Source organism: Carcharhinus amblyrhynchos, chromosome 5 (genome assembly GCF_965287045.1).
Source record: "Carcharhinus amblyrhynchos chromosome 5, sCarAmb.v2.hapA, whole genome shotgun sequence".
Classification (NCBI taxonomy): Eukaryota; Metazoa; Chordata; class Chondrichthyes; order Carcharhiniformes; family Carcharhinidae; genus Carcharhinus; species Carcharhinus amblyrhynchos.
Window position 1 is genome coordinate 61882982 of NC_137328.1, and position 576716 is coordinate 62459697.

Genomic DNA, 576716 nt, shown 5'->3' on the forward strand with positions numbered 1-576716 from the left:
TTGGGTCCTCACTGTCCAAGGGGATAGTGCCAGAGGACTGGAGGGTGGTGAATGTTGTTCCTCGCTTCAAGAAAGGAAATAGGAATGACCCTGGTAATTATAGGCCGGTTAGTCTTACTTCAGTGGTCAATGGAAAAGTTAATGGAAAAGGTCCTGAAGGATAGGATTTATGACCATTTGGAAAGATGCAGCTTAATCAGGTATAGTCAGCACGGATTTGTGAAGGGTAAGTCTTGCCTCACAAATTTGATTGAATTCTTTGAGGAGGTAACTAAGTATGTAGATGAAGGTAGAGCAGTTGATGCTGTATACATGGATTTTAGTAAGGTGTTTGATAAGGTTCCCCATGGTAGGCTCATGAAGAAGGTAAGGAAGTGTGGGATAGAGGGAAATTTGGCCGATTGGATAAGTAACTGGCTATCTCATAGAAGATAGAGAGTGGTGGTGGATGGAAAATTTTCAGACAGGAGACCAGTTACCAGAGGTGTACCATTGGGATCAGTGCTGAGTCCTCTGCTGTTTGTGATGTTTATCAATGACTTGGAGGAGAGGGCTAAAGGGTGGGTCAGTAAATTTACTGATGACGCCAAGACTGGTGGAGTAGTGGATGAGGTGGAGGGCTGTTTTAGGCTGCAAAGAGACATTGATAGGATGCAGAGCTAGGCCAAAAAGTGGCAGATGGCGTTTAACCCTGATAAGTGCAAGGTCATTCATTTTGGTAGGACAAATTTGAATGCGGATTACAGGATCAACGGCAGAGTTCTGAGGAATATGGAGCAACAGAGAGATCTTGGGGTTCATATCCACAGATCTCTGAAGGTTGCCACTCAAGTGGATAGAGCCGTGAAGAAGGCCTATAATGTGTTAGCGTTTATTAACAGGGGGTTTGAGATTAAGAACCGTGGGGTTATGCTGCAACTATATAGGACCTTGGTGAGACCACTTTGGAATATTGTTTGCAGCTCTGGTCACCTCACTGTAAGAAGGATGTGGAAGCATTGGAAAGAGTGCAGAGGAGATTTACCAGGATGCTGCCTTGCTTGGAGGGTAGGTCTTATGAGGAAAGGTTGAGAGAGCTGGGGCTTTTCTCTTTAGAGCAGAGGAGGATGAGAGGCGAATTAATAGGGGTTTATAAGATGATGAGGGGGATAGATAGAGTGGACGTTCAGAGACAATTTCCTCGGGTGGATGTAGCTGTTAGTGGGGGTCATAACTATAAGGTTCATGGTGTGAGATATAGGAGGGATGTCCGAGATAGGTTCTTTACTCGGAGAGTGGTTACGGTGTGGAATGGATGCCTGCTGTGATAGTGGAGTTGGACACTTTAGGAACTTTCAAGCAGTTATTTGATAGGCACATGGAGCACACCAGAATGATAGGGAGTGGGATAGCTTGATCTTGGTTTCGGACAAAGCTCGGCACAACATCAACGGCCAAAGGGCCTGTACTGTGCTGTATTGCTCCAAGTTCTATGTTCTAGAATTAAGTTTTAGAAGCATAGAACAAGAGTAAAAGATAGAATTAGAAGATATGCTGGGCACAGCTTGCAAGAAATTGTCTTGCTCTGGTGCCATCTTGGATATAAACTTCTACAGGAGGGTTCCCAATCTCTGCTCTTGAAAAACATGCCTTGGAATCTTCTCCCAAATTGCACTTTCTCTCGGATGTCTTCACTAAGGATCCACCTCCTGTGTTTCAACCTTCCAATACTCCTCTTCCCTGGAACACCACATGCATTCAAACTTCACTTTCCACAAATCCTTGATCAGGTACTCAGCCTTACCAACAGAACCCAACAGTTTCACAGGGTCGTGTTAAGGAATTACAGACCTTCGACTGTCTCCTTCGCTGTCTGGCTATCACAAGTCTATATTGCTTTGTGTCTGCATCCTGCATCTTTGTCTTTTAACTTGAAGTCTTTTTCTGCTTCTCATTCTTACCTTCACTGAAGAGGAACTATTCTTGTTCCTGCACATAAGTGTCTTCCATTAGGTAGGACTCATTCTCTGCAGGTACTACTCCGAGTAGACTCCTGACAAATTGGTATCTCCCTTGAAATCCAGAACTCACATAAATTCACTATTAGTTTAACTTTAGAGCAACTTAGATGTATTTTCCCTACAATCTACTGCCATAGCCAGTTGGAGGGGAGATTTAAATGTCCCTTACAATATAATTATATAACTGAACTGAAAAATGCCTTTTCTCTTTGAGGGCCCTTTGATGTTAGGCAACACCATAGTTTTCCTACTTTAGGGGTCACAAAACCTCGTTAAAATGATGACAGCTTTTAAAATGAAACTAGAGCTTATATCTCCTTAACGCACGGCTGCAGAAATATAAATTAAGCTTAAACATAAAGTTAAACCTTAACCCTGAAGCTATAGCTTATGCCCAACACATGCAAGTACAAATATAAATTACCTAATAGTATATTTACTTCCTAACATTTGGCTGAAGTTTTGAGTTTCTGAGTCCTGTTCCAAAGTGGTTTGATTTTTGCATTATAAGTGGCAATAAAAGAGAGAAGCAATCATAGAATGGTAGGAAAAAGTGTCATAAGGACAAGTTTCTCAAAATTAATTCTGGCCATTGCCTGAAGTACTGCAAAACTTGGAGAATCTGTACTGGGTTTTAGTACATTCCGTTCAACCCAACTATAGCAGTGAAGCAAGACTATTTCTGCAAGATGCAATAGTGTTCACAGCATTTAAGCCCAATGTACACCACACTTTTCACTTGCTGTACTATTAATGGCAGATCTTTGTGCACACCACTTAAGTAAATAGTCCTAATCATATTGACTCATCCTATTCCCAGATCCCCTCAGATATTTTCCTTCATCCACCTATTCAATATAACTTTGCCTGTTGAGACAGTTTCTGCCTCAGTTTTGGAAGGAAATGCCGTAATATCACAACTCGATGTTCTATGTGAAGAGATTTCTCCTTTCCCGCTGTTGTAAGTTTCTTACACTTAACCTTATGTATTTGACTTTCATTATAGACTCATCAGCCACTAGAAACAGTTTGCTTCTCGTGTATCCACCCCCTTGTCTTGCACTTACGGTTTCCAATCTGCTTCATCCTGACACATTTACTCTCTACATTCATCGCATCAGTACCCCTACTAGTGTAATGGGAAAGTTTTTTCACATTCCCCTCTCTAGCCTCCCAATGAACTCTATTTGGCTGATGCTGGTGTAATTCATTAATCCACGTATAACTTCTGCAATACAACCAATTTAATTCTTTTTGAAAATTACCTCACCACAACCAGCACAAAATTAATTAAATATTAGCAAAACAAAAATATGCATTACAGAAATTTACTATGACTACAAGGATAGCTTTTGTGTTTATAGTTATAATTACTATAAGCTACAAATGTTCGTTCTTTCCTTTGCTATGTCTATACACAGGTATATTTTCTCAAAAACTGTAAGAATTAACATTAAGTGACATGTGGAAATATTGACAGGAAGTTTTAATAATATATACCCAGTCATGTTCAACTCTCTAAATATGGCTGTCATACTTTAATTGTAGATGCATTATTGTCAGACAGTAACATAGTTAGCAATCATGATTTATTGCTGAAATTTGCAATAATAACTAACCACCCCTTTCCATTAATATATTGTTTAAATTTGACATTGATCATGCATACTTCACAGCAGAATGATTCTATTAGCTTTCCTTATGTTGTATGCTGTGATGCACTATCGGAATGAACTATCTTCCTTTAATTTTTTAAGACAAAATCATCCCCAACAGGATTATATTTCATAAGAACTGTCAGTTGTTAGCTTTCATGAAAAGAAAATCATGTTGGAAATGATGGAACTATAATTCTAAAACGTATGCACAACTTACTTGATGCAGTAATTCAGAGCAAGATGACAAGGTAATGTCAAGTATAAGACTACATGAAAAGCAACATAATAATTAATAAGAGTGAGGAGAAGGAAATATTGGTTGTGTGGTGCTTTCTATCTGTCAGCAGGCCAATTAGTTTAACATTTGTCATTGGGAAAATGTTAGAAGCCATTATTAAAGATGTTAAAGCAGGGCATTTGAAAAAGAAATCAAAAAAATCAGGCAGGGTCAACATGATCTTGTGAAAGGAAAATTATGTTTAACCAATTGGAGTTCGTGGAAGAGTCACATATACCATGGATAAAGGGGAACCAATGGCTGTACTATACTCAGATTTCCAGAAGACATTTGATAAGGTTATTATGGAAAATATGATTAGGTGTAGGATCAAGCCCAACCGAGATCAGGTGTCATGCCTGTTCTTGTTAACTTGGATCTGATATGTCTCTCTTATAGGGACCACTAATTGGATTCAATTTGAAATGGTTTTTGGAAAAAGCAAGGAGATGGCTTACCCTGTCCACTCTGTGCACTCGCTTTGTAACTTTGAGAAAGGTGTAAATTAAATAATAAAATCCTGACCACTGAAATTACATCACATTTAGTTTTCACAGAATGTTTTTAGGTTGTACGATCTCAACTTTTTGGGATGTTTGCTGTTGCTTGTTAGCTTACCAGATTTAACACTTGCCATCAATTAAAACTATTCTCATTTTGATTGAAGTCTCCAAATGAACAATAATTTTATTGAGATGTAAAAGCAAGTTTGTACACATTAATAAGTGTTCCAGCACATCTACAAATCAAGGAATCTATCTGGATTCTAGTGGAGAGAGCTGAACTCTGGAATTGCTTTGGAAGTTTAGATGGGAGAAATTAACTTTCATCTCAGGCTTCAGTGTTTAAAAATTGTACAACATGAAAATATTAATATTACATCCCATTTAACACAGGAAAGAAGTCACCTACTTGGGAGCCATTTTCTGCAGCTTTCTTTACAGCAAATGATGCTATTATACAGAATGCCGTTGTGTCATTTATGAACATATGAATTAGGAGCATGAGTAGGCTACTCAGCCCTTTTTGCCTGCTCCATCATTCAATAAGATCATGGTTGATTTGATTGTAATCTTAACCCAAATTCTTGACTACCCTCAATAACCTTTCAGCCCCTTGTTAATCAAGAAACTCTGTTGCTCTGCCTTAAAAATATTCAAAAACTTTGCTTTCTTTCACGCCCTTTTGGGGAAAAGATTTTCAGAGACTGAAGCCCCACTGAAAGAAAATATTTCTCCTCATCTCCATCTTAATTAAGTGACCCCTTATATTTAAACAGTAGCAAGGGGCAGCACAATGGCACAATGGTTAGCACTGCTGCCTTGCAGCACCAGTGTTCGATTCCCAGCTGGGGTCATTGTCTGTGTGGAGTTTGCAAATTCTCTCTGTGTCTGCATGGATGCTCCAGTTTCCTCCCACAGTCCAAAGCTATGTGAGTTAGGTGGATTGGCCATGCTAAATTGGCGCTAGTGTCAGAGGGACTAGCTAGGGTAAATGCATGGGTTTGTGCCTGGGAGGGATTGTGGTGGTGCAGACTCAATGGGCTGAATGGCCTCCTTCTGCACTTTTGGATTCTATTATTCTAGCCTGTAGTTCTAGACTGTCCAACATGAGGGAACATCCTCTCCTTATTCACCCAACAGCCCTCAGCATCTTAATGTTTTTGATCAAGTAGAGCAGCAAGGTGGCAGAGTGATTAGCACTGCTGCCTCACAGTGCCAGGGTTCAATTCCCAGCTTGGGTCACTGCCTGTGTGGAGATTGCATGTTCTCCCTGTGGCTGGGTGGGTTTCCTTCGGCTGCTCCAGTTTCCTCCCACATTCTAAAGATGTGCAAGATAGGTGGATTGGCCATAATAAAGTGTCAGGCGGATTAGCAGGGTATGTATATGGGGTTACAGGAATAGGGCTTGGTGGGATCATTGTCGGTGCAGGCTCAATGGGCCAAATGGCCTCCATCTGCACTATAGGGATTCTATGATTCTAAATAGGGATCTTAGCCAACAGAAATGATGAACTTAGCAATAATAAATACATTATGGAGGCCCTTATGATAAAAGACCACTGAGAGTAAAGTCGGAGTAAGGGAGAAAGTAATGACATCAAATCATGTATGCGAATTCACAAATTATAGCAAATAAAATTAGGGAATTACATGTGCAAATTTTGTTGTGGAAATATGATGTGACAATAATAGAGACCTGGCTCGAGGAAGGGCAATGCTGGGTATTAAATATTCCTGGTTACAAGGTGTTCAGAAAAGATAGGAAAGGAAGGAAAGGAGCAATGTGGTAGTAATAGTTAAGGAGAGCATCACAGTGCTGGAGAAAGAGGATGTTTCAGAGGGTTCAAAGACAGAATCAACTTGGCTAGAGTTAAGGAGTAAAAAGGGTGCAATTATATTGCTAAATGTAACCCATGGACTGCCAGCTAGTGAGAAGGGTGTAGAAGAACAAATCTGCAGGGAAATTACAGAGCGATGCAAACATTATCTAATAGTTTTAATCGGGAACTATAATTATCCGAATGTAGACTGAGACAGTAGTAGTGTAAAGGGCAGAGAGGGACAAAAGTTCTTAGATCGTGTTCAAGAAAATTTTCTACAGCAGTAAGTGTCCAGTCCAACAAGAAAGGATGCACTGCTGGAGTTGGTCCTTGGAAATGAGGTGGGCCAAGTAGATCAAGTATCAGTGAGGGGACATTTAGGAAACAGTGGCCACTGTATTTTAAGATGAATGATGATGATAGATAAGGAAAATAGGCAATCCAGAGTAAAATAAAAATTTACAGTAGAAGACCTGACTTCATTAGATCAAAAATAAAGCGAGGACAGTTAGCCTGGAACAAAAGGTCGACCAGAAGATTCTGCCAGCAATAAGAACCCTTTATTAACACATATTTTGAAAGCAGCCTCAGAATGTCAGACATTCTGGGAGACAAAGAGACCATTAAGGGTGGAAATCTCACCCAGCAAAGGAAGAACTTAGAAATTCAGAACCAAACTATACCTTCACTTCAGGGGCTCAACTACAACTTTGAATGGAGCAAAGCAAGAAACCTACAAGGAGTAAGTCACTTTGAACTCATTCTCAGAAATTATGAGAGACATAGATAGGGTGGATAGTCAAAGGCTTTTTCTTAGGGTGGAAGTGTCAGTTACATGGGGGCACAGGCTCAAGGTGAGGGGAAAAGTTTAAGGGAGATGAGCAGGGAAGTTTTTCACGCAGATTGTGGTGGGTGTCCGGAACGCACTATGTGGAAGTGGTGGAAGCAGGCATATTAGCACCATCTGGATGGGTAGATGAATAGGGAGGGAATGAGGGATACAGACCAAGGGCAGATGGTTTTTAAAAATTTAGTTAGGGAATCATGATTGTCATGGGCTTGGAGAGCGAAAAGGCTTGTTCATGTGTTATATTTTTCTTGTTCTTTGTTACATTCTTTGTTACAAAGATATGTGCAGTAAACCCATGGAGATAGCGATCTCTAAATTAAATGCGTGAAGAGCCAATTATTGTGGAATCTAAGCCATCATTCTGGCTTTAACCACCAGTATAAAGTTTTCCCAAAATGTGTGCAACATGTCAGATTCAATGAGGTGCCAGTATAGCAGTGATTCATTGATCAGTGAAGTGGACAGGCTGGGTAGCTTTTAAAAAGTTAAATTGCAGAGCTATTTCATTGTCTAAGTGAAAGGTTTGTGGTCACAGACTTTGTTCTGAAAGTTTGCCTTCACCGCTTTAAAGGGGATTACCAATTTTTTGGAAGTCATTCCTCTAATATGTACTTTATTAATTTTAACCTGCACTTCCCCGTTGGCAGCAGCTTCACTAGCATTACCTTATACATGGACACAAAAACACTCACCAAGCAATGGATCAGGTTGCTGAAGATACAATCTGGACAGACGAGGGCTGTTCTTCCATGTGGACCAATAAAGGCAAACAGAATGGTTGTGGTTTGCTGTGCCTTGCACAACATCATTCTATAGATTAGAGAGTACTGGAGCTGCAGAACGAGAAAGCTTGTGCTTTCTCTGCACCCCAGTGAAAGAAGAATCTTGTGTAAGGTCCCCATGTCCACATATCATTTCTCCAAGCTTTCTCTCATGGTTCACCCACAATTGACTGTTAGCTAAGAGCTAGAAAGTATTTTGTTCATTGTACCTCAATGAGGCACTGAATTGCAAAGAGTAAGCCACTTTTCTCCCCCATATATAAAGTGGAAGATGATTGTGCAAGTATTGGTCAGGGCCAGCATACGCTTCCTGACCTCTCTGATTCTCCATGTACGTGGCCGCTCTGTTCATGGAGGCGGACATCAGCCCAAATGCCTGAGGTAGTTTGGCACTCATGTTTCAAATGGTGTCCTCCAATCTCTCACCAAAGGTGTGCACTGCCTCGAGAAATGCTGACAGAATCAACACACTTTTAACTAAATTATCCTCTTTTCCAATGACCCCCACCCTCTTCATCAATGTTCAGCATCTGTATCCAGTTGAGCAGAAACTGAAGGATCCTGCACCCATGATGGAGACTTTGCGTTGCCATCCCTATCTCCTGCATCTGCTCCTGCACATGTGATGTGCACCTCTTCATTTGACAATCATAGAATCATAGAATCCTGACAGTGCTGGAGGAGGCCATTTGGCCTATCAAGTCTGGACTGAACACAATCCCACCCAGGCCCTATCCTCATAACCCCATGCATTTACCCTGCTAACTTCCTGACACTAAGGGGCAATTTAGCATGACCAATCAACCTTACCCGCACATCTTTGAATTGTGGGAGGAAACCGGAGCACCCGGAGGAAACCCACATAGACTTGGGGAAAAAGTGCAGACTCTGCATAGCCAGTGTCCCAAAGCTGGAATTGAACATGGGTCCCTGGCACTATGAGGCAGCAGTACCACCCCTGTGCCATCATGCCACCCCGTGACACCACAGCGGCTCAGTAGCACAGTGGTTAGCGCTGCTGCTTCACAGCTCCAGTGACCTGGTTTCGATTCCCGGCTCGGGTCACTGTCTGTGTAGAGTTTGCACATTCTCCTTGTGTCTGCGTGGGTTTCCTCCGGGTGCTCTGGTTTCTTCCCATAGTCCAAAGATTTGTGGGTTAGGTTGATTGGCCATGCTAAGGAAAATATTGCTCCTTAGTGTCCTGGGATGTGTAGGTTAGAGGGATTAGTGGGTAAATGTGTAGGAATAGGGCCCGGGTGGGATTGTGGTTGGTGCAGACTCGATGTGCCGAAGGGCCTGTTTCTGCACTGTAGGGTTCTATGTTCTATGTTCCATGCCACCCCCTTGCTATCTCTTTGCTATCTTGCTATCTCTAATGGAGTATCACCAAGGTTTGTTTATTTGTACAGGTGGATGGTGTGCATGAGTATTTGTCAGCACTTCCTCATTGTATGCGTCCCTCTCTGAAGACTCCTCAGCTTTCTCCCATCTCAACTCCTGTGTTGCTCTTGAAGAACATTTGAGAAATGAATGATATGAATTTGAATTGATATGGGAAGAGCGTTCAAAGTCACATTATGCAGATGATCACAGTTCAGTTGGTGGTGACAGCAGTTCAACATTAATACTCAAGAACACCAACACTATTCAGGACAAAACAACCTGCTTGATCGGCACCCCTCAAACATATACTTTCTCCACCATTGACACACAGTGGCAACTACATGATACAGGTACTTATGCAAATCCATGCGTGTCAGCGCCAGAGTTCATTAGGGCTTCTGGACCTTACTCCAGCTGTCCCTCTATCCCATGGAGGACCACCGAGCGCAGTGGACAACAAAAGGGATGAGCATCATCCGGTGCTCAGCCCAGGGCCTTCCATCCAGAAGACCCTGGGGGTGTCCATCCTACCTGAGTCCCCCTTTCCTTCAACCCCATACATTGATGAGGGCAGCAGTGCAATACCCGTGCTGAGCGAAAACAGGCCAGGGCCCTGAAGGTCCAGGCCCCCTAGGGACATCTATCAAGGTCATCTCAGGCAACAGGACAGCCCACCTCAACCTCAGCTACAGACCTGGGGAAGCAGCTAGATATGGCGAGAGGGTGAGGAAGATTAAGAAGTGATAGGCACCTAGCTGGCATGGGTGAAAGTAAGCACTAGTGTAACGAGGTCACCACTGGATTTTTTCTGGGGAAGGGCTAATCTGTTCAAGAGGGATGGGTTACATTTGAACTGGAGGGGATCTAACATCCTGACAGGGAGATTTGCTAGAGCCACTCGGGAGAGTTTAAACTAGTTTGGCAGGGGAGTGGGATCCAAAGCAGTAGGGAGACAGAAGAGAAGTTTGAGGACAGCATAGAAGTTAAAGAGAATACATTAATTAGTAAAGGCAGTGTCAGTAATCCTAGTACCGGGCAGATCAGACAGAAGCAAGACAGAGAGCAAGGGAAATCCAGATTAAACTGCATTTATTTCAATGCAAGAGGCCTGACAGGCAAGGCAGATGAACTCAGGGCATTGATGGGTACATTGGACTGGGATATTATAGCAATTACTGAAACATGGCTAAGGGAGGGACTGGCAGCTTAATGTTCCAGGGTACAGATGCTACAGGAAAGGTAGAACAGGAGGTAAGAGAGGAGGGGGAGTTGCACTTTTGATTAGGGAAAGCATTATGGCCGTACTGAGAGGGGATATATCCGAGGGTTTGGCCACTGAGTCTATATGAGTAGAACTGAAAAATAAGAAAAGGGAAAACTCTTTGATAGGGTTGTACTGTAGGCCCCTAAATAGTCAGCGGGAAATTGAGGAACAACTATTTAAGGAGATTACAGATATCTCCAAGAAAAATAGGGTAGTAGTCGGAGATTTTAATCTTCCCAACATTAACTGGGACTGCCGTATTATTAGAGGGTTGGATGGACAGAAATTTGTTGACTGTATTCAGGAGGAATTTCTCATTCAGTATGTGGATGGCCCAACCAGAGAGGGGACAAAACTTGACCTTCTCTTGGGAAATAAGGAAGGGCAGGTGACAGAAGTGTTAGTGAGGGATCACTTTGGGCCCGGTGACCTTAATTCTCTTAGTTTTAAGATAGCTATGGACAATGATAGGTCTGTCCCAAGAGTTAATGTTCTAAATTGGGGCAAGGCCAATTTTGATGGTATCAGGCAGAACTTTCAAAAGTTAATTGGGGGAATCTGTGGGAAAGAAAAGGGATGTCTGGTAAGTGGCATGTTTTCAAAAGTGTGTTAACAAGTGTTCAGGGTAAACATGTTCTTCTTAGAGTGAAGGGCAAGGCTGGCAGAAGTTGGGAATCCTGGATGATTCGGGATATTGAGGCCCTGGTCAAGAAGAAGAAAGAGCTGCATAGGCAGCTGGAATCAAGTGATTCTCTTGAAGAGTATATGGGATGTTGGAGTAGAGTTAAGAGAGAAATCAAGAGGGCAAAAAGGGGACACAAAATGTTTTGGCAGATAAGGCAAAGGTGAATCCAAAGAGCTTGTACAAATACATAAAGGGCAAAAGAGTAACAAAGGAGAGAGTAGGTCCTCTTAAGGATCAACAAGGTAATCTATATGCAGATCCACAAGAAATGGGTGAGATCCTAAATGAATATTTCTCATCAGTATTTACTGTTGAGAAAAGCATGGATCTTAAGAAACTTGGGGAATTAAATATTGATGTCTTGAGGAGTGCACATATTATAGAGAAGGAGATGCTGGAAGTCTTAAAGCGTATCAAGGTAGATAAATCTGTGGGACCTGATGAGGTATATCCCAGGATGTTGTGGGAGGTTGGGGAGGAAATTGCGGGTCCCCTAGCTGAGATATTTGAATCATCGATAGTTACGGGTGAGGTGTCTGAAGATTGGAAAGTGGCAAATATTGTGCCTTTGTTTAAAAAGGGCTGCTGGGAAAAGCCTGGGAACTACAGACCAGTGAGCTTTACATCTGTGGTGGATAAATTGTTGGAAAATATTTTGAGAGACAGGGTGTACAGGCATTTAGAAACGCAAGGACTGATTAGGGACAGTCAGCATGGCTTTGTGAGTGGAAAATCATGTCTCAAAAATTTAATTGAGTTTTTTGAAGGGGTAATCGAAAAGGTAGATGAGGACAGTGCAGTTGATGTTGTCCACATGGACTTTAGCAAGGCCTTTGACAAGATACTGCATGGTAAGTTGTCGCATAAAGTTAAATTTCATGGGATCCAGGGTGAGGTATCTAAATGAATACAAAATTGGCTTCTTGACAGAAGCCAGAGGCTGGTTGTAGAGAATTTTTTTCAAACTGGAGGCCTGTGACCAGTGGTGTGCCTCAGGGATCAGTGCTGGGTCCACTGTTATTTGTCATTTATATTAATGATTTGAATGAGCATATAGGGGGCACGGTTAGTAATTTTGAAGATGACACAAAGATTGGTAGCATAGTGGAAGTGAGGAAGGTTATTTCCAATTGCAGCAGGATCTTGATCAATTGGGCCAGTGGGCTGACGAATGGCAGATGGAATTTAATTTTGATAAATGTGAGGTAATGCATTTTGATAGATTGAACCAGGGCAAGATTTATTCAGTTAATGGTAGGGAGTTGGGGAGAGTTGCAGAACAAAGAGATCTCGGGGTATATGTTCATAGCTCCTTGAAAGTGGAATCACAGGTGGACAGAGTGGTGAAGAAGGCATTCAGCATGCGTGGTTTCATTAGTCAGAACATTGAATAACAGGAGTTGGGACATCTTATTGAAGTTGTACAAAACATTGGTAAGGCCACACTTGGAATACTGTGTGCAATTCTGGTCACCTTATTATAGAAAGGATATTATTAAACTAGAAAGAGTGCAGAGAAGATTTACTAGGATGCTACTTGGACTTGATGGATTGAGTTATAAGGAGAGGCTGAATAGACTGGGGCTTTTTTTCTCTGGAGCGTAGGAGGCTGAGGGGTGACCTTATAGAGGTCTATAAAATAATGAGGGACATAGACAAGGTTAGGTAGTCAATATCTTTTCCCAAAGGTAGGGGAGTCTAAAACTAGAGGGCATAGGTTTAAGGTGAGAGGGGAGAAATACAAAAGTGTCCAGAGGGGCAATTCTTTTACACAGAGGATGGTGAGTGTCTGGAACAAGCTGTCAGAGGTAGTAGTAGAGGCGGGTACATTTTTATCTTTTAAAAAGCATTTAGATAATTACATGGGTAAGATGGGTATAGAGGGATATGGGCCAAATACGGGCAATTGGGACTAACTTAGGAGTTTTAAAAATAAATAAGGGCGGCATGGACAAGTTGGACTGAAGGCCTGTTTCCATGCTACAAACCTCTATGACTCTATGTATGTAGTTACCAAATATAAATCACTCCGTTCACTCACAGAACGTCTAACCTGTTATTTCATGTTGCCAAACACATGCTCGCACTCAGCACATGTGAGAATAGCTATGCTATATCTCTTCTACACTGTGTCCAGAAATCCCCTCTGGCCTCACACCATTGACAGAGTGTGGGTTGTAGGTTTCAGTACATTCATCCTTCTCCAAATGAGAGGGTGTTTATGCCTCATGAGGCAGGATAATTTCCCATTACAGAGACCCCCAAACTGCACTTGCAGTCTAGCCTCTCCCAAGACCTCAGAGTCACACCCAGTACTGTCCCTCTGTTATGCTCGCCTCCCACCCAGTCTGCAGCATCCAACAAGGAAGGGCACGTACTCAGCTACTGCTTGAACAGTAACCCAGCATGGAGGAACTGAGAAGAGCTGCTTGACAGCCAGCACATCCTGTTGGAACAAGGATATGGTAGAATTCTTTGTTAAGGTGGATAGTGATGCAACTGTTTCTGAAACCAGGGTCCTGAATTTCAATAATGGTAATTATGATGATATGAGACATGAATTGGCCATGCTAGAGTGGGAAACATTACTGAGAGGAAAGATAGTGGATAGTTAATGGCAGGCATTTAAAGAATCAATAAGTGAACTTCAGAAGTTGTTTATTCCCGTTTGGTGCAAGAGTGGTAAGGGAATTGTGGCCAAACCATAGCTTACAAAGGTAATTAGAGATAGTTTTAGACTCAAGGAAGAAGCATACAAATTGGCAAGAAACTATCATAGTCCTGAGGAATGGGAGCAGTTTACAGCAAAAGAGGGCCAAGGGATTGATTAAGAAGGGAAAAATAAAGTATGAAAGTAAGCTATTAGCGAACATAAAAACTGACTATAAAAGTTTCTATAGGTAGGTAAAGAGAAAAAGATTGACAAAAATGAGTGTTACAGTCAGAAATGGGAGAATTCACAATGGGAAATTAAATTTATACTTTTGCTTCTGTTTTTACTAGGGAACACATGAACAATGTATTAAAAGTTCTGAAAGAAACACGTTTTAGTGAAAAGCTGAAGGAAATCAGCTTTAGTAGAGAAATAGTTTGGGGAAAATTGATGAGATTGAAGGTGGATAAATCTCTAGGTCCCGACAATCTCCATCCCAGAGTATTTAAGAAAGTGGCCCTAGAAATTGTACATCAATTGGTGGTTATTTTCCAAAATTCTTTTGACTCTGGATAGCTAATGTAAGCCCGCTATTCAAAATAGGAGGTAGAGAGAAAACAGGGAACAATGGACTGGAAAAGTTGCTAGAGTCCATTAATAAGAACCTCATAACTCAGCATTTGGAAGGCAGTGGTATAATCAGACAAAGTCAGCATGGATTTATAAAAGGGAAATCAAGCTTGACGAATCTATTGGAATTCTTTGATGATGTAATTAGTAGAGTTGACTGAGGAGAACCAGTGGATGTGATTTATTTAGACTTTTAGAAAGTTTTCGACAAGGTCTCATATAGAAGACTATTATGTAAGGATAAAGCACATGGGATTGCAGATAATGTCTTGAGATGGATAGAAAGCTGGTTAGCAGACAAGAATCAGAGCTGGCATAAATGGGTCTTTTTCTAATTGGCAGTCAGTGACTAGTGGGGTTCTGCAGGGACCTGTGCTTGGACCCTAACTGTTCACATTATACATTAATGATATAGAAGAGGGAAATGAATGTATTACCTTCAAATTTGCAGACAATAGTAAGTTGGGTGAGAGGGTGAGTTGTGAGGAGGATGCAGAGATGCTTCAGTGTGATTTGGACAGGCTCAGTGTGTGGGCATATGCACGGCTGATGCAGTATAATGTGGATAAATGTGATGTTATCCACTCAGGTAGCAATAATAGGAAGACAGATTATAACTTGAATGGGTGTAAATTAAGAGAGGTGGATACTCAGTGAGATCTTGATATCTTCCTGCATCATTCACTGAAAGTAATCATGCAGGTGCAGCAGGCAGTAAAGAAGGCAAATGTCATGTTGACTTCATAGTGAGAGGATTTGAGTATAGAGATAGGGATGTTTTGCTGCAATTGTATAGGGGGTTGGTGACACCACACCTGGAATACTGTGTGCTGTTTTGGTGTCCTTATCTGAGGAAAGATGTCTTTGCTATAGAGGGAGTACAGCAAAAGTTTACCAGGCTGATTCCTGGGATGGCAGGTCCGTCTTATGAGGAGAGGTTAAATCGGTTAGGATTATATCCACTGGAGTTTAGAAGAGTGAGAGGGAATCTCGTCAGAATTTTATAAAATTCTGACAGGGGTTGACAGGGTAGATTCAGAAAGAATGTTCACAATGGTGGGGGAGTCTAGAACTATACTCATAGTTTGAGGATAAAGGGTAAACCTTTTAGTATTGAGATGAGGAGAAATTTCTTCACCCAGAGGGTGATGAATGTGTGGAATTCACTGCCACAGAATGTAGTTGAGGTCAAAACAGTGTCTGATTTCAAGAAGAAATTAGACTTAGCTCTCGGGGCTAAAGGAATTAAGCAATATGGGGGGAAGGAAGGATCAGGATATTAAATTAGATGATCAGCCATGATCAAAATAAATGGCAGAGCAGGCTTGAAGTATCAGATGGCCTACTCCTGCGTCTGGGTTCAATGTTTCTATGTTTCTAAGGGACGACCTGATATGCAAGGAAGGTTAGGCCTCTGAGTGACCTGCACATACATAGCCCCAAACTACATCCTCCCCACTCCCACAATGGTGACGGTGACCCTCAGACCCAAACATGAGCGTTCCCAGCTTTCGTCCTGGTACTCGCTGTGTTTTGACTACTCGAGAAGTAATGGCCATCAGTGTGTCCACCTCCCCTTTGGAAGTGACAGCACAGGTTCACGCTTATGTAGACTTATTATGAATGGCACTAAAGTGACGTCACTGGCACCAGTTGAATGTGTGTTCACTATTGGAGCCAGTGCTCGCCAATGATATGCTGATATCATTCTCTTTCCCCTGAGTGTTCCACAATATTCCACTGGCGAGGTTAGCTCAAAATCAGAAAATGCACTTTCCCCGGTGCAGATCACACTTTTCCAACTACTCTGCATTTTCAGCCTATGCCGCTATTTCCATGGGTGACAAGTATGGGCTCAAGTTCCCATTCCTTGATTTCAAAATCCTAATTGTTTTAAAAATCCCCCTGGCCTTGTCTTTCTATCACTGTAACCTCCCCCAGCACCCAACCGTTAGAAATATTTTTGCTCTTCTATTTCTGGCCTCTGAAACATTGCTCCACCATTGCTGGTCATGATTTCCCTACCAAGGCCTTGAACTCTGTACTTCCTTCCTTCCTTGTTTTTCTCTCTACTTCTCTTTCCTCTTTAAAGCCTGCTTCATTGACCAAGTTTTTGTCACCTGACTTAAAATCTCCTTGCGTGACTCAGTGCCAAAATCTGCTTCAAAAAGTTTATAGAAGCACTTTGGGATATTTTATTCTGTTAAAGGTATTTGTTACAAACAGTAGAAGAGGAGAGGGCAGCATGGAGATTAATTTAAACATCCCTAATTTCTCCTCTCGCCACAAAGGTGCCTTTGATTTGCTTCCAATGAGTTTGCTGTGGGCTTACTAATAGAAAAATAAGAAGCCATTGAGAGTTGATGATGACTCTTCAGAGGAAATGAAGTACAAGTGTCTGTTATACTGCCAGGAGCTCCTTTTCTTCAAGGGTCACGGACAGACACATTTTAAAGGGTCCTTGTCCAGTTTTTTAAATTTTAGAAGTTAACCATCTGTACCTATCTATACATTCTGTTGAAAGATATAATGTGATGTCTAAGTTCCCTGTCTCATTATGCAAGCACAAGTTATTGAATACAAATAATTGGATATTAGAGGGTCTTCAATTGTGAACAAACAGCTTTCATAAGAAGACTCCAGGAGCACCTCTTGATGCTAAATAATAGAGAAGAATGTCCCAGAAAGAAATGAACAAAACCACATTTTTTAAGCAGTGGCAAATTTCCTACCCCTCAGTTTTGTTGTGATCCAATTTCTATTAATAAGCCCACAGAAACCTCATGGTAAGATGAAGCAAAATGCTTAGTTTATTTGCACATAGCCAAAATGCAGGAAGTGGGCCACCTCATAGCCTTTGTGTACTCAGACAGTCAAAGAGGGTTGGAGAAAATAAACATTTACAGAGCAAAGACTATAGAGAAAAGAATAATTGTTTCATGTGTGTTCAGAATTCAGAATCAAACTGCAATGAGGTATTGTTCATGAGTTTAGCAAGATGAAAATTGATGCAGTATATTTCATTTTTCCAGTGCAATTGACAAACAGGTGATGGGCATGAATCAGTCTTGTAGGTGATGGTACAGAGGTTCCATTGGGAACAGTATAGATAGGACCAGATACTCAATATGGGCAGAGTCCCCTTTCTGTGCTGTACATGGTACGATGGCAGACTGTGGTTTTTCAGCATAGCATGGCAGTATTATTGGTTATGCAAGCTAGAGGACTCCATGCCACATGATGCTCACTTCTCAGTGTCTCTGCCTGGGTTCCTGAGATTGTTAAAATGTTCCAACCACTAAGACTTGAAATGAAGGTTGAAGGTTCCTTTCTCATAGCAGCTGGATAGGCCCTGGTTGGCCAGCCAGGCTTATGAAATGCCAGACCTCTTATAGTTCTCTTTGAATTTGTTCTTTGCAGCCCATTGAGCGTTGATGGTGACTCTTCAGAGGTAATGAGGTACAAGTTTCTGTAATACTGCCAGGAGCTCCTTTTGTTCAGGGGTCACAGTCTGATGCAGATTTAACCATTTTAAAGGGTCCTTATCCAGTTTTTTTAAAATTTAGAAGTTAGCCATAAGAACAGCTATCTATACACACTGTAGAAATATATAGTGTGTTGTCTAAGTCCCCTGACCCATTATGTAAGTACAACTTACTGAATACAAGTAATTGGATACTAGAGGGTCTTTGGTTGTGAACAAGCCGCTTTCATAAGAAAACTCCAGAAGCATCTATTGATACTAATTAATAGAGAAAAGTGTTCCAGAAAGAAATGAAGAGAACCACACATTACTTTAGGTGGGCTCTCTTTGTTTCAATTCAAGGATATCAAATCCAAAATATTGTAGACAAGTGGGAAGGAAATCGTAGAAATGGCTGAAAATCCCACAGCTACTTCCAGAATGCTGCAATATAGCATTGCAGTTGAACGAGTCATAGGGCGAAATTTTACAGCTCCGATGCAATGGAGGCAGGGTCATAAAATGCAACAAGCTGTCTAAATGTCCATTGACTTTGGCGGGACCATAAAATTCCACCCATAATCTTTCCAGAATCACTCAAACTATATGAAACGTTTGCCTTTGCCACAACTTTGTAGCTTTGCCACTTGTTTGTGCTTGGTTATAAACTCCATTCCCTTGTCATTGATTCCATCATTTTCCCTGGCATCTGTTTAGGATGAAACGGACTGCGCAACATGCTGAAAGAGGATGGGATGCCATTGCTTTTTTATTGCTTTCCAATGGTGATATTCATTTTAGGTCTAGTTTTGTTCCATGTGCAGGCTGCTGCTATCTTCACACTGGTTCTATCTGTTTGAAATTTGTGGTGTTTCAGTCTGAAGGAGTTATTGGTGAATTCAGCCCAAATCCAGTGGTTGCGCCACAGAAAAGAGTCATGAAATAATACACATTTTAATAATACCAATATTTTTTACTCATGCTAAACATTCTTTAAAAACAAGGTGATTTTAGGAAACCTACTTTTAATGACGCCAACTTGCTGTTCTTTACCCTGCAATGAAATTTCAAGCCTTCACATATATTACCCATCTTCCAACTGGGCACAATCCCTTGGAAACAAATATTTCTAAAGAACCTAAATTCACCCTTAGCTTACAGAATTTATAGGACAAAAACAGACTGTTCTGTCCAATTGGTCTCTGCTAATCTTCATACAGCACATCAGACTCCTTCCAATCTCATTTATTCTTGTTACTCTGCCTGTGTATACCTTTGTTCACTTCTTCTTCATGCATAAATTAGACTTCCTTTAAATGCATCAATATATTCTGGTTCAACCGCTTCATGTGACAGCAAAGTCAACATTCCTCGTGGAGGCAATGGTCTAGTAGTATAATCGCTAAACCATTAATCGAGAAACACAGCTAATGTTTTGGGGACCTGGGTTTGAATCCTGCCACAGCAGATGGTGGAATTTGAACTCAATAAAGACAAATCTGGAATTAAGAATCTACCATTGTCGATTGTCGGAAAAACCCGTCTGGTTCACTAATGTCCTTTAGAGAAGAAAAGCCTCCATCCTTACCTCATTTAACCTACATGTGACTCCAAAGCCACAGCAAAGTGGTGGACTCTCAACTGCCCTCTGAAGTGACAACGGCAACTAAGGATGGGCAATAAAGGATGTCATGATGTGGGTATGCTGGCGTTGGACTGGCGTAAACACAGTAAAAAGTCTGTAAAAAGGATGGCCAGACTGCGACGTCCATATCTCACAAATTAATAAAGAAAATACCCATTCTCATTTATTCTTGGCACTCTGCCTCCATATACCTTTGTTCACTTCTCTTTCATGCATGTATTAGACTTCTCTTAAATGCATTAATATTTCCTGGTACAACTACTTCATGCAACAGCAAATTCCTCATTCTCATTACTCTGTGTAGAGAACTTCTTCCCAAATTCTTTACTGGTCTATTGGTGACCTTTTCAAATTGATGTTTCCTTGTTCTGGATTCATCCAAAAGTTGACATGCTTCAAAGTGACATTTGACCTGATGCACACGATTGGCACATAAACTTCATAGAGTCCATCCATTCCAAGTCAAAAGAGCAAGAGATACAAAGTGGGAGGAGAGGATGCTCTGTGTTTAATCAGAACATTATGACAATATAAGTAATCTATTATTCTTTTTCACTTGTTTCACTTCCATTTCTAGTAATAGCTTGCCAAAGCAATGCAGAATGTATATTGTATCTTTTTAAGGATCTACACTTTTGAGCCAGTTTGAAAAGCCATTTTGCCAAGTGTTCATTATTTGGGTTTGCCAAGTCAAAGCAATAATGCTTAATAAAAGCATGTGTACTGTTCTAGGCTGTTGCTTTACAAATAGTCTTGAGGGAAACCTTTTGCATCTTGGCCCAGGAATTGGCCATTGTATGAGTATAATGAGCTCTAACATTACTCGGTGCTTTCATCCTGCCAGGAAGTAATGTAAGGGGATACATTCCACAATGCAGTTCACTAACTACTACTTAGTGAAACAGCTACCTAAGACTATGTACCAAAAGAATAAAAACTGTTTAGATTGGTGACAACTTTTTAAAATGTTGTTCTACATATAAAAAACATTGAATACCCTGCACAAGTCCACAATTTGCTATTTCCTTGTAGTGAAAACAGAACAAGAAACATAATCTCCTGAAATAAATTAATCTCAAAAAGAATGAAGGGGTGGCCTGAGGCTGTTTTTCCGGCTGGCTGCAATAGAGATTGAGAATCTATCACAGAGATACACAGTTCAAAAGCCCTTCATATTTACTCTTGGTCCCGGCCCAATTTAGGCCATTTATTTTTAAATCTGCCACATGCACCTTAAACACTTGCCCATGTTTTAATTTGGAGTTTGTCTTCCTGTGGGCGAGTGCTGAGGCAGGCCGGAAAAATATCCTGTACTAGGAAGCATAATTCCTTGATTTCATCCAAATAGGCCCCTTGGGTCTAGCTTCCACCTGAAAGTGACAGCAGGGCAGGAGTTGCATGTCAGGTGGCAGGTAGAGCAGTCCCCAGCACTCAAGTAAATGTTGAGTGGTGAGGGAAAGGTTTGGGTGGCAGAGAGTGAGGGACTCATGGGAGGGACCAAAAGTTCAGGACAGAGGAGGCTTGAACTGTCCTTGTAAGGCCTGAAGGAGCACATGCTGAAGGAGGAAACTTCTTTCCAACTCAGCAAAGAAATAACATCAAAATATATTTTTGGCACCTTCTAGGCCAGGCTACTTTTCTTGCCAAAACAGAAAATGCTGGTAAATGTCAAGTAAATCTGACAACATCTGTGGGGAGAGAACGGAGCCAATATTTCAAATATTGGCTCCATTATATTTCAAATATTGGCTCTGTTCTCTCTCCACAGAATCATCCAGACTCAAAACATCAGGTCTATTCTCTCTCCACAGATGCTGTCAGACCTCTGAGATTTTCAACATTTTCTGTTTTTGTTTTAGATTCCAGCATCTGCAGTAATTTACCTTTTTTTTTGCCAATTTGGTCTGCTAGAAAACGGTACATCAATTAAAACAACAGGTGGGCCTCAATGAAGTTTGCATAACTAAATAGGGACCTCGGTATCCCTCTCTATAGGCAATTTTAACTGCTCATCCATTTAATCTGTGACAAGCAAACAGGTTAAAGCTACCTCTATTTTTGTTAAAGGTAGGGGTTCCCTTGAATATGGAAGCTGCCTCCCAGATTCTTGCCTTCAATACATTATGTAAAGTCAATGAATGCTGCCTTTGAAACTGTTCAACATCATAACTAGAAAAATGGTGAATTTTACAGCAAAATAAAAAATAACACTGGTACTGTACCTAAATGCATTGTATTTGGTCTTCTTGGTTTAGCTAGACTAATACTAACAATATCAATTAAATCTTTCAAGATAGTTTATAGTGTTTTGTGTCAATACATTGATGTCCTTTGCTGTTCACATTTAGTACTGCAGCGGTATATTACCAACAATCCTGCAAACTAAGGTCCTAAGATTGAACACAGAGCACCAGAGAGGTTTTTTTGTTGCTTTGTCTTCAGAGACAGCCATGATACAGGAGTGCTTCAAACTTGCATTCCTGCTTAATAGAATAGTTATGCATAGCCACCTGCACAGCTTTACTCCCGTGGAAGGATTCAACCCAATGAAGTGATGTTCACCTATCCAGTCCATACAAAAAACTAGAGACTGGATTTTCATGGAAGAGGGGGAAGGTGAATTGACAAACCTCCTGACCTAGCAAACCCATCTCTTACAAAAATACCCACCCATCACACTTACAGTCCAGGTAGGCGGAAGCGGATTGCAGGCATGCCCAAGGCAACAACTAAGGTGTGCAGGTGGCAGGTTCATAGAATCATAGAATCCTACAGTGCAGAAGGAGGAGATTCAGCCCATCAAGTCTGCACCGATCACAATCCCACCCAGACCCTATCCCCATAACGCTATGCATTTACGCTTGACACGAAGAGGCAATTTAGCATGTCCAATTCACCTAACCCACACATCTTTAGACAGTGGGAGGAAACTGGAGTACCCGGAGGAAACCCACACAGACACAGGGAGAATGTGCAAGCTCCATGTAGACAATGACCCAAGCCGAGAATTGAGCCTGGGTCCCTGGTGCAGTGAGGCAGCAGTGCTAACTACTGTGCCACCATGCTGTCCTTAGTGTTGTAATATGTCTTTAAGGGATAGCAGCATGACATCATTAGAAAGGAAATGTGTCATGTGATTCAGTCCTAATTTCACATTTTCCTTCAGAGGTCATTGGACCCCATTTTACCATCAAGTTATGCCCATTTTTGGGTGCAAAAACTTAGTAAAGTCAGGTGTGAGGTGAGTAGTGCAATCCATGCCTACCTCCACACCAGTTCCCCCTTTACCAAGGCCCGAAAATAGCTGCGATCGAGACCGCACTGAAAACAGGTGTGACGGCAATTTAAATGTATTTGCAAGTATTTAAATTGAATTAATGGGCTGCATGTCCAACCTTATCGGCACTTCCCCCTTTACCATCACGTTCACCAATCCGAAATCAGAAACAAAACAGACATGCTCCATAAAAGTCTGATGCCGGCACTCCATTAGTGAGGAGTTAAGTGCATAAGTTCTCTGCTGCTTATGGGTGTCCTTTTGTTGCAGCCATTTTCTGCCTCGTGGTGGCTCTGCGAGTGTGGTGGTGGTGGTGGTGGGGGGTGGGGCGTGGTGGTGTGGGGAGCTGTTGCACAGCAGGGTCTCCGACGTCCAACTTGCAGCACGAATCTGGATCTCAGCATTGACCTCGAGTGTTGTGGTGCTGCTGGGTCTTAGTGCACTAGAGCTGAAGGATGTACACAAAGCCCTTGCAAATTGCACTGTTACAACCTCTCAACTTTGCAAGGAGCTGTGACTGTGGGGAACATGTGGCTGGGGGAATTGGAGGGGGGTGTGCTGTGATTGTTGATGTGCTAGGGGCAAACAGCACTACTTAACCTCTACATGTGTTTCTCTCCATCTCCCCCCTCCCCTCTTCAGAGTGACGAGATGGCTTTTGCGATGCAACCAATTGATCTTGCTGTTCCTTTGGTTGCTGCTGGAACTGAGGAGGAGAAATTGGAGGAAGAATTGTGGGCACAGGAGTCCTGAACTTTGCATCTTGCAGGAGTGGAGGGAGGAGGCTACCAGAGGCAGGAGGTGGCTGCCATTCACCCAGAGGAGGGGATGCAGGAGAAGGAGGGAGCAGAGGCCCTGGCAGTTCCATGCATGAGTATCATTTAAACAGATGTTGGGCATCGTGTGCCGCCAATGTTTCCGCCTCCAAAAGGAGACAGTGCAACAACTGTGCAACCTGTTGCAGGACCTGGCACCCAGAACTTGGGGCTGGGAGGGAACCCACTCTTGATGGCTGTCAAATTGACGGCCACTCTGAACTTACGTGACTGGCTTCTTCCATACCCCTAGTGGATGTGTTTGTGGCATCTCCCAATCAGCTGCACATACCTGTGTCAAGCAGGTCACAGAAGCCCTTTATGTCTGGGCTGGGCAGTACATCAAATTTAACACGGACCAGGCCCATCAGGAAGCCCGGGCTGCAGGGTTTGCAGCCATTGCAGGAATGCCTAATGTACAGGGGGCAGTTAACAGCACACACGTCATCCTCAATTCCCCCCTACAGAGTCAACAGAAAGGTTTCCACTCCCTGAATGTTCAACTCGTGTGCGACCATAACGTGAACATTATGCATGTCTGTGCAGGACACCCAGGTATTGTGCACGGCAGCTTCATTGTCAGGAGCTTGGACATCCCGGAGACATTTGAGGAGGAGTCCAGGCCATGGGGGTGTCTTGTGGGTGATATGGGTTACCCGCTTCAGACATGGCTGATGACACGTGCGCAGCGGCCTGTGTGTGAGGTGGAGACTCACTATAATGAGGCCATATAGCCACTCATGCAATAGTGGAGAGGTGCATTGGGCTCCTTAAAATGAGATTCCAGTGCCTGGACCGATCTGGCAGGGCCCTTCAATACAGCCCAGTGATCTCTTCCCGCGTAATGGTTGTGTGCTGTGTCTTGTACAATCCGACTCTACAAAGAGGTGACATATTGGAAGAGGAGGAAAAGGACATGGAGGCTGACCAGCCGGACATCGCTAGGAAGGATGACCAGCAGGAGAAGGAGGAGGAATATGAGGAAGAACATGCCAAGGAACACGAACCAGGCGCTGGAGGACTAGCAGCCTGAGGCATGCAAGGGCAGCAAGGGTGGCCCTGATCACCATGTAGTTCACTCGCTAGAGGTTGTGTCTGTAGGTTCCATTCCCCTCCCCCCAAATTTCTTCTATATCCTGCAACATTGTCACACTAGAGTGGTGGGCCTGGGTACTCTGCTAGTGAGACTTTTGGCAGGGTAATGGGGACTCACTAAGTACCAGTATGATGATGCCCTGGAGCAAACTAGTCTGACTCCGACCTGAGCTCTGCATGCACGCTGGCACCTGGGCCCACATGTGTGTAGTGGGTAAGGGATCTGAAACCCCTTACAGGCCCTGGGGTAGGTGGGATGAGGGATGGGAAGAATTGCTCGTGGGGTCTGTGGAACCAATGCTTTCCTTTTCTCAGTGACACAGCACTGAGGGGCCTCCCTAACTGACATCAACATGAAGCATCCCTCCGGCGATCATCAATGGAAAAAGATTCCTTTTCGAAACAAACCTGAGACAAATTAGTCACAGGTGGGTGGTGAAAAAAAATTAGTTGCAATAAAGGTGTTTAAATAAGATGTTCCAACATAAAAACTTGTTTACAGGAAATGTTAAGATGCTTAAATATCTTTCTAACTAGTGCAGCCCATCTCAGTACAACTACAAGTTCCTACCCTTATGTGGCCTCCCACTACCTTTCAGTGACATCAGAGGTGAAGGGGGCCAGCTGCCTATCTTGCCCTGTGATGCATGTGTCGGGCGTCCTCTGGAGGCCTTGGACCTTGAAGGCCCTGGCCTGCTTCCAGGTGTCTGGGATGTTTCCATGACACCTTCTTCATCCCGTTGCCACTGAGATGCCCCAGTATCAGGAAGAAAGGGAGTCAGAAGGTGTAACCACAGCCACAGTCTCCTGGCTGGAAGGCCATGGCATGGGCTCAGGTCCTTCCTCCTCCCTTGAGACTCCTGTGGGCCCCGGGTCACTCCATGGGACAGCGGTGTTTCTGCAGTGAGCTCTAGAAGCTCCGGTGTCACCTGGCACTGCAAGTCCTGGAGGACCACCGGCATCCTACCCATGGTGGTCGAGCCCTCTGCAATGGCCACTTGAATAGCATGACCTGTGACCACGCTCTGCAAGCCCTCAGCAGCGGCCCGCTGACACTGGGCTGCATTCTCAAGGGTTGCTGCTGTAGTCCAGTGTCTCAGCGCTGTCTCGCTGGGTGTCCTGCAAACTCTCGAGCCTCTCAGCCATGGGCTGCAGAATTTCGAGAAGCCTGTTCAGTCCCTCAGTTGTGGCCTGCTGTCACTCAGTCGCAGCCCTCTGGGATTCTGCTGTGATATGGCCATCGCTTGGAGCCTGCCACTCATGATGAGGATGCCCTGTCCCAGGCTTTCCACTGCAGACAGCACTCTTGCAGTGTTGGCCTGGGAAGCATGCAAGACAGGCAATAGCTTGTCTGCCTGAAAGCTTTGGGACTCCTTCCAACAGCCTCACAGTTAGTCCAATGTGGCTGTCAGCCCCTCCTGCATTCACTGACTCTGTTGCTGCATCTCTAGCAGCTGAGGGAGAAATGAACTCAGAGGCCCAGCATGTAGCCTGGGGCCAGCTGAATTCTCATCAAGGATGATCAAGTCCTCATCGATTGATTGACAATGGCCAAAAGGGACACGAAAACCAATGGGGTATAAAGGGTGCTGCGCAACCAAGAATCTCTCTCTCTCTGACCCCACAAACAAGCTACAACAATGGTGAACATCACCAGCAACAACCAGCATGAGGAGAGCCACCACAACCAAGAAGGAAGGAAGACCAGAGCCAGAGTGCCAGACCAGAACAAAGGACCAGCGCACAGATAAAAGCCAATATCTGCTTGGGATCTTGCCAGTCAAGCAAAGTCAAGTCAAGGTCTAGTATTGGACTTGAACGTTAGTATTTCTGTAAGATAACTTATTGTTGACTGGGTGGGTGACTATTGATTGTGTGTTTAAATAAATATTGTTATACTAACAAGAAGTCTACTCACAATTCTTTGTCCACCCTACAGAGTTAAAACAGACTGTGCAGCAGGCACAACAAATTGGCAATTCTGGTGGGACAGCGACAAGAAGTATCTTTGTTGCTCCGATATCGAATCCCACAGAATCCATGTTGAACAGTTATTTAAAACTCAGAGCCAACAAGTGTAACTTCCTTATTGGACAAATTACTGCTTTTGGGAAATTGTTTATTGTGCATGCATTGTACTAACAAGGAGAATAGGGTAAACTCTGTAGATTTACATTAGAATCCACAAGGATTAGGATTGGATTATAGCCACAGTCCGATCAACTCCTTACCTCTTGTTGTTGAATATAGAATGGCAGGAAACAGCACAGAAATAGAGAAGTGTCCCATATAGGACACATCAGAGAATATATTAAGAAAGGGTGGCCCCTATGGGCAGAATCTTGTGCCAATACTGAGACAGGACTGGGATCCCTAGGGCAGAAATATTGGGATGATCTGAGGAAAGTTCAGGGAAAACAGGCAGGCAAATGTGAGAAAGCAACTGCCATTGTGAGCTGCTAGAAACAGAAAAGGAATTAAACACAGTTCACAAGGAACTGGAGGAATCGAAGCAGACACAGGAGGAAAAGAGGAGGAGATTAAGAAACTAAAAGAACAGCAGCAGGAGAGGATAGAATAAATAAAAGCCAAAAAGGACTGAGAGGTAGATGAATTAAAGAGAATCAATCAGGCAAATTTATTATATCTGGGCAATTTTCAAACCCAGTAAGAGAGAGCCTACCAAGATGCCCAGTGTGCTGTCTTGGTGAAAGATGAAGCTGGGGGAACAGTAGCACAATTGGAAGCTAAGTGTGCCGATCTGCAGGTGGCAATAAAAGCACCATATCAAGCCAGTAAAAAAATAGAGACATGCAATCACTGACCACTCCAAATGCCAGAGAGAAATTTCACGTCTGGAATCCCTATTATTGGTTCAAGATGGATTCATGTGTATCTTCGGGACAGTAGAGGATGCAGACGGGGGAGAGTTAAAGGAGAATGCTAAACTTTACGTTACATGAACAAAGGATTGGGGTCCACCACCATCTTTCCCAAGGGAGGTCATACCCACAGCACCCCCAGTTTCACCTCCAGTACTGATGCACCCAGTGACGACTGAACACCGGGTAGGAGAGTCTCAGGGCCCAGTTGTTACATACACGGTCCCATTTACATTGACGTAATTGGCTGAGATTGCAAATAAAATCACAACCTTTGAGCCACTGGCCACACAGTTTCTTTGAGGATGATAGGCAGCAGAAGATAATGCATAGGCTAGCTGAAAGGGAAGAAATGAAACTGATAGTCATGTGGTCAAGCAAGTCTGTATGGTGTTCCCTGCCAGCCCCTCAAAATGTCAGGGAAGGAACCTTAAATGAAATTAAGGAAGCGATGTTAACCGTGGTAGGTTTCAGTAAAGGGGATCCTGTAGATGGGTTAAATAAATATAGACAGCGGAAAGCAAAACATCTGACTGCCTTTGCCAGCCGTTTATGTATCCACTTCATGGGAGTGTATGGGGAATTAGATTGGGCTAGATTAAATGAAGCTGATTCATGCAAATAGACTAGGACATTAGTATTGCACACCACAGAGAAATGCAAGAAAACCTGCGCTAATTTTGACCCTGTAGGGACCACACACAATGAGGCATGGGGTTTTTGATGGTTAGCTCGAGTCTGGGGACAGGAAGTTCAGGGAGCCCCAATGTCACTGTCAAAAAGGGAGGCGAGAATGCTTCCGATGAGGGCTAACCAGGGTCCAGTATGGAGAAATCAAGGGTACGGAGGATCCCCAACACCAGAGAGACACTGCTCCACCTTACACAGCAGCCCCAGGGAGAGATAGAGGAACATGTTTTAGTTTGGGCAGCCAGGACACTTCGCCCGAGAGTGTAGGAGATCCCAACCACCATATACCCAGTCCTTGAGACCACCAGCTCCACCAGTTAGGCCAGCTGCTAGGTACAAGAGAGACAGCACCGCCCACCACTGATAGAAGGTCCCTGTCACCCCATACATACCATAAGCGCTAGCCCATCGCTACATCCAACTGTACCTGCCAATGGAACCCTAGATTGACAGTGTCCAGCCTCCCCAACGTGGGTCTGTAGCACCAGGTGGGATAGTGTAGGGAGACCCTTAGTTAACGGCGAGGTAAGAGGCCACCTTGTAGAATTACCCTGAATGTATCAAAATTAAAAACAGACACTTGGCCAACTACAGGCACAATCACACTCAGTGGATTCACAGGGTATATGCAGAAGGGACTGTACAGCCCCTGTACTGGTCCGCCTAGGCAGCATGGTGTGTGACCATTCAGTAGTGTTAGTTGACCTTCCGCCAAACGCTGAATACATTCTTGGGTCCAATTACATGAATAAATGTAATCTTTCATTTGATCCAGCTAATCAATGCAATTGGCAGATGGCTACGATTAGCAGAGCGCCATCAATCATTCCAGTTGAGACATATGCTAATAAGATTAGCATAATAGGGGAATTCTGGTTTGATCTCTTAACGATTAATAGTGATCCAGCATCAGGGAGGTGCTTCAAAGAAACAGCGGGGTGTTTGCGTAGCACAAGCATGACTGGGGCCAGATACCTGGGGAGATGTTAATTGAAGGGCCAGACCTGAAACCACAGAGACAGTATGGTTTTTCCAGACAGGCAGAGGGGGAAGTGTCCAAAGTAATTAATACAGCAAGGGGCTTGAGACGAGTGGCATCCACAAATAATGCGCTGAAATGGCCTGCGAAAAAGGCAGACGGATCATGGAAGTTAACGATCAATTATTGGGAATTAAATAAGGTTATGCCACTCATGGCGCCCACAGTAGCCACATGCCCCGTCACCATGATGAGACAGGGAGCCCAGGGAAAGTTTTTCACGGTATTGGATATCAGTAATAGTTTCTGGTCCATCCCTTTAAAATCAGTCCTGTCAGTACAAGTTTGCCTTTACCTTCCAGGAATATCAATACACTTGGACTTGCCTTCTACAGGGTTTCCATAATTCCCCATCCATCTTCCAGAGGCAACTAGCTACCGGACTAGAAATATTTTCCCGACCCGTGCGCTTGGTCCAATATGTAGATATATTGGACCAAGCACTCGAGTCAGGAAAACTTTATTGTTACAGACTAACACCAAAGAGGAGCATGTAACATTGTGTACACTGCTTCACTCATTAGGCTGCAAAGTCAACCTGAAAAAGATCCAAATTTTGCAACCCAATGTCATATATTTAAGTACAGTGATTACCCATGGGAAGAGGGAGATTGAACAAAAAAGCATAGAGTCCATAATGCACCTCCCACTGCTCCGAAATGTGAATGCTCTCCAATCTTTCCTAGATCTAGTAGGTACATTTGGAACTATATAGACAGCTTCACCACCAAAGCAGCCCCACTGTCCGAATTGCTAAAGAAAAACGCAACCTGGAAGTGGACTGTACAGCACACAGCTGCAGTAACCGATTTAAAGAACACCCTTGCCACAGTGCCAGCCTTACTAGTCCTTGACCCAGATCTACCATACGACTTAGAGTTTGCAGCCACCAACCACACACGTTCGGCAATGTTATTACAAGAAAGACATGATAGACCAGGCCCAGTAACCTACACCTCGTAAGTATTAGACTCAGTTGAACAGGGTTTCTGCAGGTGCGAGCGACACCTACTGGCAGTATTTTGGGCTGTACGGCATTTTTCCTATATCATTGGATTAAACCCAATAACCGGTCTCACCGAACACACCCCAACCCAGGTTCTGTTGGACAGGCCTTAAAGACGACCCCATAAGCCAGGTCCGTGCTGCCCGTTGGCCACAATCACTGCAGGGTAGGGACATCACTGTAAAACGAACCAAAGTACCTACATTCCTGACAGATAATTTAAATTATGGGGGCGATCCGCATGAGTGTCAGGTTATAGTCATTAAGGACCCCACAGGTCTGTTTATCCCAAAACAACAGGTGACATAGTCAGAGAAAAAACAGCCAGCCACCCAACAGGCAGACTCAGCCATGAGAATTAATGTAGATGGTTTATCTGCCATAGAGAGCAAGACTAGAATCACAGGATGTGGCATTTATGTGGAAAATCAACAGGGACAGCCTCTAACAGAACTCGTTCTCAAACTACCCAGCCATTTGAGTGCTCAAGCTGCTGAACTGGCAGCAGTCGCATACATAGTGAGTCACCCAGACTTATTTCCACCCCTGCCAACTTACAGTCTGATAGCATGTACATGTGCAATAGCTTGACTGAGTTCCTACCATTATGGGAAGCCAGAGGCTTCGTCTCTGCAGAAGAAAAGCCCCTACTGTCAGCCCCCTTACTAAAATATGTTCTGCAGGCCACCGAAGGGCTTACATGTGGAATTATTAAAGTTAGAAGCCACCACAGGACCTCCCCACTTGGCAACTGTAAGGCCGATGCATTAGCCAAGGCCAGTGCCCGTTCGGGACAGTTTTGGCAGCCACCCATAGAAGAGCAAGTAAACACCGTGGCCATCTGCCGAACTAATATAGCTGACCTGGTCCAGGCGCAGTGCACTGACAGCCCCCCAAAACAAATTTTAGAAGGAGTCTACCCAGCTCCATATGAGAAATGGAAGGTCAAAATACAAATTCAGGATGATTTAATATTAAAGGCAGACACGTATGTAGTCCCCACCCAAGACAGAAATCAGTTCATCTACCAGTACCATGACAGACATGGCCATCAGGACATAGAGACAACAACTGAGTGATTAAACGAATTATGTTGGTGGCCAGGACTGCACAACAACGTTGCCCATTGTATTGACAATTGTTTAATTTGTGCCCTGAACACGACTGATAGGTATGCCAGAAAAGCAGAGCTAAGGCACACATACTCAGTAGAAGGCCCCTGCAAATTGGTTATAGTGGCCCACTGCGGCCATGTAGGAATAAATTTAAATACGTCCTGGTAATAATAGATACTTTCACCAAATGAGTAGAGGCATTCCCCACTAGATCCAACATAGCTAAGGCCACCGCAAAGATATTAGTCCAGTAGGTGTTTACACAATGGGGTCTTTCCAGCAGCATAGAGTCTGTCCAAGGGACACATTTCACCGAGTGGGTGATGCAGAACGTTATGGCTATGTTCAGCATCCAGCAGAAATTCCATATCGCCTACCATCCACAATCCAGTGGAATCGTAATGCACATGAACTGAATGCTAAAAGGTATCATTAGAAAGCTGGTGCAGCAAGACAACACAACATGGAATATAGTACTTTTCTTTGCCCTCATGATGGTACGCAACATTGTTTCCAGTTCTTCTGGGTTCACCCCCCCACACATTAATGACTGGCCGACCTATGAGGGGAGCTGAATACTTATTGGGGTTTGATTTAACTGAGCCTGCTATCACAGCACTCACCCACAAGAAAACCATCCAGCAGATAACCAAAAACATTAAAGCAGCTCAGTTAGCCATGGCTGTCCAAGTAGGAGTTAAAAAGAAACAGAGCAAGGCATATTTTAATAAAAGGGTAGAATATACAGTTGGCCAGCAGGTAATGATTTCCCTCTACAACCCTAGTTCTTTGTCCTCGAGATATGCAGGCCCGCCTGCACACCATCACCGACAAAATAAGCCTCTCAGTGTATAAGGTCGTTATACACTGGGAAAACGTCAATCCACATCAATCAACTGAAAGTTTACGGGACTCAGAATAATCGCTTCCCCCCATCTCACATTAGAGATAGGGGAGGATGACACTAAGCGATTGGAATGGCCTCACCCAGGAAACGTATTTCCCTGGATACCTTCTCATTCACTTTCAGGTTCAGACCAGATCCTTACCTGTACCACGCTGCAGCCCAGAGCTTTGTCTACACCTGAAGTGCCCCTAGGGCTACTGATCAACCCAGACATAACAGGAGACTTGCACGCCCTAGAGGACTAGCATAACTCACTAGATATCGGCCCTCACAGCATTATGGATTCCCCCATAAATATAAGCCTTACTAGCCTCCGACCCAAAAGTGAGGCCCTGACTAAATGACACCAGTTTATTTTGATAGAGTCACACAAAGCTGCATCCCCACCTGGGTAAGAGACCAGGCACACAGATTAATTAGAATGGAAGACGAGATTAAAGGATCCCCGAACTCAGATCCAAACACAGACCCCCACTGCGGTCCAACAAACAGTCACAGGTATGGAGGCCAGGTGAGGATGTAATGATGGAGCCTCATGAGATGAATGATTCAGAAGATGAGTCTGTTGGGCAATTTGTTAACAGAAATGCTGAACGAAGTAAGCTAAGGTGCTCCAAATGATGAAATTCAGCCTACAATACAGATCAATGCGAGGCACAAGACTCTCTGATGGAAGCCACACTCAAAGCCCCTCAACCTGCAGGTCCACTGTGACTGACTGGCAGTAAAATGTCCATGATTAAGTACAACCAACTCACTCCCATACAATTTGTGTACTGCTAGTACAACTAACAGGTTGTTTACACAATCCGAAGCCATACTCTTTGACCACCTTTCTCCAGTTAAGACCAATTATTAAGGCAACTGTGCTAAATTTTAATAACACTGAGGTGCTGTGCTAAATTTTAACACCATTGAGGCAGCAATGCTAAATTTTAAAATCGTCATGGCGACTGGGTTACATTTTAAATTCTTAGAGGTACTTGTTTTAAATATTAAACGTGTTCTGCCTTCAAACTCCAAGACACTCATGGAATGGACACGTCTTCAGGTCATTCCAGACTGACTCCAGTCCTGCTCAAATCCCTAGGGCTATGGTGACTGCTGCTAGAATAAAACAGGCCACCTTGATTTTGCAGGCCAGTTCAACAAGCTGTTTTCCGACCATCCCACGACTCATCCATTTATTGATCTGAACAAAAATTTGCTTGGCAGTGGTTCACAATTAGAATAAAAACTACCACATGCAAGCAACAATCAATATATGTGGGTCCTCCTGACCACACCACCGTCGATAGTGTTCAAAACAAAAGGAGGCGGGGGGGGGGGTGCATGGCCATAAGAACATAAGAAATAGGAGCAGGAGTAGGCCATCTAGCCCTTCGAGCCTGCCCCGCCATTCAATAAGATCATGGCTGATCTGAAGTGGATCAGTTCCACTTTTCTGCTTTCTCCCCATAACCCTTAATTCCCCTGTCTATCAAAAATCTATCTACCCGTGACTTAAAAGTATTTAGCGAGGTAGCCTCCACCACTTCAACGGGCAGAGAATTCCAGAGATTCATCACCCTTTGAGTGAAGAAGTTCCTCCTCAACTCCGATTTAAACTGCACCCCCCCCCCTTATTTTGAGGCTGTGCCCTCTAGTCCTGCTATCCTTTCTAAGCAGGAAGAATCTCTCTACTTCTACCCTATCCATCCCTTCCATTATCTTATACATCTCTATAAGATCGCCCCTCATCCTTCTAAACTCCAACGAGTACAGACCTAGTCTATTTAGTCTCTCTTCATAGTCCAACCCCCTCATCTCTGCTATCAGCCTAGTGAACCTCCTCTGTACTCCCTCCAAGGCCAATATATCCTTGCACAAGTGCGGTGGCCAAAACTGCACACAGTACTCCAGCTGCAGCCTCACCAGTACCCTGTACAGTTTCAGCAAGACCTCCCTACTTTTATATTCTATACCCCTCGCTATAAAGGCGAGCGTTCCATTCACCTTCTTGATCACCTGCTGCACCTGTAGACTGGGTTTTTGCGACTCATGCACAAGGACCCCCACGCAAGGATATTTTAGCCTTGGAGGGAGTGCAGAGGAGGTTTACTAGGCTGATGCCGATGTTGAGGGGGTTGAGCTATGAGGAGAGGCTGAGTAGATTAGGCTTGTACTTGTTAGAGTTTAGAAGAATGAGGGGAGATCTCATTCAGACGTACAAGATGAATGGGATGGATAGGATAGAGGTGGAGAGACTCTTCCCGCTCAGAAAGGATAGTAGGACTAGGGGGCATAGCCTCAAGATAAAGGGAGGGTGGTTTAGAACGGAGTTGAGGAGGAACTTCTTCACTCAAAGGGTGGTGAATCTCTGGAATTCTCTGCCCGTTGAAGTGGTGGAGGCTGCCTCACTAAATATTTTTAAGACGCGGGTTGATGGGTTTTTGATGAGAGAGGGGATTAAGGGTTATGGGGAGAGGGCGGGAATGTGGAACTGAGCCACGACAGATCAGCCATGATCTTATTGAATGGCGGGGCAGGCTCGAAGGGCTAGCTGGCCTACTCCTGCTCCTATTTCTTATGTTCTTATGTTCTTATGTTCCCTCTGCACCGTAGCAGCTTTTTGCCCTTTAAATAATAATCCCTCCTACTATTATTTCTGCCAAAATGGAAGTGGCCAGTTTAATTACATGTATATACATCAAATATTAGATGTGATAACAGAAATTACATTGATCTCCTCAATACAATGACAGACGACAACAAAGATGCAATCTGCGATCTACCTGATCGGACTCATCATCAGATAAGCATGCAGCACACCCCAAGCAAAATGAACTTTTGATATCCTGGTTATTTATGGTTTGCCCCACCTGATGTGGGTGAATAAGAGGATGACATGTTATGGATGCATCCTGACAAGAGTATTATGTTTGGGTGTAACAGCAAACATCTGATATGCAAAAAACCAAAGGGCAGTTCAACTGAATGTTACCTGAATGTCCCCGTCGCAGGGGATTGTTGGGGATTTTCAAATAATGGGTGCCCCGAGACTGGATGTCTGTCCAACAGCCCAGAAGAAAAGGATTAGAACTTGGGCAGCAGTGCACCTGGACACTCAGAGGGGAACTTTGCATTGTATGAAATAAGAAAGGCGCCAAAGCCAACCCCAAACCCATCCCACTCAATTTGTCCTGAAGCCCTGGGCTACAGAATGGATTGATACTAAAACACACAGGGAAAACCCTGTACGACAACATTGGCAACGACCTGATACCTGTGGTGGTGGATATAGCTGGGACCCAACTGCCAGAGTGGTGCTCTCCCCAATTTAAGACCTCCACTTGACTTGCAAACTGTTAGGACGGAAGAAAGGGACGGATGAAAGACAGGAAAGATCCAAGAGGAAATTAGTCAATGACATGGCCACAGCAAACGGGGCAACCGTCAATGCCTTTGATTTAGCCGACCTGGACAATAAACTTAGGATTCTGACCCAACAGGTTAAACAGATACTAAGTTCTATCAATGAGGATAATCAGCAAGATGCTGAAGGGGAACTGACTGGGAATGCAGCCAGCTGCATTAGAAGGACACACCACGACAATCAATCATCGGGTTGTTGTACCTGCCGCATAGTCTGTTTTAACCCTTATATGGTGGACAAAGAATTGTGAGTAGACTTCTTATTAGTATAACAATATTTATTTAAACGCACAATCAATAATCACCCACCCAGTCAACAATAAGTTATCTTACAGAAATACTAAAGTTCAAGTCCAATACAATACCTTCACTTAACTTTGCGTGACTGGCAAGTACCCAAGCAGATATTGGCCATTATCTGTGCGCTGGTCTCTGTAGTTCTCTGCATAGTTTGTTCTGGTCTGGTACTGTGACTCTGGTCTTCCTTCCTTCTCGGGTGTGGTGGCTCTCCTTGTGCTGGTCATTGCTGGTGATGGTCACCATTGTTGTAGCTCGTTTGTGGGGTCAGAGAGAGAGAGATTCTTAGTTGTGCAGCACCCTTTACCTGATGACTGACAACAGAATTGGACTTTGTATAGTTCATTCAGATAGTGGATGATTGAACAGCTAAGGGAAAACTTCGGGCAGGTACCCAGTGGTTACGCACTTGGATCAGTGCTGAACAGATGGAACACCTATTTACGGGTAATAAACACCTCAAGTTATCTGGCTGCCTGATGCGACAGTTGACTAAAGTCTGGTTCAATGACAACTGCAAAGGGACGCCAGGGAAATCCCTGGGAATGATATTAGGGCTTCCCATAATCACTAACGACTGGGTCAGACCAAGGGTCTTTGAAATAGAAAATATAAGGACTAATCATGAGGATATCGGGATAGGGTATGATGGCACTTCACTGTACGCAGTGGGGAGAAAAGGGAGACTCATAGGCACTATTCTGGACAGATGTCAGTAAACTGACAAAACAATCGCCTGCCAGTACCCAGTTTACTTAAATGAGCATGCACTATGTGACTTCAGAACAAACACTAGCCTAACTTGCTCAGTAGAAGCTCATAGCCTGAACACAGACATAACTCGGGTAGCGTACAAGGGAACAGGGAGATACTGTCTCATCACCTCCCTGAAACAATATCAGCAACACATTGTAACATTACTAACACGACAATCTGCATCAAACCAGACATACCAGCCAAGGTCAGCCTCATTCAACTAATAGATATTCATAAGAGGGAGAGGCTAGATTTGAACGTCACTGACGAGGTCCGACAGACTCTAGGGGAGTACCATGAGAAATATGACACAAGCCCTGCTGGAGGAGTTGAACCAGATTTGGGTAAAATTGGCTACAGCCCACAGAACCTTCACCAAATAAATACAGCAGACACAAGAGGTGAAAAAGGGAATTAAAGAAATTGAAGTTATCTTCTGGTGGAATGACCTTTGAAGCTAGGGCTCAAACATCCAAATCCACCCTTTTGTTTGCATAATGTCACACCTGGCAGTATTACTGATTTTGTTCACCCTGGTATATTTACTCATCCTCACAGTCACCCGGAGCCAGGACGTAGGGTTCACCCTTGAACCACGATCCCCTCTAATTCAGTAGAGCAATGTTTACAGGAAGCCTGCCATTTTGCGATTTGTACTAATGAATTGCACTCTGGAAATATTGGGCAAGAACTAAAACAGCAGGCTGCAGCCTAAAAGACAGAGATAAACAGGCTGCAACTCAGACAACTGAATACACAGAACGTGGCCCATCTCCATGACAAAGGGGACGTTCATGTCAAATTGGGTTGTTTACCAGACATAGGGACACTGTAACCCCTTATTTGGGAAGGAGGTGTGTGTTCTACGTGTCCCCAGCACCTATAGACATGGCCGTTGGGGACACAACCAGATATTGGTGTGGCAGCAGCCGATTGGACTTTATTGATCAGATGATCAAGACCTGATTGATTGATTGGCAATGGCCAAAAGGGGCACAAAAACCAGTGGGGTGTAAAGGGTGCTGTGCAACCAAGATTCTCTCTCTCTCTGACCCCACAAACGAGCTACAACAACAGTGACCATCACCAGCAATGACCAGCACAAGGAGAGCCACCACACCTGAGAAGGAAGGAAGACCAGAGCCACAGTGCCAGACCAGAACAAAGGACCAAACTATGCAGAGAACTACAGAGACCTGTGCACAATTAAAGACCAATATCTGCTTGGGTACTTGCCAGTCATGCAAAGTTATGTCAAGGTATAGTATTGGACTTGAACTTTAGTATTTCTGTAAGATAACTTATTGTTGACTGGGTGGGTGACTATTGATTGTGTGTTTAAATAAATATTGTTATACTAACAAGAAGTCTATTCACAATTCTTTGTCTACTATATAAGGGTTAAAACAGACTTTGCGGCAGGCACAGCAACCCAATGTACATTATCAGGTGTGTCGTGCTCACCAGAGAATCACCCAGAAGCGTCATCTAACTAGACCAACTGACATGTCAGTATTGGGGATAGTGAGTTATGAGGTGGAAGCTGACGTCAAAACTGTGCCACCTTCAGATGTCCCTTCACCCATATCCTCTGAGGATTCATCTGAGCTATCTTGACCAGGATGGGTGGGTGCTGCAGTAAGGACCTTGAGTCCAGAAGGCACTGGGGCGTCCGGATCTATCCCAGCAACAGAGGGCACAAGGTTAAGTACAAGGAAGGGAGAGGAATCTAGGATGCAAAGCACGTGATTCATATTTTTCCATTGAACATGGAACAAATCACACAAAAAAAACTATATCACAGGAACAGGCCTTTCAACCCTCTAAGTCTGTAGTGACCAGGCTGCCCATCTGATTTGTTACTCCTGCCCTTCTGGGGATCATATGTCTATATTCCCATCCCATTCACATAGCTATAGAACCCCTTTAAACCTTGCCTCTCACACCTGAAACTCGTGCCGCCAAGAAATTGCCTCAAAGTGAGTGGAGGAATGACAGGTGCTCTCGTCTTGATGGCAGCCTGACCATGTTGTTGCTGACAGCCCACATGTCCCCTTCCCTTGACAGCTCCAACACCCTCTCCTCAAAGGCGGTGAGGGCCCGGAGGTCTGGCTCACCACCCCCTGTCTTCATCCTCTCATGGGCGTTATGGAGACAGAAGGAGCCATGACTCCTGCAGAGTATCAGAAGGTAGCTCTTAGACAGCAAGCACAGTGGAGTTCTTAGGGGGAAGCAGATGTCCCACCTCACCTTTGCTGCACCCAGATTGCCCTCAGAAAATCCTGTGCAGGAATACCTGCCTGCCAGTCCATTCTTGTGTTTTTAATGGAGCTGCTCCTCGTTAGGGCAGATCAGCTGCAGGCAGTTTGACAGAGCATTCCAGCAAGTTCCATGCGGTTTGCTTATTAGCATTGAGGGGGGGGGGGGCTGCTGGTGCGAGGTGGAGGGGTGGTGGATCAGTGCCTCAATGATTGGGAGCAGGGGAGAGAGAGGGAGGTGTCACACAGCCATCAGAGTCCAGAGGAAATGGGGGCCTTGTGCAGGAGGGTCCGGGGTGGGAGTGAGGGAGATCACTCTGCCTAATATCTGTAGGATGGAGGGGGAAGGGTGGATCTCTCTGCCTGAGATCAGTGTGGGGGAAGGGGTTCTGCTGCCACTCCGCCTGAGATTATTGTGGGGGAAGGGGGGTTCGTTGCCACTCTGCCTGAGTCAGTAATGTTGTGGGGGTGAGGCAATGTCTGTGGGGGACAGGGGGAGGCGTTATCCGGCCCGGGAACGAAGTGGTGGGGGAGCAGCATTCTATCATTTTTTTTCTGCTCATGCACAGTTGGAGGCGCCAATCAAAACTGCAGTGTTTTGGGCGTGTTAAGCCCCACCCATAGGCTTGTGCAGCATGATTTGTATTCACTGATATTTTTTCGCCTCACTACAGGAAGGATGTGGAAGCTATTGAGAGGGTGCAGAGGGGATTTACAAGGATGTTGCCTGGATTGGGAGCCTTGCCTTATGAAGATAGGTTGAGGGAGCTAGGTCTCTTCTGGCTGGAGAGACGAAGGTTGAGAGGCGACCTAATAGAGGTTTATAAAATGTTGAGAGGAATAGATAGGGTGAATTCTCGGAGGCTATTTCCCAGGGCTGAAATGGTCGCTACAAGAGGACACAGGTTTAAGGTGCTGGGAAGCAAGTACAGAGGAGATGTTAGGAGTAAGTTTTTCACTCAGAGGGTGGTGAGTGAGTGGACTCGGCTGCCATCGGTGGTGGTAGAGGCGAACTTGCTGGGGTCTTTTAAAAGACTTCTGGATGAGTACATGGGATCTAATGGCATTGGGAGTTACAGATAGTTCTATGGCTTGGTAGGTATAGATGTGATCGGTGCAACTTGTGGGCCGAAGGGCCTGTTTGTGCTGTAGTGTTATATGTTCTATGTTCTAATGCATATGGGGACACTGGAGAACGGGCCTAAACATTGGATTTGAAATACTCCCAAATTCAAGTCCGCCCAGCACTCAGAATCAAAATGGTAAAATAGGACCTATAGAGTCATAGAGACATACAGCACAGAAACAGGCCCTTCAACCCAACTCGTCCATACCAATCAGGTTTCCCAAATTGAACTAGTCCCATTTGCCTGTAACTGGCCCATATCCTTCTAAACCTTTCCCATCTATGTACCTGTCCGAATGTATTTTAACCATTGCATGTGCACTCACCTCCGCCACCTCCTCTGACGGCTCATTCCATTTACTCATGAATCTCTGTGTGAAAAAATTGCCCCTCTGGTCTCTTTTAAATCTTTCCCCTTTCACCTTAAACCTATGCCCTCTAGTTTTAGACTCCCCTACTCTGGGGAAAAGACCTTGGCTATTCACCTTGTCTATGCCCCTCACGGTTTTATAAACCTCTGTGAGGCCATCCCTCATCCTTCTACACTCCAAGGAAAAAGTTCCAGCCTCTCCTTATAATTCAAATCTTCCAGTCCCAGTAACATTCTTGTAAATCTTTTTTATACCTTTTCCAGTTTAATAACATCCTCCCTATAGCAGGGTGACCAGAATTGAATACTGTATTCCAAATGTGGCCTTATCAATGTCTTGTACAGTTCCAACATAACGTCCCAACTTTTGTACTCAGTGCTCTGACCGATGAAGGCAACTGTGCCAAATGCCTTTTTCGTCACACTGTCTACCTGTGATGCCACTTACAAGGAACTATGTACCTGCACCACTACATCTCTCTGTTCAACAACACTCCTCAGGGCCCTACTATTAACTGTAAATCCTGCCCTGGTTTGTCTTACCGAAATGTAACACCTCATATTTATATGAATTAAACTCCGCCTGCCATACCTTGGCTCAGTGGTCCAGTTGATCAAGATGCTGTTGTAATCTTAGATAACCTTCTTTACTGTCCACGACACCAATTTCAGTGTCATTCACAAATTTACTAACTATGCCTCCTATATTCTCATCCAAATCTTTATATAGATGAGAAACAACAGTGGACCCAACACCGATCCTTGTGGCACACCGCTGTGCTACCACCCTCTGTCTCCTTTTGGCAAGCCAATTTTGTATCTAATTGGCTAGTTTTTCCTGTGTCCCATGTGATCTAACCTTACTGACAAGCCTACCATGTGGTACCTTTTCGAAGGCCTTGCTAAAGTTCATAGAGACAATGTCTACTGCACTGGCTTCATTTATTTTCTTGGTCACTCTTTCAAAAAACTCTAAAACTCTTATATTTGTAGGACACGATTTCCCACACACACAGCCATGCTGACTATCCCTAATCAGTCCTTATCTATCCAAAGGTCTGTAGATCCTGTCTCTCAGAAGTCCCTTCAACAACTTATACACCACTGATGTTAGGCTTACCAGCCTGTAGTTCCTTGGCTTTTCCCTGCTGCCTTTCTTAAATAATGGTAGAACATTTGCCTCCTCAAGTCTTCCAGGACCTCACCTGAGGCTGTCATTGATACAAGTATCTCTATTTGGGCCCCACAATTTCTTCCCTTGCTTCCCACAATATCCTTGGATACATTTGATCAAGTCCCTGGGATTTATTTACCTTTATGCATTTTAAGACCTCCAGCAGCTCCCCTTCTTAATGTGGACGCTTTTCAAGACATCACTATTTACTTCCCCGAGTTCTCTAGTCTTCTCCATATCTTTCTCCACGGTAAATACTGATGAGAAATATTTGTTTCGGGTATCACCCATCTTCTGTTGTTCAACACATAGCCGATATCGTTGATCTTTAAGGGACTCTATTCTCTCCCTAGTTACCCTTTTGCCCTTAATACACTTGTAGAATCTCTTTGGATTCTCCTTTACCTTCTCTGCCAAAGATATTTCACGTTCCCTTTTTGCCCTCCTGATTTCCCTTTTAAATGTGCTCCGATACTTCCCACATTCTTCAAGAGATTTGCTGGACCCTAGTAGCCTATACCTGACATATGCTTCCTTTATAAACTTTAAACTTATTTTTATTGACCAGAGCCTCAATAGCTCTAGTCATCCAGTGTTCCCTACTCCTGCCAACCTAGCCCTTCACACTAACAGGAACATGATGGCCCTGAGCTCTCGTTATCTTGCTTTTAAAAGCCTCCCACTTGCCAGATGTTCCTTTACCTGCGAACAGCCTCCCCCAATCAATTTTTGAAAGTTCCTGAGCAGGATTTATCAGCCGCATTTGCCTCAAAACCACAAACTCTGCCCAAGGTCAATGCATCTTTGCATGGTCTGCCTTCACGCCTGCTATAATTCCTGTGCAGGTGCGATGGGAAAATTCTGGTCCCTGTCTAATACCATTAAAAAATTGGCCTTGTCCCAGTTTAGAACTTTAATTGTGGATCAGACCTATCCTTTTCCATAATTGTTTTAAAATTAATATAGAGTTATGGTCACTGGTCCCAAAGTGCTCCCCCACTAACACTTCAGTCACTTGCCCTGCCTTATTTCCCAAAAAGAGGTTGAGTTTTACCCCTTTCTTGATTGAGATTTTTTCCTGAACACACTTAACAGATTCTTCCCTGTCAAAGCCAATAACATCAGGCAGTCCCAGTCTATGTTTGGAAAATTATAATTCCCCAAAATTACAACCCTATTATTCTTGCAGCTATCTGCGTTCAGAACAATATCTTTGAGCAGATCTCTGCTGCTGATGTCTCTAAGCATTGTATCCATGTACATCTACTCTCAAGTAAGTTGAAATAAATGAACCCAAAACATCCTTACACAATCCCTTATGGTGATGAGTACCTATAAATCATTATAATCGCACAACACTGGCAGCCTAAAGCATCCAGCGTCATTTACTGGGACATTGGCTAGTTTTAATGATAAATGCTAGACCCTCAAACCTTCAACCCTCAACACTCACCCACACCAAATATCCCCTCCATGCCACTCATATTCCCCATGCACCTTTCCTGCTCCCTCAAATTCTCCATGCATCTCCATGTCCCCATATATCCTCCACAGCCACTCATCAAGTATCCACTATGGACAGACATCAGTCCCATGCCTGGGCCATCCAGATTCATTTGCCAGCATGTAATCAGTTTCAGCTGACCACCTAACTGATTCAATCTCTCCTCATATGTCAGTCCTGCCACCCGGGGAATCAGTTTGTTAAATCTTCTCTACACTCCCTTTAGATCAAGAATGTTCTTCTTCAGGCAAAGAGAGTAAAACTACACACAATATTCCAATTGTGGCCTTGTCAAAGCCCTGTATAATTGCAGCAATGATGTGGAGATGTCGGCGTTGGACTGGGCTAAGATAGAAAGAAATCCCACAACACCAGCTTAAAGTCCAAACAAATTTATTTGTAGCAAAAGCCACAAGCTTTCGGGGCAGGTTGTCCCTTCGTCAGGTGGCTGGGAATTCTGATCATAACCAGTACTTCCCCGGAGCGGAGAAGCTACGACATTTTCTCCGGAGTCTTCAACATCTCATTGATGAAGACGAAGATCTTGCCAAAGCCATCCCCACACCCCCAATTCTTGCCTTCAAACAACCGCACAACCTCAAACAGACCATTGTTCGCAGCAAACTACCCAGCCTTCAGGAGAACAATGACCATGACACCGCACAACCCTGCCGCAGCAACCTCTGTAAGACGTGCCAGATCATCAATACGGATGTCATCATCTCACATGAGAACACCATCCACCAGGTACACGGTACATACTCTTGCAACTCGGCCAACATTGTCTACCTGTTACGCTGCAGGAAAGGATGCCCTGAGTCTTGGTACATTGGGGAGGCCATGCAGACAATACAACAACGGATGAATGAACACCACTTGACAATCACTGGGCAAGACTGTTCTCTTCCTGTTGGCTAACACTTCAGCGGTCATGGGCATTCGGCCTCTGATCTTCAGATAAGCGTTCTCCAAGGTGGCCTTCATGACACATGAGAGCACAGAGTCACTGAGCAGAAACTGATAGCCAAGTTCCGCACAAGTGAGAATGGCCTCAACCAGGATCTTGGGCTCATGTCACACTATCTGTAACCCTCACAGCTTGCCTGGACTTGCAAAATCTCACTAACTTTCCTGTCTGGAAACAATACATATCTCTTTAACCTTTGCTTAAAGCTTTCTCCACTCACATTGTCTGTACCTTTAAAAATTGATTAGCTGTTAAGACTCACATTCCAATCATTATGCATGTAAATGTCTTTGTGCCCTGTTTATGATCAGAACTCCCAGCCACCTGATGAAGGGACAGCCTGCCCCGAAAGCTTGTGGCTTTTGCTACAAATAAACTTGTTTGGACTTTCAGCTGGTGTTATGGGATTTCTTTCTAATTGCAGCAAGACATCCCTGCTCATGCACTCAAACTAAGTTGTACTAACTTAAAGCAACATACACCACAATCAGTACATACAAAAACACATGTCCCTTTCACAACAGAATAGGGTCACCTGACGACAGACCATTGGGAACCGAGAAAGCGATCACCCCAGAGAATCGAGTGCACTCTCGGGCAGAATACACCTGCAGTAAGCATGTAAGTTTCTCTTTATTAATAAATACCATGCCTTTGAGATTGACATTTAAAAAATTAAACTTCTCACAGCTCTCACTCAAACATACATCATTCAGAAAAAACTGATTCATAGAACCCGTTCATAAAGTTGAAATTCCCACAGATAGTTAATCTGTTGTAAAAACAAATAGCTACTTCACTGACCACATTAAAGATAAATAACCCCTTGATAACCTCTTAAAACTATCAAATGGGAACATAAACCCCTGGTGAGATAAGTGTTTTGGGGGCTTCTGAAACTCAGCCAAGCATTCATAATGGGCGACGCTGTAATAACAAACCCATGGAAATACAAACAACACAATCTATTGAATTCACACTTTATGTAATGGCACTTCTGGCATTGTCAAGAAACTTCAGACTTCATTAGGAAAAAGAAGATGGCTGGGATTCCCCCAAACTAATTCTAAGTGCCAAATTCACATAAAAACTGGAGTAACTCCCTCTGTTTTTTCAGCAAGATTTTCAAAATTAATCGCCCACATGTTGAGCACTGCAGAGCACACTAGAGCCCTAGTGTGAATTATGATAAAAATCAGTGAGTGGGGCCTATTCCCGCTGGAGATGCTGATAGCACAGCGTAAAGCAGGCCACTGCACATGTGCTGATCGATCAGAGCGGAGATCAGCGCATGCACAGTAGTCTGCACTGCTGGCCTCCCAATCACTCGTCAACTCATTCGCCGGCCAGTTCTGTGATCCCACAACTGCCTCTCCCACCCCTTCCCCCCCAAGCCCTGATCGCTAGTCTCCCAGATGTCTTCAGACCAGACCCGATCCCGTTCCCACTGGCCTGCCTCAATCTCCCTGAGGCAATCCCAATCTCCTGATCTCCCACCGACAGCCCCTAACCCACCTGTCTATCCACCCCAATGGCCAGCCCTGATCACTGTCCCCGCCTCCCACTACACTGATCCCAAGTGCAGGATGGCAGTGGGATCCTGACCCTTACTCTTGGGAGGACAGGTGAAAGGCTAATGGGCCCAGAGACTTAAGTCCCAGGGCCTGTTAAACAAATTCAAATTAAGTTTTTAAATATTTTAATCAGCTCCTCGCTGATTTCCGGCGCAGATCTGACTCCGCCGGAAATCCAAGGCCCAGAGATGTGCGGATGCCATGGTGCCCAGTGCGAAGCCTGCTAACTGGCCTCCGCTTATGTATCCCAACCCGTTGCACTGCTGGAGCAGCGCAATAGGCTGAGAGAATTGCCCCCAATATCAATTAATAAAGAGCAACTTACATGCTTACTGCAGGTGTATTCTGCCCGAGAGTGCACTCAACTCTCTGGAGTGATCACTTTCTCAGTTCCCAATGGTCTCTCAAATCAGGCGACCCTATTCTGTTGTGAAAGGGACATGTGTTTTTGTATGTACTGATTGTGGTGTATGTCTCTTTAAAATAGTAACTCCTGGAACTAAGTCCAACTAGTTAATGCTCTCCTGACCCACCCACCCCCCAACCCCCCGCCACTCCCGCCCTCCCCCTGCTGTTGGTTAGTATTCTTCCAGCTGCTCCAGGGACTAAGTCTTGTTGGTTAATGCTCTCCCTGGCTGCTCCAGGGACTTTAATTTGAATGCAGGAGCAGGGATGTCTTGCTACAATTATACAGGGCTTTGACAAGGCCACAATTGCAATATTGTGTGTAGTTTTACTCTTTTTACCTGAAGAAGAAAGTTCTTGATCTAAATGGAGTGCAGAGAAGGTTTACCAAACTGGTTCCCCGGATGGCAGGACGGACATATGAGTAGATATTGAATCAGTTAGATGGTCAGCTGAAACTGATTACATGCTGGCAAATGAATTTGGATGGCCCAGGCTTGGGGCTGGTTCACATGGCAATGGCATCTCCGATGTTTACAGGAGCTGATACCATATTTAAAATGCAGCCAGAGTTGGAAATCACTTGCAGATTTTTCAAGAAAACTGTTTAAACCTCCATGAATTAGTTTCAGCTGCTCCAGCAAAGAGACATTTCAAAGTCCAGGGAGAAGATTCCTTCGCCATCACACAAGGTGGCTTCAATAGGTTCAACTGATGTCTGAGATATCAAAGTCCAGCCAATGTACTGTATTGTCTCCAGTGCTTGAGGATGAAGAAGCACTGGGAGGATGAAGAAGGGCAAGGTGGATGATTCCCAGGCTGTTATTACCTCTCCCTTTGCATGCAGGCAGCCTCCTGAGCTCCCTCGCCTTCTGGACTCAGATCTGTGAAGTCACTTTAAAAGGTGGTCTGAAGTGGGTTATAGCATGAGGCCCAATGGTATAACTAGCTGCCTACAAAATACTCATACCAGAGTTTTCTGATTGTTACTGTTCCTAATTTTCACCCATACAGGATCTAGTTAGTGGCAACACAGTGACACAGTGGTTAGCACTACTGCCTCACAGCTCCAGGAACCCAGGTTCAATTCCAGCCTTGGGTGACTGTCTGCATGGAGCTTGAATGTTCACCCCATGCCTGTGTGGATTTCCACCAGCTTCATCCCACAGTACAAAGAACGCAGGTTAGGTTGATTGACTATGTGTAAATTAGATGGATTAGCCACAGATAAATGTGTGGCATTACAGGGATAGGGCAGGGGAGAGGGCCTGGATAAGATACTCTGTCAGTGAGCCAGTGCAGACTTGATGGGCCAAACGACCTCTTCAGCACTGTAGGGATTCTACTCTGTGGTTCACAATCTTCTGCAGCTAGATCCTTTCTTATTAATGTCCATATGTCATCCTTTACCATTAGGCTACCCAACTCCTTTGCTATTCTGAAATTTTGTGCATCTTCGAATATTTATTTCATAACCTTGATCACTTCATGACTGACAAATTCGTTAGGATTCTTTGAGGAGGTAACAGGGAATTTAGATAAAGGAGAACCAGTGGATATGATTTATTTAGATTTCCAGAAGGCCTTTGACAAGATGCCACATAGAGACTTCATCATCTCCACCTGATGAAGGACCCTGAGACTCTGAAAGCTTGTGCTGCCAAATAAACCTGTTGGACTTTAACCTGGTGTTGTGAGACTTCTTACTGTGCTTACCCCAGTCCAACGCTGGTGTTGTGGGAAAATTACCACTTCAGAGTCAGACTGGAGGTGCAACAATGCAGTTTTATTTAACGAAGCTTCGTGGAGAAAAGGCACTGGCACTCCGCAGTACTGAGCAGCTACCTTCTCTCAACGATACAATAGGAGTGGTCCATCTTTATACCTTTTACACAATGGATGAACTGGACACCATTAACACATCATTGTAATCAAATAGGTGAACATCGTTTAACACATCGTTATGGACAGATGCAGACATGACTGTTTCAATATCACATTGTTCCATGAATGGATACATTTCCTCTTTATCAATGACTTAGTTTCTACCTATTCATACTGTAATTGGTTTTCCTGCATTTATGTATTTATGTATTCCTGTTCTTAATTGTGACTAATCTCCCTATCATACCCCATTGTCCCAGGACTATCATTATCTTTTAAGGCACCTGGCTTCCTGCAGTATTTGTTCCCTGTATGTTTAATTCAAATAACTGTCTGTTCTGTACGTTTTAAATTTCAAGTAGTTGTCTGTATTGAAAGTCAGTGCCTGCTTAATGTCTTTTAACCCTCCATGTGCCTGGCAGCTATTTTAATGCCAGGTATCCATCTTTATGTTTTTTTCCCCACTACACCAGCATCTCCACATCATCTGCCTATTCCTTGACCTATTCCTTGACTATACCAACAAGGTTACTATATGTAACCAGGCTTATGCAATTGGAGGTAAAAGGTTCTGCAAAATTCTCAACAGACCTGGAAGCATCTGTGGACAGAGAAATAGAATTAATATTATGAGTTATGACCCTTTGTCAGAACTTGAATTTGTATATTGAGTTCCTCTGTGTTAAATAGTATGCACATTTTACTTGTCATTCTGGACCCAAGACTATTTATCCTTTTCCTCTTTATTCTCTGAGCACCCTCTCTACCATAGTCCTTCTTTCATTAGTCCTCTGTCTTTGGTATGATTTGGACTTAAATGTAGGGAGCATGCAGACAACACTAAAATTGGTCACGTGGTTGAGGAAACTGGTTACTGCAAGAAAATTTCCACGGATTGGGCAGGTGAGCAGAAATATGGCAAATGGAATTCAACCATCAGAAGTGTGAGGTGATGTACTTAGAGGGGTAAAACAAGGCAAAGGAATACACGATAAATGGGAGGATAATGAGAGGTGTAGAGAAAATGATGGACCTCGGAGTGCATGGCCAACAAGGTGGTAAAGATATATGGAATTCTTTCCTTTTTGATAGAGGCAGAGACCTTAACAGCAAGGAGGCTATACTAGGCTATAACTTGTGTGTAGTTCTGGTCACCTCATAACACAAAGGAGGTCATTAAACCAGCACACACATGATGGGCTGAGTGGCCTTTTTCTGTGTTGTAATGATGCTATGCTTGATCCCCCAGGCAGCAATATCTCATTGGTCCTCCTGGGAGAAGGTGGCACACTGTCACATTGGTCTTCCAGCAGTGGTTGGCGCTATCACATAGGTCCTCCATGCAGCAAGCACCGTTGCCATTTTGGTCCTTCAGACAGTAGGTGGCATCACATAGTCCTCCAGGCAGGAGGTAACGCTGTCATTGTGGCCCTCCAGACAGCAGGCGGCGCTGTCACATTGGTCCGCATCCTGACGCGGAGTGATGCGTCCTCCAGGCAGCAGGCGGCGCTGTCACATTGGTCCTCAGGCAGCGCTGTCATTGTGGCTTTCCAGACAGCACTGGCACATTGGTCCTCCAGGTAGCAGGTGGCGCTACTGCAGGATCAGTGGGCCTCAGCTTCTGTTATGCGAAAGAGGGAGGAAACAGCGACGAGAAATCCGGAAGGGCCGGTGTTTAAAGGCCGGTTCCTGTAAGAGCAGTTTGCTGAGAAATCGTGCGACCGATTACCAGAGCTTGTGGGTCTGATCGCGTTGAGGTAGCCGCTGGTTAAGGGAAGCCGGGGGCCGGGCCAGCGACTGTCAGCTTTGTAGCCTTGGTTTGTCCGTAGCCCTGGCTCCCTCTGAGCGGAGATCGATTGACCCGGGGCCATGAGGAGTTTGCCGTATTTCTGTCGCGGGGAGGTGGTGCGTGGATTTGGCCGAGGCAGCAGAGAACTGGGGATCCGCACAGGTAAAGGCAGAGAGCGGCCGGCGACATCAAGGTGACCGGGGAATCCTGCGGTTGATCCGTGTCGGGTTTTCTGGGTGACAGCTGGGGCTTTTCTGGTACATTCTCCACTCGCTCGGATATGATGCGATTTCCTCGCTCCTAATATTGGGGTCGTGTCTCCCTCGCCCCCCGCCCCAGGGAATCAGCTCTCCTACTCGGCTTAGGGTCCTTTCACAGATTGTTCTTTCACCAAAATATACTGTTTTTAAAACTGGGAAAAGTGGGTTGCATAAGAGCAGGTTGGCATTGTGTCAGGTGCAACACAGTTCAATGTCTTTCAGTACACTGTGTGACACTCTGTAAGGGTAATGAGGCACCTCATTTATAGGTTATATTTGCAAGAATCACTTCATGTCAAACGTAACAGCCCAAAGGCTTCAGCAGAACCTTTAGACAATGGTCTTTTCAGCTGCTGTTCCAGGCTTCACTGCATCTCTCAACACGTAATCCTGGACTGTGGTACACTTTCGTTGTAGACAGCTTTTTTTACGTTGGAAGACTTGATGAAATTTTTTGACTTACCCTGAGTTAATGATCATCCAGCAGCAGTTGATTTTTGCTGTATCACTCTTAAACTCGCCTTTTTTTTAGTCAGCTTCCTCTTTTGCGTAACGAAGTGAGGCGTGTTGGAAAACTAGTGCTAAGTAAAAGGAGAAAAAGAACGTGCGTTTATGTTGCAATCCTGGGATGTCCCAAGGCATTGCACAGTCAATATAAGAAATTTGGAGTGCAGTCACTATTGTGAGCAGGCAAACAACGTGCACCAGTTCCACAAAGCACAATTAGATAAATTATCAGATTTTAACGTTAATGAGGGTGTTTTAGAATGGAGAGGAGTCTAAAGAATGCATTGACTTTTTAAGATACTCTCCCTTTAAATGAACGCAAGATCTAGAAGGAATGGACCATCAAACCCTTCAAGCCTGCCCTGCCATTCAATACGATTATGGCTGATTTATGCCGACCTCCAATCCTTTTCAGTGCCGTTTTTCCATAGCCTTATTCCTCGGTCAATCAGATATTTATCCATCTCCACTTTGAATACTTTTAATGATCCAGCCTCCATTGCTGTTTGTGGCAGAGAATTCCAGAGATTCACCCAACCTCGGTGAGAAAAACTGTTTTAAATGACTAGCTCTTTATCTAAAAGTTTATTTATTGCCTCTTGATGCACTCCACAAATTCTTCTTTTACGCTATCCTTGGTGGTTTGGTTTGTCCAATTAATATGCAGATTAAAAGCTTCCATGGTAATTGCAGTTCCCTTCAAACATGCCCTTGATATTTTACCATTTATATTCTGACTTCTTGAAAGGTTATATTTTGGAAGTTTATAGACTTCTCCCACCCTTGTCCTCCTTCTCTGCTATTCATGATTTCAATCGAAACCAATTCTACATCGCTACCTTTTATATCATGATTCAGCACTACTCTGAAACTTTCCTTGATTAATGCTACCCACCTATTTTCACCTTTGGCCTGTTCTTTTGGAATATTGTATGTCCTGGAACATTTGAGCACTCAGTCCTAGTCACCCTGCAGCCACATTTCTGTAATAGCCAATACATCATACTCGTAGATTGCAATCTGTGCCATCAACTCATCTATCTTATTTCTGAATGCACGAAGCATTTGCAAAAGAGCATTTAGCTTTTTTACTGTCATTTACAACCCTGGATTTGCTCTGTGTTGTATATTTTTGTTTACGTTTCCTGTCCTGACTTGTCACACCATGACAGCCCAGTTCCCCCCTGTTATGCTGTACTGCGGCTCCCTCATATCTGATTTTTAAAAAACCTTTGTCTTTGGCATAATATAATGTTCATATGATTTGTTCCTACCTGAAGTTTTCTGTTGACATTATAAACACAATTATTTTGACTTTACTTTGTTGCCTTAAGCATTTTGCTTTTGTTCTCCTTTATTTTTGCACAGTTCTAAATTAATAGTTTCATAACATGCAATACTTTGTTTTCAAATATCTAACAAACTCTTGAGTTGTTTCAAGAATGGGTTTCCTCCGGGTGCTCCGGTTTCCTCCCACGATCTGAAAGACGTGCTGGTTAGGCACATTGACATGAACAGGCACGGACTGTGGCAATTAGGGGAATTTCACAGTAACTTCTTTGCAGTATTAATGAAGCCTTACTTGTAACTAATAAATAAACTTTGCTTTTTTTTTAAATTTGCAATACTCCAACTGTGTTCTGATGCTCTAACTGAATAGGGTTTTTCCTAATTCAGCTTGGTTCTAATTGATTAAATGATAATGGAATCAAGGCCAACAGCATGCCAAGTACATTTGGAATCTAGGTTATGCTTTGAACATCTTTTCACCTATCTATCTCTGCAACTCTCTGCCTCCAACTCTGGTCTCTTATGCATTTCCTGCTTACTTCACACCACAACTGGCAGCTATTTCTTCAGCCTTCAAAACCATAAGCTGTGGAGTTCCCTCCTTAAAACTATTTGTCCTTCTTTCCTTAAACCTTTCTCTTTACACAAGGTTTTAGTCAGTTGTACTAGTATATCGCTCTTTGGTTTAATTCAGTCTAATTTGGTCTGATTACATTCCTGTGAAGGTATTGGGATGTATTATTTTGTTAAATGTGCTACTTAAATGCATGTTTAAAGTGTGGCTGTTTTTTGCCATTCTGCAGTAATTCTCTCATTTTTAGATTTATAAATTTAACTTATAAAGCAAATTTGGGTGGGATAGTGGCAAAGTGGTTAGCACTGCTGTCTCACTGCTCCAGGGACCCTGGATTCAATTCCTGGCTTGGGTCACAATCTGTGTTGTTTGTATGTTCTACCCATGTCCATGTGGGTTTCCTCCTGGTGCTCCAGTTTCCTCCCATAGTCCAAAGATGTGTGAGTAAAGTTGATTGGCTGTGCTAAAGTACCCATTGGTGATCTAAAATGTGTGTGTTAAAGGGATTAGTGGGGTTAGTGTGTGGGGATAGGGCCTGGGATGGGATTATTGTTGGTGCAAGCTTGATGGGCCAATGGCCTCCTTCTGCCCCATAGGATTTTATGACTTCTATGAAATGCATGACAGTTCCACCTTGATGCACAGAAATAATGATAACGTCCTCTGACAAAATCTTTGTTTTTGCTTTCTTAATAAGCAGACCTTAATGATGTTTAAAGAACAGCCTCTTGACTGAATTAGAATAATGCTTTTTCAAAACCAGGCACAATTAACTCCACTTTCTCTCATTTCCATATAACTGCTCCCTCCATTGTTGACCTAAGAGCTAAACCTTAAGATTTCTGACTCACGAACCGATTCCCTATTTGCACATTAAAGTCTTTCCTTTTTTTTGATTTTTCTGCTGGCTCCTTTATTGTACTTGTTCTAATTTATACAAAGAAGAACAAAAACAGCCTGGGAAACAGGCCCTTTGGCCCAATGAGCCCACGCTGCCATCTTAACACCACCAGTCCTCTTTTTCTTCTCCTCCTCCTCCTCCTCCTCCTCCTCCTCCCCCCCCCCCCCCCTCCAAAAAAGATGACCCTTGTCTAATGTTTTATGGCTATCCACATTGAGGGAAACTAATTTAGGGACAATTTATTACCGCCAGTCAGCCTAACAGCACATCTTTGGGGTGTGGGAGGAAACTGGAGCACCCAGAGAAAACCCACGCAAGCACGGGGAGAATGCGCAAACTCCCACAGACACTGGCCCAAATCCATGTGTCTGCACAGCAATCAGTGATAGTCACTGAGCTGTCGTCTTGCCCAGTATGTGGTCCAGTTTAGGCACACACTGACGACATGAGGCACTAGGCCAATCTCAAACAACCAAGAGCAGCCCAAGTACGACCCATTGTGTGTATGCCCCTCGTTGGACACAAGGCGGACCGACTTAAAACCTGTGAATGAAAAGAGAAAAAAACATTATTGTTGTACCATATCCATTTGCCTTACCAGGGATGCCCCAATGCTAATGACCCTTATTTAAAACAATCTCCTATATCCACCCATCTCCAACCCAGTCATGTGCCTGTCTAAGTTACTCTTAAATGACTCTAGCGTGCTTGCCTCCACCACCTTACTTGGCAGAGCATTCCATATCCCCACTACCCTCTGTGAAAAACCTCCCTCTAATGTCTGTGTTATACCTCTTTCCACCCCCCCCCCCCCCCCCCCCCCCCGCCTCACCTTAAGCCCATGGCCCCTTGTCCTATGTGTTTCTATCATAGGAAATAGCTTACTTCCATTTACTCTATCTATACCTTTCATAATCTTATATACCTCTATTAGATCCCTCCCTCAGTCACCGTCTTTCAAGGGAAAAGAGCCCCAATTTATTCAATCTTTCCTCATACCCCAGTCCTTCCATACCGGGCAACATCCTGGTAAACCTCCTCTGCACTGTCTCCAGGTTCTCCACGTCTTTCCGGTAGAAAGGTGACCAGAACTGGACGCAGTACTCTAAATGCGGCCTAACCAACATTCTGTACAACTGCAACATTAGACTCCAGCTCTTATATTCTATACCCCTTCCTATAAAGGCTAACATACCATAGGCTTTCTTCACCACACTCTCCACTTGCACTGCCACCTTCAAAGACTTGTGCACTTGCACCCCCAGGTCTTGCTGCGATTCTGTACTCCTTATAGGGCTTACCCTTTATCATATAACTCCCCCCTACATTATTCCGGCCAAAATGCATCACCTCACATTTATCTGGATTAAACTCCATTTGCCATGTATCTGCCGAATCTACCAGCCTATCAATATCCCATTGTATTGCCAGACAGTGCTCCTCACTGCCCGCCAATCCAGCCATCTTGGTGTCATCAGCAAATTTGCTGATCACACCACCTACTCCCTCTTCCAAATCATTTATATACACTACAAAGAGAAGAGGTCCCAGTATTGAGCCCTGCAGCACACCACTAGTGACAGACCTCCAGCTAGAAAAGGACCCCTCCACTACTACTCTCTGACTCCACTTTGCAAGCCAGTTCTCTACCCATCTAGATACCTGGCCATGTATCCCATGAGCTTTAATCTTCTCTACCAACCTACCACGAGGGACTTTGTCAAACGCCTTACTGAAATCCATATAGACGACATCAACGGCTTGTCCTTCATCAACCGTTTTTGTCACCTCCTCAAAGAATTCTACCAGATTCGTAGGACAAGACTTCCCCTTTACAAAGCCATGCTGCGTATCCTTAATTAGATTGCAATGCTCTAAGTGCTCATGCGTCCTATCCCTAAGAATCCTGTCCATCAACTTGCCTACTACTGACGTTAAACTCACTGGCCTATAGTTTCCCGGGCTATCCCTTCAGTTTCTCAGTTCTTGCATAATTAAAACCTCTTGGATCATAGGAGCTGTTAGAGCAGTTGACTGAAAGCTCAATCAAAGAGGAAGTTTTGTTTAAAGGAAGAGAGATGAAGACATTTAGGGAGAGAATTCCAGAGCTTTAGGTACATTGTGCTCTTGACTTGTGCTTTGTAGATGATGAACAAGCTTTGTGGATCAAGAGGTGATTGAGGCAATATAGATTAAGTTGGTTAAAAGACAGAAAATTGTTACAATTGATGGATGCTTTTGGACAGGATGGACATACAAAAGATACATAAGACAGCTGAGGGTACATTTGCCACAGGTGGACTGCTAGAAGAGGAAATGCACAAGGTAAACAATAATGGATCTATCTTTTCACTCCTCTGTGTGGCACTGTGCTCCTTTCCAAGGTATGGTTCCCAACACTAAGTAAGTTGACCTAACCATTGATTTGATGATTTTTCTAACAGACTTTAAGCCCCAATTATGATCCCACATACTTCCCCTCACAGTTTTATCAACTTTATCTCAGTTTTAAAGATTTGTATGTTTGACCTCCTGTGTCAGTCTGCTCCTGTATTACTTCAAAATTTTATCACTTTCTTTCCCAAAAATTTGTTGTCTTATGTATCTTTTGTATGTCCATCCTGTCCAAAAGCGTCCATCAATTGTAACAATTTTCTGTCTTTTAACCAACTTAATCTATATTGCCTCAATCACCTCTTGATCCACAAAGCTTGTTCATCATCTACAAAGCACAAGTCAAGAGCACAAGGGAACATTCTCCACTTGCCTGGATGAGAGCAGCTCTAACAACACTGAAGAAACTCAACGCCATCCAAGACAAAGCAATCTGCTGGATTGGCATCCCATCCATCACTTTCAACATGCATAATTAACATATTTAAAAGAAAATTTCACCTGTCCTTTGTTTAATTCCACAGCAAACTTCCCAGACAGTGTTGTGGACAACTTGCCAGGAGATATCACTACTGGTATATACTATGGTTGGGCCTGCGTTGGTCATGGAGATGTACATAAAATGGTCATGAGCATTGGTTGGAATCCATACTATAAGAATACAAAAAAATCTATGGTAAAGTACTGGTTTAAAACATCTATCTTTGACTTAGCTAATTTTAGCTACAGCAGTAAAATTGCCAATATGTTTATCTGCTTGTTTCTGTTTTCTCTCTGAAGTGTATGAGGTTAGACAGTGAATATCAGCAAGCTGTTTACTTTGGGAGGCATTAAAGCTTAGCTGAATGCTGTTCTCTGCTAAGATTGAGCTTTGTATCATGCTCTGAGAGGAGTCATCAGATTGTTTTATAAGATTAAAACTGTTTTTCTCTTTCAAACAGCTTTGCGTTGAGTTTTAATGTATACTGGGATTAATTAGGATTCCTATTATATTTTCACGTCATTTGAATGCAATTTGCCGATCTACTTCTGCAATTGAAATTGCTATAATATTTTCTGACACTACAATGTAAAAGAGGCACTTGTAAAGATTTAATGAAATGATGAATTCATCTTTTTTACTTGTAGAATTTCCACCATAGTTTTTGGACAAACTGAACATGTGACTTAAGTTATCCCAGCTGAAAACCCATTTTTTTTTTTTGACTCCAGGGATTCTTTTCAGCAGCTCAAGCTGTCAGTCTGTAAAGCATGGTTCATTTGAAAGACTATTCAAATAAACCTTGATAAGATTATTTTTTTTTAGTACTTAATGTAACCATATGTCCAAAAAAACTGTTAACAGATTGTTATATGAAGCATTGCTATAAAAACATTAAGATCTTAAAGTTAAGAATGAATAAGAACATTCTAAAGGCTAGGAAATACTTATTTCCAGAGCATTATATGTGATAATGGGGGCATCCTGGATAGTTGAAGGCCCTGTTTCTAATTTATAAACTAGTCGGTATCTTAAAGATGAAATTGACACAAGACTTTCATTTATGTGATGCCTTTTATGATCACCCACAAGCCTCAAAGCACCTTTTTAACCAATGAAGTACTTTTGAAATGTAGTCCAGTGTTATAAGTTGGAAAACATGGCACCCAGTTTATGCACAGAACCCTTCATAAACAACAATTTGATCATGTCTGTAACGTGCTTGTGATATTGATTGGCCAGGCAACTAGAATTAACTCTTCTGTTCTTCTTAAAAAATGCTATAGCACTATCTTTAATATCTGCCTTAGAGGGCCACGATTTAGCATCTCATCCAGCCGATAGCACCTCCACCAGTGAGTACTTGCTGGAATCTCAACCTTGATTGTTGTAGACTTAGACCTACAAACTTCTGACACAGAGGCAAGAGTGCTACCAACTGAAGCACAGCTGCCATTAAAACTTTGATCAGACCAGTCTTGAATATTGTATTTAATTTTAGTCAGTGATGCACAAAAAGACTTTCAGCTGGGATAACTTAAGGCACATATTCAGTTTGTCCAAAAACTATGGTGGAAATTCTACATGTAAAAAAGATGAATTCTTCATTTCATTAAATCTTTACAAGTGCCTCTTTTACATTGTGGTGTCAGAAATCATTATAGCAATTTCAATTGCAGAAGTAGATTGGCAAATTGCATTCAAATGATGTGAAAATATAATAGGAATCCTAATTAATCCCAGTATACATTAAAGCTCAATGCAAAGCTGTTTGAAAGAGAAAAACAGTTTTTTAATCTTATAAAACTATCTGATGACTCCTCTCTCAGAAAAGACCAGTGATGCTGACCCTAATCCCAAAGAAAAATGGGAGACTGGGTTCATCAGCCTAAGAAGGAGGGCTCTGAGAGAGGACCTTGTTGAGGCACACAAGCTAAATAGGGCTAATTGATAGTGAGATAGGATGACAAACATGAAATAGAATTCCACATTGATTAGTGGATGCAAACATCTTTAGTTATTTAAGAAATGTATTGTAATCAGATGAATGTTTTTGTTCTGAATGGTTGATGGTTAAAAATGGGCTTTCTCAACTTTTATCTATTTTGTAATCTTATGACCCAGGCAAATGTTCAAACAATATTCATGTCACAATGTCAAAGATCATTCACATTCAGGAAGGCAATTAGCAGTTCACAAATTGAGATATATGCAAATCAAAAGAAAACTTTGGTAACATTCCAGGTGGTCTCTGATGACTGATGCTGACTGAAAGATAAAGGCACGGTAGCACAGTGGTTAGCACTGCTGCTTCTAAGCTCCAGGGTCCTGGTTTGGGTCACTGTATGTGTGGAGTTTGCACATTCTTTTCGTATTTGTGTGGGTTTCCTCCCACAGTCCAAAGATGTGCAGGTTAGGTTGATTGGCCATACTAAGTAATTGGCCCTTAGTGCCTGGGATGCATAGGTTAGAGGGATTAGTGGGTATAAAATGTAGGGATAGGGCCTGGGTGGGATTGTGTTCAGTGCAGACTCGATGGGCTGAAGGGCCTCTTTCTGCACATGATTCTATGAAAAGCGTTCCAGCAACAATACATTGCAGTTATATAGCATCTGTAAAATAGAAAAACATCCCAAGGCATTTCAGAGATGGTGAGAGAAGGAAGGAGATTTTAAAAAGGATGGCCAAGAGATGGGTTTGAAGGAAAAGAAGAAAATGGAGTTGCAAAAGGAGGGAATTCAAGAGCATGATGCCCAGTTGTTTGAGACATAGCTGCTTTAACTTTTAACTCCTGTAACTTGTGGTGCAGTGGCAATTGAATCGGATTGCTACTTTCCTTGCCTTAAAATGAAGCCACTCCTATCTTGCCCATCCTTCCAACTCAAACCAGGTGAGAGCTGTGTAGTTCAGTAGGTTCCCAAAGCCTTCAGATAAATCAGATAAATTTAAAGCTCCAAGCACCTTGACAGGTCAGGGAGGAGGCAAGTGTATTAGATAAGTGGGAAGGTTGGGACTGGGGTCTCAAGGGATCAGTTTTGGCCAAAAGGTGTCTGGGCCAGCAGGTGGAGGTCAGGTTGGGCCAAGAGGGGGAAATCGGAGGTTGGTAGGGTGATGGGTTGGGGATAGGGAAGAGAGAAAGTAGACGAGGGGTAGCCAGAATCTTAAAAATATAAGAAATAGTCGAATGAATGGGCCATTCAATAAGATCATGGATGATCCTCAACCCTGACTCCACTTTACTATCTAGTCCCAGTCAAGAACAAAGGGGCCAGGTGATGGGAAGAAATGAACAAAAGGAAATGTCTGCGATGGGGTAGAGAGCAGGATTCATTGATTGACAAAAGGGGAGGTTGATACAGAGCAAATGGGGTGGTAATGGAACTCTCTCTGGTCCATCCTTCCAACGTACTCAGCGAACACTCTGCTTTGCTCAACCAATTAACATATGAATTAGGAGCAGGAATTATCCACTCAGCCCCTCAAACCTGCTCCACCATTCATGGCTGATCTAATTGCACCCTGAACTCCACATTCCCACCTGTCCCCTATACCAAACACCCCCTTGCTTATCAAGAATCTATCTACCTCTGTCTTAAAAATGTTCAAAGACTGTTTCCATTTCCTTTTGAAGAAGAAACTTCCAAATATTCATGACTGTCTAAGAGAAAAAAGTTATCTCCATCTCAGTCTTAAATAGGTGGGCACATTATTTGTGAACAATAACCCCCTAGTTCTAGATTTGCCTAAGGAGAAAACATCTTCTTTCACATCTACCTTGCCAAGATCCCAAAGGTATTCTATTCAGTCAAGTCACATTGTACTGTTCTAAACCTCAATGGATGTAGCCTTGCCTGTTTAACTTTTCCTCAAAAGACAACCTGCATATGCCAGGTATTAACCGAGGAACCCTTCTCTGAAATGTTTCCAATAATGTACTTTTACATTGTGTTTACTGCTCAGAAGATTGGGCATACCAAATTTTAGGTTGGATGATTGCTTTGCAGGCACTCTTCAGTCTGCTAGCATGACCCTGAGCTACTTGTTACTTCAGTTCATCATCTACTCTAGCTGACCCCTTTGTCCTTCTGCTTGCATTATTCCAGTGAACCCCAACTTGTAATTATGCATGTCATGACTTTTCCAGACTCCAGATGATTTTAACAGTTGTAGAACACAAACAGTGCTCCCATGTTTTTAAGGCAGTGAATGCTGATTGTGGTTCTGCGGTTGCTATATACAGCACCCCTAAATACATCTTTTATTCTCCCTCCTGTTCCATTTACCACCTTCCTTTTCATTTGGTCACTCCTGCTTCTACTTCCTGCCAAAAGGAACGGACCTTTTGCCTCACTTCTTGTTTGCTCCTTCTTTCCTGCCTTTGTATTTGCATATAAACTATTAACTCCAACTTCTTCCAATTCCAAAGGATCATTGACCTGAAACTTTAACTTTTAACTCCTGTAACTTGTAGTGCAGTGGCAACTGAATCAGATTGCTACTTTTCTTGCCTTAAAATGAAGCCACTCCTAAATTGCCCATCCTTCCAACTCAAACCAGGTGAGAGCTGTGTAGTTCAGTGGGTTCTCAAAGCCTTCAGTCAAGAATAGCTCAGTCGAAGGTAGGTAAATCATGCTCCTTTGTTACAGCAATAGCCATAAATCAGATAAATTTAAAGCTCCAAGCGCCTTGACAGGTCACAGAGGAGGCAAGTGTATTAGATAAGTGGCGAGGATTAGGACTGGGGTCTCAGGGGATCAGTTTTGGCCAAAAGGTGTCTGGGCCAGCAGGTGGAGGTCAGGTTGGGCCAAGAGGGGGAAATCGGAGGTTAGTAGGGTGATGGGTTGGGGAGTCTGTGTGGGGCGGCCTTGGGGAATCAAGTGGTAGTAATAATAGGATGTCTGTTTGGAGGGGAAGGGGGTTGATGATTTCTGTGAGGCTCAGAAAGGTAGTTGAGATGTGCTAGTGAGGGAGTCTTGTGTGGGATGGTCTGTGGGTGGTAGTGAGGGGAGACGCCCTTGGCAGTCAATGAGTATTAGTCAGGGGAATCCCTTGGGGCTTGGATAGATAGTAGGGGGTCAGTCCCATGCAGGGGGATGGTGGGGGGCAAGAGTTGGGGATGGGCGTCAGGGGAGAGGGGGAATGCTCCAGTTACCTAGAAGCTAGTATAGTTTTATTTTTTTTTTCTGGTAACTATTGCTGTATGATGGTTGGAACCATCTAGAGTTTACAATTTAAATTGCATTATTGAATGGTTCCCAGTGCAGCATAAGTGCCCATTTTGAATTTCCCAGGCAATTGCTGTGCAGTCCTTATCTGAGAACCATTGGCTGGGTGGTTAAGGATAGGCAGGACAGTTTGCTGGGATGCCTGCTAATTACACTGCCCTGGAGCTCAGAAAATATGGACCTTTGTTTCTCTTTGCTATGTGTTTCCAGCATTTTCTGTTTCTATTTCAGGCTTTCTACACCTGCGGTATTTTGCTTCTCAGTGGGAGTTTGATGGTATGGCAGTGGCCCAGAGAATGGCACGAGTAAAACCAGAGCCATATTTAAACATTAGGATGATTTAAAATTTGAAGCTTTGGGGGACTGGGATCCAATAAATATGTTAATGGAGAGAGAGACTGTTTATGGGATTGGATATACGGGTAGCTACTCATCTTAAAATCAAGTCATTAATAGTTCTGATGGCAGTAAACATTTCTAAATGATTAGGGAATAATGAAAACTCAAAAGCCCACTAATTAAGTAAATCTTTTCACATCTTAGTTTTAAGCTTTAATTCCACTGTGGTTCAACCATGAAACTAGTTGGACAATCAGATTTATGTTATGACATAACCACCTTACATCACAAATGAGCAAATTGAAATCCACCCATGAGAGGAATGGGGGAAAATTAAGTGTAAGCTGTACTACCTATATTTTTTCTAGTGAAAATTTAGAATTTGTGAAATAATAAAAGATGTTTAATGTCCAGTTATTGAATGTCAAATTTTTAGCTGCTGTTACCTCTTGCATTTTCAGGAAACACACATTATCCATACTTTCAAGGAAGATTTTTATGGGGAAATTCTCAGCATAGTTATTGTTGGATATATCCGAGCAGAGAAGTCTTTTGACTCATTAGGTAAGATTTGAACTAGAAATTCCATTTGTTAAAAGCAGGTGTGGCGTTGTCCCCAAAACTTCTAAGTGCTGAATTTGCATAAAAAAACTGGAGTAAATCCCACTGTTTTTTTAGTAGGACTTTCAAAATGAATCTCCCACACTCTTTGCATCAGAGTGCCATAGTGTGAATCACATTGGAAATCCAGAGGCAGGGCCTATTCCCACTGGAGAGGCCAGCAGTAATATGCTGAGTGCGCATGCTAAGTGGCCCAAACTGCATGCAGGTCTCCTGATTCCTGGCCAGCAGGCTGACCTTTTCTTCCCACTGCCATGGATCCCAAGCAGTATGGTACCGTGGGACACACACGCGCGCGCGCACACACACACACACACACACCTCGCCATCCTCCCGAAAAGGCATTTTCAGTACAGGGCCTGCTAATGAGATTACAATCAGATTTCCAGCATGGAGCTGATGACACTGGAATTCTGGTGGCTAGAGATGTATGGCAGCCGTGGTGCCCATCAGGAAACCTGCTGTACAGCCTCCACTTATCTCTCCTGGGGGATAATTGCTGCCCAGATTTGTTACTTCATCTCCATGTGCAAAATATTTAATTACACACTTCCTGTCTCCTTTGTCATTGTAAATTATGATGTCCATAATTATTGATATTGCCCATGTAAATTACCCCAAAATACTCCCAGTCTGGGTGCTGTATCAGTCCTGATTTGCATCTTCCAGTTCCCCAACCTGTACAGCAATGAAATTTTTGCACTGTTTCCAATTGTACTTCTCAAATTGCTGTGCTTTTTGCTGTTTAAATATATTAAAATATATGCCAAATGGACCAGAAATAGAATTTAAAATTGTGTTTTAATTGCACTGATGTCCTGGCCCAATTGTCTCCTACTCATTGCTTTATTTGGAAACTAGATTTGCATTTACCATTGTGTTTTCTGTGACGTTGCCAGATATAGGGTTAAATGTTCTCAAAAGAAGTGTAAAACTGGTGAGAAAGCTGGAGGTTTTTTCAGCGAGCTAAATGGATGGTAATTTACGGCACTCTGTGCAATAAACACAGTACATTGGGAGATGTCCACCAACCCACCCTGCCCCCACTTCTTGGATCCCTGCTTGGAACGTCACCTAGTTCCCCCCTGCCTCCCACTGATTGCTGCCCAGCCCATCAACCACCCTTTCACTGCACCCCTTGTCATGGGTTTGCCCTTGCCCCCAACAGGCCTGACCCTAAGCCTGGATGCAAGGCTCATTTTGCCAGCAGAATGGAACTGGCAAATTTGTGAGTGGCAAGAAATTGGGCAAAAACACAATTTTTTTTTTGCTGTTTGACATGTCAGCCTACTGTCGTGCTGAGCTGATAAGATCTCGCCAATAGTTTCTCTCATGGTTCGTTGCAATGAGAACTTTAAAGGGGTCACCATGTGAGCATATCTGATTTGACCCCCAAATGGAGCAAATGTGAGGGTGAGAAAGTGTTCAAATGAAAGCTGAGGAATCTGGAGAGGTTAGCCAAAGACTTGAATATTTCCTTGGGAGTACAGGTTGTTTACATGAAATATTGCAACATGCAGCATTCATGATAATGACACTAGATTCTACTTGTGATTTGGAAAAAACGGCTCTGCAGATGACCTGAATACCTTTACTTGGTTTTGAATTCCTGTGCAATGCCAATATATTAAGTCTTGCTTCTTGTTATGGTTTTATCTGCCTGTATGACACTTGAGGCCTGAGATGATGAACAAATCAATGATGCCAGCTATTTTTATTTTTTTAACTCTTTTTAGAACTCTTCCTATAACTGAAAGCAGAGAGCATCTTCCTCTCGATCTTTATCCTTGTAAAGACCAGTTCTCATTCACAGTATGGACAACCTCTATCAAGTGTGGCACAATTACCATGCCAAGCTTGGTAATTACTAAGCTAGATCAGGAGATGCTCCAAATTGGACATCTACAAAGCTTTGTGGGCCATCAGCAGCAACACAAAAATGTATTGAATCACAATCTGTAACCTTGCAGAGTGGCATAATCTTAAGTCCTGCATTATCACCAAAATGCCAGATATCCAACCCTGGTTCAATGAGCTGTATGGAAGAACATGCAAAAAGTAGCATCTGGCCTCCCAGAAAATTCAACCCAGTGAAGGTATATCTCAAGGCTGCATACATTAAACAGTGAAAGTAACATGCTATTGACAGCAATGCTGATATCCTTAATATGATTTTCATTTTTAAACTGGCATAATAAACCCCTTGAATAATGAGGGGTGCAGTCAAAGTTGTTTCTTCAAATATATTTTGGTGAAAAATAAATAGATTTACAGGAGTAGGAGGCATTGCTGTAGAGGACAACTTCCTTTTGAAGAAGGGACAGAGTGAGAAGCAGAACTCTAAGAAGCATCTGACTGAAAGGATGCACATTCAACAGCAATACAGATAGAGCAATTGTGACATTTAGAACAGAGATAACCACGGCGCTGTGCAGATGGCAAGGAGAGTGGGCATTCAGTTTTTGAGCATTGAATGGGGGTCATCAACCCCTGACATTGTGGGAGCTGAAGTGCAGGGGTCAGAACTACCAACTCATAAGAGTAGGCCGTGTTGAAGTTCAGGAAGTAACCTGTTCTTGAAAAAGGTTGGCAGTCGAGCATTACTGCCAAATTCTGGGCCACTGGTGATAAGGGGCAACAACCTCTGCAGGACAGATGAAACCACAGGGGAAGAAAAAGGCACAAGAGGATAGAGGCTATACCCTCAACATAGGACCTGCTGTTGAAGACTGACTCTCAAAGAGCATCCCATCCAGGCCCTATGTGTGACTTTGGGAAGAAATTAAATATAGCTGTTGGGGCTAAAGGGATCAAGGGATACAGGGGAAACAGGACGTTGAATTTGATGATTGGCTATGATCAAAATGAATGATGGAGTAGAATCAAAGGGCAAAATGGCCCACGCCTGCTTCTATTTTCTAAGTTACCTGGAGATGACAAGACCTAGTGCTGCAGGAGACTGACTTTCAAGGTAGATGGTATTTAGGATGAGAGAGATGTGGGATAATTTCCTGTCTTTTTCACCTCTCTGCTGACCACAACAAGGTGTAAGGTATGTGTCTTTAGCACTGGATGCCAAGCCACTGACTCTCCTGTAGACTCTTGCTTCTGTGGTGGTACGGAAGCTTTGGTACAATCAACAACTTCCTTCCTTGGGCCAGTAAGCAATGATGTGGATATGCCAGTGTTGGACTGGGGTAAACACAGTAAAAAGTCTGACAACACCAGGTTTAATTCCAACCGATTTATTTGATGTAAACTCACAAGCTTTCGAGGTTAAGCTCTTCAGGTGAATGGAGAGTTCTGGCATCAGAGCATATAAAGCACAGACAGTTTACAGATTACTATTAGAATGTGAATCTTTACACCTAACCTGCTGTTCAAGTCCTAAAGTGGCTGACAATGTGAGTGGAAGGAGCACTGATCACAGGTTAAAGAGATGTGTATTGTCTCCAGACAGTACAGTAAGTGAGGTTTTGCAAACCCATGAGAATACCATCCACCAGGTACACGGTAAATACTCTTGCAACTTGGCCAACGTTGTCTACCTGATACGTTGCAAGAAGGGATGTCCCAAAGCATGGTACATTGGGGAGACCATGCAGACGCTACGACAACAGATGAATGAACATCGCTTGACAGTCACCAGGCAAGACTGTTCCCTTCCTGTTGGCGAACACTTCAGTGGTCACGGGCATTCAGCCTCTGACCTTTTGGGTAAGCATTCTCCAAGGCAGCCTTCACAACACAGGACAGCACAGTTGCTGAGCAGAGACTGATAGCCAAGTTCCACACACATGAGGACAGTCTCAACAGGGATCTTGGGTTCATGTCACACTATCAGTAACCCCTGTAACTTGCCTGGGTTTGCAAAACCTCACTTACTGTACTGTCTGGAGGCAATACACATCTCTTTAACCTGTGATCAGTGCTCCTTCCACTCATATTGTCAGCCACTTTAGGACTTGAATGGCAGGTTAGGTGTAAAAATTCACGTTCTAATCAGTAATCTGTAAACTGACTGTTTTATATGCTCTGTCTGAGGTCAGAACTCTCCATTAACCTGAAGAAGAGCTTAACCTCGCAAGCTTGTGAGCTTACTATCAAATAAATCAGTTGGACTTAAACCTGGTGTTGTCAGACTTTTTACTGTGTTTACTCAATAAGCAATCAGTGGCTGCCACGGGGAGTCTAATTAAGTCCCCACTTAGAATCATAGAACACTACAGCACAGAAACAGGCCTTTTGGCCCTTTTTTTTGGCTGTGCCGAACCATTTTTCTGCCTAGTCCCACTGACCTGCAGCTGGACCATATCCCTCCACACCTCTCTCATCCGTGTACCTGTCCAAGTTTTTCTTAAATGTTAAAAGTGTGCCCACTTCCATCACTTCATCTAAACAGCTTATTTCATACTCCCACCACTCTGTGAAGACCCCTCCCCCACCCAAATATTCCCTTTAAACTTTTTCCCCTTCACCCTCAACCCATGTCCTAGTTTTTTTTTTACTCCCATAGCCTCAGTGGAAAAAGCCTGCTTGCATTCACTGTCTATGCTCATCATAATTTTATACACCTCTATCAAAACTCCCCTCATTCTTCTACACTCCAGGGAATTAAGTCTTAACCTATTCAACCTTTCTCTGTAACTCTGTTTCTCAAGTCCTGCAACATCCTTGTAAACCTTCTCTGCACTCTTTCAACCTTACTAATATCCTTCCTGTGACTAGGTGACCAAAACTGCGCGCAATACTCTAAATTCGGCCTCACCATAACATTCCAATTCTTATACTCAATACTTGGATTTATAAAGGCGAATGTTCCAAAAGCACTCTTTACGACCCTATCTACCGTGACACCACTTTTAGGGAATTATGTATCTATTCCCAGATCCCTCTGTTCTACTGCACTCTTTAGTGTCCTACCATTTACCATGTATGTTCTACCTTGGTTTGTACTTCCAAAGTGCAGTACCTCACACTTGTCTGCATTAAACTCCATCTGCCATTTTTCTAGCTGGTCCAAATCCCTCTGCAAGCTTTGAAAACCTTCCTCACTGTCCATTACACCTCCAATCTTTGTATCAACAGCAAATTTGCTGATCCAATTTACCACATTCTCATCCAGATCATTGATGTAGATGACAAACAACGATGGACCCAGCAATGATCCCTGTGGCACACCATTAATCACAAGCCTCCACTCAGAAGCAATCCTCCACTACCACTCTCTGGCTTCTTCCACTGAGCCAATGTCTAATCCACCTTCTCTGACTCACTTCTGTTTCTATCCTCGTAGTTCTAATTGGACAAGGAACCTGACTCCATGGGTGGAATTTTCCCAGAAAATGGCAGTGTGTCAGGTTCTGACTGAAACCCCGAGGAAACAAGCAAATTTTCTCTCCAGATCATCTGACACTTTGTCAAAAAAACACAGGGGGCCCATTTTGCATCTCATTCTGATATTTTCCTGATGGAAATCCTATATGGCACTCTCTCTCAAAAGTTTCCAGCCATAACAGGATTTGCATCTGCTGTGAATAGGGCCAGAAAATCTCTACCCTGTATCAATTAAAATGCTTTACTTTAAGTCACCTTCCTACCAAAGGCTTGTGCCTGACTTGAAGGCAATTCCAACTCCCATTTCGTAACTCTGCAATGAAAATTCAGCCCTTTGTGTCCTCCTCACAACTTGCTTTCTCACATCTTCATATTGTCAGCATACTTGGCTACAGTATACTCAGTCCCTTTGCCCATTATAGGTTGTAAATAATTTGGGTCCTGGCGCTGATTTCTGTTCCAACCTATAATTGATCCATTTGTCTCTTGTTGATTTTATTTGCTGTTGCTCAATCCTCTTTATGTGCTAATAACACCATGCGTTATTTTCTTGTAAAGTAATCATTTTATCTGACATCTTGTCAATACCTTTTGGAAATCTAAATACACCATCCAAACTTGATGGGCCGAATGGCCTCCTTCTGCACTGTAGGATTCAATGAATCTATAACCACTGGTTCTCATTTACCCACTCATTTTACATCCTCAAAGAATTCTAAAACTTATCAATTCTGGGATGCGAGTCATGAGGTGCAATGGACTTTGTCAGCCGTTAGTCCCATTAGTTTGTCTAGTATTTTTTCTGAAGTGGTAATGATTGCCTTAGGTTCCTTCTTCCGCATTGTCCCCGATTTTCTGCCTTCCTTGGGATGCTCTTTACTGTGCAAGCACTTGTATCAAATCTGTACAATTTTATTATTTCCCATTATTATTTACTAATTCCCTTCAATATTTACTTTAGTGGCTCTTTTCCTTTTTATATACTTATTGAAATTCTTGTTGTCTGTTTTGCATATTTCTTGCTATTTTACACTCTTAATCAATTTTGTCTTTTTTTTATTATTTGTTTACTGGTTTCTAAAATTTTTTCCAATCATCCGATCTGGGTTTTTTTTTGCCACATTGCTTCCTTTTTGTTTTCTTTCTTTCAATTTGATATCAACCTTAACTACTTTAGTTAGCCATAGACAGTTCATTTTTCTTGATGAGCCTTTTGTTTTCAATAGAATATATGTTTTGAGATTTCTGCTAAAATATCTACTACTACTACTTTCTACCATGTTACTTTTTCCAGTCCACATTACCCAATTCTACCTTCATAATTTTTGTACATGCCTTCATCTAAGTTTAAGGAACTAGGGCTGCAAGCTTACTGGCTCATCCTGCCAGTTGATTGGCGAAGCAAGCCAGTAAGAGAGGGCGAGAGGTGTAAAATTACGATCGTGCTTGGTTACTTGCCTCTTGTGGTCTTACCAGCACTGATTTGTCAGTGAACTTGGCTTTGCATCCAGAAAGACCTGAGATGGGGGGAGGCAGAGAATGGGGAATTCTGTGCTGGGGGCAGTGGCTGATCATAGGGTGGGGGGGATCTATGCAATGGTGGCACTTGCATAATGGCATCCAAAGAGCTCAGTGGCTGACTTCAGCAGCAAGATTAGGCTCTACCCCTCCCCTACTGGTGAGAATCGTATTCTGGCTCTCTTTTTTTTTAAACTAAGTGCCATATGACTGGGAGCTTGCCCAAAAAATTTGACGTGTTTTTCTTCCATTTCACACTCCGCACTTCAGAGTTTTTTTCATAAAATTCTGTGCTCAGTTCAGAAAGAAGTTTCTTATCCTCAAACTGAATGTTACGTTCTAATGTGCTCATCAGATATGCTCATTCTTTCTTAGAGGATCCTTTTATTAAGAAGTTATTAATTAATTCAGTCTCATTGTAAATTGCCAGTTGGAAGAAAGACTGTTCAATTATTGGTTCCATGGGGTATTGTTCTAGGAAAGAAGGATTCACATAGAAAATTGGGAAGTTAAAACCAATTAATATCTTTCTTAATTTAACTTCACAATGAAATGTGACTATGGCTTAAGCTGAAATATAGATACATTTTAGAACAAATTACTTTAAAAATGTGGATCTTTTTATTATGTTAGAGAAATTTGACAATCCACATATATTAAAATGAACCAATAAGGGGGGGCTTAGCACTAATTCTGATGCTAATATGTTCTTCGTAAACCAAGTTACAGCCCATTCAGCATAGCACTTTTTTTTAAGTTTATGCAACAATACTAATAGTGTAGAAGTGAAAGATTTCATAAGACCATGTTTGCCATGGAGATTTCAGTCTGGGAATCTGTATAACCTTCGTTATAGAGGAAAATGGACTCGTTAGTAGCAACTTCTGTATTTCCATATCATTCTATGGACACCTACAGTTGCTGTCAGTTTCTGTGGAGCAATGATGATAAATGCTGATGGTTTTGCTGTCATTACCACAGCAAAATCTATGTTGAACAGATTTTCCTCCCTGTCCTGCAAAGTTCCTTTTTTTTGTGTTTTTTATAAACAACTGTATTTAGTAGAATCATAGAATCCTTACAGTTCAGAAGGAGTCCATTCGCCCCATAAAGTCTGCACCGACCACAATCCCACCCAGGCCCCATTCCTTTAACCCTACATATTTGCCCTGCTAATCCCCCTGATACTAGGATCAATTTAGCATGACGAATCAACCTAACCTGCATATCTTTGGATTGTGGGAGAAAACCTGGAGCACCAGGGGGAAACAACACAGACAATGACCCAAGGCTGGAATTGAACCTGGGTCCCTGGTGCTGTGAGGCAACAGTGCAAGCCACTGTGCACAGTAGTTAACTGTATGTTTGCAAGTGAATAATGAAATGAAAAATAGAAAAGATTTTAAAAGCATTAAGTAGAAGCTTGTAAATTGTATATTGGCACTTCAAAATTTTATTGAGCTTTTCTAAACATAATAGGTGATCACGACAATCAATTATGCAACATCAGATAGGTACATGACAATTTTTCTCCTAACCTACCAGGAGCCCTTTTTTATTGGAGTATCATTCTTTGGGACTCTTCCACCAATACTTTCAACTGGAAATGTGAATAGAAGTGAACATTAAGAAATGCAAAGCTTTCAAGTGATCATTATTAGGTCTTTTATTGCATAAAGGCATTGCTCTGAATAATTTTATACCCAAGGCAGTCTATCATTTTATACTTATTTTGTTTTTAAATCTTAATTGCTGGTTTTGTTAATTCACTAATTTAAAAAAAATTCTGTCTTGTTTCAGATTCTCTGATTACAGCCATTTACAATGATATTTCTGAGGCAAAGGAGAAGCTAGATCTGCCAGAACACCAGTCCATGAAGGATGACAACTTCTTCAAATCAAATGAAAGCAATATAATGAATGGCCATTGACCAAAGTAGAACCAAAGTTTGTGCAAATGTGGCTTCTTGCATTGTGTTAAATGTACCTTTTTAGACAATTGGATAGCTAGCATAAAATATCTTAAACTGTGCTGATCCCAACCAGATTTTGTCTGTGATGTTTAGTACAGAGTTAAGCTCATGAATAAAATAATTAGTTTTTTAAAAAAACTTATTCAGATGCTAGCTATGCTGTTGCATCTACTTGACTACTGAAATCTAGATGAGTTTGTGCGCTTTAATGTTGACAAGCTCAGTTGATAAAAGAATGATACCATAATGATGCAAGGCTGAAATGATACTGTGTGGCTGTAGTGAGTGACTGCTTAATGTGCCTTCTGATATCTGTCTTAATTTAAATGAGGCATGAATTCATTTTCTAAAATGAGTTAATACCCTTTTTAATGTAGAGGGTTTAGGAATGTCATACAAGCATGTCAAGAATATAATTTTACCAATATCCTTGAACAGCAAATTTTAGCATGTTCTGTATATCTGATAGATGAAACAAAACCTCTAAACAGGTTATAGTATAGTATTTGAGAGTTGTATAGTAATATTTTCCCTCCAATCTGAAATATACACATACACACACACACACACACACACACACACACACACACACACACACACACACATATTATATATATATATATATATATATATATATATATCCCAGTGCACCCCAACCATAAGGCACCCTTAAATTGCAAATATGCCAGGTGAATATTCTACAACTATGAGTCTAGAAAATGAAAAATGGGTAGATTGGATAATTGAACAAAGTGAGTATGTTTTTCAACCTTGAAACACACATTAAAATTAAATTTGATCTTATTTATGTACCTGCAGTTCTTAGCAGGTTTCATTGTGTAGTGACTGGGGAAAATGTTGATCAATACTTACACTATAGCCATGGCTGAAATCAACAAAACTCACTCTGGTGTGACATAATGGTTGGCACTGCTGCGTCACAGCGTCAGGGACCTGGGTTCGATTCCTGGCTTGGATCACTCTGTGTGGAATTTACGTATTCTCCCCATGTCTGCATGGGTTTCCTCCCAGAGACCAAATATGTGCAGGTCAGATGGACTGGCCATGCTAAATTGCCCCTTTGTGTCAAGGGGTATTAGCTAGGGTAAATGCATGGGGGATAGGGCTTGGATGGGATTGTGATCGGTGCAGACTCAATGGGCCGAATGGCCTCCTTTTGTACTGAAGGATTTTATGATTCCAATGTGTCTGGGGATTTTGTTTGGAATATTCCTGTTCTATGGTGTGTTCCTGAGCTATGTGATGTATTCAACTAAAATTCTGTTCCTGTAGATATATGACAACACACAATACATTGATAGATTAGTTGACGCCAGGCAATGTTTTGCTGGGGAAGAAAATATACAATGGTGATCTCATTTTTAAAAAAAAGTAACAGATAACCGAGACTAGAATTGTATCTGTATGACTAGCTACGTTTCCATCGAGTATGTAAGGATCTGAGCTATCCTGGAGTGCCAGTTTGCTTTACTGAGTACAAGATAAATTTAGCAAGTAGACCTTGCTTATCTCTCCAGTAGCTCATTATAGGGCATTTGGTACCAACTTTGTTCTTTATAGTTTCTTTAAATTTGTTTTTGCTATCTTCTCAAAAGAACATTTGTAATATCTTTGTTTGCCACCTTAATTTCCTTTTCACAATTAAAAGAAAACACAGTCACTATTTTTGCTGGTTTCAAATGCTGCTCAAAGTTCATTGTAGCAAATGGCAATGCTTGTATATGTAATAAATACATCCCCATAGCATCTCTATGCGTGGGCTTTAGATTTTCCACAGTGGCAATGCATGTTACTGGCCCATACATCCCTCTGTGATGCACTCTATTAGTAAAATCAGTCATTGTTACTCTGCTTATTTGTATTAAAATTATTTTTCTTGACCTCAAAGCTAGCACTGTCAAAGTTAGTCATTACAAAAAGAAAGTCATACCTTTGCACTTGATCAAGTATGCATCAACACATGCTGGGAAAAAAATTCTGTAAACTCTGGTATTGACATTCATGATTCAGTCACCATCCTCTTTGACATGGATTAAGATGATAAATATGCATTGTGAAGGAGTATCATATTGCTGATCAATATTAAGGCATTCACATTTTATCCTTGGAGAGTACCCAGAAATCAGCCACATCTCTGCTAAAGTCTTATGATTTTCCCATTGCAAGTGCCATAGCAGAGATGGCCCTACAACTCCTAAATACTGTTCTGTGTAGGCTTTGAGCAGTATAGATGTCCCCACTGAATACTCGTTCCTTTCGTCGTGACAGGATAAGAGAAGCTTTCAATGCCTCTGGCTCCCTTTTGAACAGCAATTAGACACTGGGTGGAATTTGAAGTAGATAGTTGAGTGGCTTCCCAATTTATTTTTATAGGTCTGCTTTACAACCAGCTATTTTTGCAGCGCCTTTCTTAGAACTCTTGGTGTTTGTGGAGCAGATCCTTGCCTACTGCATAAAATAGGTCAGGCACCTGAAACCATCTGTGAAGTCATAGCATAAAAGATCATAAAGACAGGATTGGCTCTTATGTCATTTTCCTCCACCAGAATGTGCCCACATCAGTGTATACAGCATGGTCCTTAGTAGAACAAAGTTAGTTAATTTTTTTAATGTATAGTTCGGTAGGAAAGGGATTGTATTATACGAGAGCCTAAGGAGTTTTAATGAAATTTCAATCTGATAAATTTAACTTTTCACACAATTTACAGTCTTAGTCATAATCTTGTCTGCATTGTAAGTGTTAAACTATGCAAAAACTAAACTCGTTCTACTTTTTAATTAGAAAAAAATTGCAATGTATTTCTATCCATTAGGAAAGAAATACTGAACTGATTTTAAAAGTAATTGAGTGGGAACTACTTTGTTTTAAGCAGATTTTGGAATTTTTAATTCTGCAGGTGAGGGAACAATTTTAAGATATTCATTGAATACTGGTATGAGTAGGAAAGAAATGTAATGTTTTCAATAGTTCTTCTTGTCCACTGCACTGTTTTTCAGAAGCAATTGAGATGCAGGTAATCTTCCTACTCCATATGCATTTCTCCATTTTAAAAGTAGTAAAGTTTTCAGTACACAAGTGGGAAAATGAGAAGTTTTGCTTAAGTATTGCTGTCCGTTGTTTCCCTTAGATATGCATTGTGAGGAATGTGCAACAAATATGTTAATATAAGAAGCCATAATAAAAATTGATTGTTACATACGTCACATTGAAAATTGAGACCAAACAGCATGCATGTATTTTTCTGGTAACTTGCATAATTTCCTTTTTAATTCTTAAATGTGGAACTAGTCAAGTTTAAGTTTTCTTATTGTATTATTAAATTCTGACTAGGTGGTTTACCCTTGCAATGTTTAGATTTTCAGAAAGGTTGATTCATTTTCAGCCTCAATGTAGGTTTGTACTGTATCGAATAAAGATCAGACTAGATTTGTCTTCTGAAAATCTGTTTGGAGAATTCCAACATTGAGAACTGTGTACTTGGTTATGCAAAGATTGAGTGTGAAGTTCTGTGAGGAAGATAAATCCCAACTCTGACAATGTTAATTGGATTAAAGTGCAAATATTCTCACAATGAACTAATAAAAATGAACGTGTTTGTGTATGTTGACCTGTAAACAAATTATTTTGTTTAATTCACTTTATTCTGGAACAATTGGTAATTTAAAGATATGTCTTCTGAACAAGCTTCTTTCAAAAGCAAAAAGCCTGTTTGTATTGGATATTCCTTTTACATGCACAACATTTAAGTGATTTGCTGCAGAAGTTAGTTTGGGTCTGTTTAAGGATTTTTAAAAATCCATGAGATGTGGGCTAGGTCAGCATTTATTACCCATCCCTAGTGGCTCATGTGACGGTGATAATGGGTTGCCTTCTTGAATGACTGCAGTCCATATGGTGTAGGTACATCCACAATTATGATAGGAAGAGAATTCTGAGATTTTGACCCAGTAACAGATGGAATGATATGTTATCAGTTCAGGATAGTGAATGACTTGGAGGGGAATTCTAGTTGGTATTCCCATGCATTTGCTGCTCTTGTACTTCTGAATGATAGTGAATGTGGGTTTGGAAGGTGCTGCCCAAGGAACCTGAGTGATTTTCTGCTATTCAACCCAGCAAGTCTGCCCCACCATTGAATGAGTTCATCACCTGTCTGATATCATAATCTTCAACTCCACTCTCCTGCTTTATCCCCATAATCCTTGATTCTCTTCCAGATTTAAATATGAGATGGACAGACTTTTAAAGCCCATCCTCTCTAGCCCTCTGTGGTAAATAATCCACATTTTCACAATTTGAGAAAAGAAATTTTTCACCTGTCTTAAATGGGTGGTCCCATACTCTGAGAATATACCTTCTGGTCCAAGACTTTTCTGCAACGGGAAGCAACCTCTCACTGTAGAGTCATAGAGTTTTACAGCACAGAAAGACACCCTTCAACCCACTGTCTCCATGCCATTGAGCACCTATCCTAATCCAATTTTCTAGCATTTGATCCGTAACCTTGTATGCTGTGCATTTCAGGTACTTATCTAAATATGTCTTAAATGTGAGACTTCCCACCTCCACCACCCTTCAAGCAGTGAGTTCCAGAATCCTACCATACTCTGGATGAAAAAGTTTTCTTCAAATTCCCTGCTAATTACCTTAAAGCTATGCCCCCTGGTTATTGATCCCTCTCTTAATGGAAAAAAACTCCTTTCTTTCTACCCTTACTATGCCCCTCATAATTTTGTACACTTCAATCAGGACCCTCTCAGTCTACTCTGCTTTAATGAAAACAAACCTGATCAAACCAACCTCTCCTCATAGCTGAAATTCTCCAGCTCAGGCACCATCCTGGTGAATCTCCTCTGCAACCTTCCTCATGCAATCACATCCTTCCTATAGCATGGTAAACAGAACTGTACATAGTACTCTAGCTGTCCCCTAATGAGCATTTTACACACCTCCATTATAACCTTCCTGCATTCATATTCTATGCCTTGACTAATAAAGGCAAATCTCCCATATGCTGTCTTAACCACTTTATCTAATTATCCTGTTGCCTTCCGGGATCTTTGAACATGCCTCCCTAGCTATGTTTGTTCCCTCTAGCATCCTACCATTCGTTGTGTATTTCTTTGTTAGCCCTCCGAAAATGCATCACTTCACACTTTCCAGGGTTAACTTTTATTTGTCCTGCCCATCTGACCAGCCCATCTCTATTGTCTCATAATCTAAGGCTTTTCTCCTCTCTGTTTATCACACTACTAATTTTTGTGTCATCTAATCATATCCTCCACATTTATGCCTAGATCATTAAGTACACTACAAACAGCAAGGGACACAGCACCAATCATTGCAGAAGCCTGTGGACACAGGCTTCTAGTCACCAAAAAAATAACTGAACATTACCTTCTGCCTCCTGCCACAAAGCCAATTTTGCATTCAATCTGCCAAGTTGTCCTGGGTCCCATGGGCTCATACTTTCTTGATCAGTCTCCCTTGAAGGATCTTGTCAAAAGCCTTACTGAAGTTTATGTAAACTATATCAACTGCATTGCCCTCATCTACACAACTAATCACCTCCTTGTAAAATTCGATCAAATTTATTAGACATCATCTCCCCTGATAAAGCTATGCTGACAATCCTTGATTAATCTTGCCCTTCCAATTGGAGATTAGTTCTGTCCTTCAAAAAGTATCCAAAAATTTCCCTACTATTGATGCTAAGCTCACTGGCCTGTAATTACCTGTTTTATCCTTACTTCTTGAATAATGGAACTGCATTAGTTGTCCCCCAATCATCTAGCACCTTTCTTGTGGACAGAGAGGATTTAAAAATTAACAACAGAGCTCCTGTAATCTCCTCTCTTGCCTAGTGTACATCTCATCTGAACATAGGGATCTATCCACTTTTCAGTCCTTGAAAACTGCAAATGCCTCCTCCCTCTCACTGCTGATCCGTTCAATTATAACACAGCCCCCCCCACCCTGCTTACTATACCGACATCATCCTTCTCCATAGTGAACATAGATGTAAAATATTCTTTAAATATCTCACCTACAACTTTCAGCTCCATACACACATCACCACTTTGGTCCTTAATGGGCCCTACTTTATTCCTAGTTACATTATTGCCTTTGATATACTTACAAAATACAAAGAAAATAGACAAAGAAAATTACAGCTCAGGAACAGGCCCTTTGGCCCTCCAAGCCTGCACTGACCATGTTGCCTGACTTAACTAAAACTCTCTACCCTTCCGGGGCCCATATCCCGCTATTCCCATCTTATTCATGTACTTGTCAAGACGCCTGTTAAAAGTCACTGCTGCATCCGCTTCTACTACTTCGCCCAGCAACAAGTTCCAGGCATCCACTATGTGTAAAAATTCTGCCTTGTATATCTCCTTTAAACCTATGCCCCCTAGTAATTGACTCTTCCACCCTGGAAAAAAAGCTTCTGACTATCCACTCTGTCCATGCCTCATAATCTTGTAGACTTCTATCAAGACTCCCCTCAATCTTTGTCGTTCCAAGGAAAACAAACCAAGTCTCTCCAACCTCTCCTCATGGCTAATGCCCTCTATACCAGGCAACACCCTGGTAAATCTTTTTGTATTCTCTCCAAAGCCTCCACATCCTTCTGGTAGTGTGGCGACCAGAATTGAACACTATATTCCAAGTGCAGCCTAACTAAGGTTCTATAAATCTGCAACATGACTTGCCAATTTTAAAACTCAATACCTTGGCCAATGAAGACAAGCGTGCCATATGCTTTTTTGACTACCTTTTCCACCTGCATTGCCACTTTCAGTGACCTGTGTACCTGTACACCCAGGTCCCTTTGCCTATCAATATTTTTAAGAGCTCTGTCATTTACTATCTGTATTAGACCTTCTAAAATGCATTACCTCACATTTGTCCAGATTAAATTCCATCTGCCATCTCTCTGCCCAAGTTGCCAACTGATCTTTGTCCTGCTGTATCCTCTGATAGTCCTCATCTCTATCTGCAAATCCACCAACCTTTGCGTCATCCACAAACCTACTAATCAATCCAGTTACATTTTCCTCCAAATCATTTATATATAGTACAAACAGCAAAGGTCCCAACACTGATCCCTGAGGAATGCCAGTTGTCACAGCCCTCTATTCAGAAACACACCCTTCGACTCCTACCCTCTGTCTTCTTAGACCGAGCAAATTTTGTATCCACCTTGCCAGCTCACCTCTGATCCCATGTGACTTCACCATCTGTACCAGCCTGCCATGAGGGACCTTGTCAAAGGCCTTACTGATATCCATGTAGAAAACATCCACTGCCCTATCCTCATCAACCATCTTCATCACTTCATTGAAAAACTTGATCAAGTTCGTGAGACATGACCACCCCCTTCGCAAAACCATGTTGCCTCTCTCTAATACATCCACTTATTTCCAAGTGGGAATAAAGCCTTTCTTGAAGAAGCCTCTCCAATAATGTCCCTACCAGTGATGTAAAGCTCACTGGCCTGTAATTATCTGGATTATTCTTGCTATCCTTCTTAAACAAAGGAACATTGACTATTCTCCAATCCTTTGGGACTTCCCCTGTAGCCAGTGAGGATACAAAGATTTTTCTCAAGACCCCAGCAATTGCCTCCCTTGACTCTTTCAGTATTCTAGGGTATATACCATCAGGCTTTGGGGACTTGTCTACCTTAATGTTTCTAAAGAACCCCAATACCTCCTTTTTGATTTCAACACGGCTCAAACTATCTACACATCTTTTCCCAGACTCGTCATCCACAAAGTCCTTCTCTTTGGTGAATACTGATGCAAAGTACTCATTTAATACCTCGCCTATTTCTTCTGGCTCCACGCATAGATTCCCTCCCTTGTCCTTGAGTGGGCAACCCTTTCCCTGGCTACCCTCTTGCTTTTTACATATGTATAAAAAGCTTTGGGAATTTCCTTAATCCTGCTGGCCAATGCTTTTTCATGACCACTTTTAGCCCTTCTTATTCCTTGCTTAAGTTTCTTTCTACTTTCCTTGTATTCCACACTTGCTTCATGTGTTCCCAGCCCCCTAGTTTTGACAAATGCTTCCTTTTTCTCTTTGACCAGGCTCACAGTATCTCTCGTTATCCAAGATTCTCAAAACTGGCCATATTTATCCTTCATCCTTACAGGAATGAATCCCTATTAATACCTAGGGATTTTCATTTACTTTGTCCACTAATGATTTTTCATGCCACCTCTTCGCCATCCTTCTTTTTAAATACCCCTCTGCATTTTCTATACCCATCTAGGGCATCCATTGTTTTGAGACCCCCTATATCTGACATAAGCATCCCTTTCTTTCCTTATCCAATCCTGGACTCTCCCACAACCTCTCAGCACCTAGCCTGTCAAACCCCCTAACAATCCTATAAATCTCAATAAGATTGCCTGTCATTTTTCTAAACTCCAAAGATATGTAGGACCATGGGAGCCTAAGTTGGCATGGAAGGTACAAAGAGGCAATGGGGTTTATTGCAGGCATGAGTTGGCATGGATGGGGCATGGGGAGTGGGTGGAGGGAATGAGGACTAATGGGCTAAACATTTTTATTTCAACAGGGACCAAGTCTGAGACTGACCTTTTAACCAACGCACTCCAGCACTTAGCCACCTGTGGCTGTCTCCAACCTGCTTCTGGGGCTGGTAGACCCAACACTGGCGTGCACCCACCCCCACCACCCCTCCCCCCACTGAAGAAAAATCTAGTTTCTGGGGGCTTTCTTGTGGGGTGCACTGAGCCAGGAACTTTGCAAGCTCCATGCACCTGCCTCAGGAGCAAAAATTCAAGCCAATGTTTACACTGTGTCTCAATTTTGGAACTATATTAAAGCAGGTTTGAAATGTAAAATGGGCTGAGCTGCATTCACAAATCAGGCCTATTTCATCTCCTGGATGGTTTGTGGCTGCAAACTAATGTCAGATAGAAATGCAATGTATCCAATTGGTATTGCGCAGTGCTTTATCATTAGCTAAGCTTGAATAGGACTACATTGTGATTAGGCTTCCTGTTTTAAATGTTTTGTGTAGAGAAAGCTTTAACTCTTGAAGAATTTGCTTTGTTCAGACTGAACTGCTATATGATTAAATGAGCTGAGGATGAAAATATTTGGCAATTTGATGTTTCTGCCTCTTGCTTATAGACGGATATTTTGCTCTCAGTGCAAGGGGACGATCTATCAGTTCGTCCTGCTGGTTGATCGGTGAGGTGAGCTGGTAAAATCAGATTAGAGGCAAAAAATCGGGTTCGCACCCAATTTCTCATCTTACGATGTTACCAGCACTGATGTGCCTGCAAAATTGGCTTTGCACGCTTTAATAAGGTAATTATCTTAAATAAGGAAATATTCATTATCTTATTTAAATATTATTAGTGAGCCCTGGACGCTATTATCTGGGCTCACTTGAACTTACCTGCTCACTGGTCACGGTCCTCATTTGAAAGGATCACAAATGGTCCCCAGTAATGGGGATCAGGCGTGATGGCCTCACCGGTGGGAATGGAAGCCAAATTGAAGCTCCCTGGGTGATCGTAGGCAGGTCAGGGCACTGCCTCTTATGGTACCTGGATTACCTGCAATTTCGTATTTCTCATATTTATGACTGCTCCTTCCCATTTTCTAAATGATCATTGGGACGTTAACTGTGCTTGACTTTTCACAGTGGGCTTCCAGCACCTGAAATATTTTGCTGATGTTACATTGTTCTCATTGCCCTGACTTACGTTTAAAATGATTTAAGCATAAACCAACATTTATTGGCACGGGTGTATCAATGTAATAATACGTGATAATAACAGTAAAAATAATGCAATTTAGAATTGGGGTATCCAGTGATAAACAGTCAATATTCACTCAAAATCACTCGTGATTTGAACAATTTGTCCTGTTTAGTGAAAATTCACTAGAATCATTTGCCTTTGATTGGGATAGAACTACATTTGAGGTAAATAAAACATATTTAAATGCCATCTAAATTATCAAGACTCTCAGTCCTTTTGTATAAATAACATTTTATTCATTGTCCCCGAAGAATATTTAATTGTCATTATCACATCAATAAGCTACAGCAATCAAATCCAAATAGTCATCGCTATTACAGAAATTGTTCCATCCTATCCTTATCAGAGTGTGTCAGGAATTTCTAATCTGCTGATTTAATCAAAATGCAAAAGTACTTAAATATCAAGTTAAAATTACATTAGTGCGCAAACATCTCCAGATATTATTTCGAAAATTGAGAAATGCTGCTGGTCATTATTTGTTGAGGCCGTGAATATATAAACTGGTCTTTGTGTTTGAGCTACAAGTTAATTATACTTTGTGTTCATAGAAGATACTTAAATTGTTGCGTTAGAGTATACCAAATAAGTATATCAAATAAGTAAATATAACATAATTAGGTTGTATTGAACTATTATAAACTGGTTCACTTACATTGATGTTCAAAGACTTACATAGTAAAATATTGGCATCTTTCCATGTGATCAGAGCACAGACTACTGCTTTGCGGGGATATTTCTCCATTAGTTTGTATAAAGCATTGGACTGGCTATTAAGCTGAAATCTTAAAATCATTTAAATCACAATAAGCTGCCTTCTGCTGAACATATTCCTACTGATCAAATGACACGTTCAAATAGTATCATACTAAACAACTACTTTATGAATCAGCACAGCCTTAATTTATCATAAATTTGAGTCTGTCCCAGATATGTCCATATTTTAACTCAATACAAGACTAAGGTACATTTTTAAATGAAAATGGAACTTGATAATTTTTTCTTCTGCTTTTATTCTGTATGTAGGAGGTCCACTTATTAATTTCAGTTACCTTTGTTTACACAGAACATCCTTTGATCCAATCCTCTGCTAACTGAATCAATTGCTAGCATTAGAATCAAACAGCCTTTTATAAACTGCAACAGTCTACACTCCTACCTTCTTTGATAAGTTGAAAATACATATTAATCATTTCAGAATAGTGAAAACCAATTTTCAGCATTTGCATTCCTTAATAGAATTTCTCTATGCCAAAGTATAATATTCTTCAAATTGCCATAAATGATATTTCTACACTATTGTTGCCTCCTTATATTACATCCTAAACATGAAGTACTTCTTTAGCACCTGTGCTGGAAACTATTGAGAAGACAAGGTCTTTTGAACAGACATTAATGTCTGGTTAGGCCATAGGAAACTTGATTGATGGACACTGCATAGATTTAATAGACCTTAACTATTATAATATAACATATGTCATCAATTTTGTTCATTCCAAAACATGGGTTTAGATAGTCAGTGCTTTCCTTTCCTGTTTTTCCCCAATCTTTTACCAAGATGTTGGTGCTGCTACCATATATGTGAGAAGATCTGTAATCCTAAAAGTCATTAATTTCTGGCAAAACAGATACTATCTGCCATTTTTATCACTGTTTCTTTAACTTTCTCCCTGTGACAGGTTGTTTGACACCACACATTTCAGCTGAAGGAACATGGTGCATCATGGGTCCATTGCCATCAATAACGTTTCTTCATGTTTAGTCACCAGAGTCTGCATTGAGGATTCTTACTTGCTACTCATTGAAAAATCAAGTAGTCAGCCATTTAAGATCCAGGGACACTATAAGCAACATTTTAAATGATCTATGAAGCTGGATGAAATGCTAACAACATGTGACCGGCTTTTATGCTTTTGACGTGACACAAGCTAAAAATTTAACAATATCATGAAGTTTCTGTAACTCACAAAACGAAAGAACAAATCCCAGTCAAGTATACTTTATTCACTTACGGCTCAACATAGCTGCACTAAGTGCTGTCCATTCTTTACTGAAACGAAACATTCTACTTTCAAACTGAGGTTGTCATCTCAAAAATATTTTAACTTTAAGCAAACAAAAACACAAACACATCTACATTTAACCCTAATCTTTCTGAACAAGAACTCCAGACAAAGAGAACAGATTATATCACCGATTCTCTAAGGCCTGAAAGTGCTGGTACACATATGTACACACTTCCTGGCAAACTCAGTCAATTTTATAAAGACTATTTTGACAGTTGTGTGGGATCAAGTTGCTGATAGAGGTATTTTTATTATTTTATTTCTGTTGGTTAAACAATGTTTGAACTTCCTCAGGCGATGAGTAGAGCATTTTAACACTTAAAAATGCTTGCTGTAGCACTTTTTCAGCTAACTGTGTGTTGTTTTGATCTACACATGTTTATCAATTACCAACATTTTAATGAGACAAATTTTGCAGTCATGAGGATTGTGTTTCTTTGATTCTTCATAATCTTTTACAATAAAATATAGTATGTTTATTACTTGCTTTGGTATACTGAGTTTTTCAAAACGTTTTACATAGTTGAAATTCTATTACAGTCTGACCCATTTTATTTTACTCTGATTTGTATAGTTTCTGTCAAAAGTGAAAATCTGTGTGGCTGATATACATTTGAAAATTAAAGCTATTGCAGAACATTGTTGTTTTTTAGGAAACTTAGCAGTAACTAATACAAGTAATAACTCTCAAGCTTTAAGTCATGGCAGTTATACAGGAATAATTTGTAACTATAGAGCCCCAGTAATATAACAGAAGTCGTACAGCATACAAGAGGAACAACAACTATTTACAAAGAAAGGAAGTTTGTAAATATATTAAGGGTGTGTTTTGAACAATTTATATGGTGGTTATTCCTCTATCATTTCAACATGTTAAATTTTTTAACATTTTTCTTCAATGATTAGGGTTAACATCTAGAGATACACAACATTGATCAGAAATGTGATTAGGTGAACATTTTGTGAAATTCATTTGTTCAGAGTAGGGCTCACAAACTTTAACTACACACTCCCCAGTACATTGTATGAAAAAGAAAATAGGCACTGATCACAGAAAACTTAGTTTTCAGTATCCTCAATCAATGGTGTGTTAGGTGCATGGAGTAAGTATAGAATTTCATTAAAAGTATTGAAAAAACATACTTTAATGCTAATCTTTGTTTTATCTGAAAGAGTAGCTTTCATCATCATACTCCAGTTCATCATCTTCATCTTCATCTAACAGTCCATACTTAAATTTGCGGTAAACGGTACCATCCTGGCCCATGTAGACAATATCATCATCATCATCCTCTTCATCGTATATTTCTTCCTGACGATCCTTGTAGTCAGTTGCCTGATTTTCTCGAAAACTAACACTGTCCCTGGTTGCATTATAAACTGGAATGGGTTTGGCTTGATTGGGCAGTTTCTCATATCCTGCTCTGTTCGTGGATTTTGCTTTTGAACGAGTCTTCAGCAGAAGGAATATCCCCATACCAATACCTATGATGAGCAGTACTGAGGCAGTGGCAAATAAAGCAGGTTTGCCTGTCCCCTCCCCATCCGGAATGACAATTGCTTTTTTTAAAACACATTCATCTGAATTTTTTAAAAAGGAAAATAGATGTAAGATTTCCACATGTCATGTTGAGTAATCTTTTTGGAATAACAAATACAAACTGATTAATTGGTGCACATTAAAAACAAACTGCATAGAAATTACTGATTGGGGCTAAATTGATCCGAAAATTAAATAGCGAAAAACCCAGCATTGAAGATAAAATAAATACATAGAATTTACTGTAGTGCTTTGAAGTCATCTAATTGATGATTCATTGTGAATCAATACAGATACAATATATATTTATCAGAATACTCAATTTTTCAAAGATACCCAACCTCTGATGAGAAAAAATATAGTACCTGGTCACTATCTTAACTGCCTGACCATTCTTGCTGGGCTGGCAGAATTAATATTTTTCCTTTAGATTTTGAATTTATTCCAATAAATACATGTTTTTTACAAAATAATATTTGTGAGCTATATTATAACATAGACATTTTATGACTTGCTAACCTGAATTTATCTGTGGTGCTCAAAAACTAAAATGCATTTATCACAATTAAGGTGACGTTTGATGGAGTGCCAAATCTTCCTACGTTTTTGGGATTTTTGAGAATTTGTCACATTTTCTTTTCTTGTGTAGTTGATGTTGTCTCATCAAATACTTTTCTGACACACTTATTGAAGAACAAATAGAAAATACTGAAAAGAATGAAGAGACTTTTGCTTCTTCCGTTTCACCATCCCCTCACGAGCATGGGAAATTCCACCCACATGAAGATAATATTTTGAGAGAGTTGAGGTCAAATCCTGAGCAGACATGTCTTGAAGAAACCAAAGAGTAAATTTTCACCTCCAAAGGGGGTTGGGGGTCAGGTGAGATGGTAAAGCTTCCAAATTCTCAATTCATACTTCCAGGTTAAGTGGAGGAGGACAGCCAACTAGTTTGCATGAATTGAGCTAGCCCTTTAAATAATGAAGCTCACAGCCTCATATTTCACAGGTTTTACAGAAATAACCCTGCCAGTGATATTGCTCAGACCTCAGGAGATCTGGCAGTTAAAGGAAGGCCAGCGCAGCTTTGGAGAATGAGGATGAGTGTCTTTATAGTACTGTGTATAGGCCAAGAGGAGCAGGAATTCAAGATCAGGCCCTCCAAGTTTACCCTCTTGCCTTTCATCTGACCCTGCCATAGAGTTCCTAACAACCTCTCCCAGGCTCAGGGAGTGAATCCTTCCCACAACACTCCTCAGTAGCAGCTGCAGGTTCCCTACTTGGGACTGCAACTATACGAGCAGAGTGGTGGGAAGGATGTTAGAAGGAAGAGAGATGTTTGGTATCTTCCAAATGGGGTTTTGGGGCAGGATGCCCTCCATACAAATGTTGAGTAACCACGGTGGTCAAAATCTAGGTGCATAACTTCAAGGCTCTGGATGCATTGCCAGAAGGTGTTTAACAGCTTATTCCAGAGTTCTCCTCACCCAACCGGAAACCAAGGCTGCCATGAGATCAACTGCTAGGTGGGAGTCATAGCAAAGTAAGTATGTATGTAATGGAGTCAAAACACCACAGCATATGGGGAAACTTGGAATTTTGTGCTTTCCAACTGGCACTTTGCCCTTTTCCTTCTCCATTGCATCTGTAACCTGCTCCTGTCAATATCAGGACTTAAAACTCTGCCACGTTCTTCTGCCAATATTATTTTTAGTATCCACAATGATACAGTCCAGCTAAAAGTATTCATAGAATTCCTACACTACAGGAGGAGGCCATTTGGCCCATTGCATCTGTACCAACAACAATCCCACCCAGGCCCTATTCCTGTAACCCTATGCATTTACCTTGCTAATCCCTCACATCTTTGGACTGTGGGAGGAAAACTGGAGCACAGAGGAAACCCATACAGACATGGGGAGAATGTGCAAATTCCACACACAGTACCCCAAGGCTGGAGTTGAACCTGGGACCCTGGTGCTATGAAGCAGCAGTTCTAACCACTGGGCCATTGTGCCACTGGATTCATAAGGACTCTTTGCAAACTTGATGAATAAATAAAACGTACTTATATAAATACTAAAAAAGATTGCTCAGAATCAACACAATCGACACAATTCTTAATTTTCAATGGACATGTTAATTGGTTCAATCAGAGGTAGCTTTTACTTTAGCTGAAGAGCAATGGCAACTTAAATGAATTTTGCTGAATACACTAACAGTCTTACCAAATCTCGTGTCACAATCACAGCAGTCTTCAATATCAGACACAGTAGATCTGCAGCAGTTCAAACAATTGCCATCGTCGAGGTTTAGTAAGAGTCCAGGGTGACAATTTGTGCAGTTGTAAAGACCTGGTCCTTTACACTCCAGACAACTGTCATGACATTTGTCACACATGATCTCTGGGTGCTAATCAGGGGGAAAAAACAGGTATTAAGAATAATGAATGTCAATTAGTTATGTCAACAAACTGCAACATTTCTTATCTGCGCACTGTTCCATTGCTTTGGTAAGCAGAGATTATTTTTGTTGGATCAATACTATTTATAAATTTTAATCGATTTCTATTAAAAATAATAATGTGGATAATATTAAGCAAATGAGTTTAAAGGTAAAAAATGTATGTTTAGATTAGCGTTGAATCAGTGTTTTACTAATTGTAGCATCAGGTTAATATAAAGATCTGCCCGTCTTTCACATTTCATGATGCCTTAATGTTAGTCCTTCCAGCGCAAAACTCTTTCTCTGTGAGTCATACTTCATGCTGTTCCTTCACTATGTATCTTTGGGAGACATAGGGTGCAATCTTATGAAAATAGCTTGAAGTGCCGAATGAGCGGGAAAGTGAGAGAGTTTCAGACTGTAGTCTGGGCAAGTTTGAAAATCCCATTTTACGGCACTTTGTGCAAAGAAAGTGACAGGATGCTTCCTTGCCAGCAGGGGGCAGCCTCAGCTCGCCAGAAAGCCAGTTGCTGAGCCCGAGATGCTGTAATACCCTAGTACAGGGAGGTGTCCTGCCACCTGCCCACGAACATCGGAACCACCCCCCCCCCCCCGCCCCGCCGCAGGACATTTACTCCCCCTCCCACCATGGACATCAGGAATCATCCCCCCCACTACCCCGATGGAAATCAGGACATCTCCCGACGATTGCCTCCCTGCAGAGTTCCCACCTCCCCAATCACTCCTTCTGCAGAGTCCCATCCCTCCCTCCCCGATCACCCCCCATTCCACTCTCTCCTACCAATCGCACCACCCCCCCAGCAGCGTTTCCTCCTTCCCTCCCACTCCAGAGAGTTCCTTCCCTCCCATCTCTGTGGAGCTCCTCGCTTGTCTTCCCCCCATCCCATAAGGAAGCAAAATACGAAAAGTACAATTAAACAAACAGTAAATAAGTATTTGATGATGCAAAACCGGGGAACCCTGTAGAAATTGAGACTATGAAAATTAACCAAAGCTGAAGCAAAATAAATTGATCTATGATTTTCTGCCTTATTAATTTATCAGTTTCTGAACTCCTTATATTAACTGATTTTTTTTGGTACAATCTTCATTTAGAGGTGTAACAACATTGCCAACTGTGATCCTAATAATCCACTGTGTCAGTTTGGATAACATACATCTTTTACTGCATACTTGGAACTTTGTGTTAAAACGGAAGACAAAGCCCATATTTTATAACTGTGTTCAGAAAAGATACAGAGCGATATAGCTATATTAGTTATGTTATTAATTAGCTACATCAGTTATGAAGATAGATTAGAGAAGTTTGGATTATTTTTCTTGGAGAAAAGAAGGTTTAGAGGTTTGATAGAAGTATTCAAAATAATGAAATGTCAGGACAGAGCTGCTAGGTAGAAATTATTCCCATTCATGAAAGGAGAGCATAGTTGTAAAGAAATTGGCAAAATAAGAAAAGTAACATGAGGAAAATCTTTTTCATGTGAAAAGTGTTTGAAGTTTGGCATTGTGGTCGCAGTAGGTTCAACTGAAGCCTTCCAAAGGAAAATAGACAGTTATCAAAGAAAGGATAATGTACAGGATTACAGGGAGAAGGCAGGATAATGACACTAAGTGAATTGGTCAGTTAGAAAGCCAGTGCAGATGCGATGGACAAAATGGCCACTTTGCTATAACATTTCTGTGCATCTATTTAACAATCAATACATGTTTAATACCTCTGATAACAGATATTCCCCAGCAAAACACTGAGAACTGCAGATACTTCCAACCATCCCGAAGCCCCAAAAGCAGGAAGTACATCGAATAGGTCCTTTGCCTGTGAGAAAAAGACAGAAGTTGTATTGTCAGTGAACCAGCTTAACTCTTGGTATCTAACTGGAATGAGCTCTGCATCTAACTGAAAACTCAATGAAAGACTTCAAATATGCCCATATGGATCTAATGCTGCTTATACAGATTTAAATGATTTTGGACTTGGATATAGCTATTTTTTAAAAAAATGGCAGCGCACAGGTAAATGCATTTGCTATTCTCCTTCCAAGATAGGCTTCACATTGCAAAGGAATATAAAAACAGAAATTAAATAACATTGCCAACAGCCTCATAGAAAATCATCAAACATTTTTCAATTATCCACAAATTATTTATGTTTTTACTTGGTAGTTTGTTTGATTTTTATTTAAGTCAACCTGGAAATTATTTCTGTGCCAACAAAAACAGAAAATGCTGGAAAATCTCAGCAGGCCTGACAGCATCTGTGGCAAGAGAACAGAGCTAATGTTTCATCTGAGCTCTGACAAAGAGTCATCCAGGCTTGAAATGTTAGCTGTATAGCTAACTTGTTAAAGGCTGTGTTGGAACACAGGAGCAGGAGTAGGCCAGTCAGCCCCACCATTCAATACAATCATGGCTGATCATCCAGATCAATGCTTTTCCTCATATCCCTTCATATCATTGGTATTTAGAAATCAGTCAATCTCTGCTCTAAACACACTCAATGACTGAGCTTCCATAGCTCCCTGGGGTAGAAAATTCCAAACATTATCAACCCTCTGAATATTAAAAAACGCTCTCATCTTATTCTGAAGTGACTTCCCCCTTATTTTGAAATTGTATCCCCTGGATCTAGAATTCCCAACCGGGGAAGAAAACAAATGGCTTGCATTTATCCCGTCTATCCCTTTATGTATTTGTCAAGTTTCAGTGAGATTACGTCTCATTCTTTGAAACCCTAGAGAATATGTGTCTAATTTCCCCAACCTCTCTTCAGATGACAGTCCTGTATTTCCCAGAACAAGTCTGGTGAACCTCCATTGCACTCCTGCTATGGCAGTTATACCCTTTCAAAGGTGAGGGAACCAAAACTGCATACAGTACTCTAGGTTCTGTCAATCTACCTTCCAACACAACTGAAGTAGGGCTTCATGAGTCCTCTACTCAAATTCCCTTGTGATAAAGGCCAACCTATTATCAGCTTTCTTAACTGCTTGCCTGTATGTTAGCCTTCCATGATTGTACATCTACACTTCTAATTTCTTACCATTTGAGAAATATTCTGTACATCCATTCCTTCAACAAAGTGAATAACGTCCAATGTTTCCACATTATATTCCATCTGCCATGTTCTCATGCACTCAAATTCTCTCAAGTCTGCTCAAATTCTCTTGAAGTCACTTTGCATCTTTCTTATGACACACATTCCCACTTAGCTTTGTGTTAACTGTGAACTGGGGAATATTACATTTGGTTTCCACAGCCAAATCATTGGTATATATTGTAAACAGCTGGGGTCCAAGTACTGATCCCTTCCATACCCCATTAGTCACAGCCTGCCAATGCATGAATGCTCCATTTATTCCCACTCTGAGACTACAATCTAGCATCTGTGTTGAGCACGAGCACAAATCCAATAATAGTCTCTAAATCTCGTGGGAGGCTAAAATGAGATTTGCACTAGTGAGGTCTCAAAATGAGATCTCCCCCACCCAAACTAGTGAACCCTGCCCTCAGAAAGATCGTGAGTCTGATTTGCATAAATTAACATTATATTTGCGAGCTTGATGCCACTACTTCCACTCTCATCCTAACTGCCCACACAGACAGTGTTACATCACTACTGATGTTCAAAAACAATAGCAGTGACCATGTCAGGGGTGCACAGGTAAGTACAGTTCCTGGGTGGTGAGGGACATGCCCAAGCATTAACCCCAGCACCCTGTTGGTGCCAGGGAGCCCGCTGGGAAGCTCCATTGTGGGGGTTCTCCACATGTACGGGGTGTGGGGGTGGTTGTTCTTCATCATGGTGGTCTCGATGTAAGTGTGTGGGGGGGGCGGTGGTTTGCGGTGTCCGTGGGGGATCTTGATTTCTGTGGTGGAGATCTTTGTGTCCATGGGAGGTTTCAGTGTCTGTGGGGAACTTTTATTTAAATTGGCAATCAGGACATCCTTTAAAAAGGTGCTTTAATCTTGGGATTCCAGACCTTGCCAGTTTGCTTAGGTGTCGCCCCTCTTGTTTACTGTGTGAATCTTGCTTCCACGTTGAAACTGCACAGAGTACTGTTCAATATGGTGAAAAAAGCTGGCTGTGGAGCCCGCAGTGTAAGTGAAATGCCAGAAAGTGGTGACAGGCCTCTGATTATTCAACCTCCAGCACACACACCAGCTGAGGAGCCTGAGAGCACATACTGCTCCTGAACATGGGAGGATTGTGCATTCAGGGAACTTACTGATCTTTCAGTGAGACTCAGAGTCATAGCGATATTGTGGACGTGCCAGCACTGACACACAGTTTCTCGTGTATGTGAGATTGAACATTTTTTTTTATCTCACTCTCTTTTGTCCTTGCAGGAGAAAAGGTTCACAATGCCAGAGAAAGGGCTGTGACAAACAGGAAGAGTGCATCATCAGCACACTCAGACTGAAGTGGAAGAGAAAGTCATGGAGATCGAATGGTGTCCTTACAGAAGCAAGTTGGAGAAGGAGAGATGGGCATTCCCGTGGGGAAAGTGAAAAGATACTGCAATCAATAGATAAAGGGGGTAGAATGGATGCGTCCCCAATAGACAGCATGCCAAAGACTCAGCAGCGTTGGTCAACCTCAACACTGTCAGAGAGTGGTATGATCTCTTCTTGTGTCTCCCACAGGTTCTCATAAGGAGGGGTAATGGCTGAATCCTGCCACAGCACCAGGACATCCACAAGGAGCAGAGCCACTGTCAAATTTTACAAGCACAGCCTCCCCCCGTGCAGATAGCCAATGTCTGAGGCCATCCCCAAGGAGAATGGGGATTATTGGACACTTTTATCATCATCCTCCAAAGACTCACTGACCGAAGGACAATCTATGCAGCAGGGCCCAGTGAGTGTAAAAAAGTAATGAGGTGGGTGAAAGGATGCAAAGGGAGTCAGTGAGATCCCTGGACTGATTGGCATCATCCATTGGTAGTAAGACTGGATTAATTCCAAGTTATGCCTTGGAGGAACGTGTTCTCACATGCAGCTCAAAGTGAACTGACCATGCCATTTCCTCTCAGGTAGGAGGAGCTCAGCTGAGAAATGCCTGGATCCTTGACATCAACTGCATCCTGACGAGATCCTTGAGTCCAACCCCGGTTCAGGCCTCCTCACTGTCTTGTATCTTCCTCCTCCTCATCATCTTCCTCCTCCACCTTGTCTTTCCTACTCATAGTCCTCTTCCTCCTCCTTCTCACCTTTATGTTCATTTTCCTCTTCTTCCTCATCAGCTTCCCCCTCCTGTCTGATGCATACTAAAGTATGTTTATCTTTGCTTCTGTAACTTGTATAATTCACTTAAAATGATCAAAAGCAAAATACTGAAGATGATGCAAATACAATCATTAAGTATGCTGATGAGGGGTGGTGTTGTGTCTTCATGAACAGACCTCTATATTGTCCAATACCTCCTCCCAAAAAGGATCGTTTACCTCCAGTCTACCCTTCTTTCTGCTATCAGTTCTGCTTGACTAGTGTTCTTATTGACAAATTTGCACCCCTATAGATCTATACCTTGGTGAATGAAAAACCCAGGATCCTTACTTTTCTTTTGTGCCAAACAAACATTTTCCATCACCTTCTTAATTTTCCATAAAGTCCATTCTTCTAAAGAGACAGATTTGTATTCATATAATGCATGAGAATATTAGCTTGGATTATATGAAGTAGAGCTTGAATCTCTGACTGTAAAGTCGGCATAGTGGTTAGCATTGCTGCCTCACAGCGCCAGGGATCTGGCTTCAATTCCTGGCTTGGGTTATTGTCTGTGAGAAGTCTGCACGGGTTTCCTCCGGCTGCTCCGGTTTCCTCTCACTGTCTGAGACACATGCTGGTGAGGTGCATTAGCCTTTTTTCTTATTCATTCGTGGGACTTGGGTGTCACTGGCTGGCTAGTATTTATTGCCCATCCCTTGTTGCCGTTGGAGGGCAGTTGAGAGTCAACCACATTGCTGAGCCTTTGGAGTCACACGTAGGCCAGACCAAGCAAGGACGGTGGATTTCCTTTCCTAAAGGACATTAGTAAACCAGATCGGTTTTTCCGACAATTGACAATGGTTTCATGGTCATCAATTCTTAATTCCAGATATTATTTTATTGAATTTAAGTTCCATCATCTGCCATGGTGAGATTTGAACTCAGGCCCTCAGAACTTTAGCTGAGTTTCTGGATTAAAAGTCTAGAAATAATATCACCAGGCCATCGCCTTTCCTATGCTAATTTCGTGCTAAATTCTCCCTCAATATTTCTGAACAGGCGCCAGAGTGTGGCAACTCGGGGATTTTCACAGTAACTTCATTGCAGTGTTACTTGAAGCCTACTTGTGACACTAATAAATAAATTTTAAAAAACTTTAAATCTTAAACTTACCATCACAGGTTTTACAGCTAGGGTGGCACCGTTCACAAGTCTGTTCCCATTTATTTTCATAGTATCGTTCTGGACATGAGTGATAGCATCTGTTCTGTGACTTCATCAGGAAATGATCATTCTCACAGCTCAGACATTCTGCGTCATCTGGGCCCCAACATTCTTTACAACTTGCGTGACACTTCTGACAAACTCTATTTGATTCATTTGCAAAATACCTAAAACAAATGATGGCTGGCAGTAAGTGTCTTGTTTACAACATAGAAAGCAGTTTTATTCATTTTAAAATATTTTATTTCAAGGGCCTGGAGTGAAAGTGCTCAGATCAAACCACTGGCAAATGGCAGCTTTTGAAAAAATTAGCATCTCAAATTTGCTTTTAACCTTCTTGAGTCTTTTTTTGCTTAATAATGAGTTAATGAAACAAACTGCTTAACTCCTGAAGAAGTGTAACGAGTCACTATCAGCTGATAAAACTAATAGAAAGCATTTTCATCAATACTTAAACATTCAACAGTAAGTCACTCTCCTGAGGATGAAATTAAATATGTAACTATCTACTCCCTATTGGAGAAAAGACAGATTCTCATAGCAGCAAAACATATGGGAGGGCTTTAAAAATAGACAAGAATTATAATGAGCAAAATTGCACACAGAATTAAAACATCTTTAAAAATTGAATCAAATAAGTAAATCCCATAATGTATGTGTTGATCAGTAAGCTGTAACTACACAAGTAAATCCAAGGAATGGGACCACTTTACAGCAGCTAATTGAAGCATAGAATCCCTACATTGTGGAAGGAGGCCATTCAGTTCATCGAGCCTGCAGCAACTACTATCTCACCCAGGCCCTATCCCTGTTACGCCATGTATTACCCTGCTAGACTTCCTGACACTAAGGGGCAATTTCGTATGGCTAATCCATCTAACTCACATATTTTTGCTACACCAAGTAACAACAGTTACGTAATATTAAGGGTATGATCATAATATAGCTGTGTCCTGGCCAAGCTTATACTAAAATTAGAGCAAACTATCTGCACAAAGTGGAGTTGTGAAACCAAAAATTACCTGCATCATGACAACATGTGAGAAACTGAAGCAGCCATGTCATTAACACTTTCAGAATCAGTGAAGCTCAGAAATTTCAATACAAGTTACAGCATGGACAATAATGAATAAAAATTGACACAAATAATTGTAAAGTTACAAGCATGGAATTGGTGCTGGGGGTGAAAAGAAAGAAAAAGAAAAGAGGAAAAGGAAAGGGGAATGGGAAAGGGGAATGGGAAAGGAGAATGGGAAGCAAGGGAGACAGCAATGTGATAATGACCAAATATTCTTTTTGGGGATGCTAGTTAAGGGATAATTATTGACCAGGATATTGCACATAACTCCCCCGCAGTTCTTCAAAGTAGTGCTTTGGGTTATTTCACATCCATCAGAGCAGGCAGATCGGTACTCAATTTAATATCATATCTGAAAGACACCAATACTTTTTGTATTTATGTAGTCTCTATGAATGTCCCAGGCCATATAAGGAGATGTTGGGACATACCAAATGGTCAAAGAGACAGGTTTTAAGCCCTGTCTTAAAGAAAGAAAATGAGGTAGAGGAGAAGGGTGGGAATTCCAGAGCTTGGGGTCTCAGCAACTGAAGGCCTGGTCACCAATGGTGCAGCTATTATAATAGGGAATGCAGAATTGGTCAGAATTGAGTGTGCAGGTACCTCAGAGGGTTGTGGTGCTGAAAAAGATTACACAGAGAGGATGGGGCATGGCCATGGAGTGAATTGAAAGTAAGGATGAGAATTTTAAAATCGAAATGTTGCTTGGCTGGGAGCCAATGTGGATCAGTGAGTACAGCGGTGATAGAAGAGGATGCTGTGAGTTAAGAGAGAAGCAGCAGAGCTTTGATGACCCTATGTTTAAGAGGGTAGAGTGTGGGAGACCAGCCTGGCGTGTGTTGGAATATTTGAGTCTAGCGATAACAAAGGAATGATAAGTGTTTTCATAACAGATGAGCTGGGTCAAGGCAAAGTCAAGAAATGATACAGAGGTGAGAATAAATCGTTTTAGTAATATCACAGATAGGAGGATGAAAGATCATCTCAGGGTCAAATGCGACACAAAATTTTCAAAAAAACTGTCTTTATCTCAGACGGTTATCAGCAAGAGGGATGGAGTTCATATTGAGTCAATGGAGTTTGGATCAAGGACCAAAAACTTCAGTCTCTCAGAAATTTAGCAGAAGTTGAGAGAGGTGATGGTATAGTTGCAGTAGTTACCGTCAGTGTACATGTGAAAACGAACACTGTGTCAGTGAAGGGCAACTTGTAGGTGAGAAACAGGTGAGTGACAAGGATAGATCCTTGGGAAATAACAAAGTTAGCACTTTGGGAGCAGAGAAGCCAAAGGAAGTGTTTCTCTGGCTATAATTTGAAAATGTAATAATATGAGAACAGTGGCAATCAGAGATTTATCTGAGAAAGATGGTGACCGTGCCTTCACTTACCTGGGCACTAAGCTGTGGAGAACTCTCCCTACCTCTCTATCGCATTTTCCTCCTTTAGGATACTCTTTAAAACCTATGTCTTTGATCAAGCTTTTGGTCATCTGACCTAATATCTGCTTATGAGGATAAGTGTTGTACTTCATTTTATAATGCTCCTGTGAAGTACCCATTTTACTCTGCTAAAGACATTATATAAATACATATTGTTATTGTTGTTGATTCACTGGTAGAAAGCAAGTGCTGTACCAATAATTTTAATGATTTTTATTGGTACAGTTAAAACAGAAACAAATTAATCCAAATTTACTTCCAATCAATTGTCCTTTTTCTCTAATATGTAGGAATAAATAATACAACAGAGTCCATGTTTTAGATCTCCTATCTAACTATTTCATCTCCAACTGCGTCCTCATTGTATCTATTAGATCCTCAAAATTACTGGATTGGAGGTGGCATAAATTGGGGTTTCTCCCACAAGGATAGGATTTAGGGCAAGTTGAAAACCCAGTGGGCTTCCATCCCATTTGTACAAATAATTTACGCACTGCTGGGTCCACGTAAATGGAGGAATATTAACATACTGATAGAATATCATCCTTGTTATAAACTTTGATTTCTGCCTATACAAACCAGGTATGCTAGCTAGGACCAGCTGATCCAGACAGAAACATGGGCAAGTCAGAGTTTATACATTTTTGCAACAAGAAAAAACATAGAAGCATTTTCTAAATGATAAGAAATTCAGAACTACAAAAGTAAAAGGGTTTGGAAGTTGAAGTATATATAAATCATTAAAAGTTAGTATATGGGTACAAAAATCAACTACAAAGGCTAATAAAATGTTGGTCTTTATCTAAAAGGGTTTAAAATACAAAAGGAAGGAAGGTTTGCACCAGTTGTATGGAACCTTGGCCAGCCCAATCTGGATATTGCATTCAGTTTTGGTATGCACATATTAGGAGGGAAATATTGGCCTTGAAAGGATTGTTGCATAGATTCTTCAAATACCAAGACTTAGAGAGATAAAATACAAGACAGGTTGCATAAATTTGGTTGAATTTTTTTGAATATAGAAAATTGAGCGGTGATATGATCAAAGTCTTTAAAACATTTGACGGATTTGAGTGAAAAGTATCAGGCCAATGAACCATTACTTTTTGTCAAGTCTCAGGAAAAGGAATAACATTGTGTTTATAAGTTCTTCACTGTAACTGCTGATAGCCTCCGATAAACCTTTCGGTTCACTTAATTATCTACACGAAATGCTGCCAACAGCTTTCTGAAACTCAAGAATATAACATTATCTACATTCTCTTCACGTTACATGAGAATAATCATTTCAAAAAATCCTCTTCTGCATCCACACTAAGAATTCCTTTGACACATTATTCTTTCCCAAGTGTACACGCACTAAAATTATTTGAAAACTTTCCTACAGCTGATGTTCCGTTTATTGCCCTACAGTTTCCAGTAATGCATTTTTCAGATGTTTTTGTCAAATAGGTTCCCTCAATCCTACAGTAAAATTCATTACAAACAACATTTTCTTGGTTTCCATTTTTACCACAATTATTTTTAAATAAACTATATTAAACTGAGTGAAATGCAAAGTCACAAATTTCATACTATACATTTTAAAGGGTGAACATTTCAAGCATTTTTAACAGACCCTGTCATATTCTCTGGCACTCAAAAGAAAAACATCAAATTTAATTCCTCAATCTTTCAGTCCCTGCAGTTCAACTTCCAGTCAAATAACTTTAATTTGATATTTGGCACTTACCCAGATCCACATGTCTTGACACACATCAGTTTCAGTCTATACCAGTCTGCTTTACAGGTAAGGCACTGTGTGCTAGACCTCCCAATACACGTTTCACAGCTTTTGTGACAAGCAAAGCAGTGTTGTCTGCTCTCCTCTGCGTAATACCCAGCTGGACAAGTATTGACACATGTCCTATCTAATTGAAAGATAAATGGTGACAATAATTAATATAACATCATAGAATAAAATAAAATGTTAAAACATGGAACACCTTTACCGTGTTGTAGTGCAAAAAATTTAAGAAGCATGTTGTAAAACATGTCAAGATTAACCATTTTTCAACATGATCCTTTGTAAGTGTCAAATCTCACTGGGAATGCACATCTAATGGAGTAAATCATGAAAACATTTGACAAATTGAATGTTAAATAATTATCAGTAACAGCAGTTTCAAAACAACTCTTTCTTCTATAGCCAACTTTTGAGTGCTTTTGTATTAATGAAACAACTTCATGTGTGTCATTATTGGGTTGAATTCAGTGAGAGTGATGAGAGGCCTCACCAGGGGTGAATCTGTAGTAGACCCATGTTGCTTCCCTGGGGGAGGCCCGACAAAATGGATTGTCCAACAGGGTACTGATTTACAACCCCAGATTTGGTGCAGGTAAAATGATTTGTATCTTGAACAATTTGCATGAATATCTTCCTTATTTCTGGTACACAGAACAATCAATTTTTGAGAAAATTTAGGAGTGAAATTTAAGATAAAAACAAGTGAAGTTAATTGTAACTTCAAATAAAAAGATGTATTGGTGTTTCCTTTCCAAAGTGCACGCACTAAAGTAGGTTACATTGTTAAAATTAAATGAAGGATCTGTGCTCCAAAAAGATTTAGAAGAAAAATCATTATTAACTTCTAGCTATCTCGAAGACTGAAACAAGGATTACAATACCATTCAAAAAGAAAACTATATTGTGTTGTTTTCCAAAGGCTGGAGCTTAAAAGCCTAAAGCATACTTACTGAGTAAAAAGTAATTGTGAGTGCAGCTAAGACAGTCGTGCTCGGTGGGCCCAGAACAGCGGTGGCATTTTTTGTGACAGGGCTTACAGATATTGTCCATGTACATATTTAGGCTACAGTCCTTGTGCATTACACAGTGCCCCTGGCTGTCCTTCCACATTCCTTCTCCACAATGAACGCAGTCTGTAGAATAGGGTCCCTTGCAGGTCCTACATGTTTGATGACACTCTACAATTAAAAGAAAAGCACTAAGTTGTTTATTCTGAACAAGTACATGAATCGGATGGGAATAGAGGGATATGGTCCCCGGAAGAGTAGGGGGTTTTAGTTCACTGGGGCAGCATGGACATTGACAATTTGTGATGGTGAAATTAAGAATTACAAAATACACATGATTTAGTACAAGGGATGCAAATTTGTTCTTTGTTTTCTTGTTAATTTTTTGTGGTTGTAAATTTAAATAATTACAAAGCCATATTTGAAATCAATGAATCTCCCCTGATTGTCATATTATGGTGCTTCCCAGGCATCCCAGTAAGGAATATTCTACAGTCAGGAACTAACAAACCTTATCCATCTAATTTGTATCCTCCCCAATCCAAACTGATCAACAATACCAACAAAATTAGCATACATGTAAGATCACTCATTTCCCCACTGAGAAAAGACATGTAATCAACTACATAGTCAAAAATCAGGGGGCTTAAATTCAACATCATTTTGTCTGCTTTGTCAGCCTAAATTAAGCCCAGTGGTAACTAATTTATCAGAGCAGACTGCTCTGCCAGAGCATACAAGAGCTTTTGGGCCACTGCTAAATTGGACAGGGGCTCTTTTAAGCTGGTCATCATTGCCCTATTAAAAACAGGCTCCTATGCCCATTTCAAGCTCAGGTCATTGAATTTCTTTGGGTTAATTGCTTTTGATATGCAAGCTTCAAATTGCTTTTCCATATTTTGAGCAGTCTAAGGAGTTTGCTCAAAAAAGATTGCAATATCACAGAATTATAGAACCATAGAAATTTATAACTGAGAAGGAGATCATTCAGCCCATTGTGTTTATGCTGGATGGAAAACAGCTACCCAGCTAAATCCCACTTTCTACCTTTATGCCCATAGCCCTCAAGGTTATGGCACTTTGACTGCACAGTATATTTTAAAAGTGATTTGATTTTTGTCCCTGGGTGAAAAAATTCTTGTCAACTTTCCTCTACTTCTTCCACCAATGACTTTAAATATATGATCCCCACATGTTGATGTATCTGCTAAGGGAAATAGGTCCTCTCCTCTCCACTCTATTTAAGCCTATCATTATTTGAAACATGTTATTTAAATTGTATCTCAGTCACCTCCAAAGAAAACAGGAAATCCAATCTTTTCTCATAAGTAAAATCCTCCATTCTGATGGCACCTTGCTACCCTCTCTACTGCGATCACATTTGTCCTTTAATGTGATCTGAATGGTCCACAGTACATTAGTTAAGTCCTGAATAGTGTAATGTATAGATGTAGCATACCCTCCCTGCTCTTATACTCTTTGTCTTGGCTAATGAAGGAAGCTACCTTATGTTCCTTCTTAAATGCCTTATCAATGTGTCCTGCTGCCTTCAGAGATACACATGTTCTTCTTTCCCTATACTCTTTGCAGTATGCTACCATTTATTCTCCTGCCTGATTTGCCCTCACTAAATGCATAATCTTAAACTTCAAAAAAAATGCTATTTGTGTTGTTGATGGGACAAGGAGTGCTTCTCCCGGCTTCACAATTAGCTATAGGTCACCTTGGCCCACCTTGTTTTCCATCATCATCTCCTTGCCCCAGACTCACCTGCAGTCCTTTGCTGTGCCCAATATGGCTTGCTCGACAGGCAAGTTGCATCAAGGTGCCTGATTGACGTTTGCAGCTCCCCTGAATAAATTATGATAAGGTCTGTGAATGAGTTTAGAATGGTCCTTAACCTCTCCATGTCAGTGTAATGGTGGTGTGCACCACTGGAATCAAAGCCAATTTGTGTTGTTTATTAATTTAGGCCCCCGGATGTCTTCAATGGAATCACATCATTGTGATGATATGATAGTAATTCAGAGGGAGTTCCAACCCAAAAGGTAATAATGGGGTAAAATGTATGTATTTGCAAATTATCCTTGATGGACCACAATTTGAGTTATGTCTTGTCTTGAGAAAATGTGTTGATTTTATAGCGAGTGGAACATTCAAGATGCAGATAGGATATAGTGGCCCCCTAGTAAAACTAGTAATAATGACATTCCACAATATTCCACAAATGTTAAAGGAATCACATGCTAATTTGTGACTAGACACTTCAAAAATGCTGTGCCAATGCATCCTTTGGATTCTTAAAATTTTGCTCAACTTCTATTATTATTGGAACATATGGAGCTTACCCTGGCAAACGTTATTTCCCTTTTCGATGTAAGTTCCTTCAGGGCAGGATTTCAAGCACTGCCCATCATGCATAACCAAAGAAGGATTGGTGCACTGTTCACAGTCATCGAAGCCTGGACCGTCACACACTGAGCATTGAGGATGGCATGACGTACATGTAAAAGTCTGAGTGTTTTGAAAGAATCCTGGGGGACAGTTTTGGAGGCAAGCACCCTTGTGAAAGAAAAAGTGTTTGCTGCATTCTGTAAAAGCCAAACACATCATTAATTTCCATAGAAGTCACAGTGTCATGGCATCTCAATAAACTAACTTGTGCAGCAATCAAAACTATGTATCCAAATACGTAACTAGAATTTGCCATGATTTATACAAGGTAATGTTATAAGCAAAGGAAGGCAGGAACAAAGTTTGGTAATTCAATACCAAACCTACTCTGCATAGGTTTGCAGTGGGCACACTTGATTCCCACATACCAGAAAAATCGTGCCCACATTGGGAGGGGATTTTACAGCCTCACTCATCCGAGACAGTAAAATCCTTCTCACAGTCACGGACCTGTCCAATGTCCGTCCCTCACCCGTTCCGATTACCGTGGTAGGTGGGGTGGTAAAATTCTGCCCATTATTTGTTATTGCCAATGGTCACTTATTATTGTGTTTGATATAAAAGCAATTCAGTGAATTTTAGCTGGGTAAAATATATGTGTTTACAAATTATCCTGGATGGACCTCAAGTTCAGAACTCAGTATTGAGAAAAACCACGGGAATTGGAGAGGGCAAAGGACTGACCACGGAAAGGTCCATTGACCGCAGATGGGATTTTATGGTTTTGGGATGAGCGAGACTGTAAAATTCTGCCAGGTGTTTATTTTACAGCAACTATTTGGCAACTGGTAACACACACTAGAGAATTTTCCTTCCAAATCCTTAACTCTGTGCTTTAGATTCTGTCTTAGCACAACCCTAAGAATGCCTTTGCAGGTAATTTCCAAACTCAGCTGTTGCTGGAAAGTATTCCTTGCTCATTGCAAAACTCACCTGCTCCGTTATTCCGTTGATTTCAGTAATATAAAAATTATAGAAGTATAACAATGGGTGGGTGAGTCACCTCAACATGTTAGAAAAGTTGAAAGTTGAACTCTACATGAACATAAGAACATAATAAATAGGAGCAGGAGTAGGCCATCTAACCCTTCGAGCCTGCCCCGCCATTCAATAAGATCATGGCTGATCTGAAGTGGATCAGTTCCACTTTCCCCTTTCTCCCCATAACCCTTAATTCCCTTGTCTATCAGCCCCCTCCTCCAGATCATCTATGTAAATGGTAAACAGTTGAGGCCCCAGCACCGATCCCTGGGGCACTCCACTGGTCACCAACTGCCAACCAGAAAAGCACCCATTGATTCCAACTCTCTGCTTCCTGTTAGACAACTAATCCTTAATCCACACTAACACCTTAGTCCCAACTCCATGCACCCTAACCTTTTGTGAGGCACCTTATCAAAAGCCTCCTGGAAATTATCAAACGCCTTCTGGAAGTGGCACATATGTTAAGAAACACAATGCATATATGACCTGATACAATGATGGAAACGTGATGGACCTTCTTCCTTATCAAAATGCTGTCAGAAAATCAAGGAATTTCAGTCCATGATTTTCCAGTAAGAATGGCCGGCCAGAAAGTAGATTCTAGGTTTAATGAAGAGTTCTGCAGAATAAAATTGGTCTGGACTTTTTGGAGGGGTCTCCCTCTGAAGAGGTAGATCTAGCAACTACAGGACATTAGTAGACCTGCAATCAGAGGTCTTCTGATGGGGGCACCCCCACTTCCCCAACCCTGTCTGAGATCTTGGCCCAGACATTTTTGAACATCACGCATGCCAAGTCAATCCTCCCCCCAGCTTAGAAATTGAGACTGGGTGGGAAACAACCGTAAATGGTGAACCACAGTGCCATGCTGCCTATTGCTGCTCTCATTCTCCCAAATCTTGGTAGAAAGAGTTCTCATGGATTCTTAGAAGCAATTCTCCTATCAAAGTCTATTTCTGTGGCAATGTATTCATGGTCCTTGTATTCAGGTAGAAATGTTGATTAGCTATTGCCGAGATTCCAACTCTCTTTTATTTTGGTTGTAAGCAAACAGTAAAGCACAACTGTTCATAACCTCACATTTCTAATACTTTGCTGGGACTTAGTAGAGTCAGTGCCTACCTACTATACTATCTCCAATAATGCCAATAAAACAATAAGTCAGGTAATTTTAGGCTGGAACATTTTTACCTCTGGTGTTCACCAAGGATCTATTCTTGCACCCCCCCCCCCCCCCCGCTTCTATTTCTCATTTACATGCTGCCTCTTGGTGACATCATCCAAAGGCCCAAAATTAGTTTTCACATGTACGCACTCATCCCTACCCCACCACAGCCTCTTTCCACTCCTCCAATGTTGGTAAATTATCAGACTGCTTTTGCAACATACAGTGCTGATTGAGCAGAAATTTCCTCCAATTAAATATTGGGATAACTGAAGCCATCATTTTCAGTCCCTACTACAAATTCCATTCCCTAACCATCAACTCCATCTCTCTTGCTGGCAACAAATTGAAATTAAACCAGTCTGATCACAACCTTAGTGCCATTTTGATCATGAGATGAGCATCCAATCTCATGTTGGTGCCATCACTAAAACTGTCTATTTCCATCTTCATGACATTGTTCTACCTCCTGCTGTCTCAGCTCATCTGCTGTTGAAACCCTCATTCATTCCTTCATTATCTTGCAGTAAATCCAATTCCCCTATTACTTCTTTGCTTGCTGACCTACACTGGCCCCAGGTGAAGCAATACCTTGAGTTTAAAATTCTCATCCTTGTTGTCAAATTCCACCTGGTTTTCCTCCTCCCTATCTCTGTAAACTCCTCCAGCCTATCACCATCTGAGATATCTGCACTCCTCTAATTCTAGCCTTTTAATGCATCCCAATTTTAATTGCTCCACTACTCATGGCAGTGTCCTCAGCTGCCTAGGCCTGAAAACCTGGAATACCTTCCTACACCTCTCCACTTCACTACCTCACTTTCCTCCTTTAAGATATTCCTTGAAACCTTCCTCTTTGACCAAACATTATAAGTTGCTTGGTGCCAAACTTTGTTTTATAATGATATTATGAATGGCTGTAGGATGTTGAATTACAGTAAAGGTGACATATAAATTGTCATTGGGCTATTGTTGTTGCAGAGCACTCTGTGCTGAAGTTTGAATTGAGAAGTATGTGAAGGAATCATAGAATCATTGAATCTCTACAATGCAGGAGGAGGCTATTTGGCCCATTGAGTCTGCACCCACTCACTAATAGAATACCTTACCCACATTTGTGTGTGTGAAACCACACACAAATTTACCATGGCTAATCCATCTAACCTACACATCTTTGGACTGTGTGGGAGGAAACAGGAGCACCCAGAGGAAACCCACGCGGACATGGAGAGAACATGCAAACTCCACACAGACAGTCATTAAGGCCAAAATTAATTAAACTCAGGTTCGTGGTGTTGTGAGGCAGCATGGCTAATCACTGTGCCACCTTACCATCTCAGTGCCACGGTGTTGCCCCATGGAGGTCAGGTGCAATTTCTCAAATACTGATACATCAATCTAACCCTGATATGGGAATGGTTGATGCTGATGTTGGTTATAAAAAATGGGAAAATATCCAAATTATCAGGATTAATGTTCCCCAGAAAGGATAAATAAGAAAAAAGGCAAAGGCAAAAAATTATAACTTGTAAGATGCTATCCTGACAAAAGAAGTGTTTTGATAAGGAAGAAAGTCTAACATTGTTTCATCATCATATCAAGGTACTTATGCAAAGTTCCTCTTATCAGAAATGACTATGCGACTTATAAGGTCCACTTTCAACTTTGTTAAATGGCTGCTGAGCTGGTGAGGTGAATCACCCATCCATCATAAATCATGCCCAATTTTTATACTTTTGAAACCAATGGAAGATAAAACAGGTGGTTTGGCAATGAGTGAGTCATACTTTCTGGCAGGAACTGATTTTGGAAATTGTTGGGGGTTGTGCTAAGAGAGAATCTAAAGAGACGGAGTTAAGGAGTTGGAAGCAAAACTCTCAATTGTGTGTTACCAGCTGCCGAACAGTGGAGATTAGATGGAGAGGCAGGTTTTTAAACTGTTCAAAGAGAAATGCAAGAACAATAGAGAAACAATATAGAATGATTGAAATTGTCCCAAGATAGATTGGAATGAAGATCACAGATTGAAGATAGGCTAGCTAATAGGAAAAAGAGGCTTGACATGAATAGATACTTTTCCAGTTGGCAGGATATGACAAGTGGTCTGCTACAGCAATCATTGCCGGAGCCACAACATTTTACAATTTATTATAAATTACTTTGATGAAGGGGCTAAAAATAATGGGCGATTAGAAGATTGGGAAAGATTTAAAAAACTACAAAGAATGACTAAGAAAGTGATAAAGAAAGGAAAGATAAGAGTATGAAGCTAAACTAGCTCTAAATATAAAAATGATAGTAAAAGATTTTACAAATATATAAAGAAGAAGAGACTGGTTAGAGTGAATGTTGGCCCCCTTGAAGGACGAGAGGGGGGATTTAGCAGTGGGTAACGAGGAAATGGCTGAGGCTTTAAGTAAGTTTTTTATGTTGGTCTTCATGGAGGAGGACATAAATAGCTTGCTGGATATTAAAGATAGAAGGATGGTAGGAGATAAGGTTCTTAATGTGATTACTGTCACTAGACAGGTAGTGCTTGATAGACTAACGGGACTGAACGTAGACAAGTCCCCAGGACCAGATGGAATGCATCCCAGGGTTCTGAAAGAAATGGCAGAGGTGATAGCAGATGCCTTAGTAATTATTTATCAAAATTCGCTGGACTCTGGGGAAGTGCCGGAAGATTGGAAAATGGCTAATGTTATTCTGCTGTTTAAAAAAGGTAGCAGACAAAAGGCAGGGAATTATGGGCCAGTTAGTTTAATGTCCGTAGTTGGGAAAATGCTAGAATCCGTCATCAAAGAAGAAATAGCGAGGCACCTAGAAAAGAATGGCTTGATCGAGCAGATGCAGCATGGATTCATTAAGGGGAAGTCGTGTTTAACGAATTTATTGGATTTCTATGAGGATGTGGCTAGTGCGGTAGACAGAGGGGAACCGGTGGATATGGTGTTTTTAGATTTCCAAGAGGCGTTTGATAAGGTGCCTCCCAAAAGTTGCTGCAAAAGGCTATGGTGCACGGAGTTGGGGGTAAGGTGTTAGCGTGGATAGAGGATTGGTTGTCTAATAGGAAGCAGAGAGTTGGTATCAATGGGTGCTGTTCTGGTTGGCAAATGGTGACTAGTGGAGTGCCGCAGGGATCAGTGCTGGGGCTCAACTGTTTACTATTTACATAGATGATCTGGAAGAGGGGGCTGAGTGTAGGGTAACAAAATTTGCTGATGACATGAAGATGAGTGGAAAAGCAAATTGCGTGGAAGGTGTGGAAAGTCTGCAGAGAGATCTGGATAGGCTGAGTGAGTGGGTGAGGATGTGGCAGATGGAGTATAATGTTAGCAAATGTGAGGTTATCCACTTTGGTAGAAATAATAGTAGGAGAGATTATTACTTAAAAGGCGAAAAGCTGCAGCATGCTACGGTACAGAGGGACCTGGGTGTTCTTGTGCAGAAATGACAAAGCCCCAGTCTGCAGGTGCAGCAGGTGATCAAGAAGGCGAATGGAATGTCGGCCTTTTATAGCGAGGGGGATAGAATATAAAAGCAGGGAGGTCTTGCTGCAACAGTACAGGGCACTGGTGAGGCCGCAACTGGAGTACTGTGTGCAGTTTTGGTCACAGCATTTGTGGAAGGATATATTGGCCTTGGAGGGAGTGCAGAGAAGGTTCGCTAGGCTGATACCGGAGATGAGGGGGTTAGCCTATGAGGAGAGATTGAATAGACTGGGTCTGTACTCATTGGAGTTTACAAGGCTGAGGGGGGATCTTATAGAGACATATAAGATAATGAAGGGGATAGATAGGATAGAGGTAGAGAGATTCTTCTGGCTTAGAAAGGATAGCAGAACTAGAGGGCACAGCCTCAAAATAAGTGGGGGTGGGGGGGTGGCAGATTAGAACAGAGTTGAGGAGGAACTTCTTCACTCAAAGGGTGGTGAGTCTCTGGAATTCTTTGCCCATTGAAGTGGTGGAGGCTACCTCGCTAAATATATTTAAGTCACGGGTAGATAGATTTCTGATCGATAAGGGAATTAAGGGTTATGGGGAAAAAAGCAGGAAAGTGGAACTGATCCACTTGAGATCAGCCATGATCTTGATGAGTGGCGGGGCAGGCTCAAAGGGCTAGATGGCCTACTCCTGCTCCTATTTCTTATGTTCTTATGATTGAAGGTACGGTTTCTAAATTTGCAAATGACACAAAGATAGGTAGGAAAGTAAATTGTGAAAAGGATCCATAGATAGGGACATAGATAGGTTTGTTGAGTGGGCAAATAACTGGCAAATGAAGTATAATGTGGGCAAATGTGAAATTGTCAATTCTGGCAGGAAAAATAAAAAAGAACAAAAAACAAAGAAAATTACAGCACAGGAACAGGTACTTCAGCCCTCCAAGCCTGTGCTGACCATGTTGCCCGAATTAACTAAAACCTCTACCTTTCCAGGGATCATATCCATCCATTCCCATCCCATTCCTGTATTTGTCAAGTCATCCCTTAAAAGTCACTACCAAATGTTACGCCGTTGTTTAAGAAGGGTGCCAGGCAAAAGGCGGGGAATTATAGGCCGGTTAGTTTAACGTCTGTGGTAGGTAAAATGTTAGAATCCGTCATTAAGGAGGAAATTGCGAGGCATCTTGAAGGGAATTGCTTGATAGGGCGGACGCAACACGGTTTCATTAAAGGGAAGTCGTGTCTGACAAATTTACTGGAGTTCTATGAGGATGTGTCTAGGGCAGTGGATAGAGGAGAGCCGGTGGATGTGGTCTTTCTGGATTTTCAGAAGGCGTTTGACAAGGTACCTCACAAGAGGTTATTGCAGAAGGTCAGGGGACATGGAGTTGGGGGTAGGGTGTTAGCGTGGATAGAGGATTGGTTGTCAAATAGGAGGCAGAGAGTGGGGGTCAATGGGTGCTATTCGGATTGGCGGTTGGTGACTAGTGGGGTGCCCCAGGGGTCGGTGCTGGGGCCTCAGCTATTTACCATTTATATAGATGATCTGGAGGAGGGAACCGAGTGCAGGGTGTCGAAATTTGCTGATGACACCAAGATTGGGGGAAAGGCAAATTGTGCGGAGGGTGTGGAGAGTCTGCAGAAGGATCTAGATAGGCTGGGCGAATGGGCCAGGAAATGGCAAATGGAATTTAATGTTGGCAAGTGTGAGGTGGTCCACTTTGGTAGGAAGAATGGTAGGAAGGACTATTACTTACGTGGCAAAAAACTGCAGCAGGCGACGGTGCAGAGGGACCTCGGGGTCCTTGTGCATGAGTCGCAAAAACCCAGCTTGCAGGTGCAGCAGGTGGTCAGGAAGGCAAATGGGATGCTGGCCTTCATAGCGAGGGGGATTGAATATAGAAGTAGGGAGGTCTTGCTGCAGCTGTATAGGGCATTGGTGAGGCCGCAGCTGGAGTACTGTGTGCAGTTTTGGGCGCCGCACCTGCGCAAGGATATTTTGGCCCTGGAGGGAGTGCAGAGGAGGTTTACTAGGCTGATACCGGAGTTGAGGGGATTGAGCTATGAGGAGAGGCTGAATAAACTAGGCTTGTACTCGTTAGAGTTTAGAAGAATGAGGGGAGATCTCATTGAGACGTATAAGATGATGAATGGGATGGATAGGATAGAGGTGGAGAGACTCTTCCCGCTCAAAAAAGACAGTAGGACTAGGGGGCACAGCCTCAAGATAAAGGGGAGGCGGTTTAGAACGGAGTTGAGGAGGAACTTCTTCACTCAAAGGGTGGTGAATCTCTGGAATTCTCTGCCCGTTGAAGTGGTGGAGGCTGCCTCGCTAAATATTTTTAAGAAGCGGGTTGATGGGTTCTTGATAAGAGAGGGGATTAAGGGTTATGGGGAGAGGGCGGGAAAGTGGAACTGAGCCACAACAGATCAGCCATGATCTTATTGAATGGCGGGGCAGGCTCGAAGGGCTAGATGGCCTACTCCTGCTCCTATTTCTTATGTTCTTATGTTCTTATATATCTGCTTCCACCACTTCCCTTGGACACGGGTCCCAGGCAACCACTACTCTCTGTGTAAAAAAATCTGCCTCATATATCACCTTTAAACATTGCCTCTCACACCTTGGTGTCCCCTAGTAATTGACTTTCCACCTTGGGAAAAAGCTTTTGACTATCCACTCTGTCCATGCCTCTCATAATAGAGGTATGCAAGAACTATAGAGAAGCTTATTATCTAAGTGGTGAGAGATTGCACGGTGGCACAGTGGTTAGCACTGTTGTCTCACAACGCCAGGAACCCAAGTTTGATTCTGGCCATGTAGACACGGGGATAACATACAAACTCCACACAGATAGGTAACTATCTGTGTGGAGTTTGTATGTTATCCCCGTGTCTACATGGGTTTCCTCCAAGCACTCCAGTGTCCTCCCACAGCCCAAAGATATGTAGGTTAGGTGGAATGGCCATGCTAAATGTAATTTATCGTGGAGAAATGTGAAGCAAAGTATTTTGGGTGATAAAAATACGAAACATAGGAATGCACATTTAATGTAAAACAGTGAAAGGTGTGGAGGATTAGAGAGATCTGCTACTACAAAACAATACCCCTTGAAAACTATGTGCAGGTGCGTGAAGACATACTATAAATATTTTACTTTTAGAAACAGGACAAAGGGCAGAGGTTATGATAAAAGAATTGCATTATACAGATTTAAGAGATTAGTTGGAATTCTTTATGAAATAAACTACTGGAGCACAGAATGCTTGGGAATAATTGAAGTATAAACCATTGCATCTTTTAAAGGAAAAATGGCTAAACATTTGAAACAAAGGATACAGTGGGGAATAAAGCATAACAATGGGATACAATTTTAAATCATTCTTGCAAATAGCTATCGCAGATAGAATAGGACAACTAGGTTACTACTGTATTGTAAATCTTGATGGTTATTCGATGTGTTAACTAGCAAATGAAAAACATCAGCCAGATTTTTTATCATGATGTTTGCGCTCATTTAAAGAAAACATAAAGAAAAAGACCACAGATGCACTATCTTTAAAATGCAGATTGTGCACCCCCACCTGTACAAGTATGTTCATTGCAAGCTTCACAGTTTGCAGGGCAGCGTTCGCAAAATCCTCGGGCACTGGCATAGTGTTTCCTGGAACATTGCTCTTGACAACTGTTGTTATCCAGTAGGTAAGGCTTGATGCAGGATTGGCAGTTTGTAGCAGTAGTTTCACAACTCTCACATGTATCATCACACTTTGCACAGTGATTATGTGTACTTATAAAATATCCCCTGACAAAGTAAGAAATCATTGCTTAGATATACAATCTAGGATCAGAAGGTATAATTCAAGTCAAATATCAACTAAGCTCAACAAATCACGGTGCATGTTGTCACTCCTCAAACTATTTTAACATTCAAATCTAAAGAGAAATTACTGAAAATAATAGCTCTTGAGCAGGCTGGAATATCAGAATTGCTTTCGGGCTGCAGTGAGGACAGCAACACCAATACAAAAAGGATACGTGTCTCAGAGTCATTGTAGAAATGGTTTAGGTGGACTGTGGGCCCCATTTTTTCCTACTTCAACCATTTGGCATAGTTTTGATAGGTGCTTGGAACAAAGATGTTGTTGCTATTACAGAGACTTGGTGAAGGGAAGGACAGGATTGGCAGCTTAACATTTCAGGATACAAATGTTTCAAATAGGATAGAGTGGTATATAAAAGGGGTGGGGGAATTACATGACTGGTTAAGGAGAATGCCACAGCTGTACTGCAGGAGAACACCTCGGAGGGCTCATACGGCGAGGCAATATGGGTAGAGCTCAGGAATAGGAAGGGTGTAGTCACAATGTTGGGGGTTTATCATAGACCACCCAACGGCCAGCGGGAGATAGAGGAACAGATATGTAGGCAGATTTTGGCAACATGTAAAAGTAAGAGGGTTGTTGTGGTGGGAGATTTTAACTTCCCTTATGTCGACTGAGACTCACTTAGTGCTAGCAATGTGTGTGGGGCAGAGTTTGTAAGGAGCATCCAGGTGGGCTTCTTGAAGCAGTATGTAGATAGTCCAACTAGGAAAGAGGCTGTACTTGACCTAATATTGGGAATGAGCCCGGCTAGATGACATTTCAGTAGGGGAGCAGTTCGGGGATAGTGATCACAATTCAGTAAGCTTTAAGGTTCTGATGGATAAAGATAAGTGTGGTCCTCAAATGAAGGTGCTAAATTGGAGGAAGGTTAATTACAACAATTTTAGGCAGGAACTGAAGAATGTAGATTGGGGGCAGATGTTTTAGGGTAAATCAACATCTGGCATGTGGGAGGCTTTCAAATGTAAGCTGATAGAGATTCAGGACACATTCCTGTAAGGATGAAGGATAATCATGGCAAGTTTTGGGAACCTTAGATAATGAGAGATATTGGAGCCTAGCCAAAGAGAAAAAGGAAGCATTAGTCGAAGCTAGGAGGCTGGGAACACATGAAGCAAATGTGGAATACAAGGAAAGTAAAAAAAACTTAAGCAAGGAGTAAGGAGGGCTAAAAGGGGTCATGAAGAATTATTGGTGAGCAGAATTAAGGAAAATACAAAGGCTTTTTATACATATGTAAAGACCAAGTGGGTCACGAGGGAGGGGGTTAGCTCACTCAAGGACAAGGGAGAGAATTTATGCGTGGAACCAGAGGATATAGGTGAGGTATTAAATGATACTTTACATCAGTACTCACAAAAGAGAAGGACTTGGTGGATGATGAGGCTGGGAAAGGGTGTGCAGATAGTTTAAGTCATGTTGAGATCCAGAAGGAGGTGGTATTGGGGTTCTTAAGAAACATTAAGATAGACAAGTCCCCAGGGCCTGATGGGATATACCCCAGAATACTGCAAGAAGCAAGGGAAGAAATTGCTAGGGCCTTGAGAAAAATCTTTGTATCCTCGCTGGCTACAGAGGAGGTCCCAAAGGATTGGAGAATAGCCAATGTTGTTCCTTTGTTTAAGAAGGGTAGCAAGAATAATCCAGGTAATTACCGGCCAGTGAGCCTGATGTCAGTGGTAGGGAAATTATTGGAGAGGATTCTTTGAGACAGGATTTACTCCCACTTGGAAATAACTGGACATATTAGCGAGAGGCAACATGGTTTTGTGAAGGGGAGGTCGTGCCTCACTAACTAGTTCGAGTAACAAAGATGACTAATTACAATGGGGTAGTGGATGTTACCTACATGGACTTCAGTAAGGCCTTTGACAAGGTCCTTCATGGCAGTAGGTGAAGTTGCATGGGATCAGAGTGGATACAGAACTAGCTCAATCATAGAAGACAGAGGATAGCAGTGGAAGGGTGCGTTTCTGAATGGAGGGCTGTGACAAGTGGCTTTCCTCAGGGATCAGTGCTGGGACCTTTGCTGTTTGTAATATATATAAATGATTTGGAGGAAAATGTAACTGGTTTGATTAGTAAGTTTGCAGAAGATATAAAGGTTGGTGCATTTGCGGATAGCGATGAGGACCATCAGAGGATACAGCAAGATATAGATCGGTTGGAGACTTGAGTGGAAAGATGGCAGATGGAGTTTAGTCCAGACAAAGGTGAGGTGACGCATTTTGGAAGATCTAATACAGATAGGAAATATACAGTAGAACCCTTAAGAGTATTGATAGGCAGAGGGATCTAGGTGTACAGGTACACAGGTCACTGAAAGTGGCAACACAAGTAGAGAAGGTAATCAAGAAAGCATACAGTATGCTTGCCTTCATCGGCAGAACATTGGTTTAAAAATTGGCAAGTCACATTGTAGCTTTAAAGAACCATATTAGGTCGCACTTGAATATAGTGTTCAATTTTGATTGCCACACTTCTAGAAGGATGTGGAGACTTTGGAGAGGGTTCAGAAAAGATTTACAGGATATTGCCATGTATGGAGGACATTAGCTATGAGGAGAGGTTGGAGAAACTTGGTTTGTTCTCATTGGAATGATGGAGGTTGAGGGGCAACCTGATAGAAGTTTATGAGATTACGAGAGACATGGACAGAGTGGATGGTCAGAAGCTTTTTCCCAGGGTGGAAGCATCAATTACTAGGGGGCATAGGTTAATGTGCGAGGGGCAAGGTTGAAAGGAGAGGTATGAGGGAAGTATTTTTTATACAGATAGTAGTGGGTGCCTGGAAATTGCTACCTGGGGAGGTAGTGGAAGCAGATACATTAGTGGCTTTTAAGGGTTGACAAGTACATTAATAGATGGGAATAGAGGGATACGGTCCCCAGAAGGGTAGGAGGTTTTAATTCAGTAAGGCAACATGGTCGGTGCAGGCTTGGAGGGCCAAAGGTCTATTCCTGTGCTGTAATTTTCATTGTTCTTTGAAGATAATACTTTCTGATTAAGGATCCACCGAGCTGTCAATATTCAGAAAACCCTGGATTGTAAGATTTTAAGTTGTGAACCATATACTTGGAGGTGCAGTTTCACACCAGAACATAGTTCAAAGTGATCAGCTGCATCCACCAAGTAGGCTGAAGTGGATAATTACAAAGGCACATGAATAATTTGCTATTCTGCAGATGATTAGCTAAATTTCATGTGATTATATTTCATATTTATAAAGCAACAACATGTCAGAAATGTGAATAGCAAACAAAATATCTCAATAAAACAGAAACCAATTCAATCAAATTAACCAAAACATGTTGTCAACATTTTTATCTGCTACTCAGTCACATTTTTACTTTGATATCAATCAGTCAGTTGAAGTGAGGCAACAATTACAGCTCTGTCTACAGCTGTCAGGGGTCTCTGCAAAAGAACATGTGGACGATCTCCCAGGATACAGCAGAATTATTTTTTTCAAGAATTTGAAGAATTTGAATTTGAAGAATGCAAGAATTTGATGCAGTTTATAGCCACTGTACTCCTTTTGTAATTAGTTATTTTCATATGTCATATGTTTAAACTATTGGCTTTCAGTTTTTCAGCCAGACAAACTGAATTATTGAATTTGATCCCAAAATACAAAGAAAGACCCTAAAATCCAAAAAGGAAATCAACCTATTCAGCTGTTTTGGAAGTGCTCTTGGTCAGAGACCAACATTAACAGATATTTTTCAGTTGCCAGCTTTTTGAGAATACATTAGTTGGATTTGAGATCATTCATCAACCATTGCTAGTTTTAAAAGATGGCATTTCTTTCATTGACATTCAATCTTACGCTTGGCAAAAGTGGTAAGTGCACATATTATACAGATCTTCATGCCTCATGCCCACTGCCTTCAAAATTCCTAATTCAAAAATCTAGTCAAGTATGATCTTACTACTCTGGATTCCACAGCTCAAGTATGGGTCTCCCTGTGACTCCTGCACAGGGCTTAAAACATGAGAAAATACTTAGGTTTCCTGTAGCTTGCTGCCCCGAATTCAAACTGCAACCAAACTGATTACTTCCTGAACTCCAACTGCAACAAGATTACTGCCCTTCTTTGAGGATTACTGCATATTTCTTCCTTTTCCAGCTGAACAAATCTTCCAGTCACTCATTTTTCCCCTTTCCAACTTTGTCTTGCAATACTTCCTCCCAAATGCAGGGTGTGTCATGGATTGGGTATTTACGCTATTTTAGGTGTATGTCTAGCTTTATCTCTTGACTTTCAAAAAGCAGCAAGCTACATAAGTGTGGTATTTTTAAAGGATAGGCTTGCAGACCACGAAGGTACAAACAAACAAGAACTTTATTGGAAAGATATTTACTCTACGGGCTATTAGGATAGACTGCTTATTTGCCCAAGAAAACAACTGATGATATCAGTGTCATGTGACTGGATTCTTACCATTCCAACCAGGAACAAACATGAAGGTACAGCACTTTCCTTCCCCCTTATATCAGAGTTTCCTGCAATGTAATACTATATAACAATTTACAACATGAATAATTAAGAAGCACAATAGTCAAGAGGTTAGATGTTTTGCAGGATTGCGATTTGTTGGTTGTCAAATGCAGATAAATGCAGATGCTCAGGCATCTCTTTATTGTGTTTTTGGTTGAGTTTGGGCATCATCCATAATTGTCTCGACTGTATGATTGGAGATTTACTCAATGTCAAAGTGTTTTCAGTTGAGGTACCATCTTCCACAGTTGTTTCTGCTATTGTCAAGTTCTCTGGGATGTTTAGGTCTTCTCTTGGTATAGTTTGTTACAGATTCTTGGTTAACTCAGTCTCTGGCAAACTAGTTCCAGTTGCTAAAAGTTGGTCAGCATGTCTTCTCCACACTACATTATCCTGAATTTGAAAAGTGTTTGTGACTGGTCCTGTCTGTGCTAAGACAATGGCAAGTATCCACTTCTTACTGAGGTATAGTACCTTGCGAACAATTCCTGACCCTTCTGTAAAACACAATAATTCGCCCTAAAACTTTGCTGTTTCCTCTGAACAATTTCTCGTGCCTTACACTGCTTTAGCAAATTGGGCACTGTGCATAACTGATGTTTTATCATGAGAAATGCTGGAAAACTTTGAGTTTTCAAGTGTGTTGTATTCCTGGAAGTCATTAGGAATTGGTTTAGTTGTTCAGACAATGAGCCTTGCTCACAAGTTACTTTCAATGTATGCTTCATTGTCTGAACAAACCTTTCAGCCAGCCCATTTGTGGTAGGATAATAAGGAGCGGATCGGATGTGTTGGTTTTCATTCTCCTTTTGATAATTTATGAATTCTTGTGAAATGAAACCTGGCCCATTGTCACTCACAGGTTGCTCAGGGTAACTGAAACTTGCAAACATCTCACTCAGTCTTTCTGTTGTTCTCTCTGAAGATGTAATCTTCATAATGGTGACTTCAGGCTATTTTGAGTATGTATCGATCCACAATGAAAAACATTTGTCCTAAAAATGATCCGGCATAATTTATATGAACTCTTTGCCATGGTCCTTCGGGTCATTCCCATGGAAGTAATGGCGCTAGTGGTGGCAGGTTTCAAACTAATGCACCAACCGAACACATACGACCCTCTCCTCGATTTTGCTATTGAGGTCTGGTCATCTCCTTCATCCTTACTATACCACAATGACCTTCATACAGTTGGTATAGTAGCATTTCCTTAATAATTTTGGAATGATGGCCTTCATTCAGCAGAGGAAACAATTAGCTTGCACGGATAGTTCAAGTCTTCAGATAATAAATGGCTTCAAGTGCGGGTTTGTTCCCATGGTTTTATTATGAAGTACCATGTCCGTAACTTCTGGCATTATCAGATAATTTCTGGTATACTTCTTAACTTGTCCTGTGGTTGCAAGAGTGTCGTCAACTTACTCAAAGGAGGAAATATTTACATTCAAACGGTTTATTGATGACTTGTTGGGTCAAGGTAATCTGGAGAGTCAATCAACATCCCCATGGAGATTTCATAGAACCCTACAGTGCAGAAAGAGGTCCTTCGGACCATCGAGTCTGCACCCACCACAATCCCACCCAGGCCCTACCCCCATATCCCTACATATTATACCCGCTAATCCCTCTAACCTAAGCATCCAAGTACACTAAGGGGCAATTTTAGCATGGGCAATCAACCTAACCCGCACATCTTTGAACTGATAATATTTGATTGATAATATTTCATTGTATTCTGACAACAGCAATGCCCATCTCTGCATCTTGCTTGCTGCCAGAGATGGAATCCCGATGTTCAAAATATCATGGTCAGTGTTCAATGATCCATTAATATATAAATTTTCCGCTATATTGGTATTGGTAAAAATGTTTACTAATCTGTGTATAGTTCACTTCTGCTTTCTTCAAGGATTATGATGCAAATGCTATTGGTTTCTCTTCACCATTTAGCATTATGTGAAACATCACTGCTACTACCCCAGAAAATGATGTGTCCCAAGCCAGTTGCAAAGGTAACTTTGGATTAAAGTGTGTCATGACTTCAGGGTGCCATGGTGTTACAGTGGTTAACAGTGCTGGGAGCCCAAGTTACATTCTTGGATTGGGTCACCTGGTTTCCTCCATGTGCCCCAGTTTCCTCTCACAGTCCGAAAGGCATGCTGGTTAGGTGCATTGGCCATGCTAAATTCTCCCTCAGTGTATCCGGACAAGCGCCGGAGTGTAGGAATTTTTGCAGTAACTACATTGCAGTGTTAATGTAAGCCTACTTGTGACAGTAATAAATAAACTAAACTGAAAAGTTAGTAGTGCCATCTTAGCTTGTATGAAAGCTTTATTGCACTGATTCACCCACTTCCTGTTTTAAGAACATAAGAACAAAAGAACTAGGAGCAGGAGTAGGCCATCTGGCCCCTCGAGCCTGCTCTGCCATTCAATAAGATCATGGCCAATCGTTTTGTGGATTCAGCTCCATTTATCCACTCACTTGTCATAATCCTTGATCCCTTTACTGTTCAAAAATTTATCTATCCTTGCCATAAAAACATTCAATGAAGTAGCCTCAAAAGCTTCACTGGGCAGGGAATTCCACAGATTCACAACCTTTTGTATGAAGAAGTTCCTCCTCAACTCATTCCTAAATCTAGTTTCATCTGTCAGTGGAAACAACTTTCCTGCCTCTATCTTACCTATTCCCTTCATGGTAGAACATAGAACATAGAACAGTACAAGCCCTTCCACCCTCGATGTTGTGCCGAGCTATGTCCAAGCCCAAGATCAAGCTATCCCACTCCCTATCATTCTGTTGTGCTCCATGTGCCTACTCAATAATCGCTTGAAGGTTCCTAAAGTGTCCAACTCCACTATCACAGCAGGCAGTGCATTCCACACCCCAACCACTCTGAGTGAAGAATCTACCTCAGACATCCCTCCTATATCTCCCACCATGAACCTTATAGTTATGCCCCCTGGTAACAGCTACATTCACCCAAGGAAATAGTCTCTGAACGTCCACTCTATCTATCCCCCTCATCATTTTATAAACTTCTATTAAGTCACCTCTCATCCTCCTCACCTCTAAAGAGAAAAGCCCCAGCTCCCTCAACCTTTCCTCATAAGACCTACCCTCCAAACCAGGCAGCATCCTGGTAAATCTCCTTTGTACTCTCTTCAATGCTTCCACATCCTTCTTATGGTGAGGTGACCAGAACTGAACACAATATTCCAAATGTGGTTTCACAAGATCCTGTATAGTTGCAGCATTACCCCCTCGACTCTTAAACTCAAACCCTCTGTTAATAAACGCTAACACACTATAAGCCTTCTTCACGGCTCTATCCACTTGAATGGCAACCTTCAGAGATCTGTGGATATGAACCCCCAGATCTCTCTGCCCCTCCACATTCCTCAGACCCCTGCTGTTGATCCTGTAATCCGCACTCAAGTTTGTCCTACCAAAATGAATCACCTCGCACTTACCAGGGTTAAACTCCATCTGCCACTTCTCAGCCCAGCTCTGCATCCTATCAATGTCTCTTTGCAGCTTGCAAGAGCCCTACACCTCATCCACTACTCCACCAATCTTGGTGTCATCAGCAAATTTACTAACCCACCCTTCAGCCCCCCTCTTCCAAGTCATTAATAAAAGTCACAAATAGCAGAGGACCCATCACTAATCCCTGTGGTACACTGCTGGTAACTGGTCTCCAGTCTGAAAATTTTCCCTCCACCAGCACCCTCTGTCTTCTATGAGATAGCCAATTACTTATCCAATCAGCCAAATCTCCTTCTATCCCATGCCACCTTACTTTCTTCATGAGCCTACCATGGGGAGCCTTATCAAACACCTTACTAAAATCCATGTATACAACATCAACTGCTCTACCTTCATCTACACACTTAGTCACCTCCTCAAAGAATTTAATCAAATTTGTGAGGCAAGACTTACCTCTCACAAATCTGTGTGACTATTCCAGATTAACCTGCATCTTTCCAAATGGTCATAAATCCTATCCCTCAGGACCCTTTCCATTAACTTACCGACCACTGAAATAAGGCTAACTGACCTATAATTACCAGGGTCATTCCTATTTCCTTTCTTGATGAGAGGAACAACATTCACCACTCTCCAGTCCTCTGGCACAATCCCCGTGGACAGTGAGGACCCAAAAATCAAAGCTAAAGGCTCCGCAGTTTCATCCCTTGCCTCCCAAAATATCCTAGGATGTATCCCAACTGGCTCAGGGGACTTATTGACTCTCATGTTTTTCAAAATTGCTAATACATCTTCCCTCACAACATCTACCTCCTCCATCCTATCAGCCTGTATTACACTGTCATCCTCAATAACATGGCTCCTCTCCTTAGTGAACACTGAAGAAGAGTATTCATTCAACACCTCACCTATCTCTTCTGAATCCATGCACAAGTTCCCACTAGTATCCTTGACCAGCCCTAACCGCACCCTGGTCATTCTTTTACTTCTCACATAAGAGTAAAAAGCCTTGGGGTTTTCCTTTATCTGACCCACCAAGGACTTCTTATGCCCCCTCCTATCTCTCCCAAGCCCTTTTAAAACTCATTCCTTGCTACCTTGTAACCTTCACGCGACGCAAATGAACCTTGTTTTCTCATCCTTACATACGCTTCCTTTTTCCTCCTGACAAGACATTCAACCTCCTTTGTGAAACATGGTTCCCTCACTCGGCCATTTCCTCCCTGCCTGACAGGAACGTACCTATCAAGGACATGCCGTATTTGTTCCTTGAACAAGCTCCGCTTTTCATTTGTGCATAATCTTACATATTTCTATAAGATCCCCTCTCATTCTTCTGAATTCCAATGAGTATAGCTCCAGTCTATTCAGTCTCTCCTCTAAGCCAACCCTCTCAACTCCGGAATCAACCTAGTGAATCTCCTCTGCATTCCCCCCCAACCCCAACCCCAACCCAGCCCCCCTCCCAGTGGCAATATATTCTTTCTGAAGTAAGGAGACCAAAACTGTTCACAGTACTTCAGGCGTGGCCTCACCAGCACCTCACACAGCTGCAACATAATCTCACTGTTTTTAAACTCCATCCCTCCAGCAATGAAGGATAAAAATCCATTTGCCTTCTTAATTACCTGCTGTACCTGCAAACCAATTCCTTGTGATTCTTGCACAAGGACACCCAGGTCCCTATGCACAGTAGCATGCTACAATTTTTTACTATTTAAATCATAGTCCATTTTGCTTTTATTTCAATCAAAATGGATGACCTTGCATTTACCAACATTGTACTCCATCTGCCAGACCCTCGCCCACTCACTTAGACTATCTATATCCCTTTGCAGTCTTTCAGCGTTCTCTGCACACTTTGTTCTGCCACTCATCTTGGTGTTATCTGCAAATTTTGACACACTACGCTTGGTCCCCAACTCCAAATCATCTACATAAAACGTAACAATTGCGGTCCCAACACTGATCCGAGGCACACCACTAGCCACTGATCACCAACCAGAAAAGCACCCATTTACCCCCCATTCTTTGCTTTCTGCTAGTTTTGAAATAAGTTGTGTAAAGGCTTAAAGAGAGCCTCTAGATCTGGGACTTCTATTGTAGTTTAATAAGCCCAAAAAAAAACAAAGCTGATTAACGTTTTGAGGTGCAAATGCCTCAGTAAAGCTTTGCCTCTGTCCTTTTGCATCTATTACATGACTTAAATATTCAATGGAAAAATTTTCATTTATTTTTCCATAGTTTAATCCATAATCTTTCTCTGATCCATGATCAGATCCATGGTCTCTGGAGTGTGGCATTTAGGTTGTGGAGATGTTTTTCCTCATTCTTTCCACTGACTAAGGTATTACCTAATTAACATTGCACTCCTTTTAATTTGCTTAGAATTTGATCTATGGCACATTGGAACAACATAGATGCAGACGTGATGCCAAATGGAAGACATTTATATAGGAATAGCCTTTTGTTGGTCATGATTGTCAAATATTGTTGTGATTTTGGATCCACGCTCATCTGGGTAAGCTTGACTAAGGTTTGCTTTACCAAATTGTTGGCCTCCAGCCAACCAAGCAAATAAATCATCAATCAAGTCAAAGGTTATTGCTCTGCACATAGTACTGGACTGATGGTGACTTTAAAGTCATTATAATTGTGTACCAATTAATCCTTCATCAGCAATACATTAATGGGTTTGTGGACTCCCCTCTTGACCAGCCTCCCTAATTTTGTACGTACTGCAGGTCTGATTGAATACAGCATTAACCTTGCCTTTAAGCATCTTGCTTGATTATCATCATTAATCTTTAACTTGACTGAGATCTTCTTCATGCTTCCCAGCTTCCCATTAAAGACAATGGCATTTTTAAAAGTATCTTTGGAAGACCTGGCTCTGACATCCATCATTATGAAGTGCTTCAGAAGGTTAGTCATGGCACAAATTAATCAAAATGCCTCCCAAATTGCCTGGATCCACTACAGTTCGCCTATTGTTGCAACACATCCACAGCGGACATCATCTCCCTGGCCCTACTCTCAACCCTGGAACATCTAGATAACATAGACACCCATCTCAGACTCTTAATCACAGACTACAGCTCAGCCTTTAACATCTTTATTCCCAACAGAACCAACTACACACTTTGTGACCTGGGGCTCAGCTCCTCCCTCTGTAACTGGAGCCTAGACTTCCTACCCCACAAGCAGTTGTCAGTAAGAATAGGCAACGACCTCCTTCATGATCACCCTCAACACCGGTGCTCTGCAAGGCTGTGTCCTCAGCCCCTTATTATACTCCTTATACATCTCTGACTGTATGGCCAAATTCCCCTCCAACTTGATTTTCAAGTTTGCTGACGACACTACCTTTGTGGGTTGGATCTCAAACAATGACGAGACAGAGTACTGGAAAGACATAGAGATAGAGCTGTACCACCTCAGAATTGGTGCTGCCAAGGGTCCCATAACTGAAATCTCCATTGGCCTCAAGCAGGATCGTACCGTCTCACCCAGAAAATCTGGTGAACTGGTGCGACGACAACAATCTCTCCCTCAATATCAACAAAATTAAGGAGATAATCATCGACTTCAGGAAGCATAGTGGAGAACATGCTCCATCTGTATCAATGGGGATGAAGTAGAAATGGTCGAGAGCTTCAAATTTTTAGGTGTCCAGATCACCATCAGCCTGCCCTGGTCCCTCAATGCAGATGCTATAGTTAAGAAAGCCTACCAATGCCTCTGCTGTCTCAGGAGAGTAAGGAAATTTGGCATGTCCATTACAACTCTCACCAGTGTCTACAGATGTATCATAGAAAGCATTCTTTCTGGTTGTATCACAACTTGGTATGGTTCCTGCTCTGTCCAAAACCGTAATAAACTACAAAGAGTCGTGACCGACGTCCAGTCCATCACTCAAACCAACCTCCCATCATTGACACTGTCTACATTTCCCGCTGCCTCGGCAAAGCAGTCAGCATAATCAAGGGCCCCACACACCTTGGACATACTCTCTTCCACTTCTTCCATAGGAAAAAAGATCCAAATCTCTGAAGACATGTACCAACCAACTCAAGAACAGCTTCTTCCCTGCTGCCATCAGACTTTTGAATGGACCTACCTTGCATTAAGTTGATCTTTCTCTATACCCTAGCTATGACTATAAAACTACATTTTGCACTCTGTCCTTTCCTTCCCTATGTACGCTATGCTGTACATAGTTTCACTGTTTACTAATATATGTGACAATAATAAGTCGAATCAAATTAAATGGGTGACTGCTTGAGTGGAGTTTGCACCTTCTCCCCACGTCTGCATGAATTTCCTCTGGGTGCTCCAGTTTCCTTCCACAGTCCAATAATGTGCTGCTTAGGTGAATTGGCCATGCTAAATTGCCTTTTAATGTCCAAAGATGTTTCGTCGATAAACCAGGGTTACGGGGATAGGGCAGAGGGGGAGGTTAAGGGTGGGGTGCTCTTTTGAAGAGTCAGTGATGACTCGATAAGCTGGGTGGCCTCTTCCTGCTCTGTAGCGGTTCTATGGATGGAGTATAAAAGTTGGGAATTCTCATTATTATTCTACCAGGTGTTGGTAAGACAACAATTGAAGTATTACTGAAGTTTTGGTTTTCTTATTTAAAGACGGATATACTTACATTAGAGGCAGTTCAGAAAAGGCTTAGTAGGCTGATTTCTGGGATGGGTGGTTTTAAAAGGAAAGGATGGGCCTCTTGGGCCTATAGTCACTGGAGTTTAGAAGAATGAGAGGTAATCTTATCAGAACATATAAGATCCTAAAGGGTTTTTACAGGGTAAAATACAGCATAAGATACTAAGAGAGTGTTTACCCCCATGGGGGAGTGTAGGCCTCGGGAACAAAGTTTCAAAATTAATGGTCTCCCATTTAAGATGGAGATGAGGAAGAAATTCTTCTTTCAGAGGATCATTAACAATTGGAATCCCCTATCCCAGTAGACAGCGAAGGCTGAGCCATTGAATATATGAGGCTGAGTTAAACAGATTTTTGAGCTACAAGCAGTAAACGGACTGGAGGTGGGATGGGGACAGGAATAGAATACAGTTAAAGCTATAATTCTCTCCCTACCTGTACTGTTGGTGTACCTATACACCATAGAGGGTGCAACAATTCAAGAAGGCAGCCCGCCAGTACCTTCTCAAGGGCAATTAGGGCTTATTTAGTACACAACATACAGGGACTGACCACTGAAATACACAACTACTGTGCAGAGATCACCAACCAATGAAGTTTCAAGTACTACACTGTGTTAATCTGAGTTAATGTTAAACATTCCTAGGAACATTGTACCAAACTAGTCTTTTACAACACAGTTTGGAATTTGAATTTGTTACAGCATTAATAAACGGCAGAGAGTTTTCTTTCACCACACTGGAATAATTGTCTTTGTTAATAGCACAGTAATGAAAGGATACACTTACAATGGACATTCACTTAAACATTTTCCCAAATGCAGGTAAAGTGGTCGCTGTTGTAAAGTGATGCACTGCTGGCAGTTATTCTTGTTTCCTGAACAGATCTTACATCCTTCTTCGCACTGCTCACAAATTCCGGTGACTGAATTGGCAAAGGTTTGTAGCGGGCAGACGTTGACACAAATTTGATTTTGCAGGTACGTTCCTGGATATTATAAAAAAGATTCCTGAATTATGCTTGTTTTTTGAAATCGCACATACAATAGTAGCAAGGGACACAAGGTAACAATTAGGAGTGAACGCTCAAGATGGATACAGATAACTGAGGTCATTTTGTCAGTCTTAGCTAATTCAGTCAAAAACAAAAGCTGAAGGGGAATTTTTAACACTCTCACTCTGATAGAAACCTGGCAGTAAGGTACTTAACATTGAGCATTCAGTTCACCACTCAGTTCATGTCCTCTGAGTTTCTAGCGCTGATGGGGAGGATTTAAACTAGAATGGCAGATGAAACTTTTCCTCTTAGTAGCGGGATCAATAACCATGAGGCATAGATTTAAGATAAGGGACAAGTGATGTGAAGGAGACTTGAGGAAAAACGTTTTCACCCAGAGGGTGGTGGGAAAATGGAACTCATTGACTGAAAGGTGGTAGAGGCAGGAAACCTCACAACATTTAAGAAGCACTTAGATGAGACCTTGAAAGGCCAGGTTACAGATCAAGTGCTGGAAAATAGGATTAGAATAGATAGGTGCCTGACACAATGGGCCGAAGGACCTCTTACTGTGATACAAAACTATGACTAAGTGACACCCTTCCAACCTACACCTCATCTATCATCCCTCCCTCAAGCTCACAACTTACCTGTGTCAGCAGGAAGTCTCTGGGACACTCAATTTCCCTCTGTTGGAAACACGTAAACGAGGCTGACAGTTAATACCAACTGATCTTGCATAGAATTTCCTGGGCATGTGGTGCTTGAGTTTCTGCTGACCTCCTGTCTAGGTATTAAAATGTCCCTCTACAGTCTTTTCCTGCCATCTAATGAACTTTCGAATGGCTACACCAGCTTGTATTTGTACATCCTAATGTCATGAAGTAATGTGCCATGTTAACATTATGTAACCTTCTTTCTCCTCTCTGATGTAATTCTGAATTCTAACCAGAAAAGTGCACAAAATGGTTCTGGTCCAAATCTGTCTCCCCTACCCTCACCTTGCCCTGTTTACACAATCTCTGTGCAAGAAGGAAGGTAGACTTTTGGAGCTATGATTTTCAAATTTTCATTTACAACACTCTTTGAATTGACTTTAAATTAATTTCCTCAAATGAGTTTTTTTTTGTGTGTTACTAACAGAAATTTGCAGTGTCCACCACCGCCTCTAACGCGGCAAACAATTTTATTTCTTATCTTAGATTTCCAGCATCCACAGTATTTTGCTTTTATTATGAACACTGTTTTATTTTTGAGAAACCAAATGAATCATTGTTATTCTTGGCTGGATTTAATCTAATGATTTTATCTGGTCCAATATAATGGACCCAAATTTCTATCTCGCTGATGGCTGCAAGACTTCTGCATAACATGCATTTCTCAATCTCAGGCTACATCCGAATGAGAAAGCACAAACCTCTCCAAATACACTGCAAATTGACACCAAAGTCACTCACACAGGCCAAAAGGATTAAAGGTGTGGAAAATGGTAAAGGGATAATTAGAAATGTTTATCTGTGCTCAGGATTACGGTATCTTGGTAGTGATAAAGAAAACTTGACCTGAGAATGCTTATTGTTGACAATGGGTAGCAAAAATACAAAGTGTTCCTTTGCCCAATCATCTGATAAGCCAACAAAAACACCAGAAAAGAATGGCTACATTTACTGTTTATATAGTGCAAGAATTTTGTTTCATGTATGGCTTCAAAAGAAAGGAGCTACTTTATTAATGTATTCTGCTACTGAGAGCTTTCCAGCAGAAGATTGCTATCTAGTGAGACAAATTGCTGATAAGATGGGTTGTTTGCAGCAAAATGCAACATTCCTTACCTGGATGACAGCTGGTGCATTCATGCCATCCATCGCCTGTGCACGTCTTACACAAGTCATCACAGGGTGAGCAGGACTTTCCATTAGCTAAATGAAAATTAGAACACTTTTTAGCACAGTAAGATGAGATGGTGTTTTCTTATTGTAATTTTGTTTGGTCGTGTGACAAAACTACATACACAGATCAGATGTTCTTCTGGGCCACAATAACATTGTCACATGACTGGAGGACATTTGTACATGGGTCATTGACACCTCTTTTTATTCATTCATGGGAGATGGGCATCCCTAATTTCCCTAAATGGCTTGCTAGGCCATTTCAGAGAGCATTGAAGAGTCAACCACACTACTGTGTATCTGGAGTCACAGGTAAAGATGGCAGATTTCCTTCCCTAAAGCACATTAGGCGGGGACTTTTTTAATGATGAATGGCAATGGTTTCATGGTCACTGTTAGTCATTTCCGAAATTCTCCATTTTCTTTTCTAAGTGCTGGATCAGGCAAGAGAATCAGTGTGCAGTTTGTCAGCTACACAGTCAGCCTTCCCTTCCATATTTTCCAGCACTTAGTTAAAAAAAATGCTACAGCATGTCTCACACCATCACACTGATGGGGCAGGGCTTGGTAGAACTAGCAGCCATAAAAGGGTGGGAACACAATTATCATACATTTAAAAATCCTTAGTTGGCTTCGGTGCCAGATCATCCCCCCATGTTAGAGGGCAGTGCCAGGAGACAATGCCAGGGTGCACTGTGAGAAGGGATAGTGCTCCCTTTGGAGAAGTCTGTGTGTTAGTGGGGAAGTAGGGTTTACATGTGGGTCTCATGTCATTCAGAGCCCACCCCATCATTGTGACTTCATGGGACCTGCCTCCAGGATCCTTGTTGACTGAGTGTCAAAAAACAGGTGGTGGAACCAACAGATTACATTCCGCTTTTCCTGCTAGAGTTGACACTTAGTCAAAAAAAATCATGTTTTGCCCAACATCTTGAGTTTTGCAAGCTTGGGCTGATTGGGTACGGTCAGTAGTTTGTCTTCTGCAAACAGGCAAAGGTACATACTCTTTGATATGCCAACTGGAGAAATTTCAAGGCTAATGTAGACACTTTTTGATTGACAAGGGAATCAAAGGTTATGGGGGACCGTTAGTAAAGTTGAGACCATGATTAGAGCAGCCGCAAACTTACTGAATGACGAAGAAGACTCAGTGGGCCAAATGGCCCATTGCTGCTCTTATTTCTTATAAAAAAATACTTTATAACAGCATAATATTAAACTGTGATCCATGGGATCTGCTGTGGATTGATGCTATTCATCATTATGTGACCTGATGATAATGACTGTTTATAATCGCAAGTGGAGAATGGTATTTCAAGTAATGGTTAGACGGCTGAAAGCACTTATTCTTCCAGAAGAAGCGAGAACATTGAATGGGAGCAAAGGGGCTCCTATCTCTGCAGACTATTCTGGATGATTCTTGTTGCATTTTGTAGCATTCCTGTGCCAGAAGGCAAATTAAATGCAGATAAGAATAGTTCATCATGTTTTTGTTTAAAGCAAAATCAATAGTCAATTTTCAATAACCATAGATTGTTTACTGTAACTTTCCTGCTAGCATTTATGAAGGTATAATACTTTATAATTACAATTGGTTGCTAACCTGAATTCCTCCTCCGTTCCCATCCAGTACTCCAGCAAATATTACTTACACCTCACAAGTTCAAAAAAGTCGCATCTAGGTCTAATTTATTTCCTCTCCAATATGTAACATTATACAGCTAAACAGAAATTTGCATTTAACACTTTGATTGTTGCAAGTGTGATTCACCATTCCAGTAGCTTCCTTCCTTGCAGGATACTGCAGAATTCAGGATACATATTCCATCTTGAAATACTTGATCCTTTTTACAGGAATCACATTCATCAAAGCTGGGACCATGGCATGTAACACAGGTGGGGTGACAAATGTCACAAACAGCACTATCTTCATTGCCATAGTAACCATTTGGGCAAGTGTTAACACATTCAGTCTCTGAAAGATAAAAATTACATGACCTTGGTTTTTAAAGGAACAATTTTCAAATGTAATTCATCTACAGAATAGATTTAAAGCTAAATGATCAGCAACTGAGAATTTCATAATGTTTCTTTTTGAAGCCAATGGTATAATACTCCAAATTTTTAGTTCAATGTTGTCTTTCACTTAAAAAATATTAAATTATCCCACATTATTATTCAAGCAATTTGAATAAACCAACATAGACAATTTTTTTAATTGAATTATTTCAGTTTGAAAGAACAAGTAATTTGAACAGAAATTTTGGTTTAAGAGAAGTCGGGGTAAGATCTCCAATCTCCTAACATAACTTTAGCAGAAAACCGAGGGAAATGACAGAAATAATATTCAAAATATTTTCCTAAAGTTTCCACTGATATTCCACTTAAGGAGTGGGATAACCTTTGTCATGTGCATCATACAATTAAGGGTTTTTTTTAATGGGAATCCAGAGAGCAAAGAACATGACATTCATGTCAGGGATAACATTTAGACTTGTTCAAAATGGCAGAATAAAAAAGAAAGCATTGAACAGAATCTTACAATCTGACTCTACGGGCGGAATTTTACCGTCATGTGTGCCCGCGGTTCGTACAATCTGCACCCCGGACCCCCGCCCCCTCACACCCCGAGGCAATAGAGAATGTCGTTCTCCAAACCTCGCCCAAACCTGGAATTGTGGCAGGCATGATGGCAAAATTCTGGCCAACATCATCCCTGTGAGTACTACATCCTTTCCCAAATACTCCACCCTCCAATTCAAATGTACCAAGTAGTTGAGTTAGAAGACAGTGCAGATAAATAAAGATGGGATGATCAGCGAGTAATCCTCAAGGTAGGACAGAATACGAACAGCAGTTTTGGAAGAGTTGAAGTTTATAAATGGTGGAGGAAGTGATGATAACAAGTGACCATGGAAATAGTCAAGTATAGATATGAAAAAAATAGTTTATAAGTATAAGCAGTGCTGAGGTAGGAGTGTACAAATGGAAGTAGATCTATGCCTGTGAATGGTGTTGCTAACAGCAGCACACAGCTAAGCAAGAGGAGTGAGTGAAGGATATATCCATTTGGGAGTCCAAAAGTGATATCATCTCTTTTTAATGAAGTGTTAGCAACTCTAACATTATTTACCTATGAAAATATCGTCATTCTCACTGACAGAAACTTGTGTATGAGAACAGGCATGGTAAAACATATGTATATGTGCACAATAATCTCATGCTTGTAATCAGTATTAGAGTCTCATATTCAGACTTTGCTTACCCAATAGGAAGAAGCCACTTTCACACCAATAGCATTGTTCTTCATCACAGTCAATGCAATTCTCATGGCAAACTTCACATTCCATCATGGAAACGTTTTTATAGGTTTTGGCTGGACAAGTCTTATAACAACGATGATGAAAACTACAGATAAAACACAACAATGTCAGGATGATCCATGATCCATCAGCCAAAAGCTCTTCACTTTGTGTTTTTGTGACTTCACTAAAATGGTTGATCTATGTAATGTTTCATGAAATGTAGGGTTGCATTTGTGCAGATGACACTGTTTACATCAAAAGAGTCTCTTGAAATACAAAGGTGAGATCCTTTTTAGTTATAGCAAAATGCATTTAGTGTTATCAATTTTAGTTTCTTTAACTCTGGCACTTGGGAATAAAATCAGAATCTTGCATACCAAGGAAGTATTTAAATGGTCTTGTTCATAAACACCCAATTATCATAAAGTTTAAAGACTCTATAATTGCACTAAAAGTAGATTTTACTAATAAGTTCACTGTGATCTCGCTCATGGTAAAAATGCTCATGGTCAATGTGAAAGCCATTGAGGAAGATTTCCACCTAAAACACATATGCATAGAAGCCACAGCTATAGTCTGGGCTCCTTTTCTGGAATGCCAGCAGCAGTCATTTTATAAGCATGGCTGGTTAGAATGTTCTTCTAAATTTCCATCAGGTTCCTACTTCAGCATTGGAGCCTGATTTCCATTTTAAACTGACTCATAATATAGACATGCTTGCTGTTTGTCCATTTACAGCTCTCCTAAAAATTGAATCAGAAGACAAATAAGTGCCATCACACCAGCACCCCTCTTCTCCTGGTTCAACACTTTGACTTTCCTCTGTTGATTGCCCTCTTTTTCATAAAAAACCAAGTGGAAGGTAGTTATAAATCACCCCAGTATGTCTTTTAGCTGTGTTTTTTTTAATTTATTCGTGGGACATGGGCATTGTTGACTAGACAACATTTATTGCCCATCCCCAGTTGCTCGAGGGCAGTTGAGAGTCAACCACATTCTTAAATGCAATTTAGAAGATGACAATATAAAGAAAAGAAAAAATAACTTACATATAATAGCCATCTTTACACAATGTACATTTTCTCGGATTGTCTGTAGAAACAAACATAGATCCTGGTAAGTGCTATAAAAATAGGATGGATTTATTTTCAAGGCCGTTTTTAATTTACTTTCTGGTGACAGCCCTTTGCTACAGCAGCGGGACCGCAAAATTCCAGATGACATTTCTTTGAGAAAGGCTGTTTGCAAATATATCAAAATAAATGGACCTTGAGTTTTTATTTTTATGGTAATTCTGCAAAAGGAGCTACGTTTCCCTCAGAAAAATAGGGATAAATAATAAATGATATGTCTAACAGCAATTCTGGTGCATTTTTCTCATTAACCACATACCTTCTATAGACCACGTATCACAGGATCGTTATTGCACAGAAGGAGGCCATTCAGCCCATCATGCATATGCCAGTTCTCCAAATGAGCAATTCACGTGGTGCCATTCAACAGCATTCTCCAGACCCCTTCATATTGTTCCTTTAAGGGTTATGGGGAGAGGGCCAGAAAGTGGAACTGAGCCACGACAGATCAGCCATGATCTTATTGAATGGCAGGGCAGGCTCGAAGGGCCATATGGCCTACTCCTGCTCCTATTTCTTATGTTCTTATTATGTTCTTATGTCTCTTCAGAATGCTTCAATTGATCCTGTCACAACCAATCTCTCAACCAGACGCAGAGCATTCCAAACCCTAACCACTTGCTGCGTTAAAAAAGTTTCCCCTCAGGTGGCCATTTCTCTTTTTGCCAAATGCTTTAAATCTATTCCCCCTTCTTCTTGATCATTTCATGAGTGAGAATGGTTTTTCCCTACATACTCTGGCCAGGCTACTGACGATTTTGAGCACCTCTCTCAAATCTCCCAGCCTTTTCTTCTCCAAGGAATATCTCCCAACTTCTCTAAACTACCTTTGCAACTGAAGTTCCTCATCCCTGGAACCATTCTTGTGGATCTTTTCTGCACTCTCTCTAATGCCTTCACATTTTTGTTGAGGTCAGAAATTGGATGGTGCCATCTTAATTGGGAATAGGCACAAGGTCCAGATGTGATATTTGTTGACAAAATTTGAATGCTAATAGAGATACAATCATGTGTAACTCCAAATTTTTAAAAATATTTAGAATGTACATTTGTTAATTGTCAAAATTTTTCATTTAAAATTTAAAGTATCTTTTTTAGAATGGCTACCGATTTCCACCATCTATTTATCTTTTACAACAGCAAATAAACACTTGGAATAGAATTACTTGTGGAATAGATGTAGGCATATTTAAATGTGACTAAAACCTTGCTAAGCCATTGAATAATGAGCTGGTGGCACAAAATAATTTACTGTACAGGATTTTTTTAATTATAAATGTAATAACCACTGAGATGTTCACAACGCCAGTCAACATCTGAAAGAAATAAAGCTAATTATTCTGGTTCAAAATCCTCACAAGAAGCCAGTTTTAGAATCCTAAAATTTACATCAGATTACTTAGGATAGGTGGCACAGAAACAGGCCATTTGTCCACTCCATGTTGGTGTTTGTGCTCCAGTTGAGCCTCCTTCCATCCTTGCCTGTTTTTGCAGGGATTTTTTAATTCAATCGTGGAAAATGGGCTCCACCAACTGGCTAGAATTAATTGTCCATCCCTAGTTATCCTTGAGAAGATGGTGGTGAGCTGCTTTCTTGAAATACTGCAGTCCACATGCTGTGGGTTGGCTCACAGTGCCATGCTTCAGGGATCAGAGCCAGGACCTCAATTTATATTGTGTACAATTTAAATAATTATTTTGCATCAGTATTTGCAGTAGCGGAGAGGAGAGGATAGCATGATCAATGTCCCATTTTTTGACACACTACATTTGGTCCCCAACTCCAATTCATCAGTGTAAATTGTAGACAATTGCAGTCCCAACAATGATCCCTGAGGCACGCCACTAGTCACTAATAGCCAACCAGAAAAACACCCAGTTATCCTTACTTTTTGCTTTCTGTTAGCTAACCAATCCTCTATCCATGCTAATACGTTACCCATAACACTGCGCACCTTTATCTTATGCTGAAGCTTTTGGTGTAGCACCTTGCCAAATGCCCTCTAGAAATCCAGATACACCACATCCACAGGTTCCCCATTGTCCACCGTGCATGGAATGCCCTCAAAGAATTCCACCAAATTAGTCAAACATGACTTGCCCGTCATGAACCCATGCTGCGTCTTCCCAATGGTACAATTTATATCCAGATGTCTCACTATTTCTTCCCTGATGATAGATTTAAGCATTTTCCCTACTACAGTAGTTAAACCAACTGGCCTATAGTTACCCGCCTTTAGCCTATCTCTTTTAACTTCACTCACAGGGTCGTAAATCTGTGGAATTCTCTACCCCAGAGCACAAAGAAAACCAGAACATTAGACAATATGGTAGGTTTTTAATTAGTAGAGGGATGAATAGTTATGGGGAATGGACAAGAAGTTGGTAATGAGGCTGGTGGCATAGTGATTAGCACTACTACCTCACAGTACCAGGGACCCGGGTTCAATTCCAGCTTTGGATCACTGTCTGTGTGGAGTTTGCACTTTCTCCCCATGTCTGCATGAGTTTCCTCTGGCGACTCCGGTTCCTTCCAGAATCCAAAGATGTGCAGTTTAAGTTGATTGGCCATGCTAAATTGACCCTAGTGTCGGGGATTAGCAGGGTAAATATGTGGGGTTACAGAAAGAGGCCCTTGGTGGGATTGTGATTGGTACAGACTGGATGGACTGAATGGCCTCTTTCTGTACTGTAGGGATTCTATGAAATACAGAAGGCCGAGATTAGATCAGCCATGATCGTACTGAGTGGTGGAGTAGGCTAGTGGGGCTGAATTGCCTATTCCTGCCCCTAATTTTAATGTTGTAAAGATTTCAGACTGTCATCTCTTCTCTTAATTTGTTTCCTTTCTCTTTGCAGGTTTTGGTTTTCCTCTTGTTTTCGTTTCTAACAGCAATAGTTCATCATTCTGCTATCCACATCTCCTTCGGATACATCTATCTTGTCCCATTAAATCTCCCTATGATCCTGCATCACCAACTCATTTGTCATTAATCTCTCTTGTCTTCCATTCTATCCTAGACCTTTGTTTTTCCACACCCCATTTCCTCATTACCTGTTCCTTTTCCAACTTTTCCCAGTTCATATGGAAGGTGGCAGACTTGTAACGTTAACTCTATTTCTCTCTCCACAGTTACTGCCAGACTTGCTGATTATATCAAGTATTTTCAGTTTGTATTTCAGATTTCCAGCATCTGAGGTATTTTTGCTTTTGTCCTTCTGGGAGTGGAAATGTCATGGAAGACATTTAGGTAACTAGTCTTAAGTTTACCTTGATTTCAATTTTGGACGGAAAGTGACTCAGGGACTGAGTTGAGGAGGAACATCATCACACAAAATGCTATGAATCTATGGAATTCCCTGCTCAGTGAAGCAGTTGAGGCTACCTCATTGAACGTTTTTAAGGCAAGGATAGGTAAGTATTTGGACAGTAAAGGAATTAAGGGCTATGGTGAGAGGGCGGGTAAGTGGGACCGAGTCCACAAAAAGATCAGCCATGATCTTATTGAATGGTGGAGCAGGCTCAAGGGGCTAGATGGCTTACTCCTGCTCCTCATTCTTATGTTCCAAGAGGAAATCCCAGTAGTGAAGCCTGACGGGGAAATGAAGAAATTTCAGAGCACAAGAGAGGGGACTTTGGATTGGCAATCAGGAGAAAAGGGAGGGCAGAATGAGGGGTTTAGATCAGCAGTCGGAGTGGATTCTGAGTTTGGGGATGTGATGAAGGTGGATTAGGAGAAATCATGACAGCAGGATTTGGGCCTGGGATTGCAGGTTTGGAGAAGAAGGTCCATCAATTGTGGAGAGGAAGATTTGCTTGAGGGGCCAGGGATAGCATGCCTGCTCCCCCTAGCAATACCAGTTTGATCCTATTATCCCAGCCTCCATTTTACTGCGGGAATTCTCGAGCTCTGGGGCAACACTGCGGTAATTTTAAATTAGCTTCTCAACCACACAGTGGGAGCCCAATTTGAACATTAGAAAGAAATTGAGACAACCATGCAATACAAGCCACCATGTTAAAAATGGTGGCTACTCAATTGCAGGTTACGCAATTTTATATTTTTAATATAGCCTCTCAACCCTCTTCCACCCGCCCTGTAATGGGGTTCAGATTCCAAATTCAATGCAGATGGTAAATTGAGTAAGGTATATCTGTATTCAATGTAAATGGAAAAAAAAAGCACAAACTTAATGGACAGAAAGACCTTATCTTGTTTTGTTAAAGACAGACTCTAGTTTTTTGGGTTGTGTAGAAGAGGGTTGAGAGGCTATATTAAAAATATAAAATCGTGTAACCTGCAATTGAGTAGCCACCATTTTTAACATGGTAGTTTGTATTGCATGGTTAAGTCCCAATTTCTTTCTAATGTTTAAATTGGGCTCCCACTGTGTGGTTGAGAAGCTAATTTAAAATTACCACAGTATTGCCCAGAGCTCAAGAATCCCAGCAGTAAAATGGAGGCTGGAGCAACAGGATCAAACTGGTATTGCTCGCGGGAGCAGGCATGCTATCCCTGACCCCTCAAGCAAATGTACCCCTCCACAATTGATGGACCTTCTTCTCCAAATCTGCAATCCGAGGCCCAATTCATGCTGTCATACTTGGCTGACATTGCCTCAACAATGCACCAATTGATAGTCAATTTTCTAGCTTTTAATACAGACATCAAATCAATGAAGCATCCATTAGGCATCAATTTACTGTCCATCAAGAAAGCCAGAAGTAGCAATCACATCATTTGCGACATTTAACTGCTTCCAGTGAAGGACAGGCTCTTTTCAACAACTTCACTGGGTTATTTTTAAATTTAATCCTGCGCAGTTACATCTAGAGTTACTAAATCGATCTCAGTCCTTTCCTGCCTTTACCGGATACTACTATTGAGCTCTATCTTACAGTATCAGGTTGCTAAACCAAACAATGCATACACATAGATAACCATAAAAGAGGAACAATTTTAGATCTGTGAAAGCAAGAGGGCTGAGAAGTAGGTTTTGAAAGAAAAAAAAATCACATTCATATTTCTCAATTCTAATGTTACTAAGTATATCATCTGATCTGCTGCCATTCTATGGTTACTACTAGATACCAGGTAACACTGCAGCTGAAATGTGCAATGTTGGTGCAGGCAGCAGAAAGTGACTGGCAATGGTTCTGTGCCGTATTTAGATGTAGAGTAACCGATCCTCTCGATATCATTTCCTAATCAAATCTGCTGTTTTCCATCATAAAAATATTGAAAAAGATAAAGACTACATAAACCAGCTTTCCACAGGCCATTTATATTTATTCCATCGTGGTCCAATCTAACTAACCAAACTTTCTGAGCTGGGTGATAAACCAGGAGTAACATGTAAAAAAAAAAGTTGTGACCTTGTTGAAAACCTTTAACCTTTCCTGAAGCATATGACTCACATTTGGATCAAGGTGCATTTATTCATGTGGTGACATGAAAATTATTCATTCTTCTGCTTCTTAATTCTAGAACAAAAATAAATGCTGTGGAAAATTCTGTAGATTTCAAGTTGGTTTTGTACTTTATGAGAAATGTTAACTGTTGAGCAATGATTTATTTTTAAATATGCCCTCAGTTCCTGGCTATGTAACTCTTCGCAGGTTGGGGTAGATTCTGATTTTGTACAGTAATATAAAACAGATGATAATGAAAAGTGATGTTAATAACTTGGCATTTTCTTTCCCAAACAGAGGTGAAATATGGAAGGTGAACTATGGTAACTCATCATCTTCTCTTGATCATATATCTCCTGCACTTTTTTTTATATATTTCAAATGTTCATTGGTTGCCTTTTCTCCCTTTTCATTTTTCTACATTTCATGGTGCCATCTGATATGTTGCCACTAGATGGCACCCAATTGCCATCTACAGTTTTCAGAACGAAGCAAATGTTAACATCTGTAAATGCACCAATCTATTGACGTAAGTTTCAAGAAGTGATAGGCTGGCAGGCCTTCATTTTAATGCCTCATTGCAAAGATGCACCTCTGACACACTCACTCAGTACCACATTGTCAGCCTAGATTATGTGCTCACGTCTCTGCAATATGTCTGTATCAACAATGGTCCATAACTTCCTGGTTCTCCAGCAGTGGATTCAGCGGGTACCCCAAAGAAGCGCTGGACAATTCTTTTGGAAAGTTCCCAACAAATGGTTTATATGGCAATTGCCCAGAAATGCTAACTTCCCCAGGAAAATTGCATTACGCAGGAAACATCTGACAAAGTGATTTAAATCGCTAGTTTCAGATGGTTCTGCCAATTTTATATTAATAGTTACTCTGAAAGAGTCAGAAGAAATAAAAGCACTTCTAGCTGCAACATAACTATTTCAGCGACCAGGAGTGAGCCCTGCACATGACACCCCACACACTCAGTCCTACCCCAGGCAACTCCCCTATTTGCCTCCCAACAAACACCCCACCCCGTCGGTATTCCCCCACCCCATGCCTCTCTCTTGGCCTGACTCGACACACATCTGATCCGACATGCTCCCAAAGCTGACCCCCAACTCCTCTTCCCTGACCTGACCCCCATCCTCCTGAAATGTGACCTCCCCCAATTTTCCAACCCCCTACTCCCCCAATTTCCACCCAATCCCCAGCCCGAACAATGTACCATCCTGCGCCATCCATGTCCAAACACTCTCACCTCCCCCCGCACATCCCATTCACTTGCCTTAGACACATAATTCTCCCTGGCCTGTTACTTTCAATGGAATCTTTAAACTCACCTGCTTTATGAAGCCAGTGCCCTGAAACAGCAGTGTGTCCTCCTTCACCCCATTTCTTTTACTCTTGGCCACTGGAGTCAGAGATACACTTTGCATTTTAAATCTCACTTGGCCCGAGTCAGGAAGATTGGGCGAGACAGGCACTTAAGAATTTAAGTGCAGGTAAGTGGGTACGGAATGAAAATCAGTTGCCATTTGCCAGTCCATAGAAGTTATGGCCCAAAACGTTCTACTTTGCAACTATACTATTCTTATAAACGAGACACCATCTACCCTCTGAAATGGAAGTAAAGGATTCTAAAGCACTATTCTATGTTTAAGTTTATTCATTAATGTCACAAGGAGATTTACATTAACACTGCAAGTTACTGTGAAAATCCCGTCTTTGCCACATTCCAATGCTTGTTTGGTACACTGAGGGAGAATTTAACGTGGCCAACGCACCTAACCAGAACATCTTTTGGACTGTGGGAGGAAACCGACGCTGCCTCGAGGAGAATGTGCAAACTCCGCACAGACAGCGGCCCAAGATGGGAATTGAACCTGAGGCCATAGCGCTGTGAGGCAGCAATACTATCCACTGTGCCACCATGCTGCCCTTAGAGAAGAGCTGGAGTATTCTCCCCAGTGTCCTGACCAATATTTATCCCTTAACCAACACCACTAAAAACAGATTAGTCATCATTGCATTGCTGTTTGTGAGAGCTTGCTGTTACAAATAATCTACCACATTTCCCCATATTGCAACAGTATGAAGCACTTTGGAAAGCATTGCGGTCATGAAAGATACAGTAGAAATACAAATCTTTCATTTCTTTAACATCTTCTGGCTTCACTGATATTTTTTCTGTCCCAGACAAACAAATTGAGCTGCCCAGTGTGGGAGAGAGCTACACAGGCTAGGAAAATCTTTGCTGAATTAGCTCTTCTCAATTTGGGATGCAATCACACTAAACTCACAGAATGTCACACACAAAATGAGGCCATTCGGCCCATCATGCCTGCACTGACTCTCTGGATGAACAATTCGCTGATTTCCATTCCCAAATCCTACACATACTTCTTTTTCAGATAATAATCCAATTCTCTCTTGAATGCCTTTATTTAATATGCATCCATCATGTCCTCTAGCAGCACATTCCACATAGGCAGCACAGTATCAGAGTGGTTAGCGCTGCTGCCTCACAGCTCCAGGGACTGAGTTCGATTCCCAGATTGGGTCACTGTCTGTGTGGAGTTTGCATATTCTCCCAGGAGCGTGGGTTTCCTCCAGGTGCTCCGGTTTCCCCCCACAGTCCAAAGATGTGCAGGTTAGGTTGATTGGCCATACTAAATTGCTCTTTAATGTCCCAGGTATGTTAGAGGGATTAGCAGAGTAAATATGTGGAGTTATGGGAATAGGTCCTGGGTGGTATTGTTGTCAGTGCAGACTCAATGTGTCGAATGGTCTCCTTCTGCACCATAGAGATTCTATGATAGCTTTCTATGATAACAGCGGAACTCCTTGTAATATGAAAAACATTTCTCATGTTTCCGTTGCTTCTTTTGCCAATCACCTTAAATCTGTGGCCTCTGGTTCTCTAGCGTTCCACCAGTAGGAACAATTTCTCCCTATCTATTCTGTCTATGACCCTTATAATGTTGAATATCTCTGTCAAATCTCCTCTGGACCTTCTCTTCTCTGAGGAAACTAGTCGCAACTTATCAAGTCTATATAACTAAAGTTCCTCATCCATGGAACAACTCTCGCCAATATATTCAGAATATTCCTCAACTGTGGTACCAGAATGGAACGCAATTCTCCAGGTAAGACCAAATCAATATTTTATATAAGTTTAACATAACTGTACTGTATTGTACTCTATGCCTCTGTGAATAAAACTTAGGATACCATATGCTTTATTAACTGCTCTCTTTACCTGTTCTGCCACCTTCATCTAGCTATGAACATATACCACCCAGGTCATAGAATCATACAATCCCTACACTGCAGAAGGAGGCCTTTCAGCCCATTGTGTCTGCACTGACTCTCCAAATCTAGCCAAACCCACCACCCATTCCTCAGCTCCTGCATCCCCTTTTCAATTGTACCCTTTAGTTTATATTGTCTCTGTTTCTTCCTACCAGAGTTATTCACTTCACACTTCTTTGCATTGAATTTCATCCGCCACGTTTCTCCCCATCTTACCATTTTGTCTATGCTCTTCTGAAATTCTGCACTATCCTTCTGACTACAGCTTACAATGCTTCCAAATTTTGTATTATCCACTAAATAGCCTCTGTCCCTTTGATTCGTGGGAAGGGGTGAACATTTTACTAGGAGTGCTGTTCCTGTTCTCTGTCCAGTGACTTCTATGAACTGCAAAAGTGGGTATTCAATGAGAACAGAATTTGGTTTAGCTATGGTACTGCAATGAGCAAATAGCTTGACTCAAACTGTACAAGGTTCACTCATGCAGAATGGGCACTGAAATGAGATGCCGGAAGGCAGTTAATGTCTTTGGAATCCTTCCTCAGCAACAACCATTACCTCCAGAAAGAGTAAAAAGAATTTCATAAAAATTCACACTCATTTAAAATCAACCAATCAATTCTCCTACTGATGCATATAGTAAGAGAAAGGTGTCTTAATGTGGACTGTGTCTGACTGCTTCCCTTTGCACACATAAGCATGTTGGATTGAACAGGAACGCTACAGGATGAACTACAGGCTGTTGTTGGGATGTAAGGGGACAGTTATGTAACATTCATTCCAATACATTGTAACATGATTTTTTTTTAAACTTTATTCCAATCCAATCAAGTCAAATTAAACCCAATTCAGAGTCCCAACAAGTTGGGACATTCCCGATCCAAGCTGACAAGACAGGGCTCTCACCTCCTGTCTTGGGCTTGATCTACATGATCCAAGCTGACTGGAGTAGGTGTAGCTCCTCCTCCAGGGCTTGATCTTATTTGCATCTTAGCCAAATGGCCGAGATGCCACTTTAAAAAATTGCTTCAAATGAAGCTGAAATGTAACCTAATGACTTCAACCAAGTGCAGCATGTCGATACTACACTTGATCTTAGCCAAAAAGAGGGACCACACTCACACCAACAGCTCCTGACTTCGTTAAATAATACTTGCACCTAATTTAGTGACAGGAAATGTTGTCCAAAAAAAAACAGACATGTTGCATTTCTGTGTGACGTAACCTTTTCATCCACATATCTGGGCCACAAAACTCAGGAGTTTGCAGGAATACCATTCCTTACTTTAAGGGAACTACATTGTACCACACTGCTAAGGATTCAGTCAAATTTTTTTTAGTCATTGCATTCTCTGTTTTTCTTTTTTAAAAAAGGTAGCAACATAAGACAAACTTACTGAAAGAAAACCATTCTCTTAACTGACAACAAACAGCAGTCTGGAATAACAAACATTCTTAAAACGTTCTTATGTGATATTCATCCCAGTTACTCAACGGTTAGAGAAAAGAATGAAGTGTCATATTAACACATTTTGTTGAAAAATAACTAGATTTGTTTAAGTAAAGTAAGAATGATGATGACAAGTAACTTATTGCTTATGACTGTACTGAATATATGACACTCAATTGTAATATTATACATGAATTTGACACACTTGGGCTGCGATTCTCCCAAAAAAGCTGAACTGGCGGGAAAACTAGTCTAGATCCTGACTGTTTAGTCAGTTCAGCTTCTCACCCGAATCTCCCCAATCTGTGCACGGCAGAGGTCCCAGTCGTGAATCTCATTAAAAACCCAGAGAGACGGGGCCTACTTGAGCTGGAGTCTGACAGATCTCTGCACAGGCACAGTGGTGCCGATCTGGCAGGCACCCCATTTGCTGGCCAGCCCGATTGCTGGCCAGCTTGGGACTCCGCAGTGCTTCCCCTCCTGACACTCCCCACGGCCTGATTGTGGCCCCCACAACAATTCCTGGGCCAGCCCTGACCACCTCCCTCCCTCTCCCCGGAGCACCCCGATGTTCCCCCCAGCAGTGGTGATTCCCCCAACCCACCTCACCCTGGCAGAACACCTCCCACTGCTGACCCCCCCTCCATCGTTGTCCCCTCCTAAGGCAAGCCCCTCCCTGCAGACCACCCCGAACTTGCCCCAGTTGCTGCCCTCCCTCCAGCCCAGACTGATCCCAATGCAGGGTGATGGCAGGAACCACCCACCGATCTGGGCTCCGCCTGCAATAGGCCACCCCCCTTTGGCACTGCCCGATGCCTGGTGGCAGTGCCAAGGTGCCCCCTGCGCAGTGCAAAAGGGCACAGGCAGGCACTGCCTGGGTGCCAATGCCCAGCAGGCAACACACACCCCCACTATCCAACTCCCTGGGAGGCCCCAATTTCCCCCCTTCATTCCAGCAGGGTCTCCCAATAGTTCCCCGAACGTAGGGAGCTAGTCTGAACCTGGCTGGAATGAAGTACTCCTAGCAGGTTGGGAGATTCAATCAGGACTGGTAAGTTCCCGATAATTAGATTTCAACACTTAAAGCATTAAAAAAAATTCAAATTACTTACATGCCTTCCCATTGGTTTCCAGCATGGTTTGACCAGCAACTGTTTGCTGGCTCTGGGGATGCGCATGCGTTCCCGGCACATGTGCAAATCCTGGAACAAGGCTGCAAACGTGCGTCTCCCACCACGACCCACCAGAAAAGTTGCAGATCGCGATGGGAGAATCATGGCCTTGGTTTTCATAACAAAAAATGGATGCAAGTTCTAACTTCTAAAATTTAGTGTGCTTAAATAATCATCACTTATTAATCATTTGTTTAAAAGGAGTAGACTCCAATTGGAAAGAGACAATTTCTCTACTAGCAGAATTTTCAGTTATGAGTCAGACACATCAAAAGCTAACAGGTGAATTAGTTCACTAGATATGAGAATGGCACAGATATATAAGACTAGGACTACAGCTAACACCAAATGTAATGGCTGGGCCAAATGACTTGTTTCCATGTTGTAGTTTCTATGTAATTCTATGTGACAACTCACCTAACATGCATTTCTTACATCCTTCTTCACACTGGATACAGTTTTCATTGTCAGGATCTGCAATTTCACCTGTGGATTATAAATATAGGTCGATTGATAATATACGTGTGAGGATGTAACTTGCAGCACAAATGAGTGTTTCCTGATTTTTCACTTCAAATGATTCTGATAAATTGTACCTTCAGATCAATTTTATAGTTCAAATTCATTCATTTCCCATTCTAAATCTGAACCTAGGCACAGGCTGGCTGAAGTAGAGACTAGGAATGGGATATGGAGACGGCTGAGGAATTGGGTGCAATTAAACTCAAAGTGGACAGGACAGGGAATATATTTATGATTTCAATTCTGGTTTTCTAAGCTGCTGATGAAAATTCAATTGAAAATAATTAGTAATTAAGTAATTCACTTTGTGAAGCAGAGTAAAACAAATTTTAAAAACAAATTTTATTTTAGAATCAAAATGATCACGTCTGGTTCATGTTTATCTAAATTTTCAGAAACCACTGAAAAATTGGACAAGCGGCAATCCCCACAAATGGAATTAATTTAATTACTGACAATGCAAACTGAAATTATAATTAAAAGTGAAATGTGTGTTGAAATATTGTGATTTTAATATATCAGTAATGTTATGTATGGTATCTACATAATTAATAATTCAGTGCCTTTGGCTGTAACAGTTTTGCACACGGTTACAATTATATTATGTTGTTGGAATAGAGTTTTAATACAAATAATGATCATCTTACGTGATCTCATAAAACAGAGGATCTATAAATTTTGCCAATGGCACAGAGAACAAGAGAGAGACCAATATGACCTGGTACAAGGATATGAAACTCATCCTGCCCTATCCCCATTTAAATTGATGGTTTGGATTTTGTGGTCAGAAAAAAGGAACATGTAAGAAGCTGGAATATTTTTGAGCTGACAATCATATTTTAATCAAAATTTGAGGTTGAGATTTGTGATAACTATCCAGCCCAGGATATATTGCATCGTCCATACTTAGTAAAGGTTTAGTACTCGTGTTAAATTTGAGATTTAGTGTTTCATTTGAGCTCTGTGTATTGTCTCATTATTTCTTGTAATTCCCATGATTGAACAGTCAAGCAATCTGTCAGGGGTAAAATGTTTTGTCTTACAAACCAACACTGACTGGGCAAGGTTTTTAAGGCTTCAGAACAGAGATTTGCTCCAGTTGAGCAAATCTGATCAAGTGCAATGCTCTCTACAGGGGATCAAAAGTTTCTGTGAGCAGGGTAACAAACAACATGGATTCTTCAAATAGTTTGAGAAATTCTCACTCAGCCATTCAAGAGTTTAAAACAGAATGTATGAAGCAGGCAATCCAAGTTATGTTTAATTCATTCAAATCAAGATTGAAGAATATATACTGGATTAACAGAGAGAGAAGGGGATGATAAGAAAAAGTAAAACAAAAGTAAGATGCTCTGTCAGAGAGTCAGTGCAGACTCGAAGGGCCGAATGGCCTCCTTCTGCACTGTCGGGATTCTACCATTCTTCTACGAAATCTTCAAAGTTTAAAAAGAATTGTCCAACATCAATTACCCGCTGAAGGAACTTTATGAAAGAAATTAATTTTTCAAATTTTCATTTGTTTGGTTTATCATTTATCAATTATTACTTGTTATACTGTCACAGAGCTATTCTGAATGCACCAATCCAATCTTTTTCTAGCCTTTTTACTGCAGAGCTATTGAAAAGATATCCCAGGTTCCTGCCATTGTATCCATTTCAATGATGATTCTATCAGTGAGTACTCTTACAGCACACCCTGAGGAAGAGCAGCGTGTCTCTGACAGCAAATTCAGGATTTTTGATTTAACTATACATGTGCAGATGCCAGAAATTGCTGTTTGATTTACCTTGTTATAACTGTTGTTCTTATAGCAGATTTTTTTTTAAAACTTGACTTTATAGGATCCTCAAGAATCACCCATCAATTTCGACCAGGTTATTGATCAAAATAGATTCAAAACACAGAAGCTACTCAGGCAATGCTAGCCATGAATACTTTGCACATGAGATTTACATTAATTCATAGGAGATATGGGGTTAGATTTTACAGTATGACTGACAATGGCGAGTCCAGCTTGATAGGCTTGCCCTGCACCATTTTATAGAATCATAGAATCCCTACAGTGCAGAAGAAGGCCATTCAGCCCATCACGTCTGATCGACTGCAATCCCACTCAGGCCCTACTCCTGTAACCCCACATATTTGCCCTGTAAATCCCCTGACACTAAGGAACAAGTTAACATGGCCAATCCACCTAATCCGCACATCTTTGGACAGTGGGAGGAAACCAGAGAACCTGGAGGAAACCTATGCAGATACGGGGAGAATGTGCAAGCTCCATGCAGACATTGACCCGTTGCCAGAATTGAACCCGGATGCCTGGTGCTGTGAGGCAGCAGTGCTAACCACTGTGCCACCCCAATAGCCATTGAGTTACTAATGTGGGCAATGCCTTCTGTCCTCATTTGGGAGAAAGTCCTGACTTGAGTAGCTGGACAGTCAAATGGCCGGCAGCTCACTGTTCCACGTAGTGCCTTTGGGACCACTGACCACCACTGGGACTGCAGTCAGTCCTGAAGAAGGCATGCTGCAAGCAAGCTGGATTTTAAGGCAAGTCTGGTGTTTTAGTGGAGCCAAGCTGTTAGAGGCAGGGGCAGGGGATGGAAGGGGGGAATTCATTATCACAGAAGACTGTGGAAACCAAGTCATTGATTGTATTTAAAACAGAGATAGATAGGTTCTTGTTTGGTAAGGGGAACAAAGGTTACCAGGAAAAGGCAGGAAAATGGTGTTGAGAAACTTATCAGCCAGACATGAGCTGATTTGCCTAATTTGCTCCTACACCTTAGGGTCTTAAGGGCGGTGGGGGGGTGCATAACGGAGTGGGGGGAAAGGGAGGAGTAAATGTAGGGGGAAATCCCTTGGGGGGGTCCTCCATTGGGCACATGGGGCCAATAGGAGGCCTCTTTCCCCCATCCCTCTCGCCTAGCCACCATTCTGGCAGATTTCACTTCTATTCTGGTTAACATAATCAATCGATTTTAAGAAAAGAATAGAAAAAAACACTTGGATTTATCCACGCTCAACACACCAATTTAACCATTCTTCCAAAGAAGAGTTATATTGGGCTCAAAACATTAATTCTCTCCACGGATGCTGTCAGATTTGTAGAGGATTTTCAGCCCTTTGTTTACATTTCATACATCTTAAATTTATTTGAACACCCTTCCCTTTCACTCCAGACACTTGTCCCTCTTCCTTGCTTGTGCTCTTTCCTTCTTGCAATTCTCAGACATTTTTTCCTTCACCAATACACTGCTAACTGCTAGTTCCTCAATAATGCTTTCAGATTGCTACCAGTGTACAAATGTGGAATTAAGCAGAGCTGTTGACGAATTGCAATCTGTGAATTATATAGAGTAAATGGCAGAGAAATATGCCATTCGGCCCAATTAGACATTTCTGCAGTTTTTGTACTCCACATGAGTCTTCGCTCCACCTCCCTATTCTAATCACCTCATCTCAACCTCTCAACATGAATTTTTATTCCCTTATTTTTCTTGTATTCATTCTGGTTTTCTTTTGAATGCATCAAAGTCAACCACTTTATGTTCTGGGCAAGTCCCATATTCTAATCACTCACTAAGTAAAGATATTTCTTCTTATTTTTCCTTCAGTTTATGTATTCATCTATTTATGACCCCTAGATTTGGATTTTCCCTTAAATGGAAATGTTCTGTTCATGTCCACCCTGTTCAAACATTCAGAACTTAATAGGCATCTACCAGGTTATTGCAAAACCTTCTCTTTTTCAAAGGAAAATGTTCCAACCTATTCAATCTTTCCCATTAGTTGTGATCTCCCAGTTCTGATGACTTCTTTGTAAACTAGTTTTGTGTATTCTTCACTACCCTAAGTCCTTTTTATGGTGTGGAAGTGATGGGAAAAGAAATGAGCTTGTGTGGCACCACTTCTGGCAGCATGACACAGACCTATTCTTGATTCTCTGGGGACTGGCAGCACCACAAGCCATACTTGCGTGAGTTACATGAACAAATTTCTTCCTACAGAACTGCATGTTCATGGTACATTAAGAGTGGCCTGACCAGTGAAGGGCAACAATGATATGTTCGAGGACTTAGGGAGGAAAAGAAAGTTGTAGATAGGGCTGTAGTTGGATTGAGCAGAGGATTCTGAGGAGGTTACTGAGGAGGATATGATAATGGAATCCTAAAAACCAAGAATTTCCACCTCCAGTGAATGGAGCAAAGCAAGTGGGTTAGGTAAGAGCCCAGGAAAATCCCTGGGACAAACAAATCAGTGCTCGCTGCATGAGGTTGCACTACAACAACTGATTCAGCGTCCTAAAGGGAAAATGATGATCCCTAACTTCGATGCTCCAGGGTGTCATACCTCTAATTTCTAAAAGATGCACTGGGGAACAATCACTCCCAAGAGGTCTCCAAGTAAGGCTTGTATGATGATTACCTGGGTGGTTTAATTACCCTGCAATTGGGACCATGTGAAAATAAACATAAATCAAAAACTTTGGATAGTTCCATCTGTCAGAAATATTATCCAGGAAAAGTCAGAAGAGTTAAGATCACTTCTAATTCCTGGATAGCTATAGTACTGAACAACTCTCACCCCTATGAGATACCCTTCACACATCTCCCCCCCAACCCACTGACACCCAACCAGCGCAGCTATCTCCGCAAATCCATTAAAAGACACCTGCACCACCCCAACTACATTGCCCCAACTTTCCCATGGGCAACCACCACCCCACCTCCCTTCCATACCTGACTACACCTCCAATATCCATGGAATAAACCCCCAACCTGACAAACTCAACATCCCCCTCATCTGACCATCTAACAACCAACCTTGCATTGACCAGACAACCCCAAAAACACCCCCAGGCCAACGCACACCCCTCTCCACAGGCAAGTGACAAGCCCACTCTACAACCAAACAACATCCACAAAACCCTAGTCCTACCTACTTATCTTATATACCTCACTTTGCTGTGGCTTTTTATAATGTTTGGACCTTCAAATTTACCTGCTTCATGACAGTTATTGCTTTAAAAAGGGACATGTCTTCCTTACCCATGAATCTCCAGCCCTCATCACAATGCCTCAGGAACCCGCTGCGCTAGAGAGTTTTCTCTTGGCCTGAGCTGGAAGATTGGGTGAGAAAGGAACGGCTGGATTTTAAGGTTGTTGTGCTGAAAGGTGTCACAGAAGTAGGACGAGTTAGACCATGGAGGGATTGGAACACAATGATAACACTTTTTAAATGGAAACATTCCGAGACTGGGAGCCAATGTAGGCCAGCATGCACAGGTGTGAACTAGACTTGGAGCAAGTTAAAAGTTTTGTTTGAACTCAAGTTTATGGACAGTGGGAGATAAGAAGACAGCCAGGAGAGCAATGGAGTAGACAATTCTGGAGGTAACTAAAGCATGGATGAGTGTTTCAGCACCAGATGGACTGATACAGGGGCGGAAATGAACTTTTTAAGGATGAAAATCTTGGAATAACTAAACTATCTATTTTTTGGAGTTGCCCTTACCTGATCATCCTTATGTATTTTCAGAAACAATGACATCCTATTTACTGAGCCCTGTCCACCTAAATGGTTTATATTTTTGCAATATAAACCGTATACAATTTTAAATGAGGTTTCACATGTAAGGTATGAAAACACATATAGACAGTGACATCACATAAAATAAATTCTTCTCTGTAAAACAGCTTTTACTGCTCAACCACTTTGCTGTTCATTTTCATTGTCTCGCCTGTAAGAAAAGGGATTAGAAATCTGTTTTGATCAATAAACACGTAGTTAATTTTAATACACAGTGAAGATGTGTGGGAGAGCTTAATTCAGTACATACATTAATTTATTCATGTACATTACTGATGTACAACATTTTCCATTAAACCTGTTGTGAAGGCATTTGGTAGTCTGGTTAGTAGTTAACTTGGAACATATTACATACCTATTGATAATCAAAAGATGTTGGAATCAGGTATCATGTAACTTTGCATATAAAGTATGTAAGTAAAATGCAACTTGAATATATCATCTCATTCTATGCTTTCCAGATTGCAAATATGCATCTCCTTCATGTAATTCATGTGGAGAGTCAATTGGCATCTTTTAAAAATTACTTCCCCCTCCCAATTCTCCATATTTTAACCGATTTGTCTTGCCAGCACATGGTACAAGTCTGTGAGCATTACTTTATTTCATCAAGGTAATATTTAAGTGCAACAATGCGTGCTAATGAGGTATTCACATAGATAGATAGATAGAACATTACAGTGCAGCACAGGCCCTTCGGCCCTCGATGTTGCGCCGACCAGTGGAACCAATCTAATGACCCCCTAACCTAAACTATTTCAATGTCATCCATTTGTCTATCCACTGACCATCTGAACGCCTTTAAAGTTGGCGAGTCCACAACTGCTGCACGCAGGGCATTCCATGACCTTACTACCCTCTGAGTGAAGAACCTACCTCTGACATCCGTCCTTACCACCCCTTAATTTAAAGCTATGTCTCCTTGTGTTAGCCATCACCATCCGAGGTAGAAGGCTCTCACTGTCCACCCTATCCAATCCTTTGATCATCTTGTATGCCTCAATCAGGTCACCTCGTAACCTTCTTCTCTCCAGTGAAAATAACCTCAAGTCCCTCAGCCTTTCCTCATAGGACCTTCCCACCATACCAGGCAACATCCTGGTAAACCTCCTCTGCACCCTTTCCAATGCCTCCACATCTTGCTTATAATGCGGCAACCAGAACTGTACTCAATCCTCCAAGTGCGGCCACACCAGAGTTTTGTACAGTTGTAACATTACCTCACGGTTCCGAAATTCAATCCCTCTACCAGTAAAAGCTAACACACCGTACGCCTTCTTCACAACCTTATCAATCTGGGTGCCAACTTTCAGGGAGCTATGCACATGTACCCCAAGATCTCTCTGCTCATCAACACTACTAAGAATCCTTCCATTAGCCCTATATTCTGTACTCCTGTTATTCTTACCAAAGTGAATCACCTCACACTTTTCCGTATTAAACTCAATCTGCCACCTCTCGGCTCAGCTCTGCAGCTTATCTACGTCCCTCTGCAAACTGTAACATCCACCCTCACTGTCTACAACTCCTCCAACTTTGGTGTCGTCAGCAAATTTACTAATCCATCCTTCTACACCCTCATCTAGGTCATTTATAAAAATGACAAACAGCGGTGGCCCCAAAACAGATCCTTGAGGTACACCACTTGTAACTGAACTCCAGGTTGAATATTTCCCATCAATCACCACCCTCAGTCTTCTGCTATGTCCTAGTGCTATTCAGTACTATCCAGTGCTATTCACTGCTATGTCCAATCCTCTCCTCACCAGATGTCCACGTGTGTATGCACTCCTGTAGGATAATGGAAGGTAATTGTAATGATGAAGAAAAGGGACACTGCTCACTTCTCATTTTTATGTTCATCAAATCCTCCCCTCATCCTCTCTTTTACCTACTGAGAATCACTGAGATCTCTGAGATCACCAAGATTTTTGATCACAACTTTGCAGATGTTGATTCATGGCCGGAATCAATGTTGACAGGAATGAAACAATCTCCAACTAATTTTTCATCATTGTAAATTTCCAGTCAGATCATTCTTAGATTATGGATACATTTTCATCTGGGTCCATTTCCTTTTCTAAAATGATTAAAAGCGCCATAAGACCAACATGATGTAGGTGCCTGTTTGCTGTCTGGAAAGCCTTCAAGCAAATGATAGATTCAGCTTCCATTTTATTTACATACTGCATATGTAATGTCATGAATTTCCATAAAGTAATCTGTCTTTGTAGTTGCAGTTGATGTAGTTCTTCAATTTATCACTTAGGATGCAGCTTTAAACTCATGCAGTGCATGAAAAATCTCTTACTTCTTACCTTCTCCGCATATTAGCTGCTGGCATCCTTCTGAGTCTGGGTAGTAGCCTGAGGAACACTTTACACAGTGTGTATCACTAATGCACACTTCACAGTTACTGGAACATGGATGGCAGGTTTTATCAGCAGCAGGATAGTAAGACGTAGGACAATACTCTCTGCATTCATATTTGAAAAAGTAACGATTGTTCCTAAATTTGTCTGAGAAGATATGAAAAATGTGAAAGGCACTTCATTTGTCATGAGTCAAAATTTGCATGAAATATAAATGCTGTCTTTGAATTATAAAACAAAATTTAATGGAAGTTCCACGTCAACAGTATGAACATTTAAATGACTCATTAGTTGTCACACACAGAGGCTGCAGAATTAATTTGCCTAGTTTCTAGCAGAGCCATGCAGGTTTCCCTTGATATCCAGGGGTAAGGACAGGCTCCTTTCTACTTGTGTGGCTCATGCACCGTTTCTCATTAATATGGGCATGCTTAGCTGGTCCTCTTTGTGCACATAAGCATGTGGAAACAGCATTATCCAGGCATCACACAGCTCAACCAGCTGATGTGACACCAAGATAACAAGATTGGATAATACTGGTCCCAGCAATCCCTCCTTTGTCCATTCCTGACAAAAAGCATGAAGCAGCAATACTAGTCCTGCAGTGGTGTTAGTTAAACGGCCAGGCACATGGAGAGCAGACAAAACAAAACAATGGAAAATTTTCTATTGGGAAGTTTCCAAAAGTCACCTGGAACGCTTTTAGAGGTGTTTCGGTGTCTTGGGTAGAGATTGCATCTTCACAGTGATGGCAGAAGAGTAGGTGACCTATGCACACAAAGGTTGCAATAGTATTGAATGAAGACAGTGACAGAGCCTCTTTGTCTGTAGCACATCAGGGAGATGAACAAAGGGCAGGTTCTGTGCCCTGCCTCTGCCAATTTGGAATTTGACTCCTCTATGGTACTTAACAGGGACAGGAGACTATCTAATGATCTAACATGCCCATTCACAGCTGTCCACTCCACCTAGTTCCCCACCTGAGACTTCTGAAACAGTACTCGACAACCAATGTGCATGTTCTTTCAGTCTGCAAAGAACATGGTCTTTGAATTAATTAATATATGTAGCTTCCAGTACATGCAAATATGTACACTGTGATATATGAATCATTACCACTATATTGCTAGGTATGTCGGCTGTATGCCCCAAAAACTGGTACATCATATCAAACAGCATACCTTTCCCACTATTCACAATGGGCAAGATACAGCAGCCCCTGAGTGCAAAACACAAAACAGTGATTAGGTATGATTCTGCTATTTTGCTAAATGATCTCAGTGTGCTAAACATTACATTGGCAACCAATTTAAGACTGTCAGTGAGGCTTGCAGTGTGGGGCACATATATGTACTGGAAGCTATATGTATTTTACACACATATACATACACAAGGCCCTGTTCTTCGCAGGCAGAAAGAACATGTACGCGCACTGTACCTGTTTCAGCTAAATAAAATAAGTGACAGACACTCACTATTTCATTCCTCAGGATAATGCCTCCCCCAATCAGAATCCATTTGCCAACCAATTAACACTCACTCCTCATATGCTATAAAGTTGTCGTTTCCTGACATTGGTAATCTAGCGATTGTCATGATGAGTGCAAGATGAAAAGCTTCAACAATTTTTTTCCAGCAATATCATGGTTTAATTCTTGGACACAGACATGCTTAAATCCTTGTAGCAAACTAACTTTTGTCAATATATTAGTGTTAAGTGGAATCTTTAAAACTAGGATGAAAAATCAGCCAGAAAGGAATGTTTTGATTTAAATGTGCTGAACTTGTTTGTGTAATTGGCACTGCCAGCTAGCAGTTATACAACACTTTGGCACCCTTTCCTCTAAACCACATACAGTCTTCCAGAACATTTTAATCAAGTTAATACAAAGGAGATAATTTTATGAGCTCATGTACCCACTAAAGCTCCATATAGGAATGGCAGACTTCTAAAATAATCTCAATGTCCATCATCACAGAATATGAACAAGAGATTGCATGGCCCCAAGAAGAAAGTAAGCAAAATCTAACTTCTAATCAACAAGTGTACCAAGCAACAGTTTAGCATTGGAGATCACAGCATTGACAGTAGAAAAGGTTATGATGATGGTTTGCAGAATGAGTGCTAGGATTGACCTGATGTGATTTATTATTGTCACATGTAGTGTCAGTATGCAGTGAAAAGTATTGTTTTTTGCGCACTATACAGACAAAGCATATCGTTCATAGAGAAGGAAAGGACAGAGTGCAGAATGCAGTGTTACAGTCATAGCTAGGGTGTAGAGAAAGATCAATTTAATGTAAAATTGGCCCATTCAAAAGTCTGATGGCAAAAGGGAAGAAGCTGTTCTTGAGTTGGTTTGCACATGACCTCAGACTTTTGTATCTTTTTCCCAACGGAAGAATGCGTGGATTTTTTGACCTTTTTAAATCAAAGGGTTCAGAGCATTATTTCTTTGTTGCTACTTTGTTTTATTTCTGCTGATCTAGTGGATAGAAATTGGCACACATGGCTAAATCTACAAGGTTAATGTGTGCACTCAGATGCACTCACTCAGCTGTTATGCTGTGAGAGATAGGCAATGATCCCCTGGTGTGAATATGAGCTTTCAAATCTCTACACAAATAAGAAATGCTAGTACACAGCTTGGCATTGGACCCACTTGGCTGGAATGTTCTGGAACAGCATTTCAGGTCTTAAATAAAGCAACTTTGTAGAATACAAAGCCATTTTTTACTATTGCCCCTGTCTACTTTAACCACTGCTCACTACTAATGGTATTTCCCAAATAAAACACTTACAAAGCTTGTACTTTTGATATTTGTAAATATAATTCTGTGATCAATCAGAAGTGAGCTGTTTAGTTTGGATTCAGATGATGCTTAGTGATAAAAATAGCACCATGAATCACTAGTGAGATTAAGATCCAGTTAGTATTAGTGGCTGTGCAAAGCAAACGTTTTGATCTAAGGTAAAATATGTCTTCAGTAAATCATTGTATTTTTACCTTTGATGGTACAACGCATATATGTATACGAAGAAAAGTTCATTGTGCATTATTTTTATATTTATTATGATCTTACCTTTATCACATGATGTGCATTCATTAGGTTCACCCCCTCTGCATTCCTTGCAGGTATGATGACATGGGTGACACTGCCCATTCATGCCAAACTTACTAGTAGGGCAGTTTGTGACACAATGCCCATTGTTAAAGAACCTGATGACAGGAAGAAAGATGAGTTATCTGTCATCCAATCACAATGGGTGATTATTGAGACTTTCTACTTCAGGATTGAAGAACTCCCATATTTATTAAGTGATTCTCCCCAGTTACATGGTAGTGAATAATTTACAGGAGAAAAGTAAAGGATGCATCTGATTTTGCTATCTCTCTGTGGTAACATAGGAACTGCAGCAGCCAATTTGTGTACAGCAACGTCTCACGAGCAGCAATGCGATAAGAAGCAGATAATCTACCTTAAGTGATGTTGATTGAGGAGTAAATATTGGCCAGAACATCAGAGTAACTCCCCTGCTCTGGAATAGTGAAATCATATCATATGTCTACCTGACGTAGAGCAGACAAGACCCTGATTTGATGCTTCATCTGAAAGATGGTACTTCCCAATCCTGAGTAGCAGCCCCCCAAGTAATGCACAAGAATGTCAGCCTGCATTGTCCTTGCATCTCTGGAGTGGGTCTTGAACTTAACCTGCTTGTTAAAAGACAAGAATACTATCAACCAAACCATGGCTGGTACACATACACCCAAATTCCCCTTGCCTCTGGAATGCTCACTACTACTCTCTAAAGGATGGGATATTATGTGACAAATACTCATCTGCAGTTCAAATTAATTTGAAAGTATTAATTCATTTTATACCAGCTTAAATGGTTGACTGGAAAACATCATGCTATAAGAATCTACTCTACAGTTTCTTTAGCAAATGTGTAAACTTTGGCACAGTGTAGTTTATAATGATCATTGAGTAATCCTTCTTGACAGGGGGACGGATCATCCGGTTTGCATCTACCATCATACTCCTCTGTCTGGCTGAACTTTTTCTCACATTGGATAACTTGTCCATTAATTTCACTCATCTCCAAATAAAAGATGTTGCTATAGGAATGCCTACTTTTTTGTGGAAAATTCTGCATTTCAATCTTACTCGGATCTCTCGCCTCACATTTTTTGATAATTGTGTCAAAGCTGCTTCCTGCTTTTATCATGAACTGAAATGGGTCATCAATTTCCTAACATTCCTCACCTTAAAATGATTCATCTTTGACTTTTCCCTTCCATGACACCCCTCATCTCTATTTCTGGGGATAGGCTGCCCACCATTATCTACTACAAGGCACTAGCTCCCACAACTATTGTGGTACTAGCGGACCAAATGTGGCGGATGGAGTTTGACAAGGATAAGTGTAAGGTTATCCAGCTTTGGTCAGAAAAGGCAACTTGTTCTCTAAATGGAGAGAGACTTCAGGGTGCTTCAGTGAAGAGGGATCTGAGTGTCATCGTGCATGAGTTGCAGAAAACTGGTACACGGGTATAGCAGGTAATAAGGAAAGCAAATGAAGTTTTGGCATTTATAGTTAAAGAAATAGAATATAAAACTAAGGAAATGTTGCTACAACTATATGAGGTATTGGTGAGATTCCATCTGGAGTACTGTGTACAGTTTGGTCCCCTAATATGAGGAAGGATGTATTTGCAATAAAGACAGTTCAGAGGAGGTTCACTAGATTGATTCCAGTGATGAGGGTTTTATCTTATGAAGGGAGATTGAGCAAGTTAGCCCTATATGCTCTAGAGTTTAGCAGAATGAGAGGAGATCAAATTGAGATATGTAAGATGATAAAAGAAATTGACAATGTAGATGTAAAACAGATGTTTTGTCTCGTGGGGTAATCTAAAACAAGAGATTATAGTTTTATGATAAGGAATAGCAGATTTAAAACAAAGATGAGGAAAAATTAAAAGCAAAATTACTGCGGATACTGGAATCTGAAGCCAAAAGAGGAAATGCTGGAAAACCTCAGCAGGTCTGACAGCATCTGTAAAGAGAGAAAAGTGCTGCTGTTTTGAGTCCAGATGACCTTTTGTCAAAGCTTAGATAATGGGTCATCTGGATGCAAAATGTCAGCTCTTTTCTCTCCTTAGAGATGCTGTCAGACCTGCTGAGATTTTCCAGCATTTTCTCTTTTGGTGATGAGGAGAAATTACTTCTCTCAAAGGGAATTTGTGGAATTCACTATCCCAGAGTGAGGTGGATGCCAGGACATTTTTTTAATTAGTAATGGGTTGAAGGGATAAGGAGAACAGGGGGGAAAGTGGAGTGAGGCCAAGATGAATGTCATTCATGACTATATTGAATGGTGGTACAGGCTCAAGGGGATGAAATGCCTACACCTGCTTCTAGTTATTAAGTCCTTATGTGACGGCTGAAAGCTCTGCAGTGCGACTAGAGAGCAGAGGTTACCGCCAGTACTGCACTCAGGGTTTGAGATGGCGAGTTGATCTGGATTGCATTGTAAGTGATGGGGGGTCTTGCCTTGGGAGAAGCTGGCAGGCCACACTGAAGGAGGAGTGGGAGCTAGGATTTGAATAGCTACCGAGTAAACTGTTTGTGGGGAGGGTGGGAAGAGGTGGTAAAGATGCTAACACCCTGTGGGTCTCTGTGATGGGCCTGGGGACTTAGTTAAGGAGGGACATCTCTGTCCACTCACACCCCGCTCAAAGAAACCAGAAACCAGTTGGTTGACTGCTAGGCGTTGGCCTCTCCCACCATCAGTTAAGTCCTCAATTAGCCTGCCCTGGATGGGCCATTTGACATCACGTCACCTGCTGGTAAAATTGGGGTGGGGGTGAGCAGGTAGTTAATAGATAGATAGCCATGAGGTTTTAAATACTCCCAGCCTTTAAAATCATTGATAGAAGAAAAGTAAAATCATCCTAATAACTCTAATTCTCTCATCATATGAGCTGAGTATTTCAAGCATTTTCTGTCTCTATTTCAGATTTCTAATCTTTTTGATATTTTTTGGCTTTGAACTGGAATAAACTTGACTGTAGTGTATTAACTACAGAACTGGAGAGACAGAAACATGAGAATAACATCAAAAGAACCCACCTTGGAGTGGCACAAGTGATGCATTCAACACTGCTTGGACCAGAACATTTACCACAAATGTCATGACAGGGTTGACACTCTCCTGCACCATCAATATATTCACCTGTAACAATAAAAATAAAACGTAGGTGTCAGTTAATGCAATAAAAAGTCACACAGAACCTGATCATATTCAAGGTGTGTTCTTGCTTCTGACATTAATGACATTGCAACCTTTATTTTTATATTTTAGCACAGCACAAACAAAAATCTGCACTGTTCTCTGATACTAAGCACTTTCTTATGGGTGTTACAACATAAATTGTAATTAATACTAAATGACCTGGCATTATACACATCATTGTAAGCTTAGACAGTGTGAGATTAAACTTAATGAAAAGTCCAAAGAAAATATAAACTCATTCCATGATATGTATTGAGGCAATAGCTGCTATAAAAACAGGTAAACAAAGCGTGAAAGGCAGAGAGAGAGAGAGAGAGTGAATGAGAGGAGGAGAGTGTGCCAGTGGGTACAGGAATTTTCATTAACTGTGTTGAGATGTAATTTAGCTATCTACAAGATGCTACATAAAATGACACTGCTGTAATCTTGTTAAAGATGAAGTCAGCCTTAGTGTAGTAGTAGCATTTCTGCCACTGGGATAGAAGGTTATACATTTATGCCCCAGTCTAAACAACTGTGGCAAATAAAGTCTTCTTCTGGCTCAGGAAAATCCAACTTGCACACTTTTGTGGCTCGCAAACTATATACAGGATACATGTGCGACTTCAGATATCATTTTTGTCTTTTCACACTGGGCTTGATTTGCAATGCAATTTGTGAATTATGCCTTGGTTCTCCAAAACAGTATTTCAGCTCCTAATAGTGTTTAGCAACTTCTCCCTTCCCTTTCCTCATCCACTATCCAACTCCATGTCAACACATGCTTCCTCAGATTGCCCATGACATCTCATAACATCTATATGCCCCATGTTTCTCCGCTCTGATCAACCATGCCACTTCATGCCCCCATGTATCCTCCATTGACATTCACCTAGTATGCACTATGTACAATTCTTAGATTTCATGCAGTATCAATAGAAAATGTTTTATATTCCTTCGCAAAAACTCTCACCATTTAATAAAAGCCTCAATATCATTGATATTAAGAGAAAGAATACATTCTGCTATGTAAAAAAAATCTTGCAATAGTTGTTATCCTATTAGCATGTGTCAACAAACCAGAAATCAACCAATCTGTAATTATCACTTCTTGAAACTATGATTAATTCTCAGATGAATACAGCACCAACTGTGTGGAACCCCATTAGCATTTGAAGCTCAGCCAAGCATTGATAACGGCCACAACTTTCCAAACGATGGACAACTCTCTGGGAATGACAGAACAAAAGCTCTTAATGTACAATAGAGTGCCTATCAATCAATATACAATAGCAGATGATTAGATTTTTTTTCCAAGTATCAGAACCAGTTTTTTTTTACATTAGCAAAAACTATTTAAATCAGAGTAGTAAAAGTGACAGGAAATGTTGACAGGACATTTTGTAACCTTTTTCACCATATTTTGGTATTTTTATTGGAAAAGCACTGTATGCATGTAAACAAATACCCATGCCAGGTCAATACAAGATCAACTTACCTTTAGAAGACCGATGGCTATGATGGATAACTCTTCCAGTATAGTTACAAAACTGGCATCTACCCAACAATGTGGAAAATTGCCCAGGTATGTCCTGTACACAAAAAGCAGGACAAATCCAACCTGGCCAATTACCACCCAATCATTCTCCTCTTGCTCATCAGTAAAGTAATGGAAGGTTCATTGACAGTGCTATCAAGCAACACCAGCTCCGCAATAACCTGCTCAGTGACATCCAGTTTGGGTTTTGCCAGGGTCACTCAGCTCCTGACCTCATTACAGCCTTTGTTCAAACATGGATAAAAGAGCTGAGTTCCAGAGGTGAGGTGAGAGTGACTGCTTTGACATCAAAGCCACATTTGACTGAATGTGTGGCATCAAGGAGCCCTAGCGAAACTGAAATCAGTGGGTATCAGGGAGCAAACTCTCCACTGGTTGGAGTCATACCTGGTACATAGGAAGATGGTTGTGATTGTGGAGGGTCAATCATCTCAGCTGCAGGATATCTCCACAAGAGTCCGTCAGGGTAGTGTTCTAGGCCCAACAATCTTCATCTGCTTCATCAATGATCTTCCTCTCATCATAAGGTCAGAAATGGGGATGTTCGCCATTGATTGCACAATATTCAGGACCATTCGTGACTCCTCAGATACTGAAGCAATCCATGTTCAAACGCAACAAGATCTGGACAATATCCAGGCTTGGGCTGACAAGTGGCAAGTAACATTCACGCCACACAAATGCCAGCCAATGACCATCACCAATAAGAGACACACTACCACTGCATCTTGATAGTCAATGGTGTAACACCCACTGTCAACATCCGTGGGGTTACCATTGACCAGAAACTCAACTGGACTTGCCACATAATACAAGAGCTGAAGATAGGAATACTGCAGCAAGTAACTCACCTCCTGACTCCACAAAGTCTATCCACCATCTACAAGGCATGAGTCTGGAGTGTGATGGGATGCTCTCCACTTGCAGCTCCAATAACACTCAAGAAGGTTGACATCATCCAGGACAAAGCAGCCCGCTTGATTGGCACCACATCTACAAACATTCAATCCCTCCACCACTGACACTCAGTAGCGCAGTACTATCCACAAGATGCACTGTGGCAATTCAGCAAAAATCCTTAAACAGCATCTTTCAAACCCACAACCACTTCCATCTAGAAGGACAAGCGCAGCAGATAAATGGGAACACCACCACCTGCAAGTTCCCCTCCAAGCCACTCAGCATCCTGACTTGGAAACATATTGCTGTTCTTTCGCAGTCACTGGGTCAAAATCCTGGAATTCCCTCTCTAACGGCATTGTGGGTCAACCTTCAGAACCTGGACTGCAGCGATTCAGGAAGGCAGCTCACCACCACCTTCTCAAGGGCAACTAGGGATGGGCAATAAATGCTGGCCAGCTAGTGATACTCATGCCCCGCGAATGAATAAAAGGATCAATGGGCAGCATTATGCTCACAGTATGAGAGAATGCCTGGGTTGCATTCTCCAGAAGTGACCAGCTTTACTTATTAATTACTGATTGCAAATGTGTTATGCAAACAAAATCACAAAATGATTGGTACAATAAATATCAGAATTGACATTTTTTCTGAAACTTGTCTCTATCATAAAATATTGAAAGTGATTCTTTCAACAAGAAAAAGCTGAATACTCTCTTAATACTCTCTTAAATCTGAAATAATACTCTCTTAAATCTGAAATAATATTGCACAAGTTCCTCTTCAACTGAAAATGTGTAATGTTTTGAGGTAATAGTGCCTGCTTCATTAATACTGATGGAACAAACCTCAACAGTTAGTTTATAAAGGATCAGAATAGTTTTTTGACCTGGCTTTATATTGCAGAGATGTACTCCAGCCAAAAGCAATTCCAAATAATATGAGGCAGCCTCTGCAAAGGCTTTGCATTTGAGCTGTAGAGATTTACAGAATGAAAGGAGAATATTTGGCTCAGTCTGTCCATTTTTCTAAATATAATCTCACTGCCTCACTCATTCCCTCCAGCTCTCTATGTTCCTCTGCTTAAAATATGAACCATTTCTCACTTAAAAAGACAATAAGGAAAGAATGGATGAATGGGATTAGTAAGATAGCACTTTCAAAATGCATGAAGTGACCCCTTTTACGATTGCTGTAATAGCTGCCTCCTGACTTGTATTGCAGATGGTTAGTGGTAATAATCTGGCCAGTACATGAGAACATAGAAGAGGAATAGGCCATTTGGCCAATCAAGTCTGTGACACTGTTCAATTAGATATTAGCTGATCATCTATCTCAGAGTTGCTCTCCCACAGTATCTGCACATCCTTTGATTCCATTAGTCTTCAGAAATCTAGTGATTGTTATCTTGAAAATGCTCAATGATTGAGCTTCCACAACCCTCTATGGGTAAAGAATTCCAAAGATTCACCACCCTCTGATCTCTGTCTTAAATGGCCTACCTCTTATCCTGAGATTATGTCCTCTGGTTTTAGATTCACACCAGAAGAAACATCTTATCTACGTCCAATGTGTCAAGCCCTGTAAGAAGTTTGTAAGTTTCAATGAGGTCACTCCTCATTCTTTAAAACTCTAGGGAATATAGACCTAGTCTCCTCAATCACTCCTCATAAAACAAACCCACCATCCCACATAGTAATCTGGTGAACATTCGTTGCACTCCCTCTATGGCAAGTACATAACCCTTAGGTAATGGGATCAAAGATGTGTACTATATTTCATGCTAGGTATCACCAAGGGTCTATGTAACTGCAGCAAGACATGCTTCTCTTGTATGCAGAAATGCAAATTCAGAATTTGAGGGTCTGGTGTGCTCTGCTCCTCCATAGGTAAATTGCCAATAGTTTGAGCCCTAAATACATGCACAACTAAGGTTGCCATGCCTTTGGAGATGGTAAAACTCACAGAAGTGTCAGTTTAGAATCAAAGAATCCCTACAGTGCTGAAGGAGGCCATTCAACCCATCGAGTCTGCACCAACCCTCCAATGTTCTAACCACTGAGCTGCTAGTGAGTTGTATGAGAGGACATGGGACTGGATCAAGCTAGATCTGCTGGAAGTGTATGGCAGTTTGTCAGAATCCCTGAAGAAAGGCGTCATCACTCTCATCTATAAACAGAAGGGGAAAGAAGGTAGAAAGGAGAAATTGGCAGCCGTTTCCACTGGTTAATACTAACTACAAAATTCAGCCCCAGGTCATTGTCAGTTAGTTCAAGTCTGCTCTGGAGTTGATGATCCTCGCTGATCAGTTGTGCACTATATTCAGCAGGTAGATCTCTGATAACCTTGTCCTTCTCAGGCTATAAATGCCTATGTAGGGAACAGGAAAATGAACACCTGCCTCATCAGCTTGGACCAGGAGAAGGCCTTAGATGCATCAACATGAAGTATGTGCTCTCCAAAATGGGGCTAGGGGAGATAATCTATAAATTGATCCAATGGCTCTACACAAACATTAGTAGCACAATGTCAATCAATAGAATTGGAAAGCTTTCCACTCAAATCTGGAGTCAGGCATATCTGGCCTCTCTCCCCGTATACTTCTTCAATCTTTTTGCCAAATCCATCAGGAAATATATGGCATGACAGGGGTGATGAGTTCAAAACTTTCCTGTACATGGGCGATGTTGCCATCTTCTGCTGGGACCTGCTGTTGGTTTGCAGATCCATGAGCATTTGTGAGCAGTTCAAACTGGCCTTGAGCATGAAAGTAGATTATGGAAATGAAGCCCATGTTCTTTAGGAATTGAGCTGCATACTGAGGACCTACTAATCCTCTCAGCTATTTCAGCCACCAGCGGGGAAATGTGGTTGGCTCCTATGAGACAGAGGCTACCCCTTAAGAACTTGAATGATGACTCTCTTTAGGAGCCCACACATGGAGGCAGAGTGCAGATATATCAGCAGCCATGTTGTCACCAGGAGTACAATCGAATGGGCCATTAGCATTTTAAAGATGTCCTTTCAGATGTCTCAATTGCTCAGGTGAAAATCTGCAATATGCCTCAGCAAGAGTGTCAAGAATAGTAGCAGCATATAGTTTGGTGCACAACACTGCATAATGGAGGACACTAAAAATCGATGATGATGAAACCAGGGGAAGAGCTTCAATCTCTGAGGAAGAATATGAGAACGAGAAGGAAGTGCTTGTCCATTTGGAAGGTTCCAAAACAGATGTGGACAAGAAGGTTGCCAGTGGCAGGGCAGCTGAGTGGCAAAGCCATGTGGCTATGGCTCACTGTGAAGGAAGGAAGCCAGACTGGTCCCTATGCAAAATTAATTCAGGATCCCTGATATTATAATTACTTTCAACCAGTCTCTGGTGACATACTCCCACCTAAAGAACTTTGAACATTGACTCCATAATTACTCAGTATACTTTCCATCTTCCGTAAGGGAGAGTATAAACATAGATGAGTTAGATTCAGTCACATTCATATGGCTGGAACCTCACCATTTTAACTATACTCCCCTCACAAGAACACCAGTGAAAAAATTGTTAACTGTGCTCACAATGCTGACAGTGACATGACATCACACTTATGATCCTGTACATACAGGAATGTTTGTAAGCTACAGCATCCATACAGGTAAGGCACCTTGTGCATCATCAGCCCATAACTGTCCAACAGCGGCTCTTTGAAAGAACTTGTGCATTCCAACCAATGGTCCAGTTTCTGATGTGGATGCCAAATGCAACATTCTTGGCTTCCTTACACTCCTGTTTACATAGAACATAGAACACTACAGCACAAACAGGCCCTTCGGCCCACAAGTTGCGCCAATCATATCTGTACCTACCAGGCCATAGAACTATCTGTAACTCTCAATCCCATTAAATCCCATGTACTCATCCAGAAGTCTTTTAAAAGACCCCAGTGAGTTCGCCTCTACCACTACCGATGGCAGCCAATTCCACTCACTCACCACCCTCTGAGTGAAAAACTTACCCCAAACATCTCCTCTGTACTTGCTTCGCAGCACCTTAAACCTGTGTCCTCTCATAGCAACCATTTCAGACCTGGGAAATAGCCTCCAAGAATCCACCCTATCTATTCCTTTCAACGTTTATAAGCCTCTATCAGATTGCCTCTCAACCTTCGTCTCTCCAGGGAGAAGAGACCTAGCTCCCTCAACCTATCTTCATAAGGCATGCCTCCCAATCCAGGCAACATCCTTGTAAATCTCCTCTGCACCCTCTCAATAGCTTCCACATCCTCCCTGTAGTGAGGCAACCAGAACTATGCACAGTACTCCAAGTGGGGTCTGACAAGGGTCTTATAAAGCTGCAGCATTATCTCCCAACTCCTAAACTCAATCCCTCGATTAATGAAGCCAGTACACCATAGGCCTTCTTGACCATATCCTCTACCTGCAAGGCCGATTTAAGAGTCCTATGGACCCGGACCCCAAGATCTTTCTGCACCTCAACACTGCTAAGACTCCTACCCTTGATATTGTACTCCTTCATCCCATTGGTCCTGCCAAAATGGACCACTACACATTTATCCGCGTTGAAGTCCATCTGCCACTTCTCTGCCCAGACTTGCATCCTATCTATGTCTCGCTGCAATTTCTGACATCCCTCCAGGCCATCCACAACACCACCAACCTTCGTATCATCAGCAACTTACTATCCCATCTCTCCACTTTCTCATCCAGGTCATTTATGAAAATAACAAACAGCAAGGGTCCCAGAACAGATCCCTGGGGCACTCCACTGGTGACCGACCTCCATGCAGAAAAAGACCCATCCACAACCACTCTCTGCCTTCTGCAGGCAAGCCAGTTCTGGATCCACAAGGCCAAAGCCCCTTGGATCCCATGCCCTCTCACCTTCTCAAGAAGTCTTGCATGGGGCACCTTATCAAACGTCTTGCTGAAGTCCACGTAAACCACATCCAACGCTCTTCCTTCGTCAATGTGTTCAGTCACATTTTCAAAGAACTCAACTAGGCTCGTAAGGCACGACCTGTCCTTGACAAAGCCATGCTGACTATTTCTGATCATTCTAATCTTCTCTAAATGCTCATAAATCCTGTCCCTCAGAATCCTCTCCACCAACTTACCAATCACTGAGGTCAGACTCACCGGTTGGTAATTTCCCGGGCTATCCCTGTTCCCTTTCTTGAAAATAGGAACCACACCCACAATCCTCCAACCCTCCGGAACCTCTCCCGTCTCCATCGACGATGCAAAGATCATCACCAGAGGCTCTGCAATCACTTCCCTCACCTCCCACAGTAACCTGGGATACATCTCATCCGGTCCCAGCGACTTATCTATCTTGATAGAATTTAAAAGTTCCAATACATCCTCTTTCTTAATGTGTTTCTTGCACAAAGTATAGCCTGTGGCACCATGAATGTAAATGCAGCCAAAAGAGTGGGCACAGCATATAACCACTATCACCAACATACACTCTCAAGCTGATATGACTACACCTAGGCCAATGTGTAACGCTGTATTGCAAATAAATGTCTTGTACCCAGCACTCATGCTTGAGATGTCCCTGCAGCCTGGCATCTGTTCATGGAGTTCGGTCATTAAATCTACCTTAAAGTCAAGCTTGGATGAAAAATGAAAGATACATGGAGCACCTCAGCACATGAGCCTTTGAATTCTGGAAGGAACAAGCACTCCTAAGCCTCACAAATCAAACCTTGATCCTGTTGACAGTGCATTGAGGTGGCCCTCAGTATCCAGCCCTCATTGTTACTTTTAAGAACTGCCTTTATAATGTTGCCTTTTTTTTAAGCTCTCTTTTACTCAGACACCCATGAGTCAAGTATAAATAAATATCTTAAAGAAATATTTGGCTTTGTTTTATAGAATGTAAAAAGTGCAACCACGGTGAACACATTAGTGCTCTCATACATTCCGATGAGGTGCGCCCCTCTCTCCTGTGTTGCCTCGGAGGAGGTGGAGGCAGGGTGCTCACTTCTCTGTCTAAATGTACTGAAGAGTATGGTGGTCTGCCTTATTGTGCAGGGACCCCATTGGAGTCCACCTCCAGACTGCAGCTTCTGTATGTTTGCATGGGCAGCCATGACCACTGGCACATGTACAGGAGATGAGAGCTCTAACAGAAGAGCTGGGGAGACAGGGGAGGATGAAGGTGCTGGTGAGATCTCTGTCCCTTCACCCTCTGTGACCTGCACTGTCCTGGTCTGGCCTTCAGGTGGGGTTGATGAGACTATCTGCTGGAGCACAGCAGTTGTCCAGTCCAGCAACAATTGTACCAACAGTGTAATTCTTCCTGTATCCTGTCAATGTCAGAGCTCATCCTCAGAGCAGACTGATCCAGACCACTGAAAGATGCTTACACCTTTCAGGTGTAGACGCTGCTCTTATATCCAGTCTGGGTGCTGCTGCATGTATCTCTCCATGAGCTGGGTGTTGTCAGGCTTTTTACTGTAATCTTTCATGGTCAGATCTCATGGTGTTAAGCCACTAGGATAATATGGAGCTAATGACAGCAATGCATGCCATTGACTTAACCATGCTCACACTGCCCTTATGCAGCAATCACACCCTTGCAATCCTTTTCATGGCAATGTCTCTTATGTTCAGTGAAGTGACGTCATGACATCTATCATTACCACCATATTCCAAGATGACTTAGACACCACTTTTAACATCTGCTGACAGCAATTCACTATCAACAACCTCCAGCTGTTCAGACATCCTAGCAATCTTTATGGCTATCTGTTCCATGGGATGGATGTGGCTCAACCAGTTTGATCCACCCCCGCTCTGGGTCATCTCAGATTTGGTCTTTTGTCCTTTTGGTCTACAATAACAACATGATTTTAAATTAGCCTGATAAATAGTGCATGGAGGGATATTGTTCTTCACTGTGTCTGCGCATTCACGTGTTCTGTGAGCATCTACATGAGCAACTTACACATACGAGCCTCAATGCTGAAGCAGGGGTATAAGCCAGTTCCCACTCCTTCGCTGCAACATGCTTTATGACCCTTACCTTGTGGTTGTGTGCTTGGATGAGCCAAGCTCCTCACCACACAGTAACACAGCAGATCTTTGAACCTTTTCTTGCACTGAATCCATGAACACTGATGGTCTCCTGCTGTGCTCACCACAGCTGTCATTTGAATCCAGGTGTTGTTGGTTGCTGCAGGGGCATTACAGCAGCCAACAGATAAAGGACTGCTTTTGCCTTCTAGATCCCTTCCACCAAAACTAATTAAAGCAAAAGTTTATTACTCACGTTTCGGCTTACATTAACACTTCAATGAAGTTACTGTGAAAATCCCCTTGTCGCCACACTCCGGTGCCTGTTCAGGTACATGGAGGAGAATTTAGCATGGCCAATGCACCTAACCAGCATATCTTTCAGACTGTGGGAGGAAACCAGAACACCCAGAGGAAATCCACGCAGACACGGGGAGAACGTGCAGACTACACACAGACAGTGACCCAAGCCAGGAATAGAACCCGGGTTTCCGGTGCTATGAGGCAGCAGTGCTAATCACCATGTCACTATGGTGCTGATCAGAAAAGTGTGGGGCAAGTGGACCCATACCTTCCCCCACATCTTCTGTGTGACAGTCTATGAACAAAATATAAGGCAAAAGGAGGTCATTAGCCAATTAGATTACCACTGAAATCTTGCTGCCAGGTTTCCAGGTGGCAAGGGGAGCATTCAACACGAAACTCCGTTGACGATGATGGGACCATATGATTGTGTTGCCGCGAAACACACTGCAGAGAGAGAAAAAAATCCCTGCCCTACGATGTAGTTTTCACTTTCCTGTGCTTACCGGCATTAACCATTTTCACCATATCAGTGATTACTGGTGAGGTGGGACAGAGAAACAGGCTCTGCGCAAATGCTTGGTGCATGTGTGGAACTTGGATGTGGTTGCATTTGACAAGGTCCCTCATGACAGGCTTGTGCAAAAGGTCAAATCACATGGGATCAAAGGTGAATTAGCTGGATGGATTCAGAACTGGCTGGGCCATAGAAGACAGAGGGTAGCAGTGGAGAGGTATTTTTCTGATTGGAGGTCTGAGGCCAGAACTCTCCATTCACCTGACGAAGAGGCAGTCCCCTCGAAAGCTTGTGAGTATTATCAAATAAATCGGTTGGACTAAAGCCTGGTGTTGTCAGACTTTTTACTGTGTTTACGCCAGTCCAACGCCGGCATTCCCACATCATGACTAGTGGTGTTCCTCAGGGCTCTGTACTGGGACCTCTGCTGTTTGTGATATACATAAATGGTTTGGAAGAAGATGTAACTGGTCTGATTAGTAATTTTGTGGATGACACAAAGATTGCTGGACTTGCAGATAGTGATGAACATTGTCAGAGAATACAGCAGGATATAGATTGGCTGGAAAATTAGGCAGAGAAATGGCTGATGGAATTTAATCCAGATAAATGAGAAGTGATGCATTTTGGTAGATCTAATACAGGGGGGAGCTATACAATAAATGGCAGAACCACCAGGAGTATAGACACACAGAAGGGCCTGGGTGTGCATATCCACAGATCCTTAAAGGTGGCAACACAGGTGGAAAAGGTGGTGAAGAAGGCACATGGCATGCTTGCCTTTATTGGATAGGGCATAAAGTATAAAAGTTGGCATATGATGTTGCAGTTATAGAGAACATTGGTTAGGCCACATTTGGAGTACTGCTTCCAGTTCTGGTTGCCACATTACCAGAAGGATGTGGAGGCTTTGAAGAGAGTGCAGAAAAGGTTTATCTGGATGTTGCCTGGTATGGAAAACCTTAGCTATGAGGTGAGATTGAGTAAACTAGGGTTGTTCTGGAAAGACGGAGGTAAAGGGGCGACCTAATAGAAGTTTATAAAATTATGAAGGGCATAGATAAGGTGAACAGTTGGAAGATTTTTCCCCAGACCGGAAATGACAAACACAAGTGATCACAAGTCCAAGGTAAGGAGGGCAAAGTTCAATACAGATATGGGGGGGGACATATTTTACACAGAGGGTGGTGGGGGCCTGGGATGCACTACCAAACAAGGTGGTTGAGGCAGACACGCTAGGATCATTTAAGACTATCTAGATAGCCACATGAACAAACTGGGAATAGAGGGATACAAATGGATGGTCTAGTTAGAAACACATGATCAGTGCAGGTTTGGAGGGCCGAAGGGCCTGTTCCTGTGCTGTATTATTCTTTGTTCTTAGTATGTCAAAGCTCCAAGGCAGCATGCTGTGCTCCACAACCACTGACAACCCTACAGGTTTCCTCCCACTGAATCACAATATTATTTAGTGATAGTCTGCAGCTGCGAGGGACCTGGTCAAAGGTCAACTGTGTGGGCGCATCCTGATAGATGGATGGCAAGAGGACAAGTAGATGAATAATGAGCCTGATACTATTCATCACTCACCCAGCCAGAATCTTGGCAGATAACTATATGCCTGCTTATCTGTACCAGAGAGTGGTGGCAAGATGTTGCCATCTCCAATGGCTGCTTTAAAGGTTGGGAACTGACACAGGAACAAAACTCTGGGCTTCAATTTCCTCAGAAACTGGGAGGATCAGTTTCTCCTTTTGGCCTCCCTTTTCAATTAGAGCCTGTCTCAAAAATTACAAGCTTTGAAACTACGGATTCCATTGTATTTATCTCAATGGCAGATAGCATTCAAGATTATTACTGAGCACACAAAAAATTGTTCCAATTTTCAATTAAGCTCAAAACTATTTGTCACATAGTTAGGGCCAAAAAGAGACTCTGACATCTGTCCAATAATACATTTTTCAAGTGAAATGACCACTTCATTTCTCAGTTCTGCCTTTTACTGATCCTCTTTGGAGCCAACATAAGAGAAATCATTTCTTCTCTGCACTATCTGAAACAGAATCTTAAACTAATTCATAAAGAACAAGTTTACAATGTCATTACATAAAAGTGGAGAGAAGAAATACTCCCCTCCTGCCCCAAGCAAAAATCAAGCTTAAGATTATGTATAGAGCACTGATTTCCAAGTCACACAGTTGCAGGATCCAAATAACAACTTAATGGTGAACTGCAATCCAGCAGTATTACATCCAGCTCGGCACCATGGGTTGGCACTAAAGTATAGAAAATTACTGCCATGGTCTCATTTGTGGTGCGTGCACTGAGCTGAGTTTAAACAGATGTTGGACAAAAATGAAAGGAGTTTGCCTCTTCCCAACTCTATGCCATACCAGCTGCACTGTCCAAACTTAAATATTCCTTTGGAAAATGATCAGAGAAGCCATCCCCAGCATTCTACTTCTAATCTGAAAATCTTTACTAAAAAGTAACCTTTCAATGAGATTGAAAACAGCAGCTATTGAAAAAAATTCACTATTTCACCGCGGTGTGTCTCAACTGTTATCATTGCTTCTAATTTTACAAGGATGGCACAAGCTTTCAGAAACATTTTAATAAGCTCTTGTTTTACAACCGAGCATTCTCATCTGCTGGATACACAAAGAAGCTTATTGTTGCATCTGGAGTGTAGACTAATAGACAACAGGTGTGTCTAAAACTAACTGCCCTGATTTCAAAGCAAGTCAATATGGCCCTCAAGACCATGAAAATGTGCTGTACAGCTTTCAGAGCAAAACATGAGAAAACCCTCGAAGCTCTGGCTACTGACAAAACAACTGTCAAAGTCCCACCTCCGAAACAGCTCATAACTCACAGAAATCAACTTCATTTCTTGCAATTTTCTTATCACCATTGCGCAGTATTGTAAAATGGTGCCTTAAATTAAATATTACGATCATAAATATTAGATAAGTTTTAGATCAATATATGCATTAATATTAATATTTATAAAAATAAACCTATATTCAAATCAATACCTTTAAGGTTTTCTGAAGTCAAGTCATTTGCAGGGTTTTAAAAGATAAATGGTGCAATAATAACCTGTGCATTTCATTAATTTCTACTTCAAAGAAAATTTCTCTCTTTAAGGTAGCATTTGAAAATAAGATTGAGTTTTAGGATGGAAAGGGTAGCAGATAGAATTTTGACATACTAGTGTGGTCAATCTCTAAATCTTAGTAATACTGTTTCCCTCCTAATTCTAAGCCTAATTTCTTAATGGCCTTTTTTCTCTTAATCAATGTTTTTACTTTTAATTATTTTTCAACCTCTATCTTTTGTTCAACATTAAGCAATTACATCACAAAGCGGCAGACTGATATAAGTTCTTAATTTCTAGTTTACTAGTTCAACGGGGAGGAAAACTGTCAATCAAATAAGAGTAAAAGATATAACTTATCTGCATTTCCAAAAAGCAGCTAATAAAATCTCACATAATAGAGTAATAAATAAGGTCAGAGGATGAAGAGTCTGGGAAAAAGTAGCAGAAAGGATAACAAGCTTGAAATTGCAAGGCAGAACACAGAGAGATTAGGGATAAAAAGTAATTATTCAGTGTGGTGGAAGGTGAAAAGCGAATACCAAATAAATAATTATACTTGACATGCTGTAAAAAAATTATTTAGACAGGAACAAACATTTTTCTGGTATGTTTAATGGGTACCTACCATTTCACTTTCTTCAATATGTTTCAATGACAAATCATCCAACAAGTTACTGATATTGTGAAGCAGCTTGAAGACCAAGTAACCTTGGAGGGCAAATTACAATTTTTGTGTTTAACTTCGCATGCTTTGGCAGCCCCAATCTAATTCTCTCTTTAACACCAATGATACCCCATCGTTAATTTCAACCACAAAATTTCAGCCTATTTGTCCTTTTAAGTCACAAGCAGTTGGACTGAGCTGCATTAACTTATTTGTTAGACAGATGTAAGTCATGTTTCTATATCCCTAAGCTTTGTTGATCAAGTGTTTCAAGATTATTTTGAAATTATTCAGGCCATTCAGCCCATTTAATCCAGATACCATGTATTATTGTTAACCCAGCATGATTTTCCTCCGTCCATCACACAGTCATACCACCAATCAACCTTCTTTATTTTAAGAAACCATAATTCCCTTTCTCTAACTTCTTCGAAAAATAAAGCATGTGTTATGAATATCTCCTCAGCTGTCAATCCTCAGAGTCATAGAGTAATTAGAGACATAGAGTCATAGGATACAGAAGGAGGCCATTCAGCCATAGATTATATGTGGGCCTCTTCTGCTAATTTCCAGGCCCTTGCAACCATGTGAGAAGATGGATTTGATCTCAGCAGCTTGTATTATGACTTTGAAAATAATGTACAGTCAGATAGCTAAGTGCAACAAGAACATTTTAAAAAGATACACCCTTTAAGAAATGAGCAAAATCCGGGCTTCAGCACAGAAAAGAAGAAGGTTACTGTTTAAACTGAGTAAATAATCTTTCCAAATAGGATAGTACTACTTATTCTGTATTATTATGTGAAAATAAGTTGTGATTGAACTAAACCACTCTGATCATATCAGCCGTTCATTATTATTGTGCGTTGCAGAGAAAATCTTAGTAGGTTAGAGAAATTTCAAATAATCAGAGATTTAAGTCACTAATACATAACTAGCAATAAGTGAAATGACCTCAGATTAGACTAACACTTTAACAAAGAAGTTGCCTGCATAAAGGTATGTAAGAATGAGATTTAAGCAAGTATTTCTCATTTAAACATGTATTTTGGTATGCTAAATGTATTACTGTACTTAATAAAGAAGTAATTGTGCACTTTAGTCAAAAACAGGTTGCTGTGAGGGGTGATGGGATAATAGAGGGATGAGGGGTAATAGACAGAACCACATTCTTAGGAAACAATGAAACCTCAGAATGTGTAAACTCTTATCAGCAAAAGTTGCTAGCAGTAGGGTTCTAAGGGTACTTATGAATTGAGTTTTTCCACACTATCGAGATAAGACAGGTCCCTTCTCATCTGTCTCGTTTGGCCAGTGATGTAGCAAGAGTTGGTGGGAATCTCACCTTTGACCTTTGTAGCTAAAAGTCAGTGGTTACTAGGCAACAGAGGAAGAAGCATCAGCAATAGAGGGAGGAAGCATCTGAATTCTACAGACCAATGAAATCCCATGATATCAGAGAGCAGAATCCAATTGGCTAAAGTATGGGACAAGTGTTGTTAATGATTAATTTATATAGAAAATTATTTGATCAGAACTAATGAAATGTGGGAAAGTTTGATCTGGAAAATGTACAATTGATCAATCCTCAGAATTATATTGGAAAGCTCAGAGGTTGGTTAATAAAGATACATCTCTAAACCAAGACACTGGCTTTTGTGAGTCTTTGTATTGGCTGAAGTCCTGGTGATACCTAGCCTCCAGAGAACCTCGCAACATTATGCAATAATGAAGTTTGTGTTTAGTCCTATCTTTACCAAACCTTTGGACAGATTGAAGATGTATATGTATGAAAGACATAGATATGTGAGTGAGAAGAAAGTTATACTCCTACACCCCAGAGCCTACTACTGTGTAAATGGGTATAGAACGATCTGAGTCAACTCCGATAAGAGTAATATGAGTGCTTACAGAAGTAATTGGTGCAACTGAACTGAAAATTATGTACAACAGTGGCACAGTAAGAACTTAATTTTGATAAATTTGCATCTCGTTATAAACCCTGCACAGTGGAATCAAACCCCCATGTTGGATCATCCAGGCATTTTAGCATGCAATTAGAACAGTGTGCTTCACTAGGGTACATAAGCAGCTTGGTAACCTGCACTTCGCTTGTCACTTCGAGGTTAGTTCACCTACTTTGCATCATGCAATACACACAGGAATCAGTTTCAGGCTTTTACAGGCAATACCACCACTTTGTCACAGGCAAGTCTCTGCCTACCAGACCAGCGTAAGGAGGGGGTGGCTTTTAATGGGCTGCAGGATGAGGGCTGTTCTGAGTAAGGAAGGGATCTGCCTCAGGCAAAGGAAGAGGCTGCAGGGTGAGGGTGAGGGCAGACAACTGGTCAGGTGAGTGCTCAGTTGAGGGGATGCAAATTGTGCGGAGGGTGTGGAGAGTCTGCAGAAGGATCTAGATAGGCTGGGCGAATGGGCCAGGAAATGGCAAATGGAATTTAATGTTGGCAAGTGTGAGGTGGTCCACTTTGGTAGGAAGAATGGTAGGAAGGACTATTACTTACGTGGCGAAAAACTGCAGCAGGCGACGGTGCAGAGGGACCTCGGGGTCCTTGTGGATGAGTCGCAAAAACCCAGCTTGCAGGTGCAGCAGGTGGTCAGGAAGGCGAATGGGATGCTGGCCTTCATAGCGAGGGGGATTGAATATAAAAGTAGGGAGGTCTTGCTGCAGCTGTATAGGGCATTGGTGAGGCCGCAGCTGGAGTACTGTGTGCAGTTTTGGGCGCCGCACCTGCGCAAAGATATTTTGGCCTTGGAGGGAGTGCAGAGGAGGTTTACTAGGCTGATACCGGAGTTGAGGGGGTTGAGCTATGAGGAGAGGCTGAATAAACTGGGCTTGTACTCGTTAGAGTTTAGAAGAATGAGGGGAGATCTCATTGAGACGTATAAGATGATGAATGGGATGGATAGGATAGAGGTGGAGAGACTCTTCCTGCTCAAAAAAGACAGTAGGACTAGGGGGCACAGCCTCAAGATAAAAGGGGGGCGTTTTAGAACGGAGTTGAGGAGGAACTTCTTCACTCAAAGGGTGGTGAATCTCTGGAATTCTCTGCCCGTTGAGGTGGTGGAGGCTGCCTCGCTAAATATTTTTAAGACGCGGGTTGATGGGTTTTTGATAAGAGAGGGGATTAAGGGTTATGGGAAGAGGGCGGGAATGTGGAACTGAGCCACGACAGATCAGCCATGATCTTATTGAATGGCGGGGCAGGCTCGAAGGGCTAGATGGCTTACTCCTGCTCCTATTTCTTATGTTCTTATGTTCTTATGCACAGTGCTGCAACCCCCCAGCCTCAAATAATCTCATTTTCTGACTCAAAATTTACCAACATGTTTATTCCAAAGGGTGCAGTATCAGAGTGCAGTGAATAAGGTTCCTAATGCTTAGGTTGAAAGCAGCAGCCTGGCCAAAGTAATGTCATAGCAGTTGGTCATCTTGTGGATTGGGTGGGGATGGGAAGGGGTGGGTGGGTGGGGGGGCTGCAATTTGCATATTGTCAGGCACTCCTTACAGGCCATCATTACAGAGGCAAGTACTTTCCGACATGGGAACAAAGCCCTTGAACCCACATTCACTGATGAGTCATTGACAGAAATAAAGACTTTTGGAGACTAATGCTGACTCTTGTCTGTTTCTCATTGATGCTGCAGAGAAGAGACCATCAGCAAAATGAATCTTGAAATTATTGCTGCCAGCATTATCATGTGCAGGTGTGGGAGAAGACACAGAAGATTGTGATGGAGGCACTTGAATTACCAAAGGGGAAAGCAAAATCTTCAAGACCAAGGACCAACGGGGCCTCCTCTGGATATAAGGGATGTAGCTGCAGGCACATCATGCATAGTTGGCTCACAAGACGCTACAGAACTCACATTGCTTATCTGTAGGTGAGCAAGAACCAGTGTCACTGATGGCTCCATATGTCTGGGGATCTGGTTACTTATATTTGCCACATTCTCCTGGAAATGGTGCCATGGAGGTTGGGAGGGCATCCATTATTGGTGGCTCTGAAAGTAATGGTTGCTCTGAATTTCTGCCCTGGTGGCTCCTTTCAGGGCTCTACTGGAGAATTCTGTGGAATCCCTTCAGGGTCCACAAACAAGTACGCTCATGAAGTCATAGACACTTTTTTTGCCATGGGCTACAATTACATCCAAAATGTTCAGACAACATGAAGTGCTCGAGGGCACACATAATTGTCAATAAAGAGAACACTTCAGCTTCAGTACATATGATTCCCATCTTCTCATTGTTCCCCTCCACATTATCTAAAGCAATGACGTCTGTTTCCAGAGCATGTCCACCTGAAATCTACATCTGGAACTCATATCACTGGCCTTGGCAAGTGTTCAGCTGAGGGGAGGCACAGTGTTACATCCCTACAACCTTATCTTAACCATAGACATGATCCATATGCTCTCTGACCAGCTCCATGGTGCATTATTCAAAGGGCGTGTGGACCTCGAATTCCAATACTCCATCCCCAGTCTGGGACCTCTCCCTGCAATTGTACGCGAGGTTGCCCTGTATAAAGACAGATGATGTGGACATGTCGACGTTGGACTGGATTAAGCACAGATAGAAGTCTCACAATGCCAGGTTAAAGTCCAACAGGTTTATTTGGTAGCACAAGCCACAAACTTTTGGACCGCTGCTCCTTCATCAGGTGAGGAAGGAGCAGTGCTCTGAAAGCTTGCGGCTTGTGCTCCCAAATAAAACTGTTGGGCTTTAACCTGGTGTTTTGAGACTTCTTACTGTGCTAAAGACACATGGACAGTGTGTGAGAAAGATACATGCCAGGGCAGATGATAAGGATACTTGGCATGTGTGGGTGGTGAATGGTGCCATGGACGGGATGAGGACATGATCTCCAGAGACGAGGCCAGATGGAGATGTGATGACGTCTCGAGTTGACAGTGAGCGAGATCAATGTGATTGTGTGATGATCTTGTGAGTGTATATGATTTGAGAATGATGAGATGATTCACTTATCCTGGGGGCATGGATGAGATCGCTCATGCTCTTTCTGCACTAGGTGTCTGACCAGTTATGGGCGGCATTAGTGCTGACCATGCCTCCCAAGCTAGAATGGAGAAGCTGACATAACTTCTGAGGGCAGAGTATGGTACCGGATACAGCAGTGGACCTCCAGGGCATCCAGCAAGCATTCAAGGGAGAAAGTCACTGAATTTTAGGATTGCTGTCTTCTTTGCTTTTGGGGCCATGTCTTCAGTAAAGCGGTCCTGGGCTGCAAGCATTGAGAAGGCTGTGTGTTGTTGCTGTTTAAATATGGTGCCTGGAATGAGCAAGTGGTAAAGTCACAATGGCACACAGGAATCCATGTCTGCCCATCCATGGTCTGGTATGTTTTCCATCTGTGTCTAACTAATAACGTGGGAAATGGACAAAAAGGCACAAAATCTCACCAATGCGGCTGACGGGAAAAATACCATTTTACACACTCACTCCTGCACTCAGTGCAATGGAGAAACTGCACCCAATGGTTTTATACTTGATCTGTGTTACCTCTCAGGAAATAACTACTAGCTGAAATTAACCAATGTGATCTGAGCATAAAATCTCTAATATATTCATATGAAATTTATTTTCTTTTTTAATGAAGATAGTGACCAATTTATTTTAACTTAACTTTGGAATAATATTCAACAGAAAGTTTTTAATCACACATAACTGATTGTAGGTCTGAAAGAGTTACCTCAATTACCTGCATTATGAGCATATTTCTTTCATCTCAGGTTTGTGACTGTCTGCATTTTGATACTGTTAGAATTTATCACAATTTACCACTGCCCTACTAAAGAATCTTGGTAGGTTCTTATCCCTGGACCACAAATACGGGACTGGGTTTTATGCACCCCATCAGCAGGCCAAGTAGAATTCACATTGCTTACCCACCTATCCCCAACCTATCCGAAATTTTAGTAGGGGGAGAGATGCCTGCTGTCCTGCCTACCTTTTGTCTTATTGAGGTTTTCAAGTGGCCATGTATTGGTCATTGAAAGGCCTCAGCCCACCCCTGCTGGCATTCTATCCATAGCAGGGGAAGGCCCATGTCATACAGTAAGTCAAGTTTATTTATTTGTTTTACAGTAATTGCTACTTCGCATTTTTTATTTATATGATGTGGATGTTGGGGGCTAGGCCTACATTTATTGCCATCCCCTAATTGCCCTTAGTAAGAGAGCAATTTTAAGAATCAACCATACTGCTGTGGGTCTGCAATCACATGGATGCCAGACCACATAAGGATGATAAATTTCCTTCCCCAAAAGTATTAGTGAATCAGTGTTTAGTGTTTTGAATGGTCATCAATTTAGATAACAGAGCTATCATTAATTTGGTTTGTGTGCATAAGAATTAGTTTCTCAAGTTAAAGGATGCCAGAGAAATTGCTCAGCCTGTGTATATGGTTCCCATAAATGTCCAGTTACTTCAAAGATAATCACATAATCCAGGATATGTTGTTTATTACCAGCAATTGTTAAGTAACTTAATTCAATCATTCTAATGAAATACAGCAAATAATATAATTTCCTTTGTATTCCGGTCCTCATGATTTCTGGTTTTGTTTGCCTTTGCATATTAAGCAACCCACCACCTGTAAAGCCAAAATAATAGCTCACTTGACAACCCAATTAGGCTAAATTATTCTATTCCATTATAAATTTAGAACACAATGATCTGATGGAATACTAAGAATGCATTGAGGACCATGAAGGTTCCATTGAGTACCATCACACTCAAGCATTAAACAGACAAAAAAAATTTCAAACTCTTAGCCCAGAGCCTCCCACTCACTTTCTGAATCAATAGCCTGTCACACAGATGAGAAAGTTTACAATGACTTCCAGTTTAACACACCTTAGATACACAGCCATTCTTGAGGGTTGATCGTATATATTTTAGAGAAGTGTAGTTGAATGGAGATTTGACTGGTTTCTGCAATGAACAAAATTATGGTGACCACTGCCTGTCATTTACAAAGAAACAAAGAAAATTACAGCACAGGAACAGGCCCTTCGGCCCTCCAAGCCTGCACCAACCATGCTGCAGACTTAACTAAAATCCCCTACTCTTCTGGGGACCATATCTCTTTATTCCCACCCTATTCATGTATTTGTCCAGATGCCCCTTAAAACTCACTATTGTACCTGCTTTCACTACCTCACCCAGCAGTGAGTTCCAAGCACCCACCATCCTCTGTGTAAAAAACTTGCCTCGACGTCTCCTTTAAACGTTGCCCCTCATACCTTGAAACTATACCCCCTGGTAATTGACTCTTCCACCCTGGGAAAAAGTTTCTGACTATCCACTCTGTCCATGCCCCTCATAACCTCCTAGGCTTCTATCAGGTCGCCCCTCAACCTCCATCATTCCAATGAGAACAAATCAAGTTTTTCCAACCTCTTCTCAAAGCTAATGCCCTTCATGCCTAGCTGATATGTAGGCAAGATCCAGAAAGTCATGTATCCACATGATGCAAGACAAGAGTTTATTAGGTAGGTCTGTTTTTCTCAGAGTAGTAAAGGTAAGATGTAACTATACGACGTGGACAGCAGGGGTACAAGAAGGCAGCTCACCACCACCTTCTTGAGGACAATTAGGGATGGGCAAAAAATTGCTGGCCTAGCCAATGACGGCCACATTCCAAGAATGAATTTTTTAACAAAGAGGATAGGCTGCCAGTTTACCTGGTGTGTGCTGATACACATTGCACCTTCAAGAAAGGACTGGGCCAGTTCTTTGATGTACCAATAATCACATTTAGAGATACTTGTCAATTAATATAAGTCATCACCAATGTAGCTTCCAGAATGTTTCAATAGGGGATTGCAAAATTGTCCAGATTTTTTGCACAATTATTCATCAATTTTATTCCAGGCTTTCAGCTCTCCCACGGGATCCCACAGCGCTGAGGTGTAAAGAGCCACTTGAACTGATGCATGAGCCATCACAACAGTAAGGAATAGATGTTTTCAAAGCAGCTAGTCCTTAGTTGTCCAACATTTCTGTATCTTAAAATACACATAATCTACTCTGAGCACTATTAACTAGAACTTTGGATATTTTGTAGAAAACCTATTATTGTGTGATTACAGATATACTAAAAGATTAGCATAATATTTTCCTGCCCTTTGATACCTGAGCATGTTTATGTACAGTTTCTTGGATGCTGCATTATGGTTGTGAATATGGCAGATCGATTTTTTTGAAGGAGAATTGTACCCATTATGTTTATTCATGACAATATTATACAAGCCTTATACAAGTTTACCCTCCATGCTGTTCCTATTCCCAAAAGTAAGTACCATGGTAGCAATATCCTGTTTTTGTTATATACCTGTCTTTAATTATTTAGATTGACAGGCGTAAAGATGCTCGCTCACCAGTTTAAGGAAAACACAACAAATTTACTTGTATGTTAAAACTATACAGAAGCTTGCAGTCTCGTAGCTGCAAACACTCCCAAAATGGTCTATGTATTTTTAAATGATCGTTCCTTCCATATAGACTTGATAAGACGGGGTCCAGTTTTAGAGACAATGATTCCAGGGACCCAGCTCAACTCACTACCGAAGTTCTTCACATTATCCATCATGAGTGACCATGTTGACCGAGATGAATCATGACTTGCTTTCTGACCAGTTTGGCTGTCTCTACCTTCAACAAATTTGAAAACATGAGGTTCAACCTTGTTCTGAGGCAATGGCTCATTAACAGCTCTGTTGGTAGGACTCACGTTGTTGCATTTAGAGCTGTCCAGTAGTCAGGAAGAAAGCGTAAGATTCTGGTCTCCAGGGTTCCTCCTGACTGCTTCTTTAGGCCAGACTTAAAAGTGTGGTTGGCTTGCTCAGCTAGTCCATTGGGTGATGGGTGGTAATGTGCAGTTTTAATGTGCTTTATGCTATTGAATGTGGTGAAGTTTTGAATCTCAGCATTTGTGAATACTGACACTATGGGGGTGATTTTATCAAAAAAATAGTCTAAGTACCAAATAAGTGCGAAAGCAAGAGTTTCAGATCTGTTGTTTGGCCAAGTTTAAAATTACAATCATATGGCACTTTGTGCGTTTTAATCTGTTTTTCATCAGCAGGGGAGGGGCAGGGCTTAAGCTCACCAGAAAGTTGGCTGCTTGCACCAGAGGGCACAATTGTGCTCGGAAGATTTTTCTCTGTTCGGTAGAACAGAACGGAAAGAGATATGTCAATCCCATGACTACTGGCCTCACCAGCTGATTGCCCATCCCCCACTGGCCATTTTGTCACTGCCCAAACCCCACCCCCACCCTTCAGCCTGGCTGATCAACCGCCGATCCCTGCTCACGGTCAGTTGCTGCCTGACACCCATCTCCGTCTGACCCCTGTTGCAGAATGCGCAGCTCATGCCTCCCAAACTGATTCCCATTGCAATGTGCGCAGCTACACACTTGGCATGGCCCAGCGCCTGGTGAGCTGTGCCAGGCTGGCAGTGCTTGGGTGCCTGTTGGGCAATGCCAGGGTGCCAGGCTGGCAGTGGTCAAGTGGCATTGCCCCTAACCTCCTAAGTGGCCTCAATGGTCTCTGGTCCTATCAGCAAGGCCATCATGACAGGTCCCCATTGATCAGGACCATACATGATCCTTGCTGGTGAGGACCGTCATCAGCAAGGTTGATAAGGCAAGTGAACCTGGACTTTAGCATCTTGGGCTCACTAATTGCATGGAAAATGGGCTCAATAAGACAATGAGAGTGAAAAACCACGCACAAACCTGACCTTTCACCTCTCGTGTGATCTTACTGGCTCGCCACGCCCATCGACCAATGGGACAAGAAGGTAAGTTTGCCTCCTATGACTTCAGGTATTCTGTGGGTGGAAAAACATAGGCATAAACTTCTAATAGTAGCATCTGATGTAAGATGCTTCACCTCAAAAATTCTAGCATGTGCATCAACAATGTGCGGAAACATGAATGATCAAACAATTATTGACTCATGCCCGTAGCCGACCTGCCATTCTGAAGGGTGCAGTGGGGCTGCAGCAGGCAGCTTTGTTGCAATTGTCACTGTTCACAGTGCTTGACCAGAGTCTTGATTTAATCATCAATGATACGTTATTGCTTTGGTGAGCATCTTCATTTTTGAGATGTCTGGATGAGCACTGTGTAATTCCAGTGGAAGGGGCTCTCTGCCTGGTCTGGGTGTCTACTCTTGCTCTCCAGAGTATGATGCCATCCTGGGAACTTAATTCATCTTTGTGGGTTACAAATAGTTTCATTTCTTCAGAAGCTGGCTCATTGGTCCAACCTGTAAGTAACTTGTACCTCATTTTGGACATATGTGGATGCCGACTCGTCCAGTTCTTGGTGTGCTTTGCTGAGACTGATAATGTTCCAAAAATTAAATGCCATGCCAATTTCCCTTGGTGCTGGAGCAGCTGCAACACTTTATTATAAAGGTAGGTGGCTAAGTACGTTTGCATTCGCAGTGTGTGTTCCAGGTCAATTTTTGAATTCAAGGAGGCAGAATTAATACCCAAAATTAAATTCTTGCTGATTGAATTGGCAGAATACCTTTAAAAAGACTCAAGAGAGACTTGTGGTCAGAAACAATGGTTAAGTGCTTACCATATAAGTATTAGTGGAATTTCTATTGATAATCCTTTTTCTCAATCTGTGAGTAGTGTTTTTTTGACCTCTGAGAGCATTCTTGAAATGTAGCCTTTCGTTCTTTCAGATCCATTGTCCACCTCATGGGACAACACCCCACCAATGCCACATGGAGCGGCATCACAGGTCAACACTAGTTCCTTAGACAGGTCAAAATGTTTGAATAATGCAAAAACAGGTTTTACTCTGTTGAAAGCTTTTTTCCTGGGTGTCTCTCAAGGCCAGTGCTGGTGCTTCTTTAGCAGAATATACAAGGAGGTCAATAACGTCAACAAGCTTAGTTAAAAATGCGAGTTACCTGCCAAGGCGGATGATAAGGATGCCTGACGTGTGAGTGGTGCCATGGACAGGATGAGGACATGATTTTCAGAGATGAGGCCAGATGGAGATGTGAATGCGAGTGAGTGAGTGAGTGAAGTTCCTTGAGCTGACAGTGAGTGAGATCAATGTGATTGTATGATGATTTTGAGAGAGTGTGTAATTTGAGATCATGTGTGAATCATGAGACGATTGACTTACCCTGGGGGCATGGATTAGATTGTTTATGCTCTTTCTGCACTGGTGCTGACTACTGACTGCCAAGCTGGAATGATGAAGTTGGTGTACCTCCTGAGGCCAGAGCATGGTACAGGATATTGCGGTGGATCTCCGATGCATCAAGCAGGCATTCAAGAGAGAAGTCCCTGAATTTGGGGGCTGCTGTCTTCTTTGCTTTTGGGATTATGTCTTTAGTAAAGCAGTCCTGGGTTGCAAGCATTGAGAAGTTTGTGTTGCTGTTGTTTAAATATGGTGCACGAAGGTTTGCTAAAAAAAAATGCCCATAGTAATTTACCATTCCCAAAAATGACATGACCCCAGTTCTGTTTTTAGGGACCGGTGCCCCCTTTATGTCCTTGACCTTGTCTTCCATGGGGTGTAAAACCCTATTGCATCTACACGGTATCCCAGGTAAGTTAACTCAATGGCTTGAAAAGTATATTTCTTTTTTGAGGTGAGCTCCAGCCTCTTGAAATCTCTTCAGCATATCCTCAAAGTTTGCTAAATGCTCAGCTTCTGTTGATCCAGATATCAAACATTGTCAAGGTATTTCACAACTGGTGGCAGTCTCTGCAGCAGACTTTCCATTGTACTCTGGAAAATTGTGCATACTGAAGACACTCCAAAAGGCAGACATGCATATTGGAATAAGCCTTTGCAAGTTTATTATGACATAACCTCAGGAAGTGTAGTGTTGTCCAGTTGAAGTTGCTGTGACTCATATCCATCTTTCTATGAGATTAACCTCCAGCCAGTTTCACATACAAGTCTTCAATCTTAGATATTTATCCAATTTGGCAGCCTGTTAACTTGTAATCATTACAAATGCAGATGGTCTTGTTTGCTTTTAATGCAAGAACTATAGGTGCTGCCTGTTCTGAGAATTGAACTTGTTGGATAATGCCCAGATCTTCCAATCACTTTAAATCAATATCTACTTTCTCTTGTAAAGTATCTGGTACTTGTCGCGTCCTAAAGAATCAAAGGGTTGCCTCTGGGTCCCCGTAGACTTTTGCTTGCAGGCCTAATATTTTGCCTAGTTCACCTTTGAAGATGCTCTTGTGTTCCACATCAGATCAAGCAGTTCTCATTCTCGGACGTAGAAAATCTCTGTTCGATTTAACTTGATTTCCTCAAGCCACTTGTGGCCGAAGAAGCTTTGTCTTTCACTTGTCACTATGAGCACTGAGAATTGGACAGACTGTTGCCCATAGCTTACGGGTACGGCTGCAGTACCCACTTTTTTTCTCCAATATAAGCTATTAACTTGGCCTCAGTACTTTTCAAATTCAATGGTTGAACTGCTGTTCTCAAGTACCAATACATATGTTCACCTATCACAGTACTGGATGCCCCTCCATAAACATCCATCTTAAGAGGCTTCCCATTTATGCGGAGCATTACACTAATTGAGTTACCTTGCCTGCTTTTGTACTGAAAATATTTAAATCATTGGTGCTAGACTCTTCCACATTTATACTGGTGATGCATTTGATCGGCTCTGCACCAATGCCTTAAATGGCCTCTCCTATGACAAAAAAAATGCATTTAGCCTCCTTTTGCCTGCAGGATACGGGGGAGTGGTTACCTCTAGATTGGTAACGTTCCATGTCAGGCTTTGCTGATTGATTTCTTCTAAATCTTCTTGCTTTATTTGTGGCTGAACTCTCTTCCCACCTTGCAGCTGCTTCTTCAGTTTTGCTGCCACTGCTGACTGCAGGTCATTGATGAACAGTGCCATTTTGCATGCTGCTCTTGTGCACCTTTTTTTTTAGCATTTTTCATTACCTACACTTCCCACTTAATCGTTTAAAATTTATATGGACCTCTGGAAGTAATCTCTGTTGTGTTGCCTCATTATTCACCCCACAGGCTAATCTGTCCTGTAACATATCAGTCAAAGTGACTCCAAAATTGTAATACTCCAATATCTGTTTCAATCCAATGATATAAGTCACAATAGTTTTGCCTGGGTGTGGGGATTGTCCCTTTAAGGATCAATTTGCAGAGTAAGGTCCACATGACTCAGGGAACTAATTGGGGAACCGGGTGGAGATCTCCCTGGTAAGCAAGGATTTCTGTTCCAGAAACTTCTTAGTTCCCAAGATGATCCTGAGTACAGAGTCCTGTGCTGCCAGAGTGATTCCCCACTATGCACCCTGGGTCATGTGACCCTTATTGTGCCGATTGATCTTTAAAAGGGCGTTCACACCATCAAAAAACTATCTACTCAGGGATCAGATGCTAAGACACTTTATAAAAATTTATGGGGGTTAGTCTCATCTTCCCATGGCATTTTTCTTGTGCGGAAGGCAACACACTGTTTGCCAGGGTGAGATCTTATGGTCTCACCATTGTCAATGGGACTTCCCATTAACTGCACCCACATGGCCAGGAATCCCACATCAGGGGATATGAACAGCTGGAAAGATAAAGAAAAGCTGCCCATCGTAAAAATGTTAAATGCATACAAAACCTGCAGATTGCTCAGTATCCAACTGCTGGTTAACATTTCAAATAGGAATCTCCTGGTTGCAGAAGAACTTTGTGGAACTGATCAAAACAAAGAATGATGGAGAAGTTCTGGAGGTCAAGACTTCATTGAGCTGCAACTTCTGAGCTCCAGAGCAGTATAACCCCAAAGATGTCTGCACTGGGCTACACCGCACTCTTCCTAACTCAGGTAAGTTCCCAGGTAAGGACCAAATGGCAATTGCCAAGGAAATGCAAAGTTGCACAGGGGACCATCCAAAAATGTGATGTGGATTTCAAATGAATAATTCCGACTGTCTCATATCAATAATTACCGAAAAACAATTAGAAGAATTAAAACCACTTCTTGGTAACTGTTGCAGATTCACACCAATGCTTCCATGAAAGTTCCCCCAATGGAACTCACTCCCATTGCCAGATCTCCCTCCAACCTCCAACTACCTGCCCCATGGGATTTCCCTAATGTCTGATTACCCCGACCCCATCCACCCTCCCCATCCCAACCTGGCATCCGTCCCCAATAGCCACCCCTGCCTTGATTGTCTGGCCTTCCACCCCCAAATATCTGATCCCTCTTTAATTATTCAACCGCGCACCCCCCACCACCACCCCCAGCATCCCACCACCGATCAGCTAACCCACACTGACTGTCTGACTTCTCCAACCGTACAATCCCCCCTCAACTGTCTGATCTCTTCCTTCCCTGACTCTCAAATCCCCCTCCTGACTGTCCAAACCTGTTTTGTATGTCTGATCTCACTCTCCCCACCCCCAAATTGATTGTCTGTTCCTACTCCTGGACCTCTACCCTCCAAAATCACCCCCATTAACCTGACAAACTGAACTGTTCCTTGGCTTGGAGGTGGCTAAACGCTTAATGCTTACCTGATTTATGGTAGCCAGTGCTGCTAAAAAGGGAGCATGGTCTTCTTCATCTGATCCTGCCGTGTTTGACTGAAGGCCTCAGGAGTGCATTGCCCAGCCTGAATCAAAGGTTCAGGCAAGATTGGCTTGAGTAAGAAATTAAACAAACTGCCTCTGATTGCCACTCCATGGAAGTTCAAGCCCAATGGGGTGAACAGCTCTCACAGTATGTAACATGCTTTTTCACTCTGAGTTGCTATTGTATTACGTCTGCAAGGGATTTCAGCATTACATCAAAAGGGAAATGTGTCATGTGATCCAGCCTATGTTTCACTTTTGTTTTGAATGGAACATACATGCAGCTCTGAATTTTTCAAGATTCATACCTATGTATGAATGTTCTCATGTGCCTAGTCTTAATAAATGAACCCACAATGTGTTTACCGAATCCCATATGAGCAATTGGTTCCTTGTGTCTTGCATAGTAATTAAGCCTATTATATTATATCATTATAATAAAACAACCATTGTGGTGATCTGAAAGTTGGAAACAGATTGAGCAAGAACTTTGAAAAGGGGATTGGATAAGCATTTGAAGCAAAAATTAGAAAAGAGCAATCGGATAACTCTCGCAAAGACTAACAAAATGGGCAGAATCATTTCACAATGTTTTGAAACAGTTTGAAATGCAGGGAAGTATGGCACTGTACAAAAGTAAAATACTCTGGATGCTGCAAATCTGAAACACAATCTAAAAGCACTAGGAATACTCAACTGATCAGCCAGTATCCATGAGGAGGTAAGCCTAAATTAACATTTCAATTTGATGCCATTTCATCAAAAGAATTATATCGCTCACCCAACAAAAGACATTCTTAATCTGGCATCTAAAGTACCACCAGCAAAACAAAGGTATCTGCCAGAAAAGGAAAGCAGCAGAATGTGAGAGAAATTAGGTATATTTAAATCAAAAGGAAAAATACAGAAATTTGGTAAAGCTGAAAAAAAAGAACCACATAACAGATCAATTAACATCTGTAAAGAGTAAAAGCAAGTTATGGCATTTGGCTGTATAGCTTGCCTTCTCATTACAAAACAGGGATACCACCTGGTGTACTTCCAGAACTTTGTTTTTATTTCAGATTTTAATTTATTTTTATTTGAGGCAGCTGATGACTGATTAAATTATTGCAAATTACTTTCCTTCAGAGGGTCAGGAAGAGTACGAGGCAGATAGATGTGATTATATGCATCTGTATGTAAATCAGGAGATATTCCTTTAAAATAAATAATCTAATTTGTACAAAATTAAATACATCTGGTTCACTCTGCTAATGCCAGAAGAACAGATTATGTCTAAAGTGGATAAGATAAATGTCTTAATGTGGACAATATATTTCAGCAGGAAGGGCCAGGTTTTGCCTGAGAAGAATTATACCAGATATAAGGATATATTGCCATTGTATAATTGGAATGTTTTTCCACAAAACTGACATATTGGCTAAAATGCTCCAACAATGGGATTTCCACTCAACTGTTTCAGAATGTCAGTAACAAGTGGAATCCATTAAAATAGATAAAATGAATTGGTAAAATTGAGGTCTTTAAAACATAATTATTTGAAAACTATTTATGACAAAGGTTACATTTATAGGTACCAAGTTATTGATGCAAAGTCAGAGAAACAGAACATCATTATTTCTGAATAAAACTATTAGTGAAATTGTGTTACCACCACAATATGCCAATGCTCTCCTCACCGGTTTCCCAAATTCCACTCCCTAAGTCTGAGGTCATCCAAACTCTCCTGTCCAAATACCAACGAGCACCATGTCCAGATCTCATCGTTACTGATCCTCAATGGTTTCCAGTCTAGCAAAGCCTAAGAATAAAAATTCTGCTCCAAATATTCAACTTCCCACATGGTCCAGCCCCCCCTTTATCTCTATAATCTCCTCCAGCCTACAATCCTTCAAGACCTCTGCATTCCTTTAATTCTAGCCTTGGACGCAACACCGATTTCCTTCACCTCACCATAAGGCAGACTATAGTCAGTTGCCTATAGTCAGCACATTCTGGAATTTCCTCCCTAAACAAAAGTGCCTCTTTGCTTCCTACTTTTATTTAAGATACTTTTCAAAACCCACCTCTTGACTGCTTTAATGTCGCCCTTTGTGGAGTAGTGTCATAGAGGTTTACAGCATGGAAACAGGCCCTTCAGCCCAACTTGTCCATGCTGCCCAATTTTTACCACAAAGCTAGTCCCAATTGCCTGCGTTTGGCCATATCCCTCTATACCTTACCCATGTAACTGTCTAAATGCTTTATCAAGAAATAATATAAAATTCTGTCTGATAATATTCTTGTGAAAGAGCTGAGGACCTTTAACTACATTAACAATCCTATATAAATGCAGGTTAGTGTTGCATTAAAATTTGTTGATCAGTTATTTAGAACAAAAGGGAGGGTCTGTGTTAAGGTGGAAGGTTGGAAAGATTAAATCACAAAATGAATTTGGTAGAAGGCAGACAGTAATGGGACAATTAAATACACAAAAGTTGGGTCTAGAGGTGTATACGAAAATACTGTAAAAGAATGGTTGCCAATAGCTGTTGTCTAAAAACAAATCTAAACAAGAGGGGACAATGGTTATAATCAAAAGTTGTTGAATACAATATTAAGTCCAGAAAGCTGTAAAGTGCCAGCACTTTAGCCTCTCTTGCCAGGTACATTGCTTAGATCTCATTCTACTGATGGGTTTTTAAAGAGTTCTCATTTACAGCACAAGTAATGGCAATGACTCTTTTTCTGAGTAGTGAGTATTTACCTTCTTCGCAAGAATGTGAGCAGTGCCTCTGGCAGGAGAGGGGGATAATTGATTTATCAACTGCTTATTGAGCCAATGAGCACTGAGCAGCTCCCCTCAGCAGTGCAATAAACATTGGGCATCATCTGTCCTTGAGGCAGTTATGTGAGCCAAGTCTACACTGCACTGACGATCTTAAAGTGTCTGGATGACAGGGTAAAAGGATACACCAATATAATTTACCGTCTTCAAATCGTTACAGGAATTCAGAATGAACACAATAGTCATAAACAGTTGTAAAATGGATTTAACTTGCACCAGCCATAGTGTACTAGCTTTGGGATGTAGGTGACACCGGTGCTGAAGGGCAGGCTTGTGTTGGGCTGGAATCAAATAATTGTATATGAGTTGCCTCCCTGAATAGCATTAGAAACAAGATTTTTAAAACGGCAATCTGGCAGAATTCATGGTCGTCATCTGTTACCAGCTCACAACTTGCAGTGATGGAATGTGAACTCTTGACCTCTGAGTTACGATTCAAAGAAAATGACCAGACTACTATAGCTATTTGTAGAAAATGTTGTTGAACATATTCTGGCTTTAAGGGAAATCGATATAAAATTCATACAAGTCTCCTGTTGAAGACTGGCGACCATGGACTTGTAACGAACAATACTTTATTCAATAGCTGAGCAGTTACTCTATGCTTACATTCTGCCTGAGCTCCAGAGCAAATTCCCATGCTTCCATCACATGACCTCAGTAAGTAACCACATATTATCATGTGACCAGTCTACATTCCATCAGAATTTACTGTAATGTCTTAGAAAATGCAGGTCATTGGAAATTATTGCAACAATGCAATGCTAAAGAAAAACACTTCATGTTAAAGGTTTTTTTTAATGTTAAACATCTAGTCTTGAGACAGAAACACTTGAGTTTGTTATGAGGAGGCAATTTCCAACAACATTCCTAAATGTTTGAAGCCATAATACCATCAATGATAGACCAGACAGACAAACATTTCTCTCAGTAGATAATTTACTGCACAAATTGGTATTAAAATCTCTCTGATACAATCTGTAGTTTTTTTTTTAAAGAGACTTCTGGTTCAGCAATAATACCTTCATACCTAACTATATGAGGCCATGCAGCCCAACCAGTATTTGTGGGAATTTGCTCACAGAATAGAGGCCATTAAATCGAAAATTAATTTATACTTGAGGGCCTTATCCCACTGCCACTAATATTCAAACAATGGTGAGTAGGGCAGTTGCTACAAGAGAAGCCCGAAAAACAGTTCAAAGGCGCTCAATGCCTGATGACAGAACCTGGCAGCAGGAAGATGTTGAGGTGGAGGGGAGATGATGGTGGGTGAGCACGGGAGTGGTGGTGGGTGAGCACTGACAGTCAACTGCTGTCCTTTCTTCCACAACAAGCCCAACCCTCCACTCCCCACATCTCCTTGTCAGTAACCGCTTTCTCATGACCTCATCTCATCCTTGCTCACTTATGTCTTAGGTCTCTCACTGATCTTGGGCCCCTCATGGATGCATTAATGGCAGCTACCACTGCTTGCCAAATTGGCTGGCAACTCTTGATGGTGGGGGTTGGGCAATGGAATATCCTGGGCCAGGGCTGGAGGGCCTGACAGTTCTGATTACAACTGGGTCAATGTCCCGGTAAACTGAGGTAGGCCTCCTAGCCTCACCGCCATTGCCACCTTGGGCTTGCCTCTGAGGCAACAGGCCAGACTCCATCCTATCCCTGCTTCCCTGGAGCATAATATGGCTGGTGTGGGTCTCCTTAGTGGAGATGAGCTTTTGGAGTAGGGAATTTTTCCCACTTATGTTTCCTGTCACCTTCATGGCCTCTGTTAGTAAACAGTTGATTGATAAGACTAGATGAGCAAAGGTACTGTAGATGACAAATTAATTCATTGCTGTCAGGTTTTTTTTTTACATCAACACACTCTGGAACCAACTAGGAGCAGGCCATATTAGACCTGGTGTTGTGCAATAATATAGGATTAATTATCTCATAATGAAGGCCTCTAAATTTTAATGATTGTAATATGACTGAATTGTATGTTCAAGTTTGATAGAGTGAAGAGTGGGTCTAAGAGCAGTATTTTAAACTTAAATATGTGCAGTTATGGAGCACAAGAACAGAATTAGCAAACATGAACTAGTTAAGGAGTAGGCAAATAGAGATGTAGTCTCAATTGTGGGGATATTTCAGAATAAGTAGAATAGATACTTTACAGCAAGAAAGAAAAATTCCAAAAATTCCAAAAAAGATAAAGATAGCATCAAACTAATTAACTTGCTCAAGCTTTTTGAAGAGGTCACATAAAAGGTCAATGAGGGTGATGTTGTTAAACTTTCAAATGGCATTTAATACAGTGCCACACAATAGACTTGCAAGAAAAGTTATAGCACATGAATACAAAACTGGCTATATAATAGGAAGCAGACAATAATGGTCAACAGACATGTTTTGGGCTGGAGGAACGATTATAGTGGTTTTCCCCCAAGGATTGGTATTGGGATCTTTACTTTACCTGATATATATTAATGATCCTGATCTTGGTGTGCAGGGAGGGGACAATTATAAAGTTTTCAGTTGAGATGAAACTTGGGAGCATTATAAGTTATGTAGAAGACAGTGTAAATTATGTAAACGAAGAACTTCAAAAAGACATAGACAAGTTGGTGGAGTGGACAGATAGGTGGCAGATGAAGGTCAATGTGAAGAAGTGTGACATGATGCATTTTGACAGCAAGAACATGGAGAGACAACACAAAATAAAGGGTTAAATTCTTAAGGGGATGCAAGAGCAGAGGGGCCTGGGTGTATAAGTACGTAGATCACTGAATGTGGCAAGACAGGTGGAGAGAACAGTTAAAAAGCAAATAGTATCCTGAGACTTATTAATAGAATATAAATCATAAGGGCAAAGAGGTTAAGCTGAGCTTATACGAAACACTCAGTAGGCCTCAGCTGAGTATTGTTTACACACCTGGATGCCACTCAAAGGAGGACATGAAAGCATTGGAGAGGGCTCAGAAGAGGTTTACAAGAATGGTTCCAGCGTTGTGAAACCTCAGTTATAAGGACAGATTGGAGAAGTTGTAAATATCCTCTTTGGAGAGAAGAAGGCTAAGAGGAGATTTGATAGATATTCAAAATTGTGAGGAGGCTGGACAGAATAGATAGGGAAAAACTGTTCCCACCCTTAAAAAGATCAAGAACGAGAGGACAAAGATTTAAGTGATTTGGAAAAGAAGCAAATGTGAAGTGAGTAAAAGCATTTTCACACGAGTGGTCCAGGAAGTGTGATGGAGCAGGTTTAATCAAAGCATTCAAGAGGGCATTAAATGCTTATTTGATTATGCAAGAATATGGAGAAGAGATAGGGGAATGACACTGAGCTACAACGCTCCTTTGGAGGGCTGGTGCAAACACAATGGGCTGAATGGCTTCCTTTTGCACCGTAGCAGTTCATTGATTCTGTAAAATGAAAGTGGCACTCTGGATTGTGGTTGTATCCTCAGCGGTATGGACATTTCCCACTCTTTCATGAATTAAGTATATAGCCACCTCCAACCTATTCTCTGCATGCAGTGGAATTCTGCAAGAGCAGTGCTCAGCAGTAACAGGCAGTGTGGCCCTTGGAGTTCTATAATGGGCACAGCAAATTGTAGAAGGCAACCCACATAGAAGCCTCTGAAATATTTTGAAAAAATGTTAGGTTCTCCTGTTGTTTTCACAACTCTTGATAGGCCCTGGTGGATAAGGTACAAAGTTCTAATAGTCTAAAATTTAGTTTTAAGAAGCATTTTTTTTCTCTATATTATTCCTCTCCTCTCTTGGAAGACATGGATTTCTTTCTGGGAATAGGATCATAAGTTTAGGTTGCTATCTTGTAGCTTTTCCTCCAAATACCAAGCGTGAACCTTTTCAATTAAAAGCAAATGGTTACAGCAGATATTACACCCAAGTCCAGTCTTATTCCCACTTGACAACTAACTTGGGATTGCTGGGTAGTGAGTAGATGCTCATTCCCATTTTTAATCAAGGGCACTCAAATCATTTTGAGGCACTTTGTTACTACTCAAGCTGATTCAACTAACCCAGCATCAACTGCAGGTTGCACACGGGACCTCCCTGATTGGTATGTTCATAATGCGGCCAAATAGGTTGAGTATCAACTTGTTAACTCCTCCGACACACAGCAATGGTAGGTGATTACTGATCAATCGTGTAATGGAAAGAAATTTAAAGCCTCTACCATCACTATTCATTGCTCCATGTACGTAAAAGCAACTCAAACTCCTTGGGCGGCCAGTTATTTCAGATTGGTGTCAACAGCAAGTGATTTAATCCCTTTTTCAGTTTGGGTGGATTGAGGACCTGCTCTCTTGCAGGACCCATGGTGCAGGTTATGGTGCTGTGGATTAAACCTGCCATCTGGCAGAGAACTGAAGAATAATTTGATTCCCAGCTTGGGTCACTGCCTGTGTGAAGTTAGCACATTCTCCTCGTGTCTGCATGGGTTTCCTCCAAGTGTTCCGGTTTCCTCCCACTGTCTAAAGATGTGCGGGTTAGGTTGATTGACCATGCTAAAAAAAATTGCTCCTTAGAGTCCTGAGATGCGTAAGTTAGAGGGATTAATGGGTAAATATGTAAGGATATGGGGGTAGGAATATAGGAGTAGGGATTGTAGTCGGTGCAGACTCAATGGGCTGAATGGCCTCCTTCTGCACTGTAGAGTTTTTGTGATTCATCTATGATTCTATGAACAAGAAAAGATCTTTCCCTGGCCTGTCAGGCTCAGTTATTCAACCTGATAAAATTCACAAATCAAGAAAGCCTGCACAAGGTTTCTTCAACAACAGGGGTTTTGCAGACAACAGCTTATTCACTTGCTGTAGACACAGCAAACAATTTAATGCATATATTATTCCACTGAACTTTGCAAGACTAAATATTATAAGCATGTATATTAGGAAAAACCTTACTAATATTGCTTTTTTAATAATCATATTGACAAAACAGATACCATACATTATCATCACTTACCAGACTCTGCAGTGAATTTGGAAATTTAAGTGTTGTTGTCATCAACTTGCAGCTTGAACAGGCACAGCAAGAGTCCCCTACCATCCTGTGAAGTTGAATTGAATTCCCAATCATGCTAAAATTGGTCTCTTTCGAGTCTTTTTAGTTTATCTCCTTCGATACTGGGCATTTTCACATGCTTATTAAGTGCACTAACGTTTTTGACGTCCTTGAATGTCAATAATTTCTGTCAGCATCAGAGAAAGTAAACTCCATTTACCATTGTCCTTAATCAGTATACAAATTTGTTTGATTTAAATATGATCAATTGCGGCTGGTCAGTGCTGCCAATTTTCATGTCAACATTGCAATGAATTACCTCATAAAACCTAATTTAAGCATTAAATGGCTCACTTGCAGTCTTTAAAGCAGCAAATTTAAGTTTTCCCTTTCCACTTTATCACTAACTAGATAGCTTTCCAACCTGGTGAAGCTGAAAATTGGAACCTAATTAGGTAATTCAATTACTTAATTGAAATGGACTGTCTAAAATGTCTAAAAGTAGACCCAGGTGTATGTGGGAGCTGGCAAGGGAAAACATTGTTAACCTCATTAAAGTTCTGTAAGGTATTGGAATACTTGATTTGTCCTCACAGATTGTGAAGAAGAATTTAAAAAATATTACCTACTTACTCATGGAACTTGAGAGATCTATAAAGGTCCAAACAAGCAATTATGTTGCAATTGTGTGAACTACAATCCACAATAGTTATACTTCAAGCACCAAATACTTTTAACCGTTTTTAGAATCTTGGCACAGAAGGAGGCCATTTTGCCTACCAAGCTGAACTATCCAACTCATTTCACTCTGTTCAGAGAACTATCCCAACCTCCGTACTCTCCACATAACTTAGTTCCTCATCACTGATATAAAGGCAGTGATTAGGATTTATAATACTTCTGTTTTACACACAATGAAAATAACTTATGACAATTTACATCTCATTTTGGGGTCATTTTATTATGTGCTTAACCAGAGAACAATATGAACATTTGAAGGCAATTTACACATCTCCAGCAATGCATTTTGATCTTTTGTTTGTGAATGCCCTTTTTAATACATCAGTCATCCTTTTATCAAATATCAACACAAAAGAACGGAAATGTTCAGAAGGACAAGCCACATTTGTGGAGAGAGAGAGTGTTACGTTTCTGCTCAAAGTTGCATCATATCTGGGTTACTGAGCTGAAATGTTAACTGTTTCTACATCTGCTACTTGAGCTGTTGAGTGGAATCACAGAATGGCTTAGGCACAGATGGAGGCCATTCAGTCCTTTGTCTGCATGCTGGCTCTTGGCAAGAGCAACTTAGGTGATCCCACTTCCCTCATCTTTCCCTGTTTCCCTGCTAATTCTGTCAGATGTTTATTCAATTCCCTTTTGAAGGGCATAAATGAATCTGCATCCAGACTCTAAGGCAGTGTATTCCAGATTCTAACCACTTATTGTGTAAAAATGTTTTTCCTCACAACATACTGGTTCCTTTGCCAATCACACTAAATTAATATCATCTTGTTTTTGAGACTTGCACCAGCAGGAACAGTTTCTATCTACTTTGTCCAGACCTCTCATGATTTTGAGCACCTCTATCAAATATCCTCTTTACTTTTTCTTCTCTTCTCTAAGGACAGCAATCCAGTTTCTTCAATCTATTCATGTAATTGAAGTCCTTCATTCCTGGAACAATTCAAGTAAACCTTTTCTGTATCTTCTCCAAACCTTTCACATTTCTCCTATTGAATTTTAACTCTAGTTGAAGCCGGAAGTTCTTTTTAAAGGTTCTTAATAACTTTCTCGCTTTTTGTATTCCAAGAATCTGTTTATAAAGTCCAGTATTCTACATGTTTTTTTTAAACCACTCTCTCAAACCTGCCTTGCCACCTTTAAAAATGCACGTACAAAAATCCACAGATCACTATTTCTGCATCTCCTATACATTTGTACCCTTTTGTTTACATTGCTACTCCTTGTTCTTCCTATCAAAATGTCAATTCACACTTCTCTGATTCAAATCTCATCTGCCACATGTCTGCTCATTCCACAGCCTGTCTCTACCCGCTTGAATGTGGTGAATGAATTTAAATGTCAGGGTGATGCAAGGTATGTATGCCCTCAAGACTGGTGGATCGTATCAAATGGTTGTCCCAGCCACTGTTTGCAACAGGCAAGGTACGGACTATACCCAACCAACCCATGCTTGCAAACTGCAGAACACAGGGGCGAATTTTTCTCTTCCATCCGCCTTGGGAATTGTAGTGGGTGGGTGGGGGTAGACCATGCAAAGGTCCATTGACCTCAGGCAGGACTTTCCAGTTTTGGGGTGAATGCAGCCAGAAAACCTGGCCACAGTTTTCAATATTAGATGTGATTCTATGATTGGACAACATTTGCTAAATATTCCTCAATGTGCTAAAAATCACACACAACCATTTAAAGATCATTAGTCGGGCTTGCAATATGGCACATTTGCGTATTAGAAGTGACATATATTAAAACACAGAGTCCTGTTCTCTGCAGACAGAAAGAACATTGCAAATGTTTCAACTAAACAAAATAAGTGACAGTCATTCACTGATTCAATCCCCAGGGCCATCTCTTGACCAATCAGATCAAGCTGCCTGATCTAAATTTTAAATAATACTTGGCTGTTAATTGTCAAACATCATCAGCTGATGCACTCTCCATGGCAACAGCTCCACCAGAGTGCCAACCAATTAGCATTCTCGTCTTATACTGTATATATTGTTGTTTTCCTCTTATACTGCTATTCTTACAAAGCATTCTGATGAGTGAAAGATGAAAAGCTTCGACATATCTCTTTTTTCAGCAACACTAGAATTCTGTAATACCAAACAGCTGTAGATCTATTTGGTGTCACAAGCCTTCACAGGAGTAATCTTTCTCAAAGGTTGCTGCACTGACTTTTATTTCTTTTAATTCAGCCTTCTTGTTGGTCTACGAGAAACTCTGATCAGTTTTTTTTTTGGCTGGCTCCTTATGATTCCTAATGGGCCAGTTGATACAGAGGGCAGGACGATCCAAAGATGTTGCAAAGATCAACGTAGATTACATTATCTGCGATAACTTATCACAACAGAATAACAAATGATTTAGTTTATGAAGAACTGATTTATGCTTTTACTATACCTTGCAATACAAGATCTTTGGCTGCAATTATCAGCCTGGGTAATGCTTAAGCAGTTCCTATGGATGGAAGCTCATCTGAATGACACAACATGGATCAATCTTGAATGATTACAAATCCCAATCATTCCAACATGCTGATTGAACTTTGACAATTGTCATTTTATAAAGTACATTCATATTGGACAGGCAACAACTGGGGGAGAAACATCATTTTTTTGTCATAGTAAGATTCTCACCTTCACTTCAAAAGTACCAAAAGAACCAGGTCTAATTAACTATTACCATATGTCATCAGCATCATGAGATACATTTCTTGGGAATTTCTTTGATCCCAAGAAGTAAGCTTGAAAAGCCTGGATAGAGTGAATGTACGGAAGATGTTTCCATGAGTAAGATCTGAGAGCAAAGCCTCAGAGTAAAGGGACAACCCTTTAGAACGGAGATGGGGAAGATTTCTTCAGCCAGAGGGTGGTAATCTATGGAATTCATTGGCACAAAAGCCAGGTCTTTGTATTTAAAACAGATAAAGGTTCTTGATTGGTAATAGGATCAAAGTTTATGGTGAAAAGACAGGAGAATGAGCTTGAGAAACTTATCAGCAATGATTGAGTTTGCTACACTGTTCAATGGGCCAAATGGCCTAATTCTGCTCCTAAGTCTCATAGTCTTATGGTCTAACTTTGTTATAATCCAATCTGTTACACTTGTTTGAATTAAAAAGGAATTACAATTTTGAATATTTCCTGAGGTCCTGAATCAGTTAATTCCATATTTTTGTGAACTACAATTAAAATCAGAAGTGAAATCCAACATTTTTCAGGGTACATTCCCAGTTAGCACTGCTGCCTCATAGTGCCAGGGACCCGGGTTCAATTCCAACCTTGGGTGAAACATTATCCCTGTTTCTCCCCAGGTTTCCTTCAGGTGCTCTGGTTTCCACCCACAGTTAAAAGATGTGTGGGTTAGTTTGATTGACAATGCTAAATTGCCCCTTAATGTCAGGGGTTTTAGAAGGGGATATGTGGGGTTACAGGGGTAGGACAGGACCTGGGTGGGATTGTGGTCAGTGCGGGCTCAGTGGGCCAAATAATCTGCTTCTGCACTGTAGATTCTATGATCCTATGACTCTCTGACAGAGCATCCCACCCAGGACCTATCCCTGTAATCCCATTAATCCACCTAACCTGCGCATTTGGGAACACAGAGGCATTTTAGCATGGCTGATCCACCTAATCTGCATATCTATGAACTGTGGGGGAAACCAGAGCACCTGGAGGAAACCCATGCAGACACAGGGAGAACATGCAAACTCCACACAGACAGTCGCCCACAGCTGGCATCGAACCCAGGTCCCTGGTGAGACAGCAGTGCTAACCATTGTGCCACTGTGCAGCCTGTGTTGCGATAGAGGATCACTCATTATCATACGGCGTGATCGAGCAGGCACGCCAGGCTGTGTGACTTACTCCTGCTTCTATTTTCTTTATTTCTATGTCTTCCATATATCCAGTTCTACCTCCCCTCACCTTTTTTGACACTTTCAGGGCTTCTAAATTGTCAGACCCCTTCATCTGACATCTCCTACTGGAAGGGCAGAAATTACCTCTAACTTAATATTGGGAAGACTGAAGCCATTTCATCTCCTTGGCAATTGGTTGAGGCTGAACCAGACTGTTTGAAACCTGAGTGTCACATTTGACCCTGGAATGAGTTTCAAATGATCTCCTTGTCCTAGACACCCCATCCAGAGGAAACATCAGCACTAGATCCTGTCTGTATAGCCCTGTCAAAGTACTATACATTCCAATAAGATCCCCTCTCTTCTTCAAAGCTCCAAAATTCTGGCCCAGATGACCCAGTCTCTCCTCGTACGACCATCCTGCCATTCATTCCAGGAATCAGGATGCAGTCAATATATATTTGAATACTGATGCTGTGTTTATGGAAGACATGATGAAGGGCAGTATATAGATGAGAAATAGAATGGGACTGAGGATAGATCCTTGTGTGATACCAGAGGTAATGATACACAACTTACACCAAGTCCTAGTTAGTTATCATCTCTGTTTACTGACAGAGTGGCTTCCGAGTAAGCAAATGTTAATTTTAAAATTCCCATCTTTATTTCCAAATCTCCCTATGGCTTCACTCTCCTTATCTCTGTAATCTCCTCCAGCCCCACAGAACTCTGTTATCTGCTCTTCCCCATTCATGGCCTCTTGGGTGTCCTTTCTCTACCACTGGTGGCTATGCTTTCTGATACCTTGGCCTTATGCACTGGAATTTCCTCAATGAACCTCTGCCCTTCTTTCCTCCTTTAAAAAGTTTCTTAAAACCTATCTCTACAACCAATCTTCCAATCTACTGTTGACATCTTCTTAGCACTGAGTCCAACATTAGGCATTAAACCATTTGCTGAAAAATAGTGTAAACAGGTTGCTTTTATCAGATGGGCTGCAGGAATCTGCACGTCAGTCCTGACATGCAACACTCCAGCTGCTCACAGCCACTATACAAATTCTGGCAACAAAACCACATTTTTAAATTTAACAAGCAGGCATTCCTCTTTGATATGCTCCTTTAAACCTGTCACCGCGGTAAGAATATGCAACTGACATATATGTTAAAAATATATGAAGTTAAACATTGAATTCATTATGGTGCATTATGCATTGGCACATTATGTTTAAAATTGCCTTTTAAGACGCTGATTGCTTTACAAATAAAACAAATCCTTCAATCTGGCCAAATAAAAGAGGTGCTAGGGCTGGATCAACATATCAACCATCATAAAACTACCAATTTTATTTTTTTCCCTCAATTATAATTTTAGGATCATTTATTCTGTTTTCGCTTTTCAGAGTTAACTGAATATTTAGATCTTTGAAACTTATTATGGTAAAAGGCTCAGACTTTCCTGACAGCTTTCCACTTCTTGAAGGATCTTGAAGGTGTTATAATACTCCACAAGGAGCAAGTGTTTCCAGAAAGCAAGCCATTCAGCAGAAATTGAGGAAAATTCAGTCCCATCCACACCTGATATGCATAAACTGAGGCTAATTTTGACGTCAGACATTAGTGAAAAATGCATGTCTGAAGTATTGACTCCACTATTGATTAAACCTATCTTTATTGACTTCAACAGAAACAAAAATAGTGAGTGATATGTAATGATGGGCTGAGCTGGTAGACCATTTTATTAGTTGTCTACTTCAGACAATAACTCGTAGAAACAGGAACTCTGGCAGGTTATCCTCAAGGGCACAGAGGACACTTGAGAATCTCTATCATTGGCCTGTGTCAGGACATTAAACAACTTTTTACATTTAAAATGCAGAAGGCACTCCAGTAAATTAAATCAAAGTGTTGAAAAATGTTAACAAAAGATGATAGGAGGCAACATGCAGTTTTGGTTAAAGATACACCATTAAGAAGCTACTCAAGATTCATTTGGTATTGCAATTAATTCTCAAGATATGGGTGTCACAGACAAGACCATCATTTATTACTCCTCTCTAGTTATCTTGAGAAAGTGGTGGTGAGCTTTCAGCCAAAGCAGTTGGATGCAACTGAATGCCAGCTTGGCGAAGATACTTAACAAAGGAACTGGAATCAATTTTAAGGCAGACCTGACAGGTTCGGCGAGTTTCCTTTCCTAAATGAACCAGTAAGACCTTTTAGGACAATCACTTTTATTAAATTGGCTCTCCAGATTAATTTTTGAAATGTAATACAAATTCTCAAATTGCCACAATCTTATTAACTGGATTATTATTCCAGATAATAATGGAAATTTTCTGGCTCACCACACCTGTCTTGGGAAAGCATGCCCTGACTTTCTTCTTGTTTCATTCCTGGGACGTGAGCATTGCTGACTACATCAGCATTTATTGCCAATCCCGGATTGCCTTTGAAAAGGTGGTAGTTGAGCTGCCTTCTCCAACTGCTGCAGTCCATGTGGTTTGGGTATACCCGAAATGCTGTTAGGAAGGGAATTCCAGAATTCTGACCCAAAATCAGCCCGCACCCTTAAAAGTTTCTACTGAAAATCAAAAACTCTGGAAACAGGATTAGGGATTCTGGAATTGGGTCCTGGCCACATTTTTACCCCTCCACTGATCCTTCCCAGCTCCCTGAAAATCTAACCCTAAAAATTTAAATAAGGGTGGATCCGATTATACAGGTAGTTAGAACATCTGTACGTTCTTTTGTTCAAGTTTAGAATTCCAAACTAATCTTTCTTAACAAAAAATCTCTTAGTCAAATAGTCAACTTGTGCCTGCACAGCATAAATATTTCAATTTCTTTGTTTCCCAACTTCCCTTTCCGATTATCTGAAGGCAAACTGGATGACTTTAAGAAGCTTTTTAAGCAAGCATTTAACATGAAAATTATATTTTTCGCTTCAGAAAGATACATTTGTGGGAAGGAGGAAAACATATACAGTGAAGAGAAAGATCCATGATTTGTTTGGTTTATATTTAGAATTCCAAAACAATTATTTACATTGGATATATTTAAACAGCTGCATTAACAAAAACATTTATTGCCAGAACACTAATGACATGCTTCCCAGAAACTTTGATTCCACTGCCCAAAACAATGAGGTACTCTTGGATCTGTGCATTCTAACCCCATTTTGAAACTGTGTAAAATCTGAACATCTGTTGATGTAAAAAGCAATACAAGGACAGGCTAAATGGGAGAAGGCCATTTAGCCCTCGAGCCTATCCATTCAGTCATGGTTGATTGAATGTGGCTTCAACTTTAGTTCCTGTCTGTTGCCCCATAACTCCAGGCTCCTTTATAGATCAAAAACCTGTTGAACTCAGAACTCCATCCTGAATATAATCAATGACACAACTCTCTGTGGTACAGAATTCCAAAGATTAATGACCCTCAGAGAAAAAGTTCTTCCTCATCACTGTCTTGCATGGGAGACCCCTTGGTCTGAAAACCATGTATGCTTGTTCTGGATTCCTCCCACCCCAAAAAAAACTCTCAGCATCAACCTGGTCAAGTCCCCTCAGAATTATATATTTCAGTCATCATCTCTCGTTCCTCTAAATTCCATTATGTGTCCAATCTGTTTACTCTTTCCTCAAGAGACACTACCCATCCCAGGAATCAGTCAAGTGAACCTTCTCTGGCACCAATGCACATATATCCCTCCTTAAACAAGACCAAAACTCACCAATACACACTAGCAAACTTTTCCCACTTTTATACTTCACCCTCCTACAATAAAGGCCAACATTTCATTTATCTTCCTAATTACTTGTGTACCTACATGCTAATATTTTGTGATTCATGTACAAGGACAACCAGGTCCCTCCCTCGGTAGTCTCTGCCCATTCAAGTATTTTGCTTTTCTGATCTTCCAACCAAGGTGGATACCCTCATTCTCGCATATTCCATTCCATCTGTGCCTCATATACTATATCTATATTCCTTTGCAGACAGGGTACTCCTCAACATGCTTTCTATACTAATAAATGTTCAAGAGATAATTTATATGTGCAGATAAGGTGTTTACTGACCATTTGTATCTGAAAACGTCTATTTCCTTTCAGAGAAAAGGAAGGATCAAAGAAAGCTGAGACTAAAACTGCTTTCATTGTGAACTCAAACTGTAATTCTAGCAGAGAATGGAAGAAAAGCCAGGGGATATGCTAGATCTCCAAAGTACGTCCCGTGGGCCACATCCGGATTGGGGTTTGGAGACCGCTGTGCTAGATAAAGGTGGAAGTAGCAAGCAGAAAAGGGATTTGAGGAGATGGAAAATACCCCAGCCAAGAATTTAGGATGGCACAGTGACACAATGGTTAGCACTGCTGCCTCACAGTATCAGGAACCTGGGTTCAATTCTGGCCTCAGGTGACTGTGTGGAGTTTGCATGTTCTTCCCATGTCTGCGTGGGTTTCCTCCAGGTGCTCCGGTTTCCTCCCACAGTCCAAAGGTTTGTGGGTTAGGTTGATTGGCCTTGCTAAATTAATCCTAATTAGCAGGGTAAAATATGAGGGGCTATGGCGATAGGGTCTAGGTGGGATTGTGGTCAGTGCAGACTCAATGGGCTAAATGGCCTCCTTCTGCACTGTAGGGATTCTATGAATTATACTTTACATTGAAGCTAATCCTGGAGAAGAAGTGGGAAGGACGATTTGGCTGCAGAGAAATAAGTGATCAGAATAGCATGACTGGTATATTGTCTATTGATCAACTGATGTAATTTACCATGCCGTGAAAGATGCAAATTTCAGTATCACGTTGTAGTTTCCTTCAATGCACTCATCTTTTATAAGAGTGAAATAAAGCAGAGTATAGAAAAAAAATCTGGCAGGTAACTAAGGAAAATTATATAAGAGTTTACAAACACATATAAATATTGTTATAGAAAGGATAGGGTTAATTCGAGATGAGAAAAAGAATATCAAGGTTTAAGGAATAAACAGAAGTACTAAAATGGATACTATACATACTTGTGGAGAAGTTGTGTTCTTGAGACCAAATTACCCAAAATGCATGGGATCAACTTATACACGATTGGGGTTGAGGTCTATCCTCATACCACTTGTTTATGACAGTACATCACGGATTGCGGTATTATCAAATCCAAGGCTGTTCCCACCAACACCATCCCCAACAAATGGAGCCATAAAGTATTCTTAATTATAAAAGCAAATTAATGCAGATGCTGGAATCTGAATCAAAAACAGAAAATGCTAGAAAATCTGAGCAGGTCTGACAGCAACTGGGGAGAGAGAATAGAGCAAGTACTAGGATGCTAAGGGGACTTGATGGTTTGAGTTAAAAGCAGGATAGACTGGACTTTCTCTGGAGCATAGCAGGCTTATAGTGGTCTATGTGAGGGGCATAGATCAGCTAAATAGTCAATATCTTTTCCCAAAAGTAGAGGACTCAAACTAGTGGGCATAAGTTTAAGGTGAGACGGGAGAGATACAAAAGGGTCCCAGAGGCAATTTTTTCACACTGAGGATGGCCAGTGTCTGGAACAAGTTGCCAGAGGTAGTAGTAGAGGCGGGTACAATTTTGACTTTTAAAAAGCATTTAGACAGTTACAGGAGTAAGATTGCTATAGAGGGATATAAGCCAAACACAGGCAATTGGGACCAGCTTATGGGTTAAAAAACAGGGTGGCATGGACAAGTTGGGCTGGAGGGCCTGTTTCCTTGTGCTAACACTCCTTTCGAAAACACGGTCTGGACCATGTAGAAGCTTACCATCAATGAAGGCTGCACATCTGGCCAGAGGTTTCACCAGCAAGTTGCTGGGCCCTTGTCTGCTTTTACCACTTCATCCTTCTTTCCTTGTCCTACTATTGATAAAAGGAGGCTCACACATACTGCTTTATATATCAATATTTAAAAAATGTTCAGGAAGGAAAACATTTACAGATACAGCTGAAGACATTCCAATTATCTTCCCCATGTGGTGATCTTCTTGTTCGGCCACATCTACATAGTCCTCCCTTGAGGCATCCAAGAATGTGGAGCAGCTTTCTCATTTGTCTTGGTTTGTGGCTGAGATGCATGTGACTTTCATCCTTATTGTGGTGGACATGGATGCCAGCGGGGACATTTTCAGAGACTGCTATACTAGAATTGTTTCAGGTCCTCTGTCACTGGGCCATGCTGCATACATGCTTCCTCTGTCAGAGGGACCAAGGAGGCCCCCAATGCCTCATGAGCGGTGGCAACCTCATCTTCCTGTGACTGCCTCAGCCCTTGCCTGCCACTCTGCATGGCTGGAGGGAATCACCAGCTGGGACTCAACTGACATCTGCTCCAGACATCACTGTGCCATCAGTATCACAAAGCTACATTGTGTGGCATGTACACTATGAACATCAGCATGCTGTTAATACATGCACTCAGAGTACTGCTGCAAATTGGCTCTTCAGGAAGTTGGTGACACTCAAAAGTAGCAACTCATGCATTCAATGCCCATAGTGGCACATGTGAGCTGGATGAATTCTTCCATTCTCAGCTCGTGACCGTACATTGCTTCGGAGAACTTGATCACGTGAGAGCATATCTGCTGCTGGCACCTCCTCCTGTACACTAATGCCCTGCTCATCACCCACTGTTACCCTCTCTTACTGCAAGCGAGGACCCATCAAGGAATATATCTGCACTGGTGAAGGGTGAGTTTGTAAGGTGTGATTGTATCTTTTCAAAGCTCTGTTAGCTGTGCTTGATCTTGAGATGGTGAGAGAAATGGTCCAAGCATTTTGACATCAGCACCAACAGGCAACACACAAAGAAATCATGCGAACAAACCTTGGAGCTAGAAGTCTACGATGCTGAGACTTTGCAACGCAAGTCAGTCTGCAGTATGCTGTTGGATAGGTTGGAGTGCAAGGAACCCCTTACTGAATGCAATGCACTTTCTAATCGCTATCTCCATCACAGACACTCATTTCACTTGTCTGACTTTCAAGTGGCCTGTGACCCAGAAGATGTCCATGATTCCCTTCACCATGCTGGTGATAACATTGCATGCAGGGAATCCCTCCATCCCTCACAGTCATCTAGTTTACTTTAAAAGGGCTAAGGCACTGTTCGTCTCTGTGGCCAATTAAGGGGGAATCCTCATCATTTGAAGCTACAGTCCTCAGCACCATGGCTGAGCCTGAGGAGTAAGTAAGTAAGTATCCTAAGCACATCCTTCCCATGTTCAGAAGCATCATCATGTGCCCTGATACTCCTCCACTGGTGGATTGTGAATACCAGAGGCTTGTCCTGAGGGTTGGGGGTTACATAGCCAGAGCTCATCAAAGCATTAAACTCTTCACTTTACTGTATCAAGTTTCTGTGTGCCACACTGCTTCTGCTGACTGTGTAGCTACCTCCATCCAGGTTTGCTTAGTCTAGGTGGGTGGCCTCCTATGAAGAGGACCTCTCTCTTTTCCTTTACAGCATTGAGGACCTCCAGTCTACATCCATCAGTCAAGGGCTGCCTACCTTTCTCCCAAAACATTCTATGATTCTTTAATCTTCCAAACAGAAGATGAAACAGGGAAATTGCAACCATTGTAATGGTTGCCGTGGTGTGTTTAAAATCAGGCCTGTATTCGAACAGTGCCCGATCCATTCTCTAGTACCACCCTGCCCCTCTCCTTCCCCAAATGCAGTCACTTGGTTACAAGGTAGAGTATAGGCCAATTGTGATGGGTTTGGGACCCAGAAAATGTCCTAGGATTGCAGCTCCTGAGCATAAAGTGTGGACTAAAGTGAAGGTGAAAAAGATGGGCAGGTGAGGCAGGGAGTGGGACAGAGAAAACATATACATGCATACAAAAGGGGAGGTAAAGTTACATTAAGTACTCTGATCTGGAGTGAATAATCGCTAAGCTTTTGATAATATGCGCCACTGCCTCATCAATTGACAATTAAATTCTAATTTACTGAGAGACATTTTTAATAATTACACTTTGTGACCTTAATGGGGGCATAATTCCATCATAGCAAAATGAGGCCTTTTGAATTACATTTTATCATTCCCACTCATTATAAAACAGTATGCTACGCTAATTAGTTACCAACACCATGAAAGAAGCTGCTAGTGTCTTATTTAAAAGTATCCCCCAACCCTTGAATTTTTGTAATTGGACTCCAACATGTCACTAATATTTCAAATATTTGCATTTGGATGATTTTCAAATCAAAGTTATTCTATAGATGTCAATTACTTGTTCATAGCATTTTGCGATAGGAATTTCTAACAGAACAAAGAGTGTACAATATTTCTGGGTGCACTGAGGTCTATGAATTCCTTACGACAAAAGTAGCCTTTGCATTATCAACTCATCTTTCAAGGGATACTTTTGAATTTCTGTAAGAAGGCAAAACACGCTCTAAAGCGGCACTAATATTTTAGCACACAATACAAGTTCAACTTCATTTTTTTAGATCAGAGAAGCTTACAACTCATTATGAGAGTTCACTGTGAAATGTGAAAATAAGCCTGAGAAAGGTGGCTGTGGGTTCCATGGCTGGGTCTGTGCTGAGTCACTAGGTATCAGCCAGATGGCACACATGAAGAATAAGAGCTCCTCCATTGAATTTTCATCCATCACATAGTCATTAATACAACTGTATCTTTAATAGCAAACAGCACACCAGGCTATTAATGGCTTTGTTTAATTAGTGAATGTTCTAAATTGTGGACCTTATAACAATGCACAACTTCAACTGTGCAATCTTTCTGTTGTGGCAGTTACAGGGATGGTAAACAGGTGAATCATTACTTGCACATTTACTCAGCTTTCCTACTTGTGGTTGATATTCCTGCCTGGTGTGGGAGTTAATTTTTGAACTATATCTCCCCAGTAATTTCTGACAAACAGCTCAAATATTCCTGATGCAATATTTATGTTTAATTATGTCCATAAATTATTAAGCTCAGTATATTCCACTTGCTCGTCAAATTTAAATTGAATAATATCACAGACATTCAATATTTGTATATAAAACACTTTTTAAACTTTATTGAACTGATTTTAATGCCGCTTTCATTTTACAGTTAAAACTATCAAACTACATATTTTTAAAACATAGAAAGCTCTTTTGCACACAGTGATATTCTAAACAAGACTTTTAACAAGATTCTTCCAAGACTGAAATATGAAATTAAGGTTAATTTAATAGCAAAAATAAAATATGGAATTACTGATTTTGGCCATTATCCAATACAACAGGACTACAATATTTTACACGTAATGATTGAGCATTTTACACATGTACAGTAACCATCAGTAAACGTGATCTTGAATTCAATGACAATGACACTATGCTAAATGTAAACTAGATTATCGCCCGTTTTATAGTATTAGTGTTTTGTTTTTGCTAGCATCTGACAAAATCTTTACAATCCATGTCCATTATTATGAATACATATTTTACTTATGTTTAAACAAGTCAGACCAAGTTAAAATTATAATTAAAAATCATGAGACCAAGGCAGTATTTAAATAGTGGAACTAATGCACATTTAATAAAAGACCAGATGGAGGAAATCTCCATTTCATTCTCATAGATTAAGTATCAGCTTCAAAAAAAAAGGGTCACCACCAACACAGGACAGTTTACAAAATGAAGAGTCCCTTTTAATTCAATGATGATAACCAACAGCTCAGTGCAATATGGGAATGTGCTTGCTCCACATTGGTTGTGAAAAATTATAGGGAAAGCAGCATTCTGCAGTACACTGTGCCAAAGCCACTGTCCAATTAAATGGGTCTCATCATATATACTCATGTATGGGAGGTGGCGAGGGAAGAAATAGGATGGTGAGAGCTCAGAATTTTTTAAATTGAATTTGATGCATGTGAAGTGATTCTAGCATGTGTATTAAAAAAATTGGGACAGGCCAAGCACAATTTCAAATTCATTGCAGACTTAAGTGTAGAAAATTAGAAAACATTTAGTGCAATGAATTGGGAAAACTATACCATCATTAGTCAAATCAAAAATCAGCACCATTATGGGGGTGCAGGGAAGTGAAAAAGTTAGGTTGCTTTCCAAATTCATTGTGGTTTTCTTCATCTAGCCTTGCCATAAACCAATCCTTTAACAGCCATTTAAAAGTCAACAAAATAACAAGTATTATCAAATGGAATTACTGGCTGCCCATGTCCAAAGAGCATATAAAGCAGCAGGTTGCTCTGTTGTGTTGGCTTGATTCTGACCTGTACACCACAAATTCCTGACAAGACAATGGAGCATTTCCAGCACCTGTGCTGCTGTGTACCCAAGTTTTAGCTCACACGCGTGGATGGTAGAAGGGAGTATGCTGCGAGGTAGAACCTGATGCTTCACCAGCCAATGATACCTATCTTGTTTTGAAGCCCGTGCTCTCACTATTAAGCTTTCTTTGCTTGTCCCACAGAAAGGGGGAGAAACTTTCCCTAAAGATGGAGCTGCAGTCACACATACATCAGACACCATACATTCCAAGCACCATCAGTGCAACATACTGTGTTGCACATTAAATTCAGTTGGTCTATTTCTACTGTCTAAATCTGAATTGAAAGATTTTGTTTAAACACTTGCAGTAACTTGCAATTTCAGAACTGAACTCAGCCCAAAGCTAGCTGGCCATGCCATATGCACCTGAGAACTTGAAATTCTTTCCACCTTAACAGACATGTCTGATAAGCTTTTCTCCTGGCCCATCAGCCCATTTTACTGACCATGTTAATGGGGGTCTAACTCCCAGTGATCTATGCAGGGGTGACTGGCATGGCAATTGGAGATCAGTAAAGAATTTGAAACGTGCAATCTTTCTGGCTGTGAAACACCGATCTGAACAGGGGTTTAACTGCACAGAAAAACAGGGTTGGACTTGGATAGATTACCAGCAACAGCTTTTATCTAGGTTCAATTTGAACAAATTTTGGTCTAAAATTAGGTCATAGACTTTTTTTTGACCCGAATCTGTACACAAATCACAGTATAAATGTTCATGAACATGCTGAATTTGGTAATTAAAAAGAAACAGACTTGTGTTAACAATTTTAAAGTACTGAAAGTGGCAAGTACTAAAGTTCCAGAAAAGTAAAAACTTCAAGTCAGTATCTAAACAGCAAAAATGTTAAATGTGCCAGGGAGAGTAAAAACAAATGAGCTTGGGAGAAAATAGAAGTTAAATCAAGCTTTACATAACAAAGAATCTGATTAGTAGAGTGCATTTAATTTGTAAGTACTTGCATGCCAAAGAGACAGTACAAGGCCAAGTTTTAATGACAGGTCTATTGAGCATCAACAACTCACTTGTAGAAACAAACAGGAGGCTGCTTCGTGAACTGCCACTTGCTTTGCTTTTGAAAACATTCCATGACAATCATTACCATTAACATTGATACGAATGTCAGCGCGTTCTGTCACTGATGCCACCATGATTATCAACATCAAATAAGCCATAACCAATAAATTGAAAGCTTCAGGCGGTTAGTTAATAATGATCAAAAGCTTAAACAGACTGAAGTGTGTAAATTGTTATTGCAGAAGAGGTTTAATGTGAGCATGCGGAATAGCATTTTGATGTTGTTTCCTAGCTGGAAAGATGCATATTATTCCTCGATTACATACCTGTCCATACTTATCTGGAATCATTTGAGTATCTGATAGGGTTAAAGTTTCACTAAATATCCATTTTTAAATGTAAACACCAATTCATATGCTAACCCGCCAATTTTGCGATCATGTAAAACTTTTCAATATTGTACAAAACAATCAGGGAAGAGATCCTTCCTAAAAGCAAAGCCTTTCCTTGTGCTTACTGGGGGTTAGGGGTGGGCTGGAGGAGGCGGGGGGGGGGGGGGGGGGGGGGGGGATCAACATCTCCTTCCAAATAGAAAGTTTGGCATATACGCTTTGGTCATAAAAGTAAAATACTGACAAGTTAGTTATTCCAGATGTCAGACAGTAAACACCTGAAGTGAAAGGTAGGTCTGTTGTAATTGCTTCACCATTAAAAGTTCTGTCACACAGTTCACCAACTCCTTGAAGGAGGAGAAAGGGTGGCTTTCTATTTTTTTTAATATTAAAAGAATTTACACGTGTGCATACAGGAGCAAAGGAAGGGGGGAACCCTGTGGTCATCTGTTCAACCTTTAAGTGAACATGTTCTGCAACACAATTGTTGAAGCACTTTCCGTTGGCAAAGGCTGTTCTTTTTCACCAAGACGCAGAAACTTCCCTCGGCCCACGATTCTTCCGTTGCTTTCCAGAGATCAGGATCACAGAGACAGGAGTTTGAAGGTTGGGGAGATGGAAGCAGCAGAGGGACGAAGTAGGTGATTTTCAGACAGGGCAGAAGAAATCAGTCAAGAGGGTGACAGAAGCAATTTTTTTGTTCATCAGAAGTAATTGTGTCCAACAGGAAGTAAGTTTTCATTTTTTTTCGACAGCAAGTAATTTTATTCCATTTTTGAAGGGGAAAAAAAAAGATCAGAGAGGAAAATATTAGAAAACAGTTGTTTAAAACATCATGAAAGTGAATCATAACCACAGACAAAGAACTGTTCAATTGCATTAAGGAAAATAAATAAGAATCTAGGAAAAAAGGCATGAAATAGCAAGCTGATAAACCTATGTTTGCAATTACATTAAATCAAGTAGCTCAAAGCGCACAATGTAATAGATGCATTAATGGCTATTTAAAATAAAGACTGACTATTGGAGGAAATAGAAATGTTTTCTATATTGATCACAAACGCATACTGACCACATGTTTGAAAGACCTTGGAATATTTAACTGCAGCCAGCACAATCCTATGTAAATTATTTAAGGAAGACATTTTTGGATTGCATATGGATAGAAATCCAGGACAGGGCTCTCCTCCCCCATTTACTCGGGAAGAGCAGTGGAATACGATTGCTTCCCATTTGTGCAATTTTTTGCTATAAAATTGCTGAAAACATTGGTCTACTAAATGCAAAATAAGACAGTGCCAAAGCATGGAAGAAGAAAGTGCCATCATATCCATTGCTTTCACAAATGTTTAACTCACCATTTAATATATTCCATAAATAGTCGCCAATTCTGAAATATAATTAAGTAAAACTTCAAAATATTCAGCCTACACAGGCAGCTCATCAGGTATCGGCAGTTTACCACACCTAGCAAAATTGAAAATGACTATCCTCACCTCACATCCATACTTGTCACGAAAAGGGTCAATGGATAGCAATACCCTTAGATAAATTTTCACCTCTGAGACTCAGGCAGACTGCAGTCACCCCATCACCATTCCTGCTGAGATCAGTCAACTCAAAGTATACTATGAACAGAGCATGGGCCTTTCTGGCTGGACACTATGCTAGTTGAGCATTTATCTGCTGAATCTTTAATTAATATTTACTTTTCCTCTGACATTTCACACGTGCCTCTTCTAAATCAGCACAGTAACCTAAAAGGAAATGAAAAGGCTGTTGCTTTGGCTCATTGTAAGAACCTGTACCTACAGTTTGGCCTTTGGGCAAGTGAGTGTAAATTACCAGACTGCACATAGACAATATGTGCATTAAGGGAGACAAGTGGGATACGCAGGAGAGGCAATTTGTACTCAAGCAGTGCAAACCAAAATCACGTGTCATTATCACATGCCAAAATCACTGCTGGATAGGCGGGTTGACAACACCTATATTATTAGCTGACATATCAAATAAAACTTTTCTTGACAAACAGAACTGAAGCTGAATTGCAGACCAAGCATCATTCATAGTTAAAGAAGTAAAGATCATCAATGCTGCTTCAGTATGTCCAACTAAAATGACTTGCTTTAGCCCCTGAGCAGAGCTTAAGAGAAAGGCAATGACCAGGAGTACTCACCATCTTTACAAACAGTGCCGACCACACAGACTCCCCCCTCGAGATTGTATCCACTAGGACAGGTACTGCAGTTCCTTTCACCTTGACCAGTACAAGTTAAACAGCTTGCATCACACCTTGAAAAAAAAATACATTTTGTTCCAAAGTCCCATTAATGTCTTCTTAAATACAAAGAAAATATGTGCAGGAAGGAAAAGGGGAATTTTCAGCAGAAGGTGGCTTAATCCAAAATCTTAAAAGGAAGATTTGTTTATGTATAATTATGTATGATTTAGGAGGGCAGATCACAAAAAGTATATGGCACTTGAACACAACAGCCCCCAAAAAGCCAGAGTTTTGTGATTCCAGCAGTTATGTTATGACTGCGCCCACTGACTGCTGGCCTGACATGCATTTATGATGTTGAGGGAGTAGTCTGCAGGAGCCAATCTTCGATATTATGAAGACTTCCAGAATTCCCCAGAAACATTGACGTAAGATAACATTGGCTGGGGTGTGTGTTACTTGTTGCATAAATGCCTAATTTGTATGTAGGTTTTCCCCTCATGTTTTCTACATTGTTTCTCTCTGCTATATCTCTTTATTCTCACTCATGCCCACACAAAAGGGACCATGGATGTTTACAGCAAAAAGAGGTCACTTGACCCATTGTCTCAGTGTCAGCTCTTTGGTGGGATTATTCTAAATTAAACCCATTGCCCTGTTCTATCTAGAGTTCCAGGGATGAGGAGCTTCAGTTCCATGGACAGATTGGACAAGCTGAGGCTGTTCTCTTCGAAGAAGAGAAGATGGAAGATTTGGTGGAGGCATTCAACACCATGGAGGGATCTGAATAGGACACATGGGGAGAAACTGTTCCCAATGGTGGAACGATTGAGAACTGATTTAAGGGAATTGGCAGAAGAAGCAATGGTGATGAGTGAAAACATTTACATAATGAGTAATTATGATCTGGAATGCAAAACCTGGGGGTGTGGCAGAGACATATTCAATTATAACTTTCAAAAGAGGACTCGATTATTTTCTGAAAAGGAAGTAAAATTGTATGGCTATGGGGAAAGGTTGGGCAAGTGGCCCTTGTGGAATTGCTCTTGCAGAAAGCACAGATACAACAAGCTGAATGGCCTCCTCTTGTGCTGTAATCAATTTTCCTATTGGAATAAATTGCCAATGAGCAAGTATTTGGCAGAAAATGGACCACTGATACAGAGTATAATTCATATTCAGAATCAGAAATTAAAAATAGCTTTTCCTGTAAACACCCCAATTCAGTTTGATTTTTCATTCAACCATTCTTAATTTTTTCCTACATTACAATAACACCTACACTTCAGGAGTAATTAACTGGCTATAAAATTACCTTGGGATATCTTGAGGTTGTGAAAGGGCCTAACTCAAGTGTTCATTTAAAAATGTATACATTTTAGTAGAATGAAGCAATGGAAGAAGGCTGCACAATCAACAATTTTACTGCAAAACATTCACAACTTTTGTGTAAAAGGTATAGTTTGAAATTAAGGTTGAGGGGTGAGGTCACTGCCAAATCCTCAGACATTTGATGAGGTTGGCCTTCAGTAAGTGAAAAGTAAAACGTTCGTAGTTAGCCATCCTCAAAAATGTAATTTGGAAAACTGTGCCACAGGATCCACTGTGGATTTTTGTAATGATCCAATGCATTGCCTTGCGAATAGGCAGGCGACTAAGATAGGAAGAGGGAGATGAGCAATCAGAATAATTTCAAAAAATGCTTTGACATTATTAACTCTTGTTTTTTTCTTAAATCACAACTTGCCTCCTGCATATCTTTTCTTCATGTTCAGATTGCAGATCTATGTAGTAGCCTAGACTGCAACTCAAAACACACCTCCACTCCTCCAGGTAGTAACCTGCAGCACACTGTGTGCAGGACTCTTGGCCTGGACCTGCAACACAGGACAGAAATGGTTACAGTAGATCCTCAAGATTCAAAAATCACAAGATCCATCTAACTGAAAAGTCACTCTTTGGTGATAACATTCCCCAAAGATTTCTTGCATCCAAATCTTTAGTTCAGAGATATGAATCAAGATTTGAAGTGTGTAGGACTGTATAATCACTGGGCATATTATTAAAGATGCAAAACATGCATATTATTGATTTAATCAGATTTGGTGCATGAGTATTTGACAACAATTTCAGTCCATCATGGTCTATTTATATGACTTTAAAGAACACCTTCTCCAAAATGGGCTTAACGTATGCCATTTTCAAGCAATTTTTTCCTCCACAATCAGTGTCTAGAGGAAGCGATGGCCTAACAGTGTTATAGCTAGACTATTAATCCAGAAACTCAGCTAATGTTTTGGGGACCTGTGTTTGAATCCTGCCACAATAGATAAAGGAATTTGAATTCAATATAAAAAAAATCTGGAATTAAGAATCTAAAAATGACCATAAAACCACTGTTGCTTGTCAGAAAAAAAACATCTGATTCACTAATGTCCTTTAGAGAAGGAAATCTGTTATCCTTACCTGGTCTGGTTACCTGGAGAATTGGAAAATCAAAGTTAAAGGAGACAGTAGAAGTGCAGGTTAATGAAGTTGAAGGATCATAGAACATAACAGCGTACTACAGGCCCTTCTGCCCTCGATGTTGTGCCGACCAGTGGAACGAATCTAATGACCCTCTAACCTAAACTATTCCAATGTCATCCATCAGGAGAGGTTAGTAAAGTTTCCAGACCACGTAATAGAACAGAGAGTATAGAAGGTGGCAGGAAACTAACCTCAGGCAGAGCAAAAAAGGTGGCAAGTAGGAGAAGGAAGGTGGTCAATGCAGGACTGAGGGTGTTGTACCTAAACATGCACTGTATACAGAACAAGGTAAATGAGCTTGTTGCACATATTGAAATTGGCCGGTACAATGTTGTGGGCATCACAGAGACATGGCTGCAAGGCGATCAGAGCTGGGATCTAAATATCCAAAGATCTCTGTCCTATCGGAAGAACAGACAGATGGGCAAAGAGGGTGGGGTTGCATTGTTAGTAAGGAATTAAGTTAAATCGATAGCAAGAAGTGATATAGGATTAAAAGGCATAGAATCTCTGTGGTTAGAGTTGAGGAATCACAGTTAAAAAGTCCCTGATGGGAGTTATGTACAGGCCCCCTAGCAGTAGTCAGGATGTGGGACAGAATATAAATGAGATAGAAAAGGCATATAAAAAAGGCAATATTACAATAATCATGGGGCCTTCAATATACAGGTGGACTGGGAAAATCAGGTAGGTAGTGGATCCCAAGAAAAGGAATTTATGGAATGTCTAAGAGATGGTTTTTTGGAGCAGCTTGTAACAGAGCCTACTAGGGAACAGGCAATTCTGGATTTGGTGATGTGTAATGAGGCAGACTTGATTAGAGAACTTAAGGTGAAGGAATCCTTTGGAAGCAGTGACCACAATATGATAGAATTTACCCTGCAGTTTGAGAGGGAGAAGCTGAAATCAGATGCAACATATTACAATTAAATAACGGTAGCTACAAAACCATGAGGGCAAAGCTGGCCAGAGTTGATTGGAAAGGGAGCCGAGCAGGTAAGACATTGGAACAACAATGGCAGGAGTTTTTGAAAGTTATTCAGGAGGCACAACAGAAATTCATTCCAAGGAGGAGAAACACGCTACGGGTAGGACGAAGCATCCATGGCTGACGAGGGAAGTGAAAAGTCTGACAACTTTTCACTGTGTTTACGCCAGTCCAACGCCAGCATACCCACATCATGACGAGGGAAGTCCAGGACAGCATAAAAGCCAAAGAAAGAGCATACAAAGTGGCAAGGATTAGAGGGAAGCCAGAGGATTGGAAAGCCTTTAAAAGTGAGCAAAGGACAACTAAAAAAGCAATAAGAGGGTAGAAGATGAAATATGAGTGTAAGCTAGCTAGTAATATAAAAGAAGATAGGAAGAGTTTTTTTTCCAATAAAAAAGGTAAGAGAGAGGCAAAAATAGCCATCGGACCACTGAAAAATGAGGCTGGAGAAGTAATAATAGGAAACAAAGCAATGGCAGAGAGACTGAATAGTTACTTTGCATCAGTCTTCACGGTGGAAAACACCAGTGGAATGCCAGAGCCCCAGGAGAGTCAGCGGGCACAAGTGAGGGTAGTGACCATCAAGGAGAAGGTTCTGGGGAAACAAAGGTCTGAAGGTGGATAAATCACCGGGACCAGATGGACTATACCCCAGAGTTCTAAAAGAGATAGCTGAAGAACTTGTGGAGGCATTGGTGGTGATCTTTCAGGAATCACTGGAGGCAGGGAGGGTACTAACACCGCTGTTTAAGAAGGCAGAAGATGGGAAATTATAGGCTGGTCATTGGCAAGATTTGAGAGTCCATTATTAAAGATGAAATCGCAGAATACTTGGAAGTGCATGATAAAGTAGGACTGAGTCAGCACAGCTTTGAACAAGGGGAGATCATGTCTGATAAATCTGCTAGAGTTCTTTGAGGAGGTAACAAGGAAGTTAGGTAAAGGAAAACCAGTGGATGTGATTTATTTAGATTTCCAAAAAGCCTTCGACAAGGTACTGCATGGGAGATTATTAATTAAGTTAAGAGCCTATGGTGTTAAGGGTAATATCCTGACACAGACAGAGGATTGGCTGACTGGCAGAAGGCAGAGAGTGAGATAAAGGGGTCTTTTTCAGGATGGCAGCTGGTGACTAGTGGTGTGCCCCAAGGGTCAGTGCTGGGACCACAACTTCTCACAATATACATTAACGATTTGGAAAGAGGAACTGAAGGCACTGTTGCTAAGTTTGCAGATGATACAAAGATATGTAGAGAAACAGGTAGTATTGAGGAAGCAGGGGGGCTGCAGAAGGACTTGGGCAGGTTAGGAGAGTACAGATGGAATACAATGTGGAAAAGTGCGAGATTATGCACTTTGGAAGGAGAAATGGAGGCATAGACTATTTTCTAAATGGGAAAATGTTTAGGAAATCAGAAACACAAAAGAACTCGAGAGTTATTGTTCAAGATTCTCTTAAGTTTAAATGTGCAGGTTCAGTCGGCAGTTAGGAAGGCAAATGCAGTGCTAGAAATCATATTGAGGGCTAGAATACAAAAGCAGGAATGTACTGCTGAGGCTGTATAAGGCTCTGATCAGACTCCATTTGGAGTATTGTGAGCATTTTGGGCTCTAAGGAAGGATGTACTGGCCTCAGAAAGGGTCCAGAGGAGGTCCACAAGAATGAAATGTGGAATGAAGGGCTTGTCGTATGAGGAACAGTTCCTCTTTCCAAAGGAGTATTTCACTTGCCACTTCTTTGCCCAGAAGTCTAACCTGTCCAAGTCCTTCTGAAGCTCTCCTGCTTCCTCAATACTATCTGTCCCTCTACATATCTTTGTATCATCCTACAAATACTTTAGCACCACTGAAAGCAAAGTAGGGCAGTGGGGGGGATGTAATTGTTCCAGAAAACACACAATTGCTGTCACTGAGCATAATACCTGTTTTCACCCAGCAATAGAAAGCTTTTTGCCCAGAGCTCCAATCAGTTTTCTGATGCGAGATCAGCAAAGGTTCTAAACTATTTTCGCCTCAAAGAACAAAGAAGTTGAAATGTTTTTTCAGAACCTCAGTTTTAGTGACTTCCATTCTGGCCTAAAATCCCATCCACGAAATGTTGAGTTATTTTCACACCGTGATCTGGTAACCCAGCAGTTTGGAATCCATCTACATGTTGAATAGGAATCAGTGTTGAGTCAAAGGTGACATCCAAAACAGCTCAATTTGGATTTTGTAACTAAGTGTTCAAGCACCAAGGAGACAAACTGCTAGTAGGCAACATTATATCACTTTCTAAACAAATTATGGAGGACAGAGAGTAGGCTGGCTAAATGGGAAATCGGACTGGTTTTATAGTGCTGTACTGTTGCCACCAGTGAGGTAGGTTATTTAGCCAGACAGGGATATCTCAATGAGAGAAAGTCTAGGATGTCAATACCGCATTCCAGGTAATATTGTGGATGGGTAGAGCCTTGTTCTTTACAATGCAAGGAAAATGCAGAGGATTCAGGAAAGAATTAATCAGCTGGAGCCTGTGGGGGTGGAAAAGAAGAGAGCAAAGCACACAACGGAGGCAGCTTGGCTGACCGATGCAGACAGCTTAGACCCAGATTCGATCCTATCCAAGAGAAACAAGAGGCTAGGACTGCAGCAAATAAAATGCCTCATGCCTGGCACACTAATACAATGTCAAGATCATGCATCTTCTGCAAATTAAAAAGATATTTATCTGACTTAAAAATAATGCTCAAGAAATTATGACAAAAACATTTGGACATCAACTCTAAGTAAGTAGTCCAATTTAGATCACTGAAATAAGATTAGCACAAACAGGAAAAATTAGTTGGCCAAACCAACTATTTTCTTCCACTCTGCTCTGCCCACATCCACCCCACAATCCCAAGTTTTCTCAATAACACAAAAAGAGACACTGAGATTTAAACAGCAATGTTACCTGCACAAGTTGCACAGGATACGTGACAGCTCTCACATTCCCTGTTCAGTGAATTAAAGTAAGTTCCAGCTTCACAGCTGAAGACACACTTTGGTCCTTGCAACCTGGCAGAAATAAGGAAAATAAGTCACCGACAATTATGATCTATCTGATGACACCCAAAAGATCTGAGCCTTGATGGAAGATTTCCTATAAAAGGTTAGATTTGATGATGAATTCAATTATCTCTGGGATCAAAAAGTTTTAAAGTAGTTAAAGAGAGAGAGAGAGACAGACAAGAGATTTGGTGACTTCTTCATTCAGAACTAACCATTGGAGTAAAATGCCCTGTCACAGGAAGTAGCAGAATTGAAGACCATGACAAATTCCAAGGGATGAACAACCCCACCTTTGAAAGGGAGAAAAATACAGGGTTTCGGAGCAATGAGAACAACAGGATTAATGTTGAACAGCTGTGACAAAAAACCTCAAACATGATGCAATATATGGTCTGCTTCTATACAGTGCTATAAATTTCTATGTCAGAGATGTGATAGTTTAAGCTGAAACCATGTGGTGGAATGTCAACCTTTCTATTCAGAAAGGGCAAAATTTGACTATCAGCAATTTGACTTATCATTGCTTCACGTTATATTCAAATCCAAATAATATGACAAATGATTTGACTAGGGAGGGAAAGGGCCATCATAGATAACTTAGATTCCACCCTCCTTTTTAACCACATCTAAGAAACTTTTCAGCATGGGAGTCAATGGATTAATAATCAGGTGCAATAATTTCAGCCTTTTTATTCTTCTTAGTTCAAAGTGTTGAGACCAATTGCATCATCCTTACTATTGCTCTGTTAGATCATCTATCATGACACATGTTTAGGATTAAACTCGGGAATACAGCACTGTAAATTTACCAAGGAAGCCACCAACACTGCAAGCAATTTTTAAATGAGGGGGATGCTGCAATGCGAATTTCGTCAATTAGACCACATTTTGAGTGGGTTGTATTTTGAATGATATGAAAAATTTGATTATAGATACAAAAGTGGACCATAAGAAAAATGCTCATAAATCTAAAAACCTGTGTCATACCAGCAAGAACTAAATTGAGCTACTTTCAAATTCTGAAAACAGGACCAGGCATTAGTTTGGAACTCGATATAAAAATGTATTTATACAGTTTGGAGACCTATATACTTATCTATATACTGACTTTTTGCTCCCTCTTACCTTCAATGAAAAATAACGTTCTTACCTCCAACCCGGCCTGCAATCTGTACAATGGTGGAATGCACTACATTTTCTGCAGTTTTCACTACATCTTCTACACATATTTTCATCTAGAAAAAGACGAAAATATACAAGATAAACTGAAATTTGGCCTGCAGTGGTGGAATGGAGAAGAAAAATTTGTATAGAAATTATTCATAGCCTGTTCAGATCATATGACATTGTACCCGAGAACGTAAATTGCTATTTGTCTATTTACTTGTTTGACTATTTTGCCATCTATGCATGGTGTGGTGAGAAGTTGCACAGGCTAAATAAATTAATCTGTTTTGGGGAAGTTCCTATCTTTTAGTATACAGTAGCAGTAGTTGGCAGAACGTTTCAGAATCTTTACTGTGTTAACAGTTAATGGGATTGATTTTAAACAAATTATGTTTAACTTCAAAACAACCCTTTGATTCTGGGGCCTACATGACTAATTTATATATCTAATTTATAATAATGCTCTCACTAGACTTACTGGTTCCATCTGAAGGCCCGGTGTCTACAAGTTGTTTTTAACCTTCTTTGTTCTGGAAACTACATGAATAATTTAAATCCCATATTGAAATAACTGTTGACCCTCTGCCTGTGTAGCGATAGGTCATCCATTGTTCAGGTATCCTGCTTTCTAACTTGACTTACTAAATAATTAAATGTTACCCTTTGAACTGTAATTGCCAGTTTCTCAAATGCTTCTCTTTATCTACATTTAAAATTCAATTTCTAAACTAATATTTCCTAAAACATATGGATTATGAAATCATATATTCATAACATTAAACAGTGAATTCACAAACTAAGCGATCAAAAAGCTTAATCAAAAATAATTTCAATCACAATATAAACGATAAGGGAAGCAGAAATCTATAGCTTAGTCTAGGGACGGATGTATGATTTGGCCATTCACCACAAAGGTCTAGCCTCTGAAAAGGAGAAAGCTCCCATAGTTCAAGATCAATGATGCTGAACCGAACCACAAGAGTAGCAATATCAGTTTGTTCAAGCAATAGTAGTGAGAACCAACATTGGAGGCATTGACTGAATTGAAGAATTTGAAACAATTGCTAGTCAATCATCTGATTCAATCATTGTTTAATAAATTTTCTTAAAAACAAGAAATCTTACCTTTATCGAGGTAGAAACTATCTGAGCAGTTGGGTATACAGACATTTGTCTCTTCATTCAAGTGGTAGCCATTTTTACAGGAAGTGCACTGGTCACTACGGCTTCCTACACAAGTCTCACAGATTGACCAACATTTTTTACAGCGTTTCTTCTCATCACCAAAGAATCCTCTCGGACAATCAGGGACACACGTTCTGCATTCATAGCAAAAGACCACAATTAGACTTGTAATCTGCCACTCTTGCATTACAGGAGAAACAGTGGCAAAAAAATCCTCATTGATGCTACTGAGTTTTCAAACCCAAAGGAAGAAAGTGACCCGCCACAGAGAAAAGTGGACCATTACTGTGCTATCAGTCAATTCAATTTCAATGCTGCATTTAAGCAGGCAATTCTAAAATATGTCAAAATAATCCAGCTGGATTATTTTTAAATAATTTTTCTCTGAGTAAAGAAATTTTCCCCATATTTTCAAACTCTATCTCATTGATTTAAATTTACATCCTCTGATCTTAGATGGATGATATTCAGAGGTCGCCTTATCTATTTCGTTTATAAATTTCCTCTAAATAAAATATAGAAATTTTCCTTCATAATTAATGACCCACTAATGGAATTGCATTCAACTGAATTGGAAAGTTTCTAAACCAATGTGAACTTAGTACTTTAGCTTAATTACAGAGGAAAGAAAATTACAATCCAGGAAGGGGACACTGCATTTTATTACTGGCTAAGAACAGGAATTCTTTGGGCTTAAATGGAGGATGTTGAGATTCAGTAGCTTAAATGTTTTTGTACAAACTGGGTCAAATACACCCATGAAGCATACCTTCACTGATCTGAAAAATATTATGGTATACACAAAATTTATTAAATGACAGCATAACTGGAACAATCTTCATGCTGCAGTCTCAGATAGGTTCTTCTGGTGACCCCACTAACATATAGATATGTATGTTATAGATACATCATCTCAGTACCAAAGAAAAGCCAGGCAGTGTGCCTTAATGACTATCGTCCGGTGGCTCTGACATCATCATTATGAAGTGCTTCAAAAGCATAGTCATGGCACAAATCAATTCTGGCCTCCCAGACTGCCTGGATCCACTACAGTTCACCTACCACTGCAATACACACTCAGCACATGCCATCTCCCTGGCCCCACATTCAACCCTGGAGCACCTAGGTAACAAAGACACCTATGTCAGACTCCTATTCATTGGCTATATCTCACCTTAAATACCATTATTCCAACAAAAATCATCTCCAAACTCCATGACCTGGAGCTCAGTTTCTCTCTCTGCAACTGGATCCTAGGCTACCTAATTGACAGACCTCAATCTGTAAGGATATGCAGCAATACCTCCTCCATGATGATCCTCAAAACCAGTACTCCACAAGGCTGTGTCCTCAGCTCCTTATACACCTATGACTGTGTGGCCAAATTCCTCTCCGATCTGATTTTCATGTTTGCTGATGACACCAACATAGTGGGTCAGATCTCAAACAATGACAAGATGGAGTACAGGAAAGAGATACAGAATCTGGTGAACTGGCGTGACGATAATAAACTCTCCAACAATGTCAACAGAACGAAGGAGATTGTCATCGACTTCAGTGAGTGTAGTGGAGGACATGTTCTTGTCTACATCAATCAGGACAAAGTAGAAATGGTCGAAAGCTTCAGGTTTTTAGGTGTCCAGATCACCAACCACCTATCCTGTTCCTTCCATACCAACACTATAGTTAAGTAAGCCCACCAATGCTGCTACTGTCTCAGAAGAGTAAGGAAATTTGGCATGTCTGCTATGACTCTCACCTACTTTTACAGATGCACCATAGAAAGCATTCTTTCTGGTTGTATCACAGGTTGGTAATGCTCCTGCTCTGTCTAAGACCACAACAAATTATAAAGGGTCATGAACGAAGCTTAGTCCATCAAATCAGCCTCCCATCTATTGGCACTGCCTACACTTTGTGCGCCTTGGCAAAGCAGCCAGCATAATCAAGGACCTCACGCACCCCAGACATATTCTCTTCCATCGAGAGAAAGACACGTATCAACTGACTCAAGAACAGCTTCTTTCCTGCTGCCAACAGACTTTTGAATGGAACCGCATCGCATTAAGGTGATCTTTCTCTACACTCCAGATATGACTGTTACCCTACATTCTGCACTCTCTCCTTTCCTTCTCTATGTGCAGTATGCTTTGTTTCTATAGTGCACAAAAAACCCAACACTTTTCACTGTGTATATCAATACATGTAAACAATAAGAAATCAAATCAAATATATATTTTAACCCCAACATAGTTGTCCATCTAGCTACAAGTCATCATTAATACAGCTCTACCTACCTAATGCTGCTGACTTTTTTAATGAAAGGCAACAGCTGTGTGTATGCCCAAACTGGGTAGTGCCAATTTGACACACTTTGCACATTGACTCTGTAATCTGGTTTAAGTTTATCTGATAAATTAAACTTTTATTGAAGTTCCCAATATCCCCCGCAATTTAGTACCATTGCAGAAAAATCAGAAAATTACTGCCTCAAATCCTGGTCTCTGCTGCATTATTCTGAGCACAGATGGGACAGTGGGTTGAGCCAGAGCACAATGTTCTTGGAAAGCTATGGGTCAACTTTTGCACAAGGTTTATGAACAAACTAAACGTCGTTTGGTCAAAAGTCAGGGATCGACTTTTATGAGACCAACAATTACTCAAGTACAATGAGTTGGGATCGAGGTAGGAAGCATTACCACACTGGTTTATAACCACACCTCATACACAATGTTCTCCAAACTGTAAAAAAAAAAATCAGCACGAGTTCTGAAAGCTGTGATATTTCCAAATTTGATGGCTGCAATAATATCCCACTACAGGTCAATTTAGATTATCCTTTTATCTTTTGAGAGTTTAAATGTTTATTAATACATGGGGCGCATTTACTCACCTCACTGCCAAAACAGCTAGACCATTAGTGGTTGGGAACCCACTGAAGTCTCCAGCCAGCTTCAAAGCCAAGGCTCTTTAATTGATGCATGGTATTTGCATCCCATTTTCAGGTTTCCTGTCAATCAGGGTGGGTGAAATTATGCATCAATTCTGCCAACATGGGTTAGAATAGGAACATGGACATTTGAGGCTGCCAGTTGGTTGAAACAGACTTTATTTACTTATTATATTTAATTGCCTTACCTGACAGTGACATTGGCATTCTCTGCTCACCTTCAAATCTACCCATGAAAGCAAGAAAAGGGTGGGATTGATGTTGGCTTCCCAAATTGAAATCCCTTTTGGGATTAAACTCACTGCACAAACCTAAACCATTGTTAGAGTTATTCCTCCACCAGTCCCTTGGTTTCCAGTAAATTGACCTACCTCGTATTGTTTTTGAACTTGAGGAAATAATGCAAACAATCAATGCATTGATGAGGCCCAGGTCCATCACAGCCATTATTACATTCAGAATTACAGGATCCTAAACAATGAAGAGTTTAATTGATTTGATTAACTGATTTTGTTTTTCTCTAGAGAAGCAGCATTTTATTTAGAAACCTTAAGTACAAAACTATGAATGAATATTAGAAGAAAATGTGCTTTTGTCATTTACTTAATTGACTAACAGAAGAAATTAAAACTAAATTTATTTTATGACTTACTTGAAAAACGTAGGACTAATATCATCTTTATAGACCCACAAAAACTGGAACTGAAATTCACTTAAGGCAGAGCCTGCACATTTGGTATACTTTGGTAAACTTGGAATAATATGCATAAATCAAGACAGTCTAATGGCTTTAATCCACGCAAAGAAAGTTGTCTTCATGGAATGGAAGTTCCAGAAGACAGCTACCTGATGAAACATGAATTTAATCCTAGTTTTATCGAACAATTCTGATTCTAGCTACCACGATATGTAATCACAATGCCTATAGTGAAATGGCTATCAATCTTTGGTATTTGATAGACTCATGTGGATCCCACAGGACCTGGAATCATAAAAACAGAAACTTATGGCAAAGGCTGTGGTCATTTGGTTTGTCATGTCTGGGCCAACAGAAAAAGCTCTATCCAGCCAAATCCCACTTTCTAGCTCTTGGGTTATAACACTAAGTGCATGTCCAAGTACTTTTTGAATATGAGATGCTTCTTTCTCTAACACTCTTTCAGGCAGTGAGATCCAGGCCTCAAATTTTCTCTAGGTGAAAACATTTTTCAATTCTCCCCCATCTTCTACCAATGTATTTAAATCTATGCCCGTTAATCATTAACCTTTCTGCTAATCCATTCTATCCACACTGTCTAGGCCCCTTATAATTTTATGCAACACAATTAAGTCTCCCTCTATCCTCCCTATTCCAAAGAAAATGGTGTATCTTATTCAATCTTTCATAATAGCTGTAAATTTCCAGCACTGGCAACACCCTCATAAATCTCTACTGTATCCTTTCTAATGCAATTACATCCTTCCACAAATATGGTGACCAGAACTGTACACTGTTCTCTAGCTATAAACTAATTAGATTTTATGCTGTTATAATATTGTGCAACAATCCACAAACATCCTCATTTCTGACCATATGATAGAGGGAAGATTCTTGATGAAATAACTGGAGATGATTGGGCCTTGGACACTACCCTGACATTCTGGATTCCCCCATTGTTGAGGATAGGGATATTTGTGGCGCTTCCTCCTCCAGTTATCTGTTTAATTGTCCACCACCATTCACAACTGGATGTGAATGGTGGTGGACTAGAGAGTTTAGATCTGATTCATCAGTTGTGGGATTGCTGAACTTGAAGGAAGTGCAGTGGATGTTGTGTACATGGATTTTAGCAAGGTTTTTGTCAAGGTCCCACATGGCAGATTAGTCAAAAAAGTAAAAGTCTGTGGAATAAATACAGGGTAATGTGCCAAATTGGATCTAAAGTTGGCTTAGCAACAGGAAACTAAGAGTAACGGTCGACGAATGCCCTTACGAATGGAAAGTTGTTTCAAATGGTGGTTCTACAGAGTTCAACGTTGGGACCCTTGCTGTTAGTGTTATACATTAATGATTTAGACATGACCATGGAACACAATTGGAAAATCTGTAGACAACACTAAGATTGGCCGAGTCTCTAATCTCCACAACAATATCGATGGGTGGTCGAGTAGGCAGTAAAGTGGCAGATGGATTTTAACAGAGAGAAGTGTGAGGTTATGTATTTAGGTAGGTCAAACAGTCACAGGGAACACACAATAAATGCAAGTATGCTAAGAAGGATAGACGAAGTGAGAGATCTTGGTGCACAAGTATACAGATCCTCAAAGGCAGCAGTTCAAGTAGTTAAGGTTATAAAGGCAGTAAACGGAATGCTCTCCTTCATTGGCAGAGGTATAGAGTATAAAAGTAAGGATATAATGATTGAATTGTATAAAATACAAGCGAGGTCACAGCTGAACTATTACTACATAACAGAAAGAACATAATTGTTCTGGAGAGAGTGCAAAGGAAGTTTACAAGAATATTGCCAGCGCTAGAAAAGTGTAGCTATGAAGAGAGACTGGATAGATTTGGCTCATTTTCCTTGGAATGAAGAAGGCTGAATGATGATTTGATAGAACTGTACAAAATTATGAAGGGGAGAGATAGAGTAAACAGGATAAAATTACTTCCCATTGCGGAGAATTCAATGGACATTGATTCAAGGTAAGCAGCAGTAGGTGTACAACAACAAAGAACAAAGAACAACCCAGCATGGAAACAGGCCCTTCGGCCCAATGAGCCGGCGCCGCCGCATCACCCTACACCTATTCTACCCTGCATGTCTACGAATGGAACCCCTAACTTAGCCAGATTCAGGGGAGAATAGTGTCAATTTGGTAAAACCAATCAGCCTAAGAGCACAACTACCCTCTGTCTCCTATTACCCAGCCAGTTCTCAATCCACCTAGCGACCTGGCCTCGTATCCTCGTGTAGAGAGGACATGAGGAAGAACTATTCTACGCAAAGGGTGGTGGAGGCAGAGACCCTAAACTCTTTTAAAAAGCACCTGGATATGCACCTTGCATACTGTAAGCTGCAGGGCTATGGGCTGGGTGCAGGAAGGAGAGACTGGAAAGGGCACCTGGGGTGTCCTGGGGCTGGCATGGACAAGATAGGCCAAATGGTCCCATTCTGTGCTATAACTTTTTTATGGTTCTAAGGAGCAACCCAGTAAAGGGTAAGGTCACGGACATGATTTTAAGAGGATCATCATTGGATGAACAGAAGAAAAATCCTGAATTCAGATCATATATAATGAGGGAACTTGAATTATCCAAATTTATTCCCATTTATTGTATATTCCCTATCTAAAACGAGCATTGCTATAAGGGATCAGGGTGATCATCCGTGTTTATGGTCGGATCCTGGATCAATTGCTAGAAGGTTATCCAGAGGTAATGTAGATGAAACAGCTCAATCAAAGCTAGTTTTGGTGCCTGGTACATGTCTCACAAATACAAGAGAAAGTGGGCCAATATCAGTTATGCATTAGAATTCAGAATACTCCACCTCTATAACAACTTCACCTATGGGATGGCCTTGGTAAAAGATGCATATCGACTTCACAGGACCCATTGAAGGTTGTATGTTTCTTTTCCTAGTAGGCATGCATTCAAAGTGGCCCAAAGTCAGGATGATGAAATCCATCACAACAAAAAGAACCATAGAGGAGTTGGATAAGCTGTTTGGAAGATTTGGATCACCTGAACAACAAGCCAGTGATAATGGGAAGCAATTCACATCTCAGGAATTTGTGGATGTTGACTGATGTTCATGCTGAAAAACCATTACTGTTTAAAAGTTTGTCATTGTACTAGTGAATTAAAGGAAGAGGGATGTTATGTATTGCAAAGCAATGCAGCTATGATTAGTCACATGACATGCTGTGATGACACCAGAGGCACTTGCAGGTTTTTATCTCTGTTATGTTGGACTTCAATCTGGCAATAGCTCGAATAAATTTACATTGAGTTGGTTCAAAATAGTGCAGCACCTTATCATCTTTGGTCTTACTAATCAAAACAACCAATATATGACAATCATCCAATGCAATTTGGGCTAGTATGTAATTCCACACTAACAAATGTGCATTGCTTTGTGGGCGGGACAGAAAAAAAAACAGATGCAAATTAATGCATTGCTCTATCACTATCTAGCAAGAAAAGAGTATTCCTTATTGCACATTTCAACTTACCAGTATATTCATCTGGGTAGTCATCAGGGACATAGTCTGTTGGGCTGGATCGCACTTTTGGCTGATCTAACCTCAAATATGAAGAGGTGTATGGATGTGCTGATGTACCATGAAGTACAAGAGACCATTCCTTCAGCTTTCCTAAAAGAGTAAACATAATGACAATGAATTGTAACAGGTCATTGCAAGTATGGACTCATTCAACAGAACTGTAGAAAATAGACATCCATCAAACCTGTGTTATTTTCAACAGCAAATGAAACACAAACAAAAATACACAACTTCATTGAACTGGACTAAAAATGTTTTAGTATAAATTCCTTGGTATCTAGGGTCCTTGAAATCATTGATAATAAATAGAAATAATCCCCAAACTAAACTCTTGTGGATACCACTATCCACTTGCAGTTACTTTGGAAAAAACTACACTTAATCCCATTCTGTTTTAACAACCCTATTTTTTGCACTTTTTCCCGTGCTACCCTAATTCCATACTCTAATGTTCTCTTGTATTCTCCTTTGTAGGACTGGTTAAAGGTTTTTCTAAAGTCATTATGTACTACAGATAGCTAATTTTCCCTATCTATTTTTAATAAAATCTGAGAGGTTTATCATGCATACTTATTACTTCTGAAATCATTTTATTTCACTTGCCACCCTACCCAGTCTGGCCTACATATGACTATATTTAATTCTTAAAGGTGTCAGGAAAATGGGATGGGCATTTTATCCTCCAGTATTCTAAGAGCAAACAAAAACTTTAGTAGTGTTTATATTACTTCCAGTTTTGTTTCTCGGTGATGTTCTTATCCCATCAGGAAGTTTCACCGCACTCCATACAGCAAAATACTGAGTTTGGTAACATCTCCTGCATCGTTAATGCTAAATCCTCAGATTTGAGCAATAAAAGTTTACACTCATTGCAGAGAAACTAGTGATTTTGAACAATATTTCTTAAGTTACTACTTTCAGAACACTCCTAGGAGTGTGTTTTTTTTGCATCTTGTGGGTCCTATGATTGTAACTGCTTCATGCAGGACATTGCTAGTTGAACTAAAATAGGGTGATTATATTTCCGAAAGAGACTTCTTAGTTTCAGGAGGCATTTATTAGAAATAATGTAATTCTGCAAAATTCAGCTTCAGTTCTTGTTATTTTTGTACTAAGACATTTTTCTCTGCCACATTCCTAAGCCATGTTCCTAATTTTACTCTTCAGTCTTCTGAAGATAACTGAAGTATTTCTACACCTTGGATCATACCAAAGCTTCACAGATCAGCACATGATAAGTTTTCAGGCTTGCATGAATCATAGAATCTCTACAGGGCAGGAGGTGAACATTCGGCCCATCATGTTTGCACCAACCATAATCCCACCCAGGCCATATCCCAGAACCCTATGTATTTACTGTTGCTAGTTCCCCCTGACATTAAGGGAAAATTTATCATGACCAATCAGCCTAACCAGCAAATTTTTGGAGTGTGGGAGGAAACTGAAGCACCCAGAGGAAATCCACACCAATACTTGAAGAACATGCAAACTCCACACAGATACTAATCTAAGACTAGTATTGAACTTGGGTCACTGGTGCTGTGAGGTGGCAGTGCTAACCATTGTGCCACCATGCTGTGAGCAATGCAAACATCTCATGACTGGAGAAGCATTCCAACACTCGCCTGCTCCTTGTCCACATTGCAGAAATACCATCAGAAACTCAAAATGGCTACTAGTAGATTCAAATTTTCATCCATATTTCAGCATAGAATTGCCACAAGGCAGCTGTACCATACTGTAGATTAAAGATATATAAACTCGATACAAAAAAATGGTAATTTTAACGATCTCAAATTAAGAACAGAGTTTTTCCATTGTGTTAATTACAGCCATCACTGGTTAGCATGATTGATGTGTCTTTTGGATATTATTTTCTCTTCAGTCTCAAGTTCATAGGAAAATAAAATGTATTTTTTCACAGCTCCTTTTAAACTCTAACTGAGCACCCTTTAGTGGCATCAGAAACATTTAGCATATGGTTTGGAATACAACGCAGAAAAGAATCAAAACCTGGCTCAACACATAACCACTTGCAAATTAAATTATTTGATCAAAGGCTATTGCTCAATGTATTGGCTGAAAATAAACAGATCTGAAGTGATTAAGAACACATTCCGAAACATTCTGGAAGGAATTACCTAGGAAAGTCTGCCTGAGGGAACAAGATTAGACCTGACCGTAACACTTGATGTAATAGCACAGTTCATGAACAGGTGGGACCAGAACTAATTAAACCTTTGAGACTTAACCCATTCACCAGGGGAAATAACCTTAGTTGTTTCCCAATTTCCCCCTGACGCATGTACTCCTGCTGAGTAGTTTGCACTAAGAGATCTATTTTGTAGGCAAAACTTTGTGCTGCAAAGGATGTTGTGGCTACTAGATTTTTTTTTAACCATCTGGTCAGGCATTCTGTGGCTTAGATGGAGCTTGGTACTCCCTGTACACTTCTTTGATTAATGGAAAATATTTTTAGTGATGTTGTTAGGCATGTTGTATTATTGCCAGCAAGAATATATTTCCCCCTCCCTTGGTTTCTTAGTAGTGGTAGTATTATATTTCAGAAATAAATGGCAATCTGGTTTGCCATGTGTGCTGTGTCTCCCACCCATTTATAATGTTCAAGCTAAGTAACAGAAAAGCATGCTTGTGCACAGAGCTTCTTTTCTAACCTCTAGCATCTTGTGACAAAACTACTGCTGCATTTATATCATGATACTGCTGGAGAATGCTTTGCCCATATTATAGAATAGACACTGTTGTACCCATAGCACTGTGCGGACAAAGAGAGGCAGCTGCTATTGCAGGTGCTATGCCATCTTTCAATGCTGCCATAAGCAGTGAGTTCCTTAACCCACCTTTGCAGACTCTGTGTTGTAGACAAAGCTCATAGGCAGAAATGTTCATCTTAAGTTTTGATGATTTAACAAGCTTGCTCATGGTAAATGCTCTAAAGTTTTAACTTAGTTTCAATCCTGCTGTCAGTGTTTTAGAAGTTGTATGACTTGCAAACAAAATTGGTTTTTCAACAAACTTCTGATACTTAACAAAATTCTTTACAACTATTTAAATATAATTCATTCAGTTTTGAACTATTTTAGAAATCCATATTACACCGGTAAAGTATTTTTTAACAGAAGAAACGCAGACACTGAAAATTTTAACTCTTAATAAGTCATTGTTGCTCGTACCTGGCGTTTTGAAGTTTCGCAGTTGGGAAGGGCTGTCGTGAATTTCAAGAACCCAGTCGCCTGCTGCCTTTTCACCCCAGCAATGAGTTGTCATGAATTCCCAACTTTTAAAGCCTTCCATGGAATGATCAAACAATCTAATATGGAAACATAGATAAGATGATCAGGAACAACATATGAAGGGATACTCATTTCCCACCAACAGACATATGGGCCAACAGCTGCAGTCTTCCTTTCTTTTGGCACAAGCACTGCAAAATGATTCCCTTCTGCACTACAGGCTAGAACAGAATGCAAAGTAGCTTCAAACACATCCCTTCATAATTTAAGGACTGGAATTCAAGAACAAGCATTACAATTGGTCTCTGAGCCAACCTAATTTGCAAAATACAATATTTTAAGATACTTCTCTCATGATGAAAGCTAGCTATAGAATAAATAGCACACAAGCTAAGTTTTTGAGTTTTCTTGATTATGGTTGGATTACAGTGGTGAAAGTCTCAGCTCTTCAATAAATTATACCCAGAGCAAAGCAATGTGATTCAAGCCAAGTATTTCTCTGTATTATGGGCTCTGATAGCAAATTAAGTAATCCGGGAGAAAGAACAAGGAACATTATTGTCATAGTGGGCTTGGGACAACAGATGCTAAGGTTGCCATCATCGTCATCAACAAATCTACAATGGCTGACAAGGCACATGGGTCAATAGGTCTCTTTCCCCTCTCCCTTTTCTCTTGTTACCAACACAGCTAACTACTGTGAGCTGATCCACCTAGGAGCCACTAAAGATAATGAAAAACACCATGTTCAGATATTCATTGACCAGTTGCGTAGAAGAGTCGCTTCAGCATAGAATAATACTGGCATATCGGAGAAGGGAGGTACAATCCTTGTAATACTCCATACTGGATCCAAACTAGTATGTAACATAGGAAATAGCCAGTTTTCTCTGCTGTTGGTGAGTATTCTTTTCTAACTTGTTTGTAAATCACTGTATAATTAAACAAGTCAGTTTTTCTGATAAAAGTCACAATGACTTCGAGAGCAAAAGCATATAAATGATAAGTTATGGAGAGAGGTAGCTGCTAGTCTATTTTTCATACCGTGCATTTACTTCCCTTTGACCATCAAAAAAAAAATCACTTCATTGACAGCAATGAAGCAAATCCAACATTGCTACCAAAACCTGTTTGACCAAGCTTTTGACCATCTACCTCACGTGGGCCCAGTGTCAAATTTTGTTTGATATCATTGCCATGAGGTTGTGTTTTTAATGCCTTAAAAGGAGTTACATAAATGCAAGTAGCAGGAAGAAAATTGCCATCAATCAAACTCTCAAAATTCTATTTGAAATCCAACTTATTGGGTATATGAACACTGTTCATTCCAGCTGCACCGGTCCACATCAAAAGAGTATCATCCACAACCCAATCTAAACTTGTGTGGTAATTTCTACCATGAGAAATGTAACAAACCTTACTTTTGAAGCCTAAAACAGATAAATTATTACATGGATGAAATTATGGAGATCACAATGATCCTTAAACAATTGCAGGCCATGCTGTTCAGCACTGTTCACTGCAAAGACCAAGTAATTGAAAACCATTGAAATTAATCTACAGTTTAATGAAAAACGTCAAAACAAATAAATAAACAAAATAATAAATGGAGAAATTAAACACAACAGGATTTCTGTAGGAACTTATGAAAACTACAGCCTTTGAGAATCCATCAATGCCTCTCCCAATGGCCTTGTGATTAAAGGCACTAGCTGGTATAATAATTGCACTAACTGGTATAATACATTTCTTCATCATAATAATTGCCACACAGACTTTGTGCCAAGAAGATAATGTTATCTGAGACAGCTACAGTGAGCTTCAGCCCCCTTGGAAAGTAAGAATTGAAAGCTTCCTGATCTGACTGATGTAGAGATGCCAGCATTGGACTGGAGTGGTCACAGTAAGAAGTCTCACACCACTAGGTTAAAGTCCAACAGGTTTATTTGGTATCACGAGCTTTCAGAGCATTGCTCCTTCATCAGGTTAGTGAAGTCAACTCACCTGAAGGAGCAGCACTCCGAAAGCTCGTGATACTAAATAAACCTGCTGGACTTTGACCTGGTGTTGTAAGTCTTCTTCCTGATCTGATTGTCATCCAGTAATTCCTATAGGGAAATGCACATGTGGACAACTGACTGCATGGGCTTGACAGTAATACGCTTTGTTGTTGAACAGCCTGCTGATTCCCAAGTTCAAAGATGAGGAATAACTGTCTGTAAAGTATGACAAAAGCTAGATTTTATTTTGTGCAGCAGTCCCCACCAGTTGGATGGCCAGCAGCTCTGGGAATGGAATGGCATGGTCCTGCTGTCATTTCATGCTGGTAAAACCAAATTTTCAGCTCCCATTGCATGTGCACACGCACACCCCCAACACCCCCACCTTTAAACCAGTCATTGCTGGGACTGGGAAAAAAATGGAGTTCAGTTTTTTTTAAAAAAACTCAATATTCGGCATATTTCAGGATCAGGACAGTAAATTTCCCACTGTTCAATTTTCCAACTGTTTATGCAATGCCTCAAAAAATCTTTTCAAAATGTACTGAACTGTCCTACAAAACTCAATCTCATAATACTTTCACCATAATAGAATATTTTATTAAATAGTAAAGGAGTACTCAATTCTATTATCTTTTTACTCCATTAGATTTTTTTCCTTTTCACATCCCTTTCAAAGATACCACTGTTAAGGCAAAATTGTGCCACTAAAAATTAATATTGAATGGCTACTGGAGGCATCCTTACTACAATAGGCATTACTCAAGGCTACCGATGCACAAGGACTCACCATTAAGGATGGTTTCTACCCACGATGCTCATGACCAAATGCTATTGGCAGGAAAATGAATCACAATTTTATGCAGTGCAATGTTGCCGTTACCCTGTTATGTAAATGAGGTCCAAGCAGCCATAACGTACTAGGTCATAACTCAATGTAAAACAGTCTTTGGCGGAGGAGGTTTCGCATTATAAACATAAGTTAACATATGCCCAATAAGCAGGGCCTTCTCACAATGAAAATTACAGCTAATAAAAGGGATTGAAACATACTGAAATATTTATTGAATTTCTCTCCCGACAATCATTAAAAATAAAAGCTTGCCAAACGGAGCTTAAAGCTGCAAGAAACATGTCAATACTCTGCTCAGCAATTTTACAGTTTAAAAAGTCAGCAAACTGCCTGAATTTAAAATATCAAAATAAATTGCAAACATTCCCATGGCTAAACGCACACTTACAAGCTTAATTTTCAAACGGTATCTATAGTAATTCAGAGGAAGAGGAAATGCATAGCATTGCTTTAAACGACTTGAAATTGTTGAAGACAGAGTACCATCTGCTTGGCTTCATTTCACTTGTGCCAAATGCAAAGGGCACTCGTGCTGTTGGTACATATTGCAGACAGGTTGTCAAACAGTACAATAGGACAGCCCACACAAAGAAACCAAGAATGGAATCATTTTGAATAAGCTACACAAGGTTTATATTGGCCATTGGACTATAACAGTGAGCTGTATTTGGTCTCTGGTTGTTTGGGGCTTTTATTAAATCAGCATTCAAGCGGGATATTCTTTTGCTTTTGAAAATAATGAACCTATCTTGCTAGTGAGTAATTCAAGATTTTAAAAAAAAAATCATTCTTGGGTGGGAGTATTGTCAATAAAGCTGGCATATGTTATGTAGTTGATGATCAGCCTTGGCAAACTCTAGTGTTTGATACAACTGACTGGCTTTCTTGGTAATTTCGGAAAACAGTGTTGATGGAATTACTCGCCTACAAAGTCAGCTAAGGATGATGGATATACTTTCTCAAAAGGCACAAGTAAGGCACATGGGTTTTGTCATTTTTTACTGATTTCAGACTTCTGGCTCTTTTTTAAAACATCCCAGTTACATTTTTATGACCCAATAGTTAAAAAAGAGAATTGAAGTTCAAGAGTGGGATTTTCCAGCCCCAACACTGATGTGCATCATCATGGGCAGGACCAGAAAATTTGGAGAGCCATTGAAAAAAAAATGACAGCTCTCCAAATTTTGCTGTCCTGCCCATGACGATGCTTGCTGGTGTCAGGGCTGGAAAATTCCACCAGGGAATTCTTGGTGCATTCATTGCAAAACAGAAAACAGATATAGAAAAGTGAGCTGCGTGGACTGGGGAATCATTATGTAACTGGGCAAGAGTAACAAGACCAAAAGAAGGAATTGGAAGAGAAAGGGCAAAATAAACAGATAATGGGTGAATATGGAAACTAAAACCAAATAATAAAAACAATTAATCAATTGGATCAATCCAAAAACTCAGATGAGGCATAATGCAAATATTGTACTGCATGAGCAAAACAAGGAATATAGTGAAACACCCAGCACACTGTATTCATGCAGAAGATGGTGATTCCACAAAGGGAGGAGCTGATGGACCTCGGAATAATTCCCTCTGGCAGCTCTGATTTCAGCAGCCATAATAGATCTTGTGTACTTTAGCTGAAAAAAACTTTGACCTGTATTTGCACTAGTTTAGAAGTAACTTCGTCATTTGCAAGGGTCACACTGATTACACACACAGGTCACGCAGCACTGCAAGCCAATGGTTGCACAATAAACTGAGCACTGCTGGGTGTGTTAAGAGCTTCCGACCTAGTGAATTAGTACTTGACACGCAAGCAATCTGTGTATGGTGCGCTAATGGAGTGGAATACTTTTAACAAGACCAGTTTCAACACAGTAGTGGGCCTTTGCCTGCTCTGCACCTGCAGATATTAGATAAATTATCCACCAAACAGCTGTTTTCCCTCAGGAATAGCTCCAGCCACTCATCAGCTGGCAAAAGGAGCTCAAGAGGAAATCCAGACACACTAAACAGGCTAATCAAAACTTTCTGTCCTGTTCCTAGAGACTGATTACCATGGAAATGTTTTCTTTTTGAACAAGTCTGTTTCAGACATTTAAGAACACACTATCCTAACCATGTGTTAAACTGCAAAGGGTCTTTTTAGCTCGCTAAAGATACCATTTTCTATATTCTAGCCCCTTGTGGACAAAAGGAAGGAACGTTATTACACAGTTTGTGTGAAGCCTCTCTAGTGTTAAAAGCAACTCACTGTTAATTTACATACAACTTCAGATTCATCTCCAACATCTACATCCTACCTCACCCACACTTGGAAGACAACGCCAGGCAGTCTCAAAAGGATTGGAGGCACCATAGGCATTCTTTCCTTACACATTGGACCGTGTTGGCCACCCATGTGATTGAATTGCTAACTTACTTAAGTTTTGTTAAACAAAGTAGAATGGGGAAAATTCAATTATGTTATATCATAGTGTTGTTCCTGACCAAAGACCCGACGTATTTTTCTGTGAATTAAATAGCTAAAAAGAGCAAAAGACTGAGGGCAAAAAGCTACATTTGATGGGGGGAAGGAAGTCAGTCGATCAAAAAAAAGCAAGACACTAGGTGAAAAGACCTGCAAGTGACTATTGCATTTCTCTAACACTGGATCAACAAGATTATCTATGGGCAGGTTCACAAGAGATGGGTGAGATCCTAAATGAATATTTTTCATCAGTATTTACTGTTGAGAAAAGCATGGATGTTAGGGAACTTAGGAACATAAATAGTGACGTCTTGAGGAGTGCACGTTTTATAGAGACAGAGGTGCTGAAAGTCTTAAAGAGTGTCAAGGTAGATAAATCCCAGGTTCCTGGTGAAGTGTATCGTAGGATGCCAGAGAGGAAATTGTGGGTCCCCTAGTAGAGATATTTAAATATTTGACAGCTACAGGTGAGAAGCTTGAAGATTGGAGGGTGATGACAATTGTGCCTTTGTTTAAAAAGGGCCACAGGGAAAAGCCTGGGAACCACAGGCTGGTGAGTCTCACATTCAAGTGGGTAAATTGTCAGAAGGTATTCTGAGAGACAGGATCTACAGACATTTAGGCAGTCAGCATGGCTTTGTGAGTGGAAAATCACAAATTTGACTGAGTTGTTTGAAGAGATAACCAAGATAGATACATAAGGCAGTGCAGTTGATATCGTCTATACGGATCTTAGCAAGGCTTTTGACAAGGTACCGCTTAGTAGGTTGTTGCATAAGATTAAATCTCTCAGAATCCATGGTGAGGTAGCCAAATGGTTATAAAAGTGGCTTGATGACAGAAGAGAGAGGGTGGTTGTGGAGGGTTGTTTTTCAAACTGGAGGCCTGTGACGAGTGGTGTCTCTCAGGGATTGGTGTTGGGTCCACTGTTATTTGTCATTTATATTAATGATTTGAATAAAAATTTAGGAGGCATGATGATACCAAGGTTGGTGGCATAGTGGACAGTAAAGAAGATTATCTTGGATTGTAAAAGGATCTTGATCAATAGGGCCAGTGGGCTGATGAATGGCAAATGGAGTTTAATTTAGATAAATGCAAGGTGATGCATTTTGGTAGATCGAACTAGGGCAGGACTTACTCAGTTAATGGCAGGGTATTGGGGAGGGCTTTAGAACAAAGATCTAGGGGTACATGTTCATAGCTCTTTGACAATGAAGTCATAGGTGGACAGGATGGTGAAGGTGGCATTCAGCATGCTTGGTTTCATTGGTTGGAACATTGAAATTGTACAAGGCATTGGTAAGGCCAGACTTGGAATACTGTGTACAGTTCTGGTCATCCTATTATAGAAATACTATATTATTAAACTAGAAAGAGTGCAGAAAAGATGTACTAGGATGCTATCGGGACTTGATAGTTTGAGTTATAGGAGAGGCTGGATAGAGTGAGAGTTTTTTCTCTGGAACAGAGGAGCTTAGGGATGATCTTATAGAGGTCTATAAAATAAAGAGGGGCACAGATCAGCTAGATAGTCAATGTCTTTTCCTAAAGGTAGTGGAGTCTAAAACTAGAGGGTATAGGTTTAAGGTGAGGGGAGAGTTACAAAAGGGCATTTTTTTTTACATAGAGGGTGATGCTTGGAACAAGCTGCCAGAGGTAGTAGTAGAGGCAGGTACAATTTTGTATTTTAAAAAGTGTTTAGACAATTACATGGGTAGGTTGGGTATAGAGGGTTATGGGCAATGTGGGCAACTGGGACTAGCTTAATCATTTAAAAAAAAAGGGAGGCATGGACAAATTGGGTTAAACAGCCTGTTTCAATGCTGTAAACCTCTATGTGTGACTCTATGCTTTTTATTTGCAAAGGGCAAAAACAATGGATAATCAGTGTCAAAGCACTGAAATTACAGGAGGAAGAGCAATCTCGAAAAGATTGTCTGTCAGGATGGCAACTTGCACTCTCTGGCACACAAACAAGAAACACAATACAAGACAGATGAGTAGGAGATGACGTACAAACATAAAAGGTAGTGCTAGGGGTTTATCATTTGACATCCATATGGTTCTCAAAGGAAAGTAATAGCTACTATTCTCATATATATTTTCTCAAGCTTTTGTATTTTTGAAATACTGGGGTTGTCTTGTAGGAAGAACTTAGGAATGTGAAGCAACATTTGGACTCGTCTAGATCCCCAAGTTTTTTTCCCATCAATTCATCACACGACCTTGCCAGCCTAGCATCAGCTCAAATACTATATCCATATGAGTGGATATGAGTTAGAAAGGTTTTCACTGAGTGAGGCATCATGCTTTGGCAAGCAAACTCAATGATTTCAATGTTTTTCTGGCTAGTTCCCCATTCTTCACAACCATCATTCATAATTCTGCAACCCATTTCCTATTATACATTGGACTCACTCACCTATTACCCTTGTGCTTCCTCATCTTTATGGGCTCCGAGTGTAACAATGCTTCCAACTTACCAGCGTACTCACGTTTAAAGCACTTGGTAGTATAGTTCCAATCTCTATCCTCTTCCAGCCTTACAGCCCAATTAACACTCTATTGCCCCAGATCTGGCCTCTTGTGCATCTCTCCCCTTCCACCTGATCAATGGCAGCCATGCCTTTTAGATTCCTTGTTCAGGAAACACCTCTCTAAACTCTTCCAATCTTCACGTTCCCTTTTAAAAGCCTCAGAAAAACCCACCTCTAACCAAGCTTTTTGGTGAGCCATTCTAATGTATCCTCTTTGTCTCAGCATCCATTTTATATCCCGATTACTCCTCTGGTTGCCTTGGGACACTTCTCTACATTGCACAAAGGATATAAATATTGCTGAATTGGGAAGAAGTGGCTGACGAAGTTCAATGCAGAGAAGAGCAGTGATTTATTTTGGCAGGAAGAATGTGGAAAGACCGTACAATATAAAGGGAGAATTTCTAAAGGAAGTGCAGGAACAAAGGGATCTTGGTATACATTAAAATGTGGCAGGGCATGCGAGAGCAGTAAATAAAGCATATGGTTTTATTAACAAGGACATGGTAATGACGCCATGTTGAACTTGTAGAATAGACTATTTAGGCCTCATGTAGAGAAATGCATCCAATTCCGAGCACCATGTTTGAGGAGATTCACAAGAATGATTTCAGGGATAAATAACTGTAGCTATGAGGATTGATTGGAGGGGTTGGGTATGTTTTCCTTGGAGAAAAGGCAGCTGAGGGGGAGATTGATAAAGGTTATCAAGATCCTGAGGGGTATGGATAGGGAAACTTCCCTCTCAAGATGCATCAAGAATTAGAGGGCACAGATTCAAAATAGTGGGTAAAAGGAGTAGAAGTGATGTGAGGAAGAGTTTTTGACTTAAGCGGATGGTTGGAATCTGGAAAAAAGTTCCTGGGACGGTGGTGGAGGCATGTTTGACTGAGGTATTCAAAAGAAAACTGGATTGCCTTTTGAAAATAATGTGCAAGATCATGGGAATAAGGCAAGTGCGAGTGACTAGGTAGAATGTTTTTTAAAGAGCCAGTGCAGACTTGATGGGCAAAATGGCCTCCTTCTGCACTGTAAAGATTCTGTGGTTCTGTGCAGATGTTATGTCAAATCAAACTGTTGTTGGGTTTGAAAATGGTGTATTTATGTGTGGGGGAAGGGACATCAGAAGGAGAGGGAGTCTATTTTTTAATTAGTCTATCATTTACTGGAAGTAGTCAGTTTTAGGGGATACAATAATGTAATATGATGTTACTGGGCTAGTAATCTGGAAGTATGTACTATTAACCCAGGGACACAAGGTAAACTCCCACCACCATAGCTTGGAACTTAAATTCAACTAATTTAATAAAAAGTTAGCATTGTAATAACGACTATACCCTACCAGAGTGTTGTAAAAGCCAAATCATTCATTAATGTTCTTGAAAACCTTCTGTCCTTACCCTATAATATGACTCCAGACCCACAGCCATGTGGTTGACTTTTAAATGCCCTCTGAAGTGGCCTAACAAGCCATTTAGTTATAAAATGTTTGAAAAAAACTGTAATAAAATTGGAAAGACCACCCAACATCAAGCTATTACAATCTATAACCTCATGGCCCATCGTGTCCTCACTCTACTATCAAGCCATGGCCAACCATGGTTCGATGATTGTAGAAGAGATGCCAGAAGCAGCAACATGCTTACTTACAAATGAAATGTGAAGCTACTGAAGATAAAACTCAGCACAACAGGCTTGCTGAATAGCAGAAGCAGTGTGCTACAGAAGAGCTAAACAATCCCAGAACTAACAGATCAGATAAGAGCTTCGTAGTCCTGTTATATTTAGTTGTGAATAATCGTAGGCAATTAAAGCAAAGAGTCGTCCCTAAGAACTTTCCCATCCTGAACCCAGCATGTCAGTGCAAAAGACAAGGCTGAAGCATTTGCAACCATCTTCATCCAGTAATGGATGAGTAAATGACAGATGTACCCTTCCTCCTGAGATCTGCATGATTACAGAAGTCAGTATTTAGCTAATTCAATGTGCTGTGACTTGGAAACATATCAAGTTTGTCATTGGGTCAGAATCATGGAACTTCCTCACTCACACTCTGGGAGTATCTTCACCACATGGAATGCAGCTGTTAAATAAGAAGGCAGCTCACTGCCACCTCTCAAGGGAAATTAGGGATGGGTAATTGGCAACAACATCCACAACTTATAATTGAATAATAAAATATGCAACAGTAGCTTCTTTTCTCTGGCAGCAGTCTGATGGATTTTAGAGTATTCCTCTTTTTCCTGTGCACCATGAGCTTGTTAAACGGAGGGCCTTCTTCCTACTGCTTCAATCAACATTGTTTCAGCTGTGAAAGTGTGTTAATAAGTGTGTTAAGTGTTTCAATGTGTTAATAATATGCAACATGAAGCCTTCAATAATGACTGCTGGACTGTTTTACAAAGCCTTAAACAGATCTTCCAGGCAACTTGAACAAACTTCAAGATCCTTATGATCTGCTCAGCTGAACTTCTTGCAAATCCATTATACGTATTCCACTCCCCCATCTGTAGAAGCCTCATTAGTATCAAAAGTCTAGTGCAGGGTAATCCCTGAGCAAGCAACTATCCTTATAAATAGCTCCGAGTCATCAAGAGTGGTATGAAGGACTGTCACAATTGTCAATACTGTTCCTATGTAATGGATATGAATGCAGGAAAAGATATTCTTGCAACCATACACTTACTGTCCATTCCTTAAACAGAAATCTTCCTTATGAATGGAACTGAGTGGCATGTTGCACAAAACATCCAGTGCTACAGTTTGGTTTCTGAAACCGTGGGAATCCTGATTGTCTACATCATGAGATGATTGCTCACACCAATCTCATTCAATGTATATCCGCTGCTGTCCAGTCGAGTGAAACCAAACATGATTGGATCTACCTTCATCTATCCAAGGACTGCCAGAACTTCTCCAGCAATGGTTTATTTTACCAGCCCTGCAGTGTTTTATCTAACTACCTATCTCTCATCTCCTCCTTCACAACATCTTCTGAAAGAAATCAGGTTGCAATATACCACTGATAACTCTATCTTTACTACCAGCTTTCTTAACCCTCATTGCCTCAGGGTTATCAGCCTAGCCAATTTCTAGTCTCGGATGAAATGTAATGTTCTCCAGATGAATGTGGACACCATCATCTCCGGCATTGCCATATTTGAGTTAAATCCAATAGTTCCCAATCATAGAACATAGAACATAGAACATTACAGCGCAGAACAGGCCCTTCGGCCCACGATGTTGCGCCGACCAGTTACAAAAACAATGACCCACTAGCCTATACCAATCCCTTTTCGTCCATAAACCTATCCAGAGATCTCTTAAACGCCCCCAAACTAGACGCATCTACAACTGCAGCAGGCAGGGCATTCCAATCCCTCACCACCCGCTGGGTAAAGAACCTACCCCTGACATCCGTCCTGTAGCTACCCCCCCTTAATTTAAAGTCATGCCCCCTCGTGCTAGCTTTCTCCATCCGAGGAAAAAGGCTATCACTATCCACCCTATCTAAACCCCTAATCATCTTATATGTTTCAATAAGATCCCCTCTTAGCCGCCTTCTTCCCAACGAAAACAACCCTAGATCCCTCAGTCTCTCCTCATAGGACCTCCCCACCATACCAGGCAACATCCTAGTAAACCTCCTCTGCACCCTCTCCAACGCCTCCACATCCTTCTTGTAATGCGGGGACCAGAACTGCACACAGTACTCCAAGTGCGGCCGCACTAGAGTAGTGTACAGTTGCAACATGACGCTGCGACTCCTAAATTCAATCCCCCTACCAATAAACGCCAAGACACCGTATGCCTTCTTGACAACCTTATCTACTTGATTCCCAACTTTCAGGGATCTATGTACACACACACCTAGATCCCTCTGTTCATCCACACTATTCAAAGTCCTCCCGTTAGCCCTATACTCGACACATCTGTTGCTCCTACCAAAGTGAATTACCTCACACTTCTCCGCATTAAATTCCATCCGCCACCTCTCGGCCCAGCTCTGCAACCTATCTAAGTCTCCCTGCAGACTATGACACCCTTCCTCACAATCTACCACACCTCCAACTTTGGTGTCATCAGCAAATTTACTAATCCACCCAACTATACCCTCATCCAGATCATTAATAAAAATTACAAACAACAGTGGCCCCAAAACAGATCCCTGAGGCACACCACTCGTAACTGCACTCCATGATGAATATTTACCATCCACCACCACCCTCTGTCTCCTATCTGATAGCCAATTCCTGATCCAACTTCCTAGATTACCCACAATCCCATACATCTGCATTTTCTGCAGAAGCCTACCATGGTGAACCTTATCGAACGCCTTACTAAAATCCATGTATACCACGTCAACTGCCTTACCCCCATCCACCTCTTTGGTCACCTTCTCAAAAAACTCAATAAGGTTAGTAAGGCACGACCTACCTGCTACAAAACCATGCTGACTATTTCTAATCAATTCATTACACTCCAAATAACTATAAATCCTATCCCTAATAATTTTTTCTAAAACCTTGCCCACAACAGAAGTAAGACTCACCGGTCTATAATTCCCGGCAAAGTCTCTGTTCCCCTTCTTAAACAATGGGACAACATTCGCTATCCTCCAATCCTCCGGGACTACACCAGAGACCAATGACGACCTGAAGATCTGAGCTAAAAAAGGTTTTATATGACCTTGAGTTGAACCTTAAATTCCATTATAAATGGAGTTGATCATCATCAGGCATTTGGAGTGAAAGTACTTCTTAGTTCATCTGCCTCAAAGCACTCATGTTGAAACCTCATCCATTAATTTGTTATCTCCAGACTCAGCTATTCCAATGCTCTCCTGGCTACTCTCCCAAACTCCATGAACATTACTTCATCAAAAACATGTATCCTATCTACAGCAGCTCCTGATTATCCATTGCTACCAATTTAAAATTCTCATCCATATGTTCAAATTGCGTCAGGGCTTCACCAATTTGTCCTCCAACAATAAACTACGCCCAACCAACCACTGCCCACCCTAAGAATTCTGCAATCTCTGGCACGAAGAGAATAATCTCTCAATGTCAACAAAATGAAGGAGATAGTCATTAACCTCAGGAAGCGTAGTGGAGGACATGCCTGTCAACATCAATGGGAACGAAGTAGCAATGGTTGAGTGCTTCAGGTTCCTAGACATCCAGGTCACCAGTAACCTGACCTGGTCCTTCCACGCCAATGCCATAGTTAAGAAACCCCACAAATGCCTTTACTTTCTCTGGAGGCTAAGGGAATTTGGCATGTCCATTACGACTCTAACTTTTACAGATGCAACATAGAAAGCATTCCTTCTGGTTGCATCACAGCTTCATATGGCTCCTGCTCTGGCCAAGACTGCAAAAAATTTCAAAGGATCATGAACAAAGTCCAGTCCAACGCGCAAACCAGCCTCCCATTAATTGACTCTTTCTCTGCGCTTCCTGCTGCTTCAGAAAAGCAGCCAGCACAATCAAGGAACCCCTGCACTCTGGATATTCTCTCTTTCACCTTCCTCTGTCAGGAAAAAGATACAAAAGTCTGAGGACATGTACCAACTTACTCAAGAGCAGCTTCTTCCCGCTGCCAGACTTTTGAATGGACCAATCTCGTATTAAATTGATCTTTCTCAACACCCTAGCTATGAACGTAATACTACATTCTGCATTCTCTCCTTTACTTCTCTAGATATGGTATGCTTTGTCTCTGTAGTGAGTAAGAAACAATACTTTTCAGTGCATACTAATACATGTGACAATAAGAAATCAAATCAAGTCATGCACAACTTCTTTCTTCCATAGTGACTGTAGATATGTGTGCTGAACTTTTGAACTTTGAAGAGTAAAATCAATTCCTTCATCAGAAGCCAATGCCAGAGATAAAATAGCATCATTTTTAATAGAACAAAGACGCTGTTATGTTGTCCTGAAGTGTTCTCGTTTCTTGCCAATGCAGCATTAACTTGAATCTGTGAACTCATTCTTAACAGCAATTATTGATCAGAACATAGCATGGCATTGGTTATAAGTCAAGGAATTAAACCTAGCTGATACTGTGAATGCAAATACCTGTTGGATAGGAGCTGGGACTTTGTTCCAGATGGAGAGGTCAGGTATATTGCCAGGTCACCTCGGCGAGGATGTGCAATGGTAACTCGAACAACAACATGCTCCAGGTAAATCACACGGTGGTTTCCATTGTCAAAACAGCCAGTGGCTTTGTACACTGCTCTCACATGGTGCTCAGGGCGAATAGTTCTGCAGCAAGAAAGTCAATTAGATTAGATTAGATTGTACAGGCGGAATACTTCAGCATTGGCTAACTGTCTTAGAGATGAGGCCAACTCTAAACTGTTGCTCGGCAACAATGACAAGAATTTGAGTAATATGAAGCAAAAATGGCAGCAAGCGTCTTTGATAACAGGCTGTTCACACAAACATTTTATTCCTACCATTTGCTTCAGGAAATCTCCACGCTTATTTTTGAAAAAGTCAATGAACCAACATTGGGTTAGCACTGCTGCTTCACAGCTCCAGGGACCTGGGTTCAATTCCCAGCTTGGGTCACTGTCTGTGTGGAGTTTGCACATTCTCCTCATGTCTGCATGGGTTTCCTCCGGGTGCTCCGGTTTCCTCCCACAGTCCAAAGATGTGGGGGTTAGGTTGATTGGCCATGCTAAAATTGCCCCTTAGTGTCTAGAGATGCATAGGTTAGAGGGATTAGCGAGTAGGGATATGGGGGTAGGGTCTGGGTGGGATTGTGGTCGGTACAAACTCGATGGGCCAAATGGCCTCTTTCTGCACTGTAGGGTTTCAATGGTTCTATGGTATTGTTTCAATGAAATTTGCAATTTGAAAATATTTAGTTATTTACTATTAACTACCCCACTAAACTTTGCATTCAATTTCCAACATCCTTTGTCATAACAACTGGACCCAAAATATTGTGGAAAAGAGTTGGTTGCTGAAGTTTTTACTTTGCACTCATCAGGGCAAACAGAGGAATGCAAAATTTCAAACAATCACCATGATTTATTCTCCAGCAGAAAATTTGGCAACTTGTCTCTCTTTTCAACTGTATTCAACTTCTATACTACGAAGCCATTGTTTATACCCCAAATTAATCTAACAGAAAAAATGTCCCTAAATTTAGAAATATTTCATCACCCCAATATTTAGTTTGCTAACATAAATTCACTTTAATCGTTTCATCCACTCCAAAAAAATCAGAAGAGAATAATGTGGCAAAATACACACCTGACCTATGTGTAACTTTACAAAGGATTGTCATAGGTATAGGGGTGGATCTGTTAGAAAGCTCCTGTTAGAGATCTTGGTTCTCCAGCACAGCAGTATAGCTCCCAACATTGTTTAAAAACCTCAAACCTCACCTCTGATCTCCCCATCCATCCCATGTCACCTCACGTTCCCCCATGCCACCTCTATGCATCCTCCAACAGTCTAGCAAAACCGTGAATTCAAAAGCACTCTCATTGATACTGGACCCAAAAACCAAGGAGGAAAGGTTGCAATACTTTAAGTGCCTTTTAGATTTATAAACAAAGATAACACATTACAAATATAGGGTGGAATTCTCTGCTCTGTTTTTGAGACTGTGTGGTGACAGGCAACTCTGGCCACACCTTTCTTTTCAGAAAGCTGGGATCACAGATTCTATGCTCAGAACCTCATTAACCCCTCTGAAACACCTGGAAGACTGGCAGCAAATTTGACTTCCCACTGTCAGCTGGTAAGTTTGGAGGATCCAGTACCACAGTTGAATATCAGACCAGTGCACATACTTTGCTCTCTCCAGCCCACCTGTCTTCACCAGACCATGCAGGATGTTGCCAACCCAACGATACAGTATCCCTTTGATCTCCCTGTATGACAGATTTTCATGCAGCACTGTCAGAGTTCAGCTTCTCTTCGTTAGTTTTCCCTCCGGCTTCTAATGTTCCTCTTCTTCATCTATCTTCTAGCCTCTCCGCTTTCCCCCCACTTTCTTCAGGCCACCATCCCTAGCCTCACCTTGCATGCCACCCCTGGTCAAACTTCAATTTTTTTTAATGGTGGCTGCATGATACTTGCACAGTGGTGTCCAGATAGACACTGGCGTGTGGCACCAGGAGGAAAGAGACCTCTAACGTCCCGAAGCCCAGGTGTTGTACTTGATCTGAATGGTGACACAAGGGTGCATGGGTCCAGCAACACAATGCTGCCCATGAAGACCAGCACAGCATGGAGATGGACAGCAGGAACTGGTCTGCCCCAGCAGAGTGGTGAACAGTGCATCAGGAGCAGCACAGCACTATGGCAGAAAGGCTTTGTTGCACTCACCTCAAAGTCTCTTGAGAACTGAGGACTGCCTTGTGCACACCACTCTTTACCAGTTGGGTTTTAGACTGATGCAATTTCCTGTGGGTGTGCGTGTTGCACACTAGGTACACCCAACCTACGATAAGGCCAGAGGAAAATGACATGCGGTCGAAAATGTGGAGAAAATCAAGATTTCTTCCAAAAAAAAATCTAGTGTGGGCATTCGCACACAAACATCTGCACCCAGGTGAAAATTTGGCACATAAATTTTGTTTTTTTTTTCCTCATAGGATGCAAGATAACCAATATGAAACAAAAGATACCTTTTCTGAATCTTTAACAAATCTTATTTTTAATATCATTCTTTTTGGGCAGATAATTTTACACTCCGTCCCACAAATACATTTCCAAAAGTATGAACTGACTGAAATGCATTTAGACATGCTGAAAAATTAAGGACATTTCACAAATTTATTTCTGAGGGGAAGGGAAGGGCAAGTAACGATGTAATAATGCTTTTTAAAATTACAAAGGGTTTTGACAGTCTTTCCTTATATGCTTGACTTCTTTGGTTGGAAACTCAGTGATGAGAAGACAACAATTCCAAAGTTACTAAACACGATGAAACAGGTTAGGAGACTTATCTTAATGCAATGGGTTGTTTGAGCAGGGAATATTTTGCTAAGGGATTAAGTAAAACAGAGAACGTTGCATCTTTTAAGCCAAAATTGGCTCTGTATCTGACATGGAAAGAAGCCCAATTACGACTTTCTCTAGCATAGGGCCAGCACAGGCAGAGCAGACCTACTGGTTCATCTCTAGAAATTACAATAACGTATGGATCCCTGGGATTCATGAAGAAATAGCTCTCGGACCAACTTAAAGTTAAGATCTCTGTTGTTTGTCCTAGTACTGCTCTAGAATGCAAAAGAATGCATCCTGCTGCTGGCTTCCCTTTGCTTAGTGTGCGATAGACTTAGCATCAAAGTTTTCAAATCAATAAAATTATTTTTAAGAGGCCCATTTATGTTGTTTTGCTCATCAAATAGCGTACACTTTGAAAAGCAGACTTTCCCAGATATTGCTTATCCCTTTATGATTCTGCATTCAATAATGGTTTTTGCTGCTATTCTCTGAACTTTGGTCATCAATTCCCTTTGAAAAATAAGGCATGTGAAATTGAATACATTCTATGTGCAATCACTTTCATGTTTTTGAATGTAATTTTAAGCCTGACTTTTCCACCACCCAAGAAACCCATTTATAACCCAGTAGCCTGGGGTGGATCTAGGTCTCAATTTGCAGCAAGTGCTTTTGCCCATTATCACATTGAATGGTTAACAAATTAGGGGGAGAAAAAGCAGCAAATGAAGAAAGAGAACAAAATGTCAGTGGGGTTGTTGTCCAATCGCTATCCCAGGACAAAATTTAATATGGATGCTGTGCTGTTTTATAAAATTTGTTTACATGTGAATGGCCTTAATCTTTGCATTGCAGCAAAATGGCAAGGCCAACACCTAAATTCCAATGGGGGTATTTAAAAATGTTCCATAAAACCATTCCCTCAACAGTACTCAAAATAAAAGCATGTGCCTCAGCTACACTCAAATTATCCCATTTTGCCAATCACACTGAATCTTTGATTTCAAACCCATTTACTAACTGGCATCATTCTTCATGCATAGTCTGTATTTGTTACCTTTTGAAATATTAGAATATTTTTAAATGTCTACTAGAATTTCAATTCAGTCAAAATGAGTCTGGTTGGTTTACATAACTCAGCTACAACAAAGAAAAAACAATTTAAACCTACCTGTCATATTAACAACCCAGCAGAGTCAAAACAAATTTATGCAATATAATTAGCCCATTCATGTTACTGCAAAAGGAACTTAAGTTAAAAGCATAATATGAAGACCAAAAAGAAAATCAAGCAAAATAGTTACTTTAATTAGGTTACCGCAACAAAATAGAGCTTTGAAAAGCATTAGCCAATCATGTTCCTCCATATATCTTTCATTCACACATATTCAGTACCTGCTTTGTTTGTCTGGATTCTCCACACAGATATGCTGGGATGGGACTGATTTCCAGCGCTCTGCTTCCTTTACCATGGCTTCTGCGTCCATTAATCCAAATCCATACAGGTGGCTCACTGTTAACATGGAAATTCTGTCAGTAACTGCCTTTCAAGAGAAAAGAAAAGGCAGCTCTCCTCACTTCACCTTGATCATGCTAAATCACATGGTGCATGTATACCACTACTATATTCCAGTTCTTCCCCTCCTAAGTAATGCAGGCACCAGTCTTAAGACTAAAATGCATAACCATTAGAATTACTCTCTTGCCAGCAGCTGTTGGTAAATCATATTAATTGCTTTAATTGTAGTAATAAACAAATCTTTCAAGATTGATTTTCCAGGGTGCCCATCTGCATCACCACTTAATTCCAAAGTTATTAAAAAGACAGTTCAAAGTATATCCAATTTAATCAGGCACCAATACTTCTGGTCATTGAATCTGAAGTAAATTTACCCTTTAGCGCCTGATCATAAATTCTGACAACTATGACCTGTAGCCATAGGCAAAGTGGAATTCACATCTCATCTACAAGATAGATGGGAATTCAACAGTGGTCTGAAGGTGGGAATTGGTCCTAGTTTTTTGTTGCATGCTGAGCAAGTGTTGGCAACGTTGCACAACATCAGCTACACACAAAGTCGATTTCTCATTCCACCCTTCCAACCAACAAACAAATTTCATTAATCCACTCAGTGCGCTTGTTCCAATATAACAATGGAAATAAACCCATGACAACTTTGAACCATTAATTAATTTTGAGTTTAAAAATTGTACTCTCATCAAATGAGAAGCCTTGAACAGGACAAATGTCAATCCTTCATATTCATAGAACATAGAACATAGAACATTACAGCGCAGTACAGGCCCTTCAGCCCTCGATGTTGCACCAACCAGTGGAACCAATCTAATGACCCTCTAACCTAAACTATTCCAATGTTATCCATATGCCTACCCACAGATCATTTGAATGCCCTTAAAGTTGGCGAGTCCACAACTGCTGCAGGCAGGGCATTCCACGACCTTACTACCCTCTGAGTAAAGAACCTACCTCTGACATCTGTCCTATAATTACCACACCTTAATTTAAAGCTATGTCCCCTTGTGTTAGCCATCACCATCTGAGGTAAAAGGCTCTCACTGTCCACCTTATCCAATCCTTTGATCATCTTGTATGCCTCAATCAGGTCACCTCGTAACCTTCTTCTCTCCAATGAAAATAACCTCAAGTCCCTCAGCCTTTCCTTATAAGACCTTCCCACCATACCAGGCAACATCCTGGTAAACCTCCTCTGCACCCTTTCCAATGCTTCCACATCTTTCTTATAATGCGGCGACCAGAACTGTACACAATACTCCAAGTGTGGCCACACCAGAGTTTTGTACAATTGTAACATGACCTCACGGCTCCGAAATTCAATCCCTCTACCAATAAAAGCTAACACACCGTACGCCTTCTTAACAACCTTATCAACCTGGGTGCCAACTTTCAGGGAGCTATGCACATGTACCCCGAGATCTCTCTGCTCATCAACACTGCTAAGAGTCCTTCCATTCGCCCTATATTCTGTATTCCTGTTATTCTTACCAAAGTGAATCACCTCACACTTATTCAGATGCCTTATTCTCAGTACATGCGCCAGGCACTGGTTACCCACCTGAGAATATGCAGTTGATATTTGTTTTCAGCTGTCAAATCTACACCTTTCACCACGAATCTAAGGAAATCATTCTTCAATCTTGTTTCTCTCATTATAACTGTCCTACTCTTCAAATGGGACCAGATGGACTCCGATCCTTTATTACATAGCATCATTGAAAAGTATTCAAAACTAGGCTGGGGTTTTTTAAACCCTCATGCACTTTAGCCAACCTTGCAGCCTGACTCCAAACTAATTATATTTATTTTACTCATTTATATTGGTTTTTCATTAACTATGGCAAACTGTTTTCAAGCAAAGCTTGGTTCTTCTAAAAAGGGCGTTAGCTTGCTCTAAAATAGCTTATTTCTTAAACAATAAAGAAATGGATAAGACAAGATAGAGCAGCCCGATTCCTCATTAGTGAGGTACGAGTTCCTCATTAGGATAGTGGTTAGTCTCTCTGCCTGTCGTACAGGCGACAGGGTTCAATTCCTGATGGGAGACATGAAATTTTTATAGGTGGCAATGGTGGCACAGTGGTTAGCACTGCTGCCTCAAAGTGCCAGGGACCTGGACTTGATTCTGGCCTTGGGTGACTGTCTGTGTGGAGTTTGCACATTCTCCCCATGTCTGTGTGGGCTTCCTCTGGGTGCTCCAGTTTCCTCTCAAAGTCCAAAGATGTGCAGGTTAGGTGGATTGGCATCAAAAATTACCTTAGAGTAACCACAATGTGAGAATTAGGGGGAAAATACATAGGATTACGGGGATAGGGCCTAGGTAGCATGCTCTGTCAGAGGTTTGGTGCAGGCTCAATGGGCTGAATGGCCTACTTCTGTACCATAGGGTTTCTACAATATGATCTACTGGCAGAGTCCTTCAATTTATAGTAAGTGTGAGGACTTTAAAAATGGAATATTCTATAAGTGATCTTGACCCATTTAAAAAGAATGGGCAAACTTAAAATCCTCATCATTTCAAGGTTCCTTTTAAAGAGCACAGTCCATTTGCTAAGAGACATGCTCAAGTAGCATCTCAACAAAGGGGTCCTTTTGGAGCTTACTTTCTACCATGGCTGTTCATGTTCAGTAGGTTCACTTAATGATATCCCAAGGTCTCCCTAAAGGAGACATCACTACAATATCACTATTACAGACAAATATTTCTCATTCTTGTTGAGTTTTGACTGAGACAAGAAAACTGGTGTGCAGCTGACTGGCTGCACATAGAAAATCTGCAGGTGTGGTCCATATCATCACGCTGGCAGGGCAGGGTCGGAAAAAGTTTGCAATGTTAGGAATCTTGTTAGAAAGCCCTAAGGTGATGGGGTGGCAAATAGGGAATGTTCTTGATGCATTCCAATCTCTGCAAGAAATTTCCCAGGGGTGTGAAGGGAAGAAAGTCAACCGAAGTCCAATGAGGCAGGCAATCGTTATTGTGCCACTTAATAGCCAAATTACTGATGCCTGAATACCCTCAGCGTAAATTGAGCCCACAAATTCTCCTGAAACAGCCTCTTGGTTGCAGTCTGCACAATTGCAGTCTAGCAGTTGTGCTTTTAACAATTTTTAGATATCTTCAGCGGTTTGTGGCCTCCCAATTACATTGGACAGCACGATGTCTCCTAGTCAAGCTGTTTGCTGCCCACAACCTTCGTTATTCCAATTGGGCTTCCCAGCTACACAACCCATCTGCCATCTATAATTAGACAAGGCCCCTGCAGCTGACCTGTTAATTGGCTGATTCCGGAGTAATGGGCAGTTGGGAGGGCCTCAGATGTGAACTCGATGCCTGCCAGAAAATTCTGCCTTCATCTCCCTCGATTCTTTTACACCATTCTCACTTCCCATAATAATTCAAAAATACCTCATTCAATTTTGGCAGTAATCAGAATTAGAAAATTATGTTCAATTAGAACATTAAGACCATTTTGCATTGTTGTTAAAAGTTATGTTCCTGTTGCTATTTTCAGCACATGCTTCACAAGCAATGTGGAAACTAAAACAGACTTTCATCTACTAAAAGTTTTTACATGCTGTGCAGATGTGGAAGCAATTTGATAAATAAAACGTTAGGTGAGTTTATTTTCTCCAATTGGCTTAAATGTTACAACTATCGTTAGTATTCCAGGATTAGAGGAAAACAAAAACAAAAACAAAAAATCCAAAGATTCCACTCCCAAATGATAATCCCTGCTAGAAAATTCCAGCACACAGACATCTTGAAGGAATCAAGTAAGCTTCAATTCTATCCCTCACAGTTGAATAGACTACCAACATTAAACTCTAGACAGAAGCATGAAGGATTGCCACTTGGGTGAGATGCAAAACAATTGCTAAGAAACCAATAAAGATATCTCAGTGAGAAATTGGAATTTTATTTTGGTGGGCATAGAGTACGCGAGATGAGTGGAATGCGAATACTCTGGGAACAATTCAATAGTATGATTCAACACCTCTAAGAGGAAGCAAAGGTGAAAATTTATGGCTCAAAGCTCAATGGCTCAAGTGCAATAATTCAATGTGCGTACTGCTTAAAGGAGATCCCTATTCAACAAAGATTTAAAAATACACATGTTACTACTGACTTGGGCATTGTATCGTTAAGTAAATTCATTTGGGTCGGAGAAAGAAACTTCAACGCTTAAGGAGTTAACAAAGATATTCTTTTTCTAATTTAAAAAGCTTAGACAAGTCAATTGAAAACTTCAGCAAATAGTAATTAAAATGCAAATGTCAAGATTAATAATATACTAGAAACAGCATTCATTGCAAATCATACATGGCATGCCTGAAGTATTTCTCTCATATGAAATACCATCAGTCGAGACAAAACATATCACGTCAGGAACTATGGTTGCCATGGGGAAGACTTCCCAGACAGCTGATGTTTGGCTGTCTGAAAGAAATAAACTTCAAAAGGTCCCACATGCAAGGGTTTGGCTTCCAGCTGGACATACGCATAAACAGGCCTTCATTTTCAGGAAAGAAAATAACTACTTAGTGGGAAATTTCAAAGCTACCAAGAGACCAAGGCCATTCCTTCCAGCTGTACTGTTTGGGTCTGACATCATTCCCTCTATTTCAGGAAACACCAGTTATAACACCATTCTGCCTCCCAGATCAAAACAATATTGCAACAGCTTGTAAACTGGAAATATGGCGCGAGTTGTGACATTCAACCATTGCGTCACAAATGAACTTGTCCACATAGGAACCATGGCCTGAAGTAGCAGTGCTGACGCATTTAAAATTAATGCGAGGATTAAAAGTGTGACTGCCAGTTTTATGCTGTTTGGGCACCTCTCATCAGATCAGCTGGGCTTATCTGACATATCAGTCTAATTTCCTAAAGCAGCGGAATGATGCAATCCAATGTTATTGGACACAAAGTAAAACAACTCAGAATTATATAACTTCTTCGATGTACTAAAACCTCTCAAGGTGCTTCACAGGAGAGTTACAAAAATAAATGTGACACAGTCATACAATATTAGCACAGATGGCCAAAAGCTTCGTCAAAGGAGGAAGCATTAAAGAGTGCCATAAAGGAGTAAAGAAAAAAAGATGTGCAGAGAAAAATGGTCAATTCTCAAAGTAACAAAGGCATGGATGGGCAGATGATGATCTGAGGGAGGCAATGGTATGGAGATGAAATCAGGCTATGTTAATGATGATGTGGCATATGGGCTCATCATGGGGTCAAATATGACATCAAGATTGCAAACAATCCAATTAGAGTTTCCAGAGATAGGAATGGAGTTGATGGCTAGGCAGCAGAGTTTATATTGGGGGCCAAAAACAATGGGCAGAGTTCTCCCATGACGCCACCGTTGGGATCAATGGCAGGGAGTGGGAAGGGGATAAAATTTGGTAGGAGGCCCAAAAGTTGGTTACCCCTGATATGCAATTACAATGGGGTCTTCCAATGCTGCCTGCCATGGTGTATCAGGAATCCCACTGGCAGCTGGCATCAAGCCAGTTTGCATCCTACCAATGGGATGCAGATGAAGGTTGCACATAACCAATTCTCAACAACGCAAGCAGGATAACACACCGGTCCAGAACATGTCTGGACCAATGTGGCATGCAGACGTTGGGACTTCTCTGAAGGTGACCTGGCCCCTTCCGGAGTTTGAGATGGAAGTTATCAGCAACACTAGACCCTGGAACATGATAGCAGTGAGTGGGCAAAGCACCTATCAGATGGATCTTGCAGCGAGGAGGTCCATCTTCCAGCCTCTGGTTCCCTCAGGAGGCCCATCTTCTTTCTTCAATAGTGGGTCGGTGATGTCGATCACCTTTTAAATAAGACATCCTAATATGACAGTGGGATGTGTACTATGAAGCCTGCCCCACCACAGAAGACAGTGATAAACCCCAGGATTGATAAGTAATTACGCCAGATAGACAATACGGCATGATTTCCCATCTCCCTCTCACACTCGCAGATCCCACTGCCACCACAGGACATGGCCCCAGATGGGAGAACGCCTTTAGTCTTCCCAGTATTTAAATTTGGGAAAATTTCTCATCTGCCACAACTGGATGCGAGGCAAGCAAGCTGAACATAAAGATGGTGGGGGGAGAGGTTTGAGAGAGGTACTGCTGAGGGAGAGCTGCATGTGCTAAATGTGGAAACTGATGTTTTTGTTGTTGAATGATGTCGCTGAAGAATAGTGCTTTGATAAGAATTAGAAGGGATCCTTAGAGACACCAGAGATAAGTTCGCTGATGACACGAAGGTCGGTGGTGTTGTGGATGATCTGGAAGGATGGCAAAAGTTGCAGCAGGACATAGATAGGATGCAGGACTGGGCGGAGAAGTGGCAGATGGACTTCAACGCGGATAAATGTGTTGTCGTCCATTTTGGCAGAACCAACGGGATGAACGAGTACACTATTAAGGGCAGAAGTCTGAGTAGTGTTGAGGAGCAGAAGGATCTTGGGGTCCGGGTCCACAGGACTCTTAAATCGGCCTCGCAGGTGGAGGAGGTGGTCAAGAAGGCGTATGGTGTACTGGCCTTCATTAATCGAGGGATTGAGTTTAGGAGTCGGGAGGTAATGCTGGAACTTTATAAGACCCTTGTCAGGCCTCATTTGGAGTATTGTGCGCAGTTCTGGTCGCCTCACTATAGGAAAGATGTAGAAGCTATTGAAAGGGTGCAGAGGAGATTTACAAGGATGTTGCCTGGACTGGGAGGCATGCCTTATGAAGTTAGGTTGAGGGAGCTGGGACTCTTTTCCCTGGAGAGACGAAGGTTGAGAGGCGACCTGATAGAAGTTTACAAAATGTTGAGAGGAATAGATAGGGTGGACTCTCAGAGGCTATTTCCCCGGTTTGAAATGGTCGCTACGAGAGGACACAGATTTAAGGTGCGGGGAGGGAGGTTCAGAAGTGATGTTAGGGGTAAGTTTTTCACTCAGAGGGTGGTGAGTGAATGGAATCGGCTGCCGTCAGTGGTGGTGGAGGCGAACTCGCTGGGGTCTTTTAAAAGACTTCTGGATGAGTATATGGGGTTTAATGAGATTGAGGGTTATAGATAGGTCTGTAGGTTGGTAGGTGATGTGGTCGGCGCAACTTGTGGGCCGAAGGGCCTGTTTGTGCTGTAGTGTTCTATGTTCTATGTTCTATGTTCTATAACCGTATGGAAAATAATTCTATGGTTATAATTGGGCAGCTAAGAATGGAGCCAGCCAAGCACAGTCCTGCTCAACTGACTGGTGGTTACAGAGAGGCCAGGAGGATGGTGTGATCAACCTTTCCACAGTTGCAGACAGATTGTAAAGGATAAGGAAGGATCGTTTTCCTTTGCTACAGTCACATGGGATGCCATTTGGGATTCAAGTTAGTCTTTTCAATATTGTTGCAGGAGCTGAAACTTGATTAGTGGATACAAACAAACAGAGTTTTAGAAAACATGGTCCATGGACTTGGGAGGTGAAAGCATGTTGATTTGTTAGTAAGGAAGTCAGCAATAATGGTAGATGGGAACGAGAGTGGCACAGTATCCAAGCAGATAGAAATATTAACATCAGCTCATGAGAGCCAGGAAAGAAAGTTGGGTTCCAGTATTTTAGCAGGAAGTGGATGAGGCAGAAGGAGACCGATTTTATGGAAAGGAGAATTGAAGTGGGCACAAGGGGAGATAGGAACAGAATTGGAAAAAGGCGCGAGTTCAGGGCCACAGCAAGGAACCTTACAGGATGTTTGAAGCAGTGAACAGTGGGAGAGAGGAAAGAGGCAGAAGCTATTGATCAGTTGATCATAATCTTAGTGACAATGTAATCCCCAAGCTCCTCACATTTGTTATTCGAGGTGAAGGTGGAGGAAACAGAAAAGGGGTTTCAGGAGATTGTCTGCAGTACTGAAAATAAGCAGGGTGTTTCTCTGCAATCCCATATGATCCTGGAAAATTGAGCAGTCTTGGCAAGGGAGAACAATAGGGCATTATGCATGCCAACCAGATATGGCAGAGAATGGCCAGATGGTTCATCTTATCCATGCAAGTCTGTGTCTTTTGCACATAAGGAAGCAAAGCTGAAGGACACATTGTGGATTCTGTGTGGGTAAGAGGAAAAGTGGCGGTTTTAATAATGACTAGGAATTAGCCTTTAACCAAGAGCTAGTTTTCACTGAATATGCACAGTGATCGGAACAGAAGATCTGACTGCTACAATGTGCTAGCAGGAACTAGTACTGAATGGACTCCCAAACTAGCTTGAATAAATGTAATACATTTTGGAATGAGCATAAATTTAACCACAGGACTGGAACTAAAGTATTGAAAATTTGCATGATGTTTTGCAGGATGTTTCACCTAGAAAGACCACAAGGCTGGCAGATGTGAGCAGGCTAGTTAAATTCAGGTACAGTTAGCTCCTTGTTTCTTGAACATTGTGTGATTAACATCAAGCTTCCCAAGCAAAGTCTAGAAATACTTTTCTTTAACCAGCACTCAAACCTGATCAACAAACTTGATGATTTTGTCCAAACTGCACCTCAACTATCCAGTTTCAAAGCTGAAATAACTGTTGGTAGGAAGGACTCGCGTTAAGAGTGCTTCAGTTGATAATTCATTTGTCAAACAATTCAGTGTTATTTCAATGTGACCATTACCTTATTATTATCATAAATAGGCCTACATTAACACTGCAATGAAGCTATTGCGAAAATCCACTACTCGCCACAGTCTGGCGCCTGTTCTGGTACACAGAGAGAATTTAGCATGGCCAATGCACTTAACCAGCACTTCTTTCAGACTGTGGGAGAAAACCGGAGCACCTGGAGGAAACCCACACATGCATGGAGAGAACGTGCAAACTCCACACAGACAGTGACTTAAGCCAGGAATCAAACCTGGGTCCTTGGTTGCTGTCATAGTGTACTGAGAATCTATGCAGTGCAGTTCTGTATGGACAGATTTAGTTGTCAGTGAACAACTGCACTCAGTTATATAATGCAGCATATTGTATAGAGGGTGTAGGATGTATCATAGAGTTGCAGCCCACAATCAATCAACCACAATTGTATTGAATGGTGAGTAGGCTGGATGGACCATGTGATTTAATCTTGCTTCTATTTCTTATGTTCTTGTATGTCAAGAAATTACTAATTTAGGAAAAAAAACTAAATTTAAAAGCTGTTTAAGATTTTATTTAGTTATGCGACACCAATTAGAACATTCTCATTTAAATAATGTCAGAAGATAAACATATAAACTTTTGTTCCACTATTAGACATTTTGGAGGGTTCACCACACGGCACTTCAAAAATAGCCTGACATCAATATATCTTTGAAGATTCAGGAAACAGCATTTTACGTAAAAAGCGTAATTTATTATAGTTGAAGAGAGTTCATAAGAAAATTCAGCCTTTTGCTTTTATAAATTTTACCTCTGTATCCAGCAGCATTGGTCTTCCAGTCTGGAGCATTCAGGTGTCCAGAGCGTGATGTCCTTACAATAATGTGCTGCACATCCCTCCAATTCAGGTAAGGGCTGAAGGAAGAGACAACTGGATTTTAAATCTTCACATTTCAAAATTCAGCACAGCTTTTAAAAGAGTTTTATTCAAATCTTGTGGAAGTCAACATATAAATTTCAGCTCTGAATTCTTTTGCAATTTCAAGTTTAATACGAGCCGACTTTACAATTGTAACATGCACAAAATAACCTCAGGAACACTAATAAATAATGTTTTGTTATTCTTTCACAGGGTGTACGCATCAGTAGCTAGACCAGCATTAGGTCTCTTTTATTCCCCCTGTTGCTTCCATTACTACGTTCTAATCTCAATTTAATTGACTCCTGCATCGGATGCTTTAAATTTAATTGGAAAGGAAATGGCCCACAATTGGTCTCAAGGGCTTTGTTGCTGGCTATTAGCAATTAATCATTGCCATGTTAAATTCCTCTAAAAAGGGCAAGGGCAAGGCTGTCAATTAATAAGGAAAGCGTTCTGAATGGCATTTTTTTGTTGTGTGTGCAGTGAGCCATTGATCATTGAAAGACATTATGAAGTCCATCTAGGGTTGTACATCATAGTCATGTTCATCACTGACTAGCACAAAGTACTTAAGAGTTTGGTTGGTTCATTGTTGGCTGTCCCACTGTCACTACCACTTGTTGATCTCAACAAGCTGCCCTTGTAGTATATCACTCCCGATCCCCATCTTCTTCCATGAAGGTGTTCTCTTATTCAGTACAGGTCTTGGGGGATATTTTACCCAAATAACTACTCGATATGTGAGGTTGGAAGGTAAGTATTAATAGATTAATCAACTGTGGAGGCAGTGCCATTCATAGTTCAGCCTTATTCTTAACACACATAACTACACCTTTCAACACTGGGAATGCTGATGGAAGTTTCTACTCCCTGATTAGAAGCGCACCAACTCTGGCTTTAAAGTCTTTTAAAAGAAAATCATTGAATCACTATCCCCAGTATCTGAGAACAGAAGCTGAATGATTCAATTCTTAGTCTGTGTGGACATACTTGATCTGATTTGGAGACGAGAGGAATGCTACAATTGATCTTAGTCATCCAGTGTTCCTGCTAATGATTATTATCCAATGAGCCCGACTAGAACTGCACTGCAGTAATAAGATTAAGCTTGTTAACCCATGGTTGATAGGCATTTCAGACTTGTATATAAATAATAGCCACTTTGAACACCAGGAAATTGTAGTTCATCAGGAAAACATTATTTTCAGGAACAGAGCAAAAGGGGAAAGGGAATTTACAGTGACTCAATGCACATATGTATGAAAAACCTGAACAAAATCTGCAATGACATTATGTAATTGATAATAAACCAGTAGAGGAGGAAGTTGGGTGTTAGCAGGTTGGTTGGTTGGTTGGTTGGAGGGAGAGAAAGACTCAAACCAAAACAAATCAAAATTAAATAACACTTAAATTAGTTGGGAACAAATTTCTAAAGAAATGGGCAATTGACATTGAACTAATGGGACATCCAATCCTTTGAGCCTGTTCCAGAGTTCAATTCGATCATAGCTGGTCTGTATCTTAATTCCATATACCTTTGTTCCATATTCCAATACTCACGAACAATTTACCTTATGATATCTGACCATTTTAGGTCAAAAGTTTAAATCCACTGACATTGAATTATATAATTTGTGACATCATAGATAAAGAATCACACAACTATAAAATAACCTTCACAACCAAATTTATAGGTAGAGAGCTTGAAACAAGTCAAATCGAAAGATGAACACACTTTGTTTTATTCATACTTTTGCCACTAAACAGTGAATGCAATATGCCCCTGCAATTCTAAACAGGAATCTCCAATTCTCTGTATCTTTATACTGGAACAGACTGATCCAACATTACCCACAAGCAAAAATATTTTAACCTCAAATCAATTCGGCTGAAATATTTGAAACCATGTAAATGTAGCCCTCTGCGGACTGACTCTATTGTAATTCTAGCAGATCTGGATGAAGGAATCAAAAATACGTCTTCTGAAAATCTCAGATAATTCGGCTTTGTATGTCAACCATAAAGCAGATTAGCGTCATATTTGAAAAGTGATAAATGCATCCACAATCTGACACACGAGTTAATCAAACTGACTAGTTTTGAATTACTGATGTCCATGCACGTTGCATATTGGAGTAGAGTTGAATCAGGTTTCACAGACTAGCTAGAAAGAGGCTTGTCCAAGGACTGCAGGTTGCAAGATAACAAGTTGGATAACATGTTAATGGAATGAATTTTCTGAATTTTGAATGTGGCAGAGTAACAGCAGGAAACTCAAAAGGACTAATTTGTGGACGTCATCAATGCTAATTGATCCAATCTAATCGTGCTATGTCATGCATTAGCAAGCTAATTTTAATATGAGCAATTTAAGTTGAATTATACAATTATTAAACATTTAGCTGAACTTGATTACTAATATGAGCCAGAGCACATTTGGTTTCAAACCCTTCAAATCACTGTGCCACATTCACTAGCGTCAAGACTACCTTTTTTGCTATTCTTTCTGATGGCTATAATAAGGAAATTGCAGCTCTGATTGCTAAGGAACACTAATGGACATGCTGAATTAGAGTAAACAAATAGACCTGTTAAAAAACATACTAGGTAGGGGGCTTTTGTCTTTCCAGCTTTAGATGAGACCAGCTGCATTGTAAAATGTAATTTTACAAGAGTAAGAGTCATTACTAAATGGGTCAAATCACAGCCTCTAGGAGGAAAGTGGTTTCCTAGGACACAGCTGGAATATAAAGGTCAAGTTCTACATGAAAGAACTCAGCCATCCTGTAAAATGTCAAGATCTTGAATGTCGCCATTGCTTGCACTGATCCCATTTTTATGAGCCACTATCTTATGATGCACTTCTACATTTGCTGCATCTGTAGCTCTGTTCAGAGAGAGCAGCATCTGAGTGCATGTCCTCCCAATGCATGACCTAAACAGGCTTCTTCATCTTTTAACAGAACTGTGGACCTATGAAAATCTGAGTCAAATGATTCTGCCATCTGGATGAGGAGAACAGTTTAAACAATGCAACGTGCACACAGGGAGGTACACACACCTTTTACCCAAAATCCAAACTTAGAAGTGCCAAATGCAAGTGTCCAGAATCTTGGCTATTATTGCACAAGCATTAAGTTCAAGTTTAAGAACTTATTGATTACACCAGCAGGCCCAAGGAGCAGATAGGCTTGCTTGTGTTCCAATGATTCGGAGTTTCAAAGTTGAATAAATATTGCATACCACATTGGACAAGTTACAACAAACTGGAAAAGAAGAATGAAGCAATGTCACATGCAGAAACCTTTGAAGATGATGGGACAAGTTGAAGAAGTTGTTGAAAAAGACAAATTGGATTCTTAACATTAGAAATTGAGCCAAATGCAAAAAGACTGTGCTGAACTTTTATAAAACACTGCTAAATCCCATTTGGAGCATTGGGAAAATCTTTCCCTGGTCCTTGGAGATAGCTTGGGCCAGAGAAATATCCTCAGAGTCTTTCTGGTGATAATGACAGACAGAACTTCCTCAACTCCAGTAACTCCTCATAACTTGTTTTCTTATCTTTTGAAGGGCAAACCATCTAATTTTGACTGAGTATCCACCCATGATACTGCCAAAGGGATGGTAAATTCTTATTGCAGTGCACAACAGGTACAAGCTTTACATCTTTAACATGCAACATTTTTAACCCCAATTTATTAGACGACTCCTTATGTAGTCACCTCCTCCCATTGTCAGATATAAGGGACTAAATCCTTATTTTCCTCCATCCCCTGCATCATCTGCTTCAGAAATACAGGACAGAGGGTGGCCAGGTCTCAAAAATGTTGGAATACAACACGTAGCTCTCAGCTATGGGATGGTCCCATAAAATCCAGGATAGTTGGTCATCCTAGTTCCAATGTCTCAGTGCCCATTAAGTAGGTTTAATCTTTTAAGGACACCAGCAAGAGATGAAGGCTGAATCATAGCTTTCAATCTCCGACTCAGTGCATCTTTGTTTTGCTATACACACATTCCACTCTCATAACATGTCTTGGGAATCAAGTATTCTGCCTAACAAAGAGGTCATTTTTTTTTTAGGACTATAAAATCTAAGATAGGAAAGCCACAATCTGTTAGGTTTACAGCAGGGTGTGTTCCATAGATACTATTAAGTTATCAAAACTTGGCAAGGAGGCGTTGTTTAAAGGTAAGGGGTCTTTAAGACAGTGACGAGGAGGAATTTCTTGTCTGAAAGGGTCATTAATCTATCCCTTCATCAAACAGAAGTGGAGGCTAACTCACTGAACATATTCAAGGCTGAGTCAAACAGATTTTTAACTGACAGTTGAGTCAAGGGTTATTAGTAACTGTTATCAAGACCACAAATCAGATCTTTTGTGATCCTATTGAATGGGAAAGGGAGCTTGATGGCTCAAATGTCCCTTGCTCCTATCTCTTATGATTTAATATGCTCAAGGTGGAATGGCACAGTTGTTACCACTACTGCCTCATAGTGCCAGGGACCTGGGTTCCATTCCCAGTTTGGGTCACTGTCTGTGTGGCGTCTGCATGTTCTCTGCATGGGTTTCCTTCGGGTACTCCAGTTTCTTCCCACAGTCCAAATGACATGCTAGTTAGTTGCATTGGCCATGCTAAATTCAGTGTACCTGAACAGATGCCAGAGTGTGGCAACCAGGGGATTTTCACAGTAACTTCATTACAATGTTAATGTAAGCCTACTTCTGACTAATAAACAAACTTAGGCCACATGGACAAATGGCATGGGATACATCAGAAAGCAAAATCAACATCATTTTACTAGGGAGGTGGGGGCAGGAACAGTGGACCCCATAAAAATAGGTAATAGTGATAGTCGATGAAAGTAAGGAAATGCCTGACATGCATACAAACAAATGAAACAGGAGAAGTAAGCTCCTTGGCCCCTCCAACATTTGATAAGATTATGGCTGATCTATTTGTGTTTCAGGTTCTACATTCCCATCTATCTCTTAAAACTTTTGATTCTCTGGCCTAACAAAAATTTTACCTACTGCTGCCTTAAAAATATTCAATGACCGCACTCACTAACCAATATTTTATGCCCCTATCTATAGTTGAGAAAAAACCTGCAGGCCGAACGTTCTAAGGAAACCAATAATGGACCAGGGACAGAGACTCACCAAAATTAGTATGAGCATAACAAAACAAAAATGGCACTACAAAGCGACAAATCCCTGGGACAAGGAGATTTTCACCCCCATTGCAGATACCCTATCTAGAATGTTCCAATGTCTTCACAAATTGGAAAGCCTTCCTTTAGAGTGAATAATGGGGCATGTCACTCTTATCTAAGAAAGGTGAGGGAGGAAATCAGAGAATTATACACAAATAAGCCTCGCATCTGATGTGGGGAAATTACTGGAATTTATAATTAAGGATTAGGTGACGGAACCTTAAAATGTTCAGCTGATCAGAAAAGGCTAGCATGGATTTGTAAAGAGTAAGTCATGTCTGAAGAACCAGATTGAATTTTTTGAAAAGAGATGTTATTTGTGAGCAGATAGCATTTGGTAAAGTTCCCTTTGTTACAGACTGCCAACTAAAGTTAGGCTCGTGGAATTGAAAGGCAAATGATTGACTTGATTAAGAAAATGAGGCGCAGGAGACAGAGTAGGAATAATAGGCAGGCACTCCAATTGGCAGGATAAGACTAGCAGGGTCCCATGGTATTGTAAACAGCACACCTTGGCAGGATAAATTGGCCTTGGAAGACTGCAGCTTGGAATAAAAGCTGGATTCCGAGGGTTGGCTTATCCCTTCCTGAGTTGGGACAGACTGTAGATGGAGTACCAAATGAATAACACCACTGGCCTGCATGCTGGCTTATCATCTCTGTTTCAGACTCTGACAACTTTCCTGAAGATGGGTAAGAATAGGGAACATTCAGAAGTAAAGTCATCCACTTCATGAAATGGGCATGTTGAGGTCATTGGCGAGCTCATTAAGTTGTAGCCTAGTGGGAACAGGGTGACAGTACTGAAACCTTCTACTTGATGCAAAGGAAATGGTGAAATGTCGGGCAAAAAAAAACTCCAGTTCCTATCGTCCAGACTGCCCTACATCTGATGATATCTGAAGTTGTAGGGTTGTGATAACACAATTGGATCAAATGTACTCCTTTTTATTTTACAATATTAATCTATCCCCTAATTGAAGTTTCTCATCCTTGAGACCATTCTTGTAAACCTCTTCTGCACTCTCTCCAATGCATTCGCATTCTTTCTATAGTATGGCACCCAGAACAGTACACAATGCCTCCACTGAAGTCTAACTACTATCTTGTATAAATTCATCATAACTTCTTGTTCCTCTATCCTATGCCTCTTTTAATAAAACCCAGGATACGGTATGCTTTGTTAGCTGCTAGCTGCACCAGTCCTGCCATCTTCAATGATTTATGCCCCTCTGTTGCTGCATCCCTTTAAGACTTTTACTTCTTTTCTAGTACTGTCTCTCAACGTTCTTCCCATCAAAATGCATCACCTCACACTTTTCCAGTGAACTTCAGCCCACTCCACCAACTTGTCTACGTCCTTTTGAAATCCTATAATGTCCTCCCACAGTTGACGATAGTTCTGAGTTTTGTGTCATCTTCAAACGTTGAAATTTTCACTGCACACTAAGATCTAGATCATTAATAGATATCAGGAAAAGCAGGAGTACCAATATCGACTTCTGGGGAACATCACTACAAATCTTCCACCGGTCTGGAAAATAGTAATTGACCATTACACTCTGAACATAAGAACATAAGAAATAGGAGCAGGAGTAGGCCATCTAGCCCCTTGAGCCTGCCCCGCCAATCAATAAGATCATGGCTGATCTGTCATGGCTCAGTTCCACATTCCCGCCCTCTCCCCATAACCCTTAATCCCCTTGCCTATCAAAAACCTATCTACCCGCGTCTTAAAAATATTGAGTGAGGCAGCCTCCACCACTTCAACGGGCAGAGAATTCCAGAGATTCACCACCCTTTGAGTGAAGAAGTTCCTCCTCAACTCCGTTCTAAACCGCCCCCCCCTTTATCTTGAGGCTGTGCCCTCTAGTCCTACTGTCCTTTCTGAGCAGGAAGAGCCTCTCCACCTCTATCCTATCCATCCCATTCAACATCTTATATGTCTCAATGAGATCTCCCCTCATTCTTCTAAACTCTAACGAGTACAAGCCTAGTTTATTCAGCCTCTCCTCATAGTTCAACCCCCTCAACTCCGGAATCAGCCTAGTAAACCTCCTCTGCACTCCCTCCAAGGCCAAAATATCCTTGCGTAAGTGCGGTGACCAAAACTGCACACAGTACTCCAGCTGCGGCCTCACCAGTGCCCTGTACAGCTGCAGCAAGACCTCCCTACTTTTATATTCAATCTCCCTCGCTATGAAGGCCAGCATCCCATTTGCCTTCCTGACCACCTGCAGGCTGGGTTTTTGCGACTCATGCACAAGGACCCCGAGGTCCCTCTGCACCGTCGCATGCTGCAGTTTTTCGCCACGTAAGTAATAGTCCTTCCTACCATTATTCCTACCAAAGTGGACAACCTCACATTTGCCAACATTAAATTCCATTTGCCAGTTCCTGGCCCATTCGCCCAGCCTATCTAGATCCTTCTGCAGACTCTCCACACCCTCCGCACAATTTGCCGTTCCACCAATCTTGGCGTCATCAGCAAATTTCGACACCATACACTCGGTTCCCTCCTCCAGATCATCTATATAAATGGTAAATAGCTGAGGCCCCAGCACCGACCCCTGGGGCACTCCACTAGTTACCAACTGCCAATCCAAATAGCACCCATTGACCCCCACTCTCTGCCTCCTATTTGACAGCCAATCCTCTATCCACGCTAACACCCTACCCCAACTCCATGCCCCCTGACCTTCTGCAATAACCTCTTGTGAGGCACCTTGTCAAATGCCTTCTGAAAATCAAGAAACACCACATCCACCGGCTCTCCTCTATCCACCGCCCTAGACACATCCTCATAGAATTCCAATAAATTCGTCAGACATGACTTCCCCTTAACGAAACTGTGCTGTGTCTGCTCTACCAAACAATTCCCCTTAAGATGCCTCGCTATTTTCTCCTTGATCACGGATTCTAACATTTTTCCTACAACAGACGTTAAACTAACCGGCCTATAATTCCCTGCCTTTTGCCTGCCACCCTTCTTAAACAACGGTGTAACATTAGCCGTTTTCCAATCTTCCGGCACTTCCCCGGAATCCAGCGACGTTTGGGAAATAATCACCAAGGCATCCACTATCACCTCTGCCATTTCTTTCAGAACCCTTGGATGCATTCCATCTGGTCCTGGGGACTTGTCCACAATTAGTCCCTCCAGTCTGTCGAGCACCGCCTCTCTAGTAACAATAATATCATTCAGGCCCTCCACTCCTACCATCTTTCCATCGCTAACACCTGGCAAATTATTCACGTCTTTCGCCATGAAGACCGAAACAGAAAAGTTATTCAAGGCTTTCTATTATTTAGCTAATTTTGTATCCATGTTGCTACTATCCCTTTTATTCCATGAGCTGCAACTTTTCTCACAGATCTGTTGTGTGGCACTGTCCAATGTTAACAGCATTACCTTCAGCAACCCTCCCTGTTACCTTTTCAAAAAAAACACCAAGTTAAATACAACTTCTCCTTTAGAAGTCCATGCTGGATCTTCCTAATCAACCCACATTTTCCATGTGATACTAATTCTATCCCGAATAATTGTTTCTAGAAGCTTTCCCACCACTGGTGTTAAATTGACTGGGTCTGCAATAGCTGGACCTATTTTTACAACTTTTTTTAAACAAGGTGCAACACTTGCAATTCTCCAATCCTCTGGTTACTCACCAGAAACTGAAGACGACAAAGATTAAGGCTAGCTCCCCTGCAATTTCTATTCTCACTTCCTTCAATATCTTGCTCATATCATGATAACACTGTCATATTGTAGGGGACGTAAGGTACACTGGCATTTCAGGACATAAGCGTATAATGTAGACAACAATGTTAGTTCAGTACTGGGGTAATTGACCTGGTGTCCAGTCCAGTATTTATCCCTCAGACAATATAACTAAAACGGTTTAATAATGCATTTATCTCAGTCCTGTAATTGCTACAGTTTACAAATTGGCTGCGGCGTTCTTTAAATTACATGGGTGATGACACCTCATAAGTAACTGAAACGTTGCGCTTGGGTCATTCTCAGGTCAGGAAAGGCACTGTACAAATGCAGGTTCTTTTGCCTTTAGCAGAGTGACCATTGTTACTAAAACTGAGAAAACATTTAACTTTAAACCCATAAAATGAGTCTTGAAGATACATTTACGTGTTTGAATGAATGGCACATAAAGTGTATGTATGTTGACACCTATTTTTGAAGCCATTTTATAATTAAGGATACTTTCACATGCAAAATATGTATGTGCATACTAAGGAAATATTGAAAAGAATACATTTATATGCATATTTTGCAAAGTCAGTACATACCCTGGTGACAACCTTGTGTTGCACGGGGTTCAGGCAGCTTGTGGTTTGAGTCCAGGGTTTACTTAGGGCAAGGGATGTGACCCTGCAATACTAATACTACAATATTTAGGTCAATTATAATCAGATCCAGGATTTTTCTTTTTCTTTTTGCAAATGCCAGCGTCATATATCATTTGCGACAAATTCTATTCCTCCCTTTGAAAGGTGAACTGGGTGCTTTTGTCAGACTGAAGCACTGGCTTTGAACCATGTGATTTTACTCAGACACAAGATAGATAACTCAACAGTAAAATGTTGCAACTATGTTATATCTGTTTCTCAATGCCCCTCCATTGCATAAAAATATTAAGATATTTTCTCTCTAATTGTAGACTATAAACTCAATCTAGCCCATTTCCTTGGCCAGGCTGCCAAAGATCTTAAAAATGAATAGGTTGACTCTCTTGTCTGCAAGGTTCATTGCCAACGTAATACTCTAAGATACTCATCATTAGCTGTCAAATCAGAGGACTTCAGTTCATGTTGATAATGTACATTTTTGTCTGTGTTAAATTTTTAAAACTTGTACCTTTTTATTGCCAGAACCCTGATGTAAAGATTGAAACATTAAAATCTTTGTGATCTTTTCAAAGAAAACAATTTGGTTCAGCCTTCTTCTCAAAGTCTCAGAAATGTCAACATCACGACCCTATGTTGTGGACCTATTTGATTTATAATTAGGCATGTTGCTTACATTTCCATAAGTATAATATATTTGAAAGATACTCAATAACAAACAGGTAAGCATCAATACTGGCAGCAGATCCAAACTTTCACCATGGCACAGAATGCTCATTTTTAAATGAATAAATTTCCATAATTGACATGTCAAACTGTCTTTTTCCTCCAGTCCTCTTAATTTGTAAAGATCTTTGTTGGCTAGTGTGTCTGGCGCTGATCAGAAGTTCTCCCTTTTAAAACATAACCTTTGTGAACTCATTTCAACTGCTTACAAGTTAAAATATTTAGCACTGACAAAACTTTTGTCACAATGAAAAAGTTGCAAACATATTTTGTATTTATGTAGCATCTTCAAAATAGCATTTCATAGGAGAATTATTGAACAAAATTTGACACATAGGGCAGTATTAGGATAGATGATCGAAGGTTTGGTCAAAAGAGCAAAATCAATTTGGGTGGAGATAAGAAATGGGAAACGTAAAAAGTCAATTGTGGTACTTAAATACTGTCATCCTTAATTAGAAGAGAAGCCCTTTTCCAAGTTTCCTGTCTCTGAAATATCAAATGCCTTTCAATATTCAGGTCTCAGCATTAGTTTCCTTGCATCCATGTTTCTGTAATGGATACTAGATTATAAATATTTAGTTTTGTGCTAACAATTTATCCATTTTATTACAAATGCATTCAAATACAGAGCCTTTAACTCTGTCTTTATTTTAATAATTTTTGCAATCTCCAGCCTTACATGCTTGTAACTCGCAGGTTTGACCCTTCTACTGCCCTTGTTATACAACCTGCCAGACTACTGGCTAATGCCCTATGAAATGAAACCCAATTCTTCCATAACAAACACTGAGCCACAAATTCAACTCCCTAATCTTATTTATCCTATGTCAATTTGCTGGTGGCTCAGGTAATAAATTGCCTTTACGGTTCTGCTTTAGAATTTAGTCCCTAGCCATTCACTCCCTCAAAGCAGAACCTCTTTTTTAGTCCCATCTATGTTGCTGTATCCACAAGCACCACAACATCTGGATATTCCCTCTCCCATTTCAGGTTACTCTCCCGACCCGAGTAAATGTCTCAAATCCTGGCATCAGGCAGGCAGCACAAATGTCTGGACTTTGGTTCTTATTGGCAGAAAACCATGCTTACCTCCCTGATTATACTATCACCTATTACCACTGCATTCTTATTAACTCCCCTCAGTTGAATGTTGCATTCTGTCGTGGTCAGTTCATGCATCCATCTTGCAGGTGCCACTCCCGCCTGTACAGGATGCACAAACCTCATACCTGTTGGACAATTGCAGTGGCAGGAACCCTCACTTGTGCTTTCTCAATTCCCTTACCGTCACATCTTCCTGTCCCTGACCACTAATTAAATCAATCTATTCTAAAGGATGTGACTGCTTACTGGAATAAAGCCTCCAGGTAACTCCCCCTCCTTGACACATCAGTGTCTGTACCTCAGCCTCTATCTTATTGACTAAGCTGATCTCTTTGAGCTGCAGTTCTGGTGCTAAAATCTTGACTACTGGCTGTTGTTGCACCCCTGTTAAATACAGGCAGCAGGGTTTTGAAATCTTATTTTTTAAGTTTAAAATAAAATAGAAAGCATTTGACTGCACCATCAAGCTGTCATAATAAGCTATTGCATGGTAGTATGTGAATGTGAATACAGTGGTGTGTGCCTCAGATAGGGGCATTGCATTTGGGGGAAGGCTAACAAGACAAGGGAATATACAATAAATAACAGGACACTGAAGTATAGTGGAAGCTCTGGGCCCGATTTTACCATTTTGATTCTAAGTGCCGAATCTGGGTGTAGTACAGATCTGACCTTGAAATCCGCTTTGCAGTGCGCCCATATGCTTTCAGCCAGCTCCAGTCCGACCTACGCTCTGGGCGGGGCTTAATGCTGCTGGAACGATCATGCACGCACAGTTCGAAAAAAATTTGAAAAAGCACACCCGGACCGGGAAAGAGAGAAAAGCAGAAAGCGGAGTGACTCTCTGACACAGATCATCCTCTTGGGGCAGGGTGGGGAAGTGGGTCAGATGTATCTCGGGGGGGGCGGGGGGGCGGGGGGGGGGGGGGGTTGGTGGTGGTGGTGTGGTGGGGTGGCGACAGGACTGATCGTTGACTGGTGTTTGGGGGGGCGCGGGGGGGGGAGCGATTGCTTACTGATTGGTGGGCAGGGTTGTGGGGGGAGTGGGTGCAGCCACTTCGGGAGGAGGGATTCGTTCCTCTGGTGGGGAGCAGGGGTTACCCGCAGAGTGGCAGCAGACAACCCCCGCTCCCCCCACCAGAGATCCACCCATTCCCCAACCCCCCAATTAGTGAGCGATCAGGCCTCCCCCCCACCACCAGACAACGATCAGCTCTCTCGCACCCCCCGCCACAGATACATCTGATCCACGTCCTCTTCCTCTCCCTCCCCAAGAGCATCAAGAGGATGCTCTGTCCTGCCTCTTTCTCCTCTCCCCCTCTAAGAGGATGCTCTGACTCGCCTCCTCCTCCTGCCCTCCCCCCATCCCAGAAGATGATCTGGGTCAGAGAGCCGTTGCAGGCTCTGAAGCCGCTTCTGAGGTTCCCCTGCAAAATAAAAATCAGTTTCGGATTTTTATTTTGCAGATCGCTTATGGCGTGGATCCGAAACAGACCAGATGATGATAAAGTGGGATTTGGTGGGCGAGTTGGGTGCGGTTCATTAAATCGATTTAAATGCATGCTAATGCATTTAAATCACCGGGCCACCTGATTTGGGCACGGACTGGATCCACGCCCGAATTGGGCGTCAGTAAAGCTGCGATCTGCTCGGATTCGGGTGTGTTAAAGGTCCGATGCCCAAATTTACCATGATGTTGGGTGCGAATTTTTGGTAAAAAATAGCCAAGAACGTACCTGGGATACTTGCCTTTATGAGCCGAGGCATTGAATAAAATAGCAAGGAGGTTATGCTGGAACTGTATAAAATACCAGTTTGGGCACAGCTGGAGAACAGTGTGCAGTTCTCATCACCAAACTATAGGAGAAAAATGATTACAGTAGAGAGGGCACAGAGGAGAATTAAAAGGATGTTGCCTGAACTGGAGAATTTTAAGTAATGAAAAAAGATTGAATTGGCTGTTGTTTTCTTTAGAAAAGACGAAGGTGAATTGAGACTCAATTGAAGTGTATAAAATTATTAGTGGTTTAAATAGAGTGGATAGGAAGGCCCTATTCTCCTTGGCCTAGGGATCAATAATACTGGCTACAGATTTAGGGTAAGAGTTTTGATGTGACTCAAGGTGAAATTTCTTCACTGGTATGGTTGTTCCCGAAAGGGTGGCAGAAACATTTGTTACATTTAAAAATGTTTGGATATGTAATGCATGTGCAGTAACTTGCAAGACTATGGACCAAGAGTTGTAAAATAGGATAGCTACTTGTCAGCCAGCAATGACACGATGGGCTGAATGGCTTCCTTCTGCGCTGTACATTTTTATGATTCTATGATTATGGACAGAAAAACTGACAATTCTGGAAATATTAGAGTCCTCTGGAAGTAGGAGGGGTAATATTAGCTTTATTAAATCAAATGAAAGTATTTGTTCTTCAATGAAATCAGCTGGCAATGGGTTACTTGGAATGGTTAAGTTGTCATGCAGAGGATCAAAAAAAAAGCAACTTTAGAAACAAATAGTTAAAAGAAATGGTGGAATGAAAAAGGAGTAGAGGTTTAAAAGACTGGCCAAGCAACACAAGAGAATCATTAAGATCATATTTCATCTGGGAAAGGTGATGTCACCACTATGATCTTTTGGATTCTGAAAGGCATGTCTGCATAAATTACATTGATATTACAAAGGTTACATAATCTGTACTGGATGCATGCACAAACAATTCAGCTGCCAATAGTCTATCTCAGAACACATTTACTTTTCTCGTGTGCCAGTCACAGTTCAGGCAGTGATTAAATCAGCATTTTCCCCAATTCAAAGTGCATGACAACCCAGGTCAAAGAAAGCATTCAAACAATCCATCAGATAGTCCTATACTGCCAAATCCCAGGATGACCCTGGTACCTCATGTGGAAAATCTTTCATAAGACATTTTAAATAAACCTCAAATAATCTTTTTGAAAACGAAAACAGTGAATTAGACATGATAGATCTAATGCCTTTTGAAGGCAGCATCTTTCAATGAATTGTGTGAAAATTAACTAACTGTATGTGTTTATTTAGGAAATTTGGCCCCATTTACCTGTTAGATTGGCCAGGTGCCTGGTTGAACAAATAAACCTAAGCAGGTCCTGCCTGGTAAAAGCACAATATACTGAAGCAAAAATCATCATTAACACATACACCAGCTTCCTTGTAACGTTCTTTAACATTAAAAAAAACATTGTGAAATCATGCCTCTTTTGGAGTTGTTCTTCAGTAATGGATTTTTTTTTGGGTGGAGTTGCTTTTCAATTCAATCTAGTATATCCATGCTCTCAGCCAATTCCATTCAGCAAGCAACTCGTAAGATAAGCGCAGTAACTTGAAAATATTTTAGACATGACAAAAACTGCCTTGTGAAAATGATTAAGACGTAGGTGTCTAAAATTTATCCAATTAAGTTAATTCAGTTGAGCTTGTCAGTTTTTATTAAGTGTACAGAGGAACCATTTAACAGGAGGCCCTCTTGAAATGAATTGGAGCTTACTTTGCTTCCAGTGCCAGTGCAATAATCCCAGCGGCCATCGGTGCTGAAGCAGAGGTTCCTGTGTGACTGTCTGTGCATCGCTGCCTGAGGTCAGTTGTGATCTGAAACAAATTGTCCAAAGTAATTTAGTTTGGAAAGAAACAAATCCCTGTTTAAAAAATTACCAGTGCTGCAATTTAAATACTAACAATTCTGATCCAGTTGTGACCTCCGCAAACTTGGCTTTTTTAGCATAGCCAAATGTATCCTTGCCAATTAAAAGATGATGCACAATTATGGGTGACTAAGCATTGTACCTAAAAAGGTATTTTATGAATTTCAATACATGCTCCCTCTCCTCCTTAATTTTATTGATAACAACATGGTTCCTATAGGTAGAGGGGATAAGAAAGAAGGAACCACAACATAGAATTATTTTTGCCATTAAGTAGAAATTGACAAACAGAAGCAACTTTTCAAGTGGTATTAAATTAAAAAGTGCTCATGTACATCAAAGGAGAACAAAGGAATAAAATGAAACAAATACGTAGAATAGAAAGAAAATAAAAATTGCAAATTTCAAGCGTCAGAAACAAAAGTCAATGTGGGGCATTGTTTCACTCATTGGTTAATACTTTGACAAGGTGATTGGATATCACGATCCAAGCCCTGCAGGTAATCTTTCTGAACCTTTTGTTTCATAAGCTTATGACAAATTGTTCAGAAAACAAAGGTAGTTTTAAGAAATTTATATTTGCATTAGTAAATATCAGAAATAAGGTGCCATTTGAATTTAGAGTTCATGTGTAAGGAAGGGTAAGCAGTTACATCCCTGCTGGACAAAGGTGACTGTATGTGTGGGGGTTTTGCTTTCAATTCAAAAAGTGCTTCTATCGTGCTTAGAGAAATAACAGCACGAAGAGTAAATAAGTCTAGCAGAAGCAGGAGGTCAAAGCCAGAAAATGCTGGAACAGCTAGGTCTGACAACATCTGTAGAGAGAGAACAGAATTAAAGTTTCAAATCTGGATGACTCTTTGTCAGTGCATGAGGTCATTGCTTAGTAACCAGGGGACCTTTAAAGGAAGGAAGGCTTCTCAGTTTAGTTTTAGCGAAATTCATTTACAGTTGCAGCTAGATTGCAGGAGTCAATATCTCTCAACTCTTGCAGAAAAAAAGCTGGACATGGAAAGGACATTCAAACAGACTTTCCAAAGGACCAGATAAAGTCCACACAACCAGGGAATTGGACCAGAAAGAATATCTTGGAAGATTGCAATTAAGAGAAAAGAGACCAAAAAAGAGAAGTTGAACAATATACTGTTCAGGAGAATTCAAGGCAAAAGCTGATAGTGTGCAAAGCAGCCTTCAGAAATCAATGGTCTGATACCATCTTAATACAGTCTTGAAATTAACATTTAAAGCAAATATGAAGAGTTTGTGTCAAGTCAAGACAAAGGAGTCCTGAAGGTGATATACAACCTGGAAGTGAATTGTCGATTGAAACAACTAAGGGAAAGCATTATTTAATAGAAGATTTTAAAATGTGCCACTTTGAAAGTGGAACTGGAAATCACTTGTGTGGAAGTCGGAGTTCAGCGAGAAAGGTGGCTCATGGTATAAGAATCATCTGAGGCGATTGTGAGGAGAAATCCACTCGGGTTCAAAGTGGAACGCGTCTGACAACAACCAGCTTGTGATTTTAAGGGACTGTTTATAGCCCAAAATATACTTTGTAACATGTATTAACCTGATGAAGGCACTTTATTCCGAATGCTTCGTGCATTCAGATAAAGTGGATGAGCTGGTGGCGCAAATCAGCATAAATGGATATGATCTGGTGGCCCTTACAGAGACGTGGCTGCAAGGTGACAGGGACTGGGAGCTGAATGTCCAGGGGTATCAAGTGTTTAGGAAGGATAGGCGGGAGGAAAAAGGGGGGGGGGGCGTAGCTCTGCTGATTAAGGATAGCATCAGGGTGGTAGCAAGGGATGATATAGGAACCAAAGAGCAGAAAGTGGAATCGTTGTGGGTGGAGATTAGGAACAGCAAAGGGAGGAAGACGCTGGTGGGTGTCGTCTATAGGCCCCCGAATAATGATCTGGAGGTGGGGCGGGCTGTTAACGCGCAAATAAGTGCGGCGTGCAGGAATGGAACGGCGATAATTATGGGGGATTTCAATCTACATATTGATTGGTCGACCCATGTTGGACGCGGTGGGCTCGAGGAGGAGTTCTTGGAATGCCGCCGGGATAGTTTCCTTGAACAGTGTGTGTTGGAGCCGACGAGGGAGCGATCTATCTTGGATCTGGTGTTACGTAATGAGGCGGGTAGAATTAGGGACCTTGCGGTGAAGGATCCTCTTGGGGAGAGTGATCATTGTATGGTGGAGTTTCTGGTGCAGATGGAGGAGGAGAAAGTGGGTTCCCGGACACGCGTCCTTTGTTTGAACAGAGGGGAGTACGGTAGGATGAGAGAAGAATTGGCGAATGTTGACTGGGGGAGCGCGTTGGAAGGTAGGTCTGCTGAGGAGCAGTGGAGGATCTTTAAGGAGATCTTTCTGGGTGCTCAGCAGAAATTTATTCCGATGGTTAAAAAGGATAGTAGGAGGAGAGGTAATAAGCCGTGGATAACGAAGGAGGTGAAGGAAAGTGTTAAATTAAAAGCGGAGGCGTTTAGAGTAGCTAAGAGTAGTGGGCGAGAAGAGGATTGGGAGAGGTTTAAACGTCAACAAAGATTGACAAAGAAGTTGATAAAGAAGGGTAGGAGAAACTATGAAGCTGGGCTAGCACTTAATATAAAAAAGGATAGCAAGAGCTTTTATAAATATATAGAAAGGAAGAGGCTGGCTAGGGTGAACATTGGACCCTTAGAGGATGAGAGGGGGGACTTAGTGGTAGGGGATGGGGAAATGGCTGAGGTCTTGAATAACTTTTTTGTTTCGGTCTTCACGGAGGAGGACGTGAATAATTTGCCGGGTGTTAGCGATGGAAAGGTGGTAGGACTGGAGGGTCTCAATGACATTATTGTTACTAGAAAGGCGGTGCTCGACAGACTGGAGGGACTGATTGTGGACAAGTCCCCAGGACCGGATGGAATGCATCCGAGGGTTCTGAAAGAAATGGCAGAGGTGATAGTGGATGCCTTGGTGGTTATTTTCCAAATGTCGCTGGATTCCGGGGAAGTGCCGGAAGATTGGAAAACGGCTAATGTTACGCCGTTGTTTAAGAAGGGTGGCAGGCAAAAGGCAGGGAATTATAGGCCGGTTAGTTTAACGTCTGTTGTAGGTAAAATGTTAGAATCCGTCATCAAGGAGGAAATAGCGAGGCATCTTGAGGGGAATTGCTTGATAGAGCAGATGCAGCACAGTTTCGTTAAGGGGAAGTCGTGTCTGACAAATTTATTGGAGTTCTATAAGGATGTGTCTAGGGCGGTGGATAGAGGAGAGCCGGTGGATGTGGTCTTTCTTGATTTTCAGAAGGCGTTTGACAAGGTACCTCACAAGAGGTTATTGCAGAAGGTCAGGGGGCATGGAGTTGGGGGTAGGGTGTTAGCATGGATAGAGGATGGGTTGTCAAATAGGAGGCAGAGAGTGGGGGTCAACGGGTGCTATTCGGATTGGCGGTTGGTGACTAGTGGAGTGCCCCAGGGGTCAGTGCTGGGGCCTCAGCTATTTACCATTTATATAGCTGATCTGGAGGAGGGAACCGAGTGTAGGTGTCTAAATTTGCTGATGACACCAAGATTGGGGGAATGGCAAACTGCGCGGAGGGTGTGGAGAGTCTGCAGAAGGATCTAGATAGGCTGGGCGAATGGGCCAGGAACTGGCAAATGGAATTTAATGTTGGCAAGTGCGAGGTGGTCCACTTTGGTAGGAATAATGGTCGGAAGAATTATTGCTTACGTGGCGAAAAACTGCAGCAGGCGACGGTGCAGAGGGACCTCAGGGTCCTTGTGCATGAGTCGCAAAAACCCAGCCTGCAGTTGCAGCAGGTGGTCAGGAAGGCTAATGGGATGCTGGCCTTCATAGCGAGGGGGATTGAATATAAAAGTAGGGAGGTCTTGCTGCGGCTGTATAGGGCATTGGTGAGGCCGCAGCTGGAGTACTGTGTGCAGTTTTGGTCGCCGCACATACGCAAGGATATTTTGGCCTTGGAGGGAGTGCAGAGGAGGTTTACTAGGCTGATGCCGGAGTTGAGCTATGAGGAGAGGCTGAATGAACTAGGCTTGTACTCGTTAAGAGTTTAGAAGAATGAGGGGAGATCTCATTGAGACATAAAAGATGATGAATGGGATGGATAGGATAGAGGTGGAGAGACTCTTCCCGCTCAGAAAGGACAGTAGGACTAGGGGGCACAGCCTCAAGATAAAGGGGGGTGCGGTTTAGAACGGAGTTGAGGAGGAACTTCTTCACTCAAAGGGTGGTGAATCTCTGGAATTCTCTGCCCGTTGAAGTGGTGGAGGCTGCCTCACTAAATATTTTTAAGACACGGGTTGATGGGTTTTTGATAAGCGAGGGGATTAAGGGTTATGGGGAGAGGGCGGGAATGTGGAACTGAGCCATGACAGATCAGCCATGATCTTATTGAATGGCGGGGCAGGCTCAAAGGGCTAGATGGCCTACTCCTGCTCCTATTTCTTATGTTCTTATGTTATGTTCTTAACATCAGTGTATATTTGTGGAGTTAAATGGGGATGAAAGGAGTATTATATCATAATCAAGCTTTTATGTTTATTAAATGTGTTTTTATTGTTAAAAACTAATTAGCAGTCTCGTGACTCTCTGTTCTTCCACATTTCCTAAAAAAATGTAAAGGTTACGGGCTTTTGAGCCAGGATACCATTCTGGGATCTTCCTGTCCAGTTATATCAACTGGGATTGTTACAAAATAACGTTATATAAAGAACATAACAGCTTATGAGGTAGGATTACAAATTTTAAGAAAATTGAATATTTCTTAAATATGAGCTAAGGTTTCACTATTGTTTCACTGTCCACAAATATGACTTTTAAAAGCATGCATTTACCGACAAATACATTGTGTTCTAACTAGTTAATTGGATAACCAGTGATGCCAGATTCTTGATACCCATGTTTCCAAATGAGACTAGAGGAATCAATCCAAATCGTAGCCTGTTTCACAAACAGCATGCTAAGCTGCTTCTTAATATAACACAGAATTAATTGAGTAGGTTCGATACTGATATCTGATTGTGGAGAACCTTGCAAAATTGTCCAGTTCAAAATTGTGTAAATGTGTTGAGCGTGACTCACGTGTTCATATATTGGGTTCAAACATTCATGAGCATGGGATACTTGTGGAGCCTACTCCTTCAATTTTTCACTGCGAATTGTGGTGGGATGTGGTAAAGTGGCAAAGTTTAGTTCTGAACTTTTGGCTGTGGGACTGGTCAATTCTGTTGCATTTGGTGTTTAATATGTAGGTAACCTTTACACCCAGCTTCATTTGATTAGTACTTCATTCTAAAACATGCTAGATACAGCACTTGCTTCAATACTCTCCACTGAATCAGTTTTTGTTTCCAAACGTGCTATAATAGTTGATTGTGGCCAATTGTGCTGGCGTACAATTTCCCAGCTAACAAGAAGTTTACAGATACTCAGTTTTGCATTGCTAAATCTGTCCTGTCTCTTTTTCACTTAGCCTGAAGACAAGTACTTTATTAAAGAACAGAAGATGGCTTTAGCAACATGATGAGATTTTGACTTCGCAAGGAATACTGCAGTGGACAAATTATCTGTGACAGGTGTGTTGCTGAAGACAAAGTCAAGTTGTTTAGCTCCCTCATCAGCTGTTGCAGGTCCAAAAAAAAAAACTAGAAAGTTAGATTAATCTGCATGTCAAGATCTTGGAAAGTCTACACGGGTGATTTAGTAGAATGGTACCAGAGTTATGTGCAGAAACTGAAGATTATCCTCTTAAGAGCAAAGAAGTTTAGGGGAGGTTTAATAGAGGTGTTCAAAATACTGAAAAACCTTGATAGCGTGGATAGAGAGGTACATTTTCAACTGGCTGGTGGATTTGCAACCAAGGAATACATCTAAGATTTAACAATGGGGAAAGCAGGGAGGTTCAACTCATTGTAAAACTCTTTCAAGGACCAGGGATAAGCATTGTGGGCTAAACTGTTCTATGATTCTACGGTCCATCAATGCTGCCATCTCAAACTGCAGATTTACAATTTTACACTAGATTTAAGTTCATGAGGTGAACTGACAAAAGGAGCAGCAGTCCAAAAGCTTCTGCTTTCAGATAAATCTGCTGGACTATAACCTGTTGTTGTCTGACTCCTCATCTAGGCCTTCATGATGTGATAGGCAAAGATGACAATCCAAGTGAACTTTATTGAATGATCAACTCCAGGACTGAACCCGATTTCCACTGAGATGTGCAATGCAGCCAGCATATGCAGTCCAAGTTCAATAGTGACAACCTGTTGGGCTGATCTCTCAAAGTTCTCATTCAGACCTGAATTCAACAAAACTACTAGTTATATTAGAGTCTGAAATAGATTCAATAATATGTGTTGGGGAAAGATTAATATAGTAGGCAAACAGTAGTTACTGCAACATTAAAACGGTGAGCTGTCTGGTGGCCCAGCTGGTAAAGGCCAATTGCTGGAGGAAGGTTACTGCTTTGATTTTCTAGTCTATGCTGGGTTAATTTATTCAGGCCAAGACAGTGTTAAAGTTAGCTCCATGGAGAATTTAGGGCAAACCTAGGGGGCTGGTAACCCTAGATTCTCTGCCCAAGCCTGACACAACAACATCGGCCATTTAAAATGAGACTGGAGGGAAACAACGGTCAAGTAGGACTGTATCAAAGCAGCAAGTTAATGCTGCAATGAGAAGATGGGCAAAAATTAACCAAAAGAAAAACAATCTTCCAAAGAAACTGTTTGTAATAACTCAGCAAATACACTTGAGGGTTAGTTCTGGCCTCAAGTATTTTCATCCCGATGCAAGATGAAACTTGCTCCAGCCCCGGCTTAATTAGGTGCTCTTCGCATGCATTCTTGCACAGAGTGATCTATAAATCTTGTTCATTTTGGAATGATTTTGAACCTTCTTAAAAAATCAGATTTCATAATTCCTGTTGCTACTGCCAATACTGGATGTTTTGTTATTGAATCATTATTTGGAAATTGTTATTGCTTTCAAAAGGAAATTTGATAAGCACCTAAAAAGATAACATTTGCAGGGTTACAGGGAAAAGGGGAGTGGAATTAGCTTAGTTGGTCTTGCAGGGAGCCAGCACCATCGCAAAGGGCCAAGAGAACTCATTTGAAATCACACACATCACTACTCTCCAAAATTAACTCATTATGCAAAACCACTTCTGAGCATCGATATTGTGATAAAGTGCTACAGGAATGCAATATACTCATTTAAAAATTTCATGTTTTACAAGTTTTCTAGCAATATTTAAAATGATGGATGATCCTGAGACGTTCAAAACAGAAGGGGATGTCAAGGTAAAAGAGTGAAAAATGGTTCCACCAATTGATAGGTAACTAAAAAACATAAATTTTAAGATCACGGCAGAAAACAATAACTTGTACCTATAGTGTCTTTCATGCAATAAGAAGCTAGTCCCAAGGTGCTTCACAGTAAGAAGTCTCACAACACCAGGTTAAAGTCCAACAAGTTATTTGATAGTAAACACCACAAGCTTTCTGAACACTGTTCCTTCGTCAGGTGAGTGGAGAATTCAGAACTCTCCACTCGATTCCTGGCTCGGGTCACTGTCTGTGTGGAGTTTGCACATTTTCCTCGTGTCTGCGTGGGTTTCCTCCAGGTGCTCCGGTTTCCTCCCGCAGTCCAAAGATGTGCGGGTTAGGTTGATTGGCCATGCTAAAAAATTGCCCCTTAGGGTCCTGGGATATGTAGGTTAAAGGGATTAGTGGGTAAAATATGTAGGGATATGGGGGTAGGGCCTGGGTGGGATTGTGTTTGGTGCAGACTCGATGGGCCAAAGGGCCTCTTTCTACACTGTAGGGTTTCTATGATTCTATGCCCCAGAATCGGTAAAACTCCAGCCTGTATGGCACATAAGGTAATGTTAGGGCAGATGACCAAAAGCACGGTCAAATTGGTAGATTTTACAGTGTTTTAAAGGAGGAAATAGAAGAAAAGTGGAGAAGTTGAGAGTATGTGTGTGTGGCGGGGTGGAGGGAAGCAGGGAAGAGGCAGTGGGTGCAGGGAGAATTCCTGAGTTTAGTGCCTGAAGGCAGCTGAAGGCATGGCCACTATTTGTGGAGCGATTAAAATCAGGAACATTCAGGAAGCCAAAATTAGATGAGTGCTGCTGGCTAGGTTGGCCTCTGATCTGTCAGATGTACTGCTCTGAAGCCTGCTGTCAGCTTGATAATGAAGCTCTGCTCTCAGAAAAGACTATGCTTCCCTTTGGTGATACCAGGTGGCCAGCCAATGCATTTTGCTGGTCAACTATTCCACAGATAAAATGTACCCCATATTCTGAATCCATCCTGCTTTGATGGAACTATAATTCCCATAAGACTATTTACGACAGATCATTTTGGTTTAAGACCGAGATCTTCAAAGCTATGTTCATACTTCAAATAAGTACAATTTGGGGAAATGCATGTGGGAATAGGACAAGGGAAGGAAAGGAAACTTACTATTTTTCTATCATAAGACTCCCCACTACTATATGTAGTAGCAAGGGTTGATGAGCATTCCTCCAAGTACCAGGGCTTCTTCCCACTCTCGGCTGTACTGCTGATGGAGATTGTGTAGATGCTGTTGGTATAACCATCACAGGAACAATGATCTCGGCTACGGCCACCATTACCAGATGCCCATACATAGATGGAGCCCAAACCCCCACGGCCCTGTTAAGATAAAAATATTGCAGCAAGTTATAATTTTAAGCACTTTAGGAGTTGTTTAATTCATAAAGAAAAAAATGTTGTCTATTCAGAGACATTCTAATTTGACAGGAAGATTTCAGGTGCTGGTGTATCAGCAGTTCTTCACGTATCGGCAGATCATAAGAGGTCTACACTTTTTCCTTATGACAGCACTTCTATATTTAACTCGTGTCCTTATTGTTTTAAGAAAAATCCGACCGTAATTGCAAATACTTTGCCACTTCCCCATTTAAAAGAATGGGCCTAAAATTAATGCAATGATGGAATAAGGAACCTGGAAGCAGCTGTACAAGATTATAGCAGGTTTAGATAAGGTACACCTTAGACAAAACATGCAATTCCTATTAGGTGATACAAAGACAGGGGGACACAGATTTAAGCTTTTAGGCAAAAGGTGCAGCGTGGCATGAAGTACTTTTCCCCCTGATATAGCAGGTGGTAACAACCTGGAACCTGCTGCTTAAGGTGGTGGTGGGAGAAAAGGGATGATGAACAATTTCAGAAGGAAATTAGATGGGCACTTGAGGAAAATAAATTTGCAGGGCGACAGAGATAAAGCAGGGGAATGGAACTGACTGAACTAATCTACAAAGATTTTGGCATGGACTTGATAGACTGAATAGCCTCCTTCGGTGCTGTTTTTATTCCGTAACTCTTAAGTACAAGAAATATTCTGATCAGTCTGCACCTCTGGAGAGAACAGGTGCAAAGGGTGAACTTTGTAAAAATTGCTTCTGAAGAGGTCTGCACTTAAAACATTAACGCCTGTGCTCTTTGTAGGATCTATTGAATGCTTCCAGCCTTTTCAGTTTTTAAAGATCAATAGTATTTCTGTATTGTACAAACTTCATCGTACATCAAACAATGAGGAGTTACACATTGCTGAGTCCAATGTTTAACTTCATGTCCAATAACTAATTTGACATAAATAGGTGCGAGAAGGAAAACAGTACATCTGTGACAACTAAATCTTAAGTTTTACAGTATGCTCACAAAGGGCCATAGCTGACTAATACAAATAAGAAATTATTACAAAAAGGCTACAAATGTAGTTTGCATGAACATTTGCCAAAATAGATTAAAATGGCATGCACTTGAAAAAACTATACTCCACACCAGAATTATTAACAAAAATGTCTATTCTAAGTTATTATTTATGCATACATTCCACCATCTATAATAGGTGACATTTTATTCTCAAACACATAAACAATTGAAATTAGAAGTTTATAAACACAAAGTACAAATAGTATTCATTTAAAAGCTCATTATTATTTATTGCTGAACCCACTGCAGATCTATTAGGACACAACATCCAAAGAGGTGGTAGTTTCTGATCAGAAGGCAGATTTGTAAGTCAAATTGTTGCTACTGATCAGGTAGATCTTTGAAATGTTTAGAAATGATTTAGAATTGTGGGGATTTTAAAAAATCCCTACAACTGTGAAGCAATTATAAACATTTATTTTAAAAAATTCGATGCCACAAGTATAAAATTCATTGGCAGATACAACAGATAAATATACAAACAAGACAGATAGATGGATGCATGCAGACAGGACTTCCTGAATGAATACATTCAAATGCACCTTGGCAAAGTTTTCCCATTCCTTGAAGTCTTTTTTTTAAAAACCATCATTCCCATAGCAAACAAGATTTGAAGGTAACGTGGGGAAAAAAAACAAAATGCGGTCCGGCTGTTGGTCAAAAATACATAATCCAATGATGCTGAGGCTGCTCTATTGGCAATGGAATCATTTGGAATGAACTGTGGATAATGGAACGGACACCCAGTGCAGTAGGTGGTCGAATTACTGGCTCTAATTTAAGGTACAGTGACTTGGTGATGCCCGAGGAGTGCAAGCATTCTCATGTATCTTATTATTCCTGACAGTAGAATGTTTATGGCTGTCACATTGTTGAAATGCTTTGTTTTACTCAGGCACTGCCAAGCTGTCATTCTGCAAAACACAATTTGTGCATCAGCAAAGCTTGTAACAAAATAGTGATCTACACCTTCAGCAGAGCAGGCACAGTGACAAGCCCTTTCATTCCAATTTAGTGCAGGCATTCCTTCCAGTCTACTGCTACATTGAACATGAATAACTGGTGGTATTTTTAACTATTTCTATTCTCCAGCACTGCTAAGAATAATATATAACTTTTACCCCACAAACCTTTACTATTAGAAAGCAACTCTACTTAACAAGTTCTTGCACTGTTAAGGAGTCATTTGGGCACAAGTTGAAGTTTGGTATCTTTCTGTCAAACAGAAAACATCAAGACCAGCTTCACCCCAGTGATGATTTACAAATCTCTACAATTCCTTTAAAAAAAATTATTTCTTTAAAAAAAAAACTGCAACATATTTGAAACTTGCCATAGTTTAAAGATAGTAAATTGGTCATTAGAAGAACTGTTAACCATACTTTCATTTTTTCAGCCTCAGTTTGCACCAGGCTAGAATAACAACTGTACTGTTCCAGGATGATGTCCCTCCAGGTAGAATGCAGGGTATTCCTTTGGCCCCAGTCAGTTTATGGGAAGGGTGTTGTGCCTGATATTGGTGTTAGCGCAAGCTGGGCTTATTGCTTTCCATACATTTCCAAGGTTCTTTTCATCGTCACTTTGGCATCAATGGAATCACTATTTACAGTCTGATCACACACATGTTTCACTCTCCCAAACTTCCAGTCTCATGGAGCTTTTGCCAAGTTCTCTACTCTTTTGATGGAATGTCACAGACCTGAAACTCTGGGCAGAATTTTACTGGCATGTCCGCCTGAGGTTCGTACAATCTTGCCTGAGGCCAGCAGAGAATGTCGCTCTCTGAATCCTGCCCGATCCCAGGTTTGGGGCGAGTGTGCCAGTAAAATTCTGGCTATTAGCTCTGTTTCTGTTTCCACAGATGCTGTTTGACGTGCTGAGTGCTTCCAGCCTTTTCCGTTTTTGTTTAGAACATGGTGTTCTTACATCAATGTTTTTTACATCAAGAGGTTATATTGCTTTCATCTTTTTTGGATGCATTAAGTGAACTTCCAGGTCATTACTTTCTCCCTCAGCTAACCACTTGTTTTCTAAATATTACCTTCTCTATCATTTCATAGAATCCCTACACTACAGGAGGCGGCCATTTGGCCCATCGCGTCTGTACTGACCACAATTGTGGCATATATTTCTCTAAAATATATGTACTGTACTGTACGTAAAAGAGAAATTTTCAGAACAAAGCATTATATTACTCTTTAAAATGCTGGAAAACATACCAGTAAAATGTCAAGAACAACAATGCAAGGTGGGGTGGGGGAAAAAAATGGTGCTACATGTCTCCTATCATCCAGGAATGAACTTTGTACCAGACTCCACTTCTGCGGTGGTTTTTAATTCCACTACTGCAAAAGCTGCACCTTTACACTGCAGCTTAATTTATATCAAGTCCACATCTCGTGGCGCACCCATTGTAATCACTACTTTTCGCCCATCATACGTAGGACCATTGGGTTAGTTTGTACAGAAAAATAAACTGAATTATAGAACAAGTTTTTTAGACAGACGCTAACCTGGAACTCACTAACCTGGAAGGAGGTGGTGGAAGCGGATATAATAGTGACTTTTAAGGGGCATCTTGACAAATACATGAATAGGATAGGAATGGAAGGATATGGTCCCCGGAAGGGGGTTTTAGCTCAGATCAGGCAGCATGGTCAGTGCAGGCTTAGAGGACCGAAGGGCCTGTTCCTGTGCTGTAATTTTCTTTGTTCTTTGTGATCCCAATGGAAGTCATAGGAATCATAGAAACCCTACAGTACAGAAAAAGACCATTCGGCCCATCGAGTCTGCACCAATCACAATCCCATCCAGGCCCTATCGCCACATTCCTACATATTTTACCCACTAAACCCTCTAACCTACACATCTCAGGACACTAAGAGGCAATTTAAGCATGGCCAATCAACCTAACCCGCATATCTTTGGACTGTGGGAAGAAACCAGAGCACCTGGAGGAAACCAATGCAGACACAAGGAGAACGTGCAAACTCCACACAGACAGTGGCCGAAGCCAGGAATCGAACCCAGGTCCTTGGAGCTGTGATGCAGCAGAGCTAATCACTGTGCTACCGTGACCCACTAAGTTCTACGGCGTAATTAAATAAATAAACATGAATTTAATTTATTCAAAAGCAAAATAACTGAGGATGCTGGAAATGTGCAATAAATCTCTCCACATATCTTCCTGACCTGGAGAGTACTTCCTGCTTTTTTTTGTTTTATTTTAAGTTATTCTGTTGTCTTAAGGAAGTGGTTTCTGTGATAGCCCTTTATGTACAGACAATTTTCAGCTGTACATTTTTTGAGACTCAGTTATTCTGGGGTTGTGTTTGCTTTTTAAATAAAACTCAATTAGCTTTTGAGCACCTTAAAAGCACTACACAAAAATTCAACTTCATTATTTGTAATTAACTTGTATACATTTTCAAACTTGTCACTCCCCTCCAAAAAACTCAAGCACTTTATTTAAAGAAAGCCCATTGATTCACATGGTCTTTACAGCTGAGTGAAGCTCTTCATCCCAACTTTAGCTCATTCTTTCAGAAATAACTTAGAGTTCCCCTCCACAAATCAGATATCTGTATCTTAACGATTCAAGGCTTTTTGATTTCAGTGTCCTTTCTACAAGGCAATTTCATGGTGTGTGGTGGATTTCCTGAAATCAGTCCCAAAGTCTTTTGCCAGTTTAAACTCATGATCCCTTCCAACTCTGTTTTGTTTTCCATTCTGTTTTATACAGTATAAGATTATTTTATATGAACATATTCTTTCAAGGCTACCAAGTCAAGTTTCTTGAATCTCTCCTCCTAGCTTAGTTTTTCAATGTCAGGGGTCTGCCCCTTTACCAAACTGGCTCCATAGTCTGACTAGCTCTCTCAGGCAATTCAAGATTTATCCTGAATCCACCACTATTTTAAACTTAACTAAAAGCCTCCCAGAGGGAGCTTCACTAAATATTTTTGCAAGTCTGTGGATACCACATTATGGTGGTCTTTCCAATGCCCACAGCCCACTTATAATGTCATTTCCACACCAAAAAAATATTCAGGAGGTTTTAAGGATAGAGCAGTGACACCATATCTGCCAATTTTATTTTGCTTAGCATGGAATGGAAACTTTCAGACATTAAAGGGATCAGAATAACCAAGCCTCAAAAAAAAAAGATATTTATCAGAATCCATATAACATTTGGCAACAAAGATAAAGAAAAATATCAAGTCCATCTTTTGGTACAAGCTGTGAAGAATTAAATCTTATTTTATAATCACACTTCATTCATTGATTATGCTACTAAATTCCCTTGTTTCCAAGTTAACAGCTTTCTAGAACACTTGTTGCAGAAGCGACCAAATGTTTGATACAGTGATAGATTACATAAAAAATTAACTTGAAGTAGACGTACAAAAAAAGTAGCTATATAATCGTAAATAGATGGTGTGGGGGTGGTTCAAAATATACACCGTCCCTGGTTTTCATCTGAAACCCAGTGTACCTTAGGTTTGCTCCATAAATGTTAGAGATGTATGCTTTGAACAAATGGTCCTAAACTACAATATCATTCAAGCAAAGAGCACAGAACAATATAGCACAGGAAACAGGCCCTTCAAGCCTGCGCCGCGCATTGGTCCAACTAGATCATTCGTTTGTATCCCTCCATACCCAGTCTGTTCACGTGGCTATCCAGATAAGTCTTAAATGATCCCAGCATGTCCGTCTCCACCGCCTGCTTGGCAGTGCATTCCAGGCCCCCACCACCCTCCGTGTAAAATACGTCCTTCTGATATCTGAGTTAAACCTCGCCCCCTTCACCTTGAACCTGTGACCCCTCGTGATTGTCACGTCCGATCTGGGAAAAAGCTTCCCACCGTTCACCCTATCTATGCCCTTCATAAATTTTATACACCTCTATTATCATTCTGTCTTTCCAGGGAGAACAACCCCAGTCTACCCAATCTCTCCTCATAGCTAAGACCCTCCATACCAGGCAACGTCCTAGTAAACCTTTTCTGTACTCTCTCCAAAGCCTCCAAGTCCTTCTGGTAGTATGGCAACCAGAATTGGACGCAGTACTCCAAATGTGGCCTAACCAACGTTCTATACAGCTGTAACATCAGATGCTAATTTTTATACTCGATGTTCCATCCTATAAAGGCAAGCATGCCACATGCCTTCTTCACTGCCTTCTCCACTTGTGGTGCCACCTTCAAGGATCTGTGGACTTGCACACCCAGATCCTTCTGTGTGTCTATACTCTTGATGGTTCTGCCATTTATTGTATAGCTCCCCCCTACATTAGTCCTACCAAAACGCATCACTTTGCATTTATCTGGATTAAATTCCATCTGCCATTTCTCTACCCAATTTTCCAGCCTATCTAATCCTGCTGCATGCTCTGACAATGTTCATCGCTATCCATGAGTCCAGCCATTTTTGTGTCGTCCACAAACTTACTGATCATACCAGTTACACCTTCTTCCAAATCATTTATATATCACAAATAGCACAGGTCCCTGTACAGAGCCCTGCAGAACACCACTGGTCATAGACCTCCAGCCAGAAAAAGACCCTTCCACTGCTACCCTCTGTCTTCTGTGGCCAAGCCAGTTCTTTACCCATCTAGCCACCTGTCCTTTTATCCCATGAGATTTAATCTTTTGCACCAACCTGCCATGAGGGACTTTGTCAAACGCTTTACTAAAATCCACACAGATGACATTCACGGCTCTACCCTCGTCAACCGTTTTTATCACCTCAAAAAACTCCACCAAATTTGTGAGGCATGACCTCCCTCTTACAAAACCATGCTGTCTATCACTAATGAGATTATTCCATTCTAAATGTGCATACAAGCTATCTCTAAGAATCCTCTCCAACAATTTCCCTACCACGAACGTCAAGCTCACCGGCCTATAATTACCGGGGTTATACTTGCTACCCTTCTTAAATAATGGTACCACATTCGCTCTCCTCCAATCCTCTGGGACCTCACCTGTGTCCAATGAAGAGACAAAGATCTCTGTCAGAGGCCCAGCAATTTCATCTCGTCTCCCTGAGCAGTCTAGGATAGATGCCATCAGGCCCTGGGGATTTGTCAGTTTTAATGTTCTCTAAAAAACCTAACACTTCCTCCCTTCTAATGGAAATTTTCTTTAGTGGGTCAGCACTTCCCTCTGAGACACTCCCAGTCAACACATCCCTCTCCTTTGTGAATACTGATACAAAGTATTCATTTAGGATATCCCCTACTTCCTTGGGTTCTGAGCATAATTCCCCTCCTTTGTCCTTGAGAGGTCTGTTTTTTCCCTGACAACTCTTTTGTTCCTAACATATGAATAAAATGCCTTAGGATTCTCCTTAATCAACAAAGAACATCCCAGCACAGGAAACAGGCCCTTCGGCCCAACAAGCCCACGCCGCCACATCTTCCTACACCTACCCTGCCCTGTGTGTATGTGAGTGGAACCCCTAATGTAGCCAGATTCAGGGGAGAATAGTGTCAATTTGGTACACCAATCAGCCTAAGAGCACATCTTTGGGGTGTGGGAGGAAACCAGAGCGCCCGGAGGAAACCCACGCAACCACAGGGAGAATGCACAAACTCCCACAGACACAGGCCCAAATCCATGTATCTGCACAGCTAGTAGTGCTAGTCACTGAGCTGTTGCGGTGCCCATCTGCCGGTCCAGGATCAAGCACACACACCGACACGAAGTACTAGGCCACTCCCGGAACCTCCAAGAGCAGCCCACGCACGACCCACCGTGTGCATGCCCCTCGTTTGACAACAAGGTGGACCGACCCTGTGGAATAAAAACACAAAACATTAACATGTAATACTACATTTCCAGTGTCATCCCGAGGCTCTGACCCTATTTAATACCCTCTACTATAACCCTCCATCCTTGCTTCGCTCATGTGTCTGTCTAAGTAAACCTTAAACAAGTCCAGCGTGCCTGCCTCCACTACCCTACTCGGTAGCGCGTTCCACACCCCCACGACCCTCTGCGTGAAAAACCTTCCTCTCATATCTAAATTATACTTCTCCCCTCTCACCCTTAGATCGTGACTTCTCGTAATTGTCCCCAATCTAGGGAAAAGCCTACCACTGTTGACTCTATCTATTCCCTTCAGTATTTTATATACCTCTATCATATCACCCCTTAATCTCCGTCTTTTTAAGGAGAAGAGCCCCAGTTTCTCCAACCTTTCCTCGTAACTCAGTCCTTCCATGCCAGGCAACATCCTGGTAAACCTCCTCTGCACCCTCTCCAGGGTCTCCACGTCCTTCCAGTAGTAAGGTGACCAGAACTGGACGCAGTACTCCAAATGCGGTCTAACCAATGTTCTGTACAACTGAAGCATTAGACGGCAGCTCTTATACTCTATACCCCTTCCTATAAAGGTTAGCATTCCATAAGCTTTCTTCACAACCTTCTCTACCTGTGTTGACACCTTCAGAGGGTTGTGCACCTGCACTCCCAGGTCCCTCTGTATTTCTATACTCTTAATCGGTCTACCTTTTATCACATAACTCCTCCCTGCATTATTCCTTCCAAAATGCATCACCTCGCATTTGTCAGGATTAAATTCCATCTGCCATCTATCTGCCCAATATACCAACCTATCTATATCCTGCTGAGTCACCTGACAGTCCTCCTCAGTATCTGCAAATCCTACCATCTTGGTGTCATCTGCAAATTTGCTGATCACACCACGTACACCCTCTTTCAAGTCGTTTATATATACTACAAAGAGGAGAGGTCCCAGTACTGAGCCCTGCGGCACACCACTGGTCACTGGCCTCCAGCCAGAAAAGGTCCCCTCGACAACTATTCTCTGTCTCCTATTTCCCAGCCAGTTTTCGACCCACCTAGCTACCTGTCCTTGTATCCCATGTGCATTAACCTTTTCTACCAGCCTACCGTGAGGGACTTTGTCAAACACCTTACTGAAATCCATATAGATGGCATCAACGGCTCGCCCATCGTCAACCGTTTTTGTCACCTCCTCGAAGAATTCCACCAGATTCGTAAGGCAAGACCTCCCCCGAACAAAGCCATGTTGCGCATCCCTACTCAGATCGCAACGCTCCAAATGCTCATACATCCTATCCCTAAGAATTTTTTCCAATAATTTTCCTACCACCGATGTCAAACTCACTGGTCTATAATTACCAGGGTTATCCCTACTACCCTTTTTAAACAGTGGTACCACATTAGCTACCCTCCAGTCTTCTGGGACCTCACCTGTGTCCAAAGAAGAGACAAAGATTTGCGTCAGAGGCCCAGCAATTTTATCTTTCACCTCCCTAAGCAGCCTGGGATAAATACCATCAGGCCCCGGAGCTTTATCCGTTTTTATGCTACCTAAAAACCTTAGCACTTCCTCCCTCGTAATGGATATTTCCTTCCACTGATCTACAGCTCCCTCCAAGACCCTACACGACACCGATCCCCTCTCCTTCGTGAATACTGACACAAAGTATTCATTCAGGATCTCCCCCATTCCCTCAGACTCGATACATAGCTCCCCTCCCTTGTCCCTAAGAGGACCAATTTTCCCTCTAACCACTCTCTTGCTCCTAATATAAGAGTAAAATGCTTTTGGATTTTCCTTAATCCTATCGGCCAAGGCCATTTCATGCCCCCTTTTCGCCCTTCTAACTCCCCTTTTTATCTCCCTCCTACTCTCTCTATATTCCTCCAGCGCACTCTCCATTCCCAGTTGTTTCGACCTAACACATGCCTCTCTCTTCTTCCTGACCAAGTCTTCGATACCCCCTGCAATCCACGGCTCCCTAATCCTGCCTTTCCCATCCTTCCTCTTTATCGGCACGTGCCTTTCCTGCAACATTTTCAGTTTGCCCTTAAAAACCTCACACTTACCAACCGTGGACTTGCCAGCTAACAACCCCTCCCAATCAGTGTCCTTCAGCTCCCTCCTAATCCGGCTATAGCTCGCCTTCCCCCAGTTCAGAACCCTCCCCTTCGGCCGACACTCATCCACTTCCATTTTTATCCTAAAGTAGACGGACTTGTGGTCACTGTTAGCCACATGTTCGCCTAACTCAACCTCAACCACCTGCCCCGGCTCATTTCCCAACACTAAATCCAGTATAGCCCTCTCCCTAGTCGGGCTAGTTACGTACTGCTCCAGGGATCCTTCCAACACACATTTTACAAACTCCTCACCCTCCGTACCCCCAGCTCTAGGCACCTTCCAATCCACTCCAGGAAGATTAAAGTCACCCACTACAACCACCTTATTCTTTCTGCACCTATCTAAAATGTCTCTGCAAATACCTTCCTCCACTGACCTCAGGCTGTTGGGTGGCCTATAGTATACCCCTAGCATCGTAATCTCTCCCTTTTTATTCCTCAACTCCACCCACAGCAACTCAATCCCTAACTCCTCCATATTATCCTCCCTCTGCACTGCTGTGATGTGCTCCTTTACTAACAACGCCACCCCACCACCTCTCTTCAACTCTCCTCTGTCACACCTAAAACACTTATACCCAGGAACATCCAGCTGCCAATCCTGCCCTTCACGTAACTATGTCTCCGTTACTGCCACCACATCTAACTTCCTCACAAACATCAAGGCCCTAAGCTCATCCGTCTTACCCGTCACACTCCTCGCATTGAAACAGATGCAGTCCAACCCACCAGTGCCACTCAGAACCTCCTTCTCCCTGATAATTTTCCTTTCACCCAAACCTACCCTATCACTCAACTCCCTCCCGACCACATTGTTTACTGAGCTATCAGTCACATCCCCACCCCCCTCCCTATTAGTTTAAACCCTGCCTAAACACTCCAGCTAACCTCCCTGCTAAGACATTTGTCCCTCTCCCATTCAAATTTTCCCCATCCCTCCTATACAGTTGCCCTTCTCTCACAAATACCTCCCAGTGGTCTACAAAAGTAAAACCTTGCACCAATCCCTCAACCATGCATTCAGCTGCATGATCTCGTTATTCCTAGCCCTGCTGGTACTAGGCAGCAGCCCAGAGAATGCCACCCTGGAGGTCCTGCTCTTCAGTTTGGACCCCAACTCCCTAAGTTGCCTACGTACATCTGCCCTATTCCGCCTTCCTACATCCCTCTCCCCTGCGTGTATTATTACCTCTGCCTGGGTCCCCTCCCCTTTCAAAATTCCCTCTATACTTTCCTGTCTGCCAAGGAAATTCCATGACCTCTTTTTGCCCTTCTAACTCCCCGTTTGACTTCTTTCCTACTTTCTCTGTATTCCTCCACTGCTCCATCTGTTTTTAGCTGCCTGGACCTCACATACGCCTGTCTTTTCTTTTTGATCAGACCCTCAATTTCCCTGGTTATCCACGGCTCTCGAATCCTACCTTTCCTATCCTTCCTTTTTACAGCACTTGATTTTGGTATTTATGAAAAAAACAGGAGAGTACAATCTTTCGATCTGTTTACATTTTGAAGTCATGCTGTTCAAAACCTGGACAGCACACTGATCAATGTAAAATAAAACAGACCCACATGAGTATCTCAGTGCTGGGCAGGGACAGCAGGCTCAGTATGGATGAACTAACCCTTTTCACCATCTTAATGAGACTTTCTATTGCAAACACGCACAATTTCTACTTCCAACCACCAAATTTAATGCAAAAGCACCATTCAGCCCTAGCAGCTCATGCCTTGGTGATTATTTACCAAAATTCACTGGATTCCGGGGAAGTGCTGAAAGATTGGAAGACGGCTAATGTTACGCCGCTGTTTAAAAAAGGTAGCAGACAAAAGGCAGGGAATTATAGGCCGGTTAGTTTAACGTCTGTAATTGGAAAAATGCTTGAATCCGTCATCAAAGAAGAAATAGCGAGGCACCTAGAAAGGAATGGTTTGATAGAGCAGACGCAGCACAGATTCATTAAGGGCAAGTCGTGTTTGACAAACTTATTGGATTTCTATGAGGATGTGACTAGTGCGGTAGACAGAGGGGAACCAGTGGATATGGTGTTTCTAGATTTTCAAAAGGCGTTTGATAAGGTGCCTCATAAAAGATTGCTACAGAAGGTTAGGGTGCACGGAGTTGGAGGCAAGGTGTTAGCGTGGATAGAGGTTTGGCTGTCTAATAGGAGGCAGAGAGTTGGTATCAATGGGTGCTATTCTGATTGGCAGTTGGTGACTAGTGGAGTGCTGCAGGGATCGGTGCTGGGGCCTCAGCTATTTACCATTTATATAGATGATCTGGAGGAGGGGGCTGAGTGTAGGGTGACAAAATTTGCTGATGACAAGAAGATGAGTGGAAAAGCAAATTGTGCAGAGGGTGTGGAAAGTCTGCAGAGGGATCTGGATAGGCTGACCGAGTGGGTGAGGACCTGGCAGATGGAGCATAATGTTAGCAAGTGTGAGGTTATCCACTTTGGCAGAAATAACAGTAGGAGGGATTACTATTTAAAGGGCGAAAAGCTGCAGCATGCTATGGTGCAGAGGGACCTGGGGGTCCTTGTGCATGAGTCGCAAAAACCCAGTCTGCAGGTACAGCAGGTGATCAAGAAGGCGAATGGGATGCTGGCCTTTATAGCGAGGGGGATAGAATATAAAAGTAGGGAGGTCTTGCTGCAACTGTACAGGGCACTGGTGAGGCCACAGCTGGAGTACTGTGTGCAGTTTTGGTTGCCGCACTTGCGCAAGGATATTTTGGCCTTGGAGGGAGTGCAGAGGAAGTTCACTAGGCTGATACCGGAGATGAGGGGGTTGGACTATGAAGAGAGACTAAATAGACTGGGTCTGTACTCGTTGGAGTTTAGAAGGATGAGGGGGGATCTTATACAGACGTATAAGATAATGAAAGGGATAGATAGGGTAGAGGTAGAGAGATTCTTCCTGCTCAGAAAGGACAGCAGGACTAGAGGACACAGCCTCAAGATAAGGGGGTGGGGGCAGTTTAGATCGGAGTTGAGGAGGAACTTCTTCACTCAAAGGGTGGTGAATCTCTGGAATTCTCTGCCCGTTGAAGTGGTGGAGGCTACCTCGCTAAATATATTTAAGTCACGGGTAGATAGGTTTTTGATAGACAGGGGAATTAAGGGTTATGGGGAGAAAGTGGGAAAGTGGAACTGATCCACTTCAGATCAGCCATGATCTTATTGAATGGCGAGGCAGGCTCAAAGGGCTAGAAGGCCTACTCCTGCTCCTATTTCTTATGTTCAGTGTTTAAATTTCACTTGAGGCTTCTCCCATCCTTCCTCATGTAACCATAAGCATAAGCCTCAATTCCCTTCTCCCTGATGTGCTTTTCCAGCTTCTCCTTAAATACATCTATCTGATTTTCCTGAACTATACCATTTAATATATAATCCCACATTCTATCCACTAAGTAAAGAATTTTTATGAATTGATGTCTTGGTGATAATCATATATTGATGGCCTCTGGTAATGATCTGCCCCACATTCGCTTTTCAATATAAGAGAGTCTGTGGTAGGATAGAGCGGTTTATAAAGCATACTGGATCATCAGCTTTATCGATAGAGGCAGTGTACAAAAAGGAAGTTATGAAAAGCCTGTCTGAAACATTGCCTCAGCAGGATAGTGTGTTCAATTCTGGGCATCGCACTAGAGGAAGGATATGAAGGCATTCGAGGGTGCAGAAAAGATTTGCAAGAATGGTTCCGGAGACAAAGAACTTAATTTACCTGGACAGATTGGAGGAACTGGGGCTGTTCTCCGTGTCGATGAGAGCAGTGCAGTTGATGCAGCCTACATTGACTTCAGTAAGGCTTCTGACAAGGTACCACATGGGAGGCTGATCAAGGTGATGAGAACCTATGGGATCCAGGGCTACTTGGCAAATTGGATCCAAAATTGACCTAGTGGCAGGAGGCAAAGGTGATGGTAAAAGGTTGTTTTTGTGACTGGAAACACATGTTTATGTGTACCACAGGGTTTGGTTCTGAGTCCATTGCTGTTTGTAGCATACATTAATGATCTAGACATGATTGTGGGAGGTATGACTAGTAAATTGATTCAATTTATTTTTGTCACATGTATTAGCATACACTGAAAAATAGTTTCTTGCACACTATACAGACAAAACATACCATTCATAGAGGAGGAAAGGAGACAGTGCAGAATATAGTGTTACAGTCATAGTTAGGATGTAGAGGAAGATCAACTTAATGCAAGACAAGTCCATTCAAAAGTCTGACAGCAGCAGGAAAGAAGCTGTTCTTGAGTCGGTTTGTACATGACCTCAGACTTTTATATCTTTTTCCCAAAGGAAGAAGGTGGAAGGGAGAATATCTGGGGCGCGTGATGTCCTTAATTATGCTGGCTGCTTTGCCGAAGCAGCGGGAAGTGTAGATAATGTCAATGGATGGAAGGCTGGTTTGCGTGATGGATTGGGCTACATTCACAACCTTTTGTAGTTCCTTGTGGTCTTGGGCATAGCAGGAGCCATTCCAAACTTCTGTTTGTAGATGACACAAAAATTGGTAATGTGGTAAATAGTCAGGAAGAAAGCTTTAGATTATAGTAAGGTATAGTTGGGCTGGTCAGATGGGCAGAACAATGGCAAATGGAATTTATCCTGAAAAGTGTAAGGTAATGCACTTTCAGAGGACTAACAAGGTAAGGGAATATAAGATGAATGGTAGGACAACAGGAAGTGCAGAGGACCAGTGGGATCTTGGGGTTCATGTCCAAAGATCTATGAAGGCAGCAGGACGGGTAGATAAGATGGTCAAGAAGGCATATGGCATACTTGCCTTTATTAGCCTAGGCGCAGAATATATGAGCAGCGAGATTATGTTGGAGCTGTATGAAAGGCTCATTAGGCCTCAGCTACAGTATTGAGTTTTGGTCACCATGTTAAAGGAAGGACGTGATTGCACTAGAAAGAGTGCAGAGGAGATTCACTAGAATGTTACTTGAGTATTTCAGCTATGAGGGGAGGCAGGAGTTGTTTTCCTTGGACCAGAGAAGGCTGAAGGGGGCCCTGATTGAGGTGTACAAAATTATGAAGGACATAGATAGGAAGAAATTTTTCACCTTTGTAGAGGGATCAATAACAAAGGGACATAGGTATCAGGCAATAGGCAGGAAGTTTAGAGGGAATTTGAGGAAAGAAAATGAACTTAAACGGTAGTGGGAATCTGGAAGTCATTACCTGAAAGGATGATAAAGGCGGGAACCCTCACATATTTAAGAGGCATTTAGATGAGCACTATAGTATACAAGGCTATGGACCAAGTGTGGGAAAATGGGATTAGGATAGGTGGGTCCTTGATGGCCAGCACAGGCACAATGGGCCCAAGGGCCTCTTTCTATGCTGTACTCTGAGTTTTTAAGAGAAGATACTGAGAGGTTATTTGATAAAAGGTGTTTAAAATCATGCAGAGTCTGGACATAATACACAAGGAGAAATTGCCAATCCCGTTTGCTAAACTGGCCACAATCCCAAATTATACTAATGAGAATACTGGCAGAAGGCCAAGCACCAGAAGCCACCAATTTAAAGTTTCTATGGGCTGGAGGGTAATTAATGTAACCCACTACTTAAAAAGGAAGAGAAAAAAACAACGATTTACATAGACCAGCAAGACTGACATTGGTAGTGGGGAAAATTCTAGAGATCATTATCAAAGGTGTTATAGCAGAGCACTCAGAAAATACTGGCAGCATCAGGGATCATGCTTGACAAATCCTCTGGAATTCTTCAAGGATATAACACAGAGTTGATGAGGGGGAGCTAGTGGACGTGGTTTATTTGGATCTTAAGGTGGCTTTCAACAAATTCCCACAAGAAATTAGTGTATAAAATTAAAGCGCATGAGACTGGGGATAATGTATTGAGATGGATATAAAACTGGGCAATTTTCCACTTTTTGCTGTAGATGTTAGTGTTCTGGCTGCTCTTGGGCAATTTGGCTAGGAATACAGCTAGTTCTGGGGCATAGGTCTTCAGCTTTGCAGCCAAGATGTCATTAGGCCCCAGAGTCTTTACTGCTCAGCCATTTTGTATACAGCAAATTAAATTGGCTGAAGACGGTGATGGTCAGAAGGTGGAGGAGATGGATTATCCGTTTGGCACTTGCGTGTATTAAATTAACATTGCTGCATTTTGAACTGAATTAGCTGTGCTTTTACTATAGGCATAAACACAATACACACATGTTTATGCTGGCTGATGCTTCCTTGGACTTTATGTTTAGAGCTCAAACACTGCTGCCCAGTCTTGCTAAATATTTAGATTCTAACTGCTGAGGAGGAAGCTCTGGCACATGACCACGCCTGCAGAGTTGTCCTGGGTAGGAGGATAAATCTAGTGGAAGACCGTGTAGTTACAATTGCATGGCCGTTGAAAGGCCAAGATATTATGTATATTTGGAAACAGTTTTAAATAACAGTGCAATGTCACCTAATAAAAATGGGCATGATTCTTTGCCACTGAATGCACCTTATAGTGAAGACAAGGAAGACAGAGCGGCTGCTTGTGTAAATTGCCTAAAATTGGCCAAAGTAGTTTAGAATACCAAATGTAAGTTACATCCAGGGCAAATTGACTGTGATCTTTAAAAAAAATGTTGCTATAAATCAGCCCTGTCCATTAAACTGGCCACACTTCCAGATTACACTAATGAGCACAGAGAGTTTTCGCCAATTGTGTTCTTCTATGGACCTTTGAGGACGCACCTTGAATTCAGCCTTTTTGGCACAATGGAATTAGTAGACCTAAATATTTCATTTGCACAAAAATTGTCTGAAGTACTCCAACAAAACCAACAAATGGTTCACTGTACCTTTCTCCGAGTCTTTTTTCAGTTATACAATATCAGATTACTCATAGGTCGTACCTTGTGATAAACCCATTTCCAACTATATTAAAATTACAACAAGTTACCATTCTTAAATGCATCGAGAAATATTTTTAAATGCAAGATGTCTGTACTGTCATCTCTACTTTATCGAGTAGAGGAAAGCACTGACATCAAGCAAAGTTCAGTAAACAGTCCTGCTTGCCACCACCTGAGCAGTCTGGCAAATTAATTTATGTAGAAGGGTCATTATCATACGAATGGCATTGAATTGCAACTCCCAAAATGTACTCTTACCAAAGTTTCCTTTCTATAAATCCTATATCTAGTTTCATGTCACTTTTGCAAATATACTGCAAGTTCTCCATAAACTCCTAAGTGTGCATTTCAGAAAAATAAAACTAACAAAACTTTTAGAATACGTACCCCATGACTTTGTTTATAACTTAATTAGTGAGCTACAACATTAAAAAAAGGCTAGATGTACCTGCACTTTAAAATGCTTTTGAGATTACTACCTGCACATGGTTCACAATTCGTCATACATGTCTGAAATAACTAGGACCAGTCAAACTCTACGCAAGATTAAAGGATCATTTGTGCAAATAAAAGTTACAAGGTTGCAATACACTTGAGAAATTTGGACAAAAGCACACGAACAACTAAACTACTTGAATCTTAAGTGAACCACAGCAATGAACATATGCATAAAGACACAGATATATATGCCTACACAAACACACTTCATAATAAGGGTACAAAATATATATTTACTCTAAAAATATGGAGCCTTGCAACAATTAGGTTTCAAAGTTTTTCCAGTTGGTTTCACTGGCATGGTGACACAGGTTAGCACTGCTGCCTCACAGCATCAGGGACCTGGGTTCGATTCCCAGCTTGGGTCACTGTCAGTGTGGAGTTTGCACATTCTCCCCGTCTCTGCATGGGTTTCTTCCAGGTTTTCAGTTTGAAAGACATGCTGGTTAGGTGCACTGACCCAAACAGGTGCTAGAGTATGGCAACTAGGGGAACTTCACAGTAACTTCATTGCAGTGCTAATATAAGCCTTACTTGTGACTAATAAATAAACTTTAAAAACTTTGGAATCCATGCTTTTTGTTACTATTATTATTGGTGCCAAGTTTCTAATGCTTTCAATTTCAGTGGGCCAAGAATAATTCTAATTTACCCATATCAGATCCAAAAAGGCAGGCAAAACTGTAATCAAACAATCCTATTTAAAGAGATGTTTCAGGCACAGTTGGTGTACATTCCCAAGAGGGAGGAAAGGATAGGCCAACCAAAACCAGAGCTTCCTGTTGACAAAAATGATGGGAAATAACATGAAGCAGAAAAATTGTGCATACTACAGAGATCAAGTTGATAACAATTAGGGGCAGTATTACCAGCTCGCTTATATTTTGCTGGTACTGAGGCAACTCCCCAGTGAAAGTCCAGGGGATCATCTAAGCTGAAGGTTCCATGGTGCAAAGTGGGGCTTGGGAACAGAGAAAGCTGTCCATGCTGACAGAGTGGGCCATTTGGAGGGATTTCCATGCCAACCCCAGGGGTCTGCCTGCTTGGTCTCTCTGAATTTCTATTTTTAAACTTATGCTGCCTCCACACTGAAGTGCTGCCTTGAGATCCAACTGGCTTCAGTCACACCCACCTCTCTTGCTGTGGTATAAAGCCTTCAGAACTGCTCACCTTGACTGGACCACCAGTGCTGGGAGCTCATCTGTTGGTAAATTAGGAGGCTGCCACCAGGAAAACAACTCTGCCAATCTGGCACAAAGTACAGGCTTGGGACTCCCATTTTCTCTGGACATTGTCTGAAGACCATATTAAAATTTTGTGCTACAATTGAGAACCAAGCTGAACGTAGAGAGGAAATGAAAAAGGAAATACAATGAGCATGAAAAGAGACTGCTAACTAACATGTAAGGGAATCTTTCAATAGGTATATAGAGACATAGAAATAGTAAAACAGTGTTAAAAGGCAGGGTGGAGCTGATTTGGACCTAAAAGACTTATACATGGAGGTAGAGGAAAGACTGAGATACTAAAAGAATACTTTACCTCTCTTTACCAAGGTAGAAAATACTGCCAGGGTCATAGAACAAGTTGGATGCATCCAAGATTAGAAAGGGTGGAAATTGAAGTACTTGTCATCATACTAAATAAGTGCTGCACTGTTTGAGGTATCATCTTTCAGATCAGATAGCAAACTCAACTTCAACCAATATCAGAAAAAAAAACATAAGGAAGAAAGATTGAATTCATACAGTGCTTTCCAGGACCTGGTATTGTTTTTCATGCTCTCTGCAAATTGGCTGCCGTATTTTCTACATTACAGCAGAGATTACCCTTCTAAAGTGATCATAATATGCTAAGGGTTTTACATTAAGTTTGAAAGTGATATAGTTTATTCTGAAACTAAGGTCTAACAAAGGAAATTAGGAATGTGTGCAAGTTGGTTATACTGGATTGGGAAAATATATTAAAAGAAATGATGGTAGACTGGCAATGGCTAATATTTAAAGTCATATTACATGGTCTGCAACACCTATACATAAGAACATAAGATATAGGAGCAGAGTAGGCCATCCAACCCCTCAAGTCTGCCCTGCCATTCAATAAGATCATGGCTGATCTGATAGCGGTTCAGTTCCACTTACCCACCTCCAAGACGTCTCCAAGAGGCAAAAAAGCCAACAGGGAAGATGAATTGACCGTGGCGAACAAAATACCGCATTAGGTCAAGAGGAGTCGCTTATATAAGATTACCAGAAAAAGTAGGAAGCCCAGGATTGGAGGCAATTTTGAAGTCTGCAAAGGAGGAGTAAGAAACTGATAGAGAAAATTAATGTAAGCTAATGAGTAACATAAAAACACTCTATAAAAGCTTCTTCAGTTTCAGGTAAAGATTAGTGTGAACAAATCGAGGCTCATTACAAGCAGAGACAGGGGAATTTGAAATGGAAAATAGGAAAATAGCAGATAAACTAAAGAATTGTGCCTTTCATAAACAGACAGACAGGAAATGTGGAGGTGGAGGAAAGAGTTCACACTCTGAACTTGTTGAACTCAGTGTTTAGTCCAGAAGACTGTAACTTCAGCCTTCCATCACCTCCACTCCATCTTCAGTTATTTTATTTCATTTCTTTTCATCTTATTCATCCATTTTTATTACTTTATATTCTTATTTCATTTTTCCACTTCTAACATCTCCCTTTTCATCTAGCCCCATCCTCCAACCCTGCTGGGGTCCACAGCCGCACCCATACACTCTGTACCTATGCTCTGCCATTTACACACTCAGATCTCTTAACGGACACTCCTAGCACCATTCTCAGCCTTTATCATCACTATTGTATTTACTTTGTCTTTTTGTTTATGCAATTACAGTCCCCATTCCCGCTTGCCCTCACTACTATAAATTTTGTCTCATTTTCCTTGTCTTCAGCTCTGACATCCTAATTTAAACTTTAGCTCTATTGTCTCTCCATAGATGCTGTCAGACCCACTGGGATTTTCCAGCATTTTCTGTTTTTGTTTCAGATTCTAGCATCTGCATATGAACATTTAGCTCATGTAAAACCGAGGCCTGCAAGCTACTAGATTATGATGAATGATTTGATTATAGCATGACTTTACACCTGTAGTTCTTTATGTTATCACCAAATCTCAGCCTCCCTTGCCATCCCTACCACAACTACATGCAACAACTTGTTCTGGCATAGATAGTCTATGTTCCTAATATGTAAAGCTCTCTGACTCAGGAAATAAAACGAAATATACCTAACTAGCACAGCCTTTGGACTGCGGGAGGAAACTGGAGCACCTGAAGAAAACCCACGCAGACACAGGGAGAATGTGCAATCTCCACACAGACTGTGAGCCAAGCTGGGATTTGAACCTAGGTCCCTGGTGCTGTGAGGCAGCATTACTAACCACTGTGCCACCCCCTCAAAATATTCAATTAGATTCATCAGATATCTTATCTTTTACATTTCCTTGTGGGCCCTCTCCACTGCCTGGTCACACTGTCCTTATAGATTCAATAACTTACCCACACAAGACATTGAGACTAGCAGTCTATAATTTCCTGGCTCCACAATCTCAGCTCCCTTAAAAATGTCACATTTGCATTTTTCTAAATATCAAGGGACAATTGCTGAAACAAGAGTGCTTTGAAGATTATGTCTGAAGCAACTGCAATTTCCTCATATCCCTTTAAAACCCTGGGGTGAAAACCATCATGTCCGAAGGATCGGTCAATCTTCTGCATCATATTCTAATGCAGTACTGTTTCATGCTTCTATTAAATTTAGCCAGTTCCAGTTCTTGATTTTTTTTATTTATTTTTTCTTGGGACGTGGGTATCACCAGTATTTATTGCTCATTCTAAATTGTTATTCTTAAATGAGTGGCTTGCTGGACCATTTCAGAGGGCTGTTAAGAGTCAACCACATTGCTGTGGATCTGGAGTAACCTGCAGGTGAAACTTAGTGAGGATGGCAGACTTCCTTCCCAAAAGAGGTCAGCAAACCAGGTGGGTTATAAATAAAGCTAATGCAACTGAACACAGTTCCTGAAAACAGGAGAAAGAACACAAGTTTCACAATTAGAGCTGACCCATTGACGACTCTGCATGCTGGTGAGATGAATTTGAGCTTCACTGTACAGCTGCTAACAGCCAGCAGGTGGGTGACGTTACAATTCCCAGAGTATGGTGCAGTGCAGAAGGATTTTTTTTGGGGGGTTGTCAACAGTAAAAAGAGCACAAAGTAAATTGGAGAGGACCCAGAAGTGGAGGTAAAGTGAAGAGATGCTGATGCTGTGCAGAAAACATAAGCACTGACAGAAATCTCTGATACGATTCTTGTAAAAGAGGATAACTGCAAACTGGGACATTCAAGCTACTTTGATGGAAGCATAGAATTCTCGGAGTGCAGAAAGAGGCCATTTGGCCTTTCGAGTCAGCACTGACTCTCAGAAAGATCACCTTGCCCAGGACCACCTCTCCCTCACCCGCCCTCTCCCCATCCCCGTAAGCCCACACATTTACCATGGCTAATTCATCTAACTTGCACATCCCTGCGCACATGGGGCAACATAGCATGGCCAATCCACTTAACCTGCATACCTTTGGACAGAGGAGGAAAAGGAAGTACCTGAAAGAAATCCATGCAGGCACTGGGAGAACATGCAATTTCCAAGACCAGAATCAAACCTGAGTCTCTGGCAGAGAGGCGCAGCAGTGCTAACCATTGTCACCATGCCAAAGCAACTGTCAAGACGTTGCACGTTTAATGTAAAATCAGGACAATCTCAGCAAAACCAGAGTGCCTGGTCACCATATCCCGTGATTCATTGTTTTTTTTCTGGAAGGCCAGATATCCTTTTCCTCCACTTTGTAGACTGACAGACAATTTACTTGGAAAGTCTGCCAGTTATCCTTTCTTTTCTAATGGTCTCTGCTGCAATGCCTTTTTCAAAAGTGATCACAGTATAACCAACATGCAGCACAACTTTATAGGCACTGATCAGCCACTTTAAATTTCCCTTCCTTTTTTCCTCTACCTGACTCAAAAAACTGCCAAATTATCTCGCTATTTTTCTAGAATAAACCTAAATCTTTATAACAGCATAGCGACATCTGGTAAGTCTCACCCAACAAAAGGCAGGCGAGCCCGTCCAAATGTCAAGTTTGGTTGGAACTGTGATGCACTCTATTCCAAGTCTGTATATATAACATGAAGGTCAGACACAAGGCAATGCTTATACACAGCTGCAGGTATCACACATGCTTCCGTTTACTTCATTTTTCAAAGTGTAGATTTTTTGCATATAACAAGCCCCTTAAACCAGCTGTACAGGAATTCCATTAGATTAACAATTGGCATTAGTCACAGGTTCACTTGCCTTTGACAATTTCAAAATATTAAATTTGATTAATATTTTACAAACTAAGAAATGGAATTAGTAGTCTTTTTCTACAAGATCCTGAAATTTAAATAAATAACAAACTTTATAATGTTTTTCCACAACCTTAACATGCCTCAATGCATTTATTGAAAATGAAATATGTTTTGTGATGCAGTCACTGTTGTAATATAGGAAAGACAGCAGTCAGTTTGCACACAGCAAACCTGTACAAACAGCAATGTGCTACTGGTCAGATCAGGGCCAGGATTTGCCCAAAAAATTCTAAGTTCCCAATGTGTGAGAAAATGGGAGTAATAGTTTTTCAGCATGATTTCCAAAATGAATCTCTGACACACTGTGCATCACAGAGTACCCTAACAGGATTCCCTCTGAGTGGGGGGATGGCAGGGGGGGCCTATTTCCACCCGAGAGGCTGGCAGTATTGCACTGAGTGGGCCACTCTGGATACGCCGATCTGTCAGAGAGCGGATATCGGTGCATGCGCAATGGTCCCCCATTGCTGGCCTACAGATCACTGGCTAGCCCTGCAATCCCCCAATCGCTGGCCTTGAAGACGTCCGAGGACAGTCCCTATGTTCCCCTCCAGGTCAGCCCTCATCTCCCTGATCAGCTCTGACCCTCCCCTACCCCAATCTGGACGGCCATCCCCGATCGCCCACACTCCCTCCCTCACCCAGGTGCCTTTTCAGCAGTGCCAGTTTGCCCCTTTTGGTAGTAACAGGGTGCCAGATTGGCACTGCCCAAAGGGCACCCCACCATACACCCGACCTGCTGGTGGGGCCGCAATGGCCTCTCTTCCCTCCAGTAGAGTCCGGCATCTGTTCCATGTTAGTGGGGAACAGTTATAAACCCTGTGGAGGGAACCACTCCTGGCAAGGGGTGGGTGGTGGACAGCAGATGCTACTGGCCCCGGAGAATTCCAACCTGGGCTGCTAATCATATGGAAATTTCAATTTCCATATAATTAGTGGACCAGGTCAGAATTCTCCAGCCAAGGAACATCCAATTGAACAGGTAGATGGGGCCGCAGTTTAATAGTCCATTCAAAAGATGGTACCTCCGACAGTGCAGTCCTCCCTCAAATTTTACGCTCAAGATCTAGAATGGGATTGAACCCACAAAGGATGTTGCCATAGCTGACACATAATAAAAAATCTTTAAAAATAAGCTGTTTCAAACAATCCCGTAGCTTCATGGTCACTATTACAGAAAATAGCTTTTTAATTATAGGTTTTATTAATTAGTTGAATTTAAATTTTACCAGCTGCGGTGGTGGATTTGAAGTTATGGTTCCAAAGCATTAGTACAGGCCTCTGGATTATTAACCCAGAAACATAACCACTATGCTATCAATCCTGACAATGCAAAACAATTTGTCAATGATTAAGGTTAGTTCAATTTAACATGCCCAACTGATGATCCACTAATGTATAAACAATAATTTTACTGTCTTAATCTATAAATCAGCTTCTGAGGTTTACAAAAGCAGTACAGATTGATCAACAATAATTTTCTTTCCCATGGGAAAGTTCTGTGGGTAGTTTTGCTTTGTACCACCACAACCACCCCCCAACTCAAAGATCTAGCTGAGAATGAATATTCACTACATAGAGAAATCTTGGGTGTGAACCCACATCCTAAGCTTAAATTTCATTCAAAACTCCTACTGTTCACAGTGCACTAACACAATGAAGTGCTCATGAAAAAGGATTAAATCGTCAGTTGCATTTGAACAGTTTACAGAGCTTTATGGGCCAACCACACCTCCTCACATTAAAAAAAGCTATAGGAACAAGCAAACTGTTTTGGAATGAAAATGAGAAAATTCCAGAGCCACCTCCCCTTTCCAGTCCCCTGGCTGTGAGAACAAGTCTCTGCCACTTATAAACTGAATCTACCTTGAAAGCCAGTAAAATCAGCCAAGCAAAAAAGATGAAACTAGGTGATAAAATGTGAGGGGCACCACGCTGAGCGCACCCCAGCAGTTCAACCATACAGCATCTGATCATTAATGTCCATCAAACGCCTGGCCTCATGCCAGGCCTCACCACATAGCCATAACATTCTTGAGATGGGAGAGGAGGAGGATTTAAAAATAAAGAGATACTGCAAGCTAGACAAGCAGCCAAACAATTCCACATAAGTTCTGCAGGCTTACTTGTCTGATGCCATTCTCAAAGGCCCGTATTGCAAGGGATGCTGGCCCGTCCACAGTTTTTCCATCATCATCTGGTCCCCAGCTGGCACTGTAGATGTCAATGTGCTGAGGATTCAAACTGAGAGACTTTGCTTCCACCATATCTGTAACGTCACCATCCAGCATCCGAACACCTAATAAAATAACAGGTTAAAGATAACCTTAACAAATTGCATGCATCTAATGTATTTTCATAAATTGTACAATAATGATTAAAAACAGGAAGAATATCTAGAGGAAGGAACGTCAGGACAGAGTATTTTGATTCAAATTGCTCTATAATTATATACTAAAAAACGTACATTAAATGTTACTTATTCATAGTAAATCAATTTTTTCCCCTTCTTCAGGGATACCTGCCAACTGAGGTTACCTCTTGTTCTCCATTAAGCCATCCTAACATGACCTGAAATAACTCCATCTGAAACCATTCCATGAAGAAAAAGAGGGAAGTTCAACACTTCAGCCAGGGTGAATGCAGGGTATAGGGGTGTTTAATATTTCAAATGTATATCCAATGATACCTTCATCCAGTATGGCTGGCTAGTGGTCAGGTGTTTTGCACTGCATGCTTTTGCTGGCTGAGGAATGAAGTATAGAAGGGGTAAAAAATATCAAAAATTTCAACTCCATGAGGGGACTAATCCAGAGGTAGAACAACATGATCTGAAGCACAAGATTCCTCCCCAATGCCAAATTGGTGAGGATTGAATAAATAGGCTCAGTTAAATAAAGTTGGGCAGGATCCGAAGTCATTTTTTTTTAGAAAGTTGGGGAAGTAAATACAATCCATAATGTGGAGATCTCAGAAACGACAATTACAGGCGTTCCCTGGGATAGCAGCACATTTGCGTGAAATATCTTCCTGCACTATTTCAGTGAAGCCATTTTAAAAAAGTTAACACCTCTCTTGAAACAAAGGATGCTACATCAAATAATTCCATTAAAAGTTGAGAAATTATTGCACACATCATATCAGGCTTTAAAATTACACAGGAAAATTCAAAGTCAGGTTCACACAAAATGTTTAACCTTACCTACTCTGTTCAATTATCTGCTCAGTGCCTATAGTATTCAAACATTATTTATACTAGGCAGACTGGGAGATAGCTCGAGTTTTCTTTGAATTCCTATTTATGTGAAACCAAACCTTCTCAGATGAAGCTGGAATTTTAACACTCATGAAGTCATTCAACATGCATAAGATTGTTCCACTCTATACCACTTTGCCATCTCAACACAACATAACCCAAAAAAAAACAAAGCTTTATCACCGGGCAGTGATCAAGTTATTAAATAATGGCACACTGCGGATTTAGTTCACTTCACCAGCAGGACAAAATTATGGAGTCTTTAACTGGCCCACTCAATTTTGCAGGAAAGATAGATACCTTTACTGCTTGATAACAGTTTGAGTAATAAGCTGGTGTCTTCAGGTACCTGGGAGCTCATTGAAAACTTGAACATATTGCAACCTGTAGTGTTCGTCACTACTGAACATTTGGTAAGAATACTGGTTAACTCACCCTACTTGAGCAATTCAGGAGAATGTCTTTAGAACACATGCCATCCTAAATTTTAAATCCACTAAAGATTTGATGCATGAATCGTTCCTGCCCTGCAGGTATTTGTGCATCTTTCACAAGCTTTCCTTTACATTTAAATACCTTCTACAGAACATACCCTCAACCACTTTTCTTCCCTCTCACACCATCTAATAAAAATTCCACACATCTCTGTAATACAAGCATCTTTGCTGTATTATAAACTATACAATTAAGCATGTATTTATTTATTTTACTTATGAAATTGCCTGCTCATGCTGAGCCCCAGATAGAGGCTCTGGTGAGGGTGCAGCAACATGTTACAGCTGTGATCCTTCTTACAGCTGCATGGCCAAACTCAATTACTGGCGGTTTACTTAATCAAATGATCATAGCATTCATGCGTGGGGGCAAAAATTCCTGGTGTAGAGGATGTATTACACAAGGCTTGTATTCCATATATTCTCGGGTTATCTTTGGCAGATCCTTCAAATCTTATAGTAGACGCCTCAGTCACTATACTCCCTACACTGCTGAACACTATTCAGTTAGGTGTATTTTGAAATCTTGCCATGAGACAGGATATACACCTAATTTTTCTGTCTACATCCACTGGTTGCCTCAGAACAAACCAATCTTGCAAAGAGGGGATCAAACTGGGGTTCAGCCCTTAAGTTGCAAAATTTTCAACATCTGTTCCTAAAGCCGTTTAGCATGCAAGCTCTAGACCAATCTGTTTTTAGTAATGGTGATTGAGGGTTAGATATTGGCCAGGACACCATGGATTTCCCCCTCATTCTTCCTCAGATTTTTTTTATGTCCATCCAAGACAGTGGGTTAGGTTTCAATGTGTCTCAATCAAAAGATACACTTTGATTTGATTTATTATTGTCACATGTATAAACATAGTGAAAAGTATTGTTTATTGCATGCTCTATAGACAAAGCATGCAGAAGGAAAGGAGAGAGTGCAGAATCTAGTATTACAGTCATAGCTAAGGTGTAGAGAAAGATCAAGTTAATGCAAGGTAGTCCATTCAAAAGTCTGACAGCAGCAGGGAAGAAGCCGTTATTGAGTCGGTTGGTATGTGACCTCAGACTTCTGTATCTTTTTCCCAAAGGAAGAGTGGAAGAGAGAACGCCCAGGGTGCGTGGGGTCCTTAATTATGCTGGCTGTTTTGCCGAGTCAGTGGATGGGACGCTGATTTGCGAGATGGATTGGCTACGTTTACGACCTTTTGTAGTTTCTTACAGTCGTGGGCAGAGCAGGAGCCATATCGAGCTGTGATACAGCCAGAAAGAATGCTTTCTATGGTGCATCTGTAAAAGTTGGTGAGAGTTGTAGCTGACAGCAGATTTCCTTCCCTAAAGGACATTAGTGAGCTAGATGGGTTTAAATGACAATCAACAATGATTTCACAGACACCATAACTGAAATTAGCTTTTCAATTCCAGATTATTAATTGAATTTAAATTTCGCCAGTTGCCATGTCGGGAATTGAAGCCTCATCCCAAAAGTATTAGCCTTGGTTTCTGGATTACTAGCCCAAAGGGCTCTGATGAAGGGTCATCCACACTCAAAACGTTGACTCAATTCTCTCTCTACAGACACTGTTAGACCTGCTGAGAGCTTTTCCAGCATCTTCTGTTTTTGTACTAGCCCAGTGGGTTGATACAATTCCTCTAAGTGGAATTGTATCACCACTGGCATTACCACTACATGTGGTACGAGTACACCCACAGCGCTCTTAGGAAAGGCGGTCCAGGATTTTGACCTAGCGACAGTGAAGGAATAGTGATATTGTTCCACTCGTGAGGGGTATGTTCACAACTCACAACCTCAAGCTCGTATGCAAGAATATTCCCACTGAGCCACACAAACAATTCAGAAATCAACTGTTGCTGAATGCAGCAGGCAGCTGAAAAATAATGAAGGAAATTCTATTCCGGTCAGGGTCAGCACAAAACAAAATCTCATGCAACTTCCTTTTCAAATTGTCCCTCAATTCACCAAGCAGTGAAGGATAAAAGTGTTCTCATGGAAATTTAATGAAGTCATTAAAAGAATTTCTAAAAAATGTGATCACAGCATATAAAAGGAGGAACTCGAAACATCATTAACTCGCCAAATATGAATTTTGTCACCAGCTGCCCAAGAAACCTTTACATCTTTATCTCAATGCCTCACCCAAAGGCAGTTGTTTGGATAATAGTGAATAACTTTATTTTAAAACCCAAGATATTCGTAGTTGGCTATCTTGAGTGAGAATGATCACCATTGCATTGCAACATATACATATCTTCACACCATTTGCTCATTTACCAACAGGTCTTTAATCCCCTTTATCCAGTATTATCTTACCCTCCTTCCAATTGCCTAGTCTCAAAACCTTGGAATTTTGGGAAATAATTTCCGTGGGTGCCAACAGCCCTGCAAGATCCCACTCAAGGAGTTCTAGTGCATGTTGACAATCTATTCAGCCATTGGGCAGTGGGAAGTGTAACAAGAAAGGCAGAACAGATGAGCTCAATCCTGTTAAGACATATGTGTTCTTTCGAACAAAAGGCCTACAGGGGATTAAACAGTTTGACGAGGAAACTGTTTTGTATCATAGAGCTATAAGTGTCCCATTAAATTAAAAATATCTCTGCTAACTCACAAATAGCATTTTACTCTCTTGCGCCAAAGTGAATTTAAACCAGAGGGGTGGTTAATCATTTCACCCAAATCGTCCTAATGCAATTTTACTAGCAGCAAGTTTATTGTTGAGTCACATAACAATATTTAGGGTTGTACAGTGATCTAAATCAGCTATTGTGCTCAACTAGAGTCATAGAGGTTTACAGCATGCAAACAGGCCTGTCAGCCCAACTTGTCCATGCTGCCCATGCCGTTTGTTGAGATAAAATTGTTGTTTCTGTGTTGATTAATGTGAAGTAAAAAAACGTCCTGGTTATATTTCATATTTAATAAGAAAATTGTGAATGAACAAATTTCAGATCTTAGGTGCAGAATAACCTTTCCAACTTAACCAAAAGCTAGAATCAGTTCCAATCTGATTTTGCTCAGACATCCTCAGATAAGCTCGATAGGACACAAGTTTAAGGTGCTGGGGAGCGGGTACAGATGGGATATCAGGGGTAAGTTTCCCACTCAGAGTGGTGAGTGAGTGGAATTGGCTGCCGGTGGTGGTAGAGGTGAACTCGTTGGGGTATTTTAAGAGACTTCTGGATAAGTACATGGGATTTAATGGGATTGAGAGGTATAGATAGGCCTGGTAAGTATGGATATGATCGGCTCAACATGTGGGCTGAAGGGCCTGTTTGTGCTGTAGTGCTCTATGTTCTAAGCTCGGAGGAAGAGTCATGTGGAGTTGACACATTAACTCTGTTTTTTCTGTCTCCACAGATGCTGCCAGGCCGAAGATTTTCCAGTTTTAATTCTGATTTTGCATCTATCTGGCATCAACGTAAATTTCATCACAATCCGATTCAGATTCTACCTTACATAGCACACAATGGGGAACATATATTTATACCACCAGATGCTTTAAATTCAGGCCGTTTAAAATGACTGTCAAGCTTGACTTTAAGAATACAGAGAAAGTGGGGCCAGACACTAGCTTTGCATTTCTGATGCATTGCACAATGCAGTTAGTAGTTAAATATACGGTTGTTTGAATTTAGCAGCAAAAGAAAAATACACCAGCATGAAATTAAGAAAAAAATCTTCCTAAATCTTCCAACACCAGACCAATATCTTGTCTGCACATTTAGAACTTGAGCGGATTGTGCAGCTGTAGTCAAGTAACACTGAAGATTTCTTTAATGATAAAGCCCCAAGAATATCCTGGCAACATCAGCGTAAACTTGACTTTAGTGGATAAAATTTCTGATCCTGCCAACCTGGTATGTTGATGCAGGACACACAATCAGGTGCATCCATATTTCGGTTAAAAAAGAAGCCATAAGCAACAATTCCAAAATACTAGATCAGTGACCGAGACAACAGGGTGAGCTCTCACATCTAAGTACTTTATCAGGTGGTCTGCATCATTATGTTTCTGCATAATTGGCAGCATGCAGCAGATTGGAAGAACAGGAACATTTTGTTGCCAAAACCTACCAGATAGCCAGCTGCTATTAACTGAAAATGCAAACCCGGAGTTCCGTTCTTTACCTAAAGGGAAGAAAGTGGTGCTTCAAAGTCTTGGGCAGCTCCCATCTGGAATATTGCATTCAGTCTGGGCACCACATTTCAGCAGAATTGAAAGTCATCCAAGGCTTTACTGTACAACTTCGGTTTCACTAATTTGAGTTTAGAAAATTGATCAGTGATCTAATTGAAGTGATTACAATAATAAAAGGTTTCCCTAGTGCAGATTAAGGTATATTTATTATATGGTACAGCATCTAGATGTACGTATATCATAACCTGTCAAGGTGGCGGTGATTGGCAGCAGTTTAAGTCAGTCCTTTAAAGGCACATGTACATCTCATCATGACATCCCTTTTTCCTCCCCCAAAGATTTACCTTTAACAAATCAAACTATTTATATGGCAAAGTAAAATAACATTTTGTCTGAATGCAGCTTATCATAGAGCAATAAATTTACAAGTCACTGGAAGGTATTGGCAATTTAGTTTATCCATCCAGACTTGGTCACCGTGAAGGCTACTGTACATTTCCAGAATGCTGGTTCGTGGCGCTAAGTTTGTGTTGTGTCTTAGCCTACATTCTTGTTGTATTGGAGTTACTCTGTATTTTTGGTTGTGATAGTGCTCTAATTTGGCATCAGTTTCATCAAACTGTCGTGTCATTTGGCGTTTGTACTTGACATGATCTTGATTCTGGGCATATGCTGACGATTTCTGCTGGATTCCATCTGCCATCAGTTGAATGTTGAAGGAACATTTTGTCTAATGTTCGGGGGGAGTTAATTCATCACCCGCATGCTGGTCACCTTCATCTTCCCTGCTTTTCAGTTAACGCATCTCACACTCCTGTGAGTATTGATGAATGATTAATGGGGAAGATTGTCCAAACTTGTCTGTCAGCTAGTAATTCAAAGATAAGAGAAGGACCGCATTGAGTGGTGTCACTCTAAGATGTAACATGACCATGTGTAGATAATGTTTTATTTAACATTATTTCACGATCAAGGATCTTGCAGTTCGAACCATATGTTCAGCCATTTGATTGGATCTGGGATAATGTGTAATGAATCACAATGACAGAATCTCAGAGCTGTTGCGAGTTTGGCAGCAATTGATTGAACCATCGCTTGCCACTTCTGTGGATATGTGCATTTCCATTGTCATGATGATGGAGGAAACCCCAAATTACTTACGGACAAACTGAACTCTTAAATAAGACCTGTGGTTTTAAAAACGCACACACAAGCCAAAAGGTGGCTAAGGATGTAAATTCAGTCACTGACCGAATTACTGGTAACAGATAGACAATGGAATCACACCCCATTTCCAAACAAGGAGCACAAAAGCCATACAGAAACTAACTGCCATCTTCTGTAGAGAAAATGGGAGCTGATCATCATCTCAGCAGGAATGAACTGGTCACAACAGGTATATGCAGTGGAGGGATGTTTGCACCTGCACTGGTATCCAGGTTTGCATGTAGATTATGCTGACTCTGCACCTGTGGGAATATAATATGGACAGTGGCAAAAGGTTCTCTTGGTACCACTGTGCCAATGTGTTCTTTGCTGGTCAACATGCTAAATATCTGCTCATGTTGTGTGTCAATCATCCTCATTACAAGTGTGTGTCAGGGTGTACGAGTCACGAGTGAGATGGAGGCAGGAGTAAAAATAAGGCTCACTTGGGAATTCAGTGCACGGAAAAAGAGGCGTGGTACACAAGTGAATTATTTCAAGCTAATTGAGTAATTAAATTACATTTACTAAATAACAAGAGCAATAATGGCAGGGCAGGTTGTTATGCCACAGCTGTGGCACGTGGGAGTTTTGGATGCCAAACGATGCACAGCAAATACATTTGCAGAAAATATTAGCAGCTAGCAGGATTCCAGATCAGGATTATTACCTCGTAGTTGAACCACAGGCATAGCGCAACATAAGGGAGGGGCAGAAATAGCTCGACAGTTTGCTCCAGAAGACAACCATACCTCTTAGAATAGGATCGTCTGTTTTTGGTCAGTGGTGAAGGACGAGAGAATGTGACCATGCATGAGGCAGTTAAAGGGACTTAGCTGACAGCAGTGGCAGAACTCAAGACTTTCAATTGTCAAACTGGTTTGAGATGCTCACAACCTGCGTGGACAGAAGTGAGGTCTGCAAGGTGGATGAGTAGGCTGGCCATGGCACCATGGTACAGCAAACCATTCAAGTGTGGGGGGAGGAGTGGCATTAGGGGACAGTATATTGAGGGGGTTAGAGTCCTGAAGGCAATGTTACCTGCCTGGCCCCAGAGTTTGCAGCATTTTCTCAGGCTCGAAAGGAATTTGCAGTGGGAGGAGGAGGATCCAGTTTCATACTCCATGTAGGTATCAAAGCAGGATGACAACAGGCAAGACAAGATGATCTGTATAGTCTATATGAGAAGCTAGGTACCAAATTAAGAAGCAGGACCTCCCAAGTAATAGCCTTTGGATTATTATCTGAGCTAGATGCGAATAGATATAGGACAAATAAGATTAGAGAAATGGATGAAGACTGGTGTGGGAGAAATGAATTTCAGTTCATGGGGCACTGACATCATTACTAGGGAAAATGGTGATTTCTGGTGATAGATTGTACAAATTCATTACAAACCCACTGACTTTCCCAGTTACCTATACCCCCTTACACCCTGCTTCTTGTAAGGACTCCATCCATTCTTCCAGTTTCTTCACCTCCATTCCGATGATGGTACTTTTTAGAACAGCACTTCTGACATGCTGTTCCTTTCCCCCTTTCTTCCGAGCTCTGGTTCCATCATCCCACAACGGTCAACAGGGCCCTCAACTGTGTTCAACCCCATCTCCCACATTTCTGCCCTCATCCCATCTCCCATTCCTCTGCCTATATCCCTCCCTCCCAAAGCCATAATTATGTTTTCAGTGTCCTCACTTTTACCCACCAGTCTCCACATTTAAAGGCTTACTCTCCACCATTCCAACAACCGCAGCATGATCCACCAGCAAACATCTCCCCCTCACCTCACAGGACAGCATTCCATGTGAATTGTTCCTCCCGTGACACCTTGGACATTCCTCCGTCACCCCCAACAACTCTACCCCTCCTCATGCGATTGCAGATATAACACCTGTCCCTTTACTTCCTCCCTTCTCACCGTTCGAGGCTCTAAAAGCTCCTTTCAGGTGAAACAGTGTGATTCATTTACACTTCTTTCAATTTGTTTAAGAAGGGTAGCAAGAATGATCCAGGTAATTACAGGCCAGTGAGCTTAACATCAGTGGTTGGGAAATTATTGAAGAGGATTCTTTGAGACAGGATTTATTCCCACTTGGAAATAAGTGGATGTATTAGTGAGACGCAACATGGTTTTGTGAGGGGGAGGTCGTGTCTTTGAGGAAGTGACGAAGATGACTGATGAGGGTAGGGCAGTGGATGTTGTCTACATGGACTTTAGTAAGGTCTTTGACAAGGTCCCTCATAGCAGACTGGTGCGGAAGGTGAAATTGCATGGGGTCAGAGGTGAGCTAGCAAGGTGGATACAAAACTGGCTGAGTCAAAGAAGGCAGAGAGTAGCATTGGAAGGGTGTGTTTCTGAATGGAGGGCTGTGACAAATGGTGTTCCTCAGGGATCGGTGCTGAGACCTTTGCTGTTTGTAATTTCTATAAATAGTTTGGAGGAAAATATAACTGGTTTGATGAGTTTGTTTGCGGACGACACAAAGGTTGGTGGATTTGCGGATAGTGATGAGGACCAGAGGATACAGCAGAATATAGATCAGTTGGAGTCTTGGATGGAGAGATGGCAGATGGAGTTTAATCTGGACAAATGTGGGGTAATGCATTTTGGAATGTCTAATACAGATATGAAATAGACAGTAATTGGCAGAACCCCCAAGAGTATGGATAGGCAAAGGGATCTGGGTATACAGGGACATAGATCACCGAAAGTGGCAATGCAGGTAAAGAAGGTAGTCAAGAAGGCATACGGTATGCTTGCCTTCATTAGCCGGGACACAGTTTAAAAATTGACAAGTCATGTTGTAGCTTTATAGAACCTTGGTTAGGCCGTACTTGGAATATAGTGTTCAATTCTGGTTGCCACACTACCAGAAGGATGTGGAGGCTTTGGAGAGGGTACAGAAAAGATTTACTGGGACGTTGCCTGGTCTGGAGGGCATTAGCTATAAGGAGAGGATAGAGAAACTTGGTTTGTTCTCACTGAAACAACAGAGGTTGAGGGGCGACCTGATAGATGTCTACAAGATTATGAGAAGCATGGACAGAGTGGATAGTCAGAAGCTTTTTTCCAGGGTGGAAGAGTCAATTACTACAGTTACTAAACCAAGCACAGGTTTAAGTTACAAGGGGCAATGTTTAAACGAGATGTACGACACAGATTTCTTTACGTAGAGTGTACTGGGTACCTGGAACTCGCTGCTGGGAGAGGTAGTGGAAGCAGATATGGTAGTGACTTTTAAGGCACATCTTGACAAATACATGAATAGGATGGGAATAGAGATATATGGTCCTAGGAAGGGGAGGGGTTTTAGTTCAGTCGGGCAGCATGGTCGGTGCGGGCTTGGAGGGCTGAAGGGCCTGTTTCTGTGCTGTAATTTTCTTTGTTCTTTGGTTGACTGTATTTGCTGCTCCCAATGTGGTCTCCTCTACACAGACTGGGTGACTGCTTTGAGGAACACCTTCACTCCGAATGCAAGCATGGCCCAAAGTTCCTGATGCTTGCCAATTCAATTCATGCTCACATTTCCATCCTTGGCCTGCTGCAGTGTTCAGCGAAGTCCAATGCTAATTGGAGGAGCTGTACCCCACTTTCCAATTAGGTACTATACAACGCTCTCGGCTTAACATTGTGTTCAACCAATTCAGACCATGAACTCTGTCCTCTAGTTTATCTTTTGGTTTTCTTTTCTCCCCAACTCTCTCTCCTACAGGGCTAGCCTGTAACTTGTTCTTACGTTTTATTTACAAAGTGCATTGCTCCTTGTCCTGCTATTAACATACTTTGCCACTTTTAGCATCTTCGTTAGTCTTTAACGCTATCATTAGCAATTCCTTTTGTCTTGTTTCCGTGACATCTTTGTCAAATCTCTTCTGAGCTCCTACTTATCTATGACCTCCTGTTCTGCTTCACATCTTCCACAATATAAAATCTATCACTGACATCTGTAGAATCAGACAAACTCAAATTATTAAACTCTTTCTCTCTGCACACTTGCTGCCAGACCTGCTGTGTTTTTGCAGGGTTGTGTGTTTTGATTTCAGATTTATGACATTAGTGAAACTTGACTACAGGAGGGGCAGGACTGGCAGCTCAATGTTCCAATGTTACAGATTAAAGAGGAGGTGGCGCTGGCTGTCTTGAGGCAAATCAGAGTGGATGTTTCAGGTGTGATAGAGGCAGAGGGATGTAAGGGGTGGGGGGGTGGCATTGTTGGTCAGGGAAAATGTTACAGCGGTACTCAGGCAGGAGAAATTAGGGAGCTTGTCTAGAGGCCCTATGGGTGGAGCTGAGAAACAGGAAAGGTATGACCACATTAATGGGGTTGTATTATAGACCACCCAATAGTGAGCGAGAATTGGAGGAGCAAATCAGCAGAGAGATAGCTGACAACTGCAAGAAACAGAAAGTTGTGATAGTAGGGGATTTTAATTTTCCACATATAGATTGGGACTCTCATACTGTTAAAGGTTTAGACAGAGTAGAGATTGTTAAATATGTTCAGGAGAATTTTCTACATCAGTATATAGAGGTGCCAACTAGAGAGGATGTGATACTGGATCTCCTATTGGGAAATGAGTTAGGGCAGGTGATGGATGTGAGTGCGAGGGAACACTTTGGATCCAGTGATCATAATGCCATTAATTTCAACCTGATCACAGATAAGGACAGATCTGGTCCTTGGGTTAAAGTTCTGAACTGGAAAAAGGCCAAATTTGATGAAATGAGAAGGGATCTGGGAAATGTGGATTGGCACAGGCTGTTCTCTGGTAAGGATGTAAATGGAAAGTGGGAGGCCTTCAAAGGAGAAATTTTGTGAGTGCAGAGTTTGTACGTTCCTGTCAGGATTAAAGGCAAAGTAAATAGGGATAAGGAACCTTGGTTCTCGAGAGAGATTGTAACGCTGATTAAGAGGAAGAGCTTGTTGTATGAAATGTACAGGCAGTAAGGGACAGATCAGATGCTCGACGAGTATAAAAAAATGCAAGAAGCTACTTACGAGGGAAATCAGAAGGGCTAAAAGAAAGCATGAGGTTGTTTTAGCAGACAGAGTGAAGGAAAATCCAAAGAGCTTCTATAGGTCTGTTAGGAGCAAAAGGATAGTGAGGGATAAAATTGGTCCTCTTGAAGACCCGAGTGGTAGACTGTGTATGGAACCAAAAGAGATGGGGGAGATACTAAATGGGTTTTTTGTATCCGTATTCACTGAGGAAAAGGGCATGGAATCTACGGAAATAGGGCAAACAGGTAGGGAGGTCATGGAACCTTTACAGATTAAAGAGGAGGTGGTGCTGGCTGTCTTGAGGCAAATCAGAGTGGATAAATCCCCAGGGACCGGACAGGGTATTCCCACAGACCTTGAGGGAGGCTAGTGTTGAACTTGCAGGGGCCCTGGCAGACATATTTAAAATGCCAATATTCACAGGGGAGGTGCCGGATGATTGGCGGGTGGCTCATGTCGTTCCATTGTTTAAAAAAAGGTTCCAAAAGAAATCCAGGAAATTGCAGGCCAGTAAGTTTGACGTCGGTGGTTGGGAAGTTATTGGAAGGTGTAATAAGGGATAGGATCTACAAATATTTGGATAGACAGGGACTTATTAGGAAGAGTCAACATGGCTTTGTGCTTGGTAGGTCATGTTTGACCAACCTTTTAGAGTTTTTCGAGGAGGTCACCAGGAAAGTGGATGAAGGGAAGGTGGTGGATGTTGTCTATCTGGATTTCAGCAAGGCCTTTGACAAGGTCCCTCATGGGAGGTTAGTTAGGAAGGTTCAGTCACTAGGTATAGATGGGGAGGTTGTAAATTGGATTAGACACTGGCTCAGTGGAAGAAGCCAGAGAGTGGTTGTGGAGGATTGCTTCTCTGAGCGGAGGCCTGTGACTAGTGGAGTGCTGCAAGGATCGGTGTTGGGTCCCTTGTTGTTTGTCATCTATATCAATGATCTGGATGAGAATGTGGTAAATTGGATCGGCAAATTTGCTGATGATACAAAGATTGGAGGTGTAGTGGACAGTGAGGAAGGTTTTGCAGAGGGACTTGGACCAACTAGAAAAATGAGCTGAAAAATGGCAAATGGAATTTAACACAGACAAGTGTGAGGTATTGCACTTTGGAAGGACAAACCGAGTAGAATGTACATGCTAAATGGTAGGACTGTGAAGAGTGCAGTTGAACAGAGGGATCTGGGAATACAGATACAGAATTCCCTAAAAGTGACGTCACAGGTGGATAGGGTCATAAAGAGTGCTGTTGGTATATGGGCCTTTATAAATCAGAGTATCGAGTATAAAAGTTGGAGTGTTATGGTAAGGTTATATAAGGCATTGGTGAGGCCAAATTCAGAGTATTGTGTACAGTTTTGGTCACCTAGTTACAGGGAGGATGTAAATAAGTTTGAAAGAGTGCAGAGAAGGTTCACAAGGATATTGCCGGGACTTGAGAAGCTGAGTTAGAGAGATTGGATAGGTTAGGACTTTATTCCCTGGAGTGTAGAAGAATGAGGGGAGGTTTGATAGAGGTGTATAAGATTTTGATGGGTATAGATAGAGTGAATGCAAGCAGGCTTTTTCCACTGAGGCTAGAGGAGAGAAAAAACAAAGGGCATGGGTTAAGGGTGAAAGGAGAAAAAGTTTAAAGGGAATATTAGGGGGGGCTTCTTCAAGCAGAGAGTGGTGGGAGTGTGGAGTGAGCTGCCAGATAAAGTGGTAAATGCGGGGTCACTTTTAACATCTAAGAAAAACTTGAACAGGTTCATGGATGAGAGGGGTGCGGAGGGATATGGTTCACATGCAGGTCAGTGGGACTAGGCAAAAAATGGTTTGGCACAGACAAGAAGGGCCAAAAGGCCTGTTTCTGAGCTGTAATTTTCTATGGTTCTATTTACAGCACCCGCAGAACTTTTATTTGGGAAAATTGTAATCAGAGTGTCAGCAATCTCCCTGCATATTTAAAACCCGAGGATGGAAACTATTTGGTTGTAAGGACTGGTCACTCTTTGATGCTATTATTCTTTTCAAAGTAAGGTTTAAAATTTATTTATTATTCACAAATAGTCTTACATTCAAACTGCAATAAAGGTACTGTGAAAATCCCCTAATCACTACACTATTCGGGTAAACTGACGCAGAATTTAGCATGGCCAATGCACCCAACCAGCACACCTTTGGACTGTGGGAGAAAACCCGAGCACCCAGAGGAAATCCATGCAGACAGAGGGAGAAAACGCAAACTCCACACAGACAGTGACCCAAGTCGGGAATCAAACCCAGGTTCCTGGCACTGTGCCGCCATGCTGCCTCAAAGCTGTCAGCTTGCTTGCATTAATTGTGTTTCAGCCCTTTTCTTGATTTAATAATAGTTTCCTTGTGAAATCCGACATGCTTACCTATTCCCCAATTGTAAATAATGAAGTGAATTAATCAGCACATCCATCCTTCCCTTATTTCCATTGATCACCATCCATCAGTTTTCAAGATGTCCACATTGCCTCACACCATCCTACTTCCCTAATGTATTCATAAAAGATTGTGTGTTGATTTTGAGGTTTATTTTTAATACTCCCTTTTCGCATGTCTTTAAGTCTGCTTTTTCACCCTTTGCTGCTCTTTATATCTTTCCCATTCACCAGAATCTGTGTTTTATTTTGCATATTTGTATGCCTTTTCTTTTAGTTTTGTTATCTCTTCCCTCTTTTGTTGCCCAAGGTTATTATTGGTAAGTAGAATTAGGGGGTATAAACTATTTCTCTATCATGTTACATTCCTTTTTAAACAGCTTACATTAATCTTCTGTTGTATTATCCATTATCAGATGTGCCTAGTTTATTATTGCATCCCACTAGTGTCAACCAAAGCTTAATCTAACATTTTAATAGCCGTTTTGCGTTTCACCCTTTCAATCTTAGTTAAACATTCATACATCCATTAGGCTGTTAACTGAAGCTCACTTCTAACGAATCTAATATGACCTGCTCCTTATTAGTCCTAGGACATATTGTTGCAGAATACTATGCGGACAGAGAAGAAATTCACTGTGAATTCAAATCCACTGTGGAGAAAATGGAGACTGTTCAAACCCACTTGTATATCATGGCCTTGTCACTTGGCAAAGAGAAATGGCTTTCATTGCATCATCCTGGAATAAAAGGTGAACAAAAAGTATACCCCACCCATTTGTCTTGTTTTCTTTGTCTTGCATTCATCAAATTTGTGCTTTTCTTTAAATCCCCATCAGAAAAATGCACAGTGCAGTAAAGGTGAATCAAAATATCAGCTCGCCATGCAGCGTAGGCCATTCTTTGCACATATGATTGGTTCCATTTTAGAATGAGAACATTTCACAAACCTCCAATCTTGGCATTGTAAGCAACTCCTATTGTACAGTGCGAATTGTTTGCAACAGCAGCCACCTCCCCTGCACATCGGGTTCCGTGCCTGTGGAAGAACATAGAAGAAAAGGCACATTACACACTGGAACCAAATGGTGAAATGCAAACAGTACAGACAAATTAGGAAGGTATGCACTGGGCTCAGAACAAGAACCATTGCTTTTCTTGATATATTCAGAGAGCGCAGTAGGAACATTTTGGAAGAAGAATGTAGCAAGGCAAAATAAACCAAACAGTACAATTCTAAAAGGGGATACAGGAACAGAAAGACATGGAGGTATATGTGCTTCCTTGCTTTTCTACTGTATGCCTGTATTTTTAAAGCAGAGAATACCACATGCCTTTTTAAGTACTTTGTTATGTGCCACAAAAGGAACTATTAGGACAGATTACCAAGACCAACTATTTGCTCAAAAAAGCAGATTTTAAGGAATATCCTAAAGGAGGAAAAAGAGATGGAGATGGGAAGAGGATTTCAGAGCGTAGGGCCTTGGTAGCTAAAGGGATGGTCACCAATAGAGGAGTGATTAAGAGCAGAATTGGAGGAGTGCAATATCTTGGGACTATAATGAGGCTGGAGGAAATTGTAGGTTAAGAGGTGAGAGGCCATGGCAGGATTTGAAAACAAAGATGACAACTTTAAAATTGAGGCATTGCAAAGTAGACCAGTGAGCACGGGCGTGGTAGGGAAATGAGACCCACTACAACTTAGGACAAAAGCAGCAGAAACTTTGATGACCTCAAGTTTAGGCAGGGTAGAATGTGAGGGGCTGACTCAGAGTGCATTGGAATAGACAAGTCTAGAAGCAATAAAAACATTGATAAAGGTTGAATTATCAGATTAAAGGAGGCACAGATCGAGTCAGGCAATATTACAGAGATTGAAATAGGCAGTCTCAGTAACGATATAGATCAGCCTCAGATGGTTTCCAGAGAGAGGGAAGCAGTTGATGGTGAGGGAAATGACATTTGTGGTAGGAACTGAAGACAATGGTTTTGGTTTTCCCAATACTTAGATAGGAGAAATTTCTACTCTTAGAAAGGAGTGAATGTCAAATAATCAGTCAGACAGTTTAGAGGTAGTGGAGGGGTTGAGAGAAAATGTCTGTTTTAAGATGTTCTCAGAAGCCTTTTTCTTTCTCTATGTTGTTCTGGTAAGGAGTTTTTGAGAATAGCTGAATTTATACTTTTAAATCTGAGGTCTCCAGGAGCTTGATACAGTGGACTGATCTGCAACATACTGTGCCATTCCAAACTACCAAGATATAACAATGGTAGCATTCATGCCCAATAGATGATCAAGATTCAGAAATTCACAATGTTGATGCATTTTTATCAAGGTCACTCCACAGTGCCCATCCGTAGTTGTCCTGAGGTGGTGGTAATGGTGAGCTTTTTGGATTTGCCTAGTCCCACTTTCTCAAACATTTGTTCCATTTCTCTGCCACCACTGCACACCATCATTGCAGCAGCACCTCCTGGAAGATTCATATACCACGCGTATCTCTGCTCCCAAAAGGAATACTCCTCGGTTGAAGGTTTATGTCAGAATCAATTTCAATCCTAAGTGGGAAGAACAATGTTTCCAGTTTCTCTTTTGCCAGCTCTGTTGTACAGATCCCAGGACCAAAGTTCTTAACCTTACATTTCACAATCGTTAACGTGCCCAGGAGTTAGGCAGTGCTGAGGTAAATGGTTTGGACTCTGTGTCAATAATGTCAGGCTTGAAGGGCAAAATCTATGTGCCTTAATTTGAAAACTACAGTTTAGTCATGTTGTCGTCTACAAATAGTGGCCTCAGACTTGCATCTAGTTTCCCCTCACCCCCCATTTTAATCAGACTATTTTAAAATTACTAATGTATTGGCCTTGATATATTTAACATACTTTGTCCTTCGTATAAACGATCATCTCTGATTCTTGCACTGCAATCTTACATTGGACAGCTGATGTAATTGTCTCTCTGCAGATAGACGTTGTTACAGATTTTCTGAATTGTAATGGAGAAATATTAGTGTTTTGCCCATCAGTTACCATGTACAGACAAAAATCCCAGCAACAAAAGATACCTTACAAAACATCAGAAGCCTCTGACACATTACAAGCTTCTCAGCTCAGTTACTACATTTGCTGTGTAATGTACACAGTGTGCTTACTGCCAACTTATTTCAGTTTCATATTCACTGAACACCAGGTCAAAGGTAAAGTCAGCACAGTCCTAAATGATCATAAGCTGCTCTCCCCTTTTGAAGAGGAGCACTGGCTGGCAGAGATTTAATCTGAGGATCACTATACCTCAGGCAAGGGGCAAGGGTGAGAAGGCGGGCCTTCATGAATAACACGATATTACACCTGAACAGATAGGAAACCTGACTGAGAAGGGTCACAAAAGGAATCACCGCAAATAGTTTGTACCTATTGACAGCAATTAGATTTTATGACCTTAAAAAGAGAGGTGTGATTACAAACAGCTGCACCTCAGTGGTTGAATGGATTTTGCACTGCAGGGTATTATGCTCCTTTCTTTGCAATACATCATGCATCCAACATCCAATGAACAATATCACTGCGGGTGGGCTACGTTAACATGTTGCCACAACATACACAAATTTAATAGGTTCAAATTTTGTCAGCTGAGATGGTTGGAATCTTCACTGAGCAAGTTCAGAGCAACACAAGGTAAAACAGTTCTGAAAACCCTCCTGACCTTTAGAGGTGCGACTGCTTCCATTTTTCAAACTGTGACCAGAACAAAATACAACTCCTAGAAACTGATTAAGACTCTGGTGCAACCAATATAGAATGCTTTGACAAACAGCCATCTGAACTTGAATCAGCTCTTTCCTGTTCCTACAGATGCTGCCAGATTTACTGAGATTTTCCAGCATTTTCTCTATCAGGTTCAGATTCCAGCATCCACAGTAATTTGCTTTTATTTTACACAGAATGCTTCATTGAAACATTGCCGTTAAAAATGAAATTGCAGCTGAACAATCTTCTCACTATCCAAAACTCCTTTAATTTTGGTCAGCTGTTGTGGCATCACTAAGGGGAGATTTGATTATGGGACCAACCATACAATGGCGTATCTACAAGACTGACAGACAACCCCTTAATCTGAGCAAAAATCAAATAGCACAAAACAAGTCAGAATATTAAATGCAAGTTGTGCCCATAACGTCATTACATCCAAATATCTGCTTTAAGCTTATCCAAGTTCCTCACACAATTTAGTCCACAATCACAGCAATACAGGTTAGGTCAGAAAAGGAAGTTTGCACCAATTCTGATCAATCAAGAAGGCCACATAGATTCTCAGATGTACATTTAGGCATATAGGAGGCTACCTGGACTCTCAAGTCTGTTCCACCCACCATTCAAAAGGATCAGGGCTGATCTGTGACATAACTCCACGTACCAACCATTGCTTTGTATTCCAATATACCTTTGAGGAACAAAAATCTACAGATCTAAGATTTTAAATTTTAAATTAATCTAGTGATTGCCATTTGCAGACAACTGTTTAAAACTTCTACCACTTGTTGTCTTTAGAGGCGTTTTCTTCTGAAAAGGTCTGTTTCTAAGTTTTAAGTTTTAGACTATGCCCCCTAGTTCTAGACTCTTCAGCCAGTATCTTGCCAATCACCTTATCAGTTCCCGTTGAATTTTGAAACTTTGATCAACCTTTTTAAATTCCAGGAAATACAGCCCTTGTTTGTGTTATCTCTTCCTATGACTTAACCTTTGGAGTCAAGGTATCATTCTGATTAAACTTTACTGCACATCCTTCCAAAGTCTTCCTGAAGTGTAGCGCCCAAAACTGCTCTGGATGTGGTCTACCTGGGGCTTTGTATAATCGTGGTTGCAGTAATCCAGGGTTAATAAGAATAAACCTGTAGCAAACAGCAGTCAATTGAAGCTACTAGTCAGCTCTAGTGCAGAATTCAATGGGTTTAAAAAGTTGAAAATGGCCCATTTCTTATTCTTACACTGCTTCATTGTGCTAATTCAAATTAGATTTTATGTTCAGGTCTATGTTAATTGATCTTCACAAAACATTGGAATGCAATTTCACCTCAATGTAATTGCAATTTGTTCATTGTGCCTTTAGTGAAAAATCCTGGCCAATTAATTTGGGCCTGACCACTGAATTCTAGGAGAACAGTGATCATGGAATGAACAACTTCAGTATGCTGCTTGACCTGCTCATAAACCAGCAAATATGATAAAATGATCCAATGTTCACCAAGAAACTACAATGTTTTATTTCTTGATTATCAAATAATTATTATTCATATAGATCAATGGATCTAAAAAAAAAATCATGGTCGTGCCATACATGACAGGCATGGAAATTGATTGGGACTGAATCCCAAGTACTTGCATGGCTCAGTTACAGACAAACATGATGCTGGCTTCACGCATCTAACTGGTAATTGAGAGAAGTACTGAATCTATAAGTGTGCTAATTCAAAGTATGTTCACAAAATCCACAAAGATATCCTGAATGACGTCAGGTCCAATGTATTAATGACCACCATCCAGGGCAGTAGCACCAGTATGGTCAATGCTCGATTACCCAGGCTTGATTCTGTGATAGCTATCATTTAGTTGCCACTATTGGCCTTATTAACCTTCCAAGCAGCATTGGAAGCAGAGAAAAGAAAGGATATCGGAAAAGAGAAAGTGGGAGAATGCATATACCTAAATATCAGTGACAGAAATGGAACAACTTGTTTACAATTTACCCTTCATTTTGCAGTGCTTGAGGATAAATTATTCTATTTAAAAAGAATGTTCCACAAATCAATATAAAAATTGCACATAAATCATAGCAATGCTATAATTTAAATTAAAGTCAAGTGATTGACTCACATGCTGTTCCAAGGAATTGTTTCTATTTGGAACATATTCTGTGCTTCTATGGTGTCTTCAATTCCAACAACTCTGGCCATAGAACCCTACAGTGCAGAAAGAGGCCCTTCAGCCCATCGAGTCTGCACCGACCACAATCCCACCCAGGCCCGACCCCCATATCCCTACATACTATTACCCGCTAAATCCTCTAACCTCAGCATCTTTGGACACTGAGGAGCAATTTTAGCATGGCCAACCAACCTAACCCGCACACCTTTAGAGTGTGAGAGGAAACTGGAGCACCCAGAGGAAACCCACGCAGACACAAGGAGAACGTGCAAACTCCACACAGACAGTGACCCGAGCCGAAAATTGAACCCAGGTCACTGAAGCTGTGAAGCACCAGTGCTAACCACTGTGCTACCATGCCACCCATGGCCAAAATATAAGGACCTATTATTTATTTTTCTTTGGCCATAGCCATCCTCCCATTTCTTAAACTGTTCATTTGTCATATGCGTTTGTGAACAGCAAGAGTCAGCAGACTGCTCAAGCAAGATGAGCATCGACGCCCAACTTCAGCTCCACTTTGTCACAAGAATTATGAACATGGATGGATACACACACAGATTAGAACTCTCAGAGTTCTGATCCTACCTGCTACAGGGCCACAGAGAAATTGTAGCACAAATATTACCATTCTTACGGAGATCAACTCACTAAAGCAAGACACCAAGACTTGGGTAAAAACAGAAAGTGCGAGAAATATTCAACAGGTCTTGCTGACTTTGGGAACAAAGAAACAAGAGTTAACTGCTGTTATATATTTAAGTAGTTATAGATTGCTTCAAGAACTGATCACATGATTTGATGGTGATGCATTGGGGTGCAGAACAGCCTGCTGTTTTACTTTCAGTTTGTACTTTGTACAGGCCAGAGCTCTTTGGATAATTTTGCTGCTGTTAGTTTGAATCTGTGTTTGCAAACCACTTTTTTTTGTTAACACTCTCAACCCTTAACACAATTAGGGCATTACAAAAATAAAATTGGCAATAAGTCTGGATTTTGTTTCATTGAGAATGAGAAAAGATCCTAAGTAGAAGAAAAATAAATAATTGGTCCTTATATTTTGAATATTAAAAGGCTTAGGAGAAGCCACAGGATTAACAATTAAAGTGCCAAGAAAAGTAAATAAGAAAAAAGCTTTAAAAGAGAATTTTTTCAACCCAGAGAAGGGTGAGATTGCAGACATGTTTGAAAAGAGGAATGCTTTGCTGTATAGCTGGGGTCATTTGAAAAAAAAATGCATCAAGTCAATGGTCTCCAGAGTAAAAGGGGAGTGCTGGAAGACAGTATGAAAAAGATATTTTGAGCAGCCTCGAGTCACTTGTGCCTGCAAGAAAAATGATGGGTCAATTAGAATCCACGGGCCCTTCCAGTGAAAAAAATGAATCATGGAGTCCCTATGCAAGCATTTTCAGTACTCTATAGAAGCAAATAAAATTGCAAACGAGTTGCTCGTACCAGTTTTCTTCAGTAGAATAGAAAGATCTTCAATTTGCTCTGGAACTTGGTTCATCCAGCAAAGCCAGGAACCAAAACTTACAGTGACTTGACAAAGATCCTCTCCAAAGCCTTTAATCGTACGGAACAGTTGAGGTTCCACTGAAAGAATCAAGTGGAAGGCAAAAGCATTGTTCAGTTTGTGGCAACCTTCAAAAGACTGGCACAACATCATGAATTTGGCGAGTTGTTACAAAACGCTCTTCACAATTGTCTAGTTTGTGGTCTCCAAAATGAAGCTATCCAAAGAAGATTGCTTACTGAACATAGCTTGGCTTTAAAAAATTGCAGTTTCTGCCTGCTAAAGAGGCTTCACAATTTGGCGCAGGAATGAAGATCCACAAGTTGGAAGTTGCCCACAAGTCGAAACAAGCAACAAGCATGTCATAGGTTATTCAAAATGGGCCATTTAGCAAGTGAACACTGGAGCAAGGATTGTCAATGCAAGTAGTGCAGTGAAATGGGTTACATTGCTTGTTGGGCTAGACCAGCTTCCCCTGAGAATATTCAGAAAAAGAATCTAGGTACCTCCAAGAAGAACAAGTTGCATTCTACAAAAAGAATTCACAACATCGAAGAATTATGGCTATGAAAAAGAGAATGTCTAGAAAAATGATGAGTTCCAACTGAACATCTTGTCTATACAAGGATGGAGGTTGATACAGATGTGACTGTAGTTTAGTTCCAGAGACGATATACCAACAAAAGGTGAAGCATCTTCCTTTGAAACAAGCTGATGTGATTTTAAGGACATAGTAAAGAGGTTAAAAGGTTACATCATGGTCAATGTTGAGTTACTTCTCCCTGAGGTCCATGTTAATTCTCCAACTCTACTTGGGAGATCATGGTTGGAGAAGATCAAGCTTAACCAGAGTGCAGTCAACAGACTGGTTGATGTCACAACAGACTTATGATACCTTCTGGATAAATACAAGAGTGATTTCAAAGAGACCCTTGGCTCAAAGAAGGGAGTTCAGATAAAACTCAAGATAAAGGGTGATAACAACCAAAGAATCTCAAGGCAAGGGCTATGCCATTTACAACCCAAAGTTGAAGAAGAGTTAGTATGACTTGTTAACACGATGAGTGATTGGGCTATCCCCATCATATCTCCGTGAAACCCAGTGGTTCTGTTTGTATTTGTGGTGATTTTAAAACAATTATAAGTACAGTATTGATCAATATCCACTTTCTTTAAAAGATTTGTTTGCTGGATTATCAGTCGGCAGATACTGAACAAGATTGATCTTTCACAGACATATTTACAGATGCATGTAGTTGCTGAATCTCAACCATTGCTTACAATCATCACTTAAAGATCTTTTTCGTTATAAAGATTAACTTTTGGAATAATATTCACACCAGTCCTATTCCAAAGATCAAATGGGATCAGATTTTAAGTTGTCTCTCTGGTGTACAATGTTGTACTGATGATATTCTAATTACAGGGTCCAGCCAACAAGGGCATTTGAATAATTTAAAAGCAATACTTCAAACACATGATGTTCATATCAAGAAAGAAAAGTGCGGCTTCTTCCAGACATCAGTCCAGTATTTGGGTCACATTATTGATAGTAAAATCCTTCATAAAGTACCTAAAAAGATGGACATGATCATAGAAGCACCACATCTGAAGAATATGAAGCAATGGAGGTCCTTTCTAGGATTTATAAATTATGGCAACTTTGTTCCTAATTTAGCTACATTATTGAAGCGATTGCATAATTTATTGTGTGAAACAGTCATGGGAATGGTAATGTGAGAAAGCATACAAGGATTTCAAAGATGTTTTGTAAGCACTGGTTCGTTTTAATCTGAAGCTACCATTACTGCTTGCTTGCTTTACCTTTGAGTAGAACAGTCATTTCACATATTATGCCTTCAGGAGAAAAACTACCATTAGCCTTTGCTTCATGTACTCTGACTAGTGCTAAATCTAGAAAAATCAGCCAGAAAAAGAAGCAACAAGTATAATTTTTAGTGTATGAAGATTTCATCATTATTTATATGATCGTCATTTTATATTATTGGCTGATCATCCACCCTTAACTGTTATTTTTTGGCAATATAAAGGCATACCATTGATAGTTGCTAGTCAGTTACAAAGATGGTCACTGATCCTATCCGATGATAATGAAGTATTAGAGTGTCACGTTAACACTGATGCATTATTATGCTCATCTTCACTATGGAGCAGATACCACCAATGAGGTCAGAGAATCCCAGCCAACATTTCCAATGTACCAGTTATGGAATCACTTAGTAACACAGCAAAGTAAATTTCAGAATTACCTGGTCCTCCTAACAGCAAATATTTTCTCTCAGTAGAAAGGGTCTAGACTTGGACCAGTTGAGTGAGAGATTTTGTTAAATTCATTAACTGTATTTGCTTTAATATTTAGTGAAAAAAAGCTAAAATTTTGTATCTGAATTTAGGTAAAATGATTTGTCACAGAAGGGGGAGGTGTGCATTGGGGGATATTCTTCTCATCAAGATTATTTTATTGGCTATATACAACAAACGTTAGAAATGGATCAGAATTATCACTGGGAGAAGATGCACTCTGTGGACTGTAGTCTCAATAAGCAAATAGATTTATAAAGTAAAACACGTAACAGCATTACACATAGCACAGAAACATTCTTTGCAATCAAATTTACAATCTCAACAGAAGGGCTGCTTCTCCACTGTTCCCAGCACACCCCCAAAACCAGGATAAGAAGGTTCCTATGTTTGCTATTCCAATGAGAAAAAAAACGTCCATTTATACAATTTCTGCCAAGTAAATTTTCCAATGGTAGCTGAACATTTTAATAGATTAAAAAAATTAATTGACTAACATCAAGCAAATAAACAAAGTGTGTGAAGCTAAGATGCATTTACCAATTTTTCTTTTGTTTGCAGTCAATAAAATGAGACTTGATGCTGATACAAAGAGGAATTTAAAAGGATACAAGGGCTGGGTGGGAAGACACAATTAGAATGGAAAAATGCTGATGTGGTTTATAAATACTAGCATAGACCAGCTGGCCGAATGGCTCAATTCTGTGCTGCAAATTCTATACAAACACTAGATGGCAGTATCAGAGGTAATTCTGGCATCTAATTATTATAAATAGATTCTACATCTGATTATTAAAAATATCTGGAGTTCAAAATGTATCTAGTAATTTAAATTAAGCTATTCCACTGAAATGGTACAGAAAACTAACAAACTTGCACATGAAAGGGTCTTATTTCAGCTTGTGTTTACATGCATAATTGAATACGGGTTACATCCAATTTACCACCGAATCAGCTGATCAACTACCAATTTAGCCAATGCAATGGAAGCACGAAAACAAGCACTCTGGGTCACACAAGTCTGCACTTTTCCTTCATCATTTATCTTTACAATACCTTATCAAGATATTTTTCTTAGCAATGATTTATGTACCTACATGCTATGTTGCCTATACCCTCAAGCTAAGAAAACCCATCCCCACCACAGCACAAAAAATACTGTAGGTGTTTGAAATCTGAAATAAAAACAAAATTTCTGGAAATACTCAGGAAGTCAGGCAGCATCTGAGGAGAAAAACGGATTCTTATCTCACCACCACTTCCCTCCATTTTTCCACTGTCTCCAAGTTATTAATCTACTTGTCTGACATCAAGTACTGGGTAACCAGAAATAACACCAGTGGTTGAAGCATTATATTCGGTCTCTGTTACAAACCGTAATCCCTAAGCACCAGAACAATTGTCAGCAGCCCTTCCCCACTTCACCCTGTAACTCTCTGAGCCACTGTAATGTCACCCAGCACCACTACCCTCCAAGATTTCTGCACTCATCCAGTTCTGTTCTCTTGAGCATCCTAGATTTAATTGCTCCAAAATTACTGGCTGTGCTTCAAGACATTCATCAAAAGCCTAACCCTTTGGCCAATGACATATCCATTCCACCACCAACCTCACCATCAGCAAGAGCAGAATACTGTGTCCACAGTCATTCATTTCTATAAGCTTGTTATGGGCAGCTCAACCTCAAGTTTTTCCTTTGCTTTCCAAAACACACAATTCCTCCATGGATATTTCCATTGCTATAGCCCTAATAGCTCGGGGGGTCGGGGGGGGGGGGGGGGGGGGGGAGGTGGGAAACAAGATATTGAATTTGATGATCATCTATGGTGGAGGCGAACCTGTTGGGGTCTTTTCAGAGACTTCTGGATGAGCACATGGGAATTAATGGGACTGAGAGTTATAGACATGCCTGGTAGGTAGGGATATGATCGGCGCAACTTGTGGGCCGAAGGGCCTGTTTGTGCTGTAGTGTTCTATGTTCTATGGTCATAGTGAATGGCGGAGCAGGCTCTAAGGGCTGAATGGCCTACCCATGCTTCTTTTCTCAATGGATGTTTCTATATTCAGGAGTGATGATTGGTCTCCAACATGCACAACCATCTTCCTTTGCTCTGGATATAAAGCCAACCAGTGTTTTTTGCCTGATTCCCACCTACGTTAATTTTACTTGGGCTCCTTGTTTGGTCACATATTAAGCTGATTGTCAAAGATAGTCACACTCATTTCACCTAGGAAACTCAGCTCTTTTGTCCTATTTGGAACAAAGCTGTAATGAGGTCTGGAGCCAAGTAGTCCTGGCAATACACAAACTAAACATCAGTGAGCAAGTTACTGCTGAATAAGTGTCACATGATAGCTCTGTCAATTACAAGTTCCATCAATTCACTGATGATGATCAAGGAAAGATCGATGGGACAGTAATCGGAGAGATTAAATCATCCATTTTGTCAGGATGCCAGCATTGCAGCCTTAAATGAAAAACCTAAGCTATAGGAGCAACTCGTCCTATAAACACAAGTCTTCAGTAATATAACCAAGGATCCTTTGCTGCACTCAGCATGAGGTGTTTTACGGCCTTATATGGAGTGAACAGAATCAGCTGAAGTCTGGTTTCTGTGATGGTAGCAACCTCAGAAAAAGGTGAAATTGGATTATCAACTCAGCATTTCTGACATTATTGTAAATGCTCATCAACCTTGTCATTCACACTGACTTGCTGAGCTCTGCCATTATTTATGATGGGGATGTACATGGAACCTGTTCCCCATCCCATTAGTTGTTTAATCATCCACCACCATTCACTATTGAATGTGGCAGGACGAGAGCTTTGACTTGATCCACTAGGATCACAAAGTTATCTATGGCATGTTTTGTCCCATATTCAATATGCACATGGAACTTTTGCAGGTTGACACTTCATTTACAAGCACACCTAATACTACTTTTAGTTCACTCTTCTCCGTTTCTCCTTGAGCCAGGGTTGATTCCAATATGTTGTCAATAATAGACAAGTCACCAGAATGTAGCCGATTACAGAAGTATCATTGTTACTGTTTTTGCTCAATCTAAATAACCTGGCTTTCATTATGTGATGTCACCTACCAAGATTTTGCAAGACCAGGGGTCTCCACTTCTAGTTTCTGGGTACCCATTTTCATTCATTTTTTGAATTGATATTGCCATGATTTCATGAGCTTCACTTGCTTTTGTTCAGCCCTAGGTTAAGTCATCTCTACACCAGAATGGAATAACATCTGACACTCCGAAAGGTTGAGTTTCCACTTGGATACAATTGGCCATTCTGGACACAAAATTGCATCTGTTATAAAATGGTTCCTCTTTCTCCTTAAATTCATTTACATATCACCAAATGCAAGATCAGCACTGAATCACTTCAATCAGGAGCATTTTAAAATTTAATTGCTGACCACAATTTGTGATCCTTTGTGCCAGTTACACTCATAGCAGGGAAACTGCTAAAAAAGTAGATTACAAGATTACCAATTACCAGACCAAGAGTCTCCACCTCTAATCTTTAGAAAGGTTTCAGAACAGCACAATTGAACTGAAATGCCAAACCCAGATTACATGTAACAATCTGACATTATGGGTGGGATTTTACAGTCCCACTCATCCCAAAACTGTAAAATCTCAACTGAGGTCAACGGAACTTTCCATGGCCCGCCTCTCACCTGCTCCGATTCCTGTGGCGGCTGGCCAGTAAAATTCCGGCCTATTTTGCATCGGACCTCATTACACAAACTTGCTAATGTCCACAATTGCACAAAAATCTCTCAAGAACAAAATCCCCCCTACTTCCCCCGAAAAAATAAAATGGAGTAAAGGGCTTTTCATTCCATCCTCTCCTCTCAAAACAATAAGTATTCTATTGAATATCATTCTACTTAGAGGCACTTTACTCTGCACTCCCTCTGAGGGAGGGGAGAAGAGTTGGTGAAACAAGCCACTAAAGGTTTTACATTCACTTTAAAAGGTTTCAATTGTCTGTGCAAGAAACACAGAACCACAAAACAGCTTTTAAATTTGTCCCAGGGCGTGAAACAATTTGAACATTCATTTGTGGAAATCACCTTTTCTCCATCTGGGAGGGGGAGGTGGAGAGAAGAGAGAGAGAGAGAAAAAGGTGACCGAGACAATGAAATGAGATATTGCCGTTAGAGAGGAAGGTTGAACAGCTCACAAGCAGCACACAAGCATTCGCGTGCCCTTATAATTAATCAAGATTTAATACTTTCTCTTGGAGAACACAGTGTATCGTGCCAAGTGAGCCAGCCTTCACGCCTCACCAGATGTGGCCAGCCAGCATTTTGAAAATTCTCTACTGGTGGATTATTAAACTCACAATCATGTATTGGCCTCAAATAGATCTATTCTGCCAGCAATTTGATTTAAAAAAACAGCTAGTTTCAAAACATGACGCCAGCAGCTGCATGGGAGTAAATGTCATTAGAACTTTCCTTTGTGTAAACGTCCTGCTGTTAATGTGGAGAATGGCTAAACAAGGCAGAAAAGCAACAGTTGTTGGTAACTTCAGTTAGCAGCTGACAGGGTTATGGGCAACAATGTTGATATCAGGGTCCTGTGAGAAAATAAGTTATTTTTGCCCTCTATAACTGAGAGTCTACACAAGCATTGCAATACTTCAATGTCACATTCTCCATGACTCCCACATTATACTTCCATGGCTTCCATGACAGAGCTCCCTGCTTTGCAATGAAGAGCTCCTACAAATGCTGATGCAAATGTGAATCTTAACATGAGAAATTGCAACAGCAGGTTATTACAATCATGGTCAGCCTACCTCACTCTGTTGCCAGTGCCCCTTCAAAAGCATTCTTATGAGATATCTTTTTAAAATGTTCCAAGGGAACTTACGACGTTTGAAATAATTTGAAAGACAAAACAAGATAGGGGTGGGAATGACCTGGATACAGGCATTACTTTCTTTCTTATGTACAAGACCACCATGGAGTTATAAACACTGATTTCATCAAGAGAGTAAAGGGAGGTTCCAAATGCATCTCCTCACATCAGCAATGTATTCAGCTTACTTTAATTTTCTTTAGGATAAGCATTTTTCTTTCCCTGTGTTGGTTCTTAAAAATATTTTGTGCCTATTCATTGCCAAAAAGGGAATATGCTGCAATGTTTTGTAGCTGACTAAATTGAATATGTAAACTAAATTTAAACACTATAATCTTAGATAATTAATGTTTACAGTTAGACGGACAGCTATGCGAATACTGCAAATGCAATGGGTCTGACAAGAATTCTTGAACCTCTCTCATTATCGGAGCAACACTTCACCATCTTTCTCTAGATTCATAGCTGTTCTGTGATCTACAAAACAAATATTCCAAGCAAAATGTGACTTTGCCAGCTTAATCAAGCATTTGATTTTTTTGTATCTCTTTGAGAGAGACAGCTGTGAGAACAGCTTCAGGTCAGACCTGTAATTACTTTGAAACCACTGCAGAATTATTTCCCATACGTACCCTCCTTGTCTAGATGGTAGGGATTTTTGCCACCGTTTATGATCAAGTGGCTGCCATCCGGATTTCAAACATAGTACAGCAAAAAGCAGGCTACGCATAACATGTTGACCAGGTCAAACTATTTTTTGCATTTGAATCTGATATTTATTCATAATAGCACCTCAGGTTATTTCAGCCACACACGAACACACTTGTATCTGGTATCATCAGTTACATGGGTTCAAATTAACTGATGTGGACATGCCGGTGTTGGACTGGGGTAAACATAGTAAGAAGTCTCACAACAAACTCCCCACTCACCTGATGAAGGAACTGTGCTCCAAAAGCTAGTGGCGCTTCTTACCAAATAAACCTTTTGGACTTTAACCTGGCGTTGAGAGACTTCTTCCTGTGTTCAAATTAATTGCCAATCTCAGTAAGTACTCACTGATAAATGTTTTTTCAGCACCCATTTCTCCTACAAGCTGTTATATTTAACTAGTGTAGTCAAATAGCAACATCAGTATTATAATAATAATTCTAACAGAACATAAAAAAATTTAGTTTATCACTGTACGAAGATCAAGCATTGACCACCTGAAAACATTGCAGTGTGGTGCAAGTAGAGAAACAAGGGATCTTTTACAAATTTTAAAACAATGTTTTATCACTTCAATTGTAGCAGTGGAATTAATACAGCACATTTAATGCAAATAGAATTAATATAGCACATTTAATGCCCTAGAATCAACATTATAAAAGGAAATACTAGGAGGAACAGATGAAAGACAAAAAGTAGATTTTAAGGAGAAAGGAAAAGGATGGGGATGAGGTCAGTAGAAGTAGTCCAAAGTTATAGATTTCAGGGTATATAAGAAGCTAGCATCAGGCGAATACCAGAGATTACTGAAATTGGGAGTGGCGCAGGGAGCTTAGATCAGGAGGATATGAATAAGAAGAAGAATTTTAAATTTGAGGTTTTGGGTGACCAGGAGTCAATGCAACTCAGCAAGCACTGGGATGCGGTACCAGCGAGATATTGACAGAGTTTTTGATGAACTCTACTTCATGGACAGTGCAGAATGAGATGTTGGACAAGACAGCAATGGAATAATAGATTCCAGAAATGACAATGCATGAATGAAAGTTATGTTTGCTCGTGGACTGAAGCAGAAGTGGAGGCAGCAAGAGATACAAAGAACAAAGAACAACCCAGCACGGGAAACAGGCCCTTCGGCCCAACAAGCCCACGCCGCCGCATCACCCTACACCTATTCTACCCTGCGTATCTACAAATAGAACCCCTGACTTAGCCAGATTCAGGGGAGAATAGTGTCAATTTGGTAAAACCAATCAGCCTAAGAGCACATCTCTGTAATGGATAGTATATGGGATTAGCAAAGCAGCTCAAGGCTAAACAGGACTGAGGTTGTGAACAGTCTGTTGGAATCAGAGAAAGAGCGTGGGGAGGGGAATGAACTTTGTGGTGAGGTACAAAACTTGCTGTTAAAGCCAAAGATGATAGCTATGATTTTCTCAAAGTTTAACTTGAGGTAATGGTGGCTCATTCCAGGACTGAATGCCAGACAAGCAGTCTGACTGCAGAGGCAGATTAAACATACAATTAAAATAAGAAAGTGTCTTGCATTGAAGTCTCTCCTTAAAGGAAATGAAACTGGACAGACCACCCTGCATTGACCTAGGCACCAGAAAAGGACAATGGCAAACTCAGCCCTGTCAACCCTACAAAGTCGTCCTTATTAACATCAGGGGGCTTGTGCCAAAATTGAGAGCTGTTCCATACAGAAGTCAGGCAACAGTCTAAGTCATACTCACTGAATCATACCTTACAGGTAATATCCAAGACACCATCACTGGGTATATTGCGTTCCACTATGACAGACCCAGCAGAGGTAGTGGCACAGTTGTATACAGTCATGAGCGAGTTGCGCTGGAAGTCCTTAACATTGATCCTGGACCACATGAGGACCCATGATAATGGGCCAAACATGGGCAAGGAAACCTCTTGCTGATTACTGCACGTAATCCCCACTTAAATCAGCACTCCTCCATGTTGAACACCACTTGGAGGAAACACCAAGGGTGGCAAGGGTGCAAAATGTACTCTGGGTAGGGCACTTCAATGCCAATCACTAGGATCAAGCTGGCTATGTCTTAAAGAACATAGCTGAGAGAACATAAGAAATAGGAGCAGGAGTAGGCCATCCAGCCCTTCGAGCCTGCCCCGCCATTCAATAAGATCATGGCTGATCTGTCGTGGCTCAGTTCCACATTCCTGCCCTCTCCCCATAACCCTTCATCCCCTCTCTTATCAAAAACCCATCAACCCGCGTCTTAAAAATATTTAGCGAGGCAGCCTCCACCACTTCAACGGGCAGAGAATTCCAGAGATTCACCACCCTTTGAGTGAAGAAGTTCCTCCTCAACTCCGTTCTAAACTGCCCCCCCCCCCCCCTTTATCTTGAGGCTGTGCCCCCTAGTCCTACTGTCCTTTCTGAGCGGGAAGAGCCTCTCCACCTCCATCCTATCCATCCCATTCATCATCTTAAACGTCTCAATGAGATCTCCCCTCATTCTTCTAAACTCTAACGAGTACAAGCCTAGTTTATTCAGCCTCTCCTCATAGCTCAACCCCCTCAACTCCGGTATCAGCCTAGTAAACCTCCTCTGCACTCCCTCCGAGGCCAAAATATCCTTGTGTAAGTACAGCGACCAAAACTGCACACAGTACTCCAGCTGCAGCCTCACCAATGCCCTATACAGCCGCAGCAAGACCTCTCTACTTTTATATTCCCCTCACTATGAAGGCCAGCATCCCATTCGCCTTCCTGACCACCTGCTGCACCTGCAGGCTGGGTTTTTGCGACTCATGCACAAGGACCCCGAGGTCCCTCTGCACCGTCGCCTGCTGCAGTTTTTCGCCCCGTAAGTAATAGTCCTTCCTACCATTAGTCCTACCAAAGTGGACCACCTCACACTTGCCAACATTAAATTCCATTTGCCATTTCCTGGCCCATTCGCCCAGCCTATCTAGATCCTTCTGCAGACTCTCCACACCCTCTGCGTCCCAACAAGTGGGAAAAACAAACGTAACCTCATTCTCACCAATCTGTCTGCCACAGATGCATCTTCTACAACAGTACTGCTATTATTAACTATCACACAGTCCTCGTGGAGACAAAGTCCAGTCCTCACATTGAGGATACCCATAATTGTGGCTCAACAACCATGCTAAATGGGACACACTTTGAACAGATCTAACAACTCAATACTGGGCACCTATGAGGCACTGTGGGCCATCAGCAGAATTGTACTCAACCACAATCTGCAACATCACGGCCCAGGATATTCCCAACTCCGCCATTATCACCAAGCCAGGGAATGAACCCTGATTCAGTAGAGAGTGTGTAGGAGGACATGCTAAGACCAACACCAGGCATACATAAAAATGAGGTGTCAACCTGGTGAAGCTACGGCACAAAACTACTTGAATGCCAAACAGCAGGAGCAGCAAGTAAATAGACACAGCTCAGCAATTCGACAAACAATGGATTGGATCCAAGCTCCACAGTCTTGCCACATCTAGTCATGAATTGTGATGGACGATTAAACTACTCGTGGAAGGAGGAGCTCCACAAATATCGCCATCCTCCATGATAGAAGGATCCAATTCTTGGGCCCGATTTTACCATTTTCATTCTAAGTGCTGATTCTGGGCGTAGTACAGATCCGACTCAGAAATCCACTTTCAGGCGCCCCCATACGGTCTCACCCATCTCCAGTCCAATTTGCGCTGTGGGTGGGGTGCAGCGCTGCCAGAACGATCGGATCTCTGAACTGCGCACGCGCAGTTAGAAAAAAATTGGAAAAAGCATGCCCGTGTCAGATCATTCCCGGGCCGGAGAAAGCAGCCCAGGAGTGAAAAGCAAGAGCGAGGTTGTATCTCAGGAGTGGGGGGAGGGGGTGGAAATGGATGGATGGATGGACAGTGAATGCTGGCCTAGCAAAGACATTCACCTTCCACGACCAAATTAAAGAAAAAATAAATACAAGTTGTTGCAGCTGACAAAATTGACCTAGCTGTGACAGAAGGATTTGGATTCTTCTTTCACAAGTCGTTCTTGTTTAAAAACAAAACAAACGTCTTGCTTAGAGAGCATTAGATTGTTAACCTGAACATGTCTTCGCTTATTACGGAAGCTGCAGCAAGTCACAAAATAAGGGATTTGCAGCACCCTGTTGATGATCATTATGAAATTTTGATCACTGCCAATCCACAAATTGTTCAGCTCACCAGAAACAAATGATCATGCTGAGAGCGATAGTAGATGTACCACAAGCCATATTTACAACATCAAGCCATGTGCTAAGCATATCTCCGTGGAAACTAACAAACTTATCTTTAGACCTATAGTGCAAGAAAATGCTGAGTGAAATAGTCTTTCTTTAACAAATGGGGATTCAGAAACAATTAGCAATAATAAGACATACAGCGATGCTCCTAGTAGGCCATGTTCCACTGGATTACAGAAAATTATACAATAGTAAACAACGATCTGGCACTATCAATCTCAGAGTCCTAGATCATAGAGTCATAAGATTCCTACAGTGCAAAAAGTAGGCCTTTCAGCCCATCAAGCCTTCACCATCAACAATCCCTCCCAGGCCTTATCCCCATAATCTCATGTATTTACCCTACTAGCCCTCCGGACAGCAAAGGGCAATTTGACATGGTCAATTACCCTAACTCACACATCTTTGGAATGTGGAAGGAAACCAGAGTACTCAGAGGAATCCCACATAGACATGGCAAGAACATGCAAACTCCACACAGACAGTGACTGGAGGCCAGAATTGAACCAGGATCCTTGGTGCTGTGTGGCAGCAGTTCTAATTACTGTGCATACATGACAGCATTGATCTGTTGGTGTTTACCCAAAATCAGTAGCCCAAGATCCTTGTGCATGCCTTAAACCACTGGTGGGCTGTTACAGCCTCGTTCATCCTGAAATCGTAAAATCCTGCTCAAGGTCAATGGGCCTTTCCATGGTTCTCCTCTTGACCACTCCGATTCCTGTTGCAGGCAGGCCACTAAAATTCTGGCCTATATCATTTTATTTCTCTTGTCCTCGATCATCTAACTTATTAAAAGTCAACATAACTTTCTGCTCCTATGCAGATTTTCCTACTCACCAACCCAAATCTTAGATGTAATTTCTATCCACATTACTTTATTTAGTAGAAAGTCTGTTCCTATCTACTTTGCCCCATCTCCTCATAATTTTAAACAACTCCTCCAAAATTGCCCCTTTATTCCTTAAGCAGGTTGCACAAATTCCATTTCTTCAGATCTTTGTGCATTTTTTATTTCCTTATACTAGGCAGTAGCCTAACTAAATTGGGCTATATACCATTAATAACTACAATATCTTTCCTATAGAATACAACACAAAATTGCACACAGTACTCCACTGCATGGGCTTCATACATTCTGTACCTTTCATTAGAAAACCAATCACCTTTAGCTTTTTCTTAAAATGACTTTCTCCACATACTGCAATAAAAGAAATGCCTTGTAAATTCCAAACCCTCACCCCTCTGTTCTACCGGTTCACCTAACTAGCCCCTATTTAAGGTATTTTACTTCTTCCATCACACGCTCACTCTTTATAAAAAAAGAGTTGCTTTTAGTTCACAGAAGATGATCTTTCACTGCAAGTTTGTATAACAGGAAAAGACAACGTCATTAATCACCATTGATTACGATATCCAGTGTTCAAAATACCTAATCAATCAATGAGTGGGGGTACACAACAAAAATATTTATGATTAAAATTTCACATCTAATGGAGACATGACCAAGTATTTATAACATGGCAAATGGTTACTCTAACTAATATGTAGAGAAAAGAAATTGTCTCTTTGTAGTCCTTTTAATTACAATTAGTTTTGGACACTGTTGCTGAACAGCCATGGATCAATGTAATAGACTGGAAAATCAGGTATTAATTATTTAAAAGTCAATTGTTTATTTGATTTTACAGTAAATCATGAACCAAAAATATAACTAGCAGCTTGGAGCTGTAAATCTGTAATATAACCAAGTTTAAAATCAATTATTGCTGACATGGCATGAAGGCACCCAACAGTAATTGAGACTAATTTTCTAAGGTTCAGATACCTGACTACTTTTTTCAGAGAGCGAATTGTAAAAATCTTACACAACAGTAAAGTAACAGAAAGGTAGAACTGCACTCAATAGTCTCTTGTATAGCCGATAACAACAAATCATATAACTACAAGTTTTTTTTTTAAATTGCAGTGACTCTGAAACTGAGCAGTATGTACACAGCAACAATGAAATCTCACTTTAATTTTCAACTACTTTGTGAGTAAGCACCTGGCCTCTTATCTAGGTCCCAGCTGATTATGTGAAAGCACCCTCCCCACAATTTTATGAAGGTGCACACTGATTAAAACCAAACAACTATCTAGAAACATACAATTATATTGATTATCTCCAAGCAAAATAAATTGCTCAGCTGGACTATGTCACAAACCAAATAATAATTCAGGAGCTACATGGTAGCACAGCGGTTAGCACTGCTCCTTCACAGCACTAGGGACACGGATTTGATTCCTGCATTGGATGGCTGTCTGTGTGGAGTTTGCACATTCTCCCCGTGTCTGCGTGGGTTTCCTCCGAGTGCTCTGGTTTCCTCTCACAATCTGAAAGATGTGCTGGCTAGGTGCATTGATTCGAACAGGCGCCAGACTGTGGCGACTAGGGGAATTTCACAGTAACTTTATTGCAATGTTAACCTAAGCTTTACTTGTGACTAATAAGTCAACATTAAATGAAAGAACACGGACCGTGATTCAACATTACTATTTGGGTGCAACCCTTCAAGAACAGCATTATTCCGAGAATAAAACTCAAATTATACATTCAGGAATATAAAAGTTTTTTTTATTAACCCTTACATGAGATAACATTATTTTGGAATTTGCTTTGAACAAATCAGATATAACTGAACAACCTTAAAAAATGGGAACCCTATTGGGATGAAGTTCCTGAATTACAGCATAGAAATTGTCTGCGTTACCAATCCATTGCTGCTTAGAACTATTATCGTTTAATGTTCCTTATACTTTCATGTTTGATTCCTGGTAGAACCACAACTTTCATGTAAGATTGGGCCAAATTGATAAAATGGTGCAATGTGACTTTGAGTCTGTTCAAAATTATTAAACGTTCACTGAAGGCAACAAAACATTGTTAATCACAATCTGCAGAAAGGAATGTTTCTGCAAAACAAAAAAGCATTCAGACAAAGCAAAGCATTCAAGTAAAACAATTTGCTCTTAAATTGTGGCCGAGTTCTGTGGCCACTCACACCCCACTGTCAGTGAGAATGGAGAATTTGGCGCTCAACCAAATCTCTGTTTACTGCAGCAGGATGGGAGAATCCTGACTACAGGCAAAGTTGGAGAATCTGGCCCTCTATTTAGCTTATTTTCTCAGACGTTCAATATGCATCCTATAAAATTACTGCAAACTGTTAGGCTACTCCTTGGGTGAACATAAGAACTAGGAGCAGGAGTAGGCCATTTGGCCCTTCGAGCCTGCTACACCATTCAATAAATCATGGCTGATCTTTTTGTGGACTCAGCTCCACTTTCACGCCTACTCACCATAACCTTTAATTCCTTTACTGTTCAAAAATCTATCTAACCTGGCCTTAAAAACATTCAATGAGGTAACCTCAGCTGCTTCACCAGGCAGGGAATTCCACAGATTCACAACCCTTTCATTCGCCAGTGGAAATAACCTCCCTGCTTCTATAGTATCTATTCCCTTTCATAATTTTTATATATTTCTATAAGATCCCCCGTCATTCTTTCGAATTCCAATGAGTACAGTCTCTCCTCATAAGCCAACTCTCTCAAATCCAGAATCAACCTAGTGAATCTCCTCTGCACCCCCACCAGTGCCAGTATATCCTTTCTCAAGTAAGGAGACCAAAACTGTACACAGTACTCCAGGTGTGGCCTCAGCAGCACCTTATACAGCTGCAACATAACCTCCCTATTTTAAAAATCCATCCCTCTAGCAATGAAGGACAAAATTCCATTTGCTGCAATTTGCCTTCTTAATTACCTACTGCCTCTGCAAACCAACTTTTCATGATTCTTGCAAAAGGACACCCAGGTCCCTCGGCATAGACGGGAAGCTGGAGTTGCCTTCCTAAAGGCCCCCTTTCCCTTTGCAGACGTTCAGTGTCCGCTGCACACGTTGCTCTACCACTCACTTCAGTATCATCTGCAAACTTTGACACATCACACTTGGTCCCCAACACCAATTCATTTGTGTGAATTGTAAATAATTGCGGTTCTAACACTGATACCTGAGGCACACCACTAGTCACTGATTGTCAACCAGAAAAACATCCATTTACCCCACTCTTTGCTTTCTGTTAATTAACCAATCCTCTTACCCATGCTAACACATTATCCCTAACGCCATGCAGCTTTAAGTTATGCAGCAGCCTTTTGTGCGGCACCTTGTGAATGTCTTCTGGAAATCCAGATACACCACATCACAGATTCCTCATTGTCCACCACTGAGAAAGCAGGTTTCCTGTCTTGTATTTCACAGTTAGCCACTGGGCTAACACATTTAAGTAAATGCAGTGCATTTACTTTCAAACAATGCTTCAGAAGGGGGCTTGAGAATAGTTACCTGCCAGTGAGAGATGGATCGGGGACCTAGTCCTTCTGCCTTTTTAATTGCATGCTGCATCTGCCTCTCTACTTTCATGACTGGTGTACAAGGACATCCAGATCCCTTCACACATCCAGACTTACAACATATTACAATTTAAATAATACTTTCTTTTCTATCGTTCACAATGAAGTACATAACTTCACATTTGGCCATGTTTTACTGCAACTGCCGTGTGTTTGCCACTCTCTGCATTTGTCTAAATCATCTTAAAGCCTCCTTGCGTCCTCATTACAACTCTCAATTTTTGCCCAGTTTTGCCAGCTTGGAAATGTTTTATTTGGTTCCCTCATCCAGGTCATTTATATATACACACACATCATGGACAGCTCCAATATGTAGGAACTGCTCCAGGATCTATAGAATTTTGGAAGATGGCCTCCAATGTATCCAATATTCCCAGGGCCATTTCCTTTAATGCTCCGGCACATAAATTATCAGGCCCTGGTGATTTGTCAGCATTTAATCCCATTAATTTCTCCAGCACCATTTTCTTACCAATACTGGATTTCCTTCAATGCTGCCCTCTCACTAGACCCATAGTTCCCTCACATACAGTTGATAGAAAAAAATTAACTAATTAACCTTTGAATGTGCCTGTCAACTCTCCCTCCAAGAGGCCCAAACTAATTAACCTACACTTCAGGCTTCATTGATACAGCCTTTTTTCCTATAAAATAAGTGAAGAATTTCTATTAAGGTTCCCTTCAATATTCATGTTTAAAATGTCATGCAAAATACATAAGCAAATTGAATATTTAAGGAGCTCAAAAAATAGTAGGTATTAGGAATCAGTTCCAAGTCAAATTACAAATCAGAATTAACTGGATCACCTCAGTGAATTCTTGAATAGGGTTGCTTTACTAAAGGATCAGAAGGGTTTCATCCTTCTCAGTATGACTGATACTTGTAGGGCAACCAGTATCCAATTACTCCATCCAGTGGGTTTTTGCATGGAGGGGTGCAGCATGAGAAAGAATTCTCCTAATTAGATGACAAAGAAACTGCACCATGTGCTTTAGATGGATGTCAGTACGACTATTCAAATATTTCACCAATGGATCTGAATTTCCTGCCTCGCACTCTCACTGTCCATCATTTTGATTTTATCATTTTGTTGTTCTTATGAAGCCCTTCGCAATTATTTGATTCAATTTGTGCTCTCAGGACTGCTTTGCCTTAAATCCCCTGCTGATCAAGATAGGACAGAAGAGGTTACCTTGGCAGAGTAGTGCAGCAAATGTCATCATGAAAGAATACAACACAGAAGCAGATAGTCACGCATGTTGGATGGTGGGAGTGAAAGAACAGAAACAAAATATATAACTGATATCAAAAAGTTTAATTGCCAGTGAATTTTTATTGCTAATAAGATATCCTAGTTGCTTTCTAATTGCTTTGGCCCAATTGTTCCAGATCCAGTATAATCCTAATCCATCAAATCTGCCCTGAAGGCAGCTGGAGAAACAGTGCTCTTAATATTTTTAACTGAAAGCATTCTTTTCACTCATCCTTGTTATTCAAATCTCCTTCTATTCTGCTTACTGAGAAGGAAAAGATAATTACACAACACTCTACAATTACATCAGCACGTCAGCAATAGATAATCGTCACGACTGGAAAACTCCGCAACTATTCAAAACAAAATAGTTGTTAATGGAATACAAATGTATTTAGATGAAACATCAAATTGAAATGTTTTCTGAGTTCTGCCACCACACATGTGATGAGTATTTCCAGCTTTCTGTTTTTAACAGAAGGTGGGTGAATAAACCAGCAATTTGGTTCATCGAAGGCTAAACCATTGCCATTTATACATCTCTCTCTGCACCCCCAACCCCACAACAAAAAGCACCAATATGCTTATGATTCCATCTATAAAATTACTTTCTTCCAAATACTAATTATATTAATAGCAATGAACTGCCTGTTCAGTATCACAAATATGATCAACTGATCTCAGTCAGGGCTATTGCTATGACGAATTGAATTATCTTTTCTATTTGTGCACTATAGTGAAGGACGACTCGATTTAAAATCCTTTTCCTGGTTACACCTATTTTGGTATTGTGTTCAAGTGCAACATATTTCTTTTCACTGAGCAAATCACATCTACACTTGAAAACTACTTTCCCTATGACATATTTTAGCCCTAATTTGACCTTACATTTGGACTCTCATACTGGACTGGGCCTCGAGACAAGAAAGCAGAAAACCACATAATTTCTTGCTTGTTACAACAGATGAGCCAGTCAATACTATGCACTAAGTACAACCTGACCACACCAAGGCAAACAGGCAGACCCAACACTTGACAGTTTTACTTTTATTACATTCTCCATGCCTGAGTTTCATTGATGCAAGTGGAGTTAAGGCTGGTCAAACAAAATTTTGCTACAAATTCCAAAAAGTATGTTTTTCACTTCTGTTGCAACATGTTTTTTTCTGAACAGCATCCAGTTAGAGATTTTTTATGGATATTTTCAACTTGCCATTTTATTTCTTCCCCCTTTCTAAAGCACAAATCTGAGATGATTACCTTCTTGGTATTTTTGCCTGTTTATGAATTAAATGATATTTGTACAACAAATACCATCAGAATTTCTAATTTTCTGCTGTGATTTGTCTTTTCCTCCACAATTTGCATCTTTGAAAACTCTTAGAATTGGTAATAAAGGGTTTTGATTAAATACTGTATAGAGAAGACAGAAGAATTGGCATTCTGGAAAGAAAATGGTGGAGTTCTCCCAAAAAAAATTCTAAGTGGCAAATTCACAAAAAAGCTGGAGTAAATCCTGCTGTTTTCTTCAGCAAGATTTTCAAAATGAATCTCCTACACTCTGATGCAGAGTGCCCTAGTGTGAATCACGCTGAAAATCTGTGGGCGGGGGGTATTCATGCTGGAGAGGCCGGAAGTATAGTGTTGAGTGGGCCACTGCACATGCACTGATCTGTCAGCGTGGAGATCAGTGCATACGCAGAAATTCCACACTGCTGGTCTCCCGACTGTTGGCCAACACAGCAAGCCCGCATCGCTCCCACCCCGTGCACCGATTGCTGGTTATCCTGATGTCTCCAGGCCAGCCTCGACCCCCGTCCACCCCAGCTCAAATCTGCCCGATGCCTGGTGGATAGTACCAAGCCCCTGGGTATTTCCACTTTGCCCCTTGGGCAGTGCCAGGAGCAAAGCTGGTATGGCCCAGAGCCGCATCCCCCCCTCACCCTACTTCTGACCTCCTGGCGGGGTCTCCGTGGCCCTCCCTTCACTCCAGCTGTGTCAGGCCGCTAGCTCCTTGTTAGTGGGGAGCAGTTGGAGTGAAACACTCATGGCTGGGTGGGGCAGAGGGAACATATTACAAAAATCGTTTACCTCCTTTCATTCCAATAGGAGATTTGGGGGGGGGGAACACTTTCAAATCTATTTCTAAGTGTTGGGTGTGAGTGAAATATGAATAAGCAGACTTTTTACTGCTATAGATCCATTAACAATTTATTTCAGAATTTAATCACAGTAAATTATGAAGGTTCCACTTTTCCCAGCCCATAATAAGTAATTCACTCGAGTGCCATCTTGTAAATAACTTAAACTCAATTAAAAAGTCCTTGACTAATGAACCAGACCAGCAGAGGAAGGTTAAGAGGATGTCCAACACAAAACTGCCAGCTCACAGTTTCAATAACTATGCAACTGTTAAAATATCCAGCTCCAACAGGCTGAACGTAAGCTTTGTGTACGACACAGCAAGACATTTTAAGAACTCCCACATCAGCATCAACATCACTATCAGTGATTTTTCATTCACCACAACAGTACATAGTAGTTTGTAATAGTACGCAGTATCCAATTACTGATGACTACCCAAGGTAAACAACAGTAAACAAAATTGCATGGTTATGAAATAAACACACTAAATTAGGTTAAATGTTCAAATCTCAAATTCGTCTGACAAGCTACTGGGAAGAGTTCATGAGCAGGAAGGAATCCCAACATATACCCCTGCTGGGGCTTCACATGGGAAGCTGGGGTTGCCTTCCTCATAGGCCCTCTTTCAATTCTGCGCAGCTCCACTCTCCCAAGGTCTGTCCCCTATCCACCATGGGTGCAGCAACCACCCCTCCATCCACCCACCGTCAAGGTCCATGCTCCTCGGCCTAGCCACCTCTTCTCATCCTAGAGCCCCTGTAGGTACTTGGACCTGGACTCAAACTTCAAATCAGAGGGCTGCTTGTTGTTCTAGTCTTGGCTATTGCTGGTGCTGGGACCGTTGGAGCTGTAGAGTTGCCAACCAACTAGACTGGCTAGTATCTCTCGGAGGTGAGACTTTGGCCTGAGTGAGCAATCAGTCTTGTCTCCAGCCAATTAACACTCCTCAATGTGTTAAGCAGCTACAGAGTTGCTCTGATTGGGGTGGCAGGGCACTAAACCTCACCATCCAAATAATCCTGCCTACGGATTTTATACTGGCTGTCTTGGACATTTTTTTTAAAGTTAAAGTTATCGCACAAAACATGTCAAAGTTGTTTCCATCACCATTTCCATATCTCCCAAAGTCAAAAGTGGATTTGAGAGATCTATGTACTCCTCCCCATAAGAATATACTACAGAAATATTTAAACTGTAAGAAAGCTGTCCAGGTGCATAATTTTACTTTGAAAAATCAACAGTAAACTGCTTTTATCATCCGTCTTCTTTGAATTCAGATTTCAGGAGCCCAGGATAAATTTATCAGCTTCCGACATATGTGTTGCTAAATCTAGTTTCCACAGGCTGGCAAGCCCTATGTTACCTGGGTCCATACATCTGCTGCCATTCTAGATTTAGCTGCATGAAGACCAGGAGCTATTTTTCAGACATCAAGCTTCCCTGAATTCCAAACAGTATAAATAGAAGGTCTCTTAAAAGAGAAACTGTTGAGAATGTGGAACTATTCTACAGTGAATTATCACTTATTAGTTGTTCACGAACATTCAAGTTCAGCAGTGGAGACTTCACGTTCCTTAACAGGTCTTGAATCTACATGAAGAAGGTGCATGAAGTAAATAACATTATTAATCTAAAATTCAGCATTAGCCAATCAGTGAAGCATTTGTGCTTATATTTATTTGCGTAAGGGTAATGTTCCAATGGCACAGAAGGCAAACAGACTCATTGGCCAGAATTGCATGTCAGAAGTTCAGATATGTACTTTGTACAACTTTCCAACTAAATAAATTATTCCTGAGCCTCTAATAGATGCATCTGGCAAGTGAGACATGAACCTGGGAGCACAGGTTATTTATTTGCTATGAGACTGCATGTTCAAAGTGTGACTGGTGTAGCTCACGGGAAATGGAACAAATTAGCTTGAAATTCCATTTTTTCCTTTAATATTAAAGAAAGGAAAACAATGCTAAATGGAGAGAAAGAAGTTCAGCAACAAGCCAATTTTGTCTCAAAATGTTTGTGGCAGATTAGTGCTGAAATAGAGACATTTCCCTTACTTGTTCTCATTGCTGGCATCATAGCGAGGCATGGGATCCCAGTCATTTCCATTGACATCAAAGCTAGCCATTTGATCCTACAGCAAGAGGGGGAAAAAGAGAAAATCACACATCCACATTAATAAATAAAGTCACTGTAAAATTCATGCATTCTTAAAAGGTTTTCCACGCATAAATGATTCAACTTAGCCACACAAGAGCTGATGGGAAATATGTGTCAATATCACCCTCCCCCACCCCATGAGAAAATAAACTAGGTTTTAGACTATGCACACCATTTCTTGGACAGAATTACTCCAAGATTACTGAAAATGCTAAAGCTAGTCCAATAGTTTCAGCCAACACTTCTTGGCAGTCAGCATCATTACAGATAGAAGAATGAAAAGCAGCAAATGTTGGAAACTTGACATAAGAACAGAAAAATGTTGCAATAGCCAACAGTTACACAGAAAAACACAGATTATAATGTTTCAAGATTGCAAACTTCATCAGAATAGTCCTAATTAAGTTTATATGCCCAAAATATCTTAACCTGTCTTCTCCCTTTATGTGTACTGATTGGTGTGCTGCATATTTCTAGCATATACCTATTTAATTAATTGTTGCAAAAATACATATTACTTTCCATCACAGTGATGGGATACATGGTAGGATCCTAAAGGAATTGAGGGATTAAACTGAAGTGGGCCTGGAAATAGTTCAGGGTTTTGTTGAATTTGGATGCATGCTACACAACTGGAGAGTGGCCAATACAATGCTCATTTTATAAAGGGAAGCAGCTAATCTGCTTAATTGTGAGCCAGTTAGTTTAACATCTATAATGGGGAAAATTTCAGTAATAGTCTTTAATTAAAGATGTACAGACATGGTGGATGAGGGAAAAAGGCAATGATTTTAGGGAAATGGAGTTTATGAAAGAAAGCCTTTGACAAGGTAGTAATAGAGAAGTTGCAAAAGATCAAGGAATATGGAACTGGGGAATTGGCAGCATAATGGCTCAAAAAGCAAGTCAATAGGGAGAAAATAATAACATTTACAGAAGGGTACAAAATTACAAAAGTTCATCTGGAATTAGGCTAATAGATCCATTCAGTGTTAGTAAGTGAAAGATGATGCCTTTTCCTAGAAATAGTAATAATACTTGAGGATTAGGTTTGGTGTTACAGAAAAGCAGAGGCATTTTGTTGGGGGGGGGGGGGGGGAGGGGGGGGTGGGAGGGAAGAGAGAGAGAGAGAGATAGAGATATGTTCACACAACATTAAAGACATCAGTTCAGGTTGATGATAAGATTGTGGTAAAACAATTAATAGAATTCTAGATTTTATTATAACATTAACATCTCCGTTAAAGTACTGTTGCAGTATCCACACAATGGACAGTATTTTGATGCTTTTGAGAGCTTACAGCACTGTTCCAGTAAAATGCTGTCTGGCAAGAGGAAGTACAAAGAGATGCACCTTCTTTCCCCCACAAGAACAATACAAATTATGATGGCATACAATGGAAGTGGAATGAAAAAAAATGGGCAGGACAAAAAGAAGCAGAGAGTTTAGTTGTTATGGAGTCAAAAATGATGGCCATATATACAAGATTAAACATCAGTCATTTCGAATTGATGGTTGAAGCATTGATAACATGTGGAATTCATATCTAGAATTAGCAGTTGTGAAAGATATTGAAAGGGTTATTGTGCATAAATGTTCAAACTACTGGCTTGGATAAAATGGCAAATGCCAACATGTACTGATTGGATGGAATAGCTTGTCTTTGTGTAGCAGTACCTGCATATTTCTATAAGTTCAGCTATAAATGTTACAAGAAATACCAGCCTTTTGAAATAGTTTGATAGATGTATTTTGGCATCTTTAAATGAGTTGTCTCAACAGAAAGTAAATTTCAAGCCACTTGAAGATGCAATTCTTTATTTAATCATATTCCAACTTCGTTTAATGATTTAAACATCAAAGGAGAGCTACATTGTCAAATAAGACATTAAACCAACGTTGCATTTCTGCCAGCTCAGGCAGATGCAATCCCAAGCTATTCTCTGCAGAGATCTCCCCATGTCCTAACTCATTATCCTTCACCAAAAACAGATTGTCCATTCATTCATCTCATTTGCAGTCTACGGGACATGTGTGTGCAAAATCAGGCTCTTGCGTTTGCTTACAACGCGGTGACTGCATTTCAAGAACAATCCATTGGTTGTAAAGCAGTTAGGGCATAATAAGGTGTTGCATAAGTGCAATATTTTGTTGGCTACAATAATGCAAAGTTGATTGTAGACCAATTAAAGTGCTGGATATTAAAACATTTAAACTAACAAATTTTAGAAAAATTCCTTTGCAATGAATTTACATACACTGTATATGAATAATAAAACTTGTAATTTCTCATCTTCGTTTATACTGAATAATACTATTATTGGACGTGAAGGGAAGGAGAGAGAAGGGAGCCAAAGTAATAAATGTATTTTCACAATAAACAATGAGAAGACTTGCTTCTACATTTGAGCCTCAAATTGTCCTGGCTGATGGGATATCTCGACGACTGGAAAGGGAGCTTATCCTGTTCAGTTCATTGGAGGCGTTTAGTTCATACATAATAATGCATCAGAGACTATTTCCATTGTATGAATTCTAGATTATTAAATATATTCAAAAACAATTTTAAAAACCACAAATCTAATGAAATTGTAAGTTTTAAATTGCAAATGCATTCTTGAGATAAGAAGAAGCAATCACAGTCATCAAGATTATCCGTCATTGCTCAACTAAAATAGTTGCATAAACATCAGAAGCATGCACCCAAGTGTAATGGGTGTGTGAGCTCAAATTCCACTTGACAAATGATTATGGGTCCAAAATCTACAAGGAAGGAGCAACAATTTCTAAAACTTTATTTGTTTAATTATTTTAGTTTCCTTTAATGTCATAACTCTAATTTACATAATGACCCAAATAAATCTTGTCAGCATACTTTTAAAACGCAAATGTATGCAATTCTTGTTTGCGGGATGAGCCAACAAAAAAAAAACGTACATAATTCTGCTGCAAGTCAGGGTGGTTTCTCTCAATGCCATCATCCAGAATGGTTACCACTACATTTCGACCAGTGTAGCCTCTCCGCCAGGCACCTACTATGTTCATATCTGACTGGCAGTGGTGTGTATCATCATTGCAGTGCTAATGGGTGGAAAAACAAAACGGGTTAAAGTTACTGTCAATCACAACAAACAAATTTTTGAATTCAGTACAAGAGCACTTTCAATGAGAAGAAGAAAAAAAAAACACCTACAATTCACAAGTCAGGAGTGCGATAAAATATTTCTAGGTTGTCCAAATGGGCACAGCTCCAACAACACTCAAGGAGCTCAACACCATCCAGTACAAAACAGCCCATTTAATTGGCAGCCCATCCACCACTTTTAACATTCACTCTCTCCACTAGTGATGCACAGTGGCAACAGTGTGTACCATCTACAAGATGCATTGCAGCATCTCACCAGTTCCTTCAGCACCACCTTCCAAACTTGTAATCTTGACCACGCTTTCAAGGAATCCATTCAGCCTACCAAGTCTGCACCAACTCAGCAAAACAGCTTCTTACCCTGACCCACACCCCTCCCCAACCCGATCCCTGTAGCCCCATGCATTTACTAATGCTAATCCACCAAACCTAGACATCTTTGGACACTAAGGGACAAATTAGCATGGCCAATCCACCTAACCTGAATATCTTTGGACCATGGGAGAAAACCAGAGCATGGAGGAAACCCAAGCAGACAAGGAGAAAATGTGCAAACTCCACACAATCACCCAAGTTGATTGAAGGTGTGAGGCAGCAGCACTAACCACTATGTCACGCCTGGAATGACAAGGACAGCTGATACATGGGAACAAAGAACAAAGAAAATTACAGCACAGTAACAGGCCCTTCGGCCCTGCACCGAACATGCTGTCCAACTGAACTAAAACCTCCTTCCCCTCTGGGGACCATATCCCTCCATTCCCATCCTATTCAAGTATTTGTCCATACGCCCCTTAAAAGTTACTATTGTATTTGTTTCCACTACCTCCCCTAGCAGAAAGTTCCAGGCACCCACCACCCTCTGTGTAAAAAACCTGCCTCGCATATCTCCTTTAAACCTTGCCCCTTGCACCTTAAACCAATGCCTCCTAGTAATTGACTCTTCTACCCAGGGAAAAAGCTTCTGACTATCCACTCTGTCCATGCCTCTCAATCTTGTAGACTTCAATCAGGTTGTCCCTCAACCTCCATCATTCCTGTGAGAACAAACCAAGTTTCTCCAACCTCTCCTCATAACTAACGCCTTCCATATCAGACAGCATCCTGGTCATTCTTTTGTGTACCCTCTCCAAAGCCTCCACATCCTTCTGGTAGTGTGGCGACCGGAATTGAACACTACATTCCAAGTGCGGCCTAACTAAGGTTCTATAAAGCTGCAGCATGACTTGCCAATTTTTAAACTCAATACCCCGACCGATGAAGGCAAGCATGCCATATGGCTTCTTGACTACCTTCTCCACCTGATTTGCCAATTTCAATGACCTGGGTGCCTGTACATCCAGATCCCTTTGCCTATCAGTACTCTTAAGGGTTCTGCCAATTACTGTATATTTCCTATCTGTATTAGACCTTCCAAAATGCATTACCTCACATTTGTCCAGATTAAACTCCATCTGCCATCTCTCCGCCCAAGTGTCGAAATGATCTATATCCTGCTGTGTCCTCGGATGGTCCTCATCACTATCCACAAATTCATCAACATTCGTTGTATGCAAACTTACTAATCAATCCAGTTCCATTTTCCTCCAAATCATTTATATATATTACAAATAGCAAAGGTCCCTGAGGAATGCCACTTGTCACAGCCCTCCATTCAGAATTGCATCCTTCCACTGCTATCCTCTGGCTTCTTTGACTCAGTAAAAAGTCTGACAACACCAGGTTTTAGTCCAACCGATTTATTTGATAATAGACTCACAAGCTTTTGAGGTTTCCCTCTTCGTCAGGTGAATGGAGAGTTCTGGCCTCAGACAGAGCATATAAAGCACAGACAGTTTAGAGATTACTGATTAGAATGCAAATCCTTACACCTAACCTGCTGTTCAAGACCTGAAGTGGCTGACAATGTGAGTGGAAGGAGCACTGATCACAGGTTAAAGAGATATGTATTGTCTTTGACTCAGCCAGTTTTGTATCCACTTTGCCAGCTCACCTCTGACCCCATGCCACTTCACCTTCTGCATCAGTCTGCCATGAGGGACCTTGTCAAAGGCCTTACTGAAGTCCATATAGACAACATCCACTGCCTCACCCTCAATCATCTTCATCACTTCCTCGAAAAACTCAGTGAAGTTCGTGAGACACGACCTCCCCTTCACAAAACCATGTTGCCTCTCACTAATACGTCCACTTATTTCCAAGTGGGAATAAATCCTGTCTCAAAGGATCCTCTTCAATAATATCCCTACCACCGATGTAAGGCTCACCAGCCTGTAAATACCTGGATTATTCATGTTATCCCTCTTAAACAAAGGGACAACGTTGGCTATCCTCCAATCCCTGGGACCTCCCTTGCATCAGTGAGGATACAAAGATTTCTCTCAAGACCCCAGCAATTTCCTCCCTTGCTTCTCTCAGTATTCTGGGGGTATATCCCATCAGGCCCTGGGGACTTGTCTACCTTAAATGTTTCTCAAGAACCCCAATACCTCCTCACTTTTGATCTCAACATGGCTCAAACTATCTACACATCCTTTCCCAGACTCATCGTACACTGAGTCCTTCTCTTTGGTGAATACTAACGTGAAGTACTCATTTAATACTTCGCCCATTTTCTCCAGCTCCATGCATAGATTCCTTCCCTTGGCCAACCCTCTCTCTGGCAACCTCTTGGCTCTTTATATATGTATACAAAGCCTTGGGATTTTCCTTAATCCTGCTGGTCAGTGCTTTTTCATGACCTCTTTTATCCCTTCTTACTCCTTGCTTAAGTTTCTTTCTACTTTCCTTGTAGAACCCCAGCAACTTCAAGTTCCCCTCCAAACTATGCACCGTCCTAACTTGGAAATATATTGCCTTTCCTTCACTGTCGCTGGATCAAAACCCTGGAGCTCCCTTCCTAACAGAACTAGAGTGTAACTACACCACATGGACTACTGCGATTCAAGAAAGCAGCTTACCACCACCTTATCAGGAGCAATTAAGAATGGGCAATAAATTCTGGTCCAGCCAGTGATGTCTATATCCCATGAAGGATTTAAAACAAAAATTCTCAAACAGCAATGAGTAACAACTCCATTCTGCACAAATGAACAGAAGATATTATTTAATAATAATTTTATCAGTTGGTTCATGCTTAGACATCTGAATTGAGCTAAAACCTATCTATTTTTGTGCAGCTACCCTTTTTATACTTCTTACTCTTCTGCCTTCAGCAAGAGTATTGTATGTATTTATAATAACACATCTAATTTAGGTATATTTTTAGGTAAATTAGGTACATTCTACATTCTTTTCACTTTACAAGAATGTGCAGATGGCAGAACAAAATCAATAGAACTCAGGAACGGGGTGCCATTGGCACCTTTTTCACCAATGAGATTCTTGCACATCTACGACATAGTTCCATATATTCAACTTTGCCAGGTATCTCTTGACGGCTATGCTTCAAAAAAATTTAAATGGCGATTGATGGATTTAACAATTGATCTAGCATCAATTGCCTGATATGGAATAGAGTTCCAAACTTCCCACACCCTTTGTGTGAAAAATTATTTACTAATTTTACATCTGAAAGGCTGAGTTCTAAGTTTTAGACTCATGACCATTACTCCTGGACTCTCCAATCAGCAGAAAACACTTCTCCCTACAAGCTCCACTTAATATTTTGTGAACATTTAACAAATCACCCTTAATCTTCTGAGTTTAATGGAAAATATTTTTAATTTGTTTAATCTTTCCTTGTAATGCAACCTTTTAAATTCAGGGACCATTCTAGCATATCTATACTGCATTCTGTCCAACAATAATACATTGTTCATAAGATGTTATATCCAGGACTACCACATATGCAGGTGTGGTCTTGGACTTTGTAAAGCTGAAGCACCTTTTCTAGCCCCTTTTATTCAAGTTCCCTAGATATAAAAGGAGCAGAATTCCATTGGCCTTTTTGATTAGAATGTGTAGAAAATAATGCTGTTCCTGGACACCCAAGATCCTTTGGATCTCTTTTTTGCTTTTATACTGTTTAGAGAGTATCCTGTTCTAGTGATTCAAAATGGATGGCCTCACATTTGCCTACATTGAAATCCATTTGCCATAGGTTTGTCCATTACCTTAATTATATACTCCTATTAGAGATATTAATAATTCAAGAGGACAACAGCAAGCTGCAAACAGACTTTGGTAAGGGCCTGGAAGTGACAGATGGAAATTCAATATTGGTAAATGAAAGATGGTAAATACTGATGAAAACATTTAGAATGGGTATGTTTGAGTGACACAGAAGAGCAGAGGGAGTTGGGGGATTAAGATTCACAATGCTTTAAAAATAGCATCTCAGGGTACAAGGACAAAAAAAACAAATTGAATACTTGATTTTATGGCAAGAGGTAACATAATAAACAAATCGAGATGTGATGGTGAGTCTACATAGAAGTTTTTTTAAGACCATGGTTGAAGTAGTGTGTGCAGATTTGGGCTCCAAACAAAATATGTGTTTAACGAAGCCACTGAAACCATTTTTTTTGACAGTAACTGCACAGCAGTGAAAAAGAGAAAGAATTGCGGATACGGATAAGGGGTGTGGAGAATTAAACAAAACCAGATACAAATAGAATATTAACGCAATTTATCACACTTACTATGTACCACATGCTTGACCATTTGGGATCATTGAAGAAAGGATATTGGGGAGCGCCAGCTTTAAAATCTCTCTTTATCCGTCTTTTTACCACCTGTTGCTGTATCCACTCCACCTGCCAACAAAACAAGTCAAAAGAAAACAGATAATTGTATGAGGTTAGCAATTGTTGGGACTGAAAAGCACAGTGAATTAAAATGACAAGAAATATCAGCTTTGATTACTGGTGGTAGCAGCTTCATTTTGAATCAGAATTTCTTTGGTTCAAGATCTCCTGGACTTGAGCACAAAACCTTCATTCGCCAGGTGTGTCTCTTTTTAGATTTACAGTAACTTACACCACTATATTACTTCTATGCCTTTATATGGAGCACCATTCCTCCTCATTACATTCACTAATTTAGCAAGTAATTTGCAACTGTAACCTATTATTGTACTAAAATCTAGAAACTTGTCTTCTTTGATAGAGAAAAACGCTATTGTTAAAAGCTCAATTCCAGTTTGTACTCAGGAAGCCACAAACCACAACTTCATGATATCAGTATTATAATGGGAATAACTTACATTATCCTAAGAGATGCACTCTTTTTTTTTGAATGAACTGAGGCTTCAAGAAAATAAAACCCCATCTTCTTTTTGATACAAGGGCAAAACAGAACAAAACAGTCCCTCTCATTTGGGGAAAGAGGTGTACAAAAGGGAAGTCACTGAAATATCAAAGATATTTAGAATAGATTTTGGAAACATAAAATCATATTCTCAGTGTTCCACAATTTCCATTTCAAGTAAAATATGCTTTTTTGAAACTAGAGGCTGCTTCACCAAAGGAGGCTCTTTAAAAGCCATTAAAATATTTTTCCTAGGTAGATGTTAACCTCAAATCAATAACAAGTTTCAACCTCAGTCTTACCAACAGTGAGCCAGAGGACCACAGAATGAACTTGACAATTTACTACTACTTTGGGTCTCTTGTCAGAAGATCCAAGAAAAATAAATATTTGAAAATAAAGACTTCCACTCACATTAAGAACCTACATCATTTGCCATTTCAAAGAACTGCTCAGAAAACATTTTCCAGAAAAGGAATCTTGAGACAATTTAAAATGTATTTAGTTCCAGTGGGGAGCTGGAGTGCTACAGTTGTAAACATTGGGTCTTCTCTACAACAGATGTAACACACATGTATTTGTATAGTTCCAGTAAAAATAAAAACATCCATAAGCTGTTCCTTACAAAAGCACTTCCTTCACTTTCACTGACTCTTCATATGACCTTAAGGGTGAGCATATTACAGTCATTCAGGCATGACATGGTCTTTACTGGTTTATGCTCTACTGAGCATTAACATAAAACATAAGAAATAGAAGGAGTTCACCATATGGCCCATTGAACCTGCTTTGCCAATCAGTGTAATCCTGGCTGATCTTTGGCCTCAACTTCATTTTCCCACCCATTCCCTATATCGATTGATTCCTTTGGAAACCAAATATCTATCGATCTCAAGTCTTGAATACACTCAAGAATGAAGCAACCACAATTCTCTGGGGTCAAGAATTCTAAAGACACTCAATTCTTTGAATTAAATAATTTCTTTTCATTTCAGTTCTAAATGATTGACCACTTATCCCGAGACTAGATTCCTCAGCCAGGGGAAATAACCACTCAGCATCTATCCTATCAAGCCCTTCTAAATCCTGTATATCCTTCTAAATTTCAGTGCGTATAGTGCTAATTTACTCAGCCTATCATTGGACTATCCAGCCAGAGCCCTATACAATTGTAACAATACTTCTCGAATCTCGTACTCAAATCCCTATGCAATAAAGGCGTTCAGAATTAAATGAAAAAAAAGGATATCAGCATGCTTATAATGAATTAATTATGTGTCATCAAGCCCTTAGGCTGAAAATGTTGTTTAAAGAAGCAAGGCAAAACACAGCAACCTTTACTAAAGATAGATTACCTTGGTGGGGGAAAAGATGACCATGCAATTAATAGAACAAAAAGAGAACTCAGCAAGCCGATATCCAAGGTCTTCCACAATCCAGGACATCCGAAGTTACTTTACAGACAATAAAGTACTTTGAAAAGGTAGTCAATGTCGTAATAGAAACAGGAGTGGGGTATTCAGCCCCCTGAATATGCTCCACAATTTAATTAGATCATAGTTGACCTCTACCTTCACCTTGACTCCGTAACCACCAATACCCACATTGGAAAGAAGTCTATAAATCTCATTTTCAATTTTTCAAAGTAATCTAACTGTAATAGATGAGAGTGTACGTGCACCCATGGAGAGAGGAAGAATTCCAGTTTTCCATAGCCCTTTTCACTGTGAAGAAATGCTTTCTGATGCAAAACAGCCTAGAACTAACTTTAAGGTACACCCCATTGGCTCTGGAATCCCCAGAGGAAAATAGTTTCTCTCAAACTGCCCCATCTTCTCACCCTTTTTAGCACCCTCATTAGATGATTAATTCTTCATTCAAGTGGTTACAAGGGCATAGCATGGAAACAAAACAGTAGGTAATTTCACATAGCAAGATCCCATAAGCAGCAATGATGTGTCAACTTTAGTGATTGGGGATAGTGGGGTGAAGGGTATTGACACTGTCCTTTGTCACAATGACAAAGTGCACAGAAGGGTGTGTTGTCTGCCTGGTGCTCGGGTCCGGGATGTCGCATCTGGGCTGCAGAGGAACCTGGAGCGGGAGGGTGAGAATCCGGTCGTTGTGGTACATGTGGGTGCCAACGACGTAGGCAAAATGCGAACTGAGGATCTGGGGAGGGAGTATGAAAAGCTGGGAATGGAATTAAAAAGTAGAACCGACAAGGTGGTTATCTCTGGGCTACTGCCTGAACCGTGTGCAGATGGGCGTAGGGTTGACAGGATTAAGGAAGTGAATGGGTGGCTCAGGGATTGGTGTGGGAGGAATGGGTTTGAATTTATGGGGCATTGGCACCAGTATTGGGGTAGGTGGGACCTGTTCGGGCGGGATGGGATTGGTCTGAACCATGCTGGGACCAGAGTGCTGGCGAATCGAGTAAAGAGGACTGTAGACAGGGCTTTAAACTAATTAGGGGGGGGGGAGGGTGCGAGGGTAGGTGACCTTACGAGGTCTAAAGTTAAGGAGAGTGTACATGTAAGGGAAGAGGCCGAGGATGTCCCAATAATAGAGGGAGTAGGGGGCGTGAGTATAGTTGGTGGCGTTGCGGCAAATAGGGTCCAGGTGAAGGCTGGGATGAAAGCACTTTATCTGAATGCACGAAGCATTCGGAATAAAGTGGATGAGCTGATGGCGCAGATCGACACAAATGGATACAATCTGGTGGCCATTACAGAGACGTGGCTGCAGGGTGACAGGGACTGGGAACTGAATGTACAGGGCTATCAAGTGTTTAGGAAGGATAGGCAGGAGGGAAAAAGGGGGGGGGCGTAGCTCTGCTGATTAAGGATAGCATCAGGGTGGTAGCAAGGGATGATATTGGAGCCAAGGAGCAGAGGGTGGAATCGTTGTGGGTGGAGATTAGGAACAGCAAAGGGAGGAAGACGCTGGTGGGTGTCATCTATAGGCCCCCGAATAATGATCTGGAGATGGGGCGGGCTGTTAACGCGCAAATAAGTGTGGCGTGCAGGAATGGGACGGCCATAGTTATGGGAGATTTCAATCTGCATATTGATTGGTCGACCCATGTTGGACGTGGGGGGCTCGAGGAAGAGTTCTTGGAATGCTGCCGGGATAGTTTCCTCGAACAGTGTGTGTTGGAGCCGACGAGGGAGCGAGCTATCTTGGATCTGGTGCTATGTAATGAAGCGGGTAGAATTAGGGACCTTGTGGTGAAGGATCCTCTTGGGGAGAGTGATCATTGTATGGTGGAGTTTCTGGTGCAGATGGAGGAGGAGAAAGTGGGTTCCCGGACATGCGTCCTTTGTTTGAATAGAGGCGAATACGGTAGGATGAGAGAAGAATTGGCGAATGTGGATTGGGGGAGCGCATTGGAGGGAGGGTCTGCTGAGGAGCAGTGGAGGATCTTTAAGGAGATCTTTCTTGGTGCTCAACGGAAATTTATTCCAATGGTCAAAAAGGATAGTAGGAGGAGAGGTAATAAGCCGTGGATAACGAAGGAGGTGAAGGAAAGTGTTAAACTAAAAGCGGAGGCGTTTAGAGTAGCTAAGAGCAGTGGGCGAGAAGAGGATTGGGAGAGGTTTAAATGTCAACAAAGATTGACAAAGAAGTTGATAAGGAAGGGTAGGAGAAACTATGAAGCTGGGCTAGCGCTTAATATAAAAAAGGATAGCAAGAGTTTTTATAAATATATAAAAAGAGGCTGGCTAGGGTGAACGTTGGTCCTTTAGAGGATGAGAAAGGGGACCTAGTGGTAGGGGATGGGGATATGGCTAAGGTATTGAATAACTTTTTTGTTTCTGTCTTCACGGAGGAGGACGTGAATAATTTGCCGGGTGTTAGCGATGGAAAGGTGGTAGGACTGGAGGGTCTTAATGACATTACTGTTACTAGAAAAGCGGTGCTCGACAGACTGGAGGGACTGATTGTGGACAAGTCCCCAGGACCGGATGGAATGCATCCGAGGGTTCTGAAAGAAATGGCGGAGGTGATAGTGGATGCCTTGGTGGTTATTTTCCAGACGTCGCTGGATTCCGGGGAAGTGCCGGATGATTGGAAAACGGCTAATGTTACGCCGTTGTTTAAGAAGGGTGCCAGGCAAAAGGCGGGGAATTATAGGCCGGTTAGTTTAACGTCTGCGGTAGGTAAAATGTTAGAATCTGTCATTAAGGAGGAAATTGCGAGGCATCTTGAAGGGAATTGCTTGATAGAGCAGACGCAGCACGGTTTCATTAAAGGGAAGTCGTGTCTGACAAATTTACTGGAGTTCTATGAGGATGTGTCTAGGACGGTGGATAGAGGAGAGCCGGTGGATGTGGTCTTTCTAGATTTTCAGAAGGCGTTTGACAAAGTGCCTCACAAGAGGTTATTGCAGAAGGTCGAGGGACATGGAGTTGGGGGTAGGGTGTTAGCGTGGATAGAGGATTGGTTGTCAAATAGGAGGCAGAGAGTGGGGGTCAACGGGTGCTATTCGGATTGGCGGATGGTGACTAGTGGAGTGCCCCAGGGGTCGGTGCTGGGGCCTCAGCTTTTTACCATTTATATAGATGATCTGGAGGAGGGAACCGAGTGTAGAGTGTCGAAATTTGCTGATGACACCAAGATTGGGGGAACGGCAAATTGTGCGGAGAGTGTGCAGAGTCTGCAGAAGGATCTAGATAGGCTGGGCGAATGGGCCAGGAAATGGCAAATGGAATTTAATGTTGGCAAGTGTGAGGTGGTCCACTTTGGTAGGAAGAATGGTAGGAAGGACTATTACTTACGGGGCGAAAAACTGCAGCAGGCGACGGTGCAGAGGGACCTCGGGGTCCTTGTGCATGAGTCGCAAAAACCCAGCTTGCAGGTGCAGCAGGTGGTCAGGAAGGCGAATGGGATGCTGGCCTTCATAGCGAAGGGGATTGAATATAAAAGTAGGGAGGTCTTGCTGCAGCTGTATAGGGCATTGGTGAGGCCGCAACTGGAGTACTGTGTGCAGTTTTGGGCGCCGCACCTGCACAAAGATATTTTGGCCTTGGAGGGAGTGCAGAGGAGGTTTACTAGGCTGATACCGGAGTTGAGGGGGTTGAGCTATGAGGAGAGGCTGAATAAACTGGGCTTGTACTCGTTAGAGTTTAGAAGAATGAGGGGAGATCTCATTGAGACCTATAAGATGATGAATGGGATGGATAGGATAGAGGTGGAAAGACTCTTCCCGCTCAAAAAAGACAATAGGACTAGGGGGCACAGCCTCAAGATAAAAGGGGGGCGGTTTAGAACGGAGTTGAGGAGGAACTTCTTCACTCAAAGGGTGGTGAATCTCTGGAATTCTCTGCCCGTTGAAGTGGTGGAGGCTGCCTCGCTAAATATTTTTAAGACGCGGGTTGATGGGTTTTTGATAGGAGAGGGGATTAAGGGTTATGGGGAGAGGGCGGGAAAGTGGAACTGAGCAGCGACAGATCAGCCATGATCTTATTGAATGGCGGGGCAGGCTCGAAGGGCTGGATGGCCTACTCCTGCTCCTATTTCTTATGTTCTTATGTTCTTAACTTTAACGTTATTTGATTGAGAGACATACATTGTTCATTACACTGAAGCTACATGATCATTGACATCAACGCAAGGGGGCAGATGGGGGCCTCAGTTTAACATCCTGTTCCAAAGGTAGGATCTATTTAGGAATGGAGCAAGAAAAAAAAAATGAAGAACTCAAGGTCAATTAGCCTGACATCAGCCATCAGAAAAATGCTGGTATCTAGAAAACAATAATATGACCAGAAAATGTCAATATTGTTTTATAAGAGAAATAGCGTGAGACATTTTTTAAAAAGTAGTTATTAGGGTAACTATTAAAGAACATAAGAACATAAGAAATAGGAGCAGGAAAGGGGAATCAGTAGATGTAGGATACTGCTTAAAAAGGACATTTTATCAAAGCTTTCCATCTTGTATTGATCAGGACAATCACAGGACTACTAATGTCAGGGAAAACAACAGCTTTGTACTATAGGAGAAAACAGTGTTGATTGGTTGGCACGTGAATTCTGATTGATAGAGGTATTGCCATGGAGGATGCACTAGTTAAATGGTGACTGCCAAGCCCTATTAGAGATTTTAATTCAGGCAGCCTGGCTGATTGATCAAGGCATTGCCCTAAAGAATGAACCAGTGAATGTTTATCATTTATTTTGTTTAGCTGAAACACATGCAATGTATCTACCTGTTCATTCTGTCTGCAACAAACAGGGCCTAGTGTATTATAGCATATAGTGGCCAAAATGTGCAAATGCACCACACAGAGCCCAACTGATAATCTTAAATACTAATAGCTAGATGTCGTATGCCTGGATTTCCAAAAGGCATTTGTTAAAGCATCATAGTATGGCTAATATTCAAGCTAAGAGTACCAGGAGATGGGATAGCATGGATAGAGAATGTGTAGAGGATGGATTAAAATAGGGATAAATAGGATATTTTCAAGCTAGCAGGCTGTAATTAGTGGAGTGCCACGAAGGTCAGTGCCAAGGCCTCAGTTATTTACAATTTGTTAATGACTTAAACGAACAGATAGTCTCATTGCGCTCAAAGTGTGCTTGTGATACAAAGCTAAGCGGGAATGTAAATCAGTAAGGAGCAAGAAAGAGGCTGTAGAGATAGTCATTTTAAATGTGTGGGCAACAATGTAACAGATGAAGCAGAAGTCTAAAAATAGTTTTTAAATGTTGATGTTCAGAGACTTGGGTATACATATACAACAAACACAAAAAAATTACCAAGCAGGTACAGCATGTAATTAGAAAGGCAAATTACATGATGCACATTAAAGGGCTTTTGGATGCAACAACAACAAAGTCTTGCTACAATTATACAGTGCCCTAGCGTGACCAGGCCTAATCCAGTAGAGAGCAGTTTTGGTCTTTATATCCTAGGTAAGGATTGGAAGTAATGCAATGAAGATTGGTTCCCGAGGATGAGAGAGCTATACATGTTCTCTGGAGTTCAGAAGAACGAGGTAATCTCACTGAACCGTACAAGATTCTGAAACCGCTCGATAAGGTCAACACAACATAAGAAATAGGAGCAGGAGTAGGCCATCTAGCCCTTCGAGCCTGCCCGACCATTCAATAAGATCATGGCTGATCTGAAGTGGATCAGTTCCACTTTCCCGCTCTCTCCCCATAACCCTTAATTCCCTTGTCTATCAAAAACCTATCTACCCGTGACTTAAATATATTTAGTGAGGTAGCCTCCACCACTTCAACAGGCAGAGAATTCCAGAGATTCACCACCCTTTGAATGAAGAAGTTCCTCCTCAACTCTGATCTAAACTGCACCCCGCCCCCCCAGTGCCCTCTAGTCGTGCTATCCTTTCTAAGCAGGAAGAATCTCTCTAACTCTACCCTACCCATCCCCTTCATTATCTTATACGTCTCTATAAGATACCCCTCATCCTTCTAAACTCCAACGAGTACAGACCCAGTCTATTTAGTCTCTCTTCATAGTCTAACCCCCTCATCTCCGGTATCAGCCTAGTGAACCTCCTCTGCACTCCCTCCAGGGCCAATATATCCTTCCTCAAGTGTGGCGACCAAAACTGCACACAGTACTCCAGCTGCGGCCTCACCAGTGCCCTGTACAGTTGCAGCAAGACCTCCCTGCTTTTATATTCTATTCCCCTCGCTATAAAGGCCAATGTTCCATTCGCCTTCTTGTTCACCTGCTGCACCTGCAGACTGGGGTTTTGCGACTTGTGCACAAGGACCCCCAGGTCCCTCTGCACCATAGCATGCTGCAGCTTTTCGCCTTTTAAATAATAATCCCTCCTACTATTATTTCTGCCAAAGTGGATAACCTCACACTTGCCAACATTATATTCCATCTGCCAGGTCCTCGCCCACTCACTCAGCCTATCCAGATCCCTCTGCAGACTTTCCACACCCTCCACGCAATTTGCTTTTCCACTCATCTTCGTGTCATCAGCAAATTTCGTCACCCTACACTCAGCTCCCTCCTCCAGATCATCTATATAAATGGTAAATAGCTGAGGCCCCAGCACCGATCCCTGCGGCACTCCACTAGTCACCAACCGCCAATCAGAATAGCACCCATTGATACCAACTCTCTGCTTCCTATTAGACAGCCAATCCTCTATCCACACTAACACTTCACCCCCAACTCCGTGCACCCTAACCTTCTGTAGCAACCTTTTATGAGGCACCTTACCAAACGCCTTTTGAAAATCTAGAAACACCACATCCACCGGTTCCCCTCTGTTTACCGCACTCGTCACATCCTCATAGAATTCCAATAAATTTGTCAAACATGACTTCCCCTTAATGAATCCGTGCTGCGTCTGCTCTATCAAACCATTCTTTTCTAGGTGCCTCGCTATTTCTCCTTTGATGACGGATTCAAGCATTTTTCCAACTACAGACAACAAATGCTGCTTTCCTTGGTTGAGGCATCAAGAACATGGCAGTCTCAGGGAATGGGACTGATCATTCAGAACTGGGATTATGAGAAACATCTTCCAGCCTACAGAATACTGGATACTCCGTTACTGAATATATTACAGATGAGGTAGAACTTTGGTCTCCCAGGGAATCAAGATATATGGTCATTGGATGAGGAAAGTAGAGTTGAGGCAGAAAATGACCATGCTGAATGGAAGAGAAAGTGGCTTGTAGGACTGTATGCAGTGCTCTTACTTCCTGACTTCAGAGAGGAACACTCCCTCAGTATTGCACAAAGTATCTGCCAAATCTTGACTGACACATGAATTCATGACCTCCTGACCAGGAGGCAAGAATGTCACTTAGTCCCTATTCCAAATCTCAATAAATGAAAACAAACTAATTTATTTTGTAAATTATTAAATCTAATTATTTGGTGATTGCTCTTTGCTAAAAGTTACAGTTCTGAAAATTCTGTTGGTACAAATATTCTCTCTCCTTTCTTCAAGTAATGTGCTTGCTGTGCTATATTAACTCCCAGTCAGGCGACATAAGAACATAAGAAATAGGAGCAGGAGTAGGCCGTCTAGCCCTTCGAGCCTGCCCTGCCATTCAATAAGATCATGGCTGATCTGTCGTGGCTCAGTTCCACATTCCTGCCCTCTCCCCATAATCCTTAATCCCCTTGCCTATCAAAAACCTATCAACCCGCGTCTTAAAAATATTGAGCGAGGCAGCCTCCACCACTTCAACAGGCAGAGAATTCCAGAGATTCACCACCCTTTGAGTGAAGAAGTTCCTCCTCAACTCCGTTCTAAACCACCCCCCCCCTTTATCTTGAGGCTGTGCTCTCTAGTCCTACTGTCCTTTCTGAGCGGGAAGAGCCTCTCCACCTCTATCCTATCCATCCCATTCATCATCTTATATGTCTCAATGAGATCTCCCCTCATTCTTCTAAACTCTAACGAGTACAAGCCTAGTTTATTCAGCCTCTCCTCATAGTTCAACCCCCTCAACTCCGGAATCAGCCTAGTAAACCTCCTCTGCATTCCCTCCAAGGCCAAAATATCCTTGCGTAAGTGCGGCGACCAAAACTGCACACAGTGCTCCAGCTGCGGCCTCACCAATGCCCTATACAACTGCAGCAAGACCTCCCTACTTTCATATTCAATCCCCCTCGTTATGAAGGCCAGCATCCCATTTGCCTTCCTGACCACCTGCTGCACCTGCAAGCTGGGTTTTTGCGACTCATGCACAAGGACCCCGAGGTCCCTCTGCACCGTCGCCTGCTGCAGTTTTCGCCACGTAAGTAAAAGTCCTTCCTACCATTATTCCTACCAAAGTGGACAACCTCACATTTGCCAACATTAAATTCCATTTGCCAGTTCCTGGCCCATTCGCCCAGCCTATCTAGATCCTTCTGCAGACTCTCCACACCCTCCCCACAATTTGCCGTTCCACCAATCTTGGTGTCATCAGCAAATTTCGACACCATACACTCGGTTCCCTCCTCCAGATCATCTATATAAATGGTGAATAGCTGAGGCCCCAGCACCGACCCCTGGGGCACTCCACTAGTCACCAACCACCAATCCGAATAGCACCCATTGACCCCCACTCTCTGCCTCCTATTTGACAGCCAACCCTCTATCCACGCTAACACCCTACCCCCAACTCCATGCCCCCTGACCTTCTGTAATAACCTCTTGTGAGGCACCTTGTCAAACGCCTTCTGAAAATCAAGAAACACCACATCCACCGGCTCTCCTCTATCCACCGCCCTAGACACATCCTCATAGAACTCCAATAAATTCGTCAGACACGACTTCCCCTTAACGAAACCGTGCTGCGTCTGCTCTACCAAACAATTCTCAAGATGCCTCGCTATTTTCTCCTTGATCACGGATTCTAACATTTTACCTACAACAGGCGTTAAACTAAACGGCCTATAATTCCCTGCCTTTAGCCTGCCACCCTTCTTAAACAACGGCGTAACATTAGCCGTTTCCCAATCTTCCGGCACTTCCCCGGAATCCAGCGACGTTTGGAAAACGTCTTGATTTAACAATTCTCACCCTTGTTTTCAAATCCCTCCATGGCTTTGCCTTTTCTTCTTCACCTTCACGACCCTCCAATAGATTTATGCTGTTCTAACTCTCTTGATGCCTCCAGCACAGCCAATTTTAATTGCTGTACCATTTTTGGCCATTGTCTGGGCTTTGAGCTACCCTACCTGCATAGTTCCTTCTCTCAACCTTTCACACATTCCTTAAAATGCATTTCTTCAAATAAGTTTTTGTCATGTGATTATCTGACATAATAGTTCCTTCTTTGCCTGTGTCATATTTTATTTCATAATGCTCCTGTGAAGCACCTCAGGACATACGGGTGTTCAAAATGATATAAAAATAGAAATAATTGTTATATTAATTAAACTATGCTGAATAAAGTCCCACAATCGAACCAGAATATTCATAACCCCATGTTCAACCCCAAACAGAATCTTTGCCCCATACCCTCTCCATCAAAGGCCACTTCATCCTCTTCATCCTCCAAAACACTTTTTCATCGACCGATGAAAAAAACATGACATTTTCATCTCTAGACTTGACTAATTTAGTATGAACCTGGAGCACGAGTAGGCCAATTGAGCCTACTCTGCCATTTAATAAGATCATGGCTGATCTGAGAGCAGCTCAGATGTGCATTCTGCCTACCCCCAATAATCTTTCACCTCTTGCTCACCAAGAATCTCTCCACCTCTGCCTTGGAAATATTCAAGGGCACTGCTTGCACCACCTTTTCAGAAAGGGAGCTCCAAAGAATCACAACCCTTGGAGAAAAATGTTTGCCTCACTTCAGTTTTAAATGTGTGACCCTTTATTTTTAAGCAGCGACACCTAGTTCTAGATTCTTCCATAAGAAGACATCTCTCCACAACCTCAGGATCTTACATGTTTCAAATTTTACTTTTCCAAACTCCAGCAGATACAAGTCTACTTTGTCCAACCCTTTTTCAAGACAACCAGATATTAGTCTGGTAAACCTTTTCTGAATTATTTCTGACACATTTACGACACAAAGGTTGGTGGACTTGCAGATAGCGATGGAGGACCATCGGAGGATACAGCAGGATATAGATCGATTGGAAACTTGGGCGGAGAGATGACAAATGGAGTTTAATTCAGACAAATGTGAGATAATGCATTTTGAAAGGTCTAATAGAGATAGGAAATATACAGTCAATGGCAGAACCTTTAAGAGTATTGATAGGCAGAGGGATTTGGATCCACTGGTACACAGGTCACTGAAAGTGGCAACCCATATGGAGAAGGTAGTCAAGAAGGCATATGGTATGCTTGCCTTCTTCAGCTGGGATACTGAGTTTAAAAATTGGCAAGTCACGTTGCAGCTTTATGGAACCTTAGTTAGGTTGCACTTGGAATATAGTGTTCAATTCTGATCACCACACTACCAGAGAGATGTGGATGCTTTGGAGAAGGTGCAAAAAAGATGTTGCTGGTATAGAAGGCATTATCTATGAGGAGAGATTGAAGAAACTTGGTTTGTTGGAATAAGGGAAGTTGAGGGGCGACCTGATAGAAGTCAACAAAGATTATGAGGGGCATGGGCAGAGTCGATAGTCAGAAGCTCTTTCCCCCAGAGTGGAAGAGTCAATTGCTACGGGACATAGGTTTAAGGCATGAGGGGCATAGTTTAAAAGAGATGAACGAGGCAAGTTTTTTTTTACCCAGAGGGTGGTGGTGCTTGGAACTCGTTGCTGGGGGAGGTAATGGAGGTGGATACAATAGTGAGAGTTTTAATGGGCGTCTATACAAATACATAACTAGAATGAGAATAGAGGGATATGGTCCCCAAAAGGGTAGGGGTTTTTAGTTCAGTGGGGCAGCAAGGTCAGTGCAGGTTTGGAGGGCCAAAGAGCCTGTTCCTATGCTGTAATTTTCTTTGTTCTTTTTATCCTTCCTTAAATAAAGTGACCAATACCGTGGTCTCACTGGTGCTCTATACAACTGAAGCATAACCACTCTGCTTTTGTATTCAATTCCCTTTGCAAAAAGCTTTCCTAATTACTTGCTTTACCCATACACATTTTTTGTGATTCATGCACTAAGTAAGACATTCAGAACTCTCTGTATCTAGAGCTCTGAAATTTCTCACTTTTTAAATAATATGCTTTTTTATTCTTCTGGACAAAATGGCAACTTTACATTTTCCCACATTATACTCCATTTGCCAGATCTTTGCTCAGTCAATTAATTCTATATATTTTTGTAACCTCCTTATGTACTGTTCATAACTTACTTTCCAAACTATTTTTGTCTCGGTAAGAAGTCTCACAACACCAGGTTAAAGTCCAACAGGTTTATTTGGAATCATGTGTTTTCATGATGAAGGAGTAGTTCTTTGAGAGCTAGTGGTTCCAAATAGGTAGTGGTGGTACAGTGCATACCCAACAGCATTTTCTGGATTTCAGTGTGTAATCGTGCATGTAGGACCACTGGATGTTACCGTCCAATTTGCATATTAAAAATAACTGCACATCCAACTTTGTTTCTAAACATCAAAATCTAGCACGTCATTTTTTTTAGGCTTGGCATCCGTCTTTGTCTGGTTATACCTCGAGAGCATCTTGGCCATTTTCCTACATTACAAGGCACTACATAAATGTAAGTTGTCGTTGCCACCTGGCTGACAGCAATATCAAGTAGGGCAGCTCCAAGCTCATACCGGAAGAAAATTGGACAAGAGTAGTGATAGGTACCAATTAAAACTGGGCAGTAGTAAGGGTGGACAGTGTTCCTTTTGTTTGTGTACAGACATGCTACTGTGGGATAGAGCAAACAAAGTTGCTGCCACGTCCACTCTAAATATTTGCTATCGTTTCAAGTTACAAAACAGATCAGTTAGTGTGCAACAGTTTGAGACCTTGGCAGCAAATTTAATCCGAACGTTTCCTCTTTTGAGCAGGTGGGATTTTCCAAAAACAACAACAAGAAAAATCTGCTCTTAAATGGAATTACTCCAAACGAGAATTCAATTTCCGTGCCTTGCAGCATTTCACCCAAGTGGCCATGATTCACGTACAAACCTTGGCAATCAGCAATGCCAGATTATTCAACCATTAAGAAAGTATCAAGCATTACAGCCAAGGAATACTGTCCTCAAACATATCCCACCCCCCCTGCATTCCCCTGGCCGCCAAAAAAAAAGTGTACCTCAGGCAGAGATGTTCCATTTCTCTCTCTGCCAAATCTGTGCCTGAGATCTCTGGCAGTCATGCTCTGAAGGAGCCTCGAGGAAGTATACGAACGGGGCTAGAAAGTGCTCTTGGCAACTTCACCCTGTGGCCAGTGCTTGGTTTCTGGTCAGTGCTTTACTACAAGCAGTTAAGGTACAGGAGCTCAGTAAATTTGTTAAGATATAGGCATTTTTGTTTAGACATATGCATGTCAACAATATCCTGAGGTCTGCCCATAGTGAATATAGAATGAGTGACTATAAAGGACATGGAGGGGCATCATCTATAAAGGGGGCTAGTGATAGAGGGACCGGTGCCTTATTTTCCACCAAGCCCCAAGCAGACTGCACTGCTGGACTTCCCCCCCCACCCCGCCCCTGCCTTCAGATTCTAATTACATGTGAATTGACATCAATGATGCATTCCAGCTATTAGTATAATAGCTATTGATCCTTCATACCAAAGGTAACCAGCCCTCCTCAAAGTCTTCCATCTTTTGTTCCATGCCTATTCCCCCCCTCATCCCCCAATGTCACCGTCAGGTCCTCACGAGTCAGTGGAAAGATCCTGGGGGCTTAATTACTCTGCCTGACCACATCCTCATTTCTTTCAGGGGAGGGATAGGGCAAACATTCTGTGAGGGAAGGACATTAAAAAGTCCACTGAGGTGGCCAGGTATCTTTGCCTGGGCCCTGGTATCGAGGCGGGCTGCAGCAGCTTATGATCTGTCAGTATGGTGAATGAGTCCGAGGACTTAATGAGCAATCTTTTCACAGGCCACATGACTCCCAGGGTCTCCTTCTCAATGGTACTCATTAGCATCTTGGAGGCAAACTGGATTGGCTGTCTCGACTTGAAATAAAACTGCTCCTAAGACAATGGAGGCGGTGTCGGCCGCAACAATAACAGGGAGTTCTGGGTCATGCTGGGCCAGAGTTTGGGTAGATATGAGCACGTGCTTGATTATATCAAAGGCCCATCATTGGCTTAAGTCCCACCAATGCCTGGTCCTGTTTTAAAAGCTGTCTTAGGTGCTACTGATGCCCATCAGGTTTGGCAAAAACATTTGCCAAACTAGTTAACCATAAAGCATTAGAGTTCTGTCACACAAAGGGACAGAAGAAACTCTTGAAGACTGCTGTTTTTTTTAAGGGTTTATTATAACTCCTGAGGCATTGACACTATGGCCCAGGCAGTTAGTGGTGGATTTGGAAAAATCACATTCACTGCTTAGCGTGACACCCAGTCAGTAGTTGTCACAGTACTGCCCCCAAACTCTGGCATTGTGTTAAATCATGTTGGAGCCTTGAATGAGAATGTCATCCATGTGACAAATGACACCTTCCAGGCCCTCTAACACACCTGTCAAGAGTTTGTTGGAAGACAGAGTGCTGAGGCAATTCTAAGCAGAAGGCAATTAAAATGGTATCTCGCAAAGGGAATAATAAACGTAGTTAAGATTCTTCATCCAATGGAAGCTATCCAGAAACCACTATCTGAATTTAGACTGAGCTCCTGATGAGCTCTGCCAAACTCTCACCCACAGATGTCATGGGGTAAATTTCTCTTTCTATTGCCTTATTCAAGTGCCTATCATTGCAAAATATGCAAAGAATCATTAGGTGTAGATACAGGCACCATTCCAGAGCACCAAGATATGGGCGGGGGAGGCTCCATAGTGTACCATGACATACATCTCCCTCCTGGCCTTGTGTAAGTGAGGGTGCAGAATAAACAAACACATTGGCTTAGCAGTTGCTTTCAAAGGTGATATGGTGCGTGTTATATACATCTTCTCCTGTCTGATCTTGTTGGGTATATCTGCAGATAAGGCACAAATCAGTGCAAGCTCTGCAGCTCAGTAGGGAAGATTCCTGATTGTGGATAACGTAAAGAAGGTCAGTAAATTTTCTTCTTTTACGATGAGTGGCAGTCACCTGGTCTTGTACTCGAATGGAGTACCTCCTCAGTCATGGAGTCCAATGGTTGGGCTTGAGGGACCCTGTTTTCAGCCAGGGCATGTTATTAGGTGAACGCACATTCTCATTCCCATGTCCAGTTTAAAAGTCATAGTACGGCCATTAATCACTATTTCAGCAGTCCAAAAATACCCTTTGGTCTCTGCGGCCTCAGCCGTGAAAAATGGCTGATACAAGGATTTTCTTGTGTGAGGAGCTGTTATTGAATATAGTGTACTTTAAATTTTTGACCTGGAGCCAAAAGCTTCCCATCATGGCAGACTGTTTGAAAATGCCTTGTCCTATTGCAGGAGTGGCATTTGTCCTACGGTAGCGATTTTAACAAAAAGAAAAGAATATGGTTTGCATGCGTAAATTCAATTAACACAAAACAGGTTTTATTGAAAGGGATGTTCTCTAACTGCACAGAGTGTAAAGTGAAAGTAAAACAGTAACCTGTGGCAATACCCTAATGACATCACCATCAAACCTTGCAATCAGCTCTTGAAGCAATCTGCAACCCTTTTAAATATGTAACAGTTAATGGCTGGATAGGCAGTGATGTGATTGTTTTCCAACGCAATGGAAACATCTAATAATGGTTATGACCACATCCTGTCTCTTCTCAGTCAGCTTATTAAGGGGCATTCAGGAATCCCTTCAGACTACCTGGCAGGCAATAATAACCATTTTGAAAAAGGAGTTTTGAATGGCTCTGTTGAACCATCCTGGTTTGAATTATAGAAAACTTAGCATAAAAATATGTGGAAGACTGTTAAAAAGCACATGGGATTCTTGAGTTCAGTAATACAGACACAGAACACAAAAATAAGAAAGTTATACTGAGACTTTATAAACCACTTCTTAGACCTCAGCTGGAGTAGTGTTCAATTTGGATTATCAGAGTACAAGGTTTTAAGATAATTGATAGAAGGATGAGAGGGCAGACAAGAAATTCTCTGACAATGACATGAAATGCATCAGCTGAAAGGCTGTGGAAGCAAATTTAACAGTAGCTTTCAGAAGAAACTTGGATATGTGCACCTGAAAAGCTTGAGCTTGGAGAAACAGCAGGGGAGGAAGGCAGGAAGGATGGGCCAAAAAGTCTTCTTCTGAACTGTGAAATTCTATTATTTCTACAAAGCAAGCATTAGCACTCAACTTTCACTGAGTAACAAAGTTCTTCTAGGCCTAGACTCCCATTGAAGAGACTTATTTGGCATTACAACTTTGCTTGACTATCTGAATGATAACAATAAGGGTTAACATTGTCTAAAAGTACCGCTTGTGGATGATGCCAACTATCTACACACTTATTGGAAACACTGATAATACTTCAGATTCACCCAACATAAAAAGTTAACTCTGACCCAAACAAATGGGACATAATCACTTCACAGACAAAAACATAAAAACTCAAACTAAAAGCAGGAGTAAGCCATTTGGCCCTTCGAGCCTGCTCCATCATTCATCTTGATCATTGCTGATCATCAAATTCAATATCCTGATCCCCCCTCCCCCACCCATATCACTTGATCCCTTTAGCTCCAAGAGCTATAATTTCTTCTTAAAACCAGATAACATTTTGGTCTCAACTACATAGAAACATAGAACATTACAGCACAGTACAGGCCCTTCAGCCCTTAATGTTGTGCCGAGCCAAGTCCAATCCCAAGATCAAGCTATCCCGTCCTATAATTGTGAAGTGCTCCATGTGCCTATCCAATAACCGCTTGAAAGTTCCTAAAGTGTCCGACTCCACTATCACAGCAGACAGTCTATTCCACACCCCAACCATTCTCGGAGTGAAGAATCTACCTCGGACATCCCTCCTATATTTCCCACCACGAACCTCATAGTTATGCCCCCTAGTAACAGCTACATCCACCCAAGGAAATAGTCTCCGCACGTCCGCTCTATCAATCCCTCTCATCATTTAATAAACCTCTATTAAGTCACCTCTCATCTTCCTCTGCTCCAAAGAGAAAAGCCCCAGCTCCCTCAACCTTTCCTCATAAGATCTACTCTCCAAACCAGGCATCATCCTGGTAAATCTACATTCTGTGGTTGTGAATTCCACAAGTTCACCACCTCTGTATTAAGAAATTTCTCCTCAGCTCATTGCTAAAAGATTTACCCCTTATCTTCAAACTATGACCTCTAGTTCTGGGAACATTCTTTCTGAACCTACCCTGCCTAACCCTATTAGGATTTTCTAAGCTTCTATGCGATCCCCTCACTCTTCTAAACTCCAGTGAATATAATCCTAACTGACTTAGCCTCTCCTCACATGACAGACCTACCATCCCAGGAATCAGCTTGGTAAACCTTTGCTGTACTCTGTCTATAGCAATGACACCCTTCCTCATTCTTGTTCTTGATTTCCCCTGCTCTGAATCCTTGCAAAAGTTCCCATCCTCCTGCCATATCAGTTGAAATCCTCCCCAACCACTCAAGCAAATACCCCACCCTCCTCTTTTCCTCTTCCCCCCCCACCAAGGATATCAGTTTCAATCCTGCCCAGGTGTAACCTGTCCAGTTTGGACAGGTTACACTTGTCCAAACTGGTCCCACTCCCACCACTGGTCCCAGTAACAGGTCCCATCTCCCCCAGAACTGGTCCCAATGCCCTAAGAATCTGAAACCCTCCCCCTTCACGCCATCTTTTCAGCCATGTATTCAGCCTACATATCCTGCCATATTTGCTTTGACTAGCACATGGCACAGTAATAATCCTGAGATGACTATCTTTGAGGTTCTACTTTTCAGCTTGCTTCTAGCTCCCTATATTCTGCTTTTAGGACTTCATCCTTGTTTGTACCACTGGATGCTTGTTGTCCCCATTCAGATTGTCCTGCAGCCACTCTGATACATCTTTGACCCTACGTTGCAGTGAGGTGACGTACCACCCTGGAGTCTCGTTTGCAGCTACACAAATGCTGTCTATTCCCCTTACAATTGAATTCCCTATAACTACTGCATTCCCATACTTATTACTCTTCTCCTTTGCAGCAGAACCATCCGTGGTGCAATGGGTTTGGCTGCTGCTGTTTTCCCCGAAAAACCATTCCCCTCAACAATATCCAAAACAGCATATTTGTTTTGCAGGGGAACAGCCACAGGAGATTCCTACACTGCCTGCCTAGCTTTCTTTGCTCTGCCTGGTGATCACCCATTCCCTTCCTACCTGTAGAGTCTGAGCCCGTGGTGTGACCATCTCTCTAAGTGTGCTATCCACCTCGCAGATGCTCCATTGTGTCCCCAGTCGCAGCTCCATAAAGATAGAAGTTCTCGAAGGTACAGCAAACTCCAGGCCCACAAAATATACACTCCAAATGATTGCAGTATAAGTACGTTGTTAATTGCCATTTCCAATCACTAGCCAAGAAATAACAGCTCCATTCAAAGCACACAGAGCATGCAAGTCAATTTTAGACACTCGTAGGCTCTAGAGCTGTATTAACAGTGTCTACAGTAGCCCATTTGCCACCGCCTTGGCAAGAAAAATATGCTATTGTGGAGGTGGGGGTCAAAGTGTAGCATAAAAAAAGTGAAAAGGCAACTTGGCAGTTCATTTAATTGCTACCAGTTGTGAAAAGTTATTACGTGGATGTTTGCTCACCTTTTTTCAGGACATCATTGTTCACAAGTGGTCTTAAAGCAGGTTGATATACACAAATAAGATACTCAAAACCTTATTAAGCATGCAGGTTTCTTTTATCACTGCCAATCATTCAAGTAGATTGACCATAATGACTTTACATGGCAGGCATACGGTCACCCCAATATTTGGATTGGTTGCTGAATGAAAAGACTGGACTAATCAGAGCAGAACTTAAAGCATCCCTTTCCTCACTATCTGGGTACAGTGATTACATAGTGTGTTATTAAAGATAAAGGCAAAAAGGAATAACAAACATTTAGTTTGGCAAGAAATTCTTGTTGTGCCACATGGATTTTCCTGGATTTCAGATTCAGTGCACAAGTTAGTTCCTGCAAGAATTTACCTCCCTCCATCCAAGGTAAAGTACATTCTTTTGGACTTCTACTTCAGATTATCTTCCCTTTCCTTAGAAGGGAACAAGGATTTCATCTTAGAGAAAAAAATTTTGTTTGTACTTGGTTCTTTAAAAAGTTAGTTAATGCAAGATCAGAGTTCACAGTGAAGGGCCCACATAGACTTTAGAACACATTCTACCAAATGCAGTCATGTGGCTCAACTGGTGTTATGCTTCACCCAAGCCACCTCCCAACTAAATCTCATTTTGTCATTTTTTAATTTCCCGTTTCTCACTTGTACATAACTAGATCCTCCGTAAAATATTAAATGAACTGCTGACCAGAAAAGTGTTTCAATTGTTCTCAGCTAGGTGGTGATAGAGTACTAATTGGCCTCAAAGACCCATGGTTAAACAGACATCATTTATGATCCTAAATCGCTTCACAGCCGTTTGGCCAGATCAAGACCAACATGCGGTGCAATGTCTTATCGTGTCAGCTTAGATCTTGTTTGTCTCTCTTGCGAGGACCTTGAATTGGATTCAACTGGAATTTGAATTTGGCTTTTGGAGCACGCAAGGAACATATTTGGGTCTGCCTGGTCCATTTGGAACATTGGCTTTGTCGCTTTAAAGAAAAAATTAAACTCATCCAGAGACATCTGGTAAAATTTGATGCTTGTGTACATTGGCTAATGAAGGGGTCATTGTTGGATATAAGCTCAGGGAATGAAGTGGGGATGTAATGTTTCAATCAGGGTGCACCTTGCAAATAGGTGATAGTATCTAACATTGTAGATGTATTATAGAGAAGGACAAGGAGCAACTGAAATTTGCTAATTTATTCAATTGAGGAGTGAGCTGGCTATAGTACATTGGAGTCAAAGACAGGCAAAAACATAACAGAGGAATGGGTAGCCTTTAAAGAGGAGAAAGTCTGGATACAGCCAAAGCACATTTCTGCAAGAGGGAAAAGGAAGGCTAACCAAAGCAAGAGCTCCTTACCTGATGAAGTTAGAGAGATGATTAAGCAAAGAAGGGGCATGTGCGTTGGATATTACTCTGATAATAAGGAAAAATCAGCATAGACATTAAAACCACAGAGAAAGAAAGAAATAAGAAAGAAAAGAAATAAGAAGGTCAAAGAGACCGTCTTAGGGCAGATTATTTTGGCAAAGATAAAAGGTAATCCAAAGGTCTCTAGTACTCTAATAGATGTCAGAACTCTCAGCCAAGAATACAAAATGAGGTTTGGCTGACAGCCCAGAAATCCATTAGTCCATTGGAACACCTGAGCCCCAGAGAAAACATTGCTTGATTAACAGCTTCGGCTATCTAATCTATGTTTATTTACCAAGGTGGTTTTTTAACCTCTTGTAATTTCAGTTATTGATACTTCATTAGGCTGGAGTAAAATGATTATTCAAAGGCGGCTATCAGTGAATGACTTTTGAAATTTTATGCACATCCTACATGGCTCATTGCTGCTACACAATGTATTGTGGATGAATGGGCAAGGAAGTGCTATACATTGGCAAGGGGGCATGGGGCCACAGTTGTTTGCATACCTTGGTACGGGGTGGCATGAGAAGGACCTTTTGAACTTCCTCAATTTTCAGCTTTTTAAAGAGTTAAATTAGGACATGCCTATCTTTGCAGTGCAGCCAATCAGGTTGGGAATCCAGGGTGTGGGCTCACAATACAGATTAGCCTACACCCTTAAAAGGGTGCATCCTAGATTGCTAGGCGAAGCAAGGGTCAAAATTGCAGAGCTGCTGGTCACAATCATACAATCCTAATTGGATTTAGGGTGGTGTCGAAAGGTTTTCTGGATTGCAAATGTTACACCTTTGTTCCTAAAAAGGAGAGAAAAATAAGTAAGCCAATCATTTAACATCTCTGACGGGAAAGCTTTGAGGAGCAATAATCCATTTGACCAATCGTGTGCAACGGATTTGCTTGATTGAATGTTTGAGAAAGGAAAGAGAGGGTGGGTGTGAGCAGAGCAGTTTTTGTTGCATATAAGGATTTTCAGAAGGTGTTTAATAAAGTAATATGCATTAGGATTCATGGGATAAAAACAGACAAGAGCAGCATGAATATGAAACTGGCTAATGGATAGAAATCAAACTATTGTGGTCAATAGTTACTTTTCAGCTTGGAGTGAGGCACAGTGTTCCATTGCTCAGTACTGATTTTGATATACAGGAGGACAGGGTACAATTTTCAAATTTGCAGGTGACAAAATTTGAAACAGTGAATACTGAATAAGATCAGTAATAGCGATCCAGAGCACATGGACAGGCTGGTGGAGCATGGCAGATTTTCAATATAGAAAAGCGAAGTGACATATCTTAGTAGGAAGAATGAAAAGAGTCCATGCTAAGCGCTACAATTTTAAAGAGATCTGTAATTTTTCTGCTACGAAGGTAGCAGTACAGGTCAAATAAGAAACTAGTTTCCTATGTTTTATGAATTGAGGCAGAGTAGGGAAGTTTACTAACCGATATAGAAACATCAGTTTTGCCCCCAATAGAGTTTAATGTCCAATTCAGGGCATAACACTAGGATGTCATGAAGCATTTAGAAAGGGTACAGAAGAAAAGATTTACTAAAACAAGGGTGGGAGTTTGCAATTACATGGATAAAGGGCTGAGATGGCTGTCCTTACAGCGAGAGGGTGAAGAGAAAATTTAATTGCAGTATTTAAAATCCTCAACAAATTAGATGGAGTAAATAAAGTGAAACATTTCCAGTGGCTCATGTACCAAAACAAGGGGGAAAAGAAATCAAGGTCATCAGTGAGAAGTGGGAAAAATACATGGATTTTTTTTAAAAGCAACTGGTTTACATATGAAATTTATTAAGTGATGGGAGGGTGGCATACACAAATCCCTTCAAAGGGAAACTGGACAGATAACTTGGAGGAAAGAATTTACAAGGCTATGGAGAAAGAGCAGGGTAATGTAACTAACTGGATTGCTCTTCCAAAGAGCCAGTACAGATTTGATGGGTTAAGTGGCTCTCCTCTGTACTACACTACAGAGTAATTGACACCCTACCGCTGGTGATGGGGCTTGTTGCATATCTACAGCATACAAATACGATTTCCCCGATCTATAAAATTAATAGTTAGAAACTCACGTACAGTGCTTATCCAAGCTTTTAAATGAACATTCTCAGCAGACAAGTCTCCCTGCTGGGTGTGAGGAACTGGAAAACGGTGCTGGATTTATGCACTTCCAAAATCCCAACTGTCCTCCATTCACAACATAACTACAACAGATTTGTTCATGTGCACCCTCATCAACACCTTTGATGCCACAGAACTCATTAAAATTACTACACACTCTTTCACCCTTACTTCGGTAGCACAGTGGTTAGCATTGCTGTCTCACAGCACTAGGAACCGGGGTTCAATTCTGGCCTCAGGTGACTGTCTGTGTGAAGGCTGCACACTCCCCCAGTGTTTGCATGGGTTTCCTCCCACAGCCCAAATATGTACAGGTTAGGCTGATTGGCCATGCTAAATTGCTCTTTAATGTTGGGGAGATTGGCAGGGTAATTAGGTGGAGTTATGGGGATAGGTACTGGGTGAAATTGTTGTCGGTGCAGACTTGATGGGCTGAATGGCTTCCTTCTGCATTGTAGAGATCCAAATGTTTTTTTTCTCTCTTTCAGCCTGGTTGTTTTCCTGGTGCAACCTGCATTTCAGCTCTCATTAGTCTACATGATGTAGGCCTTATACGGATATACCAGATAACTGGTTTAGCCATTCGCCGTCAAACCGAACAGCATAACACTGTGCAGAACTTGATGGTGCTCTGTGTTCAAAACTTCTCTCTCAATTATCCTAGAAAGCAAACATAACGTTCAGCTACTTTTCTCTACTGGTTTTCTCAAATCCCATTTCCCCCGCCATCTCCTCCAAACAAATCTTCAAAATAAGCATGAAAAACTCATGGTCTTCTTTAGGTGTGATCATATTCTCACTTTCATAAAAACTAGAAGCAGTCAGCCATTCAGCCCTTCAAGCCTGGTCCACCATTAATTTTTATCATGGCTGCTCATCGAATTCAATATCCTGATCCTCTTCTCTCTTCCCCACCAATCCCGAATTTCACCTTATGTTGCTCAGTGAGCCTGTGATGGCGCGCACACACACCATTTATTACTCCTCGTTTCCCTCTAGTTATCACCTCCATTTATTGCCCTCATTGGATAGACCTCAAGTGGTTTTGTCCTGAATGACCTGAGCCTAGTGTCTTCCCAGCCAATTTCCATGCGAAGGAGGTGGGAGAAGAACAGATATATACCTGAAAAAAAAATAGTCCTGCAAAGTGCCTGACTGCAGTATCAATCAGGAAATTGAATACCACAGATGAATTCCCGTGTGTGTGGAACTTCCTAGAAAATAAATCAGGAAAACGCTGGGAAAAAAAATTCAAGTTTTCATAAGAATGGCGGCCTATTAAAAAGGCATGAATTCAGCTAAGTCAATTAGCACTCTGAATTGCAAACAGTTTGGTGCAACTTTTATATGGCTGAGAAAAGGGGATGGAATGGCTGACAAGAGTACAGAATGTGTGGAAAGGATCAGAGACAATTCTCATTATTTCACTATAGTAGTTTTGGTTTCTCAGTCTGGATGCCTGGAAAGCTACCCAACAACTGAGAGCAATTGAGAGACAGAGGTGGTGAAAAGGCAAAGAGGAATATAACGAGTATGCTTGTGGAACGTAACCTCATATTAATAAAAATGCAACTGCAGTGCTTTTCAATTTGTGTTGGTTAATCACTGGAAACGAATATACATGTCCACTGTTCATGTAAACAAGACTTTTGCTGTGATTTAAAATTTGTATGAAAGGCACACTACAACGTTTTAAAAAAAATGATAAATTCTCAACAGCAAAGCAGCACGCTACCTGCCAAGCAGATGTTTATTCATTGGCCGGTGGTCAGTGCTGGAGAGAGAGAGAAAAAAAAAATCGGGAAATCCCTGGCACCTCTGCTTTTCACCCAACCAGACACTCAGCCGCTGGACCGAAATGGACACAAGTGGCTGGGACCAAGTGGAAGCTGACAAGTCAAAGCCACAGAAATATCAGATACCTACAGACACTTCACATGCAGCAAGAAACAGACTTTGGAGGCAAGTCAAGGAACTGCACAGTATGAAATAACGATCTCACTGTAGAATTCTACATGCGTTTCTTTTACAACGTTGTTAAACATCAAAAAAGCAGTAAATATGTATTATCAGAACCATTTTTCAGTTTGCTACATTTCTATGTTTATAATAAGCTGGTGTATCTCAGAGGTTTCTTCAGTTTTACTTAAAACAGCCAGATTGCACTTACTACTACAGCATTATAAGAGCTAGAGGAATCAGGAATGGTGTTAGTAATAACAATGGCACAATTGGACCCAAAATTAAGCAAAGCAGAGCGATGATAGGGCATTTTAACTGGACTCAAAGCTGGAGGTGAAAGAAAGCAAAAACAATCCAGCCAGGGCTCTTAACTTCCGACACATTGCTTCTTCTGAAAAGTTGCGTTGGTGTCAGGAGAACAGGAGTGGGCTCCAGAGTGATGGCTCTCCTCCGAGTAAATACAGCCTTCAGACATTCATTATCCAAACGCACATGTAAAAGTACTTCAGCAAGGCGCATCAATGGAACCTTACACCAGCATGCGTCACTCTTTCAGGACAGATGATGTTTTACAAAATAACGCTTGTAAGATTTGAATTTCTATTAAACTAGCAAAAGTAAATAGCTGGCAGAATGCATTAGGCTGCACACTACTCCAAATGTTTTGGGCAACACTTGAAGACATTCACTGTTACTGAAGCATGTAGGCATATTAGCAAAGAATTTCATTCAATTTCACTTGTGGGAAAAACAAACTTAAAGATACAACTGTAAGACTTAATGTTTAATACACAGGGCGTGCACAGGAGAACATGAAAGTAGGTCTTTTAAAACTGTTTGGTTCCGCTGTCTGGACTTTAGGAGGTTTCCTGTAATCCAGCTGCACTATGTAGTTGATTATTTTGCACAAGCACAAGTGGAAAAAATTGCTGGCCTTCAGGAAAAGATCAAGGGCATGGGAATAATTGAGCAGTTCTTTCAAAGAGGAGGCATGATAGGTTAAAAAGCCTATGGGTAGAGTTCTCCCATCTGAGACCAAGTCCCTTTGCAGGGAGGGATCAGGTAGTATTTCCTACTATAGAAGCAGTCAAGAATCCATGCTACATCTTCAGTCTCTAACCTTATTAGCTATGTACCTGGGTGTTTAACGCTGTGTTCAGTGGCAGGGCAAGCTTGATGGCATATATCCCGCCATCATGTAAAGGCACATTATTTAAAAAGGTGCTTAGAATCTTTACTGTCAGCACCAATCATTGTCTCTGAGAGGCAACTCTCTGGCACCCAAGGTTAACGACACTTCCCTGCATGTCCTCTTTGACAATGTCGAGATCAGGAGGGATGTATTGTTCCCAGCTAAGAGTGGGAGGAAGCTCTGCAGGTAGTAAGGATGCGATGCCAGTAAGTGCCCTAAGTACACAAGGAGGTTGACGACCCAATGGTGCAAGAGGATGAATGACCCAATTTGCTCCACCAGGGTGTTTCTCATCCATAGTCTCAAAATCCACAAAGACTACAAAATGTCAGGGTCCCAGGATCTGGGCAATGGTATGCCCTTCCTCTTAGCTCCACATCATTCAGCACACCCACACTGCAGTGGAGTGGCCATTTTGCCTCCTTCGCCCTTCAGCAGACATGGGATAGTGCATGGAGTGGTCGAGGTGGATAAGGGATGAAGCAAAATGCAATATTCCAACCAATGTCACCAATAAACCCTCTCAAGCATTCACTTTGAGCAAGGTAAACCATATCTAAGGAATCAGAGTTCAAGGAAAGAGCTTCCGGACATGGGAGTCAAGCAAGACAGAGCCATTTGCAATGAGGAGCTTGGCTTTGGCATTCCACCCAGCAAGGATTTGTTCATTCAATGAAAATTTTAGGATCAAATATGCCTCCAAATTGGAGGCAGCTGATGCTGTCAGTTACACTCTCCATTATCACTTGCAGATGCATTGAGAGAGAATAAGGACAGAGGTGGAGCAAAGGGGACCATTTTCCAGTCCCAGTCCAGAAATGAGCCAGGAGAGCATTGAAGAAGAGGGCTCCACACCGTTGGAGGCGTCACAGTGCTCCCTCGCACCCTCCAGCTTAGGGACACACTTCTAGGTGAATTTTACTGCTAGTTCAGGAAGAGTTACACAATCCAGTAGTCTTATGTCCTCAGCAGTGCAGGACAAGTTCAGCTGAGTACCCTGGCTCTTGGACCACAGCTAGAGAAAAGGCAACTGTGTGGTCCGAGTCAAGTGGAGAATTAGCACAGTCAGGGGAACATCAGGAAGATCTGTTGGATGCAAGTCGGAGGAATTTTCCCACCTGATCTATGAAGTGGCCCATCCATGTGTACACATTGAAGTCTCCATGAGAAGGGTGGCAGATACCATGGAGACTCTTGTCCAGCAGAACACCAAGATACGCGCAGATCTTGCCATGGGTGAATTCATACAGTGGCATTGCGATGGGGTGGGACGGGTCACCTCAACATCACTCCAGATGCCACTTCAGGAGTCAGGCTGGGGCCTTCAGGCACCTGAAGGGAGGAGGAGCAACAGCTGAACACCCATGGGTCATCCACTCTGAAGTTGCCCGCTCCCTCCAAATTCCTCCAGCCTCTGATCCCTTCCACGGAGGGAGCAGCTGGCAGCTGCCCAAATCATCAGCCTCACAGGCTGTTTTCATCTTTGCTGCAGCACTTAGATACAAGAATAAGTTTAGAGCAATAAGCCTAGAAAAATGAAGAAATTTGGACAAGTCTTTGCACAGGCGAACACTAATACATTGCAAATATATTTCTACTTGCACTAAATGTCTCGTGTTATGTTTCAGTGAGAGCTTCATGAGTCCTTCCCACCCCAACACCCCACTTCTCCCAAACACTCATTTTGCCAGTGCTGTCTGCTAGGGTTCTCTTTCAATTGTCCATCTGAGCTGACCAGCATGTCCACCCACCTATTCCCATGCAGCATCTGTGTCTGCGATTACTTTTATTTTTGAAAACGATGATTGTCAGGTTAAGTCAGTTCCCCCTTCATTTGTCTTCCCCAAACACATTTACATTCCCCACCTCACCCAACACCATAATCACCATTAACACTGACCTCCCGACCTCCTCCTTCCCACCTCCAAAGTCCGACCAGCCACTCCCACCACTCCTTATATCGTTACCAATTCACCCCCCACCCCCCATCTGCTCCCCCTGCTTCCTTCCACACTCACCTTCAGTTCACTCTGCAAGAGGCAGACATTGACCCCACAAGGCCCTCACTTGCATGCTCACCAGGCCATTTCCTCCCCTCCTAACACAGCCCCCTCTCACCTCTTCATTCATCCTTACTTTTTCCTCTTATTCTAATCCTTCGGCGCTCCTTACTCCTTCCCTTACCTATTCAACCCCTCGGACACTACCTCCTCCAAACTCCATCCCCAACTCCTCCTTCCTCCATGACACCAACTTCCACCCTCACTCTTTCACTCCACTGAAATCCTTTCTTTAATCCTTCCTCCCCAAGTGCATCCCCCCCTCTCACTACCTCTTCTGCTCTTCAGATACCTTCACAGCTCCAAATTCCCTCCCCTTCTCCTCAACATCTTCATTACCCCTTCCTTCACCTGCCCAACCTTTTCATTGCCCCCTTCTCAACCCCGGCATGTTCACTCCAATCCCCCCTCACTCCTCCTCCACCAATCCCATCTCGCCACGTTCCCACTCATGCCTGGTGAAGACCCTGAAGTTCCAAAGCAAGTCTGACATCAGCAAAGCCAAAGCTCTGTGTTCCTTCCAGGAGGTGCCATAGACAGGAGAATCCACCTGCCGTTCTTGGTGAATGTGGCCATCCAGGATCTGGTAGCTCATTTTCCATATGGATGTCCAGAATGTGAGTAAGACCCTAAAGGCAAGTCCTGACTTTTGCACGCCATATTGGTCCAAATGTGTCCTGCATTGGCATATTTTCCTGCTGGTGTAACGGAGAATTGGGATTGGGGAGAGGATTCTGGTTGAGTTATCATCGGCATAGTATTACTGAGATGCAAATCAGTTTCATTCCAGCAGGAATCCCAATCCGTCATGGCAGACACCGGTGGAAACTTCACACCACCCCACGAAACTGTTTTTTTAGACTCCCATTAAATTCTCCCTGTTCACTTGCCATCGAATCCACCAAGGGAGAGTTTTGCCCAATATCTTCTGGATATGTTCATCATGACATCCCGAAAAGTTAAACCATTAAGGCTACTAAAACAGACAAGTCAAAGAAACCCAGTAAAAAATCACGTTTAATGTTTAATCCAACCATCTCTCCCTGAAATTCACAGCACTGAATCGCCCAAAATCAACATTCTTACCTCTGATCAGGAAAGCTAAGTCGGCCAACCATGCAAACTCCTTGACTACAGAAGCAGATTAGCTGGGTATTCTGTGGCAAGCAATTCACTTTGACTCCCTACCACCTGCAAGGACAATGTACACCCTCCACTACTTGCCTGTTACGACTGCCACTCCAACAACACTCAAAAAGCTTAACACCATCCAGGACAAAAGCAGCCCATTTGATTGGTACCTCACCAACCATCTTAAACATTTGCTCCTTCTACCACCGATGCACAGTGGCGGTAGTGTTTACTATCTCCAGGATGTACCCCAGCAACTTACGAAGCCTTCTATGACAGCATCTTCCAACACGAGACTTCTTCCACCTCAAAAGGACAATCATGGTAAATGCAAAGGAACACCAGTACCTGCAAGTTCCAATCCAAGTCAATCGCCATCCCTTCACTGTCACTGGGTCAAAATTCTGGAATTCTGCTCCCAACAGCACTGTGGGTGCACCTACACTAGGTAGACTGCAGTGGCTCAAGGAGGAAGTTCATCTTCTGTTCAAGGGCCAATAGGGACAGGCAGCAAATGCTGGCCTACCCAGCAATGCTCACATTGCATAAACACATACAGAAAGCTGAAAAACAAGAACAGCTTTAGATCAACCACTGTTATCATAACAATTTAAGGTTGAAGGTGATGGATTAACATTGCAATCATTATGATTTCAGCTACTAAAAATCTATCTGCCCATGACTGTCCATTAGTTCAAGAGTGTCAAAACTGAGGACACAGCCATCAGGGATTAAGGTCAATGTGTGAACTGGAGAATCTGATGGATTTAAATAGTTCCTTGCTTCAGGTTTATGCATGACTTACAACTTTAATTTTATTTTGCAATTGCCAATGCTTCACTTATTGTATTATATTTCCATGAAGCATCCTGGGGTGTTGACACGACATTATACTGTGACATGTCATCATGTCGTCAGCAAAAATAGCACACACTTCTCAGCTTTTCTCGAAAAAAAACAAAAAACACAGCATTTCTATTCATCTTGGATAAGATGATGATTATATAATTTGGAATTCACTGAAAACATTTACAGTTCACAATCCTTTAAATTCATTTCCCTCCCTTAGGGAGAAAAATCAGGCTTCAACTGACCTCATCTTGGCACGATCTCCACAGCTCACTGAAATACCATTCTACATGTGCAAATCTAAACAGTGAGGATCAGCGGGGTATTCAACTCGGGTTGCAGGGAGGGGGTGGTGGGGTGTGGTGTGCGGAAGAGAAGCAGCTCACAACATGCAGACTCATTAAATAAATACTCCATTTTCATTTTTGCAGCAGAATAAGAGGGCTAGCAGTACAAAAGAACCCAAAAATAAGTCAAAGGGAGGAATTCATTACATTTCATGTAATTTAAACAAGAGGTAATGGAGAAACTAATGGAACTTGATAGACATAGCTCCAGGACCTGATTGTTTCCATCCCAGAGCTCTGAAAGAAATTGGTGAGGAAATTACAGGTATGTTTTCCACAGGACTCAAACACGTAGATTGGGATACGTAGATGTATTTGGAGTACATGAAATTGGGGGGTGATCTTGTCACATGGGCTGAGCATAGGGATGAAGAGAACATGATTTATTGACACAAGGTGTTCCAGAGATCTGTACTCGGGTGACCAGGAACAGGAAAACAAGACAAATGGATTCAGCAAATTTACTTCAACTTCGGCAAGTATGATGTCATCCACTTCAAGGTGGGCAAATCAGAATATTCTCTCAGTGGCAGGGGGACCAGGAACAAGGGAGGTGAAATGGCTTCAAGTACCTAGATTCATAATTAAAAGTGAGAGCGCAACTACAAAAATAATCAAAATGGTGAATAAAACATTGACTTTTATCTCAAGGAGGCTGCAAGACAACAAATGTGTAGAAATGCGAGTTGTGTAGAGGTTTGGGCAATACTCTATGTAGAATTCTAGATCGAAGACAGACATTTACCAGTATGATACTTAAGAGATTACATAAGAGGTTGTATAAATCTGGGTTGTATTTGACTTTTAGGTAGCTGAATAATCTAATTCTTCCAAGCTGGCAGGGGAGGGGATTTGGCAGGTGGAAGGGGGGGATTGAGGGGGGGTATGCCTAACATAAAAGTAGTCTCTGTTCCTCAGTGTAGGAAGTCATGACTCAGGAATACTACTGGCCAATCAGATACCAGCAACACTCCAGTACCAACAGTGTCAATGGGAGCAGTGGCTACTGTTGCCCTCAGGACTTGAGCAGATGTTCAAAGCTAGGTCAGGACTTCACAAGTGTTTTTTAGTTTAGCTGAGTGGGCTGGGGGGGTGTGGGGGAAGAGTCAGAAAGGATAACATCTTGGCAAAGCCCTCCAATGGGCTCAGAATGCCAGTTAAAGGAAACCTGCTGGGCTGGGCATTTGGTGTGGGTCTCTCCTGGAACAGGTTAAGACCCTTAAGTGGGCATTAATTGCCAACTTCAGAGACTCAGTTGAACCATGGAGAGACAGGCACTCAACAGCAGACCCTCTCACTGCTGGTAAAATTGACGAGGTAGGGGAAGCAGGCAAGCTGCCCACTGGATTTTGTGTGTCCCCAACTCTCCAAACCTGCTGCTGGCAGCGAAAGCATACAGTCCTGCACAATAGGGCAGTGATACTTATGGAAATCCAATAGAGCAAAACCTTAGAATCAAAACTAGTCCTTTTAGGTATGAAAGGAAATCTGGATCAATCACTGTTCCATGACTGAGATTTAGCATCTATAAAGATGGCCTAAAAGCAGATATTAATTGAGTTGAGGCATGGATCATTAATTGAATGGCAGAACATATCTGGGTAGCCAAATTCCCTACTCTTGCTTTTGTATTTGCTACAAATACACACATTGCACTTTCTAAAGCATCCCAATCGCTATCAGAAATCCTACCTCGCTCCCTATTTTTTGATTCATTCTCTCCCCCTCTTTCGGGATGTCACTTGAGCTAACTGCAGTACAGATTATGCAACTCAAAAATCAGAATTTAAACCAGAAACTTTAAACTTTTGAACACTGTTTGTATCTTTAATTATGGAGCCATGTTTTTTTCTTTATAAATGGCTGCATAAAGTAAAGTATATTTATTGGTCACAAGTAACTTACATTAACACTGCAATGAAATTCCAGTAGTCACACACTACGGCACCTGTTCGGGTCAATGCACCTAAGCGATACATCTTTCAGACTGTTGGAGGAAACTGGAGCAGCCTGAGGAAACCCTCGCAGACACAGGGAGACTCCACACAGTGAACCAAGCCAGGAAGCGAATCCAAGTCCCTGCGCAGTGAGGCAGCAGTGCTAACCACCGTGCCACCTCAAAATATTGCTACAATTAGAATAAAACTCAAAATATTTCAAGACAATAGAAACATTAATATATAAACAGTGAAGTCTCCAAATTTTCAGATATCTAGTGTAAGGAGTGACGAGAAGAGGGAGTGAACAAGAGAACATGAGGGAAAGAAGTAAATCCACTTCTTACAAACAGAAGCAATAAACATTTGGTTACTAAACAACTTTTTCCATGAACAAAGTAGCCAGTATATCTAAACAAGTACTCCTTAGAATACTGAAAGCCCTCCAAATATTTGCCCAAGTACGATTCACTTGCTGAAGAGAATGTGTGCAAGTCCAGAAAAGCGAACATCCACAGCAACCGCTACAGCCTAGACCACATAAAAGCAACAGAAAGCACTGATTAATGAATTTGCTGGCTTGTACTGTTTTAAAGATTGGGCCAGTAGTCTTTCTGCCAGATTTTTGGCAGTTAATATAGACATGTTACATGACTACAACAGTGGCCCAGTTTTGGTTACGGAGATTTCACACCCCAGAATTCTATTTACCCATCACATCCAAACTTCTCTACTCTATTTTTCTGACTACACTCAGCTGGATTTATATCTTAGAATGATTTTTCTCAAAACGTATTTAAACGGAGAGATCTTATTTAACTGACACTCCAATGCAGTATCAAGGAAGTGCTGCATTATCTGAGGTGCCATCTTTCAGAAAAGACATCAAACCCTGCTTAATCTGTCTGCTCAAGTGGATGTAAAAGATCCTATGGCACTACTTCAAAGAAGCGGAGGGGTGTTATTCTCAATGTCCCTGCCAACGTTTACCCCTCAAAGTATACCACCAAACAGGCTACCTACTCATTATTGCATCACTGTTTTGGGATTTTGCTGTGAGCAAGTTAGCTTGAGTTTCCAAGATTACAACAACGATTACACTTCAGAAATCCATTATTGAGACATCCAATGATCATAGGAGTTACGAGGAAATGCTTCAAGCTAGCACCAAATATTAATGCAACAAATTCAATGACATAATCAGTTCAAGAGTGACTTACCAAGGCTCCTTTTCACAGCACATTCCAAATCCACAACACCTACCACCCAAAAGGATCAGGTGAGTAGATGCATGGGAACACTACCGCCTGCAAGTTCCCATCCAAACCACAAACCAACCTAACTGCTTTCCTTCACTGTCATCGATCAAAATCCTGGAACTCCCTCCCAAACTGTGGTTGTGCCTACACCATACAAGACTAGGCCATTCAATCCCTCCAGCCTGCCCCGCCATTCAGTAGGATCACAGCTGACCCAACATTCCTCACATCCACTTTCCCGCCTTTTCCCCATAATTTTCGATTCCTTTGCTGATCGGAACTCTATGTCAGCATTAGATATATATAAGGAGTCTGTGGCAAAGAGTTACAATGATTCACAACCCTCAGAAGAACTTCTTCCACAACTCAGTCTTAAATTGGTGCCTTTTATTCTGAAACTATGTCCTCTAGTCCTAGACTCTCCCACGAGGGAAGACATTTGCTCAGCATTTATCCTGTAAAGCCCCTTAAGAATCCTGGGCAGAATTCTCCCAAAAAATTGCTAAGTGCTGATTTTACTGGAGTAATTCACGCTGGTTTTTTTCAGTGGGAATTCAGAGAAGAATCCCCCACACGCTGTGCACTGCAGAGGCCACCAGCACGACTATCATTAAATTTCAGGGGCAGGGTCTATTCTCGCTGGAGGCTGAAATCAGCGTGCTGAGCGGGTTACTGTGCACGCACCGATCTGTCAGTGCCGAGATTGGCACATGCACTGTGGCCCTGGCACTGATGGTCTCCTGACTGCTGGCCAGCCCCACGACCCCAGCAATGCCGGTACTCTGTCCGCCCCACTGCCCGATTGCTGCCCCCCACCCCCTGACCATTCTTGGGCCCAGTCCTAACCTCCCCCCTCACCAACCCCCCCCCCCGCTCCAAACAGGCTGACCGCCAACACCCGCACCCCCCCCCACCCACCCGTCATCCAGCCCACCCCAATCGCTGACCTCCCTCCTTTTCCTACCGATCCCTATGCAGGGTGGCAGTGGGACCACCCACTGATCACCCTCTAAGCCCCAATCTCACGGCACTGCCCCATGTCTGATGGGCCTGGGGACCCCGATTGCCCCCCCACCTTCACTCAAGTGGGGTCAGGCTGCTAGTTCCTCAAAAGTGGGGAGCTACTGTAAACCCCGCCAGAATGAACCACTCTAGGGAGGGAGGAGATGCTAGCCGGCCCAGATACTTGCCTCATGCCTGTTAAACTTATTTAAATAAGATTAAAATGACCATGTAGATGGTATTTGTGCCTCCCCACCAATTTCCGGCATGGAGCAGACACTGCTAAAAACCAGGCGCTGGGAAATGCTCGCAGGATGCAAATGTGCGAGCAAACCCCACAAATCGGCCAACGCCACAATCTCCCAGCCTACTGCATAATAGACTAGTGCAGGGGGATGGGAGAATCGCTGCCTCTATCCTCATACGACCCTCCCCGCCCCCATACCAGCGTTCACCCTAGTGACCCTTCCCTGAACTTCCTCCAATGAAATAACATCTTTCCTCAGGGGCACAGGTTTGATTCCCAGCTTGGATCAATGTCTGTGCAGAGTCTGCATGTTCTCCCCGTGTCTGTGTGGGTTTCTGCCAGATGCTCTGGTTTCTTCCCAAAGCCTGAAAGACGTGCCGGTTAGGTGCAACAGCCATGCTAAATTCTCCCTCAGTATGTCTGAACAGGTGCTGGTGTGTGGCGACTAGGGGATTTTCACGGTAACTTCTCTTCATTGCACCGTTAAATGTAAGCCTACTTGTGACACTAATCGCTAAGTTAGACTTTAAATAAGGAGACCAAAGCTGCTCTCAGTACATCAGATGTGACCTCATCAGTTTTGACAAGACTTCCCTATTCCAGCCCACTTGAAATAAAGGCCAAATTTCCAATAACCTTCCTACTTACCTGCTGTACCAGTTTGCTAGACTTGAGTTGTGTGCACAAGTACCCAAAGTCCCTTTGTGTTACAACTTTCTGCCATTTTCTCCATTTAAGTACTGTTCTCAAAATGAACAACTTCATTTTCCGACATTATAGTCTAATTATCAACCTTTTGCCCTCTTATTTAATCAATATCTCTTTGTAAACTGTATTCATCTTGCAACTTGCCATTCCACCTTTTGTTTTGTTGTCTGTAAATTTGGCTATAGTACATTCACTATATAAATAGTAAACAGTTGCAGTCTCAGCACTGATCCTTGTGGAACCAACTGGTTGCAGGCCGCCAACCTGAAAAAGAAACCCTCTTCCCCAGTCGCTGTTTCCTGCCCATTAGCCAATTCTCTATCTATGCCAATAAGCTACCTCCTACACCATGCACTCTTCTCTTATGACTTAATCTTTTTTGAAGTGCCTTGTCAAATGTCTTCTGGAAGTTCCAACACAACACATCTTCTGGTGGTATCAACTCTGGTTAGACTTCCTCAAAAAACTCTTTAATAAATTAGTCAAACAATTTCCCTTACATGAAGCCATGTTAATTCTGATGGACTAGATTATGATTTTTCAAATATGATGGTATTACTTCCTTAATAATTGATTCCAACATTTTCTAACAATAGATGTTAGGCTAATCAGTGTATAATTACCTGCTTTTTGTCTTCCTCCCACCCCCCCCCACCCCACTTATTGAATAGGGGTGTCACATTGGCTGCAGCAGTTCAAGAAGGCAGCTCAACACCACATTCTCCAGAGAAGTTAGTAAAAGGCAATAAAAGGACGAGATAGTCTAGCCAGTAATGCCTACGCACCATGATAAAAATTAAAAAGCAAAATACTGCGGATGCTGGAAATCTGAAATAAAAACAGAAAATTCCCAGGTCAGACATCAGTGGAGAGAAAGCGAGGCCTGAATTTTCACAAAGATAGAAAAAAATCTCCAGCTTAGCCAAAATGGCTCCACAGCCCTGAGCTTGAGTCTAGCCCCAAAGTTGACAGAAAGGCAGTTTGCACAACCGCAGCTTGTGGAAGTAACAACACATTCAAATTTGCAGCTGCATTCAAACAAATCCAATTTTCATTCATGGGATGAATGAAAATTGGATTTTAGACCTTTAAGGGGAAAGTCTAAAGCTACTGGAGTTATTGGGAGAGGTCCAGGACCCTTTTGGGCGGCACAAGATGACAGGTTCAGAGTAGACAGAAATGCACTTGAAAGGATAAACACTGAGAAAGTGTCAAGATTGAGGATACTTATATCCCTTGACTTTTACATTTATGAACAAAAACAGGCTGGAGTTAAAAAACATTTCTTGCCATAGTCTGTTGACATAATGTGGATACGCCGGCATTGGACTGGGGTAAACACAGTAAAAAGCCTGACAACAGCAGGTTTAAGTCCAACCGATTTATTTGATAGCAGTTTATTTGATAGTAGACTATCAAATAAATCGGTTGGACTTAAACCTGGTGTTGTCAGACTTTTTATTCTGTTGACATAAGCCAGAGGGCTATATGACTGATCCCACAAATTATCACCTCAGTGGGACATCTGTCAGTTCCAAATTTGATTGCTAGCTCCAACTGGTTATACAGTTTTTGATGTGAAACTTATGGATGCAAATGTTTTGCTCTGATAAGGGATTAAGTAGCTGAATGAATTTAAGTGTATTAAATTGGTTTTATGAATAGGAGTTTTTTTAAAAAAAAGATAAAGTCAGTAATATATATTTGAAACTTTTTTGTTTCACCTCAGCATGGCTCCTGAGGTCTTCTCATGTTGGATATAGTGGGTGTTGGCATGGAAGGCATAAAAGTTGGCATAGATGGACACTGACTTGGCATAAGGGTATAAAGAGACAATTTAGTGAGATTAATTTGTCACGGGGTGTATGAAGGGTCATGGGGAGGGTTAGAATGTATGGGTTGGTATAGAAGGGGCCATGGGTGGGACATGCATGGGGGTGAGTGAGGGGATTTGACTGGCAAGGGCCAGAGGGCAGTTTCTTGGTTTATCCTTTTGCACCCAGGTGAGCCTTCCACACAACCTGATTTCACATCGGGCAGGCCCATGGTTACCGACAAACTCTTTCCAAAGGCAGCAAGCCCAATTCCCATTGGCACCTGCTTCCTCTGCCCCATTGTGAATATTAGAACATCCAGGGCAATTTCGCTCTAATTGGGTTTGCTAAATAGGGCATTTTCCCAGCTCTATGATCTCCACTTGAGTAAAAGTTCAACCCAGATTTAAGGCTTCAGATGGATGACCCTTCATCAGAATCGTACTTATATCCTTTATATAAAATGTTTAGAATCCCGGCCTCGTGATAGGAAGGCAATATCTAAAACAGACAGTGAGTTGGGCATAGGTAGGATGTGTTAATGATTTCATCTCTATTTGTACTGTGGAATCATATCCATTTTATCTGCCTTAAAATTAATCTAGCTTTATGAATGTTTGATGCTTCTTTCCTTTCCACCTCACTATCAATCAGGGAAGTAAAGACTTTCGCTCCAACCTCAATATAGAAGAAACAGGTTAAGGCTCCTGAGCTGGATACAAATTCACTAAAGTGTTCAGATGGGCTCAGTTTCTCCTCTTTGGAGCTTTAGAAGAACATAAGCTTATCCACCTCTGCTCTGTTTGTGTATTTTTTGACAGGCAAATAAATGTGATTATGCAAGAGATAAAAAGCACAGACATCCAACAACAGTGCAAACAAACTCTCTTAAAGGGGCCTCTTTAGTGTCAAAAGCTATACCAACACATTCCAAGCAAATCAAGCTAGCTGCAGATTCTCATTTCAACTTTACAAGTTGAGATGGGAGAAGGTTCTTCAGAGCTGGATTTGAATTCATCAAGGCTAGCAATAAATTTACCTTAATCCCATTATATTTAAACACTGGCCAGTGACCATATTCCTAACAACAACACACAATTGATTGGTATAAATTTCAGTTCTTAAACATTCCATGGTTTATCTCCAGATAAACATCACTCCTTAGAAGTAGCAGGTACTGACCTCTGTGGTCAGTAAGAGGACAAAGAGACCCATGTGGTAAATTTGGACTCAAAGAGCAAGATCAAGCAACCAGAGGATTGTGAGTTGATAACAATGCAATAAAAGAATACTTCCTCTGGTGGGAAATATAGCCAGAACAAGTGTCATAATCTTCAAATTAGAGCTAGCTCATTACCAGGAAGTATTCCTTCACACAAATTGCAACAGTACTATGGGATTCTGTCCCAAAAACAGTGGATGCCGTGTCCATTCGAAATTTCAACGCAATCCCTTCTCCTCCTACTTAAAACCTCTAATTAAGCTTCAGTCGTAATATCTCCTCATGTGATCCATTGTCAAGTTTTTTTTTCAGTAACACATCTGTAAAGCACCTTATGATGTTTTACAATGTTTCAAAGTGCTACAAAAAAGCAAAACTATTGTTAAATGGCAGATTTTTTTAAAATTAGGTGACAGCATCAAGACTTTGAACAAAAGACAGTTAAATGGAATTGAGGTACAGATCAACTGTGATCCAAATGAGAGTAATGATGTGGAGATGCCGGTGTTGGACTGGGGTAAACACCACTAGCTTTCAGGACTTTGTCAGTTCGTCAGTTGAGTGGGACGAAGGGACAAAGCCCCGTAGGCTAGTGGCTTTTGCTACCAAATAAACCTGTTGGACTTTATCCTGGTGTTGAGAGACTTCTTACCATCCAAATGAAAAACAGAGAAGGCCCTCAGAGTCAAATTCCTGAGTCCAGTTCCTATGTTGGCCTCTGCATCATCCTCTATAGTCTTGTGTCTTTTGTCCAGCTATTTTGATGCTGCCTTTGATTCGTTTCACTCTTACCCATCTAATTGTCATAACTACAGTATCTCTATTAATGGCTCTTCTTCCCACTGTCATTTCTGGGATCCTGAAGATTTATCCTTGCCACTTTCTTGTTCGCATCCAAACGTTGCCCCTTGGTGACATTAGGCAAAGCTATTAGAACCGTTTATAGACTAACTGCACTCAGCTTAACTGCAGCTTACAGAAACTAAATGTAGTTTTAGTAAGAGTTTGTGCAGGTGATCTAACTGGTTTTAATCACTGGAAGAAGTTATAGAAGAGTTTTCCAGGGCTCTTTTCCCCTTATTTTGGTCTAGGTTTTATGACCATTGAGTCTTTTTTGTATGTCCATTTGATCTTCCTCAATCATCTCATCCAATTTATTCTATTCATTTGTGGGCTATGGACATTGCTGGCAAAACCAGCATTTGTTGCCTATCCCCAATTGTCCCTGAAATAAGTAGATTGTGAGGCCATTTCAGAGATCAGGTACAGTCTTGTTGCATCGCTGATGGACAAACTTGCCGCTCCACCCTGCTGGGCACATACAACATACAGGACCTACCATTAATTAGGATAGTTTCCAATTACAGACTTTGTCCTAATTAACTGAATTTAAATTCCAAGAGCTGCGAGTAGGATTTGAATCTCTGTGCCCCAAGCATTAACCTGGGTTTCTGGACTACAATTCTGGAGTGATATTATCAGTGAATAGGCAATGGCAGACATTTAAAGAACTTGTGGATGTTTGAGCCTCTCAGTTGCAGTCTGTAAAGGAAAGGCAAGTCCTGCTTCTTCAAAAACTCTCGATTTTCTGATTCAACTCCACATACACATCTCCAATATCCAGTGCCACTTGTAACCTCTATACATATCCTAGTGACTTCTTTTGAATGATTAACATCCAATTTAATGACCCCACCCAACCCCAATCCCTATAATATCACACATTTACATTAACTAGGTGGCACTACTGCCTCACAGCACCAGGGATCTGGGTTCAGTTCCCGGCTTAGGTGACTGTCTGTATGCAGTTTGCACGTTCTCTGTGTCTGCATGGGTTTCCTCCAGGCACTCTAGTTTCTTCCCACAGACTGAAAGATGTGCTGGTTAGGTGCACTGACTGGAACAGGCACTGGAGTGTGGCAACTAGGGGAATTTCACAGTGACTTCATTAACACTGCAATGTAAGCCTACTTGTGACTAATAAATAAACTTTACTTTGTCCTCCTGACGTGCAGGGGCAATTTAGTATGGCCAATCCATTTAATCCGCACATCTCTGGAATGTGGGAGGAAACTGGAACACCTGGAGGAAATCCATACAGACATGAGGAGAATGTGCAAACTCTGCAGATAGTGACCCAAGACATGAATCAAACCCGGGTCCCTGGCACTGTGAGGCAGCAGTGCTAACTACTGTGCCACCTCTAAGACCACCACTACTTCATACTTCCAAAACCAAATGTGGAGATCATCTGAAAGAACCTCCATTTTAGTACAATTTAAACAGTAGAATACCAAAGCTATATAAAAAAAAGTTAAATTCAGCAAGTTCCCAAGGACTACCCTATTTTCAATGGTAAATTCAAGGAGATTCTGGCATTGACATGAACGATTTCCCATAACTAGGAGCACAATAAGAAGTCTCAAAACACCAAGTTAAAGTCTGAAAGGTTTATTTAGAATCACATGCTTTCGGGGCACTGCTCCTTCCTCAGGTGAGTGAGCGGCGCTCCAAAAGCTCGCGATTTCGGATAAACCTGCTGGACTTTAACTTGGTGTTGCGAGGCTTCTTACTATGCCTACCCCAGCCCAATACCAGTGTCTCCACATCATTACTTGGAGCAGTTGTTTGCTCATTGTGCAGCATAAGTTAGTATTCTGTGCAAGGACCAAATCATTCCATTTGTCTAATTCTTTGGCAATAAGGTCAAACTTGTTTGGAAGGAACACACGGCGAAAAAAATTGCACACCCTCTTGATTACAGAATTTGCCATTACTCTGCTTCATCTCTTCTTAACCACTGACATCATCATTGCATCCCTCAACTATGCATTCAATATTACACTTAATGAGGTATGGGCAACCATAATCGATCACAAGAACTTTGAAAGAGGAGGTAGAGGAAAATTGGTCAGTAAACACTCAAAAACTAAGTTTAGATCAAAAGACACAAGGCTGTGATGTAGCTTAAATATGCCATGGAATATAACGTAAAGTTAGAGCAACACCCATCTGGATAAAAGCATCTACAATTTACGTTTAATTAAGTGCTTTGTTTAGCAAGATTAGGTTTTACGTGTTATATGCAGGCAGGTAGAAACTCTCAATTTTAGTTTGAAGCTAAAATGCAGAAAGTGCCTAAATAAAACTAACGGTCATCCTCAAATAAACTCTTTCTTCCTCTTAGTGGAGAGCTATGTTAGATATTTATTCTTTCCTGTATTCAGCCCAGCCCTTCTCACTGCAAACAAGCAGAATCATTGTGGCTTTGTGAAAGGGGAATCGTTTGTCTAATTTAGTGCAGGCTGGGGAACATCATCTTCTGAAGGACGATTGGATGGCCGGGCCTATATCCACTGGAGTTAAGGAGAGGTGATTTTTTGAAACAAAGTAAGATCCTGAGAGGGTTTAACAGAGTCGATACGAAAAGGATATTTCCCTTGTGGGAGATGTTAGAACTAGGGGACACAGTTTAGAAATAAGGGGTCTCCCATTTAAGACCGAGATGAGAAGAAATTCTCTCAGAGCTTTGTGAATCTTTGGAATTCTGTTCCCCAGAGAGTGGAGGAGGCGCGGTCAATAAATATTTTTAAGGTGGAAGTAGATAGATTCTTAATGAACAAGGGTGTAAAAGGGTGGCAGAATGTGGAGTTGAGGCCATAGTCAGATCAACCATGATCTTACTAAATGGCAGAGCAGGCTCGAGGGGCCGAATATCCTACTCCTAATTTGTAAATTTGTATGTTCAGACTTTGTGATTGCTCAGTAAATCAGTTCCTTTTGTGCCATTAGTTGCATAACCCAGGAGTGTTCCAGATTTCATAAAGTCACTTCACATGACCAAACAAAATGTTCCTTCCATGTACAGCTATAAAAATATATCAAAAGCAATATTGCAAGAGACAGATGTAGACCTACATAGTATTGCAGGAATTTATGTATACCAAAACCATTTGTAGTATCTCGTTTATTTCAGGAGTGCCAATGACTGCAAAGTAGTAAAGCTAAATGGCATGAGCAACTCGAGAACAAAGCAATTGAACTGCAAACAAACTTAAAAAAAATCAAGCTAATGCATGGATTCAAGACAATTTTTTCAATATTTACTGTTTTCCAAATTTAGATGGGTCTACAAGGAACCTGAAGCTCAACTGATAAATATAGTTGTAAAAGAACAACGGGTCTGGACATGTATTGTCTCCACTCAAGTGATAGAATTACATATCAATTAGCATCATTCAAACAAAAGGGTAGCGAGCCATTTCACTTGAATTGTTCATTGCATTTGGACACCATTACAGTCCATTAATTGCTATTCAGAAAAATGGCATCATGTTTAGTTTAGTGCAGCTGTTAAAAAATTTAAAACTGCAATGAAATAAATTCAAATGTACATTTTGCTGAAGTGCAGCAGCTTTGCTATGCTTGCTCCAAAGCAGCTTGCATTTATATACTACCTTTAAAGTAAAAAAGAAATGCCCCAAGACAATTCACAGTTCAGCAAATTGACATTTTTCCAAAAATGCTTTTCATGGAATATAGCTGGCAAGGTCAGCATTGATTGCCCATCTGTAAGTGCCCTTGAAACAGTGGTGGTAAACCATTTTTTAACCTCTGCTTGGTGAAGGTATTTTTACAGTGCTGTTAAATAGGGGGTTCCAGATTTTGACGCAGCCACCATGAAGTAACAATGATATATTCTCAAGTTGGAATATTGTTTGATTTGGAGGAGAACTTGCAGGTTGGGTGGTCATTCATCCACAAGGTCTGGATTTCAGCATCTGATGCCAGATGTGCTATTAAAGTTTTGCAACATTTGCAACTCCACATTACAGTCCAGTGTGGAGTTTAAAATGACTGATATCAAAATCAACCAATAACATGAAGAGCAAAGGCTGGCAAATGGCCACCCTACAAGCTTCACTGATTAAATGTCAGTCATGAATAATTTCCAGGTCAGCAAATGCTCAGCAGACAAGGTCCTATTCTCATGCTGCCCCCTCCTGTGATACAATTTCCACCTTCTTCCTTCGGGAAAAGTTACAAAAGTCTGAGGTCACGTACCAACCGACTCAAGAACAGCTTTTTCCCTGCTGCTGTCAGACTTTTGAATTGACTTACCTTGCATTAAGTTGATCTTTCTTTAAACCCTAGCTATGACTGTAACACTACATTTTGCACTCTAATTTCCTTCCCTACGACGGTATGTTTTGTTGTATAGCACATAAGAAACAATACTTCTCACTGTATGTTAATAGATGTGACAATAATAAATCAAATCAAAGATTTGTCCAGCTAGCCTAACTGACGAATGCCAACGTCAACCATGCAAAAATCATTTTCAAGTCAGAATATGCTCATGAAAATAATTCCCAGTATTATTCTAACTAACACACACACACACACACACACACACAAAACCAATCACCAAAATTACAATTTCATTAAAAAATAGCAGCAGGGAAGGAAAGCAACAAGCATTCTGCACTGTGTCAATGTCAGTTACTGAGGAAAATGACATGTGAGTCAGCCTGTTGTGTCAAAATAGCACAAATTCTACACTTGACATAGAGGTACATCATCATGCATCATTTTTAAAAAGGCCATCCCAAAACAATAAAATGACTGCTGCTGAACAATGCCATGACACACATTTGGTCTTGGAAGGCAGGACAAAAGCAAATTACTGCAGATGCTCAGATCCGAAACCAAGAGAGAAAATGCTGAAAAATCTCAGCAAGTCTGGCAGGAATCTGTAAGGAGAGAAAAGAGCTGACATTCTGAATCCAGATGACTCTTTGCCAAATGGTCAAAGAGCTTTGACAAAGGGTCAACTGGACTTGAAACATCAGCTCCTTTCGCTCCTTACAGATGCTGCCAGACCTGAGATTTTCTAGCACTTTTTTTCTTGGTCTTAAAGGCATATTGACTGCAGCGCAAAAGTTGATGAAGAAATCTACAGCAATTCCTCCAAGGAAAGGAAGCTTGACATGTGGGAAAAGGCGAAAACATTGTGCCAGAACATTCCAGCACTGTGTTCTGCACAGAAGCACTTGGATCACATTAAAGCAAAATCATTTTTTATTTCTTTTGACAACTGCTGCTTCAGACTGCTTTGCAAAGGTGCAAAGAAGTGTTTCCCCTTAGTTTTGAGATACTAAGGTGGAGAGGGGGGGGGGGTTCCAGAATTTACTGCAGGATTTCTGAAATGATAACCAGGAAACATCGGAGACAACTGCAACAGAAATATCCAAACAAAGGCCTTCAATCTCAGTTTAGGGAGACCTTCTACTTTGTCAGCTGACAATGCAAGTGTTAATCAGCTCAAAAGCAACGTATTGCAGGCAACCGGTTGGCTCATATTTTGCAAAGTGCAACAAAGTGTGCTGTCAGAAGCCTTGGTGTTGAAGTCAGAAACATCATTCTCAAGGTATATGCTCACCGCAGCATTTCTGTGAGCAGAACACAACAATTGAGGGAGACATGTAATTGATTTGAAGAAGAATACTATCTATTGAGGCACACTGTAACTAAGTGCTTTTCTCTACAATATAGTATTGACAGATTGTTGAAACGATGGGAAAAGCTACTTTAAGGGTTATGGTAAAGAAGTGTGTCCCAAATCACTACGAGATGTATCAGAAATGAGGGGATTGCCAAGTAAGTGTCTGAGCTTTATTTTTTCAGCAATGTTCTGAAACTACTTACGGACGACATTGAAGGTTTACAGGCAACATGCAGCGTCTTCTCGGTACATGAACTGATGAGCAATTGGGCTTGGAGAGGAGGATGTGGGAGAAGTTTTTTGGGTTTGCGGTGAATGGCAGACTGAAGCAATTAATATCAGTTGTGGCAGGGAAATATGAAAGACACTTTCAAAATGTATTTGAGTGACACACAAGACTTGTCTGAAAACAGCTTTCGCAACAGAACATCCAAATTAAACCTGGCAAATGCTGTATCCTTTGAAGAATTTTGCACTATTGTTCAATGCTGTTCATCTTAGAGATTGGCATTATGAAAAATTCAACATTGTGAAAAGTATTATATCCTCCACTGAGATGAAGCATTACCAGACGAATATATTGTACACAGTTTTGGTCCCTTTAATTAAAGGAAGGCTATACTTGCCATAGGAGGAATGCAATAAAATGTTCACCAGATAAATCCCTGGGTTGGTGAGATCGTCTGATGAGAACATATTGAAACTATGTTTGTATTCATTAGTGTCAAAAAGGATGGAATGACTTAATTGAAACTTACAAAATTCTTACAGGTCATCACAGGCTGAATATAGATAAAATGTTTCCCCTGGCTGATGTGTCTAAACTAGGGGACATAAAAGGAAGGCCATTTACAATAGATATGTGGAGGAATTTCTTCTTTGGAATTCTCTACTCAAGAAGCTGTGGAAGCTCAATCATTGCATGTGTTCAAGACAGAAATTGATAGATATCTGGGGACTAATGACTTCAAGGGATATGCAGATAGTACAGGGATATACCATTGAGTGAGATAATCATTATAATCTAATTGAAAGGCGGAGTAGGCTTGATGGGGCCAAACAGCCTATTCTTGTTCCTAAGTTGCTAATTAGGGGAAGAAACAGGCATGTGGAAACAATGTAATTGAGTCACTATGTGCCAAAGAGAACTGGCTTCCAATGGTCAGAAAAATTTGAATTTGCTGGTCAATGATTAAAAGAAACTGCTGCTAAAGTGTGACATCACAGAAACCAGTTTCCCATCCAATTGACTCTGTCTACACTTCCCGCTGCCTAGGCAAAGCAGCCAGCATAATTAAGGACCACACGCAACCCAGACATTCTCTCTTCCACCTTCTTCCATCAGAAAAAAGATACAAAAGTCTGAGGTCACATACAAATTGACTTTTGATTGAACCTTCCTTGCATTAACTTGATCTTTCTCTGCACCCTAGCTAAGACTGTAACACTACATTCCGCACTCTCTTGTTTTCTTCCCTATGAATGGTATGCTTTGCCTGTACAATGTGCAAGAAACAATACTTTTTTTTCACTATACGCTAATACATGTGACCATAATAAATCAAATCAGACATCTACTTCAATCGACCTAGGAAGATAGGCTGTTGGCATCAGAACTTTCTCCAAATGCAGAATATAACAACATTTAAGATGGAAGCATTGCTCAACATTTTCAGATACATGGAAGTTAACTAGAATATTCAAGGAAAAAGACAGGAAGTTTAATGATAAAAAGAAAGAATGTAGATATGGTACCACCAGTTCCTGATACAGCAACTCAAGATATTCTTTCCATCATTGCCTTGTATGTCTAACTTACGCTTTAATCATGTGATTATTGTAACTATTGCCTTTCACATAATTCCTTAGCTTTTAAGTAGTATTAGCTCCAGTCAAATGCAGAGTCAAGATATACAAAATTCTAGCTGCAAATGAATCACAAAATAGACTGAAATCACAGATATACAAGGTATATTTTCAAGATAGAGAAATTGAGTGAAGAGCAAAAGTACATGATGGAGTACACTATCAAGGCTGAAAAGAATAAGAGAGAGGAGACAAAATGAAAAGCAGCTAGTGATTAGCAATGCCCACCCTTGGTTTCAGTGTCCAAGATTTGGCATCACTCAAGGCAAAAGAAAAACTGAAGAATGTAATGAGCACCAAAGTCCAAAGTATTTAGTGTTCCAGGATAGGGTCCGGAGTGTGGCAACTAGGGGATTTTCACAGTAACTTCATTGTAAGCATACTTGTGACTAACAAATAAAAATAATAATAGTCCTTTGATAGAATGAGCAGGGAATTGATGGATCAATTTTGCCAGGGGTGCATGTAGTTCTGTGGTCCCTTTCCTTCATTCATATCAAATTTCAAAATGTGCAATTTTGCAGAATTAAAGTTCAAAAGGTGGTTCTAAAAAAAAAAATCACTTTCCGCATACTCCAAATAATGTTCCCCAATATCTTTAGTAGATATGGAATTCTAGGACAACAACACCGTACAGCTGAACCTACTGTACAAATTGTTCACTGATTACCAGAAGTCAAGGTCCTATTATGATTGAGAGAATGGAACTTAGAAAGGTCTTACAGAAACAACATAATCATAAGGCTCAAGTTCAACTTTTTCAACTCAAAGTTGAATTGCAGTGAACTGTTGTCCCCTGGGACAGGACAGTGGTTAGCACTGCTGCCTCACAATGTCAGGAACCTGGGTTCTATTTCCGGCTTGGGTCACTGCCTAGCGGAGTCTGCACATTCTCCCCGTGCCTGCATGGGTTTCCTCCAGGTGCTCCGGTTTCCTTCCGCAGTCCAAAAGAAGTGCTGGTTAGGTGCATTGGCCATGCTAAATTCTCTCTCAGCATACCCCAACAGGTGTCGGAGCATGGCGACTAGGGGATCTTCACAATAACTTCATGCAGTAAGTCTACTTGTGACACTAATAAATAAATAAACTTTTTCAACATGCACTTTCACCCTAATCGGACACAGGTTTCACCATCCAAAAGGAGCAATAATTCACACAACAGAAAGAGAAAAGATTACACAGACATGTAAATCTTTATAACTGGCACATAATTCTAGAACTTTCTTAAGGATTGCTCTTCCTACTAAATCTCTCCAATGCCACATGCTCTTTCATTTATTCAAAAGGCCACCATAATTTTTTAGTCACAAATCTTCTCTGCTTCTACATTACAGAGATAAGGGCAGCATCACCATGTACGACACCTTCCATACATCAGTTTACTGACTGTACTTCCACAACTGTGATGCTGTGTTATCACCGAAGTAAACATTGCAACTGAATTTTCCAGAGTTGGAGGAAGATTTGCACTGTCCTCATTTTGAATTTAATTGGCTGAAATGCCAGGTCCTCTCAAACTCCCCAGTACATTACTTATATCATTGTCACGATGGCAAACCCTCAACTGTTTGTGACTCATCGGTACAAAATTCAAATGCCACCTTGATTAATTAGTCAATAAATGATCCACTCCCATACTGATCTCACTATTCTACATTATCGACTGAACACTCTCCAAATCTAACTCTGCCCTCTCAACATTGTTCCCTTTCATGGTTATCTGATAGCATACGTCAACTCTTCCAAGTTCAGCACTTAATCACAGAACGTTGCCCAGAATGGCATTATTAATTAATATTAGAACAGCCCATCTCTGCTACTCATGCTGAAAAAAAAGAAGGGATACAAGATTTTGCACACCTTTGGTTCCATTGATATGAAGCTATGCGTTCCTCTACTAGAAATTGTTGAACGTTTCATTGTCCTACTGTGGTAAAAGTGGTAATAGTCTTTCAATGATCCAATCTGGAAAAGAAAAAAAGAAAATAATTCAATGCGTATATTTGCATTGAAACATTCAACTCTCTACCTTTCGTCTATCTTAGATAAATTATTCAGTTTAATTTAATCTAGGTGATCTCAAATGTTATTCTGACCTTCAAGATCATCTTTCACAGAGAAATGCAACATGATACAAAACATACCATTACCTTTTCATAGGGTCATTTAGTCCTGAAGACTACACAATTTTCCAGCCCTAGGTTAGGCCAAATTTGCTTGTACACATTAAAATACTATCAACAAAAATCTATCATGACAGGAGCTCCTTGCTGCCTTCACACAAGACAATGTTAAATAAATCACAAGAAAAATGCAAAAAGACTGATGTTTGGGATGATAGGATTGTTGAACAAAGAGAGATTGGGTCACTAGGCCTGTGTTCACTGGAGTTTAAAAGAATTAGAGGGGATCTCATTGACATGTATAAAGTTCTAATGAGGCTGGACAGAATGGATGCAGGGATGATGTAAAATCGGGCATAAAGCAGCTAGCGCAAATGGCACCAGTTTTCACAACACCAGATTTCCAGAGTGGCCAGCTTTTTGCCAGAAGTGGGCAAGAATTTGATTAATTTATTTAAATGTGGATTTCAACATGTTTAGCGAGTCTAGCACTCAATCGTCCGGACTCGCTCGCCTTTTTAGTCTTGCCGGGAAAAAGTTCTTTCCGGTGAGGAAAACACACGTCCCCATGAGCGAGGGATAGTCCTATTAGCCTCGCCAGTGAAACCAGAGGCCATTGAAAGCCTCCCACCCCCCTCCTCACCAGAGAGACCGAGTGCAAGGCAGGGGGGGTGCCCCTTGGGCAATGCCACCCTGGAACTTAGGCAATGTCCATCAGCAGTTCCAGGGGTGAGGCCTGTGGGGGGCCAGCTGCCAATCTGCATGCAATCGGTGGGGGAGGAAAGGGAGCTGTGATTGGTCTGGGCAGCGGAGCTACAATTGGTCTGGGTAGTGGGGGGCATCTCTGGCCATGGGCCCCTACGATTTGGGGGGGGGGCTGCTGCTGTGGTGGTGGTGGAGGAGGAGAAAGTTACTTGAGGCTGCCTGCAGTAGCAGGGGCCTGACAGCTCTCTCTCTCTGTCCATCAGATCCCCGCTATTGTTAATGCACATGCACAATACCTCCCTCTACAGGCAGTCTGGTGGGCTAAGCTGTGCCCACAGCCCCTCTGGAAACTAGCCCATGTTTTTAGAGACAGAGTGCATTCACCCAAAAAACAGATTTTGAACTCTCCTGTTTTCAGACTAGCTGGACACTTAGAAAAAAATCTCATAAAATGCCACCCAATGAACCAAATGGTCAACTCCTATTTTCTATGCTTCTATGTTTCCATGTAAAAAGCGCAGCTTCCTGTAATATTAAAAAGGAACTATTAATTGCCACTGTGAGGTTTGTTAACATTACCATTTGCTCACAGCAAAATGTTTCCACATGAAGACTTGAAGAAATTTTACAAATTAAAGGCCTTTTACACACATATTTATAGACAACAAATTAAGGTTGCTCAACTGTATGAACCTACAAGAATCAGTTTGTAGGTTGGTCATCTTTGATCATTTTAATCTGATTGATAAAAGCACAAAGTATAAACAAATTTCAGCTCCATGCTAGATATTCTATGGAGTTTAACTTGATTGATGGTAGTGGACCCCATATCTTATGATCAGAGGTCACTCATTGCTCAATGTCTAGTCATAAAAGAGTCATAATACAACTCATAAAATGGTACACTACATTTTTAAACAAACGCTCACATTTCTCTTACATTCCAGAAGGTACAAAATTTAATACTCTAGAAAGAGGGAGGCCATTATAATTTGTTATACGATATGAATTGACCTTTTGTTTTGAAAACAACAAATTTTAACTTTTATAAAGTTCCTCACAATACAAAAAAAATGAAGCAGGCTACACAATCCGTTAAATGCACTTTCCTGAATCAATTGTCTGAAGCAAGTTGCATCAAATTTAAACAAGGAGCTCCACTCATGAGGCAGAATTTTCCTATCCTGCTCACCACAGGAATCGTACTGGGCGAGACATGGGCCATCCATTGACCTTGGGTGGGGTTTTCCAGTCTTGGGGCAAGTATTTATCCACTGTATTTGTCTTGTAGATTTTTATTAAAAAGCACACTGTACAGGACAACAAAAAACTTTGACCTCTATGTGATCCAGGTCTGCGTGCCTGGAGATTGCCCAGTCAAGTTGCCATTTGAGACTGTTCCCAAGCTCGTAGGTGTCAGCCTCTTATTGTCAACTTCCATAGAGCTCATGTGAAAGAAATGATTCCAAAACATTGACAGTGACTGTTTGGAGTGTCTTAAACTGTCCACTGCATGATATCACACAGTGGGAAACAGTATTCTGGATAGGCCTTTCATTTCAATCTAATCTGCATTCTCAGAAGTTGTGATCTGGAGGTCAATTTGTTGTTTAAAGTGAGGAGGAACCAAGTAATACAAACTTGTTAATGGGACATCAAATTTAGTAAAATTACTGAAAAATATTGAAGACAGAGTGAACGAGCACAAGGACAACTATCAACTGATCAAAGACAGGGAGTTAGCTTAGATTTCTGATCAGAAGGTCATGTCTAAGATATAGTTGAATGTTTTTTGAAAAGGTCATCAACATGATACGTACGAGAGCCCCAGTGGTGTTGTCTACACAAACATGCAGAAGGTATTGGATAAGGCTCTGCACTAGAGATTAGCAGCAGAATGAGGGCAATGGTAGCCTTGTGACATGACCTAGTAACTGGCCTGGAGTTAGGAGAGAAAATTGGGATAACAGGTTTATTCTCTGCCAGGCGCATGCATTAGTATGTTTGTAAAATTACAAAGCATAAGGCACTTTGTTTGAAATAAAAAGTGGGACATGTTTTTGACAAATTTTCTCTGAAAAGCTGGTGAATGACTCTAATGACGCCTGCAGTCCTCTTGTTTCACATCATTTTTCGTGTACAACTCTAAACATGGTGATAACAATTAGGTGCAATGCTGCCCTCAGCCACCATTCATTCAAACCGGAGTCACTAGGTGTGAAACAGGAACCTCGGCCAAGTCCATTTCCACATCTAGCCAAGAGACACCAATTAGCAAAGAAAGAGAGACAGTTATCTCAACACACACATCTCTGGTCCTAGTCTGGCTGGTTATTTGAACTTTCTTCAAACCCTAAGAGGAACATTTTGATACTTCAAATCAGATAAAGTTATAGGACAAAGCAGCTTTAAGCATGGCACTGCAGGTCCATTAAGTCACAAGGTCTAGTTTACTGAGAGGCTCCATGAGAAAGATAACAACAAGATAAACAGAAACCTGCAGATTAATTATTACAAAAACACTTGATTTCTGGGAAACAAAAATCTCTGCTTGTTGCGGCTGAAAAACAGTTCATTTCACAAAGGTTACTGGAATATGATTTGAGAAGAGCTAACTGCATAAAAGGACAAGAAAATCAAATGCAGATAATTAACAGTGTTTCTTGCAGAATTTTATTGGGGTTGAAGGAGAGAAAGGAAGAGAGGTCTGTTTATTAGGAGATGGAAAGTAACTCATTCTGGAGTCATTTCATGAATTTACTTCTCCAGATTCACAGCTCACATCCACTAACTCAGGGTCACTAGGAATGAGCAATAAATGCAGGTGAGGCCAGCAAGATTGCATCAAGAACATCTTAAAACAGATGGAAAAGGGAAGAAGAAAGAATCAACCTAAGCATCTTCAGTCAATCTATATGTGTTAATTGGTAGCCAAACAGTTTCACTGCGTACCAAATAGGAAGCATTCTGTGATCAGGCCTCCTAAGTACAATAATTTACTGAAGGTAAATTATTGTACTTAGGATAAATGTGTAGTGGTCCATTTTGGCAGGACCAATGGGATGCAGGAGTACAATATCAAGGATAGGAGTCTTAGCAGTGTTGAAGAGCAGAAGGATCTTGGGGTCCAGGTCCATAGGACTCTTAAAATCGGCCTCGCAGGTGAAGGATGTGGTCAAGAAGGCGTATGGTGTACTGGCCTTCATTAATCGAGGGATTGAGTTTAGGAGTCAGGAGGCAATGCAGCAGCTTTATAAGACCCTGGTCAGACCCCACTTGAAGTATTGTGCGCAGTTCTGGTCGCCTCACTACAGGAAGGATGTGGAAGCTATTGAGAGGTGCAGAGGAGATTTACAAGGATGTTGCCTGGATTGGGAGCCTTGCCTTATGAAGATAGGTTGAGGGAGCTAGGTCTCTTCTCCTTGGAGAGACGAAGGTTGAGAGGCGACCTGATAGAGGTTTATAAAATGTTGAGAGGTATAGATAGGGTGGATTCTCAGAGGCTATTTCCCAGGGCTGAAATGGTCACTATGAGAGGACACAGGTTTAAGGTGCTGGGAAGCAAGTACAGAGGAGATGTTAGGGGGTAAGTTTTTCACTCAGAGGGTGGTGAGTGAGTGGAATCGGCTGCCGTCAGTGGTGGTAGAGGCGAACTCACTGGGGTCTTTTAAAAGACTTCTGGATGAGTACATGGGATCTAATGGGATTGGGAGTTACAGGTAGTTCTATGGCTTGGTAGGTATAGATGTGATCGGTGCAACTTGTGGGCTGAAGGGCCTGTTTGTGCTGTAGTGTTCTATGTTCTATGTCAATGGGAACCCATCACTGATTACAACTTATTTTTAAAAAATAAATTAAGTACATTAGGAGCAACCTACAGCACATTTCAATAAACCATCATCTTGCACAAACAGCCTTGTGTAAACAGAAGCTAAACACTGCAAATATGAACAAGCGTGGCACCTGTAACAGTTAGGTTGCATTTGATATTGAAGAACCAGAGTACTTTTGGTCTTTGATCTGTTCCTTCTAATATGCAATTTAAAAACAATGGCAAAATTGTGTTACAATATCAATTAAGATGAGGGTACTTCTAGGCAGTGAGTCACATAATAGATGAGCTATTTTTCTAGGCTATAAATTAGAAATGCAATTCTGGTTTAAGCCACGTCCATCCACCGACATACTGGAAGCACTGTGGAATAAATGGCAGATGGAAGTTTAACAGTTAACACATCTTAAATCACCTCCATTTATTTGCAATGAAATAGGGATGTACAGTTTGAATTCTGAAAGCATTCTCACTATCTTGCCAAAAGCATTTTTTAAAATTATTGCCACATAATCTAAAAGAGAACATATATAAAAGTGAGGCACAAAAGGGAGCAGAGTAACAGGTTTCACAGTCATCATAAATTACATCAGACATTCAGTTACATCGTGAAGGCAAGTCAAGTCACATTCCTGATTCAACAATATCGAACGAACAAAAGAAAAGCATGTCCTATATTCTGGATTAAGATCTAACAGAACAACACAAATTATCCAAGTTTCCTTTTGTTCGAGCCTGACATTATGAATTCTGTAAATGTTCTCATGGTCTGTGTTCTCAAGTATTTTGGTAACATATTGTCAGCTCATCAAGATAGACATTTGGAAACAGCATTGGAACTTTTGCCCCTACTTGAAAATGCAGTATTAGTGTACAGATTAGTTGCCGTATAGAATTCTCCCATATTATTCAAAGTCATTAGATTTGACTGCATCACAGAGATTCACAGTTCCGAAAACCACTCCTGGAGTAACCAAACAAAACTGACAATTAGTAATGAATAGTTGATCATTGAAAGCACAAGGACATTCTCTTCAACAATTCAGAATTAAATTTAAACCATTAGAAACAAAATAACATCCTAACTCATTCTGTCAGGCTCCTAGGTAAGACAAATTTTGACTAGGAATATTGTATTGGACAATTAGATGGAGTGATTTTCAAATTTCTATCCTAATTTACTCCATCACTTTATAAATCACAATAGTGCTTTTCAACCACAAGTGGCAGTTAACTTCAGTAAAGGAAACATTATTTAAATATCCCTACTCACAATCAACTTATCAAACAGGGAACTTTCATTGAAGATTGGCAACTAAAATTTTAAGGGCAAACCAGAAATACTGAGGGATTGGTATCTAAGTTGACCATTTGTTGTATGTCAACTGAAATCATACTGGCAGCAAAGTGGCAGAGGTTAGCACTGCTCCCTCACAGCTCCAGGGGTCGGAATTGAACCCGGTCTCGGGTAACTGTCTGTGCAGACCTGCACATTCTCCCTGTGTCGGAGTGGGTTTCCTCCAGGTGCTCTGGTTTCCTCCGACAATTATAAAACATGTGGGTTAAGTTGATTGGCCATGATGAAGTGCCGCTTAATGTCAGGGGATTAGCAGGATAGGGGCTGGGTAGGATTCTTATTGGTGCAGGCTCAGTGGGTTGAACGGCCTCTTTCTGTACTGTATCTTAATGGAGCAAATGGAAATCTGCATGCAGATTTGATCACATAAAAATCAAAAACAAATACTGATAACAGTTCTGTCAAAATTACAAAGTATGGGGTGGAAATTGATCCTAAATTACTAGGGTAATAACTAAAAGAACATAATCTGTGTCCTGCTCTAAATGTTTAGATGTTATCTGATTAGTAAAACAGGTCAAATCTGTCCCTTCAGCTTAGTGGATAAATTCACCACGCATTGTGGTACATGTATACTTAAGGATAGTTAGCGTGGCTTTGTCAGAAGGAGGTCATGCCTAAGGAATGTCACTGATTTTTTTGAGGAGGCAACCAGGTGTGTCGATGAGGACAGTGCAACTGATGTAGTTTATATGGATTTCAGCAAAGCTGAATCAATACTACCAGAAATTATTCACTTAGGAATAATTCAGTCCCTTATTTCAAACATCTATCCACTCCAAAATTCTACACGTATCCAACATTCAGACAAGTGTTCATAGTAGAGAAACATGTTTTTTTTTACACAACATGATGACATCTCAAAAGGGAATAAATATTTTACAAGCAATAAAGGTTTAATATACATGTAACCATAAATATAAATTATTCATCAAGCCAAGAGATGAGTTTTTTGTTCTTCTTTCACTAAAATAAATTGTAGACGCCTCAGTTTATTGGCTTCTAGAAACCAGAATCTGAAACAATCACTTTTAGCAATAGTGAATGTCTTTAGTTCAAAGTTATGTTGACCAAAGAATAATGGCATTACATAAAAACGCATCAAATAATCCAGTACCAAATCCAGTTTACAGTTATATTATAAGACTTTGTCATTTGTAAGCAAGCAATACAAATTGTAACTAAATATATATTGGGTAAAGGCATCACTAACTGTTAAGCCCCAACAACCAGGAATATCCCAACCTGGACATACTATATTTGAAACCCCTGCTGAAAAGTGCATGTAGTTTATTCATTCATTGAACATCAGCTAGCTTGGTCAGCATTTACAGCCCATTTCTAATTGTCCTCGAGAAGGTGGTGGTGAGTTGACTTCTTTAACAATTGCGGTCCATGTGGTGTAGGTACACCCACTGTGCTGTTACAGAATTCCAGAATTTTGACCCAGTGACGGTGAAGAAACAGGGACATATTTCTAAGTCAGGATCATGATGGGTTGGAAGGGAACTTCCAGGTGGTGGTGTTCTCATAGGATACAGAGAACAGGCAAGATCAGGTACAGCTTGGGTACTCAACATAGTTAAACATCTAATCACCAATAAGCTCACATGGAAAATGGGCTCTTCACTGAGATACTGGAGGACTGTCACCTGTGACACGACCAGCTGACATAAGTCAATGCATTCAGAAGATGGAGAGAATTTTAAATAGCTCTTAAGCAACATGGATTTGCGAGTGGAAAATCATGTGTCACAAATTTAATTGAGTTTTTTGAAGAGGTAACCAAGAAGGTAGATGAGGGTAGTGCCGCTGATGTTGTCTGCATGGACTTTAGCAAAGCCTTTGACATGGTACCGCATGGTAGGTTGTTGCATAAAGTTAAGTCTGACAGGATCCAGGGTGAGGTATCTAAATGGATACAAAATTGGCTTCTTACCAGAAGCCAGAGGGTGGTTGCAGAGAGTTGTTTTTCAAACTGGAGGCCTGTGACCAGTGGTGTGCCTCAGGGATCAGTGCTGGGTCCACTGTTATTTGTAATTTATATTAATGATTTGGATGAGGATATAGGAGGCATGGTTACTAAGTTTGCAGATGACATCAAGATTGTTTACATAGTGGACAGTGAAGAAAATTATCTCCAATTGCAACGGGATCTTGATCAATTGGGCCGGTGAGCTGACAAATGGCAGACGGAGTTTAATTTAGACAAATGCAAGGTGGTGCATTTTGGGAGTTCAAGCCAGGGCAGGACTTACTTAGTTAATGGTAGAGCACTGGGGAGAGTTACAGAACAAAAGATCTAAGGGTACACGTTCATAGCTCCTTGAAAGTGGAGTCACAGGTGACAAAGTGGTGAAGAAGACATTTGGCAGGCTTGGTTTCCTCGGTCAGAACATTGAATACAGGAGTTGGGACGTCTCGAAGACATGGTAAAGGCCACACTTGGCAATTGTGCAATTTTGGTCACCCTATTATAGGGAGGTTATTATTAATCTAGAAAGAGTGCAGAAAAGATTTACTAGGATGCTACCAGGACTTGATGATTGAGTTATAAAGGAGAGGCTGAATAGACTGGGACTTTTTTCTCTGGAGTGTAGGAGGCTGAGGGGTGACCGTATAGAGGTCTATAAAATAATGAAGAGCATAGACAAGGTAGATAGTCAGTATCTTTTCCCAAGGTAGGGGAACCTAAAACTAGAGGGCATAGGTTTAAGATGAGAGGGGAGAAATACAAAAGTGTCCAGAGGGGCAATTTTTTTCCACACAGAGGGTGGAGAGTGTCTGGAACAAGCTGCCAGAGGTAGTAGTAGAGGGGGGGTACAATTTTATCTTTTAAAAAGCATTTGGATAATTACATGGGTACAACAGGTATAGAGGGAGATGAGCCAAATGCAGGCAATTGTGATTAGTTTAGGGGTTTTTAAAAAAAAGGGCAGCATGGACAAGTTGGGCTGAAGGGCCTGTTTCCATGCTGTAAACCTCTGACACTATGACCGAGTTTCACAGCAATTCCAGTTTCCAAAATAGGATGATCAAGACGAAAAAGCTTAAGCTAGGCTGCTTGAGATAACTCCAAAAGTTTTCATGTTGTACTTTGTAGACAAAAATAATTCTGGTCCCATCCCTCAATCCAAAAAAATTAGTGAATAAGCACATCTCATGGTAAAGCATTGTGCTATACTGTTACAGAAATTGAAGCTTTATTTCAAGTTATCGCTTCTCATTGTCTAAAAAATTGAGGAAGACTCATCCTCTGGTGGCACAGTACAATGGTTGACAGCAACCCTTGAGTGCCTCGCACAAGCAGCCATGTGAGCCAAGACAGTAAGTGTGAGCACACAATTCAACTAAATCATAAGAGAACAAATTCCGTCATCATCAGATGCCCATTCTCTCACATTTTGATTCAGCAGATAGTGATAGATCCCACTGCTGATTATTGATTTTTCCCACTAATAAAGCCAGGGACACTGAAGTCAAATGTAGTGGTCCTAACACAGCAGCTTAAGTAATTTAACACAGTCCAGGCCTCTTGATTTATATGGTTCAGTGCTCCAATAGGTAGTGCATTTTTCTATTAGGGAGAAGCAAGTTTCTCACTTCAATCCAATTTGAACTAATTCATTGAATTCAAGCAGAAAATTATGCTTCAATTGGCTATCATGTCTTTGGACACGAATTGGACATTTTGAAATGTGCGCATGTGACAATACCATATTTGAACAGCTGAATAACACTCATTGTCCAGGCACAGACATAAAGAATGATCTCTTTGTCAACAGCTGCTTGCCATCACCATCTGTCAAATCATCCTTTGAAAAACCCCATTCTTCATTTTAAAAAAACGTAAAAATGAAAGAGAAAAAGATCCTAACAAAGTGTCACCTGTGACTCAGTAGTAGCACTTTCACCTGTGTTAAAAAGCTGTGTGTTCAAATACCACTCCAGAAATTTGAAGGCAATAATCCAGGCTGATGCTCCGGTGCAACACTGAAGGAGTGCTATACCTTTAGAGGCATCACCTTTCAGGCGAGGCTTTAGGCTGAAGCTCTCTCAGATGGGTATAAAAATCCCATGGTACTGTTTCAAAGAGGAGCAGAGAAGTTACCCCACTGTCCTCACCAAGATTTATCCTTCAATCCACATGGCAAAAACAGATTGTCGAGTTATTATTACATTGCTGTTTGTGGGAGTTTGCTGTGTGCAAATTGGCTGCTACATTTCCCACATTATGACAGTGATTACACTTCAGAAATACTTATCAGACTCTGAAGCACTTTGGCAATCATGTGTGTGCCTATAGAAATGTCAAATTTTTCTTTAAGCCTTCATAATCCTCCAAGATATCTACATTCCTCAAATTCAGGCCTTTTCCCCACTCCTGATTTTTTATGGCTTAGGCCATAAGATTTGAAATTCCCTTCTGCCACCCTTATCTCACTTCCCTCAAAGATTATAGAATCATAATCATACAGAGCAGAAGTGGCCCTTTGACCCAGAGTCCACACCAACAAAAATAGGAACCTAAATTGTAGAAGCACATACAATTTTGTGTGGCCTATACAGGTATCGAACCCATGATGACCTGGGCATTATTAGCACAATATGCTAACCATCTGAGCTAACCAGCCAACTATGTATTGTTTTAATCAAACTTTCAACCTTCTGACCTAATATCTTGTGTCTCAAAGTAATTTTGTTTTTTTGATGATCTGATGAAGTATGTTGGGACATTTTGGGACATTTATGAGGGGGATTGAATATAAAAGTAGGGAGGTCTTGCTGCGGCTGTATAGAGCATTGGTGAGGCCGCAGCTGGAGTACTGTGTGCAGTTTTGGGCGCCGTACTTACGCAAGGATATTTTGGCCTTGGAGGGAGTGCAGAGGAGGTTTACTAGGCTGATGCCGGAGTTGAAGGGGTTGAGCTATGAGGAGAGGCTGAATAAACTAGGCTTGTACTCGTTAGAGTTTAGAAGAATGAGGGGAGATCTCATTGAGACGTATAAGATGATGAATGAGATGGATAGGATAGAGGTGGAGAGACTCTTCCCGCTCAGAAAGGATAGTAGGACTAGGGGGCACAGCCTCAAGATAAAAGGGGGGCGGTTTAGAACAGAGTTGAGGAGGAACTTCTTCACTCAAAGGGTGGTGAATCTCTGGAATTCTCTGCCCGTTGAAGTGGTGGAGGCTACCTCGCTAAATATTTTTAAGACGCGGGTTGATGGGTTTTTGATAAGAGAGAGGATTAAGGGTTATGGGGAGAGGGCGGGAATGTGGAACTGAGCCACGACAGATCAGCCATGATCTTATTGAATGGCAGGGCAGGCTCGAAGGGCTAGATGGCCTACTCCTGCTCCTATTTCTTATGTTCTTATGTTCTTAATGGGTTAAACGTTATGTTATAAAGTGAATGATGAGCTATTTTCATTATGAACCAAACTTTATCCCATAATTTGGAAAATTGACAAGAGCAGAGTGACATACTACTGAATTATTCCTGAATAGGCAGGAGAGCAGCGTGACAAGCATTTTCTAGCAAATCAAAATGTTTTTCTGAATCTTAAATTTCTCACAACACAAAAAAAAGTCCAACTTACCTCCACCCTTACTAATGATGATTGGCTCCCCATCCTCTTCTAAATTCAAAACCATTGCACACAAAACCACCTGTGACCTTACCATTTTACAATTTCCTTAGCATAAGTCTTCAACAATAAGCGAGGCTTGGCATCCTCCTCCCTCAATTGTAGGTACCACAGACATAAACCCCACACTCAATCCCTCTCTCCCTTCTCAAAATTGAATTCTTCAAGCTGGCATCATCATTCAACATGGCACCTCTGCTTTATCAACCACTTCGGAACATTAGAACCACAGTATCTTTACAATGTAGAAAGAGGCCATTTGGCCCATCGAGTCTACATGACTCTGCTAAAAGGCATCCCTCCCAGATCCTCCCCTCCACCCTATCCCCCTAACCCCACACATTTACCATGTTTAATGTACCTCACCTACACTTCTTTGGACATTAAGGAGTAATTTAGCATGGCCAAACCACCTAACTGCACATCTTTGGATTTTGAACATATACCATATTTGTCAGGAAATACAGATGCAGTAAAGGTGTTGAATGACACCTGTAAACAGGACAAAATCTCCCGTAGACAGGAGACAGTGGGAAAAGTGCAGCTTCAAAAATAAAAGCAGGTGCGAAAATGAAAAGTGTTGCCAGATAAAGGGGCAGCAATGCGAGGCTAAATTCCTCAATGGAACTGGCTGGATGTCCAGATTGGACTTGCAGCCCGCTTGTGATCAGGGTGGAGATTCGGAGTGTTTGAAGATTGAGCTTTATTTTCAAAAGGACAATGGAGAGGCTGAACCTGTCCAAGCAGGTAAAGGGGAAAGGTGGTGGCGAATCCGGTGCCCCCACCCCCCTCCCTCCGGGAGGAGGAGATCTCAAAGTCCACTCGCTCATTTCCAAACAGCGGGAAGCGTCCCCGGAGTCACTGACTCTACCTGCTACATTCAACCTGGGGCTTGCTTTCTGTGTGTGGCTCAGCTTTCCAGATCTGCACCTCTCCTGCTGGCCCCTCTCAAAAAGAAAAAAAAAGCATTTCGCCAACATTGTTTTTGGATGAGAACTGAGACTGTCCTGTCCGGTTGCAGAGTTGCCCTCCCCCCAAAAAAAATGCCCCACCCGTCCCCCTACTCACCACCAGCCAGGTAAACCACCATCCTAGACTAGTATCCCCCCCCGCCCCCGCCACCGAGACCAGGTAACTCCTCCCACCCCTACGAAGCCGAGCCCAGACCCCAGGTACCTCCCAGTCCCCCAGCCCAGACCCCCACCGGGAGGCCAGCTCCATCACACACCTGCGCTACTCCACCTGAGGAAAGAGTGGGTTAAAATTGCTCTGCTAGAAGACCAGGTGTGATCCGAAATCCGGTCCCAACACTTTTCTGAAAGGCTCTCAAACATCATTTATAAAAAAAAGTTAACGTTTTGTTTTGCAAAGGAGTGCTTTTAAAACGCACAACGTAGCCCAATTAAAATCATTTCGTCAAGGAAACCCACTCATTGCAAACTAAGTTCATTATTCCTGAATTACAATCTGTTTTTATTCCAGCCGGAGAGTCACAACTTAAACAAGCAACAAATCCGCCCACTGTGCTGCTGCCGGTCTGGGGAAATTACATTCCAACCTGGGAGCTATGGAGAGTCACAGATCAATGTTTCTAACACACACTCACACTCACACAGGGTCAAGAATGAATTTGTTCCCAAAGCACCTTACCTGTCCCAAGTTTCTGTATCCGTATTTACTCGCGATTGTATTGGCTTCTTCGCTCCCCCCGGTTATCCTCACAGCCCAGTGGTTGGTGTACATTAGAGTTCTGGAAAAGGGCAACAAAACCCCGAGGAACAGCACCAGCGAGAAGACAAGATCCCAGCACCACTTCGCCGTTCGGCCCATCTTTTTTTTTGGGGGGGGGGATTGGGTTAGGGGAGGGGGGAGAATTCAAAAAAAAATCTGAAGTCCGGATCCTCGCACCCAATTCCCGTGCTCAATTTCAAGAGACGGGCAGAGAAAGCGTGTGTGTCCTCTCCAAGTCTATCTTGGAACAAACTCGTCCACTCCACCGAAAAGCACGATCATCCGCTCCTCATGAACCTTTCTCTCTCATTGAGTCGGGCTTTTGATGACAAACCAGGTGGAAAGAGAGACTGACTGGAGCGCCAGTCAGTGCCTGTGGTTTGGATGTGCTCGGCAGACCTGAGCGGATTTATGAGCTGCTGTCGTTCCCAGTGGTGCAGCTATTGTGTGTGTGTGTGTCTCTCTCTATCTCTGTGCGCGCCTGTATATTAGATACATAGACCTTGTGCGTGTGATGAAGTGCACTGTTCCCAGCTCGCTGGCTGTTCTGTTCCTCACTCAGATAAAGCTCTGCCTTAAGATGGCCACAGCGCCTCCTCCAACTCTACCGGTAACTCAATTAACCCTCAGCCCCCTCCTCCGCCAGAGAAATCTACGAAAAAGAACTTCCCCTGGTCCTAGTGCTCTCAGCTTACAGCTGGAATTTTTTTACGCATATTGTAAATTTCTAGCAAACCAGAGGGGAAAAAAAAGTTCTGGCAAAATGGATTGCAAATGTTCTTGCACAATTGAGTCTGTCAATTTCTGCTATCGCCACACAACCATATAATTGTGTAACTTATTGAGATGTTATTTTTTAATGTTACATATAGATCGGGGGAAATAATACTCTGCCCGTCCTACTTAAACCGACAAGGAAACAACCGTGAACTCTCACCAAGAATGTTAGGGAGAAATAGCAAGCGTCGTGAAGTTATGAATCAAATGGAATCCCTTCAATAACATTTTCTGTAATGTAATATGATAGGTCATAGCCCACACATTTCAGCTAGTTAAAATTACAATCCTTTCATTTCAGGAAAACATATCCCAGCAAAACAATATCGAGGCTTATCTTCATCCTGAAATATATAAAAGTGATTTGGGGGGGTGGTCAGGATTGCCCTTTTGTATTGGTGGTGGCGTTGTAGTTTCAATTAAGGTTTTGAAGATTTTACAAAAAAATACAGCAGCGGAAAAAAAATGTGCAAACCAAGGCTGAAACGCTAGATTAATCACTTCTGAAAAATCTACTGACCATCGAAACGATTTTAAAAAGTCGTTGTGGCCAAATTGCAAACCCACCTGTAGCCAGAATACCTCAAATAACAATTGCTTTATTAGAAGGGTCGTAATATAACTAGAAAACAAAAGATAAGTTGGTTACTAATGACATAGAATTTTTTTTCCCCTCAAGGTTTATCTTTTTCTCCTACCCCCACCCCGAACTAAATGCTGTCTCAAGTTAGGTTCATGTTCCCCAAGAGATTCCCACCACATGATATCTCTCATCCGAGTGACTATTCATCCCGAGTTACTTCAGGGACAGCTGGAATTTCCGGTGATTCCTCCAGGGGCATATTGGCGGAACCATAACCACAGAAACGGGGTAAACGGCTAAAATGTTCTATTTTTCAGGTGATGAAGAGAATCCCATGAGGTTGAGAACCAATAGTGTTGGTCATTATTTAACCGTTCAGGTATTGTACCTCAGCCTATTTCAATCTTTAGTATCTACATGTGCACATTTTCTACTAGAGTTGGAATTCTGACTGATGATTTTTTCAGTCTTAGCCCAGGGATCTTAGCCCAGTTTAGAGTTCCAACACTGATTGGACATATTCTTGGAGGTGTCTTCACATGGTTTTCTGTCTTCAACCTCCCTGCCCCCATCAATGCCTATCCTTGTGAAAGGAGTGCAGTGGCAGGAGGTCTTTGAAACCCATTTTGTCTAAATGGGGCATGGAATATAGTCACCCCTTGATATTTCTCTGCAAGGTGTACGGATCAGTAGCCATGCTTGGCATCAAGTTTTGAGAAAAAAAGTGCACTTACAAATCTCAGATTTAACGCTTTTATTGTGGGTGTTTTGTATAGATAACCATTCAAAGCTCAATGATCTGTCTTTCTTTATGGTACATGTAATTGAGCTGCACCAAACTGTGTGCTCCAGCACACTTCTAACAATTCTGTCTTTTTCCATTTATTCTAGTTCAATCTTCAATTTGTCTTGTAAGTATATGCTGTAATTATGTGGTGGATCACTGAATGGATTTACATTCTACTGCAAGTATAATGTTTCAGCTTTCTTGAACCTGCCAATTTTGTTGAAACGTTCTGGAAATGTTGATGTTAGGTCATTAGCTAGGGTGATAGCGTTCATTTCTGATGTTGATTTGCCATGTGATGTCTGACTGCTTCCATAGATTATCACTAGTGAGGGTCACAATATGCCAGTAGACCTGCAAATGCCAGACCTTTAGTCTTCATAATGTACAACATCAGTGACGCCAAGGAGAATTTATTGTACTTGCGTTCCAGGACCATGGATCTTGCACATGGAATAAGTCAACCATTGTATGCTGAAAGTTGTGCAATATTTGATTTTGCCATCGGTTTCCATATATGTGTTTACATGTCTTTTAGAATTTGTGGGGGTAATATGTTGGTATTTGCTCCTGTGCCAATCTTGGCCAATATTGAATAGTTGCCAACTTTCTTAGGACAGATCATTTGGATTTTGGCAAACATCTCATATACTGTGGTGGCATTTGCATTTTCCACAAGATTGACAGTGCTTAACGTATGTTTACTGCTCTTTGTCTCATTGTGGAAATCATTATCATGCTTTTGTTTGTCCAGCATCACGTGTATTTGTTTCTGACAGGATACCAATGGTCATTCTTTTTCCTAAAGGTATTCATTTTGTACGGTGTGTTTGAATCAGCACAGAACTCTTTGTAGATGCAGCAGCCTTTGCTGTATTGTACTACTGCCAATGGCCTTTTCTGCAGAATTGATGGAAACTGGGCATTTCCTTGGTACATGGAGAAGGCCACACTTTCTACAGGTTTTGCCAAGTTGGGTTTTCTAGTAAGTGCGTCAACAATTGGAGTTGTACTTAGGACCTATGAAGTCCACTTTGTACCTACATTCATCTTTGAGTAACTCTTCAATGCTACACATTTTGGGTTTGTCCAGTAGATCTTTATGGAACACTTCCATGGGTGTTCCATACTGTGATTTTTCAAATGCAGAACTGAACAATTCTGTCTGGTAGTTCTGCATTTGAAAAATCACGGTATATACATTTTTCTCTGTATCTAATGATGGAGAAATCTATGGATTCTATAGGCTGTGGAAATTATATGATCTCTAATTGATGAATATGAAAATTTAACCTGATTTTGAACTGCCTACCAATAAAATTCATGGGGGTGATTCTCCCATCCCATCCGCCACTGGAATTTTAGCAGGTGGGTTGCAGAGAATGTGAAACGCCATTAACGTTCGGGCAAAAATTTCCAGCTTTTGGACCAGCGCAGCCGGAGAATTCCATCTCATATCTTTTGGGGATTCTTCAGCTCTTCTTCTGTTAATCATGAAGTGTTCAAGCAGTGCAGACTTTCATTCCAAATTACTGGGCACATTGTTATGGCTTGCTTGTCTAGTTCAGACACTTAAATCAAGAAACAATAACTCTGTATGTTGTTTAAACATTTTGAATTTGGATAGCAGATCAGCTGCATTCCAATTCAAACTTGGGAATTTAGTGGATGCTCTGACAATACCCCTTTGATCTTCTCTTGTAGCACCTTGGACAAGTATAGTCCCATTCATGCGCTTTTCCAAAGTTCCACCTGTTATAATTGCTCCCTCCTCTGGCTTGATTTAAATGAGGTTTTAAATATCCTTTGTTTGACTCTCCCTCGCTTGTTAATGATTCTGCCCAAACCCAGAACAATCTCCTTTTCTGACTAAGCGGACCCATTGCTGGTCCTCTCGCCACGCTGTTCCACTCACTGAACTGATAGGCTATTTGTTGCAATCTCACTATGAGGGATCTGTCTGTTAACTAGTTCTTTATCTGAGCACTATCTCTCTATGTCTTCCAAACTTTTCTGTGCAGTCAACATGCTCTGTTTGCAACACTTCCCAACACTTTGACCTTGTAATAGTCAGACCAAGGCATCTAGGGTTTCCTCATGCCATGTAACACATGTTCGCCATGTTGATCCTGTATTTAATCTTGCAGCCACCTGTTTCACCACTGCTGAGCGTCATGTTGTGCTATTATACTTATATAGGGACTATTCATTTATAAAGGATTTGGTAAATGCATTGAGGATTTATTTATTTAGACTACACATGTGGAATAAAACATTTATTCATTAGTGTACAAGTAGACTTACATTAACACTTCAATGAAGCTACTGTGAAAATCCCCTTGTCGCCACACTCCAGCACCCATTGGCCAACGCATCTAACCAGCACGTCTTTCGGACTGTGGGAGGAATCCAGAGCACCCAGAGGAAACCCATGCAGACACAGGGGGAGCGTGCAAATTCCACACAGTCACCCAAGCCAAGAATTGAATCCTGCTCCCTGGCACTGTGAGACCGCAGTGCTAACCACTGTGCCACCTAGCCACAAAAGGGAATACTTATACAAAGGTAGAAAATTGAAGACATCAGCAGCAGAGCTGTGTGCGTTTTCTGTGCTAAGAAACAAAAGTGAAGCTAAGACTGGATCATACAGCATACTTCCCTTCTGGTGATGCTACTCTGCAATTCATTAAAGGCAGATTATAAGGCCAAGTGTCAAAATCAGCAACTAGCTTGTCTATGAACCATTGTCTAGCAATCTAGCTGAAGTGTAAGAGCTCTGAAATAAATCAAATTTGATACTTTTAATAAATCACTGGCAAAATTTTGCCAAGGAAAGGTTAAAAAGTTCATTACATTTCTCTATTTCAAAGAAAGGTTAGTCATGTGAATAAGATTAGTTAGGTTAAACCACTAAGTGTAATTGCCAGTTCCATTGATAGCAGACTAGGATTCTATAAATCAATTCTTTCCATCAAATTCAGAATCAAGAGTTATTATCATCAGCTTGTAAAGCGTCATATATAATTATGCAAATACATTTTATTCATTCATTTCATGCCAATGATAGCTGGTCAGTGTGTTCAAAAACAGTCAGGTTCTATGTCATAGAAGCAGTGTTAAGGATGTGTGCTTGCAATGTTCATATAATTCAGTCCATCAGAAACATGAAATATTTCCAAAATTACTATTCATTTTGAATTAACTTCATCTGATTAGTAATTTGGCAACTGTGTTTTGAATGCAATCATTATGTCACTTGGTGACATTTCTGTAAAAAAAATCATGTGAATCCCACATGAAAGAAAAATTGGAGTATAAATTTAACCTGCCGGTGCAGAATCTGGTAAGGAATTTTAATGGATTTCTAAAACGTGTTTAACCTAGAGTCTGCATGATTGATTAGTTTATATAATTAACATATAACTCTCTAATGAGGAACAGAGCAAGAGAATATATAATTCTTAGATCATAAGAAGGAGTTGACTGAGCAACTGTATTTGGTTGTATGTATTCTAAAATGTCACCTGTACTACATTATTATTGCCTAATATCTCTTATTCAGTTTATAATTTAAATGTAAATGCATTTTATTAGTGGTTTATTATCTACTGTATTTTTTTAACCAAATGATAGATTGAAAAGGTAATGGGAATCCTATTAAATTGAAGTATATAATTTAACACAATCAACATTAATTGCAAGACCAGACTGCATTATTTCTGTAAAATAAAAATGAAGGATGAAAATTTCAGATTGATCGAGACACTGGCTATTTGAACATTGAGATAGTGCATAAAAAACCCAAACAGTCACAGTGCCTACAAATTAGGAAACACCTTATTAGTAAAACATTATGCACCACTGTTGGCCTTTGGGCTAGTAATTTCTATAACTAAAATTCACGGTTCCTTTAGTTATGATTGAAACAGCTTTCTCCAACATTAGCATTGTATGAAGTCTGCAAGAGCCATCATATACATCAAAAATCAGATATGGAATTTGTAGGTAAATATAAAATCTACAAATACTGGAAACATATTCTAAAAAGTTCAAATATTGGAAATGCAAAGATATTGACCAATCCTTGGTATACTTCCAAGAATTTATGTTTTTATTTTGAAGGAATGGATGACAAAAGAGTTGCCAATGTAAAAGTATAAAACCGATTTGCACCACTGCTGTACGTAAATGCGCAGCACATCAAATCTCAGTTTTTTATTTGTTATGGTCCACTAGACAATCTCATCCTCCAAGTCCAAGCTTTAAATTGTCACTGAAGTAATCTACTGCATTACAACTAGTGGCTACATGCAGTTTCGTTCCAATCTCAAATAGTACATGCATCCAAAAAGTTGTTTTAATGTGCTGTAAGCAAATGCTAGTTATGTTTTGCTTAAGTGGGATAAATATTTGAAGTGGATGATGTACAGAAAATAATCCACTTGCCATGGCTGAGAAAGCTTCCTCTTAACTGTTGCACTTGTGAGTACTGGGAAAAAGTGAGCAGATCAGTTCAAAATAAAAACAGGGCTGTTGCAATGCACATCATGAGCTCTATTTCACCTGACTGAAGAGTTTTAAAATGCTCCTTTGGACTGTGGAGGGAAACTGGAGCACCTCGGTCATTTTACAATTTACAATTACAATTCAAGCTAAGCTAATTCCCCTGCTTGTAAGATTAATCATAGAATCCCTACAGTACAGGAGAAGGCCATTCAGCCCATCACGTCTGCACCAACCACAATCCCAGCCAGACCCTATGCCCACACCACGGTGCAGTGGTTAGCACTGCTGCCTCACAGCACCAGGGGCTCAGGTTCAATTCTCAGCTTGGGTCACTGTCTGTGTGGAGTTTGCACATTCTCCCTGTGCCTATATTTGTTTCTTCCTGGTGCTCCAGTTTCCCCCCACAGTCCAAAGATGTGCAGGTTAGGTGGATTGGCCATGCTAAATTGCTCCTGAGTGTTAGGGGTACTAGCTAGCGTAAATACATGAGGTTAAGGGGAAAGGGTCTGGGTGGAATTGTGGTCAGCGCAGACTCGATGGGCCAAATGGCCTCCTACTGAACTGTAGGATTCTGTGATTTTACCCTGCGATTCCCCCGACACTCGGGTCAACTTAGCGCGGCCAATCAACCTAACCTGCACATGTTTGGACTGCAGGAAGAAACCAGAGCACCCAGAGGAAACCCATGCAGACATGGGGAAATCATGCAAACTCCACACAGACAGTGACCTGAGGCTGGAATTGTATCTGAGACTGTGGCACTGTGAGGCAGCAGCACTAAACATTATGCCACCGTGCAATCCTCAGTCGGAAAGCAAAATACTGCAAATGCTGGAAATCAGGAACAAAAAACAAAAAATACTGGAAAGACACAGCAGGCTGGCAGCATCTGCAGAGAGGAAAAACAAAGTGTATTGTATTTTAGGTCAGAACTTTTGCCACAGACTGAAATGGTGTGCTGGATTTAGTGGAGTCTGCTGTTGCTAGCATTTTAACTGAGGGGGATAAGGAGGCAAGACAATCAGATGAGAGTGCCTGCGTGGGTTTCCTCGTGCCAGGAATATTGTCCCCAACTTAAAGGCCTAATGTGGAAATCCCACCTGACAGCAGCAGAAAGTCAATTAGGCTCATTAGTTTGTCAATTAAAGCCAATTATCTCTAAGTCCACCAGAATTTAGTGGTAGTTCAGGGAATTGCTTGAACTCTTGTAGTTTTCCCTAAGTCTCAAAGGCCTTGCATCAAACCCTATTGAATCTGCCTGCCCAATCAAGGGATCTGGCACTGGGAAGGCCTTCAGTATTATCTCCACTTCCAAGTGTCTTTTCTTCAATGACTTTCTCATGGCACAACCAAACTTTATTTCTGGCCAAGAGCTGTAAAAGGCTTCACTCACTTCATTCTCCCAAAGCGTATCCGAAGTGGTATCTTTGTTCTGCAGGGGAATGGCCACAGGAGGGTTCCTGCATTGCCTACCTAATCCTCTTACTTTGCCTAGTGGTCACCCATTCTCTTTCTGCCTGTGGACTCTTAGCCTGTGTTGTGACCATCTCTTTGTATGTACAATCCTCGATATTCTTAGCTTCATGGATGCTCCACAACCGACATTCCAGCTTTGAAACCCAAGCTTTCAGGAGCTGCAGCTGGAGATACTTTTGACACACGTGCTGTCCCCAGACACTGGAAATGTTTCTGGGTACCCACATGGAGCATGAGGAGCACATTGCAGCTTTGAGCTCTCCTGCCTTGAATTATCACTTTAAATTAAACATTTATATTAATTACTTGAGGGCCGTTCTTCTCTGATCCTCATTATTACATGATATGCAAACAATAAATCACAAAACAGATTTTACAAACTATAAGTAATAGAAGTGGTAAATACTTACCAGACCTTATCCACTACTTACCAAATCAGTTCTCTCCCTTGAGGCTTCTACTACTGCAGCAAAGCAAGACCAGTCTCTGAAGATTTAAGAAGTAAGAAAGCAAAGAAAAAATGCAAAAAGCACCTCTTCCCCTCAGAACATAATTGCCACTGTGTTCCAAATTCTTGATACCCACACTCACTTTGGTTGTGTCCCACTTCGACCATGTTGTCTCCCACTGCTCATGTGCAAATTCACTGATGGATGTCTGTTCCTCACTTGTTGCATGTGCACTTCAGGGATTTGGTTGTCTTGACCTTAGAGATACTCTCCAGATCTTCAGAGGATGTCTCTACCCTGGAAGGCGTAACAGTCTCTTTTGCAGAAGGAAGACTTGTTGCAGCAAGGGATATTTCTGCAATCTTGGTTTCTGCTGATTGACCAGGAGTTGCAGTCACAGTATCTGGTGGTGTGAATGGCAGTTCATCCTGAGGTACTTCTGGTGTACATAATAACGGCACATTAATGCGTGTAGCCAACAATTGATTTGCATGTTGTCTTCACACTGGTTCATCTTCAGTTTGGACTTTAAAAGATATAGAGCCAGTTTGAACTAATATAGTTTCAGGAACACACTTTTCGTTTGTGGTATAGCTGCATGCCAAAACATGCTCTCCTTGTTGAAACAAGTATCTTTTGCAATAACTTTCTCTCTTAAGATTTGTGAATGCTGGTTATGTTCTGCTATCTCGGATGTCTCCTGCAGTAATAATAAGTCAAATGTAGTTCTCAGCTTTCTCTTCGGTAGTAGTAAAGTCGAGACTATATCATCAAGAATCTTGTTAGCTAAGATTGAGGGGGGGGAACCTTACGAAAAAGTGGCAGAGTATTAGTTCCAGCAAGAAAAACGCCAATTGATTTTCTCTCCAGATCTTACAACATGCTGTCACAAAAAAAACAGCTAGCCGTATTTCACACCATCATATAGGGATGGGACCTCAGCACGTCATCAAAGCTCAGATGCAGTGAGATTGCGGTGCCATGTTTAAAGCGTGCCCCAATCAAAGCAAAAAGTAACCTCCCCATAACCCCCCACCATGGGGGTCTCAGGTTCTGCCCCAACCCCTTTGACCCATGATTAGAGGCAGCATTCACCCATCTCCAATTGGAGTCGGCATTCACCCTCAACAGTTAGTGGCAGCACCCTGCACTACCCCCACAAACCACTATTCCCCACCATGCCTCGATTGGAGCTGGCATTCGCATTATGTCCCCACACCGAGTTGGAGATGGCATTCACCCCTAAAGCCCCCTGATCAAAGACAGCATTCACCCTCTATCCCCTTCTGATTGGAACTGGCACTCGCCTTCAACAATGCTCCCCCCACCCCACCTCCATCACCCCATCAAAGTCGGCATTTCTACCTCCCAGCTGTACCTGCTAACGGTCTGTGCCGGCAACCCCCCAACCTCGAACATAGATTCCCTTCCCCCCCTCCAGCCGTCACTGCTTGCACAACCAATACACGTGACTGGGCTCACCACAACACAACAGCAACCCAAAATATATAACATAAGGCACTTCAAGTAATCCTAACAATAAAGGTAACTTGGATAAATCTGCTTTATATATTGTATGTCCTTTTTATATTGAAGTCCTATAGGTCCAATAGTTACCTATTATATTCTTATGTCAGCTCCATAATTAACAAATCAATCATTTGTCAATTTCTAAATATTTGCATAACCATTCACTTTTCAGAATTCTGATTAAGCTGTCCATCGTATTTTCAGAATTGAATGAACTATGCCTCCTCAGCTTTCATTAATTTTACTCTGGTCAAATATTTGCATTATCATAATCCAGATATTTGATGATAAAAAATCTTCATTTGTCCAAATATACATTCTTAATTTTTCAGTTGCCCATCAGCCGGTGGGAAAACGAATGACTGGGAATTCAAAGTCTGGTGGAAACATTTGCATGCAGTTCAAATGTGTGCACGACAAACCCACCCAAAACAGGCAATAAGCTGTTACAATATTCAAGCTGGGGGTCCTATACATCTTATGTAATACATGGTTCTTCCATTTCCTCCACTTAAGCGTTAAGAGATCTTAAAGGGACTGTGGCAGATCTCTTAAAAAGATTTTATTTTTGTTTTTTAAGATTTCTGTCTGGCTAGATTAGCAGTGTAGATAAGCAGAGAAAACACAAAGCCAGGCCCATGATGGTTCAAAAGAAAAATTAGTCTATGTTGTTATTTTATTGCTTGCAGTAAGTGCAAATGGTTTCTGTTCCAACACAAGTATCTATTTAACCTCAAATATAAATGAGTTTCCTGAAGTTCCCCACTTGTGAGCAATCAGGTACGTATCATTCTGTTCCATGATAAAGTATTTATGAAGCTGTATGACCAGAACATGATTCCAGAACAGTTAGCCTGTAATTGAAAGAACTAAAGTTTAACCTTTCAACCTTTTCTATTTGTTATTGTCTAAATGTTGAAGTAATAATGCAGTACAAACACAATCATGAGTTATAATACAGGAGACTAATTGCTTGCATCTTGCTTCCACCAAAATGGATGCATTGAAATTGGATGAGAGGTTAAAACATAAAAAATCTGGAATAGGTATCTATTTCAAACCTGTCCACCCACCCAGGGTTTTGAATTTTGTCTACTTAAAAAAAGTTATTGATCACTATTGAGATTGTAATAGGCTTAATGGAATACTCATTATTCACCTGGATGAACACTGTTCCAACAACACTCAAGAAGTTTAACATCTTTCAGTGCAAAGGTCTGTTTGATCGCTGCCTGATCCATCATTTAGACATTCACTCCTTCCACTATGGTGCACAGTGGCAGCATTATGTACCATGCACAAGATGCACAAAAGCAACACATTCAGCTTCCTTTGGAAGCACCTTTGAAACCCTTGACCTTTGCCACCTAGGACAAGAGTATCAAATGCATGGCAACACCACCACCTTGCAAGCTCCCCACCAAGCCACACCAAGCCTGACTTGGAACTATATTGATATTCCTTCACTATAACTGTATAAATATCCTGGAATTTCCTTTCTAACAGTGCTGTAGACACAACTACACTAGATGGGCTGAGACGTTTCAAAAAAGTGACTCACCACCAGCTTCTCAATGGCAATTAGAGATGAGCATCAAATACTAGCCTTGTCAGCAATACTTATAGCCTATGAATGGAGGGGGAGTAAGCCCCAAAGCAGCCCAGTAAAATGCCTCACAACGCCTCCTTCCCTTTATATTTCTGCTTAAGCTCAACCATTAATTTGGTAAAGACTCAGCAAAGGCATTTCTGTTCCTCTGGGTCCTACAGATTAAGTTTTAGCCATTGCCAGCCCAGCTCCTCCCCCACACCACCACAATTCCCACCATGAAATCCCTCCCTCAAGGCTACCCATGCTTCAAAAATCTAAAAGTGTCCAGCTGCCTCCAAACACTTGTTTTGGGCAGGGTGTTGGAGAATGGGATATTAATGAGGGTGAGTCATTAAACATTAAAGTAGATCAGGCCTCCCATTTTAGTTCCAAGGTGGAAGCATTCCCCACTCAAATTCCCATAAACAACAAGGACAGAATTCTCCTCCTAATATTGTATTTGTTAACTTCAGGTCAATATAAATAATTCTGCACAAACAAATCTTTCAATGTTCTTTAAAAAGCAGTAAGCAAATAAATAAACTCAATCAAATGGAATTAATGTGCAAGCAATTATGTTGCCTGTTCAGAAAAAGTACAAATAACTGACGACGTAGTTATCCTTTCAGGGATATGTGTAGCATTTTCTAAAGGCCTTTTAAAGTTTGAGGGGAAAAGGAGATAAAGAAGTTTCTAAAGTCGTTTCAATGCTGGAATATATAAAGGGGTTCAGATATCTTAAAGTAAGTATGTTGTACGGGATCTTATCATCGTTCACATCGGTGGGATTTTCTCATCTCGCCACAGTGAACGGAGATTTGGCTGGTCACCAAATTCTTCAAATTTGCTGTAGTGGGAGCGTGGCATGAATGGCAGGTAATATCGTGCTCATTATACTTGCAGTGCATCTAGCTGACAAATCTAAATAAAACTTAATTAACAAGAACCTCTTCTGGAATCTGAACATGGTAATACAGGTTTTCCCAAACCGGGATCAGCATTCACTCGAGTGGGAATTAAGTGTGTGAGAATGGGGGATGATCGTGTGAGGGAGGGTGACTGTGAGAAAGTCAGGGTGTATGTGTGTGTGTATGAGAGGGAGATGTGTGTGCAAGTGTAAGAGAGGGAAGGAGACGTGTGCGCGTGTGTGTGTGTGTGTGTGTAATGTGAGCATGTGTGAGGGAGAGAGGGAGTGGTGCATGTGGTGTGTGTGTAATGTGAGCATGTGTGAGGGAGAGAGGAAGTGGTGCATGTGGCTGATATAAGTATCAGCTTCCCCGAATCACTCCTCCCATTAAAAATGTCAAAAGATAGGACTTAATTTTTTTTAAGAAGAGAACTTTTTTAGATTACCTACCCCTAAAGTGGATACTACTTCTGTGGTTAATGTTAAAGAGCAATGGGAGGGGTCGCTTGGCCAGGAGCAACGTGAATGGGGCTGCATAGTTGGCAAATGTATTTGTGACTGTGTGCCCCTTCCTAATATATGCATAGATATAGCTAGGAAAGACTGATTTACATTTGTTTTCTGTGAATTCTATTTCCCACCAAAAAAGGGGTGTCAACATTATGAGAACGCTTGGGATTTCTTGATGCTCTTGAGAGATCACTAGGGGTTCTGTGGCTCGAGAAGTTTAGGAAACTCTGCTATAGCAGATTGGATGTTGTTATGATCCCTGTAGAGACTGATAACTTTTGAAAAGAAATGTGAACTCCCAATCAATAGCTGAATGGGTTTCATAACGAGATTCCATTTTTAAGATGTTTTCTGGAACTAACAGACAAACAGGCTAGAAGTACAAAAATAAAGCACTATTTGTTTTGACAAATATTTTAAACTACAAAACAGAACTTTCAACAAAACTGAAAACAATTAGATTTAAAGAAAGAAAAAATAAAGATTTACTTATGCTGTCATTTTTTAAGGAGATGTTTAGTTCTCTCAGAAACACTCCAAAATAATTCTTAGCTCCTGAGGGTTTATGTATGAACATACTAATTAGGAGCAGGAAAGGCCTGCTCCATCATTCAGTAAAACTGTGGCTGATCTGATTGTAACCTCAATCCCACATTCCTGCCTACCTTCTATAACCTTGTGTCCCCTTGTTAATCGAGAATCTATCTACCTTGTTAATCAAGAAGCTATCTAACTCTGCCTTAACAATACTCAAAGACCCTGCTTCCACTGCCTTTTGAGGAAAAGCGTTCCAGAGACTCACGACACTTTGAAAGAAAATAATTCTTAAATGAGCAACCCTTTCTTTTTACAGCGACCCACAATTCTAGATTTGCTGACAATAGATTCTCCACATTCAACCTGTTAATACCCCTCATGATCCTGAAAGTTTCAATCAAGTCACCCCCTTGCAATAAAGGCTAACATTGCATTAGCCTTCCAGATTACCTGTTGCACCTGTGTGCTAACATTCTGTGTTTCATGCACGAGTAACTCCAACTCCCTTTGTGTTGCAGCTTTCTGCAGTTTTTCTCCAGTTAAATAATACAGTTCTTTTGTTCTCCATTCCAAAATGAACAACTTCACATTTTCCCACATTATACTCATCACGCATTATACCATATTATGGGCAGCACTATGGCAGAGTGGTTAGCACTGCTGCCTCACAGCACTAGGGATCTGGCTTTGAATCATTTGGGTCACTGTCCGTGTGGAGTTTGCATGTTCTCTCCTTGTCTGCATGGGTTTCCTCTGGGTGCTCCAGTTTCCTCCCACAGTCTGAAAGATGTGGGGGTTAGGTGCATTGACTCGAACAGGTACTGGAATGTGGTGACTAGGGGAATTTCACGTAACTTCATTGCAATGTTAATGTGACCCTTACTTGTGACTAATAAATTAACTTTAACTTTACTTCATTTGCCAACTTTTTGTCCATTTATTTAACTTATCAATATCTCTTTGTAAGTTGTTTATATTCCTGTCACAACCAGCCTTTCCATCTATTTTTGTGTAATCAGCAAAATTGATGTAGTACATTCGCTCCCTTCCTCCAAGTCATTTGCAAAAGGATATATTGGCCTTGGAGGGAGTGCAGAGAAGGTTCACTATGCTGATACCGGAGATGAGGGGGTTAGCCTATGAAGAGAGACTAAATAGACTGGGTCTGTACTTGTTGGAGTATAGAAGGCTGAGGGGGGATCTTATAGAGACTTACAAGATAATGAAGGGGCTAGATAGGGTAGAGGTAGAGAGATTCTTCCCACTTAGAAAGGATAGCAGAACTAGAGGGCACAGCCTCAAAATAAGGGGGGGGTGCAGTTTAGATCAGAGTTGAGGGGGAGCCGGTGGATGTGGTCTTTCTAGATTTTCAGAAGGCGTTTGACAAAGTACCTCACAAGAGGTTATTGCAGAAGGTCAACGGACATGGAGTTGGGGGTAGGGTGTTAGCGTGGATAGAGGATTGGTTGTCAAATAGGAGGCAGAGAGTGGGGGTCAACGGGTGCTATTCGGATTGGCGGATGGTGACTAGTGGAGTGCCCCAGGGGTCGGTGCTGGGGCCTCAGCTTTTTACCATTTATATAGATGATCTGGAGGAGGGAACCGAGTGTAGGGTGTCGAAATTTGCTGATGACACCAAGATTGGGGGAACGGCAAATTGTGCAGAGGGTGTGGAGAGTCTGCAGAAGGATCTAGATAGGCTGGGCGAATGGGCCAGGAAATGGCAAATGGAATTTAATGTTGGCAAGTGTGAGGTGGTCCACTTTGGTAGGAAGAATGGTAGGAAGGACTATTACTTACGGGGCGAAAAACTGCAGCAGGCAACGGTGCAGAAGGACCTCGGGGTCCTTGTGCATGAGTCGCAAAAACCCAGCTTGCAGATGCAGCAGGTGGTCAGGAAGGCGAATGGGATGCTGGCCTTCATAGCGAGGGGGATTGAATATAAAAGTAGGGAGGTCTTGCTGCAGCTGTATAGGGCATTGGTGAGGCCGCAGCTGGAGTACTGTGTGCAGTTTTGGGCGCCGCACCTGCGCAAAGATATTTTGGCCTTGGAGGGAGTGCAGAGGAGGTTTACTAGGCTGATGCCGGAGTTGAGGGAGTTGAGCTATGAGGAGAGGCTGAATAAACTAGGCTTGTACTCGTTAGAGTTTAGAAGAATGAGGGGAGATCTCATTGAGACGTATAAGATGATGAATGGGATGGACAGGATAGAGGTGGAGAGACTCTTCCCGCTCAGAAAAGACAGTAGGACTAGGGGGCACAGCCTCAAGATAAAAGGGGGACGGTTTAGAACGGAGTTGAGGAGGAACTTCTTCACTCAAAGGGTGGTGAATCTCTGGAATTCTCTGCCCGTTGAAGTGGTGGAGGCTGCCTTGCTAAATATTTTTAAGACGCGTGTTGATGGGTTTTTGATAAGAGAGGGGATTAAGGGTTATGGGGAGAGGGTGGGAAAGTGGAACTGAGCAGCGACAGATCAGCCATGATCTTATTGAATGGCGGGGCAGGCTCGAAGGACTAGATGGCCTACTCCTGCTCCTATTTCTTATGTTCTTATGTTCTTATGATGAATCTCTGGAATTCTCTGCCCATTGAAGTAGTGGAGGCTACCTTGCTGAATATATTTAAGTCATGGGTAGATAGATTTATGATAGACAGGGGAATTAAGGGTTATGGGGAGAAAGTGGGAAAGTGGAACTGATCCACTTCAGATCAGCCATGATCTTATTGAATGGCGGGGCAGGCTTGAAGGGCTAGATGGCCTACTCCTGCTCCTATTTCTTATGTTCTTATGTTTGAATAGTGCGTCATGTTGGAAGTTTTCCAATCTTCTGATACTTAAACAAATGCATCCACCACCTCTGTAGCTATTTATTTTAGTATCCTAGGATGCAACGCATCAAGGCCAAAGGACATATCTGTCTTTAGCCCCATTAGTTTGTCTAACACTACTTCTCTTGTGATGACGATGATACTTAATTCTTCTCCCTTATTCTTTAGTATTAATGGGACATTCAAAGTGTTTTCCACCACATAGACAGATGCAAAATGTCTCTTTAACTCCTCTGCCATTTCCTTGTTTCCCATATCTATCTCCCCAGATTCATTTTCCATTGGGCCTATGTTCACTTTGACCTCTCCCTTCCTTTCTATATATTTATAGGAGACTAAGATGTGCAGGGTAGATGGATTAAATGGGATATGAGTGGGGTTACTGGGGATAGGAAAGGGAGAGGACGTGGTAAAGATTCTCTATCAGAGAATCAGTAGAGACCCAATGGGCAGAATGGCCTCCTTTTGCATTGTAGGGATTCTATGTACACAATACTCCAGATGTACTCCCACCTATGCCTTGTACAACAGAAGCATAACCTCCTTACTTTTGTAATCAATTCTTCTCAAAATAGACAATAATCTTTTAGCTTTCCTAATCAATTCCTGTATCTTATGTTACTCGTACACTGGGACACCCAGATCCCTCTGCTCCTTAGAATGCTGCAATCTCTGTCATTTGTTTTTTTTTGTAATTTTTTTATTTATTAGTGTCACCAGTAGGCTTATATTAACACTGCAATGAAGTTACTGTGAAAATCCCCTAGTTGGCACAATCCGGAACCTGTTGGGATACACTGTGGGAGAATTTTGCCTGACCAATGCACCTAACCAGCACATCTTTCGAAATGTACAAGGAAACTGGAGCACCCAGAGGAAACCCATGCCGACATGAGGAGAACATGCAGACTCCATACAGATGGTGACCCAAGTCAGGAGTCAAACCTTGGTCCCTGGCACTGTAAGGCAGCAGTGCTAACCACTGTGCCACCATACAGCCATGTCAAATGACAAGTTTCTATTTTATTTTTCCTGCCAAAATGGAACACTTTATATTTGCTCGCATTATACTGCTTTTGCCAGACTTTTGCCCACTCATGGAACCTATCTATGTCCCTTTGTAGCATCCTTATGTTGCCTTTACAATTTAATTTCTACCTTCCTTTGTATTGTCAGTGAATTTAGAAACCATACCTTCAGACGTTTTATCCAAGTCATTCATATAGACTAGAATTCTCCGGCCGTTCATGTCATCTTATCCCACCAGAAGCGCATCTCCGCCCATCGGTTTTGAGGCAGCGTGGGATGACATAAATGGAAAATCCCATTGACAGCAATGGGACCAGAGAATCCTGCCACTAGCGAACAGCCCACTGCCTTCCACCATCAGGAAACACACAGCTTGGAGGTCGGAGAATCTCACCCATGAACTGCAAAAAGTTGAGGCCCCAGCACCGATCCCTGTGGAAAACTACCCATCACGTCTGCCGATCAGAAAAACATCTGCCGATCAGAAGAGTAGTGGGCGAGAAGAAGATTGGGAGAGGTTTAAATGCCAATAAAGAATGACAAAGAAGTTGATAAAGAAGGGTCGGATAAACTATGAAGCTGGGCTCGCGCTTAATATAAAAAAGGATAACAGAGTTTTTATAAATACATAAAAAGGAAGAGGCTGGCTAGGGTGAACGTTGGACCCTTAGAGGATGAGAGGGGGGACTTAGTGGTAAGGGATGGGGAAATGGCTGAGGCCCTGAATAACTTTTTTGTTTCGGTCTTCACGGAGGAGGACGTGAGTAATTTGCCGGGTGTTAGCGATGGAAAGATGGTAGGAGTGGAGGGCTTGAATGACATTATTGTTACTAGAGAGGCGGTGCTCGACAGACTGGAGGGACTGATTGTGGACAAGTCCCCAGGACCGGATGGAATGCATCCAAGGGTTTTGAAGGAAACGGCGGAGGTGATAGTGGATGCCTTGGTGATTATTTTCCAAACGTCACTGGATTCCGGGGAAGTGCCAGAAGATTGGAAAATGGCTAATGTTACGCCGTTGTTTAAGAAGGGTGGCAGGCTAAAGGCGGGGAATTATAGGCCGGTTAGTTTAACATCTGTTGTAGGAAAAATGTTAGAATCCGTGATCAAGGAGAAAATAGCGAGGCATCTTGAGGAGAATTGTTTGGTAGAGCAGACGCAGCACGGTTTCGTTAAGGGGAAGTCGTGTCTGACGAATTTATTGGAGTTCTATGAGGATGTGCCTAGGGCGGTGGATAGAGGAGAGCCGGTGGATGTGGTGTTTCTTGATTTTCAGAAGGCGTTTGACAAGGTGCCTCACAAGAGGTTATTGCAGAAGGTCAGGGGGCATGGAGTTGGGGGTAGGGTGTTAGCGTGGATAGAGGATTGGCTGTCAAATAGGAGGCAGAGAGTGGGGGTCAATGGGTGCTATTCGGATTGGCGGTTGGTGACTAGTGGAGTGCCCCAGGGGTCGGTGCTGGGGCCTCAGCTATTCACCATTTATATAGATGATCAGGAGGAGGGAACCGAGTGTATGGTGTCGAAATTTGCTGATGACACCAAGATTGGTGGAACGGCAAATTGTGCGGAGGGTGTGGAGAGTCTGCAGAAGGATCTAGATAGGCTGGGCGACTGGAATTTAATGTTGGCAAATGTGAGGTGGTCCACTTTGGTAGGAATAATGGTAGGAAGGACTATTATTTACGTGGCGAAAAACTGCAGCATGCGACGGTGCAGAGGGACCTCGGGGTCCTTGTGCATGAGTCGCAAAAACCCAGCCTGCAGGTGCAGCAGGTGGTCAGGAAGGCTAATGGGATGCTGGCCTTCATAGCGAGGGGGATTGAATATAAAAGTAGGGAGGTCTTGCTGCAGCTGTATAGGGCACTAGTGAGGCTGCAGCTGGAGTACTGTGTGCAGTTTTGTTCGCCGCACTTACGCAAGGATATTTTGGCCTTGGAGGGAGTGCAGAGGAGGTTTACTAGGCTGATTCCAGAGTTGAGGGAGTTGAACTATGAGGAGAGGCTGAATAAACTAGGCTTGTACTCGTTAGAGGTTAGAAGAATGAGGGGAGATCTCATTGAGACGTATAAGATGATGAATGGGATGGATAGGATAGAGGTGGAGAGGCTCTTCCTGCTCAGAAAGGACAGTAGGACTAGAGGGCACAGCCTCAAGATAAAGGGGGGGCGGTTTAGAACGGAGTTGAGGAGGAACTTCTTCACTCAAAGGGTGGTGAATCTCTGGAATTCTCTGCCCGTTGAAGTGGTGGAGGCTGCCTCGCTCAATATTTTTAAGACGCGGGTTGATAGGTTTTTGATAGGCAAGGGGATTAAGGGTTATGGGGAGAGGGCGGGAATGTGGAACTGAGCCACGACAGATCAGCCATGATCTTATTGATTGGCGGGGCAGGCTCGAGGGGCTAGATGGCCTACTCCTGCTCCTATTTCTTATGTTCTTATGTTAAAATACCTATTTATGCCAACTCTTTGTTTCCTGTTAGCTAGCCGATCTTCAATGAATGCCAATATGTTACCCCACTAAATCATGAGCGTTTATTTTTGGCAGTTACCTTTGATGTTAGAACCATCAAAAGTATAGATGCACAGAGGGACCTGGGTTTGCAAGTCCACAGATTCTTGAAGGTGGTAGCACAGGTGGAGAAGGTGGTGAAGAAGGCATATGGCATGCTTGCCTTTATAGAACGGGGTATAAAGTATAAAAATTGGTGTCTGATGTTACAGCTGTACAGAATGTTGGTTCGGCCACATTTGGAGTACTGCATCCAGTTCTGGTCGCCACAGTACCAGAAGGACATGGAGGCTTTGGAGAGAGTGCAGAGAAGGTTTTCCAGGATGTTGCCTAGTATGGTGGGCCTTAGCTATGAGGAGAGATTGGGTAAACTGGGGTTGTTCTTCCTGGAAATACGGAGAATGAGGGGAGACCTAATAGAGGTGTATAAAATCATGAGAGGTATGGATAGGGTGAACAGTGGGAAGATTTTTCCCAGGTTGGAGATGACAAACACGAGGGGTCACAGGTTCAAGGTGAGGGGGGCAAGGTTTAACTCAGATATCAGAGGGACATATTTTACACAGAGGGTGGTGGGGGCCTGGAATGCACTACCAAGTAGGGTGGTGGAGGTGGACACGCCGGGATCGTTTAAGACTTATCTGGATAGTCACATGAGCAGACTGGGAATGGAGGGATACAAACAAATGGTCTAGTTGGACCAATGAGCGGCGCAGGCTTAGAGGGCCGAAGGGCCTGTTTCCTGTGCTGTATTGTTCTTTGTTATCAATGACCCTCTGGAAGTCTAAGTACAGCACATCCACCGGTTCCCCTTTATCCACAGCACATGTGACTTCTTCAAAGAATATCTGTTGTTTTCTCATCTGGGTAATTTCTAACCTCAAAACTTCTTTCATGGTGAGAGTGTTATTGGAGATCCTCCCTCAAGCACAATCTGGACAAATCTTCCAGTCTTGATTTAATTGCTGTTGAATTTTTCTTTTCAATCCACGCAAGGGTTTTCACCCCTTTCTGATGTGCTGATCTGTGGCAACTTTTGACTGGCATCTGCTCCCACTCTCTTTCTCGGACCCTGGCCAATTTATACAGTGATATTTTAGGAAAGCCCATAATTGATATCACAGTGGTTCCTCTGTAACCTTCTCATTCAAAACTCATGGCCATGGTGATGTGAATCAAATGGGCTTCATATCCAGGTACTGACGCTGATTAGTTATCCTTGAGCCTCCAACTCTATCCTGTCATGGAAGAAAATGGACAGTTCAAAGTACGCCTCTTTACAACCTGACATTTTAACACTTCCCTGGGACTTGCAGCTGCACAGCTGCCTTTGGCATTATCTGCAAGTGTGAATATCTCACACCTTCTTCCCAATAAAACGATCAGGGCCTTCCTTTAATCTTTGACAACCAAAACCAGACCTGTTGTCAGGCAGACTTCAGAACAGGTCACACGACCCCATTAATTTTAAAAGACGCAGTCCCAAAACATAATAATCTTATAAACCTTATAATTGTAACAATGACCATTTGTGCCAATGTAACAAGGTTAATAACTGAACAAGTGTTTTATACTCCAGTTGTGTTTGACAGTTCAGCACAGAAAAATATTGTGCATTTTTTTTACATACAAAGGTTAATGAATACTTATGCCTCTATCACAATCAGGTAAGTAGAAGCCCTTATCATTTAGTTTAAATATTTCAATATCGTGATGAGGGACAGCAGTCTGAAATTTACTCGTGAACTCTCTTGCCAATTCTGTCTAGTTGTAAGGATTTCCACCTTTAACATATACAGTGTTCAGTATTTTGTGCTTAAGCAGCAATTTATTGATCTTGACATCAGTTGAAACCCCTAATGTATTACATGTAAGATTAGTTAGGAATGCTTTCGCTATATTTGGACTCTGCATTGTTGCTTTCAGAATCTAGGGATGTTAAAAAAAAAGCATGTCAGCTGTATAAACCACCAGAAATTTACAAACTGAACACCATCTACTAAAGTGGTGCCATGAGTCGAACATTATATGACACATCTTCTTAACCTTACACAACAGCCTTACTGTAGCCTATTAGTTATCCCAAATAATTTCATCTGAAAAACATCTTGAGTGTAGCATCCAGGAATGGTCTAGGCCAACACATTCCACAAGTGAAAAAAAATTACAAAGGATATATTCATCACAAGCTGTGAGTTGGAAAGCCCTTCCCTAAGTGACCCAGTCACATTAGTCTGGGGGTAAGTGAGTGCAATGTATTCACCCTGCAATAGAGAAAATTCTGGAATAAAAAACATTTAGGTAGAATTACAACAAAGGAAAACTTGGCAATTGCTGCTGAATTTTTAATTTTTCCATAGCCCGAAAATTGGAAGGACTGGAATATTGAATGGAACATGCAGATTCAATCCCACAAACAAATAGTTTGCAACAGATGTTGCTGAGAAAAGAACTTTACTCCCCCCCAACTTTAAATGCTGAAAATCATTTGCCATCATCCCCTCCCACACCCCCCACCTGCCTCACCACCGCCTCTTTCCCCCTCCACTACCATCACCATTGAGTAAACACTGGGTTCTTCCTTTCCCTCCCTACTGTGAAACAGTCAGCTTTTGGACAAATTCCACACTGATAAGTGGTATGACTCTGCAACTCAGGACACCAGACTGAACCACTCCCGCCCCCCCTGCCCCCACCCTGTCCCATCCTCTCACAAAGCAACAAAGCAGTGGACTGAGACTTAAACAAGCAAAGAGAAGCCTTCTGGCTTTGTCTCCCTTGAGCTAAGTAACACATTTCCCCCAGAATTCCCCTGCCCCACTGATTATCTTTTCTGGCCTTAAATTCCAAAGAAAGAAAGTTTTGCATTTATATAGTATTTTTCATGAACATCAGACATCTCAAAATCTCAGCAAATCAAGTACTTTTTGAAATGCAGTCACTGATGTAATTAATATCGCAATAGCTGATTTGCATATAGCAAACTCCCACAAAATGACAATGTGCTAATGATCAGCTAATCTGTTTTTTGTGATGTTGATTGAGGGATAAATATTTGTCAGGACACTGGGGAGAACTCCCCCTTCTCTTGTCCAAAATAGTGTTATAGGATCTTTTACATCTACCTGAACAGGCAGATGGAGGTCTTGGTTTAATGCTTCACCTGAAAGATAGCACACTGCAACAGTATAGCAATATCCCCTTGGTATTGCACTGGGATCTCAGGCTTGAATTTTGTGCTCAAGTCCTGGAGTGGGGCTTGAACTTGATTCAGATGCAAGTCAACTGAGCTCAGCTCACCAACAGAGACACGATTGTCACCAACTCCGAATTATGTAAGTGAAGGGTCACCCAGTCAGATTGAATAAAGGACAGCCAATCCCACTGCTAAATTAGCACATAAACAGTGATGACAAAAATATCCTGAAGGCTAGTCAATGAGTGATGGGCATCATAGCTGAGTTCATTTATTTTCATACAAAGTGACAATAAACAAGCACTTTTGAACAAAGATATGGGTATCAATGAATTGCAGGAACTTGGCTTGATTTTTCCACCCATTCCTTATAAATCCTCATTGTAGCTTTCCAGTTGCTGTCTCAGAAGGAACAAACCTGTTCCATGTAGCTCAATACCACAATAAAGATATTTTTGGCAATGGAAACATTGGAAGAGTGAGGCTTTAACGCATCACTGAAATCATTATCCACTTACAGCAATTGTAACCATAGATTTAATGGGGTGAATGATGTCAATACGGAAATTACTGTTCAGAATAAATGACGTGAGGAATTATGAATGACATATTAGTTTGCAATCTGCTATTAATTCCTTTTTGTTTAGAAAGCCAGTAGAAACCTTTTTCAGATCTTGTTGTACTTTTTCTGATAATATTAAATTGCATCAGTGATTTTACATTGTCACTTTTGACTCTTTGCCATTTCCATAAAGCAGGTTAAACACTGCAGAGCTGTTCACAATGTGCCAACGACACGTTATCACTGTTAGTACTGCTGGATATCAAAATAATATGACTCATTTAGAATAGATCTCTGAATTATTTTAGTAGTACAGGGTGTACTACTACCTGATTTCTGATCTCTGCCCCTGACTCCATGTGCAGGAAACTGGGGAGAAAAATGTGAAGCGATACTGGGCTTCTGGGTCTGTGGAATATAATCTACTCCAGAAACATTTACAAATCTGAAAATAATATTTGGGGTCATATTGAACATGGACAGTAATGTAAAATGGATGATAGTGAATTAGAAGCATTTACTATATTCTGCAATTTTCTTTTACATTGGAGTGAATGTGATTAAAATATTGAGTAGAATGTAAAATAAGTTGCTGAATAACCAATTCCCATTCTGTACAACTGCCCATGATAAATTAATACCCCATGTTTGGTACATGCTGTCTTAAAGTAGCAAATACTAAAGCTCATGGGGGTAAATGTTAAACACCCGCAACAAGAGGATCATCAAGAGGGAGTTAAAAATTAAAAATTGTGAAACGTAACTTCAATCTGTTCATGTTTGTCTGCCTCTATTTTTATGGTGGTTGATTACATGATGTGCCTGGGTCACATTATGGGGAGACAGAACACATCATTATCATATTTAAATCAGAATCCCACAATGCAGTCAGAAGCCCGTTTTGAATTTAACATTTGGTAATTGGTTTAGACATTCAATAACTTTGGCCATACAATCAGCATGAAGAAAACTGAATGATGTACCTGCCCTGACTTGAGCCCATGGTTTCAGTCCATGACCTATCAACCTGTCAGTGGAGAGGTTCACTGATCTTGGGAGCACATTCGCTCAAGCTCTCTATATTAATGTCAAGACACATGCAAGAATTGTGAAAACAACTGTAGCTTACTTCAAACGTCGGTCTGAGAATGATGAAGATTAAGGGCAGGATTTTATGACCCTACTCGGGCAAGATTGTAAAATCCTGCCCAAGGCCAACGGAGATTTCCACCCTGGGAACCTTGCCCGCCCCAATTCTGGGGCAGGCGAGATGGTAGGGTTTTGGCCTAAGTCTGCTGACCAAACTGAAAGTTCAAAGAGCAATACTCCTGCCCTTTCTGCCCTACATACAAGACTTGGACTATGTCATGCTCACTGCACTGGGTTCTGTTTTACACAGCACACTGTGCACTGGATTCTGTTGTTCACAATGCTTGTTGCACTGGATTCTGTTTTCCAAATGATTTAATTCCTTTAGCAAGCCTTTGCTATCTTCCAAATTGTTTGCCCTGCTTCTTATTTTGGCATAATCAATTGATTTCAAAGTTTGTTTATTCAAATCAAATCACGAATTATATATCAAATTAATCCCAGCTATGAATCAAATATTTCCACTGGGTACGGTGTTTTATTTTCCTGACAATGATGCAATAACAATTGCTTTATAGTTCCCCAAATATTTACCAATCACTGCTGATGTTTATCTTCACAGCATTCATATTTATTTTGCTCTGAGCTGGCAAGTTTATTGCATACAGGAATTTCCACACCTGCCCTAATATCCTCATTGTAGCTCTGTGTCAAATTTTGGTCCATAACTTTCTTGTGAAGCACCTTGCGATGTGTTATTGCAGTAAAGGTACAATATAAATACAAATTGTGGTAAACGCCCCTTGTTTTATTCTGTTGCAACAGGCCCAAAATAAGTATCTGCCCAACTGATCTCCTGCCTTTAAATTGGTGAGCTGATCTAATGGCAGTCAGAAGGAGGGGATGTATTTTACTCAGGCAGCTTGTCAACCACATTATGAAGAGATTTGATCTTGAAAATTAATTGGACCCTGAGCTTATATCTCCCGTGGCCATTGTGTAAACTCTATGCACCTGATTATCCTGGTGGCACAAAGGCTACCACTGCTGCCTCACAGAATCAGGGATCTGGGTTCAATTCCCAGCTTGGGTCATTGTCTGCATGTTTTTCCCATGTCTGAGTGAATTTCCTCTGGGTGCTCCAGTTTCCTCCCATAATTCAAAAGATATGCTGGTTAGGTGCGATGGTCGTAATAAATTCTACCTCAGTGTACTCAAACAGGCTGGGGGATATTCACAGTAATTTCATTGCAATGTTAATGTAAGCCTACTTGTGATACTAATAAATAAATATTTAAAAGCTAAACTTTATCACAAATGCACGCATCAAAACAATCCCATATACCTACATGGTGCCTACGTACAGTGCTTTATTGTATGAGTTTGAGTTCTTGGGATCTTGGGAGTTACAATTGTAGCTGTCCAATTTTAATTGTTTAAGCTGTATGTATCCCAATAATGAGTGTCAGAGATTGCTTCAAACATTTGTGTCCAGATTCAGAGGAGGAGAGCAGTGAAGCTTTTCATCCAATCTGTGAAATCAGATAAGAAAACCTGAGTTCAGGCCTATGAAAGATTCATACTCTTTAAATCTTATTCTGGAGATGAAGATTGCATTATGACCATGAAAATCCTGCTTACTGGATTTGTATTTGGATTTGTAAACATTTAAACTGCTTTGTAAAAGATGGAGATAGAAAAGCAAATATAAATAAAATCACCTCGCAAAAAGTGTCTGAGACAGCTTCTGAGAACCTAGATTTAAACACATCAGTCTGCCAACCCAGAAAACTAACAAAAGCTGATCAATAACTCCATAAGAATTGGCACAGCACCAGAAAAAACTGACAGCCCTGAATATAAAACTTACGACATACAAAATGAAATCAGACATGAACAGCTCATAACCTAACTCGCCCAAAATTTCTATCTTGCTAGGAAACAATTATAAACTATGTAAACAGACAGTTTGCAGCAGCAGTGAATTTGGAAATAAGAAATCTGGGAGGTTGAGTTTGAATGTTAAACATGCAAGGATTATTTTCAGAAGGATCTGGAGAATTTTTCATGTTTTATTCAATGCATTTTGAAACGGATCATAATTTTTACCGTTCAAATAAAAAGCAGTTCTCCCTACTGCACTGGAGTGTCAACCATGGGTTTTGTGTGCAAGGTCTGGAGTTGGTCTTAAACCCAGAACCTTGTGATTCCAAGATGAGAGTGCTATCAACTGAACTATGGATGACACACAATAGATAATGAATATTAATAAAAGCTGTTGTCTGAATTTCATTAGACCTCTAATAGAAATGGGGCTTTAAAATAAAGGGGCTATGAAAATATGAATAAAAATAGAGTCATGGGGTGAATTTTACTGTCCCATCCACCACAGGAATCAGAAGAGCAGACCATGGAAAGGTCTGCGGATTTTCTGGTTTCGGGGCAAGCGAGGCCAGAAAATCACACCTGTATGCCGCAACCCTACCGCCTCACCCATCACAAATCAATGAGAGCGAGGGACAGACAACAGAAATGTCTGTTGACATTGGGCGAGAATTTCTGATCTCCCTCAAGTGAGGGCTGTACAATCCCGCCCATAGACGGAGAGAGTTTTACAGCACAGAAAGAGGCCATTTTTCTTTCTTTTTCTTCCTATCCATTAAGACCACCAAAAAGACATAAATAAAGTAAACAAGACTTTTTAATAATGTGCTGCAATATGCTGTCACATAAAGTGCACATAGAGGCTCTTTTCTGATACAATCGCCACACCATGATGCAACCTCAACATCTGCATCTAAGTTGGTGGAAGGCTGTTGAGTGCAATATTCCGTTGCCTGAGTTGGCTTTGGTAGCTGTCCTCTGGTTTCTCAAGCCTGGTGAGCCCTGGCTTACTAAAGGGTTCCTGCACAGGTGCAGGTGCATCCCCTTTGGCGCAGCTACTGAAAACGCTGGAGTCATTGGCAGAGAGGAGAAGTTGCAGCTGATCACCTTCAGAGTTCTCTGAACAGAGTGCCCAGAAGAAGCAGATCGGCACCTCTCTGCATAGCGGCATCTTCCTGACAAGGAGGGACATCTGAAGCAGTATTCAGAAGCCTTGTCTCTTTTTTGCCTATATACAGCCCATGGGCAGACTGATGGTATTCAAATCCAAGTGGATATCCAGAAGCACTGACTGCTTTGCTGAATTTAGCACTCAATTATAGTTGCCAACCTCTCCATTGACAAAGCCATAACCTTGCAACCTGAGACATAGCAGAACCCATGGCCTGGATGGACTCCTCCATCATCTGTGCGTGGCTGCATATAGCCTCTGGCAGCTCCACCAATGTTCCCTGTCTGTTGTTGCATCTCCAGAAAGTTCTGTGTGGCTGTGACCAGCCTGGGTCCCCAACAATCCTCCGACCGTCAGGGCTCTCAACTGTCGTAGCGTCTTTCAGCTGCTCCAGGAGTGTGTGATGTGTTCAGCAAATTGTGACCCCTGTGGTTGCTTGGCCCCTTCACAGGCCACGTGACCATATGACTGGGCCAGAACCAATGGAGCACTAGTGCATGAGCCTCGGCCAATTGGGAGAAAAGGCATGCATCTCTGGGGCTGCAAATTGGCAGAGTGAATTGGGGTGTTGTTGGAAGCAGATCGGTATTGCAAATCGTTCAGTTGCAAATAGTTCCTTCTCATTGAATAAATGTTCTTGTTTTATACCTGCCATAACTGAGTTGCCTCCAGTTATCACAACCCCAATTCTCAACGTGGCCACATAAACACTAAGGGGAGTGTAGTTGTGCTGTTGGGAAGTACTGGGGGGAAATGTGATTGGACACCTTCTGAAGATTCGACAATCTCTTCCTCAAAGGTGGACTGCAGGACTATGAACGATGGAGCAAAATGTCCCATCAGAATGTAAGGGCCTACATTTCGCACAAAGAATTAGATTGACATTATTCACAATCCCACTTGTTACAAGGATGTGCTTTTTTCGAAAAAAAAACAAATACACTTTATAATTCTTCTTTTTCTGACCGGACTTTTAAAAGGCAATAAATTGTAATCCTATTAAGACAATGGTGGACTGCTAGCCAGTCACAATAAACAACTTGCAATTCACCCAACTGGGATGAAAATGAAACAGTCACCCAAATACCCCTACTAGGGAGCACGGAAATCACCTTCTCCTGTTGGCTTAGATGTCTTGTGTTGCCACACCAGCCTGTTCTGCCTGCTGCCCCCGAGATGCACCAATATCAGGAAAGGAGGATTCAGAAGTGCAAGAGGCTGCACTTCTCTTGATGGAACTACCTGTGATGAGCTCCAGCACTCTCTAGTCCCTCGAGGTGTTTATGGGACCCTGGGCAACTCCATGGAACTGAGGAGCTGCTGGAGTGGGCTCCAGACACCTCTGTGTCATCTCACACTGCCAGTCCTGGAGGCCCGTCGTTGTCTGCACCATGGTGTCGAAGCCTTGACTGATGTACCACAGTGTTTGGGTCAAACTCTGGAGCTCTTCAGCAGTGGCCATTTGTACCTGGGCTATGCTCTGAGGCCTTCAGTCATGGTCCTCAGAGACTGATCCAAGCTTTTAACTCAAGTCTTGGATGTCCTGCCCCAGGCTTCCACTGCAATTGCCACCCTTGCAGTTTTAGCCTGGCTGCCTGGCAATATCTCCTGTGGCAGAGGACTTTGCATCTCCTTCCATCAGCCTTTCAGTTGCAGAAATATCACTCACAATCCCTCCAGGATTTTCCAGCTCTGCCTTTGCATCTCCAAGAAGTGACAAAGGAACTTGTCCAGAGACATGGCATCTAGCTGGGGATAACTGTATCCTGGAAAGCAACATACCTCTGACTGCATGATCCCTGAGACATTCCTGTTTCCACCTGATGTGCATCAGCATCTGTGTGGTGCTCACCATACAGTAACCCGGAAGGCTGTCTGTTAAAATCACCCAGTGAGATACTAGTTTCTGCAATGGTGGATGAAGAAAGTGCAGAGGAGGTCATTGATCCATTTTCTACATTGGATTCAGGGGCCCCTCTTGGACCTCATAGATGCTAAGCTACATTGCAAACTCTGTTCCAGCTACCTTAGTCAGGTGAGATACCTTTGGTAAGGAAGAGCACCTTCCGCTCTTAACAGACATCCTTGAGGACAACCTGCTGAGAGATATTATTGAACCATGAGGTCATCCTTTGTCTGCTCTGAGCCATGTGTCAGTTGGACACTCCCTTCTTGATACCAGTCACAGATCAAGGCAAACAAGATTACTTCTGGAGGTCTGTCTGATGACCTTGGGGTTCAGTGACAGAGAAGAAGGCTGTGCTTGGCAATATGTTCAGGAGCTTGGATTCTTCTCTGCTTCTGTAACACCAATGCTGTTGCCTTGATGCCACTGGCTCCCCTTTACACTGTCTTCAACCACCAAAGCCATGCAGGGTCTGCCCCGGCACTTTAGCGGTACACCACATGCATGGCGGTCACCGTTTTGCGCTTAGCGTGTTCAGTGTAGGTCACCGAGCCCCTGCTCACATTCTTCAGAAACACCTTCAACACCCTGCGGACCTTCTTGTAGATCAAGCCAGAGATATGCTTGACGCCTCCACGGTGAGCCAGACGCCTGATGGCAGGCTTGGTAATGCCTTGTATATTGTCGCGGGACACTTTGCGGTGCTACTTGGTCTGCCTTTACAAGGCCTTTACCACCTTTCCTCTACCGGACATGATCAATACCACTGCAGGCATGTCCGGGCACTTGTTAAAAATGGTGCTCCAACCTCAGACTCCATCAGTTGATAACAAGTCTGCAGAATTTCTTCTTGCCACCACTTTAACTGGCCAGCGCTCACACCTTTACTGCATTTATTGGCTGGCCGCTGCACAGTCACACTTGGTGAGCTGTTCCCACCATTAGCCGGAATGCCATTTAATTCCATGTCCGTGGCCGGGACCTGTACCAGGAGAACTAAATTCCATTCCTATCCATAAAAGAATGTTGCAACATCAATAAATTACAGAGTATAATAAAGCATTGTGAGTCAAACAAGCAAACCAAAGTTCATGTGACATGTCACGTTAAAACACTGTAGTAAAATACTAAAAATGAAAGAGTCATTACTATTACATTAAACAAAACTCATCACCATTGCTATTTATTTCTAAGCACTGATAATTCCAACAAGTGCAGTAACAGAATCAATAAAGCTAATGAATGCAGTCACCTCAGGAAACATGTACCTTAACTCAAAAAAGTAGTTTTGGCTAATATTGAAGTAAGCTCTAACGCCACATTTGACAACGGTTGAAACTGCCAGACAGTTCCTTTGAAGAAAATGACATTTTTTCAAAGGCTGCATTTTAGAAGTTTTTTGTAAAATGAAGCTTCTTTCAGGGCAAATACTAAATGGAAACATTTGTTACTGCAGGAATCAGGAACTATTTGTTCTTTTTGATCTATTCCTGCCCCAGGTTTGAACACAGTTTACATTGGGACAGTTCAAGATGGCTTCCAACAGCAACTCTAGGGAATGCCTCACTACACATGTCTATAGTTAGCTATCTGCTACCATCCATTAACTTTTCTCCACTTAAATCCTCTCTTCTAATGTATAAAGCCCGCTGGATTCTAACAGTGGGTACGTTTTAGCCAAAACTTTAAGTAAATTATTGGTTTAAATTACCTCTGTCCATTATTTCAAATTATTGGCTTAAATTACCTCTGTCCATCCCCCAATCTTACCTTGCGAGTTCTGGTAAACTTCTAAATGACCTTGAGTTGGTGCTGGATTTCCTCTCAAGCTTAATTGGTTTCAAACTCCTAGGTGGTGCAGTGAAGTATTTGAATATGAAACTTGAGTTGTGTGTTGATAGATATTTTTGGTAGATGAAGAAGGTGTGGAGAATGGGGAGGTTTGAAAGGCTAGTTGGTAGGATATGTTGTGGCAGAATGTATTGACTAACCCTATCTTGGATTTTTGGCATTGGATTTCTTTTGGCACGGCACCTAGGTGTTTGGGACTATGCTGATTGTATTGGTTGCCACGGCGACTTGCTCCTTCTGTAGAATCATAGAATCCTACAGTGCAGAAGGAGGCCATTCGGCCCATTGAGTGTGCACCGATCACAATCCCACCCAGGCCCTATCCCTATAACCCCATGCATTTAGTCTAGCTAGTCCCCTGACACCAAGAATCAATTTAGCATGGCCAAGCCACCTAACCTGCACATCATTGAACTGTAGGAAGAAGCCGGAGCACCCAAAGGAAACCCATGCAGACACAGGGAGAAGGTACAAACTCCCCACAGGCAGTGATCCAAGCCAGGAATCGAACCTGGGTCCCCAGTGTTGTGAGGCAGCAGTGCTAACCATTGTGCCACTGTATGCAGCTGGAGAACCTCCTGATTCCGTAAGGGAAGAGAACTTTTCTCCTCCTGTCTACTTCCTTCACCCAGGCGTCCAGCAGGTCCTCCAAGGACTTTGGGGCAAACTCTCTGATCTCTTCGGACCTGAGCAATAATTTCTATTTCCACATTTTTCTTGTCCTTTCTTAACTTCATTTTTCTTCATCCTTCCTAGGCACCTGTCTTCTATCATTATGCCTGCCTTCACTTCTCCATTCACTGGCCCACCACTCTAATATTGCCTTCTATTGCTAAATATTTAATTTTGCTTTACAACACTTCTGTGAAGTGCCTTGAACATTTTATATCATTAAGTGCATTATATATTTATATACTTTAGCTGCTGTTAGATGGAAAGAAAGGTTCAAATATCTTCAGCTCTGCTCCCTAACTAATCTTTGGCCTTGGTGGCTTCAGGTTGTGACATACAACTGATTTCATTGGTTCATATTGGAAGATTGGAAAGCGGCTAATGTTACGCCGTTGTTTAAGAAGGGTGCCAGGCAAAAGGCAGGGAATTATAGGCCGGTTAGTTTAACGTCTGTTGTAGGTAAAATGTTAGAATCCGTCATCAAGGAGGAAATAGCGAAGCATCTTGAGGGGAATTGCTTGATAGAGCAGACGCAGCACGGTTTCGTTAAGGGGAAGTCGTGTCTGACAAATTTATTGGAGTTCTATGAGGATGTGTCTAGGGCGGTGGATAGAGGAGAGCTGGTGGATGTGGTGTTTCTTGATTTTCAGAAGGCGTTTGACAAGGTGCCTCTCAAGAGGTTATTGCAGAAGGTAAGGGGGCATGGAGTTGGGAGTAGGGTGTTATAGAGGATTGGTTGTCAAATAGGAGACAGAGAGTGGGGGTTAATGGGTGCTACTCGGATTGGCGGTTGGTGACTAGTGGAGTGCCCCGGGGTCGGTGCTGGGGCCTCAGCTATTTACCATTTATATAGATGATCTGGAGGAGGGAACCGAGTGTATGGTGTTGAAATTTGCTGATGACACCAAGATTGAACATAAGAACATAAGAAATAGGAGCAGGAATAGGCCATCTAGCCCTTCGAGCCTGCCCCGCCATTCAATAAGATCATGGCTGATCTGTCGCTGCTCAGTTCCACTTTCCTGCTTTCTCCCCATAACCCTTAATCCCCTCTCTTATCAAAAACCCATCAACCCGCGTCTTAAAAATATTTAGCGAGGCAGCCTCCACCACTTCAACGGGCAGAGAATTCCAGAGATTCACCACCCTTTGAGTGAAGAAGTTCCTCCTCAACTCCGTTCTAAACCGCCCCCCTTTTATCTTGAGGCTGTGCCCCCTAGTCCTACTGTCTTTTTTGAGCAGGAAGAGTCTCTCCACCTCTATCCTATCCATCCCATTCATCATCTTATACGTCTCAATGAGATCTCCCCTCATTCTCCTAAACTCTAACGAGTACAAGCCCAGTTTATTCAGCCTCTCCTCATAGCTCAACCCCCTCAACTCCGGTATCAGCCTAGTAAACCTCCTCTGCACTCCCTCCAAGGCCAAAATATCTTTGCGCAGGTGCGGCGCCCAAAACTGCACACAGTACTCCAGCTGCGGCCTCACCAATGCCCTATACAGCTGCAGCAAGACCTCCCTACTTTTATATTCAATCCCCCTCGCTATGAAGGCCAGCATCCCATTTGCCTTCCTGACCACCTGCTGCACCTGCAAGCTGGGTTTTTGCGACTCATGCACAAGGACCCCGAGGTCCCTCTGCACCGTCGCCTGCTGCAGTTTTTCGCCCCGTAAGTGGACGGCAAATTGTGCGGAGGGTGTGGAGAGTCTGCAGAAGGATCTAGATAGGCTGGGCGAATGAGCCAGGAACTGGCAAATGGAATTTAATGTTGGCAAGTGCGAGGTGGTCCACTTTGGTAGGACTAATGGTAGGAAGGACTATTACTTATGGGGCGAAAAACTGCAGCATGCGACGGTGCAGAGGGACCTCGGGGTCCTTGTGCATGAGTCACAAAAACCCAGCTTGCAGGTGCAGCAGGTGGTCAGGAAGGCTAATGGGATGCTGGCCTTCATAGCGAGGGGGATTGAATATAAAAGTAGGGAGGTCTTGCTGCAGCTGTATAGGGCATTGGTGAGGCCGCAGCTGGAGTACTGTGTGCAGTTTTGGTCGCCGTACTTGCGCAAGGATATTTTGGCCTTGGAGGGAGTGCAGAGGAGGTTTACTAGGCTGATACCGGAGTTGAGGGGGTTGAGCTATGAGGAGAGGCTGAATAAACTAGGCTTGTACTCGTTAGAGTTTAGAAGAATGAGGGGAGATCTCATTGAGATGTTTAAGATGATGAATGGGATGGATAGGATGGAGGTGGAGAGGCTCTTCCCGCTCAGAAAGGACAGTAGGACTAGGGGGCACAGCCTCAAGATAAAGGGGGGGCAGTTTAGAACGGAGTTGAGGAGGAACTTCTTCACTCAAAGGGTGGTGAATCTCTGGAATTCTCTGCCCGTTGAGGTGGTGGAGGCTGCCTCGCTAAATATTTTTAAGACGCGGGTTGATGGGTTTTTGATAAGCGAGGGGATTAAGGGTTATGGGGAGAGGGTGGGAATGTGGAACTGAGACACGACAGATCAGCCATGATCTTATTGAATGGCGGGGCAGGCTCGAAGGGCTGGATGGCCTACTCCTGCTCCTATTTCTTATGTTCTTATGTTCTTATATTGCCAACTGTGAATCTGAGTTAAAATAAAGGGTGTTTTTTGTGTTGTAATTTTGACAATCTGACATGGCTTGAAAAACTGATGGCTGTCACATACACAGTTTCCTCCCACAGTCTAAAGATGTGCAGGATAGATTGGTTGGCCATGCCCTTAATGTCAGGGAATTAGCAGGGTAAATGTGTTTCGTTATGGGAATAGGGCCTGGGTGGGATTGTGGTCAGTACAGACTTGATGGGCTGAATGACCTCCTATTATTGTAAGGATTCTATGATTCTATAAAAAATGGACTCAACATCTGCCTCCCATTTGGGGTTAAATTATTTCTTAAAATATTGGTTTGCATTTTTTTCATTATTGTCAGCATATGGACTTACTGATGACTCCTCATTATCTTTTCAAAATGACAAACAAGTGTAAGCTATCTCTGGAACAAAATTTGTGGGCATTGTGTGCAAATCTATCCCATTGTCAAAGCAAGTCCTTAAAGGACACCAAATGTTTTTCTGATACTCCTTACATTGTAGCAGTATGCTGCCAATCAAAAGTTCAGATTCCCTATGGGTTACATGTTTAAAATCAGGACAGCTTGATATTAGCACTCTCCTTAGAGCAAAGAAGGATAAGAGAAAATTTGATAGCAGTGTTTAAAACTATGAAGGATTTGTATGGAGAAAGTTAAGAAAACTGTTTCCGATGCCTGAAAAGTCAACCAAAAGTCAGAGATTTAAGGTAATAGATAAGGGAATAGATAAGGCAAACAGAGGGAAAATTATTTTTTGCAATGAATAGTTAGGATTTGAAACACACCAGCTGATAGGATGGTGGATACAGATTCAATAGCAACCTTCAACATTGGACTGGATTAGAAGAAGCATGCAGGGATATGTAGAAAGAGCAGAGGAGTGGGATTAACTGGATTGTTCTTTGAATGGGCCAGCACAGACTCAATCATCTGAATGGCCTATTTCCATGTGGCATTGCTGTAAAATTCTATAACCCAATGAAACCAACCAAACTTTCTCCATCCAATCAGCCTGGCCAAGATGATGTTTTAATTGTTATCCATCTGGAGTCTTGCAGATTTTATGCTTCATATGTGTTCATATTGTAAAATGACCAAAACGATTACTTGGGTATTATTAAAATCTCCAGTATTTGGCTGGATTAAATTCTGATTAGTTACCTTGGATTTCTGTCCACAAATACAAACGGTCAGGTTGACTGCATTAATGAATGCAAAATCAACATAATGCCAGTTTCTCTAAATCACAGGCAGCCAAACAATGTGAATATTTAGATATGAATGTACTTTCAGGATCACATATGCAAGGTTCACCAACAAAGATATTAAATATCTGTGGAATCTTCTTCTCACTGTCAACATTCTGTTGCTGTTTGCTTCTGTACTCGAGCTGTGTTCTGATGTGGCTCACTGTTGGTAAATTGTCTTTTGGTAAATACAATGACCAGTGTGTTACTGACCATATCAGTTTGGAAGATTCCAGGTTCTAACCCTGTTTGTGTTAAGCTGTCTGGTTCCAAATAGATTGGCAGCAGAAGTGCTATAATCGGTTAGGAAGAGTGAAATTAATCTGGTATCCCAATCCATTGGCTTTTGCAGGAAAATTATGCATGTACAGTGTAAGTATGGTATATGAATAAGATCAGGCTAGATGGTCATCCTGTCATTGTGAAATAACTTACTGACATTTATTGTAAAATCAATGTGGACAAGTTACCAAAAATGCTGGTACCAAAACAAATGAATACCTGCATGAGCTGATACCGTCAAGAAAAGGAGAAGGAAAGTTTGATAAGAAGGCTTCATATTTGGTACCATGGAGTTAGAGAGCTGTGCATGAGTCAGTAATTCATCAAGTGAGTTCTCCAATCTCAGTAGTGACGAGGAGATAATTGTGGTACAGAGGGCCATTTGAGTGCCAGGACTGAAAAGGAAGCTACTATTAGTAGAGAACAATATGATTAGGGAAGTAGGTACTGTTTTCTACAACCAAAGAAGTAAGTCCAGAAGGCTGTGTTGCTTGCCTGATGACACAAAAAAGGACATCTCTTTCAGGCGGGTCTTGGTGCACCAATAACAAAAGTAGGACTAAGAAAGAGGTTCTACTGAGGTAATATGAAAACTGAGGGGACTCAATTAAAAAGCAGAACTGCAAAGGTAATGATCCAGGATTACTACCAGAGCTACAAGTAAATTGGCATAGGTTAAATAAGATCAGAGAGTTCAATGGTTTGGAAGAAATGAATTCCAATGCATAGGGTACAGGCATCAGTGCTGGGGAAAGAGAATGCTTTACTTGAACTACACTGGGACCAAGGTCCTCATGAACGTAGAGAGGACTTTATAGTAAACAGTATGGGATGGGGAAGGTTCAGGTGAGGGGAGATTTAGGATGTTAACTGAAAAGGACAATGTAATAATACAGGTTAGTGATATGGGTCACAATAACCAGAGCTTGACAGAGCATACAAACATAAGTATGTACCAGCAAGTAGAGTCAAAATAGAGAAAAATGGTGAAAAAAGACAGAATTAAAGAACTACCTGAATGCATGCTGCATTTGCAACAAGATGGATGAATTAATAGCACAAATAGAAATAAATAAATATGGCATCACATTGCTGAGACATGGTTGGAAAGTGATCAAGGCTGGGAACTGAAAATTCAATGGTACTTGACATTTTGGAAGGATAAGAAGAAAGGAAATGGAATGGGATATCTCTGTTAATAAAAAATGAGATCAGTTCAGTAGTGAGAAATGATCTTGGTTCGGAAGATCAATCTGGAGAAGCAGCTTGAGTGGAGATGAGAAATAGCAGGGGAACAAATGTATTTGTAGGAGTATTTTATAGGGCCCCTAGCAGTTGCTATACTGTTGGACAAAATATACATACCAAAATAATGGGGGCATGGTAAGAAAGGAATTACATTAATCAAGGATGATTTTAATATTAATAAAACTTGGATGAATCAAATTGGCAAATGTAGTGTTATGACCACGTGAGGAGGAGTGAAATGTGTCCCCTTTTTTCCCACTCCTTGTTTGATCATTAGGAGTTTTTAAAAAATAATTTTAAGAGAATGTGTTCTGCCAATTCTCTAAATGCCCCATTATTTACATGTCGAGGTTGTAGAGAATTACTCAGACATGTCTCTTTGGTTAATTAAAGAACAAGTTAAGTTCATTGAAACCATTCCTAAGCAAAAGAAAGAATGAGAAAATGCAATTCTATTAGAGAGTTACATACATTTATCTGGGTCCATGTGCATACAGGTATAGCTGACAAAGTAAGAGGATACGCTTATAAGAACTTTACAGTCTCAATATGATAGTTCAACATTGCGGTCATTTAGCATAGCTGTTCTCCTGGATTCAATCACATAGAGCATATTTTCACATTTTAAAAGGTCTTGTTTTCTCCTCAGGATGGTCACTTTAAAATACTTTTAAAATGTTGATTATTCCAGAGGGGTTTGCTCAATTCATATCTACTGCAGTTATTGTTCAGAACAGATAAAGGGATTTTGATGTCTCAGAAACACTTGCAAAGTCTCAGTGTGATGTGAATAGTCAGGGGATGGGGTCTTTCATGCTCATCGGGGAGTTGATGGCTTGTTCTAATCCCAAATTTGTGCAATGAGAAATTGTGTTCTGTAGCAGCTTGCCCTGGTGCCTGTTTCTTTATAGGATTCCAGTTTGAAATCCAGCCAGCGATAAAATCAGAAATCATATCTTCAAAGCACATCTTTGCATGTGTGTTGAGAGAATATCCTTGGGACAGTTTCTGAGAATAATTTGTTCTGGGTCAAAAAAGGAACAGACTAGTTTAGATTGTAAATGTGTAATCAGGCAGAATTAAGTAATTATCTCAGGCAAAACATAACATGAAAACATAAGAATCTCAGAAACGGGAGCAAGAGTAGACAATTTCATCCCTTGAGTCTCCTCCTCATTCAGTAAGATCATGAATTTTCTGATTGTAGCCTTGGCACCATTTTCCTGCCTGTCCCCCCATAACTCTTGACTCCTTTGTCAATCAAAAATCTGTATAACACAGCTCTGAATAAATTCAATGAGTCAACCTCTACTGCTCTCTAGGGCAGAGAATTCCAAATACTGGCAACATTCTGGGAGAAGAAACTTCTCCTCATCTCCATCTTAAATGGGAGACCTCTAATTTTGAAATTGTCCCTGCAGTTCTAGATTCCCTCATGAGGGGAAACATCCTCCCAGTATTTACCCTGTAAAGTCCTCTCAGAACCTGATGTGTTTCAATAAGATCACCTCAAATTCTTCTAAACTCCAATGAGTATAGTTCCAACATACTGAACTTTTCCTCACAAGACAGCCTCTTCATCTTATGAATCAGATGAACCTTCTCCGAATTGCTTCCCAGTACAATTCTAAGCTGACCAAAGCTGCACGTTATACTCTAGATATGTGGTTTCATCAAAATCCTGTACAGTGTAGTACTTTCCTACTTTAGTACTCCATTCCCCTTGCAATAACATTCCATTAGCCCTCCTAATTACTTGCTGTACATGCATGCTGGCTCCCTTTGTAGCATTCTGCAGTAATCCCTCTATTTAAATAATATTCTGCTTTTCTGTTCTTCCTGCAGATGAATTTATATGTTCCCACATTATAATCCATCTACCAAGTATTTAACCTGTTTTCTTTTGCAAACCCTTTGCGTTCTCACAACTTAATTTCCTATCTATCTTTGTATCACCAGCAGACTTAGCTACATTAAAGTTGGTCCATTTATTCAAGTCAGTAACATAGATTGTAAACACTGGAGGCACCAGCACGGACGCCTGTGCACACCATGAGTTATAGTTTGTCATCCTGAGAGTAATATCTTAATCCCAAGGCTCTGTGTACTATTATTCAGCCAATCAGCTACCATTCTCATATATCACTCCCAACACTATAAATTCTTATTTTGTGTAGTAAACTTTAATGTGCCACCTTATCATATACTTTTTGGAAATCCAAATACATTATGGAGGGGATTTTCAGCCCCATTTTTGGCAGATGGGAATGGGGGCAAGAGTAGATGATCCACTGGGAGTCCCCAAATGGCTTTTCTGTAATGGAATTCCTGCCATGAAAGGTCAGAACCCCATTACCATACATTTCAGTATTGTTAGCAAATATCCCTGGGCTAAAGTTCCTCCACATTAAAGTTCCACCCCCTCTATCCCCCGCCAACAATATATCACATTGTGGGGTTTACAAAAGCTTTTGGTCAATAGTGACGTGATGAATGGTCACTGCCAGGGCAAAGAGGTAACTGAGTGCTGCCCTCTGACACTGCTCCCTTGCACTGTCTTCTGGGTGCAGTGCCAGGTGGCAGTACTGGAGAAGGGAAGCTTCCAATTGGAGTGTTCATGGAGTTTTGGGGGGGGGAATTCCCGGGGCGTGGGGCGCCATGTCCATGGAGGAAGGATTCCCTGGGGAAAGGGTGTTGTGTGCATTGTGGGGAGAGGATTCCTATGTCCTTGAGAGGGAGGACCCTTTTCTTAATTTTAGTTTTTTTAGATTGGAGGCACAAGGTCAAATGCTGCCTTGATGTCAAGTGGAGTCACTGTTACCTCACAGCATGAATTCAGTTCTTCTTACCATATATGGACCAAGGCTGTAATAGAATCAGGAGCTGAGTGGCCCTGGCAGCACTTAAACTGAGCATCTGTGAGCACATTATTGCCATGGAAGTGATACTCATCAGCATTGTTGACAACACTTCCAGTGGCTGATAATCAAAAATAGACTAGTGATGTGGCAATTGATGTGGAATTCTCTGTGCTTTATGGACAGCCATGATGTGAACAGGACATACCTGGGCAATTTTCCACATTGCTGGATAGATGCCAGTGTTGTAGCTGAGCTGGAATATCTTGGCTAGGGTCGCATATAGTTCTGGCATACAAGACTTTGCTACTACTGCCAAAATGTCTCCTGGAGCCTTTGCAGTAACCAGTGCCTTCAGCCATTTCTTTATATCACGTGAAGTGAATTGAAGTTTCATTCATTTATTATTGTCACAAGTAGGCTTACATTAACTCTGCAATGAAGTTACTGTGAAAATCCCCTGAATTGGCTGAAAACTGGCTTTTGTAGTCATGAGGACCCCTGGAGGAGGCCAAGATGGTTTATTCATTCAGCACTTTTTGCTTTGATTTGATTTGTTGTATGTATTGGAATGCAGTGAAAAGTATTGTTTCTTGCATGCTATTCAGGTAAAACATACTGTTGGGGAAGTACACAGGAGAAAAGGAAAGGATAGGATGCAAAATTTAGTGTTACAGTTACTGGTAGGGTGAAGAGAAAGATCATCTTAATACATGATAGAACCATTCAAAAGCCCGATGATAGGAGAGAAGATGGTGTTCTGGAGTTATGCTTCAGCCTTGTCTTTGCACTAAAGTTCTGGGCTCTCCCAAGACTGAGGATGAGAATATATGTTCTCATATATGTTCTCCACCTCCAGTCAATTGTTTAATTCCCACCATTCATGACTGGATGTAGGACTACAGAGTTTAGATCTGATCCATTGGTTGTGGGATCTCTTAGCTCTATCGCATGTTACTTCCGTTGTTTGGCGTGTATGTAGTGTTGTAGCTTCACTAGGATGACACCTCATTTTTAGGTATGAGACAAAACATATCCAGGGATGATGAACGTAGGAAAATAGGTAGATAAGAGCAAGAGTAAGCTCTTGCCCCTTGAGCTTGCTCTGCCGTTTAATTAAATCATGGTTGATCTTCTACCTCAATGCCATTTTCCAGTATCCCTTGATGTCATTGGTATCTAGAAATTTGTCAGCCTCTGCTTTGGACATACTCAAAGACTGAGCCTCCACAGCCCTTTGGGGTAGAGAATTTCACAAATTCATCGCACGCTGACTGAAGAAATTCCTCCTCATCTTGGTCCTAAATTATCTAGCTCTTGTACTGAAACTGTTTTCACTGGTTCTAGACACCTCTGCACCACCTCCCAGCAGGGGAAACATCCTTCTTACAACTACTTTGTTGAGCTTGTAAAAATATTGTATACTTCAGTGAGGTCAACTCATTTTTCTAGACTTCAGAGGTTTACCATTGTCCGACCCTCGCCCACAATGGGTGAGCTTAAACAGGCCAGCACCTGCCCAAGAAAATCAGATCTACAATGGGGAGCAAATTTACAATCAAATGTAAGGCACGAAGAGCTCATGTTTTCAGAATTACCCCTGGAGTTCATTCACTTTATGCAACCTTCATTCTCTCATGAAAACTATGTAGTTTTATAGCATATAAAATCAATAATATTTCAATTCATAATTCATTCATATTTAACACTTTTAGAATTATTTTTAATAATAAAACGTTTGAGAAATGCTAACCATAGGTAAGTGTCCAATACAGCAGGCTGTATTGGAATCAATCGTGTAAACAATGCCATCTACTGAGCAACAATGAAAAGTTTTTACTTTATTGAAGAAAGAAGCATTGGCTCCCGGTTTAAATGTTAGAATATTTCAGTTTGAGATCTTTCTCCCTCCCTGTCTTCTGATGTTCACTGAAATAGAACTAATTGCAAATAAAGCACCATTAAAATAAATCTTATTGAACTCAAATAATGATTTCAAATCTGTTCACTCTTACTGCACCTTCCCTATTCTCTACTTAATAATCATTTTGCTTCCAAAATTCTTTTTCTCCATTTACACTGTCAATTTCTAATGGAATGAATCCAGTAGGGACTGCATTCTTCAGAAAATTTGACAGGTATTAAAATCCCTCTTCCGTGGTCATGGTCTTAATAATAATCTAATGTCCCAGTATGAATGCACAAGTTTGATGCCTTTATTATGGCAGAGTAGACTTAACAGTGACTGACTCCCAAGCACTTAATTTCCCAATTTCTTGTCCGCCAATGGATCTGGGTTCCCCCAAGCTAGTGACAATGCATTTACAATTACCGAAAATTATCTTTTTAGTGGCTGGTTTCCTGTCAAGAAGTCGGAAACATAATAGTACCTACAGGGGTTTGGATCTTTAATCGATCTTTTCTCTGACATTGGAGAGTGCAAAATGTCAGTCAGTAATATTACTAAGTTTCATTCTCTTCCCCTCACCCTCATCTTCACCCTGACACTCCTCCGTTTTCCTCCCTCCCCTTTTCTTCCTTCTCCACTTCTCCCTCGCCAGAGCTTAAAAACAGCCTACAATCTTTAATCTGGGTGTTGCTGATACTTTCAGCGACTGTCAGATTGAGATTGACTTTTAACTGTAGCAGCGCTCCTGGTTATTATCTCCAGGAAATTGCTCCCCATCTTAATAATGAACTGTTCTAGGTTCAGACATGAAGAATGGTTGGCAGTGCAAGATATATGAATGCTGTTTGTGAGCTATATCCCAGTGTGAGTTACCTTTCAAAGAAGATAGGAAAACTAAGCTGTACTTCAGATTTGATCTCTGATCTGTATAGAATTAGCTAACCTTCATTGCAACATCTCTAAATTTGGGTGGGGGGGGATTGGAGGGTTTTGGGGAAGGGGGGTGGTTTGGTGACCATGCTCCAGTGACCCCTGACTGAAATTCATGGATGTGAAAGTAGATAAACACAGCTGGATTGGGCTGTCAAGTTCCTAAATAATTCTACTTTGGGCATGTTTATGATGTACCCAGCAGAGCACTTTTTAAACAGTAGCAACATATATGCATACAAAGGCTGAGAAGTTCAAACTGGACTCAAACAGACACAAATTGGCAGAATTAATGGTTCCATGCATCAATCCGAACCAGATTCAGGATTGGATTACATATGAATGCTGTCAACAAACCAAGGATGGCAATTGGAAGCTCCATGCAGCTCGCTGGTCAAGGACAATGAGAAACCAGACAGCTTAAACGCTGAAACAAGCAGTTCAGGTCCAAAGGGAGGTGACAATCTCAAGGCAGGGCCTGGAATACATAGGCAGCATACCAGAGCCTTTCTCTGGTATCAGGAGAAGGAATGCTGCCCCTCTTGAAAATTTCCTGGACCAGTTTTTGAGTTGTCTGTAGATGTCCCTTTAAGGATTGACACAAGTGTGCTATTTTGCACATGGATGATCGAAGGTCACCTAACCTAATATCGCCTGTAATAGAATTTAAGTATTGCCTGAGATCATAGTGGAATGTAGAGATTGATTGCCAATTTTACACTCAAAACATTGGTGACTGGGAGTCAAATTCTACTCATAAATTTCCACTTGTCATCCTTCTATCATGTCAGATTTCAATTTATACAAGCCAGAAATGCAGGAGTCCTGTGGCTGCTTGATGGGAAAGCTGAATCTGATCATGACCAGAAGCAAAAAATGGCCCAAAGCATCCAGTACTGCTGAAGAGGGTTATTTATGTTTACTTCACTACTTCTTCACAGTCGTGTTGGGACATCCACCTTGTGTATCTGGATGTTCATTCTGAGGGGACCAGTGATTTGCTTCATTTATATTGCTGCTTCAGCATTGTGATGTAAACACAATGTGTGTCATTTAACACAGTGAGCAAGATGTTTTTCTTTGGCTGCAAATTTTAGCTCTGAAATTATGGTGTAGAATGCCAGGACTTGGCTGAAATTCCACTGTCTGCTATAAAATGGAAGACGTGTCCACTAAAACATGTTAAGCATTCATATGATAGCATCTATGCAAATAAGCTTTTCATTTTGCTGTATTTCATTTGTGACCCAAAGAATTGCAAAATTTATAGTAATGGGTGTGGAATGAATAAAGAATGATCAAACTAATAATTATGCTGCTGTATGTAAGCTTTAAGCAGATGGAGCCATGGATAATGGATTCACGAGTCTTGACATGTATTCTCTGGAGTGTAATGCAGGCACCACTGCAAAGTGTATGGAGCCCTCCTGTTGTGTAGCTTAGCGTATGAAATAAAGGTTTGAAGAAGAATCTCTTTGCCCCTTTTTATTGGAAGGAGAGGTTTCCCAGGTAGGCTCAATTTCTGGAAGAATCATGAAGTCAACATGCAAAAGATTTATACTGAAATTGACAGCTACTGCAACTCCAAACTTGCCTGTTTGCAACTCAGTGATTTCCTGCAATGTTTCTTACCAAACAGAAATGCAATTTGGCAAGCAACTAAGGAGTCATAAAGATGGAATGTGTCTGTGATCCAAATGTTATGCAAATAGTACAAATATTAATAGCTTCTTGTCGAGGGCAGTGGCATTGTCCCTTTAAGGCAAGTTCTTTGGATAACCCAGGTCACGCCACTCTTGGCACTTTTTTATCATGGAGAACATGGGGCTACGTTTATCTTCAAACATTATTTCAAAGCCGTGCAATCTCAGGAAGCCAAGATAAAAGCTCAACATTTGAAAGTATTTTGTTGTGCCAGAGATCCAGTGAAGATTATTCAGAGATGAATATTTTTGTTTCCAGACTGGAAGATGATGGTATTATTATCCAGGTAGGACAAACTTGGTGTCAATGACAACACTTTGCATGCAAAGGATTAGATCGTATTGTGATCTGTACTTTCTTGGCATACAGGACCAGTTTATAATTGTTGAAAAATAGATGGGAGGGTAAGGTTCTGGGGAAGGTGGGGCGTCTCAGTTACCCATTGATGCCTAAGTCTGGCCTGATACAAATTTTAGGCAAATCTGTAAAAGGACAAGCAGCCTACCTAATGGTACAGGCAGGTGCTCTTGAAATATGCAAAATGTGAACTAACTCTGGCTATAAGACACTGATTGAAATTTTCAGGTACAGATGAGCAGAGAAGGTGCAATGAATTCTCTGCCCAAATGTAACGTGTTCCTTTTTCTTTCCCATGGTAAATATGTTTGTAAAAGGCATGTATGTTCCAATCCTTAGGATGTGATTGTCCCAATTTAAATAACCACAGCAGCAAGCTTTTTGTGAACATTTTAAAAAATGGAGAAGTTATATTTTATCATAGACTGGCCGCTGAAATTTAAAATGTGATATATTACTCTCTTGACTCATACGCAGTATCACATACACAAATATTAGATACAGATGAAGGCAAAACAATACAATTACAGTTAATGATTGTCTCAGTCTCTTTCAGGGCAGGCCTATAATTTCTTAGACAAGTTGATGGTTCAGCTGCAGTGAGGTCACTTAAAGTAGATGATTCTCAATAAATTAGGAGGTTACTTGTAGTTGAATTTCTTGGAGGTTGGTTTTGTAGTGAACTCCAAGTTGGAACATGTTGGAGAGAGCCTTCCTCCCATTTCCTGGGTATTGCTGTTTATTACCTTAGCTGCTTTGATGACTTGCAGCTGGCTTGATGGCTGTCTAATTGAAGTCTGTCTGCAAAACAATGTTGCTGTTTTTGAAAATTCAAATAGAAATTATGATTGTTACATCATATGATCTTTTCGAGTCCAAATAAAGTGGGTGATTTGGTGCATTATAGATCCTGTGTTGTGGTTTTCACAGTGTTTTTGTATCTGAATGACCCATTCAATTTTAAATTTGGAAGCAGCTCAGAAAAGCTTTAACAGAATAACACTTGGATTTTTCAAGCTATCTTATGAGGACAAGCTGGACAGACTAGATTTGTATCTGCTGGAGTTTAGAATGCAAGAGACAGCTTGATTGAAACATATAGGATCCTGATGGGTCTCCACAGGATTGACATTGGGAAGATGTTTTCTCTTCTGAGAGACTCCAATACTAGGTGTTACTGTAAAAAAATAAGGGGTTGCCCATTTAGAACAGAGATGAGGAGAAATATTTTCAGAGTGTTGTGAGACCTGGGGATTTTCTTTCCTAAACGGCAGTCTTTTAATGTTTTAAGGCAGAGGTAGATAGATTCTTAATAAGCAAAGGGGTGAAAGATTAGTGGGGTAAATGGGAATGTGGAATTGAGGTTACAATCAGATCAGCCATAATCTCATTGAATGGTGGAGCAGGTTCGAATGGGCAAGTGCCCTATTCCTGCTCCTAATTCATAAGTTCATATACACCCTTTTTAATTAGTTTCAGGAAAAGGCACTTGAGTCAACATATGTCTGGAAGGCTCCCTTTGTTCCTCTTGAGGCTGGGGACTGGTTTCAACAAGAAAAGTCAGGTGATCCTCAGGTGGCCATCTTTGCTGAGTTTGGTTAGTTTTAAACAATGATTTGTTTGAAGTTCAGAACACATCGGAACATGACAAGATGTTGAAGCAAACCTTTAATGGATTACTGGACGCCACATGAAAAGTTAAGAGGTCAGCGGGGTGGAGGGGTGGGGATGTTATTGGAGACCAATTTACAATTTGCAGTTTTTGCTCATGGCCAGACCATGCTTGTCAGAAGCTTGATTGAGATCCATTGTGGATCAGGAGCTGCAGAAGTTGTCATTCTGGCCCAACTTGGAAATCTTGAGTCTCCCTTCCCCAGCTGGTCCAATCCCACCTTTGAATTTCCATGCACCCATCCAAACCACTCACCTGGTTTCTGACCACCATTCTTGTGAGCCTTGTGGCAGGCCAGACAGTAATTCCAACAATATTTGTGCAAGATACTTAAGGGTCAAAATCTCTCTGGTCCTTGGCAGGCAGATTTGTTGTTCATTCAGGTCCAACTATGTCTTGAATTCACCTAGCCTTAAAGTCAAGATAAATCAATCATTTACAAAATTTCAAATGCTGACTACACTAACCAGAGATGAATTTCCAACTGAGTGCCACACCAAACTCTCTTCCCAAACTATTGACTCCATCTCTCTCCCTGGTAACAGTCTGAGATTAAGCCAGTATATTTACAAAGTTAGTGTCACATTTGATCCTGAGATGAACTATTGACCTCATATTTGTGCCATCAATAAGACCATCTATTTCACCTCTGAAACCTTGCCTGATTTTGTCCCTAGCTGTTTCAGCTCAACTGCTACCCTCATTCATGTCTTTGTTACCTCCAGATTTGATTATTCCAACATTATCCAAGCTAGTCTCCAATATTGTCCTCTCCCTAAAGTCGAGTTCATTCCAAACTCCATTGTTCGTATTTTATCTTGCACCTGTTCCTCTATCATCCGTATGGGAGGCACAGTGGTTAGCACTGCTGCCTCACCGTGCCAGGGACCCGGGTTCAATTCCCGGCTTGGGTCACTGTCTGTGTGGAGTCTGCACATTTTCCGTGTCTGCATGAGTTTGCCCCTGTTTCCTTCTATCGTCCAAAAGATGTGCTGGTTAGGTGCATTGGCCATGCTAAATTCTCCCTCAATGTGCCTGAACAGGTGCTGGAGTGTGGTGACTAGGGGACTTTCTCAGTAACTTCATTGCAGTGTTAATGTAAGCCTACTTGTGACACTAATAAAACCCTGTGTTTGCTAACCAACATTGGCTTCCTTCAAGAAACGTCTTGATTTTAAAATTTTCATCCTTGTTTGCAAATCCCTTGACAGCCTCACCACCACCTCCCCACACACCTTCCACCCCCCACCATCCCTATCTCTATAATTTCCTCCAGCCTCCAGTATATCCACTTTTGTGCATCTGATTTTTATCGCTCCATCATTGGTGGCCTAATCCTCTAACTCTGGAATATCAGGTGGAGACCCCATGGGAGATTTGGAGGCCTATCCAAATAGCCATTGACTTTCGATGGAACTGGATGATTCTGCCAGTGGAAGGAGACATATAATTCTGCCATCATTTCCATACCTCTCCGCCTTTTTAGCTCACTTTTCTCCTTTAAGACACTCCTTAAGATACTCAAACATTTGATCATCTGACCTAGCATCTTTGAACATAACTCATTGTCATTTTTTTTTAATAATCCAGTGAAGTACAATGGGACATTTCATTCTGTCAAAGGTGCTATATAGATATAAGTAGTTGTTGTATCAATGTATAGCATTTGCTTCATTAACATGAATGGAGCATTTTTTTAAAATCAGGCCCTAAATTTACTTCTAGGACCAGCCAATCACATCATCAGCCATTAGCAATTGTTGTGTTAGGTGCTTTTAAGCAGTAATTAAAATAACATACACATTTATCTATGCTTGCCTTCAATTAAATGAAACACTGCCTGTTACAAAAATGGCATCATGACAGCAGGAAGAGAGATCATAGGTCCAGAATAGAGCAGAAAGTGGAGGAAAGTAAACCTCAATAACAAAATATGGAAAAAGAAAATTCAACACTGGAGTAAGATTTGTTGGAGCGGTGAGGAGAATAGGAGGGCTGCACATAAATAATTTCCTTTTAAATTCAGTGACAATGTTAGACAATGAAAAAGCTTCTTATGTTGTTTCCCTTGTTTTGATTCAGCTTTCTAAATCTGTTTTCCCTGCAGTAAACAGTAAAACAATGAGATGTTTATTAGCATCTTCAAGCGTCCAGCACAAAGCTGGAGCTCAGAGTCCCTGGATAATCTCTGCCTCAACAATCAAAGATGAGCTGATCCGTGTCAAGGTGATATTAGTTTCTCAGGAAATGTTCTAAAGAAAACATTGTGGGTGGCAGCAAAAACAAGGCCACTCTAGACATCTCCCTTAGGACCAATGAGGAGTCACCTGAAAGAAAGGTCAACTGACGTCTTTCTCCACATCCAGAAATAACCCTTTCATATTATCACTTGCCATCAGCAAATGCAAATTCCCATGACCACGCACTTGTGGGTTTTCCAGCAATAGACGGCCAGCTGCTATTACCGTTAGCCTACTTAAAGTAATGTGAATCTACTCACTGAGAGGTGACAGGATTACTTCCTCACCATTCATTTAAACACCTATGGCATCTTATGTAAGAGGCTATGGCAAAGGTGGATTCATATCATGTGGGGCCCTGCACTCACCTTCATTTTTAGGCCCCTTCTACGATGTCATGCCCCTTCTGATCCCACCCACCCTCACCTTACAGAACAGAAAGGCACAAAGCTCAAAAATACACATTATATCACTGCTTTTGTATTTTGTAGTTTGTTAAAAACATTCCTGTACAAATCATTGCCCCAACATAAACTCTCCCTATCTCCATAATGCAACCCAGCCCTCACACACTCCCTCCCTACAAGGCTGCAACCCTCACACACTTCACTCCCCTCACACCTTTGCACTCTTTCTTCCCCTTCCCACCCCCATTTCCTCACAATCTCCCCCGCTCCATACCCTCCCACACTCAGTGTCACTCATCTTGCTTGCCTGGTGTCTTCAATGTAGCCTCCAGCCGTCACCTATATCTCTTCATGCTGGCAAGGCTTGATTCGGTGCCTCGGACCTTATTGTTGCTGGCTGGCCTGCCCTCAGCCCTGGCTGGGTCAAATCTCCCTCATTTGTTCCCCTCACTGCTCAATGGCTGCTAACGCCAACCAATTGGCTCACACCTCATGGTTTTTACCCACGCTGCCTCCTTCCCAGACCTTACCCAGCCCTCTCCCTCAGCCCTCCCAACCCCCACACCAGATCTCACTCAACCTCCCCCTCAGCCCTGAGACCCCTTCAGCCGTTTCCATTCCTACACCAGATCTCACCCAGCCTCCCCGTCAGCCCTGAGACCCCCTCAGCCCTTCCCACCTCACACCAGACCTCACCCAGCCTCGCTCTTAGCCTTGAGATGCCCTCAGCTCTTCCCATTCCCACAACAGACATCACCCCACCTCCCCCTCAGTCCTGAGACCCTCTCAGACCTTCTCACCCCCATATCAGACCTCATCCTGCCTCCTCCTCAGTCCTCACCCTCCTTCCTCTGAGAATTCACCCCATTTCCCCTGGCTCTTACCAGGCCTTCCCCCAGACCGCAACCCTCTCCCCTCCTTAGCCCTCACACTTCCTACTCCTCAGACCTCACTTTGCCTTCCTCCCAGCTCTCACACCACCTCCCTCATCTCACTTCTCTCCCAGATTCTCACCCCCTTCCTGCTGAATTCACCCCACCAACCTCAGGCTCTCTTAGTGCACCCAGATGGGGCACCGCTCGGCTCAAGTCTCATTCATTCAAGCCTCATTCCTCTCTCATTGTACACCTTTCCAAGCCAACTTAATGCATGAAAGTCAGCAGGTGGGTAAAGGTGAGTGTGGATGCAGGTGGGTGAGGGAATGAGAATGGGTGGTTTACACACAGACAATTTCCCTGAGCCCTACAACAGTTGAATTATCAACTAAGATTCTGTTACAGGATAGAATAATGTGTCTTAGAAGAACTGTAGCATTGAACACTGAACCATGTGGATTATTGGCATCACTTTTACTGTATCCAATCCAAGTATACGACTGACCTAATAATCACTGTTATTATCCATCGTGTGTGTGTGTGTGTGTGTGTGTGTGTGTGTGTGTGTTTTTCAGAGAGGATAGGGGAACGACTACTTGCAGGATTCTCGTTCATCCTCGTTCCCTGGCACCAACAGACTCTCTCTTGGTGAGTGAGCACCCAAGAGTGGGAGAGAGCTGGGCACACACTCTCACACTTTCACACCCTAAAGTCATTTTTATTTATTACTTTTTTTAAATTATCAATTTATTGTTTTGATGTTTTTTGCTCAGCAAGTTGTTACTTTTCATGCTTCCCATTTTTGTTTCTAAGTTCATGTTTAATATTGTAGCCAACCTTATATTTCTGAAATTTTCTCGTTGACTTCTTCAATGAAAAAAGAATTAAAAGGTTGGACAAATCTGCGCTAGCTGATGTTAATGTTTTGTTCTCTTATGCCTTTATGTTTCCCATTTTCAGTCGCTTGTCCATTAAGAGGTGAGAAATAGTTAAAGTAAAACATGACACACACTGAGAAAACTAACACCTGAGCAATCCAACATACTACCGAGAGTGACTGAAGGATGGCACTGCCACCACATTGGCTGCAATGACATTGGCTCTGGTCCTCAAGGTGGCAATGTAGCTGTCTGTTATTGATTGTATTCACTCATTTGGTGCGTGCCAAACCAACGGCTGTTTCTGAATAATGTAAATAAAACTCTGTGGAGTCAGCTCCTACTTTTTTACCTTGAAATCCATCCTTTCTCACCCAACCACTCGACTCAGGATGGGCAAGAACTGCACAGTACAGTACATTCTTGGTCTTCTGAGCTGGCTGCAAGGAGGCCACTCTTCTTCCTTATAGATTGGAAGGGGAGGGGTGTGGTAGTTGGTACTGAGGGCAGCCTCCTAGTGTATTGTTTGGATATCCCCCAGTGTATCTTTGGGGTTTGCTCCAGTGTATCGTTGGGGTGCTCCCGCCAGTTATAGTGCTCTGAATGTTTGGAAGATGCTCCTTTAGTTGTACTCGTGGTTTTTTTATTTGGCTTACATTTCCTCAATTACATTTAATTATTTTTACATATGTCAGTTTAGTTGTGTCTGCAACATCTGCCAATTCCTTCATACTTTGTGCAAAAAGCACCAATCGTTATTTCACTTTAAATGTGGAATTCTGATGCACAAACATTTTTGCTTCCGACATTACAGAATTTTTCCCGAGAACCCCTCTGCAGCATTTCACAAATCTCCAAGGGGTTCACAAGCCAGTTTGGAAATCACAACCCTAGAACAATTTCACAACTTCCTACTTTATTGCTTATTCCTGGTGTACATAGTCTCTATCTGAGGGAAAGCTCATTTACATCTCTAACAACATACTGCATTAATCTCCAGCTTAAAAATTCAGTAGTGATTTCTCAGCGTATGTTTGTATTGGAAATTTGCTTGTGCATGCTTTATACGAAAGTAGTGCGGAGTTATTTAGTCTATGAGGAAACTAAAGCACCAAGTCCTGCTGCTTAACCTCAATGTTAGTTTGAACTGTAAAGCTGGAGATAAATATCAGGCTTGTACAAAGTCCTAATGCAAATCTGTTGTTTTCCACAGAAACGGAAGACTCACCACCTGCACTGATTTGGGTACTTCAACATTACTCGATGCAGAAACTAAACCCAATTAATGTAATCTCAGATTTCCTTTGCATCATCCTGATTCCCATTGATCTACTGCCTATAGCATCCAATAGTATAGCCAACATATATCTGGACAAAATGTACTCTCTTTTATTAAGGTACGTTGTTGATGTCTAAATTGAAGCAGAAAACAAATCAATTTTATTCAAGCATTTTGGAGTTTTGCTACCAACATTGTGGAACACAATTTCAACTCACTTAGCAGACATGCATGTTTTCTGTCTTTAAATTTCTTCAGAATTCTTTTCAATTGAAATCAATTTTCTGAATTACAACTCCCGTTGGTAGGTGTCTGAACATCAGTAACTTAGTGTTACAAAACACTCAACACTGTACTTCCTCCTCTTTTTAATTATTTCACAGGATCGGAGTATCTCTGGTTAGGCCAGTATTTATTGCCCATTCCTTATTGTCCTTGAGAAAGTAGTGGTGAGCTGCCTTCTTAAACTACTGCAGTCGTGTGTTGCAGGCACACCAACAGTGCTGTCAGGAAGGGACCTTCAGGATTTTGACCCAATGACAGTGAAAAAAATGGTGATATGGTTCCAATGCAGGATGATATGTGGCTTGGAGGGGAACTTGCAGATGGTGGTGTTCCCTTGTGCCTGCTGCCATTCTAGGTGCTGGTGGATGTGGGTTTGGAAGTTGTTGCCTAAGGATCCTTGGTGAGTTACTACAGTGCATCTTGTAGACGGTACACACTGCTGCTACTGTGCATAGTGATGGAGGGAATGCATGTTGAATGTACCAATCAAGTGTCCTCGATGGTGTTGAGCTTCTTGTTGTTGGAGCTGCACTCACCCAGGCAAGTGGAGAATACTCCATCATACTCCTGACTTGTGCCTTGTAGCTAGTGGGAAGACGTTGGGGAATCTCGTATGAGTAAATTGCTGCAAAATTCCCAGTCTTGGACCTGCTCTTATAGCTGCAGTACTTCTATAGCTGGTATAGTTCAGGTTCTGTTCAATGAATAGTGGGGAATTCAGGATAGTGGGGAATTCAGAGATAGTAACGCAACTGAATGTCAACTCTGGGATGTCAGCAAGCATGGCCTACGTGTATTGGAGAGTGAGGTAGGCCACTGCAAAATGGCCTAGGAAATGGCTGTGGGTATTGGGGATGGTGGGGGTGGGGATGAACAGAACTGGAATAGCCCTTCAGGGAGAGGGAGCACTAATTTTTAATTAACCTCTCATTCAAGGGCAGGAAAGAAGGCCACCAGAGCACAAGTACATTCAGTTTCTCATTGTAAGTTGGTTTCTGTGTCAATACAGAGTTGTGCCAGATTTTGTTTTAATTTCTGTAGCTCTTCAAGTCTACCTAGCTGTACCCGAGGACACCCCACAAGAGCAGCGGTGGAGAGGAGCATTAAACTGTGCACTGGAAACAACAGCAAACCTAGCCCACACACACACACACAGACAAGCCGAGAGAGAGAGACACACACAGACAAGCCCAGAGAGAGAGACACACACACACAGACAAGCCCAGAGAGAGAGACACACACACACAGACAAGCCCAGAGAGAGAGACACACACACACACAGACAAGCCCAGAGAGAGAGAGACACACACACACAGACAAGCCCAGAGAGAGAGAGACACACACACACAGACAAGCCCAGAGAGAGAGAGACACACACACAGACAAGCCCAGAGAGAGAGACACACACACACAGACAAGCCCAGAGAGAGAGAGACACACACACAGACAAGCCCAGAGAGAGAGACACACACACACAGACAAGCCCAGAGAGAGAGACACACACACACAGACAAGCCCAGAGAGAGAGACACACACACACAGACAAGCCCAGAGAGAGAGAGAGACACACACAGACAAGCCCAGAGAGAGAGAGAGACACACACACACACACACACACACACACACAAGCCCAGAGAAAGAGACACACACACACACACAAGCCCAGAGAGAGAAAGAGAGAGAGACACACACAGACAAGCCCAGAGAGAGAGAGAGAGAGAGACACACACACACAGACAAGCCCAGAGAGAGAGAGAGAGAGAGACACACACACACACACACACACACACACACACAGACAAGCCCAGAGAGAGAGAGACACACACACACAGACAAGCCCAGAGAGAGAGAGACACAGATTCTTTCTCTCTCTCTGGGCTTGTCTGTGAGTGTGTGTGTGTGTGTGTGTGTGTGTGTCTCACTCTCTCTCTGGGCTTGTCTGTGAGTGTGAGAGAGAGACACACACACACACAAAGACAAGCCCAGAGACAGAGACACACACCCGGAGAAAGAGAGACACACACACTCACAGACAAGCCCAGAGAGAGAGAGAGACACACACACAGACATTCCCAGAGAGAGAGACACACACACACTCACAGACAAGCCCAGAGAGAGAGACACACACACTCACAGACAAGCCCAGAGAGAGAGAGAGAGAGAGACACACACAGACAAGCCCAGTGAGAGAGAGACACACACACTCACAGACAAGCCCAGAGAGAGAGACACACACACACACAGACAAGCCCAGAGAGAGAGAGACACACACACTCACAGACAAGCCCAGAGAGAGAGACACACACACAGACAAGCCCAGACACACACACACACACACACACACACACACACACACACACACACACACACACACACACACACACAGTGAGAGACAGAGAGAGAGAGAGAGGTCTAGAGGAACTGCTCCAGCTCTATAGATATTTTGGAAGGTGATCACCAACACATCCAATATTTCCAGCACCACTTCCTTTAATACTCTGGGATTATCAGGCCCTGGGGATTTGTCAGCCTTTAACCCCATTCATTCCCTCAGCACCATTTTTTTACTAACCTTATTTCCATCATAAGGTCAGAAATGGAGATGTTTCTAGATGACTGCATAATGTTCAACGCCATTTGTGACTCCTCAGATATTGAAGCAGTTCATGTCCAAATGCAGCAACACCTGGATAATATCCAGGTTGGGCTGACAAGTGAGAAGCAACATCACAATTGTCAGGCAATGACAATCTCCAACAAAGAGAATCTAACCATGTCCCCTTGACATTCAATAGCACTACCTTTGCTGAATCCCCCACTATCAACATGTAATGGAATATATTCCCATTGGCCTGAATGAGTACAACTCTAACAACCTCAAGAAACTCAGTGCTATCCAGGAAAAAGCAGCCCCCTTGATTGCTACTCCTTCTATAAACATTCAATCCCTCCACCACTGACAAAGTGGTAGCTGTGCATATTATCTATAAGATGCACTGTGGGAACTCACCAAGGTTCCTTAGGCAGCATCTTCCAAGCGCATGACCGCTACCATCTAGAAGGACAGAGCAGCAGATGCCTGGAAATGCCATCTCCTGGAAACTCCCCTTCAATTTGCTCATCATCCTGACCAGGAAACATATCACCCGTTCCTTCACTGTCACTGGATCAGAAATCTGGAACTCTCTCCCTAACAGCACTGTGGGTGTGCCTACACCTCAGGGACTGCAGAGGTTCAAGAAAGCAGCTCATCACCACCTCTTAAAAGGCAACCAGTGATGGGCAATAAATACTGCCATAACTAGCAACATCCACATCCTGTAAATGAATTTTTAAGAATCTGGAGTTCTTAGAGCCTAGTGTTGAATATAAGATCAAGCTCATATGATGTCATGATGGCCTGATTAACATTTTTACTCAAAGCTGTTATGGCTTCTTTACCAGACCAAACAGACAGCAAGTGACCCAGGAGCAGAAGAACCTAATAAATTTTTTTGTGGTTCAGATTGGTTAGAATGATCCTCTCGGCCCCCTGTAGGGAACTTGTGCTGATCTCCTGCCCGAGCATCACCAAGTACTACTCATAACTGCAAATCACATCCTTCTCCCATGCTCTTTGTTTGACAACTGGAGGCAAATCCTGCACCCTGCCTCCCCTCAGCCTGGGTTAGCTAGGTCTTCCCACCAAGTCTCAACTGCCAACATGCAGGTGAGCTCTCGGAGTTAAGATCTCCCGGGCCTCATGCTGTGTTTGCAGGTCACAGGGATGGATAGGGTGCCTGACTGTTTACCACTTCAGCCTGCACAATGTCTGCTGGGATATAAAGTCTAGACTTTGATTTTGTTTCTCTTTCTCTTTTGAGGCTTTGAGCTGTTGATGTGCCAAGAACATGAACAGCCTAAAGAAAAAGTAGAAATTTTGAAATTAGAAGCTGGGGTCAACTTACTGTACTTCTGCTCAAACAGGTGAATTTTCAGAAGTTCCTTGATTGTCAGAGGAATAAGGCAAACAATGCACTCACTTCTTCAGAGAGCTCTGTTTAATCATTGGTTGTTTCAATGTTTGAGGTAAATTATACCTCTCTCACTGTCTTCAGACTACTAGCAATAAAGTGTAGTTGTCAGTCATAATGTGGTCTGTGAGAGAGAATAATTACATCTTTTCTTTTCCCTTTGTATCCCACTATCTCCACACTGGTGGGCTGAAATAAAACACCACACAGGGACTCCAGTGAACTCTGCAGCAGGAAAGGGGCTGATGATTAGTGAAGATTTCCTTTGAACAAGAAATCAAAGGTTCGGTGTTTCTCTTCAGCTCGTGAAAAAACAAAGGTGTGTTCTTAGATCATATATCATCTGTCTGCTACAAGGCAGTACAAAAAAGAATGTTAAAGAACAGATAAAAGAAATCTATTTGATCATAAAGACACACAACTTTAGAATTTAAAAACGCCAGATACATAGGGGAGAAATTCTTCTCTGCAGCAGTGATAAAGCATTTCATTTGATCAGCGCCTCCAGCACTGAATTTAATATCCATGGTCTCCAAACTAAACCAACATAATTTGGCAGCACATAGCAGCCTCACAACATCTACCACCAAGAAGGACAAGCACAGTAAGATCATGGGAACGCAATCACTTCTGAACTCCCCTTGGAGATTTACCATTTTCTTCTGCACTACTTGCTCAACACCTTGCAAATCTCTCTCCCCCTAGCCTCAGCACAGATATAGGCTGCTGTCATCATGGATGCAACACACTTCCCTTCCTCCACTGCCTCCCCTCCCCCCGAACATACTTCCTGGGTGGGTGGGTGGGTTGGTCTCTGGAGAGCCTGATGTTGTGCTGCCTGTTGCTGCTGTGCTGCTGCAAGATGCCAGTTTAAAGTCACACAATTTCTTGGCCCCAAGATAAGGAGGCCCAAACTCAATTTGGTTCAGGCCTCCTGCTGGTATGAACAGCCAGTTGGAATGGACATATCACTAACTCTGCATTTGCTTTGAGTTAGACAATTTATAAGGAAGAAGAGGAGATCGTCAGGGTAGACTGTGTTTCTATCGTAGACCCTGAGATTGCTGTCACAGAGCTCTGAGGTACCAGATTGAAGAAGGCAGTCTATTTAATCAGTATTGCAAAGCATTTGATTTTTGTTTCCTCATCAGTCTTCCTCTGCACCTCCAGGACCACTGATGGGATACAGTCCCACAAACACTCAATGTCATATTGTTTATAAGGGTATTCTTCAACTGATGTGTAGGCAGGTTATTTATTCTTATAACCTGCTGTGATGAAAGGACATCCAGACTCTAAGCGTTGGCTGTATTCTGTCTCCACAGATGCTGTCAGACCTGCTGAGATTTTCCAGCATTTTCTGTTTTAGTTATTTATTTTTGTATTGTCCAAAGGTCTACATAGTACCTTTTCCAGCTGTGCAAAGGAACAGAATCCCTGGATTATTTTTCTCCTTCCAGGAATCACTGTTACGTCCCTACCACCACAACTGCAGATTATATTAATCAATTCTCAGCACTGGCTAGGGATTGGAACTTGGTCTTTGTGGCCTCCACAGCTCAATAAAGCTTCAGGCACTGAATTAACTAACTGAACTATTTGGAGATCACAGTGTTTGCTGTTCTTACGGGCAGTCACACATCCACTGTTGTATGTAGGTTGTAACAGATGGTATAGAGAGCCATTAAGTTCTCTCCTGAGTGTAATCACAGTACCTTCTGACACTGAAATCATGTAACAAAAAGCTTAGGGGATCAGCTAGCTCAGTTGGATGGACTGCATGTGGTTCAGAACTGTATCGATAGTACGGGTTTGATTTCTGCTCTGGCTGAGGTAGACCCAGGATCTGCCTCCTCAGCCTGACTCTGAGAATGGAAGGTAATGGCAACCAGCGATGACAAATAAAACTGTCAAGAAAAACAACTCAGGATGAAGCATCAACAGACAGTGAGACAAGGACCTGCCTTCAGGCAGCACACTCAAGGAAAGAGAATGGAAAGCCTAAAACATTAACAATAACTTATTTTGTTTTCCCTGCGTTTGAAATCACATAATGACTTTAATATACAAAGGTGAGGAATTGAATACAAATTTGTTAAATATTCATACACTAATCGTCATTTCAAGGTCTGGATGACTGCTGTATCAGATGTTTCTCCACAATAAAACTTAAAATCATCAATCTATGCCTTAAAAAATGGAAACTTCAGGTTAAAAAATCCATATACTAAGGCCAATGGAAAGGAATTATTGCACCTCTTTGCTGATGCCATGCTTACTTGTCCAATTCTACATTCTTGATGAAATGCAGGACTCCATGGAGAAGTCTATAAATATGAATAAGCCAAATGACAGCAGGTTTTAAAGAGTTGGCCATTCATTGTACTTATCTCTACAGGTACCATCCCTCAAGTTGTTCAACATAAATCTCAACTTATTTCACCAGAATACCTGAAGCAGATTCAGGGTGTCAGATTTGGTATTTGAGCAAATGGAGATGAGAAACAGTCTTATATTAATTTTGATGCATAACATTATAATAAAGTTTTATTACAGAAATATTGATAATTATTTGAAAATACATTTTTCTCTCAAACCAATCTGTCTAGCATTAAAAGGAAAATGAATTCCTGGAATACAAAACACTAAAACTCACATTATAAATCTTCAATCTAAAATGGAATTGATTCATGTAAATGGTGCAGGAAAATTACTTTTCTGGAAAATAGCTTCAAAGAGACAGTTAAAAATGTTATTAGAGTGGAAGTATTTAATGAATTGAAATGCTTATAGCACAATTTGTTTTTGGAGTTTCTTCCTTTACAGTGCAGTTGATGTATTGTCACATTTAATTTGAGCATTATTCAATAGCAATCCTTCTCTATGGTGACACGCTGGGTCATTAAAACCCCCATCTCTTTTTACTTTCCTTCTCTGTCACCTCATCAAGGTGCATGCGATCTGCCTGTTTGCACCTTGAAATTACAAGCAGTATGATTAGTTGTATCAACATGGCTTGTATTTTTTTGTTTGGCAGATTGAGGGATGATCAGATTGAGTTGTTTAAAATGTTCAAAGATTCAATAGGGTAGATAGGAAGAAACTACTACCTTTGGTAAGGGAATAAAGAGTAAAATAAGAGCTAGGATATTCAGGAGTGGAATTAGGCAACTTTTTTGATTTGATTTATTATTGTCAGTGAATACAGTGATACAGTGATATTATTTCTTGTGTGCTACACGGACAAAGCATAATGTTCATAGAGTACTTAGGGGAGTAGGAAAGGAGAGAGGGCAGTTTTTCACACAAATTGTGGAAGAAATCTATAAATTCCCTTCCCAACAACTGGATTCTGGGACCATAGAAGCTTTCAAGATTGGGATGAATTAATTTTTGTTTTGTAATGATACAAAGGGATATGGAGTTAAGGTGAACAAATGGATTGAAGTACAGATCAATCATGATCTGACTGGGTGGCACAAATTCAAAGGACTTTTATGGGGTGGCACATGGTTAGCACTTCTGCCTCAAGGGCCAGGCTTGGGTCACTGTCTGTACGGAGTTTGCATGTTCTCCTTGTGTCTGCGTGGGTTTCCTCCGAGTGCTCCAGTTTCCTTCCACTGTCCAAAAGGCATGCTAGTTAGGTGCATTGGCCACACTAAATTCTCCCTCAGTGTACCCGAACAGGCGCTGGAGTGTGGTGACTAGGGGCTTTTCACAGTAAGCTTATTTGTGACGCTAATAAATAAACCTTTCCCCTTCTTATTGATCTCTTCGGACTGAGTGTGATTTGCTTCCACTTTGGTTATTCAATAGGTTCTGAACATAAGAACATAAGAAATAGGAGCAGGAGTAGGCCATCCAGCCCTTCGAGCCTGCCCCGCCATTCAATAAGATCATGGCTGATCTGTCGCTGCTCAGTTCCACTTTCCCGCCCTCTCCCCATAACCCTTAATCCCCTCTCCAATCAAAAACCCATCAACCCGCGTCTTAAAAATATTTAGCGAGGCAGCCTCCACCACTTCAACGGGCAGAGAATTCCAGAGATTCACCACCCTTTGAGTGAAGAAGTTCCTCCTCAACTCCGTTCTAAACCGCCCCCCTTTTATCTTGAGGCTGTGCCCCCTAGTCCTACTGTCTTTTTTGAGCGGGAAGAGTCTTTCCACCTCTATCCTATCCATCCCTTTCATCATCTTATACGTCTCAATGAGATCTCCCCTCATTCTTCTAAACTCTAACGAGTACAAGCCCAATTTATTTAGCCTCTCCTCATAGCTCAACCCCCTCAACTCCGGTATCAGCCTAGTAAACCTCCTCTGCACTCCCTCCAAGGCCAAAATATCATTTGCGCAGGTGCGGCGCCCAAAACTGCACACAGTACTCCAGCTGCGGCCTCACCAATGCCCTATACAGCCGCAGCAAGACCTCCCTTCATAGCAAGGGGGATATTCAATCCCCCTCGCTATGAAGGCCAGCATCCCATTCGCCTTCCTGACCACCTGCTGCACCTGCAAGCTGGGTTTTTGCGACTCATGCACAAGGACCCCAAGGTCCCTCTGCACCGTCGCCTGCTGCAGTTTTTCGCCCCGTAAGTAATAGTCCTTCCTACCATTATTCCTACCAAAGTGGACCACCTCACACTTGCCAACATTAAATTCCATTTGCCATTTCCTGGCCCATTCGCCCAGCCTATCTAGATCCTTCTGCAGACTCTCCACACCCTCCGCACAATTTGCCGTTCCCCCAATCTTGGTGTCATCAGCAAATTTCGACACTCTACACTCGGTTCCCTCCTCCAGATCATCTATATAAATGGTAAAAAGCTGAGGCCCCAGCACCGACCCCTGGGGCACTCCACTAGTCACCATCCGCCAATCCGAATAGCACCCATTGACCCCAACTCTCTGCCTCCTATTTGACAACCAATCGTCTATCCACGCTTACACCCTACCCCCAACTCCATGTCCCTCGGCCTTCTGCAATAACCTCTTGTGAGGCACTTTGTCAAACGCCTTCTGAAAATCTAGAAAGACCACATCCACCGGCTCTCCTCTATCCACCGCCCTAGACACATCCTCATAGAACTCCAGTAAATTTGTCAGACATGACTTCCCTTTAATGAAACCGTGCTGCGTCTGTTCTATCAAGCAATTCCCTTCAAGATGCCTCGCAATTTCCTCCTTAATGACAGATTCTAACATTTTACCTACCACAGACGTTAAACTAACCGGCCTATAATTCCCCGCCTTTTGCCTGGCACCCTTCTTAAACAACGGCGTAACATTAGCCGTTTTCCAATCATCCGGCACTTCCCCGGAATCCAGCGACGTCTGGAAAATAACCACCAAGGCATCCACTATAACCTCCGCCATTTCTTTCAGAACCCTCGGATGCATTCCATCCGGTCCTGGGGACTTGTCCACAATCAGCCCCTCCAGTCTGTCGAGCACCGCCTCTCTAGTAACAGTAATGTCATTAAGACCCTCCAGTCCTACCACCTTTCCATCGCTAACACCCGGCAAATTATTCACGTCCTCCTCCGTGAAGACAGAAACAAAAAAGTTATTCAATACCTTAGCCATATCCCCATCCCCTACCACTAGGTCCCCTTTCTCATCCTCTAAAGGACCAACATTCACCCTAGCCAGCCTCTTCCTTTTTATATATTTATAAAAACTCTTGCTATCCTTTTTTATATTAAGCGCTAGCCCAGCTTCATAGTTTCTCCTACCCTTCTTTATCAACTTCTTTGTCAATCTTTGTTGACATTTAAACCTCTCCCAATCCTCTTCTCACCCACTACTCTTAGCTACTCTAAATTCCTCCGCTTTTAGTTTAACACTTTCCTTCACCTCCTTCGTTATCCACGGCTTATTACCTCTCCTCCTACTATCCTTTTTGACCATCAGAATAAATTTCCGCTGAGCACCAAGAAAGATCTCCTTAAAGATCCTCCACTGCTCCTCAGCAGACCTACCTTCCAACGCGCTCCCCCAGTCCGCATTCGCCAATTCTTCTCTCATCCTACCGTACTCCCCTCTATTCAAACAAAGGACGCGTGTCCGGGAACCCACTTTCTCCTCCTCCATCTGCACCAGAAACTCCACCATACAATGATCACTCTCCCCAAGAGGATCCTTCACCACAAGGTCCCTAATTCTACCCATCTCATTACATAGCACCAGATCCAAGATAGCTCGCTCCCTCGTCGGCTCCAACACACACTGTTCGAGGAAACTATCCCGGCAGCATTCCAAGAACTCTTCCTCGAGCCCCCCGTGTCCAACATGGGTCGACCAATCAATATGCAGATTGAAATCCCCCATAACTACGGCCATCCCATTCCTGCACGCCGCACTTATTTGCGCGTTAACAGCCCGCCCCACCTCCAGATCATTATTCGGGGGCCTATAGACGACACCCACCAGCGTCTTCCTCCCTTTGCTGTTCCTAATCTCCACCCACAACGATTCCACGTTCTGCTCCTTGGCTCCAATATCATCCCTTGCTACCACCCTGATGCTATCCTTAATCAGCAGAGCTACGCCCCCCCCTTTTCCCTCCTGCCTATCCTTCCTAAACACTTGATAGCCCTGTACATTCAGCTCCCAGTCCCTGTCACCCTGCAGCCACGTCTCTGTAATGGCCACCAGATCGTATCCATTTGTGTCGATCTGCGCCACATTATTTAATACATCTGAGATGGCTGTTCAGTGCAAGGGACTTCCGTTATATTCCTAATCAGAGTCCTACAACTGCATGGGACCATGATTTGCATATTCAAACAGTCTATCAGAGGAAATGTGGAGATTACTCATCAGTTAACAAATAATCTGAAATTATAATTGGTGAGCCTTAAGTATCAATGGGATAGATCAGCCCAACCTCCCATTCTCCATTTCCATCTGCTGTTTGCCTAGTTTACAGAGAAGGAAATGACTCATTCTTCATTGTTCCTCACCCTTTAATCTTTTATAATTCAAGCTTGGTTTCACCTAATTATGACATCTTGGCCTAATCTGGCTTTCTCTTTTATTCTTTTCCACCATGTCACTGTTTTGCCTTTGATCTATCATCTCGATTTTCTGTTTGAAAGAAAGGTCAAAAAATGGACCTTATACTGAGAGCAAATAGGAAAACTATTTTTTAAGTAACTAATGGCAGTATATAGTTGCACAGTTATTCTTTTTTATTCTGACATCTCATAGGCAGTAGTGATCAAGTGGATCTCTTGAAGAGTATAGGGAGTGTAGGAGTGGAGTTAAGAGAGAAATCAGGAAGGCAAAAATGGTACATGAGATTGCTTTGGCAGATAAGGCAAAGTAAAATCCAAAGAACATCTACAAATACATAAAGCGCAAAGGAGAAACAAGGGAGAGAGTAGGCCTCATAAGAATCAACAGGGTCATCTCTGTGCAGATCCACAAGAGATGGGTGCTAAATGAATATTTCTTGTCTGTATTTACTGTTGAGAAAGGCATGGGTGTCAGGGAACTTGGGGAAATAAGTAGTGATATTTGAAGAGTGCACAGATTACAGAGAAGGAGGTGTTGAAATTTTTAAAGCGCATCAAGGTAGATAAATCTCCGGGACCTGATGAAATGTATCCTAGGACGTTGTGGAAGGCCAGGCAGAAAATTGCAGTTCCCCTAGCAGAGATATTTGAATCATCGACAGCCACAAGTGAAGTACCAGCAGAAGATGGCAAATGTTGTGCCTTTGTTTAAGAAGGGTTGCAGAGAACAGACCAGTGAGTCTAACATCTGTAATGGGTAAGTTGTTAGAAGGTATTCTGAGAGGTAGGATCTACAGGCATTTAAGGAGGCAAGGGCTGATTAGTAACAGTCAGCATGGCTTTGTGAGTGGAAAATCATAACTCACAAATTTGATTGAGTTTTTTTAAGGGATAACCAAGGAGGTAGATGAGGGCAGTGCAGCCAATGTTGTCTACATGGCCTTCAGCAAGGCCTTTGACATGGTGGCGCATGGTAGGTTGTTGCATAAGGTTAAATCTCACGGGATCCAGGGTGAGGTAGCCAATTGGATACAAAATTGGCTTGATGACAGAAGACAGAGGATGGTTAAAAAGGATTGTTTTTCAAACGGGAGGCCTGGTATTTGTCATTTATATTGACTACTGGTGAAGTTCCAGAGGATTGGAATAGCCAATGTTACTCTCTTGTTTAACAAGGGCAGCAGGGATAATCCAGGAAATGATAGGCCAGTGAGCCTTACATCAGTGGTAGGGAAATTATTGGAAGAGATTCTTAGGGGCAGGATTTAGTCACATTTGGAAACAAGTGGACATTTTAGAGATAGACAACATGGCTTTGTGAAGGGGAGGTATTTTGTAAAGGGGAGGTTTATTGTGAAGGGAATTCCCTAACCTGATGGAGTTTTTCAAGGAAATAACAAAGATGATAGATAAGGGAAAGGCAGTGGATGTTGTATACACGGACTTCAGTTTTGCCTTTGACAGGTACCTCATGAGAGACTGATAGGAAAGGTGAAGTCACATGGGATCAGAGGAGACCTGGCAAGATGGATACAGAACTGGCTTGGCCATAGAAGGCAGAGGGTAGCAGTGGAGGGTACTTTTCTGAATGGAAGGTTGTGACTAGCTGTGTTCCACAGAGATCAGTTATGGGACATTTGTTGTTTGAAGCATATATAAATGATTTGGAGGAAAATGTAGCTGGTCTGATTAGTAAGTTTGCAGATGATACAAAAATTGGTGAACTGCAGATAGTGAAGAGGATTATCAGAGGATATAGCATGATATAGACTGATTGGAGACTTGGGCAGGGAAATAGCAGATGTAGTTTAATCTGGACAAGTGTGAGGTAATGTATTTTGAAAGGTCAAATGCATGTAGGAATTAAACAGTAAATGGTAGAACTGGTAGGAGTATTGAGAGGCAGAGAAATCTGAGTGTATACGTCCACCGATCACTGAAAGTGGCAATGCAGGTGGATAAGGTAGTCAAGAAAGCATACAGCATGTATGTCTTCATTCGGTTGGCATTGAGTATAAAAATTCACAGGTTACGCTGTAACTGTACAGAATCTTATTTAGGCCTCATTTAAAATATTGTGTACAGTTCTGGTTGCCCCGCTACCACGAAGATGTGGATGCTTTGGAGGCGATACAGAAAAAGTTTACCAGGATGTTGCCTGGACTGGAGGATATTAGCTATGAGGAAAGGTTTGATAAACTCAGTTTGTTCTCATTGGAATGACAAAGGTTGAGGGGCAAACTGACAGAGGGTTACAAGATTATGAGTGGAATGGACAGAGTGGATAGTCAGATGCTCTTCCCTAGGGTAGAAAAGTCAAGTACTAGGGGATCTTGAGTTAAGGTGCATGGGGAAATGTTTAGAAGAGATGTGTGAGGCAAGTTTTTTACACAGAGATGGTGAATGTCTGGAACGTGCTGCCTGGGAAGGTGATGGCAGCAAGTAGGATAGTGGCATTTAAGGGGCAACCAGACACATACATGAGTAGAATGGGAATGGAAAGATATGGACCCCATAAATGCATATAGTTTTGTTTAGGCAGGCATCATGATCGGCGCAGGCTTGGACAACCAAAAAGCCTGTTCCTGTGCTGAACTATTCTTTGTTCTTTGTTATGTTAATGATTTGGATGAGAATTTATGGGGCATGATTAGTAAGTTTGCAGATGACATCAAGATTAGTTGCATAGTGAACAGTGAAGAAGGTTATCTAGGATTGCAATGGGATTTTGATCAATTGGGCCAGTGGGCTGAAGAATGGCAGATGGTCTTTAATTTAGATAAATGTGAGGTGATGCATTTTGGTAGATTGAATTAGGGCAGGACTTACCCATTAATGATAAGGTGCTGGGAAGAGTTATAGAACAAAGAGATCGAGAGGTACAGGTTCATAGCCCCTTGAGTCACAGGTGGACAGGATGATGAAGGGGGCATTTGGCATACTTGATTTCATTGGTCAGAACATTGAATACAAGAGTTGGGACGTCCTGTTGAAGCTGTACAAGACATTGGTAAGGCCATATTAGGAGTACTGTGTACAGTTCTGGTCACCCTATTATAGAGAGGATATTATCATACTAGAAAGAGTGCAGAAAAGATTTACTAGGATGCTACCGAGACTTGATGGTTTGAGCTATAAGGAGAGGCGGGATAGGCTGGGATTTTTTTGCCTGGAGCGTAGGAGGCTTAGGGGTGATCTTATAGAGATCTACAAAATAATGAGGGGCATTGATAAGGTAGATAGTCAACATCTTTTCCCAAAGGTAGGGAAATCTAAAACTAGAGGGCATAGGTTTAAGGTGAGAAGGGAGAGATACAAAAGGGTCCAGAAGGGCAATTTTTTTCACAGTGTGAGTGGTGAATGTCTGGAACAAGCTGCCAGAGGCTGTTACAATTTTGTCTTTTAAAAAGGATTTAGATAGTTACATGGATAAGATGGGTATAAAGGGATATGGGCCAAATGTGGGCAATTGGGGCTAGCTTAGTGGTAAAAACTGGGTGACGTGGACAAGTTGGGGCAAAGGGCCTGTTGCCATGGCGTAAACCTCTATAACTCGATCAGTTGAACAACTTTAACAAGCAGTTAGGGGAGTTTAAAGGTGTATCCAAGAACATATGTTGTTGAACATACTGGCCGGAATTTTACCACACGCCCGCCACGGGAATCGGAGCGGGCAAGGGGCAGACCATGGAAGGATCCATTGATCTTGAGTGCGAATTTATGGTTTTGGGATGAGCGAGGCCAAAAACTCTGCCCACTAAATCCCAGAGTTGGTGTTTCAGGTCAAGACAGTCTACCAATGCTACCTACTGCTGAGGATTTCAAGCATTTTTTGCTTTTATTTCAGATTTCCAGCATACACAGTATTTTGCTTTCACACCGAATTTCAACTGCTTTTAACAGAGAGAATTTTCATTACAAATGGAGATAATATTAAACCTCAAAAGAGTGAAGGTTAAAAGATTTTTCTGTTCCAAACTAAATAGTAGACTATTTCTTTGATCATTTTTCTGTCAAATATCTCTGATTTGTTGTAGAAAATCGGATTTGAACATTGTTAACAATGGTTAATCACTATATGTCTCTCGCTTTCTCAGTTGGACTGGATGTATTCAAGGTAAATCTTTGTTGTGGATATTCAAGGACAGCTTCTGGAGCACAAATCAGATATTACAGTTATAAGGGTTTTTTTGAACTACTGTAGTTATGGCAACATAATAAAAACATCCATTTAAAGGCCACATCACTTTGTTGCTTGACAGTCGGCTTGTACTTTATAATCCACTACCTTGTACTGCTGGCCTTGTGATTGTGAAACATTTAGTGGAGCACACACAAAAGACTTTGTGCAATCATCTGTCTTCCCAGTTGAACCTGTCCCCGAACACAATAAATTGGGATTTCTGCCTCAGCGTATCATTTCTACTGGTCGGATTCAATAAGCGCAAGCAAGAAATTGGATGTTTAGTGAATTGTGAAATTGGAGACCAGATTTTGCTGAATTAGTTTGTGAGACAGCATCAGAAAAATAATGACCAATTTTGTGGTCAGATTTTCACAATAACGCAATTCAATATTCATCTACCTCAGTCACTCATTAATCTCTGCTGAGTCTGATGAATTTTAAGAACCCTCCCAACAGGGCAATAACTGGCACTCACATCAAAGAAAGAAAGCAAAAACATCATGGTTGCCTGCTCCTATTTCTTATGTTCTTATGATCAAGAAACGCAGATCCCAGCTTGTAGTGGAAGTTTGAAACCTTGTCTGGGCAAGTTCCTGCCTCTGGCATGAACATGGTCTTTTGCACTGAAAATATTGGGGCCAGAGATTCCGCACACTGGGAACCCCCTTCGCCTCAGTTCAGTGGAAACAAATATAGCTAGGGACTTGGTACACCTGGTGGGATAAGGTCATCAGCTGCCTGTATGGCAAAATGTCCCTAGGTCAGGTGAGTGTCAGCCAGGAAATCAGGGTGTGAAAAATTTAAACAGCAATTTGGCATTGGTGTCAAACTGTAAGAGTGGGTGGTTAGTGAAGGGTGGGAGAGTTACTGCCAAAGCTATGGAAGTGGGGAAGGGGGGTGCTGCTTGGTGTGTGATAGTGTGTCCAGAACTGTGAGAGTGAGTTTGGGAGTTGGGGGGGGTTGGAGTATTCTGTCAGAGCTGTGGCAGTCATGGTGGGATTTGCTGCCACAGCTGTAAGTGAGAGTGGGGAATTGGTGGGGAGGCAGTTCTGGATCTTTCCAAACTGGCAAAGAGATGGTCAAATAGGAGTGTGTAAGGTGCATGCACAGATGTATATTGCACATGAGCAAACGGTCAACATCACAAATGTGGTAAAAGCGCTATGTCAGGCTCAAGCAAACCAGGACTCAAGACAACTGGTCCAACTTCAGGATGGTCCCATGAAATGCAGGTGGAACCAACCTGAATCCTGAAGATAAAATAAAAAGTGCTACTTTCTAATTTTATTTAGCACCCTCAACAGTTGGAAGTGCTGGAGCTTCCAGGCTGAGTAACCAGAAGGGCTGGAGTGATATGGACAGTCACTAATGCCACGTTAAATAGGTCTTTGTGACCTTGCTTACTGTAACAGATTTCTCACTGGAGGGAACTGACAGATGCAGACCTCACATAACTGTTAGGATCACCCATGCATGTACATATGGGAGTGTGCCAGGAGAATAACTAAAAATTGGAACTGCTCACTACGAGCCATCACTGAGGTCTCAGCTTCATCTCATCCTAATTTGTTTGATATTCTCACAGCCTACAAAGGCCAAGGAAAGAGTTAAGAGCTGCAGATTTTGAGTCTTATTGCTGTTCAGGCCTGTTTCTCTGCGTACGGTGTCATCTTGCATACAAGTAGAGGAATAGTCCTAACCTGTTTTAAGTTGAAGGAATACGGGCACAATGACAGACGTGTTAAAGCTGTTTCATATCATGACTGTCGTGTACTCTACATCGTGCAGCTGGGTTATATTACAGTGCTTTTATTTGTGAGACTCTTTGAAGATATAAGCACGCCAAAACTTTCAGTGGGAAGTTAACAGTTATAATCTGTGTCCATTACGTATAAACGGTCAGCAAAATAAGAGTTGTAATATTTCGTGAAGGTTTGGCATGGGTCATTATGAAACATGCGACACGTTGTTCAGCAGTACTTTACCATGTGCTTACTTGGGGCATGCAGCTGGTAAATGGAACCTGGCTGTAATCATTCTTGTTCACCAGTTAAGGGAAAAACAGAAACATGTCTATTTACAGGTAAAGGCTATACAGAAGCTTGCAGCCTCATGGCTACAGCCAGCTCCCAAAGGTCTGAAACAGAAATCCGAACTCACCAGGATGATCTCCCACCTGCTCCCCAGTTGGTTCTCTGGGTCATGTGACCTTTACCCTGTGAATTGATCCTTAAAGGGACAATCACCATACTGGCAAATCGCAAAGTTTAGCTTGGCAGTTTCCTTAAGAACACACCTTACTCTGTGTTTACTCCAAATTCTGGTGGGGTAGTGCAAACAACATTCAGCCTGTGCACAACCTGCTGCCAGGCAATAAGAACAACAGAAAATGCTGGAAAATCTCAACAGGTCTAAATTTTCTGTGGAGAGAATAGAACCAATGTTTCAAGTCTAGATGACCCTTCATCAGAACTGTTGCCAAGCTTGTTGACTTGGATAGATTGCTCAAATTGTAAACCAAAAGAGAAAATGTTGTAAAATCTCAGCAGATCTGACACCATCTGTAAGGAGAGAAAAGAGCTGATGTTTTGAGTCCAGAGGACTCTTTGTCAAAGCTAAAAGGCACAGAAAATGGGAGATGTTTAGATTGTAGGGTGAGGGAATGAAAGATGAGTCATAGCCACAAAAACAAGGGAAAAGGCTAAAAGATGCTAACAGCAGTCCATTGAGAGAATAGAAGGTGTGAATGGCCAAATGGCAGAAAAGTTGAAATCAGAGGATAAGCTGTGACAGATGAAGATGTGGGGGGAGGGGGGAGGTGGGTGGGAGAGAGGTAAAACTGAGGAAAAAGGGGAAAAGGGAAGCTAAAATTTTCCAGTATTTTCTCTTTTTGTTTCAGATTCCAGCATCCGCAGTAATTTGCTCAAATTGTAAATCCTTATCATGCCCATTTTATTCCCAGTGCTTCAACATCACCGAGTGTCAAAAGGTAGCTTTAAATGCTGCATTGTTCCATCGCAAACCCACAGATTTCATTTCCTGCCCCAAAAAGCCTTTGGAAAGACTCATCTTTGCTTTTTAAAGGCTGAAGCTATTTTTGCCCCTAATATATGATGGTGCTTCTTCAAATAATCCCTTCAACTTTTGTCTTTGAAGTGCTGCTTCGTGGATACTCATCCCTCTCTTTTTGCAGGCTCCCAGCATGAAACACAACCTTATAATGGTTCTGATGTTAGAATGAGGAACCTGTGTTAGACTCAGTAGGAACATAATAACATAGGAATTAGGAACAGAAGTACACAAATTCAATCCTTCGAGCTGCTCTGCCATTCAATCAGATCACGGCGATCTCTACCCTGGTCTCAAATCCACCTCCTCACCTGATCCCCATATCCTTCTTTCCCTTTTTTTTAAATTAGAAATATTCCAATCTCCCTCTTGAAACCATTCAACAATTCAGACTCTACCACGCTATGGGGCTGCAAGTTCCACAAATTCAGCACCCTCTGGGAGAAGTAATTCCTCCCTATCTCAGTTTTAAATCTACCACCTCACAACCTATACCTGTGACCCATGAGTACTTCTTCAATTAGATATGTTCAAATGTTACTACACTTGTTGAGTCAAAATTCTGGGACTCTCTATCCTATAGCACCTTCATCACATAGACTTCAGTATTTTTTATATTATTAATTTACTATGGACCAACATTTATTGTCCATTCTTAATTTCCTTTTAAGATGTAAGTGAGCCATCTTATTGAATAAAACTGTATTGCCAGACTATCGCAGAGGGCAGAGGACAACTGCTTTCTGAATGCTATATCTGGCTTCAGGGCCGCTATTGCTGGTACTCATTTTTTTAAAAATTCAGATTTATTTAATTGAATTCAAATTCTGCAGCTGCTTTGGGTAAGATTTGAACTCATCACTAAATCATTAGCCTAGACTATTAGATTCTAGTAATGTAACCACTGTACTACCTTACACTCCAGAAAAAAAACCTCCCAAACCACCTTCTTAAAGGGCAATTAAGGATAGCAATAAATAACAGCATAGCAAGCCATGGCAACATTCTGAGGACGAAGAGAAACTCATCTCCTACTGAATTAACGCAGTGGCCCAAAACCCGGCACCAAATCCTTGATTGGTCTGTTGCAGTAATGATAGAAGAAAGGATCTCATTTACACAACTCATTATCTCGACTCTTAAAGTAATCTGAAAGCTCCTCACGCACCATTTAGTGATTGTTGTTATCTGGGCACACATGGAATCTATCCATTTTGATGCACGTTAAATTTCCTCAAGCAACAAGATAATCGATGATCAGTTAATCTGATTTTAGTTGTGTGTTAGACTCAGGCATAATTGCTGGCCAGAACACGAGTGAAACTCTCTGCTTTTATTCAAATAGTCCCGCAGGTGTTAAGCATCCAGCTGAAAGGCCAATGGGATTTTTGTTGTCTGGCTTAATACCTCATCTAGAGACGCCACCTCCAACATTCTTTCAGCATCGTGCTGAATTGTTAGCCCTAAATTATATGTTCAAATGTTGAAGTCCTGGATATCCTGTCCAATACTGCACCTCACTAAAACATGACAATGCATTATAGATGGGTAAAATTGTCTTTTCGGTAAATCCACTCACTTGAGTAGTTATCACCTCTGACTCAGTGAACTGATGATGTGGATATGCCGGCGTTGGACTGGGGTAAACACATGAAAAAGTCTGACAACACCAGGTTTAAGTACAACCGATTTATTTGATAGTACACTCACTAGCTTTCGGGGTTAGTCCCTTCGTCAGGTGAATGGAGAGTTCTGGCCAGTGAACTGACCCTGACCACTGATCTCAACCACTCAAACTACTCCTTCACCAACAGTCAGCAGAAAAGCAGCCCCAGTTTGGATTTGAAGAAAAAGAAATTTACAATGATATCATGCTTTTCGTGACCACTGGATGTCAGAAAGCACTTTGCAGCCGCGTATATTTTTGAAGAATGGTCACTGTTGTAATGTAGGAATTGCAGCAGCCAATAGGCACTCAGCCAAAGTCCTACAAACAGCAATCTAACTTTTTTGGTGTGATGTCGAGGGATAAGTACTGGCCAGGAAATTGGGGATAATGCCCCAGCTGAAAAAATCATAAATTCTGCCATCTCCAGTTATTTTCAGTTTAAATTTAGCAATGCCTGAATTGGTTCCTTTGAATTTATAGGCCTGGTTTGCATTCCTCAGGGTTCACAATAATTGGGAAATTCAGATAGTATGGAAATATGAACTGTGCAGAACATAACCAGAGCATAAAATATTTAAAGTAAAATACTGCGGCTACTGGAAACTAAAACAAAAACATAAAATGCTGAACAATCTCAGTAGATCTGACAGCATCTGTGGAGAGAGAAAAGAGTGAATGTTTGGAGTCTGGATGATCCTTCAGTCATTCAGACTCAAAACAGTGACTCTATTCCCATTCCACAGAGAGAGAATGCTATCACCAGCATCCCCAGTTCCCACATCTGCCCCCCCGACAACTGCTAATAAAGGAACCTCCCCTCCATGAGGCTCCCACTGGAGTCCATTCCTGGCACTGCCTTTGGCGCAGATTGGCACTGCCAGATTGGTATGACCCCAGTCTTGCAGGGCCAACCTGTGCTAAGGTGCAGTGCCAGGGGTCTGGCCATATCCCTCTTCCTCAGAGCTATACTCTCCTTTATGCCCCCGGTTAAGACAAGTTATGCCTGTTTTAACTGCTTGTAAGTTATTCTGAAGGAAGTATTATCCAATGAAGGCAGAAATGACAAATATGTTGGCTCTTTAAACTGTCTATCTAGAATCATAGCATCCTCCAATGCAGAAGGAGACCATTTGGTCTATCGAATCTGCACTTACCACAATTTCATCCAGGCCCTTTCCCCATAACCCCGTGCATTTACCCTAGCTAGTCCCTCTGACACTAAGGGGCAATTTAGCACGGCCAATCCACATAACCCGCACATTTTTGGACTGTGGGAGGAAACCGGAGCACCCGGAGGAAACACATACAGATACAGGAAGATTGTGCAAACTCCACACAGACAGTGACCCAAGCCAGGAATTGAACCTGGGTCCCTGGTGCTGTGAAGCAGCAGTGCTAACCACTGTAACCACTGTGCTACTGTGCCACACCTAATTTGTATGTGTCCACTGACAAAGGGAAAATGGACCAGAAATTTCATCAGATTGAAAATAGAAAACAACCCCAGAATAAACCAGGTCCAATGCAGTTTTATGGAAATGGAAACATGTGCCAACATTATGGCTTTGATCTGAATCAGCTTGGGATGGGTGTGAGAGATTCGGGTGAGGTGCATTTTAAAAATCCTTTAAAAATTTTTAAAAATCGTAGAACCTGTCTCCAATCAGCCATGTAAATTTCTGCTACCGTTTTGATAGTGGCAGGTAGCAACGCTGGAGTGTCTTGGAGAGGCAGGACATTTCATCGCCATATTTAAATCTGACTCCATTGTACAATTGGGAGCTTGGTTTATATTTAGTACTGCTAGCCAGCTTTCCCAGGGCTTGGTAATGGAATAAAGGCTAGCCATTACCCTTCGATCTCTCTCTCCCTTCAAGTTGCCAGTCTTTGGGCCTCCACTTACTAAATTCCTCCTGATTGCCAGGCTCCAAGATGACACTTATGCCAATGATGTGGAGATGCCAGGGTTGGACTGGGATGGGCACAGTAAGAAGTCTCACAATCCCAGGTTAAGGTCCAACAACTTTATGTGGAATCACGAGCTTTCGGAGTATTGCTCCTTCATCAGGTGACTCTCATTTGTCCTTGATGTTAAGGTTGAGCAGATTGGAAAATCGCTGAGCAGGAACTGATAGCCAAGTTCCGCACACATGAGGAAGGCCTGAACCGGGATCTTGGGTTCATGTCACACTATCTGTAACCCTCATAACTTGCCTGGGCTTGCAAAATCTCACTAACTGTCCTGGCTGGAGACAATACACATCTCTTTAACCTGTACTTGGCACTCTCTCCACTCACATTGTCTGTACCTTTAAGACTCGATTACCTATAAAGACTCGCATTCCAACCACTATTTTGTAACTTGAGTTTGTGTCTTTATATGCCCTGTTTGTGAACACAAATCCTCACTCACCTGATGAAGGATCTTGAGACCCCGAAAGCTAGCGCTGCTAAATAAACCTGCCAATTTAACCTGGTGTTGTGAGACTTCTTACTGTACTTACCCCAGTCCAACGCTGGCATCTCCACATCAGAAATACACAAAGACAGTTCATTCAGGCCAAAAAGGAAAGCAGTGTGGTGATGAAAGTGGCAGAAGAGGAATTGATGCTATGTTGATTTCAGAAGTAATTCAGATGGCGTATAATGAATGAAACAATGAGGGCAAACCATCTGGAGTCAGAAAAGAAAAGATCTGAGGGAATGATAAAAAGTATTAAGTGAATATAAAGTTGAAGAATATTTGGAAACAAAAGTGTGACTGAGATAAAGGCTGGCATCCAAAAGTTGTTTAAGATTGCAGTCATCAGGTTAGGGCTGGAAATGAATGGATCAGCCCATACGCCATTTGAAGTGGTTTCTGGTTCCTGGCTCTGTGAGGTCAGAAGTTAAATTAGAGACTGTGATGGCTGGTCTACTTTCACACACATCCTCACAATCATTTATAAATTATTGCAAAAGGCAGAATTACAACCCATTATTTGGACGAGGAATTGGGTGTTCTGGAGCCACCACAGTGGTCAATTAGCCATAGCTTTCTCGGAGCTGGTACTGGCAACACAGTAGCACAGTGCTTAGCACTGCTGCTTCACAGCACCAAGGACCCGGGTTCAATTTTTGGCTTGGGTCACTGTCTGTGTGGAGTTTGCACATTCTCCCCATGTCTGTGTGGGTTTCCTCCAGGTGCTCCAGTTTCCTCCGACATTCTGAAAGACATGCTGATTAGGTGCATTGGCCCGGACTGTGGTGACTAGGGAAGCCATACATGTGACTAATAAATAAATTTTGCTCTTACTTTACTTGACTCTAACTGCAAATCCAACACAAGATTGAGGGGAGACAACGGCCTAGTGATATTATCGCTAAACTATTAATCCAGAAACTCAGTTAATGTTCTGGGGATCTGGGTTTGAATCCTGCCACAGAAATGTTGGAACGTAAAGTTAATTAAAAAAAAGCTGGAATTAAGAATCTACTGATAATCATGAAACCATTGTTGAAAAGACCCATTTGGTTCACTAATGCCCTTTAAGAAAGGAAATCTGCCACCTTTACCTGGTCTGGCCTACTCTAGAGTCACAGCAATTGGTTGGCTCTCAACTACCCTCAGGCAACTAAGGATGGGCAGTGAATGCTGGCCAGCCAGTAGTGCCCAGGTTCCATGAAAGTATGAAAAAAGGAACCCGGAGAAATGGTTAATGGCTACTTTACACAATCAATGTTATTTTCGAGGAGCTTTTGCCAAGTAGCAATGGGAAATTGGAAAATATAGCAGAATTTCATTTCATTTTCCCCCTTCTATATTATTAAAACCAGACTAGCTAACTGAGATTTTCCATTCTTTCCTGGAATAGGATTCGGGCATACAGTGGTTAAGGTACTAAAGGTTGCAGCAGAAAGCATCAGTGTTAAGTTTATGGCTGTTTGGAACAGGCACTGAAATTCCAATGGTGTGACACATCATCTGCTCACCAATCTCCACCTCTCCACAAATCCTTCTCAGAACAGTAAGCCAATGCTTTGCTCCCTGTCTGGCCCATGTACCATTGCAGGTGGAGAAACCTGCTTCCATTAATGGCATGGTTTCCCAAACATTTCCTGTCACAAAAACCTTTTAACCACATACCCACTACCCCCACCACACCCCTGCCAAGAGCATTGAAGGAACCACTGAGAAATATTATTATTATATTGAAGAATTAAACCACAAGATTGATTATTATTGTGCAATAAGTGAGAACATACAAAAAACAAAGATGTTTCTATGCCTTATGTGTATGGATTAATCGTAATTAAAAACTTGTTATTCAACAAATACTTTTGTCATTTTAATGGGAGCACCTAACCACACCCACTCTCACTCTCACTCAACCTCACCCTCACCATCACCCACTTTCATCCTCATCTACACTCACCCACTCTTGCCTTCAACCATTCTCATCCTCTGTCACCTCCTGCCACTCTCACCCTCACCCACTCTCACCCACTCTCGCCCTCACCTAATCTCACCCTCACCCAGTCTCAGCCAGTCTCACCCTCTCTCACCCACTCTCGCCCTCACCTAATCTCAGCCTCACCCACTCTCACCCACTCTCACCTTCTCTCACCCCCATCCAGTCTCACTCTCACCCACTCTCGCCTTCACCCACTCTCACCCATTCTGACCCTCACCCAATCTCACCCTCACCCAATCTCACCTTCTCTCACCCCCATCCATTCTCACCCTCACCCACTCTCACTCTCACCCACTCTCACCACCACCCACTCTCTCCCTCTTTCACCCCCACCCACTCTCACCCTCACTCTCTCTTGCCCTCTCTCACCCTCACCCCCACCCACTCTCACCCCCTCACCCTGTCTCACTCACTCTCACCCTCACCCACTCTCACCCCTACCCACTCTCACCCTCACTCACTCTCACCCTCACTCTCACCCTCTCTCACCCCTCTCACCCTCACCACTCTCATCCACTCTCACCCTTGCCTCCCACCACTGTGAAATGGAGGGAGTGCAGAGGAGGTTTACTAGGCTGATACCGGAGTTGAGGGGGTTGAGCTATGAGGAGAGGCTGAATAAACTAGGCTTGTACTTGTTAGAGTTTAGAAGAATGAGGGGAGATCTCATTGAGACGTATAAGATGATGAATGGGATAGATAGGATAGAGGTGGAGAGGCTCTTCCCGCTCAGAAAGGACAGTAGGACTAGGGGGCACAGCCTCAAGATAAAGGGAGGGCGGTTTAGAACGGAGTTGAGGAGGAACTTCTTCACTCAAAGGGTGGTGAATCTCTGGAATTCTCTGCCCTTTGAGGTGGTGGAGGCTGCCTCGCTAAATATTTTTAAGACGCGGGTTGATGGGTTTTTGATAAGAGAGGGGATTAAGGGTTATGGGGAGAGGGCGGGAATGTGGAACTGAGCCACGACAGATCAGCCACGATCTTATTGAATGGCGGGGCAGGTTCGAAGGGCTGGATGGCCTACTCCTGCTCCTATTTCTTATGTTCTTATGTTCTTATGAAACGCATGGCGAGTTGTGTGATAAATCCCACCCATAATCATGGCATACACTTCAGTGTAAAACTGAAAAACGACTTCCATGTCAAATATACCAATTTTTAAAAAAAATTTGAAAAAGAGCAAAGACTTCTTCTGTTTAAAATGTTATCCCCAACCAACACTGTCAACATAGATTAACAAGTTCTTCAACTAATTTGATGTTAATTTGGCCTCCAGTGAAAATTTTGCCTAAATATAACAATCCCCTATTTCAGAACGTAGTTGTGAAGTGCTTTGCTCAATTCTTTGGTCAACTCTTCTAGTGGCTCCTTCTTTGGTTTAGTGACAAACCTTTGTCTGCTGTAAAGTACCTTGGAATGTTTTCTGACATTAGCGCTGCTGCATTCATAAAACTTGCTCTTGTTTTGTTTTGAGGTTCCCTGAGGAAGTGAAGGATCCCAAATAAACCCAGGCAGTTAGGATTCAAATCCCTGCCCAGCATTTGCTGCCAAAAGCAGGTGTGCATTTATTTTCTCTTTAGCTCTGTAAAACAGCCCTCAGTGGTGTCACTGTCAGTGAGGGCTATTTTTCCACAGCTACCAGCTGTTGAGAGCCAGGTGGCTCCTCTCAGCAGCAACAGCAGAACTAACAGACATCCCACCCAGGCACCTTTTCACTATTCAGTGCAGCAAATCACAATGGTTCTAGCTGTGGAAAACATCCAAAAAACAATGATAAGTCATACTTAATAAAGTTTCTTGTGAAGCACTTATTATTACTTTTTCAAATATAAGAATTCAGATGGAGATCACTTGATTTTTAAACACTCAAGGGGCAGGTTTTCATGTTTATAACCTGTGCAGACGGGGTCATATGAACTATGCAAACGGGTGAACAGCTGCCAGGCCAGATTTCCACTTTTTTTGCACCTCGTGCATATGTACACTTCACATTTGTGAAACCAGATGCTCCAATTTCCTCCACAGTTGAAAGATGTGCAGGTTAGTTTGATTGTCCATGCTAAGTTGCCACTTAGTGTCAAAGAGACTGGTAGGGTAAATATGTGGGGTTACGGGGATATGGCCTGGGTGGAATTGTCAATGCAGACTCGGTGGGCAAAGTGGCCTTCTACCGCACTGTAAGGATTCTATGATTCTATGATTTGGGTAAACAATGGACAGAAATAGGTGGAAACATTATTCTAATATTTTCCTGTTGTTGAAGTGACATCATTAATATGGTGATGCTTTTACTCATCTACGTACCTAGGATTCTCGATCATCACTTTACGTATTCTAAATTGTGTTTAGAGGATCTGCAATGTATTTGAAGGAACCCACAGCAAAATGACAAGTGAGTCTCAGGTTACGTTTTGGCCATTTTTCTCCAGTTTTTTAAAACTTTTATTGTGAATATTGTGAATAACTTTGAGCAAAGAAAATGTTTATTGGAGCTGTAAAGTGCCCCAATTTTATTAGTCCTGACATCCTGGGCAAAGTTTTTGCCCAGTGGAAAACCTGCTTGGTTGATGGTACTTGGAGGAAGAAAAGAATACAAGGAAAAGCCATTTCTACAAGGGAAGAGCTTTTATTGGTCATGAACCAGAAAACTCCATCTACCAGTTACATCAGAATGACCTGGACTTCTCTAAAGAATAACAGGAGTGATTTTCAACTGTGGTATAACTTAACTGGGTGGTAGGCCTGAACACATATTGTTAGACAGTTGCTTCACTGTAGTAATGAGGGAGTCCTCCATTGTCAGAGATATTTTGGATGAGACGCTAAAACCAAAGCTTGGCCTGCCCATTAAGTGGAGAGAAAAGACCCCTTAACGTATTTGTGATAAAATGAACAGTAACACATTAAGACAAGCTTGTCCAAACTATTGATCCTCAAGCCCCCCAATGTGGCCCCAAAGGCAATTTTCAAAATGCCAGTAAGTGGAATGCAAGATTGCAAAAGGAACTGCTCCTCCAATCACATGCCAATCTTCTCCCATGCTTGCTGCCGATAGGATCGCAAGTGAGGGGGGGAGACAGAGTATGAATAAGTGTGGGAGAGAGAGACAGTGCAGGAGTGGGAGAAGGAGAGAATGTGTCAATGGGGAAAGAGAGAGTGTGAGGGTGGGAGAGATGGAGTGAAGGAGTGACAGAGAGAAAGAGTGTGTGAGTGTGAGAGAAGGAGAGAGTGATTGAGTGGGAGAGAAGGATAGCGGGTGGGATTTTTTGGCCTTGCTCGTCCCGAAACTGGAAAAGCCGCCCGAGGTCTTTCCATGGTACGGCCCTCACCTGCTCTGTGGGATGCTAAAATCTGACTTCATGTGTTCATTTGGGAGAGAGAGAGTGAGTTTAAAGATAAACTTCCACAGATTTCACGAGCAAACACAAAAGGTATTTATTAGTAAGAATTGTACAGCAAACTCATAGCTGTAGCTAACTCCCAAATGTCTCTGCCTAGGATCCTCTCTCATCATAGAGATAATTCAACACTCTTGAGCCCTGATTGATCACCTAGGCCATATGACCCATACTCTGCTGTGTTGCCCTTAAAGGGACAATCACTACATCCCTTTAAGTCCTTTAAAAAGTCTTCAATAACTCATTCACTCAGTCTTAAATACTAACTAAATATTATGTACGAGTTGGACAATTGTAACTTGAGTCTTTGAGGGGGTTTCTACTCCTTCTAAAGTGGTTTAATTCTGTTGCCTGAGATTCTTCCATAGGACTAACATTAATAGGAATTCTGCTAACTAGTACCTCTTCTGGCACAGGTAATACATCACCATTTGCTTCCACAGAGACATCAGTTATGTTGATAACAAGTCGAGCAGGTACTTCAGTGCTTTTGGGTTCAAAATTATTTCTTGAAGGTAACATTTACTGCTGGAGCATCTCTCTATTCCTCAAGTGGTCCATGCTATTACAAATGATTCATCCATCCATGGTATGTAAGGAGTCCAGTCTTAGAGATAATGGAGGCAATTCTCCCATCCTGACCCGCTATTTTTTGATGCACCGGCCCGGGAGAATCATGTGTTGACTATTTCACGGGATTTGCACATGCAATCCTGACATGCATGCATCTCCGAGCACTGGATGGGACCATACTGGAAACCAGCAGAAAAGCAGGTAAGTGATTTTAATCTTTTTGAAATGTAATTTAAATTTCATTAATCAGGCCCAGGATTTAAGTCTCTGGCCCACTAGCATCTCCCACACTGTGTGTGCAATTTCACTCGCGGGGTTCAGACTAGCTCCCCCATTTTGGGGAACTAATGGGAGACCCTGCTGGAGTGAAGGGAGAGGCAATCGGGGCCTTCCAGGGAATTGGGCAGTGGAATAGTTGTGCCTCTAGGGCATGGGCATTCTGGTCGTGCCAGCCTATGTCCCTGGCACTGCCCAAGGGGTAAAGTGCCCATGCCCAGGGAGTACCTTGGCACTGCCCACTGGGCATGGGGCAGTGCCAAGGGGGCAGGCCTGCAGGGGCTGATCATTGGCAATGGGGTGTCCTGCTGCCACCCTGCATTGGGAGCAATAAGGGTGGAGGGAGATCAAGATCAGGACAGGCTGGAGGGGTAGTGTTTGTCTTCCATGGGGGGGGGGAGGGGATCTGTCAAGGGGAGATCATCAATGCTGGAGGGGTGAGCGCTCTGGGGCGGTGGGAGGGCTGGGACAGGCTCAGGAATGGTTATGAGGGCCGCAAACAAGCCATGGCGGGAGGCTGGAGGGGCAGCACTGCTAGGGTCCCAGGCTGGCCAGTGATCGGGATAGCCAGCAAAATGCAAACTGACAGATGAGGGCCACTGTGCATTTTTGGGAGAATTGCCACCAATAATTCCAGAGATCCAACTGGACCTACTACCAAAGTTTCTCATGTATAAGGCTTCATTTACCATGATCGTGCTGTATTATGTGAATCGTGGCTTGCTTTTTGATTATTTTGGCTGGCTTCTACTCTCGCTGGCAAATTTAGTAACATGAGGCTCAGTGTCATTCTGGGAAGATGTCTTATTAGCAGTTCTGTTAGTGGAATTCCTGTTGTTGCTTGTGCAATGGTACAGTAGCTGAGGAGGAATTGAGAGGTTTTGGTCTCCAAGTTCCTCTTGACAGTTTCTTGAGGCTAGACTTAGAAGTTTGTACAGCTCTCTTAGTCTTTTTGATGCTGGACAGTAAGGCACAGTTCTATTGTGTTCAATAGTGTCGATAGCTGTGAAGTTTTGAAACTCAACCCTTGTGAATACAGTTCCATTGTCTGACACCATGACTTCAGGTAATCCGTGAGTTGAAAGGCACTGGCATAATGTTTCGAGAGTAGCATTCTTTTTTAATTATCAGTTTATTGTTTGGACATGCTCAGCAAATTGTTTCTTTTCAGAGCTTGGTTTTATTTTGAAATTCATGTTTAATGTTGTGCCAAAACTTATCTTTCCCAAATTTGCTCAGCAACCGCTTGAGTGAGAAAGAAATGGAAATATGCCCCCCCCGCCCCCCCCTCCCTACATATTTGGACTAGACTGTATTAAACTGTCCTGACCAACTTCTCATTCTCAATTAACATCATCAACAGTTAACTGGTTAATTATTCATTTGGTCTTTGTGGGTCCTTGCTTCATGCAAAGTAATTGCCATGATCGCTTAGGTAACAACTGTGCCTATGTTTCAAAAATAATCCATCTGGAGAATTTTGGAGAAATGAAAGATATTCTGTAAATGTGTATTTTTCTTACCAGCTCTAAACTGAGGCTTGGCTTCCCCCTTCCCATCTCTGGGTGGAATTCTCCCAAAAAATTTCTAAGTGTCATTACAGCAAGAACAATGGAAGTAATCCAGTCTTTTAAGCACATTCTGCACTGCAATCCACTGACAATTAGTGCACTGAAAGAGCCGTCATGCGAATCACATTGGCATGGAGGCTCCAGGTGCGTGACTTGCCTGAGGTGGCTGCAGCTGTGTGCCGTTAACCAGCTGCATTTAAACATTAACGATGCACTCGCTGTCAGTCAGTCCAGGAAGATGGCAGCATACAGACCAATCCCACGGTTTATGGATGGAGAGCTCAGGCAGCTGCTGGACACTGTGAAGGCCCATCCTGGGTAGACAACTCAGGGGCAGGGAGTCGAATGCATCCTGGGAAGCGGCAGCCATGACAGGCAGGCCCCATGGCCTGACACATGTTATCAACTTAGACTTTTCTCAAGTAAGTGCTAATTTGCCCATACAATCTGTCCTGTCTTAGCACTTACCTATGTGTCTTCTCTTGTAGAAATAACACTGGATGAGTCCAGGCCCTCTTGAGTGGGCCCTGGTCCACCTGCCCTGCTGGATTATCATTACCGCTGTTCCAGCATTTTCCAGTTCCTCCTCAGTCTCATCCTCCACCTCCCCCCAACCCCCATGTCCCCCGCAGGACCCCCATGTCCCCTGCCAGCACCTCGGAAACTACCGACCAGGCATCAGAGCCGTCCACCACCACAGAGACACACACCTTGGTGGGTGGAATTAGCAAACAGGCTTCGGGCTCCTTTTCTGGTGAGTATCATGCAGCTGCTGATGCATGTCAGGTGATGGCGGGGATGCATAAGGGATCGGCCTGCAGGATCCAAGGACTCAAGTTCTCACGGAGCTGGGAACTGCAGAGACAATCCAGCTGCGAGGCTTTTGGAGGAGTCCAGCAGCCTTCAGGTGAAGGAGATGGTGTTGGCATTGCATGGGATTCAAGCCAAAATTGCAAGGGTGGTGACTGTAGTGGAAAGCCTGGGGCAGGAAATGGTAGCCATGGGCTATAGGGTCCAAGGCATGGCTGAGTTGCTGAGGACAGTAAGAAGTCTCACAACACCAGGTTAAAGTCCAACTAGTTTATCCTGGTGTTGTGAGACTTCTTACTGTGTTTACCCCAGTCCAACACTGGCATCTCCACATCATGAGTTGCTGAGGTCCATGGCTGAGAAGCTGCAGAGCTTGGCTCAGTCTCAGAGGACCATCACTGATGGCTCAGGCATGGTGCAGACGCTGTTGGGTTTCCAAGACTGGCAGCACCAGGTGGCGCAGAAACTTCTGGAGCTCACTCCTTCAGTCCCGCCGCCCCATGGAGTGTCCCTGGGGCCCACGAGTGCCATGAGGAAGGAGGAAGTGCTGAAGCCCCTGCTGGGGCCTTTCAGCCAGGAGATCCCGGCCATCCCCAGCCTTCCTGACTCCCCCCTTCCTGACATCAATGCATCTCTTGGGCAGCGGGCTGAACTGGGAGACGCTGGACACATGCTTCCTAGTGGTTGAATTATGGGGCCTCCCTGGTCCACCTGCTCTGTTGGACTATTGTTGCCACTGTTCCAGCATTTTCCAGTTCCCCCTCAGCCTCATCCGGTATGCCCCCTTCACAGGGATGACTGTCTGGTTTTTCTCCTTCTGGTTCTCCTTCAGGACGTTGCCCCACTGCTGCATCAGGTTGTGGAACACACAACAGACCACCATGATGCAGGAGACCCTCAGGGGGCTGTATTGCAATGCTCCACCAGAGTGGTCCAGGCAGCAGAACCACATCTTCAGGATGGTAGCATGGGCCTCAATATTGCGGGTCTCTGCCTTGCTCTCAGGTCTCTCCACTGGTGTCATCAGCCATGAACTCTGGGTGTGTAGACAGGTCATCCATCCCAGGCCCCTCACTCCCTCCAAGTCCGCCATGTCCTCATGTATCAGAACCCTGGCAACTCTAACCATCTTCAATGCCAATGTGTCACCTCGATTGGTTGCCAACAGTTAGCACACCATCCCCTTGCTGGCCATGAACACTGCCCCCTCACGGCTGCCGATGGTGTCCCACACGGCTCCATCCTCCCTTCACTTGATGCGACACGATGTCCTCTGTACCCCCAGTGCACTCGTGTGCTCACTGGTAAGTGGCGCAGAGCTGCCCCCCACCCCCCCCAAACCGCACCCAGATGTCCTGCACACACATAGCATTAAGAGGAATTCTCTCCTTTTAAACCAATGTTTAATACTGGTGATACGAAATACAATGCTGATAAATCATGCAGGTTTCCACAAAACAGCTGTGTAGCAGAGGATTACATTAATAAAGATGACTTTTTGTCAGAGGTGTACCCTTGGCCATAACAAGCAACTACGTATAGTTGCACAGCACTGTAAGGATGAGTGAGTAGGAACTGGGAGCTACTCATTCCACTCATACTTTACAATCTAGTTGTCAGCTATATTACACTGGAATCCACTACCTTGGCAATCTGTGTGAGGTCTGGCACTCAGCCTAGACTGTCGTATTCTACTGATGGCATTGACATAATCTAGTGCTTTCTATTAACATCCTGAGCTACGCATCGTCCAACATGTTGCTCATCAGTGAGGAAAAGGACCTCCTTCTTTCGACTCAATTTCCACCACCTTTTCAGAGAAAAGAAATTCTCCTTCAATTATGGTAGTTATTTAGTGCATTTTAGTCGTTCAGAACAACAATATCACTTTTTAAACTGTTGCAGTGCTAGTGCTTGCTTTTCCTATATTAATCTGCTGAACTCAGAAATGTAGACAAATTCGGCATAGACCATCTTGAGCATGTGCAAAAAACACCCCTCCTAATTTTAAATCCAGCCAACAGGCAGTATGTGCAGGTCAAAGAAGTAACATCATTTTAATTCAGAATCTGAAAACCAGGCTCAAAACGTATAAAATGTGCCAATATTGGGCTGTAAATTACTATCACATTGTCTAATGCAATCATATAGTTATGTTTCTATTAATTTCCACTCTCCACTTAAAACCAACAAATTAACAGCACATAAAAATAATGTCTGAGGAATTAGACACAGTGGTAAGGTTGACATGCTATGATGTCTATCTAACAATTAGACCAGACAACAGATACCACAGCAATTAGTAAGCATACATGTTCTGAACATTTACTTGCCCCAGAATTTCTTAGCATACTTGAAATATCCCTATAAAATTTAAATGTCTTTTCCTTCTTCAGCAGTCGCTCAGGATTGAGCATGATTTGCTTCTACTCCAGCTCGATGGATTTTGAGATGGTTGGTAAGTCCAATGCACAGCTTGCAGACACTGCCACATACAGGGTAAGTGGTGCTCAAAGGGCCAGGTAGGTGTTGGGAACTTTGTGTGCTCTCTCCAGTGCTTCAACTTTGCCTCTGCATGTTCTTGACTAAGTCCCACAATATGTTCAATACTTTCCTGAATGAACAATTTCCACTTTGGTCAGACACGAGCCAGGGATTCCCATCAGTCGGTAGGGATGTTTGGCCTCTTCAGAGATGATTTGGGAACATTTCTGTTTTCCTCCAAGGAGTCTACTATCATAATCGAGTCAAAGTAAAGTAGTTGCTTTGGGAATGTGGTGTCAGGCATGTGAATGACATGTTCTGCCCAGCGAAGCTGGTTTTGGGTGATCAGCATCTCAGTGCAGAGCATTAATGCCTAATTCAAACTTTGAATACAATATAAAATGAATTTTAGGTGAAATAAATGAATTCTAGCTAATTGAAGACTAGAGTTGGAAGAAAAGGAGTGATTTGGAAATTCACATGGCTTAGAAGGTTCTTTGTTGTTTCCTAAAATGCTCAGCGTAAAAACAAGGGAACGTTTCCCCAAGGCTTTGTCTACATACTCAGCAGCAGCAAAGTCATTCCAGCAAGTTGTTTGTGGTATCGATGGGAGAGTGGCCAGGGCTTTTGATGCTGGGATTCGATAGAACTTGCCACCCATTGCTGGCAGTAAATCTCTCTTTTGTTTTGCACCACCTGCTCACCGTGTTGTTAAACACAATTAAGTGTCTCTTCTGGAAAAGCAATCAACTGTCCTATTACTGTGAACACTTTTATCTTAACCGTTTGAAATATTTCTAACATTCTTGAAATGAGTTAAGTCCCAGAGTTCAAACAAGGCCTAATTAAACAAATTAAAGCAAAATAATGTTCGAAAGGCACAACAGAGTGATCAACAAAACAAGGATTAGAAAACAGAAAGATGAGAGAAAGGCTAGGTGAGTGTCTTAAGATCTGAAACATTGATTAAGACATTTTGCAACAGCTGCCTTATGTCTCAGCCTTGTCTGTTGAAGTTTAAAGGTTTTTGGATACTTGTTTGCAGATGAACAACAGGCAGTTGAAATGGTTGATGATGGGGCTGAATTTTAATGGGACTTTGGAGCTGTACAACAAAGGCCCAAGTAGCTGATCAGAAAGATGTAAAGTTGGACGACTTGGTCACATTTTAATCTAGGGTAGGCGATTGTGTAGTGGTATTGTCATTGTGTTAGTAATCCAGAGATACAAGATAATGCTCTGGAGGCCCTGGTTCAAATCCCATCATGGCAGATGGCGGAATTTGAAAATTGCTAGCAGGTAAGCCTGTATTGTTTCCTGTGGATAGCATTAGTCAGAACAGTTTGCACTTTAATCAGTCCCATTGATAGAAGGTGGAGAACCTGAGGACGTTGATTTCAGATTATTGGCAAAAGGTGATGTGAGGATAAACTTTTTTTAAGCAGTGAGTGTTTATGATCTGGAAAGTGTTGCCTGACAGGGTAATGGAGGCAGATTCAACCGTGCCTTTCCAAATAAAATTAGGTAAGTAATTGAAGGTAAGAAAATTGTAGGGTTAGACAGAAAAGGCAGCTAAGTGGGATTTTTTGTTTGTTCTTGGAAGCTGGACATTGCTAGCATGGCCAGCGTTTATTGCCCAGTTCTACTTTCCCTTAAGAAAATTGCAGTAAGCCTCCTTCTAGCTACAGTCCAGCTGGTGTAAGCACATTCCCAAGTGCTGTTAGTGAGGAAGATCCAGCATTTTGACCTACCAGACAGTGGGGAAATGACAATATAATTCCAGGGAAAAGTGTGGCTTTGCAAGGAGATTGCAGGTGATGGTGTTCCCATGGGTTTGCTATCTTCCTTCTTCTAGATGATAGATGTCATGACTTTAGAAGTTACTGTTGAAGGACCCTTGGTGAGTTGCTTATACATGAGGCACACTACTGCCTCTACGCTCCATGATGGAAAAAGTTAATGCAGTGAATTGGGCCTGATCAAACAGGCTACTTTGTCTCGGATGGTGTTGAGCTTCTTAATTGCTGACGAATCTGCTCTCATCCAGGCAAGTAAAGTTGTGTCACATTTCTGACTTGTGGCTTAAAATGGTGGATAGGATTTGAACAGGCCAGCTTCTGGCCTGTCTGCTGGCAAAGCCTCTACAGGATAAGTGGTCTCCCTCAGTGCTGTAACCTTTCTGATATCATTCTATCATTCTGTGCCAAGAACTAACAACCATTCATGACAGAACAAAGGCCCATCCAGACTCGAATCGTTAGCTCTACAGATACTATCAGACTTCATGAGAATTTCCAGCATTTTCTGATTTTGTTTCAGATTCCAGTGTCTGTGTAATTCGCTTTTATCTATGGAATAGATCTAAGCCACTTAAGAGGAAAATTCAATGGCTCGTCCTGCTTTCACTGGAAGACTTAGTGGTTAGCGTTGGTAAAACGTTAGCGTTGGTCAGATCCCATTATCCATTGAAGCTGAGTCACTCATGTTGTCAGCTCTGATGGCAGGACCCCCGGCATCTCCATAGTATTCTGCTCCTCAAACTTGGCCTTTCAGTTCCCCATTAACCTGAAGCAAAGTGTTCACCAGCAGAGTGAGAGCATGGAAGTTTAGCTAGGCCATGAGATGGTTGATGATGGAAAAAGGGACAGGACTCAACTTCAAAACACTCCCTAATTTTTGCTGTTTACCTCCCCACCTCTACCCCCATTCAGGACCCCACATGCAGCCTTGTGTCCCAATGGCTGAGGTACAGGTAGAGAAGTCTTTGGAGGGGGCAGTAGGGCCTCGTGGTTTCCAAAGCCCAGAAGATAAGAGCATCTCAGCAGCCAAAGCAGTCTGTCTCTCCCTCGTTCCAGTCACAGCGGTTGCACCACATTACAATGAAAGAATAATATGTTTTTTGCATATGTTTGGCGCAGATCAGCACAAATGGATATGATCTGGTGGCCATTACAGAGATGTGGCTGCAAGGTGACAGGGACTGGGAGCTGAATGTCCAGGGGTATCAAGTGTTTAGGAAGGATAGGCGGGAGGGAAAAGGGGGGGGCGTAGCTCTGCTGATTAAGGATAGCATCAGGGTGGTAGCAAGGGATGATATTGGAGCCAAGGAGCAGAAAGCGGAATCGTTGTGGGTAGAGATTAGGAACAGCAAAGGGAGGAAGACGCTGGTGGGTGTCGTCTATAGGCTCCCGAATAATGATCTGGAGGTGGGGCAGGCTGTTAACGCGCAAATAAGTGCGGCGTGCAGGAATGGGACGGCCGTAGTTATGGGGGATTTCAATCTACATATAGATTGGTCGACCCATGTTGGATGCGGTGGGCTCGAGGAGGAGTTCTTGGAATGCTGCCGGGATAGTTTCCTGGAACAGTGTGTGTTGGAGTCGACGAGGGAGCGAGCTATCTTGGATCTGGTGTTATGTAATGAGGTGGATAGAATTAGGGACCTTGCGGTGAAGGATCCTCTTGGGGAGAGTGATCATTGTATGGTGGAGTTTCTGGTGCAGATGGAGGAGGAGAAAGTGGGTTCCCGGATGCACGTCCTTTGTATGAATAGAGGGGAGTACGGTAGGATGAGAGAAGAATTGGCGAATGTGGACTGGGGGAGCGCGTTGGAAGGTAGGTCTGCTGAGGAGCAGTGGAGGATCTTTAAGGAGATCTTTCTTGGTGCTCAGCGGAAATTTATTCCGATGGTCAAAAAGGACAGTAGGAGGAGAGGTAATAAGCCATGGATAACGAAGGAGGTGAAGGAAAGTGTTAAATTAAAAGCGGAGGCGTTTAGAGTAGCTAAGAGTAGTGGGCAAGAAGAGGATTGGGAGAGGTTTAAATGTCAACAAAGATTGACAAAGAAGTTGATAAAGAAGGGTAGGAGAAACTATGAAGCTGGGCTAGCGCTTAATATAAAAAAGGATAGCAAGAGTTTTTATAAATATATAAAAAGGAAGAGGCTGGCTAGGGTGAACGTTGGTCCCTTAGAGGATGAGATGGGGGACTTAGTGGTAGGGGATGGGGATATGGCTGAGGTCCTGAATAACTTTTTTGTTTCTGTCTTCACGGAGGAGGATGTGAATAATTTGCCGGGTGTTAGCGATGGAAAGGTGGTAGGACTGGAGGGTCTCAATGACATTATTGTTACTAGAGAGGCGGTGCTCGACAGACTGGAGGGGCTGATTGTGGACAGGTCGCCAGGACCGCATGGAACGCATCCGAGGGTTCTGAAAGAAATGGCGGAGATGATAGTGGATGCCTTGGTGGTTATTTTCCAGACGTCGCTGGATTCTGGGGAAGTGCCGGAAGATTGGAAAGCGGCTAATGTTACGCCGTTGTTTAAGAAGGGTGCCAGGCAAAAGGCAGGGAATTATAGGCTGGTTAGTTTAACGTCTGTGGTAGGTAAAATGTTAGAATCCGTCATCAAGGAGGAAATAGCGAGGCATCTTGAGAGGAATTGCTTGATAGAGCAGACGCAGCACGGTTTCGTTAAAGGGAAGTCGTGTCTGACAAATTTACTGGAGTCCTATGAGGATGTGTCTAGGGCGGTGGATAGAGGAGAGCTGGTGGATGTGGTCTTTCTTGATTTTCAGATGGCGTTTGACAAGGTACCCCACAGGAGGTTATTGCAGAAGGTCAGGGGACATGGAGTTGGAGGTAGGGTGTTAGCGTGGATAGAGGATTGGTTGTCAAATAGGAGGCAGAGAGTGGGGGTCAATGGGTGCTATTCGGATTGGCAGATGGTGACTAGTGGAGTGCCCCAGGGGTCAGTGCTGGGGCCTCAGCTATTTACCATTTATATAGATGATCTGGAGGAGGGAACCGAGTGTAGGGTGTCGAAATTTGCTGATGACACCAAGATTGGTGGAACGGCAAATTGTGCGGAGGGTGTGGAGAGTCTACAGAAGGACCTAGATAGGCTGGGCGAATGGGCCAGGAACTGGCAAATGGAATTTAATGTTGGCAAGTGCGAGGTGGTCCACTTTGGTAGGAATAATGGTAGGAAGGATTATTACTTACGTGGCGAAAAACTGCAGTAGGCGACGGTGCAGAGGGACCTCAGGGTCCTTGTGCATGAATTGCAAAAACCCAGCTTGCAGGTGCAGCAGGTGGTCAGGAAGGCGAATGGGATGCTGGCCTTCATAGCGAGGGGGATTGAATATAAAAGTAGGGAGGTCTTGCTGCGGCTGTACAGGGCATTGGTGAGGCCGCAGCTGGAGTACTGTGTGCAGTTTTGGGCGCCGTACTTATGCAAGGATATTTTGGCCTTGGAGGGAGTGCAGAGGAGGTTTACTAGGCTGATGCCGGAGTTGAGGGGGTTGAGCTATGAGGAGAGGCTGAATAAACTAGGCTTGTACTCGTTAGAGTTTAGAAGAATGAGGGGAGATCTCATTGAGACGTATAAGATGATGAATGGGATGGATAGGATAGAGGTGGAGAGACTCTTCCCGCTCAGAAAGGACAGTAGGACTAGGGGGCACAGCCTCAAGGTAAAGGGGGGGTGGTTTAGAACGGAGTTGAGGAGGAACTTCTTCACTCAAAGGGTGGTGAATCTCTGGAATTCTCTGCCTGTTGAAGTGGTGGAGGCTACCTCGCTAAATATTTTTAAGACGTAGGTTGATGGGTTTTTGATAAGCGAGGGGATTAAGGGTTATGGGGAGAGGGCGGGAATGTGGAACTGAGCCACGACAGATCAGCCATGATCTTATTGAATGGCGGGGCAGGCTCGAAGGGCTAGATGGCCTACTCCTGCTCCTATTTCTTATGTTCTTATGTTCTTATAAGGATATGCACAATGTTATATGAGAAAATATAATGTTGTAAGTTACTGTTTCTTTTAAATTCTCCCAGGGGATATGGGTGTTGCTGACAGGGCAGCATATGTTGCCGGATAAAAGCACCATGGCAGCTCCAGGAATCTGGCACATGTCTGCAGATGTACCTATTTGTGGTTGTACTTGAGCTGTGTATTGATGGAATGGAAGCTGTTACAGTTACAAATACTGCTTGTTGGTGTGGCAGTGTCTAGATTGCCACTTATACAGTGGATACTGATCTGCACCTCTGGGAAACCAACCCCTATCACAAATCAAGTGCCTGGTCTTTCTGAATTTGAATCACAAGTAAGTTGATATAACTGCGCACTCTTGCAAACAAACCATCAGTTATCTATCATATGCTTTATGGACCAATGTCTGGGAGAACTGAGTATGTCTGGAAGGACCAGGGACAAAGAATTTTGGGGTGGTGGTAATTTTGACAGCCACTGCTAACATAGAATAGAAACATACAATCACTACAGTGCAGGAGGAAGCTATTTGACCATCAAGCTTGCACTGACAATGATTGTACCCAGGCACTATCTCTGTAACTCCACATATTTACCTTTCTAATCCTCCTAACACTAACGGACAACTTAGCATTGCAAATCCACCTAGCCTGCACATATTTGGACTGTGGGAGGAAACCCATGCAGACATGGGGAGAATATGCAAACTCCACACTGACAGTGACCCAAGTCGGGAATGGGACCCAGGTCCCTGGAGCTTTGAGGCAGCAGTACTAATCACTGTGCCACCCTACCGTCCATATAGTTAATCTTTCCATTGCTTCGTTCTCCTGCCCAAGTTGAAGTCAGTCCACTGTGTCACCTCCGTTCTTTTTCACTCCAAAGCACTTGCTTAACCTGCTCAAACAGAAAAGGTGAGAAAGACCGAACAGATTACAGTAGAAAGATACAGTTAGTATTTCAGGTGGTTGCAATTCACCACCTATTTTGAAGAGCAGAAATGAAACCATTACCCTTACAAAATTAGATCTGTTACTGTACTAATGTTTAACCAACAAACACACTTATTGTGAGATTTGAGCACGTAATCCATGCTGACGCTTCCTTACTTTTAAATGAGTACCTCATTTATTGGGAGCTTTTTTTGGCCTTGTCGACTAACTAACTGATTACTTTTACTGTAGCTTGGCTGCTGTTAGAGATTTTGAATTTAGTTGGATTCTAATGTCTTTTTTTGCCTGTGTGCATCATTAGGGTGCATTATGAACTAATTTCTATCCATTTACATATAATATGTGTAGTTGATGTATACGCACAGTGGTATAAAGTGTGGCAATTTGGAAAAATGGAACAATGAATGTTGTGAAGTGAGATCAATGTGCGTCATCATCTGCAGAGTTAGATTAATCATTTTATTTTACAAAGATTGCACATTTTGATAAAGGAGTATGGGAGCACCTGAGTGAATTTTATTAGCAACTGCATCAGTAAGCTACAGATTGTTTAGAAATCAGTACATTAACAATTAACTGGAAGCAGAGAGGCCATATACAGACACATGAAACCAAGAGGCAGGATTCTCCGGCTTCCCAGCCAAATATTTCTCAGCGGTGGGAAGTGGCATGCCATTCACTGGTGGCAGGTTTCTCTGATCCCGCCGCTGTCAATAACATTTCCCATTGACGGCACCTCACACCACTGGGAAACCAGTGGAATGGGGTGCACTGCCCGTGGGACCAGAGAAACCTGCTGGTGTGAACAGCTGGAGAAGTCTGGCCCACATAAAACATATGAGACATCCATTCATTAATGATAAGGCAGTGGAAGGCCATAGAATCATAGAACCCTACAGTGCAGAAAGAGGCTCTTCGGTCCATCAAGTCTGCACCGAACACAATCCCACCCAGGCCCTACCCCCCTATCCCTACACATTTTACCCACTAATCCCTCTAACCTACACATCTCAGGACACTAAGGGGCAATTTTTTAGCATGGCCAATCAACCTAACCCGCACATCTTTGGACTGTGGGAGGAAACCGGAGTACCCAGAGGAAACCCACGCAGACACGAGGAGAATGTGCAAACTCCACACAGACAGTGACCCGAGCTGGGAATCGAACCCAGGTCCCTGGAGCTGTGAAGCAGCAGTGCTAACCAGTGTGCTACTGTGCAGCCCCAGCATGTACACAGTCATCTCCAAGCAAAACATTGGCACATCTCATCTGGACAGAGCATGTGATATCATGGTGTGAGGCAGTGGCATAGTGTTAATGCCACTGGGCCAATAATCCGGAGACCCAGGGTAAGAACATAAGAACATAAGAAATAGGAGCAAGAGTAGGCCATCTAGCCCTTCGAGCCTGCCCCGCCATTCAATAAGATCAAGGCTGATCTGTCGTGGCTCAGTTCCACATTCCCGCCCTCTCCCCATAACCCTTAATCCCCTCGCTTATCAAAAACCCATCAACCCGCGTCTTAAAAATATTTAGCAAGGCAGCCTCCACCACCTCAACGGGCAGAGAATTCCAGAGATTCACCACCCTTTGAGTGAAGAAGTTCCTCCTCAACTCCGTTCTAAACCACCCCCCCTTTATCTTGAGGCTGTGCCCCCTAAATCCTACCTCAGCAGCTGGTGGAATTTAAATTCAATGACTCAATCTGGAATTAAATACTAGTCTAATGATAACAATTAAACCATTATCAATTGTTGTAAAATCCCATCTGGTTCACTAGTGCACTTTAGGGAAGAAAATCTGCCATTCCTACCTGGTCTGGTCTACAAGTGATTCCAGACCCAGAGCAATGTGGCATATTCTTAAATGTATTGGTAGCAGTGACCACTGCAAAGCCTTTGCGGAGGCAAAGTCTTGTCTTTATATTGAGAATATCCCTGCATTGTGTTGTGTGGCAATACCACTGTGATAAATGGAATAGACTTCAAACTGATCAATCAACTCAAAACTGGGCATCCATGAGGTGCTATGGATCATCAGCAGCAACAGAATTGTATTTAACCTTATGGCCCAGCATATCTTCCACTCCACCATTACCATCAAACCGGGGGATAAAATCTGATCCAATGAAGAATGAAGGAGGGCATGTCAGGGGCAGTATCAGGAATACCTCAAAATGAGGTGTCAATCTGGTGAGGCTACAACACAAGACTATTTACACACCAAATGATTGGAAACAGCATTTGATAAACAGATCCCACAACAAATGATAGGATCTAGTCTTACCACATGCAGTTGTGAAGTGGGCAATTAAGCAGCGTACTGGAGGATGAGGCTCCACAAATATTTCCATCCTCAATGAGGGGGGTGCCTTGTGAAACAAGCAGAAACCAGGACTGAAGCATTTACAGCCATCTTCAGTGAGAAGTGCTTCTATCAAGCAATGTGGAAAATTGTCTAGGTGTGTCCAATCCACAAAAAGCAGGATAATGCAACGTGGTCAATTACCATCTATCAGCATATTCTTGCTGATCAGTAATGTGATGGAAGGTGTCATCAGCAATGCTATTAAGTGGCAGTTACTCAGCTATAACCTCCTCATGAACATTCAGTTTAGGTTCTGTCAGGGCCGCTTAGCTCCTTACCTCATTACAGCCTTGGTCCAAACATGAACAAGAAAACTGGACTCTAATGATAAGCAAAATTGGAGTCATTGGGGATCAGGTGGAAAACTGTCTGCTGCTTGGAGTCATACCTAGCACATAGGAAGATGGTTGTGGTTATCAGAGGTCACTCAACTCAGTTTCAGGACATTGCCACAGGAGTTCCTCAGGATAGTGTCCTAGGGCCAACTATCTTCAGCTGCTTCATTGTGGGGCAGCACGGTGGCACAGTGTGGTGGCACAGTGGCACAATGGTTAGTACTGCTGCCTCACAGCACCAGAGACTTGGGTTTGATTCTTAGCTTGGAGTCTGTGTGAAATTTATACATTCTCCCCGTGTCTGCCTAGGTTTCCTCCAGGTGCTCCGGTTTCCTCTCACACTCCAAAGCTGGGCTGGTTAGGTTGATTGGCCAAGGCAAATTGCCCCTTCGTGTCATAGGAATTAGTGGGGTAAATGCGTGGACTTCAAGAGCAGGACAAAAGCTAGGAATTTTGTGGAGACTAACTCAACTCCTGTCTCCCCAAAGTCTGTCCATCATCTACAAGGCACAAGTAAGTAGTGAAAAGGAACACTTGCCTCTTGAAAATCATGGGGATGGTAGGGAGGGGGAACAGATTTGATTTAAAATGAATTAATTTTTAAAAAATGAACTAAAATATTATGCTCATTAAGAATTATCATGAAACAACCATATTGTCATAAAATCCCCTCTGGTTCACTAATGCCCTCAGGGAAGGAAATCTGCCATCCTTACACAGTATAGTCAATATGTAACTCCAGATGCCTCAGCAATGTGGTCCACCTTTAACTGTTTTCTGAAATTGCCTAGCAAGCCGCTCAGCTGTATCAGAATTCTAGAGAAGCACTTTGAGTGTACTTACATCATATAGACCGCAGTAGTTCAAGAAGGTGACTTAGCACCACCTTCTCAAGGATGTTTAAGGATGGGAAATACATGTTGACCTTGTCTGCAATGCTCACATCCCAAAAACAAATAAACTAAAATGTACTCACACTCACATCCACTCATGTACTGCCAGCAGTTTGATTAATGGCTCATATCCAATGTTTTCCCCTTTTTAAATCTTGGATGACTTTCTTCAAATAATGAATTGTATTTATACAGCTTGTTTCATAAGTCTCCAACATTTCAAAGCACTTTGCAGCCAGTTGAGTACTTCTGAATTCCTTATAGTAAGGTAAGAAATGCAGCAACCAATTTGTGTACGGCAAGTTCCCATAAACAGCAATGTGATAATAACCAGAGAATCTGTTTTTATGATGTTAATTGAGGGATAGACAGCGGGGTGATTCTCTTGCACTTCTTCAAAATAACACCATGGATGACTTTCTCAGAATTCATTCAAAGGGCCTGATTTCACCATTTTGATTCTAAAGTGCTGAATCTGGGAGTGTTTCAGCTCCGACTTTTAGACTTGTTCTCTGGAGCCCCCATACGCACTCTGCAGAAAACCAAGCAGTGATTCCGAATCACGCTGCAAGGGCGGGGCTTATCATGCTTGAAACACTACTGCTGCGATCAGAGCCTTCAACTGTGCACGCACAGTAAAAACAAAATAGCAAAACGCCCCCCTGCTACATGGCTCCCGAGCCTGATAATGCCTCCCCTGGCCCCCACAGACATTGCCCCAGCCCCCCCCCATTACTGTCCTCCTTTATCCCCCCACCCCCTCTACTACCTCGACTGATCGCGCCCCCCTCCTTCCTTCCCCCCCCCACCAATCGCACGCAGAGTGGCACCAGACGCCCCCTAACCCCCCCACTGATTACATACAGAGTGGCAGTGGACCCTTCCTCCCCCCGCACCGATTGAACACAAAGTAGCAGCGGACCCCCTTGTCCCCTCCACCAGAGAGCCATCTGACCCGTCTCCTTCCTTCCCCACCCCCCCCACCCCTGCCCCCCCCCCGCCGCCCCCCACCAACAGAGAGCGATCTGGCCTCCTTCCCTCCTCCCCTCCCCTATCAGAGAGCAATCTAACCTGGCTCCCTCCCCCACCCCCAAATCACCGATCTGAGTCAAAGAGCTGCCGAAAGCTCTAAACTTATCTCCTTAGAAGCTGGAGTGCCCGAATCATTCCTCTGTGAACCATGTCTGTTTCATGCCAAATCTGGAGGGATGAATGTGGTGCTAAAAGGGGAAACACTGGTAAGTTTCGGTATGCAGTCCATTAAGTCAATTTAAATGCATGCAAATGCATTTAAATTGATGTCATGCCCATTTTGGTGGCAGTGCCATTTTACGCCCTTGGTAAAGAGGGAACCAGCGTGGATGTGAGCGCAGATAGTGCTACTCACCTCATGCTCGACTTTACCAAGTTTTCATTCCCAAAAACGGGCACAATGTGATGGTAAAATTGACCCAAAGAGTTGTGAATCATTGGAATTTTCTATACTAGATCGTTTGTCATTGAGTGTATTGAGGGAAGATATGAATAGATTTTTGGGTACTTATGGAATAAAAGAATATGGAGATGGTGCAGCAAGGTGGAACTGAGGTAGAAGGCCAGTCATGATCTTGTTAAATGGCAGAGATTGATGAGCCAAATGACCAGCTTCTACTCATATTTCTTATGTTTTGTGACCATCTGTACGAACAGATGGATTCTCGGTTTAACATTTCAACCAAAAATCAGCACATCCAACATTGTGGCACTCCTTTAATGCTGCACTGGAATATCAACTTAGATGTTTGTTCTCAAGCTTCTGAAGTGGTGCTTGAACCCACAATGTTTTGATTCCGAGGCAAGAATGCTGTCATGGATGACATGGCCTTTATTTTGACTGTTTCTAGTGATGGGCCAAATGTCTGTGCCACAATCTTCAATGATGTCTTGGAAAGGCATTATCTCTCTTCCTTTTCCATTGCTGATGAGAAGTTTCTACCTGTCAGCTTTTAGTTTTGTTGTTATTTCCAGCAACCAGCATTTTATCTTTTTTAAAATTATAATTGTTATCCATTCCAAAATAGTTTCATTTTGTTTAACTGACAACCAATGGAAATTATAAGTGCAAAGTTTTATTGGACGGTTAGCTATTTTCAGAGTGAAATGTTGAGATGTGTTAGGAAATAATACAACTTTCTAGAAAATAGTCTGAATCATTAGTCTGTTTCATTTATTCAAAGGATTGAAACCTCGACAAGTCCTCGATGCAATCTGCCTCAATTTATAAAACATTTTGAATGTTTGTTAGTGAATTTCAAAAAAGCAATCTCCAATTTAGAGATTCGGATTACATTACTACAAAAGGATCACACAAGATTTTGTGTTTGATAGCTGAACCACAAGATTGTATTAATGTCGTAAATTCACTGAAAGCCATCCTGTCTTTAGAATTTTAAAAAACCCTTTTCCTGAGACAGTACCCCTGAGTTTCAGATTCTAGCATCAATTGTAACAATCTCTCAGTGTCTACCCTGTCAAGCCTCTTCAGAATCTGGTATGTTTCAGTGAGACCGTCTTCTATTCTTCTAAACTGTAGAGAATATAAGCCCAATTTACTCAGCCTTTCATCATAGTACAACCCTCTCATCCCAGAGACCAATCCAGTGAACCTTCGCTGTGTCGCCCCCAATGCTCTTATGCATTTTGCTCCTTGCATTAGTTTATGTTTTGATGGAGGGTTTGTTGATTAATTGTTTTTTACCAGTCTCGTTTGCAGCAAAGCCATGAGAATTCCTATGGGAGGTATATTTAGGATTCCATAATTTAAATAAGGAAAATAAGTTCATAAAGTGAGATGAAATGCAAGTGCACCACCTTTGGCATTATCTATGTATCCCATATAATTATTGGTTCCTGGAATTTCAGGTGAAATCATCAACAATTTTCAGCATGTTTGAGGCAACTAATCTAAATGAGATGAGATGGATCCTGTCCTGTTGTATTTAAATCAGTCAGATTGTGCATGACCAGTATTCCCATTACATTTTCCTGAACATTAGCTTCAAACCTAACCAAAACGAGTGCCACCACTCTTCAAAAATGGTTGATAATCTTGAGGCAAATATCAGGTCAAGGAGGGATCCTGTTTGTTGGACCTGAAAGTGTTTAATTCTTTGGTTAATTTTAAGATCAGCAGTGGGTGTAGCATGGCTCGGTTCTGGTGCCAACTCTCTTGGGCATATTTTTTCCATACTGCTATTGTATGCTTTCCCCAACTTAAATGAGGGTGTTCACCTGCATGCTAGAGCTGATGGCAACTTGGCAAGACTGCATCCAAAATCATGCATAATGTCAAACTTCATGAGTTGCTTTTTGCTGATGATGCCACACTGGCTTTCCATACTGAGGTTGGTGTGCAACAACTTGTTCTCGCAGGCCTGCATGAGTTTGGACTGAGAATCAGCATCAGGAAAACCCAGGTTATGGGCCAGGATATAGAGATTCTACCATCAACATCGACAACCTCACTCTGGAAGTCATTGATTTACAATTACCAGCAATCTGTCCTGTGATGCCAAAACCAGCACCGGGATTGCCAAGGTTGTAGCTGTCACATTAAAGTTGAGAAATCGACAATGGACCAACAGCAAATAAATGGTATATACAAAGCTCTGAGTGCACCAGTTCTGTGCTCTCAGCACCCTCCTTCACAGTAGCAAATCATGGACAACTTACCTAAGGCAGGGAAAACAGCTGAACGGCTTCCACCTCCACTTCCTCAGATGAATATTGGGTATTTCCTCGCTGGACAGGGGGTCAACAACACATGTGGAGGCTCAGTGTGTTTGTTCTCTTGGGTCTGTGGCAACTCTGTTGACTGGGTTATGTGAGCCAAATCCCCAAAGACATGCTCTATGGTGAGCTGACTATTGGCACAAGACCAACAGGTCAGTCATGCCTGCAATGCAAAGATGTCTGTGAGTGAGACTTCAGGCTGATTGCGTTTGGAGTTGATACATGGGAAATCCTCACTGCTGGCTGGAGTGTCTGAAGACAAGCAGTCAGCAAGGGCATGGAAAAAACAGAGGAAAAATGAAATGACCAGATGGTGGAAAAGTGAGCCCACTGAAGGAAAACGCATTAGTCGACCTTGGGCCAAAGCTATTCTGCTGTGGAAGGAACTGCCACTCACTGGCCTCTACAATAGACAATGTTCAGTCCAGAAGTGGCATTCAATCCAGATATAATACATTGTCTACAGAGGTGGACAGAAGCTTAACATCAGAATTTAAAAGGGGTAGGCTATTCCCTGACTGTTAAATTGCAAAATGACATTAGCAGGAAACTGAACAGTGAAAATTTCAGGCTCTTCAAACAGTACCCCCTTTTGTTTTCTCCTGATTTTTTATTTATTGTACAGCTATTAGGAAATGTAGCGGTCATCGTCTTCCTTCTCCTTTCTCTCCGAGAGAGGCTGTTCGGTCCTAAGGTGCCTGATTCATTAGAAAGAAAGCAGGCTGTGTAAGCCAGAGCTCCAGTGGAACCTTATACTCACCACATTAAGTCCCTTATACTGGCATCCCATCCAGTAAAAGTAAGTAAAGTCATCATGTATCACCATTCGGCCCATCAAACCTGCACCAACAACAATCCCACCCAGGCCCTATCCCTGTAACCCCACATATTTTCCCTACTAATCTACCTGGCATCCCCCTAACACTAAGGGGCAATTTAGCATGGCCAATCAACCTAACTCACACATCTTTGGACATTACAATGGGCTACTCCCACCTTTGAGGGGGAGCACTGACTGGTGATAATTTAACCTGAGGATCACTAACCTCAGGCAAGGGGCAAAGTTGAGAAGGCTGGCCCCCATGAATAACCTCAGCTGGTGACAAGAATTAAACTTAGTGTCATTCTGCATCAGAAGTCAGCTGTCTAGCCAACTGAACTAACTGACTAGCATATAAATATAATAATGAAAACCAACTATGTGTTATTCAAGTGTCTATCAGCAGGAGAAAGACACCTTGCATTCAATGAATAGATATTATGCAGTGAGAAAGCTTATGATCTTTTGCATTCTATAATATAAATTGCTGACCTTTAAAGAGCTGCATGTTTGTATTGTCAGCTCTATAACAATGATAGATCTTTATCAGCATTTCTTATCCTGAGTATTTGTAGGTTTGCTTAAATAGCCCTCTGGAATCCTATTCTATGATTGTTATTAGTTTCCTTTCACACTAGACTTTCGCCATAAAATTGATCAATTTAGTTTGTGTCCTGTTTATATACCTGAAACACAGCAAATGAGTACAATTTATTTTTATATCAAGGATTCAAAAATGTAAATCATTCACATTTATTTCCATTGCTCAGTTTTCTACTTTCTTTGAGCTCAGACCACATCCTTCACACTATCTATCACATTTGGATGATGGAAAGGTACACTAGAATTCATCAACAGCATGAGTTCCTCCAGGAAAGCTGCAACTTCTAAACACTGAGCTACTTTTCTGCCCCAAAGGAATCATTCAGATGGCACTCACACCGTCTGTAACAAACTTCAGCACCTCCTTAGTAATCTCGGTTTTGTGCACCCCAGATTCCAATGCTAAAAATGTTTAGTGTACAACAACAATTTGAATTTATATAGTACTTTTAAATCAGTAAAATGTCCCAAGGCACTTTACAGGAGCAAAATTTGACACTAAGGCACAAAAGGGGAAATTAAGACATGGGACCAAAAGCTGAGCCAATGAGTTGGACTCTAAGGACTGTTTTAAAGGCAGAGAAGGAGACAGAGAGGCTTAGGAAAGAATTTCGAACACTTAGTTCCTCAGCAGCCAAAGTTGTGCTGGGGATGTGCAAGAGACCAGGATTTGAGGAGTATAGAAACATTGGAGGGTTGTAAGATTAGAGTAAGTTACTAATATAGGGGGACTATAAGGCAATGAAGGGATTTGAAAATAAAAATAAGAATTTTAGAAGTGAGTCATTCTGAATAGGAATAAGTCAGCAAGTAATGAGATAATGAGTTAACATGAGTTAGAGTTTTGGATGATCTCTAGTTTATGGATAGTACAAAGTGAGAAGTCTGGCCAGGAGGTCATTGAAATGGTAAAGTTAGAAGTAACAAAGTGATAGAAGGGGTTCAACAGAAAACAAGTTGTAGCGAGGGTGGAGACAGGTGATGTTCCAGAGGTAGCGCGTTGGCAAAGACTATGCCAATGCATCCAACTGGAATCTACATTAGGTTGAGTAATCTTTTACATGTGACTAATGCTGCAAGGTGGAAAGCACCTTCATTGCAGTGTTTTTTAATTGAATCAACCTTGCTGGCACCAACATAAATACAGGCTGAATTTTACGGATGATAGTCAATTCTCATATACAGGCAGAAAGCAGGAGCGAATTCTGCTTAGGTCAGTAATAGGAGCCTGGGGTGGCAATCTGCCAGTGGTGACCAATTAACAATTGGATGGCCCCAAGAGTTATTGGCACATCGCAGGCCAGCACCCTCAGCAGTACCACCACTTGGCAGTCTCCAGCAAATGGGGTTGAAGTGGTTGTAGAGCACTGGTGGTGCCATTGTTGCATGGGTGGGCATTGTTGTTCGTTGCTCCATTGATGGAAGGCCAGTGGAGGTGGGGATAGCCCTTAATTGCTCATTTCAGTGGTTCAATTGGCTGCACAAAGTTTCCCGCTGCTGGCAATATGGCACGTCAACAGGGAGTCTCCTAATGCCTTACCTAGCCATTTAACCAGCTCTACCATCTCCCAGACTGTGGGCAATAGGCCAAGAGGATTTGTCCCTTTGAATATAACTTGGGTGCTCATCACATCATAAGAAACATTGGCAATATCTAATGTGTCCAGTCCATACTCACTGATTATATCCTTTTGCTTCATTGCCCCAATAGTCTCCTTTACCAAAAAGTCGATGAAGAGTTCAGTTTTTAAGAGAATTAATTGCAAAAATCCTGATATGACTTCAAGTAGGACTGCATATCCATCTCCAAGGACAGCAGTATACTGCCTGTCATCTAGCATACTGCCTGCCCACTTGCCTCATAGTCCTTCCCCTTGGCACTCTGTAAATGCAATTTGTTGTTGCTATGGTAGATGGAATGCATGTTAATATTAGGGAAATGACCTTACGGGTTCCTTTAAAGAACTTCTTATTCTACAGATCTCTCAGTTGCAATGCAGTTTCTCAGATAAAGAGTTTTAATAATAGCACTAAACAATAATAACAAAGCAGCTGTTTCTCTCTGATCATTTGACAGCTTTGGATTAGTGAGAGCACTTTCACCTTTGAGTCAAATGGTTGTGGGTTCAAACCAGAAACTTGAACACATAACCCAGGCATCTCAGTGCAATACTGAGAGAACTCTACCCTAGCAGAAGTGTCTCTTTTGGATGAGATATTAAAATAACCAAGACAGCATCTTTTCTCCCAGGTTGGGAGCACAGAGTGGAGCTGACAAAGACTGAATGCAATGAGGAATGAAAGCTAACTTTGGAATCTGATGCAGCTGGGATATCTCTATTAAGTTTTTCCTCAAGTTTCCTTTTAGGTTAACAGGCGGACTTTGACATTGGACTTGAAAACTGCAAGCTGGTTAAAAAGCCAAGAATAACAGAAACTGCCTGATTTGGAAGTTATCTGATAATTAATTGAAACTGGTTGCCTTAAAAAAATTGCTAGTTACCATAGGAAGAAGCTGACTGAGTGGTTGCAACTTGGCTGTGAGTCACCAGTCCTCTATAAAAGTAGACATGGTTTGCAACTACATAGAATGAATGCACAGAGACATTGAGGATTGAGTACAGTACTAACATAGGGATTCAGTACAGAGGGCGAAAGTGGTGTTGCTTCTAATATCGTTTTTTCAGACTCCAGTGGCTAGTGACTGTTCAAATGCATTAATTAGGTGGGCAGGTAGGTGATTGATTGGTGAGATTTCTAAAAAGTGGCAAGAATTTAAATTAGCATTAAAGAGACATAAGTATTGCATTAAATGTATGGGTTAACTATTTAAGCTATTTAATGTAACTGGAAATAATAATTGAGTGTAATTTCTAAATTTGAAACTGATTTAGTTAAGTAAAACACAATAAATATGGCAGGGCAGGTGATGTGTTGCAGCTGTAGCATGTTGGTACCGGTGAACACCAATGTCATCCGTAGCAACCATATTTACAGTAAGCATCTGCAGCTTGGTAGCTGGAGCCTGAGCTTTAGACACTGCAATGCATCAACAAGGAACATTCAAATGGTGCAGGAACATTCAAATGGGTGATGTGAAAAGGAGTGTGGTTGTAAAAAGGGCTAGTACAGTCAGTGTGTAGGGCATGTAGATCCCAAAGAATTTCTTGCCTGCCAGGTGCCAGGATTAAGGACATCTCATTAGACTGGAAAAGAACTTGGATTAGAAGGCAAAGGTCCAGTTGTGATGCACATGGATATCAACAACATAGGTAGGACTAAGGAAGACGTCTGCTCAAGAAGTATGAGCAGATAGACGTTAAATTAGAAAGCAGGACCACAAACGTAATAATTAATCTCTGGATTACTACCTGAGCCATGAGAAAATTGACTCAAAGAGTTGAATGCATGGTTCAAAGATTGGTGTGGGAGAAATGAATTTGAATACGTGGGCACTGGCACCAGTACTGAGAAAGAGGGAGCTGTACTGGTGAGATGGTCTTCACTATGCTGGGATCAGTATACTGGTGAATTATTTAACTTGGACTGTAGAGAGGGTTTTAAACAAAATAGCAAGAGGCATGTCCATGTGAGGGGAGATTTAGAAATATAAAGAGAAAGGACAAGGCAATATATCAGGGTAGCAATACGAGTAATGGCAACCAAGATGTTACAGGAAGGAACAAAGTGTACAAAGACAGTCAGAGCAAATAGCCTGAATTTTTCGCTGCATGTACTTGTTGGGCCTAGAAGTGGGTGCAGAATGAGTTCTGGGCTGCGGTCAGTCCCAGAGAGCTGACTGACCGAATAACAGCCATCGAGCATGAAACACACTCTGTGAAAGACTTGGTGCTGTTAGGAGGCCAGGAGGAGGGCAGGCACTTGGAAAAGGCAGTTGTAAGGCAAAGGCAGCTGAGTGGGGCAGGAAGGAACAGAGAGTTTAGCAAACATCCATGCAGGACACAGTAATAAGCAAATGAAATTTGAATCACTGTTTGACTGCATGGAACACCTGCAGTATGGTAGATGAATGAGTGCAGAGCACAAATAGAAATAAATTGTTTAAATTTAATTGCCACTATAGAGACATGAGGCAGTATTTTACCAATTTTTTTGTCTAAGTGTTGGGTGGACTTGAAATGGAGGGAGTTTCAGATCCATCTTTTGGATGTGTTTTTAGGCCCCCCTCCTCCCATACATACTCTACCTGCAAAATTCAGAGTGAACCTATTGCTCATTGCAGAAGCCTGTGGGGGGAGGCTTAACATGCCCGAGAGCCTGCAGAGGGAGGTAGTATACCTGTGCAAGCCTCTGATGCTACACATGTGCATTAGCAGTAACAAGGATCTGACAGACAAGTGAAGGAAGCCTGAAGCAGCTACTCCCTGCGCATTCGCAGGAGCCATGGCCCAAGATACAGATTCCCTGATGCCCAGACCGATCACAGACCTCCCTCTCCTACTGATCAAGGACCCACTACCCTCCCCTCACCAATCGCTGCAGAATGGCAGTAGGCCCTCTCTCCCCTCCCCAATCGCTGCAGAATGGCAGCAGGCCCTCTCTCCCTTGCTCCCCTCACCGATTGCTGCAGAGTGACAGCGGGCCCCATCTCCCTCCCTCTCCCCACTGATCCGTCAGAGTAGCAGCAGGCTCCCTCCCCCCATTAGCCCTTTTCCCCACTGGTCCCTCCCCCATTAGCCCCTCCCCATTAGCCCTGCCCCTGTCACTGCCCAGTGGCTATTGCCCAGGTGCCAGACTGGCATTGCCCAGGTACCAGGGTGGCACTGCCCACTGGGCACCCCTCTTGCCGTCAGCCTTCCTCTGGTTCCACCAACGAGGCCAAATCAACTGCTCTCTGCTCATGGGGAACATGTCTATTCCTCACCAGTGAGAACCTTTCCCAGAAAGGTCATGAAAACAGGTGAGCCCGGACGATTGAGCGCTGGGCTCATTAATGACATGAAAGTACTTATTTAAATAGATTTAAATACAGTAACCTGCCTCTCACTCATGTCTGCGAGAGGCAAACCATGCCAGAAATCTGGTGCTTGTAAACCGGCACCAATCGCGCTAATTGCTTTATGCTCCACTTTACAACTGTGCTGCAGGCGCAATGTGATGGTAAAATCGACCCCATGTGTTACCAGATGACCAAGATTGGGAAATAAATATTCCAAGGCACGCAACATTTAAAAAAGACAGGCAGAATGGAAAAGAATAATAAGAAAGGATTACATTGGGACATCAATAAGTAAGGATTTTGGCTAAAAAATCAGGGAGCAGAATCTCTGTGGTTGTGAACTGGAATTAGCAATAAACAGAAAATACTGATGGGAGTAGGTTATAGCCCAGCCTAAGAATAGTTATTCCACTGGGCAGAGCATTAAACAAGATCTTATTGGTACTTGTAATAAGGCAACATGATTTGATTTTGTTTTATAATAGCTGTGGGGGACTTTAATCTTTATATAGACTGGATAAACCAAATTCACAAAGATGGTCTGGAAGATGGGTTGTAGAATACTTTGGTGACCATTTCTTGGAGCAATATGTCATGGAATGAACTAGGGATATAGACATTTTAATTCTAGTATTATGCATTGTGGCAGAATTAATTGGTGATGTTACAGTAAAAAAAACTCTTGGAACTCACAATAAAACAATTGAATTCCACATTAAGTTTGAAAATGACACAGACCAACCACAAACAAGAATCTTAAACTTAAATAAAGTCAATTACATAGGTATGAGGGAAGGACTGGCCAAGGTTGATTGAATGAATAAACTAAGGCTGGGATTTTGTGCCTGCATTCACCATGCGGGCAAATGGCAACGTGAGTGCAAAGTCTTGTGAGAATCAAAAGCAGGGAACCCCACTGGCCAGATTTCTCAGAGCAATCATCCCCACCCATCCCCATTAATGTAATGTGGTTCCCACTGAGGAAGATTGGGCATGTCATTTACATACATTATCATCTTAATAGTGGGCTTCGTTAGAACATAGAACATAGAACATAGAACATTACAGCGTGGAACAGGCCCTTCGGCCCACAATGTTGCGCCGACCAGTCTTATTTTTAAAAAAAAACAAAAAAAAACATTGACCCACTAATCTAAACCAATCCCTTTTCGTCCATAAACCTATCCACCAATCTCTTAAACGCCCCCAAACTAGGCGCATTTACAACTGCAGCAGGCAGGGCATTCCAGTCCCTCACCACCCTCTGGGTAAAGAACCTGCCCCTGACATCCGTCCTATAACTACCCCCCCTTAATTTAAAGCCATGCCCCCTCGTGCTAGATTTCTCCATCCGAGGAAACAGGCTATCACCATCCACCCTATCTAAACCTCTAATCATCTTATATGTTTCTATAAGATCCCCTCTTAGCCGCCTTCTTTCCAGTGAAAACAACCCCAAATCCCTCAGTCTCTCCTCATAGGACCTCCCCTGCATACCAGGCAACATCCTGGTAAACCTCCTCTGCACCCTCTCCAAAGCCTCCACATCCTTCCTGTAATGTGGGGACCAGAACTGCACACAGTACTCCAAGTGCGGCCGCACCAGAGTTGTGTACAGTTGCAACATGACGCTGCGACTCCTAAATTCAATCCCCCTACCAATAAACGCCAAGACACCGTACGCCTTCTTAACAACCTTATCTACTTGATTCCCAACTTTCAGGGACCTATGTACACATACACCTAGATCCCTCTGCTCCTCCACTCTATTCGTTGCTGTATCAAAACCCACATTTGGATTACTTCCCTCGCCAACCTAAAGTTACATCGACAAGGTTTACAACAGCTCTGTAGCAACATGAACCAGGTGAAGAGGCTACATCAAAGATGCACAAATAGGCATAGCCCCAGGTGGAAGAAGGGCATGGCTGGGAAGTGCACCTTGACAATTGCTGAGTGGCCCTCTGGAGTGCTCCATGGGGGTGAGGGGTTCCCCATGTACACAGGGGTGGTGCTCTGAGTATGTGAGGGGGATGAGGGGGTAATGAGGATCCATGGGGGGATCCTCATTATTTTGAACTTGAGATGATCTCTGGAAGCCCAGGGTTGTTGGCTCTTTCAGACCCCACCCCACCGGCATGACGTCACGGAACATGCCTCCAGGAATTTTTCTTTTGAGTGCTGGACAATAGGGTGAGAAAAGTCAGCTGTGCAGTCAGCGAGGTGCATACCACTTTATTTGCTAGGTCCAGCAATTAGAAGACAAAATGGAAAATTCTGTCCTTATCATAGGGAGTGAGGAAATGGCAGACATTGAACAAAAATTTTGTCTGGAATACTCCTGCCCGCTAGCAGTAGGCATTGCTGTGAGCAGGATGCGCACATTCGAAGAGTAGCCAAAAGTCTGGCCTCTCTCCAAATCTTTCCTTTCCACCCAAAATGATGGATGCTGCTGCCTGGATAGGAAAATCCCACCCATTTTGTCAATTTTCAAAGTGGAAAGTTCAAGTTGCCTATCAGAATTAAAGGAAAACTTAGGAGCAGTGAGGAAATTAAGATAATTAATATTAGTAGGAAAAAGAACTGAAGAAACTCAAGCATGTAAAATCTGACAAATCCCCAGGATCTGATGATTTACGTTTTAGGGTCCTAAAAAAGATAGCTGCGGAGGTAGTGAATGTGTCGGCTGCAATTTTCTAAAATTCCCTAAATTCCGAAAAGATCCCAGCAGATTGGAAGTTAACAAATTGAATGGTGCTGTTCAAGAAAGGAGGGAGAGAAAATAGAAAAATACAGGCTAGTTAGCCTGACATCATCATCGAGAATGTTCTGTAATCTATTATTAAGGAGTTCTTAAGAATATACTTTAAAAACATGGAATGATGAGAACAAGTCAACATGGTTTTACATAACAGAAATCTGTTTGACAATTTATTAGAGTTTTCTGAGGATGTAACTTTCAGGGTAGATGAAGGGGAAGCAGTAGATGTAGTATACTTGGGTTTCCTAAAGGTATTTGATAAGATTAATACACAAGATAAGTGTTCATGGAGTTTAGGGTAATATATCAGCATAGATTCAGAATTGGTTAATGGACAGGAAGCCGAATAGGGATAAATAATGCATTTTCAAGTTAGCAGGTAGGGAGTAGTGGAATGCTACAAGAATCAGCGCTCAGCTATTTTTAATCTATGTAATGATTTAGACAAAGAGACAGAGAGTAATAAATCTAACTTTGCTGATAATACAAAGCTAGGTGGGGATGCAAGTGGAGAGGAGCAAGACTGCAAAGGGATTTAGGCAGGTTAAACGAGTGTACAACAAAATGGCAGGTGGAGTATAATGTGAGGGTGTGTGGGGTTATTCACTTTGGTCATAAAAATAAAAAAGCAGAATTTTTTTTAAAGGTGTGAAACTTGTAAATGTTCAGAGAGCCTTGACTATACTCATTTAAGGAACACAAAAATTTAGTGTGCAATTCAGAAAGCAAATGACATATTGGCCTTTATTGCAAGATTGGTATATGAGATTAAAGAAGTCTTGGCTGGAATTCTCTGGCCATTCATGCCACACCACCAGCGAAGACAGAATTTGACGCTCAACCAAATCTTCATTCACAGCAGGGGAATTAGAGATTCCCAGTTGTGGGTGAAATCGGAGAGTCTGACCCCTTGTTACAATTGCATGGGACTTTGGTGAGACCACACCTAGAATATGGGGTGGGATTTTCCAGCCGTGCTTGCCTCAAAACTGGAAAATTCCACCCGACATCAACGGACCATTACATGGTCTATGCCTTCCGCCCGGTATGATTCCCGTGGCAGGTGGAATGGGAAACTTCCCCCACTGTGTTTAATTGTGGCCTCTATATTTAATGAAGGGTATACTTGCATTGAGGCAAATGTTCACTAGGTTGGTCCCTGAGATGAGATGGTTATCCTGTGATGAGAAACTGAGTAAATTGGATCTATATTCTCTTGAGTTTAGAAGAGTGAGAGATGATCTCATTGAATCATTCAAGATTCTGAAGGTGTTTGATAAGCTAGATACTGAGACATTGGCCAGGATTTTCTGACTCCGTATTGGCAGCACCTGCCATGGGAGATTGAACAACTTAGCCAAAGTCCATTGAGGTTTGGCATGTTCCCTGTGGTGGGCAGGACTGGAAAATTTCAACCATTGTTTCTCCAGGCAAGGCAATATAGAACAAGGAGTATGGCTTCAGGATAAGTGGATGATCATATAAGACTGAGATGAGTTGTAATTTCTTCACTCAAAGGGTTGTGAAACTTTAAAATTCTCTATCATAGAGGGTTGTGTATATTCCATCGGGATGGCACGATGGCACATTGGTTAGCATTGGGGTTCGGATCCTGGCTTGGGTCACTGTCTGCGCAGAGTCTGCTCATTCTGCGTGGGCTTTCTCCAGGTGTTTCAGTTTCCTCCCACAGCCCAAAAGGTGCGCTACTTAGGCCATGCTAAATTCTCGCTCAATGTACCCAAACAGGCACCAGAGTGTGGTGACTATGGGATTTTCACAGTAACATCATTGCAGTGTTAATGCAAGCCTACTTGCGGCACAAATAATTGAACTTTAAAGTTTAAACATTATTCAGGTTGGATGATACAGATTTTCTGTCTTTCAGGGGAGTCAAAGGATATGGGAAGTGATGAAAAAATGGTATTGGAATCCAAGATCAACCACGGTCACATTGAATGGTAGGGTAGGCCCAACAGGTCAGTTGGTGCTCTCCTGCTTCTCTTCTCTATGTTCTTACGATAAAAAAGATCCCACAGTACCGTTTGAATAAGAGCAAGGGGGTTTCTTGATGTCCCAGCTAATACTTAATCCTTAACCAACACCATTAAAACAAATGATAAGATCATTTATCAAATTTCTGTTTGTGGCACTTGGCTGTGCTGCTACATTTCCTACACTACAATAATGACACATTGAATGGTTACAATATGTTTTGAGATATCCGGCAGTCATGAAAGACACGATGTAAATGTATGCCGGGGAGCTGGGCACTCAAGGGCAATTAATGTTGGGCAATAAATGGTGGCCTTGTTAGCGACTCCCACATCCTGTAACTGAATTTTTAAAAAGTCTTTTTTTTTAATTTATCATGTTACATGCATGCTTCACAATGCTGCCACCTGAAAAGGGGGAAAAATGAAGTGAATCAGTGTATAATTTCAAAGGAGATATGCCAGGGATTGTTTTCAGTGGGGTCATGCACTTTCCTCATCTGTTAGTCCAATTCATGCCTTAAGTAGCAATACCACCTAGTGGCTAATTTACCTGACTAGTTTTATTTGTACTTCTAGAAACTACAAAAAAGCCATAAACTGCAAACTATCCTCAAATAATTTATACTGTCACCAATGAGCTATACAGGTGTCTAAATAAACCAAAAAAAGATACAAACCAGTACCTATTTCATAAACTTTCTCTGTGGGCTGAGGAGTATCAGAGAGTAGGAGCATCATCCAAGTAACATATGGAAAGTTCAGATTACCCGTGTCCTTGGCTCTCCTTTTTCCCTCCTGCAAAACCCTCTCGAAGGCCCCACCCCACAAAACATCTTCTTGTCACCGAGCTTCCCTTTGATTCATTCTGCCATCCTCCCCTCAGTTTCATGCCACCCTCCCTTTGCCCTGGACTCACCTCTCTCTCCCCCAGCACTAAGTGAATAGATTGTCTGGTCATTAGCACATTGCTTTTCGTGAGATTCTTTTCTTTCATGGGATGTGGGCATTTGTTGCCTATCACTGATTGCCTTTGAAACGAATGGCTTGCAAGGCCCTTTCACAGTGAACCACATTACCGTGGATCTGCGTGCTAGACTAGGTAAGGATGGCAAATTTCTTTCTCTAAAGGACACGTGTGAACCAGACGGGTTTTTATGACAATCAATGAGAGCTTCATGATCACCATTACTGAGGCTAGCTTTCAATTTACCAGCTGCCACGGTGGGATTGAACTTGTATCACAAAGCAATAGCCTGGGCCACTGAATTACTAGTTCACATTACCACCACCCAATATCTTCCCATAAAGTTTGCTGTGCAAGAATTGGCTGCCCCTTTCTACATTACAATATAGACTATATTTCAGAAAGTACTACATAGGCTGTAAAGTGCTTTTAAGATCATAAAAGGTGCTTTATATATCCAAGTCTTTCTATCTTTCACATTGTACTCTTTTGTACCTAAATTTTAGATTCCTCTGTGAAATAGGTCAGATATATTTAGAATTCTCCATATAGATCCAAATATGCTGATACTGAACGGTTGAACTCAGTGCTGTGGGGCACGCTGTGTATTTCTAGCATTTTCAGTTTTTATTTCAGGTTTTTAGTATATTACAGAAAGGTATAGTAGGATTTTCTGGCCACGCTTGCCCCAAAACTGGAAAATCCTGCCTGAGGTCAACAGATTTTGCATTATCCACCCTCCTGTCCGCTAAATTCTCCATAAAATCTCTTCTTGAGAGGTGGATATTTTTTGAGCCGTGAGGAGATAGACAGTTAGTTTGAGTGTCATTGTTACTGATAGCAAGAATTTAACTTTATTTTGGTGTTTTTGAAGGTTATTGTCACACTCTTGATTTTCCTAGAATGGGAAGATTGGAGGCAAACTGAAAGAAAGCTATCGAAGAATAGCAGGAAATATTCCCAGAAGGAGGATGTCTTTCAGTGTCAGGCATATCCTATAGGTTAGTTTAATATATCCCATGTAAAACCTACGTTTGTTTATTGGTCTTACATCAATCTACAAATTTTAAGGAATATTCCCCTTGCTTTTCAATCTGAAGATGCTGGTTCTTCTTGATTACAGGTCTACATGATCCTTGGCAGCTCTTTAGGACCATTTTGAAGCAACCATTCATCATTTTTGAATTGGTATTGAGTCCTCGTGGACTTTATTAACGTAAAGATTATTACAGCTAAACCTGATCTTTTGTAGAGTCACAGAGTCATAGAGGTTTACAGCATGGAAATAGGCTCTTCAGCCCAACTTGTTTATGCTACCCTTTTTTTTGAAACCCCTAAGCTAATCACAATTGCCTGCATTTGGCCCATATCCCTCTATACCCATTGTACTCATGTAACTATCTAAACGCTTTTTAAAATATAAAATTGTATTCGCCTCTACTACTACCCCTGGTAGCTTGTTCCAGAACTCACCACCCTCTGTGTGAAAAAATTGCCCCTCAATTGAAATGTCGACATTTTTGTATCTCTCCCCTCTCACTTTAAACCTATGCCCTCTAATTTTAGACTCCCCTACCTTTGGGAAAAGATATTGACTATCTACTTTATCTATGCCCCTCATTGTTTTATAGACCTCTACAAGGTCACCCGTCAGCCTCCTATGCTCCAGAGAAAGAAGTCCCAGTCTATTCAGCCTCTCCTTACACCTCAATCCATCAATACCTCAAGTCCCGGTAGCATCCTAGTAAATCTTTTCAGAACTCTTTCTAGTTTAATAATATTCTTTCTATAATAGAGTGACCAGAATTGCATACAGTATTCCAAGTGTGGCCTTACCAATATCTTGTACAACTTCAACAAGATGTCCCAAAGCCAGTATTCAGTGTTCTAACTGATGAAACCAAGCATGCTGATTACCTTCTTCACCACTCTGTCCACCTGTGACTCCACTTTCAAGGAGCTATGAACATGTACCCCTAGATCGCTTTGTTCTGTTAGTCTCCCCAACGCCCTACCATTAACTGAATAAGTGCTGCCCTGGTTCAATCCACCAAAATTTAGCTCCATCTGCTATTCGTCAACCCACTGGCCCAATTGATCAAAATCCTGTTGCAATTGGAGGTAACTTTCCTCACTGTTCACTATGCTACCAATCTTCGTGTCGGCAAGATTTAGGATGCATAGAATGTGGAAGGAAACTGCAGGGGATGGGCACAATTGAAATGTGGAGCTTGTTCAAGGAACAGCTACTGCATGTCCTTGATAAGTATGTACCTGTCAGGCAGGGAGGAAGTGGTCGAGCAAGGGAACTGTGGTTTACTAAAGTTGAATCACTTGTGAAGAGGAAGAAGGGAACTTACGTCAAGATGAGGCGTGAAGGCTCAGTTAGGGCGCTTGAAAGTTACAAGTTAGCCAAGAAGGACTTAAAGAGAGAGCTGAGAAGATCCAGGAGGGAACATGAGAAGTCTTTGGCAGGTAGGATCATGGAAAACCCTAAAGCTTTCTATAGGTATATCAGGAATAAAAGAATGACTAGGGTAAGATTAGGGTCAGTCAAGGACAGTAGTGGGAAGTTGTGCGTGGAGTCCGAAGAGATAGGAAAGATGCTAAGTGAATATTTTTCATCAGTATTCACACAGGAAAAAGACAATGTTGTCGAGGAGAATACTGAGATACAGGGTATTAGACTAGACAGGATTGAGGTTCATAAGGAGGAGGTGTTAGCAATTCTGGAAAGTATGAAAATAGATAAGTCCCTTGGATCGGATGGGTTTTATCCTAGAATTCTCTGGGAGGTTAGGGAGGAGATTGCAGAGCCTTTGGCTTTGATTTTTAGGTTGTCATTATCATTGTCTACAGGAATAGTGCCAGAAGGTTAACAAACATTGTCCCCTTGTTCAAGAAAGGGAGTAGAGAGAACTCTGGTAGTTATAGACCAGTGAGCCTTAGTTCTGTTGTGGGTAAAGCTTTGGAAAGGATTATAAGATTTAGGATTTATAATCATCTAGAAAGGAATAATTTGACACGGTTTTGTGAAGGGTAGGTCGTGCCTCACAATCCTTATTGATTTCTTTGAGAAGGTGACCAAAGAGGTGGATGAGGGTAAAGCAGCTGATGTGGTATATATGGATTTCAGTAAAGCGTTTGATAAGGTTCCCCACGGTAGGCTAAGCCTTGTGATCAGTTACCTGGTGCTTAAGCTCTGGAATTAACTTCCATTCAATAATGTACTATATAAAGGGTTAATAAACAAGATAACAGCTCGTGATATTGAAGCTAATTATTGGCATGGATAGAGGATTGGCTAATGTTACAGCCAAGATGGAAGAAGTGTTGACTAGTTCCACAACTCCAGGAGTTGCACAGTTAGTTTAAAGGTTTGATTCATTAACCAAAATAGCCAACTGTGAAGGATAAAAGACTTTAACAAGGCTTCTTTGAATAAACACATTTATTAGTTTATTATAAAATGATTCTTGTCAAATAGAAAAGCAAACTGTATTAACATATAATATGAAATATGCAAGTATGGCATAACACACACACACACACACACACACACACACACACACACACACACACACACACACACACGAAGAATAATAACACAAAAGTAGAGGAATTTTGCCAAAAGTTAAAAGTCAATAGTTCAAGAATAGGTGGTGGAGTCCTTGAAGTGCTGTTGGGTTATCCAATTGTTCTGCAAAGCAATTGATGACATGAGCAGATTTAAGAAAAACTTGCAGGTGTTCAATTCAATCACGTAGAGCAAATTAGAAGCAGCTTATATTAAAATCTGACTCTGGACTAACTCTGGACTCTATCAAGGCTATGGTCTTTTTTTCGTAACCAGATGGACGTTCTTATTCTCAAAACGAAAACCAACTTTAAACACAGTTCTCCAGGCATTTTGTTTTTTCAGAGCCAGAAACTACCATGTGGCTCCCTTTGTCATAGTCCACCATCATCAAGAGGTTTGCAGCTGATTTAAAACTGCTTAATTACCTTTTCTTGTAAATGGATGTCTCTTCCAAGAAAAGCAATCAGAGATCAGCATTAGACCTTTAAGAAACTGTGTCTTGTAAAATACAAGTTCTCTCAGAATGTCCCTTAGTTCTTGAAGATGAACCATTTTCTGTGATTAAAGTATTCATGACACTAACAGGAAACAGAGGCCCAGATAATTGTGGATCTCCTGTGATTTTGCACATATTGACACTGCCCATGAAGAACTCTACATGCTTACTTATTTGGGGTCTCCAGCAGGGGCTTCTGATCCAGGTTACAGAAGTGATGAATCAGTGCAGCCTTTCAAAGGGAAGATGAGCAAGTGAGGAGAGATGGACAAAGAGGAGCAGTGCAGACCCCTTCTTACAAAATTATCTGCTGTATTCAGGTAAGTTTTTAAAGGTATCAAGTTTTTCAGTGGGTTAATGGGTAGTGGGGTGAAAGGTGAGTGCGTGGATATGAAGGTAGGTGACTGGTGGCTGCGTGAGAAGTGGAATGAGTGAGAGTGGCTAGCTGGATCAGAAGGGTAATTACATTGGCTTGAAGGTTAGTTGGATAGGATTTGCGAGGGGTCTTCGGGTCAGTTGGGAGATGGTTAAGTATGTGTGTGTAGAGGGGTGATGCGTCGAGTTACACTGTCAATCTGTTAATTACATCAGAGGCCGAACAGAACATTTTGAAGTTAAAATAGCCAGATAATTTGTACTTATTTAGCCCAAGTCTCTGACACTAAAATCATTATAAGATACATTGGCATTCTGTCCTGGACAGCACAGGTCAGCCCATTAGAAGTTCAAACTTCCCAAAGCAATTATAACCCAAGTAAGGGCCTTTAAAAATGGTGCTCCAATTCTCTGAGTTGTTGGCAAATCATCATGGGACCTGATCATTGAAAGTTTCTATTCAAAGTGCTATACAAAATGGCAGAGAAATCTGCCATTGCTATCCATGGCTTCAACGCTGCTTTTCTTGCCCGCTATCGACCTTTGCCAATTTCCGGGATAATCTTCCTCATAGTTTCTATAACAATTTGCTGTGATGGAAATTTTAATGGCAGATGTCAACGCTTACTCTGGTGCCCCCTTGTCCTGATGTAGAGATGTCGATGTTGGATTTGGGTAAACACAGTAAGAAATCTCACAACACCAGGTTAAGTCCAACATGTTTATTTGGTAGCAAACGCCACTAGCCTTTGGGGCTCTGCACCCTTATCTCACCTGACGAAGGGGCAGAGCCCCGAAAACTAGAGGTGTTTGCTACCAAATAAACCTGTTGGAATTTAACCTAGCATTGTGAGACTTCTTACTGTGTTCCCTAATCCTCTCGAGATCGTTTAGACCAAAGTTTGCCTGAGAATTGATTGGAATATATAGTGGATAATTATAAGCAGCTCAGCCAATTAATATCTCCACAACAAAGGAAAATAAAAGATTAAAGCTTAGAAATTCATTGACACAGCGTCTATGTACGCAGGTAATATTTCAGCCAGAAGTCTGCCACCTGATATAATGATAAAGAATTACAAAGAGATGGGGGCAAAACCGGGTATATAGATGTAAGTCGCAAATAAGCCATGATCTCACAGAACAGGTTTGAAGAACTAAATGGCCTACCTCCTGTTCCTGTTCCTAGGAATGTTCCGTTATAGGTGTTCAAGGCCCATATCTGCAGCAGATGTTAGGTCCTTTGAATATAAGGTATGTTGGAGGCCCCCTTTTTAAAAAATTGGACTGTCCTTAATGTAGCCAGTGCCAGATCTAGATAGCCTTCTCTAAATGAGATCTAACCCATTGTCCTCAGAGGAATTTCTTAACATCTCTCTGGCCATATAAAAGTCTTGCAGATGAGGTGAATATCAGCCTTCATTTACAATATAACTTAGAAATATATTCTGCATTCTACAACTCTGAATCCTGGTAATGTGCCATGACTCTCTTGCTCAGAAAGTCTTTTTAAGTTATTTTATTCAAGAAAAGGTGGCAAGTAATCACACATTGATGGAGGGCAAAATTGAAGTCAAATTAACAAAGAAAAGTTACAACCAGATTCTACATTATTCACCATTAACTTCTTATTTGTAAATTAAGTTATTATGCACTGAATTTCTTGGAAATAGCAAGCCAGCACTTTTCTGCGATTTGTTTGCGCTGCAGAAATTTATTTGATCTTAAGTTCAATCTCCATCAGAAAAGCATGATTAAGCTTAGTTAATTTATTAATTTGCCTATTTGAAACAAATTTCTGTGGCTGTAAGCCTGGCTAGACAACTACAGGACCACAAAGATTACAGGGTGAGGTTAAAGGTTAAGAGGCAGAGTCATTGGTTGTGCAGGATCAAGAGCTGAGGGAAAGGTGGAAATGTATAGTCCAGTTTGGACTATTAACCATTGACTGAACAACTACATTGATGATTGGAAAAAAATGTGAAATAGATTGGCTGGGAAGACATATTGGAGATTGATAGTGTGGAAAAAATTAATGGACAATTGGATGGATATTAGAGCGGCTGGTTGGTGGAGAACTTTCAGTTTTGGAGACTGACCAGATGGATTGGATAAGTCTTTTCTGTCCTGTACTTACTAATATGTTCCTAATATGAAACTGTTAGCTTGAGAGTTAATCATGCACGAGAACACTGACAAAGGCATTTGGAATTCATTTGAAAGACGTAATTGTAATGCTGTGCATCTCACTGATGAGATCACATTTGGAATGTTGTGGGCAGATTTGGGCATTCTTCCTTTAGAAAATATGTTTATGCATTGGAAAGGGTTCAGAGAAGAACAGCAAGGATAATTCCAGGATTCAGAGCTATATGTTATGAGGAACTGCTTGCAGAGCAGAACTTGTTTTAACTGGAGACCAGAGAACGGAGGGGAACGTGATCCACATCTTTAAAATGTTCAGAAGCATAAATAATGGTGAAGTAAGTATTTGATTTGGACTGTGAGCTTAGAACTACAGGTCATAGGTTTCAAATGAACAAGTCTCAAGCAAAACAAAAAAATTACACATTTACTCCTTGCAGAGTAAAAAAATAGAGACCCAATAAAAGCAGTTGATCAAATCCTTCAAAGCTGCCTGCAGAAACATCAGTATGAGAAGGTTAAAGGCTACGGGGTTAGATACAGACTAGGATAATCCAGTATTCCACAGGATGCAATGATTCTGTGATGCAGGCTCTGAAACAAGAAGTTGGAAATGTCTGCAGAACAAAGTAGGTCAGGATTGAATTGTAAACATGTGCAGACTAATTAATATTTTGGTGCTTTGGTGCTTTAGCTTGAATGCCTGTGAGAATCTGGGATTATTTATGTAGAAAGTTATTTCGAGGATCAAAGAGGAGAAGGGTGAGAATTCATTCTAAACTAGATAATTAGTGGGTTATGAAAGGAGTAGTCTCAATGGGCTGAATGGTTTGTAGTTGTTTCTTATTTCCTTATGCAATATTGAATTTGAGTTTGGACAATTGGAATGATTTTTGAAATACAGATACTGTATTAGGATGCCTGATATACACACTTGTGACTTCATGAGCCATATATGGAGCATGTGGAGATTTTGCTCATGCCACACTCAGTTTACAATTCTTTGCTGTTTCTGAGAAGATCCTCTGGGACCACATGGCTTTTCTATCCCAGCCTCTTACGCCTGTTTTATTTTCATTATACTGCCGCTCTTGATAATTTGCAGTCATTTCTCTAATTTTTCCTAATCTAGAATCACTGAATGGATACTGCACAGAATCCTCGCATCTTTGTACTGTGGGAGGAAACTGGAGCACCCAGAGAAACCCATGCAGATGCAGCGAGAACGTGCAAACTCCACACAGTGACTCGAGGATGGAACTGAATCCAAGTCCCTGGCACTGTGAGGCAGCAGTGCTCATCATTGTGCCAGTCTAAAAAGGCAGCTAAATATAGCACTTGGGGCGAATGGAGGGAAAGGAGGATTAGGCTATTGAGTTGGACAATCAGCCATGTTCATGGTTAATTGCAGAGCAGGCTCGAAGGGCCAAATGGCCTCCTCTTGCTCCTATCTTCTATGATTCTATGTTTTTAAATGTGCTAATATGATGTTGAAAATTGCATTGCACTACTAACCAATGCGTCTCAAGCAATATTCAACCCACCACAATTCTGGAGGTTGTGATAAAATTGGTAAGGAAAGTACTTAAAGGTGCAAATTACAACAGCTTTAAGACCCCATTGTAATTTTTGGTGGAATAAATAGGTGATCCTTTAAGGGACTGCAAGAGGGCACTCCCCAAACAGAGCAAAAACAGCATTGCCACTGATCATTGTGGGGCCCTCCTATCAGTGAGTTAACTGTAAACACTTGCTCTAAAGCCTGCCGTAAAAACAGTTCAAGACTCCCACTAGTACCCTTAGATAGGAAGTATGATCACTTTACCCAAAGTGCAAATCAGCCCCACTGTTAAAAGTGAATAAAATGTTGAGAAATTGGCACTTCAGTGCGTTATGATAATTAATTTAGGATGCAATAACAGAAGGCAGTTGTAGAGAAATGATAGACTATTCAATGGAGGTAATGCTTTATGTAGTGAGGGCATCGAATATAGCTGCAGATAAGCTGCAGTGTATTGATATTTAATGCATTTAATGTGTGGGATTCTCCTAAAAAATTTCTCAATGTCATTATGGCGTGAATAACAGAGCGATTCACGCGGGTGTTTCAGGTGCGCTCTGCACCAATTCACAAGGGCGCCCTGATCTCAACGTGAACTGGGAGACCACATTCTTCTGTCCAAGTACATCGGGAAACCCCCCCCCAACCTCTTCAAGGCATTGGGGCCCTCCTAATGGGTCCTCATTTCTGACCCTTGACATGCCAGGCACCACTATTGTGCTAGTTGGGCATCACCAGTGTGCCAAGTGATCATGCCCACTGGGCACCATCCAGCCTTGCTGCCCCCCCCAACAACCACCTCCCCCCCCCCCCACCCCCCGACCACGAATGGGCTTCAATGTGGCTTCTGAACTGCCCCACTATGGCCATTGCATTAAGTCTCTGCTAGTGGAAACCAGTAGTGATTCTTACCATTATTGCACAGCTCTCAAGAGCTTGAGAATTCTGTGTGTTGGGGTTTGAATGGGCTATGCCTATTTAAATACTACTTTAAATGTACTAATTGGACTCATACCCTTTTTGGGGTGATTCAGTTCACGGCATTAGTCAGGGGTTAGGAGAATTGCAAAATTTTGTCACCGGTTACAAAACCAACTGTTGGTCCATGCACTATTCTCCAGGACTGGTGCGACCTGCTAATGGCACAGTGAGGTCAGAGAATTGCCCCCTAATTTATCCTCCTTTATATTCTGCATGCAGGTTTTCCCCACGTGGTTGATTAGTGATATGTGCAAGCCTTCTGTCTTCTAGGTGGGCTATTCTGTTTCTAGCTGCTGCTGCTTGTTGCTGCTGCCTATCTTCTACTGCAGTATAATGTAAGATATATCAGGCAATAATAATAAAAAACATGTTGTGCTGCAGAAAGCTGCAGTATAGTGACTTAGCTCCTCAGACATCATCCATCTAGTTCTCCTTGTCAAAATGATGGCAGCACTATTGATGGATGTACAAAGAACAAAGAAAATTACAGCACAGGAACAGGCCCTTCAGCCCTCTAGGCCTGCACCGACCATGTTGCCCGACTGAACTAAAACCCTAAACCCTTCCGGGGACCATATCCCTCTATTCCCATTTATTTGTCAAGCTACCTGTTAAAAGTCACTACCGTATCCGCTTCCACTACCTCCCCCAGCAACGAGATCCAGGCACCCACTACTCTCTGTGTAAGAAATCTACCTCATACATCTCCTTTAAACCTTACCCCTCACATCGTAAACCTGTGCCCCCTAGTAATTGACTCTTCCACCCTGGAAAAAAACTATGACTATCTACTCTGTCCATGCCTCTCATAATCTTGTAGACTTCTATCAGGTCACCCCCTCAACCTCTGTGGTTCCAGTAAGAACAAACCAAATTTCTCCATCCTCTCCTCATAGCTAATGCCCTCCATACCAGGCAACATCCTGGTAAATATTTTCTGTACCCTCTCCAAAGCCTCCACATCCTTCTGGTAGTGTGGCGACCAGAATTGAGTACCATATTCCAAGTGCAGCCTAATTAAGGTTCTATAAAGTTGCAACATGACTTGCCAATTTTTAAACTCAGTGCTCCAGCCAATGAAGACAAGCATGCCATATGCCTTCTTGACTATCTTCTCTACCTGCATTGCCACTTTCAGTGACCTGTGTACCTGTACACACAGATCCTTTTGCCTGTCAATACCCTTAAGGGTTCTGCTATTTACTGTATATTTCCTATCTGTATTAGACCTTCCAAAATGCATTACCTCACATTTGTCCGGATTAAGCTCTATCTGCCATCTCTCCACCCAAGTCTCCAACTGATCTATGTCCCGCTGTATTCTCTGATGATCCTCATCGCTATCTGCAAATCCACCAACCTTTGTGTCATCCACAAACTTACTATCAAACCAGTTACGTTTTCCTCTGAATCATTTCTATATTACAAATAGCAAAGGTCCCAGCACTGATCCCTGAGAAACGCCACTTGTCACAGCTCTCCATTCAGAAACGTACCCTTCCACTTCCACCCTCTGTCTTCTTTGACCAAGCTAGTTTTGTATCTACCTTGCTAGCTCACCTCTGATCCCATGTGACTTCACCTTCTGGACCTTGTCAAAGGTCTTACTGAAATCCATGTAGACAACATCCACTGCCCTACCCTCATCAATCATCTTTGTCACTTCCTCGAAAAACTCGATCAGATTTGTAAGACACGACCTCCCCTTCACAAAACCATGTTGCCTCTCATTAATACGTCCACTTATTTCCAAGTGGGAATAAATCCTGTCTTGAAGAATCGTCTCCAATAATTTCCCTACCACTGATGGTAAAGCTCACTGGCCTGTAACTACCTGGATTATTCTTGCTATCCTTCTTGAACAAAGAAACATAAGAACATAAGAACATAAGAAATAGGAGCAGGAGTAGGCCATCTAGCCCTTCGAGCCTGCCCCGCCATTCAATAAGATCATGGCTGATCTGTCGCGGCTCAGTTCCACCTTCCCGCCCTCTCCCCATAACCCTTAATCCCCTCTCTTATCAAAAACCCATCAACCCGCGTCTTAAAAATATTTAGCGAGGTAGCCTCCACCACTTCAACGGGCAGAGAATTCCAGAGATTCACCACCCTTTGAGTGAAGAAGTTCCTCCTCAACTCCGTTCTAAACCTCCCCCCCTTTATCTTGAGGCTGTGCCCCCTAGTCCTACTGTCTTTTTTGAGCGGGAAGAGTCTCTCCACCTATATCCTATCCATCCCATTCATCATCTTATACGTCTCAATGAGATCTCCCCTCATTCTTCTAAACTCTAACGAGTACAAGCCTAGTTTATTCAGCCTCTCCTCATAGCTCAACCCCCTCAACTCCGGTATCAGCCTAGTAAACCTCCTCTGCACTCCCTCCAAGGCCAAAATATCTTTGCGCAGCTGCGGCGCCCAAAACTGCACACAGTACTCCAGCTGCGGCCTCACCAATGCCCTATACAGCTGCAGCAATACCTCCCTACTTTTATATTCAATCCCCCTCGCTATGAAGGCCAACATCCCATTCACCTTCCTGACCACCTGCTGCACCTGCAAGCTGGGTTTTTGCGACTCATGCACAAGGACCCCGAGGTCCCTCTGCACCGTCGCCTGCTGCAGTTTTTCGCCCCGTAAGTAATAGTCCTTCCTACCATTCTTCCTACCAAAGTGGACCACCTCACACTTGCCAACATTAAATTCCATTTGCCATTTCCTGGCCCATTCGCCCAGCCTATCTAGATCCTTCTGCAGACTCTCCACACCCTCCGCACAATTTGCCGTTCCCCCAATCTTGGTGTCATCAGCAAATTTCGACACCCTACACTCGGTTCCCTCCTCCAGATCATCTATATAAATGGTAAAAAGCTGAGGCCCCAGCACCGACCCCTGGGGCACTCCACTAGTCACCATCCGCCAATCCGAATAGCACCCGTTGACCCCCACTCTCTGCCTCCTATTTGACAACCAATCCTCTATCCACGCTAACACCCTACCCCCAACTCCATGTCCCTCGACCTTCTGCAATAACTTCTTGTGAGGTACTTTATCAAACGCCTTCTGAAAATCTAGAAAGACCACATCCACCGGCTCTCCTCTATCCACCGCCCTAGACACATCCTCATAGAACTCCAGTAAATTTGTCAGACACGACTTCCCTTTAATGAAACCGTGTTGCGTCTGTTCTATCAAGCAATTCCCTTCAAGATGCCTCGCAATTTCCTCCTTAATGACAGATTCTAACATTTTACCTACCACAGACATTAAACTAACCGGCCTATAATTCCCCGCCTTTTGCCTGGCACCCTTCTTAAACAACGGCGTAACATTAGCCGTTTTCCAATCTTCCGGCACTTCCCCAGAATCCAGCGATGTCTGGAAAATAACCACCAAGGCATCCACTATCACCTCCGCCATTTCTTTCAGAACCCTCGGATGCATCCCATCCGGTCCTGGCGACTTGTCCACAATCAGCCCCCTCCAGTCTGTTGAGCACCGCCTCTCTAGTAACAGTAATGTCATTAAGACCCTCCAGTCCTACCACCTTTCCATCGCTAACACCCGGCAAATTATTCACGTCCTCCTCCGTGAAGACAGAAACAAAAAAGTTATTCAATACCTTAGCCATATCCCCATCCCCTACCACTAGGTCCCCTTTCTCATTCTTCAATCCTCTGGGATCTCACCTGTAGCCAGTGAGGATACAAAGATTTCTGTCAAGGTCCCAGCAATTTTCTCCCTTGCCCCTCTCAGTATTCTGGGATATATCCCATCAGGCCCTGGGGACTTGTCTATCTTAATGTTTCTCAAGAACGCCTACACTTCCTTTTTGATCTCAACGTGGCTCAAACTATCTAGACATCCTTTCCTAGACTCATCATCTACCAAGTCCTTCTCTTTGGTGAATACTGACGCAAAGTACTCATTTAATACCTCGCCCCTTTCCTCTGGCTCCATGCATAGATTCCCTCCCTTGTCCTTGAGTGGACCTATCCTCTCCCTAGCTACCCTCTTGCTCTTTACATATGTATAAAAAGCGTTGGGATTTTCCTTAATCCTGCTGGCCAATGCTCTTTTGTGACCCCTTTTAGCCCTCCTTACTCCTTACTTAAGTTTCTTTCTGCTTTCCTTGTATTCTACACTTGCTTTGTGTGTTCCCAGCCTCCTGGCTTTGACAAATGCTTCCTTTTTCTCTTTGACTCAGTTCACAATATCTTTCGTTATCCCAAGATTCCCAAAGCTTGCCAGACTTATCCTTCATCTTTACAGGAATGTGCCGGTCCTGAATCCCTATGAATGTACACTTGAAAGCCTCCCACATGCCAGATGTTGATTTGTCCTCAAACATCTGCCCCCAATCTACATTCTTCAGTTCCTGCCTAATATTGTTGTAATTAACCTTCCCCCAATTTAGCACCTTAACTTGAGGACTACACTTATCTTTATCCATCAGTACCTTAAAGCTTACTCAACTGTGGTCACTGTTCCCGAACTGCTCCCCTACTAAAACATTGACCACCTGGCTGGGCTCATTCCCCAATACCAGGTTCAATATGGCCCCTTCCCTAGTTGGACTATCTACACATTATTTCAAGAAGTCCTCCTGGACGCTCCTTACAATCTCTGCCCCATCTATGCCCCAGCGCTAAGTGAGTCCCAATCAATATAGGGAAAGTTAAAATCTCCCACCACAACTACTTTTACTACTTGCCAAAATCTGCCTACATATCTGTTCTATAGGCCACCCAACTGCTAGCAGTTGGGTGGCCTATAGTAAACCCCCAACACTGTGACAATACTTTCCTATTCCTGAGCTCTACCAATATTGCCTTGCTGTATGAGCCCTCCAAGGTGTCCTCCCAGAGTACAGATGTGATATTCTCCTTAACCGGTAGTACAACCCACCCCCCCCCGCCGCCACCCCACCTTTTACATCCCCTTCTATCCCACCTGAAACATCTAAATCCTGGAACATTAAGCTGCCAATCCTGTCCTTCCCTTAACCAAGTTTCTGTAATGGCAACGACATCGTCGTTCTGAGTACTAGTCCAACCTTTAAGTTCATCTGCCTTACCTGTAACACCTCGCATTGAAACAGATGCACTTCAGTCCACCAGACTCTCTTTGATTAGCAACCGCACCTTGCCTGCTTTTTCTCTGAGTCTTACTGGCCCTACTCTTTGGTTCCCCTTCAGCTAATTCACCTTTGCTTTGGTTCCCACCCCCCTGCCAAAGTAGTCTAAATCCTCCCATGTGACGCTAGCAAACCACCCGGCCAGAATATTTACGCCCTTCCAGTTTAGATGCAACCCGTCCTTCTTGTCCAGGTCCCAACTGCCCCGGAAGAGACTCCAATGGTCCAGATATCTGAAACCCTCTCTCCTACACCAGCTGTTTTGCCCTTGTTGAGCTGCATTATCTTTCTATTTCTAGCCTCACTGGCATGTGGCACAGGGAGTAATCCTGAGATTACAACCCTAGAGTCCTGCTTTTTAACTTTCTACCTAACTCCCTGAACTGCTGCTGCAGGAGCTCATCGCTCTTCCTACCTATGTCATTAGTACCAATATGTATCATGACCTCTGGCTGTTCACCCTCTTCCTTCAGAATGCTTTCTGTCCTTTCAGAGACATCCTGGACCCTTGCACCAGGGAGGCAACATACCATTCTGGAGTTTCTTTCACGTTCACAGAAATGCCTATCTGCACCCCTAATCATAGAATCCTCTATAACAATTGCTCTCTTGTTCTTTGTCCCTTCTTGCTTAACAACAGAGCCTGCTGTGGTGCCACTGCTTTGACTGCTGCTGCTGTTATCCCCTGATAGCCCATCTCCCCCAACAGTATCCAAAATGGTATACATGTTAGAAAGGGGGATGACCACAGGGGATTCCTGCGCTGACTACCTGTCCCTTCTGGCGGTCACCCATCCATCTGCCTGCAGCTTAGGTGTGACCATGTCTCTAAAGCTCCTATCTATGAAGCTCTCTGCCTCCATGTATAATGAATGAGCTGAATTTAATTGCAATACCAATGGCACTGACCACTGTTTGGTGCCCCAATGGGATTAAATCCCAAACAACTACTTAGCTGCCCGCCACTAGATTCTTGCGATCTTCAAGACATTGTTCCTGCCTCCAGGAACTGCCAATCAATCAGATGGCCAACAGCTCTTAAGACCCAGTAGTGCCAGCCGCTCCCCCCACCCCCCAAAAGCTGTGGTCACTTCTGGGACTGCAGTAGGCCTGAGACCAGGAACAGTAATGAAGGCCCAGAGGAGACGTAAACTCAGTGGTTTGATTGAGCCATCTAAGCAGTCCCCATGAGGAGTAGGAGACAGGCTCGGTGTAGAGGGCAGCGTAGTGTCTTCACACGGGGCGACCATTGCTGCCAGCTGGGCCATCCTTTGGGAATAGGGTGCCCAAACAGAAACATCCCCAACTCACAGGCAAGCTCACCTGGGTATATTTAGCAGCCTTGTCATGTGACATTGGAACGCCCCCCCCCCCCCCGCCCCTCCCCCAACCTCCCCCTTCCCACTCCTTAATTAATTTAAGAGCCTTATTTCTCCATGTGGGAAGGCCAACCTTGATCTTCTCTGGCCCTAAGGGGATGTCAGGAAGGTGATGACTTGACCACCCTACTCCAAACCCCCTTCACCTTCCCAGCTAGTTAAGCAATCTCCCTGTCTCCCAACCCTGTCCCAAAGGAACATTAAATTTCACCCAACATGTTACAACATCTGCCAGGGTAGCTGACATTTGCGTGTAATATTCTTTATCTATGGGCACTGGCCAGATGCACATTTATTCCCTGTTCATAAAAGTAAGACAATGTGGGTAGGCACCTTTGTACTGCTCCATATTTTCAATAGGACAAAGTAAGAATTGACAGTATTGGTCAAAAACTGCATTCTTCATCTACTCAATGAAGTTGCTGCTGGTTGGGTGATTTACAAACATCATTGGCAGTTAATTAAGTTGCCCAGTCACATAAAAGTTGAAATATTTAGCTCATATGTTCACAGCCAATGACAGCTATCACAGTTATGGAAGTGGCTACAGGATTGGGCACAGTATGGGAAGTGCAGCTTGAGTTCTCTGTCCCTGTACTTGCAAGTGATGGATTCTTAGTAAATGCCTCAGGTGAAAATCAATTAATCTGGGATGCCTCCTCTGATCCTCTGACTCCTTCAAATCTGTGAATACAAAAAGGTACCCAGAGGCATAGTACTCAATCAAACATCCCTAGAGAAATACGCAGAGCCAGAAGATGTAATATGTCTTTAAGAAACTGTCAGTAAGTTCCTTTGTGGTAAAACAGCAAAAAAGCTGAATCTCAGAGCAGCACTAAAGTGGGTGAAAGAACATAGCCTATTCTGGTAGCAAGTTGAAATAAATTAGGTCACTTGAAGAGCAAAGACACAACATGAAGCAACTGGTTTCCCCTGCAGAGTCCATTGATATGTGTTGAGCATCTGGAACATGTTTAGGCATTTCAGCTGCAAAAGGATTGCTTAGTCTTAACTTACATAACTTTTGGGGCCTTACTGAGTATGAGAAGCACCTCTGGCTGAGTTCTGATGTGTGTGGCTGAGGAGTGCCCATAAATGGATACAAATGTATAAATCATCTCTTAAAGGATCTGACTGCGGCTATGAGATCAGCCACCCCATTACCTAATGGGGACAAAGAGAACATTGTTTAAATATAAAAATGTGAATTATCAACTCTACAAACTGTAAGGAAAGAAATGGCATTTACATATAGTGCTTTCACAACCTCAAGATGTCCCCAGGTGCTTTCCTGCTGATTAAGTACTTTTGAAATGTAGTCTCTGTTGTAATGTAGTTATCACATCAGTTTCAAAGCTAAATAGATAGATTGGTAACTTTCTGCCCAGGTATTAAATGGTGGTGTTATAGAGTTAATTGATTGGCTGCTCGTTATAAATTCAGCTCAATTTTAATTTCCATTCATACCTAACTCTTTTAGCCAACATAGTATGTAAGGCTAACAGTTCATAACTTTATATTTGGATAATCTTTACTTTGAACGTCATAGCGCAGTTTCTTGAGAACATACACGGGGACTGAATTCAATAACTTCAGACGACAGATATGAGGAGAGGCACTATTAACCATGCCTTTTCAATGTAACGTAGCATGGCAATAAAGGTAAAGTATGTAGTATTAGGATTTTTTATTCATTCTAGAGATATGGATTAGACCAGCATTCATTGCCCATCCTTAATTGCCTTTGAGAATATGGTGATGCCTTCTTGAATCGCTGCAATCCATGTGGAGCAGTTATATTCACAAAGTTAGAAAGGGAGTTCTAGGATTTTGACACAGAGATAGTGCTATTTCCAAGTCAGGAAGGTGAGGGGCCTGGAAGGAAACTTGCAGTTAGTGGTGTTCCCATGTATCTGCTGCTCCTGTTCTTCTACATGGTAGTGGTTGTGGGTTTGGAAGGTGCTGTCGAAGGGGCCTGGGTGAGTTCTTGCAGCACATCTTTAAATGGTACACACTTCTGCGAAAGGTTTAATGTGTGAGACTGTTTAAATAGCAGCCCCCACAATGCTGATGTAAGAGAACACATGACCAGGAGTCGAGAGCAAGAATGTTCATGGCTTCAACATTGTAACATCTAATCATGGATAGGTATACACAGTTCAGTTGCATAGTTGTTGTTTAAGCACCCCAATATCTCAGTAATCATTCCAAAGCTGGATTAACAAAGGTACAACATGGTGGCAGCTGTGATGTACCCCGAAACACTGAAAATTCAACTTTAATGAAGACTATGTGTCACACTTATAAAAGGGATGCCAAAGCTAGAGAAATCTGAAAGACACAGTTGAAGATCTCCAAAACTGTTGCATAGTGGAGGCAGGGAGAGTCAGAAAATCAACCTTTTAAATCATTCAGAGCTGTATCTTAGTGCATGATGTGCTGTTGAAAAAAATCCCAATTCAGCGATCATAGGCTTTGAGTCAGAGAACCAAACAAAGATCATAGAGCTAGTGAGCAAACCTTAAAAAGGATTTAAAAAATTAGTATTAATTGGGAAAGCCAGCTCCCTAGCAAGGACATGTTTCAGTAAATCCTGTGTCTGAACCGACATTGGCATCATTACACGTGGCAAGCGCGAGGCGGCATAAAAGAGAAAGAAGATCAGCTGCAAATACTCATTGCTCCAGGCAAAGGGAGTTAAGAGATTATTGAAGTAACTTAAAACCAGGTGAGTTTTAACAGCTTTGCAGTGTACAAAAATAAGACCAGTTCTAGCTGAGACATTCGCAGGGAGAGAGAATGACCACAGTGACTCTTGTTGAGAAGTTGAACAGGCCGGAAAAGCTTGAAATACTGGAAGGAAAATATACAACTTTGAATAAACTAGCTAAAAGCTTAGAAAAGCTAGGGACCCTAATTTTGAGCTACTTGAGAGGTTGGAACACATGGAAGGTTGAAACCCAAAACTTTGGAGAAAAAGATTCTTGGTTTCCTAGGTTGCTTTAGGTTTGGACAGCAAGTCTGATCCTAAACAGGTCAACACATTATTTACTCCATAGGAACAGTAGCAGATGGTATTATTGCAGGACAAAGCATTAATGAGACCTCTGAAAAATTTAAAGACACCTTAAAAGCCTTCAATAACTCTTTCAACCTGAGGAGTAATACAATTCTGGAAGGGACAAAATTTAACAAAAAGTGTCCTGAAACCAAGTGAATCAGTAAATGCTTTTATTAATGCCGTTCATAAGCTTGCTGAAGACGTAAGTATGGATACCTAAAAGCAGAATTAATATGATACTCTTTTAAAATTCATTCATGAGACATGGGCATCACTGGCTGGCCAACATTTATTGCCGTTCCCTAATTATCTGAGGGCAGTTGAGAGTCAACCACATTGCTGTGACTCAGGAGTCATATGAAGGCCAGACCAGGTAAGGATGGTAGATTTCCTTCCCTAAAGGATGTTAGTGAACCAGATGGGTTTTTCTGACAATCGACAATGGTTTTATGGTCATCAGTAGATTTTCAACTCTGGATATTTTTTAGTGAATTCAAATTCCACCACCTGCCACGGTGGGATTCAAATCTGGGTCTCCAGAAACGTTAGCTGAGCTTCTGGGTTAATAGGCTAACAATAATACCATTAAGGTCATCACTTAATTGACTGTATTGTAGTTCGTGTTACCAGTGGATCCCTTTCAGACTTACTTCAATCTAAGGAAGACCTCATCTTAGAAAAAGCAACACGACCAGTGAGACAAATAGGGCTCCATAAACTGAACAGGACTATATTGAGAGGTAAAGAAAATATTTTGTTACAGGAAACTTCCAGTGTCCACACAGTTCCTTAAGCCCAGGAACTCAAAAGAAGCATTAGAAAAGGAGGTACAATTTGGAGAGAAGTACAAGACACCATAAAACTCTGCCAGCGCTTTGGTGCTGAAATAACCAACAGATGTGAACATGTCCTGTAAGCAATGCAGAAGAATTGGCCATTTTGGGAAGATCTACTGAAGTAATGTCGCAGGTTTCAAAGAAAAGCCTTCATGGATAAGGCTATTACAGAAGTTGAAGAATTCCCACCAGAAAAGGAACAAAAATGTTTCCTAGGTGAAATCACTGACCCCAGTCATGCATTCTGGAACACCAACATATATGTCAATGGACATATCACTAATTTTAAACTATATTTTTTAATAAGTGTAATGATTTTATTGGTCAATGAACTGTGGTTACCAATGCTGCAACCAACAGAAATCCAACTATACAGTCCAGAAAGGATCAAACTAAAAATCAATGAAAGATTACAGACAACACCCCAGTACAAAAGAAAGCCGATATTGGAAACATTGTGTGTTCTACAGAATCAGGAATTTTCTCTTTTAAATAGAAGATTCTGTATAGACCTCAATCTTATCATGAAAGTGGAAGATGTCAATCAGCAAAAATCCAAGAGGGGACTTCAGAAATGAATCCCCAAAACTACCCAGCCGCAATGATTGGAGTACTAACTTTTTGGCCCCTTCTCCAAATAATAGACATGAAACTGATCAGAGGTGTATGAACAGCAAGGATTTCACAAGTAACTACTCTCAGCAGAATCACCTGCTAAAACCAAGCATAGATCCAGCTCCAACCTTCATCTCTGGCAGTTCATCAGTCCCTGAACAAAATGTGATTCCCACTGGCTGTGTTCCCATCTTATTATAGCATGGATATTATTTTATGGCAATCAATTGGGCTGTTAAGTATCCCAATCAGCATTCAAGCACTTTTCAAAATGCCGGGCAGGCTACTAATTTCAGAGTGGTGTGATGATGTCCTAACATTATCATGCTGGATTTAATGCTTCTACAGGACTATGACAATAATATTCAACCCAGGATCTTTGATTAAGACATATCAATCAATGTCATAATCCCAGCCAGTCAGTGGAGATTGTAGCCAATGTTCAGATTTGACATAGAGATGTTGAGAGAGCAGTGTCAAGCTAATGGAAGTGGAAATGAGAAAAGATACCCAGACAGAAGGAGAAAGAAGCCAATAGAGGTCAATAGAAAGCACGGAAGAAGGAAAAAGAAATAAGTTGTTCTTTTCATTACTTCTTGTCAAATGACTATATTTTTGTTAAATAATACTGATGTTAACAATTTTTTTAACAGCTAAATTACTCTGGTAATATCGATCATATGTGTTTTGGTTAGTGCCTTCCACTGTCCACAAGGGGCCTGATACATAAACGATTAGTTATTCACTACCATCAATGTATTGTGTGAGTATAGCTCCAATTGCTTTTCCTGACACAGCTGTTGTGACATGCATTTCCGCATGTGGGTTGAAATTCGTGAGGACTGATGGAGATGCTATCTCTGTCTTTAACATGTCAAATGCTGTTTCTTGTGCATTCATCCATTCCTGTATGCATTTTTGCGCAGTAGCTTCTGAGGAGATCCCATCAACTCTGCACACTTATGAACAAACTTATGATGAACGTTCATTGAACAAAGGAACAATACTGAATCTTTTGCATTAGATGGGGTCAGATGTGCATAAATGGTTTCAACATTGTAGTGTGTAGCCTTTACACAAGCTGCTACGGGCCCTAAAAAGTCAATCTCAAATGCTACAAATGTTCATTTATCCTTGTTGAGCATCAGATTGTGTTGTGCAAACTGAGGAAGCACCACTGATAATTGCTGGTAATGTTCTGCTTTGTCGCTTCCATGAACAATGACATTGCCAAGCAGGTTAAGTTCTCTCTTAATGTCTGACATGACTGAAAAAAATGATCATCTGAAATGAGCTAGCTTTTGAACTTAGTCCATAGCGCATTCTGCAGTACTGAAACACACCTTTATGAGCAACAAAAGCTGCAAGATATGGGATTTGCACTGCTCGTAATATCTGTAGATAACTTAATCACGTATTGAGTTTAGGCAAGTTTATGGAATCAGAGAATCATAGAATCCCTACAGTACCAGCTTGTACCAATCACACTACCATTGATGCCAATAGTTCTTGAGTCATTGGATGTGAATGCTTGTCCGGAATGATTGCTTTGTGGACTGCCTTGACATAGTGCATAATCTATATTCACCATTTTTTCACTAGCCATTTCACTAGTTTCAATATCTACAACACTGATTTGACTTATCCAATGATACTGTCCGATTCAAGCCATTTCAGCTCCTGTAACAATTCAATGCAGGTGTCAAATAGTGACTATCTCAAATTTTGCAAAACTGAATTAAATGTTGATGCAAGGAGCATGAGAGTACACATAATCTTCACAAATCTGGTAAATAAGGAAAGATACTGTTGTGCATAGTTGGCGACATTGATCACATTAATGTGTGCTCTGGTTGGGTTTAAAGGCAAACCTATTGAATAGGTTTATTTCCATAAGGTTCTGCTTTTGGCTACTGTTATAATTCAGGTCAGAACTTGACAGTATTTTATGAAGTGTTTTATGAAGATTATAAGTTTTGCATTTTGAATTTGGCTAGAGTGAGCATGGGATGCTTCACTTCAAGTATGATTCACCTGACTCACTGGAGAGCTTTTATCAAACAAAGTTTGTTTAATATACTTCTATATAGTTAACATGTATAGAAAGAAAATTAACAATAACATTTACCAATTACAAACAGAAAAAACAATCATGGTATTATATAACCCATAACAAGTATACAAAATGTTCCAATCAAACAAACTTCCTGATACAAAACCCTTGCCACAGGTTTAGCACAGAAAATATCAATGCTCACATGATGCTGGAACTCAGTCCTTTGGGTGGAGAATTGATACTCTGATTTCCCAGTCTTGTAACTTCTAGCAGCTCTCTTGCTATGCACACAGACCAGTTTGAAGTCATTCCCAAAACGCCAGGGTGAGAGAGAGAGAGAGAGACTCTAGGTACTAACTAGCAACCCACTAACAGCAGAATTTTCAGTCGAGGAAGGCGAGGACGCCTGTTTCTAGCTAGCCAGCAGAATGTATAATACCAGGGAGAGAGAGAAAAAAAACTGCCTGCTGCTTGACAACCAGGGCAGCTTCTGATTCTAAAACCAAAACTGAAAGTAAGTCCTTGAATTCTTCTGGAGAGAAACCACCTGACTTTGACTCATCAATCAATCTTCTCCCTCACAATGCAGGGTTGTAAAAGATTCATCACAGAAATAATCTGAGGCCTAGAGTAAAAATAAACAAAATCTCATTTAAACCATTGAAGCAGCAATAAAAGGACTTCTAACCAGACAGCTAGTGCCACAATAAAACCAAAAGGTCTGCTTGTAAACTACAGAGAACATGATTTTCTTAAAGGCACATTGGCATCATATTACATAGACCATCTAAGGTTACATTTTCATAGCATATTTGAACTGTGATCATTTCCAAAATTGTAATAATTAGTCATTATAAGCCTGATGAATGTCTGTTGTAGGAGTGAGAGAAATTGGTGTAAGATAATGACGGTAGAGTTTGTCCATCAATATAGATCCTTGCAGGCTAACATCAATGAGGAGCAATACTGAGTTGACTGCAATCTCAACAGAGCAATCTTTAAACTAACCTGGTGCTTTACCATCCCTGATGATATGCACATGCTATACCTCACTCTCAGGAAAAGAATCCTCCTCATGTCGAACTGATGAAGTCTTCATCATTGACGATCTTCACATGTTTGCAAAGTGATGCCACTTTAAGCTTGAGTTATTTTATCTCCTTGAGCTGGACTTGGCATTGGCAATCAATGGCTATCTCCACAATTTGGACACAATGTTGAAGAAATCCGATCACAATCACATTTGATGAGACAACTGAGTTCTTTTTGTTCATAACCCTTGAACAGGAGCTAGTTAAGCAAGCTTTATTTCTACCCTGAGTCTGAGGGTACATTTCTATGTAACCTCTAAAAATCAAACATGGCAAATATGATTTGGATTGTTGAGATCATGGCTTTTTCCAAGACTAATTCATCACCCTTCATGCAGAATCATTCCCTCATTCATGGAATTGAAGTTTTTCAGTCAATTGGTCACAAATGAGTCCATAATGAGGAATATGCAAATGGAAATCAACTACTGCAATTCCTTTATTTATTTTTTGCCAAAGATTCCAGGGAAATGGTGATCTCATAAAAATGTTTTTTGTTTGAATATCATACTTTGGCCTGAATATTTTTTGAGAGCACGTACCAGTTTATCAAACATGGACATGTCTTTTGGGAGTTGCTCCAAAACTAGCTGGCCTAACAGCCCCAAGGCAGGTCACTGTCACAGTCAAATAATCCATACCCATCATAACCAAGAAGGTCTTGAACCCCAAATGCATTGGTCCCACTCTATGGGTGAAAGTTTCAGTAAAGAAAAGGATGGTTCTGGAGCCAGTAAATTTAACTATTATCCATCTTATCACAAATTGTGTTTTAAACCTCAGAGTTTTATACCTTTGGTTTTATACCTCGGTGACAGAGTGGTCAACACTGCTGCCTCACAGCACCAGGGACCTGGGTTCAGTTCTGGTCTTGGGTGCCTGTATGGAGTTGGCACATTCTCCTCGTGTTTGTGTGGGTTTCAACCAGGTGCTCCGGTTTCCTTCCACAGTCCAAAGACATGCAGGTTAGGTGGATTGGCTATGCTGACTTGCCCCTTAGTGTCCCAAGATGTGTAGGTTGAATGGATTTGCCATTGGAAATGTGTGGGGTTACGGGGATAGGGTGGGGAAGAGGGCCTGGATAAGATACTCTGTCAGAGAGCTGGTGCAGACTTTATGGGCCAAATGGCTTCTTTTGCACTGTACGGATTCTATGATATGTCGAGATGATACCAGTTTCTAAACAGGAGTTTTATTTACAGATACTTTTTAAAATGTCGTCTCTCTCATCGTTCCAGTTTGCTGCTGTTCACTATAACTTAGTTTCTCTTTTTTCTTCAACCACCCCCAGGCTTGACTAATAGCACAATGAGAACAATAAACAGACACACATAATCAAAACACTGGATAATCGAACAATAGAATACTATAAGCGATTCAACTTCCTGGTCTCACCTCCCATCTGAGCTTTGTTCCACCGCTTACAATTTATTACCTTAAACACCATACTTCCCTGAAAAGTGGTATAGTTATTAAATGAGTACAACACTTCACATTTTCTATGACTCAGTCATTAAAATAGTTACAGAAATGTCTCCCATTCAAAACATCAAGGAATTATGGCTCATAATAAAACCTAACACATCATTGTTTTTCGGAGGCAATGCAGCATTGCCAGAAATATTTTATTTTAAATGAGATATTGCCTCTTCTGGGTGTTCAAGCAGATTGTGGCCAGAATGTTACCACCATTCACACTGGTGAGACTTTCCTATCCTGCTGCAGTGAATGGAGATTTGGCTGGGTGCAAAATTCTCTGACTTTGCTGCAATGGGTATGTGGCGTGAACATCCAATAAGACCATGCCCTATGTATCACAGTGTGAAGAATAGCGTATAAATGCCTCTGTGTCTTGCCAATGTTATAACTTAAATTCCATTAAAAACAGGTTAACTAAATGCTATCTAAATGCTGCTTGTGGAGATCTTGCTGTGAGTAAAATAACAAGCTTCAAACGAATCAATTATTTGTATTACAAATTTTGTAGGAATGACATATTAATTGATGGCTTTTCCAAAACACTGCTGCTGGACTTGCAGAGGGATGTGTGCTGCAAAAGCCACACATTTTTAGCTCCCTTCTTTATCCCGTGTGCCTCTTAAATGTATGAGTTTGCCTGTATTTCCTTATATCTAACAAGAAGAAAGTATAACCTGGAAGGGCTACAACGGGCCTGGTTGTTTCAGGGATCAGATGTTGCAATTTTCCTATGTGCCTACACGTCTTTCTCAAATTTCCCTGAAGTTGGAATTAATGGCTATTTGAATGAAACTGTGTCAATGTAAAGCTAAAAAACACATTTGTTTGACAGAAAACATGTGATTGAACAATATAGTAATTCCAGACCTTTTTCTTGAACCTCTTCTGCAATGCTTCCTACACAACACACAAAACAAAAAAAAGCACACTGCAATTTTTCAGTTCCAGGCCAAGTTTTTTTAAGGTTGAATTTCTGTGATGACTTTCATGATTTGTTATGGATAAAAACCATGGAAACATGTCGTTTATGACAATTAAGCTCTTTTACAGGCTCCCCGCTGAGGTTAAGTTGGACAAGCAGGACACCCGACATCCTCGAGCCAATCTTACCCCTCTGGCTGACTCGTATGCCTCATCAGTGGGGGACTTGTCATGATTTCCATTGACATGAGAGCACACTGACAATTTAATGTGTGGGGGACAATCAGGGGTAAAAAACCTAATAAGTATATTTAAATATATGCAAATAGAAATCCTGACTTTTAAAGTCCATATTTCCATTGCATCATTGGTGAGCGGTAGGGACAATCAATCACGAAAATCCCCTCAGTGTAAAGCCATTTCGGGAATCCTATCCTACTCTTCACTCCCTCCACCATTCCCATGCCTCAAAAACAGCAGTGCAAAATCCCCCTGGACAGTCTAAACCAACAGTAAGAAGTGGTTTTGATAGGTTAATGAACAAAGAAGGACACCAATAAAAATTTTACATTAGGCAACAACAGGAGTAGCTTTGAAGGTGGTTGCTTTAGTTCAAGGAGGAATATATAGACTGGAATTCTCCACATTCACACCAACAGAATCTTCTGACCTCATTGATGGTGAACCCCTGCGTGGGTTTCCAAGCATGGTGGAATTATGGAATTAATGGGAAATCTCAAAGGGGGACGTTAGCTCTGAGGATAGATTAAGCTAAAACCTTTTGGAACTGTTTTAAAGTATTGTTTACCTATGTGTTTAAGTGTAATTTTATTTTGTACTTTTTTAAAATAAACACTTACTTTAATATCAGATCATCACAATTGGCTGGAGCCATGATTTTCTGATTTCAGAACCTCTTCTCAAAATATACAAATTACAAAAACTATTTTGGCAGCTTTTTCAATTTTCCCTTTGGAATTTGGGAAGCTTGGCATTTACCATCAGCCAGATCTTAACAATGGACATGGAATCATCAAGCATCAATAAGATTCCAGCATACAGTGTAATAAGAATTGAGTTTGATTTATTGAGTCACAGTGTCATGACTCTGTTAAAGCATTCTTTATTTCATTGAACTATGCAGAATGTCATTCAGAATGTCACAGTTACACCTATGGATTTATGGAAATGAACACTTCACTTTTTAAACAAAATGGAGATTGGACATTCTGCTTTGAAACAAGATTGTCAGGTGGCCTCCTTTCATGTTTTCCTATGTGCAAGGAATTGCATAAGGCTGGAAATTAGCCTACTTGTCTGGACAGCACATTGGAATGTAAATTAACTTTTGGAACAGTACGTTGAGAAGTTATTAAAAATGCAACATCTTTTCTGTGGATTTAATGACTGCTATTGTTGAAATTCCTGCGGAAGCTGTTACACGTTAGCCCCACAGTTATCTTGGCTGTAAAATGGAATGGGTGTGAGGAGAATCTTCTCTGTCACAAGGAGATGCAAATGACTGAAACACAAATCCTATTGTGTCAATGCTGAAGTTGTCATTTGTGTGGAAAACGGGAAGACAGATGACTTGATTGAATCCAGGTTATGATAAGGAACATTTATTAACTCACGTTTGGTGAGCGGTCAGTCTGGGAGACGAGGGACAGTGCTTGCCCCTAAACCAGAAAATCCTTCCCGAGGTCAACGGACCTTTCCATGGTCCGCCCCTCATCAAGGAGGTTCGGAGAGAAGAGATCCAGCCCAGGAAAGAAAGGAACTTGCCTGAAATCCACTAACAGACAAAAAAGTATTTTTACCTACTGCTTCTTAACATTTTGTCTGAAATCAAGCCCAAGATCAGGTGCAATGCTTTTTCTTGACAGCTTGGATCTTGCATGTCTCCCTTCTGGGTACCATGAATTGGATTCAATTTGAATTTGAACTAGTTTTTGGAGCAAGCAAGGAGATGGATTCAGACCTTACCCTGTCCACTCTGCGCATTGATTTTGTAACATTTAAAAATGGAGTAAACCATTTTAAAAGGTTGTTTATTTAGCAATTTGAAGAACCAAGAATTTTCACTACAGGAACTCAATTGCATCTTCACTAATGTAAGCTGCTGCAAGTGGTAAAGATTACAAATTAATTGCCAGAAACCTCCAAATTCCATTTCTTCAGTGAACCAAAAGGGAATCAGCAGGCCTGCAAAGTTTCAACCTTGTATCTTAATAGGCTCAAATGTAACATTGACTTTATGGACATTTAAAACCCTAAGTGCATGCTACCAGTGTATGAACGTGTGTGTGAGCAGATACTGTTAGGAATACATTCAGGTGTTAGGAATAGACATTCATTCTTCACGTTTTTAAACTTATGAGAAAACCTCTCTGTGTGTTCTTAAGAGTCACAGAAATCAAGGAGTTAAAACATTTATTCTTTAAAACACATCTCTTTGCAATTAGTCAACAGGGAGGAAAGCGGGGAACTCTTTTACTATCTCTCCATGTCTGTAACATCGGGCGGAATCATCACCTCCTGCCACGGTTTGTGACAGACAGAGATGGACCATTAGGGAGGGTGGGGGGGAGTGGGTGGAAGGGGGGTGGGGGGGAGGTGGTGGTGGTTCTGAAGCATTGGTTTCCCAATGGCAGGAACTGACAATGGGAACTTATAGTTCTGACCATCATTGCAGGATAATGACGGGTTGCCACACCTATCTGATGGTGGCCTGGAAGCAGTTTTGCACTGTCAGGATTCAAATGAATATTTGACCAGAACTCCAGATTTTTTTTATTGAAAACAGATTTCACCATCTGCTATGGTGAAATTCAAACCCAGATCCCCAGAGTATTACCCTGGCTCTCTAGATTATTAGTTCAGTAACAATACTACACCACTGCCTTCTCATCTCCGAGCTGCAAATCATGAATCAAGCCAGATGGTTAGAAGACCATTCCTTTTCTTTTTTCTGTATGATGTTTTCTTATGACGTTTGTAAGTGATTATTGATTAAAGTCTGCATTTACATAGGGCCTTTCATTTTTTTTAATTCATTCATGGGACATGGACATCGTTGGCTGGCCAGCATTTATTGCCAATCCCTAGTTGCCTTTGAGGGCAGTTGAGGGTCAACCACATTACTGAATCACTGGATGTCTCAAAGTGCTTGGCAGCCAATGAAATACATTTTGAAGAATAATCACATTTGTAATGTCAAAAATATGGTAGCCAATTTTGCACTCAGCAAACTCCCACAAAAAGCAATGTGATGATGAATAGATAATCTGTTTCTTTTGTAATATTGGTTGAGGGATAAATATTGGCCAAGACGCCGTGGATTGCTCCCCTGTTCTTCTTCAAAATAGTGCCAAGTGATCATTTACATCCACCCAAGCAAGCAAATGGGGTATTGGTTTAACGTACTATCCAAAAGATAACACCTCCAACTGTGCAGTGTCCTTCAAAGATTGGTGGAACGGCAAATTGCGCGGAGGGTGTGGAGAGTCTGCAGAAGGATCTAGATAGGCTGGGCGAATGGATCAGGAACTGGCAAATGGAATTTAATGTTGGCAAGTGCGAGGTGGTCCACTTTGGTAGGAATAATGGTAGGAAGGACTATTACTTACGGGGCGAAAAACTGCAGCAGGCGACGGTGCAGAGGGACCTCGGGGTCCTTGTGCATGAGTCGCAAAAACCCAGCTTGCAGGTGCAGCAGGTGGTCAGGAAGGCGAATGGGATGCTGGCCTTCATAGCGAGGGGGATTGAATATAAAAGTAGGGAGGTCTTGCTGCAGCTGTATAGGGCATTGGTGAGGCCGCAGCTGGAGTAGTGTGTGTAGTTTTGGTCGCCGCACTTACGCAAGGATATTTTGGCCTTGGAGGGAGTGCAGAGGAGGTTTACTAGGCTGATACCGGAGTTGAGGGGGTTGAGCTATGAGGAGAGGCTGAATAAACTAGGCTTGTACTCGTTAGAGTTTAGAAGAATGAGGGGAGATCTCATTGAGACGTATAAGATGATGAATGGGATGGATAGGATAGAGGTGGGAAGACTCTTCCCTCTCAGAAAGGACAGTAGGACTAGGGGGCACAGCCTCAAGATAAAGGGGGGGGGGCGGTTTAGAACGGAGTTGAGGAGGAACTTCTTCACTCAAAGGGTGGTGAATCTCTGGAATTCTCTGCCCATTGAAGTGGTGGAGGCTGCCTCGCTAAATATTTTTAAGACGCGGGTTGATGGGTTTTTGATAAGCGAGGGTATTAAGGATTATGGGAAGAGGGCGGGAATGTGGAACTGAGCCATGACAGATCAGCCATGATCTTATTGAATGGCGGGGCAGGCTCGAAGGGCTAGATGGCCTACTCCTGCTTCTATTTCTTATGTTCTTATGTTATGTTCTTCATTATTGTAGAGTCAGCCACAACTTTTGCACTCAAGGTATGGCGTGTGATTTAAACCCAGAACCTTGTCATTCAGTGCAAGAGTGCTATTAACTGATCTTCAGCTGATGATAATTGTGGAAAACATTTTAACAGCATTTAAAATAAATTAGACAGCTATTTATAAGTAAGAATAGAAAAAAGTAAAGAGATTAGATCAAATTAAGGTGGCACAGTAATACAATGGTTAGCACCACTGCCTCACAGTGCCTCGGGTCACTGTTTGTGTGGAGGTTGCAAATTCTCCCTGTGTCTGTGTGAATTTCTTCTGAGTGCTCTGATTTCCTCCTGCACTCCAAGATGTGTGTGTTAGGTTGATTGGCCATGTTAAATTGCCCCTTAGCGTCAGAGGGATTAGCAGGGTAAATATGTGAGGTTATAGGGATAGGGCCTGGTTGGGATTGTTGTCAGTGCAGACTTACTTTAAAGTTTATTAGTGTCACAAGTAAGGTTACATTGCACTGTTAATGAGGTTACTGTGAAAATCCCCTAGTTGCCACATTCCATCACCTGTTCAGGTACACTGAGGGAGAATTCAGCATGGCTAATGCATCTAACTAGGAAGTCTTCCAGACTGTTAGAGGAAACACATATAGATATGGGCAGAACGTGAAAACTCTGCACAGACATTGACCCAAGCCAGGAATCGAATCCAGGCCCTGGCGCTGTGAGGCAGCAGTGCTAACCACTGTGCTACCGTGCCACCCGAAATGGACTGAATGTTCTCGTTCTGCATTGTAGGGATTCTATGATTTTATGAAATAGCCCTAATAGAGGAGCAATGTGTCCTACTTCCTATTAGCCAATCACTGATGTGATTATGAAATAATGTCTGGTTAAAATAAATCACACTCCTGGAGATGGGGAAGTGAAAATGAACCTTGAATATAATTGGAGCATTTGGAACTATCACAAAGAGGGAAATTGTGTAATAATGGAAGGAAAATCTCAGGAAAGTAAATTCAGGTCGAATATGCAAAGGGCGGCCAACCAACTACTGCCAATTTTGGAACCCTGCTGTAGTTGACTTTTACCCGTTGTCAGTTTTAAGTTGGCCCTCACTCTTTCATTTTTCTTAGAATGTGCATAAAGAAAACAATTTGTAGTTCCTAAAAATGAAAACTTGCATATCTTTATTCATAGCAAACTTGTAGAGACTTCTGTCTATCTAGTAATGGACTGCATCCAACACTTCAGTGAGAGAGAGTTGGCATGCTTCCAGTTTCTTAGTTGTGAATATGCATCCAATTCTCTAACAGTTTAGTGGTGGGCATACGTAATCCTATTTTCCAGTAGTTAAGCAATAGGTATCTAGTTTCACTTGCGCAGAGGTGTGTGACCATCTGCATTCTAGCTGTTTGACAATCTGAGCAGGCTCTGGTGAAGGTTTACAATTTATGCTGGGGGTCTAGTGGTGAGCACAGACACATACATTCTAATCCTGTCTCATTCAGACAGGAAAAGTTACTGATTCATGGCAGTCAAAGGAGACTTAAACAGTAGAAGTTTGAGCACTCTTCAGTTTTGAGATTAGAAAAAATATATTTGCAGGCCTTCAAGCCAAAAATTCAACCTGAAAAGCAAATGGGCCAGTGGTGACAGGTGTCGTTATTGAGGTTTAATGGAGGGAGAAAAAAGTGTTTGGAGATTAGTGTGGAAAATGTAACTTAAAACTGCAGAGGCAGCTGTCTTCGATTTATTTTATTTATTCCAATATTACCATGCCAGATTCCCCCATACCAGCCTCAGTGACAGCCAACATAAAGTAGACTCTCAAGTTGGATTTCACTCAAATTTTGAAGGTGAAACCTTCAGCCTGAAACTCATTCAGTTCCTATGAAGTTGGCCATCAAAACTTTGGAAGATGAAATAAATGGATTGGAATGACATGTGGATTACGGGAATCTGGCCACCCGCTTTGGTGAATCAGTGAATATGACAAGTAACCGTATTAAAGTAAATGGAAGGCAAATGTGCTTATGGACAGAATTTCAGTACTCAGACTGGAGTTTATTTTAAATTAATGAGTTCTGCATGGATTCTTACACAGATGTTGTAAGAAAGCAACATGCTGAACCTCAGTAATCAGAATGTGATGTTCTGGGGAAACCCAACGTTCTCTTAATACTGAGAATGTTCACTAAAGTGTATCAGCCTGGACTCTGTGGTTAGTGGTGAAACAGGAACATTCTTCAATGACTTTGACGAAAGATGTCCACAAATATCTAATAATCTCAGTGGCATAGTTTTCCCCTTTTTTTGTTTTTTAGTGTTACAAATTGACTTACATTAACACTGCAATGAAGTTACTGTGAAAATCCCCTAGTCGCCAAACTCCAGCACTTTTTCAGGTACATTAAGGGAAAATTTAGCATGGCCCATGCACCTAACCAGCACATCTTTTAGACTGTGGGAGGAAATTGGAGCAGCTAGAGGAGACCCAAGCAGACACGGGGAGAATGTGCAAACACCACACAGTAACCAAGCCAGGAATCAAACCTGGATCCCTGGTGCTGTGAGGCAACAGTGCTAACCACTGTGCCACTGTTTCACCCCACAGTGCTTTCTTGAAGGCATTTTAAATGTGGAGCCACATCAAAGGAATATCTTGGATGCGCAATGGTCAAAAAAGGAGACAATCACATTGAAGTTTTCATACAACATTTAATATTCTTTGTTTTTAATTCACACATCCATGGTTCATGAAGGCACATTTCAAAGTCTTTGCCTTGAATCAAACAATTTTCATCAACCAGGTTTCTGAAACATGATCTATGGCCTTTAGACGTTTGAAGGAAAGGTCCAAACTTCCCAGAGCTCTTTGGAGCAGTCAAGTATCCTTTTGGAGAGGTATGCTTTTGGAGGTGTTCACATATCCCTTCAGGATTATTAATAGCAGGCATTAACATGGTGGATAATCTCTGTGGAACTGCTGAGCCATAATTTCATTTAAATCCCTTGCCCTTTAAATATTGAAAAGAATAATCTGTTGTGAATTTCAGATGAAAAGAATCACTTCTTGCAATTTCAATAGACTTTGTTGATATAAAGCTGAGGATTAGTGTTGTTTGACTGCTTCCACTATTACTATAATTATTATTACTATTGTGGGTGGGGGAGGGTGGTTGGTGTGGGGGGTTGCTGTGAGTTCACAGGTTGACTGACAGCTCCGAGCGGTTGTAAAGGGAGGGCCAGCTTTGATGTAGGACTATGAATACAAAGGAACAGGAGAAGGCCACTCAGGCCATTAAGCCTGCTCTGCCATTCAATCACGGCTGATCATCCACATCAATGTTTCCCCCCCACACTATTCTTATAGCCGTTAAATCATTGGTATTTAAAAATCTGTCAATCTCTATTTTAAACATATTCAATGGCTGACCTTCCTGGGGTAGAGAATTGCAAAAATTTACAACCTTCTGAACAAAATAACTTTCTCTTCATCTCAGTCCTAAGTGGCTTCCCCCTTATTCAGCCAGTGGAAACATCTTACATAAGAACATAAGAACATAAGAAGTTGGAGCAGGAGTAGGCCACCTAGCCCTTCGAGCTTGCCCTGCCATTCAATAAGATCATGGCTGATCTGAAGTGGCTCAGTTCCACTTTCCCGCTTTCTCCCCATAACCCTAAATCCCCTTGCCTACCAAAAACCTATCCACCTGCATCTTAAATATATTTAGCGAGGTAGCCTCCACCACTTCAACGGGCAGAGAATTCAGTCCTAAATCTGCTCCCCCTTATTTTGAGGCTATGTCCCCTAGTTCTAGTTTCAAGCACCAGTGGAAACAACTTCCCTGTTTCTATCTAATCTATTCCCTTCATGATCTTATATGTTTCTATAAGATCTCTCCTCATTCTTCTGAATTCCAATGAGTATAGACTCAGTCTACTCAGTCTCTCCTCATAAGCCAACCCTCTCAACTCCGGAATCAACTGAATGAATCTCCTCTCCATCCCCTCCAGTGCCAGTATATCCTTCCTCAAGTAAGGAGACCAAAGCTGTACACGGTACTCCAGGTGTGCACCTTATACAGCTGCAACATAACCTCACTGTTTTAAACGCCATCCCTCTAGCAATGAAGGACAAAATCCTATTCTTAATTACCTGGTGCACCTGCAAACAAACTCCTTGAGATTCATACACAAGGACACCCAGGTCCCTCTGCACAGCAGCATGCTGCAATTTTTTTATCATTTAAATAATAGTCCATTTTGCTGTTGTTTCTACCAAAATAGATGACCTCACATTTACCAACAATGTACTCTATCTGCCAGACCCTCACCCACTCACTTAGACTATCAATATCCCTTTGCAGTCTTTCAGCATCCTCTACACACTTTGCTCTGCTACTCATCTTAGTGTTATCTGCGAATTTTGGCACACTACATTTCGTACTCAACTCCAAATCACCTATGTAAATGGTAAATAATGATCCCATCCTCAACACTTAGTTTGTCTTTCTTACTGAGTAGGGTTTCATTTCTTCGGAGGGTTGTCCTTGGAATCCCCTGTGCAGGATCATGTGCCTTATTTTGGATAGGATTTGATCTTTTTGAGTCAAGGCTTTAATCCACCTTGCTGACACTGGCAAAATCGCCAAGAAATTTAAGGTCATCATGACCTCTTCCAATGCAGATAAAGGAACAAGAGGTGACTCAGTGTATCAGCATTAGTTATCCGGGTTCCAGAGTGGTGTTCTAGAAGATTTTCTTAGGCCGCCGATAACAAGGTCCAGCACTGGATCTGAGTGGAAGCAATAGGAGGGATCACTTTGATCACTTTGAAAAGGCCCAACAAGGGCTTATGGTCAGTAACTATAAAAAAGCATCTACCGTAGACATATTAATGGAAATTTCCACACCAACTATTCTTTTTCAATCTGAGAATACTGTTGTTCAGTCTCTGAAAGGGTCCTGGGGGCCTACACGCAGGGCTTTTCTGTACAATCTTTCCAGGAATGTGACAGTGTGGAGAAGCATTATAAGTCAATATAAGGTCTTTCTTAGGGTCAAAATGGGCTAATAGGTTCACTGACAATAGTTAACATTCAACCTTAAAAAAAAGCCTGTACTTACGGAGCTTCCTAGGCCCTGGTATTTTTGCAGTCAGGCTTTCGAAGAGGTCAGCATAAAAGCCAGGTTTAAGATAAGTTTTCCATAATAGGTTACTCGTCCGAAGTTGGATTTCAACTCCATGTTGTTTCTAGGGATTTGTGCTTCCTTGATGGCTTTTCCCTTACCCTCTCCTGGATATAACCTCTTGCCATTGACTCAATAGCCTAAATAGGTTGCATCAGCTGCTCGAAAATGCATATCTTCTTCTTCAAGTGAACTCCTGTTCTGCAAAATCTCTGCAATACTTCTAAGTTGGCCAGGTATTCCTATTCTGAAGCCCCCATGACAAAAAATAATCCACATATACTGCTACATTGAATAGTCTTTGCAAGATGTTCTCCATAACTCTTTGGAAAATGACACATGCTGATAATATTCCAAACAGCGTGTGGGGTAAACTCATAGAGTCTCTTATGCATGTTAATGGAAAGACTTATCCAGTTCAAGCTGAAGATGGGAGTGGCTCCTGTCCAACTTGCAGAACATCTTGCTGCCTGTTAAAATAACACACAAATCTCCAATCTGGGGCATGGAAGTACCTATTGAGTTTGGAGACCCGATTGACTATTATTTTATAATCTGCACAGAGGCCAACTGATTTGTCAGGCTTAAGATTAGGGACTACAGGGGCAGCCCATTCTGAAAATTGCACAGCCCTTATTATATCTGGACTTTAAAGACATCCTAGCTCAGTTTCCAGTTTTCCCAGCATGGAGATGGGACTGGTCTTGACTGGTATCTAGGTATAGCGTGAGGTCAACATAAATCCTGGCTTTGGCTCCTCTTATTTTTCTCAAGCTGCCTTGGAAAATTCCAGGATATCTATTAATAACTTTGTACAGTCCCCCCAACTTAACTGAAGATCAGCAACCAGTTCAGTCAGGTTTGCTGGAGTTAATCTTTCTCTATAAGGCTTGGTCTGGGTCCTCGTGCAACAGTGAATGGGAGATGAGCTGATTGCTGCCTTTAAGTTACTGCGGCCATTATGGTGCCGCTAGTCTGGGCTTTCTATCTTCCAACCTCAGGCATTGAATGCCAAATTGGAGATGCTTATATATTTGTTCTCTGATAATGGAGAATGCAGCTCCTTTGTCCATCTCCATCTTCAAGGGACTGCCATTTACTAATAATTCTACCATTATTGGTGCAACTTTTGTTCTAACAATACAGTTCAGTTGTACCGTCCCTGTCTCTGGAAGATGGGATACCTGAATGCTATGGGGAAATACTAGCCTTGGGTTTTTCACTAGGCAGCACATGTTTTGCCTGTCCCTGAAACTTCACCTCATCAGACAATTGCACCTTTCTGGTGTACATTCTCTTAGGGTTGTCACTGCCTTTCCTCTCCACTCTTCTGACATTGATCTGTTTCTCGTTTTCAATATTGCCCCAATTTTATGCAAGTTCTTCAGTATTTTCAGCTTCTCATCATCTCCTTGCTTGAGACCTTCCTCCATCAAAAGAACCTTTACTTCAACTATGCCTTTGCTTCCTCTTAACCTTTATTACCTCCTTCTTCCTTGTGCTTGGTCTCCATCGCTGCCCAGTTGCCTGTAAAGTGATCTCTGATTTCTCTCTTTACAGAGGAAATACTATATCTATATAAATAGTGGTGGATGTAAAGATGTTTTAACTTTTGGTTTCCTTTGTTTAGTCTTAAATTATTTCCTCCAGTAACTACTACTACTTATTACCCTCAGTCCTTTTTAATTCATTTTAATTACTAAAATAAAATAATTAAAGTTTGCTGTATTTGTTAATGGTCAGTCAACTGTACACATAAAATCACAAGTTTCATCAGGAGCAATGTTTGAGTCCCAACAATGAAGTACTTTTGGTTGTTTTATTAAGCTATGGCACATAGACATGTAAATTGTCATACTTAACTGTAATGACATCCATGTGTTTGACCAACATGTCAAGAAACAAATGTTATAATAATGTCCTCATAAAATGCATTTGACCCATGTTATCTATATTTATTCAAATTGCTTGAAATCACAATCTGATCCAAGACTACTTCTAACAATGCAAGTGAATAGCCATCCACTTGCAGTCACCAGGAGCTGCAACCATTCCAGCTAACTTGCAATAAATGATCACAAACATTTTGGAATGTCACCAAGATTAACACCATCACTCTACATTGCTGACCTACAGTAAGTTAACACATTCTAAAACCATTTACACACCCAAATAAAAGCTAATCAATAAATGTCACCATAAACCCATATTTTCATATCCAGCAAACACTTGCATCCCTTATTACATGCTTTTTAACAATCATTCATAACTCAAAGATATACATACCTTTGGTCTGTTGTGATGACTTTTGACCCAGAAGCAGCTCAATAAGGAATTGTGTCATCTCTTCAAAATGTCATTGGAATTATTTTTCAGAATGTTTGAAAAAAATTAAGAGTTTCCATTAAAGGATGAATTGTAATTTTCTTGGATAATTAGAAATACCAGTCTCTGTGTATTTGTGACCCTTGACCTGAAAACAGTACTGACAGGAAGGATGTTCAGGGAAAAAAAAAGTTACACAGCTGGCAAAGGAGAGTTACAAACAGATGAGCTAGGCCAGAAGGTGATCTGCACACAGAAGCAGACAAAGACAGAAAGCAAACAGAGACAGAAAGAAAAACAAGGAATTACTGAGCAGAAGCAAATTTCTCTCAGGAGAGGGCAGTTTTTCCAAGACTATGGAAATTTGGCATATCAGCTATGACTCCCACCAACTTTTACTAATGCACCATAGAAAGCATTCTTTCAGTTTGTATCACAGCTTGGTATGGCTCCTACTCTGCCCAAGACCGCAAGGAACAACAAAAGGTCGTGAATGTAGCCCAATCCATCACGCAAACCAGCTTCCCATCCATTGACTCTGTGTACACTTCCAGCTGCCTTGGCAAAGCAGCAAGCATAATTAAAGACTTATGCATCCTGGGCATTCTGTCTTCCACCTCCTTTCTTCAGGAAAAAGATACAAAAGTCTAAGGTCACGCACCAACCGACTCAAAACAGCTTCTTCCCTGCTGCTGTCAGGCTTTTGGAATTTAATGTTGGCAAGTGTGAGGTGGTCCACTTTGGAAGGAAGAATGGTAGGAAGGACTATTACTTACGTGGCGAAAAACTGCAGCAGGCGACGGTGCAGAGGGACCTCGGGGTCCTTGTGCATGAGTCGCAAAAACCCAGCTTGCAGGTGCAGCAGGTGGTCAGGAAGGCGAATGGGATGCTGGCCTTCATAGCGAGGGGGATTGAATATAAAAGTAGGGAGGTCTTGCTGCAGCTGTATAGGGCATTGGTGAGGCCGCAGCTGGAGTACTGTGTGCAGTTTTGGGCGCCGCACCTGCGCAAAGATATTTTGGCCTTGGAGGGAGTGCAGAGGAGGTTTACTAGGCTGATACCGGAGTTGAGGGGGTTGAGCTATGAGGAGAGGTTGAATGAACTAGGCTTGTACTCGTTGGAGTTTAGAAGAATGAGGGGAGATCTCATTGAGACGTATAAGATGATGAATGGGATGGATAGTTTAGAGGTGGAGAGACTCTTCCCGCTCAAAAAAGACAGTAGGACTAGGGGGCACAGCCTCAAGATAAAGGGGGGGCGTTTTAGAACGGAGTTGAGGAGGAACTTCTTCACTCAAAGGGTAGTGAATCTCTGGAATTCTCTACCCGTTGAAGTGGTGGAGGCTGCCTCGCTAAATATTTTCAAGAAGCGGGTTGATGGGTTTTTGATAAGAGAGGGGATTAAGGGTTATGGGGAGAGGGCCGGAAAGTGGAACTGAGCCACGACAGATCAGCCATGATCTTATTGAATGGCGGGGCAGGCTCAAAGGGCCAGATGGCCTACTCCTGCTTTTTTTTCTTATGTTCTTATGTTCTTATGTTACTTACCTTGCATTAAGTTGATCTTTCTCTACATCCTAGCTATGACTGTAACACTACATTCTGCACTCTCTCATTTCCACCTCTATGAGTGGTATGTTTTGTTTGTATAGCAGGTAAGAAACAATATTTTTCACTGTATGTTAATACATGTGACAATAATAAATCAAATCAAATCAAATCATTTGATAGAAAAGAAGACAAGAGATCTTGGATACACTGTGTGAGCTGATTAAATATATCTAAAACCTGGAAAGTTGTGTGAATAGCTCAGAGATGCTAAAGACCTGGATGTTTTCCTAGAAGTGGTCAAACCATGAACTTCATGTCATTGGTTGGTCAGCTGAAATGGGAATCTAGAAAGCTACATCATCAAGACAGTCATGACATGAAGGAGAGAGGGCTCATAGAACTATGCCATGCTAATGATAATTTTACCTTTGAAAGTTGGAGGTGTAATCTTTTGTCACATAAGATTTCTGACCTACCTTGTGTGAATAAAGAAAGGTAAACTTTGGAACTGCGTAGCTACGTAATGTCTGTAGCAAGAGGTGCAGGTACTTGTAGTTGTGTAGGATGCATCTAAATTTAAATAAAATTCCACAATTGGGAAATTATGAGTTGATATAAACAAAGACTGCTTATATTGGTGAATAGCTGTTGCACTTCAGGCTTGATGTGGAGATGCTGGCATTGGATTGGGGTAAGCACAGTAAGAAGTCTCACAACTCCAGGTTAAAGTCCAACAGGCTTACTTGGCAGCACAAGTTTTCAGAGCCCTTCTCCTTCATCAGGTAAATGAGGACTTGTGTTCATAAGCAGGGCAATATACAGATACAAACTCAATTTACAAGATAATGGTTGGAATGCAAATCATCTGAATCCCCTATGGTTCATTCATCGGAATTCGGCAATAACAGTCTATTTAGAGTGAAATTTATCTTACAATTTTAAGTACTACTTGCTTGTTAATTCATGTTTAATTTATGTTGCTTCTGATTTGTATTAAAGTAAAAGTTACAGAAAGTGAAATCTTTTTGCTAATTTCTTTATTTGAGAGTTATTCGGTAAATGTGTTCCTTTAGTTTACGGCTTTCTCATGGGTATCATAACACCGCAACTCAGTTCCTTCTTTGTTCCTGAATCACGTAGTCCTCTGAGGCCTGAAATAAACATCATAATCAATAAATCCAAATGAAGTACCTTAATTAAAAGCACGTATTTCGATAATCACGCTCAGTTTGTTTCCAGGATTATTTTAGAAAGCTTAATCAGAGCAAAGAGCTATAGCTTTCATTTTAATAATTCTCATCTCTCGTTCATTGTGACAGGCTCATTCCATGTAAGTAAGAGGTTTATGTAGTTCATTAACAAAATAATGATAAAACTGATCACAATGGTGATTATAACATAAAGATGCATATTTTAACACCTTTAACCTAATGAAACATCCCATGAACACTAATAAGGGTGAGAAGAATAGTGAGTAAAACTTACAGGAAGAATTGGAGGAGTTAAGCAAAAATACAAGGTTCCAGGCTGTTCTTGGTGGTGTGATGACAATTAACAAGGTGGAGGGGCTTAGAAAGTAAAATTTCACATTATCGCTTTTTTTTTCTCTTCATGGGATGTATGTTTCAGCTGGCTGGGCAAACATTTTGTGCCTGTCTCCAATTGTCCTTGAACTG

The 576716-nt window shown here is 41.7% G+C and overlaps 2 protein-coding genes across 4 annotated transcripts; one reads left to right on the forward strand and one right to left on the reverse strand.

Annotated features, from left to right (window-relative positions):
• The first annotated feature begins 49709 nt into the window (after positions 1 to 49709).
• rfk (riboflavin kinase) lies at positions 49710 to 71931 on the forward strand. Its single transcript, XM_080189683.1, has 4 exons — positions 49710 to 50119; positions 56408 to 56559; positions 62390 to 62492; positions 71205 to 71931. The coding sequence occupies exons 1-4, from the start codon at positions 50038 to 50040 to the stop codon at positions 71333 to 71335; spliced, it is 468 nt and encodes a 155-aa protein (XP_080045809.1). The 5' UTR covers positions 49710 to 50037; the 3' UTR covers positions 71336 to 71931.
• A 12502-nt stretch (positions 71932 to 84433) lies between these two features.
• Positions 84434 to 423151, reverse strand: pcsk5b (proprotein convertase subtilisin/kexin type 5b). Of its 3 annotated transcripts, XM_080188893.1 has the most exons (38): positions 422952 to 423151; positions 409497 to 409601; positions 360073 to 360186; positions 355222 to 355365; positions 352181 to 352257; positions 323592 to 323680; positions 308271 to 308443; positions 283074 to 283286; positions 274433 to 274533; positions 259379 to 259482; positions 249802 to 249919; positions 245515 to 245703; positions 231512 to 231648; positions 228267 to 228407; positions 224420 to 224519; positions 221039 to 221232; positions 219897 to 219981; positions 218649 to 218752; positions 213941 to 214070; positions 212149 to 212264; positions 156917 to 157019; positions 153860 to 153996; positions 150722 to 150922; positions 142706 to 142774; positions 130858 to 130900; positions 129769 to 129911; positions 128275 to 128478; positions 126447 to 126533; positions 124407 to 124605; positions 110653 to 110873; positions 101368 to 101610; positions 100790 to 100870; positions 98963 to 99190; positions 97959 to 98136; positions 93659 to 93876; positions 88993 to 89093; positions 87040 to 87223; positions 84434 to 84852 (listed from the first exon to the last, which is right to left on the reverse strand). In XM_080188893.1, exons 1-38 carry the CDS (start codon positions 423129 to 423131, stop codon positions 84434 to 84436), a joined length of 5673 nt encoding a protein of 1890 aa, XP_080045019.1. In that variant the 5' UTR covers positions 423132 to 423151. The 3 variants fall into 3 exon arrangements, with proteins under 3 accessions (XP_080045019.1, XP_080045021.1, XP_080045020.1); XM_080188895.1 differs by lacking the exons at positions 84434 to 84852; positions 87040 to 87223; positions 88993 to 89093; ... (13 more) ...; positions 153860 to 153996; positions 156917 to 157019 and adding an exon at positions 210149 to 210527; XM_080188894.1 differs by lacking the exons at positions 84434 to 84852; positions 87040 to 87223; positions 88993 to 89093; ... (13 more) ...; positions 153860 to 153996; positions 156917 to 157019 and adding an exon at positions 210149 to 210536.
• Between the last annotated feature and the right edge of the window lie 153565 nt (positions 423152 to 576716).

What these genes read in the sequence shown, in the direction of transcription:
- rfk (XM_080189683.1), top strand. Translation starts at nt 50,038, where the DNA reads ATGAGGAGTTTGCCGTATTTCTGTCGCGGGGAGGTGGTGCGTGGATTT. An exon ending in AGAACTGGGGATCCGCACAG is followed by an intron (nt 50,120 to 56,407) that starts GTAAAGGCAGAG and finishes TTAATTCCACAG; the next exon opens with CAAACTTCCCAGACAGTGTT. An exon ending in GAAGTCTTTTGACTCATTAG is followed by an intron (nt 62,493 to 71,204) that starts GTAAGATTTGAA and finishes GTCTTGTTTCAG; the next exon opens with ATTCTCTGATTACAGCCATT.
- pcsk5b (XM_080188893.1), bottom strand. Translation starts at nt 423,131, where the DNA reads ATGGGCCGAACGGCGAAGTGGTGCTGGGATCTTGTCTTCTCGCTGGTG. An exon ending in GATACAGAAACTTGGGACAG is followed by an intron (nt 409,602 to 422,951) that starts GTAAGGTGCTTT and finishes TTTCTTTTCCAG; the next exon opens with ATTGGATCATTGAAAGACTA. An exon ending in CGGCACTGTTTGTAAAGATG is followed by an intron (nt 157,020 to 212,148) that starts GTGAGTACTCCT and finishes TTATTGTTACAG; the next exon opens with GTGAATATATTGATGGTGCA.